This window comes from Natrix helvetica, assembly GCF_964273705.1.
Source record: "Natrix helvetica genome assembly, chromosome: 1".
Classification (NCBI taxonomy): Eukaryota; Metazoa; Chordata; class Lepidosauria; order Squamata; family Natricidae; genus Natrix; species Natrix helvetica.
This window is the reverse complement of record NC_138548.1, coordinates 369,898,736-370,475,451: the sequence shown is the minus strand read 5'-3', so window position 1 is coordinate 370,475,451 and position 576,716 is coordinate 369,898,736. Positions and strand designations below refer to the sequence as shown.

At 41.8% G+C, this 576,716-nt stretch overlaps 4 protein-coding genes across 4 annotated transcripts in view; 1 reads left to right on the top strand and 3 right to left on the bottom strand.

Annotated features, from left to right (window-relative positions):
• Nucleotides 1-4,326, bottom strand: part of LOC309382695 (vomeronasal type-2 receptor 26-like) — a gene marked incomplete at its 3' end in the record, with an annotated part of 6,219 nt that extends 1,893 nt beyond the window's left edge. The window contains exons 1-4 of the mRNA XM_081934443.1: nt 3,609-4,326; nt 3,135-3,347; nt 1,458-1,584; nt 1-61 (exon numbers count right to left, since the gene is read on the bottom strand). The exon at nt 1-61 is cut by the window's left edge and continues 559 nt beyond it. Of these exons, the coding sequence (XP_081790569.1) occupies nt 1-61; nt 1,458-1,584; nt 3,135-3,347; nt 3,609-4,289 (1,082 nt within the window). The 5' untranslated portion in view covers nt 4,290-4,326. The remainder of the gene's footprint in view (nt 62-1,457; nt 1,585-3,134; nt 3,348-3,608) is intronic.
• A 219,308-nt stretch (nt 4,327-223,634) lies between these two features.
• LOC309384592 (vomeronasal type-2 receptor 26-like) lies at nt 223,635-549,859 on the bottom strand (the record flags this gene model as incomplete). Its single annotated transcript, XM_081938293.1, has 2 exons — nt 549,786-549,859; nt 223,635-224,530 (listed from the first exon to the last, which is right to left on the bottom strand). Exon 2 carries the CDS (start codon nt 224,367-224,369, stop codon nt 223,635-223,637), a length of 735 nt encoding a protein of 244 aa, XP_081794419.1. The 5' UTR covers nt 224,370-224,530; nt 549,786-549,859.
• On the bottom strand, nt 438,522-449,520 carry LOC309384589 (vomeronasal type-2 receptor 26-like; the record flags this gene model as incomplete). The annotated part of the gene is made up of 6 exons (XM_081938290.1): nt 438,522-439,417; nt 440,181-440,307; nt 440,786-441,013; nt 443,826-443,951; nt 444,317-444,555; nt 449,130-449,520. 6 exons carry the CDS (start codon nt 449,518-449,520, stop codon nt 438,522-438,524), a joined length of 2,007 nt encoding a protein of 668 aa, XP_081794416.1.
• Nucleotides 549,860-572,953: 23,094 nt separating the features above from the next.
• On the top strand, nt 572,954-576,342 carry LOC309382689 (vomeronasal type-2 receptor 26-like; the record flags this gene model as incomplete). The annotated part of the gene is made up of 3 exons (XM_081934432.1): nt 572,954-573,109; nt 574,482-574,608; nt 575,399-576,342. The coding sequence occupies 3 exons, from the start codon at nt 572,954-572,956 to the stop codon at nt 576,301-576,303; spliced, it is 1,188 nt and encodes a 395-aa protein (XP_081790558.1). The 3' UTR covers nt 576,304-576,342.
• Nucleotides 576,343-576,716: the final 374 nt, after the last annotated feature.

Here is a 576,716-nt window from a genome sequence, read left to right as displayed (position 1 = left end):
CATTGGACTCGTTCCTGATTTGGATATTGATCATCTGGACACTTGGTGCACTTTTCTGTATCTGAGAAAACCAAAAACCAATATTTCATGAACATTATGTCCTTTACATGTCAAGTAACATATTTTTGAGATACCAGCTGATACCAACAGCATCTTTAAAAATGTATTTCTTAATAACTGCTCAAAAGGAAGATAGGAAGAACATTATTTTGTAAACCATATAGAGCGAACATCTATGAAATTGGGGAAAATCCTAGGACCAATATGGTTTTGTGCATATTCTGTAGAATTTTCATGGCAACCCAGGTTACTAGAGGTATTTTTCAGACTATAAGATGCACCAGAGTATAAGACACACCAAGATTTTGAAGAGGTAATTTTTTTAAAAAAAAGTGTTTCCCCTCTCCAGTGCCCAGGGGCATTCTGCAGCCCTCCCAAACTCTCTGCATGCCCCCCCTTTTTTTGTAAAAAAAGGGGCATGCAGAGACTATGAGAGGCCTGCGAAGTTGCTCCTAAAGTCCAGGAAAAGCAAAAATGTGAAGTGTGGTGGTTTTGGGAAACGGGCCTGTTTTTTTTCCAAAGAAAAGGTGGCATGCAGAGCATTTGGAAGGCCTGCAGAGTGCTCTTGGGGGCATGGGAGGGCAAAAACAGCCCTATTTTTGAGAACAATTGGCCCATTTTGTGCTCATTTTTGCCCTCCACAGCCCCCAGGACCACTTTGCAGGCCTCCCAAACCTTCTGAATATCCATTTTTGCGAAAAACTGGAAACCCCAGGGCAAGGTTTCGGGAGGCCAAAAATGCTGTATTCAGTGTATAAGACACACTCAGAGTTTCACCCTCTCTTTTGAGGGAAAAGGTGCTTCTTATACTCTGAAAAATATGGTAAATAATAAATCAATTCATCTTAGAAGGCACATTTATTGGATCCTTCCAGATGGATCCAAAACCTTACGGGACTCAAAGGATGCCTGCCTCGTGAAATCTAGTTGGCTGGAAGAGAAAGGTAGTCCTGCAAATAGCCTGGAATGACTAATGGGACCAATGGTAACATTGGTGTAATGAGGTGCAATCATAACTGTCCATGCTACATACTCATTGTGGACCAAGATACCTCCCAGTGATCCACAAGGGGAGGCCCATGTAGTTGCAATCTTTCCAGGAATTGACCATAATTCTCTAAGTTTCAAAGAACTCAGATGTTCCTAGAAAGATAAATGTGGAAGGATAGATGCAAACTAAAAAGCAGCATTTTCTCTGGCAGTAGCAAAACGTGTCCAATATGCCATACTCTCCAATCCCTTTACTATTTTCATTTTGATAAGAAATCATGCAGTTTGAAAATAAACGAAAAAACATCAGTTGAGATTCATTCTGTCCTTTAACGTTCACTTTTATGAAAATTGTGCTTGATGAATCCACTTCCTCAAGGCCTTCTCTTATCTTTGGTGACACCCACCTTCCTGATTGGAGATGGTCCCCTCCGGACAAGGAACACAGTCGTAGCAGCAAAATGGCTCTCCTTCTCGCTTCTGCTTGACAAATCCAGGATGGCATTTTTCCACACATTGGGACTGAGGCAAAGACTAAGCAGAACAACAAGGAATGCAAAAGAAAACATGTTAGCATTAACCATCCTGACATGCTGACGTACTCTTGAAATAAAAGTGACTGCTGAGTTTGTAGTACTATAATGCTGTGAGGTAGAGGTGAAGTCATGAGGACATGTCCCTCAGAAAGTGTAAATCAGGAATCTTTTGCTGCAGAACGTATGAGCTGTTTGAGGGAATTTCTAAGGCCCAGCTAGGTATCCAAAACAAGGTCCTTTCTGTTGAAGAACTACAATTAGGTAACAGCAATTGGCTTGGAAGAACAAACCTATATTTGTTATTAGTTAAATTTGGAGCTCATTTTCTTCCCAGAATGACTTGAAGTAGCTAACAATCAAGATAAATAATTGCCTTTACGTGTTTTTTTTTTAAATGAAGTGTCTTCTTACAAGTCATAAACCAAATCTTAGCAACATTTTCTTTTAAATTGTCCCTCATTTATTCAGATGCCAGGAAAGGCTTTTCTTTGAGTCAAAATCATATTTCAATGCTTTAAATTTCTGGCTCAGGATGTTTTCACTCAACAATCGAGTCTTTTTGATTCCATGTCAACAAAAATTATTGTTCCTCCTTCATAGGAGCAGAAGATTGGAATAGATTGGAATAGCCAGGTCTCGGTTTCTTAGAAACTTATTGCCCTGCCTTTCTATGGGACACTGGCCCCAACCAGGACAAGGTGAATCCGAGTTCCAAAGCTTATTCCCCACTGGAACCAAAATGGCCTCCGGTCTTGATTCAATTTCATCAAATTCAGTCCAAACCTGAATTCAGGCACTGATCAAAAATTTGCCTTCTTGTTTGCTATTTGAAGAGGGCTAGGGATTAGCCCTATGTAGCCCTTCATAGGAACAGAAGGCCAATTGCACTATCCCAATTGGGATGAAAGATTGAATAGATAACTCTAGCCAGGTCTGGGTTTCTTAGAGACTTACTGCCCTGCCTTTCTATGGGACACTGGCCCCAAGCAGGACAAGGTGAATCCGAGTTCCAAAGCTTATTCCCCACTGGAACCAAAATGGCCTCCGGTCTTGATTCAATTTCATCAAATTCAGTCCAAACCTGAATTCAGGCACTGATCAAAAATTTGCCTTCTTGTTTGCTATTTGAAGAGGGCTAGGGATTAGCCCTATGTAGCCCTTCATAGGAACAGAAGGCCAATTGCACTATCCCAATTGGGATGAAAGATTGAATAGATAACTCTAGCCAGGTCTGGGTTTCTTAGAGACTTACTGCCCTGCCTTTCTATGGGACACTGGCCCCAAGCAGGACAAGGTGAATCCGAGTTCCAAAGCTTATTTTCAAGTGGAACAAAAGGACCTCTCTCCAATCTTGATTCAACTTCATCACATTCAGTCTAAACCTGAATTCAGGCACTGGTCAACCAAGTTGCCATCTTGTTTGCTATTTGAAGATAAAGAATGAGTGGATCACAATCCCTAGTGCTTGAGGGATTGGCCATCTCTTACCATTTTCATGGGTGAGAACCTTTTTGGAAAATAGGGAAAAGACACCAATATTTCTCCTACCCTGTTGTACAATGTTAGCCATGACAGATGATATTGGTGGATAATAAGTCTCTGCTCTTCAACAGTCACCAGTTTTCTTTTCATGTTGTTCATTTTGGGGAGAAACAGCCAGGCAGAGATACTCATATCAGCCTTTAAATCTCCATTTTGGTCCAAGTACAGTTTGAATTGAGAAAAATTGGAAAACTCATTCTTCTCCAGAAAAGGATGGAACTAGAATGGGAACAACCAGGTATTTCAAAACCCATACGTACAGGAATTTATTTCAAAATGCATGTGTCATTTTTAAATTAGCAGTGTTTGACATTAAACTATATATGTCATGTTCTTGTGGACATTCTTGCTTAAGCGATTAGATTGGCCAAACTTGTAGTCACATTAAAGCCAAATAGGTTGATATGGTTCCCCTCCTTCTCCTTCTTATTTCTTCTCAACAGGAACTAAGAATAATGGATCCTTGTCAGGACCCCTTACCTGCCACGGCTGCAGCCTTGGAGCCCCCAAACTCCCTTTGCTTCCCTTCCTTCTCCTCCTGGATATGGAGGAATATGCAGCATTCAAGGCATGGGCCAGAGTCTTAATGGCACTGTAGCAATGGTGCATATTCCACATCTTTAACTGTCCCTGTTCGCTCTCCAGTGGTGAATTCTCAGTGTATCTTTTCCGGCCTTTGACAGAGAAAACATGCTTTGAAAAAGAGCAGAGAAATGACTGCCACAAGGGTAGTTCCACATCGAAAGTGAGTTTAAAGGCATCCTTTATTGGCTCCTTTTTTCTCTCAAAGTCAACAGTCCAGATACTATGCACATATCTGAGAGCTGTGTGGTAACTCAGTGGATACACTAAAGTGAGTGTTGTGATCCAGACTTTCCTTTCAATGGGTCCGGGCAAAAGTCTAAGTATACTATGAAAAGGAAGAATTCTTTCCAAAGCCGCGCCATGTTCTATGTAATGAATATAGACATTGACTTGTCTCCACTTAGAGAGGCCATCGCCGTGGGGTGCTGTAAGTTGAGTTGTTGAGAATTGTTGTGATAAAACAACACAAATGCCATTCCTGTCAAGCAAAGGAGCCAAAGTCCTCATGAAATCATCTCCATTTTCTGTGTCTGGAGCAAAGAGACCAACCAGGGTCCATCTGAAATGGAGGAGCATTTGGACAATTCCTGGGTAGAGGACCCCTTTTTTGGGCAAAAAAACTATGATAAAAGGGCAATTGACTTTTATCATGCAGCAAATCTGAAAATAATTCGAAATTGATCTGAAAAAAACAATGAAGAAGATGCATTATATTTGGGGTCAAGTTGATTTCAAAATATTAGTTTTAAAGAAATGCTTGTTAGAAATACTTATTCAGTCCAGTGCCTGAACTAATTCCAATAGTTTATTGTTGATTAGCCATTAACCCATATGAAAATAAAGAATAAAAATACATAATATTAATAAGACTATATATAACAATAGTATAAAAGAAAATGTGAAAAAGAATAAGAATAAAGAATACAAATCACATTTCTCTACCACCCCTACATTTCCGATCTATATATCCATATGTCCACTGAAATCCTTTGTTCAAATAAAAATTAAAGATTTTAAATTTTGACCCAATAGGAACTATTTATTTTATTGTAAGGCTCTAAATGATCTAAAGGATCTTATCCAAGTTACTGATCTCTTTCTTATATAATTTATGGTCAAGCAATACATGAGTTTGGTCTATCTCTGGGACTCAGCAAAGACAAGTCTCTTCATTACAAGGCTCTTGATGAAATCTTCCATATTTAACATTTGTATCCGGTGCTCACATCCTGCTTGAATAATGACCATCTTAAGATGTCCAGGCCTTTCTGCATCGAGATACTTGCCGATTTGGAAGTACATTTGTAGAGGACCATTCATAGAGTTTTTATTTTATTTTTCTGACATAATTAAAAAATATATATTTTGTGAACAGAATGTTGTCCGGATTCCCCCTTTAACATTTCCACAAACACATAATTCATTTTACATTTTTTTTCCAATTTTAGCCCTACTACTTTTCTTCTTGCATTTTCCTATTTCTAATTTTTATCATGTATAAACAATATCACTTTTTTCCTTTTTCTTTTTAGAGATACATCAACTTATCATTTCTTTTTCCTCTATTATCAGTTAGCAACTCATGTCTTCAAATTCAATTTGTTATATGATCAGTATTTAACAAAATTACATGCTTAGAAGTACTTGTATAGTTCATACACATCCTACTTTAAAACATACTGTTACCTTGCTTACCGTGTTTCATCTCATTCAACTAATCCATTACCATTCTACTAATCTCCTGTTCCTAAATTCTCTCTTCTCTTTTTCTTCTTTTTGTATGTCTTATATCTTTTCTTTTGAATTTTTCCTATCACTTTCCGATAGGTTATTTGAGTATTTCTCCCCCAAATTTCTCTTTCCCATCTCCCCTTATTTTTCTCTCTTTGTCACGTTGACAAGGAACTCTGGCATTTGAAGTGTGCAGGACTTAAAGCTGTCAAGTTACAAGACCCTTGCACCCCTAACCCTTTAGAAAAAATCCCCAGGGGTGTTCAAACTTGACAGCTTTAAGACTTGTGGACTTCAACTCTCAGAATTCCTTCTTCAGTCATGTTGGCTCAGGAACTCTGGCATTGAAATGTGCAAGACTTAAAGCTGTCAAGTTACAAGACCCTTGCACCCCTAAACCATCACAACTTTCCCCCCAAACTAAAACTTTATTTTTTAAAGCATTTTCCACCAGGGGAAAATCGGAAGGGGCCACCAGCCACACACCACCTCCACTGACTTAGAAGTCTTTCTCTCATGCTGCCAAAAGCCCTCAGCGCTTTTCACCTGTGGTTGCCCCTTCAACCTCCCATTCATGGAGGATACGTGGTGGTCCTCCTGGAGGGGTAGCCAAGAGGCACTTTCCCCCACTCCCCGAATAGCGTGTAGGCTGAGGAAAGTGAGAGGGGAGAATGGAGCTGTTCTTTTTTTCCACTTCTCGGCCCGAAACAAAGTGGCGGTGAGTAAGGAGTCTCTGGTGGCTGCAGCAGAAGGGAACATGTCTTCTCTTTTCTCCTGGTGAGATCTGCTGCCTGAAAGGTGTCAATCATGGAGGAAAGCATTTTCAGGCAGAGGATCCCCTCCCCGATTCCAAAAACAGTCCGTGCGGAAGTCTCTGCCACCTAAAAGCTCTTTCCACCATGATCACTGTGTCTGTGGTGGGAGGAGGCTCAGCGGGTATCAGAGGGGCAGTGAGTGCTTGGCGGCTCCTGAGGAGGCCAGGGCTTCTCCACTTGCAGTGTCTTCGTCCTGAGAGCATCGCTGGCAGCTGCTTCCCGCAGCTCAGGAAGTCTGTGCTCTCCGCTGCTGCTTCTCAGCCTGAAAACACTTTCCTCCATGATCCTCATGTTTCAGGCCAAGCAGCCTCAGCAGGAAGAGTGTGAGAGTGGAGCTACTCTTTTTTACCGTGGGGCAGAAGGAGAGTCCTCCGCTCCTGTTCCTTCCTCGACTGTTGGAAGAAACCTGCGCGGGCTTCCTTCTCTTTGACAGCCAGGTGGTTTCTAATAGGGTGCGGAGAAATCCATGCATTAGAGTGGGCAGAAAGACAGTGTCTAGCAAAAGCTTGGCCTTTCCTCCCTCTCTAACACATGGATTTCTCAGCACCCTATTTGAAACCATGAGGCTGTCAAAGAGAAGGAAGCGTGCACCACCTGGGCTTCTTTCAAAAGCCAAATCCTGCGCTCCTGTCCTTCCTCAGCTGTTGGAAGGAGCCCCGGCTTACTTCCTTCTCTTTGACAGCCGCATGGTTTCTAATGGGGTGTGGAGAAATCCACGTGTTAAAGAGGGAGGAAAGGTAGTCCCTAGCAGTAGCTTGCCCCACCCACCCACTTCAAACAGCCGAGTCCTCTGCTCCAGCAAAAGAAGTGGGTGGGTGGGGCAAGCATGGTGCCGACAGGCAGGGCTAGAGAACAAGCAAGCGGTGACCGGACAGGTGGGGGAGCAAGTGGGGGGGGGGCAGGCCAGGGGAGGGACTGTAACGGTATGGAGCCTTGGGGGCCCCGGTATGCAAACAGATGCCCAATTTCTGCTAACGGTACGCGTGTACCGGGGCATACCAGCTGGGGAGCTTGCCCTACTTCCCACAGTCACCCGAAATGCCTCTCCTTGTGCCAGCTGGGTTTTCGTGGAGCTCAGTGGAGCTCGCTATTTCCCCAGCTGTTCTTGCCTGGCACTTCCAGAAGCTCTCTCAATGTGCCATCCTTATTGAGTATGTTTGTATCTTTCTCTGCTTCAATATCTGATTTCTTTGGGCAGCAAACCTTTTAGCTTCTTTTCCAGCTGAACAAGAAACAGGAAGATCACACCTCCTGATATAATTTCTCAGATGTACAATTCAAGGTGTCTTTCATTGAAATTGTCTCTTCTTTAGTTGTCTCTTCTAAAACAAAGATTTTGGGGAGCCTGTCAGTTTCCATAGATTTAATGGAATGCCAATAATTGGGCACTGTGTCTAAGACAGAATCTTGGGTACCTCACTGCATGCTTCTCTCCATGTAGATGTAGTTTCATTGAGGACTAGATGCTAAGTGCTCTTGGTTAGCCAAAACACTATCGAAACCTTACTTGTCCTTCAGCAAGGAATTCTTTGTTCATCTACCCACTCTCCACTCTATACAAGAGGATCTGAGCATGTATTTTAGCCACAATGACTATTAGACCAATAGAGGACAGCACCATTAGGGAAATTCTTTGAATAGTTCAGGTGGCAGAAAGTCCTTCACAGGAGCTTCGATGCTCTTCAAGTCATTTATGATTAATTTCATCATGAACACTTTTAGAGTAAAAAAAAATACTTAACATGTTGGCTAATCTGCTTGTAATTTTTTTAAATAAAGTGGTTGATTAATGATAGGGATCTCTATGAATTTGTAAGACATATGTGTTTTGATCAGTTGCAATTAAGATAATCCATTTGGATTATATTATTTTTGCTAAGATTATGTTCAAAAAATGATGTCCCATCTCTGCTCCATCTTCCTTTTCTTTTGAACCCAGAGCCTCGCATTTCCAAATGTGCAGCAGAAAAAACATAATCAATGATGATAATGTCATGAGACAATATCACTGCTTCGATCCTTACCTCCTAATCACTGTGGATCCCAATTCCTAACCCTGATGCATATAATGGCCATAATGAAAGGCAGTTCTTCAGTTCCAAAGAGATCTATCACCTACCGACCCACCACTCCATTCAGTTTACCTATAGGAAAGTAGTACCTATAGGAAGGTAGACATACAAACCTGAGGGAATTTATAGGTATCTCCTAATGTTGACATCTGGATGGAGATGTCATTAGCTTCATCCACAAGAGCCAAAATGTTGTCCTTCCTTCCACAGCTGTAGTTGGGAACATTGGCTTCTCCAGTAGAGAGCATGTCCATCAAGGCATCTGAAGTCAAAAGTGTGTTTACATAGTTTTCATGGATGTTGTAGCCAAGGGTGAGATTGTGCAGAAGCCGGGAAGTCTTGTTGACTAGTTCAATATTAAAAATATTGCGTAGTAGTCTCTCCTTATTAAAAGGTAAACTAACACAAAAATGTTCATGTTATCATCATCATTAAGAGAAAAAGCAAATTATTGTTTATTTAATTTTATTGCTCTTTGTCTCCACAAGCCTTCTCAGTCTTAAGCCAATGCTGATCCAAAAGTTACCCATCAGCATTTCTTTTAATGAGTGTTGGGGAGAGGAGAGGGAGATAGCTTTCCACTAACGTTTAGGACAACAAATCAAATTATTTGTAGCAGAACTCATTTTCAACTGACAAGTAACCAGGATTCAACATTATTCAATCATTAAAATGGAAACTATCATAATGGAAAGAGGTTTTTTCAAATGTGACCCTGAAGAGCAATTCTAAAATATGATCATTCTCTCTTCCTAGAAGGATCAAGCATTGAATATGAATGAGAGGTTGTAAAAATATGGACATGAGCTAGTCAGAAGCAAGTACAATCTATTCAATAACTACTTTAAACCAAAGTTGGGACTGGAGTATAGCTAAGGAATAGAGAGGAAAATTATGGTATCTGGACTTTTTTCAGGGTGTTTATTTATCTCTCCCATCTTGGATTCAAGATTTTTTCTACAAAATGACAGCAATCAAAACAATTCAAGAAATAAGATAAGTCCTACAATACAGGCATCAGTGAAATAAGAGAAAAGAATGAGAACTGCAAGTGGAGGGAATAAAACTCCATCACAGTGAATGACTTACAACTCAAACTGACAATGAGGTTCCATGTTGAAAGGCAACATTGTTGTACGCAATATTTTTGTTCCAGTGTTGATGATACTAATGATATGGTCTCCTGGACTGTAATAGCTCCATGGCTTTTTTTCATCCTGCTGCTTGAAATTCAGTGGGCACTTCATTCTAAGCCTTCCAGAGATTGTCTGGGACACCAGCAGCAACAGAACCACAAGTAGAAGGTCCATACTTCATGGGTCTGAATCATTCCCCTTCTGTTTCTAAGAAAGAACAGTAAGAGTTAGATGAATTGAAAGTACCTTCATAATGTAGAAATTCTAGACTTTCTGGATTCAGACAGAGATAAAGCAAGCTTCACCTGGAAAGGAGAGAAAATACATTCAAAGACACAGTTCATGCCTGTACCTTAACCAGTGATGCATTGTGTGTGAGCCTGAGGCATTTATTCTTTTCTAATGCAAGATCCCTTCCATGTTGTTTCAATCTGATGTTTACCTCAAAGACAGTCCCTGGAGAAGTAGCAGAAGAGGTCCCAGAGACCAGAATTTTAAAAATTACAGTCAGAAGTAACTTCTCCTCTGTGGACCCTAGACTTTTTCTGCACTCCATTTTCAAAGGAAATGAACACCTTGAAGCAAAATCACACCCTTGGGGGATGATCTACATGGTTGTGTAGAAGTTGTGGTCCTTTCCTGTCAGGTCTTGTCCAGAAAGTGATGCTGGATGAAGATAGTTCAACATCCAGGGAATTGACTTCTGCTGTCTTTCAATGTGATGACTTCTCTTGTGGAAGATCATGAAGAGTGATGTAATATGTTGACATTCTTTGTTGGGGGCACTCAACTCAAGTGCTGACTGTCTTCCAAAAGCAAGGAAGTAATCAATATATCGTTAAACCCTTTCTAATGGTAAAAGATGGGCCTGTTTGTAATTTTCTTTTCTATTACGTCTCCAAATATGAATCTTGATTGGCGCTGATTTTAAAATTACTTGTGAATGAATTTTATTTATATTGTGAATTTTATTTCCTATTTTTTCTAGAAAGATCAATTTTGGGATGAGACTTCATTAAGCAACTTTATATTCTGAAGTCAGTTATTGTACTAAATAGACAGAGTCCTGTTGTCATGGTGGCAATTCCCACAGCATAATCCATGGTGAGACTTGATTTCTTGCCACACCCTACCAGAAACATGGATCATCTTCTTCTTCTCTTCCTCCTCCTCCTCCTCCTCCTCCTCCTCCTCCTCCTCCTCCTCCTCCTCCTCCTCCTCCTCCTCCTCCTCCTCCCTCTCCCCCTCCTCCTCCCCCTCCTCCTTTTTCTTCTTCTTTTTAGATGTAGTTGATGGAGTGGTACCTCTTTGGCCTACTCATCAGTGAGATTTTTTTGAGAATTCTCCCCTTCCCCCAAAGATTGCCAAATGCTTGGGAGGTGTGCATGGGAGTCCCCGTGTTCTTTATATCTCTGGGTCAGTTTTTGTCTTGGAATTACATTTCTTATCTGGAAGGGATGAGCATTGATTTGTTCACCTTGGCCAATAAGAATTAACTGGGGGTTTGAGGGGGAGAGGAAACTGACAGGAGAGGTAGAACCATCCTGACTCTGACAGGTGGAATGTGAGTTGCACTTTAGGACATCTGATCTGTGACTCAAAGTTTGCACCACTGTATGGCCCTTGGCTTCTACTCTCAGTGTCTGGCTACCATATGTTTGGTGGCTCTGAGTTCCAACTGTTGCATTTGAATGCCAGGTTGATGCCTAACAAGGTTGCTTTCATTGGATCTGTTGATCCAGGTAAGGCCTCAGTCCTGGAATGGGCAGGTGGATGGAGCCTTGGATCACACCTCCATCTTTTGCTAATGCTGTGGTGAACTTTTGGTTTACAGAGAAGCTACAGAAGATGAAACAGCTGAAAGGTGTCTGGACAACATTGGAGGAAAAGGTGAAAGGAACATGACCATACATGTGTAAAAGACCATATTGGGGATTATATCATAGTGAAACAGCAATATTTTTCCACACTGATTGTGTCTGCTGATAGCCATGCAGCAGCCATATTTAGAGGGTCCTGGTCCCTATTGGTTAGGGAGAGCAGCTTGTAACAACTGTTGGGCATCTTGCAAGATTATTGAGGCTTTGTGGATGATAAAATTGATCAGACTTGCTCTGAACTAGGCAGGGAAGGTCAAGATACTTGAAGAAACATCTAGTGGTGTGACCTGGAGGGAGTTTGAGTTGGTGACTCCTAAGGAAGTGGACATGGTTCTCTGGGAGGTACAGAAGCTCACCACAGTGCTGCTTTTTGAAGGGTTTTGAACACTTGACTCCTCACCTAAGACATTGAGGAGATGAGTGAAGACCTTCCCTGGATTGGGTGGATCACTTTATTGTCATTTTGAATGTACACTAATCGACATACATTAAAATGGAATTTCATTGCATACAGCTCTCAAAAGATCACCACCTCCAATAGACACTACATAAACATGACAAAATAAAGAAATACATGCAATATTATGCATACATCAACATATATTATATGACAGAGAAACAAAACAATCTAGTTCAGATGTATATATGTATCCATCCAAAGTACCTGAGGGTAGAACAAGAAACAGTGGGTGGAAACTCATCAGGGAGAGAAGCAACTTAGAACTGAGGAGAAATTTCCTGACAGTTAGAACAATTAATCAGTGGAACAACTTGCCTCCAGAAGTTGTGAATGCCCCAACACTGGAAGTTTTTAAGAAGATGTTGGATCACAATTTGTCTGAAGTGGTGTAGGTTTTCTGCCTAAGCAGAGGGTTGGAGTAGAAGGCCTCCAAGGTCCCTTCCAACTCTGTTATTCTATATTCAATCTGCCCAGTAACCAAGGTTCAAAATAATTGAATTATTAAACTGGAACCACCATAGAAGGAAGAGGATGTTTCAAAAGTTACCCAAAAACCAATTCTAAAAATGAGTCATCCTGTATTTCTATAAGGATCAGGAAGTAAATATCAATGAGGGGTTGTATTTAAAATGACCTCCAAGGTCCCTTCCAACTCTTATAGAATAGAATAGCAATTCTATGATGAATTTTAAGAGTTGAGCTGTCAACATGGAGTGTAACCAAACTGGTTGACCATCCCCAGCAGTCTCTGGGGACAAAATGCCATGATGAAGGATAGCAGAAGTCAATTTCTAGATGTTGAACTTTTTTCCTCCAGCATCACTTTCTGGATATCTTCTGACAAGAAGGATAACAACATTTCCTGGGACGTATTTGTGATTTTTCACTTGCATGAACTTGAGGATCCCTAGATGAGATGTTGCTTCTCATCATAATTATCACTATTCTGGTGATAATGGAGATCTATTCTGTGAGTCCCTTTGATGTTATGATCGCCCAGTGCCTTAATCACTACACCAAACTGGTCTGGTTCATATCCATACAATCCCCTTAGCCAATTCACCAATGGCTGCACTCACATATGTTACTTTTAACTCTAGTTTGTTTTCTGAAGTCAAATCTGTTGGCTGATGGGTCAGTGAATGACTGGAACCCTGAAGTACATTAGATTAGTGGAGAGAAGCTGAACAATAAGTTGTAACTGAAATAACCAGGGACATTTTTCTTCCTCCAAGGATGCCATTCACACAACAGACTTCACTAGATGAGGGAAAATTCTCATCACCAAACTGAGACAAGAAGAAGGTCTAAGTCCAGCCTCCTGAAAGACCATAGCAAACCACAAATGACAACATCCACCCTTCCTCCTCTCCCCTAAGGAAAAAAACCTACATATTGGCAAGGGCACATATCTGACTGAAAAGGGGAAATCCTCTCATCTCAGGAGGCCCAGACCCTGAGAGTAGAAGTTGAAAGCCATAAAATGGGAAAACTTTCTCACTTTCTCTGTTCCTCACTTCAGGATGGACCTGCCTATTCACTCAGCTCTCTCCTCTCACTCTAACTCCCAGTTCTCCATTCAAAGCCAAGCTTTACATATCAAGTGACAGTTCATTTCCATCTGTTCTCCAGGTAAGAAACGTAAACTCAGCAATAAATCACCCAGATAAACCAGGAACTCAGGTCTCCCAACTGCCCCTCAAAGCACTTGTGTGTGTGGAGAGAGATGTCACACAAAGCCTGAGAGATGGGGATCTCAAATGGGGCCCATCCCACTTAGTACATCCATAGAAGCAGAGAAAGGGCCTCTATGTATCCCTAAACCAGTTTCTTGGTAAGTCTGGCAAGAAATCCGGTCACACCATAAACCATGCTTTGTGCACCACCACCATCTCAGCTGCAGACTTCACCCCCATTCTTTATTTAATAAACTATGAAACTTTAAAATATAAAGGATTTCAGTGTCTTCCATGAACATTGAAGGACAACAGTGGGTCAAGGAAGATAACAATTTCTATCCCTTCTGTAAATTTCTCCCTATTTACTCAAGAATACAGTCTACAGACTGCCCCGTTTCTGCTTCTTAGTCAGCTCTCATACAAAAAATATATTTATTTTTAAGATAGATCTCATAGAAAAGAAAATCACAAAGAAGACTTGCTCTTAACATTAAGCAGGGCTCAAGAGTGCAGAAGGTGACAGAAAGCAGGAGAGTTAAGGGTCAAGAATCTAGACTACAATCAGACTGCATAGCTCCTGGTGACCTTATCTAGCATTCTCTGGAGACCATAGGCCACAATGGAGGACAGCAGAAGTCAATTCCATGGGTATTGAAGCATCTTCCTCCAGCATCACTTTCTGGACATGCCCTGACAGGAAGGATGACAATCATTGTAGAGGAGTGTCTCCAGGGATGTATCTGCAACATTTTACAAAAATCCGTTTTTCCAGCTGCCCCTCTGTACATGGAGACCTGGAAGTGGTCCTGAGTACAAATTATCACTCACAATAATTATCACAATCCCAGACTTTGAGACGTCTACTGCTACTTTTCCAGTGACTGCTGTTGATATAACATCAGTGTGAAACAACATGGAATGGATCTTGCATGAGACAAAGATATAAGCCTCTACTCATGCTGAATGGTTTGCACAAGATTTAGGATGCAGGCAGGGGCTGTGCTGCTGGATGTAACTTTCTCTCTCTTCCAGAGGAAGCTTGATTTGTTTCTGTTTGAAAAAGGAAAGCCACTGAATGTTCCATTTTCTGAGAGTGCTTTGAAATCATCTTCTTCTTTGGAAACTGGTGATTGATTCAGCTCCAAGAATTATGGACCACCTGCTTCTGCTTTCCATGCTACTGGTGTCCCAGACAGTCTCTGGGAAGCTTAGAATGAAGTGTCCACTGAATATGGTGCACCTGGATAGAGAAAGACCATGGAGCTACTACAGTCCAGGAGACCATCTCATTGGTATGGTCACCAGTGCAGTAACACTAAAACAGGAAATTTTGTTTTTCAACCTGCTTCCTTATAGTCAGTCTTACTTGTAAGTTATTCAGTGTAATCAAATTGTATTCCTTCCATCTGCAGTTCTAACACTCTCATTCTTTTCTCCTTATTCTGCTTACTCCTATATTTCAAAAACTAATCAATTTTGTTGATTGATCAGATTTCCATCACTTTCCTCTTTTATCTTATTTAGGGGAAGAGACACAAATACAAAGATGGAGCAGAAACAAATACCTGAAAGAAATCCAAATTATTTTCCTCTCCACATCCAAACTAGAATTCATTATTTGAATACTGACTTTTGTTTAAAGTAATGATTGTTGTATTCGACCCTGACCAGCTTATTTCCATATTTTTATAATTGCTCATTGATGTTCAAAGCCTGATCCTTACAGGAATAGAGGATGAATTGTTTTTAGAACAGCTTTTCTGGGTCACTTATGAAATATCCTCTTCCTTTCATGATGGTTGTACTTTAAAAATGAATTATTTTGCAGACTGGGTACTGTGCTGGTGAAAATCTCTGCTGCTATAAATAATAGACTTTGTGATTCTTATCTGCTTCCCATTTTCTCAACATTTACAAATATTAAATGTTCATGGGTGACTATAATTCGCCTCTTTTTTTGCATTACTATTGGCTTCAGACTTAATAGTCATGTGTTGATTAAGAGGATGAAATTGGAGGAAAAGGTATTTTATTGATAATGCTTGTATTAACCAAATCATTTTTTACACTAGTCCCCCTTATGCTTACAAAGGAATAGAACGCTTTATTTTCAACATTCAAGAGATCAACAAGAATATTCAGCTCCTGTGCAATCTCACTCTTGGCTACAATATCCATGACAACTATTTGAGCACAATTGGCACTTCAGATGTCTTGCTGGACATGCTCTCTACTGGAGAAGCCAATGTTCCCAACTACAGCTGTGGAAGGAAGGACAACCTTTTGGCTCTTCTTGATGTAGCTGACAGGGATATTTCCATTCAGATGTCAACATTAGTAGGCCCCTACAAAGTCCCACAGGTTTGTGTGTGTGTTTCTTTACATAGTAGAGTGCGTGGGGTACTGTACTGCAGGCTACTTCTGCTGACTGCCTGCTGCCAGCAGTTTGGCAGTTAAAATCTCACCAAGCTCAAGGTTGATTAAGCCTTCCATCCTTGCAAGGTGCGTAAAATGAGAACCCAGATTGTTGGGGATGACACTGTAAACCGCTTAGAGCGGGCTGTAAAGCACTGTGAAGTGGTATATAAGTCTAAGTGCTATTGCTATGTCCATTGTAGGTGTCATGGGAACTGGGATACACATTAGGATGGGAGCATGTATCAAAACAGTCATGTCCTCTCATGATACCATCCCCATTGCATACTTGTGTAGGTGAGGAGAGGCTCCGTGTCTAATCAAAGGGTCTCCTGGACAATAGGAAACTGCAGCACTGATGGAAAGCTCACATTTTATACATGATCTTAAAAAAATGTTAATAATGCTGAACAAATGCCATATTCATGAAAATAATTGGGAAAGAGATGATTCACATCCATCAAAGAAAGGGATTGAGTTACTTGCTATTAAATTCATAGATTTTCTGGAGAAACATTTAAACTGAACAATGGGGCAGAGTGTTAATTGATACAGAACACTTTTGTCCCCAGCAATCTAAAAGTAATAAGATGATCAGTGCTTGGAACATAGATGTTAAGAATTTCTCAAGGAAAATATAGCTTTTGATAGTGTGTGCTGTACCATGAGCACTGATCAAACAAGTGCTAAGGAAGTGGGGAACTCAGGCACAAAATAGGCTATGTAGAAAGCAAACACAGAGTCAATTAAAAATGACTCAAATGTCTATACACTAACACACAGAGTATGAGGAATAGGGTGAATTACAAATTCAAGTAAATGAGGGCAGATGTGATATTGTTGCCATTACAGAAAGGATGAAACCCACAAATGGAATATACAGCTAGAGGAATAAAATGAACAGACCAAATAAAGGAGGAGGTGGAGTTGCACTATACATAAGAAATAACTTCATCTTTACAGAAAAGAGCATAACGATGATGAAAACTGTCTTGAATGCATTTGGATCAATATAAAAGGGAGAAAAATGACATTGCCATAGATGTACACTATAGACCTCCCAACCAAACAGAGGAAATAGATGAAGTTTTTGCTAGTCAGTTAACTAAGGTATGTAGGAAGCTCATCACAATAGTAATGGCAGACTTTTAACTACCCTGACATCAACTGAGAGACAAACTCTGCACCAAGTAGAAGATCAAACAGGTTCTTACCAAATCTAGATAGGCTTAAGATACAGAAGGATCTTGACAAACTTGAACATTGGGCACTATCTAACAAAATGAAATTCGATAGTGAAAAAAGTAAGTTTTTACATTTAGGCAAGAAAAATGAAATGCACAGGTCCAGTATAGGTGGTACCTTGCTCAATAGTAGTAACTGTGAAAGGGATCTTGGAGTCCTAGTGGACAACGATTTAAATATGAGCCAGCAGTGTGCAGCAGCTGCCAAAAAGCCAACACAGTTCTAGACTGCATAAAGAGAAGGATAGAATCAAGATCACGTAAAGTATTAATACCACTTTATATTGCCTTGGTAAGGCCACACTTGGAAGACTGCATTCAGTTTTGGTCTCCACGATGTAAAAAAGATGTGGAGACTCTAGAAAGAGTGCAGAGAAGAGCAAAAAAGATGATGAGGGGACTGGGGGCTAAAACTTATGATGAACAGTTGCAGGAACTGTGCATGTCTAGTTTAATAGAAAGAAGGACTAGGGGAGACATGATTGCAGTGTTCCAATATCTCAGGGGCTGCCACAAAGAAGAGGGAGTCAAACTATTCTTCAAAGCACCTGAGGGTAGAACAAGAAGCAATGGGTGGAAACTAATCAAAGAGAGAAGCAACTTAGAACTGAACAGAAATTTCCTGACAGAACAATTAATCAGTGGAACAGCTTGCCTCCAGAAGTTGTGAATGCCCCAACACTGGAAGTCTTTAAGAAGATGTTGGATAACCATTTGTCTGAAGTGGTGTTCAGTTTCTTGCCTGGGCAGGAGGTTGGACTAAAAGACCTCCAAGGTCCCTTCCAACTGTGCTATTGTATATTGTATATATTGTACCGGTGAAACTTGAAAAATTAGAATATTGTGCAAAAGTTCTTTTTTTTCAGTAATGCAACTTATAAGGTGAAACTAATATATGAGATAGACTCATTACATGCAAAGCAAGATAGTTCAAGCCGTGATTTGTCATAATTGTGATGATTATGGCTTACAGCTCATGAAAACCCCAAATCCACAATCTCAGAAAATTAGAATATTGTGAAAAGGTGCAATATTCTAGGCTCAAAATGTCCTACTCTAATCAGCTAATTAAACCATAACACCTGAGAAGGCTTCCTGGGCCTTTAAATGGTCTCTCAGTCTGGTTCAGTAGGAATCACAATCATGGGAAAGACTGATGACCTGATAGTTGTGCAGAAAACCATCATTGACACCCTCCATAAGGAGGGAAAGCCTCAAAAGGTAATTGCAAAAGAAGTTGGATGTTCTCAAAATTCTGTATCAAAGCACATTAATAGAAAGTTATATGGAAGGGAAAAGTGTGGGAGAAAAAGGTGCACAAGCAGGAGGGATGGCGGCAGCCTGGAGAGGATTGTCAGGAAAAGGCCATTCAAAAGTGTTGGGGACTTCCACAAGGAGTGGACTGAGGCTAGAGTCAGTGCATCAAGAGCCACCACACACACACACAAACAGATCCTGGACATGGGCTTCAAATGTCGTATTCCTCTTGTCAAGCCACTCCTGAACAACAAACAACGTCAGAAGAGTCTTACCTGGGCTAAAGAAAAACAGACTTGGTCTGTTGCTCAATGGTCCAAAGTCCTCTTTTCTGATGAGAGCAACTTTTGCATCTCATTTGGAAACCAAGGACCCAGAGTATGGATGAAGAATGGAGAGGCAGACACTGCAAGATGCTTGACGTCCAGTGTGAAGTTTCAACAGTCTGTGTTGATTTGGGGAGCCATGTCATCTACTGGTGTTGGTCTACTGTGCTTCATTAAGTCCAGGGTCAACGCAGCCATCTACCAGGAGATTTTGGAGCACTTCATGCTTCCTTCCGCAGACAAGCTTTATGGGGATGCTGACTTCATTTTCCGGCAGGACTTGGTACCTGCCCACACTGCCAAAAGCACCAAAACCTGGTTCAATGACTGTGGGATTACTATGCTTGACTGGCCAGCAAACTTCCCTGACCTGAACCCCATAGAGAATCTATGGAGCATTGCCAAGAGAAAGATGAGAGACATGAGACCGAACAATGCAGAAGAGCTGAAGGCTGCTATTGAAGCATCCTGATCTTCCATAACACCTCAGCAGTGCCACAGGCTGATAGCTTCCATGCCACACTGCATTGAGGCAGTAATTGCTGCAAAAAAGGCCCAAACCAAGTACTGAGTACATATGCATGCTTATACTTTTCAGAGGTCCGATATTGTTCTATGTACAATCCTTGTTTTATTGATTGCATGTAATATTCTAATTTTCTGAGATAGTGGATTTGGGGTTTTCATGAGCTGTAAGCCATAATCATTACAATTATGACAAATCACAGCTTGAACTATCTTGCTTTGCATGAAATGAGTCTATCTCATATATTAGTTTCACCTTTTAAGTTCCACTACTGAAATAAATGAACTTTTGCACAATATTCTAATTTTTCGAGTTTCACCTGTATATAGTCTGGCATGATCTATTTTAACAAATCCATGTTGGCTTTTGATTATTACTTTGTTGGCTTCTAGGTGTCTGATGATTCGTTGCTTGATAATCATTTCCAGAATCTTCCCTGGTATTGAGGTCAGGCTGATAGGTTTATAGTTTCCTAGGTCTATTTTTTCTCTCTCTTTTTTTAAAGATAGTAACTACATCAGCTCTTTTCCAGTCCTCTGGCAGTTCCCTGGCGCTCCAGGATCTCTGAAAGATATAGTTCAGTGGTTCTGAGATCTCGTCTGCTGGTTCTTTCAGAACTTTGGGGTGTAATCCATGTGGTCCTGGTGATTTGAACTCATCTAGGGTTGGCAGGTGTTCACTTACCACCACCACCCCTATTTTAACTTATGTTCCTGATCTGTTTCTTGGGGTGCTGTTTTTGATAGGTTGGACTGTTTTTTCCCTTTTCTGTTAAGACAGATGCAAAAAATGAGTTAAGTAGTTCTGCTTTCTCCCTTTTGCTTGTCACCTTCTTGCCACTTTCTCCGAGCAATGGACCAATTGTTTCCTTGACTTTTTTCTTGTTTTTAACATGTTGGAAGAAGCGTTTTTTGTTATTTTTAATTTTGTTGCAAGCCTTAGTGAGCCTTAGCTTTCCTCATTTCATCTTTATCTTTAATCATATTTTGATTGTTATTCTTTTTTACTTTCTCATCTTCCATTTGTATATAAAGTCTTTTTAATATTTTGTGTTTAATATTTTAAGCGATGGCCAATCAACCAACTATTCTGAGATGTTTATCAAAACAAAGTTGGATTTGTTAAAAACTCACATTTTGGAATTGAACTGTCTGCAAATATAAAACAGCTTTTTTCATTGCTTTCCCAGATCAGTCATAAAATTGCTTCAGAGTCTCTGAGTGATAAAAATAAATTCCCTTTTTTCCACCGGATGCTCCTCAAAGAAGGGTTTCAGTATTCAGCAATTGTCCGAGTGCTCCTGCACTTCAGATGGACCTTGATTGGCCTCCTTGCTCCAGACACAGAGGAGGGAGAGAATTTCCTCAGGATTTTTCCTCCTTTCCTTGTCAGGAATGGAATTTGTGTCGTTATATCACAATGATTCTCAATGAGTGAATATCCAGTACCCTTCAGGGATTCCAGCTTTTCTCAGTGGAAACAAGTCAATGTCTATGTTCACTTCATAGAAAATATTATAGTATCAAGCACATTTCATATTTTTCATCTAACTCTTGACCTTTTGTCAGGACCCATTGCAGCGAAAGTCTGGATCACAACAACTTTGGGAAACTATATAATATTTCATCTTGGGTATCACAAATACATCCATAGTGTTTGGAGCTTTGAATTTATGCAAAAAATAAGCCCAGAATATGGTGCTTTTGAACCCTTTTCCTTTGTAGACTCCCAGTATGAAGAGAAGAATTTTCAGTGTTATTTTTCAAAGCATGTTTTTTCTGTCAAAGGCCGGAAAAGATGCATCCAAAAAACTCCAGTGGAGACAGAAGATGAATTGAATGGGATGATTATTGAAAATAGTGACTCTGTTTACAGTATTTTTATGACTCTGACCCATGTCTTGAAGGCTGCATATTCGTCCAGGTCCCGGAGAAGGAAAGGGGCCCAAGACACACTGGAGGCTCCGAGGCTGCAGCCGTGGCAGGTATGAGGTCCCAACAAGGATCCATCAAACTCATCTTACAAATTCATTCAACAGATTTGGCCAATCTAGTTGCTGGGGGTGGGGGGATAATTTACAAAAGAGCTGGTAGCAGATATAGTTTGATATTAAACACTTTTTATATTATTTATTTATTTATTTATTTATTTTTCGTCAAGCATGTATTAGATGACATATATAGGTATAAACATGATTTTGAATACATGAAATGGATACAAAAAAAAGGAAAATTAGGACTGGGATGGTAGACATGCTGGTGCGCTAATGAACTCTGGCGCACTCTTAGGAATGGGGTGAGGTCGGCAGTAGACAGTCTAAGGTTAAAGTTTTGGGGGTTTCGGGAAGAAACCACAGAGTCAGGCATTAACTACTCTGTTGCTGAAGTCGTGTTTTCTGCAATAGAGTTTGGAATGGTTTACCTTAAGTTTGTATTTATTGTGAGCTTGTGTATTGTTGTGATTGAAGCAGTGACGTGCAGTCAGGGGAGGCAGGGGAGGCAGAGACTCACCGCTCTCATCATAAAAAGAAAAAAAATGGGGGAAAAAGGTCCCCTTCATGTTGACTTGGGCTCCGGTCCAGCTACCACCAACCAACGCCTGCGAAACACAGCTCCTCGGAGCTCCTCTATGCAGCCACCGCCCGCCCTCGCTGCCCCTTTCATTGTTTTCCCATTCAGGCAGCTGCTCTTTCACCCCGCTCAAGCCTTGCCGACTGCATGGGAAGCCGTCTGAATGGGAAATGGGAATGGGAAGCGCAGCCGCTTGAATGGGAAAGCAACGAAAGGGGCAGCAAGGGTGGGTGGTGGCTGCAGGTGGCAAGGTTTGAGCGGGGTGAAAGCGCAGCCATCTGAATGGGAAAGCAACGAAAGGGGCTGCGCTTTCACCCCGCTCAAGCCTTGCCGCCTGCAGCCACCACCCGCCCTCGCTGCCCCTTTCGTTGCTTTCCCATTCAGGCGGCTGCGCTGTCACCCCACTCAAGCCTTGCCGCCGGGCCCCGCGGAGCTGCTTTTCCTGGGCAGCGATTGGTGAAGCCGCTTGACAACCACACAACCGGCCCGCCGCCTCTCGGGTCTTTAGGAAGCAAACGCAAAGGAACCCACAGCCACGGGCCCGCGTTTGTGGGCGCCGGCGGCTGCAAGCCTTGGACGGGCTCTTCCTCCTCCTCTCCCACACCCCTGGGAAGCTCCTGCCCCCATTTTGTGTGTCTCCCTCCCTCACCCCAATTTTTTTCTCGGAGTCGGCGGCTCAGGAAAGGCCCGCCCTGTAGGTGAGTCTCTCGTTTGATGTGGGGCCATTCCTGGGAGCCAGCGGGACTTTTGCTGGCTGCCAAGGCAGGGCTTCGCTGAGGTGACGACGCTGAAGAAGCCGTGCAGGAGGAATCAGGGGGATGCAGAAGGCCCGAGGGAGGCCCCTGGGGATCGGGCTTTGGGATGGTGGGAGATCTTGAAGGAGTGGGGGGGGGAAAGGGACTTGCGCCGGTGGAGGAAGCAACGCTACGCGGATCAATGCACTCCGTGGTCCCCTTAATGTTCACTAAGGAAGGTGAGGAATGGGACCACGTGTGCTGGAGGCTGAGGCTGCCTCAGCGTCCTGCACACGTGGTCCCATTCCCCACCTTCCTGATGACGTCACCAGCCTCACCAGCCATAACCCTCACCGCACGTCACTGGATTGAAGCTGAAGTAGTCACTGACAGGTTGGACATTGTAGGAGATAATTTTATGTACTACGCTTAGGTCAGATGGAAGGTGGTGTAGTTTTAAGTTGTCTTAAAACTTCTAATTTTAAAAGGGCGATTGCACTTTTTAAACAATATTTTAACAATATCCCTGTATGTAGCATTTGTGATGAGCACTGTAGAATTTTACTATTGTCAATTTGAAGGAGACCATGAGAACAACAGTTGTCCTGAGCCCCAGCTGGGTTCTATTTTCCAATGTGAGGGGCTCATGAACCATATTGGAATGAGGGAGGCAACTTTCAGCTGTTTATTCCCGCAAAAACAGAGCCTCGTGCTTGGGAGAGAGGTCCATTTCAAGTACTCTGAGTCAAAGTTAGCTCAGAACTCTATACAAAATGATCCTTTGTTGATTACAACATGTCAACCTATGTGACGTCTCTCACAAGATCAGAGTTCACACTTGGTTGACTACATTTGTGCTTTTTGGTTCAGGATCACATTTGTTGTATTTAGTACAAGATAGGGGAAAAAAACTTTCTAATCTTATTATTTTAAGGAATTTCTTGCTGTACATAGTTTGTCACTTTTGCAAGGAAGCTGGGAAAGTTGGTAGTTCAATCCACTCTAACTTTTGGTGGCTTGTTTCAACATGATTTCTTCACTTTCTGGCTGACTTGATGTTGAAACATTATTTGTAATCTTTTCTTACAAATAGTATTCTTCTCCTGCAGAAGTTATTGTTTTGTTCCTCCTCCTCCTCCTCCTCCAGGATTTTGAGGGGAACTTTCCCTATTTGAAGGATTCCTTTGTTTTATATTTTTAAACTGTTACCAAGCTATCATAGCCTAATCCTCCTCTCTACAGAAATCCCAGTTAAATATTCTCAGTCTCTGCATTAAGCCAACCAGTGAAGGGAAGACTGAACTTCTCTGGTTCACTTCTGAAGCTGTAAAACTGCTTCTCGTCTTAGGATATTTATTTTCCCTTGAATTCAGCCAGAGTATCTTCACTGAGTTCATTTTATCATGTTCCAGACTCTGGTGTAAAACCGTGAACAGATCTTAAGCTTCTCTGTAACATCTTTCAGTTTTTAGGAGAGTGTTCTATCCTTCCCTTCTCCAGTTACAACACTATTAGAAAAGGTCCTTCCAGACTCCTGATTTTCAGCTCCTGCAGATCAACATGATTTGCATGATTCTCTTAATAACACCCCAATAAAGTAGCATTAGCTACTGTGGTCATATATCCTGGGAGCAGATTAGCTTAGGAACTTTCATCTTGAATGTCAGGGGAAAAAAACGCCTGATATCTGAGATCAATGGACTGTGGCTGATTCCCTTCCGCATATCTTTTGAAATATTGAGAAAAGTAAAAGTCTTTAATTATTCTAATTAATAAACAAAACTTTAATACGAAAATAATAAAAGTAAATGAAACAGAAAATAACTAATGGTTACATTTTGATAATGAAAGCTCCGTCAGCCAAAGTTGGCTGCTGAACAAAGAAGAGAGGAATTTTGGAATGTGTAACGCGTGCGCAATAAATCACTTTCAGATAAGAACTCTTTTTTGTTTTATGACCTGCGCAATAAAGCTTTCTTAGTTTAACTCTTGAATGTCAGTTTAGGCAGTTCAGGCCTAGCAAACTTTTTAACATCGTGACACCCCTTCTTTTGCTAGTCTGGGCTGACGTCATCAAATCATCAATTAAGGCACATCTTCTTTCGCAGATACTCGTGTTGATTTGCGGCAAGTGGTTTGTTAAGCATGTCTGCGATCTGATCATGTGTAGAAACATATTGCAATTTAACAAAACCTTGCTTAACTAATTGCTTTGTGTTTTGATAACGAATGTCAATGTGTCTGGACCTAGAACCTGTAAAATGTGACTCAGAAATATAGGCAACAGATACATTATCTTCCATCACGGTGATTGGTCGAATCGGACGTGTCCAGATATCTGTGATCAAAGCATCAAACCACGTTAGAGAATTACAAGCATCTGAAACACAAGCATATTCAGCTTCAGTAGATGAACATGAAACAAAACTCTGTTTTCTCACTTGCCAGTAAACAGGACAACCATTTAGGAACATCATGTAACCAGAAGTGCTTTTGCGTGACTTCTTGTCGCTCGCCCAGTCGGCGTCAGCAAAACAAATCAGCTTTGGTTGATCAGTGTGTGTTGGTTCTAGCAATAACTTCATGTGTTTAGTGTGTTTCAGGTATTTCAACAACTTCTTAATACATGACGAATGAAATTGTGTTGCCTTACCTACGTGTCGTGATAAAAGATTAACACTAAGTGCGATGTCAGGTCTGGTCCAACTACTAATGTATAATAGTGAACCAATGACTGAACGATAAAGTGTTTGATCCTCGAACTCAGGACTTGGTTCATGTGTTAAGTTGTGAAAATCTGTTTGCATGGGTGTCTTTGTTGTGCTAGCATCTTTCATGTTGCAATGATGTAGAATGTGGTCAATTTTCTCCTCTTGTGAAAGACTGAACCCCTTCTGTGTCTTTTCAATTTGAACACCTAAATAAGTGCTAATGTGTCCTAAAGATTTTAGTGTGAAGTATCTCTGCAAACTTTTAGCAAAAATCTCATTCATTTTCTTATTTGGACCAATATAAACAATATCATCAACATAAACAAGAATTATCTCATATGCATTGTTAGATCTTTTTGTGAACACGCATTCATCAGTTTCGGACTTAATAAAGCCCATTGAATTTAGTTTGTCAGTAAGACATAAATACCACATTAAACCTGACTGTTTCAGACCATAAAGACTTTTGTTCAGGAACCAGGTATCCCCTTCTTGCTTTCGGAATCCTGGAGGGCTTCTCACGTAGATCTCTTCATCTAGGTCTGCATGTAGATAAGCTGTGTCCACATCAATTTGGAAAACTTCTAAACCAAGAATAGTTGCAGTGGTTAAAGCAATTTTTACACTTTCAGTTCTGACAGTTGGTGAGTAAGTGTTTGTGTAGTCCTCAGGATAACGTTGAGCGAAACCCTGAGCTACCAGTCTGGCTTTGTATAAAGACTCACCATTCAGTTTCTTCTTGATTCTGTAGACCCATCGGGTGCCAATGATTTTCTTGTTTGCTGGAGGTTTTGCAGGTGTGAATACATTAAGTTTCTTTAAACTGTCCATTTCATCCTGCATTGCATCATACCACTTGTCTTGTTCTGAATCAGGGAGCTGTTTGATTTGTGTGAATGTCTCTGGAGGAAGAGTAACGTTGCAAATCAAAGGTAATGGTGATTTTGTCAGTTGCCATGAATAACATTGTGGAGGGATTCCTTTTGTGGCCCTCTTGGAGCGTCTAGGAACATCAGTCCAGTCTTCTTCTTCTTCATCATCATCCTCGTCCTCACGTTCGTCGCTAGCATCAGCATCCGCGGCTTGCGAAGACGGAACATCAGGTTGTGAAGAACTGGTAGAAGGAACATCTGCCTGCGAATTGTCATCAGGCTGCGTGGCATCTGGAACACCATCTCTAGGAAAATAAACTTCAGGATCATTGGAATGAATCCTGGACCAGTCAATGTCTTCCTCAAAATTAGCAGATTGTGAAATGACAATCACATGTTTAGTATCAATGAATTTGTACCATTTTGAATTATCATCAATACCCATAAATCTCAGTCTCTTTGCTACTGTACCTCCCTTTCTTCTTTGACTTAAGGGAGTGTTCACCATAGCATATGAACCAAAAATATGGAGGTTCTTGAGATCAGGCTTGTAGCCATACAGCATGTAGAAAGGAGTTTGATTGATTACACTGCTCCAAGTACGGTTGACAATGTAATTTGCATATTTGATTGCTTCACCCCAGTATGCGTTACTGAGATTGGCATCTTCTAGAAGACAACGCATCATGGTTTGTAGAACCCCTTGTCTTCTTTCTACGACTCCGTTATGAGCCGGTGTATATGGAGCAGATGTCTGATGAAGAATTCCATTCTTACGCATCCAGTCCTGGAAACGCTGAGACATGAATTCTGCACCACGGTCACTCTGGATTCTGGCGATGCGAACTTGGTATTGTGTAGAAACAAACGCTGCAAAGTCTTTAAAGATCTGAAAGGTCTCAGATTTCTCTCTCATAGGATATACAAATCCATATCTAGAATGATTATCTACAATTGTTAAAAAATACTTTCTGCCACCAAGTGTTGGTGGGAAAGGACCCACTATGTCAGTGTGTACCAAATCAAAAATGCCTGTTGACAGGCGTGTAGCGTGTTTGGGAATTGCAGCCGCCTTGGATTTAGCCTTTTTGCAAACCGCACAATCCAAAAACACCTTACACCCCTTTAGATCCAAACCTTTTGCGAACTCCGGCATCTTTCTAAGAACACGGAAACTGGCATGCCCCAATCTTCTGTGCCACTTGTGAATACACCTGGAATGCAAAGGTTTACCAGTTAGTGAATTCTCAACATTAACAGTTTCATGAGGACCCTCAGGCTTGCTCTGAGCAATCTGTTTCTGTTTTCTTTGTTTGTTGGCTTTAGGAGCCTTTGGCACAGTAACGCTTTCTCTCTCTGGGACAACTCTCTCTGGGTTTGCGTTGTGCCTTTTTGGAGTTTGCATACTTGCCTGTGCTTGCCCTTTAGACTTTGGCTTTAAGTAATAAACACCACCAATCAGCATAGTTTCAGCAACAATATCTCCATTTTAACTAAGTAACTTGCTTTTTCGAGGTGGTGAACCTGGAACTTTAAATCTCTAGACAAGTGACTTTGACTAAGCAAATTACTGGTTGCTGAAGGTATGTAATAAACATCAGGGATGTGTGTATCGAGCTCTTCAATGTAAACAGTTCCTTTTCCCATAACCTTGCAAGTGTGGTTGGTGAAGGAATACAGTTCTCGATACTCGGGCTCTGGTTCGCCCATCTCTGTGAAAAGTTCCCTTCTGTGGGTAACGTGCACAGCTGCTCCACTGTCTAAAGTCCACACAAGACGTCTGTCGAACTTTGGATCAGGTTGTGGAACGTTGGTTATGGCCAGTGTCACAAGTGGAGCTTGTGAATCACGCCTTGGACCATGACGACCTTGTCTTCCGCCTCTACCTCTGCCTCTGGAATCTGTTCCTCTGGGCTGGTACGTGGCGGGAGCTGGAACTCGTTGGGGACAATCCCGGGTGTCATGTCCCACACGGTTGCAGGTGTAGCACTTTGGCATCCTTGGAGCGTAGCCTCTTCCTCGGAAGGGACGTCTGGCTGGAGCCTTTGACGCTGGAGGTCGTTGCAGATGTGGGGTAGCTAACCTGATAGCTTCGTCTTCCACTAAAAGTCTGCAAACGTGGTTAACTGTGCGTTGAGCAATAGGCACGTAGTTAATCTTTGCAACAGCATCTTTCCATTCATAATTCAATGAGTTAATGATGATGCTAATCATTTGGATATCATCGATTACATGGCCATTTTGTCTCAATTCACTTCTCATTCTTTTCAGTTTGGTCAAATGTCCACCAATTCGTTCACCAGGTTTCAACTTCGAACCATGGAACTCAGACATGAGCAAACATGAGGATTCAATTGAAACGGGCCTGTAGCAATCTTCCAAAATAGCCCATATTTCTTGGGCAGTTGCATCAGGTGGAAAGATACCTTGGATCTCAATTTCCATTGACATGAGTAAAGTCGTGATTGCTCTGTTTTACGAGGTCTCTCATTGCAGGTGTCCAGGGTTGACGGGGAGGATTGAAAACCATGGAATGTGTGCCTTCTCTTTGAAGCAAGAGCGCAATTTCACTGACCCAGGCTTTATAATTCTCTCCTGACTCCTTTAATTTGGACTCACCAGTCAAGGGGGTGACTATGAATACCTGCTGAGGAACAATTTGTTGCTCTGGTTGCAAAGCTGGTTGTTGAACCAGGGGATGCTGGGTTTGCATCATTGGCCTTTGCGTGGCAACATCAAATTGGCTTCCTCGAATTCGCCTTTGGCTTTGCCTTTTTTCATCTAGGGAGGATTCAACGCCGCCAGGGGGTGTTGAAGACTTAACCTTTGATGGCAAAGTTTGGGCTTCTGTAAAACTCATAGACAGATCTCTAAAGATCTGGTCCAATTGCTTCATCTTTTGTTGTAATAATTTTTCTCCGCCAGCAGATGGCAGTGCAGCCTCACTTTTTGGCTGCAGTCGTCTATACGTATGCGGAAGTTCAGTTGACTCAAAGGGACCATGTGACCTCGGTGACGTGTACATGTCTCTTTGTTCTAATTGACCAATGAACTCTGTGGGGTGTGTCTTAGGCTGTTGTTTTGAAGACAAGATGGCGTCCTCAGACATTTTGGGAGTGGGGGAGCTTCTTCTACTTCGCCTTATCTCCTCAAAACATACTCTCGCCTCCCTAGCATATCTTTCGAAACGTTCTATTTGATCAAGATAGCTTTGCATTTCTTGCTCATCATCTGGGGGGATTTCATAAAATCTGCTTTCTGCATGGGAGGATTTTTTTTTGTGCCGGCAGTTGCCATTCATCAATCGTTTGATAATCTGCGAGGGTCTGGGAATGGAGTGGCTCTGGCAGAGTGGGAAGTTTTGGCTTGGCCCCCAAAAATTCATAATCTCCTGGAGATATTTTAGAAGGAGGAACCACTGACCTCGTTTCATGGATGTCGCGTCCTGTAGCTCCTTCCCCCATATTTGGCTCGGCACTTTGTTGCTCCTGGAGTACGTTTGAAGGTTTTTGCTTCTCTGTGTCCGAGGAAGCCTCCTCGTCAGAGGAAGCTGATTCATCTGTGCTCGCCCCATCTTTCCTTTCTTTTTTTTTTCTTTTTCTCCGACATTGCTAATTAGGCTTAGTCGGTTATCTTAAGATAGCGCGAAGAGAAAATACAGCCATAAATTGTAACCATCTCAGCTGGTATCATCAAAACCATCCTCTGCTACCAAGTTGTCAGGGGAAAAAAACGCCTGATATCTGAGATCAATGGACCGTGGCTGATTCCCTTCCGCATATCTTTTGAAATATTGAGAAAAGTAAAAGTCTTTAATTATTCTAATTAATAAACAAAACTTTAATACGAAAATAATAAAAGTAAATGAAACAGAAAATAACTAATGGTTACATTTTGATAATGAAAGCTCCGTCAGCCAAAGTTGGCTGCCGAACAAAGAAGAGAGGAATTTTGGAATGTGTAACGCGTGCGCAATAAATCACTTTCAGATAAGAACTCTTTTTTGTTTTATGACCTGCGCAATAAAGCTTTCTTAGTTTAACTCTTGAATGTCAGTTTAGGCAGTTCAGGCCTAGCAAACTTTTTAACATCGTGACATTGAAAAATCCATGCTTTCTGGTAATCAATTTGTTGCTTTCAAGTTTATGAACTTCTTGTTGTTGTTCAATTTTTTTGATGCCTGATATAGAATGTTCCCTATAATTGATCCGATGTGTCTATTACATTTTCTCAATACATGTTTGTTTTCAAAATATGACTGACAAATTATGCTGAACTTTTCTCGTTCGCTTATGAACTTAGTGGTAACACCTGTTCTCCCAATAAAGCATGTTGGCACATTTAAAAAAACTGTAGAAGGAAAAGTCACAGATGAAAATATCAGGTAGGTATGAAGGTTTCTGCTTTTGAAACTCCTGGATGTTTCCATTCTAGTTCCATCCCTTTCTGGAGAAGAATGAGTTCTACAATCTTTCCCACTGGAATCTTTATGTGGACCATAATGGAGAAATAGCTGCAGATATGGACATCGAGTTCATGGTGATTTCACCCGATGGGGATTTGGTGAAAAGGAAACTGGGGAGTATTGAAAGAGAGAGTGCTATTATTAATGAAATTGCTCTTTCATGGCTAAATCTGCTCAACAAGGTGGGTCAAATATTGCTGTGTTTTCTCTTTTTCTTCTTAAGATTATGACCCATTTCAAGTGGGTCAGGGGTGGGTTCTGGCAGGCACTACTGCCGGTGCGCTCATGGCCATGCCACATGTGCAATTTGCGTGTGCACATGCACATGTGCAGTTCAATAACAATTGTTCTGTGTATGCATAGAAGCCAGAAACAAGATGGCAGTGCCTATGGTGCCTTCAGGAGAACCGGTTCGGGGAGTGGCAGGCCTGGGTCTCTACCGGTTCCAGTGATCCAGGCCGCCAAACCACTACCTGTTTGGCCGAACTGGTGCAAACCGGTAGAAACCCATCACTGAAGTGGGTTAATCCTCATTGCCATGGTGGATGAGCCTCACTGGGAGTTGAATGTACAGAAGAGAAATCTTAACATTTTGTTAGTTGGATTGTGGGGATTTCAATACTATTCAAAAAAGTGTCCTTCAGATGCCTTGATAAGGAATATTCTTTTAAATTGATTTAGTCCTGTCCAATATTGGGTGTTGGATAATTGTTCTTCAGGATGGAGATCAGCTGGCGAGAAATATTCAAGTACTGGCATTTGTGTTCCTAATAGCCTCAAGTTCTTTTAACCAGTTTCTGCATTAAGGATTGGACTGAATCAGATGAAATATAGTCATGTCTGGTTAGAGGTCCTGTTGCTCCACATTAGAAATAAGTCTCACCTTGTCCAGGTGGATTAGGTCTCTATTGAAAGGTCACTGATGTTCTACAATCTTTTTAAGCAGCCCAAACCTAGCCAGAGTTACCATATCTCTCCTTAACCCCACTGGGACAAGCAATAGGCCTTCTGCTCTTCTGAAGAAGATCCAGAGATGTTCATGTTTCACATGAAACCATAAAGGTTATTTTGATGTGAAATAATGCCCATAACATGGAAAATTGAAGCACTGAAACAAGACTTTGATTTTTTTTTAAAAGCCCTTCCTCATTTATTTATTTTTTTGAACTAACCTGGGAGAATTTGAAATGAAATGCTACTTAGATTTGAGTTTTGGTTTGAAAGGGGGCACTTCACCTGAAAAACCTAGAATGCAGGTTTTTTATGTTTATTGCTAGCTTCGTTTAGACCCTCCGTCCAAAAAGGAGGATCCAAATTTAACTGATAAGAAATGTAGATTTGTCTTTCCATGAAAACTGGTGTCCCCTAACTGCAGTTCTTCAGTAGAAAAAGGTCCAGATACAGAGCTGGACACAGGTCTCTTACTCTTGTCCCACTTGCTGAAGGTGAAAAGATCCCTTTTTGAGGGACAGGTTGTCATGGCCTCTCCTGCATCTCATCTCACCTCAGTTCTAGAAAGTAGACAGTGAGTTTTAGTCTTAGGTGAGAGCCAACAGATTTAAACAGAGATAAAGATTTGAGAGATGTATTTGGAAGGCAAGTTAAAAAAGAAAACAAAGCAACCAAAATATTGAATAAAGCAAAAGATGATGGATAGATTTAATTTGGTTTTTTTACTTTTGTTTTGACTTGCTTTTCTTTTTCCCTCTTTTTTCTTAAAGAATAGCAATTCAATTGCTATTGTGGAGCGGGAAGAGATGATGGATGGATTAATTCTCTTTTTTGCTGCTGTTATGATTTGCTTCTCTTTCTCTCTCTTTCCCTTTGCTCGTTGCTTTTTTTTCCAGAGAGATGACATGATTAGAAGTTAGACAGAAAAGAAGAGTCTTTTAATAAATGGTGACATGATTAAAAGCTGGAATAAGTGATAGAAATAAGAGAAGGGGGAATATTAGTGTATACATTTTTAAATAATAAAATGGAAGTAATAATAAGAAAAATATGAAAACTGAACAATGATAGATTGCAAATTAATATAAATGTGTATTATTACTAGAAATACATAATGTAACAATTATGAATAATTTTATCAGCTTTATTTGTATTAGAATGTTTGACACCCAGATGCCACTGTTCAACCTTTGATTTGATACATTTATAAAAAATAAACAAAATCATAAAAATCAAAAGCTAGGAGGAGGAACCAAACTGCTTGTCACTTAAATCTTTTCAATTTCATCCCTCCAAGTTTTTCTTATGTGGAAAAATCCTTTATTTCAATATTAGAGTCCAAAAGCAAAGGGGAGTGAGTAAATGAACAATCTGCCAGTATTTATCTCTCCTAAATCTGTTTGGAATGAGTCAATGATTTCATATTTATCTAAGTGAAGCCCAGGAACTATTGGGCTAATGTTAATGTCTACATCCATTTTCATGGATGCTTCATTCCAATATATTTTCTTTCACATTTCTTCTTTGTCTGCTTAGTCTCTGCCTCAGTCCCAATGTGTGGAAAGTTGTCATCCTGGGTTTGTCAAGCGGAAGCGAGAAGGAGAGCCTGCTTGCTGCTATGACTGCATTCCTTGTCCTGAGGGGACCATCTCTATTCATGAAGGTGGGGGACACCAAGGAAAAGGACAGGCCTTGTGGAAGTGGATTCATCTGAGACACTGCCATACTAAAAAAACTTATAAAACAGATTGAAGCTCAATGGCTTTTTGTTTTTGCTAGCAGTTTGGCAGTTCAATTCTCACCAGCTGAAGGTTGACTCAGCCTCTTCCATCCTTCTGGGATCGGTAAAACCTTGAGGGAAGGCCTAGGAAGAGATAGGAGGGTGAAGCAGATTGAACAAGCTTCTCTACTGCCAGAAAAAAAAATCTTCTGCTTTTTAGTTTAGTTTAGTTTAGTTTCCAGATTATTTGCAAAACTATTTTTTTCTAGCTAATTAGATTTCAAAAGATAGGCATCCAGAGTCAAGTATATTAAGAAGTGATCTGGCAGGATCCAGGAAATGTGTTGAGAAAGATTAACTGATTCATTATCTACCTCTAATAATGTAGGTTCTGCAAATGGCAGAAGAAATCATTCAGATTCCAGGACTTTTTCCAATTTCATAAATTATAAAAATATATCTGATTTTTTAAAAAGAAAATGATATTTTCTTACATTTCTGTAGAGATTTTAAGCAATGTTTCTTGGAAAACGCTGCTAGTAACAAATGTTATCCCAATAAAATATTTCTTGAAAATTAAAAGTACTGAATATTAATATATATATATATATATATATATATATATATATATATATATATATATATATATATATATATATATATATATATATATATATATATATATATATATATATATATATATAGCTTTTTTTGTTTGCTCAGATATAGAAAAATGCACCAAATGTCCAATCGAAAAATATCCAAATGTGGACAGAATCCACTGTATCCCCAAATTTATAGCCTTCCTGTCTTATGAAGAACATCTGGGAATCATTCTGGTCTCATTTGCCCTATTCTTCTTCTTAGCCACAGGCCTTGTTTTAATCATATTCCTTAAACATCAGGAAACTCCCATTGTGAAAGCTAACAACCGAGACCTCTCTTACACCCTCCTGGTCTCTCTCCTGCTTTGCTTCTTGTCTCCTTTTCTCTTCATTGGTCAACCAAGGAAAGCCACTTGCCTTCTCTGACAAACAGTGTTCAGCATCATCTTCTCAGTTGCCGTTTCTTCTCTCTTGGCCAAAACCATCACAGTGGTGCTGGCTTTCCTGGCCACAAAACCAGGAAACCAAGTGAAGAGATGGTTGGGGAAGAGCTTGGCCAACTCCATCATCCTTTCTTGTTCTAGTGTCCAAATTATCATCTGCTCCATCTGGTTGGGAATTTCTCCCCCATTCCATGACTCAGACTTTTATTCCCAGCCTGGAGAGATCATCCTTCAATGCAATGAAGGCTCTGTTTTCATGTTCTACATCACCCTCAGCTACATGGGCTTCCTGGCTGCCATCTGTTTTACAATGGCTTTCCTGGCCAGGAATCTCCCTGGAGCCTTCAATGAAGCCAAGCTGATCACCTTCAGCATGCTGGTCTTCTGCAATGTCTGGATCTCCTTCCTGCCCACCTACCTGAGCACGAAGGGGAAATACATGGTGGCCGTGCAGGTCTTCTCCATCTTGTCCTCCAGTGCTGGTCTGCTGGGCTGTGTCTTCATCCCCAAGTGCTACATTATCATTTTGAGGCCAGACTTGAATACAAAAGAACATCTTACGACCAGAAGAAATGTATAAATGTGAGTTAGAGGAATTTCCACACTCAACACATTCCAACAGGCCAAACATAGACATTGTTTCCCCCGTACATGAGCTGGGTCAACAATTTTAAGTGAAATAATCAAAGGGCCAGTGGAAGATAGGATCCTCCATCCTTATCCAGTATAATTGCAAGATGTGAATACTCGAGGTGTTCTGTCCTTACCATACGTTAGTTTGTGTGCAGCTCAACATGAACCCAAACCTACCTATCCTCCAATAAAACAGACCATATCCGTAGATCTGAAAGCTTTTTTGAAAGAACAGGATATGGTGAAACTGGGGAAAACAGGAATACATACAATGAAAACCAAACACAAGATAGGCAGTATTGAGTTACTGCTGAACATAACAATTAATACATAAAAATATTTTAAATCTCACCAACGATGCTCTATTTGTGGATGTGTTTGTCCTTGGATGACCATGTGCCATTAAGATGTATTCTTCTTTGTGCGTCTCCAAATGCTATATAGGAAATGGAGCTTGGCTTCCCAGCATGCACTTGTTTGAGAGTGAGGGCTGAGGGTTAGGTCAGCTTCAAACAATGTAATTGGTATTGTCTCTCCAGCCACTAGATGGCGGTAGAGTACCACAACATATATAAAATTTATATGCTGAGGCATGGCATCTAAATGATCTAGCTGGTCAAATTATGTAGAAATAAAACGAGAGCTGAAATACATCTATATAACAGTTTTACCAAACAATTCCCAAAGAATTGAGAGTGAAAGGATGAGAGCATGCAAAGAGTGTAACTAACTCAGCTTTTGATATTCTTGCTGAGCTGAGCTTCATTGTGGCCTAAAATGCACCACCTGCAGAGTTAAAAACTCCAGGCTAAATGCCAAGCTTAGCCTTGCTAAGTAGCCTTGATGTAAGTTTAAAATGTGCATTCTGTTTGCTGTAACTACCTAATTTGAGATAGCAGCCCTAACAAGCTCCAGGCTAAATGCCAGAAAATGTGTATCCCTTTTTCCTTGTGAGCCCTATTGTTCCTAATCACTGGGAAAACCATGAATTTGCATAAAACAGTGGATAAGAAATTATGTTTCTAAAACAATGACAAGCTATGCATGAACTATGTGTAAACTATAAAAAGAAAAAAAAATAATTAGTGTGCCTGCCTTTTCCCTCTCTGCCTTCCTGTTTGAGGCAGAAGATTAAGGACACCCAGTTTTACTTTTGATCAAAAATAAAGCCGAATTTTGGTAGCCTCGTGTTCAGATTCTCTTTGGGATTAATTTAGATTCTGAGCTTCATAACCGCTACCCTAATAGAGAGTATCCATATTTAAGTGTCCTATAAATGTGGTGTAAGGGAGGGAGGTGGGATTGGGCAGAAATACTCCTTACTAAATTGCAACAATTCATCCATCTCATTCTTCTGATGGTGGACACTCCATACTTATATATCAAAGAGATTTTGGAGGTCTTCTAGTCCAACCCCCTGCTTAGACAGGAAAACTCTATACCCTTTTCAGACAACTGGCTGTCCAATCTCTTTTTAAAAACCTCTAGTGTTGGAGCACCCACAACTTCTGGAAGCAAGTTGTTCCACAGTTTATTCTGTCATGAAATTTCTCCTTAGTTCTATGTTGCTTCTCTTCTTGATTAGTTTCCATCTATTGATTCCTGTCCTGCCTTCTGGTGCTTTGGAGAATAGGTTGACTCTGTCTTCTTTGTGGCAGTCCCTCAAATATTGGAAGACTGCTATCCTGTCACCCCAGTCCTTTTTTAAAATTAAACTAGACACACACAATTCCAGAAACCGTTATTTATATGTTTTAGCCTCCAGTCCCCTAATCATACTTGTTGCTCTTCTAGAGTCTCAACATATTTTTACATTGTGGAGACCAAAACTGGATGCAGGATTCAAGTGTGGTCTTATCAAGGCACTGAGAGATAAAGATGGATCCTGACCTGATTCAGAAGATCTGTTCTTAACTTTTGGCAATGGAAGTTTGCAAGGACATCCTATTCAAAGAAATTATCACATAGTTTCTCAAATTTAGCAGAAATATGTTGGGTTGGGTATGTCTCCCTTCTTAGCTTTATCATGGTTGTATCTTTCTAGCACCCAAAAATCCCAGCCTTCCTCATCCCTTTTAGGACCTGGATAAATATGTAGAATTTAAGGACTGTGCCACAATCTGCACCTGCAGGAACATGTAGTAATATGGCCAGGTTTTGTACAGTGTCTTCTGTTGTTTTGTTGTTCTGGAGAGAAACTGTTAACCATATATATGTGGCAATTTTCTTCAAACCATGTATGGGATTAACTAGTTTTCTAAGATTGATGTTAAAGGGTTTTTAAAAACTTTAATTGCTTATTTTTTAATTTGTTTTTCTTCTCTGTGTTCTCCTTTGAATGGTGTATTTTTCGACAGTTGGTCTAAGACTACAGCAGAGCTAAACTTGCACAGAACACTGGATTGAATTTAATTCAATTCCTGCAAGCCTCTTTCACCTCTGTGGCTCTAGTTATAATCTTTTCTGCTATATTGTATACCTGAACTTTTTCTTACTTAATAAATATATAAATTTTCTGCAAGGATTGACAAATGTTTACAAAAAATATTATAGCAATAATCTTCAGGAAAATCTGGAGCAGGATTTTTAAATCTCAACTTATTTTAGAATTGTGTTTTCAACATCTTTTTTGTAATGTTTTGACCAAAACCTGTAAAGGAAAGACCCAACCTAGAATGAAGGAGAAATTTCCTGACAGTTGGAACAATGAGCCCCCTGCTTGAGCAAAGGGTTGGACTAGAAGACCTCCAAGGTCCCTTCCAACTGTCATTCTGCTATTCGGTCTACAGTCCCTGGGGAGACATTTCCATTTCCTAAAAGAAAAAACCTACACATTTATTCAAAAAAGGAATTGTCAATTAAAAGTGTTTTCAACAAATGCCAACATTAATCTTCCTACTAAAATACTAAAACTGTTTCCTGTTTCAGCTATTTTCTATAAGCTCCTTATCCAGACTATTTCCTTTTACTGTGCAATTTTACATCCACTTTCCTATCTTTTATCTGTTTTTAGTTTCTGTTCCCTCTTTTCTTTCTCTCAAGGTCTTTTCCCTTCCTTTAAAAATATTTTAAAAATATTCTTCCATATTTTCCTATCGGGGGCTGCATCTGAGGAAGGTTTTTCCCTGAGAGAAGATTTCGCCTTCAACTCCTCCAGTTCTGAGGAAAGACAAAAGCCCCCCCCCCTCTCTCCCTAGTGGCTGCCTCTCTTGCTTGCCTGCCTCTGTCGCCATGGCAACCCAGCAGCAGCCAATCAAACAGGAGGGAAGAGGCTATGGTTGCCTGGGAACTCAGCCACCAATCAGCCCCAGGGAGAAGGGGTTAAACAGACAAAAGTGGGGGGAGGGGGGAGAGAATTTCAAATAAGGATAAAATAAAAAAAGGGTTTTAAGTGTTATGATAAAGAGGCAAAAACTCCCAATGCTCTGCTTTCCCCCCTCAGTGCCCTATGGGTGGAAGGGGGTGGCAGTGGAGCATGGGTCCCCCTTCCCTCCCTCCCTCCCTCCCGTGGGGTGAAAGGCATCCTTCATTTCTCCTATTGCAGAGAGACTGGCTCAGGCAGGGACAATCAGCCACAGGATTCAGTCAAAGGTCCACAAAATCAGCTCAGACAAAGGCCTGGGATTTGCATCCCCCCTTTGGCCTACAGAGCCAGCCATGAGCCCATAGGAATCTGACAAAAGCCCATGGACCATTAAAGGACATGTCCTTGCACAGGAACAGGAAGCTCAGAGAAGGGGCAAAGAGGGGGAAAAAACCCTCCCACCCTAAACTCCATTTGCCCAGAATCACTTGTGGTTGGTGGTTCTGCTCCCTCAATAAAGAGAACCTTTCTTTCCAATCAGCCTCCCTTTTATCTGCAGTGCCTTAGCTGGGAACTGAACCAGATGGGTTTTCCTTCCAACAAGTGCAAAGCCCCCATGACTAGATTTTAATTAACACATTGGGGGGGGGAGGGGGGTTCCTGTTCACACTGTTGTATTAATCTTTTTGTGATGGAGACTTTCAGCATTAACTTTAAAAACAAAGTAAAGTTTGGCTCTAACTCAGTAGGAAGCCATTTCAGTTCTGTGACATGTTCAGGCGTTAAATAATCCCCATGGTTTCCTCTTTAACTTCCATGCCAACAAATATCACACTTCTTTTTCTTCTTCAGCCACAGGTGCCATTTATTCCCTCTGGGCCAATTTCAAGCATGGAGCTTTCAAACCTCTCAATTCTTGGTGACCGATTTAATTCCATCTCTATCTTAACATTTTGAACCCTGTGGGGATTGTTTCCCTTCCGTTTCTCTCCAGAAAAAAGCCCCACAAACTCTGAGTCAAAGAACTGGTTGAATTAGCCAGGGATCTCTAGTGAGAAGGAGAATTGTTATCCTCAGAGTTTCATCTCTGCTCTTTGGCCGAATCCTCCAGGGGAGACTTTGGGCAGAGACAGAGGGAGTCAGCTGCAGTTCACTTCTCAGACTCACCCAGAAGGCCCTAAATGGAAAATCTTTCCTGGTGGAGAACTTGGCTTTAGGCAAAAAGTGTCACTGGATGATTTCAGACTTTGGACTTCCCTTCCCACTAAAGATCAGGACTGTCAGTTTTCCTTCACATCAAAGTGTTTTATCCTAGGGAAAATAAGATCTGAATGCAAATACAGCCATGTTTCTCCTTGCAGGGGTCACCCACCACCACGAGAGACCCCTTTGCCATCTCCTTCCCCCAAATGTGACCTCTTTCTTCAGGGGGTAAAAGCCTCCCCTTGACGTCCTTGCACCCCCATTGAGCTCTCTTTCTGGTGTGGAAGTGTTGGGGGTCCTGCCTCTATCCTGATGTGGTTTGGTAACATCTTCCCCTATGGCTGGAAGCCTCTCCTCCCAATGGGACCCTGCAGTGCTTGGGCCTGATCTCCATTGCCTCCTGGAAGTGGCCACCATTTTCCATAATCTGAGAAGACCTTGTAGATATGACATCTGTTTTGGAAGCTTTCTACCCTGATCCTCAGGCTTTTGGGAGACTGCAAACCTCTCTTGGCTCTTTCTAGCTTTGGGAATGCAGACAATGAATGGCAAGACAGGTTCAGAATGAGCTTCCTAAAAACTTCCCCTTCCTCCTTTGACCCCCTTCCTCCCCTCAAAACCCAAATTTCTTCAATAAAGAAACACAAAGGAAACCTGGGAGAGACAAACGTGTTCATATTTCACTTCTCCCCCATTCTCCAGAATTAGGTGCTAAAACTAAACTCTCCACCTCTGCTCTTAAATCTCTCTCCCAGTTAACAATTTGCTAAAAATACAGCATGCCTGAAACAGAATAACAGAGTTGGAAGGAATTTTGGAGGTCTTCTAGTCTAACCCCCTGCTCAAGCAGGCAACCTTCCCATTTACCATCTTACCTGTGGTTTTTCGGGTGCGTTTCAAGGTCCTGATTACCATCTTTAAAGCGCTCCATGGCACAGGACCTAGTTACTTGCGGGATCGCATCCTCCCATATACATCCCTGCGGCCAATCCGCTCTCACAGGGAGGGGCTTCTCCAGGTGCCGTCCACTAGGCAATGCCAGCAGGCGGCGCCAAGGAGTAGGGCCTTCTCTGTGATGGGCCCAACCCTCTGGAATGACCTCCCCCCCGATATCAGAACCACCACAGACTTCCGCTCCTTCCGACAAAAATTGAAGACTCACCTGTTTCAATTAGCTGGCCTGGCATAATTATAATTGTTACAACTGTCACCTCCTGGAAACATATTCTTACCTGGTTATTTTAAGGGTATGGTTTTAAATTTGACTGATTTTAGGGTTTTTAGAACCATATCTATATTTCTCTGTACAGTTCTTTTAAATTTTTAACCTCCTCCTTATGTATATTTATATCTCTATTTATATTTGTACTCGTACTTGTTATTTGTTGTGTGGACTGTACACCGCCCCGAGTCCTTTTTGGGAGAGGGGGCGGTCTAGAAATGCGAATAAATCAAATCAAATCAAATCAGACAAATGGTTCTCCAATCTCTTTGTAAAACTCCCCAGTGTTGGAGCACCCATAACTTCTGGAGGCAAGTCCTTCCACTGATTGATTATTCCCGTTCCCAGGAAAGTTCTCCTTAGTTTTAGGTTGGTTCGATGTTACTCACTTTGATTCCAAGGAGTCAAAGTGAAAATGAAAGAAGCAAGCAAAGAATTTTTTTCTTCTCTGTTGGCAAAGCAAACTCTGAGTTCAGTGTTGCCTCAAGTGCCCCACCACATGTGGGGAGGTCCCCTCCCTCAGAAGAGAGGTTTCTGACCACACCTAAGGCTGCCCTGACTGGATGGGTTGGGGGGGGGGATCCATCCGCCTTCCTCTTTTCCAGCATGCCCCCCCCTTTCCCTTGACAGGAAGGGACATCCACCTCTTGCAGCCCAACTGGCCTTCTAGGAATCCTGCTTTATCTCCTTCCCTGCAACCTTCATGAGTATTTGAAATTCATGGTCAAAATTGGAGCTTTCCTGCTGCTTCTACAGAGACCAAACTGCCTGAGCTTAGTAAGTTGGAGCCCACTTGGCTGGTCTTGCAAGACTGAAGCCAGACTCAGGAAGGTCAGAGCCTCAGCCAGTTGTGTGTGAAAGCTATCAGAAAGACCATAGGGGAAAAGGTTTTTCAGAAGTGGTTTGCCATTGTGTCTTTCCTGGGGCATCAGAGATTGGCTGGCCAAGGTTCAGCCAGCTGACTTTGTGCCCAAGGGAAGACTAGAATTCATGGTCTCCTGGTTACTATCCTGAAGTCTTGACCATAGACAGACTCTGATCAAAGCCATACAACCCACTTAACCTGGTCACTTCACCAATGGCTGCATTCACACTTGCAACTTTTAATTGTGGTTTATTTTCTGAGGTTGAGAACCTGTTGGCAGATGAGTTAATGAATCATGTGCATTAATTCAGCAGGGAACAGCTGAGCAACCATTTATAACAGAAATAAGTTAGAGACACTTTTCTTCTTATAAGGGCCACATTCACACAACATAATTCACCAGGCTGAGGAAATGTTCTTGCAGCCACCCTGGGACAAAAGACAGTTCTAGGTGAAGCCTCCTGAAAGGCTATCATAAACCATGGATGACCACAGCCACCTCTCCTCCACTTCTCTGGGCTCTCCCTAAATGCAAACCCACAAATTAGGTGGCCACATTTCCAACTGAGGAGAGTTTTCCTCCCCTCTGGGCTAGGCTTCAGTGAGACATGGCAGTAACATGATGGACAGGAGAAGCCATGTTACACATCAACCTGGCTCTCCAATTCACAGACATCAACTGGAACCTGGAGCCACTAACAGACACTGAGAGTGGACACTGAGGACTCTACAATAGGACGACTTTGAAATAATGGATCTGGGATATTGGTCATCCTGTGCTCCTCATTGTAAGGATGGACCTGCCTGTTCCTTCTGCTTCCCCTCTCACTCAACCCTCACCTCCCCATTTCTCCCTTCTAGGCCAAGCTGTACATATTAACATTCCCCCTCCAGATAGGAATCCTAATCCATCAACAATTAACCAACTTAAACAGAGACTCCAAACTGGCCCTTTGAAGCACTTGGAGGTCTTCTGGGTGGAGTTTTAAATAAAGCCTCAGAGATGAGAATGTCACAGGAGTTGCACCCTCTACAAAACCAGAGAAACTTACATCAGGTCCTCCTAAATCAACTACTGGGTGGTTGTGGCAAAAAATCAGGTTACACCATCCACCACACTCAGAGTGCTGCCACCACCTCAGCTGTAGACCTCACAGCACACGGTGGTTGTTAAGAAACCATGAAATATGAAAATTTAAAGGTTCTCAGTGTGGAAGAGACAACACAGAAAGTAAAAAGAAAACAAAAATAAAAACTTATATTTATATCGTTCTATAATCATCTTTCTATTAACTAATGATACAGTCAACAGGCCTTCCCTTTCTTGTCTCTGAGTCTGCTCTCATGCAAAAATTAATATTTCTAGAAAAAATGGCAAATTAAATTTCTCTTTAGTTATAAGGAATTCAAAAATAATCTCTAATTTGGGATGAATATATGGAAATCCCATTGAAAAGAAAATCCCAAACTCTGAACATTAAGTTGGGTTCAAGGATCATGATTGCCTCCATGGTGTTAGAGTTAAGGGTCACCAATGTAGAGTGGCACAAAATTCCTCAACAGTCTCTGGAGGCAAAAGACCACATTGAAGGACAGCAGAAGTCACTTTTCTGGCTGTTGAGGTATCTTGCTCCAGCATCACTTTCTGGACATGTCCTAACAGGAAGGACTGTGACCACTACACAACACTGTCCCAAGAGGTCTATCTGTGATTTTTCAGTGATATGTTTTTCTCTCCCTGCCCCTCATCAGATGGAAAAGGTTCAGGATCCCAAAAGGACAAGTTTCTTCTCATTGTAATTATCAGCTCATAGGCCTTGAGACCTCTCCTCCTCCTCCTCCTCCTCCTCCTCCTCCTCCTCCTCCTCCTCCTCCTCCTCCTCCTCCGGTGACTGCCTTTGATGTAAACATCACATTGAAGTGACATGGAAGGGAACTTGTATTAGAAAAGGATAAATACTACTGGTTATGCTTTTTGTGGCTCAAGTTACAGGACAGGCAGGAGCTCTGATCCTCTATGTATTTTTTCTCTTTTCCAGCAGAATCTTGGTTTGTCTCTGTTTGAATCATGAAAACCATTGGATATTCCCTCCTGTGTGACTGCTTCCAATTCTTCTAATTGTTCTTTAGAAACAGGAAGGAGATTGATTCAACCCCATGAATTATGGACCTCCTGCTTCTGTTTCTGATGCTGCTGCAGTCAGTCTCTGGGAAAGTTAGAAAGAAATGCCCACTGAATTTGGACCACCAGGATGGAGAAAAGCCATGGAGCTATTATATGCCAGGAGATCTTCTCATTGGTATAATAGTCTCTGCATCTAAAATAACACTTGCAACGTTACCTTTCAACATGTCTCCTTCTGGTCAGATTCGGTTGTAAGTCATTCACTGTGATGGAGTTTCATTCTCTCCATTTGCAAGTCTAAAACCTTCTTTCTTTTTTTGTCTTATTTTAGTTACTCTTATATTGCAGGAGCTGACTAACTTCTTGAATGCTTTTGATTTCTGCAGCCTCTCTCTTTTGCCTTATTTTCTAGGAGAGGCTCAAATCCAAATATGATACAAAAAAATGTGAAAGAAGTCCACATTATTTTCTTCTCCCTGTTCAATCCTCAGTTCATGATTTGAGTAGAGAGTTGTCTTGAAAATAGTGCTTGTTGTAGTTTCCAGATCATTTCTATATATTTATGACTATAGATTGATATTCAATCCCTTATTTTTTACGAATAGAGGATGACATGTTTTAAACAGTTTTTCTGAATCACTTATTAAAAATCCTCTTCCATGTATTATGTTTTTGTTTTCATGACTGAAATATTCTCCAACTTGTTTACTGGGCTGATGAAAATTAGTTATGCTACAAATAATAACATATTTCTTAATTTTAGTCCTTTTGGAGAACTATCTCCACTCTATCTTCTCAACATTCGCAATATTAAAGAATGATGAGTGACTATCGTTTGTCTTTGATTTGGATCAATATTGACTTAAGTCTCGGTTAGCTTGAAGAGGAAAAAAGGTTTGAATAGAGAGAAAGTGTTTAATTTTGACTATTTACACTAGTTTACCTCATGACAAGAATACGATACTACGCATGATTTTCAATATTGAGATGGTTACCAAAAATCCCCGAGTCCTGCACAATCTCACTCTTGGCTACAACATCCATGACAACTATGTGAACACACTTGGGGCTTCAGATGCCTTGCTGGACATGCTGTCTACTGGAGAAGCCAATGTTCCCAACTACAGTTGTGGAAGGAAGGACAACCTGTTGGTTCTTCTTGATGCAGCTTTTGAAGACATCTCCATCCAGAAGTCAACATTAGTCGGACCCTACAAAGTTGCCCAGGTTTGTGTTTGTGTTTCTGTATCTGGTAAAGTGAGTGGATTGTTGGTGTGTGAGTGAGTGATACATCCAACCATTTCATCTCTATAGAATTCAACATTTGCTTTTCACCATGGCATTTTAGGTGTCATGACTCGGGACTGGGACAACAGTGGGAGGGAGCAGTGTTGTAAATTGAAATATTTACAACATTAGTCGGACCCTACAAAGTTGCCCAGGTTTGTGTTTGTGTTTCCATATCTGGTAAAGTGAGTGGATTGTTGCTGTGTGAGTGAGTGATCCAACCATTTCATCTCTATGGAATTCAACCTTTGTTTTCACCATGGCATTTTAGGTGTCATGGTGTCAGGATTGGGACAACAATGGGGAGGGAGCAATGTGGAGAACAGGAATATTTACTCATGGCAGCATCTCCATTGCTTTGAGGGCCTCTGTTGCATGATTGTGAAGGTGAGGAGAGGCTCTGTGTTCAATCAAAGGGTCTCTTGGTACAACAGGAAGCTTTAGCGCCAATGGAAAGCTCACATTTTGTTGATGATATTAGCCAATGTAATGATATTCTCAAATATTTATTAATCATTTTATAAAAGAATTATAAGTATGTAATTCTACAAGATGGCAATTGTAGTTTGTACATATAAAAAGTGAATAATAAGGACCCTAATTCTCTAACAGATGTTGTGTCTAAAATACATGCCATCTTCCCCTTGAGTAGAGCTGACAATGGCAGATGAAAAGTGCATTCCTTGTAGAAGAACCAGAAGCAGATTTGATCCACTATTGGTAATTCTGTTGCCTTGAACCAGCTAACTATAAAATATATCAGACAGAGGAATCACTGCCTCTGCTGTCTTTATAGCATTTGACACAGTAAAGAAAGAAATATTTCAGAAGAAACTGATGGCTTTTACAAGGGAGCTCAGAATGTTGACCCTGCTCAGAGTCCTTTCTACAAGCATTGGCAGTGAGAACAATTAATCAGTGGAAGAAGCTCATGAAGCTGATCCTGTTCCACTACTGAAGGTTTTCAAAAAGAGCTGGGCATTCATACTTGGAATGGCATACAATCTGCTCTATGAGCAAAGGGTTGGACTGGAAGACCTCCAAGATCCCTTTCATCCCAATTATTCCATGTTCTACATTCATTTGTTTGAGAGTGTGTTTTAGGACAGAGTTCCCCAATGTTTCCCAGCTTTGCAGATTGGGAGGGGGGTTGGTGTTAAAGGGGACGTTTCTGTGCAAGTGGATCATTTAAATAGACCATGTGTGCACATGCTCGCACCCTGCTCTGGCAAGTGAGGATGCGCTTGTGCATGTGGATGCTTGCCGTCTGTTTCTATGGCCTCGTTGCAAACCCCTCATGGACCACTCGTCAGCCGTGGCTCATTGGTTGGGGAGCCCTGTTTAAGGATCCATGAAGCCCTGAGAAGTTGGACTGATCCTTACCAGAAGGCAAGACCAGGGTGCTGCCTATATGACCTTTGGTTTCATATACTGTTAAGAAGACTTGGATCCTGTTCTCGTAGCAATTATCTGATTATTGATAAGTCAACGTCAAAAGTTATGATCTTTAGAAAATGGTATCATTGCCATTTAGGGCTATTTGATGATGAGTCAATAGAGCAAGTTGACACCTTTCCTTACCTGGGAGTATTTTTCTCTGTGATTGGATCTTGGCTCCCTCAACATTGATGGAGGTCATTTAGACCAAAGGGACAAGTGAATGCACTGTTACTTCTTTTTTAAAATCACAACTATGCAGCTTTCTTAACCTAAATTATCAAAGTCAAAGTCATCCTCTGAGAAGAATCTTAAGGATGGAGAAAAGGATTTCAGCTGCTGCCCTCAGAGCTGAATGGGGAATGTATACAATTGATAAAGTTAAGGGCATGCTTTTTATTTCTATAAAATTAATGATATGCAAACTGTTAGAACAAACAAATTTCAATTAAAATGTATTGAAGTGTGCAATTGATAAATTATATTGGGAACTGTGGTCTCCCTGTCTTTTTACAATTGGTGAAAAAAAATTTAAATGCTGCAAAAGAATCAAGGTTGGAAAAACAGAGAAAGATCATAGCTCTACTCAGTAAGGTTGGCATATTGAAATGCATCAGATGCTACAAATGAACCTTCCAAGTATTGAGTTGAACCTTCCAAATCCCTTTCAGTGAACATACTTGTATTTATGGAGGTTCAGAGATAGAAGAAGGGATACATCTATTACTTGAATGTTAATTATAGAAAAAAGAGGGAGATCAACTTCCTGGATTGCACATTAGATAAATGACCTATTGAGATCCTAATATTAAAACAACGTATTTCCTGGGTGCTCAGAATTCAAAAATTACATATAATTAAACCCTTTTTGGAAGGAAATTATGGTCTGATTGTTATAAATTCAGGGGTCATAAAATACTATTTTCATTATTTATGCTTTTTCTATTGAACTATATATTTTTAAAAAATCTACATTGACATGCTATTTTGTTAATGCTCTGCCTTTTATATTCCGTATCTTGATATGTCCTTATGACTAATCAACAAGAAACTGTTCCATGAGAAAAAAGTTGGATTAATTAAAAGCTAAAAATTGGAACTTGGTGACACCCTAAATGTAACAGAATTCTTCACTGCTTTTTTTCAGAGCAGTAATAGAATTGCTTCAGAGGCTCTGAGTGATAAAAATCAATTTCCTTTTTTCTATCCGATGCTCCCCAGAGAAGGATTTCAATACCCAGCAATTGTCCAACTGCTACTCCATTTCAAATGGACCCTGATTGGCCTCTTTGCTCCAGACACAGAGAAGGGAGAGCATTTCATGAGAACTTTTACTCCTATGCTTGTCCGGAATAGAATTTGTGTTGTTATATCACAACAATTCTCAACAACCACACACATAGCATCCCTCAGGAATGCCATCTCTAAGTGGAGGCAAGTTAATGTCTTTGTTCATTTCATAGAGTTTGATGGCCTTTGGGACAGATTTCTTCCCTTCCATTCAATACTTGAAGGTTTCCCAAGACCCGTTGAAGGGAAGGTCTGGATCATGACAGTGGTTGGGGTCTATTTCATGGGTAACTCCCATCTTCTCAAGTATGTCCATAGTATTTGGACCTTTGCTTTTCAGTGGCAAAAGAATTGGCACAAAGCTGATGACTATAAATATCCTTTCTTTGTGGAACCTGAATTTCAAAATGAGTATTTTCACTGCTCTGTTTCAAAACACACCTTTTCTGCCAAAGGCCGGAGAAGATGCACCCAGAAAGCACCAGTGGGGACCCAAGAGAAAAAGAATAGGATACGGATCCAAAATGACGGCTCTTCTTATAGTGTCATTAAGATTCTTGCTCATGCCTTAAATGCTGCATCCAAATCCAAGAGGAGAAGGGAGAAGGGAGAAGAGAGGTTGGGGGCTCCAATGTTGCAGCCATGGAAGGTAAGGGGTCCCAACAAGGATCCATCAGACTAAATTCCTTTTCAAAGTCCTTGGTGCACTTTCCTCTTAGTTGTTTAAGATCCTAAGCTTCTGCACAGCATCTTATACTTACTGGAAGAGCTCTGCACCCTCCCTTCTACAACCAAGATGTTTTGCATATTCAAAAAAAAAATCTTCCCAGCCTTTTTCTGATTTTTAAGCTTCTGTAAACCAGCATAGCTCTTCTCCTTGCAGTCTTTCCTCAAGGCTAAAAGCAGCTCCTTTGATCTCTTCCTCGCCTCCTTTGTCCTTCCCTAAAGCAAGTGAAATTTTTCTTCTCCAAGTGTGGCTCCTTCAAGAGGACTTTTATGATTCAACTTGGTCATTAATGACATTATTGTCAAATTAATAATATGGTCATTATCATATCATTAAAATATTACTACTAGCTTATTATAATCAGTAATCATTCCACATGTAGAATAATGTGAGAAAAATAATGAATGAAGATATAGATTGTGGATGCCATTCATTTGTGTTATACAAAATGCAATGATATATCAAGTCCTAAATGTTAAAAATTAGTTTCCAACTGGATTTTACATGTGCACTCTCTCTATCTCAAAATCATGGTTTATGTTCTGAAAAATGGGAATTTTTAAAGGAGATCAAAATAGGTTTTATAATTTCTGCATCACAAAATCATGATTCATCTACTTCCTTTTTTAATGAAAATATAGAAGAAGCAATGATCAAGGTCTAAATGTTTTTCATAATGTCCCAATTGTATCAGTAAGATTAAAATTTATTTGAATGCAATTTTAAAGACAATTGTATCCACTTAATTATCATGCCATGCATTGCTCAATTAGGAAGATCCCCATTCACCCCATCAGGAAGGATTTGGTTGATTCTTTGCTAAAATCAAGTAATATCACCACCATTCACAGATTTTAATAAGGAAATGTGATGATATGTTGGAATGAATTGGGAGGATGAGAGAAAGAGATGCTGCCTAGGGAAGAATCAGATAAGATGTGGGGGAGGAAACCAGCAGCTGCATAACAGGCAGAAAAAGAAACTCAGATAAGATCTATCAAAAGAGTTCATTAAAAGATTTGTACCTTCTCATTGATAATATAGTCTTACAATAAAGTAGGATTGGTTCATCTGATCATTCCCCCCCTCTCTGCTCTACTTGAATGAGGAATAGCCTTGCAACTATTTTCTTAACAAATCCTTGCTTTCTCCTAATCACCTTGTTGTTTTCAAGGAGTTTATGAATACTCTACTTATTTGTGTTTTTTCTTCAATTGATTGATGACCTTTCCTAAAATGTACCCTATGATTGACATTTTTTGTCAATTATATTGTCAGTTTTTCAGGTAATGCACCCATTGAAAGTAGAACTCCGAGGCAGATAGATTCCTCAAAAAACAGTTTATTGGATACATCATATTGACAAAATGGTGAAAGCCAACTCTGAAAGGTCCCACAGTTTTCACCTAATTAAAAAATGAAAGTTCCCCCTGTCCCCCCAAGTCATCAGTCACATTGTATAATAAAAGTGCAGGCAGGTTGCTTGGTTACTCCACTCCTCCTCTCTAAGTCACCTTTTGGAATGACCTTGGTTCCCATAGGAAAACCTTTTTTTCTTTTGATGGCAAAATTCCAATTTAATTTCCAATTTAATTTTTAAATCTAATTTCCCCCCTCCCACTTTCCTCTTCTGCCTTGTGGCCACCCTGAAGCCAAAAAATTGGCCTCAGCCAGGGTCACTTCAATGTTGACATATAATTTCTCACTATACTTTTGGTCAATATACAAAGTGATTGAGAACTATTACTGAACCTTTATTATTGAGTTTTGAAAACAATGACAACACTTGTTCTCCCAACTCACAATATTTAGAGTTTAAACAACCACAGAAGAAAAATTCAAATGTAAAAGGTAACATGAAATAAAAAGACCCAAGATTTCTGTTTCCATTCTAGTTCCATCCATTTCTAAAGAATCGGGAATTGTACAATCTTTCCCTGATGAAAATCTACTTGCATCAAAATGGAGACCTAGCAGCAGATCTGTGGATCCTTAGTAGGGTGGTTCTTCCCAAGAAAGATCCCATCAACAAGTATTTGGGATGGTTTGAAAGGCAGCGACTTATAATTAAACACGATGCTTTGTCTCAGCTACAGTTGCTCAACAAGGTGGGGAAAATCTTGGTGTCTTTTTTTTCATTTTTTCCAAAGAAATAGGACCCTTTTCAAGTGTGGTAAACCTAGTCAAAAAATGGTTAACCTTCACTTAGAATTGAATATGTGGAGTAAAACTAATAATTATATTAGATAGATAGGGGGCCTTCAGTTCTATGGACCAAAGTATCCTTCAGATACTATAATGCTGAGGCTGTTATAATCTGATTCAGCTATATCAAAAATGAGATTTGGGGAGATTATTATTTAGGACACAAGTCATTGCCAATTAATGTCTCTTTTGAAATTTATCACCATGAAACTGGTGAGAGAGACACTCATATGCTGAGGAACTTCAGGTTAATAGCTTCAGGTTCACTTGTTCCTTGTCTTCAAATATTAGGGATGAAGGCAATTGTGTTAACCAGAGCCTAACTTCAGATTTGGATTGAGTCCAATGAAATGAAAACAAGATTTGTTGGAAATTCTGTTGGTCCAATTGGGAAATAACAGAATAACAGAATTGGAAGGGACCTTGTAGGTCATCTAGTTCAACCCCCTCCCCCTAAAGCAGGAGACCCTACACCATTTCTGACAAGTGACAGTCCAGTCTCTTCTTGAAAGCTTCCAGTGATGAAGCTCCCACAATTTCTGAAGGGAACTTCTGTTCCATGGGTTGATTGCTCTCACTGTCAGAACATTTCTCCTTATTTCCAGGTTGAATCTCTCCTTGTTCAGTTTCCATCCATTATTCCTTGTTTGGCTTTCAGGTATTTTAGAAAATAGCTTGACCCCCTCTTCTCTTTGACAGCCCCTCAAATGTGATCCTCAAATATGAGAGAGAGAGAGAGAGAGAGACAGAGACAGAGACAGATGAGATGAGATGAGATGAGATAAAGAGATGGGGGAGAGAGAAAAGGCGAGAAAAAGAGAGAGGAAAATGAGAAAATGAGAGGGAGAGAATGGCAGGAAAAGGGGATAAGCAAATGAGAAAGAGAGAAGGGGGGAGGAAGGGAAAGGAACAGAAATGAGAGAGTTGGAGGGAGAGAAAAACAAGAGAGAGGGAGATAGGGAGTGAGTGAGTGAGTGATCCATTTCCCACAGAAAAACTGGGAGCCACAAAACCCAGGTGGGTGTGGCTGTGTGGACCAGGTGACTGGGTGGGAGAGACGTTGAGTTGGCCACACCCACCTAGGTATTGTGGGTCCCAGTTTTCTGCGGGAAATGATTCCAAATGGCTCTTTGAGTATTTAAAATTGCAGACCCCTGGCCTAAGTGAAGCCAAGAGACTTCTTGGGTAATGTTCGTGTCTACCTCCATCTTACATGAATGATCAACCTCAACATATTTTCTTTGGCGTTTCTTCTTTCTCTTCTCAGACTCTGCCTCAGTCCAAATGTGTGGAAAAATGTCAGCCTGGATTTGTCAAGAAGGCTCGAGAAGGAGAGCCAGTTTGCTGCTATGACTGCGTTCCTTGTCCAGAGGGGACCATCTCCACTCAGGAAGGTGGGTGACATTATGCATTTTAAAGACAAATGTAAGTTTGAGGGTTTTGTTCTTAATTTTCATGGTGTCCAATTACTGCCACAATGGGAGAGATAAGAAAAAGATTTTGAAGGTTGAGGTAGGAAGAAGGATGTTGTGAATTGGTTAGGAAATCTCTCCTTTATTTGCCAATTTGGATGTGTCCTTCCATATTTATCTTTCTTAGGAAGGAACATTTGAATTCTTTGTAACTTGAGGAATGGTTTTAGTTCAATGAAGTTTGCTCACTCAAACCAACTTTATATTACAGGCCAAAAGATACATCAATCATATATTTAATCAATTAGTCTTTATTAAGATCATAAATTCTTTCTCTTTATATATAAAGTTTTTTTATTTTTTTCATTTTCATAAGATATAATCACATATATACTATTACATAGCCAAAATTGTATTGTATTATTAATTCAGCTTACCATCAACTCCCAAAAACAATTATTGGCTCTTCTGCTCTCCATACACCATATTTGTACGTTATACATCACTTTCATCTCCCTCTCTCCTTCCCCTTCTCTTCCTCCTTTCTTCCCTCTGTAACCCTTCTCTTCTCTCCTTCCCCTTCCTCTCCCCTTTCCACTTCTCCCTCCTTTCCTCCTCTCTCCCCCCTGCCCTCTCTCCTATCCCTCTCTTCTTCCCTTACCTCTCTCCTCTACTCCACACTCTTCATCTCATTTACTTGGTGTATTTCAGCTTCTGAGCGAGCTCCATTTTATGTTGATGGTATTTATATTTCCTTTTCAATATACATATTTAATTTTAACATATACCTTCCTCCTTTTTTAAAAAAAAAATAGAACAAAAAAGTATACATATATAGTCATTGTGCTTTTAAAACCACCCCCCACCCCCCAGCCTATTTTTGGGCAAGATGTAGACCTGGTTACAATTCTCAGCTATTCTCATCATTATATTTATATAATTATACATCCTTACACACCCCCAATTTGTGATTCTGTCTTTAAATCTCAATAGTTTCCATCATAAGTATATTTCATGTTCCCTCTCCATTTTTACAGATCTTGGATTAGATTACCCTTAATTGTCTATAAAGGGTAATCTTCACTGTTCAATTTTCATTACAATTCCCTTAATCTACTATATAGAATAACAAGTAGTACGTATCTCACTTTGTTCATCCTCTTTAGAGTTCTATATATGTCCATGTTTCATATATTTTAACTCATGCTTAATTGTCCTTCTATTGTCATATTCAATAAATTAGCAACTCAGTTTAATTATCATGTATAAAAGTGAATCACAAACCTCTGCTTTGTACTCTTCCCATAGCAGTTTCATATTTGTCCATATTCCACATATATTAACCTCTATTTAATTATCTTTCAATTATCATATTGAAACCGTTAGCAACTCCATTTTATTATCATATTTAGGCATAATCTTAGGTTTATATTTTCCCATATACAATACAATACAATACAATAGTAGAGTTGGAAGGGACCTTGGACGTCTTCTAGTCCAACCCCCTGCCTAGGCAGGAAACCCTATATCGTTTCAGACAGATAGCTATCCAACATCTTCTTAAAGACTTCCAGTGTTGGGGCATTCACAACTTCTGGAGGCAAGCTGTTCCACTGATTAATTGTTCTAACTGTCAGGAAGTTTCTCCTCAGTTCTAAGTTGCTTCTCTCCTTGATTAGTTTCCACCCATTACTTCTTGTTCTACCCTCAGGTGCCTTGGAGAATAGTTTGACTCCCTCTTCTTTGTGGCAACCCCTGAGATATTGGAACACTGCTATCATGTCTCCCCTAGTCCTTCTTTCTCTTAAGCTAGACATACCTAGATCATATAATGATTTCTAGTTGTTTGATTTTTTCGTAGTAAGTCTTTTGTCCCAGTTCTCTTTTCCTGCCTTCTCCCTTTTCTTTGTTTTGACATGTCCACCCTCTTCAATTTTCCCTAAGCCACCATCAAAAAAATATTTTATATTTCTTTTGTTGGGGTATAACCTCTTGCTTCAATTTTCCTTATGCCTTGACAGCCTCCAAAACACCTTTTGTCTGCTTGTTATTTCCTTTTTTTGGGACACATCATCTTTTTACAATTTTCCCTATACCACTGCCAAGCCCATGGAGTATTTTGTCTGCTTTTTATTTCCCACTGTTTCTACCCCTTCATTTTCTTTTCCCCCTTCTTCTTTGCCTTCTTCTGTAAATACCTGCTTCTCTGGGTTCAGAATTCTATTTAGGCTTAATTTCAATGATTTATGCATATTTTTTATAATTTCATGTAGTTCTTCATATTCCCAGCTTTCCATGATGTCCAATTCCAAAGTTACAGTTAGTTATACAGTTCTTATTTCAGTGTTCTGGTCCACCTTAAATTTATATACTTCAGCTGCTGTGGGGAAGTGCAATGGGATACATCTTGGTCTTTTGTTCTTCCTTAATGTCCTGTTCCAAAATTGCAGTTAGTTCTACAAATCTTATTTTGAGGTTCTGGTCCACCTTAAATTTAGTTAATTCAACTACTGTGAAAATGGAAGAGAAGCTGGAACCATCTTAATCTTTTGCAGAAAAAAAAAGGGGGGAAACCCTTTGTATTTCCCAGTTCTTAATTTTGTTATTATTATTTTTCTTGCTACTTTTCACCTCTCATTGGTTATAGCTCTCAAAATATATTAATTGGAACCAGCTTGCATACAGCCAAAACTCAGGTATGTTTCTTCTTTGCCTCCTGCTTTTCCAAGTTCTGATTTATGGCAATTAGTTAATTAGAATTTTCCACACAGGCAAGATTAGGTTATCAGTTGTCAGTGAGGAGATCAGTTGTCAGTGAGTGCTTTTTTCTTGATCTTTCTCCCTTGTTACATTCCACCCCTCATTAATTGGGGTTGCTTAAGATATGTTAGTTAAAAGACACTTGGAGGAAGTAAATCTTCACACTCCTAGACTCCTTTAAAAACACAATCTTTTCAAGTCCAAAACCAAATTTAGAGTTTGTGTTTGAGTGGGTTTGTCATTTCTCTACTTTCTTCCTTTCTGTCTGAATTGTTTCAAACAAATGGCTTTTTTGGGAGGGGGAGCTACTGTTTCAACCCTCCATTTTCCTTTTCTTTCTTTCTTTTTGAAAAAAAATCCTGATCTGACCATCAGTATTATTTATGTTCTCAAGATTCTCTGCCTTTACCAAGTTTGATTTATGACTGTGGTTAGATGAATTTTCTTACTGGTCTTTCATCTCTTTCTCACACTCCTGTTCATTTGCTTTGGCTGGAAGTCAGCTTCTTGTTCAGCCATGTTGCCATGCTGCCGCCCCTACTCCGATTCAGAAGACAAATCTCCGACATGCAATGGGCCTGTTGCGTCCCCCTGGGTCTGATGAGACGCTGGCATTTCTTTGCCCCCCTCCAGTGGGGGGGTCTGATCTAAAAAAAGATCTTGGAGATGGTTTGTCAGACAGGGTCCATGTGAGGCTCTTGAGAGCCCTCCCACCCCCACATCTGTCCAGGTGGAGAACTTCCGGTCAACTTCCGATCATAAATCCTAATAAGTTGAAATATCTAATTGGAAGGAACAACTGAGGGAGATATTTTGGGTTTAAGGAACAATAAAAACCAAAGAGATGTCTCATCATAAAACTGTCAAGTGGATATTTCCTTCCCACTTTTTCTTATCTTTTCAATTTTCTTTTTTGTTAAATATTCAGATGTACGAACAGTTATAACACCAACAAAAAAAAGGAATATAGTCCTGATTTTGAAAAAGGGAAAAAAGTTGAACATGCTGTATTAGGATTAAAGATAACAGAAAGTGGTGGTGGTGGTGGTGGGAAATTAATAAAAGATGAATATACTTAATATCCATTGATTCTAACGTTGAATTCGTTCTCTATTTAAAATTGCTGCCCAAATCTAGGGAGGATGGATTCAGTTCCTCTTCTTGAATTCTTTCATGAATTAGTCTTTCTTAAAATCTCTTTATTTTCAAATTTATTTATGGAATTTATATGGCTGTTTATTTCATACAAAGTGACTCTTGTTGGCATACAATTAAAGCAATAATTAAAAATTAATATAATGAGAAATAAACACTAAGACAGCAAGAGAGGAATGCCTGAAGATGCTACCAACTATGCAACAAGCACGCTCTATTACCAAGTGATTCCCAGGACTGTTGACAGAATCACATTTTCAGGGATTTCTACAGCTTGGAGATACTACCTAATCGAGGGTGGATAATGATTTTGAACTGAAAGGGGCTGTACAATCTCCCCTGAAGTTGGCAATATTACAAGCCATCTCAAGAGGTTCTCCATGGATCCAACCATGTTAGATAACTTTTACCTTGTGTCCAGGATTTTTACAGAATTTATTGAGAGCATAGTTGGTGGGTCAATCATCAATAACTGAGTTTAAATATTCCTGGGAAAAATGTATGCGTAGCATCTGTCAAAAATTTAAAAATTAAAACATACAAAGAAACTCAAAGTAAAGTCAGTGAAAGATAAGAATCTGGAGGATTACCTCAGAGAAGGGAGTTTGTGGCCCCAGACATTTCTTCTTTTAGTTTTTTTAAAGTTTTTTTTTTAAATTTTTAATTTTCAAAACAAACACAACACAAAGAATCCTCCTTCTTTACATACTGTAGAAAGTGTATCAGTTGGTTACAAAAAACTTTTGTGCGTCTCTTCCACTGTCGTCACAAAAGTCGTATTAACTCAGGTATTTTAAATCAGATATTTTTATGCATATTACCATCATCATGCCTCCATTTTCATTTGACTATAATTGTTTAATCGTCCTTCATCATAAAATGTACCAAGATTTAAAACCTGACCACATACTGGCATTTCATTTGTTATTTCTAATATGCTCCAATAACAATGAATCCTTATGGCCTATTCTGGCTAAACGTCAATAATATTTAGTAACAAAAATTTCTAATCCTCCTTTCCAAATCACTGTTTACAATTTACATCCAATTTCCTTATGTTGTACCCATACATATATATACATTATTATCATTATCCCTCCTTCATTTAACTCTATCCATTATCATAGCATCCCGCCCCCAAATAATGAAAACTTAGATAAATTAAACTTGGTTCTTTTTTATTAACCTTTTTATATAACCAAACAATTTCCAATCTTCCTTTCATAGGTACCATTCAATATTCATATCCAATTACTACTTGTCATACCAATACATATGTGTACATTATTATCATTCTCAGTTGTTTATTTAACCATATCTATTGCCACTAAATTTCACTAAATTTAACCAGGTTTAGATTATACACTTTCATCTATCAACCTGTATCTTTTCAGTAGCAAAGCAATCTCATGTCTTCGGCCATTTGTGGTATCTCCTTAATCTAATCTCTAATCGTCTCCTTAATCAAATTTGCATGGACTCCTCTTTGCAACTCATTGCTTATTGAGTCTCTCATATAATTTTGATGCCCTTCTTCTGTTTCCTTGATCAGCTTATATTTAATTGTCCGTGGTGTTATCAATGATGTTGCTAATAAAATTTGTCTCTTTAACTCCATAAATTCTTTTGTTTTTTCTTCTTCTGTGCCTTGCCATCTGGGGTACAGTTCCCATCCATCTAACTCCCCTTTCTGTATTCCACTCTTTCCATTTCCAGACACAAACCAATCACCATAGATATCAGCGGATTTGATTTCTTTGTGATCATTTTTCTCTTCGGTTTTTAGGACTCTAACTTCCACTTTTTCCACTTGATAAACATCTCCAACTTCTTCATCATATTTTACTGTTAGATGCTCTAGATTTTCCCACTTCTTCTCCATCCTCTCAAATGTGTTTGATCATTTCTGAATTTCAAACATTATCTTTTGCAAACTTAAAGCTTCTTTCTGCTGTTGAAGTTGTGCCATAATTTCCAGCTGACAAATACTGCTACTCTGGCTTGAAGGATTTTTACAAAGTTAAACATAAATTCACAGTAAAATCTTCTTTTCACTTTCTCTGGTTAGAGATATAGTTTAAAAGGACACCTGTGTAAACAATTCGTCCTTTGGTTCTTATCACTCTCTATAAACAAACTGTGAGACTTTGAATTGCCAAGCCAGACTGTTCAGTGAGGAAAGTGAAAGTGCTTTGTTCCCAATACACAAGCCTCCAGCCTCCGAGCCGCAGCACTAACTTTCCCTATGTTGTTAGAATTCCCTTGGTTTCCTTTTTTTTAAATATTCCAAGTTAAAAAAATAAAAATCAAACTGTTGAGTAAAATAGAAGAGAAAAAGAGGAAAACACACATAGTAATGAAGAAGGAGAATTTTAGTCCATAGGTTGCAAAAATTCCATCCATAAAAATAGCATTTAAGAAGCAAGATAACATACTGACCAAAACCATTCAAAATTTAATTCCGCCGCTTATTTCTTCTGTTCTCATATTTAAATTAATTTTAAGTTTTTTGTGGGCAGTCTCTTTTAACATGGTAAAAATTCCTCACCAGCTGTAAATACTTTCTCTTTCCATTTCCTTCTGTTTGGAGCCGTCCCAACTTCATCAGCCTAGGGGTTGTGCTTTTATCGCCAGCTAGAAGAACTTCTCCGGGATCGATGAGGAACTTTGTGGTGTCACTGAGATCAACAGGACGTATTCTTCCCGTTCAGCATCTCCGCGGGACGGTTTAGGTCCGATTGGACCACCCAGCGATAAAAGTTTCGGCAGTGATCTCAGAGCATTGAGATCGCATGTTGGTCTCGTAGCGACATTGGCTCCTTCTCCCTTTAGTTTTATTTTCTTGTTGTTCTTGTTTTTATAGTTTTATATCCTGGGGATTTTTTGTCTGGAGTGTATATACAATTTACTAAGGCTTTCCTATCTTTCAGTATCACATCTCAGCCAAAGGTTTTATTGAAATTTGAAAGACTATAAAATAAATATTATTTTGTTCCTTCAGATACTGAAAAATGCACCAAATGTCCAGATGATCAATATCCAAACAAGAATCAAGTTAAATGTATCCCCAAAAGAACCATCTTCCTGTCCTATGAAGAACATCTGGGGATCATCCTCATCTCCTTTGCCCTACTCTTGTTCCTAACCACAGTGTTCATTTTAATCCTATTCTTTCAATACCTAGAAACTCCCATTGTCAAAGCCAACAACCGGGACCTCTCCTTCATCCTCCTGATCTCTCTCCTGCTTTGCTTTTTGTCCTCCATTCTCTTCATTGGTCATCCAAGGAAAGCCACCTGTCTTCTCCGACAAACAATGTTCAGCATTCTCTTCTCGGTAGCTGTGTCTTCTGTATTGGCCAAAACTATCATGGTGGTGCTGGCCTTCCTGGCCTCAAAACCAGGGAACAGAATGAGAAGATGGTTAGGGAAGAGCATAGTCAACTCCATCATCCTTTTTTGTTCTGGTGTCCAAATTTTCATCTGTGCCATGTGGCTGGGAGTTTCTCCCCCATTCCCTGACTCTGACATGCACTCCCAGCCTGGAAAGATCATCCTTCAATGCAACGAAGGCTCCGCCACCATGTTTTATGTTGTCCTTGGTTACATGGGTTTTCTAGCTGCCATTTGCTTCACAGTGGCTTTCTTGGCCAGGAACCTTCCTGGGGCCTTCAATGAAGCCAAGCTGATCACTTTCAGCATGTTGGTCTTCTGCAGTGTCTGGATCTCCTTCCTGCCCACCTACCTGAGCAACAAAGGGAAATACATGGTAGCTGTGCAGGTCTTCTCCATCTTGGCCTCTGGTGCTGGGCTGTTGGGCTGCATCTTCATCCCCAAGTGCTACATTATCCTCCTGAGACCAGATCTAAACACAAAGGAACAACTAATGATAAAAGCAGGGACCTGATTTTGAAATTGGTTCTTTGGATTAAAACATTTAATTTTTGATTGCAGTTGTTGGTTTATATGCTTCATTTGCCTCTGTTTGACAACTGATGTTATTTAAAACTGAAGGAGATAGAAAGTTATTTTAATCAATATAATAATAATATAACAATAAATAATCAAACAATAATATAAGTTAACAGTTATTATTTGTATTTTAAACCAATTGGTAGCCCTTCTTTTCCTCAGCACACAAGTTAGCCAATATCTGGCTTAAGCAATCCCTTAAGAGAGGATACATATGAACCATATCCTGGGTTTTTGACTGCTTTTAGCGTGGTAGGTATCTTCAGAGTTAGCTAGGAAGGTCTCAGCCTCATCTCCTTCATGGTTCTTTCAGAAATGGTATTTCAAATCCCCCAAGTTCTGGTTTTGTCAGGAGGAGAAGGTTTAGTGTGGATGAATCAGTGTTGCAACTTCCAGAGCCCTATTTGGGTTTGATGCTCTTTCTCATCAATCTCCCTTCAGTTAAGCTCCAGATCAACTTTCACCCTTTTCATGGGTTCCTCTCTCTTAGCCTCCAATTCCAGCTTCTCTGGGCTGAGGTGCTGAACAGACTTTCTGCCTTCTGGTGAGGAATCTTCTGTAGCAGAGATCTTCATAGCCTGAGCCTTTCTGAGAGGATTGGCATCCAAGTATCTTTGTCACTTCTCAGCTGTGTGATTATCCTAGTACCACCTAGCCTGTCTATCATTGGCAGTTTTTACAGGGGGGGGGGGGGATAAAGACCTGTGGTTGGTATTTGACCATTGCTGATTGTCAGAGGATTTTTTAAAAAAAAACTCTCTTGATTCCCTATTTACCCCCAAGTGTTCAATATCCCACTTCTACCACCATATAATAATGGAAAAGGTGTCCTCAGGTTCGAACCTGTCCCTCCATTGAGCTCCTTCAGTTCTGAAGAGACCCAGCTGTGGGGGAGCAGCTATTGGCCAATTTGCTATCCTTGCTCTCTCCCTTCTTCCATCCAGACCTCTGGAGGACCAGAAGAGGATTGAAGGGAAAATCCTCACCCATCTTGAATGCCTGTAGTTAGAGTGTGACCTCTGACAGTTGATAGTGGAAAGAAATTATTTGTCTTAAAGGAGGGAAAATTCCTCTATTCTCTGGTACCTTCCGGTGTTCAGTATTTTACTACTTGTGGAATCGGATGTAGGACACAAAGCAAGTAATGAACTGTTACTGCACTGTTTATTTGCATGCTCTGGTGGGAGTCCCTCAAATAACGTGGAGAGAAGGCCCCACAGAACAAAGAGTTTTATTCATATAATCTCAAAATGACAGGAGAGACTAACACATAAGAAGCAAATGATGTAAGCACACAGATATAACAATTCAGAGGTAAAGGGTGTCAACTTACTATATGTAAGTGAGTTCATGTTCCTTCTTCTGGGAAGGAAGGACTAAGGCAAAAACAAAACAAAACAAATAAGCAATAAAACAGGGAAGAAAAAATAAACCAAAAGGAGGAGCCACTTTGATAAAGCCAACCCCCCAAAAAGAAAGCATTTTCCATTGCAAATCATTGGGATTGTTGTATTGAGATAAGAAATGTTGGCCTTATATTGCTTTATGGCAACTTGATTGAATCAATTCCATTTATCCAAGACCTGATTTTTCCCACAGTCCTGTCTCCCCATTTGACCTCAAGGGGGTCACCATATGGATCTCCCAAGAGAACAGGGTTAAGCCTTGCACTCTCCTGGGAACAATAACTCAAAAGTCCTAAACATTGCCCTGAGCAGAGTAATAGGATAATGGCAGCCAGGAGAATTGGGAATTCTAGAGCCAGGTTTCATAGCCCACCTGTCCCAGGCAAGCTGAGATCATCCAATTCTAGAAACTCCTGGAGGGATTGTTGTGTGATTCACTTAGCTAAAGCTCCCAAATCCTGCATGGTAACTTCTTTTTGCAAGGAATAGTTGGTGAGTTTAAAGCAGGGGTCCTCAAACTTTGTAAACTGGCGGGCCGATTCACGGTCCCTCAGACTGTTGGGGGGCTGGACCGGCTGGGTAAGAATGGCTAGGTGGTCATGTGACTGGGTGGGTGTGGCAAATTTAGCATTCCATTTGCCTTTGTCCCTGCTGTACTTGCCCCTCCCCTACTCACCCACTGGCCCTGGATCATATGACTTTGAAAAACATCCCAAAAGGCTGCTTTTAAAGCATTTTTAAAGACTTTTAAAGCACTGATTTACAGGCTGGCAGCAGAACTGCTTTTCAAGCCAGCAGCAGCCCCTCTCCTACTCACACACCGGCCCTGGATCATGTGGCTGCACTGGAGAGATCACCCCTCAGTCAGCTGGTCCTCCCCAGCACCCTCCGGCCTTACCTTCAGGCAGCAGCCGTGTGATCAGAAGTGCAGCTCAACCAGTGAAATAACTAACCAGAAGTGCAGCTGGAGTAGATGCTCACTGGAAGATAAAGCCAATGGTGAGGGGCGGGGCGAGGGGAGGGGCTGATCCCACCACTACGCAGTCTGGATACTTTGATTTTGAAGGCCGAATCCAGCCAATGGGCCGTAGTTTGAGGATCTGGAAACACCTCACAACTTAACTTAACTTAACTTTATTGAATTTCTAGACCGCCCCTCTCTCAAAAGAGACTCAGGGCGGTGTACAGTCATATTAAAAAAGTTAAACAGTAAATATTATAAGTATGCAATAAATAAATTAAGCATAGGACTGGAGGAGGTAGTGAAAGTTCCCTGTACAATTTAGTTAAGTTAGATTAAAAATTTTTTTTAAAATTTAAAAAGTTAAAAACATTAACCTTAAAAGCTATCCCAAATAAAATATCCGCCAGGAGGTAAGAGTAGAACTATAAGTGGGCCAGGCCCACATTGACTTTCACAACAGAAAGTCAATGGCCAAGATGTTGTTCAAAATTGCTGTTCTTGGCTGTTCTTAATCTTTGTTCAGGAGAGCAGGAGCATTTGAAGTTTGGTTCATACTTTTTATTACAAAACAAGCACTTTTCCACTATTGAGGTAGAAATGGGCTGCTATGATTGTTGAGCCAATTATGGAGATAGCAAGCCCATAAGCGTCTCTGCGTTTAATTACCCCATAAGGTCATCACAATTCTACTGTCCCATGGAAAGCCCCCAATGAGGTTGTTGTTCCTGCACACTTCCTTGGGTTCGTGAGGAGTGTAGTTTTGATCAACTGGCATTGCATGAAAAGAGAACAAGTGCCCTGTGACACAGGGAGCCTCCTGAAGCATCTGGCAGAAAATAGGAGATGGCACAGTTTCCACACAGCAAGTACCATCCCTTTGGTGAGCGTGATTGAATTGGGACAGGGACCATTTCTGTTACATGTGTGCAGTTTTCAATTGGTGATAAGAAAAGACATGTGTTCTTCTCATGACAACGAAGCAGTCATACTCAGTTACTCCCCTGCACGTTGCCCTTGGTTTCCCCCCTGTAGAGTGCTTGGTTGATCCACCGGTGCTTGAGTGGGAGTAGACTCAACATAGAAAAGGGTTTTCCCTAGAGAGTTAAGGCTGGGTGGCTTATGCATTGGGGCCAACTGAGAAATAATATGAGCTCATCCAAAAACTGCTCCTGTGCCCCTAGAAAGAGTGTTTTGAGCACAAAATCTCAGTTTGTTGCCTTGCTAGCACAAAAAGATTCCCCAGGTAGAATGACACAAAGGTTTCAAGTTAAAAGAGAGCAATTGGTAGGCAGCCAGTCCAGTGGCTGCTTCATCTTATACCTTGATGACTGAACTATGCATTGGCCATCAGGGGGGAAAACTTTTAGCGGAGCCATTGCTTTGCTGGAAGACAGAAAATAAAGAGGAAAAGAGTAAGAATACAGTAAAGCAAAAGAAATGCATTCATTGTAAGAGCCTGAATATCAAAGCTGATCTATTACGAAGACTTAAGTCCATCAACACTCATCTCCAGAGCTCTTCAAGATTTCGTAGTCAAAGCTTCACCTTCTTCATTCTTCTACTCACTTCCTGGGAACCTGGAACGATGCCTTTGTTGGTCTGCGTTTTCTGGAGCTGGAGGGATCCTTAGGTGACTCAGATGAACTCTGAAGGTCAGGCCTCCAAACCTGGCACTGCTATGAGCAACTAATAGCACCAGATATGGGCCTTTCCACCTTGCAGACAGACTCTTCTTTCTCTGACCCACATTGTGATGCCCCCAATCTCCTGCTTGCAGCTGCTCATAGACTGCCGTGTCAGGTATCCCTTTCTGGTCCTGATGAAGTCTGACTCCAGCTTGGGTCAGGTGCTGCTCCCATTGAAAGGATCGTATAGGAGTAAGGAACTTGACCATGGGTCAGGATGAAGAAAACCTTGTGGGATGGGAATCAATTCAGAGTCTAAAGCCATAGGTCCCCCACAGACAACCTCATAGGGAGACATCTTTAGCTTGTCTTTGAAGTTGAGCTTCTGATGGGAAGCACATCTATCCACCTCCATCCAATTATTTCTACTAGTTTGTCCAGGCAACTTTTTTTAAATGTTCCTTCCATCCTCTTGGACAAAGAGGATTTGATTCAAACCATTTTTGAATCAAGTCAAATGAGGCTGCCATGAAGAAGAGAGGGTCAATTTATTTTCCAAAGCACCAGAGGGCAGGAGAGAAAGCAATGGATGGAAACTAATGAAGGAGAGAAGCAACCTGGAATTGAGGAGAAACAACCTAACAGTGAGGACAATTAACCAATGGAGCAGCTTGCCTTGAGATTTTGTCAATGCTTCATCACTGGAGGCTTTGAAGAACAGACTGGACAGTCACTCATCTGAAATGGTATAGGATCTCCTGCTTGGGTAGAGGGTTGGACTAGAAGACCTCCAAGGTCCCTCCCAACTGTATTCTGATTCAAAGGCAGTTGGTTTTCCATTGCCATCCTTGCCAGTAGTAGCTAAGGCAACTTCTTTCAGTGGAACAGCAGGATAAAAGTGGAGTTTGAACCAGTGGTGGGAATCCAAAATTATTACTACCGGTTCTGTGGGCATGGCTTGGTGGGCATGGCTTGGTGGGCATGGCAGAGGAAGGATACTGTAAAAGCTCCATTCCCATCTCACTCCAGGGGAAGGTTAATGCAAAATCCCATTTCCTCCCCACTCAGGGGAAGGCTATTGCAAAATCCCATTTCCCCCGATCAGCTGGGACTCGGGCGGCAGACAATAGATGGGGTCAGAGGTGGTATTTACCAGTTCTCCAAACTACTCAAATTTTCTGCCACCGGTTCTCCAGAACTGGTCAGAACCCGCTGAATCCCACCTCTGGTTTGAACTGAGCCTCAGGGCCAATTTCTGCTCTGCATAGAAGAATCACTATTACTCCTCCAAAGTCAAATACCCCTCGTCAGACTCCTCCAGTCATTGCTCAGTTGAGCTCTCTGCAGGAAAGCTGAGAACTGGAATGAAAAAGGGGCCACACACATTTAAGAAACCTCCCTCAAGAAAATAGATTTTTAGACCCAATTTGTTGCCTTAAACAAACTCCTAAAAGGTGCCCTTTTTGGCAGAAGGAAAGGACATGGGATCAAACTCACCACAACACATTGGGTGCCCTGCTCTCATCCCTGGTCACAGAGTTTCTGTAGAATCAATACACTGGACCCAAAGTGACCAATCAGGGCAGTGTTTATTACACGTTACATACTGGGAGTGGATCTTGTCCACAACAGAGAGAAATTCCCTCAGACAAAGGGATACATTCACATCCTCCACTCATATCCCACTCATACTGCTGTGGGATTTTAATGAGCTTTTAATATTGTGAATGTTAAAGTTGTAATCTGCTCAGTGGAACTTATAGGTGAATGTGGCAGCCTTATACATTTGTTTAATGCAAATATATAAATATGTATACATTGCAGAAAAGAGGGTGAAATGATGCAAAACAGGAGGAGAAAATGGGTTATACGTACATAAATAATAACATAAGAAATCTCAGATTATTTCTTGCCCTTCTGTTATCTTCAAAAAATGGTCTTAGTTCTAAGGAGTCTTTTCATCGTCAGATTCAGGGATTGCTGTGGGAATATTCTGATAAAACTTCCCACAGGTCAATAGTAGCTGCAAAGCTACATTCCTTATGTCTCCATTTGCTTACTGGAAAGACTCATTCATCTGGAAACTGACTTTACCGACTAAAAATAAGACTTCATATATTATTATTGGTCTTTTTAGGAACACAGAAGAATAGGAACAGGAGTAGCTTTAGGAACAGAAGGGATATCTATTCTACCTGTGCATCTTCCTCCACACCTCTTCCCTCCTTTATCGATTTTAAAACAATTTGAGTGATATTATTTATTCTTTGAATGATTTGAAGTTTCACTTGTTTTTATTGATTGTAAGCTTCATAGAGTCATCTTTAGGCAAGACGGGAAACATCTAAGTTCAATAAATAAATGTTAAATGATCTAAATCTGTTAATTGAAACTACAAAATGCCATTTTTGAAAAATAATGAATTTGTAAAAGTTATTTTTCTATTTTATTTTGACATGAGATGTTCTTTGGTATTCAGATCTGGCCTAAAAATAATAATGAAGCACTTGGGGATGAAGATGCAGCCCAGCAGTCCAGCACTGGAGGCCAAGATGGAGAAGACCTGAACAGCCACCGTGTACTTCCCCTTGGTGCTCAGGTAGGCAGGCACAAAGGACACCCAGACACTGCAGAAGACCAGCATGCTGAAGGAGATCAGCTTGGCTTCGTTGAAGGCCCCAGGGAGATTCCTGGCCAGGAAAGCCACCGTGAAGCAGACAGCAGACAGGAAGCCCATGTACCCAAGGGCAACATAAAACATGGTGACAGAACCTTCATTGCATTGTAGGATGATCTCTCTAGGTTGGGAGCGCATGTCAGAGTCAGAGAATGGGGGGAAAGTGCCCAACCAGATGCTGCAGATGACAACTTGGAGACCAGAACAAGAAAGGACAATGGAGTTGGCCAAGCTCTTCCCCAACCATCTCTGCACTTTATTCCCTGGTTTTGTGGCCAAGAAGGCTAACACCACTGTGATCGTTTTGGCCAAGATGGAAGAAATGGCAATGGAGAAGACAATGCTGAAGGCTGTTTGTCGGAGGAGGCAGGTCACCCTCCTTGGCCGGCCAATGAACAGGAAGGAGGTCAAGATGGAAAGCAGGAGGGAGACCAGGAGGATGTAGGAGAGGTCCCGGTTGTTGGCTTTGACAATTGGGGTTTCCATGAATTTAATGAAGATCCCCAAGCCAAAGCCTGTGGTTAAAGAGAGGAGGAAAACAATGGAAGTCAGGATGAGCCCCAGATTTTCCTTGTAAGAAAGATAACTTTTAATCTTGGGGATACAGTGAACTCGCTTGGTGTTTGGATGTTGATCTTTTGGACATTTGGTACATTTCTCTGCATCTGAAAAAGAGCAAGAGTTAAACATGTCCTTTAATCAAATGCATTGTTTGGGTAAAATTATTTTTTGGTGTGAATAACTATGTGTCAGTGAAGACAGTACGTGTATCTTCATTTCTCTCCAGCTAGAAAAGCTAAATATGTCTTTTCTTTTTTGATGTCACAATTTCATCAATGAACGTTGAGAGAGAAGGAAGGAAGGACAATAGTTCTACCATTTTACCTTTTCACCTCTTGAAAATTGGAGCCCAGCCTTGTGTCAGTGCCTTAAGGCAGCAATAGAATTCAATTTACAATGGAATGAAGTATGTGTGAAAAAATGCTTAGTGTAGCTTTATGCCAGCTGAATTGGATAATCAGCCCTTTTGCCATGGAGCAAAGAAACATTAGGTGGAGGTGAAGGTGAATTGGATATGGAGTAAGGATATTAAAATGCATTCCTCTATTTTCTATAAGCAACAACAACTTTGCAAAAGGTCAAGAAGGAAGTTAGCCTTGGCCTTGAGCCATGATTCTCTTCTTTTCTCTCCTCTCCTCTCTTCCTTTTAGGTCAGGAGTGAGACAATGGATCTAAAGAAGAGCCTCTAGGAGAACCCATGGAATGTCACCCTCAGGAAAAATGTTCATGGAAAATGTCAGCATTATCGTCCTCCCAAAAAGACTTTCTCCTGCTGTCACTCACCTTCCATGGTGGAGATGGTTCCTTCTGCACATGGGCGACAATTGTAGCAGCAGATGGGCTTCCCTTCCTAAGCCACCTTCATGAATCCAGGAGGACAGCTTTCCACACATCTGGAAGGAGGGAAGGGCTGGGCAGAGAGGGGGAAATTTAAAAAATCCACAAATGAATTATTGTATTTTCCAAAAGAAGTAAAAGGAAATGTTTGTAGCTCTCCAGTTCAAGGCTCAGCTTTGTTAAATTTGAAGAGTTCCTCAAGTCTAATTCCTTGCTCAAGCAGGAGACCTTATACCATTATGGACAAATGGCTGTCCAATTTCTTCTTAAAACCCTCCAGTGGTGGAGCACCCACCACTTCTCTAGGCCAGATGTTCCACTGATTAAATGTTCTTACTGATGGGTGATTTCTCCTTAATTCTTGCTTGCTTGGATCTCTCTTTGATCAGCTTCCATCTGTTACTTCTTGTCTTGTCTGCTGATGATTTGGAGAATGGGTTGACACCTTCTCTGTGACAGCCCCCAAATATTGGGAGACTGCTATCATGTCACCCCTAATCTTTCTTTTTATTTGAATTGGCATTTCCAGTTTCCACAACCTTTGATGGTATAGTTGAGCCTCCAGTCCCCCCAATCATCTTTGTTACTCTTGTCATGTACATATTCAAGGGAAAGTTGGAAGGATTCTCTGCTTTGGAGAAGGAAATAATGTTGCCCTATGATTTAAGTCTTGCTCCCCCACAGAAAACTGATAGACTACTAACTGGAAGTAAGGATATTTTTTCTCAGACAGCTGAACATGTAACCAAAGAAGATGTTTTCTCTCTGGGAAAACTGAAATGACATCCCTGCCCCAATTCTGCCATCCTCTTGGTGAGACCTTCAGAAAGGGTTAAATAAAGTCTTTCCCCCACCTTGTCTAGCATTTCCATCACTGCAGTAGCATTCTGGTGGATCATCAACTTGAAATCTGAGTACCCCTCTCTTTCTAGACTTCCAAATATAATAGATACATTAGATAAAATAATCCAAAGCATAATGTCCAGGTCTGCCACCAGCTCTCCATTCTGATCTAAATATACTCCATTGATGCAATTATTATAAAACTGAGAGTTTTGAAGGAAGAAATGAACCTGGAATGGAAGAGAAAAATGACCATGTTACAAACGACATACAAAGCTCTATAGCAAAAAAATCGTCTGTGCTGGAATGATCTGTACTGAGGCATATGCAATAAAATATCTATTAAAAGGACTAAAAAATGACCATTCAAAGCCAAGACTGATAAAAGTTGTCCTTTATCTCTCCCCATTCATAACTGTCACTGCAGAGGGAGATTAGAAAACCAAAGGGAAGTTTAGGAAAGGAGACACCCAGTGTGAGCTTGTGAGGTCCAAAGTTAAGACCCCGAAGGAAGGGGATGCAGTGCACAAGCACATCGAAAGAATTCTGCCAGTGAGGTCAACATGAAATAAAATGCCCCACAGAGAAACAAGGCTATAAAGAACTGGTTAAGGATCAACGGGAGGATAGGAAGAGCAAAATCTTGGTTCATCTTGAGGTTACCTATCGGAGCTTTTGCTCTAGTAGCATGTTGTGCTTATGAATCTTGCATTATCAACTTGCACTGAGGTGAGAGATGAGCTATTTGATTTGGAGAAGAGACCCCAGATTCTCACTGGGAAAGGTGATTCTCTCTCGCCAGTTAAGGTTATCTCCATATAATTTTATGCAACATCCACAGAATGTTTTATGGAATGTCCTTCACTCTTGCTCCTTCTAGACTTTCTCCTAGTTAAACATTTCACCTTGTGAACTGACCTCAGCCCTCTAAGCTTCTTGGCCCAAAGATGTTTACCACTTTTTGATGTCTCAGATCCTGCTGAGAGTTTAAAGCAGGGGAAGAGGAATCCAATGTGGGGGGGGGGTCTTAGTACAGGAATGAGACCACTCTGAGTCAAGTCTCCTTTGGAGCAGAGGAGCAGCCCAGGAGGTGAGAGGATCAGAGTGTTTAACTGATGGAAATCACGTTTTCTGAGTTTGGTTGGGACAGGGCAGTGCTCCTGCTTGTGAAGAAAAGAGTCCCAGGTAAAAAAGCTGAATGTAAATCAGAAGTTAGCAAGAAGCTTTTGTTAAAAAACAAAACAAAACAACAGAAGTTGGAGGCTAAACATACGAAGAACGGCTACAGGAATTTGGTATGTCTTGTCTAGTGAAAGAAAGAACTGAGGGGATATGAGGGGGTTTCCAATATTTGAGGGGCTGCTACAAGGATGAGGGGATCAAACCATTTTCCAAAGCAGCTGAAGGTGGGACAAGAGGCAATGGATGGAAACTAATTAAGGAAAGAAGCAACCTAGAACTTAGGAGAAATTTCCTAATGTTGAGAACATTCAACCCATCGAATGGGTTGCCTTCAGGAATTGTGATTGCTCCATCACTGGAGTCTTTTAAGAAGAGACTGGACAGCCATTTATCTGAAATGGTATAGGGTCTCCTGCTTGAACAGGGGGTGGGACTGGATGACCTTCATGGTCCCTTCCGGCTCTGTTGTTCTATGTTTTAGAAATGAGTAAGTTAAAATGAAAGCAACAGGGAGACCAATGGAAAATTGGAACTCAATTTATTTTTTCTATATTCTGACTAAATTATTACTATTGTCAGAACAGTTACACAGTTGTTACTATTGTAAAATTGATTCTCAACCTCAGAGCTGTGAAAAAGAAAATAAGTACCTGCCAGGCCTTCAGCACTGGAATATTGACGTTTTTAATATTTTTAAATGTTGTCCTCCTGGATCTGGATAAATAAGCTGTATTTAAGGCCCGTCCCACAGCCCGGATTGTGTTGTAAATGAAATAGCTGTCCAGAGTCAGGATCCGATCCTGTTCCTCTTTCCTCAGAGTTTCCAGGTCTACTTTCTGCTTGCACCGTCTCCAGACTTTCACCGAAAAGGCATCCTTGGTGTAGGAGCACAAGAAAGAGTTCTCCAACAAGTGCTCCATGGAATCATAAAACTCTATGGACCAATCATCATTTGCCATTTGATTTGTCTTCATAATAAATGAAAAAATGCTATGGAAGTATTGAAAGGGAGTTCCTTTATCTTTGAAATAACGACTGAAGCCCCAGCGGATTGTTGTGATCATAACTTTTCCTCTAAGAGGTTCAGCAAGAAATGCAAATATCTGATGCATAATTTTAATCCCTGAAACACATGTATTCACGTCTGCACCATAAATAAAGACGTTCACTTTTCTCCACCTGAAGTATTGGTTCAGGTATATAACGAGGCCCCCAAGAGCTGTGGGAAAGGTTTGTGATATAACTGGGCAAATGTCATTCCTGACCAGAATAGAAGTCATTGTCCTCATGAATCTTTGTCCATTCTCAGTGTCTGAAGCAAGGAGACCCACCAAGGTCCACCTGAAATGGAGGAGCAGCTGGACCATCCCTGGGTACTGGGCTCCTTCCGCAGGGAGCAGGGGGTAGAAGAAATGGATGGATGTAAAGGATTGGTCAGAAAACAGGGTGTATTAATTCAATGGCCTTTTGGCAACCGAGGTGGCCCAGGGCAAAAGGTCCAGAGGAGATTCCTTGCGAGGGATTGGTTCTCTGGGGAGAGATGAGGAACCATTTGGACCTCAGGAAGTGGACAGGATCCTTAGGACTGAGAGCTCAGCCATTAGGCCTTTAGACTCACGCCCTTTATGGCTGATGAAAGAGCCGTGGTGGCACAGTGGTTAAAAAGCAGTACTGCAGGCTATTTCTGCTGACTGCCAAAGGCCAGAAGTTCAGCAGTTCGATTCTCACTGGTTCAAGGTTAACTCATCCTTCCGTCCTTCGGAGTTGTAAAACACTGTAAAGTAGCATATAAGTCTAAGTGCTATTACTATTGCTATTAAAGCAGCCTGGAGGCTTTCCTGAGGCCTGCTAGGCCAAAAACAGGGTTGGTGGTTTGGGGGGTCCGTTTTTACTCCCAGAAGACTTCCCTGAGGGCTACTAGGCCAAAAATGATGTGGGGTGGGGCTACTGTGAAAGAAAGAAAGAAAGAAAGAAAGAAAGAAAGAAAGAAAGAAAGAAAGAAAGGAGGGAGGGAGGGAGGGAGGGAGGGAGGGAGGGAGGGAAAAAGGAGAGGGAGGGAGGACCACAAACCAGGCACTAGGCGCAGCTTCAGAGGATACCTTGAAAGAGCACAGCAATCCAGGGCTGGAAGGGACCTGGAGATCATCTAGTCCAACCCCTGCTTCAGCAGGGTATTGTTAAAGGGAATTTCTGTATTTTGACCCCACAGTCACATGACTACATAGCCACGTTCACCCAGTCACATGACCCCACCACCACCGAGCCACACCCAGAGAACCGGAAGGAAATGTTTTTAGATTTCACCCCTGATATAGAGTTTCAGCCTGAATTGTTTTTATGATCATGTAATGGTCAGAAACTACTGTACAACACCAGCACTCTTTAAAATAGTACATATGTTTTTACTTTTGATTTATGGTAAGTGGAATGCCAGGACAATTACATTGTATTCCATATATTTATAGGTAAGGAATAAAAATATATCTTCAAAAGAAAAGACTTGAGCTGCTTCTCAAACTCAAGGAAGACAATGGGAGGTTGCATCATTGACAAAGAGAGAGAAAATCACTGAATGGATGGAAATATTCCTTTTTGTTCCTTGACACATTCTGAGTTGTGTTTCCATACTGATGAAAACACTGAGAGCCATTAAATGTTGATTTTCTTTTTGGGTTACTTACATGCTGTGCTCTGAGGTCTGCAGCTGAGATGGTGGCAGTGCCCACATTGTGGTGAATGGTGTGACCTGATTTCTTGCCGCCCCCACCCAGAATTTGGTTTTGGAAGACCTGGGAACAGATCCTCAGGTTGTATAGATGCACATGGTGTGACTGTTGTGATGTTCCTATCTCTGAGGCTTTGTTGGAAATTCTAGCCCAGATGACCTCCAAGTGCTTCCAAGATATAATCCAGAGTCCCCGTGTTTTGGTATTGATAAACTCCAGCCTGGTGAAGCACTCATGCTGTGTGAATGTGGCCCTTACAGGAAGAAAAATGTCTCCAGTTTATTGCTCTTAAAAACGATTCTTCAGCCACTTGCGGAATTAATACGCATAATTAACTAACCCCTCAGCTGACAGGATCAACCTCCAAAAATAAACAATGGTTAAAAGTTGCAAGTGTGAATGCAGCTATTGGTGATTTGACCAGGTTAAGTGGGATGCATAGCTACGACTACGGTCAAGGCATGAGGAGAATAACCAGGAGACCATGAGTTCTAGTCCTGCCAATCTGTCAGAGCCCTAGAAAAGAGTCAATAATAATAATAATAATAATAATAATAATAATAATAATAATAATAATAATAATAATAATAATAATAATGAGCGTATTGGCCGCAGGGATGTGTGAGCGTATTGGCCGCAGGGATGTATGTGGGAGGATGGCAAACCACTTCTGAAAACCTTGTCACCTATGATCTTTCTGATATCTTTCACACCCAGCCGGCTGAGGCTATGGGCCTTCCCCCCTCTGGCTTCAGTCCTGCAAAACCAGCCAAGCGGACTTCAAATTGCTGAAATTTGGTGGAGTTTTTATCTGGTTGCTCTGTGAAGAAGAAGAAGCAGGAAAGCTCCAATCCTGACAAGGAGAGTGGTTTCAAGTCCTCATGAAGGCCGTGGAAAGGCTGAGGAGGAAGCAGGGGTCCTGGAAGACCACACAGGGCTGCAGGAGGTTGATGTCCCTTCCGGTCAAGGACAGGGAAGGTGGGCTGGAAGAGAGGAAGGCAGGTGGATCCCGTACCTGACCTGGCTCAGGCATGCTTGGAAAACGTTTCTTTGAAGGAGGAGCCCTAATAGCAACTGGGGCAATGAAGGGTCCCGGAGAGCCATGAGTGAGGGGGAGTGAGAGGGGGGGATGCAGGAGGTTCAGGTGCCTTCTGGGCAAGGGCAGGGAGGGATCTCTGGAGGAGAGGAAGGCAGGCAGAGACCCCAACCCGATCCAGCCAAGGCAGCCTGGGAGTGTGGTCAGAAATCTCTCTTCTGAGGGAGGGACCCTCCTCACATGCAGAGAGGCAGCTGAGCCACACGGACCTCAATGACAATGTTTCCTTTGCTTCCTTCCTGCCTTCTCTCTACTTTTTTCACTCTGCAGTCAGAGTAACTGATTTGGAACCAACCTAGAAGTAGGTAGGAATTCCCTGGCAGTTTAGTTTTAGCACCTAATTTGGGGCTGGGGGAGGAGTCAAAGATGAATAAATTTGTCTCTCTAAGGTGTGTGTGTGTGTCTCTCTGTGTGTGTGTTCTTTATTGAAGAAATGTAGGTATTGGGGGGAGAAAGATTGGGTAAAAGAAAGGAAAAAGTTTTAGGAAATTCGTCCTGAACCTCCCACCACAGCATGCAGTGTCTGCATTCCCAAAGCTAGCAAGAGCCAGGAGAAGTTTGCAGTCTCCCAACAGCCTGAGGATTAGAGTGGGAAGCTTCAAAAGCAGCCATCATTTCTACAAGGTCTTGTCAGAGTATGGAAAATGGTGGCCACTTCCAGGAGGCAATGGGGATCAGGCCAAAGCATTGCAGGGTACCATTGGGGCAAGATCGAAGGAGGGGAGGCCTCCAGCCAGAGGGGAAGATGTTACCAAACCACATCTGGATAGATATAGGACCCCCCAACACTTCCACACCAGAAAGAGAGCTTGATGGGGGAGGCAAGGATGTCAAAGGGAGGCTTTCACCCCCTGAAGACAGAGCTCACATTTGAGGGAAGGAGATGGCAAAGGGGGCTCTAGTGGTGGTGGGTGACCCCTGCAAGGAGAAACATGGCTGCATTTGTATTCAGATCTTATTTTCCCCAGGATAAAACACTTTGATGTGAAAGGAAGACAGAGAGCCCTGAATCCAAAGTCTCAAATCATCCAGTGACACTTTTTTTGCCTCTGGAGAAGCTCTCCAGGGCAGTCATTTCTAGGGGAGGGGAAAGGCTCTTCCAGGACTTCAGCCTCCCCTCCCTCTGCATTTCTCTGAGTTCTGTTTTTTTCTTCTCTTTCTCATCACACTTAAAAACCTTTTAATTTTGTATTTATTTGAAATTCTCTCCCCTCCCCCTTTGTTTTGTCTGTTCAACCCCTCCTCCAGGAGGCTGATTGGTGGCTGAGTTCCCAGGCAACCATTCTTTCTTCCCATTTGATTGGCTGCTTCTGGGTTGCCATGACAACAGGGGCAGGGCAGGAACAGGCGCAGCCACTTGGGAGAGAGAGGGGGCGGGGCTTCTGTCTTCCCTCAGAACTGGAGAGGCTGAAGGGGGAAATCTTCTGTCTTTTAGGGAAACGTTTTTTAAAGTGTATAAAAAAATGAAGAAAAAAATTCAAGTCTTTGACAGAAGGAAAATAGGAAACAGACCTAAAAAGAGATAAAAAGGAGGAAGATGCAGTAAAATTGGGCATTAAAGGAAAATAGTGTGGATAAAGAGCTTATAGAACTTAAAGAGCTGAAATAGAAAATGGTTTTAGCATTAAGATTAATTTTGGCATTTGTTGAAAGGTTTCATAATTGATAATTCCTTTATGAAAACAAATATATGGAAGCTTTCCATATACTGTTACTGTTTGCAAAGTTTGAAGCATACTCCAACCCAAGAAAAAACTCCACAGTGCAGAGAAAACTGTTTTATGAGAGAAACCAGTGTGGAGGTGGATCTGTGGATGAATGGGTGACATAGCTGTGCATGCTTGCCAAAGACTCTGCTTTTTATGATGCTGGAGATATGATTAAAGACCGTATTCTGATGGGCAGTAAGTTTAAGGAAGTTCAGAAAAAAACTGCTGCAGGAGGAAGACTTGAATCTTGAGAAAGCCGTAAGGATTGCCAGAGCATATGAAATATCAAGAAAAGACATGCAGATACTGGAAGGAACACAGCACCAGACCAATGCTATAGAAACTCAAAGCAGTAGATATGGGCAAGAAAGGAACAAAAAGCACCTATGGCCCTGGAACAAGTAACCGAGAAGCAGCTTGTGGATATTGTGGAAATATGCACCACAAAAACAGTGTCTGTCCTGCAAGGGGGCAAATATGCAACAAATGCAAGAAAAGAGGAGACTTTGCCAGGGTGTGCAAACTATCTTCGCAAACCGGAAGGCCACAAACACAGGCTTTACATGCCATAGAGGAGGAAGATGACAATGTTTTACTTTAATCCTTGCTCCCCACCCCAATGTTACCTCAATTCCCAGCCATGAAACCTACAATGGCTATAGTGAAAAGCGGCTCTTGAATTCTATAGAAAAAGATACGGTTGGATCTACCGTCAAACCCTACCACCCCATTCACTTTGCCAGATGGGGGAATACAAACACAAACCGGTGCAACTTTTTAGGGGCTGGCCAATGTTTACATCTGAATGGAGATGTCACTGGCAGCTCCATCAACAAGTGCCAAAAGGTTTTCCTTCCTTCCACATCTGTAGTTGGGAACATTGGCTTCTCCAGTAGAGAGCACATCCATCAAGGCATCTGAAGTCCCACGGGTGTCCATATAGTTGTCATGGAGGTTGCAGCCAAGTGTGAGATTGTAGGAGGGCTGGTGCTTTTTGTTAACCATTTCAATATTGAAAATCGCACATAGTATAAATTTCTTTCGATGAGATAGACTAGTGTAAAATCATGCTCAGATTAGTATTAGCATCATTATCAGCATCAAAAAATCCAAATTTCATTTGCCATCTTATCTAGAAGTATCTTTTTTTTTTTTTGCATGAGAGCTGACTGAGGAACAGGAAAGTGATGACCTATGGACTGCATCATTGGGTAAGAGACAGATTTTTTGTTTCAGTTTCCATGAGGCTTTCTGTGTTGTCTTTCCATACTGATTAAAACACTGAGAGCCTTTGCATTTTTAAATCTCTGGTTTCTTAAATAAACAGTGTGCTGTGGGGTCTGCAGCTGAGATGGTGGCAGTGCCCACAGTGTGATGGATGGTGTGACCTGATTTCTGGCCAAAACCACACACAGGTTGGTGCTGGGGGACCTGGTGGCAGTTCCTCTGGTTTCATACATGCAATTGGGGTGGTTCAACTTGTCTGACATTCTCATCTCTGAGGCTTTGTTTGAAACTCCACCCCAGACGACCTTCAAGTGCTTCAGAGGTTCAGTTTGGAATCCCTGTGTTCTGATTTATCTTGGTTGTCTTTTGATGGATTCTGTTGCTTATCTGGAGGGGGAATGTTCATATGGAAAGCTTGGCCTGGAAGGGAGAAATGGAGGTTTCAGTGAGAAGGGGAACTGATGGGATGGGCAGGTCCCTCCTTACAAGGAGGAGCATTGGATGACCAATATTTCAGGTCCTTTATTTGAAAGTTTTCCCACTGTATGGTCCTCAGCTTCCTCTCTCAGTGACTGGTAACCAGATGTTTGGTGGCTCCTGGTTCCAGCTGTTGTTTTTGAATGCCAACATGGCTTCTCTTCTCCATGGTGTTACCTGCATTGTCTCACTGAACTCTCGGTGTGCCCAGAGTGGCACACCGAGAGTTCAGTGGCCACATTTCTAACTCTTCTCAGTCAGAGTGGCCACATTTTAACACTTCACAGTTAGAGATGTGGCCACCTAATTTGTGGCCTCAGGTGAGAGCCCAGGAAAGTGGAGGAGGGGTGGCTGTGGTCATCCATGGTTTGTCATTGGCTCTTAGGAGGCTTCACCTGGAACTGCCTTTTGTCCCAGGGTGGCTGCAAGAACATTTCCCCAGCCTGGTGAAGTAGGTTGTGTGAATGTGAGCCTTAGAGGAACAAAAGTGTCTCCCTCTTGTTTCTCTTATAAATGATTGTTCAGCTAGTCCCTGCTGAATTGATATGCATAATTCACTGACCCTTTGGCCAACAGGTTGAACCCAGAGGTGGATTCCTACCTATCTGGTCCGGTGCAGGCGAATAGGTAGTAACTCTGGTAGACATGTGACCATACTGGTTCTATCCTTGGTGGTGACAGAACAGAACAATCTTCATTGAAAAAAAATAATTTCCCCTTTTTAATGTTGTGCGCATGTACAGTTTTAAGTGCAAATGCCCTGCGCATTCACCCCACCCAGTCACTCCTCACCTCATGGGTGACTTCCCTGCCTAAGCTGCCACGAGGTGCCTGCCAACTCAGCTGCCTCCTCCTCCTGCCTGCAGGTAAGTCTTGCTAGTCCCCCACTCCCTGAAGCTTGCTATGCCCCCCCTATCCCCACCGGGCTCACAACCTTACCTTCCCCCACCTCTTCCAGGATCCACATGAGCCCCATTTTGGCTCCCAGGGGCTTCAGGGGGACCTGGTAGGCCCTAAATGGTACATGGGTGATGCCTAGGAAGCCTCCCCTGGGAGCAAAAATGGGAGAAAGAAAGAAATCCTCGCTGTTAGGAGATTCCCAAGTGATTGGAGCAGAGAGGTCTTCAAACTTGGGGACTTTAAGACTTGTGGACTTCAACTCCCAGCATTCAGCTCTGCTGGCTGGAGAATTCTGGGAGTTGAAGTCCACAAGTCTTAAAGTCCCCACGTTTGAAGACCTCTGGCATGGAGCTTGAGTTGAGAGCTTATTGAAAGTGCTGCTAGCTATCCTTAGGCTCAGGCTAAGCTAACCAACAGTGGAGCTCTAAGAATGCCAGGTGATCAATGGGCATGTTCTCAGTTTCAAAACGTCTGGCTTTTCTTCCCTCTACCAAAGACCTCTTGGGTGTTTTCACAGGGAGGGAGGAAGGAAGTAGAGAGAGAGAGAGAGAGAGAGGGTGAGAGGGAGAATGGCAGGGAAGGGAGAAAAAGGAAGGGAAAGTGAATGAGATATGGATGGATGGATAGAGGGAGGGAGGGAGGAAGGAAGAGAGAGAAAAAGGAGAGGAAGGAAGGACCGCAAACCTGGCACTAGATGGAGCTTCAGAGGATATTTGAAACAACACAGCAATCCAGGGCTGGAAGTGACCTCAGAGGTCATTTAGTCCAACCCCTTGCTCCAACAGGAGAACTTAGATCATCTTGGTTATTTTGGTGCCTCTAACACAGAAATCCCCAGAAATCCCCAGGCATTGCCAACCTCTCCCCACTAGTTAAAAAAAAAAACCTAGAGCAAAAACTTCATGCAAAATTAAAAAGAATAGAAAATGGGGCTGCTGTGTATTTTTTTAATGGACTGCTAAATTGGCAAAACGGATGGCTAAATTGGCCACACCCACCCTGTCACATGACTGCCAAGCCACTCCCACCTGATCATATGGCTGCCAAGCCACTCCCACCTGGTCACATGACTGCCAAGCCACACCCATAAAGGAAGCCACGTCCACAGAACCGGTAGTAAACGATTTTGAAACCCACCACTGTACATGGGTCATTTTCAGTCTCAGGCAAAGACAACTGCCAATCATGCTGTCTCTGCTGTCAACCTTCAGAGGACTTTATGAGAACTGACTTAAGGGTTTAAGAGAGAAGAGAACTTTTTCTTGGATTGAGAAGGGGAAACCCCTTGATCAAAGGTCAGTCCATATGCTTATGTGAAGTTATATGGTAGGGATTCCCGAAGACCAAAATGAAGTTTTTGGGCTTAAACTTTTAACCATGTTATTCTTTGGAGGATGGAGGACATGCAGGGCCTTCAGCTCCTCCCCTTTCTTAAGAAGCCTCTCTGTCTGTAGCTCCTACACAGCCTCCGCCATGATGAGTTCCCGACTGATGGGGACAGAGGAGGGTTACCTGCATGGATGATGCTTTCTCTCCTCCCCTCTTCTGGCATCAGAGGTTGGAGCCAGGAAACAGGCCTGCTGCCTTTGGCTCCCCTCCTGGGATGTGGACTTTGTCCAGAACAGTCTCACCAGTCTAATTTGACTGACAGAGTTAGCTTGAATGGATGGTTGTTGTTTTTTTTTTGACACCTCCAAAAAGAAATATTGTACCCCCCCAAAAAAAGAAAACGTTACGCGGAGTTTTATTTATTTATTTATAAACTGCCCATCTTGACTAGAGGTGACTCTAGATGGCTTACAATTAGGAAAAAACTAGATCAAATGTGCAACATTAAAATGAAAAAAATATCAATAACATTGAGTTTTATAGTTTGATCACTTGCTTTCTGATGTATTAGAAACACCAAATGAACATTGGGGATTTGTATTTTCAGGTGGGCAAAGAAGCCACTTAGCAAAGGTTAAAGTATCTCTTCAAGGATCACATTCCAATCATCTCATTATTAGGTTATCAGGAGCCAAATGAGATGGGAGGACCAGTTATCAGAATGGATGGTCTCCTTATTCTTTGCCAGTTGCTTTGTTGTATTCTGGAATCTGAGTAGACACCTCAAGGTCAACCGTGCAAGAGCTAGAAGGACTCCGTGAAAGAAACACTAAGCCACTGTGACATCCAGCCAAGGGAACTAGAAGCTGCAGCTGCTAACGGAGCCTCTGGCAAGCCCTGTGCTATGCAGCCTCCATTGGCTTTGCAGACAAGCACCATCCAAAACTGATAGAAAACCAGCATCCCAGAACAATACTCACATATAACAACACTAATATAACAATGGGCTTTCAGTGGCCCCCTTGTGATAGACTCTGAGCCTCCAGGTTGGGACTGTAGAGCCAAGTCAATATCCACAAATGAGCTGCCCAGCAGTTCTTCTTCAATCCCAAAGGACTACCTTGCAGCAGAAATGAAATGTGTTATACAGACAAAACGAAGGATGAATGCACAATTCTCCTATATTTCCAGTAGAGAATCCAACCACAATTGGAATGTTCTGTCATTTCTTTAGGCCATGTGAGATCAACCAGGTTCTCCAACTTTTCCCAATGTCCACCTGGGTTGCAATCTCAAGGAAAAAAATATTTGAACCTAAGAATGACCTGGGATGCTGTGCTGGACCTGCTCTCAGCTGGGGAGGTAAACGTTTCTAACTACAGTTGTGAAAGGCAGAAGGACCTTTTCAGTGTCCTTGAAGGGACTGAGACTGAGATCTCCTCTCAGACTGCCAACATGTTAGCCACCTGGAGAATCCCCCAGTATGTCCATATCATTCTACAGCATTCTTCCCATGTTGTAGGTAGAGACTACATTTATTTATAATAATTTTTTTCTTTCACTGTGAAAAAGGCAGCTCCCAGTATTGCATGCTATTAATGCCCTATTTCCATCCTCTGTTTCATAAGAAAAAAATTCAGTGATGTTTATGTTTCTATTAAACAATATGTATGTAGAACATTTAACTTTTCTAATTCCAAAAACCAATTTTCAGAGGAAGGCTGGACAAGATGGCTGCAGAAAGATGACTTGCACTTCCCCCAGGAAGAGATTGAAATAAGCTTGTCCCTTAAGACTGCGTTTAGAGTAATGGAAATTTTAGGGACCCCCACCAACTATATATTTCTGGCATATCATCAAGATTCCCATTGCACAACATTCATGTTTAAAAAATCTGGATGTGGCATCTCAGGCCTCAGGTAGGCTAAGGGTACTGGATAGACATGGTGCCTTAAGGATCCAAATTTTTTTAGTGTGCATTAGGGAATTTTACTATACAACATTGGTGACAATATATATTAAGCACCCTTTAAATATTTCAAGCAATATGTATACTTATGGATGGAGATCAGCTTATATATGGAGAGCAATACGTAAGTGTTGGGAGCAGTTTGGACACTTTTCTAGACATGGATGTTGGAAAATGTTAAGACTTCAAATTCCTCACTCTCGCATATCTACATTTCTTCTTGTTGTAAGTTGCTCTTTTGTATTCAAGCCTGGCCTCAGAATGATAATGTAGCACTTGGGGATGAAGACACAGCCCAGCAGACCAGCACTGGAGGCCAAGATGGAGAAGACCTGCACAGCCACCATGTATTTCCCTTTGTTGCTCAGGTAGGTGGGCACAAAAGTCACCCAGACACTGCAGAAGACCAGCATGCTGAAGGTGATCAGCTTGGCTTCATTGAAGGCCCCAGGGAGATTCCTGGCCAGGAAAGCCACTGTGAAGCAGATGGAAGCCAGAAATCCCAAGTAGCTGAGGGTGATGTAGAACATGAAAATAGAGCCTTCATTGCATTGCAAGATGATCGCTCCAGACTGGGAGTGAAGGTCAGATTCAGGGAATGGGGGAGAAACTACCAGCCAGATGGAGCAGATCATAATTTGGACAGTAGAGCAAGAAGAGATGATGGAGTTGGCGAGGCTCCTCCCCAACCATTTCTTCACTTGGTTTCCTGGTTTTGTGGCTAGGAAAGCCAGCACCACTGTGATTGTCTTGGCCAGGAGAGAAGAAACGGCAAATGAGAAAATGATGCTGAACACTGTTTGTCGGAGAAGGCAGGTGGCTTTCCTTGGTTGACCAATGAAGAGAAATGGAGACAAGAAGCAAAGCAGGAGGGAGGCCAGGAGGTTGTAAGAGAGGTCCCGGTTGTTGGCTTTCACAATGGGAGTTTCTTGGTATTTAATGAAGATGGGCAAAACAAAGCCTGTGGTTAGGAAGAAGAATAGAGCGATGGAGATCAGGATGATGCCCAGATATTCTTCATAAGACAGGAAGGTTATAACTCTGGGGATACACTGAACTCGATTCTCATTTGGATATTTGTCATCCGGACATTTGATGCATTTTTCTGTATCTAGGAAATCATAGAGAGAATCCTAACACATGCTTAAGCTCCATGTGAATCTATGTTATTACAGGTAAGTAATACATCAGTTAATGTTTCTAAGTGCACTTTATGAGTTCTGCTATAAGACTCTGGATCCAGAGGTTACCTAGAGTTTATGAGATCTAGTTTAGCTGGCCAAGAATGCTAGTCCTGCAAATAATCTGGAATGTCTACTGGAAACAGTGGTGATACAGTGTGATGCACCCATAACTGTCCCAATTGTGAACCAGAGATACCTCCTTAGTTGTCCTCAAGGGGAGGCCCATGTGGAAGACATTCCAATAATAATTTCAGTAGGTGGATCTAAGACAATTCCTTACATTTCAAAGAACTCACAGGCTACTAGAGAGGTAAATGTGGAAGGACACATTCACGTTAACAAGCAAAGGAGATATTTTCTCTGAAAATAATAAAGCTTGCCAATCTGCCACTCCCTCCTAACTCTTCCCAGTCTTTCCTTTAATGTCTGTTTGTTATGTTTCTATTTTGATAATAAATTGTATAGCTTGAAAACAAAGAAGAAAACACTTGCATTCCAAGGCATCCTTTCACACTGACTTCCATGGAAAAGTCTCTGGATAAACCCACTTCCATAGAGTCCTGCCCTTTTCTTTGGTGTCACCCACCTTCCTGAGTGGAGCTGGTTCCCTCTAGACAAGGAACGCAGTCATAGCAGCAAACTGGCTCTCCTTCTCGAGCCTTCTTGACAAATCCAGGCTGACATTTTTCCACACATTTGGACTCAGGCAGAGACTAAGCAGAAAAAACAAGGAATGCCAAAGAAAATGTGTTATGACTTATCATCCATGGAACATGGAGGTAGACAAAAACATGAGCCAAGTAGTCTACTGGGTTCACTTTGGTAAATATTAAATCAATGACTGATTTCAAAGATATATAAGTGATACAACTATATAAGCCCTCTGTGAGGGAAAGGGGTGGTTAAGTATGAAGTATAAACAGATGAACTAAGCAACTGACTAACTAAGGCACAGCTGTCAAACTCCCAGCCAGTGGGCCAGATGTGACACCTGCTGGCCACACCATGCTTGGTCTAGCGAAGGAGAAAAAAGTCCTGATACGTCATATGATGCAGCTGTGATGACGTGAGTTTGACACCCCTGAACTAAGGCATATTAATTTCCAATAAAAGACTTTTGCATTTAACAAAGTCTGGAGGGATGCAATTAAGAAACGATTGAAGAGTTTAAGCAACAACTATTGGATTCTTCCTGATGATCGTATTAACATCTATTCCTCCACTCCTCCTACACCCATAATGTTAAAGCATGATGATCTACTCATATTAAAATTTAGAATAAAATGTATGGTAAAAAAATATTAGTTTTATTCTATTCTATTTATTAAAATGAAACAATTAAAAGAGAAACCTCAGATTTGGAAACTTTAATTCTGGGTTATAGCAAAGGTTCTTTCCTTTGAAAGTAGCCCAAAACCAACTTTCAGTTAAGACGTCAAAGAAAATTTCCTTACAAATGAGGTCTGTCAACTTTAAAGAAGATGCTCATTGTTTAATTATACATTTAATAATTCAGATCACTGGTAATTTAGGAATAAATTCTGCCAGTTTCTAGAACTGTAGTGAAGGGTGAGTTGCTGCACATGGGACATGAGTAAGAGCCCATTGTCAGAAGGAGATATTTTAGAGACCCAGCTAGCTGTAGCCAAGAAAAGATCCTTTCTGTTGAAGAACTGGCATGTAACAATAGTAATGTAAAACCAACTGGCATGAAACAATAGTAATGTAAGGCCTATTATTCTCTCCGGTAGAGTTTCTACTTCCCAGATTTAATTTCTAAGGAGAATTCTCAAGGAAAGTCGTCCATCTTAGGGAATAGACTTAGTCCACTTGAAATGGGTTATCAGGCTTTGGGGGGAAAAGAGAAAAGACACAAATATTTCACCCACTTTGTTGAGCAACTTTAGACGTGACAGACGATCTTTGCTGATAAAAAGTCTCTGTCTTCTAATATTCCCCAGTTGCACCATGATGGGATCCTCCTTGGGGAGAACCAGAAAGCTTGCTATGCCAAGGTCTCCTGCTACATCTCCATTTTGGTCCAAGTAGAGTTCAAAATGGGAGAAATTGCAAAACTCATTTTTCTTCAGAAATGGATGAAACTACAATGGAAATAAGGAGGAATGTTTAAAGCTGAACTTTTAGCTTCTTATTCCTCATGGGTCTTTCACATTTGAAATTTTCTAACCTACAGTTTTATAAGTTACAAATATGCTTAATTAGTAGAACAAGTGTTACAACTATCTTCATAAGTGAACAAAAAACGTTTAGCAAACTTTGTCAATAATATATTGACAAAGTAGGTTGAGAAAACACAATTAATGCAATTGGTCACTTATAGAGAACATGCCAGAGCAGGTGCCAATTAAATTGAACAAAAAAAAAAAAAACAGATTAATCCTAAGACCAAATAAAAGAGGAGGTAGAGTTGCACTATGTATGAAATAACTAAATGTCTACAGAAATAGAGTACAACAATGATGAAAACTGCCTGGAATGCATTTGGGTCAATGTAAAACGTTGGGAGGAGAGAAATGACATTGCCATAGGTGTATAGTATAAGCCATCCAACGAAAGAGAGGAAATAGACGAACTTTTTGCTAGTCAGTTAATTATGTTATGATGGAAGCCCATCACAATAGCAATGGAGGATTTTAACTACCCTGATATCAACTAGAAGACAAACTGTGCACTGTGGAAGATCAAACAGGTTCCTGACAAACCTAGCAGGCAACTTTGACTCCCAAAATGTAGAGAAGGTAACAAGGGGATCAGCCATATTGAACCTAATAGAACCAAGATCACGTGAAGTGCTGATACCACTTTATAATGCCTTGGTAAGGCCACACTTGGAATACTGCATCCAGTTTTGGTCGCCACAATGTAAAAAAAAACCTGTGGAGACTCTAGAAAGAGTGCAGAGAAGAGCAACAAAGATGATTAGGAGACTGGAGACTAAAACATATAAAGAATGGTTGTTGGAACTGAATATGTCTAGCCTTATGAAAAGAAGTAGTAGGGGAGACATGATAGCAGTGTTCCAATATCTCAGGGTTTGCCACAAAGAAGACGGAGTCAAACTATTCTCCAAAGCACCTGTGGGTATAACAATAAGCAATGGGTGGAAACTAATCAAGGAGAGAAGCAACTTAGAATTTTCCTGACAGTTAGAACACTTAATCAGTGGAACGACTTGCCTCCAGACGTTGTGAATGCCCAAACACTGGACGTTTTTAAGAAGATATTGGATAACTATTTGTCTGAAGTGATGCTGGATTTCCTGCCTAAGAAAGGGGTTGGACTAGAAAACTCCAAGGTGTCTTCCAACTCTGCTATTCTATTCTATTCTATTCTATTCTATTCTATTCTATTCTATTCTATTCCAAATTCTTTGAAAACAACAGGGCGATTAACAGAAAGCATAGATTGTTCAAGTTGAAAGTTTGCCTGGTTAATCTTCTCCTTGGTAAAACAGACAGGAAACCCAATAGATTGTGGGAGTGATGGTCAATAACTTGGTTTCAGCAAACTCTAGAGAAATGGGTTAGTAATGATTAGGAACATAGTTACGTGAGGTTAGATGGTAGACTTAAGTGAATGAAAACTTTCTTCAAAATTTTACTATTTTTTAAAATTGTTGAGATGTTTCTCATAAAACTGGGAAGATACAAAAAATAATTTGTCCTTTCATCAACTTTTCTGCTTTCACTGACATAGTAGCTCTATCAAGCTCTGTGATGCAAAGTTTGATGCAGGATGCATGCCAACTCTCAGAGAGACTTAATTTGATTTGATTTAAACACTACAACGAGTTTCAAGAAAAAATATTTATGATGTCTTCAGAGAGAGAGAGAGAGAGGTGCATGGGTAAAAGGCAGTAGAAAAATATCTGATTTTTAGCAAGTAGGACTTATCAAATGATGGCATCCTCAACAACAACATTAACCATGCACTGAGTGAAGGGTGACCCAACTTGTAGGAATACTTGTGGAAAGGATCACAAAACACTGGATGATTGCAAATCAACTTTGAGTCAGCAGTGTGATGCTCAAGGAAAGAAGCCAAGTGCATCCATAAGAATCTCATGAAGTCCATGTTACGGTTTGGGAGACCCTCACTTAATACCAGGTCCTGTTGCAGGCACCACATTTGGGGAAGATATTTCACAAAAACTGGATAAGCTTTAGGAATATGCAAAGAAGCCAAGGAAGAGATCAAAGGAGCTGCTCATAGCCTCAATGAAAGACAACAATGGGAAGAGCCAATTTAATCTATGGGAGTGGGAAATAATGAAGCTTGCAACAGCTTCTTCACCTTACACAATCTCTCATTTGGAGAAGGGAGGTTACAGCACTCTTCCAATAACTGAAATATGGTACAAAGAAGCTTAAGGCCCTTTTGCTGTTATTCCAGTGTCTGGTACATATTGAATGAACACAGTGACAAGAGAGGATATTCTGGATGAATGAAAGGAAAAATATCCCAAGAGGGGGAGCAGTTTCTGAACTGAGCTAGTAAAGCAGATAATCATCAGTCAGAAAAGCTTAAACTGGGATTCTTGCAGAGAGGAAGGGTTGGGCTAGATAGACTAAGGTGCCCCTTCAAATTGATAAAGGTAACTTTTGATGATGTAATAACAAACAGATACATATAAGAGTTTATTTAAAAAGAACAGATCCTTTGAAGATTAGCAGTGTTGAATATCAAAATTAATCTGTCACAGTCCTGGCTCTTTGGAACATTGTTCTCTCAGCAGTTGGATTGTTGAAATCTGTTGGCCTTTTGAAGTACAAGGAAGTTGAGATGGTTTCCCTCCTTCTCTTTTGGATTCCTCCTCCAAAGGGAACTAATTGTGAGGGATTCTTCTAGGAAACACTTACCTGCCATGGCTGCAGCCTTACAGCCTCCAACTTCTCTGTACCCTCCTTCCTCCTCCTGGACCTGAAGGAATACGCAGCCTTCAAGATATGTGCCAGTGTCCTAGCAATACTATATATAAAGAAGACATGATCCATTTTGATCCTATTCGATCCCGGTTGGGACTTCAGTGTCACTTTCTGGGAGCATCTTCTCCGGCCTTTGACCGAAAAGACGTGCTTTGAAAAAGAACAGGAAAAACACTGAGCTTCAAACTGGGGATCCAGAAAGAAAAAGGGTTCAAAGCCATCATCTTTTGGCCTTTCCTTTCCCACAAAAGCAAAGGACAAAATGCTATGCACATATTTCAGAAGTCTCTGCTTTTCCACCGTAAAAATTCCCAAAGTTGTGGTGATCCAGACTTTCCCTTCAATGGGTCCTGGCAAATCTTTAAGTGTTGAATGGAAGAGAGAAATTCTGTTCAAACGGGATTCGTATTCCATGAAGTGAACAAAGACATTGACTTGTCTCCACTTAGAGAGGGCCTCCCTGAGGGGTCCGGTAGATCCAGTTGTTGAGACTTGTTGTGACATAACAATACAAATTCCACTGCTGACAAGCATAGGAGTAAAAGTCCTCATGAAATTCTCCCCCTTCTCTGTGTCTGGAGCAAAGAGGCCAATCAAGGTCCATCTGAAATGGAGAAGCAATTGGACCATTCCTGGGTACTGGATCCCTTCTTTGGGGAGTAATGGATGGAAAAAAGGGAATTGATTTTTATCACTCAGAGCCACTGAAGAAGGTTTAAAGGTCATCTGAAACAGCAATAAAGAATTCTGTGTTATATTTGAGGTCACATAAGTCCAAAATGCGAGCTTTTAATAAATCCATCTTTCTTCCAATGTGTAAGTTAAAAAATATTATTGTTGTTTAACCATTAGACTATCTCAATATACCAATTAATAAACACAGAATAGTGACTGTACATATAAAGGGAATAGAAGAAACAAATGAAGTAAAAAGGAATAAGAATAAAAATGCAAATTATATTTCTTTATTTACCCCTACAATTTATCACAATCAAATTAACGTCTGTCTATCTAAACTGAATTGTTTGGTTCCAATAAAGGTTCTTAATAAATGTAATCTTTGAATTCTGATCACATCAGGGGTGGGTTTCCAATTTTTTACTACTGGTTCTGAGGGTGTGGTTTGTTTGGTGGGCGTGGCTTCATGTTCATATGACCAGGCAGGCATGGCTTCATGGTCATGTAACTGTTGGTCATGTGATTGAGTGGTCATGTGACTGGGTGGGTGTAGCTGGTTATTCATGTGCCTGAGTGGCCATGGCCAACTTGACATAACTCATATCAAGGGGCACCTTGCCTGGCCTCTCCCCATCTCAAACCATCAATGAGATACAATTTCCCTGTCTATTTATTTACTATTTCTGAGTATCCAAAATATACTATTTAATGCTATGTATGCATCCCATAGGTATATATACATATTGCATAGTACAGAGTGTGTATAGCACACAAAATCTACTATATTGTCTACTATATATACTATATGTGTATGTACAAACACACACACACACACCTCTTCTAAAACTATACACATTCAACCTCACTTACTGAATTTGGAAAAACACACCCAGAGTCCACTTTCTGCCACACATTTAACTATAACTTCTGCACATTAGAACATTACACACACCTTCAGATGTTTTTCCCTAGCCTGCATATGACTGTTAGAGGCAGTAGATGCCATGGATTGAGTAAAAAGTGGTGGAACTCATCTAACAATGCTCTTCTTTAGCAATCAAAATGTTGGGTTCAATTGTGGTCATAAGTCAAGGACTATTTCTGCCTTCCTCTGCATGGCAGCCTTGTCCTAGTGAACTCCTTCTCCTTTCTGACAATTTTCCTCTCTGTTAGAGGCACCAAAATAATGAAGACAATATAAGGTTTCCTGCTGGAGCAGGTGGTTGTACTAGATGGCCACCCTGGTCCCTTCTAACTCTGCTAATCTATGATTCTGTAAGGATCTTCTGCTGGAGCAGGGGGTTGGACTATAATACAATAATACAATAGTAGAGTTGGAAGGGACCTTGGAGGTCTTCTAGTCCAACCCCCCACCTAGGCAGGAAACCCTATACCGTTTCAGACAGATGGCTATCCAACATCTTCTTAAAGACTTCCAGTGTTGGGGCATTCACAACTTCTGGAGGCAACTTCTGTTCCACTGATTAATTGTTCTAACTGTCAGGAAATTTCTCCTCAGTTCTAAGTTGCTTCTCTCCTTGATTAGTTTCCACCCATTACTTCTTGCTCTACCCTCAGGTGCCTTGGAGAATAGTTTGACTCCCTCTTCTTTGTGGCAACCCCTGAGATATTGGAACACTGCTATCATGTCTCCCCTAGTCCTTCTTTCTCTTAAGCTAGACATACCTAGTTCCTGCAACCGTTCTTCATATGTTTTAGTCTCCAGTCCCCTAATCATCTTTGTTGCTCTTCTCTGCACTCTTTCTAAAGTCTCCACATCTTTTTTACATTGTGGCGACCAGAACTGAATGCAGTATTCCAAGTGTGGCCTTACCAAGGCATTATAAAGTGGTATTAACACTTCACGTGATCTTGATTCTATCCCTCTGTTGATGCAGCCTAGAACTGTGTTGGCTTTTTTGGCAGCTGCTGCACACTGCTGGCTCATATTTAAATGGCTGTCCATTAGAACTCCAAGATCCCTCTCACAGTTACTACTATTGAGCACGGTACCACCTATACTGTACCTGTGCATTCCGTTTTTGTTGCCTAAATGTAGAACCTTACTCTTTTCACCATTGAATTTCATTTTATTAGATAGTGCCCAATGTTCAAGTTTGTCAAGATCCTTCTGTATCTTAAGCCTGTCTTCTGGAGCGTTGGCTATTCCTGCCAGCTTGGTGTCATCTGCAAATTTGATGAGTTCCCCATTTATTCCCTCATCCAAATCATTGATGAAGATGTTGAAGAGTACTGGGCCTAAAACAGAGCCTTGGGGTACTCCACTGCATACCTCCCTCCATGTAGATGCAGTTCCATTGAGAACTACATGTTGAGTGTGGTTGGTCAGCCAGTTATGAATCCATCTGGTGGTGATGCTGTCTAGCCCACATTCTTCTACTTTATATAGTAGTAGGTTATGGTGTACCTTATCAAAAGCCTTAGTGAAGTCCAAGTAAACTATATCGACAGCATTCCTCTGGTCCACTAATTTTGTCACATTATCAAAGAATGCAATAAGATTAGTCTGGCATGATCTGTTTTTGACAAATCCATGTTGACTTTTGGCTATTACTTTGTTTGCTTCTAGGTGTTCGCAAATTCGTTGCTTGATTATTTTTTCCAGAATCTTTCCTGGTATTGAGGTGAGGCTGATAGGTCTGTAGTTTCCTGGATCTAATTTTTTCCCTTTTTTGAAGATGGGAACCACATCAGCTCTTTTCCAGTCCTCTGGTAGTTCCCCGGTGTTCCAGGATCTCTGAAAGATGTAATTCAGTGGTTCTGAGATCTTGTCTGCTAGTTCCTTCAGAACCCTGGGGTGTAATCCATCCAGTCCTGGTGATTTGAACTCATCTAGGGTGGACAGGTGCTCACTTACCATTTTCTTCCCTATTTCAATTTGTGTTCCTAATCTGATTTTTGTGGTGCTGCTTTTGACAGGTTGGACTGTTTTATTCCTTTGTGTAAAGACAGATGCAAAACATGAGTTAAATAGTTCTGCTTTTTCCCTGTTGCTTGTCACCTTCTTGCCACTTTCTCCTAGCAATGGACCAATTGTTTCCTTAACCTTTTTCTTGTTTTTAACATGTTGGAAGAAGCTTTTTTTTGTTAATTTTTACTTTTGTGGCAAGCCTTTCTTCATTGTGAGCCTTAGCTTTCCTCACTTCATCTTTACAGGCTCGGGCTGTTTGCTGATATTCTGCCTTAGTTATGTCCCCCTCCTTCCACTTTTTATACTTACCTTTTTTGTCTTTCAGTTTGTCAGATAGTTCTTTATGCAGCCATGCTGGTTTCTTTTGGGAGCTGTTATTTTTCTTCTTCATTGGTATTGTGCTAGACTAGGCTTTTGTAATCTCATTTTTCAAAATGTCCCAAGCTTCTTGAGTTGTTTTCCCCTTGAGGATTCTCATCCATGGAATTTTTCCCAAGCTCTCTCTAAGTTTATTGAAATTAGCTTTCTTAAAGTCCAAGACTCTAGTTTGGCTTTGTTCTACTACTTGTGTTTGCATAATGTTGAATTCCAATATTGCATGGTCACTTGCCCCCAGGGTTCCTATGGCTTCAACACCTTTTATCATTTCCTCTCTGTTAGTGAGGATTAAGTCCAATATGGCTGATCCCCTTGTTCCCTTCTCTACTTTTTGGGAAACAAAGTTGTCTGCTAGGTTTGTTAGGAACCTGTTGGATCTTCCACTTGGTGCAGAGTTTGTTTCCCAGTTGATGTCAGGGTAGTTAAAATCTCCCATTACTATTGTGGTGTGCTTCCTGCATACCTTAGTTAGCTGACTAGCAAAAAGTTCATCTACTTCCTCTGCTTGGTTGGGTGGCCTGTAGTATAGACCTATGGCAATGTCATTTCCCCCACAACCTTTAATATTGACCCAAATGCATTCAAGATAGTTCTCATCATTGTTGTGTTCTATTTCTGTAGAGATGTAGTTATTTCTTATATATAGTGCAACTCCACCTCCTCTTTTATTTGGTCTATTTCTTTTAAATAATTTAAATCCTTCTAGCTGTATGTTCCATTTGTCGGTTTCATCCCACCAAGTTTCTGTAATGGCAATAATATCGTATCTGCCCTCTTTTACTTGAATTTCTAATTCGCCCTGTTTATTCCTCATACTCTGTGCCTTGGTGTATATACATTTGAGTCCATTTTGATTGACCTTGTGTTTACTGTCTATATAACCTGTGTTATGCCTGACTGCCCCTATTTTCTTGCCACTTGTGTGATTCATGCACATGGTATGGCAATCACTATTAAATGTTTGGTTTTGCTTGACAGCAGGAGTGATAATCTTACCCACACACACATCTATGTTACATGCACTTGTAACCCTATGAATTTTAGATTGCTGGGGACAGAAATGTTCTGTATCTATTAATTATCTGTCCCCGCTCTTCAGTTTAAATGTTTATCAAGAAAATCTGTGAATTTAATGCCAAGTAACTCAGTCCCTTTCTTGGATGGGTGCAACCCATCTCTTTTGTACAGTTTTTCATTGGACCAGCTACAGGCATCATGACTAATAAAACCAAAGCCTTCCCTTTTACACCACTCCTTTAGCCAAACATTAAACTCTGTTACCCGCTGGCCCTTCCCTTTTTGTTCCTTATATACAGGTAAAACCTGTATATATCATATAGATGACGTCCGAGATCCTTTCCAGCCCTGAAACAGCTGTGCTGTTTCAAAGCGTCTTCTGAAGCCACCTCTAGCCCCAGGGTTTGTGGCCCTTCCTTCCTCTCCTTTCTTTCTCTCTCTCTCTCTCTTCTCCTTCTTTCCTCTCTCTCTTCATGTATTTATCTGTCTATCCATCCATCCATGCAACTATATGTCATTCATTTTTCCATCCCTCCTTCTTTCTCCTTCCTTCCTTCCTTCCTTCCTTCCTTCCTTCCTTCCTTCCTTCCTTCCTTCCTTCCTTCCTTCCTTCCTTCCTTCCATATAGATTCCATACAGCTTTACAAGTGGTCCTTGCTTAATGGCCGGTTGCTTAGCAAGTGTTCTAATTTACAACTGACCTCTCCAGAGCTACTTGACCTGTTTTTGGAGTTTTGACAGCCATGGACACACACACATATTTATGACCAATTACAACATCCCACACAATCACAGACACAGTCACATGTCACTGAGGTTTTCTAGGTTTTTAACCAGTTTCCAACAATTCCTTCTGGTTTCTGGTTTAAAATGCCATTGGGGAAATTGTTTAACAACCACAATGTTTGCTTAATGGCCACAAGGTTCATTTGAACAGTTCTCTCTCCCTCTCTCATTATCTCTCTCTTTCTCTCTTTTTCCATCTCTCTCTGTTTCTCATTTCTCTCTTTCTCCCCGCTCTCTCTCTCTCTCATTCTTTCTTTTTCTCTCTGCTTCTCATTTCTTTCTTTCTCCCCCCTCTCTTTCGTGTGTGTGTGTGTGTGTTTGTGTGTGTGTGTGTGTGTGTGTGTGTGTGTGCACTTGCGTGTGTGGGTGCAAGCCTGATAGAGGACAGAGCCATCCACTTCCCCAGCACAGAAGTGGTGTTGCGGCCCTAAGCACCAACATCACAACTTCCCCTTCCTCTTTTCCTCCCTCCTGTTGCGTTCACGCTCTCTTCTTCTTTCCCCCTCCCCCACAAGCTTGCCATTTCCCTCGCAGATCCTGCAGGGCTTGAGACTTTTCCCTCTCCTCTTTCCCGAGGCACAGGCTTTAACAGAGGGGAAGCAAAAGCGAACAAATTGTTTTAAGCAGCACATTCACTACTTCCCATTGTGTATTTCATGGAAATATTATAATATTGGTTAGGATCATGAGCAAAATGTGAGCTTTCCATCAGTGCTGCACCTTCCTATTCTACAGAAGTCCCTTTGATTGAACACAGAGCCTCCTCTCACCTTCACAACTGTGTAGCAGAGACCATCGAAGCAATGGGAATTGTGTCACGTCTCTTTGGACTCTTGTTTCTTCCCCACCAATCCCAGCCATGACACCTACAATGGCTGTACTGAAAACGAGCTCTTCACTTTCCATAGGAAAAATATAGTTTGGATATATTGCTGATCCCCAACCTCCCCATGTGCATTACCAGATAGAGAAACACACACAAACCTGTGGGACTTTGTAGGGGCCTCCTAATGTTGACATCTGGCTGGAGGTATCCCTGAGAGCTCCATCAAGAAGAGTCAAAATGTTGTCCTTCCTTCCACAGCTGTAGTTGGGAACATTGGCTTCTCCAGTGGAGAGCATGTCCAGCAAGGCATCTGAAGTGCCAATTGTGGTCACATAGTTGTCATGAATGTTGTAGCCAAGGGTGAGATTGTGCAAGAGTTGAGGGTTCTTGTTGACCTCCTCAATGGCAAAAATAAATTATATGGTGTTATCCTTATTAGTATCTAAAATTCTGTAAAATAATGCTCATGTTATCATAAATTTCATCTGCAACAGGAACAATTCTTATTCAGTCCTAAGCCCAAATAAGAGGCAAATTATATCCTTCAACATTTACCTGTTATGAATATTGAGAAGATGGGATGGAGATAGTCCTGCATCAGAGTTAAGAATCACAAATACACCATTATTTCTAGAACTACTCACTTAAATCTACCCATTACCAGGATTTAAAATGATTGAATCACGAAAAGTAGAATCTCCATAAAAGAAAAAAAGGATGTTTCATGAGTGACCCAGAAAAGCAGATCTATAAACAAGTCATCCTCTATTGATATAAAGATCAAATGATGAATATCAATTGGCATTTATAAAAATATGTAAATGGGTTGGGCAGAGGCAGCTATGATCATTTTGATAAATATTTTAAATAAAAGTCATGATTCAAATGTTGAAGTCAGAATTTGACAGGGAGGGGAAAATAATCTGGACTTCTTTCAGGATTTTTTCCTGCCCAATCTTTGAATCTGTGTCTCTCACACAAAATAAGACAAATGAGGGCAGCTAAAGAAATCAAAGTAATTCTGGAAAGAAAAGAGGTCCTGCTATTAGGAGTAAGTGAATAAGAAGAAAAGAAGGAGAATGTTAGAACTGCAAATGGAAGGATTTGCAATTCCATCACAGTGAATGACTTACAGGCGAGACTGACTAGAAGGAGCCATGTTGAAAGTCTGCATCATAGGTGATATTTCTGTTATAGTGCGTAGCAGACTAATGAGATGGTCTCCTGGCCTGTAATAGCTCCATGGTTTTTGTCTATCCTGAAGATCCAAACTCAGCGGGCACTTCATTCTCAGCTTCCCAGAGACCGGCTGGGACAACAGCAGCATCAGAATCAGCAGCTGAAGCTCCATAATTTAAGGGGATGAATCAATTCCCCTTCCTGTTTCCAAATAAAAATGAGAAAAAGACTTTGGAGAAGTCAAAGAATTGTCACAAGATGGAAATGCCACTGGTTTTCCTGATTCAGTCACAGAGAAACTGAGCTTCTCCTAGAGCGGAATGTAGATTTGAGAACAAGGCCACTGCCTGTCCCAAAATCTGTATCTCATAGAGCAGGACCTGAAGCATTTATATTTTTCTGATGTAATATTCCCTCCATGTTGCTTGAGTCTGATGTTTACATCAAAGTCCATCCATTGAGAAGAGGCTTAAGGGGTCTCAAAGACAAAGATGGTGATAATTACAGTGAGAAGCAACTTCTCCTCCGAGGATTCTGAATTTCATCAGAGCTCCATGTGCAGAGGAGCTGTGTGAGAAATGCACATTAGAGAAAAGTCACAGAAACACCCACAACAAGTCCAGAAAGTGATGCTGGAGGAAGAAAGTTCATTACTCAGGGAATTGACTTTTGTTGTCTTTCCATGTGGTGTCATGTCTCCCAGTGTGTTCTGGGGAAGACCCCTCAGAATTTGGTGACATTTTAGGTCAGGGATGTCAAATTCATGTAGTCATAGCATCGTGACGTATCACAACATTTCCCCCCTTCACTAAACCAGGCATGGGAGTGGCCAGCGTGTGATGTATTTGGCCCATGGGCCTCAAGTTTGGCACCCCTGTTCTAGGTTGAGCTTCCTGTCTTCTAATGCCAAGAAAGCAAACATTGACCTTGAACCCTGCCTAGTGTTAAGAATGGGGCCCATGACTTTATTTTCTATTAGGTTTCATATATCAATCCTGAAATGGGCTGATTTTAAAATTGGTTGTGCGCGAAGAGGAATGTATTTCTCTTGTGTTCTAGAAATATTAATTTTTGGATGACAGCTGACTAAGACAGGAATAGGACCATCTGTGGATTGTGCCATTTGGTAAAGAGGCAGAAAGTTGTACAGTGGATAGAAGTTGTTATTTTACTTCCTTGAAACTCTCTCTATTATTTTTCCACATTTATGTTACATACTGAGATCCTTTCAAGCATCTGAACTTATTAAGTAAACTCTCAGCTGTGAGGTCTGAAGCTGTGATGGCAGTAGTGTCCCTAGTTGGGTGAATGATGAGACCTGATTTCTTGACACATTAACCCAGAAGCTGTTCTGGGGGATTTCGTTGATCAGTCTTCTTTTTGTGTAGACAGTCTTTGTGTGGTGGGGCCCATCTCTGAGACTGTGTGTGAACATGCCCCCAAAGATTGCCAAGTGCTTGGTAGGCATGGATAAGACTCCCTGTGTTCATGACATATATGGGAATAGAATTGAGGGGATAATTTCTCTTAACTGGAGGAGGGGATATTGATACGTACACCTTGGCCTATAAGAGTTGATCTGTGTTTTGAATGAGAGAGGGGAGCTCTTGCAATAGATAGGACCATTCTGAGAGTGACAGATGGAAGGTGGGCCATACTTGCTGTCATCTGATCTGTTACTCAAAGCTTATCCCAGTCTATGGCTTCTACTCTCAGTGCCCAGCTACCAAGTTCTGATTGTTGCTTTTGAACACCAGGTTTTTGCATAAGAAGTTTTCTTTCATAAGATTTGTGAATCCAGGTAAGTCCTGTGCCACTACCTGGAATGGGCAGGTGGATTGGGTCTTGGATGACACCCTCCATGTGGTAATCCTTGAGTGTAATTTGAGGTAGAAAATGAAAGACTTGAAGGAGTCCATTGAAGGAAAAGATGAAGGGAGTCTGACCAAAAATATTAGGATAATCCTTTCAAATTTCATGGAGATATGGGTCATGAAACACTAATATTTTCCCCCCTCTCATTGTGTCTGTTAATAGTAATGCAGTAGCTATATCTAGGGTGGCCTGCTTCTAATTGTTTAGGGAGATCCACTCAGAACATCTGCTGGGCCTTAGGGAGATTTATTCAGGCTCTCTGGAGGATAAAATTATTGAGATTTGTGCTGACCTGGACAGAGAAGGTCAGGATGCAAATCACTTCCTGAAAATCTTGCCAAGGTCTCTGGCTCAACTCAACCTGGGGTCTTTCTGACCACCTACACACAATTGGCTGAGGTTGTGAGTCTTGCTGTGCTTGGCTTTGTCCTTGTAAGTCCAGCCAGCTGCCGTCCAGCTCACTAAAATTGGGCCAATTTTTACAGCTGGTTTTGCTGCAGAGAGGCAACAAGAAACTCCCAATCCTGGCAAGGAGAATCATGGATTTCCAGTCCTCATGAAGGCAACTGGGGGGGGGGGGGAATGAAGCAAGGGTCCTAGAGAGCCCAGAGTGACAGGGGGGCTACTGGAGGTCTGTAGGCCTTCCTGGTAAGGTCAGCAAGGGAAATCTGGAAGAGAGGAAGGGAGGTGGAGCCGCCAACTTGACCCAGCCTTGAGTGTGGTCAGAAACCTCACAAGCAGTTGAGCCACACTGACCTCAAAGTCAGCATTGTCAACACAGAGCAAAAAATAAAATAAATATTTCCTTCCTTCCTTCCTTTTCTCCACTCTTTGACTCTCTCCAGTCCAAATAAGAAGCTTAGAGATTTCAAACCAACCTAGAGCTAAGAAGAAATTTCCTGAAAGTTGGAACAATGAATCAGCGGAATGGATTCTCTCTAGTTGTGGGTCTTCCAACACTGAAGCTTCCTAGGAAGAGATTGGACAACCAATGGGAGGGTTTCCTGCTTGAGCAGAGAGTGAGACTAGAAGACCTCCTAGGTCCCTTACAACTCTGTTATTCTGTTATTCTCCTTAAGGCAGGTGATATATTTAGCAAATGAAGTTATTAAAAGGGGTAGAGATTTGAGGGCAGAGGTGGAGAGTTTCATTTCAGTACCTCATTTTTTTCTAGGGATTGGATTTGTCTCTCTCAGCTTTTTTTGTTCTTTATAGAAGAAATGTGGGTTTTGGGGGGAGGAAGGGGGTCAAAGGAGGAAGGGAAAGTTTGTAGGAAGCTCATCCTGAACCTGCCTTGGACCAGCATGTCTGGTTTCCCAAAACTATCAAGAACCAGGAATAATAATTAATAATAATAATAATTTATTAAATTTCTAGACCACCCCCTCTCCCCGGAGGGACTTGGGGCGGTGTACAGGAATAAATTTAAAAACAATCATATACGTAGCTAAAAATCAAATTAAACAACCCCTGTACGAATTTATAAAAATTAACAAACATTAAAAACAGACCCTAAACCAATCCTAAGAATTTAGAAATAAAACTGAGGTGGGAAGATGGAATTAGGCCAAGCCGGCTATCTGGAATAGGTGGGTTTTAAGTTTCTGACGGAAGGAGCGGAGATCCGTAGTCATTCTAATGTCGGGGGGAAGGTCATTCTAGAGGGTCGGGCCCATCACAGAGAAGGCCCTTCCCCTAGGCGTCGCCCGCTGGCACAGCCTAGTGGACGGCACCCAGAGGAGTCCCTCTCTGTTTGAGCGAATCGGCCAAAGGGATGTGTGGGGCAGGATACGATCCCGCAAATAACTAGGTCCTGTGCCATGGAGCACCTTAAAAATGATGGTCAACACCTTGAAACGCACCCGAAAAGCCACAGGCAGCCAGTGTAGCCCGCGCAGGAGAGGTGTTATGTGGGAGTAGCCAGAGACTCCGGAGACTGCCCGTGCGGCCGCATTCTGAACCAGCTGCAGCCTTCAGGTGCATCTCAAGGGGAGCCCCATGTAGAGAGCGTTACAGTAGTCTAGCCGGGACGTCACAAGCGCATGAGTGACTGTGCGAAGGGCGCTCCGGTCCAATAGGGGACGCAATTGGCGCACCAGGCGAACCTTGTGGAACGCCCCCCTGGCCACGGCTGTCACATGGTCATCCATGGACAGCCGGGTATCCAGAAGAACGCCCAATAATAATAATAATAATAATAATAATAATAATAATAATAATAATAATAATAATAATAATAATAATAATAATAATAATAAAAAATATTTATTTCTTAGCCGCAACCTCTCCTGAAGGACTCGGGGCGGCGTACAATGAAACATATGAAATAAATATGTGGACAAAACAAACATATAACAAAGACATATACCGAGACACACACAAGGAGGAGGTCGACTGATAAATAAAACAATTAAAATACAGTATTTAAAAACCCCTAGATAATTAAATATAATTAAAATACCCAATTAAAAAAACCCGTCAGGAGCGATATGGTTAGATCAAAGTTGAGCCAGGCCAGCTGCTTGGAATAGGTGGGTCTTAAGCTTAATATGAAAGGAGCGGAGGTCAGAGGTATTCCTAATATCCGGAGGGAGGTCATTCCACAGGGCTGGGCCCGCCACAGAGAAGGCTCTACTCCTAGGCGCCGCCCCCCGACACTGTCTAGTGGACGGCACCTGGAGGAGGCCCTCTCTGTGCGAGCGAATTGGTCGCAGGGATGTATGGGGCAGAATACGATCCCGCAAGTAACTAGGTCCTGAGCCATGGAGCGCTTTAAAGATTGTTAGCAAAACCTTGAAACGCACCCGATAGACCACAGGAAGCCAGTGCAGCTCGCGCAGGAACGGTGTCACATGGGAGTACCTAGTACTCCCCATAATTACCTGCGCGGCTGCGTTCTGGACCAACTGTAGCCTCCGGGTGCATTTCAAGGGAAGCCCCATGTAGAGAGCGTTACAGTAGTCCAAGCGAGACGTCACCAGCGCATGAGTGACTGTGCGTAAGGCGTCCCGGTCCAGTAGGGGGCGCAATTGGCGCACCAGGCGAACCTGGTGGAATGCCCCCCTTACCACGGCTGTCACATGGTCATCCATGGACAGCCGGGCATACAGGAGGATGCCCAAATTGCGCGCCCGCTCCACGGGGGCAAGTTGAATGCCCCCAATGGCCAATGATGGAATTAATTGGCTGAACCGGGGAGCTGGTACCCACAGCCACTCCATCTTGGAGGAGTTGAGCTTGAGTCGGTTGTCATCCATTCAGATCCGTACGGCTTCCACACACCGGGACATCACTTCGATGGCCTCGTTGGGGTGGTTCGGGGTGGAAAAGTACAGCTGAGTATCATCAGCGTACAGATGGTATCCCACCCCGAAACCACGGATGATCTCACCCAGCGGCTTCATATATGTGTTGAACAGGAGTGGCGAGAGGACCGACCCCTGTGGCACCCCACAAGTAAGGGGGCGTAGGGTCGACCTCTCTTCTCCTGCCAACACACGCTGCGTCCGGTCAGAAAGGTAGGAGCCGAACCACCGCAAAACGGTGCCCCGGACCCCCAACCCCTCCAGCCGGCGCAGTAGGATACCATGGTCGATGGTATCAAAAGCCGCCGAGAGGTCTAATAGGACCAGGATAGAGGAACAACCTCTATCTCTGGCCCTCCAGAGATCATCCACCAACGCGACCAAAGCCGTCTCCGTGCTGTGACCGGGGAGGAAGCCGGACTCGCGCGGGTCTAGATAATCATTTTCCTCCAGATGTCGTGGAAACTGGTAGGCCACCACACTCTCTACAACCTTCGCCAAAAAGGGAAGGTTGGAGACAGGATGATAATTGGCCAGCTCCAAAGGGTCCAGGGAAGGCTTCTTGAGCAAGGGTCTCACCACCGCCTCTTTCAAGGCGGCCGGGAGAGACCCCTCGCTCAGTGAAGCATTCACTAGGCCCAGGAGCCAGTCTTGTGTAACCTCCCAGGATGCCAGTACAAGCCAGGAGGGGCACGGGTCCAATAAACATGTGGTGGGTCGCAGTCGTCCACGCAATCTGTACAAATCCTCGATGGCAACCAGGTCAAACTCCTCCCAGATCGATTCCTCAAGACTCGCCATGGACGTCTCCATTGGATCACTGACAGGAACCCAATCTCTCCGGATTTGAGCGATTTTATCCTGCAGATATTTACCAAATTCCTCTGCCCTGCCCTGTAGGGGGGCCTCCCGCGGCCTCTGAAACTAGAGGGAGCGGGACACCCGAAACAGGGCGGCAGGGCGGTTCTCCGCGGATGCAATGAGAGTGGCACAATATTGGCATTTGGCCATTCTCAATGCCACAAGGTACGTCCTTAAATGGGCTCGTGCCTGTGTTCGATCAAATTCGGAGCGAGAGGATCTCCAACGACTCTCTAGACGTCTCTTGCGGCATTTCATCACCCTCAGCTCCTCGGTAAACCAAGGGGCTAGGGTGGATCGTTGCCGCCGGAGAGGCCGCAAAGGCGCCACCCGGTTCAAGGCCCCAGTAGTTGCATTATTCCACGCAACTACCAGGTCCTCTACCCGGGGGCGGGTCAAGGTTACAGGAGGTGGCCCAAGCTCCGTCTGGAATCTATCAGGTTCCATCAGGCGCCTGGGGCGGAACCATCTGGAACTTTCCGGTTCCGCCTCCCCGCAGCGGGAGGTAGCACCAGGGAAGTCAAGACGAAGGAGTGAGTGATCTGACCATGACAGGGGAGTGATGGTTAAGTCCCCTCCTCCCAGATCACTCAGCCACTGGCCAGAGACAAAAACAAGGTCCAGAGTGTGTCCTCCCTCGTGTGTTGGGCCCTGAATCATTTGATGTGTTAATTAAAATCTAGTCATGGGGGCTTTGCATTTGTTGGAAGGAAAACCCATCTGGTTCAGTTCCCAGCTAAGGCACTGCAGACAAAACAGAGGCTGATTGGAAAGAAAGGTTCTCTTTATTGAGGGAGCAGAACCACCAACCACAAGTGATTCTGGGCAAATGGAGTTTAGGGTGGGAGGGTTTTTATCCCCTCTTTGCCCCTTCTCTGAGCTTCCTGTTCCTGTGCAAGGACAGGTCCTTTAATGGTCCATGGGCTTTTGTCAGATTCCTATGGGCTCATGGCTGGCTCTGTAGGCCAAAGGGGGGATGCAAATCCCAGGCCTTTGTCTGAGCTGATTCTGTGGACCTTTGGCTGAATCCTGTGGCTGATTGTTCCTGCCTGAGCCAGTCTCTCTGCAATGGGAGAAATGAAGGATGCCTTTCACCCCACGGGAGGGAGGGAGGGAGGGAAAAGGGACCCATGCTCCACTGCCACTCCCTTCCACCCACTGAGGGGGGAAAGCAGAGCATTGGGAGTTTTTGTCTCTTTATCATAACACTTAAAACCCTTTTTTATTTTATCCTTATTTGAAATTCTCTCCCCCCTCCCCCCACTTTTGTCTGTTCAACCCCTTCTCCTTGAGGCTGATTGGTGGCTGAGTTCCCAGGCAACCATAGCCTCTTCCCTCCTGTTTGATTGGCTGCTGCTGGGTTGCCATGACGACAGAGGCAGGCCAGCAAGAGAGGCAGCCACTAGGGAGAGAGAGGGAAAATTGGCACATGTATATGGTTAACAGTTTCTCTACAGAACAACAAAATAACAGAAGACACTGTACAAAACGTGGCCATATTACTACATGTTTCTGCAGGTGCATCAGCAAAAACTGACTTTCTCCACGTTGGTTAAAGGTGCAGATTGTGGCACAGTCCTTAAATTCTACATATTTATCCAGGTCCAAAAAGGGATGAGGAAGGCTGGAACTTTTTGGGTGCTAGAAAGATAGAATCATGATAAAGCCAAGAAGGGAGATACACCCAACCCAACATCTTTCTGCTAAATTTGAGAAACTATGTGATAATTTCTTTGAATAAGATGTCCTTGCAAACTTCCATTTCCAAAAATTAAGAACAGGTCTTCTGAATCAGGTCAGGATCCATCTTCATCTCTCAGTGCCTTGGTAAGACCTCACTTGAATCCTGCATCCAGTTTTGGTCGCCACAATGTAAAAAATATGTTGGGGCTCTAGAAGAGCAACAAGTATGATTAGGGGACTGGAGACTAAAACATATAAATAACGGTTTCTGGAATTGTGTGTGTCTAGTTTAATTTAAAAAAAGGACTGGGGTGACAGGATAGCAGTCTTCAAATATTTGAGGGACTGTCACAAAGAGTCAACCTATTCTCCACAGCACCAGAAGGCAGGACAGGAAGCAATAGATGGAAACTAATCAAGAAGAGCAGCAACCTAGAACTAAGGAGAAATTTCATGACAGAATAATCTATCTGTGGAACAACTTGCTTCCAGAAGTTGTGGGTGCTCCAACACTAGAGGTTTTTAAAAAGAGATTGGACAGCCATTTGTCTGAAAAGGGTATAGAGTTTCCTGTCTAAGTAGGGGGTTGGACTAGAAGACCTCCAAAGTCCCTTTGATATATAAGTCTGGAGTGTCCACCATCAGAAGAATGAGATGGTTGAATTGTTGCAACTTAGTAAGGAATATTTCTGCCCAATCCCACCTCCCTCCCTTACACCACATTTATAGGACACTTAAATATGGATACTCTCTATTAGGGTAGCGGTTATGAAGCTCAGAATCTAAATTAATCCCAAAGAGAATCTGAACACGAGGCTACCGAAATTCGGCTTTATTTTTGATCAAAAGTAAAACTGGGTGTCCTTAATCTTCTGCCTCAAACAGGAAGGCAGAGAGGGAAAAGGCAGGCACACTAATTAAAACTTTTTTTTTCTTTTTATAGTTTACACATAGTTCATGCATAGCTCATCATTGTTTTAGAAACATAATTTCTTATCCACTGTTTTATGCAAATTCATGATTTTCCCAGTGATTAGGAACAATAGGGCTCACAAGGAAAAAGGGGTACACATTTTCTGGCATTTAGCCTGGAGCTTGTTAGGGCTGCTATCTCAAATTAGGTAGTTACAGCAATCAGAATACATATTTTAAAGTTACAGCAAGGCTACTTAGGAAGGCTAAGCTTGGCATTTAGCCTGGAGCTTTTAACTCTGCAGGTGGTGCATTTTAGGCTACAATGAAGCTCAGCTCAGCAAGAATATCAAAAGCTGAGTTAGTTACACTCTGTGCATGCTCTAATCCTTTCACTCTCAATTCTTTGGGAATTGTTTGGTAAAACTGTTATATGGATGTATTTCAGCTCTCGTTTTATTTCTACATAATTTGACCAGCTAGATCATTTAGATGCCATGCCTCAGCATATAAATTGTATATATGTTGTTGCTCACTAGCCCCATCTAGTGGCTGGAGAGACAATACCAATTACATTGTTTGAAGCTGACCCAACCCATTTTACCCATCAGCCCTCACTCTCAAACAAGTGCATGCTGGGAAGCCAGACTCCATTTCCTATAGCATTTGGAGAAGCACAAAGAAGAATACATCTTAATGGCACATGGTGATCCAAGGACAAACACATCCACAAATAGAGCATCGTTGGTGAGATTTAAAATATTTTTATGTATTAATTGTTATGTTCAGCAGTAACTCAATACTGCCTATCTTGTATTTGGTTTTCATTGTATGTATTCCTAGTTTCCCCATGTTTCACCATATCCTGTTCTTTCAAAAAAGCTTTCAGATCTACGCATATGGTCTGTTTTATTGGAGGATAGGTGGGTTTAGGTTCATGTTGAGCTGCACACAAACTAACGTATCGTAAGGACAGAACACCTCGAGTATTCACATGTTGCAATTATACTGGATAAGGATGGAGGATCCTATCTTCCAATTGCCCTTTGATTATTTCACTTAAAATTGTTGTCCCAGCTCATGTACGGGGGCAGTTTGAAACAATGTCTATGTTTGGCCTGTTGGAATGTGTTGAGTGTGGAAATTCCTCTACCTCACATTTATACATTTCTTCTGGTCGTAAGATGCTCTTTTATATTCAAGTCTGGCCTCAAAATGATAATGTAGCACTTGGGGATGAAGATGCAAACCAGCAGCCCAGCACTGGAGGCCAAGATGGAGAAGACCTGCACGGCCACCATGTATTTCCCCTTGGTGCTCAGGTAGGTGGGCAGGAAGGAGACCCAGACATTGCAGAAGACCAGCATGCTGAAGGTGATCAGCTTGGCTTCATTGAAGGCTCCAGGGAGATTCCTGGCCAGAAAAGCCATTGTGAAGCAGATGGCAGCCAGAAAGCCCATGTAGCTGAGGGTGATGTAGAACATGAAAACAGAGCCTTCATTGCATTGCAGGATTATCTCTCCAGGCTGGGAATGAAAGTCTGAGTCACGGAATGGGGGAGAAATTCCCAACCAGATGGAGCAGATCATAATTTGGACACTAGAACAAGAAAGGATGATGGAGTTGGCCAAGCTCTTCCCCAACCATCTCTTCACTTGGTTTCCTGGTTTTGTGGCTAAGAAAGCCAGCACCACTGTGATGGTTTTGGCCAAGAGAGAAGAAACGGCAACTGAGAAGATGATGCTGAAAACTGTTTGTCGGAGAAGGCAAGTGGCTTTCCTTGGTTGACCAATGAAGAGAAAAGGAGACAAGAAGCAAAGCAGTAGGGAGACCAGGAGGATGTAAGAGAGGTCTTGGTTGTTAGCTTTCACAATGGGAGTTTCCTGATGTTTAATGAATATGATTAAAACAAGGCCTGTGGCTAAGAAGAAGAATAGGGCAAAAGAGACCAGAATGATTCCCAGATGTTCTTCATAAGATAGGAAGGCTATAAATTTGGGGATACATTGGGTTCTGTCCACATTTGGATATTTTTCGATTGGACATTTGGTGCATTTTTCTGTATCTGAGTAAACAAAAAAAAGCAATATATATATAAAACATTGCTTAAAATCTCTACAGAAATATAAGAAAATATCATTTTATTTAAAAAAAATCAAATATATTTTTATAATTTATGAAATTGGAAAAAGTCCTGGAATCTGAATGATTTCTTGTGTAATTTGCAGAACCTACATTATTAGAGGTAGATAATGAATCAGTTAATCTTTCTCAACACATTTCCTGGATCCTGCCAGATCACTTCTTAATATACTTGACTCTGGATGCCTATCTTTTGAAATCTAATTAGCTAGAAAAAAATAGTTTTGCAAATAATCTGGAAACTAAAATCCAAACTAAAAAGCAGAAGATTTTTTTTTCTCGCAGTAGAGAAGCTTGTTCAATCTGCTTCACCCTCCTATCTCTTCCCAGGCCTTCCCTCAAGGTTTTTCTTCTATTCCTCCCTCTAGATAAGAAATTGTGCAGTTTGAAGGTAATAGCAATAGTATTTAGACTTATAAACCGCTTCATGTGCTTTATAGCCTCTCTAAGTGGTTTACAAAGTAAGCCTATTGCCCCCAATAATCTGGGTCCTCATTTTACCGATCCCAGAAGGATGGAAGAGGCTGAGTCAACCTTCAGCTGGTGAGAATTGAACTGCCAAACTGCTAGCAAAAACAAAAAACCATTGAGCTTCAATCTGTCTTATAACTTTTTTTAGTATGGCAGTGACTCAGATGAATCCACTTCCACAAGGCCTGTCCTTTTCCTTGGTGTCCCCCACCTTCATGAATAGAAATGGTCCCCTCGGGGCAAGGAATGCAGTCATAGCAGCAAGCAGGCTCTCCTTCTCGCTTCCGCTTGACAAACCCAGGATGACAACTTTCCACACATTGGGACTGAGGCAGAGACTAAGCAGACAAAGAAGAAATGTGAAAGAAAATATATTGGGACGAAGCATCCATGAAAATGGATGTAGACATTAACATTAGCCCAATAGTTCCTGGGCTTCACTTAGATAAATATGAAATCATTGACTCATTCCAAACAGATTTAGGAGAGATAAATACTGGCAGATTATTCATTTACTCGCTCCCCTTTGCTTTTGGCCTCTAATATTGAAATAAAGGATTTTTCCACATAAGAAAAACTGGAGGGATGGAATTGAAAAGATTTCATCCTTAAGTGACAAGCAGTTTGGTTCCTCCTCCTAGCTTTTGATTTTTATGAGTTTGTTTATTTTTTATAAATGTATCAAATCAAAGGTTGAACAGTGTGGCATCTGGGTGTCATACATTCTAATACAAATAAAGCTGATAAAATTATTCATAATTGTTACATTATGTATTTCTAGTAATAATACACATTTATATTAATTTGCAATCTATCATTGTTCAGTTTTCATATTTTTCTTATTATTACTTCCATTTTATTATTTAAAAATGTATACACTAATATTCCCCCTTCTCTTATTTCTATCACTTATTCCAGCTTTTAATCATGTCACCATTTATTAAAAGACTCTTCTTTTCTTTTCTGTCTAACTTCTAATCATGTCACCCCTCTGGAAAAAAAAGCAATGAGCAAAGGGAAAGAGAGAGAAAGAGAAGCAAACCATAACAGCAGCAAAAAAGAGAATTAATCCATCCATCATCTCTTCCCGCTCCACAATAGCAATTTAATTGCTATTCTTTAAGAAAAAAGAGGGAAAGAGAAAAGCAAGTCAAAACAACAGTAAAAAAATAAAATAAAATCTATCCATCATCTCTTGCTTTATTCAATATTTTGGTTGCTTTGTTTTCTTTTTTAACTTGCCTTCCAAATACATCTCTCAAATCTTTATCTCTGTCTCTATCTGCTGGCTCTCACCTAAGACTAAAACTCACTGTCTACTTTCTAGAACTGAGGTGAGATGAGATGCAGGAGGGGCCATGAGAACCTGTCCTTCAAAAAGGGATCTTTTCATCTTCAGCAAGTGGGACAAGAGTAAGAGACCTGTGTCCAGCTCTGTATCTGGACCTTTTTCTACTGAAGATCTGCAGTTAGGGGACACCAATTTTCATGGAAAGACAAATCTACATTTCTTATCAGTTAAATTTGGATCCTCCTTTTTGCACTGAGGGTCTAAATGAAGCTAGCAATAAACATAAAAAAACTGCATTCTAGGTTTTTCAGGTGAAGTGCCCTCTTTCAAACCAAAACCCAAATCTAAGTAGTATTTCATTTCAAATTCTCTCAGGTTAGTTCAAAAAAATAAATAAATGAGGAAGGGCTTTTTTTAAAAAATCAAAGTCTTGTTTCAGTGCTTCAATTTTCCAGGTTTATGAGCATTATTTCAGATAAAAAGAAACTTTATGGTTTCATGTGAAACATGAACTTCTCTGGATCTTCTTCAGAGGAGCAGAAGGCCTATTGCTTGTCCCAGTGGGGTTAAGGAGAGATATGGTAACTGTGGCCAGGTTTGGGCTGCTTAAAAAGATTGTAGAACATCAGTGACCTTTCAATAGAGACCGGATCCACCTGGACAAGGTGAGACTTATTTCTAATGTGGAGCAACAGGACCTCTAACCAGACATGACTATATTTCATCTGATTCAGTCCAATCCTTAATGCAGAAACTGGTTAAAAGAACTTGAGGCTATTAGGAACACAAATGCCAGTACTTGAATATTTCTCGCCAGCTGATCTCCATCCTGAAGAACAATTATCCAACACCCAATATTGGAGAGGACTAAATCAATTTAAAAGAATATTCCTTATCTGAAAGTGTCTGAAGGGCACTTTTTTGAATAGTGTTGAAATCCCCACAATCCATCTAACAAAATGCTAAGTTTTCTCTTCTGTACATTCAACTCCCAGTGAGGCTCATCCACCATGGCAATGAGGATTAACCCACCAGTGGTGGGTTCCTACCGGTTTGGACCAGTTCGGCCAAACAGGTAGTGGTTTGGCGGCCTGGGTCACTGGAACCGGTAGAGACCCAGGCCTGCCACTCCCCGAACCGGTTCTCCTGGTGGCGCCATAGGCACTGCCATCTTGTTTCTGGCTTCTATGCATGCACAGAACAATTGTTATTGAACTGCACATGTGCACATGCACACTCAAATCGTACATGTGGCATGGCCATGAGCGCACCGGCAGTAGTGCCTGCTGGAACCCACCCCTGACCCACTTGAACTGGGTCATAATCTAAAGAAAAAAAAAGAGAAAACACAGCAATATTTGACCCACCTTGTTGAGCAGATTTAGCCATGAAAGAGCAATTTCATTAATAATAACTCTTTCTCTTTCAATACTCCCCAGTTTCCTTTTCACCAAATCCCCATCGGGTGAAATCACCATGAACTCGATGTCCATATCTGCAGCTATTTCTCCATTATGGTCCATGTAAAGATTCCAGTGGGAAAGATTGTAGAACTCATTCTTCTCCAGAAAGGGATGGAACTAGAATGGAAACGTCCAGGAGATTTAAAAGCACAAACCTTCATCCCCACCTGGTATTTTCATCTGTGACTTTTCCTTCTACAGTTTTTTTAAATGTGCCAACATGCCAAAATGTGCCAAATGGGACAACAGGTGTTACTACTAAGTTCATAAGTGAACGAGAAAAGTTCAGCATTTGTCAATCATATTTTGAAAACAAACATGTATTGAGGAAATGTAATAGACACATCGGATCAATTATAGGGAACATTCTATATCAGGCATCAAATAAATTGAACTACAACAAGAAGTTCATAAACTCCTTGAAAGCAACAAATTGATTACCAGAAAGCATGGATTTTTCAAGATGAAAGTTCCTAAGCTAATCTGCTCCCAGGAAATATGACCACAGTAGCTAATGCTACTTTATTGGGGTGTTATTAAGAGAATCATGGAAATCATGCTGATCTACAGGAGCTGAAAATCAGGAGTCTGGAAGGACCTTTTCTAATAGTGTTGTTGTCAGGCCTGTAGTTATGTTCTTTTAGGATCTTTGGCCTGCCACACTTTTTATTAATTTCCTATGCTCTTCATTAGTGTAGTAGTTGGGAGCGGGGAATAGAAAGGAGTCGGATTGTGGAATGTATTGTTGACATTCTTTTCTAGAAGCCAAGGTCATCTTTTGTCTCCGCACCTCAACACCTGACCGGAAGCAGAGGGGTGTAGATGCCAGCGTGGAAGATGATGATTGGAACATGTGATGGATTATGGGGTGTGGGGATAGATCATGAACTTTCAACTGGGTGGAATTCCAAGACTAAAATCAGTGTTGGAATTCCATAGAGGTGCTAACTTGCCTGTACGAATAAATTGGACCTTTAAGGATAACTTTGCCTTGGACAATGATTTAATTCTGCATGGTATTTAGAAGGCTAACAGTTGTAACTGGAGAAGGAAAGGATAGAACACTCTCCTAAAAACTGAAAGATGTTACAGAGAAGCTTAAGATCTGTTCACGGTTACACCAGAGTGTGGAACATGATAAAATGAACTCAGTGAAGATACTCTGGCTGATTTAAAGGGAAAATAAATATCCTAAGGAGAGAAGCAGTTTTACAGCTTCACAAATGAACCAGAGAAGTTCAGTCTCCCCTTCAATGGTTGGCTTAATGCAGAGACTGAGAATATTTAACTGGGATTTCTGCAGAGAGGAGGGTTAGGCTATGATAGCTTGGTAACAGTTTAAAAATATAAAACAAAGGAATCCTTCAAATAGGGAAAGTCCCCCTCAAAATCCTGGAGGAGGAACAAAAGCAATGACTTCTGCAGGAGAAGAATACTATTTGTAAGAAAAGATTACAAATAATGTTTCAACATCAAGTCAGCCAGGAAGTGAGGAAATCATGTAGAAACAAGCCACCAAAAGTTAGTGGATTGAACTACCAACCAGGCTGTCTAAGTGGCCCTCTTTCCCAGTTTCCTTGCAAAAGTGAAAAACTATGTGCAGCAAGAAATTCCTAAAAATAATAAGATTAGAACGTTTTTTCCTCTATTTTGTACTAAATACAACAAATGTGATCCTGTACCAAAAAGCACAAATGTATTCAATCAAGTGTGAACTCTGATCTTGTGAGAGATGTCACATAGGTTGACATGTTGTAATCAACAAAGGGACATTTTGTATAGAGTTCTGAGCTAACTTTGACTCAGAGTACTTGAAATGGACCTCTCTCCCAAGCACGAGGCTCTGTTTTTGCAGGAATAAACAGCTGAAAGTTGCCTCCCTCGTTCCAATATGATTCATGAGCTCCTCACATTGGAAAATAGAACCCAGCTGGGGCTCAGGACAACTGTTGTTCTCATGGTCTCCTTCAAATTGATAACAGTAAAATTCTACAGTGCTCATCACAAACGCTACATACAGGGATATTGTTAAAATATTGTTTAAAAAGTGCAATCACCCTTTTAAAATTAGGTTTAAGACAACTTAAAACTATACCATCTTCCATCTGACCTAAGCGTAGTATCTAAAATTATCTGCTACAAGGTCCTACCTGTCAATGACTGATTCACCTTCAACCACAACAATACACAAGATCACAATAGATAAAAACTCAAGGGAAACCACTCCAAACTCTATTGCAGAAAACACGAATTCAGCAACAGAGTGGTCAATGCCTGGAATGCACTACCTGACTCTGTGGTTTCTTCCCCAAACCCCCAAAACTTTAACCTTAGACTGTCTGCTGCTGACCTCACCCCATTCCTAAGAGGTCTGTGAGGGGCGTTCATAAGCGCACCAGCGTGTCTACCATTCCCGTCCTAATTTTCCTTTTTATTTGTATCCATTTCATGTATTCAAAATCATGTTTATACCTATATATGTCATCTAATACATGCTTGCCGAAATGCAAATAAATAAATAAATAATATAAAAAGTGTTTAATATCAAACTATATCTGCTACCAGCTCTTTTGTAAATTATCCCCCCACCCCCAGCAACTAGATTGGCCAAATCTGTTGAATGAATTGGTAAGATGAGTTTGATGGATCCTTGTTGGGTCCTCATACCTGCCATGGCTGCAGACTCGGAGCCTCCAGTGCCTCTTGGGCCTCTTTCCTTCTCCGGGACCTGGACGAATATGCAGCCTTCAAGACATGGGCCAGAGTCATAAAGATAATGTAAACAGAGTCACTGTTTTGAATAATCATCCCATTCAATTCAACTTCTGTCTCCACTGGAGTTTTTTGGATGCATCTTTTCCGGCCTTTGACAGAAAAAACATGCTTTGAAAAATAACAATGAAAATTCTTCTCTTCATACTGAGAGTCTACAAAGGAAAAGGGTTCAAAAGCACCATATTCTGGGCTTAGTTTTTGCATAAATTCAAAGCTCCAAATACTATGGATGTATTTGTGATACCCAAGATGAATCATTATATAGTTTCCCAAAGTTGTTGTGATCCAGACTTTCGCTGCAATGGATCCTGACAAAAGGTCAAGAGTTAGATGAAAAATATGAAATGTGTTTGAAACTATAATATTTTCTATGAAGTGAACATAGACATTGACTTGTTTCCACTGAGAAAAGCTGGAATCCCTCAAGGGTGCTAGAGGTCCAGTCATTGAAAATTGTTGTGATATAACGACACAAATTCCATTCCTGACAAGGAAAGAAGGAAAAATCCTGAGGAAATTCTCTCCCTCCTCTGTGTCTGGAGCAAGGAGGCCAATCAAGGTCCATCTGAAGTGCAGGAGCACTCGGACAATTGCTGAATACTGAAATCCTTCTTTGAGGAGCATCCGGTGGAAAAAAGGGAATTTATTTCTATCACTCAGAGACTCTGAAGCAATTTTATGACTGATCTGGGAAAGCAATGAAAAAAGCTGTTTTATATTTGTAGACAGGTCAATTCCAAAGTGTGATTTTTTTAACAAATCCAACTTTGTTTTGATAAACATCTCAGAATAGTTTGTTGATTGGCCATCACTTAAAATATTAAACACAGAATATTAAAAGGACTTTATATACAAATGGAATATGAGAAACAAATGAAGTAAAAAAGAATAACAAGCAAAAGATGATTAAAGATAAAGATGAAGTGAGGAAAGCTAAGGCTTGCAACAAAGTTAAAAAATAACAAAAAACGCTTCTTCCAACATGTTAAAAACAAGAAAAAAGTCAAGGAAACAATTGGTCCATTGCTGGGAGAAAGTGGCAAGAAGGTGACAAGCAAAAGGGAGAAAGCAGAACTACTTAACTCATTTTTTGCATCTGTCTTAACAGAAAAGGAAAAAAAAACAGTCCAACCTATTAAAAACAGCACCACAAGAAACAGATCAGGAACATAAGTTAAAATAGGGGGGGGGGGATAGTAAGTGAACCCCTGCCTACCCTAGATGAGTTCAAATCACCAGGACCACATGGATTACACCCCAAATTTCTGAAAGAACTGGCAGACGAGATCTCAGAACCACTGAACTATATCTTTCAGAGATCCTGGAGGACCTGGGAACTGCCAGAGGACTGAAAAAGAGCTGATGTATTTCCCATCTTTTAAAAAAGAGAGGAAAAAAATAGACCCAGGAAACCACAGACCTATCAGCCTGACCTCTATACCAGGGAAGATTCTGGAAACGATTATCAAGCAATGAATCATCAGGCGCCTAGAAGCCAACAAACTAATAACCCAAAGCCAACATGGATTTGTTAAACCAGATCATGCCAGACTATATCCAATATATACAATTCTGTATCTTAAGCCTATCTAGATTTGGTAAGAATCTGCTTGATCTTCTACTTGGTGCAAAGTTTGTCTCCCAGTTGATGTCAGGGTAGTTAAAAGTCTGCCATTACTATTGTGATGTGCTTCCTACATACCTTAGTTAACTGACTAGCAAAACGTCCATCTATTTCCTCACTTTGGTTGGGAGGCCTATAGTATACATCTATGGCAATGTCATTTTTCTCCCTTTTATATTGATCCAAATGCATTCAAGACAGTTTTCATTGTTATTATGCTCTAGTTCTGAAATTATTTCTTATATATAGTGCAGCTCCACCTCCTCTTTTATTTGGTCTGTTTTATTCCTCTAGCTGTATATTCCATTTGTGGGTTTCTTCCCACCAAGTTTCTGCAATGGCAACAATATCATATCTGCCCTCGTTTACTTGAATTTCTAATTCACCCTATTCCTCATAATCTGTGTGTTAGTGTATAGACATTTGAGTCCTTTTTAATTGACTCTGTGTTTACTTTCTACATAACCTTTTTTGTGCCTGAGTTCCCCTACTTCCTTATCACTTCTTTGATCAGTGCTCATGGTATAGCACACTGTTGTGGACCAGCAGGAGCCGTTGGAGCTTCCACCAGACTCTGACAGCGAGAGTCCCTGTGAGTTGGCTCTGGAGGATGTGGAGGACCCTGGACAGGGTTCCGAGTCCAAGCAGGGATCAGAGAGGCTGGTTGGCCACCAGGAGGTGCCTGAGGCATGGAGCAGTGGTGAAAGCCAAAGGGGGTGTGCTCCTGATGTCATGCCTTGGAGCAGTGGGGAGGAGACAAGGGATTTTTTGAATGCCAGGCAACGGAGAGCTGATAGATAGAGAGAACAGCTACGCATTTACAAGAGATGATTGGATTCAGGTGATCGTAATCAGGGTCCTCTCAAGGCTATTTAAGGAAGGACTTTCCGACAGTTGTTTTGCAGGAATCAATTGATCATTAGAGTTGGAGACGCTCTCAAATCTGTGTCGTACCTCGGCAGGCTGGATTGCTGCCAAGGTCATATCTGGACCTTGGCAGGCTGGATTGCTGCTAATGTGTTATCTGGACCTCGGCAGGCTGGATTGCTGCCAAAGTGTTATTTGTACCTGGATTGCTGCCAAGGTTTAAACTGTATGTAAATAAAACATCTTGCAGAGACCTTGTTTCGGAATGATTTGGTATACGAGAAGGGGGGAGTCAGAACAGCACACACTATCAAAAGCTATATTTTCCTTGACAGCAAGGTTGAGATTCTTAACATCTATGTTCCAAGCACTGATCACCTTATAACCTTTAGATTGCTGGGGACAAAAGTGTTCTGTATCAATTAACACTCTGCCCCGTTGTTCAGTTTAAATGTTTCTTCAGAAAATCTATGAATTTAATGGCAAGTAACTCAATCCCTTTCTTTGATGGATGTGAATCATCCCTTTCCCAATTATTTTCATGAATATGGCGTTTGTTCAGCATTATTAACATTTTTCTAAGATCATGTATAAAATGTGAACTTTCTATCAGTGCTCCACTTTTCTGTTGTCCAGGAGACCCTTTGATTAGACACGGAGCCTCTCCTCACCTTCACAAGTATGCAATGGGGATGATATCATGAGAGGATATGACTGTTTTGATACATGCTCCCATCCTAATGTGTATCCCAGTTCCCATGACACCTACAATGGACATAGCAATAGCACTTAGACTTATATACCATTTCACAGTGCTTTAAGCCCGCTCTAAGCAGTTTACAGTGTCACCCCCAACAATCTGGGTTCTCATTTTATGCACCTTGTAAGGATGGAAGGCTTAATCAACCTTGAGCTTGGTGAGATTTGAACTGCCAAACTGCTGGCAGCAGGCAGTCAGGAGAAGTAGCCTGCAGTACAGTACCCCACTCATTCTACTATGTAAAGAAACACACACAAACCTGTGGGACTTTGTAGGGGCCTACTAATGTTGACATCTGAATGGAAATATCCCTGTCAGCTGCATCAAGAAGAGCCAAAAGGTTGTCCTTCCTTCCACAGCTGTAGTTGGGAACATTGGCTTCTCCAGGAGAGAGCATGTCCAGCAAGACATCTGAAGTGCCAAGTGTGTTCAAATAGTTGTCATGGATATTGTAGCCAAGAGTGAGATTGCACAGGAGCTGAATATTCTTGTTGATCTCTTGAATGTTGAAAATAAAGTGTTCTATTCCTTTGTAAGTATAAGGGTCACTAGTGTAAAAAAATGATTTGGTTAATACAAGCATTATAATAAAATACATTTTTCTCCAATTCCATCCTCTTAATCAACACATGACTAATAAGTCTGAAGCAAATGCCGTTTCAAAAAAGAGGTAAATTATAGTCACCCATCAACATTTAATATTTGTAAATGTTGAGAAAACGGGAAGCAGATAAAATCACAAAGTCTATTATTTATAGCAGCAGAGATTTTCATCAGCACAGTACCCAGTCTGCAAAATAATTCATTTTTAAAGTACAACCATCATGAAAGGAAGAGGATATTTCATAAGTGACCCAGAAAAGCTGTTCTAAAAACAATTCATCCTCTGTTCCTGTAAGGATCAGGCATTGAACATCAATGAGCAATTATAAAAATATGGAAATAAGCTGGTCAGGGTCGAATACAACAATCATTACTTTAAACAAAAGTCAGTATTCAAATAATGAATTCTAGTTTGGACGTGGAGAGGAAAGTAATTTGAATTTCTTTCAGGTATTTTTTTCTGCTCCATCTTTGTATTTGTGTCTCTTCCCCTAAATAAGATAAAAGAGGAAAGTGATGGAAATCTGATCATTCAACAAAATCAATCAGTTCCTGAAATATAGGAGTAAGCAGAATAAGGAGAAAAGAATGAGAGTGTTAGAACTGCAGATGGAAGGAATACAATTTGATTACACTGAATAACTTACAAGTAAGACTGATTATAAGGCAGCAGGTTGAAAAACAACATTTCCTGTTTTAGTGTTACTGCACTGGTGACCATACCGATGAGATGGTCTCCTGGCCTGTAGTAGCTCCATGGTCTTTCTCTATCCAGGTGCACCATATTGAGTGGGCACTTCATTCTAAGCTTCCCAGAGACTGTCTGGGACACCAGTAGCATGGAAAGCAAAAGCAGGAGGTCCATAATTCATGGAGCTGAATCAATCACCAAAGAAGAAGATGATTTCAAAGCAGTCTCAGAAAATGGAACATTCAGTGGCTTTCCTTTTTCAAACAGAAACAAACCGAGCTTCATCTGGAAAAGAGAGAAAGTTACATTCAGCAGCACAGCCCCTGCCTGCATCCTAAATCTTGTGCAAACCATTCAGCATGAGTAGAGGCTTATATCTTTTTCTCATGCAAGATCCATTCCATGTTGTTTCACACTGATGTTATATCAACAGCAGTCACTGGAAAAGTAGCAGTAGACATCTCAAAGTCTGGGATTGTGATAATTATTGTGAGTGGTAATTTGTACTCAGGATCGCTTCCAGGTCTCCATGTACAGAGAGGCAGCTGGAGATACGGGTTTTTGTAAAATGTTGCAGATACATCCCTGGAGACACCCCTCTACAATGGTTGTCATCCTTCCTGTCAGGGCATGTCCAGAAAGTGATGCTGGAGGAAAATGCTTCAATACCCATGGAATTGACTTCTGCTGTCCTCCATTGTGGCCTATGGTCTTCAGAGAATGCTAGAGAAGGTCACCCAGAGCTATGCAGTCTGATAGTAGTCTAGGTTCTTAACACTTAACTCTACTGCTTTCTGACACCTTCTGCACCCTTGAATCCTGCTTAATGTTAAGAGCAAGTCTTCTTTGTGATTTTCTTTTCTATGAGATCTATATTAAATATATATATATATATATATATATATATATATATATATATATATATATATATATATATATATATATATATATATATATATATATATATATATATATATATATATATATATATATATATATATATATATATATATATATATATATATTGTATGAGAGCTGACTAAGAAGCAGAAAAGGGGCAGTCTGTAGACTGTATTCTTGAGTAAAATTTACAGGAAGGATAGAAATTGTTATCTTCCTTGACCCTCTGTTGTCCTTCAATGTTCATGGAAGACACTGAAATCCTTTATATTTTGAAGTTTCATAGTTTATTAAATAAAGAATGGGGGTGAAGTCTGCAGCTGAGATGGTGGTGGTGCACAAAGCATGGTTTATGGTGTGACCGGATTTCTTGCCAGACTTACCAAGAAACTGGTTTAGGGATACATAGGGGCCCTTTCTCTGCTTCTATGGATGTACTAAGTGGGATGGGCCCCATTTGAGATCCCCATCTCTCAGGCTTTGTGTGACATCTCTCTCCACACACACAAGTGCTTTGAGGGGAAGTTGGGAGCCCTGAGTTTCTGGTTTATCTGGGTGAAGTTTGAACACCCCTGGGGATTTTTTCTAAAGGGTTAGGGGTGCAAGGCTCTTGTAACTTGATAGTGTTAAGTCCTGCACACTTCAAATGCCAGAGTTCCTTACCAACATGACAAAGAGAGAAATGTGCCCCCAAGGGTGTGATTTTTCTCTAAAAATGTCTTCTTCTCCAGCTACTCCTTTGAAAATGGACTCTGGAAAAAATCTAGGGTCCACAGAGGAGAAGTTACTTCTCACTGTAATTTTCAAAATTCTGGTCTCTGGGACCTCTTCTGCTACTTCTCCAGGGACTGTCTTTGAGGTAAACATCAGACTGAAACAACATGGAAGGGAACTTGCATTAGGAAAGGATAAATGCCTGTCTCTCATACAATGCAGCACTGGTTAAGGTACAGGTATGGACTGTGTCTTTGAATGTATTTTCTCTCCTTTCCATGTGAAGCTTGGTTTATCTCTGTCTGAATCCAGAAAATCTAGAATTTCTACATTATGAAGGTACTTTCAATTCATCTAACTCTTACAGTTCTTTCTTAGAAACAGGAAGGGGATTGATTCAGACCCATGAATTATGGACCTTCTACTTGTGGTTTTGTTGCTGCTGGTGTCCCAGCCTATCTCTGGAAGGCTTAGAATGAAGTGCCCACTGAATTTCAAGCAGCAGGATGAAAAAAAGCCATGGAGCTATTACAGTCCAGGAGACCATATCATTAGTATCATCAACACTGGAACAAAAATATTGCGTACAACAATGTTGCCTTTCAACATGGAACCTCATTGTCAGTTTGAGCTGTAAGTCATTCACTGTGATGGAGTTTCATTCCCTCCACTTGCAGTTCTCTTCTTTTCTCTTATTTCACTGATACCTGTATGGTAGGACTTATCTTATTTCTTGAATTGTTTTGATTACTATCATTTTGTAGAAAAAATCTTGAATCTAAGATGGGAGAGATAAATAAACACCCTGAAAAGAGTCCAGATACCATAACTTTCCTGCTCTATTCCTTAGCTATACTTCAGTACCAACTTTGGTTTAAAGTAGTTATTAAATAGATTGTACTTGCCTCTGACTAGCTCATGTCCATATTTTTACAACCTCTCATTCATATTCAATGCTTGATCCTTCTAGGAACAGAGAATGATCATATTTTAGAATTGCTCTTCAGGGTCACATTTGAAAAAACCTCTTTCCATTATGATAGTTTCTATTTTAATGATTGAATAATTTGAATTCTGGTTACTTGTCAGTTGAAAATGAGTTCTGCTACAAATAATTTGATTTGTGGTCCTAAACTTTAGTGGAAAGCTATATCCATCTCCTGTCTCCAACACGCATTTAAACAAATGTTGATGGGTAACTTTTGGATCGGCATTGGCTTAAGACTGAGAAGGCTTGTGGAGACAAAGAGCAATAAAATGAAAAAAATAATAATTTGCTTTTTCTCTTAATGATGATTATGATAACATGAACATTTTTGTGTCAGTTTACCTTTTGATAAGTATAGACTACTACGCAACATTTTTAATATTCAAGAGGTCAACAAGACTCCTCAGCTTCTGCACAATCTCACCCTTGGCTACTACATCCATGACAACTATGTAAACACACTTTTGACTTCAGATGCCTTGATGGACATTCTGTCTACTGGAGAAGCCAATGTTCCCAACTACAGCTGTGGAAGGAAGGACAACATTTTGGCTCTTGTGGATGAAGCTACATATGACATCTCCACCCAGATGTCAACATTGGGAGACATTTACAAAGTTCCTCAGGTTTGTATGTCTACTTTAATATAGGTACTACTTTCGCATAGGTAAACTGAATGGAGTGGTGGGTCGGTATGTGATAGATCTCTTTGGAACTTAAGAACTGCTTTTCATCATGGCCATTATATGCATCAGGGTTAGGGATTGGGATCCACAGTGATTAGGAGGTAAGGATCAAAGCAGTGATATTTTTTTTTTTTTTTTTTTTCAAGAAGTTTTATTGGTTTTTTTAAAAACATTTATGCGGAAAAGGGTAAGTGGAATAGTTACAAATTTTGGCAGTTGCAAGTATGGCAGACGCCCCCTCCCTCCAGACTCCTAGGTTACATCAAAATATCAAACCTTATTACATAGTCATAAAAAAAAATCAGCATATTAATTCTAGAAAAAATACTTTTCAATCAGTTTATATAATTATAATATATAGTCTAGTTGTAAATTCATTAATACTTTCGGTCTGTTTATAACATTGTGGTTTTCTTATTTATTTTTGTGATCTGAGCTTTCTTGGTGTTGCCCCTTCACCCCCCGCTGGCAGAGCTCCGGCCCCTCCCGTGTCCTGCATAACCGTTGTAGTGTCATCTGTTTTTTCTAGGTTCGCTTTGTTTTTTTCCATAAAGGCCTGTGCCTCTATGGGTGTGTTGATTCTGATTCTTGTCTCCTCCCAGAATATCAGCATACCTTCAGGCATCAACCATCTAAACCACACCCCCTTCTGGTATAATTTATTCGCCAATTGCGAATAGCTTTTCCTTTTTTCCCTAATTTTTTTGGGAATCTGCTTTAGAATGGTTATCTCCCTATCGTGGTATGTCAGTGTTTGCCCCCTTTGTACACCCAGAATTTCATCTCTTGTGGTTTTCCTAAGAAATTTAATATGAACCTCCCTGGGTACATTATGTGTTCTGGCATATGCTGAATTCACTCTATAAGCTAGATCTATCTCCCATTCCATCTGCTGTTTATCTTTGTGTATGTATTCAGCTAAAATGTTAGTCATAATGTCCCTTATATTTTCCCCATCTGCTTCTATTACATTTTGAAATCTAAGATAAAAGGACATTCTTTCAAACTCTGCTTTCATTTGTTGGATGTCAAGTTCTTTGTTCCCCTTCTGTAAGGCCTCTACCCCCCCCCTCGCCCCCGCCACCCCACCCTCCACAAGGTCCAGTCTCTGTGAGTTCTTAAAGATTTGGGCTTGATTCTGTTTAATTTCATCTTTCATTTCCCTTAACTGTTTCTTAATTTCCTCCTGGCCTTGTAAAATTTGTTGAAGCATTTGTTGGAAGTCTATCTCTGTAGTCTTGGGTTGCATCAGTTCTGATATCTTTGACTGTGTAGCTGGACTAGACGTTGCAGACGTTGGAGCAGAAGTAGCAAAGCCAGGCTTTCCAGGAGGTGGTCTTTTTGGAGACATGGTTTATGAAGCAAGGAGATCAGTCAAAGTAGAGACTGGGCAGCTGGAGAGGTAGAGCAGGCAGGCGAATTCAGAAGGCAGAGGATCCAAACAGATGGGGATTTCTTTAGTCACTCTAGCAGTAGATGAAAGTTTTTTTCTCCAAAGAGTTCAGAAAGTAGCAATCCACAAGAAATTCCTCTGGGTGACTCGGAGACAAAGACCGGAAGCCTGAATTTTAAAGGTGGAGTCAGGTTTCACAATTCATGAAGACAACGGAAGTGTGCCATCTTGCCCTGCCAGCTTTGGGCTCAGAGGCATAGTAAAATTTTTAAAAGTTCAAAAAGTTCTCAGTTCATCCATTAGTTCTGGAGCTAGATCGAATGAAAATCACTTTTATAGGGGTGAGGCATCATTAGTTGGCTCTCCCCCCTCCTCCTCTCTGGGGATGGAAGGAAAGTCTTTTCAAGCCGCTTGTCCAAGGGAGGGGGGGAAATCCCCCTCCCTCTAGCCGCACCTCTAGCAGGGATCCGAAAGTTTAACTTTTTAAAAGTGCTGAAAAGTTCATCAATTCAAAAGCGAAGGAATGCAGAAAGGAAGCCTCTCACCATACTGCCCAAAGCAGTGATATTGTCTCATGACATTATCATCATTGATTATGTTTTTTCTGCTGCACATTTGGAAATGCGAGGAGAGGTTCTGGGTTCAAAAAAAAAAAAGGAAGATGGAGCAGAGATGGGACGTCATCTTTTGTACATAATCTTAGCAAAAATAATATAATCCAAATTGATTATCTTAATTGCAGCTGATCAAAACACATATGTCTTACAAATTCATACAGATCCCTATCATTAATCAACCACTTTATTTTATTTATTTATTTATTTATTTATTTTCGACTGTTTCGACTGGCTGGCCTGGCATAATTCTAACGTCTACCTCCTGGCATACATATTTTTACTGGTTTTTAGAGGGATTGTTTCTTTTAAACTTAATTTTACAGGATAGTGGGGTTTTAAATTTTGTATATTCTAAATTATTTACTTAGCTGTACAGTTTTGTATATCTTTTATCCTCCTCTGATATATGTATATATGTATCTAATTTTAATTTGGTGTGTTTCTGATATGGACTGTACACCGCCCCGAATTCCTTTGGGGAGAGGGGGCGGTCTATAAGCGCTAAGCGCTAAATAAGTGCTATAAGCGCTAAATAAACTTTATTTTAAAAAATTACAAGCAGATTAGCCAACATGTTAAATATTTTTTTTACTCTAAAAGTGTTCATGATGAAATTAATCATAAATGACTTGAAGAGCATCGAAGCTCCTATGAAGGACTTTCTGCCAGCTGAACTATTCAAAGAATTTCCCTAATGGTGCTGTCCTCTATTGGTCTAATAGTCATTGTGGCTAAAATATATGCTCAGATCCTCTTGTATAGAGTGGAGAGTGGGTAGATGAACAACGAATTCCTTGCTGAAGGACAAGTAAGCTTTAAATAGTGTTTTGGCTAACCAAGAGCACTTAGTATCTAGTCCTCAATGACACTACACCTACATGGAGAGAAGCTTGCAGTGAGGTACCCAAGATTCTGTCTTAGACACAGTGCCCAATTATTGGCATTCCATTAAATCTATGGAAACTGACAGACTCCCCAAAATCTGTGTTTTAGAAGAGAAAATTAAAGAAGAGACAATTCCAATGAAAGACACCTTGAATTGTACAGCTGACAAATTATATTAGGAGGTGTGATCTTCCTGTTTCTTGTGCAGCTGGAAAAGAAGCTAAAAGGTTTTCTGCCCAAAGAAATCAGATATTGAACCAGAGAAAGATACAAACATACTCAATAAGGATGGCACATTGAGAGAGCTTCCTGAAGTGCCAGGCAAGAACAGCTGGGGAAATAGCGAGCTCCACTGAGCTCCACGAAAACCCAGCTGGCACAAGGAGAGGCATTTCGGGTGACTGTGGAGAGTAAGGCAAGCTCCCCAGCAGGTCCGACTCAAAGGTCTCTGGAGATCAGTGGCGGAAGTGGTGGCCATCTTTGTGGCGGAAGTGGTGGCCATCTTTGTATAACTGCTCTGGAGCTGGGGCATCGGGAACAAGATTTGTGCAGGAGTGGAGGAGCGAACAGAGTATCAGATCTGGAGGAAGATTGGCCAATGTAGTAGCTAATTTTGGTACTTAAAAATTTTCCGGAATGCAGCTAGTGGCTAAAGGTCATTCAGAAAATAGATGATGAAAGAAAGGAGGGGTGAGCTATCACTGATAAAATATCAAGCCCAAGGAGACTGTGGCAAATAAAATTGGAACTGTAAAAATCTAAAATTATTAAAGGGAAGATTAGGACAATTGCTGTTTGGATTTTGAACGTTTGATTTGACTTTTGGCAAGACTCAACAAATTAGTGATTGATTGTACAGAGGAAAGACAAAAGCCACCTTTTGGAGAGAAGAAGCGCAAGACCATTTTGAAACAAAGAAGCAGAAGAAGGGTGTGGTCCAGAGGTGGGTTCCAACCGGTGTGCCCTGGTAGACGCGTACCGTTAGCAGAAATTGGGCATCTGTTTGCATACCGGAGGCCCCGGAGGCCCCGTACTGGTACAGTCCCTCCCCTGGCCTGCCCCCCCCCGCTTGCTCCCCCACCTGCCCGGTCACTGCTTGATTGTTCTCTAGCCCCGCCTGTCCGCACCATGCTTGCCCCACCCACCCACTTCTTTTGATGGAACAGAGGACTCGGCTGTTTGAAGTGGGTGGGTGGGTCAAGCTACTGCTATGGACTACCTTTCCTCCCTCTTTAACACGTGGATTTCTCCGCACCCCATTAGAAACCACATGGCTGTCAAAGAGAAGGAAGCCCGCGCAGGTTTCTTCCAAGAGCCGAGGAAGGAACAGGAGCGGAGGACTCTCCTTCTGCCCCATGGGGAAAAAAGAGCAGCTTCACTCTCACACTCTTCCTGCTGAGGCTGCTTGGCCCGAAACAGGCGAGAAGTGGAAAAAAAGAACAGCTCCACTCTCCCCTCTCACTTTCCTCAGCCTACGCGCTATTCGGGGAGTGGGGGAAAGTGCGTCTTGGCTGCCACTCCAGGAGGACCACCACGTATCCTCCATGAATGGGAGGTTGAAGGCCAACCACAGGTGAAAAGCGCTGAGGGGTTTTGGCAGCATGAGAGAAAGACTTCAAAGTCAGTGGAGGTGGTGTGTGGCTGGTTGCCCTTCTGACTTTCCCCAGGTGGAAAATGCTTTAAAAAATAAAGTTTTAGTTTGGGGGGGAAGGTTGTGGAGGGTGAGGGGTGCAAGGGTCTTGTAACTTGATAGCTTTAAGTCTTGCACATTTCAAATGCCAGAGTTCCTGAGCCAACATGACTGGAGGAGGAATTCTGGGAGTTGAAGTCCACAAATCTTAAAGCTGTCATGTTTGAACATCCCTGGGGATTTTTTCTAAAGGGTTAGATGTGCAAGAGTCTTGTAACTTGATAGGTTTAAGTCCTGCACACTTCAAATGCCAGAGTTCCTTACCAACATGACAAAGAGAGAAATAAGGGGAAATGGGAAAGAGAGATTTGGGGGAGAAATACTCAATTAATCTATCGGAAAGTGATAGTAAAATTCAGAAGGAAAGATATAAGACATACAAATAGAAGAAAAAGAGAAGAGAAAATTTAGGAATAGGAGATTAGTAAAATGAGATGAAACATTGTAAGCAAGGTAACAGTATGTTTTAAAGTAGGATGTGTATGAACTGTACAAGTACTTCTAAGCATGTAAAGTAATTTTGTTAAATACTGATCATATAACAAATTGAATTTGAAGACATAAGTTGCTAACTGATAATAGATGAAAATGAAATGATAAGTTGATGTATCTCTAAAAAGAAAAAGGAAAAAAGTGATATTGTTTATACATGGTAAAAATTAGAAATAGGAAAATACAAGAAGAAAAGTAGTAGGGCTAAAATTGGAAAAAAATGTAAAATGAATTATGTGTTTGTGGAAATGTTAAAGGGGGAATATATATTAATTATGTCAGAAAAATAAAATAAAAACTCTATGAATGGTCCTCTACAAATGTACTTCCAAATCGGCAAGTATCTCGATGCAGAAAGGCCTGGATATCTTAAGATGGTCATGATTCAAGCAGGATGTGAGCAATGGATACAAATGTTAAATATGGAAGATTCAATCAAGCCTTGAAATGAAGAGATTTGTGTTTGCTGAGTCCCGGAGAGAGACCAAACTCATGTATTGTTGGACTATAAATTATGTAAGAAAGAGGTCAGTATCTTGGATTAGATCAGATCATTTAGATAGAGCCTTACAATAAAATAAATAGTTCCTATTTGGTCAAAATTTAAAATCTTTAATTCTTATTTGAACAAAGGATTTCAGTGGACATATGGATATGTGGATCGGAAATGTAGGGGTGGTAGAGAAATATGATTTGTGTTCTTTATTCTTATTCTTTTTCACATTTTCTTTTATACTATTGTCATATACAGTCTTATTAAAATTATGTATTTTTATTCTTTATTTTCATATGGGTTAATGGCTAATCAACAATAAACTATTGGAATAGGATCAGGCACTGGACTGACTAAGTATTTCTAACAAGCATTTCTTTAAAACTAATATTTTGGAATCGACTCGACCCCAAATATAATGCATCTTCTTCATTCTTTTTTTTCAGCTAAATTTTGAATTATTTTCAGATTTGCTGCATGATAAAAGTCAATTGCCCTTTTATCATAGTTTTATGCCCCCAAAGGGGGTCCTCTACCCAGGAATTGTCCAAGTGCTCCTCCATTTCAGATGGACCCTGGTTGGTCTCTTTGCTCCAGACACAGAAAATGGAGATAATTTCATGAGGACTTTTGCTCCTTTGCTTGACAGGAATGGCATTTGTGTTGTTTTATCACAACAATTCTCAACAACTCAACTTACAGCACCCCACAGCCTCTCTAAGTGGAGACAAGTCAATGTCTATATTCATTACATAGAACATGGTGCTGCTTTGGAAAGAATTCTTCCTTTTCATATTATACTTAGACAATTGCCCAGACCCATTGAAAGGAAAGTCTGGATCACAACACTCACTTTAGTGTATCCACTGAGTTACCACACAGCTCTCAGATATGTGCATAGTATCTGGACTGTTGACTTTGAGAGAAAAAAGGAGCCAATAAAGGATGCCTTTAAACTCATTTTCTTTGTGGAAGCACCCTATGGGCATCAGTCATTTTTATGCTCTTTTTCAAAGCATGTTTTCTCTGTCAAAGGCCGGAAAAGATGCACTGAGAAATCACCACTGGAGAGCCAACAGGGAATGTTAGAGATGTGGAATATGCACCATTGCTACAGTGCCATTAAGACTCTGGCCCATGCCTTGAATGCTGCATATTCCTCCATATCCAGAAGGAGAAGGAAGGAGAGCAAAGGGAGTTTGGGGGCTCCAAGGCTGCAGCCATGGCAGGTAAGGGGTCCTGACAAGGATCCATTATTCTTAGTTCCTGTTGAGAAGAAATAAGAAGAAGGAGGGGAACCATATCAACCTATTTGGGTTTCACGGGACTACAACAAGTTTGGCCAATCTAATCGCTTAAGCAAGAATGTCCACAAGAACATGACATATATAGTTTAATGTCAAACACTGCTAATTTAAAAATGACACATACATTTTAAAATAAATTCCTGTAGGTATGGGTTTTGAAATACCTGGTTGTTCCCATTCTAGTTCCATCCTTTTCTGGAGAAAAATGAGTTTTCCAATTTTTCTCAATTCAAACTGCACTTGGACAAAAATAGAGATTTAAAGGCTGATATGAGTACCTCTGCCTGGCTGTTTCTCCCCAAAAAGAACAACATGAACAGAAAAATTGTGACTGTTGAAGAGCAGAGACTTATTATCCACCAAGATCATCTGTCATGGCTAGCGTTGCACAACAGGGTAGGAGAAATATTGGTGTCTTTTCCCTATTTTCCAAAAAGTTCTCACCCATGAAAATGGTAAGAGATGGCCAATCCCTCAAGCACTAGGGATTGCGATCCACTTCTTCTTTATCTTCAAATAGCAAACAAGATGGCAACTTGGTTGACCAGTGCCTGAATTCAGGTTTATACTGAATTTGATGAAGTTGAATCAGAATTGGAGAGAGGTCCTTTTGTTCCACTGGAAACTCGGATGCACCTTGTCCTGGTTAGGGCCAGTGTCCCATAGAAAGGCAGGGCAATAAGTTCCTAAGAAACCCAGACCTGGCTAGAGTTATCTATTCAATCTTTCATCCCAATTGGGATAGTGCAATTGGCCTTCTGTTCCTGTGAAGGGCTAGATAGGGCTAATCCCTAGCCCTCTTCAAATAGCAAACAAGAAGTCAAATTTTTGATCAGTGCCTGAATTCAGGTTTGGACTGAATTTGATGAAATTGAATCAAGACCGGAGGCCATTTTGGTTCCAGTGGGGAATAAGCTTTGGAACTCGGATTCACCTTGTCCGGGTTGGGGCCAGTGTCCCAAAAGAGGGCAGGGCAAGAGGTTTCTAAGAACCCCAGACCTGGCTATTCCAATCTTCTGCTCCTATGAAGGGGGTCCAATAATTGTTATTGACATGGAATCAAAAAGACTCGATTGCTGAGTGAAAACACCCTGAGCCAGAAAATTAAAGCATTGACTCAAAGAAAAGCCTTTCCTGATATCTGAATAAATGAGGAACAATTTAAAAGAAAATGTTGGTAAGATTTGGTTTATGACACTTCATTGAAAACAAAACACTTAACTACAATTATTTATCTTGATTGTTAGCTACTTTAAGTCATTCTGGGAAGAAAAGGAGCTCCAAATTTAACTAATAACAAATATGGGTTTATCCTTCCAAGCCAGTTGCTGTTACCTAATTGTAGTTCTTCAACAGAAAGGACCTTGTCTTGGATACCTAGCTGGGCCTTAGAAATTCCCTCAAACAGTTCATACGTTCTGCAGCAAAATATTCCTGATTTACACTTTCTGAGGGACATGTCCTCATGACTTCACCTCTACCTCACAGCATTATAGTACTAGAAACTCAGCAGTCACTTTTATTTCAAGAGTACGTCAGCATGTCAGGATGGGTAATGCTAACATATTTTCTTTCACATTTCTTGTTTTTCTGCTTAGTCTTTGCCTCAGTCCCAATGTGTGGAAAAATGCCATCCTGGATTTGTCAAGCAGAAGCGAGAAGGAGAACCATTTTGTTGCTATGACTGTGTTCCTTGCCCGGAGGGGACCATCTCCACTCAGGAAGGTGGGTGTCACCAAAGAAAAGAGAAGGCCTTGAGGAAGTGGATTCATCAAGGGCAATTTTCATAAAAGTGAACGTTAAAGGACAGAATGAATCTCAACTGATTTTTTGGTTTATTTTCAAACTGCATGATTTCTTATCAAAATGAAAATAGTGAAGGGATTGGAGAGTATGGCATATTGGACAAGTTTTGCTACTGCCAGAGGAAGTACTGCTTTTAGTTTGCATCTATCCGTCCACATTTATCTTTCTAGGAACATCTGAGTTCTTTGAAACTTAGAGAATTATGGTCAATTCCTGGAAAGATTATTGCAACTACATGGGCCTCCCCTTGTTGATAACTGGGAGCTATCTTGGTCCACAATGACTATGTAGTACGGATAGTTATGGGTGCACCTCATTACACCAATGTTACCATTGGTCCCATTAGTCATTCCAGACTATTTGCAGGACTACCTTTCTCTTCCAGCCAACTACATTTCACGAGGCAGGCATCCTTTGAGTCCCGTAAGGTTTTGGATCCATCTGGAAGGATCCAATAAATGTGCCTTCTAAGATGAATTGATTTATTATTTACCATATATTTGGAGTATAAGATGCACCTTTTCCCTCAAAAGAGAGGGTGAAACTCTGAGTGTGTCTTATACACTGAATACAGCATTTTTGGCCTCCTGAAACCCTGCCCTGGGGTTTCCCGTTTTTCGCAAAAATGGATATGCAGAAGATTTGGGAGGCCTGCAAAGTGGTCCTGGGGGCTGCGGAGGGCACAAATGAGCAAAAAATGGGCCCATTTTTCAAAGAACAGGGCTGTTTTTGCCCTCCGAAGCCCCCAGGAACACTCTGCAGGCCTTCCAAACACTCTGCATGCCCCCCCCCCTTTTCTTTGCAAAAACAGGCCCGTTTCCCAAACCCACCACACATCACATTTTTGCCTTCCCCGGCCTTCAGGAGCAACTTTGCAGGCCTCTCACAGTCTCTGCATGTCCCTTTTTCACAAAAAAATGGGGCATGCAGAGGGTTTGGGAGGCCTGCAGAATGCTCCTGGGCACTGGGGAGGGCAAACATTTTTTTAAAAAAATTACCTCTTCAAAATCTTGGTGTGTCTTATACTCTGGTGCATCTTATAGTCCGAAAAATACGGTACCTCTAGTAACATAGGTTACCATGAAAATTCTGCAGAATACGCATAAAACCATATTGGTCCTAGGATTTTCCCCAATTTCACAGATGTTAGCTCTATATGGTTTACAAAACAATGTTCTTCCTATCTTCCTTTTGAGCAGTTATTAAGAAATACATTTTTTAAAAAGCTGCTGTATCAGCTGGTATCTCAAAAAGATGTTACTTGACATGTAAAGGACAGAATGTTCATGAAATATTGGTTTTTGGTTTTCTCAGATACAGAAAAATGCACCAAGTGTCCAGATGATCAATATCCAAATCAGGAACGAGTCCAATGTATTCTCAAAGTTATAACCTTCCTGTCTTATGAAGAACATCTGGGCATCGTCCTGGTCTCTTTCTCTTTACTTTTCTTCCTAACCGCAGTCCTTTTCTTAATTATATTCATTCAATACCGAGAAACTCCCATTGTCAAAGCCAACAACCGGGACCTCTCGTACATCCTCTTGGTCTCCCTCCTGCATTGCTTCTTGTCTCCCTTTCTCTTCATTGGTCAACCAAGGAAAGCCACTTGCCTTCTCCGACAAACGATTTTCAGCATCATCTTTTCAATTACCATTTCTTCTCTTTTGGCCAAAACAATCACAGTGGTGCTCTCTTTCCTTGCCACAAAACCAGGCAATCGGGTAAAGAGGTGGTTGGGGAAGAGCTTGGCCAACTCCATCATCCTTTCTTGTTCTAGTGTCCAAATTATCATCTGTTCCATCTGGCTGGGAGTTTCTCCCCCATTCCCTGAATCTGATCTTCACTCCCAGTCTGGAGCAATCATCCTGCAATGCAATGAAGGCTCTGTTGTCATGTTCTACCTCACCCTCAGCTATCTAGGCTTCCTGGCTGTCATCTGCTTCACAATGGCTTTCCTGGCCAGGAACCTCCCTGGGGCCTTCAATGAAGCCAAACTGATCACCTTCAGCATGCTGGTCTTCTGCAGTGTCTGGATCTCCTTCCTGCCCACCTACCTGAACACCAAGGGGAAGTACATGGTGGCCGTGCAGGTCTTCTCCATTTTGTCTTCTGGTGCTGGGCTATTGGGTTGCATCTTCTTCCCCAAATGCTACATTATCATTCTGAGGCCAGACATGAATACAAAAGAGCAGCTTATGACCAGAAGAAATGTAGAAATATGAAATTTGACACCTTAAATTTTTCCAAGAGTTCAACCCTTGAATATGATACATGATGTTCTCCATATCTGTGTGGGCCAATGATTTTGCTTGGAAAAATTAAAGGGCAGTTGGACAATAGGGTCCTCCATCCTTGTCCAGCAAACTGCAAGATGGCCACATAGTTTTTTTGAGTAGGTCAGTTATCCTATTTATCCTGTGCCCTTAGCTTAGAAATACCCTATCAAGATATTTTAAAGATGACATTTGTACAATGGGAGTCTTGTTGATATGACAGAAATAATTGTATAATTGCAGGGGGCTGTAATAATGCCATTATTTTAGTTGCACGATAGTTTAACTTGCAATTGGGGAACTTTCAATTTGGACTCAAGATCTCAGCATCATCAACATAATGCCGCATTCTAACCATTGTGCTATCATGGCTCATTATTATAAATTATTATGAAATTATTATAAAGATGTTGGATGTTATGAAGAATGAAATGATTTCTCCAAGTGCAGATAGAAATGCAGGCACTGTGAGTGCTGATCTGCTCCTTCTGCTCAGTTGTTCCATCTCTTCCTACTGATCCCCGCAGTGTGTGAAAGAGGCTACAGAACATTGTGGACATGTCTGTGGGATTTTGTAGGTGGAGAACATGGTGGCCATCTCAGAGAAGATGTCAGTCTCAACCTCTTCAAGGATAAGGAAAAGCTACTTTTGCCTTTTACAGCCAAAGTTAGGAACATGGGCCTCCCCAGCAGAAAACAAGTCCAGCTGTCAGGGTTCCAAGTGATAGATCCATATCAAGCAAAGCTCCAAGGCAAGTAGATTTCTCAAAGAATAGCTTTATTGGAAATATCATATTGGCACAGATCTGGTGAAAACCGACTCTCAAAATTTCTATGGCTTTTCACCTAATTAAAAGTAAAAGTTTTCCTCTCAACCCCAAACAATCAGTCATATGGTCCAGTCAAGACGCTATCTAGTAGTCTGGCGACATCACTCCTCCTTCCTCCAACCAGGTGTGAGAACATCCTTGGTCCCCAAGAGAAAGTATTTTATTTTGACTACCCAATCCCAGCTATCTCTAATCTCCCCCTCCCTATCCCTCAGCTCCAATATGGCAGAGCTGAAGCTTCAAAATGACTTTGGCCAGGCCAGCTTCAGGGTTGACACCAGCACAGCATCCCAAGTCATTTTGGGGTTCAAATTATCCTCATGGAGATTGTAGACATTTGGAGGTGGACATTTGGAAGGAGCTGGAAAAACTGGTTGATCTCTTGGATGACGAAAACAAATAGAGATCTTCGCAGCAATGGCCAAAAAAGAAAATGTGGGGGGGGATCCAAAATGATGTAAATAAAGGTATGGAAATATAAAGAAAAAGATTTCAATATTGTTCACAGCCATTATAATTATATGTTAACTTTTCTCTGTAAAGTTACATTGTGACTCTTTTCTTTCTATAATCTACCCTGTCCAATCATTAAAACCTTAAATTGCAAGTTTATTTTTGTGGACATTTTAAGCAAAACAACAACAACAACAACAACAACAACAACAACACTAAAGATGTTTCAGTCACCAATAAAGGTAGATATTGTCCTTTCCCTAATCAAATAAATCAGTTTGTCCATCTCAGCAAATTCTGTCCATCTTACCAACCATTCCTCCATTAATAGCTGCCGACCTCAGAGTGCACTGTTTATTTGATAAAATAGGAAACTTCAAAATATTGTGGGAAGCCCCCCCCCAGAAAAAATAAATATTTGGGGGGATATTAAAAGAGGCAGAATATTATATTTCCCCAAAGGAGAAATGGAGAAAAATCCTAACAAAGGCAGAAAGCAGCCCCAACAGCCTCCAGCAGATGCCTGAAGTCTTCAGAGATGGATATTTTGTGCCTATTAAGAAATCCACACCAATCTATTCATAAACAAAACACCTTCAATTCCAGCTGATGCGATTAAGAAAGACACGACCTTTGGGACATAATAGGATTAACCCTCCACCAATCAAATAATAAAAACACACAAAGCAAACCTCAAAATTACAAAATACTGTACACTGTATAAAAAACACTTGCACTCATCAAACTAATTTGTCCACTGTCCCAGGACTCCCGGTAGATGCTCTTGTTGATTCTGCTTATCAATAAACAGAATCCTTCTTTCCAAATCAGCCTCCTTTTTATTTCAAGCGCTTTTCTTCCGGATTGGAACTTGACCTTCTTTTTTCATCCTACAATAGGAAGGATCCGATTTGTCTTTCATGAATGTGAAGGACAACAAAGAGAGTATCAAGAGGGAAAATATTCCTATCTGCCTTGTAACTTTCTCCCTGTTGACCCAACTATACAGTCCATAGGAGCTCACTTCCCCATCTCTCAGCTCTCATCCAAAAGTTGATACTGCTAGATTGCATGGGAATTGAAATTACAATTCTGGCCAAGAAATCAGCTTCAGTTTAGGGTTAACCTGTAGAGGTGTAATAGAAAAGCAAAACAAAAACAGGTTATACTCATAATGGTAGGGATGGTTCATAGATACTAGTTGCCTCCTTGGGGTTAGAAGACAGGCAGGAATACACTTAAGTGTTATATAAACCTAGAGCGGCACCAAATTCCATAGCTCTGAGTGATCTTCCCCAGCAATTTCTGCCTACAATGGGTCGCACTGAAGTCAATTGCCTGGTTATTGAACTATCTTCTTCCAGCTTCACTTAGTGGACATTTTCTGACTATGGAAAAGTGCCCTCAGGGATGTACCTGTGATTTTTCACTAACATGCTTTCATCAGACTCTCCTTTGCACTTGGGGATCAGGAAGAAGTTCAGGGTCCTCAGAGAAGTTGCTTCTCACTATCATTTTCACCATCTCGGTCTTTGAGACCTGTTACTTCTATAGTGACTACCTTTGATGTAAACATGCAAAACATCTTGCATCAGCAAAGGATAAATGCCTGGGGTGGCACATGCTTTGGGACAGGCAGGGGCTGTGCTGCTGAATGTACCTTTCCCTCTTTTCCAGATAAAGCTCAATTTGTTTATGTTTGAAAAAAGAAAGACCCTGGATATCCCATTCTCTGAGAGTGCTTTGAAATCATCTTTTTCTTTGGAAACAGGCGATTGATTCAGCTCCATGAATTATGGACCTCCTGCTTTTCCTTTCCATGGCACTTGTGTCCCAGGCAGTCTCTGGGAAGCTTAGAATGAAGTGCCCACTGAATATGGTGCACCTGGATAGAGAAAGACCATGGAGCTACTACAGGCCAGGAGACCATCTTATCGGTATGGTCACCAGTGCAGTAACACTAAAAGACAAAATGTTGTTTTTCAACCTGCTGTCTTATAATCAGTCTTACTTGTAAGTTATTCAGTAGAATGGGATTTTATTCCTTCCATCTGCAATTCTAACTCTTTCATTTTTTTCTCCTTATTCTGCCTACTCCTGTATTTCAGGAATTGATCAATTTTGATGATTGATCAGATTTCCACTGCTTTCCTTTTTTATCTTATTTAGGAAAAGACACACAAATACAGAGGGAGTCAGCTGCAGTTCCCTTCTCAGGCTCACCCAGAAGGCCCTAAATGGAAAATCTTTCCTGGTGGAGAACTTGGCTTTAGGCAAAAAGTGTCACTGGATGATTTCAGACTTTGGACTTCCCTCCCCACTAAAGATCAGGGCTGTCTGTCTCCCTTCACATCAAAGTGTTTTACCCTGCAGAAAATGTTAGATATTAACATATATCGGGATAAGTCTTCCCTCTGGTCCGCTCCTACAGCGGGAAACAGGTATCCCTGTGATTGGTCGAGGGGCGTGCCCAATCCCTATAAAAGGGGAACCCTCCGACTACAGAACAAGCTGGATCACTACTACTACTAATAAAGAGCTGTTAAGTCACTTCGTGTCCGCAGTCTGTCTCTCGTAGCCCAGATCTAACATTGGCGACGAAGGTGGGATCGAGAGACAGATAGGACGAAGAACGCTACCTCCAGAATCTCCGGATTTGATCCAGCCCAGGAATTCGGCAGTAATTCCGACAGCCATCCCAGATCACCGCAGCGCGGCAAATTCAAACTAAGAAGATGGCGATGCATGCTCCCCCCGCTCCTTTCGACCCAGCAAACGACGAATGGGAAGCTTTCATGATTCGTTTCGAGTGCTTCCTCGAAGCGAACGAATACACGGGGATCACCGATGCGAGGAAGAAAAACATCTTCCTCGGCTACTGCGGAAAGGAAGTCTTCAATACGGCCAGAGACCTCACTGCGCCTACTCCAATACAGGCAGTATCGTGGACGACGTTGCAACAAACTCTGCAAACTCATTACACGCCAAAACCTTCCCGCCATGTCTGCCGCAAGGAATTCAACATTAGGACCCAGAAGGCGGGAGAATCCATCAATCAATATGTTGCAGCCCTACGAAAAGCAGCAGCTCACTGCGAATACAGGGATTTGGAAGAGCACATCTTAGAGCAGCTCATCTGTGGGATAAGAGACATTTCGTTGCAAAAGAAGCTGTTGGCAAACCCGAATTTAACCCTACAGACAGCGTTAAACGAAGCAAGAGCGTCAGAATCAGCGGAGAAATCATCGGTGACCATACAACGAGGGGCCAGCGTAAACCAGCCAGCACCGAGACAAACCAGAGTTCATTACGAGGACACAAGCCCCGACTACGAGAATCCCGAGTTCGAGGACAGTCACCTAATGCAGAGCAGTCACTTGAGGCCTGGAGGGAGACCCGAATCCCGTTTGCCGCCCTGCGCAAGCTGCGGAGGGAATCACCCCAGGTCTACTTGCAGGTTCAGGAACGTTGTTTGTTCGCACTGCAACAAACTTGGGCACATCGCACGAGTGTGCCGGAGCGGAGTCCCTGCCTCACGGCAGCCACCCATGTACCGCCAACAGAAGCCCAACCCAGGGGCCTGGCGAAATCAAAAAGGGCGCCCAGAGAGAAATCCACAAGTGTTTACCCAGAGAGAAAATTTCCAAAGAGCTGAACGAGCGTATTCCCAGAGAGATTACTCACAAGGAAGTGAGCGAGCGTATCCCCAGAGAGAATACACACAAAGAGCTGAAAGAGCGTTCTATCAAGACGCTCAACGAGAGTATTTTCAGGATGTTGACGATGAGATAGAGTTGACCCAGAGAGAGGAGTTGCGAACGTATCTCACCACAATACATCAGGTCCGCCCTAAGCGGCCCAAAAGGCTGAGAGTCACAGTCCTCTTGGAGGGCTCACCCTGCGAGCTAGAAGTTGACACAGGATCGACCCTGACGATCATTTCATGGGCATCCATGAAACAGGCTATCCCTAGCCTCAGAAAGAGCCAGCTACACGCTCCAGACGTCCTGCTACGAGACTACCAGGGGAACCAAGTCCCCATCGTGGGCCAAGGCACATTCCACATCCGTTTCAAGGACATCGAAGCCCAGCTGCCCGTGACCATCGCCAGCGCGCCATTGCAGAACCTTCTGGGGCTTGATTGGTTTGAAGCCCTGGGGTTAGAAGTCACCGGAATCAACGCCGTGAGAAACAGCAGCGCTGAACAGATTTTTAAGGAGTTCGAGGATGTGTTCAGCCCCGGTCTTGGTAAGTATGTGGGTAAACCAATAACATTCAATTTAGACCCCAAAGTGGCGCCAATCCGACTTAAACCGAGACGAGTACCTTTTGCACTCCGCCCAAAAATAGATAAAGAAATAGATAAGTTAGTGGAGCAAGGAATCCTTGAGCCGGTAGATCACGCGCGCTGGGAAACGCCCATCGTGACCCCAGTCAAACCAGACGGATCAGTCCGCATCTGCACGGACTATAAATGCACAATTAATGTCGCGCTACAACAGAGCGCATATCCTGTGCCTGTAGTACAGCACTTATTGCACTCGTTGGGGCCAGGAAAGGTATTTGCAAAGTTAGACATGGCACAAGCTTACCAGCAACTGCCAGTGGATAGCGCCACAGCGGAGGCCCAAACTATAGTGACACATAGAGGAGCATTCAAATGCAACCGGCTACAATTTGGCGTAAGCATAGCCCCAGGATTGTTCCAGAGCGTCATGGAACGACTTTTGCAAGGGATACCAGGAGTCGTCCCCTATTTTGACGAAATCTTGGTGTCCGCTGCAAATGAGGAGCAATTAAACAAAAGAGTCAGATCTGTTTTGGCCAGAATCAGAGAAAAGGGCCTCCGCCTTAAAAAAGAAAAATGCCAAATTAACGTGCCTAGCGTAGAATTCCTGGGTTATAGAATAGATGGACAGGGAATACACCCCACTTCAAAGAAAATTAAGGCGATCCAGGACGCCCCCACACCACGAAATCAGACCGAGTTGCAGGCCTTCCTCGGATTACTTAACTTCTACAGCGTTTTTCTGAGGCAGAAAGCGACCGTTGCTGAGCCACTACACCGTCTACTCCAGAGGAACGCACCATGGAAATGGGGACGATCCGAAGCTGCAGCTTTCGCCGGGGTAAAGCGCCTGCTCACCACTGACTCACTGCTTGTTCAATACAGCCAGACCCTACCGTTGGTATTGACCTGCGACGCATCACCTTTCGGAGTTGGAGCAGTCCTCAGCCACAGGATGCCCGACGGAAAAGAAGCACCCATCGCCTTCTACTCCAGAACTCTTTCATCGGCCGAGAGGAATTACAGCCAAATGGACAGGGAAGCGCTGGCTGCCGTAGCGGGAGTAAAGCGTTTCCACGAATACCTCTACGGCCGCGATTTTGAACTGATCACAGATCACAAACCGCTGTTGGGACTTCTGGCGGGAAACCGCCCCACTCCGGTCTCCCTTTCTCCTCGCATGACCAGGTGGACTGTTTTCCTGGCTGCGTATTCATACAAATTGATTCATCGACCGGGCTCCACTCTAGGACACGCAGACGCACTCAGCCGTTGCCCATTACCTGACATTCTGCCAGACCCCACTCCAGAAGTACCGGTATTGCTCATTGACTGTTTGGATTCGGGACCGGTTTCTTCCTACGATGTTGCAAGGTTCTCATCTAAAGACAATTTAATAAAACAAGTCCAAACTTGGGTTTGGAGGGGGTGGCCAAAGGGAAATGTGGGCCCGGAATTCAAAATGTTTTGGTCAAAACGGGACAAACTCTCAGTGTTACAAGGTTGTTTATTGTGGGGGGATCGAGTTGTTATTCCGTATGTTTTACGTAGGAATGTATTAGAGGCTTTACATGTGGGTCATCCGGGGATTGTGAGAATGAAGGCATTAGCAAGAAGTTACGTTTGGTGGCCAAACATGGACAAAGAAAGAGGAGTGGGTGGCCACTTGCGACCCCTGCCAGGAATCGAGACCAGCACCCCCGGAAGCGCCCGCCACAGAATGGGAGAAACCCAAAGCACCCTGGTCGCGAATACACATCGACTTCGCAGGGCCATTCCAAGGTCAGACTTTCCTTATAGTTGTGGATGCATACTCAAAATGGCTAGATGTAGTCCTAATGACTTCAACCACGGCAGAGGCAGTCATAAAGGTTCTACGGCGACTTTTCGCCACCCATGGTCTGCCAGATCTCCTAGTATCCGATAACGGGCCCCAATTCACGGCCATGCAGTTTGAAACATTTTTAGCAGGGTTGGGAATCCGGCATGCCCTCGTCGCGCCATTCCATCCAGCGTCCAACGGTCAGGCAGAGAGAATGGTGCGATTCGCAAAAGAGGCCCTCGCTAGGATGGGTCCAGGTGATTGGCAAACACGCATTGACCATTACCTCCTCATTCAACACATTACCCCGAGCGCAACGACGGGTAGGAGCCCCGCTGAACTACTCATGGGCCGCCGCCTACGATCTCACCTAGACCGACTCCACCCGAATTACTCTGCCACGGCTCCCCCAGACTCTACAAGCAAAATCCGGTCTTTCAGAGTAGGGGATTCAGTTTACGCCCACAACTACGCAGGGGGTACATTATGGATGCCGGCAAAGGTCATCGGCATCACAGGTCCACGATCGTATCTGCTGGAACTAGAAGATGGGCGGAACTGGAAAAGGCACATCGATCAACTTCGGGGTCGCCTAGCACACTCCAACCTTCGAAATGAAGACGAAAGTTTCCTGTCTACAGAAAGTCAGCCACAAGAAAACCCCATCATAGGAAACAACGACACCGGCGAGCCAAGCGTGGAACAAGACAACATGCACGTAGCAGAGCAACCCCCAGACAACGCAGCCGAACAAACACCTGAACGCCCGAGAAACGAAGACACAAGACCTCCAGAACAGGAAATAGGAAAAGCACCCGATCCTGCAACTACTTCAAACCAACCCGCACCCAGTCCTGCAACCACTTCAAACCAACCCGAACTACGACGTTCCTCCTGAGCAAGACAAACACCCACCTACCTAAAAGATTATGTTACCTACCGCAATGTCCCATCTAGGAGGGGAGGGGTGTTAGATATTAACATATATCGGGATAAGTCTTCCCTCTGGTCCGCTCCTACAGCGGGAAACAGGTATCCCTGTGATTGGTCGAGGGGCGTGCCCAATCCCTATAAAAGGGGAACCCTCCGACTACAGAACAAGCTGGATCACTACTACTACTAATAAAGAGCTGTTAAGTCACTTCGTGTCCGCAGTCTGTCTCTCGTAGCCCAGATCTAACAGAAAATAAGTTCTGAATGCAAATGCAGCCATGTTTCTCCTTGCAGGGGTCACCCACCACCACAAGAGCCCCCTTTGCCATCTCCTTCCCCCAAATGTGAGCTCTTTCTTCAGGGGGTGGAAGCCCCCCCCCCCTTAACATCCTTACATTGTGCTTTCTTTTTGGTATAGAAGCATTGGGGGTCCTGTATCTATCTAGATGTAGTTTGGTGACATCTTCCCCTCAGGATGGAGGCCTCCCCTCCTTAGATCTTGCCCCAATGGTACCCTGCAGTGCTTGGGCCTGGTCCCCATTGCCTCCTTGAAGTGGCCACCATTTTCCATACTCTGAGAAGACCTTGTAGAAATGGCCGCTGCTTTGGAAGCTTTCTACCCTGATCTTCAGGCTGTTGGGAGACTGCAAACCTCTCCTGGCTCTTGCTAGCTTTGGGGAACCAGACACTGCATGCCAAAGCAGGTTCAGGATAAGCTCCCTAAAAACTTTCCCTTCCTCCTGTGACCCCCTCCCTCCCCCCCAAACCCAAATTTCTTCAATAAAGAAACACAAAGGAAACCTGGGAGGGACAATCTTGTTCATATTTCACCCACCTACCCCCCAGAATTAGGTGCTAACACTAAACTCTCCACCTCTATCCTTAAATCTCTGTCTCCCTTAACAATTTGCTAAAAATACAGCATGCCTGAAACAGAATCAGAGAGTTAGAAGGAACCATGGAGGTCTTCTAGTTAACCCTATGTTAGCAACCCTAGTTGCTAACCCTAGTTGCCACAAAAGTAAAAATTAACAAAAAAAGCTTCTTCCAACATGTTAAAAACAAGAAAAAAGTTAAGGAAACAATTGGTCCATTGCTAGGAGAAAGTGGCAAGAAGGTGACAAGCAACAGGGAGAAAGCAGAACTATTTAACTCATGTTTTGCATCTGTCTTTACACAAAGGGATAAAACAGTCCAACCTATCAAAAGCAGCACCACAAAATTAGGAACACAAATTGAAATAGGGAAGAAAATGGTAAGTGAGCACCTGTCTACCCTAGATGAGTTCAAATCACCAGGACCGGATGGATTACACCCCAGAGTTCTGAAGGAACTAGCAGACGAGATCTCAGAACCACTGAATTATATCTTTCAGAGATCCTGGAACACCGGGGAACTACCAGAGGACTGGAAAAGAGCTGATGTGGTTCCCATCTTCAAAAAAGGGAAAAAAATACCAGGAAAGATTCTGGAAAAAATAATCAAGCAACGAATTTGCGAACACCTAGAAGCAAACAAAGTAATAGCCAAAAGCCAACATGGATTTGTCAAAAACAGATCATGCCAGACTAATCTTATTGCATTCTTTGATAATGTGACAAAATTAGTGGACCAGAGGAATGCCGTTGATATAGTTTACTTGGACTTCAGTAAGGCTTTTGATAAGGTAGACCATAACCTACTACTAGATAAAGTAGAAGAATGTGGGTTAGACAGCATCACCACCAGATGGATTGGTAACTGGCTGACCAACCGCACTCAACGTGTAGTTCTCAATGGAACTGCATCTACATGGAGGGAAGTATGCAGTGGAGTACCCCAAGGCTCTGTTTTAGGCCCAGTACTCTTCAACATCTTCATCAATGATTTGGATGAGGGAATAAATGGGGAACTCATCAAATTTGCAGATGATACCAAGCTGGCAGGAATAGCCAACACTCCAGAAGATAGGCTTAAGATACAGAAGGATCTTGACAAACTTGAACATTGGGCACTATCTAATAAAATGAAATTCAATGGTGAAAAGAGTAAGGTTCTACATTTAGGCAACAAAAACGGAATGCACAGGTACAGTATAGGTGATACCATACTCAGTAGTAGTAACTGTGAAAGGGATCTTGGAGTCCTAGTGGACAACCATTTAAATATGAGCCAGCAGTGTGCAGCAGCTGCCAAAAAAGCCAACACAGTTCTAGGCTGCATCAACAGAGGGATAGAATCAAGATCACGTGAAGTGTTAATACCACTTTATAATGCCTTGGTAAGGCCACACTTGGAATACTGCATTCAGTTCTGGTCGCCACGATGTAAAAAAGATGTGGAGACTCTAGAAAGAGTGCAGAGAAGAGCAACAAAGATGATTAGGGGACTGGAGACTAAAACATATGAAGAACGGTTGCAGGAACTGGGTATGTTTAGCTTAAGAGAAAGAAGGACTAGGGGAGACATGATAGCATTATTCCAATATCTCAGAGGTTGCCACAAAGAAGAGGGAGTCAAACTATTCTCCAAAGCACCTGAGGGTAGAACAAGAAGCAATGGGTGGAAACTAATCAAGGAGAGAAGCAATTTAGAACTGAGGAGGAATTTCCTGACAGTGAGAACAATTAATCAGTGGAACAGCTTGCCTCCAGAAGTTGTGAATGCCCCAACAGTGGAAGTCTTTAAGAAGATGTTGGATAGCTATTTGTCTGAAACGGTATAGGGTTTCCTGCCTAGGCAGGGGGTTGGACTAGAAGACCTCCAAGGTCCCTTCCAACTCTACTATTGTATTGTATTGTATTGCTATCCTGCTAACTGGAGCATACAAAACCTTTGCTAGACCTATACTTGAAGACTGCTCACCTGCCTGGAACCCATACTGCATTTCTGACATCAATACATTAGACAGGGTCCAGAGGTATTTTACAAGAGGTGTACTCAACTCCTCTGCTCGTAATAAAAGTCCATATATCACCAAGCTTGAAACTTTAGACCTGGATAACCTTGAACTACGCTGTCTACATTCCGACCTGAGCTTAGTGCACAAGATAATCTTGCATAATGTCCTACCTCTTAATGACTACTTTTACTTCAATTGCAATAACACAAAGGCTATCAATGGATACAAACTAAATGTAATCCGTTCTAATCTTGATTGCAGGAAGAACGATTTCAGCAATAGAATAGTAATCGTGTGGAATACATACATACAAATATTTTAAATCTCACCAACGGTACTCTATATGTTGATGTATTTGTCCTTGGATGACCATGTGCCACAGATTAAGATGGATTCTTCTTTGTGCTTCTCCAAATGCTAAAGGAAATGGGGTTTGACTTCCCAGCATGCACTTGTTTGAGAATGTAGGCTGAGGGTAAAATGGGTTGGGTCAGCTTCAAACAATGTAATTGGTATTGTCTCTCCACCACTAGATGGAGCTAGTGAGCAACAACATATATAAAATTTATACGCTGAGGCATGGCATCTAAATGATCCAGCTGGTCAAATTATGTAGAAATAAAATAAAATGGGGACTGAAATACATCCATATAAGAGTTTTACAAAATAAGTCCTAAAGAATTGAGAGTGAAAGGATTAGAGCATGCACAGAGTGTAACTAACTCAGCTTTTGATATTCTTGTGAGTTGAGCTCCATTGTAACCTAAAATGCAGAGATAAAGCCTCCAGGCTAAATGCCAAGCTTAGCCTTCCTAAGTAGCCTTGCTGTAACTTTAAAATGTGTATTTTGTCTGCTGTAACTACTAATTTGAGATTGCAGCCCTAACAAGCTCCAGGCTAAATGCCAGAAAACGTGTAATCCCTTTTTCCTTGTGATCCCTATTGTTCCTAAGCGCTGGGAAAATCACGAGCTTTGCATAAAACAGTGGATAAGAAATTATGTTTCTAAAACAATGACGAGCTATGCCTGAACTATGTATAAACTATAAAAAGAAAAACGTTTTAATTAGTGTGCATGCCATTTCCACCTCTGCTTTCCTGTTTGAGGCAGGAGATTAAGGACACCCATTTTACTTTTGATCACAAATAAAGCTGAATTTCAGTAGCCTCATGTTCAGAGTCTCTTTGGGATAAATTTAGATACTGAGCTTCATAACTGCTAGCCTAACAGAGAGTATTTAAGTGTCCCAAAAATGTGGTGTAAGGGTGGGAGGTGGGATTGGACAGAAATACTCCTTACTAAATTGCAACAATTCATCCATCTCATTCTTCTGATGGTGGATACTCCAGAGTTATATATCAAAGGGACTTTGGAGATCTTCTAGTCCAACCCCCTGCTTAGGCAGGAAACTCTATACCCTTTTCAAACAAATGGCTGTCCAATCTCTTTTAAAGACCTCCAGTGTTGGAGCATTCACAACTTCTGGAGGCAGGTTGTTTCACTGATAGATTTTTCTAACTGTCATGAAATTTCTCCTTAGTTCTAGGCTGCTTCTCTTCTTGATTAGTTTCCATCTGTTGCTTTCTGTTCTGCCTTCTGGTGCTGTGGAGAATAGGTGACTCCCTCTTCTCTGTGGCAGACCCTCAAATATTGGAAGACTGCTATCAGGTCCTTTTTTCCCATTAAATTAGACATATCCAATTCCAGCAACAGTTCTTTATGTTTTAGCCTCCAGTCCCCTAATCATCATTGCTGTTCTTCTGTGCCCTCTTTCTAGAGTCTCAACATATTTTTTACATTGTGGAGACCAAAACTGGATGCAGGATTCAAGTGTGGTCTTACCAAGGCACTGAGAGATAAAGATGAATCCTGACCTGATTCAGAAGGCCTGTTCTTAACTTTTGGAAATGGAAGTTTGCTAGGACATCCTATTCAAAGAAATTATCACATAGTTTCCCAAATTTACCAGAAATATGTTTGGTTGGGTGTGTCTCCCTTCTTGGCTTTATCATGATTGTATCTTTCTAGCACCCCAAAAGTTCCAGCCTTCCTCAAACCCTTTTTGGACCTGGATAAATATGTAGAATTTAAGGACTGTGCCACAATCTGCACCTTTAACCATTGTGGAGAAAGTCAGTTTTTGCTGATGCACCTGCAGGAACATGTAGTAATATGGCCAAGTTTTGTACAGTGTCTTCTGTTATTTTGTTGTTCTGGAGAGAAACTGTTAACCATATACATGGGCCAATTTTCTTCAAACCATGTATGGGATTAACTAGTTTTCTAAGATTGATGTTAAAGGGTTTTTAAAAACTTTAATTGCTTATTTTTTAATTTGTTTTTCTTCTCTGTGTTCTCTTTTGAATGATGTATTTTTTGATAGTTGGTCTAAGACTACAGCTGAGCTAAACTTGCAAAGAACACTGGATTGAATTCAATTCAATTCCTGCAAGCTTCTTTCACCTCTGTGGCTCTAGTTATAATCTTTTTTTTGCTTTATTGTATCCCTGGACTTTTCCTTACTTAATCAATATACAGATTTTCTGCAATGGGTGACAAACGTTTACAAAAAATAGGTAGGGGGTAAAGCAATAATCTTCAGGAAAAATCTGGAGCAGGATTTTTAAATCTGTTTATTTTAGAGTTGTGTTTTCAACATCTTTTTTGTAATGTTTTGACCAAAACCTGTAAAGGAAAGACCCAACCTAGAATGAAGGAGAAATGTCCTGACAGTTGGAACAATGAACCCCCTGCTTGAGCAGAGGGTTGGACTAGAAGACCTCCAAGGTCCCTTCCAACTGTCATTCTGCTATTCGGTCTACAGTCGCTGGGGATACATTTCCATTTCCTAAAAGAAAAACCTTACACATTTATTCAAAAAAGGAATTGTAAATTGTAAGTGTTTTCAACAAATGCCAAAATTAATCTTCCTACTAAAATAATAAAACTGTTTCCTATTTCAGCTATTTTCTATAAGCTTCTTATCCAGACGATTTCCTTTTATTGTGCAATTTTACATCCATCTTCCTATCTTTTATCTGTTTTTAGTTTCTGTTCCCTATTTTCCTTCTCTCAAGGTCTTTTCCTTTCCTTTTTAAAATATTTTTTTAAAATATTCTTCCATGTTTTCCTATCCGGGGCTGAATCTGAGGAAGGTTTTTCCCTGAAAGAGATAAGATTTCGCCTTCAACTCCTCCAGTTGTGAGGAAAGACAAAAGCCCCGCCCCCTCTCTCTCCCTAGTGGCTGCCTCTCTTGCTGGCCTGCCCCTGTCATCATGGCAACCCAGCAGCAGCCAATCAAACAGGAGGGAAGAGGCTATGGTTGCCTGGAAACTCACCCACCAATCAGCCTCAAGGAGAAGGGGTTGAACAGACAAAAGTGGGGGAGGGGGGAGAGAATTTCAAATAAGGATAAAATAAAATGGGTTTTAAGTGTTATGATAAAGAGGTAAAAACTCCCAATGCTCTGCTTTCCCCCCTCAGTGCCCTATGGGTGGAAGGGAGTGGCAGTGGAGCATGGGTCCCCCTTCCCTCCCTCCCTCCCTCCCATGGGGTGAAAGGCATCCTTCATTTCTTCCATTGCAGAGAGACTGGCTCAGGCAGGAACAATCAGCCACAGGATTCAGCCAAAGGTCCACAAAATCAGCTCAGACAAAGGCCTGGGATTTGCATCCCCCCTTTGGCCTACAGAGCCAGCCATGAGCCCATTGGAATCTGACAAAAGCCCATGGACCATAAAAGGACATGTCCTTGCACAGGAACAGGAAGCTCAGAGAAGGGGCAAAGAGGGGATAAAAGCCCTCCCACCCTAAACTCCATTTGCCCAGAATCACTTGTGGTTGGTGGTTCTGCTCCCTCAATAAAGAGAAGATTTCTTTCCAATCAGCCTCCCTTTTATCTGCAGTGCCTTAGCTGGGAACTGAACCAGATGGGTTTTCCTTCCAACAAATGCAAAGCCCCCATGACTAGATTTTAATTAACATATTTTTTGGGGGGAGGGGGTCTCTTGCTCACACTGTTGCATTAATCTTTTTGTGTTTGTGCCCTTTATCATTAACTTTAAAAAGAATTAAAATTTGGCTCTAACTCAGTAGGAAGCAGTGACGTGCGGTGACGTTTATGACTGGTGAGGCTGGTGACGTCATCAAACCACGTGGTTGCTCCGATCGCAGGGGCGCAGCCCAAACGGAGAAATTTCTTCAGCTCCAGCCTCAATCAGCGCAGCCGCGGTCCCCTTCATCTTGCCTCAGGAAGGAGGTGAATGGGACCACGTGTGCAGGGGAAGGGGATTGCGGCTCTGCTAATCTGAGGCTGTGCACTGAGGAGCCGCCTGCACACGTGGTCCCATTCCCCTTGCAAGGATCCCGGGCTCGCCCAATGCAAAAAATGCCTGGGTACCGTGTTTCCCCGAAAATACAACCTGTCCTGCGCTCACTGACCTAGCGTTATCCCGAAAGCGCCAAGTTACAGGAGCCGGGGGTGGGGGGAGCGCTCACATTGCTTGCTGCCTTCGGTATACCGCTAGGTTGGGGAGTGGCGTTCTGTCCGGCCAGAGGGGAGAGTTGCCGGGAAACTCTCCAGCCGGGAAAAGCGCCATTCACTGACCTCAGCAGCCGCCCCGCAAATCCCCTCTCCAGCCGGGAAAAGCGCCATTCACTGACCTGAGCAGCCGCCCCGCAAATCCCCTCTCCAGCCGGGAAAAGCGCCATTCACTGACTTCAGCAGCCGCCCTGCAAATCCCCTCTCCAGCCGGGAAAAGCGCCATTCACTGACCTCAGCAGCCGCCCCGCAAATCCCCTCTCCAGCCGGGAAAAGCGCCATTCACTGACCTCAGCAGCCGCCCCGCAAATCACCTCTCCAGCCGGGAAAAGCGCCATTCACTGACCTTAGCAGCCGCCCCGCAAATCCCCTCTCCAGCCGGGAAAAGCACCATTCACTGACCTCAGCAGCCGCCCCGCAAATCCCCTCTCCAGCCGGGAAAAGCGCCATTCACCAAGCCCTTGCGCAGCTCTCCCAGGTGACCGCTGCTGGCTGTTGCTGCCCGCCGCCGCCCCGCTCCGCTCCGTGCATAACTTCCAAACTCCAAAACTTCCAGCATCGGCCGCTCTAGGACTGCTCTCTATGGTGGGCCGGCTGCTGGAAGACTGTCCGGAAAACTTTCTGTCCAGCAGCCGGCCCACCATAGAGAGCACTCCTAGAGCGGGCGATGCTGGAAGTTTTGGAGTTTGGAAGTTATGCACGGAGCGGAGCGGCGGAGCGGCGGGGCGGCGGGGCGGCGGGGCGGCGGGGCGGCGGGGCGGCGGGGCGGCGGGGCGGCGGGCGGCGGCGGGCAGCAGCAGCCAGCGGCGGTCGCCTGGGAGAGCTGTGCAAGGGCTTGGTGAATGGCGCTTTTCCCGGCTAGAGAGGGGATTTTCCGGGCGGCTGCTCGTGAGCATAGTTACCTCATGGCTGCTTCGCCCCTGAGGCTGTGCCCGGCTCTTCGGGAGCCAGTTCACAAGAGAGCAGCCGCCCGGCAACTCTCCCCTCTGGCCGGACAGAACGCCACTCCCCAACCTAGCGGTATATTGAAGGCGGCAAGCAACGTTAGCGCTCCCCCCACCCCCGGCTCCTGTAACTTGGTGCTTTTGGGATAACGCTAGGTCAGTGAGCGCAGGACAGGTTGTATTTTCGGGGAAACATGGTACCTAGGCATTTTTTGCATTGGGCGAGCCTGTGATCCTTGCAAGGGAAATGGGACCACGTGTGCAGGAGGCTCCTCAGCACACAGCCTCAGATTAGCAGAGCCGCGATCCCCTTCCCCTGCACACGTGGTCCCATTCCCCTCCTTCCTGAGGCAAGATGAAGGGGACCGCGGCTGCGCTGATTGAGGCTGGAGCTGAGGAGCCTCCTGCACACGTCCCATTCCCCTTGCAAGGATCCTGGGCTCGCCCGATATAAAAAATGGCGAGATCGGCACACTTGGGGCTGCTGCTGAGATGTCCAGGGAGGCTAAACCAAGCCGCGCGCCTCTCCCAGCCACTTTCACGGCTTCCTGGAGTAATTCTTTTTTATTTTCATGACGAGAGTGGTGAGGCTCCGCCTCCCCTGCCTCCCCTGACTGCACGTCACTGGTAGGAAGCCATTTCAGTTCTGTGACATGTTCAGGCGTGAAATAATCCCCAGGGTTTTCTCTTTAACCTCCATGCCAACAAATATCCCACTTCTTCTCCTTCTTCAGCCACAGGTGCCGTTTCTTCCCTCTGGGCCAATTTCAAGCATGGAGCTTTCAAACCTCTCAATTCTTGGTGACCGATTTAATTCCATCTCTATCTTATCATTTTGAACCCTGTGGGGATTGTTTCCCTTCCGTTTCTCTCCAGAAAAAGCCCCACAAACTCTGAGTCCAAGAACTGGTTGTATTAGCCAGGGATCTCTAGTGAGAAGGAGAATTGTTATCCTCAGAGTTTCATCTCTGCTCTTTGGCCGAATCCTCCAGGGGAGACTTTGGGCAGAGACAGAGGGAGTCAGCTGCAGTTCCCTTCTCAGACTCACCCAGAAGGCCCTAAATGGAAAACTTTCCCGGTGGAAAACTTTGCTTTAGGCAAAAAGTGTCACTGGATGATTTCAGACTTTGGACTTCCCTCCCCACTAAAGATCAGAACTGTCAGTTTTCCTTCACATCAAAGTGTTTTACCCTGCAGAAAATAACACATTGGGTGCCCTGCTCTCATCCCTGGTCACAGATCACAAATTTTGAATCCCATTTCTGACACGAGTTTCTGTAGAATCAATACACTGGACCCAAAGTGACCAATCAGGGCAGTGTTTATTACACGTTACATACTGGGAGTGGATCTTGTCCACAACAGAGAGAAATTCCCTCAGACAAAGGGATGCATTCACATCCTCCACTCATATCCCACTCATACTGCTGTGGGATTTTAATGAGCTTTTAATATTGTGAATGTTAAAGTTGTAATCTGCTCAGTGGAACTTATAGGTGAATGTGGCAGCCTTATACATTTGTTTAATACAAATATATAAATATGTATACATTGCAGAAAAGAGGGCAAAATGATGCAAAACAGGAGGAGAAAATGGGTTATACGTACATAAATAATAACATAAGAAATCTCAGATTATTTCTTGCCCTTCTGTTATCTTCAAAAAAATGGTCTTAGTTCTAAGGAGCCTTTTCATTGTCAGATTCAGGGATTGCTGTGGGAATGTTCTGATAAAACTTCCCACAGGTCAATAGGAACTGCAAAGCTACATTCCTTATGCCTCCATTTGCTTAATGGAAAAACTGATTCATCTGGAAACTGACTTTACCCACATTATCAAGACTAAAAATAAGACTTAATATATTATTATTGGTCTGTTTAGGAATACAGAAGAATAGGAACAGGAATAGCTTTAGGAATAGGAGGGATATCTGTTCTACCTGTGCATCTTCCTCCTCACCTCTTCCCTCTTTTATCGATTTTAAAACAATTTTATTGATACTATTTATTATTCGAATGTTTTAAAGTTTTACTTGTTTTTATTGATTGTAAGCTTTATAGAGTCATCTTTAGGCAAGAAGAGAATCATATAAGTTCAATACATAAATGTTAAATGATCAAAACCTGTTGATTAAGACTACTAAATGCCATTTTTGAAAAATAATGAACTTGTAAATGTTATTTTTCTATTTTATTTTGACATGAGATGTTCTTTGGTATTCAGATCTGGCCTAAAAATAATAATGAAGCATTTAGGGATGAAGATGCAGCTCAGCAGTCCAGCACTGGAGGCCAAGATGGAGAAAACCTGAACAGCCACCGTGTACTTCCCCTTGGTGCTAAGGTAGGCAGGCACAAAGGACACCCAGACACTGCAGAAGACCAGCATGCTGAAGGAGATCAGCTTGGCTTCATTGAAGGCCCCAGGCAGATTCCTGGCCAGGAAAGCCACCGTGAAGCAGACAGCAGACAAGAAGCCCATGTACCCAAGGGCAACATAAAACATGGTGACAGAACCTTCGTTGCATTGTAGGATGATCTCTCTAGGTTGGGAGTGCAGGTCAGAGTCAGGGAATGGTGGGAAAGTGCCCAACCAGCTGCTGCAGATGACAACTTGGAGACCAGAGCAAGAAAGGACAATGGAGTTGGCCAAGCTCTTCCCCAACCATCTCTGCACTTTGTTCCCTGGTTTTGTGGCCAAGAAGGCTAACACCACTGTGATCGTTTTGGCCAAGATGGAAGAAATGGCAATGGAGAAGACAATGCTGAAGGCTGTTTGTCGGAGGAGGCAGGTCACCCTCCTTGGCCGGCCAATGAACAGGAAGGAGGTCAAGATGGAAAGCAGGAGGGAGACCAGGAGGATGTAGGAGAGGTCCCGGTTGTTGGCTTTGACAATTGGGGTTTCCATGAATTTAATGAAGATCCCCAAGCCAAAGCCTGTGGTTAAAGAGAGGAGGAAAACAACGGAAGTCAGGATAATGCCCAGATTTTCCTTGTAAGAAAGATAACTTTTAATCTTGGGGATACAGTGAACTTGCTTGGTGTTTGGATGTTGATCATCTGGACATTTGGTACATTTGTCTGCATCTGAAAAAGAGTAAGATTTAAAGTTCCTTTAACATGTCCTTTAATCAAATGCATTGTTTGGGTAACATTATTTTTGTTGTGAATAACTGTGATGGTGAAGGCAGAATGTGTATCTTCATTTCTCGCCAGCTAGAACAGCTAAATATGCCTTTTCTTTTTTGATGTCACCATTTCATCAATGAATGTTGAGAGAGAAGGAAGGAAGGAAGGAAGGAAGGAAGGAAGGAAGGAAGGAAGGAAGGAAGGAAGGAAGGAAGTTCTATCATTTTACCTTTTCACTGCTGAACCTCTTGAAAATTGGAGCCCAGCCTTTTGTCAATGTTTTAAGGCAGCAATAGAAATCAGTTTATAATGGGATGAAGACATGTGAGAGATTGCTTAGTGTAGCTTTATGCCAGCTGAATTGGATAATCAGCCCTTTTGTCATGGAGCTAAATAACATTAGGTAGAGGTGAAAATGAATTGGATCTGGAATGAGAATATTAAAATGCTTTCCTCTATTTTCTATTATCAACAACAGCTTTGCACAAGGTCAAGAAGGAAGTTAGCTCCTCTCCTCTCCTCTTCTCTTCTCTCCTCTCCTCTCCTCTTTTCTTCTCCTCTCCTCTCCTCTCCACTTCTCCTCTCCTCTTTTTAGGTCAAGAGTGAGACAATGGATCTAAAGAAGAGCCTCTAGGAGAACTCATGGAATGTCACCCTCAGGAAAAAATGTTCATTAAAAATGTCAGCATTATCGTCCTCCAAAAAAGACTTTCTCCTGCTGTCACTCACCTTCCATGGTGGAGATGGTTCCTTCTGCACATGGGCGACAATTGTAGCAGCAGATGGGCTTCCCTTCCTGAGCCACCTTCATGAATCCAGGAGAACAGCTTTCCACATATCTGGAAGGAGGGAAGGGCTGGGCAGAGAGGGGACAATTTTAAAAAAATCCACAAATGAATTATTGTATTTTCCAAAAGAAGTAAAAGGAAAAGTTTGGAGCTCTCCAGTTCAAGGCTTAGCTTTGCTAACTTTGAAGAGGTCCTCAAGTCTAATTCCTTGTTCAAGCAGGAGACCTTATACCATTATGGACAAATGGCTGTCCAATTTCTTCTTAAAACCCTCCAGTGGTGGAGCACCCACCACTTCTCTAGGCCAGATGTTCCACTGATTAAGTGTTCTTACTGATGGGTAATTTCTCCTTAATTCTTGCTTGCTTGGATCTCTTTTGATCAGCTTCCATCTGTTACTTCTTGCCTTGTCTGCTGATGATTTGGAGAATGGGTTGACACCTTCTCTATGACAGCCCCCAAATATTGGGAGACTGCTATCATGTCACCCCTAATCTTTCTTTTCGTTAGAATTGGCATTTCCAGTTTCCACAACCGTTGATGATACAGTTGAGCCTCCAGTCCCCCCAATCATCTTTGTTACTCTTGTCATGTACATACTCAAGGGAAAGTTGGAAGGATTCTCTGCTTTGGAGAATGGAGTCATGTTGCCCTATGATTTAAGTCTTGCTCCCGCACAGAAAACTGATAGATTACTAACTGGATGTAAGGATATTTTTCTCAGGCAGCTGAACATGTAACCAAAGAAGATGTTTCCTCTCTGGGAAAACTGAAATGACATCCCTGCCCCAATTCTGCAATCCTCTTGGTGAGACCTTCAGAAAGGGTTGAATAAAGTCTTTCCCCCACCTTGTCTAGCATTTCCATCACTGCAGTAGCATTCTGGTGGATCATCAACTTGAAATCCTGGTATCCCTCTCTTTCTAGACTTCCAAATATAATAGATACATTAGATAAAATAATCCAAAGCATAATGTCCAGGTCTGCCACCAGCTCTCCAGGAGGAGAAATTGCTTGCTTCTCCATAACAACAACTATCTTTATAATAATTTTCTTTCACTGTGAAAAAGGCAGCTCGCACTGTGGAATGCTGTTAATGTCATATTTCCATTCTCTGTTTCAGAAGAAAAATAATCAGTGACGTTCCTCTGTCTCACATATCTACATTTCTTCTTGTTGTAAGTTGCTCTTTTGTATTCAGGTCTGGCTTCAGGATGATAATGTAGGACTTGGGGATGAAAATGCAACCCACCAGACCAGCACTGGAGGCCAAGATGGAGAAGACCTGAACAGCCACCATGTATTTCCCTTTGGTGCTCTGGTAAGTGGGCACAAAAGTCACCCAGACACTGCAGAAGACCAGCATGCTGAAGGTGATCAGCTTGGCTTCATTGAAGGCTCCAGGGAGATTCCTGGCCAAGAAAGCCACGGTGAAGCAAATGGCAGCCAGGAAGCCCATGTAGCCAAGGGCTTCATAGAACATGGCGACAGACCCTTCATTGCATTGCAGGATGATTGTTCCAGACTGGGAGTGGAGGTCAGATTCAGGAAATGGGAGAGAAACTCCCAGCCAGATGGAGCAGATGATAATTTGTAAAGTAGAAGAAGAAAAGATGATGGAGTTGCCCACGCTCTTCCCCAACCATTTCTTCACTTGGTTTCCTTGTTTTGTGGCCAGGAAAGCCAGCACCACTGTGATTGTCTTGGCCAAGAGAGAAGAAACAGCTACTGAGAAAATGATGCTGAACATTGTTTGTCGGAGAAGGCAGGTGGCTTTCCTTGGTTGACCAATGAAGAGAAGAGGAGACAAGAAGCAAAGCAGGAGGGAGGCCAGGAGTCTAGTTGGAATCACTCTGGGATAGCCTTGACAGCTATCCAGAACAAACACAACCCCCTTAAACACATCCTGGACCTGACCAACCACTGCCTAACCAATACATACTTCATCCACAATGGACAAAGATACAAACAGATAGAAGGAGCACCCATGGGATCACCCCTCTCACCTGCCATTGCAAACTTATACATGGAATATTTTGAAACCAACGCCTTAGACAAATCTGAACACAAACCCAAACTCTGGCTTAGATATGTTGATGACATTTTTGTGATTTGGCCACACACACACCAACCGCTAGTTAAATGCACAATCCCATCACCACCCTGCATAGATCAACTCTGTAGCCAAGACCCTCATCTCCAGAACCAAATGCCTAGCCGACAAAGACCACCTGAAAACTGAATTACACAAACTCACAAATGTATTAATCTCCAACGGATTCCAAAGAAAAAGAATCACCAACCTAATCCAAAAGGAGACTCCCCCCAAAAACCAAGACCCAGAACAGGACAATAGCATTACCCTCCTCCCTTATATCAAAGGCACCACAGATAAAATCAGCAAAATTCTCCACAAGCACAATATCAAGACAGCCTTCACCACTGACCAAAAAATAGCCAACATCTTAAGAAACCCCAAAGACAAAGTCCATCTAAAAAACCAAGGAGTCTACAAAATACTATGCAAAATCTGCCGGCAACATATATAGGAGAGACAAACAGGAGAATAAATGCACACATCGCAGAACACAAGAATGCAGTAAGAAAAAAAAAACTTCCTCCCTTTTCCAGCACCTTAAAGCTACAGGACACGAAATCAACTTTGAAGGAGCCAGGTTAATCTCCAAAACAGAACACGTCAACAAGAGAATAATTATGGAAGCCATCGAAATAGAGAAACACCCCCACAACATGAATAAACGTGATGATACCTCCTGCCTACCAAACATCTGGAAACCAGCCCTAATCAACAAACGAACACCACCCACCACCCAGGCCGTTACAATACAAAACAACAATGCACACACAGCCAGCACCAATCAGCATCAATCTACCAATCATGATACAACCACACAACCAATCATTCCACTTGCTGAAACAAAGCCAGCACCCCATCCCCTCCCGCCAAGATTTACAGAAAGACGGCAGCTCCAATTGTATTTTAAGCCCAAGCCTGAAGATGGCAAGTGAGATCTTGCTGAAAACAATATATATATACCAGGGGTTGTAACACAAATACATACCTATTTCCCTGGCTCAACTGATAAGGAAGAGAGCCCGTGGCTTAGTGGCTAAGACTCCTGCCTAAGATATATACAGCCCGGGTTCAAATCCCAGTAAGGGTATGGCTAGCTGATGAGAGCTAATTAGCTCGAAATAGATCTATACTAGTCTCCCTTTATTTATTTATCAGTACAAAGAATTGGAAGTATCTTCACAACGTTTCGATGAAGTCTCATTCATCATCTTCAGGCTGGTGCTTCCGGCTTGGTGCTTCCAGGAGCAATGTGAGATCTCAGCCGGTTCCTCTTTTTAACTGCCAGTGGGGGTGTGAGCTGATTGGGTGGGAGCTTGGCTGCATTCTGATTGGTTGGAGGTGTATTCTGATTGGTAGGGGGCTTGGCTGTGCTCTGATTGGATGGGAGTTTGGCTGTGCTCTGATTGGATGGGGGCGTGTTCTGTTTGGGTGGGGGCCTGGTTGTGCTTGTGTTAGTCTGAGTTGCAGAGGGATTTGAGCTGGTGAGCTGCATTACTGTTGTTTGGCTTCGCGTTTGTGGTCGTGCCACATCTTCGTGGTGGGCATCAGTTTGCTTCATGTATGGATTGGAGGGGTTTAAAGTGGCTAATAATGCAGCTGTGGTCTGGCTTCTGGTTTGTGGTCGGGCCTCTGGTTTGTGATCATCATCGGTGTGGGTTTGGGCTTGCTTTTTGCGTGTGATAGTGACATCCTGTGTGGTTTTCGTGAGTGTGGGTCTGGTATCATTCTTGGTGTTAGGGACTCATTTGTCAGTGAGGGCGGGTTTCCAAATGGCTGGTAGGCGGGAGGTATCATCTCGTTTATTCATGCTGTGTGGCCGTTTTTCTATCTCAATAGCTTCTCTGATTATTCTGTTGTTAAAGTGTTCAATTTTGGCAATAGTTCTGGTCTTTTTGAAGTCTATATCATGTCCTGTGGCTTTGAGGTGTTGGACCAGGGAAGAAGTTGGTTCCTCCTTTTTGACTGAGTTTTTGTATTCTTCAATGCGTGCCTTTATTCTTCTGTTGGTTTGTCCGATGTATGTGGTGGGGCAGGTGGGGCATGGGATTTCATATACTCCTTGATTTTCTAACTCTATTTTGTCTTTGGGGTTTCTTAGGATGGTGGATATTTTTCGGTTTGTGTAGAATGCTGTCTTGATGTTGTGCTGTATGATGTAGCCATCTGTCTGAAATGGTATAGGGTTTCCTGCCTAGGCAGGGGGTTGGACTAGAAGGCCTCCAAGGTCCCTTCCAACTCTACTATTGTATTGTATTGTATTGTATTGTATTGTATTGTATTGCATTGCATTGCATTGCATTGCAGTGTGTGTGTGTATGTATGTATGTATGTATGTATGTATGTATGTATGTATGTATGTTGTATTTGTGCTGATAGATAAATAAAGGGAGACTAGTATAAATCTATTTCAAGCTATTTAGCTCTCATCAGCTAGCCATACCCTATTTGGGTTGTAACACAAACAGAAGAATTTCCTAAGATGCATTTCCTAACATTTTCATACAGCAAAGCAAAGAAGGATATCATTTTCTAATATGTATATATAGAGAGAGCTAAGATCTATGAAATTGGGGAAAGTCCTAAAACATGAATGGCTTTATTATTAGAGGTGAATAATAAATCAGTTAACGTTTCTAGGCACATTTTATGAGTTCTGCTGTAAGACTCTGGATCCTGAGGGTAGCTAGAGCTTGTGAGATCTAGTTTAGCTGTCCAAGAATGCTAGACCTGCAAATAATCTGGAATGGCTAGTGGGAGCAATGATGATATGGATGTAGTGAGATGCACCCATAACTGCCCCCATTGTGAACCAGTGATGCTTCCTTAGTTATCTCGAGGGGAGGCCCATGTAGAAAACATTCCAATAATCATTCCAGTATGTGGATCTCAGACAATTCCTTACATTTCAAAGAATTCACATTCTACTAGGGAAGTAAAAGTGGAAGGACACATTCAAATTTACAAGCAAAGGAGATATTTTCTCTGAAAGTAATAAAGCTTGCCCAATCTGCCACTCCCTCCTAACTCTTCCCAGACTTTCTTTCAAGGTATTTTTCGTATGTGTCTTTTTTTTAATAAGAAATAAAATAAAGAAGAAAACATTTGCATTTCAATGCATCCTTTTACACTGACTTCCATGGAAAATACTCTGGATAAACCCACTTCCACAGAGGCCTCCCCTTTTCTTGGGTATCACCCACCTTCCTGAATGGAGATGGTCCCCTCCGGACAAGGAACACAGTCGTAGCAGCAAACTGGCTCTCCTTCTCGAGCCCTCTTGACAAATCCAGGTTGACATTTTTCCACACATTGGGACTGAGGCAGAGTCTAAGCAGAAAAACAAGGAATGCCAAAGAAATTGTGTTAGGACTCACCATCCATGGAACATGGAGGTAGACAAAAACATGAGCCAAGTTGTCTAATGGGTTCACTTTGGTAAATATGAAATCACTGACTGATTTCAAAGAGGTGATTCAAAGGTGATATAATTATAATTATGTAAGCCCCTCTGTGAGGGAAAGAGGTGGTTAAGTATGAAGTATTGATAAATAAACAAAGTAACGGACTAACTAAGGCAGGGCTGTCACACTCCCAGCCTGTGTCATGTGCTAGCCATGCCCACGCCTGGTTGAGCAAAGGAGAAGAAAAGTCACATGACACAGCTGTGATGACGTGAGTTTGACACCCCTGAACTAAGGCATATTAATTTGCAATAAAAGACTTCTGCATTTAATAAAGCCTGGAGGAATGTAGTTGAAAAAAGATTTAAGCATTAAGCAGCAACCATTGGATTCCTCCTGTATGATGATCTACTCATATTAAAATTTAAGATAAAATGTATGGTAAAAATGTATTATTATTTTTATTCTATTCAATTTATTAAAATAGAACAACGCTATGAGGAAAAGAGAAACCTCAGATTTGGAAACTTTCATTCTAAGTTATAGCAAAGATTATTTCCTTTGAAAGTAGCCCAAAACCAACTTTCAGTTAAGACGTCAAGGAAAATTCCTTACAAATGAGGGCTGTCAACCTTAAAGGAGATTTCTCATTGTTTATTTATATATTTATTTATTCAGCTCACTGGTAATCTATGAATAAATTCTGCCTAGTTTCTAGAACTGTAGTGAAGGATAAGTTGCTGCACAAGGGACATGGGTATGAGCCTTTTGTCAGAAGGAGATATTTTAAATGCCCAGTTAGATATGTCCAAGAAAAGATCCTTTCTGTTCAAGAACTGCACTTAGTTAAAACTTACTGGCATGTAAAAATAGTAATGTAAGACCTATTATTCTATAGGGTAGAGTTTCTATGTCTGACATTTAATTTCTACGGAGAATTCTCAAGGACAATCACCCATCTTAGGGAGTAGACAGTCCACTTGAAAGAGGTTCTCGGGCTTTGGGGGGGGGGGAGAAAGAAAGGAAAAAGAAAAAGGAAAGACACAAATATTTCACCCACTTTGTTGAGCAACTTTAGACGTGACAGACCATCTTTGCTGATAATAAGTCTCTGTCTTACAAAATAGCCCAGTTGCTCCTTGATGGGATCTTCTTTGGGGAGAACCAGCAAGCTCATGATGCCCAGATCTGCTGCTACATCTCCATTTTGGTCCAAGTAGAGTTCAAAGTAGGAAAAATTGCAAAACTCAATCTTGTTCACAAATGGATGAAACTACAATGGAAATGTGGAGGAATGTTTACAGCTGAACTCTTGGCTTCTTATATGTCGTGGTTCTTTTACATTTGAAATTTTCTAAGTTACTTTTTTCTAATTTACAAATATGCTGAATTAGTAGAACAAGTGTTAGTCAGTATAATTAATTGGTATAATTTATTAGTAGTTGTTAGTAGAATTAATTAGTAGAACAATTCACTGTCTTCCTAAGTGAATGAAAAATGTTCAGCAAAATTTGTAAATAATATATTGATAAAATAGATTAAAAACATAATTAATGCAATTGATCATTTATAGGGAACATGCCAGAGCATGTGCCAAATAAATTGGACAACAGAAAAAAGAGATTATTTATAAGACCAAATGAAAGAGGCGGTGGACTTGTACTATAATGAAGAAATAAGTACATCTCTAAAGAATAGAGCACAACAATGATGAAAACTGCCTGGAATGCATTTGGTTCAATATAAAAAGGGGGTGGATGGCATTGCCAGAGGTGTATACTATAGGCCACCCAACCAAACAGTGAAAATAGATGAAGGTTTTGCTATTCAGTTAACTAATGTATGTAGGAAGCACATGAGAATAGCAATGGGGGATTTTAACTACCCTGACGTCAACTGGGAGAGAAATTCTGCACTAAGTGGAAGATCAAACAGGTTCCTGGCAAACCTAGCAGACAGCTTTCACAAAAAGTAGAAAAGGGAACACCCATATTGGACTTAATTGTCACTAAAAGAGATGAAATGATAGAAGGTGTTGAAGCTACAGGAACCTTGGGAGGGAGGGATCATGCAATATTGGGATTCAACATTATGCAAGCACAAACAATAGAACAAAGTCAAATTAGAGTCTTGAACTTTAAGAGAGCTAATTTCAATAAACTTAGAGAGAGCTTGGGAAGAATCCTCAAGAGGAAAACAACTAAAGAAGCTTGGGAAATTTTGAAAAGTGATATTATAAAAGCCCAGTCTAGCAGAATACCAGTGAAGAAAAAAAATACAGCACTCAAAAGAAACCAGCATGGCTGCATAAATAATTCTCTGACAAATCAACAAAAGCTTGTGACAAAAGTAAAAAATAACATAGAAAAGCTTTTTCCAACATGTTAAAAACAAGAAAAAAGTCAAGGAAACAGTTGGTCCATCGCTGGGAGAAAGTGGCAAGAAGCTAACAAGCAACAGGGAGAAAGAAGAACTACTTAACTTATTGTTTGCATCTGTCTTTACGCAAAGACCTTTACACAAAATTTACACAAAATGCCTGCATGTGATTATGAAATAATTAATATCGTACTGATTTAGTACTGTCCTTCTTTTCCTCCATCTTTTATTTAAAGTTGCTGTCTTGTTTTATCATGTTTTAAAGTCCTTAATTTTCATTCTTTCTTTTATTTAAATATAGTAGTAACAGTGGAGATGGTATCTCAGTATCTGATGCTTCTTCCCTTTACCACAGGAAAGTGGATTTCTATAGATTCAGTGATGAATTACAGAAGCTAAAGCCCAACCTTTTTAGAGGATATCAGCTGGATGAAGGCTGACATATGGGAAAACTGAACCCCATCTGTACCTCAGCAACATGGTTAGATACCATACTTTTATATTGTTACCAAGATGATTAATCATGCAATCTGATTAGTGTCTGTTCTTGGAAAATCAAAGCCACACTACAGCTTTCTTTAAAACAAATATTCAGACAAGAAAAATATATTAAAAATGAAATATTAAAGAATATTTCTTGGATTCAAAAACAAGATCTATCTATCTATCTATCTATCTATCTATCTATCTATCTATCTATCTATCTATCTATTACCTAACATCTATCTTTTATGGTAATTTTGTAGATGAGCAAAATGGAAGAGCCACAGGGTTACCTAGATCTTACTTAAAATGTTACTGTGACTTCATGGGAAAAGATTGCTCACCCTAACTCATGGAAAATAACATAACTAGAAAAGAAGGCATGGACATCCTTTATGGTTTAAAAACAATGCAGACACATTCCTTGAAAATAAACATAACATATTTTTTGGATTATAAGATGCACCAAGGTTTTGAAGAGGCAAATTTAAAAAAAAGTAGGTAGGTAGATAGAGGGATAGAGAGGGAGAGAAAGAGAAAGAAATACAATAGGTAGGTAGGGAGAGAGAGAGTAGGTAGGTAGGTAGGTAGATAGATAGATAAAGGGATAGAGAGAGAGAAATAGAAATAGATAGAGAAATACAGTAGCTAGGGAGGGAGGGAGAGAGTAGGTAGGTACGTAAGTAGATAGAAGGGGAGAGAGATAGAAATACAGTATATAGGTAGGGAGAGAGAGAGAGTAGGGAGGGAGGGAGAGGGAGAGGGAGGGAGAGGGAGAGAGAGAGAGAGAGAAATACAGTATATAGCTAGGGAGAGAGAGAGAATAGGTAGGTAGATACAGTAGATGTTTTCAGGTGTATTTATCCATATGCTGGAGAAGGAAATCACTGACAATCTGCAGTACCTAAGACTTTGTTTCTGCTGGCACAGCTTTTGATCAATGTAATTCTCATCAATCAGTTAAAGAGTTTTACAAAAGGGAAAAAAAGTTTTTGCACTCTGCAAACTTCCCAAAAATGGTCCATTTTTCGCGAAAACGGGCCCATTTTCCCCCCAAAAAAAGGCATGAATAGCCTTTGGGGGGCTTGCAGAGTGCTGGGGGGGGCAAAAACAAGACGAAAACTGCTTGTTTTACGCAAAAACGGCCCCATTTTTTGTCAAAAAAAATGTATGCATAGCCTTATGGAGGCTTATAGATAATTTGATTTGATTTAAATGCTACCAAGTTCCAAGAAAAAATATTTATGATTTCCTCAGAGAGAGAGGTGCATGAGTAAAAATGGAGTAGAAAAATATCTGATTTTTAGCAAGTGGGACTTATCAAATGATAGCATCCTCTGCAAGAACATTCAGCATGCACTGAAAGAAGAGTGACCGAACTTGTAGGAATATTTGTGAAAAGGATCACAAAATACTAGATGATTGGAAACAAACTGTGAGTCAGCGGTGTGATCCTCATGGAAGGGAGGCAAGTGCATCCATAAGAATCTCAGGAAGTCCATCTTGTGGTTTGGGGAGACCCTCACTCAACACCAGGTCCTCTTGCAGGCACCACGCTTGGAGAAGACATTTCACAAAACTTGGGTCAGATTTAGGGAATGGCAAAGAAGCCAAGGAAGAGATCAAAGGAGCTGCTCATATCCTCAATGAAAGACAACAAAGGGAAGAGCCAAGTTAATCTATGGGAGTGGAAAATAATGAAGCTGGCAACAGCTTCTTCACCTTACACAATCTCTCAGTTTGAGAAGGGAGGTTACAGCACTCTTCCAATAACTGAAATATGGTTCAAAGAAGCTTAAGGCCTTTTTGTTGTAATTCCAGTGTCTGGTACATATTGAATGAACCCAGTGACAAGAGAGGATATTCTGGATGAATGAAAGGAAAAATATCCCAAGAGGGGGAGCAGTTTCAGAACTGAGCTAGTAAAGCAGAGAAGAACACTCTCTCTTTACTCATTGTCTTAATGCAAAAAGAAAGCAATCATCAGCCAGAAAAGCTTTAAGTGGGATTCCTGCAGAGAGGAAGGGTTGGGGCTAGATAGACTAAGGTGCACCTTCAAATTTATAAAGGTAAAATGGTATGATGCTAATCATAAACACATACATATAGAGTTTATTTAAAATGAAAAGATCCTTTGAAAATTAGCAATGCTTAATAATTAACCTGTCACAGTCCTGGTTCTTTGGAACATTATACTCTGAGTGGTTGGATTGGTAAGATCTGTTGGCCTTTTGAAGTACAAGGAAGTTGAGATGGTTTCCCTCCTTCTCTTTTGGATTCTTTCTCCAAGGGAACTAATTGTGAGGGATTCTTCTAGGTAACCCTTACCTGCCATGGCTGCAGCCTTACAGCCTCCAAATTCTCTTTACCCTCCTTCCTTCTCCTGGATCTGAAGGAATACGCAGCCTTCAAGATTTGTGCCAGTGTTATGATGACACTATACATATAGAAACTATTGTTGACTTTGATCCTATTCAATCCTGGTTGGAACTTTATTTTCACTTTCTGGGAGCATCTTTTCCGGCATTTGACAGAAAAGACGTGCTTTGAAAAAGAACAGGAAAAACACTGAGCTTCAAACTGGGGATCCAGAAAGAAATGGGGTTCAAAGCCATCATCTCCTGGCCTTTTTTTCACCACAAGGGCAAACGTCAAAATGCTATGCACATATCTCAGAGATTTGTGCTTTTTCATGGGATATATTCCCAAAGTTGTGGTGATCCAGACTTTCCCTTCAATGGGTCCTGGCAAATCTTCAAGTGTTGAATGGAAAGGAAGAATTCTGTCCAAAATGGAATCATATTCCAAGAAGTGAACAAAGACATTGACTTGTCTCCACTTAGAGAGGGCATCCCTGAGGGATCCTGTAGATCCAGCTGTTGAGAATTGTTGTGACATAACAATACAAACTCCATTCCTGACAAGCATAGGAGTAAAAGTCCTCATGAAAATCTCTCCATTTTCTGTGTCTGAAGCAAAGAGGCCAATCAAGGTCCATCTGAAATGGAGAAGCAATTGGACCATTCCTGCGTACTGGAACCCTTGTTTGGGGAGTAATGGAAGGAAAAAAGGGAATTGATTTTTATCACCTGGAGCCACTGAAGAAGGAAAAAAACTGATCTGAAACAGCAACAAAGAATACTGTGTTATATTTGGGGTCACATAGAATCCAAGGTATGAGCTTTTAATAAATCCATCGTTGTTCTGATGTACAAGTTAAAATATATTATTGTTGATTAGACATTGAACCAATATCAAAATACCAATTAATAGTGACAACACTGTATATATAAAAGGAATAGAAGAAACAAATGAAATAAAAAGGAGTAAAAATAAAAATGCAAGTTATATTTTTATTTACCCCTACAATTTACACAATCAGATCAACATCTGCCAATTGTTTTGTTCCAATACAGAATCTTATTATATGTAATTTTTAAATTCTGACCACACTATATGCTATTTAAACAATATATGTTGTCTAAAAAGGGATCCTAATAGATTATTCTACTAATATGGCCTAAGGTACTGATCTCTCTCTTTCTTATACAATTGACATTGAAATAATAGAAGTCCATTTTCTATCTCTGGAGCTTCACAAATATGACTCTGTTCATTATAAGAGAGTTGGTTATATCTTCCATATCTAACCATTGTGTCCAGCTGCTCAAATCTTGCTTGAATAAAGATACCCTAAGATGGTTTGACATTTCTGCATTTCAGTACTTGGTGATTTGGAAAGTCCGTTTGTAGCAACTCTTCTATTTCAATACACTAAACATACTGAGGATGGCTACATCTTTCTCTGCTTTGATGTCACAGATCCCAGTGCATCAATCATTATTATTATTATTATTATTATTATTATTATTATTATTATTATTATTATTATTATTATACTTTATTCATAAAACTCAGTTTTACTGAACATTCAAAAATGCATCACAAATACCATTGACTGGTGCTAATGGTTGATATGGGTTGCTGCCACCATCCTAGGTATCAACTAAGTAGTATTATTATTGGTTAATCTTTGGTGAGATTCACAGCCTTTTGGGCTGGTTAGTAGCTCAACAGCTTGAGTCCTAACCAAGGACCTAGGAACTGTTAAGATAACGTCAGAGGACATAAGCTGTTCCAAGTAGGGTGGTTTTTTGTAAAATCAGAATGTTCAAGTCTGATAAATTTAGAATTTCCAAATAGCGAGGTAGCCCTTTAGGTATTGCTCCAAGGGCTCCAATTACAATTGGGACAACACACAATTCCCCCCCCCCCCACAGTCGCTCAACTTCAATTTGCAAGTCCCAGTACTTTGTGATTTTTTTTCTTGCTGCTTATCTTCAATTTGCGCATCACCAGGTATTGCAATGTCAATGAACCAACTTTTTTCTTTTCAACTATTGTTATGTCAGGTGTGTTGTAGGCCAAGTGCCTGTCAGTCTGAATACTGAAATCCCACAAGATCTTGACTTTTTCATTCTCTAGAACCTTCTCAACCTGATGTCCCCAGTGGTTTTTGCTATACTCAAAACCAAACTTCTGGCTCAATTTCCAGTGAATGATCTTAGCAACTCTGTCATGGCATTGTAGGTAGTCAGTTTGTGAAATTTTGCTGCACCTACTGATCAAATGGTCAACTGTCTCATCTTTCTCATTACAGAGGCGACATTTGCTATTGGTGGTAACATGTTGAATTTTTGCCTTCATGTAATTTGTGGCTAAGGCTTGTTCTTGAGCTGCCAAAATAAAGCCTTCTGTTTCTTTTTTCAGTACTCGGAATCTTAACCAGTTCAAAGTTAGCTTTTGGTCAGCTTTGCCTTCAATACTTTTCATGTATTGGCCATGCATAACTTTGCTTTTCCAATATTCAGCCAGCTTCCCAATTACTTCTTTCTTGTATTCAGCTTTCGATAGTTGTCTTCAAAAGGCCTCCTTTATTTACTTCCTTAATCATTGGTTCTTCAATGTGTCTTTCTTCTTCCACAGTATTATTATTATTATTATTATTATTATTATTATTATTATTATTATTATTATTATTATTATTATTATTATTATTATTATTATTATTATTATCTTTGGTGAGATTCACAGCCTTTGGGGCTGGTTGGTAGCTCAACAGCTAAGTCCTAACCAAGGACCTAAGAACTGTTAAGGTAACATCGGAGGATATAAGCTGTTCCAAGTAGGGTGATTTTTTGTAGTCAGAATGTTCTATTATTATTATTTTTGTTGTTGTTGTTGTTGTTGTTGTTGTTGTTATTATTATTATTATTATTATTATTATTATTATTATTATTATTATTAATTTCCTTGTATTCCATCTTGATTATTTTTGAGCTTGTTCTCCAATTATTCATTGGAGAGCACAGCTCCTAATATAATTTGTTAATTGTCAATTATGAGAAGTCATTAATTAAAAGTGTGCCTCTTCCAAAAGACAGAATTTGGGAAGTTTGTCAGATTCCATAACTATATTCCTTGAATTTAGGCAAAGAATAGAATTGTATACATTCCAAAATCAATTCTCAGAGCAGTAGCTGAAGTCCTTTTATCCACCTCAAGAAACTTCTGAGATGCTGTGATTGGATTTCATCTAGTAGTGATATATTTTAAATCCCAAACAGTAAGGGGCCATCCTTGGCATTATATACATTGATAAGTGGGTCTAAGGAAGATGGATAGATGTTACTTTTTTAAGCAGCAAATTCACTACTACTATTGTGCATTCCATGGAAATATTATAATTTTTGTTAAGATTATGAGCAAAATGTGAGCTTTCCATCAGTGCTGCAACTTCCTATTCTACAGAAGTCACAGTGATTGAACACAGAGCCTCTCCTCACCTTCACAACAGTGTAGCAGAAGGCCTTGAAGTAACTGGGATGGTGTCATGTCTCTTTGGATTCTTGTTTCTTCCCCACTGCGTATCCCAATCCCAGCCATGACACCTACAATGGCTGTACTGAAAAGCAGCTCTTGAATTTCCATAGGAAAAATATTGTTTGGACGTATTGTTGATCCCCAACCACCTCATGCATATTACCAGAGAGATAAACACACACAAACAAACCTGTGGGACTTTGTAGGGGCCTCCTAATGTTGATATCTGGATGGAGGTATCCCTCTTAGCTAAATCAAGAAGAGCCAAAAGATTGTCCTTCCTTCCACAGCTGTAGTTGGGAACATTGGCTTCTCCAGTCGAGAGCATGTCCAGCAAGGCATCAGAAGTGCCAAGTGTGTTTGAATAGTTGTCATGGATGTTGTAGCCAAGTGTGAGATTGTGCAAGAGTTGGGGGATCTTGTTCACCTCCTCAATGGCAAAAATGAATCGTACAGTGTCAATCGTCTCAGTAGCTAAAATTCTGTAAAATAATGCTCATGTTATCATAAACATCATCTGCAAAAGGAACAATTCTTACTTAGTCTTAAGCCCAAATAAAAAGCAAATTATAGTCATCTGTCACCATATATTTGTTATGAATATTGATGGGATGGAGATAGTCCTGTATCAGAGTTTAGAATTACGAACACAAATAATTGAATCTCAAAAAGTAGAATCACCATAAAAAAAGAGGATGTTTCATGAGTGACCCAGAAAAACAGCTCTATAAACAAGTCATCTATTGATACAAAGATCAAATATTGAATATCAATCAGCATTTATAAAAATATGTAAATGGGCTGGGCAGAGGCAGCTATGATCCTTTTGATAAAAACTCTAAATAAAAGTCATGATTCAAATGTTGAAGTCAGAATTTGATGGGGAGAGGAAAATAATCTGGACTTCTTTCAGGATTTTTTCCTGCCCAATCTTTGCATCTGTGTCTCTCCCACAAAATAAGAGAAAAGAGGGAAGCTAAAGAAATCAAAGTAATTCAGGAAAGAAAAGCGGTCCTGCTATTAGGAGTAAGTGAATAAGAAGAAAAGAAGGAGAATGTTAGAACTGCAAACGGAAGGATTTGCAATTCCATCTCACTGAATGACTTACAGGCGAGACTGACTAGAAGGATGTATGTTGAAAGTCTGCATTATAGGTGATATTTGTGTTATAGTGGTCAGTATACTAATTAGATGGTCTCCTGGGCTGTAGTAGCTCCATGGTTTTTGTCTATCCTGAAGGTCCAAACTCAGCGGGCACTTCATTCTCAGCTTCCCAGAGACCGGCTGGGACACCAGCAGCATCAGAACCAGCAGCTGGAGCTTCATAATTTATGGAGATGAATCAATTCCCCTTCCTGTTTCCAAATAAGAATGAGAAGAAGACTTTGAAGAGTAGAAAGAAATCTCACAAGATGGAAATGCCACTGGTTTTCCTAATTCAGTCATAGAGAAACTGAGCTTCTCCTAGAAAGGAGAAGAACGTAGATTTGAGAGCATAGCCACTGCTTGTCTCAAAATCTGTATCTCAAACAGCAGGACCTGAAGCATTTATACTTTTCTGATGTAATATTCCCTCCATGTTGCTTGAGTCTGATGTTTACATGAAAGTCCATCCATGGAGAAGAGGCTTAAGAGGTCTCAAAGACAAAGATGGCGATAATTACAGTGAGAAGCAACTTCTCCTCTGAGGATTCTGAATGTCATCAGAGCTCCATGTGCAGAGGAGCTGTGTGAGAAACGCATGTTAGTGAAAAGTCACAGAAAGACCCACAAGAAGTCCAGAAAGTGATGCTAGAAGAAGAAAGTTCAATACTCAAGGAATTGACTTATGTTGTCCTTCTACGTGGTGGTGTTGTACCCAAAATTGGGTTGAGGCTTGGTGTCAAAGTCAATAAGTCACTGAACACAAGGTGTGATACAAACTTATGCTTTTATTTTGGTACTAAGGCATAAAGACCTTGGAAATTTTTTACCAAGGCCTCGATTACAGTCTTAAAGCAATTCTTTTAGTCAGAGGATGATCTTATCTAACCCTTTGCCTTTCTCCTAATAATACATGCATAACAGATAATATTGATTGGTTATCTGGATTACAGTTCCCTAAAACCTTTACGCTTGCTTTGCTAAATAGCTAAATGTTGCTTCACATATTTTTCACTCCAGGTCACGCATATCTTGCAAAGTGTCCTAGTTTCATGTGCCAGCTCTATGGTTTGGGGGTGTTTTTCTTACAACCGAGCTATTCTTGTTCCTAATATCCTGGCGAGTGGTTTTCTAACAGGTAAGATGCTAAATATGAGCCAGCCATGTGCAGCAGCTGCCAAAAAAAAGCCAACACAGTTCTAGGCTGCATCAACAGAGGGATAGAATCAAGATCACGTGAAGTGTTAATACCACTTTATAATGCCTTGGTAAGACCACACTTGGAATACTGCATTCAGTTCTGGTCGCCACGATGTAGAAAAGATGTGGAGACTCTAGAAAGAGTGCAAAGAAGAGCAACAAAGAGGATTAGGGGACTGGAGACTAAAACATATGAAGAATGGGTGCAGGAACTGGGTATGTCTAGCTTAATGAAAAGAAGGACCAGGGGAGACATGATAGCAGTGCTCCAATATCTTAGGGGCTGCCACAAAGAAGAGTGAGTCAAGCTATTTTCTGGAAGTCTTTAAGAAGATGCTGGATAGTCATTTGTCTGAAAAAGGTATAGGGATTCCTGCCTAGGCAGGGGGTTGGACTAGAAGACCTCCAAGGTCCCCTCCAACTCTGTTATTCTATATCCTACAGCTTTTGCCTCACTACAACAGTGCACCCTCCCTTCCTATTGCGGAGCAGAATCTAAAGGCAGCCCCCCTTCCACACAACCCCACCATCTGCAGAGAGAGTAAAAGCAGTTTTATATCTTTGTCTGAGGCAGCACCCCACACTCCTCTGTGACCCCCCCCCCACCTCCTGCAAGAGAGAGGAGACAGGAAGCTCTTAATTGTTTGTTGTAAGGCAAGGAAATGAAGACAAGAGAAAATGTTTGATCAGAATTCATATTCCTCACTCTCTTGTCCCTTCCGTCCACACCTGGGTCGTATCTCCACATATGACCCTTCCTCTGATCCCCAGGGCCTCATCTGTACATACATCCCATCAATGATCCTTCTGTGTCTTGGTTGACTTTCTTGGGACTAGCTGCAAAATAAATCTGAGGAAAAGCTGAGATGACCCAAGTTTTAAACTTTTCAAGCAGAAGGAACGTTGCTGCAGCCATTTGGCAGTTGGAACCAAAGCTCACAAAGCCCCCCCTCCCTTCTCCTTCTTCCCACAGGAGAGGACAGGCAGGCCTAGTGAGAGTGAATCTTGGAGAGCCCAAAGAAAGGAAGCTTTGAGGCTGGGAAAGGCTGGGGCAGGTGGAGGGACAGTGTAAGGCCTTGTCCCAGCTGATCCCTCATGAAAACCAGACCCTTGACTCCATCACATTGAATCAAAAGAATTTTTATTGAAAGAGAGAAAGTGACTGCAGGAACGGAAGGCGAAATCTGAAAAAAGCTGCCTGAAGCACACGGCATTCCTTCGTTTCCCCAAACCAAACCCTCCTGGCCAGTCCACCGGCAGCCACTGGGATACCACAAGGTTGTCATGGACATTCCAAGGTGCTAGGCAGATGAGAGGTCACTGTTATCTCAGGGCATGAGGGCCTTGGATCCAGGCTGGGGCCAGCTGGAAGGGAGCCCTCCATCTCCAAAGACAGCACCTCCCTCCCTAATTCCCAGGAAATTGCATCATCCCCCTCCCTTCCAACAGAATGGCAAGACACGATGGTGGACGTGACAGACAGCTTCACCCACACCTCAAGCAATGGGACTACATGCCAGAGAGTAGGCAGAGCCCTCTCAGTCCCTGCAACCTTCTGATTGTTGAGTTGGGGGGGGGGGGGAGAAAAGTGAGTCTGAGCAGATTGCAGCTACTTAGTTACTCCTGGATTCGTTCTTCCCATGCTACCCCTTGGCCTGTTAATTTTAACTCATTTTTTAAATGTATTGTCCTATAAATTGGGTTTGCTTCTTTAGATATGTATTTAATTCCTTTTTAACTTTCGGGATGTGTGTTTTTTAATGTTGTATGCTGCCCTGAGTCCTTTGGGAGAAGGGCGGCATATAAATCCAATAAAAACAAACAAACAAAATAAACAAACAAACAAAATAAACAAACAAACAATTTTTTTTTTTAGGAAATTTATATTGCTACCTATCCGCACTTGCCAACTCAAGGTAGCTTCGTCTTCAGAAGAGACACTTGGAAGAGTGTCAGAGCGGGGACCATGCTAATCTCTGCGGAATGATGTTCCAAAGAGAGGGAGCCACAATGGGGAATGCCCTTCTTCTGAGTCCCACCAGGTGTATCTCCCTCGGGGACGGGACCTGCAACATTCCTTGACTCCCTGCTCTGGTAAGTCAGGTAGATGTGACCAGCAAGAGACGGTCCCTCAGATAACCTGGTCCCAACCCATGAAGGGCTTTAAATGTGACAACCACCACCATAAATTTCACCTGGAAGCAAATTGGCAGCCAATGCAGCACCCGCAGGAGAGGTGATACATGTGCCCACTGAGGTCTGCACAAAACCATGTGGGATGCTACATTTTGCACCAACTGGAGCTTCCGGATGCTCTTCAAGGGCAGCTCCATGTAGAGTGCATTGCAATAGTCAAGATGGGAAGTGACTGGGCATGAGCGACCCTGAGTAGGGATTGTGAGTCCATGAAAGGGTGTAATTGGTGCACAACCCACAATTGCGCAAAGGCCCCCCTGGCTCAGAACTCTTTGAGCAGGCGTTGTGAGCCCAGGAGGACCCCCAGATTATGCACAGGGTCTGTTTGGGATAATGCAAAAATGGAGATGGAAACATATGAAGTCGCAGGATTTGGGTTTAGCTAGTCTAGAGAAAAGAAGGACTAGGGTGGACATGATAGAAGCATTCCAGTATTTGAGGGGCTGCCATAAAGAGGAGGGGTTCAATTTTTTTGCAAAGCACCCTGAGGGCAAGAGAGGAAAGAATGGATGGAAATTAATCAAGGAGAGAGGCAACCTGGAATTAAGGAGAAAGTTAATTAAAAACACTGAGGACAATTAACCAATGGAATAGATTGCCTTCAGATGTTGCGGGTGCTTCAACACTGGAGACTTTTATGAAGAGACAGGACAGTCACTTGCCTAAAATGGTATAGGATCTCCTGCTTGAGCAGGGGGCTGGACTAGAAGACCTCTACGGTCCCTTCCAGCTCTATTCTGATTCTGAAGATTCCACTCAGATCGAGAGTGTGAACCAGGTTATCCATTCCCTCATAGGTGGGTCTCTTCAGAACTGAAAAAGCTCAGAGAAGGGGCAGGTTCCACCCTGAGGACACCTTTTCCATTATTATATAGTGGTAGAAGTGGGATATTGAACATTAGGGGGTAACCAGGGAATCAAGTGGGTTTAAAAAAAAACAGAAACAAAAAAAATCCCCTGACAATTGGCAGAGGTCACAGAACAACCATAGACTTTTAATGTTTTCCCCCAAAACTACCAAGAATGGACAGGCCAGGTAGTGCTAGGACAGTCACACAGCTGAGAAGTGACAAAACATATGAAGATGCCCACCCAGTCAGAAAGTCACAGGCTATAAATATGTCTGTTATAGGAAATTCCTCACTGAAAGGCAGAAAGTCTGTTCAGCCCCTCAGCCCAGAGAAGATGGAATGGGAGGCAAAGAGAGAAGAAGCCACAAAGAGTGTGAAAGTTGATGTGGAGCGTAAATCAAAGGAGATTGCTGAGAAAAAGCACATAGGGAGAACAATAAAAGGAGCACCAAAAATTAGCGGTGTTGAAGTTGCAGCACCGCATCATCTACACTGAACCTTCTCCTCCCAATAGAACCAGATTTTGGGGAAACTGAAATCCCAATTCTCAAAAAACTATGAAGGAGATGAGGTTGAGACCATCTTAACTAACTTTGAAGATATCTACCAAGCTTGTTGCTTTTAGTTGAGAAGTTGTGTTTGACCCATCACGACCTCATGGACAATGTTCCTTCAGGCCTGTGCCTTTTGGTACTATCCATGGGGTTTTCATGGCAAAGATACTGGAGTGGGTTGTCATTTCTTTCTCCAGTGGATCATGTTTTGTCAGAGCTCTCTGTTATGACCTGTCCGCCTTGGGTGGCCTTGCACGGCATATCTCACAGCTTCCCTGAGCTATACAAGCCCCTTCTCCATGACAAGGCAGTAATCCATGAAGGGACTACCAAGCTTAAAGCAAAATGCAGGACATGTTTCATATGTGTCCTCTCTTAATGGATTCTTTAAGGCAATTATTGGCTAATCTGTGTGCTGAGGAAAAGCAGGCCCGCTTAAAAACACAAATATTATTAATTTATTTTATTGTTTATGGTTTATCTTGTATTTTAATTTGATTAACTATTTTTTATCTCATTTGGTTTTCAATAACTTCAATTGTCAAACAAAGGCAAACATATAAACCAACAACAATTGCAACCAATAATCAAATGTTATGAGCCAAATAAATAATTTCTCTATCAGGTCCCGACTTTTATAATTAGATATTCCTTAGTATTTAAATCTGGTCTAAGGACGATAATGTAGCATTTGGGGAAGAAGATGCAACCCAATAGCCCAGCACCAGAGGACAATATGGAGAAGACCTGCACAGCCACCATGGACTTTCCTTTGGTGCTCAGGTAGGTGGGCAGGAAGGAGATCCAGACACTGCAAAAGACCAGCATGCTGAAAGTGATCAGCTTGGCTTCATTGAAGACCCCAGGGAGATTCCTGGCCAAGAAAGCCACTGTGAAGCAAATGGCAGCTAGAAAACCCATGTAACCGAGGACAATATAAAACATGGTGACAGAGCCTTCATTGCATTGCAGGATGATCTCTTCAGACTGGGAGGAGATCTCAGAGTCAGGGAATGGAGGAGATACTCCCAGCCACATAGCACAGATGAAAATTTGGACACCAGAACAAGAAAGGATGATGGAGTTGGCCAAGCTCTTCCCCAACCATCTTCTCATCCTGTTCCCTGGTTTTGAGGCCAGGAAGGCCAGCACCACTGTGATTGTTTTGGCCATCAGAGAAGACACAGCTACTGAGAAGACAGTGCTGAACATTGCTTGTCGGAGAAGACAGGTAGCTTTCCTTGGCTGGCCAATGAAGAGAAAGGAGGACAAAAAACAAAGCAGGAGGGAGATCAGGAGGATGAAGGAGAGGTCCCGGTTGTTGGCTTTGACAATGGGAGTTTCTAAGTATTTAATGAATATGATCAAAACAAGGCCTGTAATTAGGAGCAAGAGTAGAGCAAAGGAGATGAGGATGATGCCCAGATGTTCTTCATAGGACAGGAGGGTTATTCTTTTGGGGATACATTCGACTCGAGTCATGGTTGGATATTGATCACCTGGGCACTTGGTGCATATTTCGGTATCTGAGAAAACAAGGTAATATTTATTTTATAGTCTTTCTATTTTCAAGAATACTTTGAATGAGATGTGATACTGAGAGGCAGGAAAGCCTCAGAAAATGGTACATACTTACCCTCCAGGAAAAAAAATGTTATCCACAACCTCCGTTCTCTGAGGAACTCCACCAGATTCCAATTCTGCACTATCCTTCCCTTAAACCAAATGTCTGGGAGAAGCACCAATTCTCCAGGAGTTTAAGAGAATGATGGCCTATTGAATTGCAAGGGATGTCCAATGGGGCAGGAGCTGCACCAGAAAAGGCAGGCTTCTGTGGACCCCTTAAGTGGCAATGAACAGAGTATTTGCATGCCAATTATATCTGCTCTGGTGGGACAAGCAGAAACTCTCAAGGAGAGAGGAGATGCCCTTTTTTCCAGTAAAAATATCATTAACTATCCTGAAATTGAAAGTATCTCCAAACTGTCAGCCTTCTAGAAATCTCATGTCAACAGCCCTGGGGATCCTCTGTGTGCTGGTTGCATGGTTGGCAGCTTCTTGATGTAATCCTCTCTTGCTTTCTTAGCATTTAGTTCTCATTGCTTTAATTTTTAATTTGGGGTTTAATTGTATGCCATCAAGGGTCACTTTCTGTGAAATAGACCATCATATAAATTTGATTAACAGATTCAAAAAGAAAGAGATCTTAGGGAAGATTAATTTGTGAAATAATTCAAGAAGAGGGACTGAGTTTATCTGCAAAGTCTTTTTACTCAATAAAAATGAAAAGATGAAGCAATATCTTTCCACCTGTTTCTAGATTTGGCAACAATTTTAAAGAGAAAACAAATTTAATATTGGTATCAATGGATATTAATTAGATTGCTCTTTTATTTGTTCTCATTTTCCTCCACCTTCCTGTACCTTTTAATCACAAAACTGTATATATTAGGCTTTTGTTCCCTTTCAGAATCATAACTATATTCCTATGTTGATTTTATAACAGTTGGATCTCAATATTTAACAATAAGGAAAATGGGAAAGATAAGGAAAGGAGGGAAGAAAATATCGACTTGATGATTTTAAGATGAAACCTCCATTTGTTTTTCATTTGTTCCTTGAACTAAACTTCCCTCCCTCCATTGTCCTTCCCAATTAGATTTTTCAGCTTATAAGGATCTATGATCTTCATAAATATTGACTGATTAATTGAAGGATTGATTGATGTTTTTTGTCCTGTAATGTAAAGCTGGTTTGGGTGAGCAAAACCATTGATCTAAAATCATTCCTCGAGCTACAAAGAATTCAGATATTGCTAAGAAAGATAAAGTTGGATGGACACATCCAAACTGGCAGAGAAAAGAGAGGTTTCCTATCCAACCCACAACATTGTTTTTCCTACCTCATCCTTCAAATTCCTTTTCTGTTCCCTGCCATTAGGAAAGAAATTGGATACCATAAAAATTGAAATCAGGACAGTCAAACTTATATGTGTTTTGATATGTTTATTGATCAAAGTGCTCTGGAGGAATCCATTAGCTTTCATTATGGTGTCACCAACCTTCCTGAGTGGAGATGGTCCCCTCCGGACAAGGAACGCAGTCATAGCAGCAAACTGGCTCTCCTTCTCGAGCCTTCTTGACAAATCCAGGCTGACATTTTTCCACACATTTGGACTCAGGCAGAGACTGAGAAGAGAAAGAAGAAATGCCAAAGAAAATATGTTGAGGTTCATCATTCATGGAAGATGGAGGTATACATGAACGTTACCCAAGAAGTCTCTGGGCTTCACTTAGGCAAATACGAAATCTCTGACTATTTCCAAATAGTAGCAGGAGATAAATTTTAGGGAGACGCCTCATTTAGTTTCTACTTTTTTCTTGGGGCATATCAAATTGCAAAAAAGTACCTTTCTACTTAATAAAGTCTCTATATATATTGAGTTCCGGTTCCGGCGGCAGCGGCGACGGGCAGCTCTTTGCCCGCTCCGGCTCTCCGGTGGGCTTCCCCACTCCTTGGGGGGCACAGGACACCCCGCAGAGGGATCCTGCCGGAGGGGCGGCATCGCGGGGAGCTCCTGCAGCGGCGGCGGCTGGCGGGAGGTCTCTCGCGTGCCCAAGGCACCGGGGAGCTAGATCGGAGGGCGCCTCGCATTTTTGCGCCTCGCGCCTCGCTAAAGCCGACTGGAGAATGAAACAATAGAAGGAAGCAGCTGCGGTGCGGTGAGGTTGCTTCTCTCTTCATGCCCTATTTTGCACGAAGAATTAGTCAGCTTTCTTTAAAATAACTTTCGGAGTATTCTGGAGGCGCGGCTGGAGGGAGGGGGGTTTCCCCCCCCTTGGACAAGCGGCGAGGAATAATTTTGCTCTCAGCCCCCGGGGAAGGAGGAGTGGGGAGAGCCAACGAATGAAGCCTCACCCAGGTTGAGATGATTTTCTTTTCAATTTAATTTCACTTTCTACTGTGATTTGAGGACTTTTGGAACTTTTTAAAACTTTGTTATGCCTCTGTGCCCAAAACTGGCAGGGCAAGATGGCACACTTCTGTTGTCTTTATGATGTGAAACCTGACTCCACCTTTAAAATTCAGGCTTCCGGTCTTTGTCTCCGTGTCTCCCAGAGGAATCTCTTGTGGATTGGTATTTTTTGAACTTTCTAGGGGAAACCTTTCATCTATTGCCAGACTTATTAGAGAGATTCTCTTCTGCCTGGTTCTTCTGCTCCCGGACCTCACCTGGCTACCCTTCTTTTCTAACTGTTTATCTTATATATGGACTGAACTTCTAATGTTATAAAGGATGGCATCTAAAAGACCACCTCCTGGGAAACCTGGCTTTGCCACGTCTGCTCCAACATCTGCAACATCCAGTCCAGCCACACAGTCAAAGATAACAGAACTGATGCAACCTAAGACTACAGAGATGGACTTTCAACAAATGCTTCAACAAATTTTACAGGGCCAGGAGGAAATCAAGAAACAGCTAAGGGAAATGAAAGATGAAATTAAAGAAAATCAAGCCCAAATTTATAAGAACTCACAAAGACTGGATCTTGTGGAAGGGGGGGTGGAGGAGGTGAGGGGGGGGGGTGGAAGCTGTGCAGAAAGGGAACAAAGATCTTGACATCCAACAGATGAAATTAGAATTTGAGAGAATGTCCTATTATCTTAGATTTCAAAATGTTATAGAAGAAGATGGGGAAAATATAAGGGACATCATGACAAACATTCTGGCTGACTACACACACAAAGAAAAACAACAGATGGGGTGGGATATAGACCTGGTTTATAGAGTGAACTCAGCTTATGCTAGAACACACAATGTACCCAGGGAGGTTCACTTTAAATTCCTTAGAAAAAGCACAAGAGATGAAATTCTGGGTGTACAAAGGGGGCAAGCACTGACATATCATGATATGGAGATAACCATTCTGAAGCAGATCCCTAAGAAGATTAGAGAAAAAAGAAAAAATTATTCGCAATTAGCGAATAAATTATACCAGAAAGGGGTGTGGTTTAGATGGTTGATGCCTGAAGGTATGCTGATATTCTGGGAGGAGACAAGAATCAGAATCAATTCACCCATAGAGGCGCAGGCCTTTATGGAAAAAAACAAAACACTCCTAGAAAAAACACAAGACACTACAACGGACACGCAGGACACGGGAGGGGCCAGAGCTCTGCCAGTGGAGGGAGATGGGGCAATAGCAAGAAGACTCAGATCACAAAAATAAACAAGAAAATCATATTATTATAAATTGACCGAAAGTGAAAATGGAATTATATTTGGATTTTATACTGTAATGTTTAATTTGATTGAATTTAATAATAGAACTAATATGCTGATTGTAATCAATTATATACTAATGCATTATATATAAATGTATACTATGGGTATGGAGGGAGGGGGGCCTCACACATTTTGCAACTGCCAAAATTTGTATACCTGTCCATTTACCCTTTTCCCTATAAATCTTGAAAAACCAATAAAATTTTATTACAAAAAAAAAAAAAAATTACACAATGAAAAATCTCCTTTAAGGTTGACAGCCCTGATTTGTCGGGAATTTTCCTTGATGTTTCAATTGAAAGTTGGTTTTGGGCTACGCTCACCTTTGCTATAATCCAGAATAAAAGTTTCCAAATCTGAGATTTCTCTTTTCATCACAGTGTTGTTCTATATTAATAAATGGAATAGAATAAAAAACAATATTTTGTTACAAAACAATTTATTCTAAAATTTAATGTGAGTAGATCGTCATGCTTAAAAATTATGGATGTAGGAAGAGTGGAATATGGTCATCAGGAGGATCCAATGGTTGCCACTTAACAGTTAAATATTTTCTCAATTGTATCCCTTCAGGCTTTATTAAATGCAAAAGTTTTTTTTAGTGCAAATTAATATGCCTTAGTTCAGGGGTGTCAAACTCACAGTGTCACAGCTGTGTCATGTGACATATCAGGACTTCCCCCCCTTTGCTAAACCAGATGTGGGTGTGGCCAGCGCATGACACAGGCTTGGAGTTTTACAGCTCTGCCTTAGTTAGTCAATTGCTTATTGCAATTTTTATTGCAATTTAATATGCCTTATTTAATCACTCACTCACTTATTTACTTTCCTTGTTTGTTTGTTTGTTTGTTTGTTTGTTTGTTTATTCTTCATATTTAACCACCCCTTTCCCTCACAGAGGGGCTTATATAGTTATGGTCATATAACGTTATTTGTTTAAAATCTTTTTTTTCCTCCTTCGCTAAACCAGGCATGGGTGTGGCCAGCACATGACATAGGCTGGGACTTTGACAGCTTTGCCTTAGTTAGTCAGTTACTAATTTATTTATTAATACTTAACCACCCATTTCCCTCACAGAGGGGCTTATATAGTTATAGTTATATCATCTATATATTTTTGAATTCCATCAATGATTTTATATTTCCCAAAGTGAACCCATTAGACTATTTGGCTCATGTTTTGTCTACCTCCGTGTTCCATGGATGGTGAGTCCCAACATATTTTCTTTGGCATTCCTTGTTTTTCTGCTTAGTCTCTGCCTGAGTCCAAATGTGTGGAAAGTTGTCGTCCTGGATTTGTCAAGCGGCCTCGAGAGGGAGAGCCAGTTTGCTGCTATGACTGTGTTCCTTGTCCAGAGGGAACCATCTCCACTCAGGAAGGTGGGTGACCCCAAAGAAAAGGGCAATGAAAGTGGGGTTATCCAGATACTTTTTGGATGGAAATCGGTGTGAAAGGACACATTGAAATGCAAGTGCTATCATCTTTATTTAGTTATTTATAATAAAAAAGAAGAAGAAGCATTCTAAAAAGACCTTGAAAGACTGGAAAGAGTTAAGAGGGAATTGCATATTGGATAAGCTTTATTATTTTCAGAGAAAAAACATCCTTTGCTCATTAATTTGAATGGGTCCTTTCACTTTTACCTCTCTAGAAACCTGTGAGTTCTTTGAAATATGAGGAATTGTCTTAGGTCCACGTACTAGAATGATTATTGGAATGTCTTCTACATGGGCCTCACCCTTGAGGATAAATAAGAAGGTATCCCCGGTTCACAATGGGGACATTTATGGGTGCACCACACTACATCTATATCACCACTGTTTCTAGTAGCCATTCCAGATTATTTGCAGGACTAGCATTCCCAGCCAGCTAAGCTACATCTCACAAGCTCTAGGTAACTTCTGGATCCAGAGTCTTACAGCAGAACTCATAAAATGTGCCTAGAAACATTAGCTGATTTATTATTTATCTTGAATAATATAGATTCCCATGGAGGTTAAGCACATTAAACAAGCCATTCAGGACTATCCCCAATTTTATAGATCTTAGCTCTCTCTATATATATTTTTAGAATATGATATCTTTTTTAGCTTCTTTGTAGGGAAATGTTAGGAAATGCATCTTAGGAAATTCTTCTGCTGTGAGGTTTTGCCCAAGAAGGTAACCCTTGAAAGGTCAAATATATTTGTATGTATGTATGTATGTATGTATGTATGTATGTATGTATGTATGTTTGTTTTGGATTTCCCAGATAAAGAAAAATGCATCAAGTGTCCGGATGACAAATATCCAAATGAGAATCGGGTTCAATGTATCCCCAAAGTTATAACCTTCCTGTCTTATGAAGAATATCTGGGCATCATCCTGGTCTTCTTTGCCCTACTCTTCTTCCTAACCACAGGCTTTGTTTTAATCATCTTCATTCAATACCAAGAAACTACCATTGTCAAAGCCAACAACCGGGACCTCTCTTACATCCTCCTGGCCTCCCTCCTGCTTTGCTTCTTGTCTCAATTTCTCTTCATTGGTCAACCAAAGAAAGTCACTTGCCTTCTCCGACAAACAGTGTTCAGCATCATTTTCTCAGTTGCCATTTCTTCTCTCTTGGCCAAGACAATCACAGTGGTGCTGGCTTTCCTGGCCACAAAACCAGGAAACCGAGTGAAGAAATGGTTGGGGAAGAGCTTGGCCAACTCCATCATCCTTTCTTGCTCTACTGTCCAAATTATCATCTGCTCCATCTGGCTGAGAATTTCTCCCCCATTCCCTGAATCTGACCTTCACTCCCAGTCTGGAGCAATCATCCTGCAATGCAATGAAGGCTCCGTTTTCATGTTCTACATCACACTCATCTATTTGGGATTTCTGGCTTCCATCTGTTTCACTGTGGCTTTTCTGGCCAGGAATCTCCCTGGCGCCTTCAATGAAGCCAAACTGATCACCTTCAGCATGCTGGTCTTCTGCAGTGTCTGGGTGACTTTTGTGCCCACCTACCTGAGCACCAAGGGGAAATACATGGTGGCTGTGCAGGTCTTCTCCATCTTGGCCTCCAGTGCTGGTCTACTGGGCTGCATCTTCATCCCCAAGTGCTACATTATCATCCTGAAACCAGACCTGAATGCAAAAGAGCAACTGACCACAAGAAGAAATGTAGATATGAGAGACAAAGGAATTTGAAGTCTTAACATTTTCCAACATCCACATCTACAAAATAGTCCAAACTACTCCCCACACATAAGTATTTTCCAATATCCATATATAGAAATAGTCAAAGCTGCTCTCCATACGTAAGTATACATATTGTTATGTATCATAGTTTTCCCTCTGGTCCGCTGCACTAGGGGGCGCTGTGCTGAGCACTGATTGGCTGACTGCTCTGACAGCCAGCATATATAAAGGCTGTCAGAGCAGAGCTCAGCTGTTGCCTGTTAGCAAAGTGCGCGTATTGTGAATTGCCGCGTTGGCAACCTGTTAGCAATAAACTGTTAGCATTCTGTTAAGTCCTGGCTTGCCTCCATTTGTCCACCTGTGTTCTCCGCAAGCTAGAACATTGGCGACGAAGGTGGGATCCTCTGGAGGAGCCCAGGCAGAGCTGTAAAATCATTAACCACGAGCTGAGTCACCGAGAGCTGAATTCCTTCAGGGAATCACTCGACGAGAGGTCGAGTGAGTCACTAGTCTACGCAAACTACCTTGGCTGATAATCAACAGAAAAAGTTACCTCAGAGATGGCATCCATGAATACCTTAGCCGCTTTCAACACGGCCACAGAGACTTGGGTCTCATACATTTCACGTTTTGAATGTTTTTTAGAAGCCAACGGCTTCACAGATTCGACTGAGCAGCGAAAAAAGGATTGTTTTTTAAATTTGTGTAGTACAGAGATGTTTAATTTGGCTGAAACCTTAGTTGCCCCACACTCTGTCCACGACATAACCTGGGACGTGTTAATGACCAAATTAAGAAATCATTATGCCCCAGCGCTCTCCCGCACCACACGAAGATTTGCCTTTTACCGTAGGGTTCAGCTAGAAGGAGAATCTATAACCGATTATGTGGCTGCGTTACGAGCCGCAGCTGTTCATTGTAGATTTAGAGACTTAGATGAAATCCTAACAGATCAGATTGTGGGAGGTGTTAGAGACCTCCGTATACAGCGCCGCCTACTGGCCAAACCCGAACTAGATTTGCAAACAGCCCTTGACGAAGCCAGGGCTGTAGAGATGTCAAACAAGTCTACAGACGAACTCCAGAAATTCTCAAAGCCTCTACTTGCAGACAGGACCACTGAGGTTCACCATGAAGACACTCTCGAGGACACCGGGGCCATCGGAAACGATGAAGTACATCGTCTGCGTGGTGAGCAACAAAAAGGGCGCCAGGGTAAGGCTATATTCCGTGCAAATTGCCCTGGGTGTGGGGGTAAGCATGATAGGGCAGACTGCCGTTTCAAAAATGTTGCCTGTCTCCGTTGCGGGAGAAGGGGCCATTTGGCGAGAGTTTGTAGGGCAGCTGCTCCTTGTGCAAGCGCGTTAGAAGGGAACTCTCCCAGCCCTAACCAAAGTTTCAGAAAACCCTCTAATTTAGGCAGGAATGCAGGTTCTAGGAAACAGGATTCTTGTTTTACAGTCAGTGAGGACAGGGATGAGTCTGCAGTAGATCAGATCATCCATGCACCCAAAGGAAAAATATTCCTCAATGTCAGGCTAGAGGGCAAACCCTGTCAGATGGAGGTAGATACTGGCTCAGCTGTGTCTATCATCTCATGGGCAGGAATTAAGAGACTTGTGCCAGGTATTTCACAGGCACGATTATCCCCGTGCCCATTGAAGCTGAGGGATTTCCAGGGAAATTCCATTCCAGTACTAGGAAAGTTCTACTGTAAGGTATCATTTAAACAGTTTCATAAAAGGCTCCCTCTTATTGTAGTCAAGGGCCCCAGGCCAAGTTTATTAGGGTTGGAGTGGTTTGAAGCTCTAGGTCTAGCCATAACCGGCATAGATCAGATTCAGACCACTCCACACCTTGATACACTGATTAAGGAATTTCCCGAAGTTTTCGGGGAAGGATTAGGGAAATATACTGGCACACCCATTTCCTTCCATTTAGACCCCCAGGTACCACCACGGCGTCTCAAGCCGTGCAGGGTGCCGTTTGCGTTAAAACCTAAAGTAGACGCTGAATTAGACAAGTTAATAGCTCAGGGGGTGTTAGAGCCTATTGATCATGCCCGTTGGGAAACTCCCATTGTCATACCAGTGAAGCATGATGGGTCTGTGCGCATCTGTGGGGACTTTAAATGCACCCTCAATCGCGCATTACAGCAGAGTGCATACCCCGTGCCAGTAGTGCAGCATTTATTGCACTCTCTGGGTCAGAGGACAATATTTGCAAAACTCGATCTGGCTCAGGCATATCAGCAGTTGCCTGTGGATGAGGCAACTGCTGAAGCCCAGACAATAATTACACATGGAGGCGCTTTTAAGTGCCACCGATTACAGTTTGGGGTCAGCGTAGCGCCAGGGTTATTTCAGAACTTAATGGAAAGGCTTTTGCAAGGGATACCAGGCGTCGTGCCTTCTTTTGACGACGTCCTGGTATCAGCCTGTTCACTGGCACACCTTATGGCCCGTCTGCGAACCGTACTTCAGCGTTTCCGTGGTGCTGGGTTAAAACTAAAGACAACCAAGTGCCAAATTGCGGTTCCACAAGTTGAGTTTTTGGGATTTTTAATCGATAAGGAAGGAATCTGTCCTACGCTGGCTAAGGTGCGGGCAATCAGCCAAGCCCCCTCACCAACAAACAAAGCCGAGCTCCAAGCTTTCCTGAGGCTGCTCAATTTTTACAATATTTTTCTGCCTCACAAGGCATCTGTTGTGGAGCCCCTCCACAGATTACTAGTCCGTTCTGCAAAGTGGTTTTGGGGAAAGAAAGAAGCCACAGCTTTTGCAAACATCAAAAAGTTTTTAACCTCTGAGACTGTTTTGCACCAATACAGTGAATCCTTCCCGGTGACTCTGACTTGTGACGCGTCTCCCTACGGGGTCAGAGCGGTCTTAAGCCACCGTCTGCAGTCTGGGCTAGAAGTACCGGTAGCATTTTTCTCCCGCACCCTGTCTTCGCCCGAAAGAAACTATAGCCAGCTCGATCGTGAAGCGTTGGCTATAGTAGCTGGGGTGAAGCGTTTTCATTCATACCTGTATGGCCGTCATTTCCATATAGTGATGGATCACAAGCCCCTGTTGGGCATCATCGCTGGGGACAAGCAAATGCCCCAAATTTTGTCTCCAAGATTCACGAGATGGACGGTGTTCCTGGCGGCCTATAACTACACCCTGCTCCATCGACCCGGAAAGCACATCTCCCATGCTGACGCCTTAAGCAGATGCCCTCTACCCATTGCTGTTCAGGATCCTGCACCTGCCTCTGATGTTCTCCTAATCGACGAGATGCAGTCGCCCATCACAGCAGCAGACGTGACTGCGCACACACGGCGTGACAAGCTACTCTCCAGGGTGCTGGCTTGGACTGAACGTGGATGGCCAGCCAAAACTCTAGGCACCGAGTGGCAACCTTTTGCAACCAGACAACATGAACTCTCCACCCAGCAAGGTTGCCTCCTGTGGGGAAGCCGGGTGGTCGTTCCTGCCTCACTCCAAGACGCGGTGGTGAATACTCTCCATGAAGGCCACCCCGGCATCGTCAGAATGAAATCACTCGGCCGCAGCTACGCTTGGTGGCCGGGCATGGACCAGGACATTGCACGGTGGGTCTCTGGCTGTGCAAAGTGCCAGGAGTCCCGACCTGCCGGTCCCAGAGCGCCCATCCAAAATTGGGAGCAACCAAGAGCTCCGTGGTCCAGAATCCACATGGACTTGGCGGGCCCAGTAAAGGGACAGGTTTTTATTGTTATTGTTGATGCTTATTCTAAGTGGGTGGAAATTGCATTGTTGTCTAGCACTACTGCCCCTGCCATTATTAAGGTATTAAGAAGGGTTTTCGCCACCCATGGGTTACCTGATCTAGTGGTGTCTGATAATGGTCCCCAATTTACTGCTGTCTTGCTCAACAAATTCTTTAATCAATTGGGAATCCGACATGCGTTTGTAGCCCCCTTCAACCCGACGGCCAATGGCCTAGCGGAACGCGCTGTCAGATCAGCGAAAGAAGCGATGGCTAGGTTTGGGCCACTCAACTGGCAGGAGGACATAGACACATACCTATTTTGGCAGCATGCCACCCCATGTGCCACAACGAATAAAAGCCCCGCTGAGTTGTTAATGGGTCGGCGAATCAGAACAACACTTGACAGGCTTCACCCTGAATATGCCCCATCAAAGCCTCTAGACTCACACTGTCAGATAAAGGGTTTCTCTGTAAATGCCACAGTTTATGCCCGGAATTACGCCGGCCACCCACTTTGGGTAAAAGGAATTGTTAGAAAAATTACTGGCCCCTGCTCTTACCTAGTAGAAATAGAGGACGGCCGGATATGGAGACGCCATATAAATCAGCCACGGAATCGGCAGGGGGAAGCAGACACGACAGGGGAGCAACTGGGCCTAGCTTCCGGAAACGCACAAACACCTAGTTCCAGGTCTACCACCCCAGAGCCGCCTTGAACTAGAATAGAAAAGCCTAGGGACTTACCTGGTCTTCCCTGTGAACTTCCAGCGGTGATAGAGCCTGATAGGGAAAGGCCCGGGTCGTTGGAAACCACGGCCACTAACTCCGAAGCAGACATCACTCTGCGGAGACCAGGGCGGGTCCGTTGCCGCCCAGGGTATTTGCAAGATTACGCATGCGCTCTCTAAGTGTGAAGGAGTGTTATGTATCATAGTTTTCCCTCTGGTCCGCTGCACTAGGGGGCGCTGTGCTGAGCGCTGATTGGCTGACTGCTCTGACAGCCGGCATATATAAAGGCTGTCAGAGCAGAGCTCAGCTGTTGCCTGTTAGCAAAGCGCGCGTATTGTGAATTGCACCGTTGGCAACCTGTTAGCAATAAACTGTTAGCATTCTGTTAAGTCCTGGCTCGCCTCCATTTGTCCACCTGTGTTCTCCGCAAGCTAGAACACATATTGCTTGACATATTTAAAGGGTGTTTAATATATATTTTCCCCAACCATATACAGTAAGATTCCCCAATGTCCACTGAGCTTTTTGGGATCTTTAAGACACAATATTTATCCAGTACCCTTAGCCTATCTGAGGCCTGAGATGCCACATTCAGGTTTTGTAAATGTGACTCTTGTGCAATTGGAGTCTTGTTGATATGCCAGAGATAAATAGTACGTGGGGGTCTCTAACAATTCCATTCCTTTAAATGTGGTCTTTAGGGACAAGATTCTTTGAATCTCTTCATGGGAGAGAGTCCAAGTCATCTTTCTGCAGCCATCTTGCCCAGCCTGCCTCTGAAAATTGGTTTTTGGAATTAGAAAAGTTAAATATTTGATTTACAAACTGTTCATTAGAAGCAGAAACATCACTTATTTTTTTCTTCCAAAACAGAGGATGAAAACATGACATTAAGAGCATTCCATAGTGTGAGCTGCCTTTTTCATAGAGAAATAAAATTATTATCAAGATTGTACTTTTTATGGAGAAGCAAGCAATTTCTCCTCTTGAGATGAAAACTTGAGCCCAGGAAATGCTTATTTTCTCATTAGTTACAGTCATTCACTTATTTCTAGTCACACATATAACATGGGAAGTATGCTGTAGAATGATATGGACATACCTGGGGGATGATGGCAATCTGAGAGGAGATCTCAGTCTCAGTCCCTTCAAGGACAATGAAAAGGTCCTTCTGCCTTCCACAACTGTAGTTAGGAACATTGACCTCCCCAGCTGAGAAAAAGTCATCTTTAGGTTCAAATAATTGTAATTGAAATTGAGAACTCAGATGAATGTTGGGAAAAATTGGAGAACCTGCTGATCTCAGATGGCCTAAAGAAATGAGATGACTTTCCAGGAGTCAATGAATCCTCTTCTGGAAATGTAGGAGCATCTTTCCTTTAGAGCATATAAGACATATATAGTGCCTCCCGGTTTTATTTTATTTTATCAATTTTTAGTATTCCCATTGGAAAGTTTTTTATTTAATTAACATTTTTCGGTGGAGATAACAGCGTAGAACATAATACAAACAAAAACTTTTGTTGTTGCCGAGAATTAAAAAAGCATGGGAAAAAGAAAGAAACGCCATGGCACCAGCCCAGGATCTCTCCCTCCAGTGAAGACAGCAAAACAACCAAGAATTGAGGAGCTCTTTGTTGGCAAGAGATCTGTAAGTAAAACTAACCCCCATCCCCATCCCCAACAATCTGGAGATATTAGAACGGGACCAGCAAAAAGATGTGGCAAAACAGCATTTACTAGACTTTCCCAGTGCCTTCAGTATCCAAAAAGTGAAACAAAAATTGAAAGAATCCCAGAGTTCTGTTCAGATTGCTGAGAGATTTTTGGGAGATTTCAAAACAAAACCACAACCACCATCAAATATATAATGAAATGCCTCCAAACTTCTCAACCTTAAATGGATTAGAAATACAATTGCTGAAGGAAAAGTTAAATAAATTATTGCTACCATTGATTATATTCTAATATTTTCATACTTTCAGGAAATCAGCAACAGAGTACTGGAAAATCCTATCTTTCCTTTTTGCAATCCAAGCGATCAACAAGGATCCCAACATTTTGCTCAATGTCACCCTGGGATACAACATCTACGACAATTATTTCAGAGCAGAAATGACCTCGGAGGCTTTGCTGGACCTGCTTTCAGAGGGGCAGGCCAACGTTCCCAACTTCAGCTGTGGAAGGCAGAGAAACACAGTGGCTGTTCTGGAAGAGGCTGACACTGAAATCTCCTTCCAGATTTCGACCATGCTGGGAACCTACAAAATCGCACAGGTGTGTCTTTGTTGGGAAGACCATTTGTAGACATGCAACTTACAGCAAGATAAGATACCAACTTATCTTCATTTATAACGTAACTGTTGTAAATGAAGAGCAAAGTTCTATTATGGGAATTATATGAAATAAGGATGAAGGTTCTATCAAATGGAAGAGAAGGCTGCAAGCAGAGACGCCTTCTCCCTCGTACACTCATAATGGAAACTGTGTACATCTTTAACAGCCAAATGCTACACTGAAGTGAGAAGAGAAGCAATGTAAGGGCAGAATGACTAGAGACTCGCTACAGAGGGTTCTTCATTGCAAGGAGTGGAACAATTCCTCTGTTAAGGATAGATATTGTTTTCATTGTCTCCAATAAAATAAACTTTTTTTTCCTTTTCAGATCAATCACAGTTTTGATTCCCAGGTTCTGAGTGATGAAAATCCTTCCTTCTACCCAATGCTCCCTGCTGAAGGAGCCCAATACCCAGGGATGGTGAAGCTGCTCCTCCATCTCACGTGGACCTTGGTGGGTCTCTTTGCTCCAGACACTGAGAATGGACAAAGGTCCATGAGGACATTGACTTCCATGCTGGTCAGAAATGGCATTTGCCCAGTTATATCACAAACCTTTTCCACAGCTCTTCTTAAAATGATCATAGACTTCAAACCATATCACAATTGGGGAAGAATGAAAGTCTTTATTTATGCTGCAGATATTAATACACTCGCTATCGGGATTAACCTTATGCTTCAAATATTTGAAAGGCTTCCTGAACCTCTTAGAGGAAAAGTCCTAATCATCACAATCCGCTTGGACATCAATAGATATTTGACAGAAATAACCTTTCCTGCTCAATACATCCACAGCATATTTTCCTTTCCAATGAAGAAAAAACAAGTTGGAAACTATGATGGCCATTTGAAATTTTACTCTCTTATGAGACGCTTTGTAGAGACCTCCTTCCTGTGTTCCTACATTCACGATGTCTTTTCAGTGAAAGTCTGCAGAAAGTGCAGGCAGAGAGAAGACCTGGAGTTTCTCAAGAAAGAAGAAATGGATCTAATCCTGAGTGGAGACAACTATTTCATTTACAACACACTCTGGGCTGTGGCATGGGCCTTAAATGCAGCTTATTTATCCAGATCCAGGAGGACATTTATAGGGGGTAAAAACTTGGAAACCCCCATGATGAAGGCATGGCAGGTACTTATTTTCTATTCTGACAATAGTTTTTACTGAATTCTGCATTCTGAATATAAAAATTAAATTAAACTCCAATTTTCCATTGCTCTGCATTCTGCATTCATTTCACCTTGCTAATTTCTTTTCCAATTTCTTTTTACAAGCTTTTTGGTAAATATATTTTCCTCCATCTCTTTCTTCTATGATTCGTTTTTTAAACAAACAGGACCATTTCCATGTCAAACACTAAAAGGTGTGCTGTGTATTTTAAGCTATCTAACATCTCTGACCTTCTCACTTCCTGGGCTGCCCTTCTGCTCCAGGACAGCCTTTACGCAGAGTGGGTCTCATTCTTTGGCTAAGAATCCCTTTGATTCTTCTTCCTTGGCTCAAATTTTCAGTAGAATCACAGACAACAAAAGATCTCATCAAGGAGCAGCAGCATATGGAGAAGAAGCCAAGAAGGCTAAGTTCAGGTGAGAAGATGAAGGGCTGGCCTGGGAAAAACTCTAGAAGCAGCAAGAGCGAAGGACGTTCCATAATTATTCTACATATGTTCCATAAATTTGAAAGGAGATGGTACCAAAGATCATCTTCCACAATGAAGATCTGGGTTCTTTTCTCCATGAATGTGGCCCATCTCCACCTCAGTGCAGAGTTCTGTAAGCACAGCCTACAAGCAGACAAAGGCTTCCTTACTCATCCTCAAAGTGAGCAAAGATTTTTCTCTGCCTATCTGCCCATTGACCTGTACACCAGTTGTTTATGGCATTGTTTCTGTGTGGGGCATCTGATTTTATTTTGGCCTCATTGGCAGAATTCCTTCTGTGTTGTTGTGCACAACATCCGTTTCCTTTTGGGTTTTAATTTTGGACCTCATTAGTTTGCACTGGAGGTATCCTTTGCTATACTTCTCTTTGGCTTTCCAAACTCTACAGTGACAATTATGACAGGAAGAGATGAAGGACATCCTTCACCATCCTTATTTTCCAGGCCATTCTTGGTCCTTCTAAGAAGATGTTTATTCTATATTTCTCAGTACAGATCCTTCATGCCAGCTCAGATGGAGGAGTCTTACCAAAGGTTCCTCCATCTTTATGCCCATTTTTATGTCCTGTGTAACATTGTCCATTTTCTCTTCCATTCCAGCTTCATCCTTTCCTTCAAACTCCTCAGTTTTATAATAATTCCATCGATGGGGTATATTTGGGTGAGAATGGAGAGCTGGTAGCAGACCTGGACATTGTGAACACGGTGGTTTTCTCCAAAAAGTCTCTTAGCAAAGGGACAGTTGGGAGCCTAGAAAGAGTGGGATCCTTGGATTTCAAGTTGATGATGAACCAGAGTGCTATTGCAGAGATGGAAATGACAAACAAGGTGGAGAACAGACATTATTCTATTTTTATATATAAAAAGAATTTACCAAGAGAATTGCAGAGTTGGGTCAGGAACAGACCTGGGATGTCATCTCAGTTCTCCCCGATGGTAAACTTAATTTTTGGTTGGTTGTTCAGGAGTCTAGGAGAAAAATATCCTGTACAATTCCAGTTATCAGTGTGTCAGTCTTCTGCAAGAAAGCTACAGTTAAATCATGGGACAAAATGGTTGATTTGGACAAAGCAGAAATCTATTCAACTTTCTTTTCAGTAGCCACACATTGAGAACTTAAAATAAAGTTGAAGTGGGAGAAGAATTAGAAGAGAAGATAAATAGCCAAACAGCCGAATCAGTTTGATCAGCTTCAAGATTCTTAGAATCTTCAAATTTAGCTAAACCTTGAACTGAAAATGTCCAAACCTTTACCTTCTTTAGGAAATACAATAAATTATACTGTGGGTGTTCTTTTTTTCTTTCTTTCTGGACAGCCCCTGCCTCCTTCCAGGTGTGTGGAAAGCTGTTCTCCTGGATTCATGAAGGTGGCTCAGGAAGGGAAGCCTTGTGCAGAAGGAACCATCTCCACCATGAAAGGTGGGTGACAGCAGGAGAAAGGAGAAGACTTTGGGGAGGACCAGAGATCCTTAGGCTTTCCATGAACATGCATTTTGGAACGCTTAACCAGAATGGGTCCCACCTCTTTGAGTCTTGATCAAGATATACATTTATGTCATAGTGAATTATAAGAACAGATCTTGGAGATTAATCTGGTATTTGATTTGATTTATTTGAAGGATTGATCAGATTCTGGCAAGTGTCCATGTCTGATGGATATTTTGGGCAGCCACAGTTTCAGGTTGCAACCACCTGCTTTTAATCAAAGGATTTACTTTTTTGCTGAAAGTGTGTCATAGAGTGTCTTGGCTGTGCTCTTCATTCTACTTTCTGAGAGCAGAAGGAGCTGGGCAGGCTTACATGATAATCCTTTGACTGCTCTATCTATTCAGATGGTCAGCCTTTTGGCTCAGTCTCAGGCGACTCCTCTTTGTATTTCTTGAGGCTGACATTCCACAGGTTCTGCTGGAGGCTCCTCTTTAAAGTCATTGTCTGAGTCCTCACACATTAGAGTAGAGTAGGGGAGGGGAGAGGAGAATCATGAATTGGGACTGAACCAAACTTCTTCCTTGACTTTAAGGAAGATGGCCCTCTTTCTGCTTATATAAACAGAAGAATGCATTTAGATGTCCTCACTCCATATCTAACTCATCTTCAAGGGGAACTCCACCCAACCTTTCTGTCTCCATGGCAAAAGTAGTGTCCATCCACTTCAGCTCTCATAAGCTGCACTAAGCAATCCTTCACATGTACTTCATTCCATTGTAGGCAGAATCTCTTTGGTGCCTTAAAGCACAGACAAAAAACTGGGCTCAATTTTCAAGAGGTTCAGCAGTGGAATGGTAGAATGATGGAACTGCCTTCCTTCCTTCCTTCCTTCCTTCCTTCCTTCCTTCCTTCCTTCCTTCCTTCCTTGATTCCTTCCTTCTTTCCTTGCTTCTTCCTTCTTTCCTTCCTTCTCTCTCAATGTTCATTGAGGAAACGGTGACATCAAAAAAGTAATATTAAGATGTTCTAGATGGAGGGAAATGAAGAAACATTTTGCCTTCATCTTTACACATCTCTATATCTATTCACACCAAACAATGCATTAGATTAAAGGACATACTGTATTAAAGGGAGATGCTACTCTTGCTCTTTTTCAGATGCAGAAAAATGTACCCAATGTCCAAAAGATCAACATCCAAACACCAAGCGAATTTACTGTATCCCCAAGATTAAAAGTTATCTTTCTTATATGGAAAAGCTGGGGATTACCTTGGCTTCCATTGCCTTGTTCTTCTCTTTAACCACAGGCTTTGCCTTGGGGATCTTCATTAAATTCATGGAAACTCCAATTGTCAAAGCCAACAACCGGGACCTCTCCTACATCCTCCTGGTCTCCCTCCTGCTTTCCATCTTGACCTCCCTCCTGTTCATTGGCTGGCCAAGGAGGGTGAGCTGCCTCCTCCGACAAACAGCCTTCAGCATTGTCTTCTCCATTGCCATTTCTTCCATCTTGGCCAAAACGATCACAGTGGTGTTAGCCTTCTTGGCCACAAAACCAGGAAATAAGGTGCAGAGATGGTTGGGGAAGAGCTTGGCCAACTCCATTGTCCTTTCTTGTTCTGGTCTCCAAGTTGTCATTTGCATCATCTGGTTGGGCACTTTTCCCCCATTCTCTGACTCTGACATGCACTCCCAATCTAGAGAGATCATCCTACAATGCAATGAAGGTTCTGTCACCATGTTTTATGTTGCCCTTGGGTACATGGGCTTCCTGTCTGCTGTCTGCTTCACGGTGGCTTTCCTGGCCAGGAACCTCCCTGGAGCCTTCAATGAAGCCAAGCTGATCTCCTTCAGCATGCTGGTCTTCTGCAGTGTCTAGGTGTCCTTTGTGCCTGCCTACCTGAGCACCAAGGGGAAGTACACGGTGGCTGTTCAGGTCTTCTCCATCTTGGCCTCCAGTGCTGGACTGCTGGGCTGCATCTTCATCCCTAAATGCTTCATTATTATTTTTAGGCCAGATCTCAATACCAAAGAACATCTCATGTCAAAATAAAATTGAAAAAAAAAATGAATGTAACAAATCTATTTAAAAAAAAAAAAAAAACTCCATCCAGTCCTTCAACCATGTTAGTGTTACTGTATAACTCCCAATTTAGCAATGTTAAGCCTCCACAGAACTTTGGGTATAATATTGAATTAGATAAATGGGAAAAAATTTGGGGGACAAATTTAAAAATGACACTATTGGTTGCATACAAGTAAAAACAGTACAAAAGGTTTTACAGATGGCACCTACCACCAGCAAGGTTAGCAACTATCTTAATAAGTATATCACCAAAATGTTGGAAATGTGAAAAAGCACACGGAACATATAATCACATATGGTGGAGGTGTGAGGAAGCCCAAAAGTATTGGGAAAAGATTAAAAATTGGTTAGAATTGATAACAGGAGTCAAACTTGATTGAAAACCAGAAGCGTTTTTATTAGGAATAATGACAACCAAATATAAAAAAGAAATCCAGTATTTAATTCTACACATAATTACGGAGGCGAGGATTGCCTTTGCTCAGAAATGGGGGGAAAATGGATACCAAGCGAAGAGGAAATAATAAGAAAGGTCATGGACTGTGCCAAAATGGACAAATTAACAAAAAAAATCCAGGGAAAAGAAGAGGTGGAATATTATCAGATAGGGGAAAAATAATACAATACAATACAATACAAATGGTATAGGTGGATGGAGGAAAGAAACAAGGGTCAATGAAAAAAGATCAATAAAGCCCAAAAGTAGAAGTTAAGGGGAATTACCATGTATATATGCACTCAAGAGAGTTGAAACGTATTAGAGGTAATCACCCATTAAATCACATAGATAAGTAAAATAAGAGGGTTAAAATGGTGAAACTCAGGGGAAATATCATCGGGAGAATTTTACCGATTTGAAACTGCTATTAGAAGGAACATGAAGTTCCAATGTATTGTGTAAATGTAGTTTATGTCCAAGTTTTGTTTGTGTGCATTTTGTATGTTTGCAAAATATATATATTTTTTAAAAAACCCTAAATCTATTATTTTCAAAACTGTCATTTAGTAGGCATGCTTACAAGCTTTAATTATTTGTTTCTTTATTTATTTGCTTATTAAACCTAAATGCTGCCAATCTTGGCTAGAGATGACTCTAGGCAACTTACAATCAAGATAAAAGAAAAGTTCAAAATAATAAATAGTAGCACTAAAATTGGTTTAAAATTGACAATCATGAGCAGGAAGGGAGCAAGATGGACATCGGGAGGAGGAATTCCTCTTATTCCTAAAGTTACTTCTATTTATATTCCTTTATATTTCTAAAGAAACTGATATCAATACACCAAGTCTCACTTTGAGTGATGGGGGGTGTGGATAAAATCAGTTTCCAGATGAATGGGACTGTTTAGTAGGCAAATGGACACACAAGAAATGTGGTCTTTCAGCTAACAGTGACTTATGGTAAGTTTCATCATAACATCCCCATTGCAGTCCCTGAATCTGAAGATGCAAATATTTCTTGTATCTAAGACCTTCTTTCCTGGCAGATCACAGAAAGGCAAGAATTAACCTGAGGTTTATTATGCTGTTGTTGTCCCAAAATTGGTTCGCCCTGGCACAAAAACAAACAGAGCCAGACATGAGTGATGGACTTTCACAAACATTTTATTGAAGTGCTTAAGAAAAAGGGTTCCAGCTGCTAAAGGAGCTAAGACCCTAAACAACAGCAAAATACAATCTTTTGTATATTTGATTTTCAGAAATAGGAAAGTAAATTCCACAAAGCTGTTACCTTTTTGGGAGTTCAACCTTGCTTTTAGTCTATGTGTCTGTTTGTGTATGGAGTCGCACCTTGCTTGAGCATATGTGATTTTGCCCCTAGAGAGTTAAGCTCTACCTGTCCTATTGTCCCCAATTGTCGTTTCTGCTGCTTGTCTTCTTGTTGCCAAAACTTGTAACTTCCTATATAATTTGAATAGGTGTTGTTACATTTCCTTTATTTCAAACTGATACAACTCTACAGTTCTGATTCTAATAAACAAATTTAAATGGGTACCCAACACAAAAGTGACTTTGGATGGCTTATAACTTTAAACATAACTGTCAGGGTTCCAAATAGCACCCAAAAGTAAACCAGAATCCAAGGCAAAGTATTGCTCAAAGTTCCAATTTATTAAGAGAGCCATGTTGGCACATCTGGGAAAATCCGAATCTGAAAGCTTCCCATTTTTCCCCACCTAGTTGAAAGTTCAGGATCTTGCCCACACACCCACAAGTCCAACACATGGTCCAATCTCCCACTTCCATGCTGGCAGTTCCACCCATCCAGTTCTGGTCAGGTGCAGAGGTGCAGAGAGAACGGATGACCTTGGTTTTCTAGAAAGAATTTCATTATGGCTACATAGTATGTGACTCCTTCCAATCCTCCCTCTCATTTTCCCACAATAGAAAATGCATAGTAGAATAATAAAAAGTGTGGCAGGCCAAAGATCCAAAAGAAAAGATGGCTGCAGGCCTGACAATAACAACATGAAAACTCATAAAAAATAGGTCACATTATGAGTTGGGATGGTAGAGTATGATATGACTGTATATCTTTGTTTGAAGGAGTTCTTCATATGATTTGTCTCCAGGCCCTTAATCATCTTAGTTGTGTGGGAGCCGTCTTCATATTATTTGAGGGAGTTCCACCACAGCATGCAAATAAACATTGGAGTAGGAGTTCATTAGGGACGTGGTAGCTCAGTGGCTAAGACGCCGAGCTTGTTGATCAGAAAGGTCAGCAGTTTGGCGGTTCCAATCCCATGTGACACATAACGGAGTGAGCTCCCGTTACTTGTCTCAGCTTCTGCCAACCTAGCAGTTTGAAAGCATGTAAACATGCAAGTAGAAAAATAGGAACCTCCTTTGGTGGGAAGGTAACAGTGTTCCATGCGCCTTCAGCGTTTGGTCATGCTGGCTGTCAGCGTTCCAAATATCATGCAGAATTAAATCAGAGGCCAAGGTCTATCCTTAAAGTTCCAATTTAATAAGACAGACATGTTGGCACAATCTGTGGAATCCTGAATCTGAAAGCTTCCTCAGATTCCCACTCAGTTGAAAGTTCAAACCCTTGCCCCACACCCGCAAGTCCATCACATGGTCCAATCTTCCTCTGCCACGCTGGCATTTTCACTAATGTAGTTCCGGTCAGGTGCAGAGGTGCGGAGACAAAAGATGACCTTGGGCTTCTAGAAAGGAATACAATACAATACAACACAACACAACACAACACAATACAATACAATAGCAGAGCTGGAAGGGACCTTGGAGGTCTTCTAGTCCAACCCCCTGCCTAGGCAGGAAACCCTATAACATTTCAGACAAATGGCTATCGAACATCTTTTTAAAGACTTCCAGTGTTGGGGCATTCACAACTTCTGGAGGCAAGCTGTTCCACTGATTAATTGTTCTAACTGTCAGGAAGTTTCTCCTCAGTTTTAAGTTGCTTCTCTCCTTGATTAGTTTCCATCCATTGCTTCTTGTTCTACCCTCGGGTGCCTTGGGAATTAGTTTGACTCCCTCTTCTTTGAGGCAACCCCTGAGATATTGGAACATTGCTATCATGTCTCCCCTAGTCCTTCTTTCTATTAAACTAGACATACCCAGTTCCTGCAACCATTCTCTGCACTCTTTCTAGAGTCTCCACATCTTTTCTACATCGTGGCGACCAAAACTGAATGCAGTATTCCAAGTGTGGCCTTACCAAGGCATTATAAAGTGGTATTAACACTTCACATGATCTTGACTCTATCCCTCTGTTGATGCAGCCTAGAACTGTGTTGGCTTTTTTGGCAGCTGCTGCACACGGCTGGCTCATATTTAAATGGTTGTCCACTAGGACTCCAAGATCTCTTTCACAGTTACTACTATTGAGCACGGTACCACCTATACTGTACCTGTGCATTTCGTTTTTGTTGCCTAAATGGAATGACAACAACACATTCTTGTAATAAAATTTTATTGGTTTTTCAAAATTTATAGGGAAAAGGGTAAATGGACAGGTATACAAATTTTGGCAGTTGCAAAGTGTGTGAGGCCCCCCTCCCTCCATACCCATAGCGTACATTTATATATAATGCATTAGTATATAATTGATTATAATCAGCATATTAGTTCTATTATTAAATTCAATCAAATTAAACATTACAATATAAAATCCAAATATAATTCCATTTTCACTTTCGGTCAATTTATAATAATATGATTTTCATATTTATTTCTGTGATCTGAGTCTTCTTGCTATTGCCCCATCTCCCTCCACTGGCAGAGCTCTGGCCCCTCCCGTGTCCTGCGTGTCCGTTGTAGTGTCTGGTGGTTTCTCTAGAAGTGTTTTATTTTTTTCCATAAAGGCCTGCGCCTCTATGGGTGAATTAATTCTGATTCTTGTCTCCTCCCAGAATATCAGCATACCTTCAGGCATCAACCATCTAAACCACACCCCTTTCTGGTATAATTTATTCGCTAATTGCGAATAATTTTTTCTTTTTTCTCTAATCTTCTTAGGGATCTGCTTCAGAATGGTTATCTCCATATCATGATATGTCAATGCTTGCCCCCTTTGTACACCCAGAATTTCATCTCTTGTGGTTTTTCTAAGGAATTTAATGTGAACCTCCCTGGGTAAATTGTGTGTTCTAGCATAAGCTGAGTTCACTCTATAAACCAGATCTATATCCCACCCCATCTGTTGTTTTTCTTTGTGTGTATAGTCAGCCAGAATGTTTGTCATGATGTCCCTTATATTTTCCCCATCTTCTTCTATAACATTTTGAAATCTAAGATAATAGGACATTCTCTCAAATTCTAATTTCATCTGTTGGATGTCAAGATCTTTGTTCCCTTTCTGCACAGCTTCCACCACCCCCCTCACCTCCTCCACCCCCCCTTCCACAAGATTCAGTCTTTGTGAGTTCTTATATATTTGGGCTTGATTTTCTTTAATTTCATCTTTCATTTCCCTTAACTGTTTCTTGATTTCCTCCTGGCCCTGTAGAATTTGTTGAAGCATTTGTTGAAAGTCCATCTCTGTAGTCTTATGTTGCATCAGTTCTGTTATCTTTGACTGTGTGGCTGGACTGGATGTTGCGGATGTTGGAGCAGAAGTGGCAAAGCCAGGTTTTCCAGGAGGGGGTCTTTTAGATGCCATCCTTTATAACGTTAAAAGTTCAGTCCAAATATGAAGTAAGCAATTAGAAAAGAAGGGTAGCCAGGTGAATCCGGGAGCAGAATAACCAGGCAGAAGAGAATCTCTCCAATAAGTCTGGCAATAGATAGAAAATTTCCCCTAGAAGGTTAAAAAAATACCAATCCACAAGAGGTTCCTCTGGGAGACACGGAGACAAAGACCGGAAACCTGAATTTTAAAGGTGGAGTCAGGTTTCAGAGTTCATAAAGACAACGGAAGTGTGCCATCTTGCCCTGCCAGTTTTGGGCACAGAGGCGTAACAAAGTTTTAAAAAGTTCCAAAAGTCCTCAAATCATTGTAATATGTAAAATTAAATTGAAAAGAAAATCATCTCAGCCTAAGTGAGGCTTCATTCGTTGGCTCTCCCCCCTCCTCCTTCCCCGGGGGCTGAGAGCAAAATTGTTTCTTGCCGCTTGTCCAAGGGGGGGGGGGAAAACCCCCCTCCCTCCAGCCGCACCTCCAAAATGCTCCGAAAGTTGTTTTAAAGTTTTAAAAGCTGAATCAAATCTTCATGCAAAGTAAGGGATGAAGAGAGAGGCAACCTCACCGCACCGCAGCTGCTTCCTTCAATTGTAGCATTCTCCAGTCGGCTTGTAGCGAGGCGCGAGGCGTGGAAACGCGATGCGCCCTCCGAGCTTGCTCCCCGGTGCCTTGGGCGCGCGAGAGAGCCCCCGCCGGCTGCCGCCGCTGCAGGAGACCTCCGCGATGCCGCCCCTCCGGCAGGACCCCTCTGCGGGGTGTCCTGTGCCCCCCAAGGAGTGGGGAAGCCCACCGGGGAGCCGGAGCGGGCAAAGAGCTGCCCGTCGCCGCCGCCGCCGGAACCGGAACTCCGACAACAACACATTCTACAATTCTACTCTTTACTATTCCCCCTCCCAATTACTACACTAATGAAACAGTATAGTAAAATAATAGAGAGTGTGGCAGGCCAAAGATCCCAAAAGGAATATAACTGCAGGCATGACCACTTCGGACAGTGCTGGCTCTTTGGCTTTGAAACATATTTGAGCACTGCCCCCTAGAGTCGAAAATGACTAGCATCTATGTATGAGGGGAACCTTTACCTTTACCTTCAGGAGTTCATTACTTGCTTTGGGTCCTACATCTGATTTCCCCAAGCACTAGAATACTGAACCCTAGAAGGTACCAGAGAGTAGAGGAATTTTCCCTTTTTAAAGAAAAAAAAAATATTTGTTTCCACTGCCAACCATAAGAGGTCACACTCTCTGATGAGGTGAGGAATTTCCCCCTCAATCCTCTTCTGGTTCCTCAGAGGGCTGGAGAGGAAGAAGGGAGGGAACAAGGGGAGCAAAGTGGGCAGTAGCTGCTTCCCTACAGCTGGGTCTCTTCAGAACTGAAGGAGCTCAGAGGAGGGGAGTGTTCGGCCTTGAGGACACCTTTTCCATTATTATAGGGTGGTAGATACTGATATTGAACACTAGGGGGTAACCAGGGAATCAAGAGGGTTTTTTTTTTAAAAAAATCTTCCTCTGATAATAAGCAGAGGTCGCATACCAACCACAGATCTTTATTTATCCTCACACCTAAGAAACTGGCAATGGTGGACAGGCAAGGTAGTGCTAGGACAGTCACACAGCTGACAAGGGACAAAGACTACCAGTATGCCAACCCTTTCAGAAAGGCACAGGCTATGAAGATCTCTGCTACAGAAGATTCCTCACCAGAAGGCAGAAAGTCTGTTCAGCACCTCAGCCCAGATAAGCTGGAAAGGGGGGGCTAAGAGAGAGGAACCCATGAAAAGGGTGAAAGTTGATCTGGAGCTTAACTGAAGGGAGATTGGTGAGAAAGAGCATCAAACCCAAATAGAGCTCTGGAAGTTGCAACACTGACTCATCTACACTAAACCTTCTCTTCCTGACAGAACCAGACCTTGGGGGAATTGAAATGCCAATTCTGAAAGAACCATGAAGGAGATGAGGCTGAGATCTTCCTAGCTAACTCTGAAGATACCTACCACGCTAAAGGCAGTCAAAAACCCAGGATATGGTTCATATGTCTCCTCTCTTAAAGGATTGCTTAAGTCAAATATTGGCTAACTTGTGTGCTGAGGAAAAGAAGGGCTACCAATTGCTTTAAAACACAAATATTAACTGTTAACTTATTTTATTGTTTGATTATTTATTGTTATATTATTATTACATTGATTAAAATAAATATTTTAACTCATTCAGTTTTAAATAACATCAGTTTTCAAACAAGAGGCAAATGAAGCATATAAACCAACAAGCAATCAAAAATTAAATGTTATAATCCGAAGAACCAATTTCAAAATCATGTCCCTGGTTTTATCATTAGTTGTTCCTTTGTGTTTAGATCTGGTCTCAGGAGGATAATGTAGCACTTGGGGAAGAAGATACAACACAACAGCCCAGCACCAGAGGCCAAGATGGAGAAGACCTGCACGGCTACCATGTATTTCCCTTTGTTGCTCAGGTAGGTGGGCAAGAAGGAGACCCAGACACTGCAGAAGACCAACATGCTGAAAGTGATCAGCTTGGCTTCATTGAAGGCCCCAGGAAGGTTCCTGGCCAAGAAAGCCACTGTGAAGCAAATGACAGCTAGGAAACCCATGTAGCTGAGGACAACATAAAACATGGTGACGGAGCCTTCGTTGCATTGAAGGATGATCTCTCCAGGCTGGGAGTGGAGGTCAGAGTCTGGAAATGGGGGATATACTCCCAGCCACATGACACAGATGAAAATTTGGACAGCAGAACAAGAAAGGATGATGGAGTTGGCCAAGCTCTTCCCCAACCATCTTCTCATCCTGTTTCCTGGTTTTGAAGCCAGGAAGGCCAGCACCACCATGATAGTTTTGGCCAACACAGAAGACACAGCTACTGAGAAGACAATGCTGAACATTGTTTGTCTGAGAAGACAGGTGGCTTTCCTTGGTTGCCCAATGAAGAAAAAGGGGGACAAAAAGCAAAGCAGGAGAGAGATCAGGAGGACGAAGGAGAGATCTCGGTTGTTGGCTTTGACAATGGGAGTCTTTAGGGATTGAAGGAATAGGATTAAAATGAACACTGTGGTTAGGAACAAGAGTAGGGCAAAGGAGATGAGGATGATGCCCAGATGTTCTTCATAGGACAGGAAGATGATTCTTTTTGGGATACATTGAATTCGGTTCTTGTTTGGATATTGATCATCTGCACACTTGGTGCATTTTTCAGTATCTAAGAAAACAAAGCAATATTTCTTTTATAGTATTTTCACATTTCAATAAAACCTTTGAGTGAGATGCGATACTGAAAGATGGGAAAGCCTTAGTAAATTGAATATACACTCCAAACAAAAAATCCCCAGTGTATAAAACTATAAAAACAAGAACAAGAAGAAAATAAATTTTAAAGAAGAAATATCTGGTGGCACAAACCCACTTCTCTGAGGTAATCCTCCAGATTCTTATCTTTCACTGACTTTAGTTTGAGTTAGTTAGTTAGTTAGTTAGTTAGTTAGTTAGTTAGTTAGTTTTAATTTTAATTTTTGACAGATGCAAGACATATTTTTCTACCAGGAATATCTAAACTCAGTTACTGATGATTGATCCACCAACTATGCTCTCAATCAATTGCTGTAAAAATCCTGGACACAGGGTAAAAGTTGCCTAACATGGTTGGATCCATGGAGAGCCTCTTGAGAAGGGTTGTAACACTGCCTACTTCAGGGAGATTATACAGCCTCTTCCAGTTAAAACTCATTGACTACCCTGGATTAGGGAGTATCTCCAAGCTGTAAGGCCTTCTAGAAACCCCTGAAAATGTGATTCTGTCAACAGCCCTGGGAATCACCTGGTAACAGAGCCCTATGTGCTGGTTGTATAGTTGGTAGCATCTTCATGTATTCCTGTCTTGCTTTCTTGGAGGTTATTTCTCATTGTTTTAATTTTTAATTATTGCTTTAATTGTATGCAAACAAGGGTCTCTTTGTGTGAAATAGACAGCCATATAAATTTGATAAATAAATTTGAAAATAAAAATATCTTAAGAAAGATTAATTCATGAAATAATTCAAGAAGAGGAACTGAATCCATTTTCTAGGTTTGGGCAACAATTTTAAATGGAGAATGAGTTCAACATTAGTATCAATGGATGTTAAGTAGATTGATCTTTTATTAGTTCTCCCCCCCCCCACTTTCGGTTCTTTTTAATCCTAACACAGTATATTAGATTTTTTTCCCTTTCAAAAGCAGGACTATATTCCTTTTTTGTTGGTGTTATAACTGTTTGTATCTCAATATTTAACAATATAAGAAAATTGGAAAGATAAGAAAAAGTGGGAAGGAAAAGTGGGAAGGATGGTTTTATGATGAGACATCTGTCTGATTTTAATTGTTCCTTAAACTAAAAATCTATCCCTCAATTGTTCCTTCTAATTAGATATTTCAGCTTATTAGGATTTATGAACTTAATAAAGATTAACTGATTAACTGATTAAATGTATGATTGATGTATCTTTTGGCCTGTAATATAAAGTTGGTTTGGGTGAGCAAAGCCCTTTGAACTAAAACCATTCCTCAAATTACAAAGAATTCATAGAAAGATCTATCTAAGAAGGATAAATATGGAAGGAGACATCCAAATTGGCAAATAAAAGAGAGATTTCCTAACCAATTCACAACATCCTTTTCCTACCTCATCCTTCATAATCTTTTTCTTATCTCACCCATTATGGAAGGAATTGGACACCATGAAAATTAAGAACAAAACCATCATAATTTCATTTCTCTTTAAAATGCACCTTCCTGAGTGGAGATGGTCCCCTCTGGACAAGGAACGCAGTTGTAGCAGCAAACTGGCTCTCCTTCTCGAGCCTTCATGACAAATCCAGGCTGACATTTTCCCACACATTTGGACTGAGGCAGAGACTGAGAAGAGAAAGAAGAAATGCCAAAGAAAATATGTTGAGGTTCATCATTCATGAAAGATGGAGGTAGACATGAACGTTAACCAAGAAGTCTCTGGGTTTCTCTTAGGCCAATATGAAATCTCTGGATACTTCCAAATGGTTGCAGGAGATACAATTGCAGGCAGATTCCTCATTTAGTTCCTCCTTTTTTTTTCTCTGGACATATATAGCAAAAAATGGACCTTTCTACTTAACAAAGTCTGGAGGGATGAAATTGAGAAAACATTTAAGCATCCAGTGAGAACCAGGGGGTTCTGCCTAACAGTGGAATTAACATGCATTCCACTCTTCTTCATTTAAGAATGATTGTGAAATAAGATCAGGGGTGAAATCCTCCCAGTTCAGCCCAGTTCGCTCAAACTGGTTGTGATGATAGGCCACGGTTCTCTGAACCGGGGGTAAAAATCCTTTGTGGCCCCTCCCTCACCCAGTCTCTCGATCGCTGCTTTCCCGATCACCCGATCGCTCTCTCACCGGTTCTCTTCCGGCCGCTTGGCACTTCGCTTCCGCCCCACCCACCCCCGCTATGTAAAGTCCTTTGCCACGTGGCCTAGCTGCTCAGTTCGCCAACCCCTGCTGGATCAGAAGCCTCTCCTGGAACTTCTAAGAAGCCTCCTGGACAGCCGCCCACTCAAAAAGGTAAGCATTGACGGTTGCAGGCTAGAGTGGTTCCCCCCACCCTCCCGCAGGGTCCCTTGGCTGCCCTGCCTGGCCTGGCTAAGCCACCTGGCTAACTGCCAACTTTCCCTCCAGCCTCCAGCTTGCTTCCCTTCACTCTTCAGACCGAATCCGGAGCTGCCTTCCTGTTTCTGCTTTTGAAATCCCCGGCTTTCTGCCTGCAATCCATCTCTTTGGCTAGGAACTGAATCTGCCTTCTGCCTTCAATTGGGTAAGTAAGTGGGGTTTTTTATTTTTACTTTTTTTTAAAAAAAGGTTACTTGGGGCTTTTTTTAGGAATTTATTTTTTAGGAAATAATAGCCATTTATAAAGTTTTAGCTGCTTTTATAAATTTAGATTTGTGCAGCTTTCTGAGATTTTGTGTGTTTCTGTAGTGTTTCACACGCACAACACAAACACACACAATCACACCCGGCTGTATGTGACATTTTGTGCTTGTGATAGTTGGCATTGTAAGTTCTCTGTGACTGTGATTTCCCTGCTTGTTGTTGCAGGGGACATTTTGTGTGCTTTTACATTGTGTGAGAGTTGCACAATGGCATTGTGTTTCTGTTAAGTGTGAAAGTTGTTCTTTGAGCTCTTTGTGGCTTTGTGAGTTTCCTGCTTGTGGCAGGGGCCATTTTGTGTGCATTTGCAATTCTGCTTGGGCAGGAGGTTGGACTAGATGACTTGCAAGGTCCCTTCCAACTCTGTTAAATCTGTTAAGTCTGTTGCAGAGGCCAGTTTCTGTGAGGTACAGCTGTTTTTGCATTGTGTGTGAGTTGCACAATGTTGCATTGAGAGTTGAACAATGTTGTGAGTCAGTTTTGTTGTTTTTGTGTAAAGTGTGAGAGTTTCTTTTTTGAGCCCTTTGTGGCTCTGTGAGTTTCCTGCTTGTGGCAGGAGCTCTTTTGTGTGAGGTGCAGCTGTGCTGTGTTGCTTTTGTGTTGTTTTTGTGTTAAAACTAGTTTGTGTTTTTGTGTTTTGTGTGCTTTTGTATTGCTCCCATCACTGGCCCTCAGCTAACAAAACTCTTTTTCTTCCTTTTGCAGTAGCAGCCTTTACCAGCAAGGATGAAAAGGCAACAAACTTTTGTTACTCTTATGTAAGTATTCTTACTTAAGTATTCTTCATTATTCTTACTTAAGTATTAAATGCCCAAAATAATTGGTATATTTTCTTTTTGTAGGTCATAAGGGCAAAGAAGTGATGTTGACTTGGCCATTCCCACCAGATCACATGACCACCAAGCCATGCCCACAGAACTGGCAGGGAAAATGTTTAGATTTCACCACTGAATAAGATATCTCATTTTAAAGTAAACTTTACTGTAAAAGGTTTATTAAATGTTTAGTCCATTGGATTTATTAAAATAAAACTGTGGTGAAGAAAGAAATATCTGACCAGTAGGATCTGGAAAGGTTTTTTTCTGGATTACATAAAACATTACAAAGTTGCTTCCCTTTGAAAGAAATCCAAAACTCTCCCCCACTTAAGATACAGAGGAAAAATTCCTTACAAACAAGGACTGACAACCTTAAAGGATACACTCTATTTCTATATTTATTTGTTCAATTTATATGGCGACCATGCTGGTGAACTAAAGCTAAAACTGATTGACTAGTTTCTAACACTATAGTGCCCTCTTAAAAGCCAAAGCTCAAATTTAAGTAATGTTTCCCTTGAAATTGTCCCTTATTACTTCTGATATCAAGTTTCTTTTGCACCAAAGTGAGTCTTGAGTACTTCAGTTTTCAAGCCATTATCATGGTAAAATGGGCAGCAAATAAATTTAATCAATCAATGGATAAATAAGCTCACAACAGACCAGTCATTATTATTTCATGTGAACTGAAAGCCTTGGACCTCCTTCCTAAATTCCACTATTCCAGTGGGGTTAAAGAGAGACATGTGTAACTATGGTCTCAGCTGATTAAAAAATGTCACAGATTTTGGGTCTGCAAACTTAGGAGACCCTGACTCTAACCTGGCAATGAAGGATTTAATCAAGATCCTGTGAGGTACTAATACCACTCTATAAAGCCTTAGTAAGGCCACACCTAGAACATTGCATCCAGTTTTGGTCCCCACACAATAAAAAAAAATGTTGAGACTAGAGAGAGGGCAGAGAAGAGCAACCAAGATAATTAGAGGACTGGAGGCTAAAACATACAATGAACAGTTGCAGGAACTAGGCAAGGCTAGTCTAGTGAAGAAAAGGATCATATTTGAGCAGCTGCACAGAGAGGAGGGAGTCAAGCTATTTTCCAAAACACTTGAAGGTCAGACAAGGAATAATGAATGGAAACTGAACAAGGGGATATTCAAACTGGAAATAAGGAGAAATTTTCTGAGAGTGAGAGCCTTCAGAAATTGTGGGAGCTTCATCACTGGAAGCTTTCAAGAAGAGAATGGACTGCCATCTATCAGAAATGGTGTAGGGTCTCCTGCTTTAGGGGGAGAGGGTTGAACTAGATGACCTACAAGGTCCCTTCCAATTCTGTAATTCTGTTCTTTCCCAATTGGACCAACAGAACTTCCATCCAATCTTGATTTCATTTCATTAGATTCAATCCAAACCTGAAGTCAGGCTCTGGTTAATAGAATTGCCTTCATCTTAATATTTGAAGACAAGGAACAAGTGAACCTGAAGCTATTAACCTGAAGTTCCTCAGCATATGATTTCTCTCAACAGTTTAATGGTGGCAAATTGCAAAAGAGTCATTCATTGACAATGATTTGTGTCCTAAATAATAATCTCCCCAAATCTCATTTTAGCAGCTTATAACAGCTTCAGAATTGTAGGATCTGAAAGATACTTTGGTCAAAAGAACTGAAGGCCCCTCGATCTATCTAATATAATTATAGATGTATTACTCTGCATATTAAATTCTCAATGCAGGATACCCACTTTTGTGACTAGGTTTTCCCCACTTGAAAAGGGTCCTAATTCTTTGGAAAAATGAAGAAAAAACATCAATATTTTCCCCACCTTGTTGAGCAACTGGAGCTGTGACAAAGCATCTTGGTTGATTTTAAGTCTCTGTCTTTCAAACCTCCCCAAATACTTGTCGATGGGATCCTCCTTGGGAAGAATAACCTTACTAACAATCCACAGATCTGCGTCTAGGTCTCCATTTTGATCCAAGTACAATTTAAACAGGGAAAGATTGTACAATTCCTTCTTCTTTAGAAATGAATGGAACTAAAATGGAAACATCCCGGAATTTTAAAAGCAGAAATCTTGTTTTTCTTTCAATCTCACATGATTTTTTCACATTTGAATCTTTCTTCTGTGGTTGATTAACTTCTAAATATTGTGAGTTGGGAGAACAAGTGTTGCCACTTCTTCAAAAGTCAAGAACAAAGGTTCAGTAATAGTTCTCAATCATTTAGTATATTGACCGAAAGTATAGTGAGAAGATATATGTCAACCTTGAAGTGAACCTGGCTGAGGCCATCTTTTTCTCTGCATGGCTGCCACAAGGCAGAAGAGGGGAGAGGGAGGGGGGAAATTAGGTAGGTGGTGTTTTGCCGTCAAAACCAAAAAGATTTCCTGTGGGAACCAAGGTCATTCCAACAGGTGGCTTAGAGAGGAGGAGTGGAGTAACCAAGAAACCTGCCAGAACCTTTATTGGACAATGTGACTGATGACTTGGGGGGGGGGCAGGGGGAACTTTCATTTTTTAATTAGGTGAATATTGTGGGACCTTTCACAGTTGGCTTTCATCATTGTGTCAATATGATGTATCCAATAAACTGTTCTTTAAGGAATCTACCTGCCTCTCAGTTCTACTTTCAATGGGTGCATTACTTGAAACACTGACAATATATTTGACTAAAATTTTCAATCATAGGGTACATTTTAGGAAAAGTCACAAATCAATTGAAGAAAAAAAAAACAAATACGTAGAGTATTCATGAACTCCTTGAAAACAACAGGGTGATTAGCAGAAAGCAAGGATTTGTTAAGAGGCTAATATTCATTCAAGTAGAGTAGAGGGGGGCGGAATGACCAGTTGAACTAATTGTACTTTATTGTAAGACTGTATTAACAATGGGAAGGTCCAAATCATTTAATGAACTTTTTTGATGGTCAAAATTAGGGAGGAACTTATCTGAGTATCTTTTTCTGCCTGTTATGCAGCTGCTGGTTTCCTCCCCCACATCTTATCAAAACCTTCCCTATGCAGCATCTCTTTCTCTCATCCTCCAAACTCATTCCCACATATCATCACACTTCCTTATTAAACTGTGTGAATGCTGGTGGTATAACTTGATTTTAGAAAAGAATCAACAAAATCCTTCCTGATGGGGTGAATGGGGATCTTAATTGAGCACTGGATGGAATGATAATTAAGTGGACACAACTGTGTTTAAAATTGTACTCCAATAAAATTTAATGTTACTGATAAAATTGGGGAGTTATAAGAAAACAATTGGACCTTGATCATTATTTCTTTAATATTTTCATTAAAAAACAAAGATAAATCATGATTTGTGATACAGAAACAAGTTATTTTGATCTCCTTTAAAAATTCACAGTTCAAGAATATAAATGTATGATTTTGAACTAGGGAGAGCTGCATATGTAAAATCCAGTTGGAAACTAATTTTAAGCACCTAGGACTTGATATATCATTGCATTTTGTGTAACACAAATGAATGGCAGCCACAATCTACAGCTTTCTTTTAAGATTTCATTTGTAGTTTTTCTAATATTATTCTATATATAGAGTGGTTGCTGATTATAATAAAGTAATAGTAATGTTTTAATGATTTGATAATAATCATATTACTAATTTGATAATGTCATGAATCACACAGTGGATTCATACCAGGTCTCCTAACAGGCACCACACTTGGAGAAGACATTGCACAGAATTTTCATCCGCTTTAGGCAAGGACAAAGAAGGGGAGGAAGAGATCAATTTTTAGCCTTAAGGAAAGAGAACAAGGAGAAGAGCCATGTTGGTTAACAGGAGCTTAAAATCAGGAGTCTGGGAGCACATTTTCCAATATACAAAACATCTTGATTGTACAAGGGAAAACACGGCTCTCTTCCAACAAATACAATAAGATTTTATACAGGAGTTTAAGATCTTGAACAACTAAGCTCAGAGAAGCCCAAAGACCCTGAAAGGAATTTATAGTTTGATGGATCCTTGTTGGGACCCCTTACCTTCCATGGGTGCAGCCTTGGAGCCCCCAACCTGTGTTTTCCCTTCTTCCTTCTCCTCTTGGATTTGGATGCAGCATTTAAGGCATGAGCCAGTATCTTAATGGCACTGTAAGTGAAGAAGTCATTTGGGATCCGCATCATATTCTCTTTCTCTTGGGTCTCCACTGGTGCTTTCTGGGTGCATCTTCTTCGGCCTTTGACAGAAAATACGTGTTTTGAAACAGAACAGTGAAAACACTCAGCTTGAAATTCAGGTTCCACAAAGAATTCAGTTTTATAGACACCATCTCTTTGCCATTGAAAAGGAAAAGTCCAAATACTATGGATGTACTTGAGACGCCTGTCCCTTTTAATTAAAAATTGTGCAACCACTGTCATTATGCAGACTTTCCCTTCAATGGGTCCTGGCAAACACATAAATATTAAATGAAAAGGAAGAATTCTGTCAAAGGGGAACTCATATTCCATGAAGTGAACAAGGACATTGACTTGTCTCCACTTATAGAGGGCATTCCTGAGGGTTGCTGTGTATCCAGTCGCTGAGAATTGATGTGATATAACAACACAAATTCCATGCTTCACAAGCATAGGAGTAAAAGTCCTCATGAAATGATCTCCCTTCTCTGTTTCTGGAGCAAAGAGACCAATCAAGGTCCATTCAAAATGGAGAAGCAGTTGGACAATTGCTGGGTACTGGAACCCTTCTTTGGGGAGCATCGGATGGAAAAAAGGGAAAAGACTTTTATCACTCAGAGTTTCTGAAGCAATTCGCTCACTGATCTGAAAAAGCAGTGAAGAATTCTGGGTTATATTTGGGATCCAAATTTTTAGCTTTTAATAAACTCAGCTTTTTTCTCATGCACATATCACAACAGTTTATTGTTGATTAGTCACTAAGCCATATCAAGATACAGAATATAAAACACAGACTTGTTCTGGATTCTTTTTTTAGTTTTTTGTCCAATTGCATAAAGACAAAGAGACCACAGTTCCTAATATGAATTGCAACAATTCAAGAACTTTTTAATTGGGAGTTCCGGTTCCGGCGGCAGCGGCGACGGGCAGCTCTTTGCCCGCTCCGGCTCTCCGGTGGGCTTCCCCACTCCTTGGGGGGCACAGGACACCCCTCAGAGGGGTCCTGCCGGAGGGGCGGCATCGCGGGGAGCTCCTGCATCGGCGGCGGCCGGCGGGAGGTCTCTCGCGCGCCCAAGGCACCGGGGAGCTAGATCGGAGGGCGCCTCGCGTTTCTGCGCTTCGCGCCTCGCTAAAGCCGTCGGGAGAATGAAGCAATTGAAGGAAGCAGCTGCGGTGCGGTGAGGCTGCTTCTCTCTTCATGCCCTATTTTGCACAAAGAACTAGTTAGCTTTCTTTAAATAACTTTCGGAGTATTCTGGAGGCGCGGCTGGAGGGAGGGGGGTTTCCCCCCCCCTTGGATAAGCGGCGAGGAATAATTTTGCTCTCAGCCCCCGGGGAAGGAGGAGGGGGGAGAGCCAACGAATGAAGCCTCACCCAGGTTGGATGATTTTCTTTGCAATCTAATTTCACTATTTACTGTGATTTGAGGACTTTTGGAACTTTTTAAAACTTTGATATGCCTCTGTGCCCAAAACTGGCAGGGCAAGATGGCACACTTCCGTTGTCTTTATGAACTGTGAAACCTGACTCCACCTTTAAAATTCAGGCTTCCGGTCTTTGTCTCCGTGTCTCCCAGAGGAATCTCTTGTGGATTGGTCTTTTTGAACTTTCTAGGGGAAACCTTTCATCTATTGCCAGACTTATTAGAGAGACTCTCTTCTGCCTGGTTCTTCTGCTCCCGGATCTCACCTGGCTACCCTTCTTTTCTAACTGTTTATCTTATATATGGACTGAACTTCTAATGTTATAAAGGATGGCATCCAAAAGACCACCTCCTGGGAAATCTGGCTTTGCCACATCTGCTCCAACATCTGTAACATCCAGTCCAGCCACACAGTCCAAGATAACAGAACTGATGCAACCTAAGACTACAGAGATGGACTTTCAACAAATGCTTCAACAAATTTTACAGGGCCAGGAGGAAATCAAGAAACAGCTAAGGGAAATGAAAGATGAAATTAAAGAAAATCAAGCCCAAATTTATAAGAACTCACAGAGACTGGATCTTGTGGAAGGGGGGGTGGAGGAGGTGAGGGGGGGGGTGGAAGCTGTGCAGAAAGGGAACAAAGATCTTGACATCCAACAGATGAAATTAGAATTTGAGAGAATGTCCTATTATCTTAGATTTCAAAATGTTATAGAAGAAGATGGGGAAAATATAAGGGACATTATGACAAACACTCTGGCTGACTACATACACAAAGAAAAACAACAGATGGGGTGGGATATAGATCTGGTTTATAGAGTGAATTCAGCTTACGCTAGAACACACAATGTACCCAGGGAGGTTCACATTAAATTCCTTAGAAAAAGCACAAGAGATGAAATTCTGGGTGTACAAAGGGGGCAAGCATTGATATATCATGATATGGAGATAACCATTCTGAAGCAGATCCCTAAGAAGATTAGAGAAAAAAGAAAAAATTATTCGCAATTAGCGAATAAATTATACCAGAAAGGGGTGTGGTTTAGATGGTTGATGCCTGAAGGTATGTTGATATTCTGGGAGGAGACAAGAATTAGAATTAATTCACCCATAGAGGCGCAGGCCTTTATGGAAAAAAATAAAACACTCCTAGAGAAACCACCAGATACCACAACGGACACGCAGGACACGGGAGGGGCCAGAGCTCTGCCAGTGGAGGGAGATGGGGCAATAGCAAGAAGACTCAGATCACAAAAATAAACAAGAAAATCATATTATTATAAACTGACCGAAAGTGAAAATGGAATTATATTTGGATTTTATACTGTAATGTTTAATTTGATTGAATTTAATAATAGAACTAATATGCTGACTGTAATCAATTATATACTAATGCATTATATTAAATGTATACTATGGGTATGGAGGGAGGGGGGCCTCACACACTTTGCAACTGCCAAAATTTGTATACCTGTCCATTTACCCTTTTCCCTATAAATCTTGAAAAACCAATAAAATTTTATTATGGAAAAAAGAACTTTTTAATTGAAAATCTAACATTTTTTTTTACTGTGTCACTATCCATACCATTAATTTTATAAAAAACAATTATATGCCTTAATTTTATAAATTGTATAAATTCCCAATTCAGCTCTGAAGGCAGCAGCTGAAGTCCTTTTATCCACCCACAAGATACTTCTCATGGGATGTGATCAAATTAGTTCAAGTAGTGATATAAATTAAATCCCAAAGTTCAGCTCAATATAAATGCATGGTGGTAACTTTGCCCTTTTGTACTTTAATAATTCAGGCTAACAAGGATGCATAGCTATGATTTTTTAAAATTCTTTTAAAAGTGCTTTCACTTGTCCCTTTGGTCTAAATGAGCTCCTTTGATGTTGAGGGAGCCAAGATCCAGTCACAGAGAAAAATACCCAGGTAAGGAAAGGTGTGAACTTGCTTTATTGACTCATCATCGAATAGCCCTAGATGGCAATATATCATTTTTCAAAGACCCTAACTTTTGATTTTGACTTATCAATAATCAGATAATTCTTATGAGAATAGGAGCCAAGTCTTCTTAACAGTATATGAAACCCAAATGTCACATTGGCAGCACCCTTGTGTTAATTTCTGGTGGGGATCCGTCCTACTTCTCAGGGCTCCATTGAGCCCAAATCACACTCTCTAACAAATGAACAAAGAACATGGAATAATTGGGATGGAAGGGATCTTGGAGATTTTCTAGCCTGACCTGTGACATTGATTAATTGTTCTCATTGTCAGTGCTTGTAGAGAGGGTGTTGAGCAGGGTCAACATTCTGAGTTCCATTTAAAGGGCAATCAGTTTCTTCTATGTTCCTTACTCTGTTGAAGCAAATACTCTAAAAGCAGGAAAACGTTATTTCCTCTGATTGATATTTTTAGAGTTAGATTGTTCAAGACGACACAATTGTCAATACTGGGTCAAATCTGGTTCTTCTGCAAGGAAAGCACTTTTCATTATTCAAGGGGAAGCTGATATATATTTTAGTCACAATGTCTGTTAGAGATCTGGGCCTGGAATTGCTAGCTTGCTTTTTATTCCCTGTCTTTATCTGTCGGAATTAGGTTTGACCCATATGGGCATGGCAGATATTGTTGATATGTGTAAATGAAGTTGCCAATATAGAATCCCACCAGTTGGGATATTTCTTGAATTGTTCAGCTGGTAGAAAATCCTCTCCACTGGCAATGTTGTTTTTCAAACCTTTTATGATTAATTTCATCATGAGGATTTCAGGGTAAAAAATAATTAACAGCATGGATAACTTATTTGTAGTTTCATGTAAAGTGGTTAATCAATGTTAGCGGTTCTTACAGGTTCATAATACAGTACATACTGATTCATCAACAGTAGGAAAGATAATCCAGTCAGGCTCTGTTTATTAATCTTGGATTTGTTTGTGATTGAAAATACCATTATTTTGACTAAGATCAGACTTTTAAAAAGTGAGCTTTCAATCAGTGCTGCGTCTTCCTGTTGTTCAGAAGACCCTTTGATTGAACACAGAGCCTCTCCTCACCTTCCCAAATATGCAGCAGAAGACCTTTAACCAATGATGAAGGGGTCATGAGAAGATATGTTTCTTTGGATCATTGTTCCTCCCTCACTGTATATCCCAATCCCTAGTCATGACAACTACAAATGATATGGTGAAAAACAGTTCTTGAATTCCATAGAGAAGACATGGCTGGATCTATTCCTCACAAACCATCACCACACTTACTTTATCAAATACAGAAATGCAAACACAAACCTGTGGGATTTTGTAGGGGCCTGTTAATGTTGACATCTGGATGGAGATGTTCTCAAGAGCTCCATCAAGAAGAGCCAAAAGGTTGTCCTTCCTTCCACAGCTGTAATTGGGAACATTGGCTTCTCCATTAGAGAGAACATCCAGCAAGGCATTTGAAGTTCTGAATGTGTTCGAATAGTTGTCATGGATGTTGTAGCCAAGTGTGATATTGTGCAGGAGTTGGGGGTTTTTGTTAACCATTTCAATATTTAAAATCATTCTTTCTGTTATATAAAAAATAGGACTGTAAAACCATGTTCATGTTAATATTAAGATCAACAGCAAAAACTAAATACTTATCTCTATTTAATCCTTTTTTTCTCCACAAACTAACTGAGACTTAAGCCAAAATTGATCCAAAACCTGACGTAAATTATAGTGACCCATCACCCTTCAATATTTCTGAATATTGAGAAGATCGGATAGAGATAGTTTTAGGATTAAAAATCAGACGTACACTAAAAAAAATCATGCATATACTATTATTTGTAGAAGTACTAATTTTCATCAGCCCACTAAAAGATTGCAGAATAATCATCAAAGTAGAACAATCATAAATAGAAGAGATTTTTTGATGAGAGATCCAGAAAAGTTGTTCTAAAAACAAATTATTCCTATAAAAATCAGGCACAGAATATCAGTGAGAGGTTATAAAAATATGGAAATGAGCTGAGCAGGGAAAACTACAACAATCACTACTTTCAACAAAACTCAGTACAGGAGAACCTCTGGTCACAACGATAATTCGTTCCATAACTTTGGTCGCAATCTGATTTGGTCGTGACTTGAATCTAACCAAAATTAATGCAAAATTAATTCAGGGTCCATATGTGGATCACTGATCTTTGTAAACAAACAACGGGATATTTGGCCCTTACAAAAAACCCGGATTTGGTCATGGCCAGAGGCTTTCGTGACCAGAGGTTCTACTTTAATCAAGTCATGGATTTAGGATTGAACAGGGAGAGGAAAATAATGTGGACTTCTTTCAGGTTTTATTTTCCTTAGGTTTGGACTTGAGCCTCTTTCAGATAATAAAAGAAAAAAGTGAGAGGCGACGGAAATCAAAAGGATTCAAGAAATTTCTCAGTTCCTGCATTACAGGAGTAAGTAAAATAAGAGGGGAAAAAAGAGTGTTAGAACTGCAAATGGAGGGAATGAAACTCCATCACAGTGAATGACTTACAACCGCTTCTGAATAGAAGGAGCCACATTGAAAGGAAATGTTGTATGTCTTATTGCTGATGCAGACATAACTATACCAATGAGAATATCTCCTGGCCTATAATAGCTCCATGGCTTCCATCCAACCTGGTTGTCCAAATTCAGTGGGCACTTCGTTCTCAGCTTCCCAGAGAGAGGCTGGGACACCAGTAGCTCCAGAAGCAGAAGCAGGAGGTCCATAATTCATAGGACTGAATCAATCTCCTTCCTGTTTCTAAGGAAGAATTGAAGCACTCTCACAGGATGGAGTTTCCAGTGGCTTTCCTGATTCAAACAGAGAGAAACCAAGATTCCCTTGGAAGAGAGAGAAAGTACATTCAAGAGGGCAGCTCCTGCCTGTCCCATCACTTGAGCCACAAAGAGCATAACCTGTGGTCTTTATCCTTTTCGAATGCAAGATCCCTTCCATGTTGCTTCAGTCTGATGTTTACATCAAGGGCAGTCAGGGGAGAAGTAGGAGGAGAGATATCAAGACCAGCATAGTAATAATAACAGTGAGAAGGAACTTCTCCTCTTGGGACCCTGAATTTCTTCCATGTAAGGAAGGGTAGCTGGAGATAAGCATATTTGTGAGATATCACAGATACACCCCTTGGGGCTTTGTTCTGTGGTGGCCTTACACCTTCCTCTTAGGACACATCCAGAAAGTTATGCTGGAGCAAGAAATATCAACAGCCAGGAAAGTGACTTTTGCTGTCCTTCAGTGTGGTCTCTTGTCTCTGGAGACTGTTAGGAAAGGTCAAACAGAGCTATGGAGTTTGATGCCACTTTAGGTTGGTGACACTTAACTCTAGTGCTGCCTGTGCTCCAAAATCATGGAAGCCATCATTATCCTTGAACCCAGCAAATGTTAAGAATGGGGCGTGTTTGGTATTTTCTTCTGATAGATTCATCTGAAATTGGAGCTGATTTGATTACTTGGAACTGAAGTGAAATTTCATTTGCCCTCCTTTCTAGAAACATTTTTTTTTTCATGAGATCTAAGATTGAGGAACGTGAAATCCTGTGGACCACAACACTGAGTAAGAGAGAGAAAATGATAGAGTTGGTAGTGAATTTTGTTTCAGTTTCCTGGAGAAATTCTGTGTTGTTTTTCCATACTGAGGGACTTCGACGTTCCTTGGTTTCTTAAATAAACTGTGAGCTATGAGGTCTGCAGCTCAGATGGTCTGTGTCCATAGTGTGGTGGATGGTGGGACCCAGTGGTGGGTTCCGGCAGCCGCTACAGCCGGTTCACTCAGGGACGCACTGCGCTCGTGTGCTTGATACATGCTGTGCATGCATGTGCAGTACAATGAAAATTGTTATGCACATGTGCAGAAGCCAAAAACAAGATGGCGCCACCTGGAGAACCAGTTCATGGGTGTGGCAGGCCTGGGTTGCTGCTGGTTCCAGCCCCCTAGGCCGCCAAACCATTATCGGTTGAGCCAAAGTGGTCCAAACTGGTAGTACCCAGCACTGGTGTGACCTGATTTCTTGCCACAACCCTCCAGACGTTGGCTTAGGGGGACCTCTTAGCAGTTCCTCTGTGGCTTCTTTCTCCCTTGCATCTTCACAGAAACCTCTAAGGAGAAGGAGACTCATCTTTGGTTGGCCATGGAGTCCCTGAAAATATTACTGAGATTTAAAAAAGTATTTCATACATTGCAGTCCCTGGGAATCTTGTCCTCTGCAAATGTGCAAAGCAGAGCATCGTGCTAAGCCCAGCGTTTTGTTTGTGTATTTTGGCATGGCACAATATGCCAATGTCGCAGTTCTCTTTCCTTAACCTAAGTTAAGGGTGTTGTGTGAACTCACACAGATTTACCACAAACCATCTCTGTTACGGCCAGTGCAGTATATTGATGGGCTGGCTGCTAAAGCAAGGTCATAGCACCCACTCGAAAGTAAATCAGGAAAACTGTAATGGGGGTGGGGGTGGTTTCTGTCTGCCTCAGCAGACAAAAGAACAAAGAATGCTGATATACAGGAAATATCCATCTGTAAAGCTTGTAGCAATTATGGGTAGCTAGAAAGCTGATAAAAAGTAACAAGGATTAGACAACTTGCAGACCTCAGCTAAATGTTAGGAATGGGGAAGGCCTGCAGCAAATGAAATGCCTATTAGATAATTCCCGGGGCATTCATTAGCCAAGGCTTAGGAAAGGGACAACTATAGACCAATAGAACAAATTGTAGAATTGTTGCTAAAATGTTAATTAGATGATATTTCTTATTATTTCACTTTGTCCCGTCTTCTCCTTTAGTGAAAATGTATAAAACTCACTTAATCCTTCGTTCTTGGTTCTTGGCCTTTTGACCAGGAACCCTTTTCCTTGGAGTACTCCAATAAAAAGCAATCAGAAAACCTGCACCTCTTGTCTGGCGTCCATCATTGGCTTCGGCACCAGGCTCAGACCCGAATTGGGTCAACAATCTGGGGGCTCGTCTGGGATTCCACACCTGAATTCAATTGGAAGGCACCAAAGACTACCAGAGGAAGGCCCCTGGATGGGTAAGACTTAGTGGCTGAAAGGTGTGTGATTGCTCTAAAATAAAACTCCCGGTCAGTGACCAAGACTGTGTGTTTCTGCACTGCTAGCCGCCCTCAGAGCTCAGGAGTCTTTTGACAGTGATTGAGTACTCTGAAAAGCAAGGGGTAATCCAGAGATCTGTGTGTCTCGCTGATGCAGAAGTAGATTGATTGAATGTTATGAGCCACTGTCTAAATGTACGTCCAGCCTCTGTAAGATTCTTGGTGACTTCTTAATTGAACTCAAAGGCTGAAGCCCTGAATAAAGCGAGGAGCAGGAACCGGTGGAGGAACAGAAAGAGGCAAAATGTGGAGGAAAGTTAAGGACTGGGCAGGAAACGACCCAGGGGATAAGAGGAATCCACCTGAGATCCGGCTTTGAAATGGGAAACGGGTAGCAAAAAGGCATCCAGTCCAGGAGCGACAGAATTGCCAAAAGGGAAGTTGCCCAAAGATTTGCCGGTGGGTTGTATTTTGCCTCAATCTGATCTGCAGCTTCGAGTTCCCATGGCTGGATGTCACAGTGGCTTAGTGTTTCTTTCACAGAGTCTTTCTGGCTCTTGCACGGTTGACCTTGAGGTGTCCACTCAGATTCCAGGATACAACAGAGCAACTGGCAAAGCATAAGGAGACCATCCATTCTGATAACAGGTCCTTCCATCTCATTTGGCTCCTGATAAACTAATAATGAGATGATTGGAATGTGATCCTTGAAGACATACTTTAACCTTTGCTAAGCGGCTTCTTTGCCCACCTGAAAATACAAATCACCAGGTAATTCAAGCCAAGCAAAAAGCATTTATTAAAGGGGGAAAGAAATCAAGTCTTTCTATAGGGTAGAGAAACAAAGTACATTTGCAATATAGCAAGTGATCAAACAATAAAAGACACTGATGACATTTGAGGCTTCAACAAAGAAAAACATTGATTCTACAATAGAAAACATTCTCCAAGTGGCAGATTTATGGGTTACAATACTCTTTCCCAGCAGAGTTTGCAGTAAACTCGCAAGTTTATTAAGGTGGGTTCAAGTCTATTTATGGGGGGACAGAAACAAATGTTACATGCAGTTCATTTGGTGTGTGTAATACATCAGAAAGCAAGTGATCAAACTATAAAAGTCAATTTTATTGGTATTTTTTATTTTAATGTTGCACATTTGATCTGGTTTTTTTCTTGATTGTAAGTAACTTATAGTCACCCCTTGTCAAGGTGGCCAGTGTATAAATAAATAAATAAATAAATCACCATGTAACTTTTTCTTCTTTTGGGGGGTATTTTTTTTTTTTTTGGAGGTATCAAAAAAAAAAAAAAACCCATCCATGCAAGCCAACACTGTCAGTCAAATTAGGCTGGTGAGACTGTCCTGGTCAAAGTCCCCATCCCAGGAAGGGAGCCAAAGGCCGCAGGCCTGTTTCCTGGCTCCAACCTCTGATGCCAGAAGAGGGGAGGAGGGAAAGCATCATCCATGGAGGTAGCCTTCCTCTGTCCCCATCAGTCGGGAACCCACCATGGCGGAGGCTGTGCAGGAGCTACAGACAGAGAGGCTTCTTAAGAAAGGAGAGGAGCTGAAGGCCCTGCATGTCCTCCATCCTCCAAAGAATAACATGGCTATTAAAGGTTTACACCCAAAAACTTCATTTTGGTCTTTGGGAATCCCTACCATATAACTTCACACAAGCATATGGACTGACTTTTGATCAAGGGGTTTCCCCTTCTCAATCCAAGAGAAAGTTCTCTTGTCTCTTAAACCCTTAAGTCTGTTCTCATAAGGTCCTCTGAAGGTTCACAGCAGAGACCGCATGATTGACAATCGTCTTTGCCTGAGACTGAAAATGACCCATGGAAGCACAGAAGGGTCACACTCACCCCTCCAAAGCCAAATTTCCCTTGCCAGAGACCTCCAGTCATTTCTCGGTTATGCTCATTGCATGGCCAATGGAGACTGAGAATTGGAATGAAAAAGAGGCCACACGGAATTAAAGAGCCAAAATAATCATTTAGACACAGACTGTTGCCTTAAACATACTCCTAAACAATTCTGTTTTTTTAGTAGCAGAAAAGGACATGAATCAAGCCCACTACAACACATCCATATGCCCTGTTATCCCTGATCACAGAACAAAAATTTCGATTCCTATTTCCGACACCAGTTTCAAAACACAGGACGTCACTGCAGTGTGTATTAAACAATATATTAAATACATTTATTTTGTTTTATCACAACAAATAAAAGACAAAAGAGAAAGACAAACAAACAGATACATCCAGCACCAACAACAACAAAAAAAAAGGGGGGGGGAGAAGTGACCCAAATATCAAATAAATTTAACATTAAAGACACACAATCAAACCCGGCTGGATGCTGAAAAAAAGAAAAATGAACTTTGGAGTGCAGTCCTCTCCAAAGAAATAGTGAGAAATTCCTTCAAGCCAAGAGAAACATCTGTATCATATTCTCTCAACCTTCATAAAGTGATACAGTTTTTATAAGTTTTTATGTTCTTATGTTTAAAGTTAGAAGCCATCCAAAGTCATAAGTGTGGGGTCTTCATATAAATGTGTTTATTAAATAAATATATAACTAGTTACACATTTCAAAAAGGAGCGGAAATGATGCAGAAAAGGGGGAAATGATCCATTCGTCCACATTTATAAATACAATACAATACAATAGTAGAGTTGGAAGGGACCTTGGAGGTCTTCTAGTCCAACCCCCTGCCTAGGCAGGAAACCCTATAATACAACCATTTAAATAGGAGCCAGCTGTGTGCAGCAGCTGCCAAAAAAGCCAACACAGTTCTAGGCTGCATCAACAGAGGGATAGAATCAAGATCACGTGAAGTGTTAATACCACTTTATAAGGCCTTGGTAAGGCCACACTTGGAATACTGCATTCAGTTCTGGTCACCACGATGTAAAAAAGATGTGGAGACTCTAGAAAGAGTGCAGAGAAGAGCAACAAAGATGATTAGGGGACTGGAGGCTAAAACATATGAAGAACGGTTGCAGGAACTGGGTTTGTTTAGCTTAAGAGAAAGAAGGACTAGGGGAGACATGATAGCAGTGTTCCAATATCTCAGGGGTTGCCACAAAGAAGAGGGAGTCAAACTATTCTCCAAAGCACCTGAGGGTAGAACAAGAAGCAATGGGTGGAAACTAATCAAGGAGAGAAGCAACTTAGAACTGAGGAGAAATTTCCTGACAGTTAGAACAATTAATCAGTGGAACAGCTTGCCTCCAGAAGTTGTGAATGCCCCAACACTGGAAGTCTTTAAGAAGATGTTGGATAGCCATCTGTCTGAAATGGTATAGGGTTTCCTGCCTAGGCAGGGGGTTGGACTAGAAGGCCTCCAAGGTCCCTTCCAACTCTACTATTGTAATTGTAATGTAATGTAATGTAATGTAATAGGGATGAATCACCTACTAAGAAACAATCTATCCCATTTTGGGAGGGGGTGATCAGTGAAAGGAATGTAACTGTATAAACCTGTCAGTTTGAAATAAAGGAAATGTAAGAACACCTACACAAATTAGACAGGGTGAGAAGATTTGGCAACAAGAAAATAAGCAGCAGAAACCCCAAATAGGGACAAAAGGACAGGTAGAGCTTAACCAAGGCATGACGCTATAGGTGCAAAATGATACGTATGCTCAAACAAGGCACAACTCCATAGACAAATGGACAGGTAGACTAGAAGCAAGGTAGAAGTCCAAAAAAAAGGTAATATTTTTACAATACAATACAATAGCAGAGTTGGAAGGGATCTTGGAGGTCTTCTAGTCCAACCTCCTGCCTAGGCAGGAAACCCTATACCGTTTCAGGCAAATGACTATCCAACATCTTCTTAAGGACTTCCAGTGTTGGGGCATTCACAACTTCTGGAGGCAAGTTCTCTTCCACTGATTAATTGTTCTAACCATCAGGAAATTTCTCCTCAGTTCTAAGTTGCTGTAACTTAGCAAAGGTCACTGTGAGCTGTAAGGCTAAGTTCCTTATGTCTTCATTTGAATACAAAACAGTCCCATTCATTTGGAAGCTGATTTTTACCCACACTATTGCGGTTAAAAATGAGACTTTGTGTCAACATACTGTATATATGGTCAAAGTTCCAATTTTTTTTCTCTAAGTCTTTTTCCATTAAACCCAAAGGAAACGTTTCTGGTTTCATTTTTATCTTTGTTTTCAGAATTTTTATGTGTTAAAATATGAATCTTGCTCCAAAATATCTTTGCTTTATTACATGTCCACCATAACTGATAAAAAGTCCCTTCTTTACTTTTACACTTCCCACATTCATTTAACACATTTTTTTTATACATTTTAAAGAGGGATGCGATGGCTCAGTGGCTAAGACGCTGAGCTTGTCGATCAGAAAGGTCGGCAGTTTGATGGTTCGAATCCTCAGTGCCGCATAATGGAGTGAGCTCCCGTTACTTGTCCCAGCTTCTGTCAACCTAGCAGTTCAAAAGCATGTAAAAATGCAAGTAGAAAAATAGGAACCACCTTTGTTGCAGAGGTAACAGCGTTCTGTGCACTTTCAGGGTCTAGTCTTGCCAGCAACGTGACCACTTTGGACAGTGCTGGCTCTTTGGCTTCAAACTGGATATGAGCACTGCCCCCTAGAGTCAGGAACGACTAGCACCTATGTGTGAGGGCAACCTTTACCTTTAGGAGTTCATTGCTTGCTTTGGGTCCTACATCTGATTTCCACAATGCTGAACATAGAAGATACCAGAGAATAAAGGAATTTCCCCTTTTTAAAGAAAAAAAAATGTTCCCACTGCCAACCACTCTAATCACAGGCATTTAAGGCAGGTGAGGATTTCCCCTTCAATCCTCTTCTGATTTCCCAGAGGGCTGGAGAGGAAGAAGGGTGGGAACAAGGAGACCAAATTGGCCAATAGCTGTTCCCCCATAGATGGGTCTCTCTAGAACTGAAGGAGCTCAGAGGAGGGGCAGGTTCGACACTGAGGACACCTTTTCCATTATTATATGGTAGTAGAAGTGGGATATTGAACACTAGGGGGTAACCAGGGAATCAAGAGGGCAGAGGTCGCATACAAACCACAGGTCTTAATCCCCCCCCCCTTTAGAAACTGGCAACGATGGATAGGTGAGGATGGATAGGTGAGGTAGTGGTAGGGCAGTCACACAATTGGGAAGTGTCAACAGTGGCGGATTTAGGCTCACTGGTGCTCAAAGCACTGACAAATCTTGGTGCCCTCCTCCTTTGTACATACTGTACAAATCTTCATTGGGTATTTTGTTTGTCAACTTTGTGGTGTCCCCTTGGGCCTGGTGTGCTAAACACGTGCTTAGTCTGCTAAATGGTTAATACACCACTGAGTGACACTGATACCTGGATGCCAATCCTCTCAGAAAGGCACAGGCTATGAAGATGTCTGCTAGAGAAGATTCCTCACCAGAAGGCAGAAAGTATGTTCAGTGCCTCAGCCCAGAGAAGCTAGAATGGGAGGCTAAGAGAGAGGAAGCCACGAAGAGGGTGAAAGTTGACCTGGAGCTTCAATGAAGGGAGATTGATAAGAAAGGGCACCAAACCCAAATAGAGCTGTTGAAGTTGCAACACTGCATCATCTACATCAATCTTTCTCGTCCCAATAGAACCAAACCATGAGGGAATTGGAATACCAATTCTGAAAGAACCATGAAGGAGATGAGGTTGGGACTCTCCTAACCAACGCTGAAGATACTTACCAAGCTGAAAGTAGTCCGAAGCCCAGGATAGGGTTCATATGTCCCCTCTCTTAAAGTGGCACTTCACTCAAATATTGGCTAACCCGTATGCTGAGAAAAAGGAGGGCTACCAATATTAGGTTACTTTATTGTTTGATCATTATCTTGGATTTTAATTTGATTAATGTAATTATTTTTTATTTCCTTGGATTATAAATAAGCTAATTTCTCAAGCAGAAACAAACAAAGCAATAAACCAACAACAATTGCAATCAATAAGCAAATGTTATGAGCAGAAGAAACAATTTCATGATCAGGTCCCTACTTTTATCATTAGATGTTCTTTAGCGTTTAGATCTGGTCTAATGATAATAAGGTAGCACTTGGGGAAGAAGATGCAACCAAACAGCCCAGCACTACATGTCACCCTAGTCCTTCTTTTCATGAAACTAGAAATGCCCAATTCTAGCAACCACTCTTTATATGTTTTAGTCTCCAGTCCACTAATAATCTTTTTTGCTCTTCTCTGCACTCTTTCCAGAAGTCAGAACATCCGCTTGGCACCACAGCCCACAGAAGCTGGAACTGGAGGCTAAGACAGACTAAGCCACCAAGAAGATGGAGCTTGATTTGGAGCATAACTAAAAGGAAATTACCGAGAAAGAGTACAGAGGAAGAAAGAGAAGCAGCACCAAAAGCAGTTGGAGCTGTTGAAACTGCAGTGTCAAATCATCCTCATTAATCTTTCTGCACCCAGTACAACCCAGATCTTGGGGGAGTGGATCTACCTATTTCCAAAATACTGTGAATGAAATAAAGCTAACACCTTCCTAACTAGCTTTGGAGACATCTGCCAAGCTTTCAACAGTCCAAAGCCCAGGACATGGATCACACGTGTCTTCTCTTGAAGGGTTGTTTAAGGCAAATATTAGCTAATCTGTGTGTTGAGGCAAAGGAGGACTCCCAAACAGTTTTACAAAAGGAATATTAATTATTATTTTATTTGTTATATTGTCTGATGATTATTTTGTATTTTAATTTGACAAGTCTAACTTTCTTCATATTTCTATTACCTTTGGTTTTAAGTAACATAAATTATTAAAAACACTAATGAAGAATATAAACCGATAATAATAGGAATTATTAATTAAATCTTATCAGCAAAAGATACAATTTCACAATCATTTCCCTCATTTCTTCTTTAGATGTTCTTTAGTGTTTAGATCTGGTCTCAGGAGGATAATGTAGCACTTGGGGATGAAGATGCACCCCAGAAGCCCAGCACCAGAGGCCAAGATGGAGAAGACCTGCACGGCCACCATGGACTTTCCTTTGGTGCTCAGGTAGGTGGGCATGAAGGAGACCCAGACACTGCAGAAGACAAGCATGCTGAAGGTGATCAACTTTGCTTCATTGAAGGCCCCAGGCAAATTCCTGGCCAGGAAAGCCACTATGAAGCAAATGGCAGCAAGGAAACCCATGTAGCTAAGGACAATATAAAACATGGCAACAGAGCCTTCATTGCATTGAAGGATGACCTCTCCTGGCTGGGAGCGCAGGTCAGAGTCAGGAAATGGGGGAGAAACTCCCAGCCATGTGGTGCAGATGAACATCTGGACAGCAGAACAAGAAAGGATGATACAGTTGGCCAAGCTCTTCCCCAGCCATCTCTTCACTTGGTTTCTTGGTTTTGTGGCCAGGAAAGCCAGCACCACTGTGATAGTTTTGGCCAAGAGAGAAGAAATGGCAAGTGAGAAGACACTGCTGAACATGATTTGTCGGAGAAGACAGGTGGCTTTTCTTGGCTGGCCAATGAAGAGAAAGGAGGACAAAAAACAAAGCAGGAGGGAGAACAAGAGGATGTAGGAGAGGCCCCGGTTGTTGGCTTTGACAATGGGAGTTTGTAGATATTTAAGGAATATCATTAAAACAAGGCCTGTGGTTAGAAATAAGAGGAGAGCAAAAGAGACGAGGATGATACCCAGATGTTCTTCATAGGACAGGAAGATTATTCTTTTGGGGATGCATTTGGTTCGATTCTCATTTGGATATTGATCATCTGGGCACTTGGTACATTTTTCGGTATCTGAGAAAATTAAGTAACATTTGTTTTATAATCTTTCAAATTTCAAAAAAAGCTTTGGATGACATGTGATATTGAGAGACAGGAAAGCCTCAGTAATTGTATATTCTTACACTACAGCAAACCCCCCCAATATGTACAACTGTTAAAAACAAGGATAACAACCTAAAATTAAAAGAAGAAATATCTGGTGCTACTACTTCCCTTCTCTGAGGTAATCCACCAGATTCTTATCTTGCACTGACTTTAACTTATCCCAAATGACTGGGAGAAATAGCAAGTCTCCAGAGGTTTAAGATGATGGGGCCTATTGAATTTCATGGGGGAGTGGGTCAAATGGGGAAGGAGCTGCACCAGAAAAGGTGGGCTTCTGAGGACCCATAAAGTGGCAATGTTTTAGGGAAGAAGATCTTTTGCATGCCAATTAAATCTGCTCTGGTGGGACAAGCAAATAGTCTCAAGGAGTGGAAGTGCTGCAGATACCCTGGTTCTGTCTCACGTAGTGTTTGAAAGATGAATTTAATTGCACTTGGAAAGAAACTGGGATTCTGTGGAGCCTGCACAATAGTTGATCCTTTAAAATGAGATTCTTTCCACAGCCCTGGGGATCTCCTGGTAACACGGACCCATCTTGAATTTAATGAAGATTAATTCATGAAGGAATTTAAGAATTTAAGAGTCTGTTATCTGCAAAGTCGTTTACCCTGTAGAAATGAGAAGATACAGTGATATATTCCTATACTCTCTAGATTTGGCAACAATTTTAAAGAGAGAATGAATTCAACGTTGGTATCGATGTATATTAAGTAGCTTGGTCATGTATTAGTTCTCTTTTCCTTTTAAGCCCAACACTGTATGTTAGACTTCATTTCTCCTTTCAGAACCAGGACTATATTCCTTTTTTGTTGGTGTTATAACTTTTGGTATCTCACTATTTGACAGTGCTATTATGGTGAGTCCTCTGTTTGATTTTCATTTGCTCCTTGAACCCAACATCTCTCCCTCCATGGTTCCTTTCAATTAGATATTTCAGTTTATGAGGATTTATTATCTTCATAAATATTGACTGATTAATTGAGGAATTGATTGGTGCTTCTTTTGGCTTTTAATGCACAATAAAGGGGCTGCCACAAAGAAGAGGTGGTCAAATTATTCTCCAAAGTACCAGAGGACTACGGCAAAAAATAATGGTTGGAAACTGATCAAAGATCGAAGCAACCGGGAATTAAGGACAAACTTCCTGACAATTAACCATTGGGACAGCTTGCCTTCAGAAATCATGGATGTTCCATCACTGGAGGTTTTTAAGAAGAGACTGGACAGTCACTTGTCTGAAATGGTATAGGTTCTCCTGCTTCTGCAGGGGGCTGGACTAGAAGACCTTCAAGGTCCCTTCCAGCTCTATTCTATTCACAATTGGGTTGATTGAGCAAAACCCATTGATCTAAAATCATTCCTCAAGTTACAAAGAACTCAGATGTTCCTTAGAAAGATAAAGAGGGAAGAAAACATTCAAACTGGCAAATAAAAGAGATTTCCTATGCAACCCACAACATCCTTTTTCCTACTTATCTTTCTAGATATTTTTCTCATACCTCCCATTATGGAAGAAATTGGACATCATTAAAATCAAGAAGTAAACGATCAAACTTTAACATGTGTCTTTAACATGTATATAAATCAATGTTTCCTTATGTGTCACCAACCTTCCTGAGTGGAGATGGTCCCCTCTGGACAAGGAACGCAGTCGTAGCAGCAAGCTGGCTCTCCTTCTCGAGCCTTCATGACAAATCCAGGCTGACATTTTTCCACACATTTGGACTGAGGCAGAGGCTGAGAAGAGAAAGAAGAAATGCCAAAGAAAATATGTTAGACTCAACATCCATGTAAGATGGAGGTAGATATGAACGTTAGACAAGTTATCTCTGGGCTTCACATAGGCAAATTTGAAATATCTGCACACTTCCAAATGGTTGCAAGAGATACAATTGCAGGTAAATGTCTCATTTAGTTCCTTCCTTTTTCTACCGATTTATCAGATTATATATATATATATAATATATATATATACATACTTTTCTTCTTAACAAAGCCTGGAGGGATAAAATTGAGAAAAGATTTAAGCATTAAATGACAACCAATGTTTTCCTCCTCATAGTGGAATTTACATTCATTCCTCCATTCTTCATATATGCTTGATTTTAAAATGTAATATCCACTCATAGTAAATTTTAGAATAAACATTATTGTAAAATATTTGTTGAAATTTTATTTCATTGGATTTATTAAAATAGAATAAAATGGTTATGAGGAAAGACATTTTTGGCTAGTAAAATCTGGAAAGGTTTCTTCTGGAGTACATAAAACATTGCAAAGATGCTTCCCTTTGAAAGCAGTCCAAAAGTATCTCCCAAATAAGATAAAAAAGGAAAGTTTCCTTACAAATAAGGTCTGTCAACCTTAAAGATCTTTGTACTTGGGTACACACACACACACACACACACAAACACAAAGACACACACACACACACCGGACTACATAAAACAGAAGGTGGAGTTGCAATGTATTTAAAGGACCGCTATATTGCTACAGAAATGCATGAAATCAAAGGTGAAAACCTCCTAGAATGAATATGGGTCAATATAAAAGAAAAGAAAATGACATGGCCATAGGTGTATACTATAGGCCACCTAATCAAGCAGAAAAATAGATGTCCGCTTTGCTAACCAACTAACAAATATATGTTGGAAACACACTACAATAGTAATGGGTGACTTCAATTACCCTAACATCAATTGGAAGGCTAATTCTGCACCAAGTGAGAAATCAAAGTAGAGAGACAGCCATACTGGATTTAATTCTTACAAACAGAGAAGAAATGATAGAAGGAGTTGAAAGTAGAGAAACCTTGGGTGAGAGTGACCATGTCATACTAGAATTCAACATAACACAAACCTTTCTAGTCTAGTGAAGAGGAGGACCAGGGGAGACATGATAGCAGTGTTCCAATATTTGAGGGACTGATATAGAGAGGAATGGGTCAAGCTATTTTTCGAAGAACCCGAAGGCCAGACAAGGAATAAGGGATAGAAACTGATCAAAGACAGATTCAACTTAGAAATAGGGAGAAATATTTTGACAGTGAGAACAATCAACCAGTGGAGCAGAAGTTGCCTTCAGAGGTGGTGGGAGCTTCATCACTGGAAGCTTTCAAGAAGACACTGGACTGCCATTTGTCAGAAATGGAGTATGGTCTCCTGCTTGTGCAGTGTGTGCATGTGTGTGTCTGACATTCTAGATTCTAAAACTATAGTGAGGTGAGATGGAGATGAGGTCATGAGAACGTGTCCCTCAAAAAGAGTGAGTTTGATGCACCACAAGGATCACGAGTGTGAGTCCTATGTGCAGAAGGGTTTTTCAACACAAATTATCCATCATAAGGTCCTTTCTGTTGAAATAATACAATTAGGTGGCACACTGACAGAGAATTTTACACTCATATTTATTATTAGACTGATTTGGAGCCTCTCATTTTGTTTTAAGGTAGCTAACAATCACGATAAACAATTGCATTTGAGGGATTTTGAGATGAAGTGCACTCTTAAAAATCTAAGTAACATATCCATCGAAATTGTCCCTTGTTATTACTGATATCAGGATTTTTTTTGTACCAAAGTCATGCTTCAGTACTTCAGTTTTCAAGCCATTATCATAGTGAGATTGACAGCAAATGAATTTAATCAATCAATAAGGTCTCATCAGACTAGTCTTTTTGATTTCATGTGAACTGACAGCCTTGGACCTCCTTCCTAAATTCCCCTACCTCAGTGGGGTTAAAGAGAGGTGTATATTGCTATGACCTGGTCTCGGGTAATTAAAAACATCTCAGACTCTGGACCTGCTTTTTTAGGAGAACCTGATTCCAACCAGGACAAGATGAAGCTTAATTCCCAATTGGACCATCAGGACCTCCCTACAGTCTTGATTCCATTTCATTGGATTCAATCCAAACCTGAAGTCAGGAACGGGTCAACACAATTGCCTTCATATTTGATCAGGAACATGTGAACTCAAAGCTATGGACCCCACAATCCCCAACATATGAGGTCCTCTCTCCCCGGCTTTACTAGTCCACAAACTAAATTGCAGACTAGACACTGAAAGGCAATGATTTGTGTCCTACACAAAAATCTTCCCAAATCTCTTTTTAGATATAGCTGAATCAGTTTATGACTGTATTCGACATTATATCATCCGAAGGATAACATGGTCAATAGAACTGAAGCCTCTTTATCCATCTAAGAAAATTATAAAATGTTTACACATTCAGTTTCCAGTGAAGGTTATCTACCTCTTTGACTTGGTTGAGTCCACTCAAAATGGGTCCTAAGGCTTTTGAAAAAAGAGAAAAGACACCAATGTTTTCTCTACCTTGTTGAGCAACTTTAGCTGTGACAAAGTATCTTGGTTGATTATAAGTCTCTGTCTCTCAATACTCCCCAGTTGCTTCTCAATGGGATCCTTCTTTGGGAAAATCACCCTACTGATGATATCCAGATCTGCTGCTACATCTCCATTTTGATCCAGGTACACTTTCATCAGAGAAAGATTGAACAATTCACTCTTCTCCAGAAAAGAATGGAACTAGAATGGAAACATACAGGAATTTTAAAAGCAAGCAATCGGCGATGGTGGGGGTGGAGATGGTTGTTAATCTCTTATGTTATTTTTTATATTTCAATCTTTCTTCTATGGTTGTTTAACTTGCAGATATTGTCAGTTGAGAGAACAAGTCTTATCACTATCTTCAAAACTCAAGTACAAAGATTCACCAATATTTCTCAATCATGCAGTATACTGGCAACATGTAATCTAATCTTCAATTAGGTTGGCATGCTTTTTTATGGTATGGGAAGAATAAGATACACAGCTACTTTCAAAGACATTATGTTAGAAATGCATTGCTATCAATATGTGTTAAAATTAAAGAACAACATTATTTGAAAATACCAGTCTGGCTTTCCACAATGGAAGCACTGATACATCCTAATGTTAGTAATATGGAAAATATTATAAGATATAAATATATTCTGAATGAAAAGGGGGAATTAAAAACCAAACAGGGACTTAGTAGTCAAGGGATATATATATCCACAAATGCAGATACAATCTCAATATGAGAAAGATGCTAAAATGTATGGTTTTAATAAAGAATTAACAGAATTGGACCAGTTATTAACTGAACGGTGAAAAATTGATAAAGAAAATATATTATTACTTATTAAGTATTAAACTTGAAAGTGAGCAGGTAAAGGAGACAATGATAGTTTGGGCTAAAATTTTTGGATATATGATAGAACTGGATAAATGGCAGAACTGTGGGATAGAAATGTTAGATTGTGTATGTCAACAGCATGTTAAGAAAACTTGTATAGATGGCATTTTGCACCAAGATTGGAAAAAAATGTATAAAGATACATCCGCTAAATATTGGAAGTGCAATCAAATCCCTGGTTCATATTATCATATGTGGTGGACATGCCCAAAAGCTAAAAATATTGGACGAAAATACATACTTGGTTGGAAAAAATGATAAAGCAGCATATAGATCTGAAACCAGAAATATTTTTATTGGGCATTCTGCCAGAAAAATCTGATAATCCACTTGGACACATTTATAGCATCGAGGATTTGCTACATGATTGTATAATTGTAATGAATGGCAGCTGCAATTTATTTTAAGATTTCATTCATTTCATTTGTCACATTATTCTATATGTAGAATGGCTACTGATTATAATAAAGTATTGTTAATTTTTTAATGATATGATAATAATCATATTACTCATTTGAATATAATGTCATTAATGATCCAGTAGAATCATACCAGATCCCCTTCCAGGCAGCACACTTGGAGAAAAACTTGCACAAAATTTTCATCAGCTTTAGGCAAGGAGAAAGGAGGCAAGGAAGAGATCAAAGGGTCTACTTTTAGCCTTGAGGAAAGGCTACAAGGAGAAGAGCCATCTTGGTTTACAGAAGGAAGGAATCTGGGAACATTTTTTTCTAATATACAAAACATCTTGGTTGTAGAAGGGAGGATGCAGGGCTCTTCCAATAAGCACAAGACATTATACAGTCACTTAAGATCTTAAACAACCAAGCTCAGAGACCACCAAAGACCTTGAAAAGGAATTTATAGTTTGATAATTCCTTGTTGGGACCCCTTACCTTCCATGGCTGCAGCCTTGGAGCCCCCAACCTCTCTTCTCCCTTCTCCCTTCTCCTCTTGGATTTGCATGCAGCATGTAAGGCATGGGACAGAAACTTAATGACACTGTACGTAACAACTACATTTGTGATCTCCATACTATTCTGTTTCTCTTGGGTTTCCAGTGGGGCTTTCTGGGTGCATCTTCTTTGGCCTTTGACAGAAAACACGTGTTTTGAAACAGAACAGTGAAAATACCCAGCTTGAAATTCCTTTTCCACAAAGAAATATTGTTTATAGGCATCATCCTTGTCCCAACTCTTTTTCCACTGAAGAGGAAAGGTCCAAACACTATGGACATATTTTAAAAGGCTGCTTTCTCCCATGTAATATACTCCAGCCATTGTCATGATCCAGACTTTCCCTTCAATGGGTCCTGGCAAACGCCTAAGCATTAAATGGAAAGAAACAATTCTGTCTAAAATGGAAGTAAATTCTATGAGGTGAACAAAAACATTGACTTGTTTCCACTTAGAGAGGGCATCCCTGAGGGGTGCTGTGTGTCCAGTCACTGAGAATTGTTGTGATATAACAACACAAATTCTATTCCTCAGAAGCATGGGTGTAAAAGTCCTCATGAAATGCTCTCCCTTCTCTGTGTTCTGAGCAAAGAGACCGATTAGGGTCCATCCAAAATGGAGTAGCAGTTGGACAATTCCTGGGTGCTGGGTCCCATCTTTGGGGAACATCGGATGGAAAAAAGGGAATTGACTTTTATCACTCAGAGCCCCGGAAGCAACTTTATCACTGACCTCAAAAAAGCAATGAAGAATTCTGTTATTTTGGGGTCCCACCAACTTTGTACCTTTTAATGAATCCAACTTCATGCACATATCATTTCTTGCTGATTAATCTTTAGGCCATATCAAAATATAGGCTATAAAATATAGAACATTAACAAGTCACTATGTAAAAACAGAATTTAGAAAAATAAGTACAATAGAATAAGCACTGAGAATGAAAATGAAGATTTCATCTGAACAAATTTCCTCCTAAGAAAAGCACTGTATTATATGCTGAATTGTTTTAATATTAGGATCCCAATAGGTTGTTAATCAAATATGAAGTCCAAGATGTTGATCCCCTCTTTCATATCAAATTGACATTCAAAATAATAGATGTATTACATCTTCTATCTCTAGAGCTCCACAAATAAAAGTGTGTTTCCTGTAAGATATTTGGAAGATTTAACAGGTAAGGAAAAGTGTGAACTTGCTCTATTGGCTCCTCATCGAATAGCCATTTATGACAATGCAGGCATTTTCCAAAGACCATAACTTTTGACTTTGACTTATCCATAATCAGATAATTCTTACTGGAATAGGAGCCAAGTCCTCTTAACAGCATATGCAGTGCAAATATCATATTGACAATACCTTTCTTTGACCTTTTGATAAGTATCAGTCTTACTTCTCAATTTCATTGTGCAAGGTGCAATGATAATAAAGTAAATTTAACTTCACTTGAGACTCTAGAAAGAGTTCAGAGAAGAGCAACCAAGATGATTAGGGGACTTGAGGCTAAAACATATGAAGAATGGTTGCGGGAACAGGGTATGTCTAGCCTAATGACAAGAAAGAATAGGGGAGACATGATAGCATTGTTCCAACATCTCAGAGGTTGTCACAAAGAAGAGGGAGTCAAACTATTCTCCAAAGCACCTGAGTGTAGAACAAGAAGCAATGGGTGGAAACTAATCAAGGAGAGAAGCAACTTAGAATTGAGGATAAATTTCCTGACAGTTAGAACAATTATTCAGTGGAACTTGTGAATGCTCCAAAACTGGACATTTTAAAGAAGATGTTGGATAACTATTTGTCTGAAGTGGTGTAGGGTTTTCTGCCTAGGCAGGGGGTTGGACTAGAAGACCTCCAAGGTCCCTTCCAACTCTGTTATTCTGTTCTGTTCTGTTCTGCTCTGCTCTATTCTCCTCTACTCTATTCTTTGTTTACTGTATCAAATGCTGTAAATCATTTCTGCTTTTTATATTTGGGAACTGCAATTGTCATCTAAAATCCAATTGGGTACAGCAGGTATTATTTATATTTGCAAATGAACCTGCTAATGGAGGATCCCATCAGTTGGATATTTCTTGAAATGTTCAGCTGGTAGACAATCCTCTCTGGAGCAATATTGTTTTTCAAACCTTTTATTATGAATTTGATCATTAGCATTTTAGGGCAAAATAGTTAAGATGTTGGATAGTTTACACATGCACACAGATACACACACACATACAAGTTTTTGTTTTGATCCTCGCTCCCTCCTTCCCATGACTATATCAATCCTCAGTCATAAAACCTACAATAGCCATAGTTAAAAGTAGTTTTTGAATGCTATACAGAAGATACGACTGGATCTATTGTCAGACACGACCACCGCTCTCACTTTGCCAGATAGGGAAACGCAAACACAAACCTGAGCAATTTTGTAGGGGCCGGCTAATTGTGACATCTGGATAGAGACATCCCTGTCAGCTCCATCAACAAGAGCCAACAGGTTCTCACCTCGCAAGGATGGAAGGCTTAATCAAAATTGAGCCTGGCGAGATTTGAACTGCCAAACGTCTGGAAGCAGTCAGTCAGCAGAAATAGCCTGCAGTACAGTACCCCACTCTCACTTAAGTATGTAAAGAAACACACACACACAAACCTGTGGGACTTTGTAGGGGCCTACTAATGTTGACATCTGAATGGAAATCTCCCTGTCGGCTGCATCGAGAAGAGCCAAAATGTTGTCCTTCCTTCCACAGCTGTAGTTGGGAACATTGGCTTCTCCAGTAGAGAGCATGTCCAGCAAGACTTCTGAAGTGCCAAGTGTGGTCACATAGTTGTCATGGATGTTGTAGCCAAGGGTGAGATTGTGCAGGAGACGGGGATTCTTGTTAACCATTTCAATATTTAAAATCATATATAGCATTATTTCTTCTTGAGAAGGTAAACTAGTGTAAAAGCATTTTAATCTTAATATTAGCATCATCAACAGCAACAAAATAACTTTTTAATCTTATTTTTCTCCATAAGGTAACTGTGATTTAAGCCAATAAAGATCCAATACCAGAGACAAATGATAGTCACCCATTAACCATTAATATTGTGAATGTGGACAAGGAAGTGTGGAAAGACTCCTCCAAAAGGATTAGAAATCAGAAGTACAGTATACCATTGTTTGTAGCAGTACTAATTTTCATCAGCCCAGTAAACAGTTTGAAGAATAACTCAGTCATTAAAATAGAACAATCCTAAAAGAAAGGGGATTTTTTGAAAAGTGGCCTAGAAAAGCATTCTCTATTGCTATAAAACTCAGGCATAGCATATCTATCAGTGGCTATAAAAATATAGAAATGAGCCTAGTGGGGAAACTGCAACAATCACTACTTTCAAAAAACCCTCCCTACTCAAATCATGAACTGAGGATTGAACAGGGAGAAGAAAATAATGTGGACTTCTTTCACATTTTATTTGTATCATATATGGATTTGAGCCTCTCTCTCAAAAAAAAAAAAAAAGACAAAAGAGAGAGGCCGTGAAAATCAAAAGGGTTCAAGAAATTAGTCAGGTCCTGCAATACAGGAGTAAGCAAAAGAAGAAGGGAAAAAAGAAGAGTGTTAGAACTGCAAATGGGGGGAATGAATCTCCATCACAATGAAGGACTTACAGCTGAATCTGACTAGAAGGAGCCCCGTTGAAAGGTAATGTTGCAGGTATTATTTCTGATCCAGAGAGGACTATACCAAGAAGAAGATCTCCTGGGCTATAATAGCTCCATGGCTTTTCTCCATCCTGGTGGTCCAAATTCAGTGGGCATTTCATTCTAAGTTTCCCAGAGACAGGCTGAGACACCAGCAGCAGCATCAGGAGCACAAGCAGGAGGTCCATAATTCATGGGGTTGAATCACTCTCCTTCCTGTTTGAAAAGAAGAATTGGAAAAAGAATTAGAAGCACTTCCACAGGATGGAATATCCAGTGGCTTTCCTGATTCAAACATAGAGAAACCAAGATTAACTTGGAAGACAGAGAAAGTATATTCTTTAACTTGGAAAAGAGAGAAAGTATATTCAAACCACAACTCCTCCCTGTCCTGTAACTAGAGCCACAGAAAGCATAACCTGTTGTATTTATTCTTTTCTGATGCAAGATCCCTTCCATATTGCTTCAGTCTGATGTCACTGGGGAAGTAGGAGAAGAGGTCACAGAGAAAGGGGTTGGTGATAATTGCAATGAGAAGAAATTTCTCCCCTTGGGACCCTGAACTTCTTCCATGTAAGGAAGGGTAGCTGAAGAAAAGCATGTTTGTAAAAAAATCACATGAACACCCCTTGAGTCATTCTTCTGTAGTGGTCTTAGTCCTTCCTGTTAGGACATGTCCGGAAAGTGGAGCTGGAGCAAGAGACTTCAACAGCATTTCTTAATCCCATCTTAACTCCTAAAGGTGTTTGCGAACACTCTGAGCATGCACAGAGTGTAACTAACTCAGCTTTTGATATTCTTGCTGAGCTGAGCTTCATTGTGGCCTAAAATGCACCACCTGCAGAGTTAAAAACTCCAGGCTAAATGCCAAGCTTAGCCTTGCTAAGTAGCCTTGAGCTTCATAACCGCTACCCTAATAGAGAGTATCCATATTTAAGTCTCCCATAAATGTGGTGTAAGGGAGGGAGGTGGGATTGGGCAGAAATCCTCCTTACTAGGTTGCAACAATTCATCCATCTTATTCTTCTGATGGTAGATACTCCAGAGTTATATATCAAAGGGACTTTGGAGGTCTTCTAGTCCAACCCCCTGCTTAGACAGGAAACTCTATACCATTTCAGACAAATAGCTGTCCAATTTCTTTTAAAAAACCTCTAGTGTTGGAGCACCCACAACTTCTGGAAGCAAGTTGTTCCACAGATAGATTATTCTGTCATGAAATTTCTCCTTAGTTCTAGGTTGCTTCTCTTCTTGATTAGTTTCCATCTATTGCTTCCTCTCCTGCCTTCTGATGCTTTGGAGAATAGATTGACTCTGTCTTCTCTGTGGCAGTCCCTCAAATATTTGAAGACTATTATCCTGTCACCCCAGTCCTTTTTTAAAATTAAACTAGACACACACAATTCCAGAAAACATTATTTATATGTTTTAGCCTCCAGTCCCCTAGTCATATTTGTTGCTCTTCTAGAGCACCAAAATCTTTTTTACACTGTGGCGACCAAAACTGGATGCAGGATTCAAGTGAGGTCTTACCAAGGCACTGAGAGATGAAGATGGATCCTGACCTGATCCAGAAGACCTTTTCAATTTTTGGAAATGGACGTTTGCAAGGACATCCTATTCAAAGAAATTATCACATAGTTTCTCAAATTTAGCAGAAATATGTTTGGTTGGATGTATCTCCCTTCTTGGCTTTATCATGGTTCTATCTTTCTAGCACCCAAAAAGTCCCAGCCTTCCTCATCCATGTTTGGACCTGGATAAATATGTAGAATTTAAGGACTGTGCCACAATCTGCACCTTTAACCAATGTGGAGAAAGTCAGTTTTTGCTGATGCACCTGCAGAAACATGTAGTCATATGGCCAAGTTTTGTACAGTATCTTGTTATTTTGTTGTTCTGGAGAGAAACTGTTAACCATATACATGTGCCACTTTTCTTCAAACCATGTATGGGATTAATTAGTTTTCTAAGATTGATCTTAAAGGGTTTTTAAAAACTTTAATTGCTTATTTTTAAATTTGTTTCTCTTCTCTGTGTTCTCTTTTGAATGATGTATTTTTCGACAGTTGGTCTAAGACTACAGCTGAGCTAAACTTGCACAGAACAGTGGATTGAATTCAATTCCTGCAAGCCTCTTTCACATCTATGACTCTAGGTATAATGTTTTTTGCTATATTGTATACCTGAACTTTTTGTTACTTAATAAATACACAAATTTTCTTCAAGGATTTACAAATGTTTACAAAAAATAGGTACGGAAAAAGCAATAATCTTCAGGAAAATCTGGAGCAGGATTTTTAAATCTCAGTTTATTTTAGAGCTGTGTTTTGAACATCTTTTTTGTCATGTGGTGACCAAAAGCTGTAAAGGAAAGACCCAACGTACAATGAAGGATAAATGTCCCGACAGTTGGAACAATGAGCCCCCTGCTTGAGCAGAGGGTTGGACTAGAAGACCTCCAAGGTCCCTTCCAACTGTCATTCTGCTATTCGGTCTACAGTCGCTGGGAAGACATTTCCATTTCCTAAAAGAAAAACCTTACACATTTATTCAAAAAAGGAATTGCAAATTATAAGTGTTTTCAACTAATGCCAAAATTAATCTTCCTACTAAAATACTAAAACTGTTTTCTATTTCAGCTATTTTCTATAAGCTCCTTATCCAGACTATTTCCTTTTATTGTGCAATATTACATCCATCTTTCTATCTTTTATCTATTTTTAGTTTCTGTTCACTATTTTCCTTCTCTCAAGGTCTTTTCCCTTCCCTTTTAAAATATTTTTAAAACATTCTTCCATATTTTCCTATCTGGGGCTGCATCTGAGGAAGGTTTTTCCTTGAAAGAGAAGATTTCGCCTTCAACTCCTCCAAATCTGAGGGAAGACAGAAGCTCCACCCCCTCTCTCTCCCTAGTGGCTGCCTCTCTTGCTGGCCTGCCCCTGTCGTCATGGCAACCCAGCAGCAGCCAATCAAACAGGAGGGAAGAGGCTATGGTATCCTGGGAACTCAGCCACCAATCAGCCTCAAGGAGAAGGGGTTTAACAGACAAAAGTGGGGGAAGAGGGGAGAGAATTTCAAATAAGGAGAAAATAAAAAAGGGTTTTAAGTGTTATGATAAAGAGGCAAAAACTCCCAATGATCTGCTTTCCCCCCTCAGTGCCCTATGGGTGGAAGGGAGTGGCAGTGGAGCATGGGTCCCCCTTCCCTCCCTCCCTCCCTCCCTTCTGTGGAGTGAAAGGCATCCTCCATTTCTCCCATTGCAGAGAGACTGGCTCAGGCAGGGACAATCAGCCACAGGATTCAGCCAAAGGTCCACAAAATCAGCTCAGACAAAGGCCTGGGATTTGCATCCCCCCTTTGGCCTACAGAGCCAGCCATGAGCCCATAGGAATCTGACAAAAGCCCATGGACCATTAAAGGACATGTCCTTGCACAGGAACAGGAAGCTCAGAGAAGGGGCAAAGAGGGGATAAAAACCCTCCCACCCTAAACTCCATTTGCCCAGAATCACTTGTGGTTGGTGGTTCTGCTCTCTCAATAAAGAGAACCTTTCTTTCCAATCAGCCTCCCTTTTATCTGCAGCGCCTTAGCTGGGAACTGAACCAGATGGGTTTCCCTTCCAACAAATGCAAAGCCCCCCTGACTAGATTTTAATTAACATATTTTTTTGGGGGGGGGCTCCTGCTCACACTGTTGCATTAATCATTTTGTGTTTGTGCCCTTCATCATTAACTTTAAAAAGAATTAAAATTTGGTTCTAACTCCATAGGAAGCCATTTCCGTTCTGTGACATGTTCAGGCATGAAATAATCCCCAGGGTTTTCTCTTTAACCTCCATGCCAACAAATATCACACTTCTTTTCCTTCTTCAGCCACAGGTGCCGTTTATTTCCACTGGGCCAATTTCAAGCATGGAGCTTTCAAACCTCTCAATTCTTGGTGACCGATTTAATTCCATCTCTATCTTATCATTTTGAACCCTGTGGGGATTGTTTCCCTTCCATTTCTCTCCAGAAAAAAGCCCCACAAACTCTGAGTCAAAGAACTGGTTGAATTAGCCAGGGATCTCTAGTGAGAAGGAGAATTATTATCCTCAGAGTTTCATCTCTGCTCTTTGGCCGAATCCTCCAGGGGAGACTTTGGGCAGAGACAGAGGGAGTCAGCTGCAGTTCCCTTCTCAGACTCACCCAGAAGGCACTAAATGCAAAATCTTTCCTGGTGGAGAACTTGGCTTTAGGCAAAAAGTGTCACTGGGTGATTTCAGACTTTGGACTTCCCTCCCCACTAAAGATCAGGGCTCTCTGTCTTCCTTCACATCAAAGTGTTTCACCCTGGGGAAAATAAGATCTGAATACAAATGCAGCCATGTTTCTGCTTGCAGGGATCACCACCACCACGAGAGCCCCCGTTGCCATCTCCTTCCCCCAAATGTGAGCTCTTTCTTCAGGGGGTGCAAGCCTCCCCTTGACGTCCTTGCACCCCCATCGAGCTCTCTTTCTGGTGTGGAAGTGTTGGGGGTCCTGTTTCTATCCAGATGTGGTTTGGTGACATCTTCCCCTCTGGCTGGAGGCCTCCCCTCCTTCTATCTTGTCCCAGTGGGACTCTGCAGTGCTTGGGCCTGATCCCCATTGCCTCCTGGAAGTGGCCACCATTTTCCATACTCTGACAAGACCTTGTAGAAATGGCGGCTGCTTTGGAAGCTTTCTACCCTGATCCTCAGGCTGTTGGGAGACTGCAAACCTCTCCTGGCTCTTGCTAGCTTTGGGAATGCAGACACTGAATGGCAAGGCAGGTTCAGGATGAGCTTCCTAAAAACTTCCCCTTCCTCCTTTGACCCCCTTCCTCCCCTCAAAACCCAAATTTCTTCAATAAAGAAACACAAAGGAAACCCGGGAGAGACAAATATGTTCATATTTCACTTCTCTCCCCACAAGAATTAGGTGCAAAAACTAAACTCTCCACCTCTGTTCTTAAATCTCTATCCCCCCTTAACAATTTGCTAAAAATACAGCATGCCTGAAACAGAATAACATTGTGGGAAGGAACTTTGGAGGTCTTCAAGTCTAACTTCTAGGATCTTGACAAACTTGAACATTGGGCACTATCTAATAAAATGAAATTCAATGGTGAAAAGAGTAAGGTTCTACATTTAGGCAACAAAAATGGAATGCACAGGTACAGTATAGGTGGTACCTTGCTCAGTAGTAGTAACTGTGAAAGGGATCTTGGAGTCCTAGTGGACAACCATTTAAACATGAGCCAGCAGTGTGCAGCAGCTGCCAAAAAAGCCAACACAGTTCTAGGCTGCATCAACAGAGGGATAGAATCAAGATCACGTGAAGTGTTAATACCACTTTATAATGCCTTGGTAAGGCCACACTTGGAATATTGTATTCAGTTCTGATCGCCACGATGTAAAAAAGATGTGGAGACTCTAGAAAGAGTACAGAGAAGAGCAACAAAGATGATTAGGGGACTGGAGACTAAAACATATGAAGAACGGTTGCAGGAACTGGGTATGTCTAGCTTAAGAGAAAGAAGGACTAGGGGAGACATGATAGCATTGTTCCAATATCTCAGAGGTTGCCACAAAGAAGAGGGCGTCAAACTATTCTCCAAGGCACCCGCGGGTAGAACAAGAAGCAATGGGTGGAAACTAATCAAGGAGAGAAGCAACTTAGAACTGAGGAGAAATTTCCTGCCAGTTAGAACAATTAATCAGTGGAACAGCTTGCCTCCAGAAGTTGTGAATGCCCCAACACTGGAAGTCTTTAAGAAGATGTTGGATAGCCATCTTTCTGAAACGGTATAGGGTTTCCTGCCTAGGCAGCGGGTTGGACTAGAAGTCCTCCAAGGTCCCTTCCAACTCTACTATTATATTGTATTAATTGTTCCCATTCCCAGGAAATTTCTCCTTAGTTTTAGGTTGGTTCGATGTTACTCACTTTGATTCCAAGGAGTCAAAGTGAAAAGGAAAGAAGGAAGCAAAGAATTTTTTTCTTCTCTGTTGGCAAAGCAAACTCTGAGTTCATTGTTGCCTCAAGTGCCCCACTGCATGTGGGGAGGTCCCCTCCCTCAGGACCTAGATACTTGCGGGATTGCATCCTACCACACACTTCCCTGCGACCGATTCGCTCTCACAGGGAGGGGCTCCTCCGGGTGCCATCCACTAGGCAGTGCCAACGGGCGACACCTAGGAGTAGAGCCTTCTCTGTGATGGGCCCAACCCTCTGGAATGACCTCCCCCCCCGATATCAGAACCACCACCGACTTTCTCTCCTTTCGACGAAAACTGAAGACTCACCTGTTCCGTTTAGCCGGCCTGGACCATTCATAACCTCATTATACCTCTTGGCAGATATATTTTAACTGGGTAATTTTAATTGGGTATTTTTTTAGGATTGTTTATATACTGTTTTTATCTGCTTTACCTGTACAGTGTTGTATTGCCTCCTCTTCTATGTTTTTATGTTTTTATATTTGCATCTTTGTAGTCCATTTTATCTATTTCATTTGACTGTACACTGCCCCGAGTCCCTTTGGGGAGAGGGGGCGGTATAAAAATCGAAATAAAGGTAAGGTAAAGGTAAAGAAGAGAAGTTTCTGACCACACCTAAGGCTGCCCTGACTGGTTGGGGGACTCCATCCGCCTTCCTCTTTTCCAGCATGCCCTCCCTTCCCTTGACAGGAAGGGACCTCCACCTCTTGCAGCCCAACTGGCCTTCAAGGAATCCTGCTTTATCTCCTTCCCTGCAGCTTTCATGATATTTGAAATTCATGGTCAAAATTGGAGCTTTCCTGCTGCTTCTACAGAGACCAGCCTGCCTGAGCTTAGTAATTTGGAGCCCACTTGGCTGGTCTTGCAAGACTGAAGCCAGAACTCAGGAAGGTCAGAGCCTCAGCCAGTTGTGTGTGAAAGTTATCAGAAAGACCATAGGGGATAAGATTTTTCAGAAGTGGTTTGCCATTGTGTCTTTCCTTGGGCATCAGTGATTGGCTGGCCCAGGTTCACCCAGCTGACTTTGTGCCCAAGAGAGGACTAGAATTCTTGGTCTCCTGGTTACTATCCTGAAGTCTTGACTATAGACAGGCTCTAATCAAAGCCACTTAACATGGTCACTTCACCAATGGCTGCATTCACACTTGCAACTTTTAACTGTGGTTTATTTTCTGAGGTTGAAAACCTGTTGGCCAATGGGTTAGTGAATCATGTGTATTAATTCAGCAGGGAACAGCTCAACAATCATTAATAACTGAAATAAGTTAGAGACACTTTTCTTCTTCTAAGGGCCACATTCACACAACATAATTCACCAGGCTGAAGAAATGTTCTTGCAGCCACCCTGGGACAAAAGACAGTTCTAGGTGAAGCCTCCTGAAAGGCTATCATAAACCATGGATGACCACAGCCACCTCTCCTCCACTTCTCTGGGCTCTCACTAGATTCAAACCCACAAATTAGGTGGCCACATTTCCAACTGAGGAGAGTTTTCATTCCCTCTGGGCTCGGCTTCAGTGAGACATGGCAGTAACACGATGGACAGAAGAAGCCATGTTACACATCAACCTGGCTGTCCAATTCACAGATATCAACTGGAACCTGGAGCCACTAACAGACACTGAGGACTCTACAATGGGATGACTTTGAAATAATGGAGCTGGGATATTGGTCATCCTTTGCTCCCCATTGTGAGGTTGGACCTGCCTGCTCCTTCTGCTTCCCCTCTCACTCAACCCTCACCTCCCCATTTCTCCCTTCTAGGCCAAGCTGTACACATTAACATTCCCCCTCCAGATAAGAATCCTAATCCATCAACAATTAACCAACTTAAACAGAGACTCCAAACTGGCCCTTTGAAGCACTTGGAGGTCTTCTGGGTGAAGTTTTAAATAAAGCCTCAGATATGAGAATGTCACAGGAGTTGCACCATCTACAAAACCAGAGAAACTTACGTCAGGTCCTCCTAAACCAACTACTGGGTGGTTGTGGAAAAAATCAGGTTACACCATCCACCAGACTCTGGGTGCTGCCACCACCTCAGCTGTAGACCTCACAGCACACGGTGGATGTTAAGAAACCATGAAATTCGAAAATTTAGAGGCTCTCAGTGTGGAAGAGACAACACAGAAAGTAAAAAGAAAACAAAAACAAAAACTTATATTTATATCGTTCTATAATCATCTTTCTATTAACTAATGATACAGTCAACAGGCCTTCCCTTTCTTGTCTCTGAATCTGCTCTCATGCAAAAATTAATATTTCTAGAAAAAATGGCAAAATTTCTCTTTAGTTATGAGGAATTCAAAAATAATCTCTAATTTGGGATGAATATATGGAAATCCCATTGAAAAGAAAATTCCAAACTCTAACATTAAGTTGGGTTCAAGGATCATGAATGTTTACATGGCATTAGAGCAAAGGCAGCACTAGAGTTAAGTGGCACCAATGTAGAGTGGCACAAAATTCCTCAGCAGTCTCTGGAGGCAAAAGACCACATTGAAGGAGAGCAGAAGTCACTTTTCTGGCTGTTGAGGTATCTTGCTCCAGCATCACTTTCTGGACATGTCCTAACAGGAAGGATTGTGACCACTACACAACACTGCCCCAAGAGGTCTAACTGTGATTTTTCACTAATATGTTTTTCTCCACCTGCCCCTCATCAGATGGAAGAGGTTCAGGATCCCAAAAGGACAAGTTCCTTCTCATTGTAATTATCACCTCATAGGCCTTGAGACCTCTCCTCCTCCTCCTCCTCCTCCTCCTCCTCCTCCTCCTCCTCCTCCTCCTCCTCCTGTGACTGCCTTTGATGTAAACATCACATTGAAGTGACATGGAAGGGATCTTGTGTTAGAAAAGGATAAATACTACAGGTTATGCTTTTTGTGGCTCGAGTTACAGGACAGGCAGGAGCTCTGATCCTCTATGTATTTTTTCTCTCTTCCAGCAGAATCTTGGTTTGTCTCTGTTTGAATCATGAAAGCCATTGGATATTCCCTCCTGTGTGACTGCTTCCAATTCTTCTAATTGTTCTTTAGAAACAGGAAGGAGATTGATTCAACCCCATGAATTATGGACCTCCTGCTTCTGTTTCTGATGCTGCTGGTGCCCCAGTCAGTCTCTGGGAAAATTAGAATGAAGTGCCCACTGAATTTGGACCACCAGGATGGAGAAAAGCCATGGAGCTATTACAGGCCAGGAGATCTTCTCATTGGTATAATCGTCTCTGCATCTAAAATAACACCTGCAATATTACCTTTCAACATGGCTCCTTCTAGTCAGATTCAGTTGTAAGTCATTCACTGTGATGGAGTTTCATTCCCTCCATTTGCAAGTCTAAAACCTTATTTCTTTTTTCTTCTTATTTTAGTTACTCTTATATTGCAGGACCTGACTAATTTCTTCAATGCTTTTGATTTCCACAGCCTCTCACTTTTGCCTTATTTTCTAGGAGAGGCTCCATATTATGAGGAAAATAAAACCTTATAGAAACCCACATTATTTTCCTCTTCCTGTTCAGTCGTCAGTTGATGACTTGAATACTAAGTTTTCTTAAAAGCAGTGATTCTTGTAGTTTCCTCTAGCCAGGCCATTTCTATATTTTTATGACTGTAGATTGATATTTATTCCTAAAAAATAACGGATTGAAAAAATAAGAGGATGACATCTTTTTTTTAAAAAAAAAACAGTTTTTCTGAATCACTTATCCTCTTCCATGTATTATGTTTTTGTTTTCATGACTGAAATATTCTCCATTGGACTGATGAAAATTAGTTATGCTACAAATAATGGTATATTTCTTAATTTTAGTCCTTTTGGAGAACTATCTCCATCCTATCTTCTTAACATTCACAATATTAAAGAATGTTGGGTGACTATCATTTGTCTCTGATTTGGATCAATATTGACTTACGTCTCAGTTAGCTTGTGGAGGAAAAAAGGTTTGAATAGAGAGAAAGTGTTTAATTTTTACTATTCATGATCCTAACATTAACATGATTTTACACTAGTTTACCTTATAACAAGGTTAGGATACTACGCAGGATTTTCAATATCGAGATGGTTACCAAAAATCCCCAGCTCCTGCACAATGTCACTCTTGGCTGCAACATCTATGACAACTATGTAAACACACTTGGGGCTTCAGATGCCTTGCTGGACATGCTGTCTACTGGAGAAGCCAATGTTCCCAACTACAACTGTGGAAGGAAGGACAACCTGTTGGTTCTTCTTGATGCAGCTTTTGAAGACATCTCCATCCAGAAGTCAACATTAGTCGGACCCTACAAAGTTGCCCAGGTTTGTGTTTCTGTATCTGGTAAAGTGAGTGGATTGTTGGTTTGTGAGTGAGTGATCCAACCATTTCATCTCTATGGAATTCAACCTTTGCTTTTCATCATGGCATTTTAGGTGTCATGGTGTCAGGATTGGGACAACAATGAGGAGGGAGCAATGTGGAAAAAGAAATATTTACTCATGGCAGCCTCCCCATTGCTTTGAGGGCCTCTGTTGCATGATTGTGAAGGTGAGGAGAGGCTCTGTGTTCAATCAAAGGGTCTTCTGTACAATAGGAAGGTGTAGCACCAATGGAAAGCTCACATTTTTTCACGATATTACCCAATGTAATGATATTCTCAAATATTAATCATTTTATAAAATAATTATAAATATGTAATTCTACAAGATGGCAATTGTAATTTGTACATATGAAAAGGGAATAGTAAGGTCCCTAATTCTCTAACAGATGTTGTGTCTAAAATACATGCGATCTTCCCCTTGACTAGAGCTGGCAGTGGCAGATGAAAAGGGCATTCCTTGTAGAAGAACCAGAAGCAGATTTGATCCACTCTTGGCAATTCTGTTGCCTTGAACAAGCTAACTATAAAAAATATCAGATAGAGGAAATAATGCCTCTGCTGCTATTTGACACAGTAAACAAAGGAATATTACAGAGGAAACTGATGGCTTTTGCAATGGAGCTCAGAATGTTGACCCTGCTCAACGTCCTTTCTACAAGCACCGGCAGTGAGAACAATTAATCAGTGGAAGAAGCTCATGAAGCTGATGGTGCTCCATTACTGGAGGTTTTCCAAAAGAGCTGGGGTTTCATACTTGGAATGGCATACGATCTGCTCTATGAGCAAAGGGTTGGACTGGAAGACCTCCAAGATCCCTTCCGTCCCAATTATTCCATGTTCTACATTCATTTGTTTGAGAGTGTGTTTTAGGACAGAGCTCCCCAATGTTTCCCAGTTTTGCAGATTGGGGTGCTGGGGGTGGTGGGGGTGTTAAAAAGGATGTTTCTGTGCAAGTGGATTATTTAAATAGACCATGTGCGCACATACTTGCACGCTGCTCAGGCAAGTGAGGATGCGCTTGTGCATGTGGATGCTTACCATCCATTTCTATGGCCTCGTTGCAAACCCCTCATGGACCACTCATCAGCCGTGGCTCATTGGCTGGGGAGCCCTGTTTAAGGATCCATGAAGCCCTGAGAAGTAGGACTGATTCTTACCAGAAGGTTAGACCAGGGTGCTGCCTATATGACCTTTGGTTTCATATACTGCTAAGAAGACTTGGCTCCTGTTCTCATAACAATTATTGGATTGTTATTGGATGGATTTGTAACTGGCTGAGATGGTTTTTTAACGTGTAGTCCTCAATGGAAGTGCATCTACATGGAGGGAAGTATGCAGTGGAGTAGCCCAAGGCTCTGTTTTAGGCCCAGTACTCTTCAACATCTTCATCAGTGATTTGGATGAGGGAATAAATGGGGAACTCATCAAATTTGCAGATGATACCAAGCTGGCAGGAATAGCCAACACTCCAGAAGATAGGCTCAAGATACAGAAGGATCTTGACAAACTTGAACATTGGGCACTATCTAATAAAATGAAATCAATGGTGAAAAGAGTAAGGTTCTACATTTAAGCAACAAAAATGAAATGCACAGGTACAGTATAGGTGGTACCTTGCTCAACAGTAGTAACTGTGAAAGGGATCTTGGAGTCCTAGTGGACAACCATTTCAATATGAGCCAGCAGTGTGCGGCAGCTGCCAAAAAAGCCAACACAGTTCTAGGCTGCATCAACAGAGGGATAGAATCAAGATCACGTGAAGTGTTAATACCATTTTATAATGCCTTGGTAAGGCCACACTTGGAATACTGCATTCAGTTTTGGTCACCACGATGTAGAAAAGAGACTCTAGAAAGAGTGCAGAGAAGAGCAACAAAGATGATTAGGGGACTGGAGACTAAAACATATGAAGAACGATTGCAGGAACTGGGTATGTTTAGCTTCAGAGAAAGAAGGACTAGGGGAGACATGATAGCATTGTTCCAATATCTCAGAGGTTGCCACAAAGAAGAGGGAGTCAAATTATTCTCCAAGGCACCTGAGGGTAGAATAAGAAGCAATGGGTGGAAATGGGTGGAACAATGCTATCATGTCTCCCCTAGTCCTTCTTTCTCTTAAGCTAAACATACCCAGTTCCTGCAACCGTTCTTCATATGTTTTAGTCTCCAGTCCCCTAAACAAAGATGATTAGGGGACTGGAGACTAAAACATATGAAGAACGGTTGCAGGAACTGGGTATGTTTAGCTTAAGAGAAAGAAGGACTAGGGGAGACATGATAGCATTGTTCCAATATCTCAGAGGTTGCCACAAAGAAGAGGGAGTCAAACTATTCTCCAAAGCACCTGAGGGTAGAACCAGAAGCAATGGGTGGAAACTAAACAAGGAGAGAAGCAACTTAGAACTGAGGAGAAATTTCCTGACAGTGAGAACAATTAATCAGTGGAACAGCTTGCCTCCAGAAGTTGTGAATGCCCCAACACTGGAAGTCTTTAAGAAGATGTTGGATAGCCATTTGTCTGAAACAGTATAGTTTCCTGCCTAGGCAAGGGGTTGGACTAGAAGACCTCCAACGTCCCTTCCAACTCTACTATTGTATTGTAACAATAGAGGAAGAAATTATCTGATTATTGATAAGTCAACGTCAAAAGTTATGATCTTTAGAAAATGGTATCATTGCCATTTAGGGCTATTTGATGATGAGTCAATAGAGCAAGTTCACACCTTTCCTTAACTGGGAGTATTTTTCTCTGGACTGGATCTTGGCTCTCTCAACATTGCAGGAGGTCATTTAGACCAAAGGGACAAGTGAATGCACTGTTACTTCTTTTTTAAAATCACAACTATGCAGCTTTCTTAACCTAAATGATCAAAGTCAAAGTCATCATCGGAGAAGAATCTTAAGGATGGAGAAAAGAATTTCAGCTGCTGCCCTCAGAGCTGAATGGGGAATGTATACAATTGATAAAGATAAGGGCATGCATTTTTTTCTATAAAATTAATGATATGCAAACTGTCAGAGTCTCAAAACTCTATTAGAACAAACAGATTTCAATTTAAAAGTTCTTGAAGAATACAACTGATAATTTTTTTGGGAACTGTGGTCTCCCTAACTTTTTACAATAGGAGAAAAATGTAAAAAAATCAAGGTTGGCAAAACAGAGAAAGATCATAGCTCTACTCAGTAAGGTTGGCATATTGAAATGCATCAGGTGCTACAAATGAACCTTCCAAGTATTGAGTTGAACCTTCCAAATCCCTTAAAGTGAACATACTTTTATTTATGGAGGTTCAGAGATAGAAGACATAATACATCTATTACTTGAATGTTAATTATAGAAGAAAGCAGGAGATCAACTTCTTGGACTGCACCTATTGGGATCCTAATATTAAAAAATGTATTTCCTGGGTGCTCAGAATTCAAAAAATACATATAATAAAACCATTTGTGGAAGTAAATTGTGGTCTGATTGTTGTAAATTCAGGGGTCATAAAAATAGTATTTTCATTCTTTATGCTTTTTATTTAAAAGAAATCTACATTCATATGTTATTTTGTTAATGTTCTGCCTTTTACATTCTGTATCTTGATATTGTCAGGGTTCCAAGTAACACCCACCAAAGGAAGAAAGCTCTGAGACCAGCAATTCCTCCAAGCTCCATTTTATTAGAGATGTCATATGGGCACATTTGGGAGTTCTAGGTTTTCCCCACCCAAAAGAAAGTCAAAGATCCATCCTTTGCACCCATAAGTCCCTCACATGGTCCAATCAATCCACCGTCCCAACTGGAGGAACCCCCAGTCACGCCCATCCTGGTGCAAGCTAGACGTCCTGGATTCCCAGAGAAAGGAATGTTGTTATGGCTATATATTTCCACGACTCCTTGTAGTTCCCACCTCCTGTTTTCCCAGGCTCTAAATGTGGCAGCCCTGAAGTTTGAAAGCAAAGAAAAAGATGGCTTCCAGAGCTGGTAGATATGTCCATATGACTAATCAACAAGAAACTGTTCTAATATGTACAATACAATACAATAGTAGAGTTGGAAGGGACCTTGGAGGTCTTCTAGTCCAACCCCCTGCCTAGGCAGGAAACCCTATACCGTTTCAGTCAGATGGCTATCCAACATCTTCTTAAAGACTTCCAGTGTTGGGGCATTCACAACTTCTGGAGGCAAGCTGTTCCACTGATTAATTGTTCTACCTGTCAGGAAATTTCTCCTCAGTTCTAAATTGCTTCTCTCCTTGATTAGCTTCCACCCATTGCTTCTTGTTCTACCCTCAGGTGCTTTGGAGAATAGATTGTGTATGAGAAAAAAGTTGGATTCATTAAAAGCTAAAAATTGTAACTTGGTAAGACCCTAAATGTAACAGAATTATTCACTGCTTTTTTTAGGTCGGTGAAAGAATTGCTTCAGAGGCTCTGAGTGATAAAAGTCAATTCCCTTTTTTTCATCCAATGCTCCCCAAAGAAGGGTTTCAATACCCAGCGATTCTCCAACTGCTCCTCCATTTTGAATGGACCTTGATTGGTCTCTTTGCTCCGGACACAGAGAAGGGAGAGCATTTCATGAGGACTTTTACTCCTATGCTTCTCAGGAATAGAATTTGTGTTGTTATATCACAACAGTTCTCAAAAAACATGCACACAGCACCCCTCAGGAATGCCATCTCTAAGTGGAAGCAAGTTAACGTCTTTGTTCACTTCATAGAGTTTGATAACATTTGGGACAGAATTCGTCCCTTCCATTTTATACTTGAAGGTTTCCCAAGACCCATTGAAGGGAAGGTCTGGATCATGACAATGGTTGGGACATATTCAATAGATAAAGAGCGTATTCTCAAGCATATCCATAGTATTTGGAGCTTTCCTTTTCAGTGGCGAAAGAGAAAAGACGATGCCTTGAAAGATCTTTTCTTTGTGGAACCTGAATTTCAAAATGAGTATTTCCACTGTTCTGTTTCAAAACACGTCTTTTCTGTCAAAGGCCGAAGAAGATGCACCCAGAAATCCCCACTGGAGACCCAAAAGAAACAGAACCATATGCGGATTTTAAATACAGGTGATGCTTACAATGCCATTAAGATTTTGGCTCATGCTTTAAATGCTGCATCCAAATCCCAGAGGAGAAGGGAGAAGGGAGACGAGAGGTTGGGGGCTCCAAGGCTGCAGCCATGGAAGGTAAGGGGTCCCCACAATGATCCATCAGACTAAATTCCTTTTCAAAGTCTTTGATGCTCTTTCATTTTATGTCAGTGTTCAAAATATCATGCAGAATTAAATCAGAGTCCAAGGCAGAGCTACCCTTAAATTTCCAATTTAATAAGACAGACATGTTGGCACATCTGTGGAATCCCAAATCTAAAAGCTTCCTGGGATTCCACCCAGCTGAATGTTCATGATCTTATCCCCACACCCATAAATCCATCACATAGTCCAATCTTCTTCGGCCATGCTGGCATTTCCACCCATCTAGTTCTGGTCAGATGCAGAGGTGCGAAGACCAAAGATGACCTTGGGCTTCTAGAAAAGAATAACAACAGTACATTGCACAATTCTACTCCTTTCTATTCCCCCCTCCCAACTATTACACTAATGAAACAGCACAGTGAAATAAAAGAGAGTGTGGCAGGCCAAAGATCCTAAAAGGAATATAACTGCTGGCCTGACATCTTAGTTGTTTAAGATCATAATGTTCTGTACAACATCTTGTACTTACTGGAAGAGCCCTGCATCCTCCCTTCTACAACCAAGAAGTTTTGTATATTCAAAAAAAAAAAGGTTCCCAGCCTTTTTCTGATTTTAAGCTCCTGTAAACCAAGATGGCTCTTCTTCCCTGTCCCCTCTTCTGCCTTGTGGCAACCATGAAGCCAAAAAGATGGCCTCAGCCAGGTTCACTTCAAGGTTGACATATATCTTCTCTCTATACTTTTGGTCAATAATACTAAATGAATGAGAATTATTACTGAAACTTTGTTCTTGAGTAGCAACACTTGTTCTCCCAAAGTTAAACAACCACAAAAGAAAGATTCAAATGTAAAAAAGTAATGTGAGAAAGGGGGGGGGGGGGATCAGATTTCTGCTTTTAAAATTCCTGGATGTTTCCATTCTAGTTCCATCCATTTCTAAAGAGGAAGGAATTGTACAATCTTTCCATGTTTAAAGTGTACTTGGATCAAAATGGAGACCTAGCAGCAGATCTGTGGATCGTTATTAAGGTGGTTCTTCCCGAGGGGGTTACCATCAACCAGGAATTGGGGAGTTTTGAAAAGCAGCAACTTAATATCAACCAGGATACTATGTTAGTGCTAAAGTTGCTCAAAAAGGTGGGGAAAATATTGATTTTTTGTCTTCATTTTCCCAAAGAATCAGGACCCTTTTGAAGTGGGCTAACCTTAATCAAAAAAGTGGGTAATCTGCACTGAGAATTGAATGTGGAAAGTAAAACATTTATAATTATATTAGATAGATAGAGGGGCCTTCACATCTATTGACCAAAGTATCCTTCAGATGTTATAATACTGAAGCTGTTGTAAGCTGATTTACCTATATCCAAAATGAGATTTGGGGTGATTATTATTTAGGACACAAATCATTGCCAATTAGTGTCTCTTTTGCAATTCATCACCCTAAAACTGGTGAGAGAGGGCCTCGTATGTGGAGGAACTTCACGTTAGTAGCTTCACATTGACTTTTGTCCCTGTCTTCAAATATTAGAGATGAGGGCAATTCTGTTAACCAGAGTCGTACTTCAGTTTTGGATTGAATCCAATGAAATGAAATCAAGATTGGATGGAAGTTCTGTTGGTCAAATTAGAAAATAACAGAATAACAGAGTTGGAAGGGACCTTGTAGGTCATCTAGTCCAACCCCCCTCTAAAGTAGGAGACCCTCCACCATTTATAACAGATGGCAATCCAGTCTCTTCTTGAAAGCTTCCAGTGATGAAGCTACCACAACTTCTGAAGGAAACTTCTGTTCCATTGGTTGATTGTTCTCACTGTTAGAAAATTTCTCCTTATTTCCAGGTTGAATCCATCCTTTATTCCTTGTCTGGCCTTCAAGGGTTTTGGAAAATAGCTTGACCCCCTCCTCTCCGTGGCAGCCCCCCAAATATCATCCTTCTCTTCACTAAAATAGCCATGCCCAGTTCCTGCAACTGTTTTAGCCTCCAGCCCCCGAATCATCTTGGTTGCTCTTCTCTGTATTATTTATTTATTTATTTATTTATTTGGATTTATAAACCGCCCCCTCTCCCAAAAAGGGACTCGGGGCGGTGTACAGTCAATGAAACACAGATAAAATACATAAATAACAATATAAATAATATATAAACAATTAAATACTTGAGCATTTGAGTGGAGGAGGTGAGACTGTACAAAGAAATAAATATAGTATAAAAGCCCTAAAACATCCCAATTAAAATACCCAAACCCAATTAAAATATATCCCCGGGAGGTAAGACTAAGAGTGTGCCAGGCCAGCTAATTGAAACAGGTGAGTCTTTAGTTTTTGACGGAAGGAACGGAGGTCAGTGGTAGTTCTGATGTCGGGGGGGAGGTCATTCCAGAGGGTTGGGCCCATCACAGAGAAGGACCTACTCCTAGGTGTCGCCCGCTGGCATTGCCTGGTGGACGGCACTAGGAGGAGTCCCTCCCTGTGAGAGCGGATTGGTCGTAGGGACGTATGTGGTAGGATGCGATCCTGCAGATAACTAGGTCCTATGCCATGGAGCGCTTTAAAGATGGTAATCAATACCTTGAAACGCACCCAAAAGGCCACAGGCAGCCAGTGCAGCTCGCGCAGGAGGGGTGTTACGCGGGAGTATCGTGCACTCCCCATGATGGCCCGCGCGGCTGCGTTCTGGACTAGCTGTAGTCTCCGGATGCGTCCCAAGGGGAGCCCCGTGTAGAGGGCATTGCAGTAGTCCAGGCGAGACGTCACCAGCGCGTGAGTGACCGTGTGTAGGGCACTCCGGTCCAGTAGGGGGCGCAATTGGCGCACCAGGCGAACCTGGTGGAACGCCCCCCTTGCCACGGCTGCCACATGGTCATCCATTGACAGCCGGGCATCAAGGAGGATGCCCAAATTGCGCGCCCGTTCCACAGGGGACAGTTGTTCGCCAGCTATGGCCAGCGATGGTATCAGCTGGCTGAACCGAGGTGCCGGTAGCCACAGCCACTCAGTCTTGGAGGGGTTGAGTTTGAGTCTGTTGTCCCCCATTCAGACCCCGACGGCTTCCAAACACCGGGACATCACTTCGACAGCCTCGTTGGGGTGGTTTGGGGTTGAAATGTACAACTGAGTATCATCAGCGTACAGATGGTACTCAACCCCAAAGCCACGGATGATCTCACCCAGCGGCTTCACATATGCATTGAACAGGAGAGGCGAGAGGACCGACCCCTGTGGCACCCCACAAGTGAGTGGCCTTAGGGTCGACCTCTGCCCCCCTGTCAACACACATTGCTTCCGGTCGGAGAGGTAGGAGCCGAACCACCGCAAGACAGTACCCCCGACTCCCATCCCCTCCAACCGGCGCAATAGGATACCATGGTCGATGGTATCAAAAGCCGCCGAGAGGTCTAATAGGACCAGGATAGAGGAACAACCTCTATCTCTGGCCCTCCAGAGATCATCGACCAACGCGACCAAGGCTGTCTCTGTGCTGTGCCCAGGTCGGAAGCCGGACTGGCGTGAGTCTAGATAATCGGATTCGTCCAGGTGTCGCGGGAACTGCTGCGCCACCACATTCTCAACAACCTTCGCCAAAAAGGGAAGGTTGGAGACTGGACGATAATTAGCTAGCTCCGTTGGGTCGAGGGAAGGCCTCTTGAGGAAGGGTCTCACCACCGCCTCTTTCAAGGCAGTTGGTAAGTATCCCTCACCCAATGAGGCATTCACCAGGCCCAGAAGCCAGCCTCGTGTCACCTCCCAGGCTGCCAGTACCAGCCAGGAGGGACACGGGTCCATTGAACATGTAGTGGGTCACAGCCTTCCACGCAACCTGTCCAAATCTTTCGGGGGCAACAGAGTCAAACTCCTCCCAGAATGGTCTCTCAAGATTCGCTGCTGACGGCCAGTCCGGTCCACTGACGGAGGTCCATCCACTCCGGATCTGAGCGATTTTGTCCTGCAGATATTCCCCAAACCCCTCTGCTCTTCCCTGTAAGGGTGCCCCCCGCGTCCCCTGCGATAAAAGGGAGCGGGTCACCCGAAACAGGGCGGCAGGGCGGTTATCCGCGGACGCAATAAGGGCGGCACAATATCTACGCTTGGCCGCTCTCATTGCCACAAGGTAAGTCCGCAAATAGGCTCTTACCTGTGTTCGGTCAGATTCAGAGCGTGAGGACCTCCACCTGCTCTCTAGACGTCTCCTGTGGCGTTTCATCACCCTTAGCTCCTCAGTGAACCAAGGAGCCCGGGTGGATCGATGCCGCCGGAGAGGTCGCAAAGGCGCAACCCGGTCCAAGGCCCCAGTCGTCGCCCTATTCCAGGCAGTCACTAGGTCCTCTGACCGGGAGCGGGACAGGGCTACAGGTATTGGCCCAAGCTCCGTCTGGAATCTATCCGGTTCCATCAGGAGCCTGGGGCGGTACCAGCTTGGAGAGTCTGGTTCCGCCTCCTCGCGGTGGGGGATAGCGCCAGGGAAGTCCAGCCGGAGGGATGAGTGATCTGACCATGACAGGGGCGTGATGACTAAGTCCCCTATTCCCAGATCACTCGTCCACTGTTCAGATACAAAAATAAGGTCCAGTGTGTGCCCCCTTCGTGAGTGGGGCCCTGAACTAATTGGGTCAGGTCCATGGCCGTCATGGAAGCCATGAACTCCCGAGCCGCCTCAGAGGCCGCTCCCGTCGACGGCAAGTTGAAGTCCCCCATGACCAAGAGTCTGGGGGTCTCAACTGCCGTCTCTGAGATTAGCTCGAGGAGCTCGGGCAGGGCTGCTGATGCATAGCGAGGAGCCAAGTATACAATCAGCAAGCCCCACTGCCTCCCTGGGCCCCAGTTCACACCAAGGGACTCACACCCGGGTATCTGAGGAACAGTGTACTCTTTCCAGAGTCTCAAAATCCCTTTTATAGTGTGGTGACCAAAATTGGATTCAGGATTCTAGGTGTGGTCTTACTAAGGTTTTATAGAGTGGCATTGTTACCTCATGGGATCTTGATCAAATCCTTCATTACCTGGCTAGAGTCAGGGTCTCCTAAATTTGCAGACCCATAATCTGTGACATAGTTATGCATGTCTCTCTTTCACCCCACTGGGATAGTGGAATTTAGGAAGGAGGTCCAAGGCTTTCAGTTCACATGAACTAGTAAGGACTGGCCTGATGTGAGCTTATTTATCCATTGATTGATTAAATTTATTAGTTACCCATCTTACTATGATAATGGCTTGAAAACTGAAGAACTCAAGCCTGACTTTGGTGCAAAGGAATCCTGATATCAGAAGTAATAAGGGACAATTTCAAGGGAAACATTGCTAAAATTTGAGCTTTGGCTTTTAAGAGTGCACTACAGTTTTTGAAACTAGTCAATCAGTGTTAGTTTTAGTTCACCAGCATGGTAGCCATATAAATTGAACAAATAAATATACAAATAAAGAGCATATTCTTTAAGGTTGTCAGTCCTTGTTTTTAAAGGAATTCGTCCTTTGTATCTTAAGTGGGGGAGAGTTTTGGATTGCTTTCAAAGGGAAGAAACTTTGAAATGTTTCTTCCAGAAAAAAAGCTTTCCAGATCCCACAGGTCAGATGTTTCTTTCTTCACCACAGTTTTCTTCTAATAAACCTAGTGGAATAAACCTGTAATAAATCTTTTACGGTAAAATTTACTTTAAAATGAGATATCTTATTTCAAAATCATGCTTATATGAAGAATAGAGGAATGCATGTTAATTCCACTGTTAGGCGGAACCTTCTGGTTGTGACTTTATGCTTAAATCTTTTTCTCAATTTCATCCACTCAGAGTTTCTTAAGTAGAAAGGTACATTTTTTGCTATCTGATACGTCCCGAGAAAAAGAGGAGGAACTAACTGGGGAATCTGCCTGCAATTGTATCTCCTGCAACCATTTGGAAGTTTCTAGAGATTTCGTATTGGCCTAAGTGAAGCCCTGAGACTTCTTGGGTAAAGTTCATGTCTACCTCCATCTTACATGAGTGATGAACCTCAACATATTTCCTTTGGCATTTCTTCTTTCTCTTCTCAGTCTCTGCCTCAGTCCAAATGTGTGGATAAATGTCAGCCTGGATTTGTCAAGAAGGCTCGAGAAGGAGAGCCAGTTTGCTGCTATGACTGTGTTCCTTGTCCAGAGGGGACCATCTCCATTCAGGAAGGTGGGTGACACCATAGGAAAACCTACTGGATTCAGCAAGAGTGTGTTTCATGTGGAACAGGAGTCTCCAAACCTGGGAACGTTAAGACTAAGGACTTCAAATCCCAGAATTCCTCAGCCAGCATGGGTGGCTGGGGAATTCTGGGAGTTGAAGTCCACAAGTCTTAAAGTTCCCATGTTTGGAGACCCTTGATGTGGAGTAATTAAAATGCTACACAAGCCATAAAATAGGAACAGAAAATGCATCACAGAAAGTATAAAGATGAATCCTATAGTACCATTGTGATATAGGAAACAACTACACAAGGGAGGAATGATAAAGCTGCATATAAGGTACACATAATACCTTTGATCAGGGCACTTTCATCAATATGCATTTTAAAGACAAATGCAAGTTTGAGGGTTTTGTTCTTAATACAATACAATACAATATAATACAATACAATAGTAGAGTTGGAAGGGACCTTGGAGGTCTTCTAGTCCAACCCCCTGCCTAGGCAGGAAACCCTATACCGTTCCAGACAAATGGCTATCCAACATCTTCTTAAAGACTTCCAGTGTTGGGGCATTCACAACTTCTGGAGGCAAGCTGTTCCACTGATTCATTGTTCTAACTGTCAGGAAGTTTCTCCTCAGTTCTAAGTTGCTTCTCTCCTTGATTAGTTTTCACCCATTGCTTCTTGTTCTGTCCTCAGGTGCCTTGGAGAATAGCTTGACTCCCTCTTCTTTGTGGCAACCCCTGAGATATTGGAATATTGAGATATTAATTTTCATTGGTGTCCAATTACTTCCACAATGGGAGAGATAAGAAAAGGATTTTGAAGTATGAGATAGGAAGAAGGATGTTGTGAATTGGTTAGGAAATTTCTCTTTTATTTGCCAATTTGGATGTGTCGTTCCATATTTATCTTTCTTAGGAACTTCTGAATTCTTTGTAACTTGAGGAATGATTTTAGTTCAATTGGCTTTTCTCACCCAGACCAATTTTATATAACAGGCCAAAAGATTCATCAATCATACATTTAATCCATTAATCTTTATTAAGGTCATAAATCCTCATAAACTGAGATATCTAATTAGGAGGAACAATTGAAGGAAAGATTTTTGGGCAGAAGGAACAATGAAAACTAAACTGATGTCTCATCATAAAACCATCAAGCAGATATTTCCCACCTTTTCTTATCTTTTCAATTTTCTTTAATGTTAAATATTGAGATACAAACAGTTACAACACCAACAAAAAAATAATATAGTCCTGGTTTTGATAGGGAAAAAAAGTCTAACATGCTGTGTTACAACAACTTTTACCCTATGTCCAGGATTTTAGAGCAATTGATTTAGAGCCTAGTTGCTGGGTCAATCATCAATATCTGAGTTTAAATATTCCTGGGAGAAACGTATGTCTAGCATCTGTCAAAAATTAAAATTAAAACAAGCAAACAAACAAACTCAAAGTCAGTGAAAGATAAGAATCTGGTGGATTATCTCACAGAAGGGAGTTTGTGGCACCAGATATTTCTTCTTTTAATTTGAATTTGTTCTTATTCTTGGTTTTTTTTTCACAGTTGTATATATTGGGGAATTTTTTTGCTAGAACATATGTATATACTATTTACTGAGGCTTGCCTGTCCCTCAGTATCACATCTCATCTAAAGGTTTTCTTGAAATTTGAAAGACTATAAATGAAATATTTACTTTGCTTTCTCAGATACTGAAAAATGCACCAAATGCCCAGATGAACAATATCCAACCAAGAATCGAGTCAAATGTATCCCCAAAAAAATAACCTTCCTGTCCTATGAAGAATATTTGGGCATAATCCTTGTGTTCTTTGCTCTACTCTTATTCCTAACTGCAAGCCTTGTTTTAATCATATTTCTTAAATACTTAGAAACTCCCATTGTCAAAGCCAATAACCGGAACCTCTCCTTCATCCTCCTGATCTCCCTCCTGCTTTGCTTTTTGTCCCCCTTTTTCTTCATTGGTCAACCAAGGAAAGCCACCTGTCTTCTCAGACAAACAATGTTCAGCATTGTCTTCTCAGTAGCTGTGTCTTCTGTGTTGGCCAAAACAATCACAGTGGTGCTGGCTTTCCTGGCCTCAAAACCAGGAAACAGGATGAGAAGATGGTTGGGGAAGAGCTTGGCCAACTCAATCATCCTTTCTTGTTCTGGTGTCCAAATTTTCATTTGTGCCATGTGGCTGGGAGTTTCTCCCCCATTCCCAGATTCTGACATGCGCTCCCAGCCTGGAGAGATCATCCTTCAATGCAACGAAGGCTCTGTTACCATGTTTTATGTTGTCCTCGGCTACATGGGTTTCCTTGCTGTCATTTGCTTCATGGTGGCTTTCTTGGCCAGGAACCTGCCTGGGGCCTTCAACGAAGCCAAGCTGATCTCTTTCAGCATGCTGGTCTTCTGCAGTGTCTGGATCTCTTTCCTACCCACCTACCTGAGCACCAAAGGAAAGTCCTTGGTGGCCGTGCAGGTCTTCTCCATCTTGACCTCCAGTGCTGGACTGCTGGGCTGCATCTTCTTCCCCAAGTGCTATATTATCCTCCTGAGGCCAGATCTAAACACAAAGGAACATCTCATGATAAAAGTAGGGAACTAATAATGAAATTGTTTTTTAGACTCGTGACAATTAATTATTGATTCCAATTTTTTATGTTGATTTATATGTTTCATTTGCCTCTTTTGACAGAACAATAAAGTTGGAAGGAATCTTGGAGGTCTTCTAGTTCAACCTCTTCCTCAAGAAGGAGACCCTATCCCATTTGAGACAAATGATTATCTAGTAACTTTTTTAAAGCCTCTATTTGTACCTTATCCATCCCTTTCTTCTCCCTATCTGCTCCCCTTCCCTATCTCCTTTCTTCCTTCTATCATCCTTCCTTTCTCTACTTCTCCTACCTCCCCTTTCCACTCCTCATTTCTCTTTTCCTCCCCCCCTTGCCCTCTCTCCTATCCCTCTCTTCTTCCCTTACCGTCTCCTCTACTTCCCACTTTTATCTCATTTACTTGGTGTATTTCAGCTTCTGAGCAAGCTCCATTTTATGTTGATGGTATTTATAATTCCTTTTCAATATGCATATTTAATTTTAACATGTATTCTCCTCCTTTTAAAAAAATAGAACAAAGAAGTATACATACATAGTTATTGTGCTTTTAATCTCCCCCCCCCCCCCCAAGCCTAATTTTGGCCGAGATGTAGACCTGGTTACAATTCCCCGCTATTCTCATCATTATATTTTATAATTATACATCCTTACACGCCCCAGAATTTGTGATTCTGCCTTTAAATCTCAATAGTTTCCCATCGTAAGTATATTTCATGTTCCCTCTCCATTTTTCCATATCTTTGATTAGATTACCCTTAATTGTCTATAAATGGCAATCCTCGCTGTTCAATGTTCATTACAATTCCCTTAATCTATTATATAAGATAACAAGCGGTAAGCATCTCACTTTATTCATCATCTTAAAAATTCTATATACGTCCATGTTTCATATATTTTAATTCATGCTTAGTTGTCCTTCTATTGTCATATTCCATCAATTCGCAACTCCGTTTAATTATCATGTATAAAAGTGAATCACAAACCTCTGCTATACAACCTTCCCATATCAGTTTCATATTTATCCATATTCCATAAATTTAAACTTTATTTAGCTATCTTTCCATTATCATATTCAACCAATTAACAACTCAATTTTACTGCCATATTTAGGAATAAAGCCCTTATCTTAACTTCATATTTCCCCATATAACAGTTTATAGTTGTCTGATTTTGTCCCAGTTCTCTGTTCCTGCCTTCTCCCTTTTCTTTGTTTTGACACATCCACTCTCTTCAATTTTCCCCAGGCCACCATCAAAAGGATATTTTATGTTTCTCCTTGTTGGGGCATAATCTCCTACTTCAATTTTCCTTATGCCACTAACAACCTCCAAAACCTCTTTTGTCTGGTTTTTATTTCCTTTTGTTGGGACACCTCCCCTTTTTACAATTTTCCCTACACCTCTGCCAAGACCAATGGAGTTTTTTGTCTGCTTTTTATTTCCCTCCATTTCTACCCCTTCATTGTCTTGCCCCCCCCCCCCTTCTTCTTTGAATTCTTCTTCTCTGGATTCAGAATTCTATTTAGGCTTGATTTTAATGATTTTATTAATGATTGCATATTTTTATAATTTCACATAGTTCTTCAAATTCCCAGTTTTCCATGATGTCCAGTTCCAAAGTTAGAGTTAGTAATACAGTTCTTATTTCAGATTTCTGATCCACTTTAAATTTATCTACTTCAGTTGCTGTGGGGAAGAGCAGTAGGAGCCCTCTTGGTCTTTTGTTCTTCCTTAGTGACCTGTTCCAAAATTGCAGTTAGTTATACAAGCCTTATTTCGAGATTCTGGTCCACCTTACATTTAGTTAATTCAACTACTGTGAAACCGGAAGAGAAGCTGGGGCATCTTAATCTTTTGCAGAGAGAAAAAAAAGGAAGGAAGGAAAAAAAACAACCTTCGTATTTCCCAGTTCTTGACTCTGTTATTATTCTTTCCCTTCCCACCTTCCAGGTCCCGTCGATTATAGCTGCTCAAAATATATCACTTGGAACAAACTTGCAAACCGCCAGATTAGGGTGTTTCTCTTTGCCTCCTGCTTTTCCAAATTCTGATTTATGGCAGTTGGTTAATTAAAACTTCCCGCACAGTTAAGGTTAGGTTGTCAGTTATCGGTAAAAAGAAGTGCTTTTTTCTTGATTTTTTGGAGTTGCTTAAGGTATATCAGTTGGAAAAAGTTGAAACAAAGTAAATCCTTCGGAATATTGATTTCTATTTCAAATCCAGATTTAGAGTTCGTATTTGAGTGGGTTTGTCACTTCTCTGCTTTCTCCCTTTCTGTCTTGATTTGTTTCCAACAAATAGCTTTGTGGGGGGGGGGGGGGAGGCTAGGGTTTCAACCCTCCATTTCCTTTTCTTTCTTTCTTTCTTTTTGAAAAAATCCTGATCTGACCATCAATAATATTTATGCTCTCAGGATTTCTTTGCCTTTTCCAGGTTTAATTTATAGGTGTGGGTTAGATAAGTTTGGCAGGACTCCAACCTGCAAGGGACTTGTTGCCTCCCTCTGGATCTAATGAGACGCTGCCCTCTTTGTCCCCCCTCCAGGGGGGGTTCTGATCCAAAAATGGATCCCCGAAGTTGGTTTGTCAGACAGGTTTCATGTGAGATTCTTCAGAGCTCACATCCCCCACATCTGTCCAGCTGAAGAACTTCCTGTCGACTGTAACATATATGCTTTGATGGTGGGAATTTGGGAGAGGGGAATAACAGTTGAAGGGGTGCAAAGCTGTTTGGAATCAGTTCGTGCCAGGCATTTTCATGGTCGTTCACCCTGAGTGTGGAATTTCACCAGCCCAAACACCTCAGCATTTCCCAAAACATCTCAGTGATGTCGGATTGGCTAAAGATGGACTAGACATGGCGGAGGGATGGGGAACTGAGCGTTTCATTTTTCTATTGCTACATGGGAACTTCAGATTCCTCCTGAATTTACTGCAGCCAGCATTTTAAAATAAAAGTTCTTTTCACTTCAGAAAAATGGAGTTGAGAGTTTTACTTTCTGAAGGGATCAGACTGGGCCAGGTCTGACATTAAGCAGAATCTGATATGGTGGTCAACCCACAGAGGACATCATCTTTACGGTGGGGACCACACACATGAAATTGGCTCAAGGGTGAAATCAGGTGGAGAGTGACTGCCGGAGGAAAACTTTGAAGAGGGACTGGATCTTTCTGAATAGACAGGAGAGGCAAAAATCTGTGGCAATCTGCTGAGATCCAGGTGGTCTCTGGACATTGGGCAAAAGGAGGAATTGGAGGGGAAGCCCATTGGGATGAATTTCACTCATGGAAGCTATGGCAGTTGCTGGCAGGAACAGTGAGTGGAGCTGGAGGATCTGGAGGAGGAAGAAGAAGAGGGTGAAGAATTCGACCAGGGTGACTGGATGATGGAAAAAGACATCAAGTTCATGCGGGGGGATTTCAAAAACCTAAAGGTGTGTAAAGACCAGGCCAGGGCCATGCAACCGGATGACCTCCAGATGCAATGGGAGCCTGAGCAGCAACATCCACCACCACGGGCAGGACCTCAGCCAGCCCAATGGCAGCAGCGGCCACTGCTGGTCCAGCACCAGGAGCTGCCACCTGTATCACCCCCTCTGCAGGGATAGCCCCAGGGAGGAGGATCACCTGCAAGACACCGCAGCTGGGTGTGAAGTTTAACAGGGATCCCCAGCAACTGGGGTTCTTCCTGGCCAAGGCTTGGACCTACATGCAGGAGTATGGTCTGGAGAGGACCACTGAAGGTGCCAAGGTCAGATGTGTCACAATGGACCTAGAAGGTGTTGCAGCACCGTGGATGATCATCCTCCACAATCACAACACTCTGGAGCTGAGAAATTTCAACTGTTTCCTGGCAGCACTCCATAAACGTTTGGAGGACTCCCTGGCTGATTTCAAATCTAGAGATCACATCAAAACCATGAGCCAGGGTAGGAGGGGAGTGGCTGAGAACACACAAGAATTGTGTGACTTGTGTTAGGGTTCCATCCGATGGCCCAATTAAATCATGAGCCTCAAGCCAAGATTCCAAAGAAATCCAGTTATTTATTAGGAGCTTCATGTCGGCACATTCCAACTCTGATCTCACTTAATTTACATCCCGGCTCTTACCCTGTTTCCCCTCCCCCCCCCCAAGGTGTGTCATCAGTCACATTTTCCAACCAAGCAATTGTCTCTCTGCAATCCTGTCATCAAAGGATGGGGGAAGGGAGGGCGACAGACGAGCAATAACCTTGTATGTTTCTATGGTGGGAATTTGGGAGGCGGGAATAACAGCTGAAGAAGTGCAAAGCAGTTTTGAACCAGTTCGTGCCAGGAATCAATCAATTGATCAATCAATCAATCACCAAAGATACATCAATAACAGCAATAGACCTAATCTTGAGGTAGTTGGGGCCCTCTAGATCTCCATGGAAGTTCTTCCACAAGGCAGAGGATGCCAGAGACAAGGGCTGCTTTCTGGTCCAACTACATGATGTGGTTTCATAGAGGGGATGCTAAGAATATCTCTCTGCTTTCCCTGCCCTGGGCCATATTGGAGGCCAAAAAGTTATTCACTTAATACATTTCCGCTTTCTGACAAATGCTTCACACATATTTAACCAGGGTGTCAGGTTCCCCCCTCCCTCTCCCTCAGCTCCATTGTTGCAACACTGAAGCCTCATAAATGGCCTCGGTCAGGTCAGCTTCAGGGTTAACACAAGGACTGTAGAGTATCAAACAAATTAGACAAGTTTTATAGATGGTGGATTTTTTTAGGTTTACTTGCCTCGATCAGTTGAACAGTGTCAGTGAAAAGAAAAGAAAAAAAATGGCTATTAGAGGTCATGGAAGGTTAGAGGTCAGAAAGCCTATTCCAGAAAGTAGGAACTTTAAGGAGCTAGACATTTGCAACAACTACAGGTCCCTGTGTCCTTGAATTGTCTTCCTTTAATTCGAGCTAAAGGCTTCTTTATTCCTTTGAATTTTCTCTCGTCTAGCTCCTCAGTTTGATAGGGAATATCTGCCAAAACTCTTCCAAAATTTCCTCCTTTGACACTTTTTCTTTGCTTCTTTCCTCTGGCCTCAACCATTTCCTGCCTAGATCTTCCAACTTTGCCCACATTCACAAATCCCTTTGTGTTTTCCATAGGTGTGGCTCCTAAACCTCTGCCTGTAAGCAGAGACATCATATCTATATAGGATTAATCTCTTTGACATGAGAGTAATCCACTCCTCCTCTTGCTGGAAGAACTACTATAAGCCCTCAGGGCATTTAGCATTAAACATGGGGCAGGCCATTCACTCTCACTCTTCTACAAGAAGTAGAAACTTTTTTGAACCTGGTAAAATGAGCTTCTGAGTCTTCTATGCTGAATGGAAAATCCCAAACTCAGGAAACTGACTCAACAATGGCAGAAAACCCCTGAGGAAATCATCTTCACCACCTTCTTATTCTTCCATTTCACACTCTCCATTGTTCAGAACCATCCTGACAGCGTATAGTCCAAGCTCAGCCTGAGCTGCCTTCCAAAGCTGCGTTAAGGTGTATTTATTCTTTTATTGGATTGTGGTGCTCTGCCCAGAACCACTGTCGGTGAGATGCCTGGGCATATAAATTTGATTAGCCAATCAATCACACATTATCATCAACAACCGTGACAGACCTAGCCTAAACCTGAGGTAGTTGGGGGCATCTGGATCTCCAGAGAGGCTCTTCCACAAGGCAGGGGATGCCAGAGAGAAGGCCTGATTTCTGGGTCCAACAGGATGATATGGGTTCATAGAGGGGGTGCCAAGAATCTCCCTGTACTGGACCTGTTGTGGGCCATGTTGGAGGCCACAAAATTAAGGACTTAACCCACTCAATTTCCTGACAGATTCTTCACACAGATTTCACCAAGGACTAAAGAGCATCAAACAAATTAGACAAATGTTATAAATGGTGGATTTTATTAGGTTTACTTGCCTAGATCAGTTCAACAGGTTTCATATTATATCTAAAAATGTTATGCTATCCTAATTTTACCTATGTCTAAAAATGTACATATTTTATTGTATTTTACACACTGTTCCCTGAACACCATCACCTTCTGGATTCTTTTATTGTTTAGTTCCACATTATAAACAAATAATGGCTTTTCTCCCATGAAGAAAAATATCGACTTTTTTCATAATTGAAATGTCCTAACAGTAGAACCCAAAGTCAAACTTTTGATGACTACAATGAATAAAAGGGATTTTAAGGGTTTTTGTTCTGGTTTGGAACTTTGTAAGAGAGAAGAATGTCCTATGAACTAAAACAGCCCCCCATCTCTTAACAAAGGCAACCAGAATTATCTGTATCCATATTGAGGATTGACATTTCAGCCTCATGCCAAAAGTCTCTCTTGAGACTGGAATGTATTGAGAGATTTTCTAAGGGCTGTTTGGGAGAAAGTTCTCCTTTCTTATTCCTGGGCTCATTTTCAGAGTTTCACCCCATTTGTGACTCCTCTGCCTGTTGACTCACTCAGAGTTTAGAGAGACGTTGTCTCTCCTTGTGGTCATTATCCAAATCATAGTGATTTATTTCTTCTCTTGGTGCTAAATCTCTAAAGACATTTTGGAAAGCTTCAAGATTTCATACAGAGAAAGCCATAGGATGCTTCCACTTTGATATCACATCAAAGCCTTTTTGGCTAATGTCTTTGCACTGAAAAATCTTGGTGGCATAAGTGGCCCTGGAGAAAGAGAGAACCCTGAAGGCTTTTAAGACAGGCAAGAGCTGCAAATGTGAAGCCTTGTCTGACTCTGCCTGGATTAGGAAACTTCTGGACCTTCAGTCTTGGAAGTGGGCTTTAGTTTCTTCCACCTCTTCCTATCATCTTGCCTTCAATAAAGGGAGACTAGTATAGATCTATTTCAAGCTAATTAGCTCTCATCAGCTAGCCATACCCTTACTGGGAATCGAACCTGGGCTGTATTATATATTAGACAGGAGTCTTAGCCACTAAGCCACAGGCTCTCCTCCTTATCAGTTGAGCCAGGGAAATAGGTATGTATTTGTGTTACAACCCCTAGTATGCCTAAATATGGGAGGAAGCTCACTACTCCCTCTTTCTGTCCTAATATATAATACAGCCCAGGTTCAAATCCCAGTAAGGGTATGGCTAGCTGATGAGAACTAATTAGCTCGAAATAGATCTATCCTAGTCTCCCTTTATTTATTTATCAGTACAAATACAACAGAAATATAAAAAGGCAAAATTAAAAATAAAAATATGGTTTTCTGCCTGGATGGTTTTCTGTGATGAGCCGAAGGACAGAAAGAGGGAGTGGTCAGCTTCCTCCCATATTTGGCTTGGTGGCTAAGACTCCTGCCTAATATATAATACAGCCCAGGTTCAAATCCCAGTAAAGGTATGGCTAGCTGATGAGAGCTAATTAGCTCGAAATAGATCTATACTAGTCTCCCTTTATTTATTTATCAGTACAAATACAATATATATATATATATATATATATATATATATATATATATATATATATATATATATATGTATATATGTATATATGTATATATGTATATATGTATATATGTATATATGTATATATGTATATATGTATATATGTATATATGTATATATGTATATATGTATATATGTATATATGTATATATGTATATATGTATATATGTATATATGTATATATGTATATATGTATATATGTATATATGTATATATGTGTGTGTGTGTGTGTGTGTGTGTGTGTGTGTGTGTGTGTGTGTGTGTGTTGTATTTGTACTGATAAATAAATAAAGGGAGACTAGTATAGATCTATCTCGAGCTAATTAGCTCTCATCAGCTAGCCATACCCTTACTGGGATTTGAACCTGGGCTGTATTATATATTAGGCAGGAGTCTTAGCCACTAAGCCACAGGCTCTCCTCCTTATCAGTTGAGCCAGGGAAATAGGTAATTATTTGTGTTACAACCCCTGGTATGCCTAAATATGGGAGGAAGCTCACTACTCCCTCTTTCTGTCCTTCGGCTCATCACAGAAGACCATGCAGGCAGAAAACCATATTTTTATTTTTACGTAGCGTGAAAATTCTTATTCAAGGGAATTATTAACACTCCTTAAAAGAACATTAATTTGTGGTAGATGTTTTTGAAGAAGCACTTTAGCTTTATATCTAGAGAGAGAAATTGCTCTGCAAATTCATATTTCAATTTTTAGTCCTTTATTTACTGTATGGTTGAAGTGTTCTTACATTTGCTATCTAAATATTTTTAAGTTTTAAGTAATTAAATTATAAAAAAATTAAAAATTGGAAAAGAACATTCCCTCACACACAAACGCAAAACAGTTTCAAGAATACTGATTGCATCTATGGCATTAGAGCACAGGCAGCACTAGAATCAATTGTCACCAACTTAAAGTGACACCAAGCTCCATAGCTCTGGGTGACCTTCCCTAGCAGTCGCTGGAGGCAAGAGACCCCATTGAAGGACAGCAGAAGTCACTTTCCTGGCTGTTGAAGTATCTTCCTAAAGCATCACTTTATGGACATGTCCTAACAGAAAAGACTATGGCCGCTACACAACACCGCCCCAAGGGGTGTAGCTGTTATTTTTCACTATTATGCTTTTCTCCACCTACCCTTCATTAGATGGAAGAAGTGAAGGATGCCAAGGGGAAAAGTTCTTTCTCACTGTAATTATCATCTTACAGGCCTTGAGACCTCTTTTCCTCATTCTCCAGTGATTGCTTTTGACATAAACATGAGGCTGAAGGAATATGGACATGACCTTGCATTACAAAAGGATAAATACTACAGGTTATGCTCTTTGTGGCTCAAGTTACAGGACAAGCAGTAGCTATGCTCTTGAATGTATGTTTTATCTCTGAATCTTGATTTGTCTGTTTGAATCAGGAAATCCAGAGGATAGTCTATCATGAGTGTTCTTTGAATTCTGCTAATTCTTCTTTAAAAATAGAAAGGAGACTGATTCAGCCCCAGGAATTATGGACCTCCTGCTTCTGCTTCTGGTGCTACTGATACCCCAGCCAGTCTCTGGGAAGCTGAGAATGAAGTGCCCACTGAATTTGGACCACCAGAATGGAGGAAAGCCATGGAGCTATTACAGGCCAGGAGATCTTCTCATTGGTGTCGTCATCTCTCCATCAACAACAACACCTGCAATATTAGCCTTCAACAGGGCTCCTTCTAGGCAGATTCGGTTGTAAGTCATTCACTGTGATGGAGTTTTATTCCCTCCATTTGCAGTTCTAGCACCCTTCTTTTTCTTATTATTTTACCCAGTTTTATATTGCAGTACCTGACTAATTTCTTGAACCCTTTTGATTTCCACAGTCTCTATCTCTTTTGTCTTAATTTCTGGGAGAAGCTCAAATCAAAACATGAGACATATAAAACCTGAAAAAAAGTCCACATTATTTATGTTTTCCTGTTGAATACATGATTTGAATAGTGAGTTTTGTTAAAAGTAGTGATTGTTGTAGTTTCCCTCATCCAGCTGGTGTCCATATTTTTTTATAACCTCTAATTGATATTCAGTCCTTGACTTCATAGGATTAGAGGATGCCTTGTTTTTAGAACAGCTTTTCTGAGTCACTCATCAACAATTCTCTTCCATTTATTATTGTACTACTTTAACCACTGAATTATTCTTCAAACTGTTTACTGGTCTGATGAAAATTAGCACTTCTACAAATAGTGGCATATTTCTGATTTTAACCCTTTTGGAAAACTTATGTCCCTTCTATCTTCTCCACACTCACAAAGATCAAAGGGTGATGGGTGACGATCATTTGCCTCTGGCTTTGGATCAATAATAGCTTAAGACTTAGCTTGTGAAGAAAAAGTGAATTAAATAGAGAAAAAGTATTTTATTGTTGCTGATGATGATGCTAATACTAATATGAGCATGGTTTTACACTAGTCTATCTCATCGAAAGAAATGTATACTACGTGTTATTTTCAATATTGAAATGGTTAATAAAAAGTACCAGCCCCTGCACAATCACACACTTGGCTGCAACATCCATGACAACTATGATAACACCCTTGGAACTTCAGATGCCTTGCTGGACATGCTCTCTACGGGAGAAGCCAATGTTCCCAACTACAGCTGTGGAAGGAAGGACAACCTTTTGGTGATTGTTGATGGAGCTCTCAGAGACATCTCCATCCAGATGTCAACATTAGCTGACATCTACAAAGTCGCCCAGGTTTGTTTGGGTGTATTTCTCTATCTGATCAAGGGAGTGGGGTGGTAGCATTTGAGTGACCAATCCAACCATGTTTTCTGTATAGAACTCAAGAGCTGCTTTGCACTATGGCCATTGTAGGTTTCATGGCTGGGGATTGAGGTTACAGTGGGAGGGAGGGAGGGAGGGAGTGTCAAAACAGAAACATCTACTCATGATAATATCCCTTTTGCTTTGAGGGCTTCTGCTGAAGACGTTTGCAGGTAAAGAGAGACTGTGTGTCAAATCAAAGGAATTTCTGTACAATAGGAAAGTGCAGCTCACATTTTGTACATGGGCTTAATCAAAATAATGATATTCTCAGCCACGAAAAAATCCCAGTTTTATAAATAGATTCCCATTGGATTATCTTTCCTACTGTTGATGAAACATATGTGTGTTATGAATCTGTAGGGAGCATTAACATTAATTAACCATTTTACATTTTTAAAAACTCTACAAATATATGCTGAACAATTCAAGAAATATCCCAAATGGTGGGACCCTCTATTAGCAGATTCATTTACAAATATAAATAATACCTGTGAACCCATTTGGATTTAAGATGACAATTGTAGTCCCCATATATAAAAAATGGAGTAAAACAGATTCAATCAATTCCAGATCCATTTGTCTAACAGATATTGTGGCTTAAATATATGCCATCTTTTCCTTGAATAGAGTTGAGAATGGTAGATGAAACATACATTCCTTGTAGAAGAAGCAGCATTTTATAAGCAGATGTGATCCATTACTGACCAACATATTGTCTTGAACCATCTAACTGCAAAAAATCAGTCAGAGGAAATAATGGTTTGCTGCCTTTATAGCATTTGACACAGTAAACAAAAAAATATTTTGGAAGAAATTGGTTGCCATTAAAATTGAACTCAGAATGTTGATGCTACTCAAAGCCCTTTCTACAAGCACTGACAGCGAGAACAATTAATGAAGTTGTGGGAGCTCCATTAATGGAGGTTTTCAAAAAGAGACTGGAGATTCATTTGGTCTGGATTGGTACAGGATCTCTTGCTGTAGGCAGGGGGTTGGACTAGAAAACCTCCAAGATCCCTTCCATCCCAATGATTTTTGTTCATTTGTTTGAGAATGTGTTTGGGGCTCAATGGAGCCCTGAGAAAGAGGATTGATATTTGCCAAAAGATAAGATAACCGTAAGGACCTGCCTCAGCTACCTTCTCAAGAAAATAAAACTCTTGAAGTAGTTTGCATTTCAGAAGGAACTTTTACTGAGAGACAATGATTGCAGAGAAGTCAGGCAGAATCTGAAATGGTGCGTTTGGGCTAACTTTTCCCCTTCAACCCGCAACCCTATGCCTCGTGTTCATCGACAGCCAATAAAATGCCACAAAGGTGACTTGAAAACTCTGAGATGTGGTGGTGAGAAGAGGTTGTCTTTGAGGCAGGAGGACTTTGAATGCCAGGCTGGAAGCACCTGAGAAAGAGCCGGCACAGATGGCTTGTGTCCCCCCCACCCCAAAGCTCCCAAGAAGTTACATCCAAAGTGAAAGCATACAAAACATTCCCCCCCTGAAGCCTTCTCTTCTCCTCCACCCCCTTCAGAATGGCAGCATTCCGACAGGGACCTGACAATAAAGGTGCTGCTGGTATCACATTTGCATGTGCTGTAAAGAGGACTTGGCTCCTCCTCTCGTAAGAATTAACTGATTATGGATTAGTCAAAGTCAAAAGTTTTGGTCTTTGGAAAACGACAGCATTGCCATATAGGGCTACTTGATGATGAGTTAATAGAGCAAGTGCACAGCTGTATTTTTCTCTGTGATTGGATCTTGGCCCCTCACAGTCAGTAGAATCAATTTGTAGCTAGTGTTTTTCCCCTTCTCACAGGAGCTCATTTAGACCAAAGGCATAAGTGGATGCCCTGTTAAAATTTTTAAAAACTCATAGCTGTGCAGCGTCCTTAGCCTGATTTATTAAAGTGCAAAAGGCCAACGTTACCACCATGCATTTATATGGAGCTGAAGTTTGGGATTTAATTTATATCACCACTCGAACAAATCTGACCACATCATCTGAGGTGTAAGTGTGGATAAAAGGATTTCATCTGCTGCCGTCAGATAAATTCATATAATTTACAAAATTAGGGTAAATAATAATTATTTTTTAAATAAAATAAATGGTATGACATGTGACGGAGTCCACAAACTCTACTAGAATAAATACATGTCATTTAAAAAGTTCTTGGATTGAACAAGTGAAATTTATATTAAAAACTATGGTCTTCCTATCCTTCTTACAACTGGAGAAAAAGCTAAAATTACTGCACAAAGGATCCAAGATTTTCAAAACAGAGAAAGCCAATAGCCATCCTCAGTAAGGTTGGCACATTGAAATACATTGGCTGCTATGAAAGTACTTTCCAAATTGTCAAGTGTTGGATTAAATCTTCCAAATCCCTTACAGTGAACAGACTTGTATTTATTCCTGAGATAGAAGATGAAATATAATCTATTATTTTGAACGTCAACTGTATAAGAAAGTGGGAGATCAATATCTTGGATTGGACATGAGAAAAACAACTATTGGCTTCCTAATGTTAAAAATACAATAAAAACCAAAACTCTATTTCCTGTGTGGTCAGAATTCAAAGATTATATATAATAGGACCCTTTTTTTGAGAAAATTAGTTTAGTTGAGATCTCCATATGCAGTCAGATTGTGGTAACTTCTGGTGGTGATAAAAATACTACTTTCATTCTTTAGGCTTATTTTATTGTACTTAAAAAAAAATCATCGTGTTAATGTTCTCTGTTTTATATTCCATATCTTGATATGGCCTAATGACTAATCAAAAATAAACTGTTATAATATATGCATGAGAAAAACGTTGGATTTATTTAAAGCTAAAAATTGGGACTTGGTTGGACCCTAAATATAACACAGCACTCTCCATTGCTTTTTTTCAGATCAGTGAGCGAATTGCTTCAGAAGCTCTGAGTGATAACAGTCAATTCCCATTTTTCCATCCGATTCTCCCCAAAGAAGGGTTCCAGTACCCAGCAATTATCCAACTGCTCCTCCATTTCAGATGGACCTTGATTGGTCTTTTTGCACCAGACTCAGAGAAGGGAGAGCATTTCATGAGAACTTTTACTCCTATGCTTGTCAAGAATGGAATTTGTGTTGTTATATCACAAAGAATCTCAACAACCACACCCACAGAACCCCTCGGGGATGCCCTCTCTAAGTGGAGACAAGTCAATGTCTTTGTTCACTCCATAGAATATGATTCCATCTATGACAGAATTCGTCCTTTCCATTTAATGCTTACCCGTTTGCCTGAACCCATTGAAGGGAAAGTCTGGATCATGATAGTGGATGTAGCATATGCAATGAAAAAGCACGAGATATTCAAGTATGTCCATAGTATTTGGACCTTTCCTCTGCAGATGAAAAAAAATTGGTATAAAGATGATACCTATAAAAATGAGTTCTTTGTGGAAGCTAAATATCAAGACGAGCATTTTCACTGTTCTGTTTTAAAGCAAACCTTTTCGGTCAAAGGCCGGAGAAGATGCACCCAGAAAGCATCACTGGAGATCCAAAAGAAGAAGAATAGGATGGGGATCCAAAATGACAGGTATACTTACAGTGTCATTATGATCCTGGCTCATGCCTTAAATGCTGCATCCAAATCCAAGAGGAGAATGAAGAAGGGAAAAGAGAAGTTGGGGGCTCCAAGGCTTCAGCTGCGGAAGGTATGGCGTCCCAAGGCGTTCTCCTTGTTGTCTTTCCTCAAGGCTAAAAGCAGCTCCCTGCCTAAAGCTGATGAATATGTTGCGCAATGTCGTCTGCAAGTGTGTTTCCGACAAGAGGACCCGGTCTGATTCCCCTGGATCATCAATGGCATTATCATCGAATTAATAATATGGTTATCATATCACTAAAATATTACCACTGCTTTATTTTAATCAGTAACCATTCTACATATGGAATAATGAACAAATCAAATATTAAAGAAAAATATAGATTGTGGCTTCCTTTCATTTCTGTTGGACAAGACACAATCATGTATCAGGTCTAAGATGCTAAAAAAATCGATTGTTTTCAACTTGATTTTGCTTATGCAGCTCTCTCTCACACACACAAAAATCATATTTTTATTTTATTTTCCGGAAGCTGGGAATTTTGTTTAAGGAGATCAAAATGACTTTGTCAAACCGTTATTAAAAATTTTGCATCACAAAAACATGATTTATTTACTTTCATTAATGAAAATATAGAAGAATCAATGAACAAGGTCTAATTGGTTTTCATAGCTCCCAAATTATATCAGTAAGATGAAAATTTATTTGAGTACAATTTTAAGACAATTGTATCCACTTAATTATCATGCCATCCAACACTCAATTAACTAGATCCCCATTCATCACATCATGAAGCATTTTGTGAATTCTTTGCAAAAAGCAAGTTATACCACCAGCATTCACACAATCTATTAAGGAAGTGTAATGTTACATGGGAATGAGTTTGTAGACCAAAGAAAGATATTCAGGGAAGGATCACACAAGACGGGGAGTGGAGGAAGGAACCCACGGCTGCATAACAGGCAGGACCTAATATTTTTGACTGACAAAAGAGCTGATGAAAAATGTGTACTTTCACATTTGCAAGATTCTGTTAATGCAGTCTTTTACAATAAAATAGAATCGATTCATCTGGTCATTTTTCCCATCTGCTCTAACTGAATGAAGATTAGCCTTGCAACTTTCTTCTTCACAAATCCTTGCTTTCTGGTAATCACACTGTTGTTTTCACAGAGTTTATGAATACTGCAGTTATTTGGGGTTTTTTTCTTCAATTCATTTGTGACCTTTCCTAGAATGTTCCATAGGATTGTCAATTTTCATCAATTATATCTTGTCAATGTACATTTTCTCAATATACTGCATGATTGAGAACTATTATTGAACCTTTGTTCTAGAGTTTAGAATATATTCTTCTCCCAATTCACTATGAAAGTTTAAAACAACCATAGAAGAAAGATTCAAATGTAAAAACAGATGAAAGGACAAAGCAAGATTTCTGCTTTTAAGATTCCTGGATGTTTCCTTTCTAGTTCCATCTATTTCTGAAGAAGAAGAAATTGTACAATCTTTCCCTGCTGAAAATCTACTTGGATCAAAATGGAGACATAGCAGCAGATCTGAGGATCCTTAGTATGGTTGTTCTTCCCAAGAAGGATCCCATCAACAAGCATTTGGGGAAGTTTGAAAGACAGAGACTTGCAGTCAACCAGGATGCTTTGTCAGAGCTGAAGTTGCTGAACAAGGTAAGGAAAATAGTGGTTCCTTTTTTTTTCATTTTTCCAAAGAATTAGGACCCTTTTCAAGTGGGCTAAACCTAGTCAAAAAGATGAGTAATATTAACTGAGAAGTGAATGTTTGGAGTAAAACTTTGATAATTTTCTTAGGCAGATAGGGAGGCTTCAGTTCTATTGAAACCCTTCAGATGCTGTAAAGCCAAATACCATTGTAAGCTGATTCAACTATATCTAAAATGAGTTTTGGGGTGATTATTATTTAGGACACAAGTCATTGCCATTTAATGATTCTTTTGCCCTAAAACTGGTGAGACAGGGCCTCAAATGCTGAGGATTTTCATATTAATAGCTTCAGGTTCACTTGTTCCTTGTCTTCAATTATCAAAGGTGAAGGCAATTTTGTTCCTCCAGTCCCTGAGTTCAGATTTGGACTGAATCTGATGAAATGGGACCAAGATTGAATGGAGGTCCTCTTGGCGCACTTGTGAAATAACCTTCATCGTGTACTGATTGGAATCAGGGTCTCCTAAAATTGCAGATCCAGAGATTGAGATATTTTACTCAGCCAAGACCAGGTCATATCTGTACACGTCTCTCTTTAACCCCACTGGGATAGTGGAATTTAGGAAGGAGGTCCAAGGCTTTCAGTTCACATGAAACCAAAATGATTAGTCTGATGTGAGATTATTTATTACATTTATTTGCCTCCCATCTCAACACAATAATGGCCTGAAAACTGAAGCACTGAAGTATAACTTTGGTGCAAATAAATAAATAAAACCTGATATCAGAAGTAATAAGGGAGAGTTTTGAGGGAAATGTTACTTAGATTTCTAGGACCTTGGCTTGTAAGAGTGGATTTCATCTGAAAACCCATTGAATCCAATTGTTTGTCTTGATTGTTAGCTATCTTAAGACACACTGAGACTCCAAATCAAACTAAATGTCAGAACTATCAACTTACACCTGTGCTTTCCTGTGTTCAGCACCAACTTTCCATAAGCCCCACAGGGGAGGGGGAAAAGAGAGTGGGAATGCTTAGGGGGGGGGGGTATATTGTTGTTTGGGACTGTACCAGTCGGAGAAAACCCATCAAGGTTCCAAATCAAACTAATAATAATAAATATGGGTGTATATTTCCCTGTTAGTTTGTGTCACGTAACTGTGGTCTTTCAACAGAAAAGACCTTGTGTTGGATACCTTGTGTTGGGCATCCCTTTCCTACACAGGGCTCATGTTCATGTCCCACTAGCTGCATCAAAAGATGCCTGACTCACCCCTTTTGAGGGACACATTCTCATCACCTCACCTCCATATCACCTCGCTATGACTTTAGAAGCTAGTTTTAGTTTTAGTTCACCAATATTGCAGCCATATAAATTGAACAAATAAATACATGAATGAAGAAAATCACTTTTAAGGTTGACAGCCTTTAGTTGCAAGGAATTTTTCCTTTGTATCTTAACTAGGAGATAGTTTTGGACTAATTTCAAAAGGAGCTTTGCAACGTTTAGTCTAAAATTTAAAATAAGTGGATAACTTATTTTAAAATCATGCATATATGAATAATAGAGGAATGAATGTTAATTCCACTACAAGGAGGAAAACACTGGTTGTCACTTAATTATTAAATCTTTCCTCAATTTTATCTATACAGACTTTATTAAGTAGAAAGGTACTTTTTTGCAATTTGATATGCCCCAAGAAAAAAGTAGAAACTAAATGAGGCGTCTCCCTAAAATTTATCTCCTGCTACTATTTGGAAGTAGTCAGAGATTTCGTATTTGCCTAAGTGAAGCCCAGAGACTTCTTGGGTAACGATCATGTACAATTCCATCTTACATGAATGATGAATCTCAACATCTTTTCTTTGGCATTTCTTCTTTCTCTTCTCAGTCTCTGCCTCAGTCCAAATGTGTGGATAAATGTCAGCCTGGATTTGTCAGGAAGGCTCGAGAAGGAGAGCCAGTTTGCTGCTACGACTGCATTTCTTGTCCAGAGAGGACCATCTCCACCCAGGAAGGTTGGTGACACCATAATGAAAGCTGATGGATTCCTCCAGAGCACTTTGATCAATAAACATATCAAAACACATATAAGTTTGACTGTCCTGATTTCAATTTTTATGGTATCCAATTTCTTCCCTAATGGCAGGGAACAGAAAAGGAATTTGAAGGATGAGGTAGGAAAAACAATGTTGTGGGTTGCATAGGAAACCTCTCTTTTCTCTGCCAGTTTGGATGTGTCCATCCAACTTTATCTTTCTTAGCAATATCTGAATTCTTTGTAGCTCGAGGAATGATTTTAGATCAATGGTTTTGCTCACCCAAACCAGCTTTACATTACAGGGCAAAAAACATCAATCAATCCTTCAATTAATCAGTCAATATTTATGAAGATCATAAATCCTTATAATCTGAAAAATCTCATTGGGAAGGACAATGGAGGGAGGGAAGTTTAGTTCAAGGAACAAATGAAAACCAAATGGAGGTTTCATCTTAAAAACATCAAGTCGATATTTTCTTCCCTCCTTTCCTTATCTTTCCCATTTTCCTTATTGTTAAATATTGAGATTCAACTGTTATAAAATCAACATAGGAATATAGTTATGATTCTGAAAGGGAACAAAAGCCTAATATATACAGTTTTGTGATTAAAAGGTACAGGAAGGTGATGGAAAACGAGAACAAATAAAAGAGCAATCTAATTAATATCCATTGATACCAATATTAAATTTGTTTTCTCTTTAAAATTGTTGCCAAATCTAGAAACAGGTGGAAATATATTGCTTCATCTTTTCATTTTTATTGGGTAAAAAGACTTTGCAGATAAACTCAGTCCCTCTTCTTGAATTATTTCACAAATTAATCTTCCCTAAGATCTCTTTCTTTTTGAATTTGTTAATCAAATTTATATGATGGTCTATTTCACAGAAAGTGACCCTTGATGACACACAATTAAACCCCAAATTAAAAATTAAAGCAATGAGAACTAAATGCTAAGAAAGCAAGAGAGGATTACATCAAGAAGCTGCCAACCATGCAACCAGCACATAGAGGATCCCCAGGGCTGTTGACATGAGATTTCTAGAAGGCTGACAGTTTGGAGATACTTTCAATTTCATGATAGTTAATGATATTTTTTCCTGGAAAAGGGGCATCTCCTCTCTCCTTGAGAGTTTCTGCTTGTCCCACCAGAGCAGATATAATTGGCATGCAAATACTCTGTTCATTGCCACTTAAGGGGCCCACAGAAGCCTGCCATTTCTGGTGCAGCTCCTGCCCCATTGGACATCTCTTGCAATTCAATAGGCCATCATTCTCTTAAACTCCTGGAGAATTGGTGCTTATCCCAGACATTTGGTTTAAGGGAAGGATAGTGCAGAATTGGAATCTGATGGAGTTCCTCAGAGAACGGAGGTTGTGGCACCATATGTTTCTTATAATTTTATTTTGTTGTTGTTCTTGTTTTTATAGTTCTATATATTGGATAACATTATTTTTTTCCTGGAGGGTAAGTATGTACCATTTTCTGAGGCTTTCCTGCCTCTCAGTATCACATCTCATTCAAAGTATTCTTGAAAGTAGAAAGACTATAAAATAAACATTACCTTGTTTTCTCAGATACCGAAATATGCACCAAGTGCCCAGATGATCAATATCCAGCGATGGATCGAGTTGAATGTATCCAAAAAAGAATAACCTTCCTGTCCTATGAAGAACATCTGGGCATCATTCTCATCTCCTTTGCCCTACTCTTGTTCCTAACCACAGGCCTTGTTTTAATCCTATTCATTAAATACTTAGAAACTCCCATTGTCAAAGCCAACAACCGAGACCTCTCCTTCATCCTCCTGATCTCCCTTCTGCTTTGTTTTTTGTCCTCCTTTCTCTTCATTGGCCACCCAAGGAAAGCCACCTGTCTTCTCCGACAAGCAATGTTCAGCACTGTCTTCACAGTAGCTGTGTCTTCTCTGATGGCCAAAACAATCACAGTGGTGCTGGCCTTCCTGGCCTCAAAACCAGGGAACAGGGTGAGAAGATGGTTGGGGAAGAGCTTAGCCAACTCCATCATCCTTTCTTGTTCTGGTGTCCAAATTTTCATCTGTGCCATTTGGCTGGGAGTTTCTCCCCCATTCCCTGACTCTGACTTGCATTCCCAATCTGGAGAGATCATTCTGCAATGCAATGAAGGCTCTGTCACCATGTTTTATGTTGTCCTCGGCTACATGGGTTTCCTAGCTGTCATATGCTTTACAGTGGCTTTCTTGGCCAGGAACCTTCCTGGGGCCTTCAATGAAGCCAAGCTGATAACTTTCAGCATGCTGGTCTTTTGCAGTGTCTGGGTCTCCTTCCTGCCCACTTACCTGAGCACCAAAGGAAAGTCCATGGTGGCCGTGCAGGTCTTCTCCATTTTGTCCTCTGGTGCTGGGCTATTGGGTTGCATCTTCTTCCCCAAATGCTACATTATCGTCCTTAGACCAGATTTAAATACTAAGGAATATCTAATTATAAAAGTAGGGACATGATAGAGAAATTATTTATTTGGCTCATAACATTTAATTATTGATTGCAATTGTTGTTGGTTTATATGTTTGCCTTTGTTTGACAATTGAAGTTATTGAAAACCAAATGAGATTAAAAAAAATAGTTAATCAAATTAAAATACAAGATAATCCATAAACAATAAAATAAATTAATAATATTTGTGTTTTTAAGCGGGCCTGCTTTTCCTCAGCACACAGATTAGCCAACAGTTGCCTTAAAGAATCCATTAAGAGAGGACACATACGAAACATGTCCTGCATTTTGCTTTAAGCTTGGTAGTCCCTTCATGGATTACTGCCTTGCCATGGAGAAGGGGCTTGTATAGCTCAGTGAAGCTGTGAGATATGCCGTGCAAGGCCACCCAAGACGGACAGGTCATAACAGAGAGCTCTGACAAAACGTGATCCACTGGAGAAAGAAATGGCAACCCACTCCAGTATCTTTGCCATGAAAACCCCATGGACAGTACCAAAAGGCACAGGCCTGGAGGAACATTGTCCATGAGGTTGTGATGGGTCAGACACAACTTCTCAACTAAAAGCAACAAGCTTGGTAAATATCTTCAAAGTTAGTAAGGAGGGTCTCAGCCTCATCTCCTTCGTAGTTTTTTGAGAATTGGTATTTCAGTTTCCCCAAAGTCTGGTTCTATTGGGAGGAGAAGGTTTGTGTAGATGATGCGGTGCTGCAACTTCAACACCGCTAATTTTTGGTGCTCCTTTTGTTGTTCTCCCTACGTGCTTTTTCTCAGCAATCCCCTTTGGTTTAAGCTCCACATCAACTTTCACCCTCTTTGTGGCTTCTTCTCTCTTTGCCTCCCATTCCATCTTCTCTGGGCTGAGGGGCTAAACAGACTTTCTGCCTTCAAGTGAGGAATTTCCTATAACAGACATATTTATAGCCTGTGACTTTCTGACAGGGTGGGCATCTTCATATGTTTTGTCACTTCTCAGCTGTGTGACTGTCCTAGCACTACCTGGCCTGTCCATTGTTGGTAGTTTTTAGGGAAAACATTAAAAGTCTATGGTTGTTGGGTAAACTCTGCCAATTGTCAGGGGAATTTTTTTGTTTCTGTTTTTTTTTTAAACCCACTTGATTCCCTGGTTACCCCCTAATGTTCAATATCCCACTTCTACCACCATATAATAATGGAAAAGGTGTCCTCAGGGTGGAACCTGCCCCTTCTCTGAGCTCCTTCAGTTCTGAAGAGACCCACCTATGAGGGAATGGATAACCTGGTTCACACCCTCGATCTGAGTGGAATCTTCAGAATCAGAATAGAGCTGGAAGGGACCGTAGAGGTCTTCTAGTCCAGCCCCCTGCTCAAGCAGGAGATCCTATACCATTTCAGGCAAGTGACTGTCCCGTCTCTTCATAAAAGTCTCCACTGTTGAAGCACCCACAACATCTGAAGGCAACTTCTGTTCCACTGGTTAATTGTCCTCAGTGTTTCTTGCCTTTACCTTTACCTTTATTTCGATTTTTATACCGCCCCCTCTCCCCAAAGGGACTCGGGGCGGTGTACAGTCAAATGAAATGGATAAAATGGACTACAAACATGCAAACATAAAAACATAGAAGAGGAGGCAATACAACACTGTACAGGTAAAGCAGATAAAAACAGTATATAAACAATCCTAAAAAATACCCAATTAAAATTACCCAGTTAAAATATATCTGCCAAGAGGTATAATGAGGTTATGAATGGTCCAGGCCGCCTAAACGGAACAGGTGAGTCTTCAGTTTTCGTCGAAAGGAGCGGAAGTTGGTGGTGGTTCTGATATCGGGGGGGAGGTCATTCCAGAGGGTTGGGCCCATCACAGAGAAGGCTCTACTCCTAGGTGTCGCCCGTTGGCACTGCCTAGTGGACGGCACCCGGAGGAGCCCCTCCCTGTGAGAACGAATCGGTCGCAGGGAAGTGTGTGGTAGGATGCGATCCCGCAAGTACCTAGGTCCTGAGCCATGGAGCGCTTTAAAGATGGTGATTAACACCTTGAAACGCACCCGAAAGACCACAGGCAGTCAGTGCAGCTCGCGCAGGAGCGGTGTTACGTGGGAGTACCTAGTACTCCCAAAAATAGCCCACGTGGGTGCGTTCTGGACTAGCTGCAGTCTTCAAGCGAATCCCAAGGGAAGCCCCATGGAGAGGGCATTGCAGTAGTCCAGCCGAGACGTCACCAGTGCATGAGTAATTAATTAAGTTTCTCCTTAATTCCAGGTTGCCTCTCTCCTTGATTAATTTCCATCCATTGTTTCCTCTCTTGCCCTCAGGCGCTTTGCAAAAAAATTGACCCCTCCTCTTTATGGCAGCCCCTCAAATACTGGAATGCTTCTATCATGTCCACCCTAGCCCTTCTTTTCTCTAGACTAGCTAAACCCAAATCCCGCAACCGTTCTTCATATGTTTCCATCTCCATTTTTGCATTACCCCAAACAGACCCTGTGCATAATATGGGGGTTCTCCTGGGCTCACAACGCCTGCTCAAAGAGTAGGTGGAAGTTGTGACCAGGAGGGCCTTGGCACAACTGTGGGTTCTGCACCAATTACACCCTTTCATGGACTCACAGTCCCTACTCACGGTCGCTCATGCCCAGTCACTTCCCATCTTGACTATTGCAATGCACTCTACATGGAGCTGCCCTTGAAGAGCATCTGGAAGCTCCAGTTGGTGCAAAATGTAGCATCCCACATGGTTTTGTGCAGACCTCAGTGGGCACATGTATCACCTCTCCTGTGGGTGCTGCATTGGCTGCCAATTTGCTTCCAGATGCAATTTATGATGGTCGTTGTCACATTTAAAGCCTTTCATGGGTTGGGACCAGGTTATCTGAGGGACCATCTCTTGCAGGTCCCATCCCCAAGGGAGATACACCTGGTGGGACTCAGAAGATGGGCCTTCCCTGTTGTGGCTCCCTCTCTTTGGAACATCATTCCCCAGAGATTAGAATGGTCCCCTCTCTGACACTCTTCCAGAAGGTGCTGAAGACCAAGCCACCTTGAGTTGGCAAATGCGGATAGGGAGCAATATAAATTTCCTAAAATAAATAAATAAAAACTATATCAATTCGTTCCATTAATAGGCACTTGGCCAATGCCCTAGCATCTGCTTTTCCAGTAGCAAAAGCTTCCACATAATTCCCAGAGGTCCAGATGATAATCAACAGATGCTTTTTCTGTTTATATTAGAGCATCTCAGCAAAGTCCATTTGCATCATCTGGAAAGTGTATTTCCTTCTGGGCACTCTGGAGGGACATGGCCTTAGTCCTCTTCCCTTGCAGTGGGCTAAAGAGACTGCATAGTTGCCAACTATCACCAGAGCCCCCCTGTATGAATTCCTTTCCCTGCCCAATTCTGCTTGAATCTCTGAGTTAATCCTTTGGCTCCTTCTTGGGCTTGAGGACAAAGAGCTATCAGGATGGGCTTTATTGCCATCCCTGGAATAATTTCCCTTTCCACACCCAAACACCTGCTCTGTAATTTACTTCCTAAATTTGCTTAGTCCTTTCCCCATTTATCAATGAGGGAATGTTCTTTCCTAACTGCATATCCTGTCCTGCGCTTTCCTCCCTCTGTAATGAAACTAGATTCATCACAATAATTTTCGAAGCCGTTTTCCTCTTTGAAACCCTTCATTGGCTTCATTGCCTGTGTTGCGGAAGACAAAAGATTGTGATGTTCCATCATGTGAGGCTGGAAGAATTCAGCTGGATCGTTAAGAGGAGCTTTGGAAATGGCCACACTTGGATTCTGCATAAGTTGCAGGTCATAAGATGAAAAAGCACCCAATGACATCATGCAGCAGCTATATATAGTTTAGTTTAGTTTATTAAATTTATAAACCGCCCCCTCTCCCCAAAGGGACTCAGGGCGGTGTACAGACAAAATATGCAATAGACAACAAAGCAAAACACAAAACCCAGACAAACCAACTTAAACACACAGTCTGTACAATTACCAAACTAACAATAGTTAAAATAGTTCCAATTAAAACCAATTAAAAACCCCAAAATTTAAAAATTTAAAATGCCGTCCAGGAAGGTCAGGATTAGATTATACTATATTTCTGATTACAATTACAATTGGGCCAGGCCAGCTAATTTGAACAAGTGGGTCTTGAGGGACTCACAACCGGGTATCTGAGGAACAGTGAACTCTCTCGGTTCTAGACTCTCCCGAATAACTACCGCCACCCCACCACCCTTACCCAGGGCCCGCGGCTGATGGAATGCACGGTATCCTGGTGGGCACATTTCCACGAGGGGTAAGCCCCCCTCGTGGCCCAGCCAGGTTTCCATGATCCCTGCAAGGTCCGGCTCCCCCTCCGAAACCAGATCGTGGATGAGGGGGGCCTTATTAACAACAGACCTTGCATTACACAACACCAGCCTCATGCCCTGGCTCTGTAAACGCTGGCCACCTAGAATGCGGGGGTTGGTACAAATGACCGGGCGTGTCCAGCAACCACGGTCTCCCAACCGACTGCAGAATCTCCTTCTGTCCTCACATCCACCCCTTCCTACGACCGTTGGAATAAAGGAACCCTCTGAAAGAGCAGCTTTCTCATTTCCCTCCCCCACTCCGCTCACTTCCCCTCCTGACCCACCTGTTCGCCTGGTCCTGCCCCCTTTCCTGGTTTGGCTAACCCTTCCCCCCACCCTGGATCCCCCTAAAACAATTAAAATACATTTACACAGAAAACCCCGGAGCCTCCTCTTCCTCCACCTCTCTGGATTAATGCATCCGTCATCAAGGTGGGCCCTCGAAAGAGCGGAGGGCCATATTTGTGAGAGGGGGGACTCCCGCAATAAAATCAGGTCTACCCTCGAGTAAGAATAAACCATAATTCAGCAGGGCCTCAGATCGATTGAGGGTGCTACGGATGTTAAAATGATATTAAAAGATTTGAAAATAAATATTACATAATGCACTGTGTCCAGTAATATATGTATGTATGTATGTATGCATGTATGTATGTATGTATGTATGTATGCATGCATGTATGCATATATTTGTGTTACAACCCTTGGTATGCTCAAATATGGGAGGAAGCTCATTACTCCCCCTTTCTGTCATTCGGCTCATCACAGAAAACCATCCAGGCAGAAAACCATATTTTTTATTTCTAATGTTGCCTTTTTATATTTGTGTTGTATTTGTGCTGATAAATAAATAAAGGGAGACTAGTATAGATCTATTTCGAGCTATTTAGCTCTCATCAGCTAGCCATACCCTTACTGTGATTTGAACCTGGGCTGTATTACATATTCGGCAGGAGTCTTAGCCACTATGCCACAGGCTCTCCTCCTTATCAGCTGAGCCAGGGAAATAGGTATGTATTTGTGTTACAACCCCTGGTATGCCTAAATATGGGAGGAAGGTCACTACTCCCTCTTTCTGTCCTTCAGCTCATCACAGAAGACCATCCAGGCAGAAAACCATATATTTTTTTAATTTTTAATGTTATATGTAATACAGCCCAGGTTCAAATCCCAGTAAGGGTATGGCTAGCTGATGAGAGCTAAATAGCTCAAAATGGATCTATACTAGTCTCCCTTTATTTATTTATCAGCACAAATACAACACAAATATAAAAAGGCAACATTAAAAATAAAAAATATGGTTTTCTGCCTGGATGGTTTTCTGTGATGAGCTGAAGGACAGAAAGAGGGAGTAGTGAGCTTCCTCCCATATTTGGGCATACCAGGGGTTGTAACACACACACACACACACACACACACACACACACACACACACACACACACATATATATATATATATATATATATATATATATATATATATATATATATATACATACATACACACACACACACACACACACACACACACACACATACATACATACATACATACATATATTCATTCATTCCAAGGGGCAGTAAATAACTTGCATTGGAGTCCCATGTTGCTGAGTTAAGACACCATGTGCAGATCCCTCCCTTTGGGTTAAAGGCATGTTTTTGTTGTAGTCTGGAGATGATGGTCTGGGCCTACATTGGGCCAATAGCCGAATGTCACCAAGGGGTAGCAAGGGAAGAAGGAATCCAGGAGTATCTAAGTAACTGCAATCTGCTCAGACTCACTTTTCTCCCTCCCCCCAACTCAACAATCAGAAGGTCGCAGGGACTGAGAGGGCTCTGCCTACTCTCTGGCATGTAGTCCCCATTGCTTGAGGAGTGGGTGAAGCTGTCTGTTACGTCCACCATCGTGTCTTGCCATTCTGTTGGAAGGGAGGGGGATGATGCAATTTCCTGGGAATTAGGGAGGGAGGTGCTGTCTTTGGAGATGGAGAAGGCTCCCTTCCAGCTGGTCTCAGCCTGGAACCAAGGCCCTCATGCCCTGAGATAACAGTGACCTCTCATCTGCCTAGCACCTTGGAATGTCCATGACAACCTTGTGGTATCCCATTGGCTGCCGGTGGACTGGCCAGCAGGGTTGGGTTTGGGGAAACGAAAGAATGCCGTGTGCTTCAGGCAGGCTTTTTTCAGATTTTGCCTTCCTTTCCTGCAGTCACTTTCTGTCAAGCCAGCCTCCCGTAGTAACCAAGAAAGAAACCACTTAACACCATTTTGCAGAATTAAGGGTACTTTTACTGGTTATGAAAAGAGCAGCTAAGCAAAGCCAGATCTGAGGCAAAAGCGTGGGAAATCATACATATCAATACGTGACCAACCCACTCCCCCCGGTAACCCTCATCCCACTGTCCAATCTGTAAATCCCTTGTCATGTGAGTTCCATCTTCAAGGAGCATCATCAGAAAGGTATGCGGACGGTTGGCCTTGACCGACACCAACCGCTAATCTCCAGCATTCGCAGTAGACGATTTGACCAAAACTCCCACTTTACAATCTCTCCTGTACAAAAGCTTCCCCTCCCAAATACCAGCCCCCCCCCCCCGCCGTTTCAATGGTAGCCGAAAGCAAATAGCAAAACAGAGGCTGACACTTTCTCTCTTTCAATAAAAGTTCTTTTGATTCAATGTGATGGAGACAAGAGTCTGGTTTTCATGAGGAGGCAGCTGGGGCAGGGCCTTACACTGCCCCTCCAGCTGCCCCAGCCTTTCCCAGCCTCAAAGCTTCCATTCTTTGGGCTCTCCAAGATTCACTCTCACTAGGCCTGCCTGTCCTCTCCTGTGAGAAGAAGGAGAAGGGAGGAGGGGCTTTGTGAGCTTTGGTTCCAACTGCCAAATGGCTGCAGCAACGTTCCTTCTGCTTGAAAAGTTTAAAACTTGGGTCATCTCAGCTTTTCCTCAGATTTATTTTGCAGCTAGTCCCAAGAAAGTCAACCAAGACACAGAAGGATCAGAGGATGGGATGTATGTACAGACGAGGCCCTGGGGATCAGAGGAAGGGTCATACGCGGAGATACGGCCCAGGTGTGGATGGAAGGGACAAGAGAGTGAGGAATATGAATTCTGATCAAACATTTTCTCTTGTCTTCATTTCTTTGCCTTACAACAAACAATTAAGAGCTTGCTGTCTCCTCTCTCTTGCAGAAGGTGTGTGTGTGGGGGTGTCACAGAGGAGTGTGGAGGTGCTGCCTCAGACAAAGATATAAAACTGCTTTTACTCTCTCTGCAGATGGTGGGGTTGTGAGGAAGGGGGGCTGCCTTTAGATCCTGCTCCGCAATAGGAAGGGAGGGCTGCACTGTTGTAGTGAGGCAAAAGCTGTAGGATATAGAATAACAGAGTTGAAAGGGACCAGCTGCTCCTGGCTCTTTCTAGCTTTGGGAATGAAGGGACACCGCCCCGAGTCCCTTCGGGGAGAGGGGGCGGTCTGTAAATTTAATAAATTAAGACACTGCATGCTGTTGTGGGAGGTTCAGGACGAATTTCCTGAAACTTTTTCCTTTCTTATACCCCATCTTTCTCCCCCCCAAACCAACATTTCTTCAATAAAGGACACCCAAACACACACCCAAATACACACCCAAACACACACACACATAGACACCTTAGAGAGACAAACGTGTTCATCTTTGACTCCTCCCCCAGCCCCGAATTAGGTGCTAAAACTAAACTGCCAGGGAATTCCTCCCTACTTCTAGGTTGGTTCCAAATCAGTTACTCTGACTGCAGAGTTTAAAAAAAGTAGAGAGAAGGCAGGAAGGAAGCAAAGGAAACATTGTCAGTGAGGTCAGTGTGGCTCAACTGCCTCTCTGCATGTGAGGAGGGTCCCTCCCTCAGAAGAGAGCTTTCTGACCCCACTCCCAGGCTGCCTTGGCTGGATCGGGTTGGGGTCTCCGCCTGCCTTCCTCTCCTCCAGAGACCCCTCCCTGCCCTTGCCCAGAAGGCACCTGAACCTCCTGCATCCCCCACCTCTCTCCCCCTCACTCATGGCTCTCCGGGACCCTTGTCATAGATGACAAGGCTTTTCAGAAGTGGTTTGCCATTGGCTCAACTGCCTCTCTGCATATGAGGAGGGTCCCTCCCTCAGAAGAGAGATTTCTGACCACACTCCCAATCTAAAAACATTTCCTTCCGATTCCGTGGGTGTGGCTTGGTGGTGGTGGGGTCATGTGACTGGGTGGGCATGGCTATGTAGTCATGTGACTGTGGGGTCAAAATACAGAAACTCCCTTTAACAATACCCTGCTGGAGCAGGGGTTGGACTAGATGACCTCCAGGTCCCTTCCAGTCCTGAATTGCTGTGCTCTTTCAAGGTATCCTCTGAAGCTGCACCTAGTGCCTGGTTTGTGGTCCTCCCTCCTTCTCCTTTTTCCCTCCCTCCCTCTTTCTTTCTTTCTTTCTTTCATTCTTTCATTCTTTCTTTCACAGTACACCCACCCCACATTGTTTTTGGCCTAGTAGCCCTCAGGGAAGCCTCCAGGCTGCTTTAATAACAATAGTAATAGCACTTAGAATTATATGCCGCTTTACAGTGTTTTACAACTTTTTCCAGTTGGTTTACAGGGTCAACAGGGTCAACATATTACCTCAGCAATCTGGGCTCACATTTTGCTGACCTCCGAAGGATGGAAGGATGAGTTAACCTTCAACCAGTGAGAATCGAACTGCCGAACTTCTGGCCTTTTTGGCAGTCAGCAGAAATAGCCTGCAGTACTGCATTCTAACCACTGTGCCATCACAGCTCTTTCATCAGCCATAAAGGGCGTGAGTCTAAAGGCCTAATGGCTGAGCTCTCAGTCCTAAGGATCCTGTCCACTTCCTGAGGTCCAAATGGTTCATCTCTCCCCAGAGAACCCATCCCTCACAAGGAATCTCCTCTGGACCTTTTGCCCTGGGCCACCTCGGTTGCCAAAAGGTCATTGAATTAATACACTCCGTTTTCTGACCAATTCTTTACATCCATCTAACCAAAGGTTGTGGAGCATGGGTGTCAAGCTAACTTGTCATCATGTGACATTTCACGACTTTTCCCCCTTTGCGGAGCTGGGGTGGGCGTGGCCTGCATATGACGCCATTTTGACACCCCTGCTATAGAGAATTAAATAAAGTGAACAAGTTTTATAGATGGTAGATTTTATTCCGTTTGATTGCCCAGACCTCCTCAACAGGTTTCAAAGGTTTTACATCTAACAATGTTATGCTGTCCTAATTTGACCTATTTATTAATTTATCTCTAAAGATGTACATAGGCTGTTGTATGTTTTTCCTCTCTCTCTTTCCTTAGTGGTCCCTGAAACACTTTCTGGTTTCTTCTATGGTTTAATTCGACCTTTACAAAGAACAGTGTATTTTCTCTCTATTGCTGAACAATAACTTTTTTTTTTCAAAGTTGAAATACTCCAATAATAGAACATGAACTCAACCTTTTATGAATAATGAATAAAAGTCATTTTATTCATATAAAATAATGAACAAAAGTCATTTTCAGGGATTTTGTTCCAGTTTGGTACATTATAAGAGAGAGGAAGTTGTCATAGAAAGAAGAGCAGGCACCCATCTCTTCATAAAGGGAGCCAAAGTCCACCTTAAAGCAGGATAAACTGTATCCAGATTGAGGATTGACATTTCAGATTCCTCCCAAACTTCTCTTTTCAGGGTGGAAAGTATCAAGAGATTTTCTAAGAGACCTTAAGGGAGCAGCTTCTCTCTCACTCCTGGGCTCATCTTCAGAGTTTCACCCCATTTGTGACTCCTCCCATTGTGCATCTGCCTGTTGACTCCCTCAGAGTTTAGAGAGACGATGTCTCTCCTTGTGGCCATTATCCAAATCATAGTGATTTATTTCTTCTCTTGGTGCTAAATCTCTAAAGACATTTTGGAAAGCTTCAAGATGTCATACAGAGATAGCCATAGGATGCTTCCACTTTGATAGTACATCAAAGCCTTTTTGGCTAATATCTTCGCACTGAAAAATCTTGGGGGCATAAGTGGCCCTGGAGAAAGAGAGAACCTTTAAGGCTTTTAAGACAGGCAAGAGCTGCAAATGTGAAGCCTTGTCTGACTCTGCCTGGATTAGGAAACCTCTGGAGCTTCAGTCTTGGAAGTGGGCTTTAGTTTCTTCCACCTCTTCCTATCATCTTGCCTTCAAAGCAAGACTGGAGACTCCATCAAGAGCACAAGTCATGTTGCTGCTTCTGCTGCTTCTGCTGTCCCAGGAAGTTCTGGGAAGTCTCAGAGCCAAATGCATCCTGACTCTGAAGAGGGACGAGGTGCATCCAGAGAACCATTACCAGCCAGGAGAGTTTCTCATTGGTGGCATTGCCTCTGCAACAAGGGTGTTTCTTCTTCCATTAAGCTTCAACAAATCTCCTTTGACTCAAATTGCTCAGTATGTCAAAATTCCTGCTCAGAATTAGGGCCTCTCCATTCCACCCTAAGTTCTAAAGATCCAGCCGCCTCTTTTACAATGAATGATCTCTTTGATTTGCTAGTTTTTCTCTCTTTCTTTCTCATCCTTGGGTCATTTTTTTCAGCTGATGAACCTGATCTGAAATTCTCAAATAAATAACCGGTAGAGGTTGTCTATTTTTCTTGACCTTGAAGAAGCAGCTTCTGCTTTTCTTGACATCCTCTCAGCAGAGGTGGAATGTGGATGGAGAAGAGAAGATGGTTCTTCTCTTCTACCACTCTCATGCCCAATAAGGTCATCAGAATGGGTAGAAAAATGCAGAAATATAGATATCTTTTTCTCTGAAGTAAAAATGAGATATCCTTAATTTTATTCTGTACCACCTGTTCAATGAATGGATCCCAGTTCAGAATTGACTTTTCTTAAATGCCTGAATCCCATTTGAGTGATTGCCAGTATCTTTATCATACGATGAATTAAATGTCAGCTAAGTCTCTATTGTGGACATATAAACACCTTCAGCAACTGAGCACTTGTCCCATTTGTTAACAGTCATAGCTGCTTATTTTTTGTGCCATTTTGGGTGTCTCTGTATGTTCCCTTTCCAATTGTCACTCTTCCAATTATTAATTATTAGAAAAGATAAATAGGCAAAAGGACTGAAAGAAATGGAAAAGCAATCTGAAATGTTAATCAACAGCAAGAATAACCACAATATGAAGAATAAGCTAAAGCTAAATTTAAAACTGAATTATGTACAAATGGTGAACATGTAATAACAAAAATGTATAAAGTTTTAAGCATTTGAAACAAGATGAACAAATTAAATTTGCATGACTGAATGCACTGTTAAATATGGAAATTAAATGGGTAGAATTTGGGTAACTGGTATTCAATTTGCACTCTGTCATAATTTAAGAGAATGCTTTTTTAGAAAAAAAATAAAATGTTGTATTCTTGGTATATGACACTAGAGACTTTATCAAAACCGTGTAAAACATATTTCAAACAAAAGCAGGAATTGTGAAAAGCATAGAGGAACATTTTATCATGCAGGATGGATTGGGGAGAAAACTAAGACATTTTAGATACAAATTGACACAATCATGCAAAGAATTAGGCTAAAAATTGTGAAGAAACCAGAATTATTTTTTATTGGGACTTCTGAACAATGAATTAAAAGGCATTCCTAGCAGATGGAGTTTATATATGGTAATTGCAGCAAGGCTGCTATATGCTCAAGGATGGAAGAATCATGGAATTCTCAGAGTGGGAGACTTGACTGTGAAAAATTTAAAGAATTTAAAGAAATGAAAAATTTCTGTTGAAAAGAAGGTTGGAAATCAGGTTATTTTTCTCTTTTTATTTCTTGAATTCTCCTTATTTATTTATTTATTTCCTTTTTTTCCTTTTTGATTAACATTTCATTTTTTGGAAAAATTCTTAATCAATTTAAATGTAAAAAGAGTTAGGGAAGTAATACTCGATAAACTAGATAAACTCAGACATAATATAGCTATAACTAAATAAATCCAGACATAATATGCATTCAATATCCCTAAATGAAAGAATCCTAGAGTTCCATTCAGATAGGTGAGATAAATATATATTTTGGAGATTTGAAAATGCCTCCAAACCTCTCAACCTTACGTGGATTAGAAATACAATTGTTGAATTTAAAAATGACACTCTCAGTTGCATACAAGGAAAACCAGTACAAAATGTTTTATAGATAGCACCTGGCACCAACAAGGTTAGCTAAAATATCATCAAATACCTCCCCAAAATGTTGGAAATGTGAATCGATACACAGAATGTATTACCATTTATCGTGGACTTGTGAGGAGGCTAAAAAGTTTTGGAAAAAGATCAAAAATTGGCTGGAGGCAATAACGGGAGTTAAAATAGAAGGGAAACCGGAAATCTTCTTATTAGGAATAATGTCTGCGAAATACAAAAAAGAAATCCAGTATTTAATACTACATATAATAACGGCGGCAAGGATTGCCTATGCCCAGAAATGGAAAAACAAACTAACTCCAAGTGAAGATGAAATAATAAGAAAGGTTATGGACTGTGCTGAAATGGACAAACTAACTAAAGAAATTCAGGGAACAGAAGAATCAGAATTCTACCAGATATGGGATAAATGGTATAGGTGGATGGAGGAAAGAAACAAGAATCAATGAAGGAATGTAACAAAACTCAAAAATAATAGTTGTGGGTAAAATAAGAAAGTTAAGAATGGTGAAACCCAAATAAAACATAATTGAATGGGAAAAAAATAATAAAAATAAAAATAAAAACTTAGTTAATTTTTGGTAATTAATAAGTAGAACGTTGTAGCTGCTTATAGAATGTTTTTGTTTTTAAAATGTTTATTCGTTAACAGATAACCCATCATGACAATAATAATGAAATAATAACTCTAACTGGTAAAAACAATTTGGATATAAACTATAATATGGGACCTGGGGAAAAGATTTATTAATTTTATTAATATTTTTTGTTTAGATTTTGTTATAAAGATGTAATCTCTCCTGGATACTTATAAATTCTAGTAATAAATTTTTGTCTAGATTTATTATAATATAAATATAAATGATTCTAGACAAAAGCACGTTTAAACAAATATAGTTAAATGAGAATGATGGTATATTGATGGTATAAAGATTTTTGATTTAAAATGTACAATTCAATATGAATGAAATATAAAGAATGATTGTAGTAAAGCACGAAATTTATTTGTAACCAATCGACATGCTTTCTGGAAGATGTAATGAAGAATGTTTTTGTGTGGTTTTTTGGTTTAATTAAAACAAAAAAAAATTTTTTTTAAAGAAATACAATTGTTGAAAGAAAGTTAAATGACATGTTGCTTTCATTGATTATGTCCTGATATATTCATACTTTCAGGGAAGCTTTAACAGAGTACTGGAAAATCCTGTCCTTCCTTTTTGCGATCCAAGCGATCAACAAGGATCCCAACATTTCGTTCAATGTCACCCTGGGATACAACATCTATGACAATTATTTCAGAGCAGAAATGACCTCGGAGGCTTTGCTGGACCTGCTTTCGGAGGGAAAGGCCAACGTTCCCAACTACAGCTGTGGAAGGCAGAGAAACACAGTGGCTGTTCTGGAAGAGGCTGACACTGACATCTCCTTCCAGATTTCGACCATGTTGGGAACCTACAAAATCCCTCAGGTGTGTCTTTGTTGGGAAGACCATTTGGAGACATGCAACATACAGCCACACAGCCTCTCTTGTAAATGAAGAGCAAAGTTCCATTGTGGGAATTGCATGAAGTAAGGATGGAGGTTCTATCAAATGGCAGAGAAGGAGCAGAGAAGACAATCCTCTCTCTGGCCCACTCTTAAAGCAGATTGTACAACTCTGCTAAATGTGTCTAGGGAAACCTCTTCATTACAAGGAGTGAAACAATTCCTCCATTAAAGTTATTCCCCCCCCCCCCTGCTCTTCAGTAAAATAGAGTTTCTTTGTTTTCCTTTTCAGATCAGTTACAGTTCTGACTTTCAGATTCTGAGGGATAAAACTCAGTTTTCTTTCTTCTACCCCCTGCTCCCTGCGGAAGGAGCCCAGTACCCAGGGATGGTCCAGCTTCTCCTCTATTTGAAGTGGACCTTGGTTGGTCTCCTTGCTCCAGACAAGGAGAATGGACAAAGGTTCATGAGGACAATGACTTCTATTCTGGTCAAGAATAGCATTTGCCCAGTTATATCACAAACCTTTCCCACAGCTATTGGGGACCCACTTGTATACCTGAACCAATACCTCAGGTGGAGAAAAGTGAACGTCTTTATTTATGGTGCAGACGTGAATACAGGTGCTTCAGGGTTTAAAATTATGCATCAGATATTTGCATTTATTGCTGAACCTCTTAGAGGAAAAGTTATGATCACAACAATCCTCTTGAGCTTCAGTTATTATTTGAAAAATAAAAGTATTTCCTTCCAATACTTCCATAGCATTTTTTCCTTTCTTTTGAAGACAAATCAAATGGCAAATGATGATTGGTCTATAGAGCTTTATGATTCCATGAGGCGCTTGGTGGAGAAGTCTTTCTTGTGCTCCTACACCAAGGATGCCTTTTCGGTGAAAGTCTGGAGACGGTGCAAGCAGAAAGTAGACCTGGAAACTCTGAGGAAAGAGGAACAGGATCGGATCCTGACTCTGGACAGCTATTTCATTTACAACACAGTCTGGGCTGTGGGACGGGCCTTAAATACAGCTTATTTATCCAGATCCAGGAGGACAACATTTAAAAATATTGAAAGCTTCAAAATTCCAGTGCTGAAGGCCTGGCAGGTACTTATTTTCTTTTTCACAGCTCTCCACTGATGTTGAGAATTTTACAATTGTAACAACTGTGTAACTATTCTGACAATAGTAATAATTTAATCAAAATATAGAAAAATTAAATTGAGTTCCAACTTTCCATTGGTCTCCCTGTTGCTTTCATTTTATCTTGCTCATTTCTAAAACATAGAACAACAGAGCTGGAAGGGACCATGAAGGTCATCCAGTCCCACCCCCTGCTCAAGCAGGAGACCCTATACCATTTCATACAAATGGCTGTCCAGTCTCTTCTTAAAAGCCTCCAATGATGGAGCAACCACAACTTCTGAAGGCAACCCATTCGATGGATTGGTTGTTCTCACCGTTAGGAAATTTCTCCTAAGTTCTAGGTTGCTTCTTTCCTTAATTAGTTTCCACCCATTGCCTCTTGTCCTGCCTTCAGCTGCTTTGGAAAATGGTTTGATACCCTCATCCTTGTAGCAGCCCCTCAAATATTGGAAACCCCCTCATATCCCCTCAGTTCTTTCTTTCACTAGACAAGACATACCAAATTCCTGTAGCCGTTCTTCGTATGTTTAGCCTCCAACTTCTTTTGTTTTGTTTTTTAACAAAAGCTTCTTGCTAACTTCTGATTTACATTCAGCTCTTTTATCTTGGGCTCTTTTCTTCACAAGCAGGAGCACTGCCCTGTCCCACCCAACCTCAGAAAATGTGCTGTCCATATTAGGCAGTTAAACACTCTGATCCTCTCACCTCCTGGGCTGCCCCTCTGCTCCAAAGGAGACTTGACTCAGAGGGGTCTCATTCCTGTGCTAAGACCCCCCCTTTGGATTCCTCTTCCCCTGCTTTAAACTCTCAGCAGGATCTGAGACGTCAAAAAGTGGTAAACATCTTTGGGCCAAGAAGCTAAGAGGGCTGAGGTCAGCTCACAAGGTGAAAGGTTTAACTAGGAGAAATTCTAGAGGGAGCAAGATTGAAGAACATTCCATAAAACATTCCATAGACTTTGCATAAAATTATATGGAGGTGACCTTAACTGGTGAGAGAGAATCGTCTTTCCCAGTGAGGATCTGGGGTCTCTTCTCCAAACCAAATAGCTCATCTCTCGCCTCAGTGCAAGTTGATAATACAAGATTCTTAAGCACAACATGCTACTAGAGCAAAAGCTCCGATAGGTAACCCCAAGGTGAGCCAAGATTTTTCTCTTCCTATCCTCCCATTGATCGTTAAACAGTTCTTTATAGCCTGGTTTCTCTGTGGGGCATTTTATTTCATGTTGACCTCACTGGCAGAATTCTTTCAATGTGCTTGTGCACTGCATCCCCTTCCTTCAGGGTCTTAACTTTGGACCTCACTAGCTCACACTGGGTGTCTCCTTTCCTAAACTTCCCTTTGGTTTTCTAATATCCCTCTCTGGAGTGACAGTTATGAATGGGGAGAGATAAAGGACAACTTTTACCAGTCTTTGCTCTGAATGGTCATTTTTAGTCCTTTTAATAGATATTTTATTGCATATTCCTCAGTACAGATCATTCCAGCACAAACTGAGGATTTTTTTGCCATAGAGCTTTGTATGTCGTTTGTAATGTGGTCATTTTTCTCTTCCATTCCAGCTTCATTCCTTCTTTCAAAACTCTCAGTTTTATAATAATTGCATCAATGGAGTATATTTAGATCAGAATGGAGAGCTGGTGGCAGACCTGGACATTATGCATTGGATTATTTTATCTAATGTATCTATCAACAAAGTGACATTTGGAAGTCTAGAAAGAGAGGGATACCAAGATTTCAAGTTGATGATCCTCCAGAATGCTACTGCAGTGATGGAAATGCTAGACAAGGTGGGGGAAAGACTTTATCCAACCCTTTCTGAAGGTCTCACCAAGAGGATTGCAGAATTGGGGCAGTGGTGTCATTTCAGTTCTCCCAGAGAGGAAACATCTTCTTTGGTTACATGTTCAGCTGTCTGAGAAAAAAATATCCTTACTTCCAGTTAGTAGTCTATCAGTTTTCTGTGGGGGAGCAAGACTTAAATCATAGGGCAACATGATTCCCTTCTCCAAAGCAGAGAATCCTTCCAACTTTCCCTTGAGTATGTACATGACAAGAGTTACAAAGATGATTGGGGGGACTGGAGGCTCAACTGTATCATCAACAGTTGTGGAAACTGGAAATGCCAATTCAAACGAAAAGAAAGATTAGGGGTGACATGATAGCAGTCTCCCAATATTTGGGGGCTGTCACAGAGAAGATCTCAACCCATTCTCCAAATCATCAGCAGACAAGGCAAGAAGTGACAGATGGAAGCTGATCAAAGAGAGATCCAAGCAAGCAAGAATTAAGGAGAAATGACCCATTAGTAAGAACACTTAATCAGTGGAACATCTGGCCTACAGAAGTGGTGGGTGCTCCACCACTGGAGGGTTTTAAGAAGAAATTGGACAGCCATTTGTCCATAATGGTATAAGGTCTCCTGCTTGAGCAAGGAATTAGACTTGAGAACCTCTTCAAAGTTAGCAAAGAGAAGCCTTGAACTGGAGAGCTCCAAACTTTTCCTTTTACTTCCTTTAGGAAATACAATAATTCACTTGTGGATTTTTTTAAATTTCCCCCTCTCTGCCCAGCCCTTCCCTCCTTCCAGATGTGTGGAAAGTTGTTCTCCTGGATTCATGAAGATGTCTCAAGAAGGGAAGCCCATCTGCTGCTACAATTGTCACCCATGTGCAGAAGGAACCATCTCCACCATGGAAGGTGAGTGACAGCAGGAGAAAGTCTTTTTGGGAGGACGATAATGCTGACATTTTTCATGAACATTTTTTCCTGAGGGTGACATTCCATGGGTTCTCCTAGAGGCTCTTCTTTAGATCCATTGTCTCACTCCTGACCTAAAAAGAGGAGAGGAGAGGAGAGGAGAGAAGCTAACGTCCTTCTTGACCTTGTGCAAAGCTATTGTTGCTTATAGAAAATTGAGGAAAGCATTTTAATATCCTCACTCCAGATCCAATTCATCTTCACCTCTACCTAATGTTATTTAGCTCCATGGCAAAAGGGCTGATTATCCAATTCAGCTGGCATAAAGCTACACTAAGCAATCTCTCAGATGTCTTCATCCCATTATAAACTGATTTCTATTGCTGCCTTAAGACATTGACAAACGGCTGGGCTCCAATTTTCAAGAGGTTCAGCAGTGAAAAGGTAAAATGGTAGAACTTCCTTCCTTCCTTCCTTCCTTCCTTCCTTCCTTCCTTCCTTCCTTCCTTCCTTCCTTCCTTCCTTCCTTCCTTCCTTCTCTCTCAATGTCCATTGATGAAATGGTGACATAAAAAGAAAAGACATATTTAGCTGTTCTAACTGGAGAGAAATGAAGATACACATACTTTCTTCACCAACCCAGTTATTCACAACAAAAACAATGTTACCCAAACAATGCATTTGATTAAAGGACATGTTAAAGGAACTTTAAATCTTGCTCTTTTTCAGATGCAGACAAATGTACCAAATGTCCAGAAGATCAACATCCAAACACCAAGCGAGTTCACTGTATCCCCAAGATTAAAAGTTATCTTTCTTACAAGGAAAATCTGGGGCTCATCCTGACTTCCATTGTTTTCCTCCTCTCTTTAACCACAGGCTTTGGCTTGGGGATCTTCATCAAATTCATGGAAACCCCAATTGTCAAAGCCAACAACCGGGACCTCTCCTACATCCTCCTGGTCTCCCTCCTGCTTTCCATCTTGACCTCCTTCCTGTTCATTGGCCGGCCAAGGTGACCTGCCTCCTCCGACAAACAGCCTTCAGCATTGTCTTCTCCATTGCCATTTCTTCCATCTTGGCCAAAACAATCACAGTGGTGTTAGCCTTCTTGGCCACAAAACCAGGGAACAAAGTGCAGAGATGGTTGGGGAAGAGCTTGGCCAACTCCATTGTCCTTTCTTGTTCTGGTCTCCAAGTTGTCATTTGCATCATCTGGTTGGGCACTTTCCCCCCATTCCCAGACTCTGACCTGCATTCCCAACCTAGAGAGATCATCCTACAATGCAACGAAGGTTCTGTCACCATGTTTTATGTTGCCCTTGGATACATGGGCTTCTTGTCTGCTGTCTGCTTCACGGTGGCTTTCCTGGCCAGGAATCTCCCTGGGGCCTTCAATGAAGCCAAGATGATCTCCTTCAGCATGCTGGTCTTCTGCAGTGTCTGGGTGTCCTTTGTGCCTGCCTACCTGAGCACCAAGGGGAAGTACACGGTGGCTGTTCAGGTCTTCTCCATCTTGGCCTCCAGTGCTGGACTGCTGGGCTGCATCTTCATCCCTAAGTGCTTCATTATTATTTTTAGGCCAGATCTGAATACCAAAGAACATCTCATGTCAAAATAAAATAGAAAAATAACTTTTACAAATTCATTATTTTTCCAAAATGGCATTTTATAGTCTTAATTAACAGATTTAGGTTCATTTATCATTTATTTATCGAACTTACATGTTTCCCGTCTTGCCTAAAGATGACTCTATGAAGCTTACAATCAATAAAAACAAGTGAAACTTTAAATCATTCACAGAATAAATAGTATCACTAAAATTGTTTTAAAATCGATAAAGGAGGGAAGAGGTGAGGAGGAAGGTGCACAGGTAGAACAGATATCCCTCCTATTCCTAAAGCTACTCCTGTTCCTATTCTTCTGTATTCCTAAACAGACCAATAATAATATATGAAGTCTTATTTTTAGTCTTGATAATGTCGGTAAAGTCATTTTCCAGATGAATGAGTCTTTCCAGTAAGGAAATGGAGACAAAAGGAATGTAGCTTTGCAGCTCCTATTGACCTGTGGGAAGTTTTATCAGAACATTCCCACAGCAATCCCTGAATCTGACGATGAAAAGGCTCCTTAGAACTAAGACCATTTTTCTTTGCAGATAACAGAAGGGCAAGAAATAATCTGAGATTTCTTATGTTATTATTTATGTACGTATAACCCATTTTCTCCTCCTGTTTTCCATCATTTCACCCTCTTTTCTGCAATTTATAAATATTTATATATTTCTATTAAACAAATGTATAAGGCTGCCACATTCACCTATAAGTTCCACTGAGCAGATTACAACTTTAACATTCACAATATTAAAAGCTCATTAAAATCCCACAGCAGTATGAGTGGGATATGAGTGGAGGATGTGAATGTATCCCTTTGTCTCAGGGAATTTCTCTCTGTTGTGGAAAAGATCCACTCCCAGTATGTAACGTGTAATAAACACTGCCCTGATTGGTCACTTTGGGTCCAGTGTATTGATTCTACAGAAACTCTGTGACCAGGGATGAGAGCAGGGCACCCAAAGTCACCAACTATTCCTTGCAAATAAAAGTTACCATGCAGGATTTGGAAGATCCAGCTAAGCGAATCACACAACAATCCCTCCAGGAGTTTCTAGAATTGGATGATCTCAGCTTGCCTGGGACTGGTGGGCTATGAAACCTGGCTCTAGAATTCCCAATTCTCCTGGCTGCCATTATCCTATTACTCTGCTCAGGGCAATGTTTAGGACCTTTGAGTTATTGTTTCCAGGAGAGTGCAAGGCTTAACCCTGTTCTCTTGGGAGATCCATATGGTGACCCCCTTGAGGTCAAATGGGGAGACAGGACTGTGGGGAAAATCAGGTCTTAGATAAATGGAATTGACTCAATCAAGTTGCCATAAAGCAATATAAGGCCAACCTTTCTTATCTCAATACAACAATCCTAAAGATTTGCAATGGAAAATGCTTTCTTTTAGGGGTCTGGCATTATCAAAGTGGCTCCTCCTTTTGATTTAGCTTTTCTTCCCTGTTTTATTGCTTGATTGGGTTTTGGTTTTTTTTGCCTTAGTCCTTCCTTCCCTGAAGGAAAACAGAGAGAAGAAGGAACGTGAGCTCACTAGCATATAGAAAGTTGACACCCTTTACCTCTGAATACTTACATCTGTGTGCTTACATCATTTGTTTCTTATGTGTTAGTCTCTCCTTTCATTTTGAGATGATATGAATACAACTCTTTGTTCTGTGGGGCCTTCTCTCCATGTTATTTGAGGGACTCCCACCAGAGCATGCAAATAAACAGTGCAGTAACAGTTCATTACTTGTTTTGGGTCCTACATCTGATTCCAGAAGTAGTAAAATACTGAACACCGGAAGGTACCAGAGAATAGAGGAATTTTCCCTCCTTCAAGACAAATAATTTCTTTCCACTGTCAGCTGTCAGAGGTCACACTCTAACTACAGGCATTCAAGATGGGTGAGGATTTTGCCTTCAATCCTCTTCTGGTTCCCCAGAGTTCTGGATGGAGGAAGGGAGAGAGCAAGGAGAGCAAATTGGCCAATAGCTGCTCCCCCACAGGTGGGTCTCTTCAGAACTGAAGTAGCTCAGAGGAGGGACAGGTTCGACCCTGAGGACACCTTTTCCATTATTATATGGTGGTAGAAGTGGGATATTGAACACTTGGGGGTAAATAGGGAATCAAGAGGTTTTTTCCTTTAAAAAAAATCCTCTGACAATCAGCAACGGTCAAATACCAACCACAGGTTTTTATCCCCCACCCGCACCTAAAAAGTGCCAATGATAGACAGGGTAGGTAGTACTAGGACAATCACACAGCTGAGAAGTGACAAAGATACTTGGATGCCAACCCTCTCAGAAAGGCTCAGGCTATGAAGATCTCTGCCACAGAGGATTCCTCACAAGAAGGCAAAAAGTCTGTTCAGCACCTCAGCCCAGAGAAGCTGGAATGGGAGGCTAAGAGAGAGGAAGACATGAAAAGGGTGAAAGTTTATCTGGAGCTTAACTGAAGGGAGATTGATGAGAAAGAGCATCAAACCCAAATAAGGCTCTGGCAGTTGCAGCACTTATTCATCTACACTAAACCTTCTCCTCCTGACAGAACCAGACCTTGGGAAAATTGAAATACCAATTCTGAAAGAACCATGAAGGAGATGAGGCTGAGACCTTCCTAGCTAACTCTGAAGATACCTACCATGCTAAAAGCAGTCAAAAACCCAGGATATGGTTCATATGTATCCTCTCTTAAAGGATTGCTTAAGCCAGATATTGGCTAACTTGTGTGCTGAGGAAAAGAAGGGCTACCAATTGGTTTAAAATACAAATAATAACTGTTAACTTATTTTATTGTTTCATTATTTATTGTTATATTATTATTACATTGATTAAAATAACTACTTTTATCTCCTTCAGTTTTAAACAACATCAGTTGTCAAACAGAGGCAAATGAAGCATATAAACCAACAACTGCAATCAAAAATTAAATGTTATAATCCGGAGAACTAATTTCAAAATCAGGTCCCTGCTTTTATCATTAGTTGTTCCTTTATGTTTAGATCTGGTCTCAGGAGGATAATGTAGCACTTGGGGAAGAAGATGCAGCCCAGCAGGCCAGCACCAGAGGCCAAGATGGAGAAGACCTGCACGGCTACCATGGACTTTCCTTTGGTACTCAGGTAGGTGGGCAGGAAGGAGATCCAGACACTGCAGAAGACCAGCATGCTGAAAGTGATCAGCTTGGCTTCATTAAAGGCCCCAGGCAGGTTCCTGGCCAGGAAAGCCACTGTGAAGCAAATGACAGCTAGAAAACCCATGTAACCAAGGACAACATAAAACATGGTGGCGGAGCCTTCGTTGCATTGAAGGATGATCTCTCCAGGCTGGGAGTCCATGTCAAAGTCAGGGAATGGGGGAGAAACTCCCAGCCACATGGCACAGATGAAAATTTGGACACCAGAACAAGAAATGATGATGGAGTTGGCTAAGCTCTTCCCTAACCATCTTCTCATCCTGTTTCCTGGTTTTGAGGCCAGGAAGGCCAGCACCACCATGATAGTTTTGGCCAACACAGAAGACACAGCTACTGAGAAGACAATGCTGAACATTGTTTGTCGGAGAAGACAGGTGGCTTTCCTTGGTTTCCCAATGAAGAAAAAGGGGGACAAAAAGCAAAGCAAGAGAGAGATCAGGAGGATGAAGGAGAGGTCCTGGTTGTTGGATTTGACAATGGGACTTTCTAGGGATTGAAGGAATAGGATTAAAATGAACACTGTGGTTAGGAACAAGAGTAGGGCAAAGGAGATGAGGATGATCCCCAGATGTTCTTCATAGGACAGAAAGATGGTTCTTTTGGGGATACATCTGACTTGATTCTTGTTTGGATATTGATCATCTGGACATTTGGTGCATTTTTCAGTATCTGAGGGAACAAAGCAATATATATTTTATAGTCTTTCAAATTTCAATAAAACCTTTGGGTGAGATGTGATATTGAAAGATAGGAAAGCTTTAGTAAATTGTATATACACTCCAGACAGACAAAAAATCCCCAGAATAGAAAACTATAAAAACAAGAGCAACAAGAAAATAAAACAAAAAGGAGGAGGAGCCAACGTCGCTACGACACGGACAAGCAATCTCAATGCTCTGAGATCGTTGCCGAAACATTTATCGCTGGGTGGTCCAATCGGACCTAAACAATCCCGCAATGATGGTGAATGGGAATAATATGTCCTGTTTATCACAGGGACACCGCAAAGTCCCTGATCGATCCAGAAGAAGTTCTTCTAGCTGGCGATAAAAGCACAGCCCCTAGGCTGATGAAGTTGTGACGGCTCCGATCAGAAGGAAATGGAAAGAGAAAGCGTTTACAGCTGGTGAGGAATTTTTACCGTTTTAAAAGAGACTGCCCACAAAAAACTTAAAATTAATTTAAATCTGAGAACAGAAGAAATAAGTGGCAGAATTAAACTTTGAATGGTTTTGATCAGTGTGTTATCTTGCTTCTTAAATGCTATTTTTATGGATGGAATTTATGCAAGCCTTTTAAAATGAATGGATTAACAAAAACCAATACACAAGCCTGATCAAGAAGCTGACTTCCAGTTAAAGGAAATGAACAGGAGTGTGAGGAAGAGATGAAAGACCGGTAAGAAAATTCATCTAACCCACAGTCATAAATCAAACTTAGGAAAGGCAGAGATTCTTGAGAGCATAAATAATATTGATGGTCAGATCAGGATTTTTTAAAAAGACATAGAAAGAAAGGGAAAATGGAGGGTTGAAAAACTAGCCCCCCCTCCCCCCAAAAGCCATTTGTTTGAAACAACTCAGACAGAAAGGAAGAAAGTAGAGAAGTGACAAACCCACTCAAACACAAACTCTAAATTTTGTTTTGGACTTGAAAAGATTGTGTTTTTAAAGGAGTCTAGGAATGTGAAGATTTACTTTGTCCAAGTGTCTTTTAACTAACATATCTTAAGCAACCCCAATTAATGAGGGGTGGAATGTAACAAGGGAGAAAGATCAAGAAAAAAACACTATCTCCTCACTGACAACTGATAACCTAATCTTGCCTGTGTGGGAAATTCTAATTAACCAATTGCCATAAATCAGAACTTGGAAAAGCAGGAGGCAAAGAAGAAACATACCTGAGTTTTGGCTGTATGCAAGCTGGTTCCAATTAATATATTTTGAACATCTATAAACAACAAGAGGTGAAAAGTAGCAAGAAAAAAATAATAACAAAATTAAGAACGGGGAAATATGAAGGTGTTTCCCCCCCTTTTTTTTCTTCAAAAGATTAAGTTGATTCCAGCTTCTCTTCCATTTTCAAAGTAGTTGAATTAACTAAATTTAAGGTGGACCAGAACCTCGAAATAAGATTTGTATAACTAACTGCAATTTTGGAACAGGACATTAAGGAAGAACAAAAGACCAAGATGGCTCCCATTGCTCTTCCCCACAGCAGCTGTAGATAAATTTAAGGTGGACCAGAACCCTGAAATAAGAACTGTATAACTAACTGTAACTTTGGAATTGGACATCATGGAAAGCTGGGAATTTGAAGAACTACATGAAATTATAAAAAAAATATGCATAAATAATTAAAATTAAGCCTAAATAGAATTCTGAACCCAGAGAAGCAGGTATTTACAGAAGAAGGCAAAGAAGAAAGGGGAAAAGAAAATGAAGGGGTAGAAACGGTGGGAAATAAAAAGCAGACAAAAAACTCCATGGGCTTGGCAGTGGTATAGGGAAAATTGTAAAAGGATGATGTGTCCCAAAAAAAAGGAAATAACAAGCAGACAAAAGATGTTTTGGAGGCTGTCAATGGCATAAGGAAAATTGAAGCAAGAGGTTACGCCCCAACAAAAGAAATATAAATTTTTTTTTTGATGGTGGCTTAGGGAAAATTGAAGGGGGTGGACATGTCAAAACAAAGAAAAGGGAGAAGGCAGGAACAGAGAACGGGGACAAAAGACTTACTAGGAAAAAATCAAACAACTAGAAATCATTATATGGGAAAATATAAAGCTAAGATTATGCCTAAATATGATAATAAAATGGAGTTGCTAACTGGTTGAATATGATAATGGAAAGATAATTAAATAGAGGTTAATATATGTGGAATATGGACAAATATGAAACTGCTATGGGAAGAGTATAAAGCAGAGGTTTGTGATTCACTTTTATACATGATAATTAAACTGAGTTGCTAATTGATTGAATATGACAATAGAAGGAAAATTAAGCCTGAGTTAAAATATATGAAACATGGACATATATAGAACTCTAAAGAGGATGAACAAAGTGAGATACGTACTACTTGTTATTCTATATAGTAGATTAAGGGAATTGTAATGAAAATTGAACAGTGAAGATTACCCTTTATAGACAATTAAGGGTAATCTAATCCAAGATCTGTAAAAATGGAGAGGAAACATGAAATATACTTATGATGGGAAACTATTGAGATTTAAAGACAGAATCACAAATTGGGGGCGTGTAAGGATGTATAATTATATAAATATAATGATGAGAATAGGTGGGAATTGTAACCAGGTCTACATCTCGCCCAAAAAATAGGCTGGGGGTGGGGTGGGGTTTTAAAAGCACAATGACTATATATGTATACTTTTTTGTTCTATTTTTTTAAAAAAGGAGGAAGGTATATTTTAAAATTAAATATGTATATTGAAAAGGAACTATAAATACCATCAATATAAAATTGAGCTCGCTCAGAAACTGAAATACAACCAAGTAAATGAGATGAAGAGTGTGGAGTAGATGAGAGAGGTAAGGGAAGAAGAGAGGGATAGGAGAGATGGCAGGGGGGAGAGAGGAGGAGAGAAAGGAGAAGTGGAAAGGAGAGAGGAAGGGGAAGGAGAGAAAAGAAGGGTGACAGAGGGAAGAAAGGAGGAAAGGAAGGGGAAGGAGAGAGGGAGATGAAAGTGATGTATAACATACAAATATGGTGTATGGAGAGCAGAAGAGCCAATAATTGTTTGTGGGAGTTGATGGTAAGCTGAATTAATAATACAATACAATTTTGGCTATGTAATAGTATATATGTGATTATATCTTATGAAAATGAAAAAAATAAAAACCTTTATATATAAAGAGAAAGAATTTATGATCTTAATAAAGAATAATTGATTTATCTTTTGGCCTGTAATATAAAGTTGGTTTGAGTGAGCAAACTTCATTGAATTAAAACCATTCCTCAAGTTACAAAGAATTCAGAAGTTCCTAAGAAAGAGAAATATGGAAGGACACATCCAAATTGGCAAATTAAAGAGAAATTTCCTAACCAATTCACAACATCCTTCTTCCTACCTCATCCTTCAAAATCTTTTTCTTATCTCTCCCATTGTGGCAGTAATTGGACACCATGAAAATTAAGAACAAAACCATCAAACTTACATTTGTCTTTAAAATGCATAATTTCACCCACCTTCCTGAGTGGAGATGGTCCCCTCTGGACAAGGAACGCAGTCATAGCAGCAAACTGGCTCTCCTTCTCGAGCCTTCCTGACAAATCCAGGCTGACATTTATCCACACATTTGGACTGAGGCAGAGACTGAGAAGAGAAAGAAGAAATGCCAAAGGAAATATGTTGAGGTTCATTATTCATGAAAGATGGAGGTAGACATGAACTTTACCCAAGTAGTCTCTGGGCTTCACTTAGGCCAGGGGTCTGCAATTTTAAATACTCAAAGAGCCATTTGGAACCATTTCCCACAGAAAACTGGGACCCACAATACCTAGGTGGGTGTGGCCAACTCAACATCACTCCCAGCCAGTCACATGGCTCACACAGCCACACCTACCTGGGTTTTGTGGATCCCAGTTTTTCTGTGGGAAATGGATCACTCACTCCCTATCTCCCTCTCTCTTGTTTTTCTCTCCCTCCAACTCTCTCATTTCTGTTCCTTTCTCCCCCCCTTCTCTCTTTCTCATTTGCTTATCCCCTTTTCCTCCCATTCTCTCCCTCTCATTTTCTCACATTCCTCTCTCTTTTTCTCCCCTTTTCTCTCTCCCCCATCTATCCATCTCATCTCTCTCTCTCTCTCTCTCTCTCTCTCTCTCTCTCTCTCTCTCTCTCTCTCTCTCTCTCTCTCTCTCTCTCTCTCTCTCTCTCTCTCATATTTGAGGATCATATTTGAGGGGATGTCAAAGAGAAGAGGGGGTCAAGCTATTTTCCAAAATACCTGAAGGCCAGACAAGGAATAATGGATGGAAACTGAACAAGGAGAGATTCAACCTGGAAATAAGGAGAAATTTTCTGACAGTGAGAGCAATCAACCAATGGAACAGAAGTTGCCTTCAGAAATTGTGAGAGCTTCATCACTGGAGGGTTTCAAGAAAAGACTGGACTTCCATCTGTCAGAAATGATGTAGAGTCTCCTGCTTTAGAGGGGGATTGGACTAGATGGCCTACAAGGTCCCTTTCGACTCTTTTGTCCCCTGTTATTTCCCAATTGGACCAACAGAATTTCCATCAAATCTTGTTTTCATTTCATTGGACTCAATCCAAACCTGAAGTTAGGCTCTGGTTAAAAGAATTGCCTTCATCCCTAATATTTGAAGACAAGGAACAAGTGAACCTGAAGCTATTAATCTGAAGTTCCTCAGCATATGAGTGTCTCTCTCACCAGTTTCATGGTGATAAATTTCAAAAGAGACATTAATTGGCAATGACTTGTGTCCTAAATAATGATCTCCCCAAATCTCATTTTTGATATAGCTGAATCAGATTATAACAGGCTCAGCATTATAGTAACTGAAGGATACTTTGGTCAATAGAACTGAAGGCCCCTTATCTATCTAATATAATTATTAGTTTTACTTCACATATTCAATTCTAAGTGAAGGTCAACCACTTTTTTGACTAGGTTTACCACACTTGAAAAGAGTCCTACTTCTTTGGAAAAAAATGAAAAAAAGACACCAAGATTTTCCCCACCTTGTTGAGCAACTGTAGCTGTGACAAAGCATCGTGTTTAATTATAAGTCGTTGCCTTTCAAACCATCCCAAATACATGTCGATGGGATCCTTCTTGGGAAGAACCACCCTACTAACGATCTCCAGATCTGCTGCTAGGTCTCCATTTTGATGCAAGTAGATTTTCATCAGGGAAAGATTGTACAATTCCCGATTCTTTAGAAATGGATGGAACTAGAATGGAAACATCCAGGAATTTAAAAAGCAGAAATCTTGGGTCTTTTTATTTCATGTTACCTTTCACATTTGAATTTTTTTGTGTGTGTGTTAGGGTGTAACCAACAAGTTGGGTAGACAATATATTGCACAAGGCATGTTATGTATCTTTAAGAGAGGAGATCTGCTAATTAGTAGATTACAGCATTTAAATTGCAGCTGATGTTGTCTCTCTCTCTCTCTCTCTCTTGATTGATGTATGATAACTGCTGTCTAACTGTTACTACTGTTGCTACTACTTACTGTGTGTAAGTTATTTGCTACTTGTATCCAAGTTATCTTGGTAGTATTGGACTGTTTTTTCTGTGTATGACTTTTTTGGCTGTGTTTATGGATTTTGCTATATTCTTCAAAAAGTAAAGTTTATTTTGTTACTTTACTATCCATTATTCAGTGTGGTTGCTTTATCTATCGCACACTGCGTATACTTTACAGGGTTGCTCTGTTATAACCTCGACCTGGGGTTCATTGCTAGTGCTTAATCGCACTAGTACCACTAACATTGGTTATGGGCCCAGACGCCCTGCCTTAATCATAATTTTTTTTTATTTTTATGCACCACTTTTTGGATAGTTTATTTTTGTGAATATGGCACAAGAACAGTCTGCTGCACTCTCCATGATTACCCGGTTTGATGGAACCAACTATGTTTCCTGGTCCTTGAAGTGTTCCCTACTTCTGCGTAGAGAAGGACTGTGGTCTGTGGTTCAGAACCCACCAGATGTTTCAGGTTGGGATCCTGCTGATAATGAGGATGCGAAGAAGATTGCGCAGTTTAACAGGGACAATGAGAGAGCTCTCTGCATTATTGGACTAACACTGAATGACCAGCAACTGGTCCATATTCGTGGCGAAGAGTCTGCTGCTAGGTGTTGGAACACATTGCGGAGAATTTATGTTCGGGACAGTGTGGGTGCTCATATTCATCTCACATGGAAACTGTTTAGAGCCCGTTTGCAAAAAGGTGGTGATATGTTGGCTCATTTAGACTTCATGAAGAAAACTTTGCAGGATTTGCAAGAAAAAGAGTTAATTTTTTCTGAGCTTCAACAGGTGTATATTATTCTATCATCGCTTGATGAAAGCTACGACTCTTTTGTTTCCTCATTGGAAGTTCTTTCACGTGATGAACTGACATTATCTGAGGTTACCGGGAGATTGCTTGAAGAGTCCAGACGAAGAGAGGATAGAGTTCAGTTCAGAGACAATCAATCACAAGAAGAAACACAGTTTTCAACTGTAAATTTTGTTAAGAAATGTTATTCTTGTGGTGGTAAGGGGCATATTGCTAAGAACTGTAAAAATAGCAAGAAAAGGAGTGTTGCTAATAGTAAAAGAAAAAGCAACAATGTTACTGTTACTGTAGCTAAGGTTGATAAGGCTGTAAACCATAGTTTCTGGGTGGTTGACAGTGGCGCATCCCATTCTATAACTAAGGTTAAAGAAAGGTTTGTTACTATGAAGGCTAGCAAACAGCATATTTCCTTAGCAAATGGTTGGAAAATCAAGGCTTCAGGTGAAGGTACAGCTTATTGTCCATGTATTAATGAAAAATTGGAAATGTTATATGTACCTAAAATGAAATTTAACCTATTATCTGTAAAAGACCTTGTGAAATGTGGGTTTACAGTAACATTTAAGAATGATAGATGCATTATTGAAAAAGAAGGTAATAGTGTTATTGCCAATTTGGAGAATAATTTATTTATTCTACATGAGAACTCTTTAAATATTGCGAGTTCTGAACCTGATTATAAGAATAAACAGCCCCATGATAACTGTATACATCTACTTCATAGACGTTTAGGCCATGTAAATTATAAAATGGTACGTCAAACTGTTATTCTATCTAATGGAATCAATTTGAAACCTTGTTCAAAATATCTTAACTGTAATGCCTGTAACCAGGCTAAAAGTAAGGTTACTCCTGCAAACCGGTTTCAAGGATTCAAGACATCTAAACCACTGGATGTAGTGTTTGCAGACCTAATTGGCCCTAAGAAACCTAGCTTAGGAGGTGCCTGCTATATACTCAGCATTATGGACCATTATTCTAGGTATGGTTTCTGTTATGTAATGAAATCAAAGGCAGAAACTTTCCAACATTTTACTAAATGGTTAAAGTTTGTTGAACGTAAGATGGATAAAAAAGTACTTTGCCTAGTCACTGATAATGGGTCTGAATTCACTAATCATAGGTTTACATCAATGTTGGAGAATGCTGGTATAGAACATAGGCGTTCTGCCCCCTACAGGCCAGAACATAATTCATTTATTGAAAGACGTGGTCAATCATTGCAGGCAATGACCAGAACTATGCTAGTTGATTCTGGTTTGTCAGAAAAGCTTTGGGGTGAGGCTATAATGTGTGCAAACCATATTCTGAACATAGTAGTTAACTCAACTACTGGTAAGATTCCTTATACTCTTTGGCATGGTAGGAAGCCTGATTTGAGTTATTTACACACATTTGGTGTCCCTGCTTGGGTGCATATTCCCTCACAGACTAGACGGAAGGATCAAAGCAGAGCTAGGAAGATGGTTTTTGTTGGGTACAATTCCAATCATAGATCGTTTAGGTTCTGGGAACCTGGAACTCGGAGAATTATGCACAGTGCTAGTGCTAAATTTTCAGAACATGTTGGTTGGGAGAAGCTAGAACAAGAGTTTCACAAGGTTTGTGATGATATAGATGTTGATCGTTTGGTTAATCATGATACACCAAATGAGCAGTTAGAGAATCAGGATGGTCCATCTATTACTCTGAAAGGGGAGGAAGATGTAGATGTAGAATCTACTCGTGAGGTGGAACAGGATGATCCTGCAAGTCCTGTATTGCCTAGGAGGTCTACTAGGGACAGGCATCCACCCGACAGATACCAAGCCAGTGTAGTATTGCAAGTTAGCATAGAACCTTCTAGTTTTGCAGAGTTAAGGCTGTATCCTGAAAAGGAAAAGAAATTGTGGAAGACAGCTATGGAGAAGGAGTTGAAATCCTTACAGGAATTGAAAGTTTATGAAGAAGCTAGGCTCCCTTCAGGGGAGAGTGCAATTGGCTGTAGATGGGTGTTTAAAATTAAAAACGATGCTGCTGGCAATGCTATTTATAAGGCTCGTTTAGTTGCTCAAGGGTTTTCCCAAACTGAGAGGGATTACGATGAGGTTTTTGCTCCAAGCTTGAAAGCCTCTACGTTGAGGGCATCATTGGTGTGGGCTGCTAAGTATCAGTGTAATGTTACCCATATTGATGTTGAAACAGCGTATCTGCATGCTCCATTGCAGCATACCATTTATATGAAGATGCCACCAGGTATGGATTCTAATGGCCAGACTGGTTGTTGGAGACTTAAAAAAAGCCTTTATGGTTTAAAACAGTCCGGTTTTGAGTGGAACAGATGCATAGTAAATGAATTAAAAGCTATGGGATTTATTCCAGGTTTGGCTGATCCTTGTTTATTTAGACGGGTGAAAAATGGTTTGATCTCGTTGTTGCTTTTGTTCACGGACGATATAGCTATTATTACTAGGTCTGAACAGGAAGCTATTGACATTGTTTCACAATTAGAGAGTAAATTTAAAATCCGGAATTTGGGTGAAATTAAGCATTATCTGGGCTTAGACGTGGTTAGAACCAGTAAAGGTTTTAAGCTGTCGCAGGCTGGTAAAATTAATCATTTGCTTAAAAAATATAGCATGGAGCTATGTAAGACTGCAAAGACACCAATGGCATTGGAGTTTAAACCTGAGGTAATTGAGGGTACTGGTTTTGATAAGGGAATCTATCAATCTTTGATAGGTAGCCTAATGTACCTAAGTAATTGGTCTAGACCAGATATATCATTTAGTGTGAACCAACTGGCTAGATTCAATGATAGTCCTTCAGAGAGGCATTGGCAAGCAGCAAAGCGTGTGCTGCGTTATTTGAAGAAAACTATCCACTATGCATTGTATTTAGAACCGAATAGGGATTTAGTTTTGACTGTTTATGCTGATGCGAATTTTTCAGCTGCTATAGATAATAGGAAGTCAACTTCCGGCATAGCCTTTATGCTAGGTGGTGTACTGATTGGATGGAGGTCGATACGACAGAAACACATAAGCTTATCCACAATGGAAGCTGAGTTTTCATGTTTGTCGTTGACATGTACTGAGCTGATATATTATAAGCAGTTGCTTATAGATATGGGATTAAGTATCAATGAACCTTTTACAGTTTATGAAGATAATCAGGCAGCAATAAAAATGGCGACTAGTTTAGCTATTAAGACGAGATCGAAGTATACTGATTTGAGGTATCTTAATGTTCGACAAAGCATTAAGGATGGCCTGATAAAGTTGGAATATTGTTCAACTGAAGACAATTTAGCAGACAACTTCACTAAGGCACAAAGTTCAGTGAAACATACCTCATCATGTGAAGGTTATCATCTTACATTGTGAGTGGATATATTGATCTACCCAAAGGGGAGAATGTTAGGGTGTAACCAACAAGTTGGGTAGACAATATATTGCACAAGGCATGTTATGTATCTTTAAGAGAGGAGATCTGCTAATTAGTAGATTACAGCATTTAAATTGCAGCTGATGTTGTCTCTCTCTCTCTCTCTCTTGATTGATGTATGATAACTGCTGTCTAACTGTTACTACTGTTGCTACTACTTACTGTGTGTAAGTTATTTGCTACTTGTATCCAAGTTATCTTGGTAGTATTGGACTGTTTTTTCTGTGTATGACTTTTTTGGCTGTGTTTATGGATTTTGCTATATTCTTCAAAAAGTAAAGTTTATTTTGTTACTTTACTATCCATTATTCAGTGTGGTTGCTTTATCTATCGCACGCTGCGTATACTTTACAGGGTTGCTCTGTTATAACCTCGACCTGGGGTTCATTGCTAGTGCTAGTACCACTAACAGTGTGGTTGTTTAAACTCTAAATATTGTGAGTTGGGAGAACAAGTGTTGTCATTGTTTTCAAAACTCAATAATAAAGGTTCAGTAATAGTTCTCAATCACTTAGTATATTGACCAAAAGTATAGTGAGAAATTATATGTCAACGTTGAAGTGACCCTGGCTGAGGCCATTTTTTTGGCTTCAGGGTGGCCACAAGGCAGAAGAGGGGACAGGGAGGGGGGAAATTAGATAGCTGGAATTTTGCCTTCAAAAGAAAAAAAGGTTTTCCTATGGGAACCAATGTCATTCCAATAGGTGGCTTAGAGAGGAGGAGTGGAGTAATTAATCAACCTGCCACCATCTTTATTGGACAATGAATGATGACTTGGAGGACAGGGGGAAAATATCAATTTTATATTAGGTGAAAACCGTGGGACCCTTCAGAGTTGGCTTTCACCATTTTGTCAATATGATGTATCCAATAAACTGTTTTTTGAGGAATATATCTGCCTCGGAGTTCTACTTTCTGTGGAGTTCAGTGCCACTCTAGGTTGGTGCCACTGAACTTTAGTGTTCCCTGTGGTCTCACTCCATGGAAGCAATCAGGATACTTTAACCCAACTTAATGTTAAGAGTTTTTTCTTTTCTTTTCAATGAAATTTCCATGTGTTAATCCTAAATTAGAGCTGGCTTTATAATTCCTGGTTACTGAAATTGAAATTTCATTTGCTATCAATTCTTAGAAATATCAATTTGCATGAGAGCTGACTGAGTGACAGGAAAGTGACAGCCTTTGGAATGCATCATTGGCTAAGAGATAGAAAATTATGGAGTGGATGGAAGTTTTTGTTTTGGTTTCCTTGACACTCTCTGTGTTGTCTTTCCATATTGATACAATGAGAGCCATTAAATGTTGATGTTTCTTAGTTTGAATAATAAAATGGTGCTGTTAGGTCTGCGGTTGAGATGGTGGCAGATTTTTTTGCCACAACCACACAGAAGTTGGTTTAGGAGGACCTTGTTGCATTTCCTTTGGTTGTGTAGGTGCACTTGGTGTGGTACGACTATTGTGACATTCCCATCTCTGAGGCTTTATTTGAAACTCCACCCCAGAAGACCTCCAAGTGCTTCAAAGGTGCAGTTCAGAATCCCCGTGTTCTGTGTTTTCTTGGCTGATTGTGTATGGATTATGTTTCCTATCTGCAGGGGGGAAGTTAATATCTATAGCTCGGCCTGGAAAGGAGAACTGGGAGGTTGAGTGAGAGGGGAAGCTGATGGGATGGAGAGGTCCATCCTCACAATAAGGAGCCATAGGAGGACCAATATACCTATTTCCATTATTTGAAAGCTGTCCCACTGTAAGATCCTCAGCTTCCACTCTCAGTGCCTGCTACCAGATCTTTAGTGATTCCAGGCTCCAGCTGCAGTTTTTGAATGCCAGGTTGATATGTAGAATAGCTAATTTGGGGGTCCAGGTCAAAGCACCCCTCTCGGTTGGCAGCCCATTGCAGCATGGATGGTCAATCAGGAGGCCTCTCAGGAGGAGAGTCCCAGAGACTTAAAGGCTAGGAGAGCTCACCAGAGTCTAAGCTATTTACAATCATGCTTGCATTAGGACAACCTCACCACACCCAGAGTTGGTGGGTCCCCGTCAGTCCCCTTTGCAGGACAATTGCAGAGTCCCTGTGAGTGTGTTGGGTGCGTGTCCCACCAGGTGGTTGACAGTTGTGCGTTCTCTGCAGAATTGAGCCAAGTGAGTTAAACTCCATTGACCACCATGGAAGCCTGTGTTCTCCTTAATGTGGATTGGGGAGAAACCCTCTTTCCTGAGCTGTGTGGAGTCATCAACTGAATTAACAGGCAGCGTTCAAAGTTGATGTTTAGGTCATCCAGTTTTTTTCAGTCATCTCTACATTAGTTTTAGCTAGCTGGGACCATCTCAGCCTGGCACTGCCCACAGGGAGATGCAAAGATGTTGGTCTTCAGAGGGAACCAGATTAAAAGTGGCTTCTTTCTCCCTTGCACCCCCAGAGAAACCTCTAAGGAACTGGGGGCTCAGCTATGGTTGGCCACAAAGACCCTGTAAATATTGAGTGAGATTTTTTTAAAAAAAGGTTTATCTTATTTCATCCATTCCAGTGGTTGGGAACTTTCTCCTGTGCAAATCTTTGAAGCAGGTCATCATGCTAAAACCAGCATGTGGGGTATATATTTTGGCATGGTGCATTAGGCCTATGTAGCAGTTCTCTTTCCTTAACCTTTAAGTTAAGGGTGTTGTGTGAGCTCATCTGGATTTACCACAAACCATCTATGTGATGGCCAAGGGAGTATTTTTTCCACAGAAGTTTGAAATCTTTTTACACAATCTGGTTATGGATTCAGGGTCCATGGCTATCCAGCATGGCAACATTCATAAGACAAGGGATCAGTTTAGTTTGTGATCCTGTTTTGCAAAGGAAGGAGCACCTCAGGTTTTGCCCCTCAATCCCTCTTTTCCCCAGCTGGTGCCTTGTCTTATGCACGATGTCTGGGGTTTCCCTTGAACAAGCATTCTTGACTACTTTTGCTTTCAGAAGCATTCTTGACCTTTCTTGCACACTAGCAGGTTACTAAGAATGAAGGCCTCCCTGCTTTAAGATTTTAGCTTCTTCCTATAAAGATTTTAGAGAATGAGGGGTTTCAGCCTTTCCTTCAGTGGCAAACCACTTCCTCATAACTTTGCCAAAGTCTCTGGCTCAGCTCCACCTGGGGTCTTTCTGACCACCTTCACACAGTTGTGAGCCTGAGGCTCTGAGCCTTCCTCTGCCTGGCTTTGTCCTTCCAAGCCCAGCCAAGTGGCTACCAGCTCACTAAAATTGGCCTGATTTTTGTAGCTGGTTGTGCTGCAGAGAGGTGACGAGATGCTCCTAATCCTGACAAGGAGAATAGGTTTCCAGTCCTCATGAAGGCAACTTGGGGGCAATGAAGCTTGAAGAGGAAACAGAATACTTTTTGACTTGGGAATTATATTAGCAAAGATTAGAAGAAAGAAGCAGAAGTTAGAAATTTAGAATCAAGGACGATATGTAAATAAAAATGAAGCAAATGTGTAACTAAATAATGAATATTGACTAAGGTTAACTGGCTGCTGCTGCCATTGGGTTGACTGAGGTGCTGGCTGTGGTGGTGGGTGTTGTTGCTCAGGCTCCGATTGTGGCTGGAGGTCATCAGGTTGCGTGTCCCTGACTTGGTATTTACACACCTTTAGGTTCTTGAAAGCCCCCGCGTGAACTTGATGGCTTTCTCCATCATCCAGTCAGCTTTATTGAATTCTTCACCCTCTTCTTCTTCCTCCTCCAGCTCCACTCATTGTGTTCCTGCCAGCAACTGTCACAGCTTCCATGAGTGAAAGTCACCCCATGGGCTTCCCCTCCCATTCCTCCTTTTGCCCAATGCCCAGAGACCTCCTGGATCTCATCAGATTGCCACAGCTTTCCACCTCTCCTGTCCACTCCGAAAGATCCAGTCCCTCTTCAAAGCCTCCCCCCACCATTCAATCTCCCCGTAATTTCTTCCTTGAGCTGATATCATGTGCATATGGTCCCCACAGTAGAGATGATGTCCTCTCCTGGTTGACCACCATATCAGATTCCACCAAATGTCAGTCCTGGCTCAGTCTGATCCCTTCGGAAAGTAAAACTCTCAAATGTATTTGTCTGTAGTGAAAAGAACCTTTATTTTAAAATGCTGGCTGCAGTAAAGTCAGGAGGAATCTGAAGTTCCCATGTAGCAATACAAAAATGAAACGCTCAGTTCCCCATCCCTCCCCCATGTCTAGTCCGGATTTAGCCAATCTGACATCACTGAGATGTTTTGGGAAATGCTGATGTGTTTGGGCTGGTGAAATCCACAGGGTGAATGACCTCAAAGATGCCTGGCATAATCTGTTCCCCAATTGCTTTGCACCCCTTCAACTGTCATTCTCCCCCCTCCCAAATTCCCACCATAGAAGCATATAGGTTTAATACCCAAATTCCCTTCTCCTTCTCCCTCTCCTTTGATGGCAGGATGCATGTGAATAGTTTGGAATAGTTTGCCTCCAGAAGTTGTGGGTGATCCAGCACTAGAGGCTTTTAAAAAGTTACTGGACAATCATTTGTCTGAAATGGTATAGGATCTCTTGCTTGAGCAGGGGGTTGGACTACAAGACCTCCAAGGTCCTTCCAACTCCATTGTTCAATGTTCCATGTCAAACAGAGGCAAATGAAACATATAAACCAACAACAAATTTCAATCAATAACTGTCATGAACCTAAGAAACAATTTAATGATCAGTTCCCTACTTTTATCATTAGATGTTCCTTTGTGTTTAGATCTGGTCTCAGGAGGATAATGTAGCACTTGGGGAAGAAGATGCAGCCCAGCAGTCCAGCACTGGAGGCCAAGATGGAGAAGATCTGCATGGCGACCATGGACTTTCCTTTGGTGCTCAGGTAGGTGGGAAGGAAAGAGATCCAGACGCTACAGAAGACCAGCATGCTGAAAGTTATCAGTTTGGCTTCATTGAAGGCCCCAGGGAGGTTCCTGGCCAAGAAAGCCACCATGAAACAAACAGAAGCTAGGAAACCCATGTAGCCGAGGACAATATAAAACATGGTGACAGAACCTTCGTTGCATTGAAGGATGATCTCTCCAGGCTGGGAGCGCATGTCAGAATCTGGGAATGGGGGAGAAACTCCCAGCCATATGGCACAAATGGAAATTTGGACACCAGAACAAGAAAGGATGATGCAGTTGGCCAAGCTCTTCCCTAACCATCTTCTCATGCTGATCCCTGGTTTTGAGGCCAGGAAGGCCAACACCACCGTGATAGTTTTGGCCAACACAGACGACACGGCTACTGAGAAAACAATGCTGAACATTGTTTGTCGGAGAAGACAGGTGGCTTTCCTTGGTTGTCCGATGAAGAGAATGGAGGACAAAAAACAAAGCAGGAGGGAGATCAAGAGGATGAAGGAGAGGTCCCGGTTGTTGGCTTTGACAATGGGAGTTTCTAAATATTTAAGGAATATGATTAAAACAAGGCTTGTGGTTAAGAATAAGAGGAGAGCAAAGAACACAAGGATTATGCCCAGATGTTCTTCACAGGACAGGAAGGTTATTCTTTTTGGGATACATTGGACTCGCTTCTTGGTTGGATATTGTTCATCTGGGCATTTGGTGCATTTTTCAGTATCTGAGGAAACAAAGTAATATTTCTGTCATAGTCTTTCAAATTTCAAAAAATCGTTTAGATGAGATTTGATACTGAGGGACAAGAAAGCCTCAGTAAATGATATATACCTACATTCCAGCAAAAAATTCCCCTATATACAACTGTACAAAAATAAGAACACCAAAATCAAATTAAAAGAAGAAATATTTGGTGCCATAAACTCCCTTCTCTGAGGTAATCCACCAGATTCTTATCTTTCACTGACTTTACTTTGAGTTTGTTTTAATTTTAATTTTTGACAGATCTACATATATGTTTCTCCCAGGAATAAACTCGATTATTGATGATTGACCTACGAACTGTGCTCTCAATCAATTGCTCTAAAGATCCTGGACACAGGGTAAAAGTTTTCAAACATGGTTGGATCCATGGAGAGCCTCTTGAGAAGGGTTGCAACATTGCCTATTTCAGGGGAGATTGTACAGCCCCTTCCACTTAAAAACCATTAACTACTCTGGATTAGGGAGTATCTCCAAACTTTGAGGCCTTCTAGAAACCCCTGAAAATGTGATTCTGTCAACAGTCCTGGGAATCACCTGGTAACAGAGCCCTGCATGCTGGTTGTATAGTTGGTAGCATCTTGAGGCATTCCTCTCTTGCTTTCTTAGTGTTTATTTCTCATTATATTAATTTTTAATTATTGCTTTAATTATATGCCAACAAGAGTCACTTTGAATGAGACTTCTGGTTCCGGCAGCTGACGGCGACGGGCAACTCGTTTGCTCACTCCGGCTCCCCGGTGGGCTTCCCCACTCCTTGGGGGGCACAGGACACCCCGAAGAGGCGTCCTGCCGGAGGGGCGGCATCATGGAGGTTCCCTGCATCGGCGGCGGCTGATGGGGGGGGCTGCCTCGCTCCAGGCACCGGGGAGCAGTATCGGAGGGCGCGTAAAGCGTCTTCGCAACAGGCTGATCGGAGAATGAAAAAGCAGAAGGAAGCAGCGGTGGTGTGGTCAGGCCCCCCTTCACTCCCCTTGTTGATTTGAAGAACCTTTCAGCATTTTAAAACTTTTACTCTCGGCTAACTTTGGAGGCGCGGTTGGAGGGAGGGGGATTCCCCCCCCCCTCGGACAGGCGGCTTGGAACAATTTTGCTCTCAGCCCCAGGGGAAGGAGGAGGGGAGAGAGCCAACCAATGATGCCACACCCTTGCCTAAAGTGACTTTCATTGAACTTAACCCCATAATTTACTGATGATCTGAGGATTTTGGGAACTTTGAAAACTTTGTTATGCCTCTGAGCCTGAAGTTGGCAGGGCAAGATGGCACACTTCCGTTGTCTTCATGAACTGTGAAACCTGACTCCACCTTTAAAAACTCAGGCTTCCGGTCTTTGTCTCCGTGTTACCTAGAAGAATCTCTTGTGGATTGTTATTCTTTGAACTCTCTGGGGGGAAAATTTTTACTCTATTGCCAGGCTGACTAGAGAAATTCTCTCCTGCTTGGATCTTCTGCCTCCTGGACTCATCTGGCTGCTCTGCCGCTCCAGCTGTCCAGTCTCTACACTGACTGAACTCTCTATTCTATAAACTATGTCTCCTAAATGACCACCCCCTGGAAAACCTGGCTTTGCTACCTCTGCCCCGACATCACCAACATCCAGCCCTGCTACAGAATCAAAGATTACAGACCTGATGCAACCTAAAAGTACAGACATGGATTTGCAACAAATGCTTCAACAACTCATACAGGGCCAAGAGGAAATTAAGAAACAATTAAAGGAAATGAAAGAAGAAATTAAAGAGAACCAAGTCCAAATTTATAAGAACTCACAGAGACTGGACCTTGTGGAGGGTGGGGTGGCGGAGGTGAGGGTGGGATAGAAGCGGTGCAGAAGGGAAACAAAGAACTTGATACCCAACAAATGAAAACAGAATTTGAGAGAATGTCCTTTTATCTTAGATTTCAAAACGTGATAGAAGCAGATGATGAAAACATAAGGGACATCATGACAAACATTTTGGCTGAATATATACACAAAGAAAAACAACAGATGGAATGGGAGATAGATCTGGTCTATAGAGTAAATTCAGCTTATGCCAGAACACACAATGTGCCCAGGGAGGTACATATTAAATTTCTTAGAAAAAGCACAAGAGACGAAATTCTGGGTGTACAAAGGGGGCAGGCCCTGACATACCATGATAGGGAAACAACTATCTTGAAGCAGATCCCCAAGAAAATTAGGGAAAAAAGGAAAAATTATTTGCAATTGGCGAATAAATTATACCAGAAGGGGGTGTGGTTTACATGGTTGATGCCTGAAGGTATGTTGATATTCTGGGAGGAGACAAGAATTAGAATTAACACACCCATAGAGGCACAGGCCTTTATGGAAAAAAACAAAATACACCTAGAAAAAACAGAAGATCCTACAATGGATATGCAGGACACAGGAGGGGCCAGAGCTCTGCCAGCAGGGGAGAAGGGGCAATACCAAGAAAGCTCAGATCACAAAAATGAATAAGAAAATCTCATTGATATAAATTGACCGAAAATAGTAATGGAATTAACATGTGGACTATATATTACAATGTATTAAACTGATTGAAAGTACCAATAGAACTAATATGCTGATTATATATGACTATGTATTAATGTTTTATACTCAGATGTATACTATGAGTTTGGAGGGAGGGGGCGCCTACCACACTTTGCAACTTCCAAAATTTGTACACCTTTCCACTGCCTTTTTCCTTGTAAATTTAAAAAAAACCAATAAAACTTTGTTTAAAAAAAAAGAGTCACTTTGAATGGAATGGAATGGAATGGAAAGGAATGAAAAAGAATGGAAAGGAATGGAAAGGAATGGAAAGGAATGGAAAGGAATGGAAAGGAATGGAAAGGAATGGAAAGGAATGGAAAGGAATGGAAAGGAATGGAAAGGAATGGAAAGGAATGGAATAGAATAGAATAACAGAGTTGGAAGGGACCTTGGAGGTCTTCTATTCCAACCTCCTGCTTAGGCAGGAAACCCTACCCCACTTCTTAAAAATTTCCAATGTTCAAACATTCAAGCAGTATATTTTATTCTCTCTAGATTTGGCAACAATTTTAAATAGAGAATGGATTAAACATTGATATCAATGGATATTAAGTAGATTGATCTTTTATTTGTTCTGTCCCTCCACCCCTACTTTCTGTTCCTTTTAATCCTCACACAGCTTTTTAGGATTTTTTCCCCATTCAAAATGAGGACTATATTTCTTTTTTATTGTTATAACTGTTTGTATCTCAATATTTAACAATAAAGAAAATTGGAAAGATAAGAAAAGGTGAGAAGGAAATATCCACTTGATCATTGTTCCTTCAACCCAAAATCTCTCCCTCAATTGTTCCTTCCAGTTAGATATTTCAGCTTATTAGGATTTATGATCTTAATAAAGATTAATTGATAAAATGTATGATTGATCTATCTTTTGGCCTGTAATATAAAGTTGGTTTGAGTGAGCAAACTTCATTCACTAAAACCATTCCTCAAGTTACAAAGAATTCAGAAGTTCCTAAGGAAGATAAATATGGAAGGACACATCCAAATTGGCAAATAAAAGAGAGATTTCCTAACCAATTCACAATATCCTTCTTCCTACCTCATCCTTCAAAATCCTTTTCTTATCTCTCCCATTGTGGTAGTAATTGGACACAATGAAAATTAAGAACAAAACCCTCAAACTTACATTTGTCTTTAAAATGCATAATGTCACCCACCTTCCTGAGCGGAGATGGTCCCCTCTGGACAAGGAACGCAGTCATAGCAGCAAACTGGCTCTCCTTCTTGAGCCTTCTTGACAAATCCAGGCTGACATTTATCCACACATTTGGACTGAGGCAGAGACTGAGAAGAGAAAGAAGAAACGCCAAAGAAAATATGTTGAGGTTCATTATTCATGTAAGATGGAGGTAGACATGAACATTACCCAAGTAGTCGCTGGGCTTCACTTAGGCCAGGGGTTGCAATTTTAAATACCCAAAGAGCCATTTGGAACCATTTCCCACAGAAAACACTGGGACCCACAATACCTAGGTGGGTGTAGCCAACTCAACATCACTCCCATCCAGTCACATGGTACACACAGCCACACCTACCTGGGTTTTGTGGCTCCCAGTTTTTCTGTGGGAAATGGATCACTCCCTCCCCCCCTCTCTTTTCTCTCCCTCCAACTCTCTCATTTCTGTTCCTCTCCCTTTCTCACCCCTTCTCTCTTGCTCATTTGCTTATCCCTTTTTCCTCTCATTCTCTCCCTCCATCATTTTCTTATCTTCCTCTCTCTTTTTCTCTCCTTTTCTCTCTCTCCTCTTTCTCTCTTTCCCTCCCTCTCTCCTCCCATCTCTCTCTCTCTCTCTCTCTCTCTCTCTCTCTCTCTCTCTCTCTCTCTCTCTCTCTCTCTCTCTCTCTCTCATATTTGAGGATCATAGTTGAGGGGCTGTCAAAGAGAGGAGGGGGTCAAGCTATTTCCAAAATACCTGAAGGCCAGACAAGGAATAATGGAGGGAAACTGAACAAGGAGAGATTAAACCTGGAAATAAGGAGAAATTTTCTGACAGTGAGAGCAATCAACCGATGGAACAGAAGTTGCCTTCAGAAATTGTGGGAGCTTCATCACTGGAGGGTTTCAAGAAGAGACTGGACTGCCATCTGTCAGAAATGATGTAGGGTCTCCTGCTTTAGAGGGGGGTTGGACTAAATGGCCTACAAGGTGCCTTTCGACTCTTTTTTTCCCTGTTATTCCTAATTGGACCAACAGAATTTCCATCAAATCTTGTTTTCATTTCATTGGATTCAATCCAAACCTGAAGTTAGGCTCTGGTTAACAGAATTGCCTTCATCCCTAATATTTGAAGACAAGGAACAAGTGAACCTGAAGCTATTAATCTGAAGTTCTTCAGTATATGAGTGTCTCTCTCACCGGTTTCATGGTGATAAATTTCAAAAGAGACATTAATTGGCAATGACTTGTGTCCCAAATAATAATCTCCCCAAATCTCAATTTTTGATATAGCTGAATCAGATCATAACAGCTTCAGCATTATAGTATCTAAAGGATACTTTGGTCAATAGAACTGAAGGTCCCCATATATCTAATATAATTATTAGTTTTACTCCACATATTCAATTCTAAGTGAAGGTTAACCACTTTTTTGACTAGGTTTACCACACTTGAAAAGGGTCCTACTTCTTTGGAAAAAATGAAAAAAAGACACCAAGATTTTCCCCACCTTGTTGAGCAACTGTAGCTGTGACAAAGCATCGTGTTTAATTATAAGTCGCTGCCTTTCAAACGATCCCAAATGCTTGTTGATGGGATCCTCCTTGGGAAGAACTAACCTACTAATAATCCTCACATCTACTGCTAGGTCTCCATTTTGATCCAAGTAGATTTTCATCAGGGAAATATTGTACAATTCTTTTTTCTTTAGAAATGGATGGAGCTAGAATGGAAACATCCAGGAATTTTAAAAGCAGAAATCTTGAATTTTTTTTCTGCCTCAAATGGCTTTTTCACATTTGAATCTTTCTTCTGTGGTTGTTTAACTTCTAAGTATTGTGAGTTGGGAGAACAAGTGTTGCCACTAGCTTCAAAACTCAAGAACAAAGGTTCAGTCATAGTTCTCAATCACTTAGTTTATTGACCAAAAGTATAGAGAGAAGATCTATGTCAACCTTGAAGTGAACCTGGCTGAGGCCATTTTTTTGGCTTCAGGGTGGCCACAATGCAGAGGAGGAGAGAGGGAGGGGGAAAATTAGATAGCTGGAATTTTGCCATCAAAAGAAAAAAAGGTTTTCCTATGGGAACAAAGGTCATTCCAACAGATGGCTTAGAGAGGAGGAGTGGAGTAACCAAGCAACCTGCCAGAACCTTTATTAGACAATGTGACTGATGACTTGGAGGACAGGGGGAACTTTCATTTTTATATTAGGTGAAAAAAACGGGACCTTTCAGAGTCAGCGTTCAACATTTTGTCAATATGACGTATCCAATAAACTGTTCTTTGAGGAATCTATCTGCCTCGGGGTTCTGCTTTCAATGGGTGCATTACCTGAAACTTAGGGTTCATTTTAGAGAAGGTCATAAATCATTTGAAGAAAAAACACAAATAACTAGGGTATTCATAAACTCCTTGAAAACAACAAGGTGATTAGGAGAAAGCAAGGATTTGTCAAGAAAATAGTTGCAAGGCTAATCTTCATTCAAGTAGAGCAGAAGGGGGGAATGATCAGATGAACCAATCCTACTTTATTGTAAGACTATATTATCAATGGGAAGGTCCAAATATTTTAATGAACTCTTTTAACGGTCCAAAAAATTAGGGAGGAACTTTTCTGACTTTCTTTTTCTGCCTCTTATGCAGCTGCTCGTTTCCTCCCCCACATCTTATCAGATTCTTCCCTATGCAGCATCTCTTTCTCTCATCCTCCAAATTCATTCCAACATATCATCACATTACCTTATTAAAATGAGTGAATGGTGGTGATATAACTTGATTTTAGCAAAGAATCAACAAAATCCTTCCTGATGTGGTGCATGGGGATCTTCTTAATTGAGCAATGCATGACATGATAATTAAATGGATACAATTGTCTTTAAAATAATAATGTCAAATAATAATAACAATAATGTCATTGATGACCCAGTTGAATCATAAAAGTCCTCTTGAAGGAGCCACACTTGGAGAAGAAAAATTTCACCTGCTTTAGGGAAGGACAAAGGAGGTGAGGAAGAGATCAAAGGAGCTGCTTTTAGCCATGAGGAAAGACTACAAGGAGAAGAGCCATGCTGGTTTACAGAAGCTTAAAAATCAGAAAAAAAGATTTTTTTTTTGAATGTGCAAAACATCTTGGTTGTAGAAGGGAGGGTGCAAAGCTCTTCCAGTAAGTATAAGATGCTGTGCAGAAGCTTAGGATCTTAAACAACTAGAGGAAATTGAACTAAAGACTTTGAAAAGGAATTTAGTCTGATGGATCCTTGTTGGGACCCCTTACCTTCCATGGCTGCAGCCTTGGAGCCCCCAACCTCTCTTCTCCCTTCTCCCTTCTCCTCTTGGATTTGGATGCAGCATTTAAGGCATGAGCCAGTATCTTAATGAAATTGTAAGTATACCTGTCATTTCCGATCTGCATCCTATTCTTTTTCTCTTGGGTTTCCACTGGTGCTTTCTGGATGCATCTTCTCCGGCCTTTGACAGAAAAGACGTGTTTTGAAACAGAACAGTGAAAATACTCTTTTTGAAATTCAGGTTCCACAAAGAAATATTGTTTATAGGCATCATCTGTGTGCCAATTCTTTTGCCACTGAATAGGAAAGGTCCAAAAACTATGGACATACTTGAGAAGATGATGGTTACCCATGGCAAAGATCCCAACTAATGTCATGATCCAGACTTTCCCTTCAATGGGTCTTGGGAAACCTTCAAGTATTGAATGGAAGGGAATAATTCTGTTCCAAATGCCATCAAACTCCATGAAATGAACAAAGACATTAACTTGCCTCCACTTAGAGATGGCATTCCCGAGGGATGCTGTGTGTGTGGTTTTTGAGAATTGTTGTGATATAACAAAACAAATTCTATTCCTGACAAGCATAGGAGTAAAAGTTCTCATGAAATGCTCTCCCTTCTCTGTGTCTGGAGCAAAGAGGCCAATCAGGGTCCATCTGAAATGGAGGAGCAGTTGGACAATTGCTGGGTATTGAAATCCTTCTTTGGGGAACATCGGATAGACAAAAGGGAATTGACTTTTATCACTCAGAGCCTCTGAAGCAATTTTCCAACTGACCTGAAAAAAGCAGTGAAGAATTCTGTTACATTTAGGGTCTTACCAAGTTCCAATTTTTAGCTTTCAATGAATCCAACTTTTTTCTCATGGAACAGTTTCTTGTTGATTAGTCATAAGGACATATCAAGATACAGAACATAAAAGGCAGAGCATTAACAAAATAGCATGTCAATGTAGATTTTTTAAAAATATATAGTTCAATAGAAAAAGCATAAAGAATGAAAATAGTATTTTATGACCCCTGAATTTACAACAATCAGACCATAATTTCCTTCCAAAAAGGGTTTCATTATATGTAATTTTTGAATTCTGAGCACCCAGGAAATACCTTTTTTAATATTAGGATCTCAATAGGTCATTTATCTAACGTGCAATCCAGGAAGTTGATCTCCCTCTTTCTTCTATAATTAACATTCAAGTAATAGATGTATCACTTCTTCTCTCTCTGAACCTCCATAAATAAAAGTATGTTCACTGAAAGGGATTTGGAAGGTTCAACTCAATACTTGGAAGGTTCATTTGTAGCATCTGATGCATTTCAATATGCCAACCTTACTGAGTAGAGCTATGATCTTTCTCTGTTTTGCCAACCTTGATTCTTTTGAAGCTTTTTTCCCCAATTTTTCTTCAGTTGTAAAAAGACAGGGAGACCACAGTTACCAAAATAATTTATCAATTGCACACTTCAATACATTTTAATTGAAATTTGTTTGTTCTAACAGAGTTTTGAGACTCTTACAGTTTGCATATCATTAATTTTGTTTAAAAAATGCATGCCCAAATTTTGTAAATTGTATACATTCCCTATTCAGCTCTGAGGGCAGCAGCTGAAGTTCTTTTATCCATCCTTAAGATTCTTCTCAGAGGATGACTTTGATAATTTAGGTTAAGGAAGCTGCATAGTTGTGATTTTTTAAAAAAGAAAGAAATAGTACATTCACTTGTCCCTTTGGTCTAAATGACCTCCTTCAAAGTTGAGGGAGCCAAGATCCAATCAGAGAGAAAAATACTCCCAGGTAAGGAAAGGTGTGAACTTGCTCTATTGACTCATCATCAAATAGCCCTATATGGCAATGATACCATTTTCTAAAGATCATAACTTTTGAGGTTGACTTATCAATAATCAGATAATTGCTACAAGAACAGGAGCCAAGTCTTCTTAACAGTATATGAAACCAAAGGTCATATAGGCAGCACCCTGGTCTTGCCTTCTGGTAAGAATCAGTCCTACTTCTCAGGGCTTCATGGGTCCTTAAACAGGGTTCCCCAACCAATGAGCCACGGCTGACGAGTGGTCCATGAGGGGTTTGCAATGAGGCCATAGAAACGGATGGCAAGCATCCACGTGCACAAGTGCATCCTCACTTGCCTGAGCAGCATGCGAGTATGTGCACACATGGTCTATTTAAATGATCCACTTGCACAGAAACGTCCCCTTTAATACCCCCCCCCCAATCTGCAAAGCTGGGAAACATTGGGGAACTCTGTCCTAAAACACACTCTCAAACAAATGAATGTAGAACATGGAAGAATTGGGACGGAAGGGAACTTGGAGGTCTTCCAGTCCAACCCTTTGCTCATAGAGCAGATCGTATGCCCTTCCAAGTATGAAAGCCCAGCTCTTTTGGAAAACCTTCAGTAATGGAGCACCATAAGCTTCATGAGCTTCTTCCACTGGTTAATTGTTCTCACTGCCAGTGCTTTTAGAAGGGACTCTGAGCAGGGTCAACATTCTCAGCTCCATTGTAAAAGCCATCAGTTTCCTCCATAATATTCCTTTGTTTACTGTGTCAAATGCTATAAAGGCAGCAGAGGCATTCTTTCCTCTGTCTGATATTTTTTATAGTTCGATGGTTCAAAGCAACAGAATTACCAAGAGTGGATCAAATCTGCTTCTGGTTCTTCTACAAGGAATGCACTTTTCATCTACCTACTCTCAACTCTAGTCAAGGGGAAGATGGCATGTATTTTAGACACAACATCTGTTAGAGAATTAGGGTCCTTATTATTCCCTTTTCATATGTACAAACTATAATGGCCATCTTGTAGAATTACATATTTATAATTCTTTTATAAAATGATTAATTAATATTTGATAATATCATTACATTGGCTAATATTGTGAAATAAATGTGAGCTTTCCATTCCACAACCTTCCAATTGTACAGAAGACCCTTTAATTGAACACAGAGCCTCTCCTCACCTTCACAAACATGCAACATAAGCCCTCAAGCAATGGGGAGGCTGCCATGAGTAAATATTTCTTTTTTCCACATTGCTCCCTCCCCATTGTTGTCCCAATCCTGAGTCATGACACCTAAAATGCCATGATGAAAAGCAAAGGTTGAATTCCATAGAGATGAAATGGTTGGATCTATCACTCACTCATCACTCACACACCAACAATCCACTCACTTTACCAGATACAGAAACGCAAAGACAAACCTGGGCAACTTTGTAGAGGCTTACTAATGTTGACTTCTGGATGGAGATGTCTTCAAAAGCTGCATCAAGAAGAACCACCAGGCTGTCCTTCCTTCCACAACTGTAGTTGGGAACATTGGCTTCTCCAGTAGACAGCATGTCCAGCAAGGCATCTGAAGCCCCAAGTGTGTTTACATAGTTGTCATGGATGTTGTAGCCAAGAGTGAGATTGTGCAAGAGCTGGGGATTTTTGGTAACCATCTCAATATTGAAAATCATGCGTAGTATTCTAGCCTTGAAATGAGGTAAACTAGTGTAAAATCATGTTAATGTTAGGATCATCAGTAGTAAAAATTAAACACTTTTTCTCTGTTCAAACCTTTTTTCCTCCACAAGGTAACTGAGACTTAAGTCAATATGGATCCAAATCAGAGACAAATGATAGTCACCCATCATTCTTTAATATTGTGAATGTTGAGAAGATTGGATGGAGATAGTTCTCCAAAAGGACTAAAATTAAGAAATATACCATTATTTGTAGCATAACTAATTTTCATCAGCCCAATGGAGAATATTTCAGTCATGAAAACAAAAACATAATACATGGAAGAGGATAAGTGATTCAGAAAAACTGTTGTTGTTTTTTAAAGATGTCATCCTCTTATTTTTTCAATCCCTTATTTTTTAGGAATAAATATCAATCTACAGTCATAAAAATATAGAAATGACCTGGCTAGAGGAAACTACAAGTATCACTGCTTTCAAGAAAACTTAGTGTTCAAGTCATCAACTGAGGACTGAACAGGAAGAGGAAAATAATGTGGGTTTCTATAAGGTTTTATTTTCCTCATAATATGGATTTGAGCCTCTCCAGGAAAATAAGGCAAAAGAGAGAGGATGCGGAAAATCAAAAGGATTCAAGAAATTTGTCAGGTCCTGCAATATAAGAGTAACTAAAATAAGAAGAAAAAAGAAAGAAGGTTTTAGACTTGCAAATGGAGGGAATGAATCTCCATCACAGTGAATGACTTACAACCGAATCTGACTAGAAGGAGCCATGTTGAAAGGTAATATTGCAGGTGTTATTTCAGATGCAGAGATGACTATACCAATGAGAAGATCTCCTGGCCTGTAATAGCTCCATGGCTTTTCCCCATCCTGGTGGTCCAAATTCAATGGGCACTTTATTCTAAGTTTCCCAGAGACTGACTGGGGCGCCAGCAGCATCAGAAACAGAAGCAGGAGGTCCATAATTCATGGGGTTGAATCAATCTCCTTCCTGTTTCTAAAGAACAATTAGAAGAATTGGAAGCAGTCACACAGGAGGGAATATCCAATGGCTTTCATGACTCAAACCGAGACAAACCAAGATTCTGCTGGAAGAGAGAGAAAGTACATAGAAGATCACAGCTCCTGCCTGTCCTGTAACTCGAGCCACAAAAAGCATAACTTGTAGTATTTATCCTTTTCTAATGCAAGATCCATTCCATGTCATTCAATGTGATGTTTACATCAAAGGCAGTCACTGGAGGAGGAGGAGGAGGAGGAGGAGGAGGAGGAGGAGGAGGAGGAGGAGGAGGAGGAGGAGGAGGAGGAGGAGGAGGAGGAGGAGGAGGAGGAGGAGGAGAGGTCTCAAGGCCTATGAGGTGATAATTACAATGAGAAGGAACTTATCCTTTTGGGATCCTGAACCTCTTCCATCTGATGAGGGGCAGGTGGAGAAAAACATATCAGTGAAAAATCACAGATAGACCTCTTGGGACAGTGTTGTGTAGTGGTCACAGTCCTTCCTGTTAGGACATGTCCAGAAAGTGATGCTGGAGCAAGATACCTCAACAGCCAGAAAAGTGACTTCTGATGTCCTTCAATGTGGCCTTTTGCCTCCAGAGACTGCTGAGGAATTTTGTGCCACTCTACATTGGTGCCACTTAACTCTAGTGCTGCCTTTGCTCTAATGCCATGGAAGCAATCATTATCCTTGACCCCAACTTAATGTTAAGAGTTTGGGATTTTCTTTTCAATGGGATGTCCATATATTCATCCCAAATTAGAGATTATTTTTGAATTCCTTATAACTAAAGAGAAATTTAATTTGCCATTTTTTCTAGAAATATCAATGTTTGCATGAGAGCAGACTCAGAGACAAGAAAGGGAAAGCCTGTTGACTGTATCATTAGTTGATAGAAAGATGATTATAGAATGATATAAATATAAGTTTTTGTTTTTGTTTTCTTTTTACTTTCTGTGTTGTCTCTTCCACACTGAGAGCCTTTAAATTTTCAAATTTCATGGTTTCTTAGCATTCACCGTGTGCTGTGAGGTCTACAGCTGAGATGGTGGGAGCACCCAGAGTCTGGTGGATGGTGTAACCTGATTTATTTTGCCACAACCACCCAGTAGTTGGTTTAGGAGGACCTGATGTAAGTTTCTCTGGTTTTGTAGATGGTGCAACTCCTGTGACATTCTCATCTCTGAGGCTTTATGTAAAACTCCACCCAGAAGACCTCCAAGTGCTTCAAAGGGCCAGTTTGGAGTCTCTGTTTAAGGTGGTTAATTGTTGATGGATTAGGATTCTTATCTGGAGGGGGAATGTTAATATGTACAGCTTGGCCTAGAAGGGAGAAATGGGGAGGTGAGGGTTGAGTGAGAGGGGAAGCAGAAGGAGCAGGCAGGTCCAACCTTACAATGGGGAGCACAGGATGACCAATATCCCAGCTCCATTATTTCAAAGTCTTCCTATTGTAGAGTCCTCAGTGTCCACTCTCAGTGTCTGCTAGTGGCTCCAGGTTCCAGTTGATGTCTGTGAATTGGAGTGCCAGGTTGATGTGTAACATGGCTTCTCCTGTCCATCATGTTACTGACATGTCTCACTGAAGCCTAGCCCAGAGGGGAGGAAAACTCTCCTCAGTTGGAAATGTGGCAACCTAGTTTATGGGTTTGCATCTGGAGAGAGCCCAGGGAAGTGGAGGAGAGGTGACTGTGGTCATCCATGGTTTATTATAGCCTTTCAGGAGGCTTCACCTAGAACTGTCTTTTGTCCCAGGGTGGCTGCAAGAACATTTCCTCAGTCTGGTGAATTATGTTGTGTGAATGTGACCCTTATAAGAAGAAAACTGTCTCCATCTTATTTCTGTTATAAATGATTGTTGAGCTGTTCCCTGCTGAATTAATACACATGATTCACTAACACATTGGCCAACAGGTTCAACCTCAGAAAATAAACCAGAGTTAAAAGTTGCAAGTGTGAATGCAGCCATTGGTGAAGTGACCAGGTTAAGTGGGTTGTATGGCTTTGAGCAGAGCCTGTCTATGGTCAAGACTTCAGGATAGTAACCAGGAGACCATGAATTCTAGTCTTCCCTTGGGCACAAAGCCAGCTAGGTGAACCTTGGCCAGCCAATCTCTGATGCCCCAGGAAAGAGACAATGGCAAACCACTTCTGAAAAACCTTTTCCCCTATGGTCTTTCTGATAGCTTTCACACACAACTGACTGAGGCTCTGACCTTCCTGAGTCTGGCTTCAGTCTTGCAAGACCAGCCAAGTGGGCTCCAACTTACTAAACTCAGGCAGTTTGGTCTCTGTAGAAGCAGCAGGAAATCTCCAATTTTGACCATGAATTTCAAATATCATGAAAGCTGCAGGGAAGGAGATAAAGCAGGATTCCTTGAAGGCCAGATGGGCTGCAAGAGGTGGAGGTCCCTTCCTGTCAAGGGAAAGGAGGGCATGCTGGAAAAGAGGAAGGTGGATGGAGCCCCCCAACCCATCCAGTCAGGGCAGCCTTAGGTGTGTTCAGAAACCTCTCTTCTGAGGGAGGGGACCTCCTCACATGCGGTGGGGCACTTGAGGCAACACTGAACTCAGATTTTGCTTTGCCAACAGAGAAGAAAAAAAATTCTTTCCTTCCTTCTTTCCTTTTCACTTTGACTCCCTGGAATCAAAGTGAGTAACTTCGAACCAACCTAAAACTAAGGAGAAATTTCCTGGCAGAGGGAATAATCAATCAGTGGAAGGATTTGCCTCCAGAAGTTATGGGCGCTCCAACACTGGGGAATTGTACAAAGAGATTGCAGAACGGTTTGTCTGAGATGGTAAATTGTAAGTTGCCTGCTGGAGCAGTGGGTTAGACTAGAAGACCTCCAAAGTTCCTTCCAACTATGTTATTCTGTTTCAGGCATGGTGTATGCTTGATCAGGAGGTTCTATTTATTTATTTTTATTTATTTATTTTTATTTGTCAACAAGTACAAGGAAACAAGTATGAAAAACACATAAAATGGCACAAATAAATGGATATAAATAAATAAAACATAAAAATAAACACACAAAAAGAGTATATATAAATGGGACAGTAGGACAGAGCTCATACACGCCCCCTTAGGGACCTCTTAAGAAATGCACAAGGTCCATGGTAGAAAGCTTAACGTAAAAGGTATGGGGATTATAGGAACTAACAACAGGATTGGAGATGTATTCCACACGTTTACTATTCTATTGCTGAAATCGTTCTTCCTGCAATCAAGATTAGAACGGATTACATTTAGTTTGTATCTATTGATAGCCTTTGTGTTATTGAAGTAAAAGTAGTCATTAATAGGTAGGACATTATGGCAGATTATCTTGTGCACTAAACTCAGGTCGGAATGTAGACTACGTAGTTCAAGGTTATCCAGGTCTAAAATTTCAAGCCTTGTGGTATATGGAATTTTATTACGAGCAGTGGGGTTGAGTACACCTCTTGTAAAATACCTCTGGACCCTGTCTAATGTATTGATGTCAAAAATACAGTGTGGATTCCAGGCAGGTGAGCAGTATACAAGTATTGGTCTAGCAAAGGTTTTGTATGCCCTAATTAACAACATAGCAACTAGGGTTGCTAACATAGGGTTAGACTAAAAGACCTCCAAAGTTCCTTCCAACTCTGTTATTCTGTTTCAGGCGTGCTGCATTTTTAGCAAATTGTTAAGGGGGATGGAGATTTAAGGATAGAGGTGGAGAGTTTGGTGTTAGCACCTAATTCTGGGGGGAGGGGGAAGAAGTGAAATATAAAGACATTTGTCTCTCCCAGGTTTCCTTTGTCTTTCTTTATTGAAGAAATTTGGGTTTTGGGAGGAGGAAGGGGGTGAAAGGAGGAAGGGAAAGTTTTTAGGAAGCTCATCCTGAACCTGCCACCACTGCATGCAGTGTCTGGTTCCCCAAAGCTAGAAAGAGCCAGGAGAGGTTTGCAGTCTCCCAACAGCCTGAGGATCAGAGTGGAAGGCTTCAAAAGCAGCCTCCATTTCTACAAGGTCTTGTCAGAGTATGGAAAATGGGGGCCACTTCCAGGAGGCAATGGGGATCAGGCCCAAGCATTTCAGGGGCCCCTTGGGGCAAGATAGAAGGGAGGCCTCCAGCCAGAGGGGAAGATGTTACCAAACCTGGCATCTGGATGGATACAGGAGCCCCAACATTTCTGCACCAGAAAGAGAGCTCGATGGGGGTACAACGATGTCAAGGGGAGGCTTGCACCCCCTGAAGACAGAGCTCACATTTGGGGGAAGGAGATGGCAAAGGGGGCTCTCGTGGTGGTGGGTGACCCCTGCAAGCAGAAACATGGGTACATTTGCATTTAACTCTTAACATTCAAGAGATCAAAACGCCAACATGACCCCAACCCATTAAGAGTATTCACTCCAGGTGAAGTAACCCCATCCACCAGATGGGACATACCATCATCTCAGCTGCAAACCTCCCAACCCCACTCCCTGTGGAGATTCTGTGGAGGTCCTGCTTGTTCCAAAAGTGCTTTTTCAAAAGGCAACTGTACTTTTTGATTTGAAAGTGAGGTCAAAGAGGCCGTCTACATTGACGTTGAACAGCCCTCTCTCAAGAGAGGGTGGGTGGGACATGACACCACCTATCTCCCATTTACAACACAGTCCTTTCTGCAGGTCCAAGGAGGTTCCACACCCATTTTCACTATCCAGGTGTCCCCGAGGGCACATATAAACCTCCAAAGGGCCTCAAGAAAGAGAGCTAACAGCCAGGAACAAGGAACCCAAATCATTCCATCCTCTGTCATTCAGTTAGAGCTGAAGAAGCTCTTCGGATGAGAAGTGAAACATCTTCAAGGAAAAACAAAGTCCAGTTGCCTTTTGAAAGAGCACCCTCCTGGGACTCACAGCCCCACTGTTTATTTTAAAAAATGCTTCAAAATATACACACTGTAAAACCTCACTTCAGAAACAAGCAATTGTAAAATCAGCTTCAATTGAGAAATAATCCATGGAGATCTAATTTTAAAAAAAACCCCAAGAAACAGGCCTTATTCTTAACACTGGACATGGTTCAAGTAATGCTTCCTTCCTTGGTGTTAGGATGCAGGCAGCACTACAAGCTACATGTCATCCATCTATCATGGCACCAAACTCCATAGCCCTGAGTGACCTTCCTTAGCAGACCTTGGAGACAAGACACCATGTGGAAAAACAGTAGAAGTCAATTCCCTGGTCTTGAACGATCTTCCTCCAGCATCTCTTTCTGGACATGTCCTGATAGGAAGGACACCATCACTACAGAATAGTGCCCTCTAGAGGTACATCTAAGATCTTTCATAAACACACTTTTCTCCGGTTCCTTTTTCCACATGGAGAAAAAGAGCAAAACATTTCAGGGTCCCCAGAGGACAAGTTACTTCTCACTTTAATTATCCCCATCCCAGTCAACAAGTCCTCTTCTCCTCCTCCTGCAGTGGCTGCCTTTGATGTCAACATCAGACTAAAGCCATATAGAAAGGATCTTGCATCAGAAAAGGATAAACGTCTCAGGTCCTCCTCTGGGTGCCACAAGTTTTGAGACAGGCAGGGTCTGTACTCTTGAATGTTCCTTTCCCTCCTTTCCACGGGGAACTCAGTTTGTCACTGGCATTCCCATCTTGCAAGAATTCTTAACTTGTCCTATTTCTTCTTGTTGTTCTTGTCTAGAAAATGGAAGCGCATTGATTCCACCCCGTGAGTTATGGACCTCCTGCTTCTGCTTCTGATACTGCTGGTGTCCCAGCCACTCTCTGGAAAACTTAGAACAAAGTGCCTTCTGAATTTCGAGCACCAGGATGGAAAAAGACCGTGGAGCTACTACAGGGCAGGAGACCATCTCATTAGTATCATCAACACTGCAACAGAAGGATTGCCTATAGTGCAGCCTTTCAATGCGGCTCCTTATAGTCAGTTTAACTCGTAAGTTGTTCTGTGTGATGGAGCTGTATTCCCTCCATTTGTGGTCCTAAAACTCCCCTTGTCTCCTTCTTTTCTTCATTTACTTTGGTAAAAACGAGACCATACTAATTTCTTGAATTACCTTGTCTTCCGTGACTTCCAACTTTCATCTTATTTTGTGAAAGAGCCTTAAATCCAGAGGAGAAACAAAAAAGGAAAACAGTTCATATTACTTCTCCTCCTCCTTCCAATCCTCTGGTTCGATACTTGAATACCAATGTTTCTTTGAAGTACTTTTTCAATGGGTTGTTGTAGTTTCTACAGCCCACCAAGCCCATTTCCATGGTTTTATAACTGCTCTTTGATATTTAACAGCTGATGGACTAGAGAATGGCTTGTTTTTGGAATTGCTTTTCTTTGTCACTTATGACAAATGGCTTCTTCCTATTTTGCTGGTTCTATTGTAATGATTGAATGATTTTGAAGCCTGGAATAGTAGTTATTTGTGCTTCTTAACCCTGATGGAGGACTATTTCTGTCTTCTCAACAGTCATTAAAATTAAGCGGTGATGAATAACTCTGATTTGTGTCTGAATTTGGATCAGTCTTGGCTTAAGACTAAATGGGCTTATGGAGACAAAGCAATTAAATTTTAAAAAGTATTTTGTTATTGATGTTGATGATGCTGGTAATAACTTTAACGTTTTTTTACACTAGCTTACCCTTTAGTGAGTCAAGCATATTATGCTTCATTTTCAATATTCAAACGGTTAACAAAGAACCCCAATTCCTGCACAACCTCACCCTTGGCTACAACATCCACGACAACTATTTGAACACCCTTGGCACTTCGGATGCCTTGCTGGACATTCTCTCCACTGGAGAAGCCAATGTTCCCAACTACAGCTGTGGAAGGAAGGACAACATTTTGGTTCTTCTCGATGCAAGTGACAGTGACACCTCCATCCAGATGTCAACATTAGGAGGCACTTACAAAATCCCACAGGTTTGTGTATTTTTCTCTATCTTGTACATTGTTTAAGGTGGTCATATACCAGTGGCAGTTCTAAACTGCCACAAGTCTTTGGAATACAAGATCTGCTTTTCACCAGGGCCATTTTGGTTGTCATGGCCAAGAATTGGGATCCTCAGTGGGGAGGGAGCAAGGATCAAAGCAGCCGTTCCAAATCAGGACACCATCCTTGCTGCTTTGCAGGCTCCTGGAGGTGAGGAGAGGCTCTGGGACCAATCAAAAGGCATCCTATATAAAAGGAAACTGCAGCAGGGATGGGAAGTCAATAACATTTTTTATAATGTTAGTCAAAATAATGATAATTACAGTGGTGAAAAAAATCCCAGATTCCCTACTTTTTGAAAGGAATCCAATTGGATTATCATTATCATATCATGGATTATCATTATAATTGATTCTTACAGTGGATAAAACATGTATGTCTTATGGACTTGTGGGAATTGTTAAATAGTCACCTTGTTAAAAATGCCAAGCATATTTGCCAACATGTCAGGTATCTTTACCCTATTATGTCCCTGATAAAATTAACCATAAAAGACTTGGAGAGCAATAAAGCTCCTGGAGAGGACTTTTCCACAGGGTAAAACTATTCAAGAAATATCTATGCAGGTGGGAGTCTATTTGAGGTTCCTTCAGAGATATAAATATATTTGACCTACTGAGCCATTTGTCTAATGTATGCTGGGTTCCACAGGAGTAGAACAGTGAGCTGATGGATGTAAAACAATGCATTCATTGCGAGGGAAGAAGAAGGCTTTAGACAGAGCTGGTCCATTATGGACAATCACTTTCAGGTTTGGACCAATGGAGGCATGAGAATTAGGACCGCTAATTACAAAGAGACAAGGCAAGGATGTATATTTGAACCACTGTTATTCAGTCTAGACATTAATGACCTATTGGGGCTAATGAAGGATCCTGAAGTACCCCATGCCTATTGTAACCCCATGATTTCATCTGACAGATGCTATGATATTATTATAGTTTCAAGTTGGATTGTGTAGTTGGTTCGAAAAAAAAGGTTTGTTCATACATTCATAATAATTCTCTGATTGTTAATAAATCAAAGTCAAAAATTGTGATCTTTTAAACATGATGTCATAACCACATGCACCTCATTGATGGTACAGCAAGTTAATGCATGTCCTTAGCTGGAGTATTTTTCTCTGAGATGAGATATTGACTCACGCACCATCAATTCAACTCACTTAGAACAAAGTAACGAATGAATGTACTGTTAAAATTGGGGAAAAAATCCAACTTCCCTAGTCACAATCATTAAGGTATATAACACCAAGGTTAACCACATGTTCTTATATGAGGCTGAAATTTGGAGGTTAAAATACACAACTACTGGAATAAAAATGATCACAGCACAGAATCATGGGAGTGGATTAATGGACTTCAGTTTCTGCCCTCAGAACTGACATGGAATGCATACAATTTGTCTACAATCAGGGCATATAGTTTTTGGTGTAATATTAAAGCTATGGAAGCTGACAAAATTGCATTTGCTAGAACAGACAAAATTTCAGTTAAGGATCTGTGGGGTTGTAGAACTGATAAATTATCTTAGGAGCTGTGGTCTCCATTTCTCTTGTACAACTGGAGAACAAGGTCCAAAGACTGACGCACAAAAAATCCCAGTATAGAGGAAGAGAATAGTCATCCTTAATATGGTTGGCACCTTGAAACAAACAAGCTACTATAAACACAATTTCCTGATTTCCAACTCTTCAAACACAGAAATCTCTAAACATCTTAGAGTCATAGTTAACAGAGAAAGATTTGAGTAGCTGGACACAATGGTTAAACATGAAAAATGTAACAAACTTCCTTGTAATGGAAGGACATATATTTGTGATGCTAGAAGATATAACATATCTATTATTTACGTGCCAGTGATATAAGAAGAAGAGAGATCAGGATCCCATTTATTTAGATTCTTATACTGAAACAGCGTATTTCCTGTGTGGTCAAAAAAAAACCAGTTCATTTGCTATCTACACATGTGGGGCTGACTGGAGTAAATTGTAGGAGTGATATAGAAATATGAATCACATTCTTTATTTTTATTCTTTTTACTTAATTTCATTTTGATAGTATTTTATATGCGATCGTGTAATCTTATGGGTTTTTATATCCTGTATCTTGAATTGCCTAATGACTAATCAATAATAAATTATTCTATATGCTCATGAGAACCCAGTTGGATTTATGAAAAATTGATGTTTAGAAATTGATTCAACCCTAAATATAACGCAGTGTCCTTCATTACTTTTTCAGATAAGATATGAAATTTTTTCAGAGGCTCTGAGTGACAAAAGTCAATTGCCCTTTTACCACTGGCTTTTCCCCAAAAGAAGGATCTTCTACCCAACAATTGTCCAACTGCTTCTCTATTTCAGATGGACCTTGACTGGTCTCTTAGCTGAAAACACCGAAAATGGAGAGAAATTCATTATGACTTTGACTCCTATGCTTATCAAGAGTGGAATTTGTGTTGTTATATCACAACAAATCTCAACAGCTCCATCTGCAGCTCCCCTCAGGGATGCCCTCTTTAAGTGGAGACAGGTCAATGTCTTTGTTCACTTCATGGAATATGTTGCTATTTGGGACATGATTATTTTTTTCCATTTAGCACTTATGCTTTTGCCAGGCCCCATTGAAGGGAAAGTCTGGATCAGCACAGTTTGGGGCCAGCTGTCATGGACGAGGCATAGATCCCATGAATACATCCATAGTATTTGGACCTTTGGTTTTCAGATGAAAGAAAGGCCAAAAGGTGATGCCTATGAAAATTCTTTCTCTGTGGAACCAGATCAGTCTTTTCACTGTTCTTCTTCAAAGCAGGTCTTTTCTGTCAAAGGCCAGAGAAGATGCACCCAGAAAAAGCTATTGGAGTCCCACTCTTGGAACAGGATCAAGGTCTCAAATGCACACCATTATTACAGTGTCCTTAGGACTTTGGCCCACGCCTTGATTGATGCATACTCCTCCAGATCCAGGAGAAGAAGGAAGACGGGGGTGGGACAGTTGGGGGCTCAAAGACTGCAGCCATGGCAGGTATGGGGGTCAATGCAGATTGTGGAACAGACATATGTAATCAGAAGATGTCTGTCAAGAAATGCTGAATACAAAATAACAGAGTTGGAAGGGGCCTCGGAGGTCTTCTAGTCCAACCCCCTGCTTAGGCAGGAAACCCTACTCCACTTCAAACAAAACGTTATCCAATCTCTTCTTTAAAAACTTCCAATGTTGGAGCATTCACAATTTCTGGAGGCAAGTTGTTTCACTTATTACTTGTTCTAACTGTCAGGAAATTCATTCTTAGTTCTAGGTTGGTTCTCTCCTTGATTAGTTTCCATCCATTGCTTCTTGTCCTATTCTTGGGTGCTTTGGAGAATAGCTTGACCCCCTCTTCTTTGTGCTAGCCCCTGAGATATTGGAACACTGCTATCATGTCTCCCCTAGTCCTTCTTTTCATTAAACTAGACATACCCAGTTCCCACAAACATTCTTTGCATGTTTTAGCCTCCAATCCACTAATCATCTTTGATGCTCTTCTCTGCACTCTTTCTAGACTCTCCACACTTTTTTTATATCATGGCAACCAAAACTGGATGCAGTATTTCAAGTGTGGATTTATCAAGGTATCATAAAGTGGTATTAACACTTCACATGATCTTGATTCTATCCCTCTGTTCATGAAGAATGCTGTGCTTCCATTCATGGGAAAACCTTACAAATAAGCACTGGTGTCTAGATATTTACAATAGAGATCAATGACTGGGTTATGGATTTTCTGCATGTTAAATACAAGAACAGATTTTTAACAGAGGTCTTTGAAGTTTAGCTTTTCACTTGGGCTTATCTGTTAACTGTCCTTTTTTTCAGTTGATTCATAGTAGGTCTGTCAACCATCCAACTAGAGAAACCCCCCCCCCCCCAAATAAAGTAGACACTCTTGAGAACTTTAAAATCCCAAAACTAAACATTTATCGGATACACCATTTTGACACTGAAGAATTAAAACCAGCTCTGAGGTTTTCCCGTGCAACACTATATAGTTAAACATTAAGGTTCCCTTCTTCCCACCCATCATTATGATCATGCTGTCCAATAATGAATTGAGAAGACTTTATTTCTTTGTTGGACACCTGCAGATGTGACCTTGGTGGTTTCTTGGCTCACAAGGTATATTCGGTATATTCTTGGATTGCCTGCATTCCTTCTCACTCTTCTTTTCACCCAGTTCTCTGGCAACTTGAACAGCAATAAGTCTTTCTAATAGTTGTCAGAAGCAGTTCACACTTGAGAAGGTCAAGGTGGTTGGGTAAATAGAGCTGTAGGAGTTCACAAATTGTGCATCTGTTTTGCAAGGGGAGAACTATTGTTGTTGAAATATACATCTCAGTATTCATCTCACGGGGACAGGGTATGTGTATTGCTTTAATGCATATTTTTTGTCATTTTTTCTTATCTGATCTACCTGGCAGAACATGGTGTAGGCTTTTTTGCCTAAGCAGGGGGTTGGACTAGAAGACCTCCAAGGTCCCTTCCAACTCTGTTATTCTGTTCTGTTCTGATTCGCCTAGCTAATTAACTAGCCTAATTTTTTTCTTGACAAGTCCTTGTCCAGGAGTTGGAATTCTGAAGGAGCTGATGTGAATAATCTCTTCATTTCTTCATATATATTTTTTTTTGTAAATGGTCCACTTTAAAATATTCCTGATGATTAAAAATTCTGACAATGATATTTGGTCAATTAGAAGTGATATGGTTGAAAACTTTTTTCAATATTTATTTATTTTTCAGGATAGCAGTAACACCTGTTTTATCAAGTAAACATGATTGCAAGTTACTAACATGCAGAAGGAAGATTCAAATTCAAATTCAAATAGACCATGTAGGACAACAAACCAGATTATCTGCTTTAATTTTTTTCTGGATGTTTCAATTCTAGTTCCATCCCTTTCTGAAGACGAATAAGTTCTGCAATTTTTCCTGGGTGAAAATTTATTTGGACCAAAATGGAGAGGTGGCAGCAGATATGACCATCAACAGCTGGGCAGTTCTCCCCAAGGAATATACCATCAGCAAAAAACTGGGGAGTTTTGAAAGAAATAGACTTTTTATCAACCAAGCTCATCTTTCACAGCTAAAGTTGCTCAACAAGGTGGAGAAAAATAGTGTTCTCTTTTCTCTGTTTTCCAAAGGATTGAGGGTCATTTCTAGTGGGCTAAGGCTAAGTTCCCAAAATGAATGACAGTCACTGAGAATTGTATGTGGGGGGTATAACCCTCACCCTGCCCTTAGTCTATTTGGGAGGCTTCGGTACTACGGACTATTTTGTTCTTCAGATGCCATAATACGGGACATCATTTTAAGCTGATTCAGCCATGTCCAACATTTGATGTCAACTTGGTGATTATACATTAGATTGATCATTGTCCTTTTGTGTCTTCGATATCTAGCTGGTGTTAGAAATTTCTCCTCCTGACCCAGGGCTTATACTCATGTCCCACTTGCTGCAGCAAAAGATGCATGTCTTAGCTTGTTTGAGGGGAAAATTCTCATGGCCTCACCTCCATCTTATGTCACTGCAGTTCTAGAAACTAAACAATCAATTTCAGTTCCACTTTACCAGCATGGTAGCTATATCAACTGAATGAATAAATGGAGGAATGATAGCACTTAGCAATAGCACTTAGACCTATATACTGCTTCATGGTGCTTTTACATCCCTCTCTAAGTGGTTTACAGAGTCAGCATATTGCCTCCAACAATCTGGGTCCTCATTTTGCCCACCTTGGAAGGATGGAAGGCTGAGTCAACCTTGAGCCGGTGAGATTTGAACTGCCAAACTTGCAGCTAGCAGTCAGCTGAAGTAGCCTGCAGTAATGCACTCTAACCACTGAACCACCTTGGCAAAGAACATTTCCTTTAAAGTTGATGGCCCTAATTTCTAAGGAGGTTTCCTCTGTATCTTAACTGGGAGACTGTTTTGAACTATGTTCAAAGAGGAGCAGTTATGCGATGTTTTATGTGGTCCAGAAGAAACCTTTCCGTGTTCTATCAGTCATACGCTTCTATCTTCATCACACTTTTATTTTCTGACATTAAATCTGATACATTAAAATTTAATAATTATTTTTTAAATTTATTCTAAAACTAAACATGAATAGATCGTCAAAATTTAAAATCACAGATAAATGAAGAATGGAGGAATGCATGTAAATACAGTCAGAGGAGGAATCCACTGGTTGTCACTCAATGCTTATATCTTTTCTCAATTCCATCCCTCCAGACTTTATTAAGTGGAAAAGCCCATTAATACAATGAGACGTGATAGAAGTAAATGAGGTGAACAAAATATAGAATCTGTGAGTAGTTGTATCGCCTGCAACTGTTTGGAACTTTCTAGAGATTTCATATTTACCTAAATGAAGCTCAGAAACAGCTAATTTTATGTTGACTGCCATTTGTCATTAATGTTTAGTCCTTACATATTTTCTTTGGAATTCATTGTTCTTCTCCTCAGTCTCTGCCTCAGTCCAAATGTGTAGAAAAATGTCATCCTGGATTTGCCAAGCAGGCTCGAGAAGGAGAGCCTGTTTGCTGCTATGACTGTCTTCCTTGTTCAGAGGGGACCATCTCCACTCAGGAAGGTGGGTGACACCAGAGGAAAGGCTACTGAATTCATCCAGAGCATTTCAATCAATATGCATGTTTTAGGAGACGTATCGATGGACTATTTTATTGTTCTTAATTTTCAACATTTGGAAAAATACAATAACAATCTTGAAGGATGAGATAGGAAGAGAGCAAAGGACATTCATGAATTGGGCAAGTTAATTCTGCTGGAGGAAATATTTCTTCCATTTGTCAGTTGGAAATGTTTACCTTTCTTAGGAACATTTGAATTTTTTAAAACTTGAGAATTGGTTTCAGGTCAATGATTCTTGACCTGACCTCACTCAAACATCAATCAATCAATCAATTATAATTTTGTTTTTAGATCATAGAGCTGCATAAGGAGAAATATGTGTTTCTATACATGCTCCTATTTAATATTTACTATGGCTTTCTGGTCTCTCAGTACCAGCACATCAAAAGAAGGTCTGTCTTCACATGAAAGGAGAGATTATATAAGAAAAATTAAATTCTATTTTCTCAGATACTGAAAAATGCACCAAGTGCCCTGATGATCAATATCCAAATGAGAATCGAGTCCAATGTATCCCCAAAAGAATAACCTTCCTGTCCTATGAAGAACATCTGGGCATCATCCTCATCTCCTTTACCCTACTCTTGTTCCTAACCACAGGCCTTGTTTTAATCATCTTCATTAAATACCAAGAAACTCCCATTGTCAAAACCAACAACCGGGACCTCTCTTACATCCTCCTGGCCTCCCTCCTGCTTTGCTTCTTGTCTTCTCTTCTCTTCATTGGTCAACCAAGGAAAGCCACCTGCCTTCTCCGACAAACAGTGTTCAGCATCATCTTCTCAGTTGCCATTTCTTCTCTCTTGGCCAAGACAATCACAGTGGTGCTGGCTTTCCTGGCCACAAAACCAGGAAACCAAGTGAAGAAATGGTTGGGGAAGAGCTTGGCCAACTCCATCATTCTTTCTTGTTCTGCTGTCCCAATTATCATCTGCTCCACCTGGCTTGGAGTTTTTCCCCCTTTCCCTGACTCTGACCCCCACTCCCATAATAGAGAGATCATCCTTCAATGCAATGAAGGCTCTGTTGTCACGTTCTACATCACTCTCAGCTACATGGGCTTCCTGGCTGCCATCTGCTTCACAGTGGCTTTCCTGGCCAGGAATCTCCCTGGGGCCTTCAATGAAGCTAAGCTGATCACGTTCAGTATGCTGGTCTTCTGCAGTGTGTGGGTGAGTTTTGTGCCCACCTATCTTAGCACTAAAGGGAAATATATGGTGGCTGTGCAGGTCTTCTCCATCTTGGCTTCCAATGCTGGTCTGCTGGGCTGCATCTTCATCCCCAAGTGCTACATTATCATTCTGAGGCCAGACTTGAATACAAGGGATCAGCTTACGACAAGAAGAAATGTAGACATGTGACACAGAGGGATTTCCATTTAATTTTTTATTTGATTCAAAAGATTAAAACAAAAAGGAATCCAGAGCGAAACAAGCAAACAAACAGGCTAAACTTAGAAAATGGCCAAAGGTGTTCCCTATATATGCCAGGGTCCAGTTCTTTTACTTGAAATTATTAAAGTGTAGAGGCAAAAGAACGTTGTTTGGAAAATAAGTTCTTAGAAGAGTTGAAGTCTATTAACAGGTTAGAATGATAGAAGGAATGCATGAGGTAACCTTGACACATTATTTCTCAGTACGTTTCATCAAACGTGGCATCACAGTTTAAATGGTATGTTTCTTTTTATTTAGACAAAAGTATTTCTTAAGGATACTTATGTGGTGTATTAAATATGCACATATAAACAACACACACACACACACACACACACACACACACACACACACACACACACACACACACATGTCCTGCTTTCCTGAAATGTCACTGCATCATTTTTTTTTCTGAAGGATTTTCCCCCTCTCTTTTTTGGAGGGAATTCCTCCAGTGTGTTTGGAATAAATAATAAGTGCAGTAAGCCTTGATTGTTGTGTTTTTTGTGGTCCTGTGTTGGGATTCCACATAAACTGATGTATAGAGCTTGAAGGGAAATCATCCGTAGATAGTACAATACAACTGGTGGGATGAACCACCAACATCAGAGGGGGATATCTCAACCAATATCTAACTTCCTGGAATTGCAACACAAGAATCCAAGGAAGTCAAAGTCTCCTGGTCCCCATGCTTGATTGACAGGTATTCCTAAGCATCATTCTACCACCTATCTGCTGGCCATTCTCCAAGGATAGAGTTGTGAGTGTGCAAGTACTGGAAATCAGTCAGGGGAGGCGTTTATCGATAGTGGTGCATTTTAATTTCTCCCAGAGAGTGATCCTGGATATTGAATCAAAGGCCTGCTTAAAATCAAGGAAGGCCACAAAAAGAGTGGATTTTTTTTATATACGTATTTTCGTACTAAATGGTGGAGTATGATCCACCGTAGATCTTCCTTCTCTAAAACCGGCTTGTTCATCTTTGATTATCCGCCCTGAAATTAGCCAATCTTGAAGTTTATAATTTAGGTGTTTGGCATACAGTTTACTAATAACGCTTAGAAGACTAATGGGTCTCTAATTGTCTGGGTCATTTCTATTACCTTTTTTATAAATTGGTATGATAATTGCTACTCCCCAATCTCTAGGCACATGGCCTGTTTTATCTATAAATGTAAACAGTGATGCTAAAAGTGGAGCCCACCAACTGGCATTCTTTTTGATTATTTCTGGCAGGACATTATCAGCCCCGGATGCCTTATTAGCCTTTAGGGCTCCGATCAACCGGGATATCTCTTCTGGTGTAACAGGAGGCCAGTAAGGAGTTTGATCCAAACTAGCTTGGCTCTCCTTGGTTACATAGTCAGGATCTGTATAACGCTCCCTAAAATACTCTTCCCAGGCATGAATCGGAACCTGATTTGTTGGGGGTAGGGGAGGTTTTCCCAATCCCCTAGTGATGTACCAAAAAAGGGATGTATTTTTTGTCCTGACTGCTGTAATTAGTCTATGCCAAGACTCCTTCAGAGCCGCACTTTTCTTTTCTTTTAGAAGGTTCTTATATTGTGCTTTCAGCTGCTTTAAGTAGTAAGCGTGATCCTCAAAGGGGGCACTTTTACTTTTCCTGTATTCCATATTATATATCCTTTTTAGTTACACACAATCTCTATCGAACCATTTTTTGTTCTTTGAAACCAGCCTTTTGGAGTGAGCTAGTGATCTGTTACTGAGAACCGAATTGAAATTTAAAATTAAGGATTCAAACCCCTCTAGGTAAGATCCTCCACACTTATTTCTTAGTAGAGATGTATGTAGCTTTATGGTTTCAGGGGCTAACATCCATTTGGTAACTTCCTTAGCGTTTTTCTCATTCCATTTAATTTTTACCTGGGTATTTTGAGTCTCTAACCTGGGTAGGTAGGCTGTGCCTGCCCTTAGAGATTTCTGGTGCAATGTGAGAGTAAGGAGTATTGTATTATGATTGCTTTCCAGTCACGAGTCTACCTCCATCTTCTGTAAGAACTTCAGGAGGTCATATGATATTGCCCAGTAATCAACTGTGGAGTTTCTTCCTGCTCCCCGATAAGTATATTCTGCTGGAAAGTCACCCCATGGGGACCCGTTAAGGATACAAAGATCCAATAGTACAGTCATTTGTCTTACACACAAACCTGCCCGATTAGCTTTAGAGTCTTTAAATTGTCTGGAATGCAAAGATTCTCCTGTTATATTTTCATCATAGTGAATCTTAAAATGATTAAATAGTGCTTGATCATTTGGTCCCATTCTAGCGTTTAAGCCCCCCCCCCTATAATTATTGCAGCTTTGGGGAATCTTCTATGCTGTACCAAATCTTGTTAATCACATTATTATTATTAAGTGGAGGAATATAGATATTAAAAAGCAAAATCTCCACCTGTTTAAATAAGAGTAATGTAGTTACAACCCATGGCTGGAAAGGTGGCAGTGGTACACATTTAAATTGCAAGGATGTATTAACTAATGTCACAATAGCCCCTTTAGCTCTCTCCCCCCCCCCACCTTGCTTGAGACAGCCGGGTTTGAGTTAACCCAATAGCCATCTAAATGAATCTCTGTGGAGGCCCAGGTTTCCTGCAAGAAGAGGATGTCTAATTGTGATATATAGTCAAAAAAGAGTTGGTCTTTTGATGGAACAGACCAACCTGCTATATTCCAGGTTATAAAGGAATGTGGGTCATCTTTTGCAGCTCATCATGAAACTTGATTTATACAAAGGGAAGTTTTCTGGTTGTTACCATGGATTGAGGTGTCATTGCACACCAAATTGGCCTTCTTTAAAAATAGGGAGGTCCCGTCTAGGTCATGTGTAGACTCTTGAGGAACTCGTTCAGGGTAAGAGGTTTTAGCACCATCTAACAGAGCTTGCCATTCCCTCTTCTCTGGGTGTAGGACAAGGCGTTATTAGGTCGTCTTTCATTCTTTGAGATGGTGGCTCTGATGTGGGTTGACTCTCAGTTTCTTGGTTTGGTGCTGAAGGTGCTGAAGGTGCCATGGAATATTCACACAGGGATGAAAACATCTCCATCTCTACTGGGATTTCTAATACCCCCTTTGGGTCTTGGCTTCTATTTTCCATGATCTTGTATTCATATAATCCCTTGTCCTTTGGGGGAGAAGTGAGAGGCTCAATTATTGGGGAAACCAGATCTATAAGCAGCTCTGCTGTGTCCATTGTGACCAATAAGAATTTCTTTAAATTTTCTAACTTGTATAATATATTGTCTTGTTCTTTCCGTGGGAGAGCGCCAAAAGCGTTAATGAGACCAGCTTCTGAGCTTTTAAGTATCTCTTCACTGGGCAGGGCTGGTTGAGTCCCACTGTCTTTCTCTCTCTCTTTTCCAAGGTTGAAAATGAGGAGGAGGCAGCCACCTTGGGAGCTTGCATGTTAGCTATTAACGGAGTAACCCTTTCCTTACCAAAGACTCTGATGGGAAAGATTTGGAAGGAGGCTAAATATGCCTTCATCTTTAATAACATCTGTGATATGGTGGGCTGTTTGAAAGACAGGAGAATCCGCTTCCAATTTGGGGCCTCAGGTAACCACTCCACAGCACGGAGATCAATCATGCCCCTGTGACAGTGAAGAAGCTGGCTTAGGGAATTTAGTATTGCACTTCTGGAATTCCAACGTCCATAATTAAGTCCGTTCATATGGATTATAAAAGCTATCCATTGGGTTTGTAGTGAGCGATGTGATTGTTGTAATTGAGGGAGGGATGCTTTCCTGATTTCTTCTTTTTTGATACCTTTTCCTCTCGTTGCCTTGTCTGGGGAGGAACGGTTTTTCTGAGAGGACTGCCCACCTTTTATCCGACTCTTTAACTGTTTCTCTGGCTCTTTGCTCTTTTTCCTTTTCCTTATCCTGTGTATGGGAGTTAACCAAGTCTTCTGCAAGAACTTTAGTGGGGGTGCCTGGGGCCAGATATTGTACTTGAAGAAAAACAGCTAAATCTTTTTTCAATGTCTCTACATCATGTTGGATGGCAATTAATTGTTCAAATATTGAAACCACAATTTGCGCTATGAGAAGGCATTGCTTTGCCATAAACTCAGTTGAATTTTCCCAAGGTAAACCCTCCGTACTCTGAATTATCTGGTTGTTGGTCACCTTTTTTGCCTTTAGTTCAGTCTCCATATAGGAAGTTATAGGCCTAGTAATTTGTGAGAAGAACTGGCTTTCAGTTTGGTCCCCCTTCCCCCCCCCCCGGCCAGATTGGGAAAGTCTAATAAATGCTGTTTTGCCACATCTTTTTGCTGGTCCCGTTCTAATATCTCCAGATTGTTGGGGATGGGGGTTAGTTTTACTTACAGATCTCTTGCCAACAAAGAGCTCCTCAATTCTTGGTTGTTTTGCTGTCTTCACTGGAGGGAGAGATCCTGGGCTGGTGCCATGGCATTTCTTTCTTTTTCCCATGCTTTTTTAATTCTCGGCAACAACAAAAGTTTTTGTTTGTATTATGTTCTACGCTGTTATCTCCACCGAAAAATGTTAATTAAATAAAAAACTTTCCAATGGGAATACTAAAAATTGATAAAATAAAATAAAACCGGGAGGCACTATATATGTCTTATATGCTCTAAAGGAAAGATGCTCCTACATTTCCAGAAGAGGATTCATTGACTCATGGAAAGTCATCTCATTTCTTTAGGCCATCTGAGATCAACCAGGTTCTCCAACTTTTCCCAACATTCATCTGAGTTCTCAATTTCAATTACAATTATTTGAACCTAAAGATGACTTTTTCTCAGCTGGGGAGGTCAATATTCCTAACTACAGTTGTGGAAGGCAGAAGGACCTTTTCATTGTCCTTGAAGGGACTGAGACTGAGATCTCCTCTCAGATTGCCATCATCCCCCAGGTATGTCCATATCATTCTACAGCATACTTCCCATGTTGTAGGTGTCACTAGAAATAAGTGAATGACTGTAACTAATGAGAAAATAAGCATTTCCTGGGCTCAAGTTTTCATCTCAAGAGGAGAAATTGCTTGCTTCTCCATAAAAAGTACCATCTTGATAATAATTTTATTTCTCTATGAAAAAGGCAGCTCACACTATGGAATGCTCTTAATGTCATGTTTTCATCCTCTGTTTTGGAAGAAAAAGATAAGTGATGTTTCTGCTTCTAATGAACAGTTTGTAAATCAAATATTTAACTTTTCTAATTCCAAAAACCAATTTTCAGAGGCAGGCTGGGCAAGATGGCTGCAGAAAGATGACTTGGACTCTCTCCCATGAAGAGATTCAAAGAATCTTGTCCCTAAAGACCACATTTAAAGGAATGGAATTGTTAGAGACCCCCACGTACTATTTATCTCTGGCATATCAACAAGACTCCAATTGCACAAGAGTCACATTTAAAAAACCTGAATGTGGCATCTCAGGCCTCAGATAGGCTAAGGGTACTGGATAGACATGGTGCCGGAAAGATCCCAAAAAGCTCAGTGGACATTGGGGAATCTAACTGTATATGGTTGGGGAAAATATATATTAAACACCCTTTAAATATGTCAAGCAATATGTGTTCTAGCTTGCGGAGAACACAGGTGGACAAATGGAGGCGAGCCAGGACTTAACAAAATGCTAACAGTTTATTGCTAACAGGTTGCCAACGCGGCAATTCACAATACGCGCGCTTTGCTAACAGGGAACAGCTGAGCTCTGCTCTGACAGCCTTTATATATGCCGGCTGTCAGAGCAGTCAGCCAATCAGCGCTCAGCACAGCGTCCCCTAGTGCAGCGGACCAGAGGGAAAACTATGATACATAACACTCCTTCACACTTAGAGAGCGCATGCGTAATCTTGCAAATACCCTGGGCGGCAACGGACCCGCCCTGGTCTCCGCAGAGTGATGTCTGCTTCGGAGTTAGTGGCCGTGGTTTCCAACGACCCGGGCCTTTCCCTATCAGGCTCTATCACCGCTGGAAGTTCACAGGGAAGACCAGGTAAGTCCCTAGGCTTTTCTATTCTATTTCAAGGCAGCTCTGGGGTGGTAGACCTGGAACTAGGTGTTTGTGCGTTTCCGGAAGCTAGGCCCAGTTGCTCCCCTGTCGTGTCTGCTTCCCCCTGCCGATTCCGTGGCTGATTTATATGGCGTCTCCATATCCGGCCGTCCTCTATTTCTACTAGGTAAGAGCAGGGGGCAGTAATTTTTCTAACAATTCCTTTTACCCAAAGTGGGTGGCCGGCGTAATTCCGGGCATAAACTGTGGCATTTACAGAGAAACCCTTTATCTGACAGTGTGAGTCTAGAGGCTTTGATGGGGCATATTCAGGGTGAAGCCTGTCAAGTGTTGTTCTGATTCGCCGACCCATTAACAACTCAGCGGGGCTTTTATTCGTTGTGGCACATGGGGTGGCATGCTGCCAAAATAGGTATGTGTCTATGTCCTCCTGCCAGTTGAGTGGCCCAAACCTAGCCAGCGCTTCTTTCGCTGATCTGACAGCGTGTTCCGCTAGGCCATTGGCCGCCGGGTTGAAGGGGGCTACAAACGCATGTCGGATTCCCAATTGATTAAAGAATTTGTTGAGCAAGGCAGCAGTAAATTGGGGACCATTATCAGACACCACTAGATCAGGTAACCCATGGGTGGCGAAAACCCTTCTTAATACCTTAATAATGGCAGGGGCAGTAGTGCTAGACAACAATGCAATTTCCACCCACTTAGAATAAGCATCAACAATAACAATAAAAACCTGTCCCTTTACTGGGCCCGCCAAGTCCATGTGGATTCTGGACCACGGAGCTCTTGGTTGCTCCCAATTTTGGATGGGCGCTCTGGGACCGGCACGTCGGGACTCCTGGCACTTTGCACAGCCAGAGACCCACCGTGCAATGTCCTGGTCCATGCCCGGCCACCAAGCGTAGCTGCGGCCGAGTGATTTCATTCTGACGATGCCGGGGTGGCCTTCATGGAGAGTATTCAACACCGCGTCTTGGAGTGAGGCAGGAACGACCACCCGGCTTCCCCACAGGAGGCAACCTTGCTGGGTGGAGAGTTCATGTTGTCTGGTTGTAAAAGGTTGCCACTCGGTGCCTAGAGTTTTGGCTGGCCATCCACGTTCAGTCCAAGCCAGCACCCTGGAGAGTAGCTTGTCACGCCGTGTGTGCGCGGTCACGTCTGCTGCTGTGATGGGCGACTGCATCTCGGCGATTAGGAGAACATCAGAGGCAGGTGCAGGATCCTGAACAGCAATGGGTAGAGGGCATCTGCTTAAGGCGTCAGCATGGGAGATGTGCTTTCCGGGTCGATGGAGCAGGGTGTAGTTATAGGCCGCCAGGAACACCGTCCATCTCGTGAATCTTGGAGACAAAATTTGGGGCATTTGCTTGTCCCCAGCGATGATGCCCAACAGGGGCTTGTGATCCATCACTATATGGAAATGACGGCCATACAGGTATGAATGAAAACGCTTCACCCCAGCTACTATAGCCAACGCTTCACGATCGAGCTGGCTATAGTTTCTTTCGGGCGAAGACAGGGTGCGGGAGAAAAATGCTACCGGTACTTCTAGCCCAGACTGCAGACGGTGGCTTAAGACCGCTCTGACCCCGTAGGGAGACGCGTCACAAGTCAGAGTCACCGGGAGGGATTCACTGTATTGGTGCAAAACAGTCTCAGAGGTTAAAAACTTTTTGATGTTTGCAAAAGCTGTGGCTTCTTTCTTTCCCCAAAACCACTTTGCGGAACGGACTAGTAATCTGTGGAGGGGCTCCACAACAGACGCCTTGTGAGGCAGAAAAATATTGTAAAAATTGAGCAGCCTCAGGAAAGCTTGGAGCTCGGCTTTGTTTGTCGGTGAGGGGGCTTGGCTGATCGCCCGCACCTTAGCCAGCGTAGGACAGATTCCTTCCTTATCGATTAAAAAACCCAAAAACTCAACTTGTGGAACCGCAATTTGGCACTTGGTTGTCTTTAGTTTTAACCCAGCACCACGGAAACGCTGAAGTACGGTTCGCAGATGGGCCATAAGGTGTGCCAGTGAACGGGCTGATACCAGGACGTCGTCAAAAGAAGGCACGATGCCTGGTATCCCTTGCAAAAGCCTTTCCATTAAGTTCTGAAATAACCCTGGCGCTACGCTGACCCCAAACTGTAATCGGTGGCACTTAAAAGCGCCTCCATGTGTAATTATTGTCTGGGCTTCAGCAGTTGCCTCATCCACAGGCAACTGCTGATATGCCTGAGCCAGATCGAGTTTTGCAAATATTGTCCTCTGACCCAGAGAGTGCAATAAATGCTGCACTACTGGCACGGGGTATGCACTCTGCTGTAATGCGCGATTGAGGGTGCATTTAAAGTCCCCACAGATGCGCACAGACCCATCATGCTTCACTGGTATGACAATGGGAGTTTCCCAACGGGCATGATCAATAGGCTCTAACACCCCCTGAGCTATTAACTTGTCTAATTCAGCGTCTACTTTAGGTTTTAACGCAAACGGCACCCTGCACGGCTTGAGACGCCGTGGTGGTACCTGGGGGTCTAAATGGAAGGAAATGGGTGTGCCAGTATATTTCCCTAATCCTTCCCCGAAAACTTCGGGAAATTCCTTAATCAGTGTATCAAGGTGTGGAGTGGTCTGAATCTGATCTATGCCGGTTATGGCTAGACCTAGAGCTTCAAACCACTCCAACCCTAATAAACTTGGCCTGGGGCCCTTGACTACAATAAGAGGGAGCCTTTTATGAAACTGTTTAAATGATACCTTACAGTAGAACTTTCCTAGTACTGGAATGGAATTTCCCTGGAAATCCCTCAGCTTCAATGGGCACGGGGATAATCGTGCCTGTGAAATACCTGGCACAAGTCTCTTAATTCCTGCCCATGAGATGATAGACACAGCTGAGCCAGTATCTACCTCCATCTGACAGGGTTTGCCCTCTAGCCTGACATTGAGGAATATTTTTCCTTTGGGTGCATGGATGATCTGATCTACTGCAGACTCATCCCTGTCCTCACTGACTGTAAAACAAGAATTCTGTTTCCTAGAACCTGCATTCCTGCCTAAATTAGAGGGTTTTCTGAAACTTTGGTTAGGGCTGGGAGAGTTCCCTTCTAACGCGCTTGCACAAGGAGCAGCTGCCCTACAAACTCTCGCCAAATGGCCCCTTCTCCCGCAACGGAGACAGGCAACATTTTTGAAACGGCAGTCTGCCCTATCATGCTTACCCCCACACCCAGGGCAATTTGCACGGAATATAGCCTTACCCTGGCGCCCTTTTTGTTGCTCACCACGCAGACGATGTACTTCATCGTTTCCGACGGCCCTGGTGTCCTCGAGAGTGTCTTCATGGTGAACCTCAGTGGTCCTGTCTGCAAGTAGAGGCTTTGAGAATTTCTGGAGTTCATCTGTGGACTTGTTTGACATCTCTACAGCCCTGGCTTCGTCAAGGGCTGTTTGCAAATCTAGTTCGGGTTTGGCCAGTAGGCGGCGCTGTATACGGAGGTCTCTAACACCTCCCACAATCTGATCTGTTAGGATTTCATCTAAGTCTCTAAATCTACAATGAACAGCTGCGGCTCGTAACGCAGCCACATAATCGTTTATAGATTCTCCTTCTAGCTGAACCCTACGGTAAAAGGCAAATCTTCGTGTGGTGCGGGAGAGCGCTGGGGCATAATGATTTCTTAATTTGGTCATTAACACGTCCCAGGTTATGTCGTGGACAGAGTGTGGGGCAACTAAGGTTTCAGCCAAATTAAACATCTCTGTACTACACAAATTTAAAAAACAATCCTTTTTTCGCTGCTCAGTCAAATCTGTGAAGCCGTTGGCTTCTAAAAAACATTCAAAACGTGAAATATATGAGACCCAAGTCTCTGTGGCCGTGTTGAAAGCGGCTAAGGTATTCATGGATGCCATCTCTGAGGTAACTTTTTCTGTTGATTATCAGCCAAGGTAGTTTGCGTAGACTAGTGACTCACTCGACCTCTCGTCGAGTGATTCCCTGAAGGAATTCAGCTCTCGGTGACTCAGCTCGTGGTTAATGATTTTACAGCTCTGCCTGGGCTCCTCCAGAGGATCCCACCTTCGTCGCCAATGTTCTAGCTTGCGGAGAACACAGGTGGACAAATGGAGGCAAGCCAGGACTTAACAGAATGCTAACAGTTTATTGCTAACAGGTTGCCAACGCGGCAATTCACAATACGCGCGCTTTGCTAACAGGCAACAGCTGAGCTCTGCTCTGACAGCCTTTATATATGCTGGCTGTCAGAGCAGTCAGCCAATCAGCGCTCAGCACAGCGCCCCCTAGTGCAGCGGACCAGAGGGAAAACTATGATACATAACAATATGTATACTTACGTATGGAGAGCAGCTTTGACTATTTCTATATATGGATATTGGAAAATACTTATGTGTGGGGAGTAGTTTGGACTATTTTGTAGATGTGGATGTTGGAAAATGTTAAGACTTCAAATTCCATTGTCTCACATATCTACATTTCTTCTTGTGGTCAGTTGCTCTTTTGCATTCAGGTCTGGTTTCAGGATGATAATGTAGCACTTGCGGATGAAGATGCAGACCAGCAGACCAGCACTGGAAGCCAAGATGGAGAAGACCTGCACAGCCACCATGTACTTCCCTTTGGTGCTCAGGTAGGTGGGCACAAAAGTCACCCAGACACTGCAGAAGACCAGCATGCTGAAGGTGATCAGCTTGGCTTCATTGAAGGCGCCAGGGAGATTCCTGGCCAGAAAAGCCACAGTGAAACAGATGGAAGCCAGAAATCCCAAATAGATGAGTGTGATGTAGAACATGAAAACGGAGCCTTCATTGCATTGCAGGATGATTGCTCCAGACTGGGAGTGAAGGTCAGATTCAGGGAATGGGGGAGAAATTCTCAGCCAGATGGAGCAGATGATAATTTGGACAGTAGAGCAAGAAAGGATGATGGAGTTGGCCAAGCTCTTCCCCAACCATTTCTTCACTTGGTTTCCTGGTTTTGTGGCCAGGAAAGCCAGCACCACTGTGATTGTCTTGGCCAAGAGAGAAGAAATGGCAACTGAGAAAATGATGCTGAACACTGTTTGTCGGAGAAGGCAAGTGACTTTCTTTGGTTGACCAATGAAGAAAAATTGAGACAAGAAGCAAAGCAGGAGGGAGGCCAGGAGGATGTAAGAGAGGTCCCGGTTGTTGGCTTTGACAATGGTAGTTTCTTGGTATTGAATGAAGATGATTAAAACAAAGCCTGTGGTTAGGAAGAAGAGTAGGGCAAAGAAGACCAGGATGATGCCCAGATATTCTTCATAAGACAGGAAGGTTATAACTTTGGGGATACATTGAACCCGATTCTCATTTGGATATTTGTCATCCGGACACTTGATGCATTTTTCTTCATCTGGGAAATCCAAAACAAACATACATATATACATACAAACAAACATATTTGACCTTTCAAGGGTTACCTTCTTGGGCAAAACCTCACAGCAGAAGAATTTCCTAAGATGCATTTTCTAACATTTCCCTACAAAGAAGCTAAAAAAGATATCATTTTCTAAAAATATATATAGAGAGAGCTAAGATCTATAAAATTGGGGATAGTCCTGAATGGCTTGTTTAATGTGCTTAACCTCCATGGGAATCTATATTATTCAAGATAAATAATAAATCAGCTAATGTTTCTAGGCACATTTTATGAGTTCTGCTGTAAGACTCTGGATCCAGAAGTTACCTAGAGCTTGTGAGATGTAGCTTAGCTGGCTGGGAATGCTAGTCCTGCAAATAATCTGGAATGGCTACTAGAAACAGTGGTGATATAGATGTAGTGTGGTGCACCCATAAATGTCCCCATTGTGAACCGGGGATACCTTCTTATTTATCCTCAAGGGTGAGGCCCATGTAGAAGACATTCCAATAATCATTCTAGTACGTGGACCTAAGACAATTCCTCATATTTCAAAGAACTCACAGGTTTCTAGAGAGGTAAAAGTGAAAGGACCCATTCAAATTAATGAGCAAAGGATGTTTTTTCTCTGAAAATAATAAAGTTTGCCCAATATGCAATTCCCTCTTAACTCTTTCCAGTCTTTCTTTCAAGGTCTTTTTAGAATGCTTCTTCTTTTTTTATATAAAGAATTAAATAAAGATGATAGCACTTGCATTTCAATGTGTCCTTTCACACCGATTTCCATCCAAAAAGTATCAGGATAACCCCACTTTCATTGCCCTTTTCTTTGGTGTCACCCACCTTCCTGAGTGGAGATGGTTCCCTCTGGACAAGGAACACAGTCATAGCAGCAAACTGGCTCTCCCTCTCGAGGCTGCTTGACGAATCCAGGAAGACAACTTTCCACACATTTGGACTGAGGAAGAGTCTAAGCAGAAAAACAAGGAATGCCAAAGAAAATATGTTGGGACTCACCATTCATGGAACATGGAGGTGGACAAAACATGAGCCAAATAGTCTAATGGGTCCACTTTGGTAAATATAAAATCATTGATGGAATTCAAAAATATATAGATGATATAACTATAACTATATAAGTCCCTCTGTGAGGGAAATGGGTGGTTAAGTATTAATAAATAAATTAGTAACTGACTAACTAAGGCAGAGCTGTCAAAGTCCCAGCCTATGTCATGTGCTGGCCACACCCATGCCTGGTTTAGCGAAGGAGAAAAAAAAAGATTTTAAACAAATAACGATTATATAACCATAACTATATTAGCCCCTCTGTGAGGGAAAGTTGTGGTTAAATATGAAGAATAAACAAACAAACAAACAAGGAAAGTAAATAAGTGAGTGAGTGATTAAATAAGGCATATTAAATTGCAATAAAAATTGCAATAAGCAATTGACTAACTAAGGCAGAGCTGTAAAACTCCAAGCCTGTGTCATGCGCTGGCCACACCCACATCTGGTTTAGCAAAGGGGGGGGAAGTCCTGATATGTCACATGACACAGCTGTGACACTGTGAGTTTGACACCCCTGAACTAAGGCATATTAATTTGCAATAAAAAAAACTTTTGCATTTAATAAAGCCTGAAGGGATACAATTGAGAAAATATTTAACTGTTAAGTGGCAACCATTGGATCCTCCTGATGACCATATTCCACTCTTCCTACATCCATAATTTTTAAGCATGACAATCTACTCACATTAAATTTTAGAATAAATTGTTTTGTAACAAAATATTGTTTTTTATTCTATTCCATTTATTAATATAGAACAACACTGTGATGAAAAGAGAAATCTCAGATTTGGAAACTTTTATTCTGGATTATAGCAAAGGTGAGTGTAGCCCAAAACCAACTTTCAATTGAAACATCAAGGAAAATTCCCGACAAATCAGGGCTGTCAACCTTAAAGGAGATTTTTCATTGTGTAATTATATGTTTACTAATTCAGCTCACTGGTAATCTAGGAATAAATTCTGTCTAGTTTGCAGAACTGTAGTAAAGGGTAAGTTGCTGCACAAGGGAAATGAGTAAGAGCTCTTTGTCAGAAGGAGATATTTTAAAGGCCCAGCGAACTACGTCCAAGAAAAGATCCTTTCTGTTCAGGAACTACACTTAGGTTAAAACCAACTGATATGTAAATGTAGTTGAAGAGAGAAGACAAAAACACTCCCATTTTGCTTCGGGAGCCAAAAAATGGTTGCATTTGTTGTATAAGACGCACCAACATTTCCACACTCTTTTAAGGGGTGTCTTATACTCCGAAAAATATGGTAGTCTACTTAAAATGGGTTCTCAGGCTATGTGGGGAGGAGGGGAGAGAAGATACAAATATTTTACCCACTTTGTTGAGCAACTTTAGACGTGACAGACAATTTTTGCTGATAATAAGTCTCTGTCTTACAACATTCCCCAGTTTCTCCATGATGGGATCCTCTTTGGGGAGAACCAGCAAGCTCACGATGCCCAGATGTGCTGCTACATCTCCATTTTGGTCCAAGTAGAGTTCAAAGTGGGAAAAGTTGCAAAACTTGTTCTTCTTCACAAATGGATGAAACTACAATGGAAATATGGAGGAATGTTTAAAGCTGAACTCTTGGCTTCTTATACCTCATTATCCTTTCACAATTGAAGTTTTCTAACTTTCAGTTTCCTAACTTACAAATATGCTCAATTGGTAGAATAAGTCTTACCACTATCTTCATATGTGAATGAAAAATGTTCAACAAAATTTGTCAATAATATGTTGATAAAATAGGTTGACAAAACACAATTAATGCAATTGGTCACTTATGGAAATATTTCAGAGCAGGTACCAAATAAATTGAACAACAGGAAAAAAGATTATTCATAAGACTAAATAAAAGAGGAGATAGACTTGCATTACATATGAAATAACTACATCTCTGCAGAAATAGAGGACAGCAATGGTGAAAACTGCCTGGAATGCATTTAGGTCAATGTAAAAGGGGTGGGGATGGCATTGCCATAGGTATATACTATAGGCCACCCAACCAAAAAGAGGAAATAGACAAACAGTTAACTAAGATATGTAGGAAGCACATCACAATATCAATGGGGGATTTTAACTATCCTGACATCACCTGGGAGACACACTGCAAGAAGTGGAAGATCCAACAGGTTCCTGACAAACGTAACAGACACCTTTGTCTCCCAAAAAGTAGAGAAGGGAACTAGGAGATCACCCATATTGGACTTAATTCTCACTAACAGAGATGAAATGATAGGAGATGTTGAAGCTACAGGAATCTTGCGGGGGAGTGATCATGCAATAATGGAATTCAACATTATGCAAGCACAAGCAATAGAACAAAGTCAAACTAGAGTCTTGGACTTTAAGAGACCTAATTTCAATAAACTTAGACAGAGATTGGGAAGGATTCCATAGATAAGAATCCTTAAGAGGAAAACAACTCAAGAACATTGGGAAGTTTTGAAAAGTGAGATTATAAAAGCCCTGTCTAGCACAATACTAATGAAGAAGAAGAAAAAACAGCTCTCAAAAGAAACCAGCATGGCTGCATAAAGAACTCTCTGACAAATTGAAAAACAAAAAGGACAACTATAAAAAGTAGAAAGTGGGACACTAACTAAGGCAGAATAACAAAGGAAAAATATCAGAAAATAACCCAAGCCTGCAAAGATGAAGTGAGAAAAGCTAAGGCTTACAATGAACAAAGGCTTACAGTTTTTTTTTAAAAAAAAGCTTCTTCCAATATGTTAAAAACAAGAAAAAAGTCAAGGAAACAATTGGCTCAATTGCTCAGAGAAAGTGGCAAGAAGGTGACAAGCAACAGGGAGAAAGCAGAACTACTTAACAAATTTATTGCCTCTGTATTTACCCAAAGGGAAAAAAACAGACTAACCTATCAAAAACAGCAGCACAAAAAACAGATTAGGAACACAAGTTAAAATAGGGAAGAAAATGGTAAGTGAGCACCTTCTACCCTACACGAGTTCAAATTACCAGGACCGGATGGATTACACCTAAGGGTTCTGAAAGAACTGGCAGATGTGATCTCAGAAGGACTGAACTGCATCTTTCAAAGGTCCTGGGGCACCAGAGAACTGCCAGAGGACTGGAAAAGAGCTAATGTAGTTCCCATATTCAAAAAAATAGATCCAGGAATCCAGAAAAAAAATAGATCCAGGAATCTACAGACCCATCAGCCTGAACTCAATACCAGGGAAGATTCTGGAAAAGATAATCAACCAACAAATCAGCAAACACAAAATAATAACCAAAAGCCATCATGGGTTTGTCAAAAACAGATCATGCCAGAATAATCTTATTGCATTATTTGACAAAGTGACAAAATTAGTGTACTAGTGGAATGCTGTCAATATAATTAACTTGGAATTCAGTAAGGAATTTGATAAAGTAGACCATAACCAACTGTACTACTTGATAAAGTAAATAAATGTGGGTTAGACAGCATCATCACCAGATGGATTCGTAATTGGCTGACCAACGGCACTCAACATGTAGTCCTCAGTGGACCTGCACCTACATGGAGGGAGGTATTCATTGGGGTACCCCAGGGCTCTGTTTTAGTCCAAATACTCTTCAACATCTTCATCAATGATTTGAACTAGGGGATATATGGGTAACTCATCAAATGTGTAGATGACACCAAGCTAAGCAGGAATAGCTAAAACTCCAGAGGATTGGCTTAAGATGCAGAAGGTTCTTGACAGACCCAAACATTGGGTTCTATCTAGCAAAATGAAATTCAATGGTGAAAAAGGTAAAGTTCTACATTTAGGCAAGAAATACAAAATGCACAGGGACAGCATATGTGGTACCTTACTCAATACACAGTTCTAGGCTACATAAACAGGGGGATAGAATCAAGATCACGTGAAGTGTTAATACCACTTTATAATGCCTTGGTAAGGCCACACTTGGAATACTGCATCCAGTTTTGGTCGCCACGATGTAGAAAAGATGTGGAGACTCTAGAAAGAGTGCAGAGAAAAGCAACAAAGATGATTAGGGGACTTGAGGCTAAAACATATGAGGAACAGTTGTTGGAGGTGGATATGCCTAGTCTTAAGAAAAGAAGGATTAAAGGTGACATAATAGCAGTGTTCTGATATCTCAGAGGCAGCCACAAAGAAGAAGGGTTAGGGTTAGGGTCAGGGGTTAGGGGTTTAGGGTTCCTTCCCTTCCCAGCAGTCATTTTCACATAACATTACACTTCCTCAATAGATTGTGGGAGTGTTGGTCATATAACCTCATTTCAGCAAACTATAAAGAAACTGTTTAGTAATGATTACAAACATAGTTAGGTGAGGTTAGATGGTATGATAATTAAGTGGATAAAAACTTTCTTCAAATCTGTACATTTTTTAATTATTTAGATATTTATTATAAAACTGGGATGTTACAAAAAATAATTTGTCCTTTCATTAACTTTTCAGCAAATGGGACTTATCAAATGATAGCATCCTCTACAAGAACCTTAACCATGCACTGAGAGAAGGGTGACCCAACTTGTAGGATTTTTTGTGAAAAAGATCACAAAACACTGGATGATTGCAAACCAATTGTGAGTCAGCAGTGTGATCCTCATGGATGGGAGGCAAGTGCATCCATAAGAATCTCAGGAAATCCATGTTATGGTTTGGGGAGACCCTCACTCAATACCAGGTCCTGTTGCAGGCACCACGCTTGGAAAAAACATTTCACAAAACTTGGGTCAGCTTTAGGGAATGGCAAAGAAGCCAAGGAAGAGATCAAAGGAGCTGCTCATATCCTCAATGAAAGACAACAAAGGGAAGAGCCAAGTTAATCTATGGACTGGAGAATAATGAAGCTGGCAACAGCTTCTTCACCTTACACAATCTCTCAGTTTGAGAAGGGAGGTTACAGCCCTCTTCCAATAACTGAAATATGGTACAAAGAAGCGTAAGGCCTTTTTGCTGTTATTCCAATGTCTGGTACATATTGAATGAACACAGTGACAAGAGAGGATATTCTGGATGAATGAAAGGAAAAATATCCCAAGAGGGGGAGCAGTTTCAGAACTGAGCTAGTAAAGCAGAGAAGTACACTCTCTCTTTACTCATTGTCTTAATGCAAAAAGAAAGCAATCATCAGCCAGAAAAGGTTTAACTGGCATTCTTGCAGAGAGGAAGGGTTGAGCTAGATAGACTAAGGTGCCCTTCAAATTTATCAAGGTAAAAGGGTATGATGCTAATCATAAACACATACATAAAGGGGTTTATTTAAAATGAACAGATCCTTTTTAAAATAAGTAGTGCTTACTATCAAAATAAATCAGTTCTGGCTGTTTGGAACATTGTGTTCTTAGTGGTTGGATTGGTGAAATCTGTTGCCTTTTGTAGTGGGAGGAAATTGGGATGGTTCCTTCTCTTTTGGATTCCTCCTCCAAAGGGAACTAATTGTGAGGGATTCTTCTAGGAAACCCCTTACCTGCCATGGCTGCAGCCTTAGAGCCTCCAACTTCTCTGTACCCTCCTTCCTTCTCCTGGATCTGAAGGAATACGCATCCTTCAAGATATGTGCCAATGTCTTAGCAATACTATACGTAAAGAAGACATTATTCATTTTGATCCTGTTCGATCCGGGTTGGGACTTCAGTGTCACTTTCTGGGAGCACCTTCTCCGGCCTTTGACAGAAAAGACGTGCTTTGAAAAAGAACAGGAAAAACACTGAGCTTCAAACTTGGGATCCAGAAAGAAATAGGGTTCAAAGCCATCATCTTCTGGCCTTTCTTTCCCCACAAAAGCAAAGTTCAAAATGCTATGCACATATTTCAGAAGTCTCTGCTTTTTCACAGGAAATACTCCCAAAGCTGTAGTGATCCAGACTTTCCCTTCAATGGGTCCTGGCAAATCTTCAAGCGTTGAATGGAAGAGAGAAATTCTGTCCAAAAGGGGCTCATATTCCATGAAGTGAACAAAGACATTGACTTGTCTCCACTTAAAGAGGGCATCCCTGAGGGGTCCTGTAGATCCAGTTGTTGAGAATCGTTGTGACATAACAATACAAATTCCTTTCTTGACAAGCATAGGAGTAAAAGTCCTCATGAAATTCTCTCCCTTCTCTGTGTCTGGAGCAAAGAGGCCAATCAAGGTCCATCTGAAATGGAGAAGCAATTGGACCATTCCTGGGTACTGGATCCCTTGTTTAGGGAACATTGGATGGAAAAAAGGGAATTGAATTTTATCACTCGGAGCCACTGAAGAAGATGCAAAACGGATCTGAAACAACAACAAAGAATTCTGTGTTATATTTGGGATCACGTTGAATCCAAAATATGAGATTTTAATAAATCCATCTTTGTTCTGATGTACAAGTTAAAATAGATTATTGTTGATTAACTATTAGACCATATCAAGATACCAATTAATAAACACAGAATAGAGACAACACTGTATATATCAAGGGAATAGAAGAAACAAATAAAGTAAAAAGGAATAAAAATGCAAATTTTATTTATTTATCCCTGTAATTTACCACAATCATATCAACATCTGCCAATCTCAACCAAATTATTTTGGTCCGATTAAGATTCTTATTATATGTAATTTTTGAATTCTGACAGCACAGAATATTTGTTGTTTAAAAAGGGATCCCAATAGATGATTTTACTATGCTCGAACACTTGAAGTTTTTAAGTAGATGTTGGATAACTATTTGTCTGAAGTGGTACAGAGTTTCCTTTCTAAGCAGGGGGTTGGACTAGAAGACCTCCAAAGTTCCTTCCAACTCTGTTATTCTGTTATATTAATATTTTATCTTTCTTATACAACTGACATTGAAATAATACAAGTCCATTTCCCATCTCTTGAGCTTCACAAATATGGCTCTGTTCATTACAGGAGACTTGGTTATATTTTCCATATTTAACCAGTGGGTCCACCTGCTCAAATCTTGCTCGAATAAACACACCCTAAAATGGTTTGACATTTCTGCATTTCATTATTTGGTGATTTTGAAGGTCCATTTGTAACGCCCCTTCTATTTCAATATGCTAAATATACTGAGGATAGCTATATCTTTCTCTGCTTTGATGTCACAGATCCCAGTGCATCATCATCATCAATCTGTATTCCCCCTTATTTTTTAGTTTATTCTCCAATTGTTCATTGTAGACCCCAGCTCCTAATAATTGTTAATTATGAAAGGTCATTAATTAAAATTTAGTCTCTTTTCCCAAAGATAAAATTTGGGATGTTTGTCAGATTCCATGACTATATTCCTTCATTTTAGGCAAAGAATAGTCCTTTTCTCCACCCCAAGATACTTTTGAGATGTTGTGATTGAATTTCACCTAATAGTAATATATTTTAAATCCCAAACAGTAAGGGAGCATCCTTGGCGTTATATCCATTAATAAATGGGGCTAAGGAGGATGGTAGCTGTGATTTTTTTAAGCAGCACATTCACTATTAATTATTGTGTATTCCATGGAAATATAATAATTTTGGTTAAGATCATGAGCGAAATGTGAGCTTTCCATCAATCCTGCACCTTCCTATTCTACAGAAGTCCCTTTGATAGAACACAGAGCCTCTCCTCACCTTCACAACTGTGTAGCAGAAGCCCTCGAAGCAACGGGGATGGTGTCATGTCTCTTTGTATCCTTGTTTCTTCCCCACTGTGTATCCCAATCCCAGCCATGACACCTACAATGGCTGTACTGAAAACCAGCTCTTGAATTTCCATAGGAAAAATATAGTTTGGATATATTGCTGATCCCCAACCTCCCCATGTGCAATTACCAGATAGAGAAACACACACAAGCCTGTGGGACTTTGTAGGGGCCTCCTAATGTTGACATCTGGGTGGAGGTATCCCTCCAAGCTCCATCAAGAAGAGCCAAGATGTTGTCCTTCCTTCCACAGCTGTAGTTGGGAACATTAGCTTCTCCAGTCGAGAGCATGTCCAGCAAAGCATCTGAAGTGCCAAGCATGTTCAAATAGTTGTCATGGATGTTGTAGCCAAGGGTGAGATTGTGCAAGAGTTGGGGGTTCTTGTTGACCTCTTCAATACCAAAAATGTTTAGTACGATCTCTTTAGTATTGATAGATAAAATACTGTAAAATAATGCTCATGTTATCATAAACATCAACTGCAAAAGGAACAATTCTTATTCAGTCTTAAACCCATTTTTACCAATATAAGAGGGAAATTATAGCCATCTGTCACCATCAATTTGTTATAAATATTGAGAAGATGGGATGGAGATAGTTCTTTATCAGTTAAGAATCACAAATACAGCATTATTTGTCGTAATTTTAATTTGCCCATTACCAGGATTTAAATAATTTAATCACAAAAATCAGAATCACCATAAAAAAGGAGGATGTTTCATAAGTGACCCAGAAAAGCAGATCTATAAACATGTCATCTTCTATTGATATAAATATCAAATATTGAATATCAACCGGTCTTTATAATAATATGTAAATGGGCTGTGCAGAGGCAACTACGATCCTTTTGATAAATATATTAAATAAAACTCATGAAGTGTTGAAGTCAGAATTTGACAGGGAGGGGAAAATAATCTGGATTTCTTTCAGGATTTTTTCTGCCCAATCTTTGCATCTGTCTCTCTCCCCCAAAATAAGACAAAAGTGGGAAGCTAAAGAAATCAAAGTAATTCAGGAAAGAAAATAGATCCTGATATTAGAAGTAAGTGAATGAGAAGAAAAGAAGGAGAATGTTAGAACTGAAAACGGAAGGATTTGCAATTCCATCTCACTGAATGACTTACAAGTGAGACTGAATAGAAGGAGCCATGTTGAAAGTCTGCATAAGAGGTGATATTTCTGTTATCGTTGTCAATATACTAATGAGATGGTCTCCTGGGCTGTAATAGCTCCATGGTTTTTGTCTATCCTGAAGCTCCAAACTCAGCAGGCACTTCATTCTCAGCTTCCCAGAGACCGTCTGGGACACCAGCAGCATCAGAACCAGCAGCTGGAGCTCCATAATTTATGAGGATGAATCAATTCCACTTCCTGTTTCTAAACAAGAATGAGAAGAAGACTTTGAAGAGTTCAAATAATTCTCACAAGATGGAAATGCCCCTGGTTTTCCTGATTCAGTCATAGAGAAACTGAGCTTCTCCTAGAGGAACGTAGATTTGAGAGCATAGCCACTGCCTGTCCCAAAATCTTTGTCTCATAGAGCAGGACCTGAAGCATTTATACTTTTCTGATGCAATATTCCCTCCATGTTGCTTGAGTCTGATGTTTACATCAAAGTCCATCCATGAAGAAGAGGCTTAAGAGGTTCTCAAAGACAAAGATGATGATAATTACAGTGAGAAGCAACTTCTCCTCTGAGGATTCTGAATTTCATCAGAGCTCCATGTGCAGAGGAGCTGTGTGAGAAATGCATGTTAGTGAAAAGTCACAGAAACACCTACAACAAGTCCAGAAAGTGATGCTGGAGGAAGAAAGTTCAATACTCAGGGAATTGACTTTTGTTGTCTTTCTATGTGGTGTTGTTGACACCAAAATTGTGTTCTGTCTTGATTTCAAAGTCCATAAGTCACTGAACACAAGGTGTGATACAAAATTATACTTTCATTTTGGTACCAAGATATAAGGAACTTGGAAAAAAATTACCAAGACCTCGATTACAATCTTACAACAATTCTTTTAGTCAGAGGATGGTCTTATCTAACCCTTTGCCTTTCTCCTATTAATGCATGCAAAGCAGATAATATTGATTGGTTATCTGGATTACAGTTCCCTAAAACCTTTATGCTTGCTATGCTAAATAGCTAAATGTTGCTTCACATGTTTTTCACTCCAGGTCATGCATATCTTGCAAAGTGTCCTAGTTTCATGTGCCAGCTCTATGGTCTGGGGGTGTTTTTCTTATAACCGAGCTATTCTTGTTCCTTATATCCTGGCTAGTGGTTTTCTAACAGGTAGGTGGAAAATGTGAGCCAGCAGTGTGCAGCAGCTGCCAAAAAAGCCAACACAGTTCTAGGCTGCATAAACAGAGGGATGGAATCAAGATCACGTGAAGTGTTAATACCACTTTATAATGCCTTGGTAAGGCCACACTTGGAATACTGCATTCAGTTTTGGTCACCATGATGTAAAAAAGATGTGGAGACTCTAGAAAGAGTGCAGAGAAGAGCAACAAAGATGATTAGGGGATTGGAGGCTAAACCATATGAAGAATGGTTGCAGGAACTGGGTATGTCTAGTTTAATAAAAAGAAGGACTAGGGGAGACATGATAGCAGTGTTCCAATATCTCAGGGGCTGCCACAAAGAAGAGGGAGTCAAACTATTCTCCAAAGCACCTGAAAGCAGGACAAAAAGCAATGGGTGAAAACTAATCAAGGAGAGAAGCAACCGACAGGAGGAGGGGCCAACGTCTCGACGACACAATGTGCGGTCTCGATTGTCCTGAAACCGCCATTGATTCTTTTATTGCTACATGGTCCCAATGGACCTAAGCCGTCCCGAAGAGATGGTGACAGGGAGACAAATCCTTGCTAGTCTCAGGGACATCGCAAAGTCCCTGATTGACACAAGGGAAGTGCTCCGAGCTGGCGATAAACAGACAGCCTTGTGCTGACAAAGTCGGAGACGGCCCCGGAAAGAAGGCAGCTGAAAGTGAGTCCATCTGGTGAGGCTTTCTTTTTAAATGATTGTCCAAAGGAATTTTTTTAAAAAATTAGTCCTTTAAACAAAGAATAAAGTGGTGGAATTTATCTTTATTGGACTGCCTTGGAAAGTTTTCATTTCTCTTTCTTCTTGTTAACGATGTTTTGTGGATTGAAGTGACTGTAACGTCTTTTTTTCTCCTATTTTTCTCCTATTTTCTGCTGCCTTGTTTGTTGGCTGGAACGAAAACCTATTTTATTTTAATAACTTTTCTTACTACTTCTCATCAATTTTTATTAAAGACTTTTAAAGAATGTTGCTCTCCATAAGCTTGAGGTAAACAGGAGAAGAATTGAATCTGCCGTTTGGAAGTTAGAACCTGGTTTTTTTCTCTCTCTTTGAAACATTGTATCCTTTGTTCTCCCTGTTTCCGATTCCACTGATGCTGTAGCTTTGCAGGCTTGCAGCTTTGGAGCTTTGAAGCTTATCTTGTGCAATTTGATAAGAAGCCTAGCCAAGGGCAGAGTTGCCTTTTTTAAAATACTCTTGGCAAGGGAAGGGAATTTTCTTTTCTTTTTCCCTTGCTTTTTTTTAAATTTGGAAATATGTATGAGGGAACACTGAGTCTTCAAGACTTGTTGACTGAAATTCAAAAGTTATCTGAGAGACTTGATAAGAAATTGGATGAACTACTATCTCCTACAATAAAGAATGATAGAGTTGGAGTCCCAAAAAATAAAGAAATGAATGAAGATGAAGAAGACAGGAGTAAGATAACAGATGAATTTAATGATGGAGTAAACTTGGGTGAAAATGGAAGAATACGGAAAAGCGAACTTGATATGCAGGAGCTCTATCCCTTTTTTCAAGAAACAGAGGAGGAAAAAAAGTGATGATGCTAGAATTAAGAAGAGAAACTGCTTCAGAAATACGTTTGATCAGGAACATGTTAATTTTAATACCAATTCAAGGGCAACGGGTTTTTTTGAGAGAACCTTCAAGCAAAAAAGTGTGGAGAGAAGTTTATAAAAACCTTAAAAAGGAATTAATAAGAAGATTGACACAACAACTGGCAAAAGAGACAAGATTCTTTTTTTACTGGAAAGATACAGGTTGATAATGAAGATGATAAAAATTTAATTAATTTGTGGTGATTAATAGATAGTAACCTTAATATTTTATAGACTTTTCTTAGATTGTTTTTTAAACGTTTATTCATTAAAAAGTAATACATTATGACAACAGCAATGAAAGAACAATTTTAATCAGTTAAAATAAATTGGATATAAATAGCAAATTGGGACTTGGAGGGGAAAAACTTTATGAATGTAATTAATAATTTTTTGTTTAGATTTTAAAGAAGTAAATCTTTCTTGGGTCTAATGAGAGGAGAGGTGATATAAACAGTAAATAACTAATTAGTTACTTATAATAATAATGATATTAGTAATGAAATAATGATTATGTCTAGTAAAAGCCATTTCGATATAAATTGCAAATTGGGACCTGGGGGGAAAAACTTATAAAACTTACTATGCATAAAAATGTAAGTTTAGGGGGGAGGGGTCGGATGAGAGAAGATGTGATATACATAATAGATAATTCTTAATTAGTTACAATAATAACCAAAGAAATGCTAACAGATAATGTTTAATGATATTTATATGTGTTGGCATTGGTAAAAGCAATATAAAAACTTTAAATGGTGAATTGGAGGGGGAAAAAGGGGGGGGGGAAATGTTTAGATATTTTATTGTTTTCTTTTTTCTTTTTTAGAATATGTTATAAAATGTAATGCTGCAGGAGATTTGTTGAGATTGTCAATGAATGCCAGTGGGTGGTTGTGTTTTTGAATGCAAATGATATCAGATAAAAGAATGTTTAAATAATTTCAGTTAAATGAAAATGGCGGTGTATTGATAGTAAAATACATGAAGATTTTTGATGTAAAATGTACTATTCAATGGGAAGGAAATATATGTAATAATTACAATGGAAACGCATGAAAACCTCCAAGGTCCCCTCCAACTCTGTTATTCTATATCCTACAGCTTTTGCCTCACTACAACTGTGCACCCCTCCCTTCCTATTGCGGAGCAGGATCTAAAGGCAGCCCCCCTTCCCCACAACCCCTCCATCTGCAGAGAGAGTAAAAGCAGTTTTAAATCTTTGTCTGAGGCAGCACCTCCACACTTCTCTGTGACCCCCACCCCCACCTTCTGCAAGAGAGAGGAGACAGGAAGCTCTTAATTGTTTGTTGCAAGGCAAATAAATGAAGACAAGAGAAAATGTTTGATCAGAATTCATATTCCTCACTCTCTTGTCCCTTCCGTCCACACCTGAGTCCTATCTTCACATATGACCCTTCCTCTGATCCCCAGGGCCTCATCTGTACATACATCCCATCCTCTGATCCTTCTGTGTCTTGGTTGACTTTCTTGGGACTAGCTGCAAAATAAATCTGAGGAAAAGCTGAGATGACCCAAGTTTTAAACTTTTCAAGCAGAAGGAACGTTGCTGCAGCCATTTGGCAGTTGGAACCAAAGCTCACAAAGCCCCTCCTCCCTTCTCCTTCTCCTCACAGGAGAGGACAGGCAGGCCTAGTGAGAGTGAATCTTGGAGAGCCCAAAGAATGGAAGCTTTGAGGCTGGGAAAGGCTGGGGCAGCTGGAGGGGCAGTGTAAGGCCCTGCCCCAGCTGCCCCCTCATGAAAACCAGACTCTTGTCTCCATCACATTGAATCAAAAGAACTTTTATTGAAAGAGAGAAAGTGTCAGCCTCTGTTTTGCTATTTGCTTTCGGCTGCCATTGAAACGGGGGGGGGGCTGGTATTTGGGAGGGGAAGCTTTTGTACAGGAGAGATTGTAAAGTGGGAGTTTTGGTCAAATCGTCTACTGCGAATGCTGGAGATTAGCGGTTGGTGTCGGTCAAGGCCAACCGTCCGCATACCTTTCTGATGATGCTCCTTGAAGATGGAACTCACATGACAAGGGATTTACAGATTGGACAGTGGGATGAGGGTTACCGGGGGGAGTGGGTTGGTCACGTATTGATATGTATGATTTCCCACGCTTTTGCCTCAGATCTGGCTTTGCTTAGCTGCTCTTTTCATAACCAGTAAAAGTACCCTTAATTCTGCAAAATGGTGTTAAGTGGTTTCTTTCTTGGTTACTACGGGAGGCTGGCTTGACAGAAAGTGACTGCAGGAAAGGAAGGCTGAATCTGAAAAAAGCCTGCCTGAAGCACACGGCATTCTTTCGTTTCCCCAAACCCAACCCTGCTGGCCAGTCCACTGGCAGCCAATTGGATACCACAAGGTTGTCATGGACATTCCAAGGTGCCAGGCAGATGAGAGGTCACTGTTATCTCAGGGCATGAGGGCCTTGGATCCAGGCTGGGGCCAGCTGGAAGGGAGCCTTCTCCATCTCCAAAGACAGCCCCTCCCTCCCTAATTCCCAGGAAGTTACAGCAAAAGCAAAAGCATGCAAACATTGCATCATCCCCCTCCCTTCCAACAGAATGGCAAGACACGATGGTGGACGTGACAGACAGCTTCACCCACACCTCAAGCAATGGGGACTACATGCCAGAGAGTAGGCAGAGCCCTCTCAGTCCCTGCTGAGCATATATTGCTCAGCATATATTGCTGCTGCATGATGTCATTGGGCGCTTTTTCATCTTATGACCTGCAACTTATGCAGAATCCAAGTGTGACCATTTCCAAAGCTCCTCTTAACGATCCAGCTGAATTCTTCCAGCCTCGCATGATGGAGCATCACAACCTTTTGTCTTCTGCAACACAGGCAATGAAGCCAATGAAGGGATTAAAAGAGGAAAACGGCTTCGAATATCATTGTGATGATTCTAGTTTCATCACAGAGGGAGGAAAGCGCAGGACAGGATATGCAGTTAGGACAGAACATTACCTCATTGATAAATGGGGAAAGGACTAAGCAAATTTAGGAAGTAAATTACAGAGCAGGTGTTTGGGTGTGGAAAGGGAAATTATTCCAGGGATGGCAATAAAGCCCATCCTGAGAGCTCTTTGTCCCCACGCCCAAGAAGGAGCGAAAGGATTAACTCAGAGATTCAAGCAGAATTGGGCAGGGAAAGGAATTCATACAGGGGGGCTCTGGAGATAGTTGGCAACTATGCAGTCTCTTTAGCCCACTGCAAGGGAAGAGGACTAAGGCCATGTCCCTCCAGAGTGCCCAGAGGGAAATACGCTTTCTAGATGATGCAAGTGGACTTTGCTGAGATGCTCTGATATAAACAGAAAAAGCATCTGTTGATTATCATCTGGACCTCTAGGAATTATGTGGAAGCTTTTGCTACTGGAAAAGCAGATGCTAGGGCAAAGGTCAAGTGCCTCTTAACTGAACAAATTAATTTATTTTTTATTTATTTATTTTAGGAAATTTATATTGCTGCTGTCCGCACTTGCCAACTCAAGGTGGCTTGGTCTTCAGCACCTTCTGGAAGAGTGTCAGAGAGGGGACCCTTCTAATCTCTGGGGAATGATGTTCCAAAGAGAGGGAGCCACAACGGGGAAGGCCCATCTTCTGAGTCCCACCAGGTGTATCTCCCTTGGGGATGGGACATGCAAGAGACGGTCCCTCAGATAACCTGGTCCCAACCCATGAAAGGCTTTAAATGTGACAACCACCATCATAAATTGCACCCGGAAGCAAATTGGCAGCCAATGCAGCACCCACAGGAGAGGTGATACATGTGCCTACTGAGGTCTGCACAAAACCATGTGGGATGCTACATTTTGCACCAACTGGAGATTCCGGATGCTCTTCAAGGGCAGCTCCATGTAGAGTGCATTGCAATAGTTGAGATGGGAAATGACTGGGCATGAGGAACCGTGAGTAGGGATTGTGAGTCCAGGAAAGGGTACAATTGGTGCACAACCCACAATTGCATAAAGGCCCCCCTGGCCACGACTGCCACCTGCTCTTTGAGCAGGCGTTGTGAGCCCAGGAGAACCCCCATATTATGCACAGGGTGTCAGCGTTCCAAATATCATGCAGAATTAAATCATTGTCCAAGGCAAAGTAGTCCTTAAAACTCCAATTTAATAAGACAGGCATGTTGTCATTAAGCTGGTGAAATTTCAACTCTAAGGTACATCCGGTGAATTCCCCAAGTTAAAAGTTCATCATCTATCCCCACACCCCATAATTCATCACATGGTCCAATCTTCATCTTCCACTCTGGCATGTACACCCCTCTTCTTCCGGCCAGGTGTCGAGGTGCGGAGACAAAAGACGACCTTGAGCTTCTAAGAAATCCATAACAATACATTCCACAATCCTACTCCTTTCTATTCCCCCCTCCCAACTACTATACCAATGAAACAGCATAATATGTATGTTTTAATTATGTGGCAGGCCAAAGATCCTAAAAGGAACAGAATTACAGGCCTGACACAGGGTCTGTTTGGGGTAATGCAAAAATGGAGATGGAAACATATGAAGAACGGTTGCAGGATTTGGGTTTAGCTAGTCTAGAGAAAAGAAGGGCTAGGGTGGACATGATAGAAACATTCCAGTATTTGGGGGGCTGCCATAAAGAGAAGGGGGTCGATTTTTTTGCAAAGCACCTGAGGGCAGGAGAGGAAACAATGGATGGAAATTAACCAAGGAGAGAGGCAACCTGGAATTAAGGAGAAACTTAATTAAGAAACACTGAGGACAATTAACCAGTGGAACAGCTTGCCTGTGTTCAACAGTGGAGACTTTTATGAAGAGACAGGACAGTCACTTGCCTGAAATGGTATAGGATCTCCTGCTTGAGCAGGGGGCTGGACTAGAAGACCTCTACGGTCCCTTCCAGCTCTATTCTGATTCTGAAGATTCCACTCAGATCGAGGGTGTGAACCAGGTTATCCATTCCCTCATAGGTGGGTCTCTTCAGAACTGAAAAAGCTCAGAGAAGGGGCAGGTTCCACCCTGAGGACACCTTTTCCATTATTATATGGTGGTAGAAGTGGGATATTGAACATTAGGGGGTAACCAGTTAATCAAGAGGGTTTAAAAAAAACAGAAACAAAAAAAAATCCCCTGACAATTGGCAGAGGTCACAGAACAACCATAGACTTTTAATGTTTTCCCCAAAAACTACCAAGAATGGACAGGCCAGGTAGTGCTAGGACAGTCACACAGCTGAGAAGTGACAAAACATATGAAAATTCCCACCCAGTCAGAAAGGCACAGGCTATAAATATGTCTGCTATAGGAAATTCCTCACTTGAAGGCAGAAAGTCTGTTCAGCCCCTCAGCCCAGAGAAGATGGAATGGGAGGCAAAGAGAGAAGAAGCCACAAAGAGGGTGAAAGTTGATGTGGAGCGTAAATCAAAGGGGATTGCTGAGAAAAAGCACATAAGGAGAACAATAAAAGGAGCACCAAAAATTAGCGGTGCTGAAGTTGCAGCACCGCATCATCTACACTAAACCTTCTCCTCCCAATAGAACCAGACTTTGGGGAAACTGAAATACCAATTCTCAAAAAACTACGAATGAGATGAGGCTGAGACCCTCCTTACTAACTTTGAAGATATTTACCAAGCTTGTTGCTTTTAGTTGAGAACTTGTGTCTGACCCATCACAACCTCATGGACAATGTTCTTCCAGGCTTGTGCCTTTTGGTACTATCCATGGGGTTTTCATGGCAAAAATACTGGAGTGGGTTGTCATTTCTTTCTCCAGTGGATCACGTTTTGTCAGAGCTCTCTGTTATGACCTGTCCGTCTTGGGTGGCCTTGCACGGCACATCTCACAGCTTCACTGAGCTATACAAGCCCCTTCTCCATGACAAAACAGTAATCCATGAAGGGACTACCAAGCTTAAAGCAAAATGCAGGACATGTTTCATATGTGTCCTCTCTTAATGGATTCTTTAAGGCAACTATTGGCTAATCTGTGTGCTGAGGAAAAGCAGGCCCACTTAAAAACACAAATATTATTAATTTATTTTATTGTTTATGGTTTATCTTGTATTTTAATTTGATTAACTATTTTTTATCTCATTTGGTTTTCAATAACTTCAATTGTCAAACAAAGGCAAACATATAAACCAACAACAATTGCAATCGATAATCAAATTTTATGAGCCAAATAAATAATTTCTCTATCAGGTCCCTACTTTTATAATTAGATATTCCTTAGTATTTAAATCTGGTCTAAGGACGATAATGTAGCATTTGGGGAAGAAGATGCAACCCAATAGCCCAGCACCAGAGGCCAAAATGGAGAAGACCTGCACGGCCACCATGGACTTTCCTTTGGTGCTCAGGTAAGTGGGCAGGAAGGAGACCCAGACACTGCAGAAGACCAGCATGCTGAAGGTGATCAGCTTGGCTTCATTGAAGGCCCCAGGCAGGTTCCTGGCCAAGAAAGCCACCATGAAGCAAATGACAGCAAGGAAACCCATGTAGCCGAGGACAACATAAAACATGGTAACAGAGCCTTCATTGCATTGAAGGATGATCTCTCCAGGCTGGGAGCGCATGTCAGAATCTGGGAATGGGGGAGAAACTCCCAGCCACACGGCACAAATGAAAATTTGGACACCAGAACAAGAAAGGATGATTGAGTTGGTTAAGCTCTTCCCCAACCATCTTCTCACCCTGTTCCCTGGTTTTGAGGCCAGGAAGGCCAGCACCACTGTGATTGTTTTGGCCATCAGAGAAGACACAGCTACTGTGAAGACAGTGCTGAACATTGCTTGTCGGAGAAGACAGGTGGCTTTCCTTGGGTGGCCAATGAAGAGAAAGGAGGACAAAAAACAAAGCAGAAGGGAGATCAGGAGGATGAAGGAGAGGTCCCTGTTGTTGGCTTTGACAATGGGAGTTTCTAAGTATTTAATGAATAGGATTAAAACAAGGCCTGTGGTTAGGAACAAGAGTAGGGCAAAGGAGATGAGAATGATGCCCAGATGTTCTTCATAGGACAGGAAGGTTATTCTTTTTTGGATACATTTGACTCGATCCATGGCTGGATATTGATCATCTGGGCACTTGGTGCATTTTTCGGTATCTGAGAAAACACGGTAATATTTATTTTATAGTCTTCCAACTTTCAAGAATATTTTGAATGAGATGTGATACTGAGAGATAGGAAAGCCTCAGTAAATGGTACATACTTACCCTCCAGCAAAACAAATTATCCAGTATATAGAACTATTAAACAACAACAACAACAACATAAAATTATAAGAAACATATAGTGCCACAAACCTCTGTTCTCTGAGAAATGCCACCAGTTTCTTATTCTGCACTATCCTTCCCTTAACCAAATGTCTGCGAGAAGCACCTATTCTCCAGAAATTTAAGAGATTGGTGGCCTATTGAATTGCAAGGGGAAGTGGTGTCCAATGAGGCAGGAGCTGCACCAGAAAAGGCAAACTTCTGAGAGGCCCTAAAGTGACAATGAACAGAATATTTGCATGCCAATTACATCTGCTCTGGTGGGACAAGCAGATCCCCTCAAGGAGAGAGGAGATATCCTTTTCCCAAGAAAAATATCATTAACCACCCTGAAATTGAGAGTATCTCCAAACTGTGAGCCTTCTAGAAATCTCTTAAAATGTGATTTGGTCAACATCCCTGGGGATCCTCTGTGTGCTGGTTGCATGGTTGGTAACTTTTTGATGTATTCCGCTATTTCTTTCTTGGCATTTAGTTCTCATTCTTTTAATTTTTTAATTTGTGGTTTAATTGTATGCCATCAAGACTCACTTTCTGTGAAATAGACAACCATATAAATTTGATTAATAAATTTGAAAAAAGTATTCCGGATGAATTCAAAAGGTTTCCCTATGGTGTCACTCACCTTCCTGAGTGGAGATGGTCCCCTCTGGACAAGGAACGCAGTCATAGCAGCAAACTGGCTCTCCTTCTCGAACCTTCTTGACAAATCCAGGCTGACATTTTTCCACACATTTGGACTCAGGCAGAGGCTGAGAAGAGAAAAAAAAATGCCAAAGGAAATATGTTGAGGTTCATCATTCATGTAAGATGGAAATAGACATGAACATTACCCAAATATTATTTAGGCTTCACTTAGGCCAATACGAAATCTCTAACTACTTCCAAATGGTTGCAGGAGATACAGTTGCAGGCAGATGCCTCATTTAATTTCTCCTTTTTTTTCTTGGGAAATATCAGATTGCAAAAAAGTACCTTTCTACTTAATAAAGTCTGTAGGGAAGAAATTGAGAAAAGATTTAATTATTAATTGACCACCAGTGTTTTCCTCATAGTGCAATCAACATACATTCCTCTATTATTCATACAAGCATGATTTTAAAAAGTTATCCAGACTAAACTTTATTGAAAAAAAAGTTATTAAATTTTGATTCTATTTTTGAACTTTATAAAGATTAACTGATTAATTAAATAATTGATGTATTAAATATTTCATTTATGATCTTTTTAAACATTAACTGATTAATTGAAAGATTGATTAATGAATATTTTATACATCAATTTACTTATTTAAAATTTTGCTTATTTTTAATTTATGTAAAATAGATTTAAACTGTGATGGAGAAAGAAACTTTTGACCGACAAGTTCTGGAAAGATTTCTTCTAGAGTACATAAAACATTGCAAAGCTCCTTTCAAAAATAGTCCAAAACTATCTCCTGATTAAGATACAAAGGAAAAATTCCTCACAAGTAAAGGCTGCCAATGTGATTTTCTTCCAGTTTATATGGCTGCCATGCTGGTGAACTAAAACTAAAACTAGCTTCTAAAATCATAGTGAAGTGAGATGGAGGTGAGGTCATGTGAATGTGTCCCTCAAAAGGGGTGAGTCAGGCATATTTTGATGCAGCTAGTGGGACATGAATATGAGCCCTGTGTAGGAAAGGGATGCCCAACACAAGGTATCCAACACAAGGTCTTTTCTGTTGAAAGACCACAGTTAGGTGACACAAACTAACAGGGAAATATACACCCGTATTTATTATTATTAGTTTGATTGGGAACCTTGATGGGTTTTCTCCGACTGGTACAGTCCCAAGCAACAATATTACTCCTCCCCCTAAGCATTCCCACTCTCTTTTCCCCCTCCCCTGTGGGGCTTATGGAAAATTGGTGCTGAACACAGGAAAGCACAGGTGTAAGTTGACAGTTCTGACATTTAGTTTGATTTGGAGTCTCTCAGTGTGTCCTAAGATAGCTAACAATCAAGACAAACAATTGGATTCAAGGGATTTTCAGATGAAATCCACTCTTACAAGCCAAGGTCCTACAAATCTAAGTAACATTTCCCTCAAAATTGACCCTTATTACTTCTGATATCAGGATTTATTTATTTACGGTATTTATTTTTTTGCACCAAAATTATACTTCAGTATTTCAGTTTTCAGGCCATTATTGTGGTGAGATGGGAGGCAAATAAATTTAATAAATAAATAAATAATCTCACATCAGACTCGTCATTATGACTTCATGTAAACTGAAAGCCTTTGACCTCCTTCCTAAATTTCACTATCCCAGTGGGGTTAAAGAGAGACGTGTACAGCTATGACCTGGTCTTGGCTGAGTAAAATATCTCAATATCTGGACCTGCAATTTTAGGAGACCCTGACTCCAATCAGGACACGATGAAGGTTATTTCACAAGTGGGCCAAGAGGACCTCCGTCCAATCTTGGTTCCATTTCATCACATTCAGTCCAAACCTGAACTCAGGGACTAGAGGAACAGAATTGTCTTCACCTTTGATAATTGAAGACTAAGAACAAGTGTACCTGAAGCTATTAACATGAAAATCATCAGCATATCAGGCCCCGTCTCACCTGTTTTATGGTGATTAATTGCAAAAGAGACATTATACGCCAATGATTTGTTTTCTAAATAACAATCACCCCAAATCTCATTTTAAATATAGCTGAATCAGCTTACAATGGTCTTTAGCATTACAGCATCTGAAGGGTTACCTTGGTCAATAGAACTGAAACCTCCCTATCTACCTAAGAAAATTATAAAAGTTTTACTCCAAACAATCACTTCTCAGTTAATGTAACTCACCTTTTTCCTCAGTTTAGCCTACATGAAAAGGGTCCTAATTCTTTGGAAAAATGAAACAAAATCACCACTTTCCCCACCTTTTTCAGCAACTTTAGCTGTGACAAAGCATCTTGGTTGATTATTAGTCTCTGTCTTTCAAAAGTCCCCAATTCCTTGTTGATGGGATCCTCCTTGGGAAGAACCAGACTACTGTCGATCCACAGATCTGCTGCTACGTCTCCATTTTGATCCAAGTAGACTTTCCTCAGGGAAAGATTGTACAATTCCTTCTTCTTTAGTAATGGATGGAACTAGAATGGAAGCATCCAGGAATCTTAAAAGCAGAAATCTTGCTTTGTTATCTTTCTTCTCTTTTTACATTTGAATCTTTCTCCTACGGTTTTTTAACTTGCAAGAAGTGTTACCATTGTGGGAACAGTGATGGCGAACCTATGGCATGCGTGCCACAAGTGGCACACCGAGCCATTTGTCAGGGCATGCGCGCGCTGCCCAACTGAGTTCACCTTTTTAAAAGCTATTTTTCGCCTTCCCCAGGCTCTAGAGGCTTTATAGGAGCCTGGGGAAGGTGAAAAGAGCCTCCTCCGCCCACCCCCCCGGAGGCTTCAGGGACCGTCCCTGACGCCTTCGGAGCGCTTAAAACCACCCTCCGAGCAAACCGGAAGTGACTTCCGGGTTGCTCGGAGGGTGGTTTTAAGCGTTCCGAAGGCTTCAGGGACCGTCCGAGACTTCCCTGATGCCTTCGGAGCGCTTAAAACGACCCTCCGAGCAAACCGGAAGTTCCGGTTTGCTCGGAGGGTGGTTTTAAGAGCTCCGAAGGCTTCAGGGACCGTCCGAGGCTTCCCTGATGCCTTCGGAGCACTTAAAACGACTCTCCGAGCAACCCAGAAGTCGGAGGGTGGTTTTAAGCATTCCGAAGGCTTCAGGGACCGTCTGAGGCTTCCCTGATGCCTTCGGAGCTCTTAAAACCACCCTCCGAGCAACTTTCGGTTTGCTCGGAGGGTGGTTTTAAGTGCTCCGAAAGCTTCAGGGAAGACTCGGACGGTCCTTGAAGCCTCCGGAGGGCCTCCGGGTGGTTGGGGGAGGCTCTTTTCGCCCTCCCCAGGCTCCTATAAAGCCCCTGGAGCCTGGGGAGGGCAAAAAAAGCATGTAAAAATGGGGGGGTGTCGCACGTTGCCTTATGGGTGCGGCACGCCCGCACTCGACCACCCTGCGCTCCCCTCACTTGTGGCACACAAGCCAAAAAAGGTTCGCCATCACTGCTCTGGAACAACGGTTCAGTGATATTTCTCAATCATGCAGTATACTGAGGAAAAGTACATTGACAAGATATAATTGATGAAAATTGACAATCCCAGGGAACATTCTAGGAAAGGTCACAAATGAATTGAAGAAAACCCCCAAATAACTAGAGTATTCATAAACTCCTTGAAAACAACAGGGTGATTACCAGAAAGCAAAGATTTGTTAAGAAGAAAGTTGCAAGGCTAATCTTCATTCAGGTAGAGCAGATGTAGAAAATGACCAGATGAACCAATTCTATTCTATTGTAAGATTGCATTAACAGAATCTTGCAAACATGAATGTACAAACTTTTCATCAGCTCTTTTGACGGTCAAAAAAAAAAAGGATCTTCTCTGAGTCCTGCCTGTTACGGAGCCGTGGGTTCCTTCCTCCACTCCCCGTCTTATCTGATCCTTCCCTGAATATCTTTCTTTGGTCTACAAACTCATTCCCATATATCATTACACTTCCTTAATAGATTGTGTGAATGCTGGTGGTATAACTTGCTTTTTGCAAAGAATTCACAAAATGCTTCATGATGTGATGAATGGGGATCTAGTTAATTGAGCGCTGGGTGGCATTATATTTAAATGGATACAATTGTCTTAAAATTATACTCAAAAAATTAATCTTACTGATATAATTTGGGAGTTATGAAAACCAATTAGACCTTGTTCATGGATTCTTCTATATTTTTTCATTAATAAAGAAAGTAGATATATCTTGATCTTGTGATGCAAAAAGTATAATAACAGTTGGACAAAGTCATTTTGATCTCCTTTAATAAAATTCCCAGCTTCCAGAAAATAAAAATATGATTTTATGATAGAGAGAGGTGCATAAGTAAAATCCAGTTGGAAACAATCAAATTCTTAGCATCTTAGACTTGATACGTGATTGTATCTTTTATAACACAAGTGAAAGGAAGCCACAATCTATATTTTTCTTTAAGATTTCATTTGTAGTTTTTCTCAAATTATTCTATATGTAGAATGGTTACTGATAATAAAGCAGCAATATTATTTTAATGAAATGATAATAAACATATTATTAATTTGATGATAATGCCATTGATGATCCAGGGGAATCATATCAGGTCCTCTTGTAGGAAACACACTTGCAGAAGATATTGCATGAAATATTCATCAGCTTTAGGCATGGAGAAAGAAGGCAAGGAAGAGATCAAAGGAGATGCTTTTAGCCTTGAGGAAAGACAACAAGGAGAAGAGCCATGTTGGTTTACAGGAGCTTAAAATCAGAAGGAATCTGGGAACATTTTTTCACACATACAAAATTTCTTGGTTGTAGAAGAGAGGATACAGGGCACTTCCAATAAGTACAAGGTGTTGTACAGAAGCTTAAGATCTTAAACAACTAAGTTCAGAGAGCCCCAAAGACCCTGAAAAGGAATTTAGTTTGATGGACCCTTGTTGGGACCCCTTACCTTCCATGGATGCAGCCTTGAAGCCCCCAACCTCTCTTCTCCCTTCTTCCTTCTCCTCTTGGAATTGGATGCCCCATTTAAGGCATGGGCCAGGATCTTAATGGCACTGTAAGTAACACTTCGATTTTCGATCCGCATCCTTTTCTTTTTCTCTTGGGTCTCTAGTGGTGCTTTCTGGATGCATCTTCTCTGGCCTTTGGCAGAAAAGGTGTGTTTTAAAACAGAACAATGAAAACACTTGTCTTGATATTTAGGTTCCACAAAGAACTCTTTTTTATAACCATTATCTTTATAACTATTTTTTTTCCACTGAAGAGGAAAGGTCCAAATACTATGGATATACTTGAGTAAGCGGAGCTCTTTTATTACATATCCTACATCCACTATCATGATCCAGACTTTCGCTTCAATGGGTTCCGGCAAAAGGGTAAGAATTAAATGGAAAGGATGAATTCTGGCATATATGCCAGTAAAGTCTATGGAGTGAACAAAGACATTGACCTGTCTCCACTTAGAGAGGGAATCCCTAAGGGATGCAGTGTGTCCAATTGTTGATAATATTTGTGATATAACAACACAAATTCCATTCCTGACAAGCATAGGAGTAAAAGTTCTCATGAAATTATCTCCATTTCCTGTGTCTGGTGCAAAGAGACCAATCAGGGTCCATCTGAAATGGAGGAGCAGTTGGACAATTCCTGGATACTGGAACCCTTCTTTGGGGAGCATCGGATGGAAAAATGGGAATTGATTTTTATCACTTAGAGCCTCTGAAGCAATTCGTTCACTAATCTGAAAAAAGCAATGGAAAGTACTGTATAAAATTATGGTAAAAGTCCCAATTATTAGCTTTTAATGAATCCAACTTTTTTTCTCATGTATATATTATAACAGTTTATTTTTAATTAATCATTCGGTCATATCAAGATATGGAATATAAAACACAGAACATTAACAAGACCTTCTAATAAATATTGAAGTTTTAAAAAGTACAATAAAATAAACATAAAGAATGAAAGTAGCATTTTTATCACCACCAGAATTTATCACAATCTGACTGCATATGGAGATCTCAACTAAACGAATTTTCTCAAAAAAGGGCTCTATTATACAGTATATAATTTTTGAATTCTGACCACATAGGAAATAAGAGTTTTGGTTTTTATTTTTTTTTAACATTAGAAAGCCAATAGGTTGTTTTTCTAATGTGCAATCGAAGATTTTGATCTCCCACTTCCTTATATAGTTGATGTTCAAAATAATGGATCATATTTCATCTTCTATCTCAGGAATAAATGCAGGCCTGTTCACTGTAAGGGATTTGGAAGATTTAACTCAATACTTGGCAATTCAGAAAGTACTTTCGTAGCAGCTAATGCATTTCAATGTGCCAACCTTACTGAGGACGGCTATTGGCTTTCTCTGTGTTGAAAGTATTGGATTCTTTGTGCAGCAATTTTTAGCTTTTTCTCCAGTTGTAACAAAAACAGCAAGACCATAGTATGTAATATAAATTTCACTTGTTCAATCCAAGCACTTTTTAATTGATATTTATTTATTCTAATAGAGTTTGGGGACTCTGTCAGTTGCCATACCATTAATTTTATAAATTATATGAATTTACTTAGGGCAGCAGATGAAATCCTTTTATCCACCCTTAAGATACTTCTCAGATGATGTGGCTGAATTTGTTCTAGTGATGATATAAATTAAATCCCAGAGTTCAGCTCAATATAACTTTATGGTGGTAACGTTGGCCTTTCATTCTTTAATAAATGAGGCTAAGGAAGTTGCACAGATATGAGTTTTTAAAATTTTAACAGTGCATTTACTTTGGTCTAAATGAGCTCTTTTGATGTTCATGGAGCCAAGATAAATACCCCAGGTAAGGAAAGGTATGCACTTGCTCTGTTAACTCATCATCAAGTAGCCCTATATGGCAATGCTCTCATTTTCCAAAGACCAAAACTTTTGACTTTGACGTATCCATAATCAGTTAATTCTTACGAGAGGAGGAGCCAAGTCCTCTTAACAGCACATGCAACCCAAATGTGATATCAGCAACACCGTTATTGTCAGGTCCCTGTCGGAAGGCTGCCATTCTGAAGGGGGGTGGAGGAGAAGAGGAGGCTTCAGGGGGGGATGTTTTGCATGCTTTCGCTTTGGATGTAACTTCTTGGGAGCTTGGGGGTGGGGGGACATAAGCCATCTATGCCGGCTCTTTCTCAGGTGCTTCCAGCCTGGCATTCAAAGTCCTCGTGCCTCAAAGACAACCTCTTCTCACCACCACATCTCAGAGTTTTCAAGACACCTTTGTGGCATTTTATTGGCTGTCGATGAACACGAGGCATAGGGTTGGGGGTTGAAGGGGGAAAGTTAACCAAGATGCACCATTTCAGATTCTGCCGACTTCTCTGCAATCACTGTTTCTCAGTAAAAGTTCCCTTTGAAATGCAAACTGCTTCAAGAGTTTTATTTTCTTGAGAAGGTAGCTGAGGCAGGTCCTTACGGTTCTCTTATCTTTTGGCAAATATCAATCCTATTTGTCAAGGCTCCATTGAGCCCCAAACACACTCTCAAACAAATGAACAAAAATCATTGGGATGGAAGGGGCTTTGGAGGTTTTCTAGTCCAACCATCTGCCCATAGCAAGAGATCCCGTACCTATCCAGACAAAATGAATGTCCAGTCTCTTTTTGAAAACTTCCATTAATGGAGCACCCACAACTTCATCAATTGTTCTCACTGTCAGTGCTTGTAGAAAGGGCTTTGAGTAGCATCAACATTTTGAGTTCCATTTTAAAGACGATCATTTTCTTCCATAATATATATATATATATATATTTGTTTACTGTGTCAAATGCTACAAAGGCAGCAAAGCTTTATTTCCTCTGACTGATATGTTTGTAGTTAGATGGTTCAAGACAATACGTTTGTCACATTGCCTAAAGACTGCTGCTTCTTCTACAAGGAATGTATCTTTCATCTACCATTGCCAACTCTATTCAAAGGGAAGATGGTATATATTTAAGCCACGATATGTTAGACAAATTGATAGAATCTGTTGGGATAGAATTGTAGTTGGAAACTACAATTGTCATCTTAAACCCAAATGGATACAGCAGGTATTATTTATACTTGTAAATAAACCTACCATTAGAGGGTCCCACCAGCTGGAATATTTCTTAAATTGTTCAGGTGGAAGAAAATCATGTCTGAAGCAACATTATTCTTTGTGTAAACCTTGTGTAATGAATTTGATCATGAGCATTTTAGGAAAAAATAGTTAACATGTTGGATAATGTATTTGTAGGTTTTTAAAAAGATATGGTTGGATCTACCATCAAACACTACCACCCCACTCACTTTGCCAGATAGGGGAGTACAACACAAACCTGTGCAACTTTGTAGGGGCTGGCCAATGTTGACATCTGGATGGAGATGTCCCTGTCAGCTCCATCAACAAGTGCCAAAAGGTTGTCCTTCCTTCCACAGCTGTAGTTGGGAACATTGGCTTCTCCAGTGGAGAGCATGTCCAGCAAAGCATCTGAAGTGCCAAGTGTGTTCAAATAGTTGTCATGGATGTTGTAGCCAAGAGTGAGATTGTGCAAGAGGCGTGGATTTTTATTTAACACTTCGATATTGAAAATCATGCGTAGTATCCTTCTCTTTTGATGAGGTAAACTAGTTAAAATGATGTTAATATTAGGATCATGAATAGCAAAAAAATAAACACTTTTTCTCTATTTAATCCTCTTTTCCTCCACAAGCTAAAAGAGACTTAAGTCAATATCAATCCAAATCAGAGACAAATGAAAGTCACTCATCACTCTGTAATATTGTGAATTTTCAGAAGATAGGATGGAGATAGTTCTCCAAAAGGACTAAAATTAAGAAATGTACTATTATTTATAGCAGAACTAATTTTCATCAGCCCAGTAAGCAAGTTGCAGAATATTTCAGTCGTTAAACCAAACACATAATACATGGAAGCTGTTCTAAAACATGTCATCTTCTATTCCTAAAAATAAGATATTGAATATCAATCTCTAGTTATAAAAATATAGAAATGACCTGGCTAGAGGAAACTACAAAAATCACTGCTTTCAAGAAAACTTAGTATTAAAGCCATGAACTGAGGATTGAACAGGAAGAGGAAAATAATGTGGGTTTCTTTGAGGCTTTATTTTCCTCATAATTTGAATTTGAGCCTCTCCTAGAAAATAAGTCAAAAGTGAGAGGCTGTGGAAATCAAAAGGATTCAAGAAATTAGTCAGATCCTGCATTATAAGAGTAACTAAAATAAGAGGAAGAAGAAGAAAAAAAAGAAGGCATTAGACTTGCAAATGGAGGGAATGAAACTCCATCACAGTGAGTGACTTACAACCGAATCTGACTAGAAGGAGCCATGTTGAAAGGTAATATTGCAGGTGTTATTTCTGATGCAGAGACGATGATACCAATGAGGAAATCTCCTGGCCTATAATAGCTCCATGGCTTTTCTCCATCCTGGTGGTCCAAACTCAATGGGCACTTCATTCTAAGTTTCCCAGAGACTGACTGGGGCACCAGCAGCATCAGAAGCAGAAGCAGGAGGTCCATAATTCCTGGGATTGAATCAGTTTCTAAAAAAAAAACAATTGGAAGAATTGGAAGCAGTCACATAGGAGGGAATATTCAGTGGCTTTCGAGATTCAAATAGAGACAAACCAAGATTCACCTGGAAGAGAGAGAAAGTGCATTGAAGATCACAGCTCCTGCCTGTCCTGTAACTAGAGCCACAAAACAACCCCACATAACCTGTGGTTTTTATCCTTTTCTAAAACAAAATCCCTTCCATGCCACTTCAATGTGATGTTTACATCAAAGGCAGAAACTGGAGAAGGAGGAGGAGACGTCTCAAAGCCTGTGAGGTGATAATTACAGTGAGAAGGAACTTCTCCTCTTGGGATCCTGAACCTCTTCCATCTGATGAGGGGCAGGTGGAGAAAAAACATATCAGTGAAAAATCACAGATGGACCTCTTGGGAGGTAGTGGTCACAGTCCTTCCTGTTAGGACATGCCCAGAAAGTGATGCTGGAGCAAGATACCTCAACAGCCAGAAAAGTGACTTCTGCTGTCCTTCAATGTGGTCTTTGGCCTCCAGAGACTGCTGAGGAATTTTGTGCCACTCTACATTGGTGCCACTTAACTCTAGTGCTGCCTTTGCTCTAACGCCATAGAAGCAATCATGATCCTTGAACCCAACTTAATGTTAAGAGTTTGGGGTTTACTTTTCAATTGGATTTCCATATATTAATCCTAAATTGGAGCTGATTTGTTAATAACTTATAACTGAAGAGAAATTTAATTTGCCTTTTTTTCTAAAAATATCAATTTTTGCATCAGAGCAGACTTAGAAACAAAAAATGGATGGCCTGTTGAGTGCATCATTGGCTAATGATAATTGATTATAGAATAATGGATAGAAGTTCTTGTTTTAGTTCCTTTAGTTCCAAAGGGCCAGTTTGGAGTTCCTGTGTTCTGGTTTAACTTGGTCAATTGTTGATGGATTAAGATTCCTATCTGGATGGGGAATGTTAACATGTACAGCTTGGCCTAGAAGGGAGAAATGGGGAGGTGAGGGTTGAGTGAGATGGGAAGCAGAAGGAACAGGCAGGTCAAACCTTACAATGGGGAGCACAGGATGACCAATATCCCAACTCCATTATTTCAAAGTCGTCCTATTGTAGAGTCCTCAGTGTCCACTCTCAGTGTTTGCTAGTGGCTCCAGGTTCCAGTTGATGTCTGTGAATTGGAATGCCAGGTTGATGTGTAACATGGCTTCTCCTGTCCATCGTGTTACTGCCATGTGTCCCTGAAGCCTAGCCCAGAGGGGAGGAAAACTCTCCTCAGTTGGAAATGTGGCCACTTAATTTGTGGGTTTGCATCTAGTGAGAGCCCAGGGAAGTGGAGGAGAGGTGGCTGTGGTCATCCATGGTTTATGATAGCCTTTCAGGAGGCTTCACCTAGAACTGTCTTTTGTCCCAGGGTGGCTGCAAGAACATTTCCTCAGCCTGGTGAATTATGTTGTGTGAATGTGGCCCTTATAAGAAGAAAAGTGTCTCTAACTTATTTCTGTTATTAAGGAAAAGAGGAGGAGCTTCCGGGCAATGGAGGGACCTTCCTAGAGCTCCGTAATGATGGGGCTCCCTGGCAGGGAAAGCGGGCGCTTTCGGCCCCCACCGGTTATTTTGGGGGCCGTGAGGGGGTCAGTGGTAACCCTGGCCATCTTTGAGAACCAACTGTGACCCGGGGGGAATAGCTGAGACCCGGGAAAATCAGACAGCCAGATGGACAGGAGATGGAGGATTGCGAGAACGCTGAGGCTGAGCCACGGCAGCGGAAAAACCAGAAATGTGACTTGCATGGCTGCCAGGATGGCGAGACAGCGGAGAAACAGAGGAACGGAAGAGCGGAGGAGCGTTTCCATGAGGGAGCGAGTCGGTGAGGAAGAGAACAAACTGTTCGGGGGCGGTGTGTGGGCCCAGCCGGTGACGGCGATGATGGCGGCACCGGCGGAGATGGCATTGAAACATCGGGTGCCATATTTCCTTCTATCTCTCTAACCGCGGTGAGCTGCCTATTCAGGAGGCCGAGGGGCCAGAGAGGAGCTGAGGGGATTTAAGAAGCAAGCCAGGGGGGCCGCAGGAGGCTTTGGGCGACCCCAGAAGATCAACAAGCCATGAAACTGGCCTTGGCACTTCGCCTATCCCCCCCCCCCCGCGGATTTCCGATTTAAGCACTTTAAGAATTTTAAGAACTTTAAGAACTGCCTCTTTAAGCACTTTAAGAACTGCCTCTGGGCCTCGATGGAGGAATATTTCCGATTTAAGCACTTTAAGAACTCTAAGAACTGCCTCTGGGCCTCGATGAAGGTCTATTGACTATCATGGTTTGGCATTGTAGGCTTCCTCTCTCCTTTTATTTATCCATTTGCATCTTGGCCTTTTTACATGTATTTACATCCTGGACCTGCCATAGCCATAGTTATCATCATCATAATCTACTCAAGGGCTGATATTTTACAACTGCGAGGGTCCCCCCTGTCACAGGTATGCCCCCCCCCCGCCCTGGTGAGGGCACACCTCGATGAAGGGTTTATTGACCCAGAGAGGTGGAGGAAGCGGGGGATCAGGGGTTTAAAATGTTTTTTAAAATTTTTAAGAGGTTCCAGGGAGGGGGGGAGGGTTACTCAACCTGGGGGTATGGATATAGCCAGGTCAACAGGTGGGATCAGGATGGAGGGGAGCGGAGTGGGGGAGGTGAAAAGTTACAGCATTTCTATGGGGGGGAATCCGATAACGACGGTCGTAGGGAGGGGCGGGCGCGAGGACACCAGAAGAACACATAGTCGGTTGGGAGACCGGGGCTGTTGGACACGCCCGGTCGCTTGTACCAACCCCCGCAGTCTAGGTGGACAGGATCGGCAGAGCCTGGGCCTTAGGCTGATGTTATGTAATGCGAGGTCCGTGGTTAATAAGGCCCCCCTCATCAGGGACTTGATCTCAGAGGGGGAGCCGGACCTCGCAGGAATAACGGAAACCTGGTTGGGCCCAGAGGGGGGGTTGCCCCTCGGTGAAATGTGTCCTCCAGGTTACCGGGTGTTCCATCAGCCACGGGCCCAGGGTAGGGGCGGTGGGGTAGCGATAATCATCCGGGAAGATTTGACTCCGAGAGAATTCACTGTGTCGCAGACATCCGGTTGTGAGTCTCTGGGCGTGAAATGGGGCCCAGGGAGACAGTTGGGTCTGTTGATAGTATACCTGGCTCCCTGCCATACATCAACGGCCCTGCCCGGACTCCTCGAGCTGATCGCGGAGATGGCGGTTAAGACCCCCAAGCTACTAGTGATGGGGGACTTCAACCTGACGTTGACGGGAGAGGCATCCGAGGTAGCCCGGGAATTCATGGCTTCCATGACAGCCATGGATCTGACTCAAGTAGTTCGGGACCCCACACACGAAAGAGGCCACATACTGGATCTTGTGTTTGTCTCCGACCAGTAGACGAGTGATCTGGGTATAGGGAATTTAGTCATCACGCCCCTGTCATGGTCAGATCACTCACTTCTCCAACTGGACTACCCTGGCGCTACTCCCCGCCGCGGGGAGGCGGAACCAGATTGTCCCAGATGGTTCCGCCCCAGGCGTCTGATGGAACCAGATAGGTTCAAGGCGGAGCTTGGGCCACCTCCTGCAGACCTGTCCCGCTCCCGGGCAGAGGACCTGGTGGCCACGTGGAATAGTGCGGCCGCCGGAGCCTTGGACCGGGTTGCGCCTTTGCGGCCTCTCCGATGGCAACGATCGACCCGGGCCCCCTGGTTTAATGGGGAGCTAAGGGTGATGAAACGCCATAGGAGACACCTAGAGAGCAAGTGGAGATCCTCCCACTCCGAATCCGATCGAACACAGGTAAGAGCCTACTTAAGGACCTACCTTGTGGCAATAAGGGTGGCCAAGCGTCAGTATTATGCCACCCTTATAGCGTCCGCAGAGAACCGCCCTGCCGCCCTGTTTCGGGTGACCCGCTCCATGCTGTCGCAGGGACAGCGGGACCCCCCGTTGCAGGGCAGGGCAGAGGAGTTTGGGGAATACCTGCAGGATAAAATTGATCGGATCCGGAGGGAGTGGACCCACCCCAGTGTTCCAGAGGGGGCGTCCAAGGCTAGTCTTGAGGTTCCACGCTGGGAGGAGTTTGACCCTGTTGTCACTGAAGATTTGGACAGGTTGCGCGGGCGACTGCAAGCCACCACATGTTTATTGGACCTGTGTCCCTCCTGGTTGGTACTGGCTTCCTGGGAGGGTACACGAGGCTGGCTACTGGGGCTGGTGAACGCTTCGTTGGGTGAGGGCCTTTTACCAACCGCCTTGAAAGAGGCGGTGGTGAGACCCCTGCTCAAGAAGCCTTCCCTGGACCCAGAGGAGCTAGCAAATTATCGTCCTGTCTCCAACCTTCCTTTTCTAGCGAAGGTTGTTGAGAGTGTGGTGGCTCAACAGTTCCCGCGTCACCTGGAGGAAGATGATTATCTAGACCCACGCCAGTCCGGCTTCCGGCCCGGTCACAGTACTGAGACGGCCTTGGTCGCGTTGGTGGATGATCTCTGGAGGGCAAAGGATGGGGGTTGTTCCTCCATCTTTGTCCTATTAGATCTCTCGGCGGCTTTCGATACCATCGACCATGGTATCCTATTGCGCCGTCTGGAGGGGTTGGGGATCGGAGGCACCGTATTGCGATGGTTCCGCTCCTACCTCTCTGGCCGGACGCAATGTGTGTTGGCAGGGGAGCAGAGGTCGACCCCGAGGCCCCTTACTTGTGGGGTCCCTCAGGGGTTGATCCTCTCACCTCTCCTGTTCAACACATATATGAAACCGCTGGGCGAGATCATCCGTGGTTTTGGGGTGGGATACCACCTGTACGCTGATGATACCCAGCTGTACATTTCCACCCCAAACCACCCCAACGAGGCCGTCGAAGGGATGTCCCGTTGTCTGGAAGCCGTGCGGGTCTGGATGGGTGACAACAGGCTCAGGCTCAACCCCTCCAAGACAGAGTGGCTGTGGCTCCCGGCTCCCCGATACAACCAGCACATTCCATCGCTGGCCATCGGGGATGAACAATTAGCCCCGGTGGAACGGGCACGCAATTTGGGCGTCCTCCTTGATGCCCGGCTGACTATAGAAGATCATGTGGCAGCCGTGGCAAGGGGGACGTTCCACCAGGTTCGCCTGGTGCGCCAATTGCGTCCCCTTTTGGACCGGGGGGCCCTGCGCACAGTCACTCACGCGCTGGTGACGTCTCGTCTGGACTACTGTAATGCTCTCTACATGGGGCTCCCCTTGAGGTGCACCCGGAGACTGCAGTTGGTCCAGAATGCAGCCGCGCGGGTAATCATGGGGAGATCGAGGTTCTCCCATATAACACCTCTCCTGCGCGAGCTGCACTGGCTTCCTGTGGCCTACCGGGTGCGCTTCAAGGTGTTAGTCACCATCTTTAAAGCACTCCATGGCATAGGGCCTAGTTATCTGCGGGATCGTGTCCTGCCCCATACATCCCTGCGGCCCATTCGCTCACACAGAGAGGGCCTTCTCCAGGTGCCGTCCTCTAGAGGCTGTTAGAGGGCGGTGCCCAGGAGTAGGTCCTTCTCTGTGGCGGGTCCCACCCTTTGGAACGACCTCCCCCCAGACATCAGGACAACAACCGATCTCCGCTCCTTCCCCAGTAAACTGAAGACCCACCTGTTTTGGCTAGCCGGCCTGGCATAATCTCGACAACTGTTCCACCCCTTGGTTAATTTTAATTCTCAATGTTAGCTTTTAAACTTTTATTCTTATTGGGGTTTTAACTTCTCTGATTATTGTATTTATTTATTTTTACCTCCTCCTTTGTAGTCCGTAGACCGTTGCTTGTGTACGTCGCCCCGAGTCCCTGTGGGGAGAGGGGGCGACTAATAAGTCTGATAAAATAAATAAATAAATAAATTAATGATTGTTGGGCTATTCCCTGCTGAATTAATACACATAATTCACTAACACATTGGCCAACAGGTTCTCAACCTCAGAAAATAAACCAGAGTTAAAAGTTGCAAGTGTGAATGCAGCCATTGGTGAAGTGACCAGGTTAAGTGGGTTGTATGGCTTTGATCAGAGTCTGTCTATGGTCAAGACTTCAGGATAGTAACCAGGAGACCATGAATTCTAGTCCTCCCTTGGGCACAAAGTCAGCTGGGTGAACCTGGGCCAGCCAATCTCTGATGCCCCAGGAAAGACACAATGGCAAACCACTTCTGAAAATCTTTTCCCTTATAGTCTTTCTGACAACTTTCACACACAACTGACTGAGGCTCTGACCTTCCTGAGTCTGGCTTCAGTCTTGCAAGACCAGCCAAGTGGGCTCCAATCTACTAAAGGCAGTTTGGTCTCTGTAGAAGCAGCAGGAAAGCTCCAATTTTGACCATGAATTTCAAATATCATGAAAGCTGCAGGGAAGGAGCTAAAGCAGGATTCCTTGAAGGCCAGATGGGCTGCAAGAGGTGGATGTCCCTTCCTGTCAAGGGAAAGGAGGGCATGCTGGAAAAGAGGAAGGCAGAGGGAACCCCCCAACCCATCCAGTCAGGGCAGCCTTAGGTGTGGTCAGAAACCTCTCTTCTGAGGGAGGGGACCTCCTCACATGCGGTGGGGCACTTGAGGCAACACTGAACTCAGACCTTGTTTTTAATATGACTGTACACCGCCCCGAGTCCTGTTTAGGAAAGGGTGCGGTCTATAAATTAAAGTATTATTATTATTATTATTATTATTATTATTATTATTATTATTATTATTATTATTATTATTATTATTATTATTATTATTATTATTATTATTATTAGAGTTTGCTTTGCCAACAGAGAAGAAAAAAATTCTTTGCTTCCTTCTTTCCTTTTCTCTTTGACTCCTTGGAATCAAAGTGAGTAACTTCGAACCAACCTAAAACTAAGGAGAAATTTCCTGGGAGCGGGAACAATTAATCAGTGGAAGGACTTGCCTCCAGAAGTTATGGGTGCTCCAACACTGGGGAGTTTTACAAAGAGATTGGAGAACCATTTGTCTGAGATGGTAAATGGCAAGGTTGCCTGCTTGAGCAGGGGGTTAGACTAGAAGACCTCCAAAGTTTCTTCCAACTATCTTATTCTGTTTCAGGCATGCTGCATTTTTAGCAAATTGTTAACTGGGAGAGAGATTTAAGAACAGAGGTGGAGAGTTTAGTTTTAGCACCTAATTCTGGAGAATGGGGGAGAACTGAAATATGAACACATTTGTCTCTCCCAGGTTTCCTTTGTGTTTCTTTATTGAAGAAATTTGGGTTTTCAGGGGAGGAAGGGGTTCAAAGGAGGAAGGGGAAGTTTTTAGGAAGCTCATTCTGAACCTGTCTTGCCATTCATTGTCTACATTCCCAAAGCTAGAAAGAACCAAGAGAGGTTTGCAGTCTCCCAAAAGCCTGAGGATCAGGGTAGAAAGCTTCCAAAACAGATGCCATTTCTACAAGGTCTTCTCAGAGTAAGGAAAATGGGGGCCACTTCCAGGAGGCAATGGAGATCAGGCCCAAGCACTGTAGGGTCCCATTGGGGCATGATCGAAGGAGGAGAGGCTTCCAGCCAGAGGGGAAGATGTTACCAAACCACATCTGGATAGATACAGGACCCCCCAACACTTCTATACCAGAAAGAGAGCTTGATGGGGGTACAAGGACGTCAAAGGAAGTCTTGCACCCCCTGAAGACAGAGCTCATATCTGGGGGAAGGAGATGGCAAAGGGAGCTCTCGTGGTGGTGGGTGACGCCGGCAAGCAAAAACATGGCTGCATTTGTATTCAGATCTTATTTTCCCCAGGATAAAACACTTTGATGTGAAGGAAGACAGAAAGCCCTGATCTTTAATGGGGAGGGAAGTCCAAAGTCTGAAATCACTCAGTGACACTTTTTGCCCAAAGCAAAGTTTTCCACCGGGAAAGTTTTCCATTTAGGGCCTTCTGGGTGAGTCTGAGAAGGGAACTGCAGCTGACTCCCTCTGTCTCTGCCCAAAGTCTCCCCTGGAGGATTCGGCCAAAGAGCAGAGATGAAACTCTGAGGATAACAATTCTCCTTCTCACTAGAGATCCCTGGCTAATTCAACCACTTCTTTGACTCAGAGTTTGTGGGGCTTTTCTCTGGAGAGAAACGGAAGGGAAACAATCCCCACAGGGTTCAAAATGATAAGATAGAGATAGAATTAAATCAGTCACCAAGAATTGAGAGGTTTGAAAGCTCCATGCTTGAAATTGGCCCAGAGGGAATAAACGGCACCTGTGGCTGAAGAAGGAGAGGAAGTGTGATATTTGTTGGCATGGAGTTTAAAGAGAAAACCCTGGGGATTATTTCATGCCTCAACATGTCACAGAACTGAAATGGCTTCCAACTGAGTTAGAGCCAAAGTTTATTTTGTTTTGAAAGTTAATGCTGAAGGGCTCCACCACAGAAGGTCGATGCAATATTGGTAGTCCTCAACTTGCAACCATTCGCTTAGTGACCATTCACCGAAAAAAGTGACTTATGACCATTTTTCACACTTATGACTGTTGTAGGACCCCCCCCATGGTCACCTGATTTACATTTGGATGCTTGACAGCTGACTCACATTTATGACGGTCTCAGAATCTTGTGATCCCCTTTGCGACATTCCAACCAAGAAGGTCAATGGGGAAACCTGATTCACTTAACAACGGTGTTGCTAATTTGACAACCGCAGGGATTCACTTAACAAACATGCAAAGAAAAGTCATAAAATGGGACAAACAAATGTTTCACTTAGCAACATAAATTTTGGGCTCAATTGTGGTCATAACTCAAGGACTGCCAGTCCACAAGGACAAAATCGACCTATGCGAAAAACTAGTCATCAGGAATTTGCATAGTTATGGAGAAAGCAACATTATAGAAATAAAGGATTTCACCCCATGTAAGGAAGAAAGGGAGGGAAGGGGGACCCATGCTCCACTTCCACACACAGGGCACTGAGGGGGGAAAGCAGAGCCCAGACTCTTCACGTTGCCCATAGAAAAGGCCCAGGAAGGAGGAGGGAATCTGGGGGAACCCTTCACCCCCTTATTCTGGGAAGAGACTAACGTGGTTTATGGGCTTTGGAGTTGCATATAAGGGGGAACGCAGCCAATGGGGGTTTGTGAAGCTCCGGTTTCCCTCCGTGTGTTTTCAGGAAAGGCTCCTGTCTGGGGGAAGCCATGCAGGGCCTTGGTCTCCAAAGGGGGATCCCGCATTGCTGGTGTTGGGAGAAATGTCCTTCTGGGTTCGGCTCCAAGTGGGGAAAAAGACACTGGAGACATGGAAGCTGCTTGGAAAGATGGTTTTAATGGTGGACAGGACCACATGGCCTGAGCCCTGAACAGCAAAGGTGATCACATGCTTCAATGTTGGTGGAGAAGAGAAGAGAAGGAGAAGAGCAGACAAGAAGAAGGGCTGAAGAAGGGCTTGCAGGGATTTTTATAATCTGTTCTGCCCCACCTATCTGTTTCCTGTTCCTGTGTAAGAAATGTATTCTGATTGGTTGCCAGACTCACATGGGCCCATGCAGGGGCAACCCTCTAAGCTGTTTTGAATCCAGGTTTGATTGAGTTTAGATGCCATGTGGTCAGTTGAGTAAAGGCTTATTATCCTGCCTTAATCCCATCACAGCTGAAGAGGAGAACTCTTTATTATGTAAAGTGGACTATTTCATTTTTCTGGGAGAGGGCTAGGTGATAACTTCCTACAATCCCTCCTTTTTTTTTTTCAAAAAAATGTGAGTGGAACGCACATGTTTTTGACAAAAGATAAAATTGGTCAGATCAGGGAAACTTAATTTTTCTGATGGAAAAGCATTGAAAGAGACAGCAGAAGGATCACTTCAGTGGCTCCCAGAGAGCTTTCAACCATGAAGGTCTTAGCAACCAGGGCACAATTTCTGGAAAGAAATTTACAATATCCAATTTACCATGCCAATTAATTTCAGATGTTTGATATCACTTTCTGTGAGCTTCCAGGTTACAAGCAAGCAGAAGTCCCAAAAAAACCTTCACAGCCATGGTTCTGCCTTTTAAAGAAGTACAGGCTGCCCATTTCCAAGGGATTTCTTTAACTTGCCCTGGCTCCTATTTTAGTGAGGCCAAATTGAGTTTAGCTAGTGTGCAATACAAGCTATTTAGTATTTTTTTTAAAGTTACACACAATGAGCCCAGGGACTCCTATCAGAGACCACCAGTGCAACATGTCCTGCTTTACTGGGCAACTGGGCAGCATCATTTTTTTTTGAGTCATAGGGTTTGAGTTTTGAAGATCCTTTCTGCTACTCTTCAAGTGGGGGAATTGCCTGAGGGGAACTGACCCTCCCCCATGGGATTAAAAGGGAGATATCACTGCTTAGGCTTTTTTTTTTCCCAGGGGAAAAAAATCAACCTAAGAAAAGCTTTGTGGAGGAGATAGTTTCTGAATGGAGCCCCCCCCCCTCTCTCCCTCTCTCTCTCTTTTGTGTGTGTGTGTGTGTGTGTGTGTGTGTGTGTGTGTCTGCTTCAAAATACAGAAAATACAGATATTTTGGAGAAAATTTCCCTCCCACCAGCCAGAAATCTAAGGTGTTCAGAACTTGCTGTGCTAGCCATTCTCAAATACAATTCTTACATGAGTACATTAAACTGATTACAATATAAATGAGGCAAGGAAGAAAGCATAATAAATTTCTGTGAATGAAAAGAGAAAGAAAACTTTATCAAATTCCACCCTCCCCATAATCTTTTCAGCTGTCTTCTGGGAATTGAAAAGAGTCTTTTGGTCTTTACTTCTTCATCTCCTTCAGGGTTCTTTCATGTCTGCTGGATGGTACTAGGCTTGGCTTGCTGGTAAGAGTGGTCAGTCAGTCTTGGCAGTCTGTCCCAGGCTTGGCTAAGTTTTTTTCCCTCATGTCAGGTTTTATCAGGAGGCAATCACCAGCAGCAAATTGGAGAGTTATGGTTTGAGCTAGCAGTCCTTTGTTTCTGAAGAGTACAATCTTCTAGGGCTGAAAGACATGAGAACAAGGTTCCCTCCCCCACAGAAAAGACATTGTTGGAGGATTAGAGGTAAGGGAGGGGCATGGGGGGGGTAGATAGCTTGCAGGCAGAGTTTGAAAAAAATAAAACCATTAGTTACTAAGCAGATAAACAGATATTATGGGGATATCACAGATGAGAAATGGGGTATGGATTCACATGCTCCAGGAAAGAAATGAACAGGTAAAATCATTTAGTCACACAATAAATGCAAGGATGAAACTTTTCTTGCAAACATTTCCTGGGTTGTTACTTTAAGGTATAGGCAAGGAAGGAAGGAAAAATATATATATATCTTTACTCTGTTTCTGCTGGCCAAAACAGACACAAAGTAAAGACTCTCCCCAGCTTCAGTTAGTTTTCTAGGCCCAACAAACTGAGCAAAGGCAATTTCTGCCAGTTTACTCCTTTCTTTCTTTGAACACTTTAAAATTCTTGTCTTTTGGATTGGAGATATCTTAGTTACAATTACCTTGAGGGTGCATAAAGACTTAGACATACACACACACAGACAAAGAGGGAAAAACAAAATCATTCCCACCATGAATTTCAGTTAAATTGGGGAAGGCACAAATCTTAAGAAACAAAAACCACGTGGTTACATAGAAGACAGAGAAAGAGACAGACAAGAGAAAAAAAAAAGAAATCCCACCATTTCCTTTTAAGTACCTTTTCAGCCAAATTAGTTTTTCCTGTATCATCTTTCAGCAAAGCCCATTTTCTACAATCTGCTCTTTTTTTTCTTCATTCCGGCCAGGACGGGCATTTGCTTTTCGTCCCAGGCCCCCAACAACTCCCCTAGGGGGGTTTCCATGGCTACCCTCGAGCTACCGCTTCCCATGATCCCGTTTAGATGTGGGTTCACTTCGTCCTAGCCGGGTTTGCCACTTCGTATTTCCCCACTTTACTTTCGCGTCCTTAGAGGACCTTTCGCGCCCTTTTGAAGGGACTTTCTCTGTTTGCCCTTCGGAGGGTCTTATTGGTGCCCTTCGGAGGGACTTTTCTGGGGGTGCCCTTCGGAGAGACTTTTGACGCGTTCCTCACAGCGGGAACCTTCTCTCGATTCGCGCCCTTTCACGCAGGGACTTTTCTTACAGTTTCAAGTCTTGGGGAAAGAGACCCGGAGGACCAGCTGCACAGTGACCCAGGAGGGGTGCTGTCGGAGCGGGTATGCGTACCTCCCTTTTTCTCACTAACTTTCTTATGGGCTTTAGCTTTTTTCTCTCACAGGACAAAAACAGCAGCAACAACAAAAAATAAAAAATCCATTCACTTTTCCATCCATTTTCACACACACTAGTCACACACAGGCAGGCATACACACATTTCCCATGCTTTAAAATTAAATTTTAGAGAATTAAAATTTAGAGGTACTCACCTTCTTTCCAGGCAGCCTTTGAGCTCAAACTCAAAACCCCTTTAAAGCCTAGATCCAAATGGCTAAGGCCAAGATAAAGTCCACCCACAGACTCAATGGGGTCTGTGCCGGCATGGGAGGCTTACCTTAGCCATATCCATTTGTTAGGCTAGCTTGGAGTCCCATCTGGGGTGTGCCAATTGTTGGGAGAAATGTCCTTCTGGGTTCGGCTCCAAGTGGGGAAAAAGACACTGGAGACATGGAAGCTGCTTGGAAAGATGGTTTTAATGGTGGACAGGACCACATGGCCTGAGCCCTGAACAGCAAAGGTGATCACATGCTTCAATGTTGGTGGAGAAGAGAAGAGAAGGGAAGAGAAGGAGAAGAGCAGACAAGAAGAAGGGCTGAAGAAGGGCTTGCAGGGATTTTTATAACCTGTTCTGCCCCACCTATCTGTTTCCTGTTCCTGTGTAAGAAATGTATTCTGATTGGTTGCCAGACTCACATGGGCCCATGCAGGGGCAACCCTCTAAGCTGTTTTGAATCCAGGTTTGATTGAGTTTAGATGCCATGTGGTCAGTTGAGTAAAGGCTTATTATCCTGCCTTAATCCCATCACAGCTGAAGAGGAGAACTCTTTATTATGTAAAGTGGACTATTTCATTTTTCTGGGAGAGGGCTAGGTGATAACTTCCTACACTGGGAAGGAGAAGGCGAGGGTGGGGGGTCTCCCTGGAGGGACCCTCTGGGGCTCTGAGGAAGGGGCATCCTGGGGGTCCCTCGTGGCCCCTGAAGACCCTCCGTCCGGGCTCTCCTGGGCAGCCGCTGCTCCCACTTGCCCCAGAGCCTCCACTGGAGGAGAACCTCTCCAGGGCAGCCATTTCCAGGTGGGGGAGGGGAAAGGCTCTTCCAGGACTTCAGCCTCCCCTCCCTCTGCATTTCTCTCAGTTGTTGTTTTTTCTTCTCTTTCTCATCCCACTTAAAACCGTTTTTATTTCATCCTCATTTGAAATTCTCTTCCCTCCCCCCCTTTGTCTTTTTTTCTTCAACCTCTCCTCCAGGAAGCTGATTGGTGGCTGAGTTCCCAGGCAACCATTCTTCCCTCCTGTTTGATTGGCTATTGCTCAGTTGCTGTGACGACAGGGGCAGGACAGGAACAGAGGCAGCCACTAGGGAGAGAGAGGGGCGGGGCTTCTGTTCTTCCCTCAGAAGTGCTGAAGGGGAAAATCTTCTCTCTTTCAGGGAAACTCTGATCGGAGGCAGCCCAATGAAAGAATATTTAAAAAAATGTTTTTAAAACGAAGGGAAAATTCTAGATTTTGGCAGAATTGAAAGAGGATAATCTTGTGGATAAAGGACTTATTTAAATTATTCAAGAGCTGAAATAGAAAACAGTTTTAGTGTTAAGATTAATTTTGGTGTTAGTTGAGAGCATTTATAATTTGCAATTCCTTTTTGAAGAAATGTGCAAGCTTTCCTTTTGAGAAATGAAAACATCCCTCCAGCCACTGTGGACAGAAAAGCCAAATCACCTGTTCAAGTTTCCAGTCCTTTTGGAGTATGGAGTCTCTATCTGTAGTTATTGGCAGTTTAAAAAAAAAACGAAGGAAGACTCCATGGCTTGAGTTTCCTCAAAGTTCCATTTTATTAGAGATGTCATATTGACACATCCTTGGCATTATATACATTAATAAATGGGGCTGAGGAGGATGGTAGCTATGATTGTTTTAAGCAGCACATTCACTACTTCCCATTGTGTATTTCATGGAAATATTATAATATTGGTTAAGATCATGAGTGAAATGTGAGCTTTCCATCAGTGCTACACCTTCCTATTCTACAGAAGTCTCAGTGATTGAACACAGAGCCTCCTCTCACCTTCACAACTGTGTAGCAGAAGCCCTCGAAGCAACGTGGATGATGTGATGTCTCTTTGTATCCTTGTTTCTTCTCCACTGTGTATCCCAATCCCAGCCATGACACCTACAATGGCTGTCCTGAAAACCAGCCCTTGAATTTCCATAGGAAAGATATAGTTTGGATATATTGCTGATCCCCAACCTCCCCATGTGCATTACCAGATAGAGAAACACACACAAACCTGTGGGATTTTGTAGGGACCTCCTAATGATGATATCTGGATGGAGGTATCCCTGGCACCTACATCAAAAAGAGTCAAAATGTTGTCCTTCCTTCCACAGCTGTAGTTGGGAATATTGGCTTCTCCAGTCGAGAGCATGTCCAGCAAAGCATCTGAAGTGCCAAGAGTGTTCATATAGTTGTCATGGATGTTGTAGCCAAGGGTGAGATTGTGCAAAAGTTGGGGGTTCTTGTTGACCTCCTCAATTGCAAAAATAAATCGCACGGTGCCATTCTTATCAGTAGATAAAATTCTGTAAAATAATGCTCATGTTATCATAAACATCATCAGCAACAGGAACAATTCTTATTCAGTCTTATTCCCAAACAAAAAGCAAATTATAGCCATCTTTCACCATTTATTTGTAATGAATATTGAGAAGATGGGATGGAGTTAATAATTACAAATACACCATTATTTGTAGAATTACTAATTTTAATCTACCAATTATAAGGATTCAAAATGATTGAATCATGAAAATCAGAATCACCATAAAAAAGGAGGATGTTTCATAAGTGACCCAGAAAAACAGCTCTATAAACAAGACATCCTCTATTGATACAAAGATCAAATATTGAATATCAATCAGCATTTATAAAAATATGTAAATTGGGCTGGGCAGAGGCAGCTATGATCCTTTTGATAAAAACTTTAAATAAAAGTCATGATTCAAATGTTGAAGTCAGAATTTGATGGGGAGGGGAAAATAATCTTTTCTGCCCAATCTTTGCATCTGTGTCTCTCCCACAAAATAAGACAAAAGAGGGCAGATAAAAAGATCAAAGTAATTCAGGAAAGAAAAGACCTCCTGCTATTAGGAGTAAGTGAATAAGAAGAAAAGAAGGAGAATGTTAGAACTGCAAACGGAAGGATTTGCAATTCCATCTCACTGAATGACTTACTGGTGAGATTGACTAGAAGGATGTATGTTGAAAGTCTGCATTATAGGTGATATTTGTGTTATAGTGGTCAGTATACTAATGAGATGGTCTCCTGGGCTGTAATAGCTCCATGGTTTTTGTCTATCCTGAAGGTCCAAACTCAGCGGGCACTTCATTCTCAGCTTCCCAGAGACCGTCTGGGACACCAGCAGCATCAGAACCAGCAGCTGGAGCTCCATAATTTATGGGGACGAATCAATTCCCCTTCCTGTTTCTAAATAAGAATGAGAAGAAGACTTTGAAGAGTTCAAATAATTCTCACAAGATGGAAAAGCCCCTGCTTTTCCTGATTCAGTCATAGAGAAACTGAGCTTCTCCTAGAAAGGAAAGAAACCTAGATTTGAGAGCATAGCCACTGCCTGTCCCAAAATCTGTATCTCATAGAGCAGGACCTGAATCATTTATACTTTTCTGATGCAATATTCCCTCCATGTTGCTTGAGTCTGATGTTTACTTCAAAGTCCATCCATGGAGAAGTGGCTTAAGAGGTCTGAATGACAAAGATGGTGATAATTACAGTGAGAAGCAACTTCTCCTGCAAGGATTCTGAATTTCATCAGAGCTTCATGTGCAGAGGAGCTGTGTGAGAAATGCATGTTAGTGAAAAGTCACAGAAACACCCACAACAAGTTCAGAAAGTGATGCTTGAGAAAGAAAGTTCAATACTCAGGGAATTGACTTCTGTTGTCCTATGTGGTGTCATGTCTCCCAGTGTGTTCTGTGGAAGATCATTCAGAGCTACAGAATTTGGTGACACTTAATTCCAATGCTACCTGTCTTCTTACACCAAGAAAGCAAACAGTTACCTTGAACCTTGCCTAGTATTAAGAATGTGGCCCATGACTTTATTTTCTATTAGATTTCATATATCAATCCTAAATTGGGCTGATTTTAAATCGGTTCTCCCTGAAGAGAAATTTATTTCTCAAGTGTTCTAGAAATATTAATTTTTGGATGACAGCTGACTAAGAGACAGGAATAGGACCACCTGTGGATTGTGCCATTTGGTAAATAGGGAGAAAGTTGTACAGTAGATAGAAGTTGCTATTTTACTTCCTTGAAACTCTCTCTATTATTTTTCCACATTTATGTTAAGTTGTACAGTAGATAGAAGTTGCTATTTTACTTCCTTGAAACTCTCTCTATTATTTTTCCACATTTATGTTACATACTGAGATCCTTTCAAGCATCTTAACTTATTCAACAGATGGGGTGGGACATGGACCTGGTTTATAGAGTAAACTCAACATATGCTAGAACACACAATGTTACAAGGGAGGTACACATTAATTTCTTAGAAAGACCACAAGAGACGAGATTCTAAGGATAGAGAAATAGCCATTCTGAAACAGATCCCAAAGAAAGTTAGAGATAAAAGAAAAAAATATTCGCTCTTAGCGAATAAATTATTCCAGAAAGGGGTGTGGTTTCGATGGCTGTTGCCAGAAGGTATGCTAATATTCTGGGAGGACACGAGAGTTAGAATCAACACGACCACTGAGGCTGAGTCCTTTATGGAAAAAAATAAAGTCCTCCTAGATAAACCTAAAGACACTACACTGGACATACAGGACACGGGAGGTGCCGGAGCTCTGCCAGGGGGTGGAGAAGAGGCAACATTGAGAAAACTCAGATCACAAAAATGAACTTGAAAATCTGTGTGATATAAAATGATTGAAATTATCTTAAGATAAAAGTTTATTGCTGACAAAGTAGTACTAAGTAATAACAAACCAATGTATTAGTAAATGAAAGTTATGAGAATGGGGGGGAGGGCCATTTCCTGCATAATGTAACTGTCAGAATTTGTACTTTATCCATTACCCCTTTCCTTGAATATTTTGTTTTAAAAAACCAATAAAATTTTGTTTTTTTTAAAAAAAGCATCTTAATTTATTAAGTAAACTCTCAGCTGTGAGGTCTGAAGCTTTGATGGCAACAGTATTCACCCCTAGTTGGGTGAATGATGAGAACTGATTTCTTGACACATTAACCCAGAAGCTGTTTTGGGGGATTTGGTTGATCACTCTTCTTTTTGTGTAGACAGTCTTTGTGTGGTGGGGCTCGTCTCTGAGACTGTGTGTAAACATGCCCCCAAATATTGCCAAGTGCTTGGTAGGCATGGTTAAGAATCTGTGTTCATGACATATCTGGGTGTAGAATTGTGGGGATAATTTCTCTTATCTGGAGGAAGGGATATTGATACTTACACCTTGGCCTATAAGAGTTGACCTGTATTTTGAATGAGAGAGAGGAGCTCTTGCAATAGATAGGACCATTCTGAGAGTGACAGATGGATATTGATACTTACACCTTGGCCTATAAGAGTTGACCTGTATTTTGAATGAGAGAGAGGAGCTCTTGCAATAGATAGGACCATTCTGAGAGTGACAGATGGAAGATACGCCATACTTGCTGTCATCTGATCTGTTACTCAAAGCTTACCCCACTCTATGGCTTCTACTCTCAGTGCCCAGCTACCAAGTTCTGATTGTTGCTTTTGAACACCAGGTTTTTGCATAAGAAGTTTTCTTTCATAGGATTTGTGAATCCAGGTAAGTCCTGTGCCACTACCTGGAATGGGCAGGTGGATTGGGTCTTGAATGACTCCCTCCATGTGGTAATCCTTGAGTGTAATTTGGGGTAGAAAATGAAAGACTTGAAGGAGTCTGTTGAAGGAAAAGATGAAGGGACTCTGACCGAACATATTAGAATAATCCTTTCAAATTTCATGGAGATATGGGTCATGAAACACTAATATTTTCCCCACCCTCATTGTATATGCTAATAGTAATGCAGTAGCTATATCTAGGGTGACCTGTTTCTTATTGTTTAGGGAGATCCACTCAGAACATCTGCTGGGCCTCAGGGAGATTTATTCAGGCTCTCCGGAGGATAAAACTATTGAGATTTGTGCTGACCTGGACAGGGAAGGTCAAGGTGCAAGGGGCATGGCCTAGTGGTGTAATCCCAGAGATGTTTGCTATGTTGACTCCTAAGGAATTGGACAAGTTTTGTTTGTTTATTGTTTATTTATCAAAGTTCTTAATCCCCCATCTCCCTTGTAGAGGGGCTCTTCCCTGAATGATGCAGAGCCCCCCCCCCGGACATTGACAAGGTGACTGATGAGCTTCCCTGGATTATGTGGGTTCCTTTTTCATTCCTATCCTTGTTGTATTATCCTTGCCATTTTTTTTCTTTGTAATCTCTTACTCCACTTTTCTTGTGGCTAATGTTTGAATCTGTGAAGCCTGCAGAGTCTTTGGGAATGGCACAATCTCCATTTAAATATATAAATAAAAATAAAAGCATGTAAGATTTTTTGTTGAAGCATGTGGAGGTTAAGGTTGATTTAGGCTTTATTTGGTTTATTTTGGACTGAAGACACAAATTTGCTTCTAAAATAAATTTGTGGGGAAATTTTCCTTCTAACTGTATAAAATGAGGACATTTGGGATTCCAGTTCTAAGGCAGTGATTGATGGGCAAAAATGTGGTACTTGCAGATGATTGGGTGAAAATATAGCTGGGAGGGTTGAGAGAGAGAGAAGAAAGGGAGGGGAAGGGATATGGGTGAAGGAAAGGAGTGGGGTAGTGAAGAGAAGCTGATCTTTTAAATATGAAGCCAGGCCTTATGGGCTCCAGAAGAGTCAACTTACCAGAAAGCCAATAATGGCAAACAAGGTGGAAAGACTTGTTTGGGGATCTTTTGAGAGACTTTGAAATACTGAATAAGGGGATGAAGCTGGGAAAGATGAAAACTGAATTGTTTCAATTGTGTTAGGTTTTGGGTTTTTTTTTTTTTAAATCCTTTTTAACGATGTTTCCTTTGTGAAACATTATCTTCTTCCAATACCTTTCGTAAAGTTGATTTTCATATAAATCTGGGAGTTGACCCATGGCCATCTTGGACCTGCCTCAGCTTGGCTGAGCTACTGACTCCCCAAATGAGACTAGGATGAATTTTATCTCCCATCCTCTTCAGTCAGATTGACTTGAATACCAATATGCCGAAACTTCCAGGAAGTCACAGGCTATAAATAAATGTCTTCTATTAGAAATTCCTCACTAGTAGTGAGAAAGTCTGTTCAGCCCCTCAGCCCAGAGAGGCTGGAACTGAAGGCTATGAGAGAGGAAGCCATGAAGAGGAGAGAACTCGATCTGGAGATTAAATGAAGGGAGGTTGCTGAGAAAGAGCCCATCAGGAGACAAAGAAGGAGCACCAACACCAGTGAGAGACGTTGAAGTTGCAATACCATGTCATCTTCCCCAACTCTCTTCTCCCCAGGAGAATCCATAACTTGAAGGAATGGAGAAACCAATTCATAAAGGACCATGAAAGAGATGCGCTTGAGACCTCCCTAATTAACAGACGCCTGTCAAGCTTACAACAGGTAGAGCTGGGAGGGGAACCAGCCGGTCTCTGGTTTATATATTTATCCTTGGAACAGGATTTTCAAATCTCAGCCACTTTTAAAAGTGTGGACTTCAACTCCATACTGGCTGAACAATCCTGGGAGTTGGTCCACACCTTCTTACAGTTGCTGAGTTCGAGAAAGACGAGACTCGATGGTCTCCAAGCAGAGGTGCATTTCTGCCACTTCGGATGAACCGGTAAAAAAGTGTCATATGCTCACGAGGAAACCAGTAGTAAAATAAATTGAAAGCCTCCACTATCTTCAAGACTCTTCCCAAGCCTTTCATTTGGCTTTTGCTTTAATGTCCAATTTCACTACGTCTTCTACTTTTTTATCTGATTTTAGTTCCCATTTCCCATTTTCCTTCTCTCAAGGTCTCCAATTTTCCCTTCATTTTAAAAATATTTTTGAATATTCTTTCATGTTTTCCCCACTCAGGGCTGCCTCTGATCAGAGTTTTCCTACAAGAGAAGATTTTCCACTTCAGCCCTTCCAGTTCTGAGGGAAGAGAGAAGCCCCACCCCTCTTGCTTCCTAGTGGCTGCTTCTGTTCCTGCCCTGCCCCTGTAGTCATGGCAACCCAGCAGCAGCCAATAAATTTATTATTATTTATTTATTTTATTGAACTTATTAGTCGCCCCCTCTCCCCACAGGGACTCGGGGCGACGTACAGAGCAATAATCAAGATAGCACCATAAAATCGTGCAGAGGAGGTAAAAATAAGTCCATAAATAAGCATACTTACAAAGTTTAAAACCCCAAAAATATTAAAAACAAAATTTCCCATTGTAAAATGACCTGGGGTGGCAAGATAGTAACGTTTATGCCAGGCCAGCTTGACAAAACAGGTAGGTCTTCAGCTTCATACGGAAGGAGCGAAGATCGGTTGTTGTCCGGATGTCTGGGGGGAGGTCATTCCAAAGGGTAGGGCCCACCACAGAGAAGGCCCTACTCCTGGGCACCGTCCCCAGGCACTCTCTAGAGGACGGCACCCGGAGTAGCCCCTCTCTGTGTGAGCGAGTGGGTCGCAGGGATGTATGGGGCAGGACGCGATCCCGCAGGTAACTAGGCCCTGTGCCATGGAGCGCTTTGAAGATGGTAACCAGTACCTTGAAGCGCACCCGGTAGGCCACAGGAAGCCAGTGCAGCTCGCGCAGGATAGGTGTTATATGGGAGAATCTCGATCTCCCCATAATAACCCGCGCGGCTGCATTCTGGACCAACTGCAGTCTCCGGGCGCACCTCAAGGGGAGCCCCATGTAGAGAGCGTTACAGTAGTCCAGGCGGGACGTCACCAGCGCGTGAGTGACTGTGCGCAAGGCCTCCCGGTCCAAAAGGGGCCGCAACTGGCGCACGAGGCGAACCTGGAGGAACGCCCCCCTTGCCACGGTCGCCACGTGATCTTCTAAGGTCAGCCGATCGTCAAGGAGGACGCCCAAGTTGCGCGCCCCTTCCACCGGGGCTAATTGCTCATCCCCGATGGTCAGCGATGGAATATGCTGATTGAATCGGGAAGCCGGGAACCACAGCCACTCTGTCTTGGAGGGGTTGAGCCTGAGCCTGCTGTCATCCATCCAGACCCGTACGGCTTCCAGACATCGGGTCATCACTTCGACAGCCTCGTTGGGGTGGTTTGGGGTGGAAATGTACAACTGAGTATCATCAGCGTACAGATGGTAACTCACCCCAAAACCACGGATGATCTCGCCCAGCGGCTTCAAATATATGTTGAACAAGAGAGGCGAGAGAATCGACCCCTGTGGGACCCCACAAATGAGGGGCCTTGCGGTCGACCTCTGCTCCCCCGTCAACACACATTGCGTCCGGCCAGAGAGGTAGGAGTGGAACCACCGTAGCACGGTGCCTCCAATCCCCAACCCCTCCAGCCGGCGCAATAGGATACCATGGTCGATGGTAACGAAGGCCGCCGAGAGATCTAATAGAACAAGGATGGAGGAACAACCCTCATCCTTTGCCCTCCAGAGATCATCCACCAAAGCGACCAAGGCCGTCTCCGTGCTGTGACCGAGTCGGAAGCCGGACTGGCGCGGGTCTAGATAATCATCTTCCTCCAGGTGACGCGGAAACTGCTGAGCCACCACACTCTCAACAACCTTTGCTAAAAAAGGAAGGTTGGAGACAGGACGATAATTTGCTAGTTCCTTTGGGTCCAGAGAAGGCTTCTTGAGCAGGGGCCTGACCACCGCCTCTTTCAGGGCGGCCGGCATCCGGCCCTCCCCCAACGAAGCGTTCACCAGCCCCAGTAGCCAGCCTCGTGAGCCCTCCCAGGAGGCCAGCACCAACCAGGAGGGACACGGGTCCAGTAAACATGTGGTGGCCCGCAGTCGCCCGCGCAACCTGTCCAAATCTTTGATGACAACAGGGTCAAACTCCTCCCAGCATGGTCTCTCAAGACTAGTCTCGGACGTCCCCACTGGAGCACTGGAGTGGGTCCAACCTCTCCGGATATGATCGATTTTATCCTGCAGGAACTCTCCAAATTCCTCTGCCCTGCCCTGCAATGGGGGGTCCCGCTGCACCTGTGACAGAAGGGAGCGGGTCACCCGAAACAGGGCAGCAGGGCGGTTCTCTGCGGACGCTATAAGAGTGGCACAATACTGACGTTTGGCCACTCTTATTGCCACAAGGTAGGTCCTTATGTAGGCTCTTACCTGTGTTCGGTCAGCTTCGGAGCGGGAGGATCTCCACTTACTCTCCAGGCGTCTCCTAAGGCGTTTCATCGCCCCTAGCTCCCCGTTAAACCAGGGGGCCCGGGTCGATCGTGGCCGTCGGAGAGGCCGCAAAGGCGCCACCCGGTCCAAGGCACCGGCAGCCGCACTATTCCATGCGGCTACCAGGTCCTCAGCCCGGGAGCGGGACAGGTCAGCAGGAAATGGCCCAAGCTCAGCCTGGAACCTATCCGGTTCCATCAGGCGCTTGGGGCGGAACCATCTGGGATAATCTGGTTCCGCCTCCCCACGGTGGGGAGTAGCGCCAGGGAAGTCAAGCTGGAGAAGTGAGTGATCTGACCATGACAGGGGCGTGATGACTAAATGCCCTCTTCCCAGATCACTCGTCCACTGGTCGGAGACAAACACAAGATCCAGAATGTGGCCTCGCTCGTGAGTGGGGTCCTGAATTACTTGAGTCAGACCCATGGCTGTCATGGAAGCCATGAATTCCCGGGCTACCTCGGATGCCTTTCCCGTTGACGGCAGGTTGAAATCCCCCATCACTAGTAGTTTGGGGGTCTCAACCGCCATCTCCGCGATCCGCTCGAGGAGCTCGGGCAGGGCCGTTGATGTATGGCGGGGAGCCAGGTATACTATCAACAGGCCCAACTGACTCCCTGGACCCCACTTTACGCCCAGAGACTCACAACCAGATGTCTGCGACACAGTGAATTCTCTCGGTGCCAGATCGTCCCGGATGATAATTGCTACCCCCCCACCCCTACCTTGGGCCCGTGGCTGGTGGAATACACGGTAACCTGGAGGGCACATTTCCCTGAGGGGCAACCCCCCCTCCGGGCCCAACCAGGTTTCCGCTATTCCTGCGAGGTCCGGCTCCCCCTCTGTGATCAAGTCACTGATGAGGGGGGCCTTGTTAACCACGGACCTCGCGTTACATAACATCAGCCTAAGGCCCAGGCTCTGCTGATCCTGTCCACCTAGTCTGCGGGGGTTGGTGCAAGCGACCGGGCGTATCCAGTGGCCCCGGTCTGCCAACCGACTATACGTTCTTCTGGTGTCCTCGCGCCTGCCCCTCCCTACGACCGTCGTGATTGGAATTCCCCTTATAGGGATGTTATTTCCTCCCACCCGCTCCGCTTCGCTACCTTCCGTCTTGACCCTCCCTTCCGTCTTGACCCTACATGTTGGCCTGGTTGTATCCATACCCCAGGGCCAAACCAACCCTCCCCGCTCCCTGGAACCCCTTAAAAGCTTTACAAAACATTTTACTAAAAAACCCCTAATCCCCCGCTTCCTCCACCTCTCTGGGTTAATAAACCCCTCATCATCAAGAGGGGAAGAGACAATGGTTGCCTGGCAGCTTAGCCACCAATCACCCTCATGGAGAAGAGGTTGAATAAATAAAGATGGGGGGAGACGATTTTAAAATAAATACATTGAACAGACAATGATAAAGGTGGGGGAGGGGAGAGAATTTCAAATGAGGATGAAATAAAAACGGTTTTAAGTGGGATGAGAAAGAGAAGGAAAAAAACAACAACTGAGAGAAATGCAGAGGGAGGGGAGGCTGAAGTCCTGAAGAGCCTTTCCCCTCCCCCACCTGGAAATGGCTGCCCTGGAGAGCTTCTCCTCCAGTGGAGGCTCTTGGGCAAGTGGGAGCAGCGGCTGTCCAGGAGAGCCCGGGTGGAGGGTCTTCAGGGGCCACGAGGGACCCCCAGGATGCCCCTTCCTCAGAGCCCCAGAGGGTCCCTCCAGGGAGACCCCCCACCCTCGCCTTCTCCTCCCCAGCAATACCGGAGATATTTGGAGATAAAGGCCCTGCAAGGCTTCTCCCAGACAGGAGCCTTTCCTAGAAACACACAGAGGGAAAGTGAAGCTTCGCAAACCCCCATTGGCTGTATTCCCTTAAAATGCAACTCCAAAGCCCATAAACCACGTTAGTCTTGTGAGAATCCCAACCTCCTCCTAAAATAGTGAAATATTTTTGGGAATATTAAGAGGCAGAATATTGTATTTCCCCAAGGGAGAAATAGAGAAAACATGTTCTTAAAGGCAGGAAGCAGCCCCCAATCTTTCTTAATAGCCTCCAACAAGAAGTCTTTAGAAATAGATATTTAGGCCCGCTAAGAAAGACTGGGCTAATCTATTCGCAAACACCTTTAGGAATTAAGATGGGATTAAGAAAGGACAGGGCATGATCTTAACTCCATTCCTGAGAAAATTGGAAACAATAAAGGACCATGAAGAAAGGCAGGCTAGGGGCAAGAGATAAAATGAATTACATCTATTAGACAGTATTAAAGTTTAGGGAAGCCAGCTCTTTAGACCCAGTGCCAGCCTTTGCAAAGCAAACTCATCAAAATCAAAGAAGAAAACACACAAAACAGGCCTCTCTGTTACTAAATGCTGTGGAGAACCCTATAAAGGCCCAGGTACAAACCAAACCAATTGGTCAGCTGTCCAAGAATTGTACACTTTGGTTCTGTTTCATCAATAAACCTTCTTTCCAATCAGCCTCCATTTTATTTCCAGCACTTTCTTCCAGCTTGGAAGTGAACCAGAAGAATTTCCTTCCAACAGTCTCTGCTCAAAATGGTGTGTGTGTGTGAAGGTTTCCCCCAGATCCCCTCCACCTTCCTGGGCCTTTTCTATGGGCAATGTGATGGGTCTGAGCTTTGTTTTTCCCCCTCAGTGCCCTATGTGTGGAAGAGAGTGGCAGTGGAGCATGGGTTCCCCTTACCTCCCTTTCTTCCTTACTCAGGGTGAAAGGCATCCTTTTTTTCTGCTTCTGCTTCATCAATAAAGAGAACCTTTCCTTCCAATCAGCCTCCATTTTATCTGCAGTGCCTTAGCTGGGAACTGAACCAGATGGGTTTTCCTTCCAACAAGAGCAAAGCCCTCATGACTAGTTTTTAACTAACATATTTTTTTTGGTTTGTGTGTCTGTTCCTGTTCACACTATTGCATTAATCTTTTTGTGGTGGAGCCCTTCATCATTAACTTTAAAAATAATTAAAATTTGGCTCTAACTCCATAGGAAGCCATTTCAGTTCTGTGACATGGTCAGGCATTAAATAATCCCCAGAGTTTTCTCTTTAACCTCCAAGCCAACAAATATCACACTTCTTTTCCTTCTTCAGCCACAGGTGCCGTGTCTTCCCTCTCGGCCAATTTCAAGCATGGAGCTTTCAAACCTTTCAATTCTTGGTGACCGATTTAATTCCATCTCTATCTTATCATTTTGAACCCTGTGGGGATTGTTTCCCTTCCGTTTCTCTCCAGAGAAAAGCCCCACAAACTCTGAGTCCAAGAACTGGTTGAATTAGCCAGGGATCTCTAGTGAGAAGGAGAATTATTATCCTCAGAGTTTCATCTCTGCTCTTTGGCCGAATCATCCAGGGGAGACTTTGAGCAGAGACAGAGGGAGTCAGCTGCAGTTCCCTTCTCAGACTCACCCAGAAGGCCCTAAACGGAAAATCTTTCCTGGTGGAGAACTTGGCTTTGGGCAAAATGTGTCACTGGGTGATTTCAAACTTTGGACTTCCCTCCCCATTAAAGATCAGGGCTCTCTGTCTTCCTTCACATTAAAGTGTTTTACCCTGAGGAAAATAAGATCTGAATGCAAATGCAGCCATGTTTCTGCTTGCAGGGGTCACCACCACCATGAGAGCCCCCTTTGCCATCTCCTTCCCCCAAAGGTGAGTTCTTTCTTCAGGCAGTGCAAACTTCTCCTGCCCCCATCAAGCCCTCTTTATGGTACAGAAGTGTTGGGGATTTTGCCAGATGTGATTTGGTGAAATCTTCCCCTCTGGCTGGAAGCCTCCCCTCCTTCCATCTTGCCCCAATGGGCCCCTGCAGTGCTTGGGCCTGGTCCCCATTGCCTCCTGGAAGTGGCCACCATTTTCCATACTCTGAGAAGACCTTGTAGAAATGGCGGCTGCTTTGGAAGCTTTCTACCCTGATCCTCAGGCTGTTGGGAGACTGCAAACCTCTCCTGGTTCTCTTGCTAGTTTTGGGAATGCAGACACTGCATGCTGTGGTGGGAGGTTCAGGATGAACTTCCTAAAATCTTTCCCTTCCTCCTTTGACCCCCTTCCTCCTCCCAAAATCTAAATTTCTTCAATAAAGAACACAGAAATAAAGAACACAGAAAACTGAGAGAGAGAAACTTCTTTATCTTTCAAATCCAACCTCCAGAAAAAATGAGGTACTGAAATGAAACTCTCCACCTCTGCCCTCAAATCTCTATCCCTTTTAATAACTTCATGTGCTAAATATACCACATGCCTGAAGGAGAATAACAGAATAACAGAGTTGTAAGGGACCTAAGAGGTCTTCTAGTCTCACTCTCGGCTCAAGCAGGAAACCCTCCCATTGGTTGTCCAATCTCTTCTTAGGAAGCTCCAGTGTTGGAAGACCCACAACCTCTAGAGGGAATCCATTCCACTGGTTCATTGTTCCAACTTTCAGGAAATTTCTTCTTAGTTCTAGATTGGTTCGAAATCTGTCTAACTTTGACTGGAGAGAGTCAAAGAGTAGAGAAAAGGAGGGAAGGAAGCAAATAAATTTTTTTTTGCTCTGTGTTGACAATGCTGACTTTGAGGTCAGTGTGCAGTGGTGGGTTTCAAAAATTTTTAGGACCTCTTCTATAGGTGTGGCTTGCTTTGTGGGAGTGGCTTGCCAGCCATGTGACTGGGTGGGCATGGCCAACTTGTAAAATGTGGTGAAACTCACTTAACAACGATCTTGTTTAGCAACAAAAATGTTGGCTCAGAAACTCTGGCATTTGAAGACTTAAAGCTCTCACGTTACAAGACCCTTGCACCCTTAACCCTTTATAAAAAAAATCCCAGGGGTGTTCAAACCTGACAGCTTTAAGACTTGTGGATTTCAACTCCCAGAATTCCTCCTCTCGCTCTTCATCTTGATGATGTGTGGAGGGGCGAGGGGAGGGAGCTGGAACCGGTTCTAAATGGCACTGTAGATTTGTGGAACTGGCAGGAACCCACCCCTCTCAGCGTGGCTCAACTGCTTGTGAGGAGGCACCTCCCTCAAAAGAGAGGTTTCTGACCACACCCAAAACTGGGTCAGGTTGGCGACTCCACCTGCCTTCCTCTCTTCCACACTGCCCTTGCTCACCTTGCCAGGAAGGCCTACAGACCTCCGACAGCCCCCCATCACACTTGGCTCTCTAGGACCCTTGTTTCATTGCCAGCCAGTTGCCTTCATGAGGACTGGAAACCCATGATTCTCCTTGTCAGGATCAGGAGTTTCTTGTCACCTCTCTGCAGCCCAATTTTAGCGACTTGGAGGCCGTGGCTGGACTGCAAGGACAAAGCCGAGCACAGCAAGGTTCACAACCTCAGCCAATTGTGTGAAGGTCTTCAGAAAGACCCCAGGTAGAGCTGAGCCAAAGACTTTGGCAAGATTTTCAGGAAGTGATTTGGGTCTTGACCTTCCCTGTCCAGGTCAGCACAAATCTCAATAATTTCATCCTCCAGATAGCCTCAATAAATCTCCCTGAGGCCCAGCAGGTGTTCTGAGTGGATCTCCCTAACCACTAACACAGCACATCCCTGAGCAAACCGGCACTAGTGGTTGCCAAAGCCCACTGCTGGGTCCCATCATCCACCACTCTGTGGGCATAGACCATCTGAGCTGCAGACCTCACAGCTCACTGTTTATTTAGGAAACCAAGGAACGTTGAAGGTCCTCAGTACAGAAAAACAACACAGAATTTGTCAAGGAAACTGAAACAAAATTCAGTACCAACTCTATCATTTTCTCTCTCTTACACAGTGTTTTGGTCCACAGGCTTTCATGTTCCTGTCTCTTAGATCTCATGAAAAAAAATATGTTTCTAGAAAAGAGGGCAAATGAAATTTCACTTCAGTTACAAGTTGTTATAAAATCAGCTCCAATTTAAGATGAATCTACAGAGACCTCATTGAGAAGAAAATCCCAAACAGGCCCCATCCTTAACATTTGCTGGGTTCAAGGATAATGATGGCTTCCATGATTTTGGAGCTCAGGCAGCACTAGAGTTAAGGGTCACCAGCCTAAAGTGGCATCAAACTCCATAGCTCTGTTTGAACTTTCCTAGCAGTCTCCGGAGACAAGAGACCACATTGAAGGACAGCAGAAGTCACTTTTCTGGCTGTTGATATTTTCTGCTTCAGCACCACTTTCTGGATGTGTCCTAAGAGGAAGGAGTAAGGCCACCACAGAACAAGGCCCCAAGGGGTGTATCTGTGATTTCTCACAAATATGCTTATCTCCAGCTACCCTTCCTTACATGGAAGAAATTCAGGGTCCCAAGAGGAGAAGTTCCTTCTCACTGTTATTATTCCTATACCGGCTTTGATGTCTCTCCTCCTACTTCTCCCCTGACTGTCTTTGATGTAAACATCAGACTGAAGCAACATGGAAGGGATCTTGCATTAGAAAAGGATAAAGACAACAGGTTATGCTCTCTGTGGCTCAGGTTATGGGACAGGCAGGAGCTGTCCTCTTGAATGAACTTTCTCTCTCTTCCAAGGGAATCTTGGTTTCTCTCTGTTTGAATCAGGGAAGCCACTGGATACTCCATCCTGTGACAATGCTTCCAGTTCTTCCTTAGAAACAGGAAGGAGATTGATTCAGTCCTATGAATTATGGACCTCCTGCTTCTGCTTCTGGTGCTGCTGGTGTCCCAGCCTGTCTCTGGGAAGCTGAGAACAAAGTGCCCACTGAATTTGGACAACCAAGTTGGATGGAAGCCATGGAGCTATTATAGGCCAGGAGATCTTCTCATTGGTATAACCATCACTGCATCAGAAATAAGACATACAACATTTCCTTTCAATGTGGCTCCTTCTATTCAAATTGAGTTGTAAGTCATTCACTATGATGGAGTTTCATTCCCTCCATTTGCAGTTCTAATACTCTGTTTTTTTTCCTCTTCTTTTACTTACTCCTGTAATGCAGGACCTGACTAATTTCTTGAATCCTTTTGATTTCTATGGCCTCTCACTTTTTTGTTTTATTGCTTGAAAGAGGCTCAAATCCAAACATAAGAAAAATAAAACCTGAAAGAAGTTCAAATTATTTTCCTCTCCCTGTTCAATCCTAAATCCATGACTTGAATACAGTAGAACCTCTGGTCACGAAAGCCTCAGGCCATGACCAAATCGAGGTTTTTGTAAGTGTTAAATTTCCTATTGTTTGTTTACAAAGAAAAGTGATCCACATGTGGCCCCTGAAATAATTTTGCATTAATTTTGGTTAGGTTCAGGTCACGACCAAATCGGATTGTGACCAAAGTTATGGAACTAATTATGGCTGTGACCAGAGCTTCTCCTGTACTGAGTTTTCTCCTGCCCAGCTCATTTCCATATTTTTATAACCTCTCACTGATATTCTGTGCCTGATTTTTATAGGAATAACTTGTTTTTAGAACATTTTTTCTGGATCTCTCATCAAAAATTCTTTTCCATTTATCATTGTTCTACTTTAATGATTATTCTGCAACCTTTTACTGGGCTGTTGAAAATTAGTACTTCTACAAATAATGGTGTATGCCTGATTTTTTTTTTGATTTTTTTTACTGTATGTCTGATTTTTAATCCTTTTGGAAGACTATCTCTATCCGATCTTCTCAATATTCAGAAATATTAAAGGCTGATGGGTCACTGTAATTTACCTCAGGTTTTGGATCAATATTGGCTTAAGTCTCAGTTAGCTAGTGGAGAAAAAAAGGATTAAATAGAGATAAGTATTTAGTTTTTGCTGTTGATCCTAATATTAACATGAACATGGTTTTACAGTCCTATTTTCTATATAACAGAAAGAATGATTTTAAATATTGAAATGGTTAACAAAAACCCCCAACTCCTGCACAATCTCACACTTGGCTATAACATCCATGACAACTATTTGAACACACTTGGAACTTCAGATGCCTTGCTGGACGTGCTCTCTACTGGAGAAGCCAATGTTCCCAACTACAGCTGTGGAAGGAAGGACAACCTTTTGGTTCTTCTTGATGGAGCTCTTGAGAACATCTCTATCCAGATGTCAACGTTAGCAGGCCGCTACAAAGTCCCACAGGTTTGTGTTTGCATTTCTGTACTTGATAAAGTAAGAGGGGTGTTGGTTTGTGAGGAATAAATCCAACTATATCTTCTCTATGGAATTCCAGAACTGCTTTTCACCAATGTCATTTGTAGGTGTCATGACTAGGGATTGGGATGTACAGTGAGGGGGGAGCAATGATCCAAAGAAACATATCTTCTCATGACCCCTTCATCATTGGTTAAAGGTCTTCTGCTGCATAATTGGGAAGGTGAGGAGACGCTCTGTGTTCAATCAAAGGGTCTTCTGAACAACAGGAAGATGCAGCAATAATAGAAAGCTCACTTTTTAAATATATCATCTTAGTCAAAATAATGGTATTCTCAATCATGAACAAATCCAAGATTTATAAACAGAGCCTTACTGGATTATCTTTCCTACTGTTGATAAATCAGTACGTATTATGAACCTGTAAGAACCACTAACATTGATTAACCATTTTACGTACAACTACAAATATATTAGCCATGCTGTCAATTAATTTTTACCCTGAAATGCTCATGATCAAATTCATCATAAAATATTTGAAGAACAACTATGCCAGTGGAGTGGATTTTCTACCAGCTGAACAATTCCAGAAATATCCCAACTGGTGGGACCCTCTATTGGCAACTTCATTTACACATATAAATAATATCTGCCATGCCCATATGGGCCAAACCTAATTCCGATAGATAAAGCCAGGGAATAAAAAGCACCCAAGCAATTCCAGGCCCAGATCTCTAACAAACATTGTGATTTATCTATATCTATATCTATATCTATCAGCTTCCCCTTGAATAATGAAAAGTGCATTCCTTGTAGAAGAACCAGATTTGACCCAGTATTGACAATTGTGTCGTCTTGAACAATCTAACTCTAAAAATATCAATCAGAGGAAATAACGTTTTCCTGCTTTTAGAGTATTTGCTACAACAAAGTAAGGAACATAGAAGAAACTGATTGGCCTTAAAATGGAACTCAGAATGTTGACCCTGCTCAATGCCCTCTCTGCAAGCACTGACCATGAGAACAATTAATCAATGTCACAGGTCAGACTAGAAAACCTCCAAGATCCCTTCCATCCCAATTATTTCATGTTCCTTGTTCATTTGTTAGAGAGTGTGATTTGGCCTCAATGGAGCCCTGAGAAGTAGGACTGATCCTTACCAGAATGTAAGACAAGGATGCTGCCAATATGACATTTACAATAATACAATACAATAGTAGGAAGGGACCTTGGAGGTCTTCTAGTCCAACCCCCTGCCTAGGCAGGAAACCCTATACCATTTCAGACAAATAGCTATCCAACATTTGGATTTCATATACTGCTAAGAAGACTTGGCTCCTATTCTCATAAGAATTATCTGATTATTGATAAATCAAAATAAAAAGTTAGGGTCTTTGGGAAATGATATATTGCAACATAGGGCTATTCGATGATGAAGGAAAGTTCACACCTTTCCTTACCTGGGTATTTTTTCTCTGTGACTGGATCTTGGCTCCCTCAACATCAAAGGAGCTCATTTAGACCAAAGGGACAAGTGAAAGCACTGTTAAAAGAATTTAAAAAAATCATAGCTATGCAGCCTTGTTAGCCCAAATGATTAAAGTACAAAAGGCCAAAGTTGCCACCATGCATTTATATTGAGCTGAACTTTGGGATTTAATTTATACCACTACTTGAACAAATTTGATCACATCACCTGAGAAGTATCTTATTGGTGGATAAAAGAACTTCTGCTGCTGCCTTCAGAGCTGAATTGGGAATTTCTACAATTTATAAAATTAATTGTTTTTTCTAAAATTAATGGTATGGATAATGACACAATCCCAAAAAAATACGTTAGAACAAATATTTTTCAATTAAAAAGTTCTTGAATTCTTGCAAATCGTATTAGGAACTGTGGTCTATCTGTCTTTATGCAATTGGACAAAAAACTAAAAAAAGAATCCAAAACAATTTTGTGTTTTATATTCTGTATCTTGATATGGCTTACTGACTAATCAACAAGAAACTGTTCTGATATGTCCATGAGAAAAAACTGAGTTTATTAAAAACTAAAAATTTGGACTTGATAAACCCCAAATATAACATCGAATTCTTCATTGCTTTTCAGATCAGTGACAAAATTGCTTCAGCAACTCTGAGTGATAAAAGTCAATTCCCTTTTTTCCATCCGATGCTCCCCACAGAAGGATTTCAGTTCCCAGCAATTGTCCCACTTCTCCTCCATTTTGAATGGACCCTGATTGGTCTCTTTGCTCCAGACACAGAGAAGGGAGAGCATTTCATGAGGACTTTTATTCCTATGCTTGTCAAGAATAGAATTTGTGTTGTTATATCACAACATTTCTCAGCGACTGGACACACAGCAACCCTCAGGGATGCCCTCTTTAAGTGGAGACAAGTCAATGTCCTTGTTCATTTCATGGAATATGAGTTCCCCTTTGACAGAATTCTTCCTTTCCATTCAATATTTGAAAGTTTTCCAGGACCCATTGAAGGGAAAGTCTGGATCACGACAATGATTGGAGTACATTTTATAAAAAAGGACAAGCGTCTCAAGTATGTCCATAGTATTTGGACCTTTCCTTTTCAATGGCAAAGAGATGGTGCCTATAAATATCCTTTGTTTATAAAACGTGAATTTCAAGCTGAGTGTTTTCACTGCTCTGTTTCAAAACACGTATTTTCTGTCAAAGGCCGAAGAAGATGCACACAGAAAGCACCAGTGGAGACACAAGAGAAAGAGAATATGATGCGGATCACAAATGACGGCGGTACTTATAGTGCCATTAAGATTCTGGCTCATGCCTTAAATGCTGCATCCAAGTCCAAGAGGAGAAGAAAGAAGGGAGAAGAGAGATTGGGGGCTCCAAGGCTGCACCCATGGAAGGTATGGGTGTCCCAACAAGGATCCATCAAACTATAAATTCCTTTAAGAGTCTTTGGGGCTCTCTGAGCTTAGTTGTTAAAGACCTTAAGCTTTTGTATAAAATCTTATTGTATTTATTGGAAGAGAGCCGTGTTTTCCCTTCTACAACCAAGATGTTTTCTATATTTGAAAAAATGCTCCCAAACTCCTTCTGATTTTAAGCTGCTGTTAACCAACATGGCCCTTCTCCTTGGTCTCTTTCCTCAAGGCTAAAAACTGATCTCTTCATCCCCTTCTTTGTCCTTGACTAAAGCGGATGAAAATTTTGTGCATTGTCTTCTCCAAGTGTGGTGCCTGTTAGGAGGCCTGGTATGAATCCACTGTGTGATTCATGACATTATCAAATTAGTAATATGATTATTATCAAATCATTAAAACATTACTATTACTTTATTATAATCAGCAACCACTCTACATATAAAATAATATTAGAAAAACTACAAATGAAATCTTAAAAGAAAGATGTAGATTGTGGCTGCCATTCATTTGTGTTACACAAGATGCAATGATATATCAAGTCCTAGGAGCTCAAAATTAGTTTCCAACTGGATTTTACATACGCACCTCTCCCTATTTCAAAAACATACTTTTATATTCTTGAACTGTAAATTTTTAAAGGAGATCAAAATAACTTGTTTCTGTATCACAAATCATGATTTATCATTGTTTTTTAATGAAAATATCAAAGAAATAATGGCCAACGTCCAATTGTTTTCTTATAACTCCCCAATTTTATCAGTAACATTAAAATGTATTTGAGTACAATTTTAAACACAGTGATGTCCACTTAATTATCATGTCATCCAGTGCTCAATTAAATAGATCCCCATTCACCACATCAGGAAGGATTTTGTTGATTCTTTACTAAAATCAAAGTTATACCAACAGCATTCACACAGTTGAATAAGTTAATGTGATGATATGTGGGAATGAGTTTGGAGGATGAGAGAAAGAGATGCTGCATAGGGAAGGTTTGGATAAGATGTGGGGGAGGAAACCAGCAGCTGCATAACAGGCAGAAAAATAAACTCAGATAAGTTCCTCCCTAATTTTGACCATCAAAATAGTTCATTAAATGATTTGGACCTTCCCATTGTTAATACAGTCTTACAATAAAGTAGAATTAGTTCAACTGGTCATTCCCCCCCCCCCCACCCTACTCTACTTGAATGAAGATTAGCCTCTTAACAAATCCTTGCTTTCTGCTAATCACCCTGTTGTTTTCAAGGAGTTTATAAATACTCTACGTATTTGTGTTTTTTTTTTCAATTGATTTGTGACTTTTCCTAAAATGTACCCTATAATTGACAATTTTAGTCAATTATATTGTCCGTGTTTCAGGCAATGCACCCATTGAAAGTAGAACTCCGAGGCAGGTAGATTCCTCAAAGAACAGTTTATTGGATACATCATATTGACACAATGGCGAAAGCCGACTCTGAAAGGTCCCACGGTTTTCACCTAATTAAAAAATGAAAGTTCCCCCTGTCCTCCAAGTCATCAATCCAATAAAGGTGCTGGCAGGTTGCTTGGATACTCCACTCCTCCTCTCGAAGCCACCCGTTGGAATGACCTTGGCTCCCACAGGAAAACGTTTTGGTTTTGACAGCAAAACCCCAGCTATCTAATTTCCATCCTCCCTCTCCCCTCTTCTGCCTTGTGGCAGCCATGAAGCCAAAAAAAAAATAGCCTCAGCCAGGTTCACTTCAAGGTCAACATATATCTTCTCACTATACTTTCAGTCAATATACTAAATGATTGAGAACTATTACTGAACCTTTGTTTTTGAGTTTTGGAGATAGTGGCAACACTTGGTCTCCCAACTCACAATATTTAGAAGTTAATCAACCACAGAAGAGAGATTCAAATGTGAAAAAAGTCATGTGAGATTGAAAATTACTGAAGATTTCCGCTTTTAAAATTCCTTGATGTTTCCATTTTAGTTCCGTGCAATTCTAAAGAAGAAGGAATTGTACAATCTTTCCCTGTTTAACCTGTACTTTGATCAAAATGGAGACCTAGCAGCAAATCTATGGATTGTTAGTAGGGTGGTTCTTCCCAAGGAGGATCCCATCGACAAGTATTTGGGGAGGTTTGAAAGACGGAGAGTTATAATCAACCAAGATGCTTTGTCACAGCTCCAGTTGCTCAACAAGGTGGGGAAAATATTGATGTTTTTTTCTTCATTTTTTCAAAGAATTACAGTAGGACCCTTTTCAAGTGGGGAAAACCTAGTCAAAAAAGTGGGTATCCTGCATTGAGAATTTAACGTGCAGAGTAATACATCTATAATTATATTAGATAGATCGAGGGGCCTTCAGTTCTTTTGACCAAAGTATCTTCAGAGGCTACAATTCTGAAGCTGTTATATGCTGCTAAAATGAGATTTGGGGTGATTATTATTTAGGACACAAATCACTGCCAATTAATGTCTCTTTTGCAATTTGTCACCATTAAACTGTTGAGAGAAATCATATGCTGAGGAACTTCAGGTTAATAGCTTCAGGTTCACTTGTTCCTTGTCTTCAAATATTAAGATGAAGGTTAACCAGAGCCTGACTTCAGGTTTGGATTGAATCCAATGAAATGAAATCAAGATTGGATGGAAGTTCTGTTGGTCCAATTGGGAAAGAACAGAATAACAGAATTGGAAGGGACCTTGTAGGTCATCTAGTTCAATCCCCTCCCCCTAAAGCAGGAGACCCTACACCAGTGATGGCGAACCTTTTTTGGCTTCTGTGCCACAAGTGGGGGGAGCGCAGGGGGGGGTCGAGTGCGGGCGTGCCGCACCCATAATGCAACGCATGACCCCCCCCCCATTTTTACATTTTTTTTGCCCTCCCCAGGCTCCAGGGGCTTTATAGGAGCCTGGGGAGGGCGAAAAGAGCCTCCCCCGACCCCCCGGAGGCCCTCTGGAGGCTTCAGGAACTGTCCAGAGGCTTCCCTGAATCCTTCGGAGCGCTTAAAACCACCCTCCAAGCAAACCGGAAGTGACTTCCGGGTTGCTCGGAGGGTCATTTTAAGCGCTCCGAAGGCATCAGGGAAGCCTCGGACGGTCCCTGAAGCCTTCGGAGCGCTTAAAACGACCTTCCGGTTTGCTCGGAGGGTGGTTTTAAGCATTCCGAAGGCTTCAGGGACGGTCCCTGAAGCCTCCGGGGGGGGCGGGGGGGGGCTCTTTTCGCCCTCCCTAGGCTCCGATAAAGCCTCTGGAGCCTGGGGAAGGTGAAAAATAGCTTTTAAAAAGGTGAAGTCAGCTGGCCAGCGCGCGCATGCGCGCTGGCCAGCTGACAAGGCAGCGGCTCGCGTGCCCAGACAAATGGCTCCGCGTGCCACTTGTGGCACGCGTGCCATAGGTTCGCCATCACGGCCCTACACCATTTCTGACAGATGGCAGTCCAGTCTCTTCTTGAAAGCTTCCCGTGATGAAGCTCCCACAATTTCTGAAGGCAGCTTCTGTTCCATCAGTTGATTGTTCTCACTGTCAGAAAATTTCTCCTTATTTCAAGGTTGAATCTCTCCTTGTTCAGTTTCTATCAATTGTTCCTTGTCTGACCTTCAGGTATTTGGGAAAATAGCTTGACCCCCTCCTCTCTGTGCAGCCACTCAAATATGGTCCTTCTCTTCACTAGACTAGCCTTGCCTAGTTCCTGCAACTTTTCATTGTATGTTTTAGCCTCCAGTCCTCTAATCATCTTGGTTGCTCTTCTCTGCACTCTTTCTAGTGTCTCAACATTTTTTAATTGTGTGGGGACCAAAACTGGATGCTATGTTCTAGGTGTGGTCTTACTAAGGCTTTATAGAGTGGTATTAGTACCTCACAGGGTCTTGATTGAATCCTTCATTGCCTGGTTAGAGTCGGGGTCTCCTAAGTTTGCAGACCCATCATCTGTGCCATTTTTTAATCAGCTGAGACCATAGTTATACATGTCTCTCTTTAACTCCACTGGGATAGTGGAATTTAGGAAGGAGGTCCAAGGCTTCCAGTTCACATGAAATAATAATGACTGGTCTGTTGTGAGCTTATTTATCCATTAATTGATTAAATTTATTTGCTGCCCATTTTACCATGATAATGGCTTGGAAACTGAAGTACTCAAGACTCACTTTGGTGCAAAAGAATCTTGATATCAGAAGAAATAAGGGACAATTTCAAAGGAAACATTACTTAAATTTGAGCTTTGTCTTTTAAGAGGGCACTATAGTTTTAGAAACTAGTCAATCAGTTTAGCTTTAGTTCACCAGCATGGTCGCCATATAAATTGAGCAAATAAATATAGAAATAAAGAGTGTATCCTTTAAGGTTGTCAGTCCTTGTTTGTAAGGAACTTTTCCTCTGTATCTTAAGTGGGGGAGAGTTTTGGATTTCTTTCAAAGGGAAGCAACTTTGCAATGTTTTATGTAATCCAGAAAAGAATCTTTCCAGATCCTACTGGTCAGATGTTTCTTTCTTCACCACAGTTTTATTTTAATAAATTCAATGGACTAAACATTTAAGAAACCTTTTACAGTAAAGTTTACTTTAAAATGAGATATCTTATTCAGTGGTGAAATCTAAACATTTTCCCTACTGGTTCTGTGGGCGTGGCTTGGTGGTCATGTGACTGGGTGGGCGTGGCCAAGTCAACGTCACTTCTTTGCCCTTATGACCTACAAAAAGAAAATATACCAATTATTTCAGGCATTTAATACTTAAATAAGAATAATGAAGAATACTTAAGTAAGAATACTTACATAAGAGCTTGTTTGTTGCCTTTTCACCCTTGCTGGTAAAGGCTGCTACTGCAAAAGGAAGAAAAAGAGTTTTGTTAGCTGAGGTCCAGTGATGGGAGCAATACAAAAGCACACAAAACACAAAAACACAAACTAGTTTTAACACAAAAACAACACAAAAGCAACACAGCACAGAAGCAGCTACACCTCACGCAAAAGAGCTCCTGCCACAAGCAGGAATCTCACAGAGCCACAAAGGGCTCAAAAAGCAACTTTGACACTTTACACAAAAACAGCACAACTGACTCACAACATTGTTCAACTCACTCACAATGCAAAAGCAGTTGTACCTCACAGAAACTGGCCTCTGCAACAGACTAAACAGATTTAACAGATTAACAGAGTTGGAAGGGCCCTTGCCGGTCATCTAGTCCAACCTCCTGCCCAAGCAGAATTGCAAATGCACACAAAATGGCCCCTGCCACAAGCAGGAAACTCCCAAAGCCACAAAGAGCTCAAAGAGCAATTTTCACACTTAACAGAAACACAATGCCATTGTGCAACTCTCACACAATGTAAAAGCACACAAAATGTCCCCTGCAACAACAAGCAGGGAAATCACAGTCACAGAGAACTCACAATACCAACTATCACAAGCCTCAAAATGTCACATACAGCCGGGTGTGATTGTGTGTGTTTGTGTGGTGCGTGTGAAACACTACAGAAACACACAAAATCTCAGAAAGCTGCACAAATCTAAATTTATAAAAGCAGCTAAAACTTTATAAATGGCTATTATTTCCTAAAAAATAAATTCCTAAAAAAAGCCCCAAGTAACCTTTTTTTTAAAGTGAAAAAAAAAAAAAACCCACTTACTTACCCAATTGAAGGCAGAAGGCAGATTCAGTTCCTAGCCAAAGAGATGGATTGCAGGCAGAAAGCCGGGGATTTCTAAAGCAGAAACAGGAAGGCAGCTCCGGATTCGGTCTGAAGGGCGAAGGGAAGCAAGTTGGAGGCTGGAGGGAAAGTTGGCAGTTAGCCAGGCGGCTTAGCCAGGCCAGGCAGGGGAGGCAGGGGAGAGGGGGGAAACTCTAGGCTTCAACCGTCAATGCTTACCTTTTTGAGTGGGCGGCTGTCCAGGAGGCTTCTTAGAAGTTCCAGGAGAGGCGAACCGAGTAGCTAGGCAAAGGGACCTTACATAGGGGGCGGAGAGGGGGCGGAAGCGAAGTGGCAAGCGGCCGGAAGAGAGCCGGTGAGAGAGCGATCGGGTGATCGGGAAAGCAGCGATCGGGCGACCGGGTGAGGGAGGGGCCACAAATGATTTTTACCCCAGGTTCAGAGAACCATGGCCTATCATTGCAACCAGTTTGAGCGAACTGGGAGGATTTCACCCCTGATCTTATTTCACAATCATTCTTATATGAAGAAGAGAGGAATGCATGTTAATTCCACTGTTAGGCGGAACCTTCTGGTTGTCACTTGATGCTTAATTCTTTTCTCAATTTCATCCCTTCAGACTTTGTTAAGTAGTGTAGGAAGTTATCACCTAGCCCTCTCCCAGAAAAATGAAATATCCTAGGAAATATTGATAAGGCAGAATATTATATTTTCCTGGATGTGAAAAAAGGGAGAAACACATTTTAAACACAAAGTAAATTCCTGCAGCTTCCGGCCCATCCCCACTTTGTCAATGGGCCATTAAGAAGGCCAAGCTACTCCACTTTACATAATAAAGAATTCTCCTCTTCAACTCCAGAGTGATGGGATTAAGGCAGGATAATAAGCCTTTACTCAACTGACCACATGGCATCTGAACTCAATCAAACCTGGATTCAAACTCAGCCTAGAAGGTTGCCCTTGCATGGGCCCATGGGAGTCTGGCAACCAATCAGAATACATTTCTTACAAAGGAACAGGAAACAGATAGGTGGGGCAGAACAGATTATAAAAAGCCCTGCAAGGCTCCTCTCTTCTCCTCTCCTCTCTTCTGCTCTGCTCTTCTCTTCCCTTCTCTTCTTCTCCACCAACATTGAAGCATGTGATCACCTTTTCTGTTCAGGACTCAAGCCATGCGGTCCTGTCCACCATTAAAACCATCTTTCCAAGCAGCTTCCATGTCTCCAGTGTCTTTTTCCCCACTTGGAGCCGAACCCAGAAGGACATTTCTTCCAACAGTAGAAAGGTCCATTTTTTGCCATCTGATATGTCCCAAGAAAAAAAGGAGCAACTAAATGAGGCATCTGCCTGCAATTGTATATCCTGCAACAATTTGGAAGTTTCCAGATATTTCCCTAAGTGAAGCCCAGATACCTCTTTGGTAATGTTCATGTCTACCTCCATCTTACGTGAATGATGAACCTCAACATATTTTCTTTGGCATTTCTTCTTTCTCTTCTCAGTCTCTGCCTCAGTCCAAATGTGTGGAAAAATGTCAACCTGGATTTGTCAGGAAGGCTCGAGAAGGAGAGCCAGTTTGCTGCTACGACTGCGTTCCTTGTCCAGAGGGGACCATCTCCACTCAGGAAGGTGCATTTTAAGGAGAAATGAAATTTTGATGGTTTTGTTATTAATTTTCATGATGTCCAATTCCTTCCATAATGGGTGAGATAAGAAAAAGATTATGAAGGATGAGGTAGGAAAAGGATGTTGTGAATTGGTTAGGAAATCTCTCTTTTATTTGCCAATTTGGATGTGTCCTTCCATATTTATCCTTCTTAGATAGATCTTTCTATGAATTCTTTGTAATTTGAGGAATGGTTTTAGTTCAAAGGGCTTTGCTCTCCCAAACCAACTTTATATTACAGGCCAAAAGATACATCAATCATACATTTAATCAATTAATCTTTATTAAGATCATAAATCCTAATAAGCTGAAATATCTAATTAGAAGGAACAATTGAGGGAGAGATTTTGAGTTTAAGGAACAATGAAAATCAGACAGATGTCTCATCATAAAACCGTCACATGGATATTTCCTTCCCACTTTTTCTTATCTTTCCAATTTTCTTATATTGTTAAATATTGAGATACAAACAGTTATAACACCAACAAAAAGGGAATATAGTCCTGTTTTTGAAAGGGAAAAAAAGTCTAACATGCTGTGTTAGGATCAAAACGAACAGAAAGTGTGTGTGTGGGGAGAACTAATAAAAGATCAATCTCCTTAATATTCATTGATATTAATGTTGAACTCATTCTCCATTTAAAATTGTTGCCCAAATCTAGAAAGTGGATTCAGTTCCTCTTCTTGAATTATTTCATGAATTAATCTTTCTTAAGATATTTTTATTTATGTGTGTGTGGGTAAGATTATCACTCCTGCTGTCAAGCAAAACCAAGCATTTAATAGTGATTGCCATACCATGTGCATGAATCACACAAGTGGCAAGAAAATAGGGGCAGTCAGGCATAACACAGGTTATGTAGACAGTAAACACAAGGTCAATCAAAATGGACTCAAATGTCTATACACCAATGCACAGAGTATGAGGAATAAACAGGGCGAATTAGAAATTCAAGTAAAAGAGGGCAGATACGATATTATTGCCATTACAGAAACTTGGTGGGATGAAACCGACAAATGGAACATACAGCTAGAAGGATTTAAATTATTTAAAAGAAATAGACCAAATAAAAGAGGAGGTGGAGTTGCACTATATATAAGAAATAACTACGTCTCTAAAGAAATAGAGCACAACAGTGATGAGAACTATCTTGAATGCATTTGGGTCAATATTAAAGAGGGAAATGACATTGCCATAGGTCTATACTACAGGCCACCCAACCAAGCAGAGGAAGTAGATGAACTTTTTGCTAGTCAGCTAAGGTATGTAGGAAGCACATCACAATAGTAATGGGAGATTTTAACTACCCTGACATCAACTGGGAAACAAACTCTGCACCAAGTGGAAGATCCAACAGGTTCTTAACAAACCTAGCAGACAACTTTGTTTTCCAAAAAGTAGAGAAGGAAACAAGGGGATCAGCCATATTGGACTTAATTCTCACTAACAGTGAGGAAATGATAGAAGGTGTTGAAGCCATAGGAACCCTGGGGGCAAGTGACCATGCAATATTGGAATTCAACATTATCCAAACACAAGTAATAGAACAAAGTCAAACTAGAGTCTTGGACTTTAAGAAAGCTAATTTCAATAAACTTAGAGAGAGCTTGGGAAAAATTCCATGGATGAGAATCCTCAAGGGGAAAGCAACTCAAGAAGCTTGGGAAATTTTGAAAAATGAGATTACAAAAGCCCAGACTAGCACAATACCAATGAAGAAGAAAAATAACAGCTCCCAAAAGAAACCAGCATGGCTGCATAAAGAACTATCTGACAAACTGAAAGACAAAAAAGGTAAGTATAAAAAGTGGAAGGAGGGGGACATAACTAAGGCAGAATATCAGCAAATAGCCCGAGCCTGTAAGGATGAAGTGAGGAAAGCTAAGGCTCACAATGAAGAAAGGCTTGCCACAAAAGTAAAAATTAACAAAAAAAAGCTTCTTCCAACATGTTAAAAACAAGAAAAAAGTTAAGGAAACAATTGGTCCATTGATAGGAGAAAGTGGCAAGAAGGTGACAAGCAACAGGGAGAAAGCAGAACTATTTAACTCATGTTTTGCTTCTGTCTTTACACAAAAGGATAAAACAGTCCAACCTATCAAAAGCAGCACCACAAAAATCAGATTAGGAACACAAATTGAAATAGAGAAGAAAATGGTAAGTGAGCACCTGTCTACCCTAGATGAGTTCAAATCACCAGGACCAGATGTATTACACCCCAGGGTTCTGAAGGAATTAGCAGACGACATCTCAGAACCACTGAATTATATCTTTCAGAGATCCTGGAACACCGGGGAACTACCAGAGGACTGGAAAAGAGCTGATGTGGTTCCCATCTTCAAAAAAGGGAAAAAAATAGATCCAGGAATCTACAGACCTATCAGCCTGACCTCAATACCAGGAAAGATTCTGGAAAAAATAACCAAGCAATGAATTAGTGAACACCTAGAAGCAAACAAAGTAATAGCCAAAAGCCAACATGGATTTGTCAAAAACAGATCATGCCAGACTAATCTTATTGCATTCTTTGATAATGTGACAAAATTAGTGGACCAGAGGAATTCTGTCAATATAGTTTACTTGGACTTCACTAAGGCTTTTGATAAGGTAGACCATAACCTACTACTAGATTAAGTAGAAGAATGTGGGTTAGACAGCATCACCACCAGATGGATTCGTAACTGGCTGACCAACCGCACTCAACGTGTAGTCCTCAATGGAACTGCATCTACATGGAGGGAAGTATGCAGTGGAGTACCCCAAGGCTCTGTTTTAGGCCCAGTACTCTTCAACATCTTCATCAATGATTTGGATGAGGGAATAAATGGGGAACTCATCAAATTTGCAGATGACACCAAGCTGGCAGGAATAGCCAACACTCCAGAAGACAGGCTTAAGATACAGAAGGATCTTGACAAACTTGAACATTGGGCACTATCCAATAAAATGAAATTCAATGGTGAAAAGAGTAAGGTTCTACATTTAGGCAACAAAAACGGAATGCACAGGTACAGTATAGATGATACCTTGCTCCGTAGTAGTAACTGTGAAAAGGATCTTGGAGTCCTAGTGGACAACCATTTAAATATGAGCCAGCAGTGTGCAGCAGCTGCCAAAAAAGCCAACACAGTTCTAGGCTGCATCAACAGAGGGATAGAATCAAGATCACATGAAGTGTTAATACCACTTTATAATGCCTTGGTAAGGCCACACTTGGAATACTGCATTCAGTTCTGATCGCCACGATATAAAAAAGATGTGGAGACTCTAGAAAGAGTGCAGAGAAGAGCAACAAAGATGATTAGGGGACTGGAGACTAAAACATATGAAGAACAGTTGCAGGAACTGGGTATGTTTAGCTTAAGAGAAAGAAGGACTAGGGGAGACATGATAGCATTGTTTGTTCCAATATCTCAGGGGTTGCCAGAAAGAAGAGGGAGTCAAACTATTGTCCAAGGCACCTGAGGGTAGAACAAGAAGCAATAGGTGGAAACTAATCAAGGAGAAAAGCAACTGAGGAAAAATTTCCTGACAGTTAGAACAATTAATCAGTGGAACAGCTTGCCTCCAGAAGTTGTGAATGCCCTAACACTGGAAGTTTTTAAGAAGATGTTGGATAACCATTTGTCTGAAACGGTATAGGGTTTCCTGCCTAGGCAGGGGGTTGGACTAGAAGACCTCCAATGTCCCTTCCTACTCTGCTATTGTATTGTATTTTCAAATTTATTTATCAAATTTATATGGCTGTCTATTTCACACAAAGAGACTCTTGTTGACATACAATTAAAGCAATAATTAAAAATTAAAACAATGAGAAATAAACTCCAAGAAAGCAAGAGAGGAATGCCTGAAGATGCTACCAACTATGCAACCAGCAAGTAGGGCTCTGTTACCAGGTGACTCCCAGGGCTCTTGACAGAATCACATTTTTAGGGGTTTCTAGAAGGCCTTACACCTTGGAGATACTCCCTAATCCAGGGTAGTCAATTATTTTTAACTGGAAGAGGCTGTATAATCTCCCTGAAGTAGGCAGTGTTACAACCCTTTTCAAGAGGCTCTCCATGGATCCAACCACGTTACACAACCTTTACCCTGTGTCCAGGATTTTTACAGAATTTATTGAGAGCATAGTTGGTGGGTCAATCATCAATAACTGAGTTTAAATATTCCTGGTAGAAACATATGTCTAGCATCTGTCAAAAATTAAAATTAAAATTAACTAACTAACTAACTCAAACTTAAATCAGTGAAAGATAAGAATCTGGAGGATTACCTCAGAGAAGGGAGTTTGTGCCACCAGATATTTCTTCTTTAAACTTTATTTTCTTCATAGTTCTTGTTTTTATAGTTTTATACACTGGGGATTTTTTGTCTGGAGTGTATATACAATTTACTAAGACTTTCCCATCTTTCAGTATCGCATCTCACCCAAAGGTTTTATTGAAATTTGAAAATACTATGAAAGAAATATTGCTTTGTTTTCTTAGATACTGAAAAATGCACCAAGTGCCCAGATGATCAATATCCAATCAAGAACCGAATTCAATGTATCCCAAAAAGAATAATCTTCCTGTCCTATGAAGAACATCTGGGGATCATCCTCATCTCCTTTGCCCTACTCCTGTTCCTAACCACAGTGTTCATTTTAATCCTATTCCTTCAATCCCTAGAAACTCCCATTGTCAAAGCCAACAACCGAGATCTCTCCTTCGTCCTCTTGATCTCTCTACTGCTTTGCTTTTTGTCCCCCTTTTTCTTCATTGGTCAACCAAGGAGAGCTACCTGTCTTCTCAGACAAACAATGTTCAGCATTGTCTTCTCAGTAGCTGTGTCTTCTGTATTGGCCAAAACTATCACGGTGGTGCTGGCCTTCCTGGCCTCAAAACCAGGAAACACGATGAGAAGATGGTTGGGGAAGAGCTTAGCCAACTCCATCATCCTTTTTTGTTCTGGTGTCCAGATTTTCATCTGTGTCATGTGGCTGGGAGTTTCTCCCCCATTCCCAGACTCTGACCTCCACTCCCAGCCTGGAGAGATCATCCTTCAATGCAACGAAGGCTCCGTCACCATGTTTTATGTTGTCCTCAGCTACATGGGTTTCCTAGCTGTCATATGCTTCACATTGGCTTTCTTGGCCAGGAACCTTCCTGGGGCCTTCAATGAAGCCAAGCTGATCACTTTCAGCATGTTGGTCTTCTGCAGTGTCTGGATCTCCTTCCTGCCCACCTATCTGAGCACCAAAGGGAAGTACATGGTAGCCGTGCAGGTCTTCTCAATTTTGGCCTCTGGTGCCGGGCTGTTGGGTTGTATCTTCCTCCCCAAGTGCTACATTATCCTCCTGAGACCAGATCTAAACACAAAGGAACAACTAATCATAAAAGCAGGGAACTGATGATGAAATTGGTTCTTCGATTAAAACATTTAATTTTTGATTGCAGTTCTTGGTTTTTATGCTTCAGTTGCCTCTGTTTGACAACTGATGTTATTCAAAACTGAAGGAGATAAAAAGTAGTTATTTTAATCAAAATAATAATAATAATAAAATAATAAAATAAGTTAACCATTAATATTTGTATTTTAAAACAATTGGTAGTCCTCCTTTTCTTCAGCACACAAGTTAGCCAATATTTGACTTAAGCAACCCTTTAAGAGAGGAGACATATGAACCATGTCCTGGGCTTTGGACTGCTTTCAGCTTGGTAGATATCTTCAAAGTTAGTTAGGAGTGTCTCAACCTCATCTCCTTCATGGTTATTTCAGAATTGGTACTTCAATTCCCCCGGGATCTGGTTCTATTGGGAAGAGAACGGTTAATGTGGATGATGAAGTGTTGCAACTTCCAGAGCTCTATTTGGGTTTGATGCTCTTTCTCATCAATCTCCCTTCAGTTAAGCTCCAGATCAACTTTCACCCTTTTTATGGGTTCCTCTCTCTTAGCCTCCCATTCCAGTTTCTCTGGGCTGAGGTGCTGAACAGACTTACTGCCTTCTGGTGAGGAATCTTCTGTAGCAGAGACCTTCATAGACTGTGCCTTTCTCAGAGGATTGGCATCCAAGTGTCTTTGTCCCTCGTCAGCTGTGTGATTGTCCTAGCACCACCTAGTCTATCCATCATTGCCAATTTCTTAGGGGGGAGGATAAATAAAGATCTGTGGTTGGTATGTGACTTCTGCTTGTTATCAGAGGAAGATTTTTTTTAAAAAAAACCCTCTTGATTCCCTGGTTACCCTCTAGTGTTCAATATCAGTATCTACCACCCTATAATAATGGAAAAGGTGTCCTCAAGGCCGAACACTCCCCTCCTCTGAGCTCCTTCAGTTCTGAAGAGACCCAGCTGTAGGGAAGCAGCTACTGCCCACTTTGCTCTCCTTGTTCCCTCCCTTCTTCCTCTCCAGCCCTCTGAGGAACCAGAAGAGGATTGAATGGGAAATTCCTCACCTCATCAGAGAGTGTGACCTCTTATGGTTGGCAGTGGAAACAAATATTTTTTTCTTTAAAAAGTGAAAATTCCTCTACTCTCTAGTGCCTTCTAGGGCTCAGTATTCTAGTGCTTGGGGAAATCAGATGTAGGAGCCAAAGCAAGCAATGAACTCCTGAAGGTAAAGGTTCCCCTCACACATAGGTGCTAGTTGTTCCTGACTCTAGGGGGTGGTGCTCAAATCTGTTTCAAACTTGGGTGGAGATAATTACTCCTTGCATACAGTGATAAATGAGCTGGGCCAGCAAGAAGGGATTTGGCCAGGATCTTTCACTAGCCAGCCACTGGAAATAGGACTGCAGCTTGTGAATCAAGCACCACCAATTTGGGTTTTCTTCCAGGTCATGGATGGAATAGATGCAAGTGGACACCTGCTTGGCCACCAACATGGGAAAATCCTCTAAGCCAGCAGAGGGGGCCTTGGCACATAAAACCCCCTAGCCAGCCATCATTGGTTGAACTGCAACCTGTGAATCAGGCAACCCTGTGATGGGTCTTAAACCCAGGTCATGGATGGAAGGGATGCCAGTGGGCACCTTCCCTCCCTCAGCAGATGGCACCATGGCAGATAACTGGGCAGTGGCCAAACCAGGGATTGACCTACCCACTGGTTCCAGTCTCTCATGCAATGCCCCAACAGGTTCTTACCACACCTTCCTACAGAGAAGAGTTCTCGACAATGGAAGAAGGGATGAATGAGGGGGAAGCTGCAGGATGGATAGCAGAACAATGTGATGAGGTGGTTCCTAAGTTTAGAGGTGCAACTGAGTTCCGTCCCTCGGAAGGGTGGAAATAAAATGCCACTGTTGCTGTCAGCTTGGCCACAGAGCATCAGAGTGCTTGGCTCCAGCCCCAATGACACAAACGTGCACATCAACTGCCACGGTGGTAAAGAGAAGGCCCCAGATGCCACCAGAAAAGAGTCATCTGGGCCAACAACCTCTGGAAGAGGATCCCCAACATAAGGTGATGCAAAGTCCTACCAATGGGGAGGCCTCAGAGGAGGAAATTGGTGAAGATAACCCAATGGTTAGTGCACCCATCCGTCCCTTCGCCTTCCAAGTCAACCTCCAAGTACCCGAAAGGGGGGGTGGAAGGGGAAGTTGAAGCAGTTGTGGACACCAGTTGCACTCGATGCTTAATCAGCATGTCGATTGTAAAGCAACTGGGCATATGCACAAGACCTCTAGCCTGTCCCATTTAGGTTGAGCAGGTAGATGGAACGCTAATTGAAGGCCCCCCAACCACGCTAATAACTGAACTGGTAAAGTTACAAGTGGGCCACTACTAGGAACTTCGCACATTAATTGTGGCTCCAGAGATGCCAGAAAAAATAATATTGGGGCTTGCATGGCTTGACAAGTGGAAGCCTATGATAAAGTGGGAAGATGGCAGTAGGAAATTGATGATTGTGTTTGGGTTGCTACCACCGGTGGAGGAAAAGTGCCACCCAGGGATGATTGAACCCAAGAGTCCAGAACCTGCAGCATCTGCAGCAGAGAGAAGAACCCCAGGGGTCCAACAAGTACCAAAAAACTTGTTAGGGAATGTTTTGCCAAGAAAACCGCAGTCCGAAAGTAAGAAGGGAGAAGTTGTTCACCCTATCATTTCTTCCTCCCACCAAAAGGCAGCCCAAGTCACTAACCGAAGCCAGGATAAGCTGATGACAGCTATGAAATTGGCACTCCCAACAGACCAGTGGCTCAACAATAACCAGGATATCAAGCGATGGAAAATGGATTAGCCTGGAAGGGGTCCAAACTGTACATCCCTGAGGCTGGAAGTCCTACAGCAAAGCCATGATGCGAAACTAGGAAGCCACTTTGGATTCCTAAAAACGCTCCACCTCACCAGGCATCAATTTTGGTAGCCAAAGATGAAATCGGAGGTGGAAGATTACGTAAAAAGCTGTGCTACTTGCACAACAATGAAACCACTGCCGGAGAAGTCCCCTGGACTACTACAACGGGTGGCCAGTCCTAATTGGCCATGGGAAGAGGTCGCATTGGACTTCATCATCAAACTCCCAGACAGCAGTGGGAATAGAGTAATCTGGACAGTTATTGATTTGGTTTCCAAGCAGGCGCACTTCATCACATGCTCAGAGTTGCCGTCCGCAAACAAATTAGTGAAAATGTTTGTGAAACACATTTAGCTCCTGCACAAAGTGCCCAAGAGGATCATTTCAGACTGTGGAGTCCAGTTCACAGCCAAGTTCTGGAGAGAGGTTTTGAGGTCCATTGGGTCTGCACAAGAACTGAGCTCAGAGGTTCATCCCAGCATAAACTGCGCAACAGAGAGGGCCAATGCGGTGGTGGAACAATATATCCGATGTTATGTGGACTATCAGCAAGATAACTGGTTGGACTTGCTACCCTTCGCTGAAGTGGCGTACAATCACGCGGTCCACAGCAGCACTGGATTTACTCCTTTCCAGATTACCAGTGGCATGGAATTTGTTCCCATGCCTGAGGTGCCTAGAGAACCTCCCTCCTCCATGTCTCTGAATGAATGGATGGACACACTAAAAAAAGGATGGGAAAATATGAAGAAGGCTCTAACAGATGCGGCAGAGGCCTAACAAGAAGCAATCTGATAAACATCACTCGCTCCAACCCCCCTTCCATGTGGGGGACAAAGTTTTTGTGTCTACCAAATACATAAGATTAAGAATGCCTAGCAAGGAATTGGGCCCAAATTTCCTAGGTCCATTCCCAATAGTGAAGATAGTTAACCCAGTAACAGTTCAACTCAGTCTACCCAGAAGTCTAGGGAAAATTGGGCCAGAATTTCATTGTAGCTTATTGAAGGCAGTAATTGGGCCCAGCATAAGAGCATCCACCCAAGCTTTCCCTCCTCCTGTAGTGATAGAAGGGGAAACACAATCTGAGGTGGAAAAAATAGTAGACTCCAGGCTGAATAGGGGTCGCTTACAGTATTTAGTGCATTGAAAGGGTTACCCTTTGTCCGAAGCTACTTGGGTGAAAAGGTGGAACCTAAAAGCGGATAAATTAGTAAAACAATTGCCAAAGGGTCCCCCTGGTGGGGGAAGAGATGGTTCATTTTCTTATGTTAACTTTTATATTATTCTCTTTTCGGGAAACATTTTTCTTCTGAGGAGAGGCCGCCTGTCAGGCCTGCAGTTATATTCCTTTTGGGATCTTTGGCCTGCCACACTCTCTATTATTTTACTATGCTGTTTCAACAGTGTAATAATTGGGACAGGGAATAGTAAATAGTAGAATTGTGGAATGTGTTGTTGTCATTCCTTTCTAGAAGCCCAAGGTCATCTTTTGTCTCCGCACCTCTGCACCTGACCAGAACTACATGGATGGAAATGCCAGCGTGGCAGAGGAAGATTGGACCATGTGATGAACTTGTGGGTGTGGGGCAAGGATTTGAACTTTCAACTGGGTGGGAATCCGAGGAAGCTTTCACATTCAGGATTCCACAGATTGTGCCAACATGTCTGTCTTATTAAATTGGAACTTTAAGGATAGCTCTGCCTTGGCCTCTGATTTAATTCTGCATGATATTTGGAACGCTGACAGCCAGCATGACCAAACGCTGAAGGCGCATGGAACACTGTTACCTTCCCACCAAAGGTGGTTCCTATTTTTCTACTTGCATGTTTACATGCTCTCGAACTGCTAGGTTGGCAGGAGCTGAGACAAGTAACGAGAGCTCACTCCGTTATGTGTCACATAGGATTGGAACCGCCAAACTGCTGACCTTTCTGATCAACAAGCTCAGCGTCTTAGCCACTGAGCCACCACGTCCCTAATGAACTCCTACTCCAATGTTTATTTGCATGCTGTGGTGGAACTCTTCAAATAATATTAAGACGGCTCCCACACAACTAAGATGATTAAAGGCCTGGAGACAAATCATATGAAGAACTCCTTCAAACAAAGAGATACAGTTGTATCATACTCTACCATCCCAACTCATAATGTGATGTGTTTTTTATGAGTTTTCATGTTGTTATTGTCAGGCCTGCAGCCATCTTTTCTTTTGGATCTTTGGCCTGCCACACTTTTTATTATTCTACTATGCATTTTCTATTGTGGGAAAATGGGAGGGGGGATTGGAAGGAGTCACATACTATGTAGCCATAACAAAATTCTTTCTAGAAAACCAAGGTCATCCATTGTCTCTGCACCTCTGCACCTGACCAGAACTGGATGGGTGGAACTGCCAGCATTGCAGTGGGAGATTGGACCATGTGATGGACTTGTGGGTGTGGGGGCAAGATCCTTAACTTTCAACTAGGTGGGGAAAACCAGGAAACTTTCAAATTCGGGTTTTCCCAGATGTGCCAACATGGCTCTCTTAATAAATTGGAACTTTGAGCAATACTTTGCCTTGGACTCTGATTTAAGGTTTGATGCTATTTGGAACCCTGACAGTTATGTTTAAAGTTATAAACCATTTTGTGTGGTGTGTCCATTCAAATTTGTTTATTCGAATCAGAACTGTATAGTTGGGTCAGTTTGAAATAAAGGAAATGCAACAACACCTATTCAAATTATATAGGAAGTCACAAGATTTGGCAACAAAAGGACAAACAGCAGAAATGACAATTGGGGGGGGGGGGGGTGAAAGGACAGGTAGGCATAACTCTATAGGGGCAAAATCACTCAAGCAAGGTGCAACTCCATACACAAACAGACACATAGACTAAAAGCAAGGTTGAACTCCCAAAAAGGTAACAGCTTTGTGGAATTTACTTTCCTATTTCTGAAAATCAAATATACAAAAGATTGTGCTTTGCTGTTGTTCAGGGTCTCGGATCCTTTAGCAGCTGGGACCCTTTTTCCGAAGCACTTCAATAAAATGTTTGTGAAAGTCCATCACTCATGTCTGGCTCTGTTTGTTTTTTGTGCCAGGTCGAACCAATTTTGGGACAACAACAGCATAATAAACCTCAGGTTAATTCTTGCCCTTCTGTGATCTGCAAAGAAAGAAGGTCGTAGATATAAGAAATAGTTGCATCTTCAGATTCAGGGGCTGCTATGGGGATGTTATGGTGAAATTTACCATAAGTCACTGTTAGCTGAAAGACCACATTTCTTGTGTCTCCATTTGCCTACTAAATGGTCCCATTCATCTGGAAACTGATTTTACCCACACTAGTGTAACTAAAAATGAGATTTGGTGTATTGATATCAGTTTCTTTAGAAATGTAGTGGAATGTAAATTGAAGTAACTTAAGCAATAAGAGGAATTCCTCCTCCTGATGTCCATCTTGCTCCCTTCCTGCTCATGTTTGTCAATTTTAAACCAATGTTAATGCTACTATTTATTATTTTAATCTTTTCTTTTCTCTTGGTTGTAAGTTGCCTAGAGTCACCTCTAGCCAACATTGGCAGCATTTATATTTAATAAATACATACATACATAAACATTAAATAATCAAAAGCCAGTAATCATGCCTACTAAATGACATTTTTGAAAATAATAGATTTGTTACAGTCATTTTTTCAATGTTATTTTGACATGAGATGTTCTTTGGTATTCAGATCTGGCCTAAAAATAATAATGTAGCACTTGGGGATGAAGATGCAGCCCAGCAGTCCAGCACTGGAGGCCAAGATGGAGAAGACCTGAACAGCCACCATGTACTTCCCCTTGGTGCTCAGGTAGGCAGGCACAAAGGACACCCAGACACTGCAGAAGACCAGCATGCTGAAGGAGATCAGCTTGGCTTCGTTGAAGGCCCCAGGGAGATTCCTGGCCAGAAAAGCCACCGTGAAGCAGACAGCAGACAGGAAGCCCATGTACCCAAGGGCAACATAAAACATGGTGACAGAACCTTCGTTGCATTGTAGGATGATCTCTCTAGGTTGGGAGTGCAGGTCAGAGTCAGAGAATGGGGGGAAAGTGCCCAACCAGATGATGCAAATGACAACTTGGAGACCAGAACAAGAAAGGACAATGGAGTTGGCCAAGCTCTTCCCCAACCATCTCTGCACTTTATTCCCTGGTTTTGTGGCTAAGAAGGCTAACACCACTGTGATCGTTTTGGCCAAGATGGAAGAAATGGCAATGGAGAAGACAATGCTGAAGGCTGTTTGTCGGAGGAGGCAGGTCACCCTCCTTGGCCGGCCAATGAACAGGAAGGAGGTCAAGATGGAAAGCAGGAGGGAGACCAGGAGGATGTAGGAGAGGTCCCGGTTGTTGGCTTTGACAATGGGAGTTTCCATAAATTTAATGAAGATACCCAAGCCAAAGCCTGTGGTTAAAGAGAGGAGGAAAACAATGGAAGTCAGGATGAGCCCCAGATTTTCCTTGTAAGAAAGATAACTTTTAGTCTTGGGGATACAGTGAACTCGCTTGAAGTTTGGATGTTGATCATCTGGACATTTGGTACATTTGTCTGCATCTGAAAAAGAGGAAGAACAGGATCTCCCTTTAACATGTCTTTCAATCAAATGCATTGTTTGGGTAAACTTGTTTTTGGTATGAATTGTTATCTGTAGGTGCAATCAATATATTTCTTCATTTCCCTCCAATAGAACATCTTAATATTTCTCTTCTTTTTTTTTTTTTTACTGTTACCATTTCATCAATGAACTTGTTTTCCCCCCAATAAGATTTTTAATTTTTTGTTACAAATTGTAAAATTATTTTTACAAACAAAGTGTTGTCCAGGTTTCCCCCCTTTTTACACTCTCTCTTATACATAATTTGTTTTTCTTCCCATGTTTCCATCTTCAATTTAATTTTTTTATTAACACATAGACAGTATCATTTTTCACCCTTTCAGAAAAAAATATACCAAATTTATCAAAGTTCCATCATTATGTTCTGGAATCTGGAAACTCTCACTATTCAGAGCAATGAAGTAAATAGTGATTTGAAACACGGAAGATGTGTTGTAAAAGATAAAGAGCAAGAGATGTCACATCTCCCACAATACTCAATCCTCACTTATCCCATATCTTTACCCATGATCTGTATGACCTTTTGCTTGACCTACATACCAGATTAATCTCCAAGATATTTTCTTATAATTCACCATGACATAAATGTATATATTTGTCAAGTCTCAAAGAGGTGGGACCCTTCTGGCCAAGACTTTCAAGATGCATGTTCAGGATCTCAGATCCCCCCAAAGTCTGCCCCTTTCTTCTGCTGTCACTCACCTTCCACGGTGGAGATGGATCCTTCTGCACAAGGACGACAATTGTAGCAGCAGACGGGCTTCCCTTCCTGAGCCACCTTCATGAATCCAGCAGGGCAGCTTTCCCCACACCTGGAAGGAGGGAAGGGCTGGGCGGAGAGAGGGAAAGAAATAATATCCATAACATGATTTATTGTACTTCCTAAAGGAGATAAAAGGAAATGTTTGGACATCTCCAAACTTTTAGCTTTGCTAAATTGGAAGCCTGAAGAAACGTAGAGCTCCTCAAACTGATGTGATTGATTGCTGTTCACCTATTTATCTTCTCTTCTAATTTTTCATCTGCCACAATTTTAATTTAAATTCTCAATATCCCCACTGAAAAGAAAGTTGAATGGATTTCTGCTTTGACAAAATCAATCACTTTGTCCCATAATATAAATCCAGCTTCCTTGTAGAAGTTTGATAAAAAGCTAACTTTTTTTTCTCATAGAAGCCTGAACATCTAACAGGAAGATATTTAATATCTGGGAAAACTGAGATGACATCTCAAGTCTGTCCTTGCTCCAATTCAGCTATCATCTTGGAAAAACCTTCATAAAGAGCAGAATAAAATCTTCTCCCCACCTTGTTCAGCATTTCCATCTCTGCAATAGCATTCTGGTTCATCATGAACTTGAAATCCAAGGAGCCCACTCTCTCTAACCTCCCAACGGCCTTTTTGTTAAAACGGAAATTGGGGAAAAGCACCATGTTCTCAATGTCCAGGTCTGCTACCAGCTCTCCATTCTCATCTGAATATACCCCATCAATTGAATTATTATAAAACTGAGCAGTTCGAAGGAAAGGATGAAGCTGCAATGGAAGAAAAAATGGGCAATGTTACAAAGGGCATAGAAAGCTCTTTGGTAAGACTCCTCCATTTCAGCTGGCATGAAGGACCTGTATGAGGAATAGAGAATAAAAATCTTTTTGGAAGGATCAAGAAAGGCCTGGAAAATAAGGATGGTGAAGGATATTCGTTGTCTCTTCCATTCATAATTGTGACTGCATAGTTTTGAAAACCAAATGGAAGTATAGCAAAGGATACATCCCGTGTCAACTAATGAGATCCAAAGTTAAAACCCAAAAGGAAACGGGTGTTGTGCATAACAACACTGAAGGAATTCTGCCAATGAAACCAAAATGAAACCAGATGCCCTACAGAGCAACAATACGGTTAATAACTGTGGTTCAGGTCAATGGGCAGATAGGAAGAGAAAACCCATTCCTCACTTTGAGGATTGCAATGGGAGCCATTGCTCTACCAGGAAGTTGTGCTTATGGAACTCTGCACTGAGGTGAAGGTGGGTCACTTGGCATGGAGAAAAGGCCCCAGATCTTCATTGTGAAAGATGATCTCTGGTACCAGTTCAGGCTGCCTTCATCATTTATATTGAATATGTATGGAATATTTTACGGAACATTCTTCACTCTTGCTGTTTCTAGACTTTTTCCTAGTCCAACCCTTCAGTTTCTCACCTGATCCTAGCCTGCTTAGCTTCTTGGCCCATGGAATCTTCTCCATACGCTGCTTCTTGATAATATATTTTGTTATCTATGAATCTACAGAGTTTTGAGCTGGGGAAGGAAAATCAAAGGGAGAGCCACTCAGGGTAAAGGCTGTCCTGGAGCAGAAGGGCAGCCCAGGAAGTGAGAAGGTCAGAGATGATGTATGTATGCAGTGGAGTACCCCAAGGCTCTGTTTAAGGCCCAGTACTCTTCAACATCTTCATCAATGATTTGGATGAGGGAATAAATGGGGAACTCATCAAATTTGCAGATGACACCAAGCTGGCAGGAATAGCCAACACTCCAGAAGATAGGCTTAGGATACAGAAGGATCTTGACAAACTTGAACATTGGGCACTATCTAATAAAATGAAATTCAATGGTGAAAAGAGTAAGGTTCTACATTTAAGCAACAAAAATGGAATGCACAGGTACAGTATAGGTGATAACTTGCTCAGTAGTAGTAACTATGAAAGGGATCTTGGAGTCCTAGTGGACAACCATTTAAATATGATCCAGCAGTGTGCAGCAGCTGCCAAAAAAGCCAACACAGTTCTAGGCTGCATCAACAGAGGGATAGAATCAAGATCACGTGAAGTGTTAATACCACTTTATAATGCCTTGGTAAGGCCACACTTGGAATACTGCATTCAGTTCTGGTCGCCATGATGTAAAAAAGATGTGGAGACTCTAGAAAGAGTGCAGAGAAGAGCAACGAAGATGATTAGGGGACTGGAGACTAAAACATATGAAGAATGGTTGCAGGAACTGGGTATGTTTAGCTTCAGAGAAAGAAGGACTAGGGGAGACATGATAGCATTGTTCCAATATCTCAGAGGTTGCCACAAAGAAGAGAGAGTCAAACTATTCTCCAAAGCACCTGAGGGTAGAACAAGAAGCAATGGGTGGAAACTAATCAAGGAGAGAAACAACTTAGAACTGAGGAGAAATTTCCTGACAGTGAGAACAATTAATCAGTGGAACAGCTTGCCTCCAGAAGTTGTGAATGCCCCAACACTGGAAGTCTTTAAGAAGATGTTGGATAGCCATTTGCCTGAAACGGTATAGGGTTTCCTGCCTAGGCAGGGGGTTGGACTAGAAGACCTCCAAGGTCCCTTCCAACTCTACTATTGTATTGTATTGTATTGTATTGTATTGTATTGTATGTTAGACAGCTTAATATACACAACTTACTTTTTTAGATGTGTGAGACATGCTAATGTCCCTACTTGTAGAAGAAGGAGGAGGAGGTGGTGGTGAAGGAAAAAATATTTTTACCTAGAATCTTGTAAAAAAATACTGGAAAAGAAATGAGGAGGGTGGAATGAATTACAGAAAGGAGAGCAATTGAAAATTGAAATGTAAACCATTGTCAGAGTTGTTACGCACTTCTTACAATTGTAACACAGTGTAGAGCTATGTAATAGAAAAGAAGTACCTGCCAGGCCTTCAGCATGGGAATTTTCATGTTTTTACCACCTTTAAATGTCCTCCTGGATCTGGATAAATGAGCTGCATTTAAGGCCCGTGCCACAGCCCAGACTGTGTTGTAAATGAAATAGTTGTCCCCATTCAGGATTGGATCCATTTCTTCTTTCTTGAGAAACGGTATGTTTTCTCTCTGCCTGCACTTTCTCCAGACTTTCACTGAAAACGCATCGTGGGGGTAGGAACACAGGAAGGAGGTCACTACAAAGCGTCTCATAAGAGAGGAAAATTTAAAATGCTCCCCAGGGTTTCCTATTTGCTTTTTCTTCAAAGGAAAGTAAAATGTGCTATGGATGTATTGAACAGGAAAGGTTTCTTTAGTCATATAAACAGTGAAGTCTCAGCGGATTGTGGCGATCAGGACTTTTCCTCTAGGAGGTTCAGCAATCATTTCAAATATCTGACCCAAAAGTGTAAGACCTGCATGGAATGAAATCAAGCCTGCACCATAAATAAAGACCTTCACCTTTCTCCAACTGAGGTATAAATCCCAGTCTATGTTCGCTTTCCAAGAAGCTGGAAAAAAGGTTTGCGACAAAACTGGGCAAATGCCATTCCTGACCAGCATGGAAGTCAATGTCCTCATGAACCTTTGTCCATTATCAGTGTTTGGAGCAAGGAGACCCACCAAGGTCCACCTGAAATGGAGGAGCAGCTTCACCATCCCTGGGTAATGGGCTCCTTCAGCAGGGAGCATTGGGTAGAAGAAAGGATTCCCATCACTCACAACCTGGGAATCAAAACCGTGACTGATCTGAAAAGGGGAAAAAAACCTTACTTTTTTGGAGACCATAAAAACTGCATCTAGCTCTAATGGAGGAATTGTTCCACTCCTTGCAATGAAGAACCTTTTATAGGGAGTCTCTGGTCATTCTGTTTAAACTGCATCTCGTCTCACTTCAGTGCAACATTTGGCTCTTGCAAAGAGCCAGCAGAGATGCACAGTCTGTATAATGACTGTGCCAGGGATTGTCCTCTCTGACCCTTCTCTGCCATTTGATAGAACCTCCATCCTTATTTCATGCAATCCCCAGAATAGAGCTTTGCTCATCCTTTAGAACAGAAGATGTCTGGCTGTATGCTGCATGTCTACAAATGGTCTTCCCAACAAAGACACACCTGAGGGATTTTGTAGGTTCCCAGCATGGTCGAAATCTGGAAGGAGATGTCAGTGTCAGCCTCTTCCAGAACAGCCACTGTGTTTCTCTGCCTTCCACAGCTGTAGTTGGGAACGTTGGCCTTTCCCTCTGAAAGCAGGTCCAGCAAAGCCTCCGAGGTCATTTGTGCATTGAAATAATTTTCATAGATGTTGTATCCCAGGGTGACATTGAACAAAATGTTAGGATCCTTGTTGATCGCTTGGATTGCAAAAAGGAAGGATAGGACTCTCCAGTACTCTGTCATTGTTTTACTGAAAGTATGAATATTTCAGGACATAATCAATGGAAACAGCATTTTATTTAACTTTTAACAAATGTATTTCTAATCCACTGAAAGCTGAGAGGTTGGGAGGCATTTTCAAATCACCCCAAAAATCACCCACCTATCTGAATGGAACTCTGGATTTCTTTCCATTTTTCTTTTCTTTTTGGATACTGAATGCATGTTATGTATGAAGTAATCTAGTTATTGTTCACTTCACTTTCTGTAAAAATTCTTAATAAATATAAATTTAAAAATAATTAATTAAACACACATATATATGTTAACTTATGGCAGAATGTAAACTGAATACTCGTTAAATTCTCTGCATCTCTATTTAATATCCAAATTTAATAGTGCTTTCAGTCATGCAAATTGAGCCTGTTTATCTTCTGCTTCAAATCCTTAAAACCTTATAAATTTTCATTATGACATGTTCACCATTTGTACATAATTCAGTTTCAAATTCAGTTTCAAATTCAGTTTTGGCTAATTCTTCATCGTCCTTTTCTTGCTGTTGTATTAAGATTTCAGACTGACTTTCAGTCTCTTTCTGCCTTTTTGCTTGTTTATCTTCAACAATAATTAATAATTGGAAGTATGACCTATTATTCCACATGAAATATAGAATCATTAAAGGACACAAACAGACATACATACATAAAATGAGCAACTATGACTGTTAACAAATGGACTAAATGCTTAATTGCTGGAGGAGTTTAGATGGCTTGTATGTCCACCATAGAGACTTAGCTGACATTTAACTCATTGTTTGATTAGGATGCTGGCATCCACTCAAACGAGATTCACACATTTAAGAAATTCAATTCTGATCTGGGAACCATTCATTCAATTGGTGTTATAGGATAAAATTATTTCATTTTTACTTCAGAGAAAAAGTCAACATTTCTGCATTTTTCTACCCATTTTGATGACCTTATTGGGCACGAGAGTGGTAGAAGAGAAAAACCATCCTCTCTTCTCCATCCACAGTCCAACAGGACGTCAAGAAAAGCAGATGCTGCTTATTCAAGGTCAAGAAAAATAGAAAACCTCTACTAGATATTTATTTGAGAATTTCAAATCAGGTTCATCAGCTGAAAAGGATGAACCAAGGGTGAAATGAGATAGAAAGAGAGAAGAACCAGCAGATCAAAGAGATCATTCATTGTAAGAGAGGTGACTGGAATTTTTGAAATCGGGGTGGAATGGAGAGGCTCTAAGTCTGTGCAGGAATTTTGACATACTGATAAATTGGAATCAAAGGAGATTCATTGAAGCTTAATGGTTGAAGCCACATCCTTGTTGCAGAGACAATGCCACCGATGTGAAACTCTCCTGGCTGGTAATAGTTCTCTGGATGCACTTTGTCCCTCTTCAGAGTCAGGATGCATTTGGCTCTGAGACGTCCCAGAACTTCCTGGGGCAGCAGAAGCAGAAGAAGCAGCAGCAACATGACTTCTGTTCCTGATGGAGTCTCCAGCCTTGCTTTGAAGACACAGTGATATGAAGAGGTGGAAGAAACCAAAGCCCTCTTCCAGGACAGACGCTCCAGAAATTTTCTAATCCTGACAGAGTCTGTACAAGCCTTCATATCTACAATCCTTGCCTGTCTTAAAAGCCTTCAAGGTTCTCTCTTTCTCCAGGGCCACTTATGCCCCCAAGATTTTCCAGTGCAAAGACATTAGGCAAAAAGGCTTTGATGTACTATCAAAGTGGAAGCATCCTATGGCTTTCTCTGTATGACATCATGAAGCTTTCCAAAATGTCTTTAGAGATTTAGCACCAAGCGAAGAAATAAATCACTATGATTTGGATAATGGCCACAAGGAGAGACATCGTCTCTCTAAACTCTGAGGGAGTCAACAGGCAAATACGCAATGGGAGGAGTCACGAATGGGGTGAAACTCTGAAGATGAGCCCAGGAGTGAGACAGGAGAACTTTCTCCCAAACATCTCATTCCTACCATTGCATCATCATTACAGCATCAGAGTATTACAGCATCATGGCAGCTCTTGAAAGTATTTCCCTGACATCCCTTAGAAAACCTCTCGATACATTCCAGCCTCAAGAGAGACTTTTGGCATGAGGCTGAAATGTCAATCCTCAATATGGATACAGCTGATTCTGGTTTGCCTTTCTTAAGAGATGGGGGGCTGTTTTTGTTCATAGGACATAGGTTCAAATGTTTGTAAAGGTAGAACTAAATAATAAAAGAGAAGATGATGACGATGGTCAGGGACTAGTGTGTAAAATACAGCAAAATATGTATATTTTTTGACATAGGTAAAATTAGGATAGCATAATATTTTTAGATGTAAAAACTATGAAACCTATTGAATTGATCTAGGCAAGTAAACCTAATAAAATCCACCATCTATAAAATTTGTCTAATTTGTTTGATGCTCTTTAGTCCTTGGTGAAATCTGTGTGAAGAATCTGTCAGGAAATTGAGTGGGTTAAGTCCTTAATTTTGTGGCCTCCAACATGGCCCACAACAGGTCCAGTACAGGGAGATTCTTGGCACCCCCCTCTATGAACCCATATCATCAGGCCTTCTCTCTGGCATCCCCTGCCTTGTGGAAGAGCCTCCCTGGAGATCCAGATGTCCCCAACTACCTTAGGTTTAGGCTAGGTCTGTCATGGTTGTTGATTATAATGCGTGATTGATTGGCTAATCAAATTTATATGCCCAGACATCTGACCGACAGTGGTTCTGGGCAGAGCACCACAATCCAATAAAAGAATAAATACACCTGAAGGCAGCTTTGGAAGGCAGCTCAGGCTGAGCTTGGACTATATGCTGTCAGGATGGTTCTGAACAGTGGAGAGTGTGAAATGGAAGAATGAGAAGATGGTGAAGATGATTTCCTCAGGGGTTTTCTGCCATTGTTGAGTCAGTTTCCTGAGCTTGGGATTTTTCCATTCAGCATACAATACAATACAATACAATACAATAGTAGAGTTGGAAGGGACCTTGGAGGTCTTCTAGTCCAACCCCCTGCCTAGGCAGGAAACCCTATACCGTTTCAGACAAATAGCTATCCAACATCTTCTTAAAGACTTCCAGTGTTGGGGCATAGAAGACTCAGAAGCTCATTTTACCATGTTCAAAAGAGTTTCTACTTCTTGTAAACGGCCTGAGAGTGAATGGCCTGCCCCATGTTTAATGCTAAATGCCCTGAGGGCTTATAGTAGTTCTTCCAGCAAGAGGACGAGTGGATTACTCTCATGTCAAAGAGATTAATTCTGTATAGATATGATGTCTCTCCTTACAGGCAGAGGTTTAGGAGCCACACCTATGGCAAAAACCCAAAGGGATTTGTGAATGTGGGCAAAGTTGGAAGATCTAGGCAGGAAATGGTTGAGGCGAGAGGAAAGAAGCAAATAAAAAGTGTCAAAGGAGGAAATTTTGGAAGAGTTTTGGCAGATACTCCCTATCAAACTGAGGAGCTAGACGAGAGAAAATTCAAAGGAATAAAGAAGCCTTTAGTTCCTGCCCGAATTAAAGGAAGACAATGCAAGGACACAGGGACCTGTAGTTGTTGCAAATGTCTAGCTCCTTAAAGTTCTTACTTTCTGGAATAGGCTTTCTAACCTCTAACTCTCCATGACCTCTAATAGCCATTTTTTTCTTTTATTTTCACTGACACTGTTCAACTGATCGAGGCAAGTAAACCTAAAAATATCCACCTTCTATAAAACTTGTCCAATTTGTTTGATATTCTACAGTCCTTGTGTCAACCCTGAAGCTGACCTCACAAAGGCCATTTATGAGGCTTCAGTGTTGCAACACTGAAGCTGAGGGAGAGGGAGGGGGGAACCTGATACCTTGGTTAAATGTGTGTGAAGAATTCGTCAGAAAGTGGAAATGTATTACGTGAATAACTTTTTGGCCTCCAATATGGCCCAGGGCAGGGAAAGCAGAGAGATATTCTTAGCATCCCCTCTATGAAACCACATCATCTAGTTGGACCAGAAAGCATCCCTTGTCTCTGGCATCCTCTGCCTTGTGGAAGAACTTCCATGGAGATCTAGAGGGCCCCAACTACCTCAAGATTAGGTCTATTGCTGTTATTGATGTATCTTTGGTGATTGATTGATTGATTGATCAATTGATTGATTCCTGGCACGAACTGGTTCAAAACTGCTTTGCACTTCTTCAACTGTTACTCCCCCCTCCCAAATTCCCACCATAGAAGCATACAAGGTTATTGCTCATCTGTCCCCCTCCCTCTCCCCATCCTTTGATGACAGGATGGCAGGGAGACAATTGCTTCGTAGGAGAATGTGACTGATGACACACCTTGGGGGGGAGGGGAAACAGGGTAAGAGCCAGGATGTAAATTAAGTGAGGTCAGAGTTGGAATGTGCCGACATGAATCTCCTAATAAATAACTGGATTTCTTTGGACTCTTGGCTTAAGGCTCATGATTTAATTAGGCCATCGGTTGGAACTCTAACACAAGTCACACAATTCTTGTGTGTTCTCAGCCACTCCCCTCCTACCCTGGCTCATGGTTTTGATGTGATCTCTAGATTTGAAATCGGCCAGGGAGTCCTCCAAACGTTTATGGAGTGCAGCCAGGAAGCAGTTGAAATTTCTCAGCTCCAGAGTGTTGTGATTGTGGAGGATGATCATCCAATGTGCTGCAACACCTTCTAGGTCCATTGCGACACATCTGACCTTGGCACCTTCAGTGGTCCTCTCCAGACCATACTCCTGCATGTAGGTCCAAGCCTTGGCCAGGAAGAACCCCAGTTGCTGGGGATCCCTGTTAAACTTCACACCCAGCTGCGGTGTCTTGCAGGTGGTCCTCCTCCCTGGGGCTATCCCTGCAGAGGGGGTGATACAGGTGGCAGCTCCTGGTGCTGGACCAGCAGTGGCCGCTGCTGCCATTGGGCTGGCTGAGGTCCTGCCCGTGGTGGTGGATGTTGCTGCTCAGGCTCCCATTGCATCTGGAGGTCATCAGGTTGCATGGCCCTGGCCTGCTGTTTACACACCTTTAGGTTTTTGAAAGCCCCTCGCATGAACTTGATGTCTTGTTCCATCATCTAGTCACCCTGGTCGAATTCTTCACCCTCTTCTTCCTCCTCCTCCAGATCCTCCAGCTCCACTCACTGTTCCTGCCAGCAACTGCCATAGCTTCCATGAGTGAAATTCATCCCAATGGGCTTCCCCTCCAATTCCTTCTTTTGCCCAATGCCCAGAGAGCACCTGGAACTCAGCAGATTGCCACACATTTTTGCCTCTCCTGTCTACTCAGAAAGATCCAGTCCCTCTTCAAAGTTTTCCTCCAACAGTGACTCTCCCCCTGATTTCACCCTTGAGCCAATTTCATGTGTGTGGTCCCCACGGTAGAGATGAAGTCCTCTATGGGTTCACCACCATATCAGATTCCGCTTAATGTCAGACCTGGCCCAGTCTGATCCCTTCAGAAAGTAAAACTCTCAACTCCATTTTTCTGAAGTGAAAAGAACTTTTATTTCAAAATGCTGACTGCAGTAAAGTCAGGAGGAATCTGAAGTTCCCATGTAGCAATTCAAAAAAACAAACCCTCAGTTCCCCATCCCTCCCCCATGTCTAGTCCATCTTTAGCCAATCCGACATCACTGAGGTGTTTTGGGAAATGCTGAGGTGTTTGGGCTGGTGAAATTCAACACTCAGGGTGAACGACCATGAAGATGCCTGGCACGAACTGGTTCTAAACAGCTTTGCACCCCTTCAACTGTCATTCCCCTCTCCCAAATTCCCACCATAGAAGCATATAGGTTACAGTCGACAGGAAGTTCTTCAGCTGGACAGATGTGGGGGATGTGAGCTCTGAAGAATCTCACATGAACCCTGTCTGACAAACCAACTTCGGGGATCCTTTTTTGGATCAGAACCCCCCCTGGATAGGGGACAAAGAGGGCAGCGTCTCATTAGATCCAGAGGGAGGCAACAAGTCCCTTGCAGGTTGGAGTCCTGCCAAACTTATCTAACCCACAGCTGTAAATTAAACCTGGAAAAGGCAAAGAAATCCTGAGAGCATAAATAATATTGATGGTCTGATCAGGATTTTTTCAAAAAGAAAGAAAGAAAGAAAAGGAAATGGAGGGTTGAAACCCTAGCCTCCCCCCTCCCCCCACAAAGCTATTTGTTGGAAACAAATCAAGACAGAAAGGGAGAAAGCAGAGAAGTGACAAACCCACTCAAATACAAACTCTAAATCTGGATTTGAAATAGAAATCAATATTCCGAAGGATTTACTTTGTTTCAACTTTTTCCAACAGATATTAAGCAACTCCAAAAAATCAAGAAAAAAAGCACTTCTTTTTACTGATAACTGACAACCTAACCTTGACGGTGCGGGAAGTTTTAATTAACCAACTGCCATAAATCAGAATTTGGAAAAGCAGGAGGCAAAGAGAAACACCCTAATCTGGCTGTTTGCAAGTTTGTTCCAAGTGATATATTTTGAGCAGCTATAATCTATGGGACCTGGAAGGTGGGAAGGGAAAGAATAATAACAGAGTCAAGAACTGGGAAATACGAAGGTTGTTTTTTTTCTTCCTTCCTTTTTTTTTCTCTCTGCAAAAGATTAAGATGGCCCCAGCTTCTCTTCCGGTTTCACAGTAGTTGAATTAACTAAACCAGAATCTCGAAATAAGGCTTGTATAACTAACTGCAATTTTGGAACTGGACATTAAGGAAGAACAAAAGACCAAGAGGGCTCCCATTGCTCTTCCCCACAGCAACTGAAGTAGATAAATTTAAAGTGGATCAGAAATCTGAAATAAGAACTGTATTACTAACTCTAACTTTGGAACTGGACATCATGGAAAACTGGGAATTTGAAGAACTATGTGAAATTATAAAAAATATGCAATCATTAATAAAATCATTAAAATCAAGCCTAAATAGAATTCTGAATCCAGAGAAGGAGATATCTAAAGAAGAATTCAAAGAAGAAGGGGGGAGGCAAGACAATGAAGGGGTAGAAATGGAGGGAAATAAAAAGCAGACAAAAAACTCCATTGGTCTTGGCAGAGGTGTAGGGAAAATTGTAAAAAGAGGAGGTGTCCCAACAAAAGGGAATAAAAACCAGACAAAAGAGGTTTTGGACGTTGTTAGTGGCATAAGGAAAATTGAAGTAGAAGATTATGCCCCAACAAGGAGAAACATAAAATATTCTTTTGATGGTGGCCTGGGGAAAATTGAAGAGAGTGGTTGTGTCAAAACAAAGAAAAGGGAGAAGGCAGGAACAGAGAACTGGGACAAAAGACTTACTAGGAAAAATCAGACAACTATAAACTGTTATATGGGGAAATATAAAGATAAGGGCTTTATTCCTAAATATGGCAGTAAAATGGAGTTGTTAATTGGTTGAATATGATAATGGAAAGATAGCTAAATAAAGTTTAAATTTATGGAATATGGATAAATATGAAACTGATATGGGAAGTTTGTAAAGCAGAGGTTTTTGATTCACTTTTATACATGATAATTAAACTGAGTTGCTAATTGATTGAATACGACAATAGAAGGACAACTAAGCATGAATTAAAATATATGAAACATGGACGTATATAGAATTTTTAAGATGATGAATAAAGTGAGATGCTTACCGCTTGTTATCTTATATAATAGATTAAGGTAATTGTAATGAACATTGAACAGCGAGGATTGCCATTTATAGACAATTAAGATTAATCTAATCAAAAATATGGAAAAATGGAGAGGGAACATGAAATATACTTACAATGGGAAACTCTTGAGATTTAAAGACAGAATCACAAATTGGGGGTGTGTAAGGACGTATAATTATATAAATATAATGATGAGAATAGCAGGGAATTGTAACCAGGTCTACATCTCGGCCAAAAGTAGGCTCGGGGAGGGGGGGGGTTAAAAGCACAATAACTATGTATGTATACTTTTTTGTTCTATTTTTTTAAAAGGAGGAGAATACATGTTAAAATTAAATATGCATATTGAAAAGGAATTATAAATACCATCAACATAAAATGGAGCTTGCTCAGAAGCTGAAATACACCAAGTAAATGAGATAAAAGTGGGAAGTAGAGGTAAGGGAAGAAGAGAGGGATAGGAAAGAGGGCAAGGGGGGGGGAGAGGAGGAGAGAAATGAGGAGTGGAAAGGGGAGGGAGGAGAAGGAGAGAGGAAGGGGAAGTAGAGAAGGGAAGTATGACAGAAGGAAGAAAGGAGGTAGGGAAGGGGAGGAGACAGGGAGAAGAAAGTGATGGATAAGGTACAAATAGAGGCTTTAAAAAAGTTACTAGATAATCATTTGTCTCAAATGGGATAGGGTCTCCTTCTTGAGCAAGAGGTTGAACTAGAAGACCTCCAAGATTCCTTCCAACTTTATTGTTCTGTCAAAAGAGGCAAATGAAACATATAAATCAACATCAAAAATTGGAATCAATAATTAATTGTCACGAGTCTAAGAAACAATTTCATTATTAGTTCCCTACTTTTATCATTAGATGTTCCTTTGTGTTTAGATCTGGTCTCAGGAGGATAACATAGCACTTGGGGAAGAAGATGCAGCCCAGCAGTCCAGCACTGGAGGTCAAGATGGAGAAGACCTGCACGGCCACCATGGACTTTCCTTTGGTGCTCAGGTAGGTGGGCAGGAAAGAGACCCAGACACTGCAGAAGACCAGCATGCTGAAAGTGATCAGCTTGGCTTCGTTGAAGGCCCCAGGCAGGTTCCTGGCGAAGAAAGCCACCATGAAGCAAATGACAGCAAGGAAACCCATGTAGCCAAGGACAACATAAAACATGGTAACAGAGCCTTCATTGCATTGAAGGATGATCTCTCCAGGCTGGGAGCGCATGTCAGAATCTGGGAATGGGGGAGAAACTCCAAGCCACATGGCACAAATGAAAATTTGGACACCAGAACAAGAAAGGATGATTGAGTTGGCCAAGCTCTTCCCCAACCATCTTCTCATCCTGTTTCCTGGTTTTGAGGCCAGGAAAGCCAGCACCACTGTGATTGTTTTGGCCAACACAGAAGACACAGCTACTGAGAAGACAATGCTGAACATTGTTTGTCGGAGAAGACAGGTGGCTTTCCTTGACTGGCCAATGAAGAGAAATGAGGACAAGAAGCAAAGCAGGAGGGAGATCAGGAGGATGAAGGAGAGGTCCCGGTTATTGGCTTTGACAATGGGAGTTTCTACATATTTAAGAAATATGATTAAAACAAGGCTTGCAGTTAGGAACAAGAGTAGAGCAAAGAACACAAGGATTATGCCCAAATATTCTTCATAAGACAGGAAGGTTATTTTTTTGGGGATACATTTGACTCGATTCTTGGTTGGATATTGTTCATCTGGGCATTTGGTGCATTTTTCAGTATCTGAGAAAGCAAAGTAAATATTTTATTTATAGTCTTTCAAATTTCAAGAAAACCTTTAGATGAGATTTGATACTGAGGGACAGGCAAGCCTCAGTAAATAGTATATACAAATGTTCCAGCAAAAAATTCCCCAATATATACAATGTGGAAAAAAAAAAAACCAAGAACAAGAACAAATTCAAATTAAAAGAAGAAATATCTGGTGCCACAAACTCCCTTCTGTGAGATAATCCACCAGATTCTTATCTTTCACTGACTTTGAGTTTGTTTGTTTGCTTGTTTTAATTTTAATTTTTGACAGATGCTAGACATACGTTTCTCCCAGGAATATTTGAACTCAGATATTGATGATTGACCCAGCAACTAGGCTCTAAATCAATTGCTCTAAAATCCTGGACATAGGGTAAAAGTTGTTGTAACACAGCATGTTAGACTTTTTTCCCTTTCAAAACCAGGACTATATTCTTTTTTTGTTGGTGTTGTAACTGTTTGTATCTCAATATTTAACATTAAGGAAAATAGAAAGGATATGAAAAGGTGGGAAATATCTGCTTGATGGCTTTATGATGAGACATCAGTTTGGTTTTCATTCTTCCTTCTGCCCAAAAATCTTTCCTTCAATTGTTCCTCCTAATTAGATATCTCAGTTTATGAGGATTTATGACCTTAATAAAGATTAATGGATTAAATGTATGATTGATGAATCTTTTGGCCTGTTATATAAAGTTGGTCTGGGTGAGAAAAGCCAATTGAACTAAAATCATTTCTCAAGTTACAAAGAATTCAGAAGTTCCTAAGAAAGATAAATATGGAAGGACAAATCCAAATTGGCAAATAAAAGAGAGATTTCCTAACCAATTCGCAACATCCTTCTTCCTATCTCATCCTTCAAAATCCTTTTCTTATCTCTCCCATTATGGAAGAAATTGGACACCAATGAAAATTAAGAACAAAACCATCAAACTTACATTTGTCTTTAAAATGCATATTGATGAAAGTGCCCTGATCAAAGGTGTTATGTGTACCTTATATGCAGCTTTATCATTCCTCCCTTGTGTAGTTGTTTCCTATAATCACAATGGTACTATAGGATTCATCTTTATAGTTTCTGTGATGCATTTTCTGTTCCTATTTTATGGCTTGTCTAGCATTTTAATTACTCCACATCAGGGGTCTCCAAACTTGGGAACTTTAAGACTTGTGGACTTCAACTCCCAGAATTCCCCAGCCACCCATGCTGGCTGAGGAATTCTGGGATTTGAAGTCCTTAGTCTTAATGTTCCCAGGTTTGGAGACTCCTGTTCCACATGAAACACACTCTTGCTGAATCCAGTAGGTTTTCCTATGGTGTCACCCACCTTCCTCAATGGAGATGGTCCCCTCTGGACAAGGAACGCAGTCATAGCAGCAAACTGGCTCTCCTTCTCGAGGCTTCATGACAAATCCAGGCTGACATTTTTCCACACATTTGGACTGAGGCAGAGACTGAGAAGAAAAAGAAGAAATGCCAAGGAAAATATGTTGAGGTTCATCATAAATGTAAGATGGAGGTAGACATGAACTTTACCCAAGAAGTCTCTGGGCTTCACTTAGGCCAATACGAAATCTCTAGAAACTTCCAAATGGTTGCAGGAGATACAATTGCAGGCAGATTCCCCAGTTAGTTCCTCCTTTTTTTCTCGGGACGTATCAGATAGCAAAAAATGTACCTTTCTATTTAACAAAGTCTGAAGGGATGAAATTAAGAAAAGATTTAAGCATCAAGTGAGAACCAGAAGGTTCCGCCTAACAGTGGAATTAACATGCATTCCTCTATTCTTCATATAAGCATGATTTTGAAATAAGATATCTCATTTTAAAGTAAACTTTACCGTAAAAGATTTATTACAGGTTTATTTCACTAGGTTAATTAGAAGAAAACTGTGATGAAGAAAGAAACATCTGACCAGTGGGATCTGGAACACTTTTTTTCTGGAAGAAACATTTCAAAGTTGCTTCCTTTGAAAGCAATCCAAAACTCTCCCCCACTTAAGATACAAAGGACGAATTCCTTTAAAAACAAGGACTGACAAACCTTAAATAATATGCTCTTTATTTCTACATTTATTTGTTCAATTTATATGGCTACCATGCTGGTGAACTAAAACTAACACTGATTGACTAGTTTCAAAAACTGTAGTGCACTCTTAAAAGCCAAAGCTTAAATTTAAGCAATGTTTCCCTTGAAATTGTCCCTTATTACTTCTGATATCAGGATTCCTTTGCACCAAAGTCAGGCTTGAGTTCTTCAGTTTTCAAGCCGTTATCATAGTAAGATGGGTAACTAATAAATTTAATCAATCAATGGATAAATAAGCTCACATCAGGCCAGTCCTTACTATTTCATGTGACCTGAAAGCCTTGGACCTCCTTCCTAAATTCCACTATCCCAGTGGGGTTAAAGAGAGACATGCATAACTATGTCACACATTATGGGTCTGCAAATTTAGGAGACCCTGACTCTAGCCAGGTAATGAAGGATTTGTTCAAGATCCCAGAAGGTAATAATACCACTCTATAAAGCCTTAGTAAGACCACATCTAGAATCCTGGATCCAATTTTGGTCACCACACTATAAAAGGGATGTTGAGACTCTGGAAAGAGTACAGAGAAGAGCAACCAAGATGATTTGGGGGCTGGAGGCTAAAACAGTTGCAGGAACTGGGCATGGCTAGTTTAGTGAAGAGAAGGATGATATTTGGGGGGCTGCCACAGAGAGGAGGGGGTCAAGCTATTTTCCAAAACCCTTGAAGGCCAGACAAGGAATAATGGATGGATTCAACCTGTAAACAAGGAGAAATTCTCTGACAATAAGAGCAATCAACCAAAGGACCAGAAGTTGCCTTCAGAAGTTGTGGTAGCTTCATAACTGGAAGCTTTCAAGAAGAGACTGGAATGCCATCTGTTATAAATGGTGGAGGGTCTCCTACTTTAGAGGGGGGTTGGACTAGATGAACTACAAGGTCCCTTCCAACTCTGTTATTCTGTTATTTTCTAATTGGACCAACAGAACTTCCATCCAATCTTGATTTCATTTCATTGGATTCAATCCAAAACTGAAGTAAGACTCTGGTTAACAGAATTGCCTTCATCTCTAATATTTGAAGACAGGGACAAAAGTCAATGTGAAGCTATTAACGTGAAGTTCCTCAGCATATGAGGCCCTCTCTCACCAGTTTTAGGGTGATAAATTGCAAAAGAGACATTAATTGGCAATGATTTGTGTCCTAAATAATAATCAGCCCAAATCTCATTTTGGATATAGGTAAATCAGCTTACAATAGCTTCAGTATTATAGCATCTGAAGGATACTTTGGTCAATAGATGTGAAGGCCCCCAATCTGTCTAAGAAAATTATAGATGTTTTACTTCCCACATTCAATTCTCAGTGCAGATTACCCACTTTTTTGACTAGGGTTAGCCCACTTCAAAAGGGTCCTGATTCTTTGGAAAAATGAAGAAAAAACATCAATATTTTCCCCACCTTGTTGAGCAACTTTAGTTGTGACAAAGTAGCTTGGTTGATTATCAGTCTCTGCCTTTCAAAATTCCCCAAATGCATGTCTCTGGGATCCTCCTTGGGAAGAACCAACTTAATAATGATCCACAGATCTGCTGCTACTTCTCCATTTGGATCCAAGTAGACTTTAAACATGGAAAGATTGTACAATTCCTTCTTCTTTAGAAATGGGTGGAACTAGAATGGAAACATCCAGGAATTTAAAAAACAGAAATCTGTGGTTTTTTCCCTTTTCTCACATTACTTTTTTTACATTCGAATCTTTCTTTTTTGGTTGTTTAACTTTGGGGGAACAAGTGTTGCTAATATATTCAGTACTCAAGAACAAAGGTTCAGTAATAATTCTCAATCACTTAGTATTATTAACCAAAAGTATAGAGAGAAGATATATGTCAACCTTGAAGTGAACCTGGCTGAGGCCATTTTTTTGGCTTCATGGTTGCCACAAGGCAGAAGAGGGGACAAGGAAGGGGAAAATTAGATAGCTGGGGTTTTGCTGTCAAAAGAAAAAAAAGTTTTCCTGTGGGAACCAAGGTCATTCCAACAGGTGGCTTAGAGAGGAGAAGTGGAGTAACCAAACAACCTGCCAGCATATTTTTTGGACACTGTGACTGATGACTTGGGGGGACAGGGGGAACTTCCATTTTTTAATTAGGTGAAAACTGTGGTACCTTTCAGAGTCAGCTTTCGCCATTGTGTCAATATGATGTATCCAATAAACTGTTCTTTGAGGAATCTACCTGCCTCAGAGTTCTTCCTTCAATGGGTGCATTACTTGAAACACTGACAATATAATTGACTAAAATTGTTAATTATATGATACATATAACACAAATAACCAAAGAAAAATACAAAGATTTCATTTGCAGTTTTTCTCACATTATTCGTAGAACAATATCGGACCTCTGAAAAGTATAAGCATGCATATGTACTCAGTACTTGGTTTGGGCCCCTTTTGCAGCAATTACTGCCTCAATGCAGCGTGGCATGGAAGCTATCAGCTTGTGGCACTGCTGAGGTGTTATGGAAGACCAGGATGCTTCAATAGCGGCCTTCAGCTCTTCTGCATTGTTCGGTCTCATGTCTCTCATCTTTCTCTTGGCAACGCCCCATAGATTCTCTATGGGGTTCAGGTCAGGTGAGTTTGCTGGCCATTCAAGCACAGTAATCCCACGGTCATTGAACCAGGTTTTGGTGCTTCTGGCAGTGTGGGCAGGTGCCAGGTCCTGCTGGAAAATGAAGTGAGCATCCCCATAAAGCTTGTCTGTGGAAGGAAGCATGAAGTGCTCCAAAATCTCTTGGTAGACGGCTGCGTTGACCCTGGACTTAATGAAGCACAGTGGACCAAAACCAGTAGATGACATGGCTCCCCAAATCAACACAGACTGTGGAAACTTCACACTGGACTTCAAGCATCTTGCAGTGTCTGCCTCTCCATTCTTCCTCCATACTCTGGGTCCTTGGTTTCCAAATGAGATGCAAAAGTTGCTCTCATCAGAAAAGAGGACTTTGGTCCACTGAGCAACAGACCAGGTCTGTTTTTCTTTAGCCCAGGTAAGACGCTTCTGATGTTGTTTGTTGTTCAGGAGCGGCTTGACAAGAGGAATATGACATTTGAAGCCCATGTCCAGGATTCGTCTGTGTGTGGTGGCCCTTGATGCACTGACTCCAGCCTCAGTCCACTCCTTGTAAAAGTCCCCAACACTTTTGAACGGCCTTTTCCTGACAATCCTCTCCAGGCTGCGGCCATCCCTGCTGCTTGCGCATCTTTTTCTTCCACACTTTTCCCTTCCACATAACTTTCTATTAATGTGCTTTGATAGCAGCACTTTGGGAACATCCAACTTCTTTTGCAATTACCTTTTGAGGCTTTCCCTCCTTATGGAGGGTGTCAATGATGGTTTTCTGCACAACTGTCAGGTCAGCAGTCTTTCCTGTGATTGTGATTCCTACCGAACCAGACTGAGAGACCATTTAAAGGCTCAGGAACCCTTTGCAGGTGTTATTGCTTAATTAGCTGCTTAGGGTGGGACACTTTGAGCCTAGAATATTGCACCTTTTCACAATATTCTAATTTTCTGAGATTGTGGATTTGGGGTTTTCATGAGCTGTAAGCCATAATCATCACAATTATGACAAATCACGGCTTGAACTATCTTGCTTTGCATGTAATGAGTCTATCTTATATATTAGTTTCACCTTTTAAGTTGCATTACTGAAATAAATGAACTTTTGCACGATATTCTAATTTTTACGTGTGGAATGATTACTGATTATAATAAAGTAGTATTAACATTTTAACAATATGATAACCATATTATTAATTTGACAATAATGTCATTAATGACCCAGTTGAATCATAAAAGTCCTCTTGAAGGAACCACTATTGGAGAAGAAAATTTTTATCTGCTTTAGGGAAGGACAAAGAAGGCGAGGAAGAGATCAAAGGAGCTGCTTTTTGTCTTGAGAAAAGAGCACAAGGAGAAGAGCCATCTTGGTTTACAGGAGCTTAAAATCAGAAAAAGGCTGGGAACCTTTTTTTGAATATACAAAACTTCTTGGTTGTAGAAGGGAGGATGCAGGGCTCTTCCAGTAAGTACAAGATGTTGTACAGCAGTGACGTGCGGTGAGGTTTATGGCTGGTGAGGCTGGTGACATCATCAGGAAGGCGGGAATGGGACCATGTGTGCTGGAGGCTGAGGCTGCCTCAGCCTCCAGCACACGTGATCCCATTCCCCGCCTTCCTGAGTGTGCTCCGCCGGCTCGTGCTCTGCAGTCCTCGAAAGCGACTGGGGAACGACAAGAACCTTCCTGCCTCTGCTGGACTTTGCGCGCTCCTCGCGACTGCAATAGATGTCCAGAAGTGGAAGCCCAAACCCCATTAGCCACAAAAGCTGCTTCTGGACGTATATTGCAGTCACGAGGAGTGCACTAAGTCCAGCAGAGGCAGGAAGGTTCTCGTCGTTCCCCAGTCGCTTTCGTGGCTTCGTCATCCGGGAGTGCCGACAACATTTCTGCCTCTGCAGCTGTGGCCGCGGATGGACGGAGGTAGCCAGAGTGGCACCGAGGCAGTCTGGTGGGCGGGCGACCGAGGATCAGGCTGCCTGATCCTCCATCGCTCGCTCGCTCTTTTGTCCACCCGGACCGCCTCAGCGTCGCTCTGGCTACATCCGTCTGGCCGCGCCTGGGAGCTGCAGAGGCAGAAATGTTGTTGGCGCTCCCAGCTGACAAAGCCACGAAAGCGACTCGAGAACCTTCCCCCAGTCGCTTTCGTGGCTTTGTCATCCGGGAGCGCCAACAACATTTCTGCCTCCGAGCTCCCATGTGCGGCCGGACGGATGTATATAATATTATAATATTGTGTGTGTATATATAATATTATATACTATTATTTCATGAAGAGAGGTGAGGCTCTGCCTCCCCTGCCTCCCCTGACCGCACGTCCCTGTTGTACAGAACATTATGATCTTAAACAACTAAGATGTCAGGCCGGCAGTTATATTCCTTTTCGGATCTTTGGCCTGCCACACTCTCTTTTATTTCACTGTGCTGTTTCATTAGTGTAATAGTTGGGAGGGGGGAATAGAAAGGAGTAGAATTGTGCAATGTACTGTTGTTATTCTTTTCTAGAAGCCCAAGGTCATCTTTTGTCTTCGCACCTCTGAATCTGACCGGAACTAGATGGGTGTAAATGCCAGCATAGCCGAAGAAGATTGGACCATGTGATGGATTTATGGGTGTGGGGATAAGATCATGAACTTTCAACTGGGTGGAATCCCAGGAAGCTTTTAGATTTGGGATTCTACACATGTGCCAACATGTCTGACTTATTAAATTGGAACTTTAAGGATAGCTCTGCCTTGGACTCTGATTTAATTCTGCATGATATTTGGAACACTGACATAAAATGAAAGAGCATCAAAGACTTTGAAAAGGAATTTAGTCTGATGGATCATTGTGGGGACCCCTTACCTTCCATGGCTGCAGCCTTGGAGACCCCAACCTCTCTTCTCCCTTCTCTCTTCCCCTCTTGGATTTGGAAGCAGCATTTAAAGCATGAACCAAAATCTTAATGGCATTGTAAGCATCACCTGTATTTAAAATCCGCATATGGTTCTGTTTCTTTTGGGTCTCCAGTGGGGATTTCTGGGTGCATCTTCTTCGGCCTTTGACAGAAAAGACGTGTTTTGAAACAGAACAGTGGAAATACTCATTTTGAAAGTCAGGTTCCACAAAGAAAAGATCTTTCAAGGCATCGTCTTTTCTCTTTCGCCACTGAAAAGGAAAGCTCCAAATACTATGGATATGCTTGAGAATACGCTCTTTATCTATTGAATATGTCCCAACCATTGTCATGATCCAGACCTTCCCTTCAATGGATCTTGGGAAACCTTCAAGTATAAAATGGAAGGGACGAATTCTGTCCCAAATGTTATCAAACTCTATGAAGTGAACAAAGACGTTAACTTGCTTCCACTTAGAGATGGCATTCCTGAGGGGTGCTGTGTGCATGTTTTTTGAGAACTGTTGTGATATAACAACACAAATTCTATTCCTGAGAAGCATAGGAGTAAAAGTCCTCATGAAATGCTCTCCCTTCTCTGTGTCCGGAGCAAAGAGACCAATCAAGGTCCATTCAAAATGGAGGAGCAGTTTGAGAATTGCTGGGTATTGAAATCCTTCTTTGGGGAGCATTGGATGAAAAAAAGGGAATTGACTTTTATCACTCAGAGCCTCTGAAGCAATTCTTTCACCGACCTAAAAAAAGCAGTGAATAATTCTGTTACATTTAGGGTCTTACCAAGTTACAATTTTTAGCTTTTAATGAATCCAACTTTTTTCTCATACACAATCTATTCTCCAAGGCACCTGAGGATAGAACAAGAAGCAATGGGTGGAAGCTAATCAAGGAGAGAAGCAATTTAGAACTGAGGAGAAATTTCCTGACAGGTAGAACAATTAATCAGTGGAACAGCTTGCCTCCAGAAGTTGTGAATGCCCCAACACTGGAAGTCTTTAAGAAGATGTTGGATAGCCATCTGACTGAAACGGTATAGGGTTTCCTGCCTAGGCAGGGGGTTGGACTAGAAGACCTCCAAGGTCCCTTCCAACTCTACTATTGTATTGTATTGTACATATTAGAACAGTTTCTTGTTGATTAGTCATATGGACATATCTACCAGCTCTGGAAGCCATCTTTTTCTTTGCTTTCAAACTTCAGGGCTGCCACATTTAGAGCCTGGGAAAACAGGAGGTGGGAGCAACAAGGAGTCGTGGAAATATATAGCCATAACAACATTCCTTTCTCTGGGAATCCAGGACGTCTAGCTTGCACCAGGATGGGCGTGACTGGGGGTTCCTCCAGTTGGGACGGTGGATTGATTGGACCATGTGAGGGACTTATGGGTGCAAAGGATGGATCTTTGACTTTCTTTTGGGTGGGGAAAACCTAGAACTCCCAGATGTGCCCATATGACATCTCTAATAAAATGGAGCTTGGAGGAATTGCTGGTCTCAGAGCTTTCTTCCTTTGGTGGGTGTTACTTGGAACCCTGACAATATCAAGATACAGAATGTAAAAGGCAGAACATTAACAAAATAACATATGAATGTAGATTTCTTTTAAATAAAATAGTGCAATAGAAAAAGCATAAAGAATGAAAATACTATTTTTATGACCCCTGAATTTACAACAATCAGACCACAATTTACTTCCACAAATGGTTTTATTATATGTATTTTTTGAATTCTGAGCACCCAGGAAATACATTTTTTAATATTAGGATCCCAATAGGTGCAGTCCAAGAAGTTGATCTCCTGCTTTCTTCTATAATTAACATTCAAGTAATAGATGTATTATGTCTTCTATCTCTGAACCTCCATAAATAAAAGTATGTTCACTTTAAGGGATTTGGAAGGTTCAACTCAATACTTGGAAGGTTCATTTGTAGCACCTGATGCATTTCAATATGCCAACCTTACTGAGTAGAGCTATGATCTTTCTCTGTTTTGCCAACCTTGATTTTTTTACATTTTTCTCCTTTTGTAAAAAGTTAGGGAGACCACAGTTCCCAAAAAAATTATCAGTTGTATTCTTCAAGAACTTTTAAATTGAAATCTGTTTGTTCTAATAGAGTTTTGAGACTCTGACAGTTTGCATATCATTAATTTTATAGAAAAAAATGCATGCCCTTATCTTTATCAATTGTATACATTCCCCATTCAGCTCTGAGGGCAGCAGCTGAAATTCTTTTCTCCATCCTTAAGATTCTTCTCCGATGATGACTTTGACTTTGATCATTTAGGTTAAGAAAGCTGCATAGTTGTGATTTTAAAAAAGAAGTAACAGTGCATTCACTTGTCCCTTTGGTCTAAATGACCTCCTGCAATGTTGAGAGAGCCAAGATCCAGTCCAGAGAAAAATACTCCCAGTTAAGGAAAGGTGTGAACTTGCTCTATTGACTCATCATCAAATAGCCCTAAATGGCAATGATACCATTTTCTAAAGATCATAACTTTTGACGTTGACTTATCAATAATCAGATAATTTCTTCCTCTATTGTTACAATACAATAGTAGAGTTGGAAGGGACATTGGAGGTCTTCTAGTCCAACCCCTTGCCTAGGCAGGAAACTCTATACTGTTTCAGACAAATGGCTATCCAACATCTTCTTAAAGACTTCCAGTGTTGGGGCATTCACAACTTCTGGAGGCAAGCTGTTCCACTGATTAATTGTTCTCACTGTCAGGAAATTTCTCCTCAGTTCTAAGTTGCTTCTCTCCTTGTTTAGTTTCCACCCATTGCTTCTGGTTCTACCCTCAGGTGCTTTGGAGAATAGTTTGACTCCCTCTTCTTTGTGGCAACCTCTGAGATATTGGAACAATGCTATCATGTCTCCCCTAGTCCTTCTTTCTCTTAAGCTAAACATACCCAGTTCCTGCAACCGTTCTTCATATGTTTTAGTCTCCAGTCCCCTAATCATCTTTGTTTAGGGGACTGGAGACTAAAACATATGAAGAACGGTTGCAGGAACTGGGTATGTTTAGCTTAAGAGAAAGAAGGACTAGGGGAGATATGATAGCATTGTTCCACCCATTTCCACCCATTGCTTCTTATTCTACCCTCAGGTGCCTTGGAGAATAATTTGACTCCCTCTTCTTTGTGGCAACCTCTGAGATATTGGAACAATGCTATCATGTCTCCCCTAGTCCTTCTTTCTCTGAAGCTAAACATACCCAGTTCCTGCAATCGTTCTTCATATGTTTTAGTCTCCAGTCCCCTAATCATCTTTGTTGCTCTTCTCTGCACTCTTTCTAGAGTCTCTTTTCTACATCTTGGTGACCTAAACTGAATGCAGTATTCCAAGTGTGGCCTTACCAAGGCATTATAAAATGGTATTAACACTTCACGTGATCTTGATTCTATCCCTCTGTTGATGCAGCCTAGAACTGTGTTGGCTTTTTTGGCTCATATTGAAATGGTTGTCCACTAGGACTCCAAGATCCCTTTCACAGTTACTACTGTTGAGCAAGGTACCACCTATACTGTACCTGTGCATTTCATTTTTGTTGCTTAAATGTAGAACCTTACTCTTTTCACCATTGAATTTCATTTTATTAGATAGTGCCCAATGTTCAAGTTTGTCAAGATCCTTCTGTATCTTGAGCCTATCTTCTGGAGTGTTGGCTATTCCTGCCAGCTTGGTATCATCTGCAAATTTGATGAGTTCCCCATTTATTCCCTCATCCAAATCACTGATGAAGATGTTGAAGAGTACTGGGCCTAAAACAGAGCCTTGGGCTACTCCACTGCATACTTCCCTCCGTGTAGATGCAGTTCCATTGAGGACTACACGTTAAAAAACCATCTCAGCCAGTTACGAATCCATCCAATAACAATCCAATAATTGTTATGAGAACAGGAGCCAAGTCTTCTTAGCAGTATATGAAAGCAAAGGTCATATAGGCAGCTTCTGGTAAGAATCAGTCCTACTTCTCAGGGCTTCATGGATCCTTAAACAGGGCTCCCCAGCCAATGAGCCATGGCTGATGAGTGGTCCATGAGGGGTTTGCAACGAGGCCTTAGAAATGGATGGTAAGCATCCACATGCACAAGCGCATCCTCACTTGCCTGAGCAGCGTGCGAGTATGTGCTCACATGGTCTATTTAAATAATCCACTTGCACAGAAACATCCTTTTTAACACCCCCACCACCCCCAGCACCCCAATCTGCAAAACTGGGAAACATTGGGGAGCTCTGTCCTAAAACACACTCTCAAACAAATGAATGTAGAACATGGAATAATTGGGACGGAAGGGATCTTGGAGGTCTTCCAGTCCAACCCTTTGCTCATAGAGCAGATCGTATGCCATTCCAAGTATGAAACCCCAGCTCTTTTGGAAAACCTCCAGTAATGGTGCACCATCAGCTTCATGAGCTTCTTCCACTGATTAATTGTTCTCACTGCCGGTGCTTGTAGAAAGGACGTTGAGCAGGGTCAACATTCTGAGCTCCATTGCAAAAGCCATCAGTTTCCTCTGTAATATTCCTTTGTTTACTGTGTCAAATAGCAGCAGAGGCATTATTTCCTCTATCTGATATTTTTTATAGTTAGCTTGTTCAAGGCAACAGAATTGCCAAGAGTGGATCAAATCTGCTTCTGGTTCTTCTACAAGGAATGCCCTTTTCATCTGCCACTGCCAGCTCTAGTCAAGGGGAAGATCGCATGTATTTTAGACACAACATCTGTTAGAGAATTAGGGACCTTACTATTCCCTTTTCATATGTACAAATTACAATTGCCATCTTGTAGAATTACATATTTATAATTATTTTATAAAATGATTAATATTTGAGAATATCATTACATTGGGTAATATCGTGAAAAAATGTGAGCTTTCCATTGGTGCTACACCTTCCTATTGTACAGAAGACCCTTTGATTGAACACAGAGCCTCTCCTCACCTTCACAATCATGCAACAGAGGCCCTCAAAGCAATGGGGAGGCTGCCATGAGTAAATATTTCTTTTTCCACATTGCTCCCTCCTCATTGTTGTCCCAATCCTGACACCATGACACCTAAAATGCCATGATGAAAAGCAAAGGTTGAATTCCATAGAGATGAAATGGTTGGATCACTCACTCACAAACCAACAATCCACTCACTTTACCAGATACAGAAACACAAACCTGGGCAACTTTGTAGGGTCCGACTAATGTTGACTTCTGGATGGAGATGTCTTCAAAAGCTGCATCAAGAAGAACCAACAGGTTGTCCTTCCTTCCACAGTTGTAGTTGGGAACATTGGCTTCTCCAGTAGACAGCATGTCCAGCAAGGCATCTGAAGCCCCAAGTGTGTTTACATAGTTGTCATAGATGTTGCAGCCAAGAGTGACATTGTGCAGGAGCTGGGGATTTTTGGTAACCATCTCGATATTGAAAATCCTGCGTAGTATCCTAACCTTGTTATAAGGTAAACTAGTGTAAAATCATGTTAATGTTAGGATCATGAATAGTAAAAATTAAACACTTTCTCTCTATTCAAACCTTTTTTCCTCCACAAGCTAACTGAGACGTAAGTCAATATTGATCCAAATCAGAGACAAATGATAGTCACCCAACATTCTTTAATATTGTGAATGTTAAGAAGATAGGATGGAGATAGTTCTCCAAAAGGACTAAAATTAAGAAATATACCATTATTTGTAGCATAACTAATTTTCATCAGTCCAATGGAGAATATTTCAGTCATGAAAACAAAAACATAATACATGGAAGAGGATAAATGATTCAGAAAAACTGTTTTTTTTTTAAAAAAAGATGTCATCCTCTTATTTTTTCAATCCGTTATTTTTTAGGAATAAATATCAATCTACAGTCATAAAAATATAGAAATGGCCTGGCTAGAGGAAACTACAAGAATCACTGCTTTTAAGAAAACTTAGTATTCAAGTCATCAACTGACAACTGAACAGGAAGAGGAAAATAATGTGGGTTTCTATAAGGTTTTATTTTCCTCATAATATGGAGCCTCTCCTAGAAAATAAGGCAAAAGTGAGAGGCTGCGGAAATCAAAAGCATTGAAGAAATTAGTCAGGTCCTGCAATATAAGAGTAACTAAAATAAGAAGAAAAAAGAAATAAGGTTTTAGACTTGCAAATGGAGGGAATGAAACTCCATCACAGTGAATGACTTACAACTGAATCTGACTAGAAGGAGCCATGTTGAAAGGTAATATTGCAGGTGTTATTTTAGATGCAGAGACGATTATACCAATGAGAAGATCTCCTGGCCTGTAATAGCTCCATGGCTTTTCTCCATCCTGGTGGTCCAAATTCAGTGGGCACTTCATTCTAATTTTCCCAGAGACTGACTGGGGCACCAGCAGCATCAGAAACAGAAGCAGGAGGTCCATAATTCATGGGGTTGAATCAATCTCCTTCCTGTTTCTAAAGAACAATTAGAAGAATTGGAAGCAGTCACACAGGAGGGAATATCCAATGGCTTTCATGATTCAAACAGAGACAAACCAAGATTCTGCTGGAAGAGAGAAAAAATACATAGAGGATCAGAGCTCCTGCCTGTCCTGTAACTCGAGCCACAAAAAGCATAACCTGTAGTATTTATCCTTTTCTAACACAAGATCCCTTCCATGTCACTTCAATGTGATGTTTACATCAAAGGCAGTCACAGGAGGAGGAGGAGGAGGAGGAGGAGGAGGAGGAGGAGGAGGAGGAGGAGGAGGAGGAGGAGATGTCTCAAGGCCTATGAGGTGATAATTACAATGAGAAGGAACTTGTCCTTTTGGGATTCTGAACCTCTTCCATCTGATGAGGGGCAGGTGGAGAAAATCATATTAGTGAAAAATCACAGTTAGACCTCTTGAGACAGTGTTGTGTAGTGGTCACAGTCCTTCCTGTTAGGACATGTCCAGAAAGTGATGCTGGAGCAAGATACCTCAACAGCCATAAAAGTGACTTCTGCTGTCCTTCAATGTGGTCTTTTGCCTCCAGAGACTGCTGAGGAATTTTGTGCCACTCTACATTGGTGCCACTTAACTCTAGTGCTGCCTTTGCTCTAATGCCATGGAAGCAATCATTATCCTTGACCCCAACTTAATGTTCAGAGTTTGGGATTTTCTTTTCAATGGGATGTCCATATATTCATCCCAAATTAGAGATTATTTTTGAATTCCTCATAACTAAAGAGAAATTTAATTTGCCATTTTTTCTAGAAATATTAATTTTTGCATGAGAGCAGATTCAGAGACAAGAAAGGGAAGGCCTGTTGACTGTATCATTAGTTAATAGAAAGATGATTATAGAACGAAATAAATATAAGTTTTTGTTTTTGTTTTCTTTTTACTTTCTGTATTGTCTCTTCCACACTGAGAGCCTTTAAATTTTCAAATTTCATGGTTTCTTAACATCCACCGTGTGCTGTGAGGTCTACAGCTGAGATGGTGGCAGCACCCAGAGTCTGGTGGATGGTGTAACCTGATTTTTTGCCACAACCACCCAGTAGTTGGTTTAGGAGGACCTGACGTAAGTTTCTCTGGTTTTGTAGATGGTGCAACTCCTGTGACATTCTCATCTCTGAGGCTTTATTTAAAACTCCACCTCAGAAGACCTCCAAGTACTTCAAAGGGCCAGTTTGGAGTCTCTGTTTAACTTGGTCAATTGTTGATGGATTAGGATTCCTATCTGGAGGGGGAATGTTAATATGTACAGCTTGACCTAGAAGGGAGAAATGGGGAGGTGAGGGTTGAGTGAGAGGGGAAGCAGAAGGAATAGGCAGGTCAAACCTTACAATGAGGAGCACAGGATGACCAATATCCCACCTCCATTATTTCAAAGTCGTCCTATTGTAGAGTCCTCAGTGCCCACTCTCCGTGTCTGCTAGTGGCTCCAGGTTCCAGTTGCTGTCTGTGAATTGGAGAGCCAGGTTGATGTGTAACATGGCATCTCCTTTCCATCGTGTTCCTGCCATGTCTCACTGAAGCCTAGCCCAGACGGGAGGAAAACTCTCCTAAGTTGGAAATGTGGTTGCCTAATTTATGGGTTTGCATCTGGTAAGAGCCCAGGGAAGTGGAGGAGAGGTGGCTGTGGTCATCCATGGGTTATGACAGCCTTTCAGGAGGCTTCACCTAGAACTGTTTTTTTTGTCCCAGGGTGGCTGCAAGAACATTTCCTCAGCCTGGTGAATAATGTTGTGTGAATGTGACCCTTATAAGAAAAAAAACTGTCTCCAGCTTATTTCTGTTATAAATGATTGTTGAGGTATTCCCTGCTGAATTAATACACATAATTCACTAACACATTGGCCAACCTCAGAAAATAAACCAGAGTTAAAAGTTGCAAGTGTGAATGCAGCCATTGGTGAAGTGACCATGTTAAGTGGGTTGTATGGCTTTGATCAGAGCCTGTCTATGGTCAAGACTTCAGGATAGTAACCAGGAGACAATGAATTCTACTCCTCCCTTGGGCACAAAGTCAGTTGGGTGAATCTTGGCCAGCCAATCTCTGATGCCCCAGGAAAGACACAATGGCAAACCACTTCTGAAAAACCTTTTCCCCTATGGTCTTTCTGATAGCTTTCACACACAACTGGCTGAGGCTCTGACCTTCCTGAGTCTGGCTTCAGTCTTGCAAGACCAGCCAAGTGGGCTCCAACTTACTAAGCTCAGGCAGTTTGGTCTCTGTAGAAGCAGCAGGAAAGCTCAATTTTGACCATGACTTTCAAATATCATGAAAGCTGCAGGGAAGGAGATAAAGCAAAAGTCCTAGAAGGTCAGATGGGCTGCAAGAGGTGGAGGTCCCTTCCTGTCAAGGGAAAGGGGGGGCATGCTGGAAAAGAGGAAGGCGGATGGAGCCCACCCCCCCCCAACCCATCCAGTCAGGGCAGCCTTAGGTGTGGTCAGAAACCTCTCTTCTGAGGAAGGGGACCTCCCCACATGTGGTGGGGCACTTGAGGCAACACTGAACTCAGAGTTAGCTTTGCCAACAGAGAAGAAAAAATTATTTGCTTCCTTCTTTCCTTTTCACTTTGACTCCCTGGAATCAAAGTGAGTAACTTCGAACCAACCTAAAACTAAGGAGAAATTTCCTTGGAACGGGAACAATTAATCAGTGGAAGGACTTGCCTCCAGAAGTTATGGGTGCTCCAACACTGGGGAGTTTTACAAAGAGATTGGAGAACCATTTGCCTTAGATGGTAAATGGCAGGGTTGCCTGCTTGAGCAGTGGGTTAGACTAGAAGACCTCCAAAGTTCTTTCCAACTCTGTTATTCTGTTTCAGGCATGCTGTATTTTTAGCAAATTGTTAACTGGGAGTGAGATTTAAGAGCAGAGGTGGAGAGTTTAGTTTTAGCACCTAATTCTGGAGAATGGGGGAGAAGTGAAATATGAACATGTTTGTCTCTCCCAGGTTTCCTTTGTGTTTCTTTATTGAAGAAATTTGGGTTTTGAGGGGAGGAAGGGGGTCAAAGGAGGAAGGGGAAGTTTTTAGGAAGCTCTTTCTGAACCTGTCTTGCCATTCAGTGTCTGCATTCCCAAAGCTAGAAAGAGCCAAGAGAGGTTTGCAGTCTCCCAACAGCCTGAGGATCAGGGTAGAAAGCTTCCAAAGCAGCCGCCATTTCTACAAGGTCTTGTCAGAGTATGGAAAATGGTGGCACCTTCCAGGAGGCAATGGGGATCAGGCCCAAGCACTGCAGGGTCCCATTGGGGCAAGATCGAAAGAGGGGAGGCCTCCAGCCAGAGGAGAAGATGTTACCAAACCACATCTGGATGGATACAGGACCCCCAACACTTCCACACCAGAAAGAGAGCTCGATGGGGGTGCAAGGACGTCAAGGGGAGGCTTTCACCCCCTGAAGAAAGAGCTCACATTTGGGGGAAGGTGATGGGAAAGGGGGCTCTCGTGGTGGTGGGTGACCCCTGCAAGGAGAAACATGGCTGCATTTGTATTCAGATCTTATTTTCTCCAGGGTAAAACACTTTGATGTGAAGGAAGACAGAGAGCCCTGATCTTTAGTGGGGAGGGAAGTCCAAAGTCTGAAATCATCCAGTGACACTTTTTGCCTAAAGCCAAGTTCTCCACCGGGAAAGATTTTCCATTTAGGGCCTTCTGGGTGAGTCTGAGAAGGGAACTGCAGCTGACTCCCTCTGTCTCTGCCCAAAGTCTCCCCTGGAGGATTCGGCCAAAGAGCAGAGATGAAACCGTGAGGATAACAATTCTCCTTCTCACTAGAGATCCCTGGCTAATTCAACCAGTTCTTGGACTCAGAGTTTGTGGGGCTTTTCTCTGGAGAGAAACGGAAGGGAAACAATCCCCACAGGGTTCAAAATGATAAGATAGAGATGGAATTAAATCGGTCACCAAGAATTGAGAGGTTTGAAAGCTCCATGCTTGAAATTGGAGTCCCCAGACGGAATAAACGACACCTGTGGCTGAAGAAGGAAAAGAAGTGTGATATTTGTTGGCTTGGAGGTTGAAGAGAAAACCCTGGGGATTATTTCATGCCTGAACATGTCACACAACTGAAATGGCATCCTACTGAGTTAGAGCCAAAATTTACTTTGTTTTGAAAGTTAATGCTGAAGGGCTCCACCACAGAAGGTTGATTCAATATTGGTAGTCCTCAACTTGCAAGCATTCGCTTAGTGACAATTCACTGAAAAAAGTGACTTATGACCATTTTTCACACTTATGACTGCTGTAGGACCCCCCCCCCCATGGTCACCTGATTTACATTTGGATGCTTGACAGCTGACTCACATTTATGATGGTCCCGGAATCATGTGATCCCCTTTTGCGACCAACAAGGACAATGGGGAAACCTGATTCACTTAACAACAGTGTTACTTATTTGAGTGATTCACTTAACAAATGTGGCAAGAAAAGTCATAAAATGGGACAAACTCCCTTAACAAATGTTTCACTTAGCAACATAAATTTTGGGCTCAATTGTGGTCATAACTCAAGGACTACCAGTCCACAAGGACAAAATCGACCTATGCTAAAAACTAGTCATCAGGAAATTGCATAGTTAAAAATAATATCACACCTGCAGACAGAGAATGAGCGAGAGAGAGAGGGAGAGGGAGAGGGAGAGGGAGAGGGAGAGGGAGAGAGAGAGAGAGAGAGAGAAGAGAGCACAACATTAGAGAAATAAAGAATTTCACCCCCATGTAAGGAAGAAAGGGAGGGAAGGGGGACCCATGCTCCACTGCCACTCTCTTCCACACACAGGGCACTGAGGGGGGGAAGCAGAGCCCAGACTCTTCACGTTGCCCTCTATAGAAAAGGCCCAGGAAGGAGGAGGGGATCTGGGGGAACCTTCACCCCCTTCATTCTGGGAAGAGACTAACATGGTTTATGGGCTTTGGAGTTGCATATAAGGGGGAATGCAGCCAATGGGGGTTTGTGAAGCTCCGGTTTCCCTTCCTGTGTTTGCAGGAATGGCTCCTGCCTGGGGGAAGCCATGCAGGGCCTTGGTCTCCAAAGGGGGATCTGGCATTGCTGGGGAGGAGAAGGCTATGGGGGGGGGGGGGTCTCCCTGGAGGGGACCCTCTAGGGGTCTGAGGAAGGGGCATCCTGGGGGTCCCTCGTGGCCCCTGAAGACCCTCCGTCCGGGCTCTCCTGGGCAGCCGCTGCTCACACTTGCCCAAGAGCCTAGACTGGAGGAGAAGCTCTCCAGGGCAGCCATTTCTAGGTGGGGGAGGGGAAAGGCTCTTCCAGGACTTCAGCCTCCCCTCCCTCTGCATTTCTCTCAGTTGTTGTTTTTTCCTTCTCTTTCTCATCCCACTTAAAACCGTTTTTATTTCATCCTCATTTGAAATTCTCTCCCCTCCCCCCCTTGTCTTTGTCTGTTCAACCTCCAGGAGGCTGATTGGTGGCTGAGTTCCCAGGCAACCATTCTTCCCTCCTGTTTGATTGGCTATTCCTCTGTTGCTGTGACGACAGGGGCAGGACAGGAACAGAGGCAGCCACTAGGGAGAGAGAGGGGCGGGGCTTCTGTTCTTCAATCAGAAGTGCTGAAGAGGAAAATCTTCTCTCTTTCAGGGAAACTCTGATCGGAGGCAGCCCAATGAAAGAATATTTTAAAAAATGTTTTTAAAACGAAGGGAAAATTCTAGATTTTGGCAGAATTGAAAGAGGATAATCGTGTGGATAAAGGACTTACTTAAATGATTCAAGAGCTGAAATAGAAAACAGTTTTAGTGTTAAGATTAATTTTGGTGTTAGTTGAGAGCATTTATAATTTGCAATTCCTTTTTGAAGAAATGTGCAAGCTTTCCTTTTGAGAAATGAAAACGTCCCTCTAGCAACGGTGGACAGAAAAGCCAAATCACTCGTTCAAGTTTCCAGTCCTTTTGGAGTATGGAGTCTCTATCTGTAGTTATTGGCAGTTTAAAAAACAAAAACAAAGGAAGACTCCAAGGCTTGAGTTTCCTCAAAGTTCCATTTTATTAGAGATGTCATATTGACACATCTGGAAAAACACAAATCTGAAAGTTTCCAGGTTTTCCCCACCCAAAAATTCAAGTCCCTGCCCAGCACCCACATGTCCATCACATGATCCAATGAGGCACCATCCGAAACTGGAGATACCTTCCATTTATACAATCGCAGCTGCAGGGCAAGACGGCCTTGACTCTCTGAGAAAAGAATGTTATTTTGACTATATACATCTCCCATAGGCCATATAATCCCCTCTCCCATTTTCCCACAGTAGAAAATGTGGCAGGCCTGAAGGCCCAAGGTAAAAGGTGGCTTCCAGGTCTGACACTAGACTCTGGTGAGCTCTGCTAGCCTGCAGGTGCCCTGAGATTCCCCTCCTGAAGGGCTTTCTGGCTGACCATCTGTGCTGCATTGTGCTGACAACAGAAGGGGGTGCTTTGACATGGGACCTCCATTGCATGAAGCCCCGATTTTTGTGATGTCCTGCTGTTCTCCTTTGTCATGTGCTAGGAGGCTCCTTCCTCAACCTTTCCCAACCATGCCTGAGGCTTACTGAGCAAGATCAAGTAGGGAGCTCCATCTGCCTTCCTCTTTTCCAGCATGCCCTCCCTTCCCTTGACAGGAAGGGATATCCACCTCTTGCAGCCTACCTGGCCTTCTGGGACTTCTGCTTTATCAACCTGCCTGCAGCCTTCATGAGTATTTGAAATTTGTGGTCAAGATTGGAGCTTTCCTGCTGCTTCTACATAGACCAACCCGTGTAGGTCTTAGCAAGTTGCAGTCCATTTGGGTGGTTTTGCAAAACTGAAGCCAGACTCAGAAAGGCCACAGTCTCAGCCTGCTGTGCATGAAAATTATCAGAAAGGGCATAGATAACAAGGGTTTTCAGAAGTGGTTTTCTATTGCTTCTTTTCTAGCACACTCAGAGTTTGGATGGCCCAGGTTCACCCATCTGGCTTTGTGCCCAAGGCAGGACTAGAACTCATAGTCTCCAAACTAGCCTGATGCCTTGACCACTACATCAGACTGCCTCTGATCATAGCCCATGCAACCCTCTTAACCTGGTCACTTCACCAATGACCACATTCATGGTTTATATTCAGAGGTTGAACCTGTTGGTCAAAGTGTCTGTGAACTATGTGTATTAATTCAGCAGGGACTAGGTGCAACCTCTTGAGAGCCTATAATAAACCATGGATGACCACAGCCACCCCTTCCCACTTCTCTGGGCTCTCACCTGAGGCAAACCCACAAAATGCATGGCCACATTTCCAATTGAGAAGAGGTTTTCTCGCCGCTGAGCACAACTAGGCTTCCGTTAGATAGGGCAGGTAACATCATAGAGAGGAGAAGCCATGTTACACATCCACCTGGCTTTCAAAAACAACAGCTGGAACCTGGAGCCACCAAAGATCTGGTAGCCAGGCACTAAGAGTGAAAGCTGAAGACCATAGAGGGGGACAACTTTCAAATAATGGACCTGGGATATTGGTCATCCTATGCTCCTCATTGTGAGGATGGACCTGCCCGTCCCATCAGATTCCCCTCTCAGTCAAACTCCCAATCCTGCCTTCTAGGCCAAGTTGTAGATATTAACATTCCCCCTCTAATTAAGAAACATAGTCCATTAATGATCAACCAAGGTAAGTCAAAATACAGGGACTCTGAACTAGCCCTTGGAAGCATTTGTAGGTCATCTGGGGTGGGGTTTCAAACAAAGCCTCCAAGATGGGAATGTTACAGGAGTTTTACCACACCAGGTGCATCTATACATCCAAAGGAACTGCCACCAGGTCCCCTAAACCAATTTCTGGTAGTTGTGGCGAGATATCAGACCACACCATCCACCATAGTGTGGACGCTGCCATCACCTCAGCTGCAGACCTCACATCACACTGTATTTAAGAAAACAAGAAACTTCAAAATTTAAAGGCTCTTAGTGGTTTTATCAGAATGGAAAGATAACAAAAAGCTTCAAGGAAACTAAACCAAAATAGACCCCAACCTACTTCTCGGTAAGATAGTAAAAATTTGGAATAGGCATCATCGCCAATGGATGGACTGGACAGCAACTTCTGTGAAATGGTGTAATCTTATGCTTGAGCAAGGAGTTGGAATAGAAGACCTTAAAGGTCCCTTCCAACTCTGTTATTCTAAGCTTAGGCTGGGTTCAAGGATGATGATTGCTTCCATGGCATTGGAGCACAGGCATCACTAAAATTAACTGTCACCAACCTAGAGTGGTACCAAACTTCATAGCTTTGGGTGACCTTCCCTAGGAGTCTCTGGAGGCAAGAGATCCCTTGAACAGAAGTTACTTTTCTGGCTGCTGAAGTATCTTGCTCCTGCACCACTTTCTGGCATGTCCTAACAGGAAGGGCTAAAGGACAGTGCTTTTTCACTAACATGCTTTTCTCCAGCTCCCTTCCTTACATGGAAGAAGTTCAGGTCCCCAAGAGGAGAAGTCCCTTCTCACTGCAATTATCACCATCCCTGTCTCTGAGACCTCTCCTCCTCCTCCTTCTCCAGTGACTGCCTTTCATGTAAACATCAGACTGAAGCAACATGGAAGGGATCTTGCATCAAAAAAGGATAAATACAACAGGTTATAAACTTTGTGGCTCAAGTTAAAGGACAGGGAGGTGCTGTGACCTTGAATGCACTTTCTCTCTCTTCCACTTTAATCTTGGTTTGTCTCTGTTTGAATCAGGAAAGCCATTGGATATTCCCTCCTGTGTGACTGCTTCTAATTCTTCTTTAGAAACGGGAAGGAGATTGATTCAACCCCATGAATTATGGACCTCCTGCTTCTGCTTCTGATGCTGCTGGTGCCCCAGCCAGTCTCTGGAAAGCTGAGAAAGAAATGCCCACTGAATTTGGACCACCAGGATGAAGAAAAGGTGTGGAGCTATTATAAGCCAGGAGATCTTCCCATTGGTATACTTGTCTCTGCATCAAAAATAGCACATAAAATATTACCTTTCACCATAGCTCCTTCTAAGATTCAGTTGTAAGTCATTCTTTGTGATGGAGTTTCAGTCCCTCCATTTGCAGTTCTAACACTTTTCTTTTTTCTTCTCCTATTTTACTTACTCGTATATTGCAGGACCTGACTTATTTCTGGAATCCTTTTGATTTCTAGGGCTTCTCTCTTTTGTGTTATTATCTGGGATAGGCTCAAATGAAAACATGAGGCAAATAAAACCTGAAAAAAAGTCCACATTATTTATGTTTCCCTGTTCAATCCTCAATTCATGACTTGAGTAGTGAGTTTTGTTGAAAGCAGTGATTGTTGTAGTTTTCCCCACCCAGCTCGTTTCCATATTTTTATAACCACTGATTGATATTCTATGCCTGATTTTTATAGGAATAGAGGATGACTTGTTTTTACAACAGCTTTTCCTGGCTGCTTATCAAAACTCCTCTTCCTTTTATAGGATTGTTCTACTTAGTGACTGAATTATTCTGCAGCCTGTTTACTGGGCAGATGAAAATTAGTACTGCTACAAATAGTGGTGAATTTCTGGTTTTAATCTTTTTGGAAAACTTATGTCCCTTCTATCTTCTCCACACTCACAAACATTAAAGGGTGATGATTGACTATCATTTGACTCTTGGTTTGGATCAATAATAGCTTAAGACTTAGCTTGTGAAGAAAAAGTGAATTAAATAGAGAAAAGGCATTTTGTTGTTGCTGATGACGATGCTAATACTAATATGAGCATGGTTTTACACTAGTTTATCTTATCGGAAAAATTGTATACCACGTGTGATTTTCAATATTGAAATGGTTAATGAAAAGCACCACCACCCCTACAATCTCACACTTGGCTGCAACATCCATGACAATTATATGGACACCCTTGGGACTTCAGATGCCCTGATGGACATGCTCTCTACTGGAGAAGCCAATGTCCCCAACTACAGCTGTGGAAGGAAGGAAAACCTTTTGGCACTTGTTGATGGAGCTGACAGGGATGTCTCCATTCAGATGTCAACATTGGCCAGCCCCTACAAAGTTGCACAGGTTTGTGTTTGTATTCCCTTATCTGGCAAAGTGAATGGGGTGGTAGTGTTTGATGGTAGATCCAATCGTATCTTTTTCTATAGAATTCAAGAGCTGCTTTTCACTATAGCCATTGTAGGTTTCATGGCTGGGAAATGAGGTAACATGTGGGGGAGGGGAGTACGGATTAAAATAAAAAAACATCTACTCATGATAATATCCCTTTTGCTTTGAGGGCTTCTGCTGAGACCTGTGATGGTAAAGAGAGACTAAGTGTCAAATCATATTAAAAAACCTACAAATACATTATCCAACATTTTAACTATTTTATGTCCTAAAATGCTTATGATAAATTCATTACACAATGTTTGAAAAACAATATTAATCCAGACATGATTTTCTTTCAGATGAAAAATTTAAGAAATATTCCAGTTGGTGGGACACTCCATTGGCAGGTTTAATTACAAGTATAAATAAGACCTGCTGTACCCATTTGGGTTTAAGACGACAATTGTAGTTTCCAACTACAATTCTATCCCAACAGATTCTATCAATTCCAGATCCATTTGTCTAACAGATATTGTGGCTTAAATATGTGCCATCTTTTCCTTGAATAGAGTTGGGAATGGTAGGTGAAACAAACATTCCTTGTAGAAGAACCAGCAGTCTCTACGCAAATGTGATCCATTATGACAAACTTATTGTCTTGAACCATCTAACTACAAACATATCAATCAGACAAAATAAAGCTTTGCTGCCTTTAGAGCATTTGACACAGTAAACAAAAAATATATATTATGGAAGAAAATGATTGTCCTTATAATGGAACTCAAAATGTTGATGCTACTCAAAGCCCCTTCTACAAGCACTGACAGTGAGAAAAATTAATGAAGTTGTGGGTGCTCCATTAATGGAAGTTTTCAAAAAGAGACTGGACATTCATTTTGTCTGGATTGGTACAGGATCTCTTGCTGTGGGCAGGCGGTTGGACTAGAAAACCTCCAAAGTCCCTTCCATCCCAATGATTTTTGTTCATTTGTTTGAGAGTGGGTTTGGGGCTCAATGGAGCCCTGAGAAATAGGATTGATATTTGCCAAAAGATAAGAGAACCATAAGGACCTGCCTCAGCTACCTTCTCAAGAAAATAAAACTCTTGAAGTAGTTTGCATTTCAAAAGAAACTTTTTACTGAGAGACAATGATTGCAGAGAAGTCAGGCAGAATCTGAAATGGTGCATTTGGGCAAACTTTTCCCCTTCAACCCCCAACCCTATGCCTCGTGTTCATCGACAGCCAATAAAATGCCACAAAGGTGACTTGAAAACTCTGAGATGTGGTGGTGAGAAGAGGTTGTCTTTGGGGCAGCAGGACTTTGAATGCCAGGCTGGAAGCACCTGAGAAAGAGCCGGCACAGATGGCTTATGTATCTCCCCCCACAAAGCTCCTAAGAAGTTACATCCAAAGCGAAAGCATGCAAAACATTCCCCCCTGAAACCCCATCCTCTCTCCACCCCCATTCAGAATGGCAGTAATGGTGTTGCTGATATCACATTTGGGTTGCGTGTGCTATTAAGAGGACTTGGCTCCTCCTCTAATAGGAATTAACTGGTTATGGATACGTCAAAGTTAAAAGTTTTGGTCTTTGGAAAATGAGAGCATTGCCATATAGGGCTACTTGATGATGAGTTAACAGAGCAAGTGCATACCTTTCCTTACCTGGGGTATTTATCTTGGCTCCATGAACATCAAAAGAGCTCATTTAGACCAAAGTAAATGCACTGTTAAAATTTTAAAAACTCATATCTATGCAACTTCCTTAGCCTCATTTCCTAAAGAATGAAAGGCCAACGTTACCACCATCAATTTATATTGACCTGAACTCTGGGATTTAATTTATATCACCACTAGAACAAATTCAGCCACATCATCTGAGAAATATCTTAAGGGTGGATAAAAGGATTTCATCTGCTGCCCTCAGAAAATTCATATAATTAGGATATATACCAGTAATTATTTTTTAATAAAATTAATTCTATGCCGGGTGACAGAGTTCCCAAACTCCATTAGAACAAATACATTTCAATTAAAAAGTTTTTGGATTGAACAACTGAAAATTATATTACAATCTATGGTCTTCCGAACTTTCTTACAACTGTAGAAAAAGCTAAAAATTGCTGCACAAAGAATACAATACTTTCAAAACAGAGAAAGCCAATAGCCGTCCTCAGTAAGGTTGGCACAGTGAAATGCATCAGCTGCTTCCAAATTGACAAGTATTGAGTTGAATCTTCCAAATCCTTTACAATGAATATACTTGTTTTTGTGGAGCTCCAGAGATAGAAGATGTAATATATCTATTATTTTTAATGTCAATTATATAAGAAAGAGGGGGATTAATATCTTGGACTGCACTTTAGAGAAACAATCTATTGGGATCCTAATATTAAACAACATTTCATGTGTGGTCAGAATTCAAAAATTATATATAATATAGTCCTTTTTTGGTGGAAATTAATTCAGCTGAAATCTTCTTATGTGGTTTGTTGGCAGTAAATTCTGGGGATGATACGAAATACTATTTTTATTCTTTATGCTTATTCTATTCTACCTAGTGTTTTAAATTCTATTTTTATATACGAGCTTGTTAATGTTCTGTGTTTTATATTCTGTATCTTGATATGGTCTACTGACTAATCAACAAGAAACTGTTCTAATATGTGCATGAGAAAAAAAGATGAGTTTATTAAAAGCTAAACATTTGGACCTGATAAACCCCAAATATAACCTTGAATTCTTCATTGCTTTTTCAGATCAGTCAGAGAATTTCTTCAGAGACTCTGAGTGATAAAAATCATTTCCCTTTTTTCCATCCGATGCTCCCCACAGAAGGGTTTCAGTACCCAGCAATTGTCCAACTGCTCCTCCATTTTGAATGGACCCTGATTGGTCTCTTTGCTCCAGACACAGAGAAGGGAGAGCATTTCATGAGGACTTTTACTCCTATGCTTGTGAAGAATAGAATTTGTGTTGCTATATCACAACAATTCTCAGCGACTGGACACACAGCAACCCTCGGGGATGCCCTCTCTAAGTGGAGACAAGTCAATGTCCTTGTTCACTTCATGGAATATGAGTCTCCCTTTGACAGAATTCTTCCTTTCCATTCAACATTTGAAGGTTTGCCAGGACCCATTGAAGGGAAAGTCTGGATCATGGCAATGGCTGGAGGATATAGAGTAGGAAAGGACAGGCGTCTCAAGTACGTCCATAGTATTTGGACCTTTCCTCTTCAATGGAAAAAAAATTGGCAAAAAGATGATGCCTTTAAACATTCTTTCTTCATGGAACCTGAATTTCATGCTGAGTGTTTTCACTGTTCTGTTTCAAAACACGTCTTTTCTGTCAAAGGCCGAAGAAGATGCACCCAGAAAGCACCAGTGGGAACCCAAAAGGAAAAGAATAAGATGCGGATCAGAAACACAGGTGGTCTTTACAGTGTCATTAATATTCTGGCCCATGCCCTAAATGCTGCATCCCAATCCCAGAGGAGAAGGGAGAAGGGAGAAGAGAGGTTGGGGGCTCCAAGGCTGCACCCATGGAAGGTAAGGTGTCTCAACAGGGATCCATCAAACTGTAAATTTGTTTAAGACCTTAAGCTCCTGTATAAAATCTTATTGTACTTATTGGAAGAGAGCCGTGTTTTCCCTTCTACAACCAAGATGTTTTCTATATTTGAAAAATTCTTCCCAAACTCCTTCTGATTTTAAGCTCCTGTTAACCATCATGGCTCTTCTCCTTGTTCTCTTTCCTTAAGGCTAAAAACTGATCTCTTCCTCCCCTTCTTTGTCCTTGCCTAAAGCGGATGAAAATTCTGTGCAATGTCTTCTCCAAGTGTGGTGCCTGTTAGGAGACCTGGTATGAATCCACTGTATGATTCATGACATTATCAAATTAGTAATATGATTATTATCAAATCATTAAAACATTACTATTACTTTATTATAATCAGCAACCACTCTACATATAGAATAATATTAGAAAAACTACAAGTGAAATCTTAAAAGAAAGATGTAGATTGTGTCCGCCATTCATTTGTGTTATACAAAATGCAATGATATAACAAGTCCTAGGTGGTTAAAATTAGTTTCCAACTGGATTTTACATATGCACCTCTATCTCAAAATCATATTTTTATTTTCTGGAAGCTGAGATTTTTTTAAAGGAGATCAAAATAACTTTGTTGAAGCATTATTATAATTTCTGTATCACGAAATCATTATTTATCTACTTCCTTTTTTAATGAAAATATCAAAAAAGCAATGACCAAGATCTAATTGTTTTTCATAACTCCCCAATTTTATCAGTAACTTTAAAATTTATTTCAGTGCAATTTTAAAAACAGTTGTATCCACTTAATTATCATGCCATGGATTGCTCAATTTAGAAGATTCCCATTCACCACATCAGGAAGGATTTTGTTGATTCTTTGCTAAAATCAAGTAATATCACCACCATTCACACATTTTAATAAGGAAATGTGATGATATATTGGAATGAATTTGGAGGATGAGAGAAAGAGATGCTGCCTAGGGAAGAATCAGATAAGATGTGGGGGAGGAAACCAGCAGCTGCATAACAGGCAGAAAAAGAAACTCAGATAAGATCTGTCAAAAGGATTTATTAAAAGATTTGGACCTTCCCATTGTTAATATAGTCTTACAATAAAGTAGAATGTTCATCTGGTCATTTCCCCCCTTCTGCTCTACTTGGATAAGGATTAGCCTTGCAACTATCTGCTTAAGAAATCCTTGCTTTCTGGTAATCAAAAAGTAATACATCCATTGAAAGTAGAACTCCAAGGCAGGTAGATTACTCAAAGAACAGTTTATTAGATACATCATATTGACACAATGGTGAAATCGAGTCTGAAAGGTCCTGAGGTTTTCACCTAATTAAAAAATGAAAGTTCCCTCTGTCCCCCCAAGTCATCAGTCACAGTGTCCAATAAAGGTTCTGGCAGGTTGCTTGGTTACTCCACTCCTCCTCTCTAAGCCACCTGTTGGAATGACCTTGGTTCCCATTGGAAAACCTTTTTTTCTTTTGACAGCAAAACCCCAGCTATCTAATTTCCCCCCTTCCCTGTCCCCTCTTCTGCCTTGTGGCAACCATGAAGCTAAAAAAATAGCCTCAGCCAGGTTTGCTTCAAGGTTGACATAGATCTTCTCACTATACTTTTGGTCAATAATACTAAGTGATTGAGAACTATTACGGAAACTTTGTTCTTGTGTTTTAAAAATAGTGGCAGCACTTGTTCTCCCAACTCACAATGTTTAGAAGTTAAACAACCACAGAAGAAAGATTCAAATGTAAAAAGATAATATGAGATTTCAAAAGCCCCAAGATTTCTGCTTTTGAAATTCCTGAATGTTTCCATTCTAGTTTCACCCATTTCTAAAGAATCAGGAATTGTACAATCTTTCCCTGAGGAAAATCTACTTGGATCAAAATGGAGACCTAGCAGCAGATCTGAGCATTGTTATTAGGGTGGTTCTTCCCAAGGAGGATCCCATCGACCAGGAATTGGGGACTTTTGAAAGACACAGACTTATCATTAACCAACTAAAGTTGTCACAGCTAAAGTTGCTCAACAAGGTGGGGAAATATTGATGTCTTTTCTTTATTTTTCCAAAGAATTAGGAGCTGTTTCAAGTGGGCTAAACCAATTCAAAATGGTGGATAACCTGCATTGAGAATTGAATGTGGGGAGTAAAACATCTATAATTATATTAAATAGATAGAGGGGCCTTCAGTTCTATTCACCAAAGTATCCTTCAGATGTTATAATGCTGAAGCTGTTATAAGCTGATTCTCCTATATCTAAAATGAGATTCAGGGTAATTATTATTTAGGACCCAAATCATTGCCAATTAATGTCTCTTTTGCTCTTATCACCCTAAAACTGATGAGAGTGGGCCTCATATGCTGAAGATTACCTTCACGTTCACTTCTTCCCTGTCTTCAAATATTGGAGATGAAGGCAATTCTATTAACCAGAGCCTTACTTCAGAATTGGATTGAATCCAATGAAATGGAATCAAGATGGGTTAGAAGTTCTGTTGGTCCAATTGGAAAATAACAGAGTAACAGAGTTGGAAGAGATAAAATAATAATAATAATAATAATAATAATAATAATAATAATAATAATAATAATAATAATAATAATAATAATAATAAATAAAAATAAAAATAATAATAAATAAAAATAATAATAATCTTTAATTTATAAACCGCACCCTTTCCTAAACAGGACTCGGGGCGGTGTACAGTCATATTAAAACAGTAAGAATACAAAATATAGATATGCTTAAATATACAAATAGGTAAACGGAGGAGGTAGGATATGCACTGTACAATATTTAAATTAAAATACAAATAAACATTAAAATTACCCTTAAAAACTACCCAATAAGATGTTTGCCAGGAGGTTAAAAATGGGACTATAAATCAGTTAAGCCAGCTAGATGATCTTGTAGGTCATCTAGTCCAACCCCCCCTCTAAAGCAGGAGACCCTCCACCATTTCTGACAGATTGCAGTCCAGTCTCTTCTTGAAAGCTTCCAGTGATGAAGCTCCCACAACTTCTGAAGGGAACTTCTGTTCCATTGGTTGATTGCTCTCACTGTCAGAAAATTTCTTCTTATTTCCAGGTTGAATCTCTCCTTGTTCAGTTTCCATCCATTTTTCCTTGTCTGGCCTTCAGGTATTTTTGAAAATAGCTTGACCCCTTCTTCTCTCTGCAGCCATTGAAATATGATCCTTCTCTTCGCTAGACTAGCCATGCCCAGTTCCTGCAACTGTTTTAGCCTCCAGCTCCCTAATCATCTTGGTTGCTCTCCTAAGCACTCCTTCCAGAGTCTCAACATCATATTTATAGTGTGGTGACCAAAACTTTATGCAGGATTCTAGGTGTGGCCTTACTAAGCCTTTATAGAATGGTATTAGTACCTCACAGGATCTTGATCGAATCTTTCATTGCCTGGTTAGAGTCAGGGTCTCCTAAAATTGAAGACCCATAATCTGTGACATTTTTTTAGTCAGCTGAGACCATAGTTATACATGTCTCTCTTTAACCCCACTGGGATAGTGGAATTTAGGAAAGAGGTCCAAGGCTTTCAGTTCACATGAAATAATAATGGCTGGTCTGATGTGAGCTTATTTATCCATTGATTGATTAAATTTATTAGCTGCCCATTTTACCATGATAATGGTTTGAAAACTGAAGTACTCAAGCCTGACTTGGGTGCAAAAGAATCCTGATATCAGAAGTGATAAAGGACGGTTACAAGGGAAACATTACTTTAATTTGAGCTTTGGCTTTGAAGAGGGCACTATAGTTTTAAAAACTAGTCAGTAAGTTTTAGTTCACCAGCATTGTAGCCGTATGAATTGAACAAATAAATATACAAATAAAGAGTGTGTCCTTTAAGGTTGTCAGCCCTTGTTTCTAAGGAATTTTTTCCTCTGTATCTTAAGAGGGGGATAGTTTTGGATTGCTTTCAAAGGGAAGCAACTTTGCAATGTTTTATGTACTCCAGAAAAGAACCTTTCCAGATCCTACTGGTCAGATGTTTCTTCATTACAGTTTTATTTTAATAAATCTAATGGAATAAATGTTCAATAAATATTTTACAGTAAAGTTTACTTTAAAATGAGATATCTTATTTCAAAATCATTCTTATATGAAGAATAGAGGAATGCATGTGAATTCCATTGTTGTCACTTGATACTTAAATCTTTTCTCAATTTCAACCCCCCAGACTTTGTTAAGTAGAAAGGTCCATTTTTTGCTATCTGCTATGTCCCGAGAAAATCTCCTGCAGCCATTTGGAAGTATCCAGAGATTTCATATTGGCCTGAGTGAAGCCCAGAGACTACTTGGGTAATGTTCATGTCTACCTCCATCTTACATGAATGATGAACCTCAACATATTTTCTTTGTCATTTCTTCTTTCTCTTCTCAGTCTCTGCCTCAGTCCAAATGTGTGGAAAACTGTCAGCCTGGATTTGTCAGGAAGGTTCGAGAAGGATAGCCAGTTTGCTGCTACGACTGTGTTCCTTGTCCAGAGGGGACCATCTCCACTCAGGAAGGTGGGTGACACTGTAGCAGGGGTGAGTTCCTGCCAGTTCTAACCTCTTCTATTGAAGAGGTCCCACAAATCTACAGTGCCGTTTAGAACCGGTTCCAGCTCCCTCCCCCCCCCCCCCGCCCATCCGCACATCATCAAGATGAAGAGCAAGAGGAGGAATTCTGGGAGTTGAAGTCCACAAGTGTTAAAGCTGTCACGTTTGAACAAGGGTCTTGTAACTTGAAAGCTTTAAGACTTGCACACTTCAATGCCAGAGTTCCTGAGCCAACATGACTGGAGGAGGAATTCTGGGAGTTGAAGTCCACAAGTCTTAAAGCTTTCAAGTTTGAACACCCCTGGGGTTTCTTTTTTCTAAAGGGTTAGGGGTTCAAGGATCTTATAACTTGACAGCTTTAAGACTTTTATCCTTCAAATGCCAGAATTTCTGAGCCAACATTTTGGTTCTAAGCAAGAGAGTTGTTAAGTGAGTTCACCACATTTTACAAGTTGGCCATGCCCACCCAGTCACATGACTGCCAAGCCACTCCCACCCGGTCATATGGCCGCAACCACTTCCACCCAGTCACATTGCCGTCAAGCGACTCCCACAAAGCAGGCCACACCTACAGAAGAGGTTCAAAACTTTTTTGAAACCCACCACTGCACCACAGGGAAACCTACTGGATTCAGCAAGAGCATTTTTCATGTGGAGTAATTAAAATGCTACACAAGCCATCATTGTTCAGAAGCCATCTTGTTAAATAATGTATAATACAATAGGAAAAGCATCGCAGGAAAAATAAAGATGAATCCTATAGTACCAATGTGATACAGGAAACAACTACACTAGGGAGGAATGATAAAGCTGCCTATAAGGTAGAGATAAGACCTTTGATCAGGGCACTTTCATCAATATGCATTTTAAAGGCAAATGTAAGTTTGATGGTTTTGTTCTTAATTTTCATTGTGTCCAATTACTGTCACAATGGGAGAGATAAGAAAAAGATTTTGAAGGATGAGGTAGGAAGAAGGATGTTGTGAATTGGTTAGGAAATCTCTCTTTTATTTGCCAATTTGGATGTGTCCTTCCATATTTATCTTTCTTAGGAACATTTGGGTTCTTTGTAACTTGAGTCACGGTTTTAGTTTAAGAAGTTTGCTCATCCAAACCAACTTTTTATTACAGGCCAAAAGATTCATCAATCATACATTTAATGATTTAATTTTTATTATGATCATAAATCCTAATAAGCTGAAATATCTAACTGGGAGGAACAATTGAGGGAGAGATTTTGGGTTGAAGGAACAATGATCAAGTGGATATTTCCTTCTCACCTTTTCTTATCTTTCCAATTTTCTTTATTATTAAATATTGAGATACAAACAGTTATAACAATAAAAAAGAAATATAGTCCTCATTTTGAATGGGGAAAAAACCCTGAAAAAGCTGTGTGAGGATTAAAAGGAACAGAAAGTAAGGGTGGGGGGAGAGAACTAATAAAAGATCAATCTACTTAATATCCATTGATATCAATGTTTAATCCACTCTGTATTTAAAATTGTTGCCAAATCTAGAGAGAATGAAATATATTGCTTGAATGCTCGAACATTGGAAGTTTTTAAGAAGTGGGGTAGGGTTTCCTGCCTAAGCAGGAGGTTGGAATAGAAGACTTCCAAGGTCCCTTCCAACTCTGTTATTCTATTCTATTCTATTCTATTCTATTCTATTCTATTCTATTCTATTCTATTCTATTCTATTCTATTCCATTCCATTCCTTTCCATTCCATTCCATTCAAAGTGACTCTTGTTGGCATACAAATAAAGCAATAATTAAAAATTAAAACAATGAGAAATAAACACTAAGAAAGCAAGAGAGGAATGCATCAAGATGCTACCAACTATACAACCAGCATGCAGGGCTCTGTTACCAGATGATTCCCAGGACTGTTGACAGAGTCACATTTTCAGGGGTTTCTAGAAGGCTTTACACCTTGGAGATACTCCCTAATCCAGGGTAGTTAATGATTTTTAAGTGGAAGGGGCTGTACAATCTCCCCTGAAATAGGCAATGTTGCAACCCTTCTCAAGAGGCTCTCCATGGATCCAACCACGTTAGAAAACTTTTACCCTGTGTCCAGGATCTTTAGAGCAGTTGATTGAGAGCACAGTTTGTAGGTCAATCATCAATAACCGAGTTTATTCCTGGGAGAAACATATATGTAGATCTGTCAAAAATTAAAATTAAAACAAACTCAAAGTAAAGTCAGTGAAAGATAAGAACCTGGTGGATTACCTCAGAGAAGGGAGTTTATGGCACCAGATATGCCTTCTTTTAATTTGATTTTGTTGTTGTTCTTATTTTTGTACAGTTGTATACATTGGGGAATTTTTTGCTGGAATATAGGTATATATCATTTACTGAGGCTTTCTTGTCCCTCAGTATCAAATCTCATCTAAAGGATTTTTTGACATTTGAAAGACTATGACAGAAATATTACTTTGTTTCCTCAGATACTGAAAAATGCACCAAATGCCCAGATGAACAATATCCAACCAAGAAGAGAGTCCAATGTATCCCAAAAAGAATAACCTTCCTGTCCTGTGAAGAACATTTGGGCATAATCCTTGTGTTCTTTGCTCTCCTCTTGTTCTTAACTACAAGCCTTGTTTTAATCATATTCCTTAAATATCTAGAAACTCCCATTGTCAAAGCCAACAACCGGGACCTCTCCTTCATCCTCTTGATCTCCCTCCTGCTTTGTTTTTTGTCCTCCATTCTCTTCATCGGACAACCAAGGAAAGCCACCTGTCTTCTCCGACAAACAATGTTCAGCATTGTTTTCTCAGTAGCCGTGTCGTCTGTGTTGGCCAAAACTATCATGGTGGTGTTGGCCTTCCTGGCCTCAAAACTAGGGAACAGCATGAGAAGATGGTTAGGGAAGAGCTTGGCCAACTCAATCATCCTTTCTTGTTCTGGTGTGCAAATTTTCATTTGTGCCTTGTGGCTTGGAGTTTCTCCCCCATTCCCAGATTCTGACATGCGTTCCCAGCATGGAGAGATCATTCTTCAGTGCAATGAAGGCTCTGCTGCCATGTTTTATGTTGTCCTCGGCTACATGGGTTTCCTAGCTGTTGTTTCCTTCATAGTGGCTTTCCTGGCCAGAAACCTTCCTGGGGCCTTCAATGAAGCCAAACTGATAACTTTCAGCATGCTGGTTTTCTGTAGCGTCTGGGTCTCTTTCCTGCCCACCTACCTGAGCACCAAAGGAAAGTCCATGGTGGCCGTGCAGATCTTCTCCATCTTGGCCTCTGGTGCTGGGCTGTTGAGCTGCATCTTCTTCCCCAAGTGCTACATTATCCTCCTGAGACCAGATTTAAACACAAAGGAACATCTAATGATAAAAGTAGGGAACTGATCATTAAATTGTTTCTTAGGCTCATGACAGTTATTGATTGAAATTTGTTGTTGGTTTATATGTTTCATTTGCCTCTGTTTGACATGGAACATTGAACAATGGAGTTGGAAGGAACCTTGGAGGTCTTCTAGTCCAACCCCCTGCTCAAGCAAGAGATCCTATACCATTTCAGACAAATGATTGTCCAGTAACTTTTTAAAAGCCTCTAGTGCTGGATCACCCACAACTTATGGAGGCAAACTATTCCATTGGTTTTGTGAGGTCCTCCATCATTGGCTTGGCACCTCACATGCATCCTGCCATCAAAGGATCGGGAGAAGGAGAGGGGAATTTGGGTATTAAACCTATATGCTTCTATGGTGGGAATTTGGGAGGGGGGAGAATGACAGTTGAAGGGGTGCAAAGCAGTTGGGGAACAGATTATGCCAGGCATCTTTGAGGTCATTAACCCTGTGGATTTCACCAGCCCAAACACCCCAGCATTTCCCAAAACATCTCAATGATGTTGGATTGGCTAAATCTGGACTAGACATGGGGGAGGGATGGGGAACTGAGTGTTTCGTTTTTGTATTGCTACATGGGAACTTCAGATTCCTCCTGACTTTACTGCAGCCAGCATTTTAAAATAAAAGTTCTTTTCACTACATACAAATACATTTGAGAGTTTTACTTTCCGAAGGGATCAGACTGAGCCAGGACTGAATTTAGGTGGAATTTGATATGGTGGTCAACCTGGAGAGAACATCATCTCTACTGTGGGGACCATTGAATGGTGGGGGGGAGGCTTTGAAGAGGGACTGGATCTTTCAGAGTGGACAGGAGAGGTGGAATGCTGTGGCAATCTGATGAGATCCAGGTGCTCTCTGGGCATTGGGCAAAAGGAGGAATGGGAGGGGAAGCCCATGGGGATGACTTTCACTCATGAAAGCTACGGCAGTTGCTGGCAGGAACAATGAGTGGAGCTGGAGGAGGAAGAAGAAGAGGGTGAAGAATTCGATAAAGCTGACTGGATGATGGAGAAAGCCATCAAGTTCACGCGGGGGCTTTCAAGAACCTAAAGGTGTGTAAATACCAAGTCAGGGACACGCAACCTGATGACCTCCAGCCACAATCGGTGCCTGAGCAACAGCATCCCCCACCACAGCCAGCACCTCAGTCAACCCAATGGTAGCAGCAGCCAGTTAACCTTAGTCAGTATTCATCATTTAATTACACATTTGCTTCATTTTTATTTACATATCCTCCTTGATTCTAAATTTCTAACTTCTGCTTCTATTTTCTAATCTTTGATAAAATAATTCCCAAGGTAAAAAGTATTCTGCTTCCGCTTCAAGCTTCATTGCCCCCAAGTTGCCTTCATGAGGACTGGAAACCCATTCTCCTTGTCAGGATTAGGAGCATCTCATCACCTCCCTGCAGCACAACCAGCTACAAAATCATTTAATTACACATTTACTTCATTTTTATTTACATATCCTCCTTGATTCTAAATTTCTAACTTCTGCTTCTATTTTCTAATCTTTGATAAAATAATTCCCAAGGTAAAAAGTATTCTGTTTCAGGCCAATTTCTGTGAGCTGGAGGCCACTTGGCTGGGATTGGAAGGACAAAGCCAGGCAGGCCAAGGCTCACAACTGTGTGGAGGTGGTCAGAAAGACCCCAGGTGGAGCTGAGCCAGAGACTTTGGCAAAGTTATGAGGAAGTGGTTTGCCACTGAAGGAAAGGCTGAAAAATATCTCTAACATCTTTATACGAAGAAGCTAAAATCTTAAAGCAGGCAGGCCTTCATTCTTAGTAACCTGCTAGTGTGCAAGAAAGGTCAAGAATGCTTCTGAAAGCAAAAGTAGTCAAGAATGCTTGCTCAAGGGAAACCCCAGACATCGTGCATAAGACAAGGCACCAGCTGGGGAAAAGAGGGATTGGGGGGCAAAACCTGAGATGCTGATCCCTTGTCTTGTGAATGTTGCCATGCTGGATAGCCATGGACCCTGAATCCAAAACCAGATTGTGTAAAAAGATTTCAATCTTCTGTGGAAAAAATACTCCATTGGTCATCACATAGATGGTTTGTGGTAAATCCAGGTGAGCTCACACAACACCCTTAACTTAAAGGTTAAGGAAAGAGAACTGCTACATAGGCCTAATGCACCATGCCAAAATATATACCCCACATGCTGGTTTTAGCATGATGACCTGCTTCAAAGATTGGCACAGGAGAAGGTTCCCAACCACTGGAATGGATGAAATAAGATAAACCTTTTATTTAAAATCTCACTAAATATTTTCAGGGTCTTTGTGGCCAACCATAGCTGAGCCCCCAGTTCCTTAGAGGTTTCTCTGGGGGTGCAAGGGAGAAAGAAGCCACTTTTAATCTGGTTCCCTCTGAAGACCAACATCTTTGCACCTCCCTGTGGGCAGTGCCAGGCTGAGATGGTCCCAGCTAGCTAAAACTAACGTAGAGATGACTGAAAAAAACTGGATGACCTAAACATCAACTTTGAACGCTGCCTGTTAATTCAGTTGATGACTCCACACAGCTCAGGAAAGAGGGTTTCTCCCCAATCCACGTTAAGGAGAACACAGGCTTCCATGATGGTCAATGGAGTTTAACTCCCTTGGCTCAATTCTGCAGAGAACGCACAACTGTCAACCACCTGGTGGGACCCAACACACTCACAGGGACTCTGCAATTGTCCTCCAAAGGGGACTGATGGGGTCCCACCAACGCTGAGAGTGCTGAGGTTGTCCTAATGCAAGCATGATTGTAAACAGCTTAGACTCTGGTGAGCTCTCCTAGCCTTCCAGTCCCTGGGACTCTCCTCCTGAGAGGGTTCCTGACTGACCATCCATGCTGCACTGGGCTTCCAACCAAGAGGGGTTCTTTCACCTGGACCCCCAAATTAGCTATTCTACACATCAACCTGCCATTCAAAAATTACAGCTGGAGCCTGGAATCACTAAAGATCTGGTAGCAGGCACTGAGAGTGGAAGCTGAGGATCTTACAGTGGGACAGCTTTCAAATAATGGAAATAGGGATATTGGTCCTCCTATGGCTCCTTATTGTGAGGATGGACCTGCCCATCCCATCACCAGCTTCCCCTCTCACTCAACCTCCCAGTTCTCCCTTCCAGGCCGAGCTGTAGATATTAACTTTCCCCCTGCAGATAGGAAACATAATCCATACACAATCAGCCAAGAAAACACAGAACACGGGGATTCTGAACTGTACCGTTGAAGCACTTGGAGGTCTTCTGGGGGTTTGGAGTTTCAAATAAAGCCTCAGAGATGGGAATGTCACAATAGTCGTACCACACCAAGTGCACCTACACAACCAAAGGAAATGCAACAAGATCCTCCTAAATCAACTTCTGTGTGGTTGTGGAAAGAAATCTGTCACCATCTCAACTGCAGAACTCACAGCACAATTTTATTATTCAAACTAAGAAACATCAACATTTAATGGCTCTCATCGTATCAATATGGAAAGACAACACAGAGAGTGTCAAGGAAACCAAAACAAAAACTTCTATCCACTCCTTCATTTTCTATCTCTTAGCCAATGATGCATTCCAAAGGCTGTCACTTTCCTGTCACTCAGTCAGCTCTCATGCAAATTGATATTTCTAAGAATTGATAGCAAATGAAATTTCAATTTCAGTTACCAGGAATTATAAAGCCAACTCTAATTTAGGATCAACACATGGAAATTTCATTGAAAAGAAAAGAAAAAACTCTTAACATTAGGTTGGCTTCAAGTACCCTGATTGCTTCCATGGAGTGAGACCACAGGGAGCACTAAAGTTAAGTGGCACCAACCTAGAGTGGCACCGAACTCCACAGCTCTGAGTGACCATCCCCTAGCAGTGACTGGAGGCAAGAGGCCACATTGAAGGACAGCAGAAGTCACTTTCCTGGATATTGAAGTATCTTGCTCCAGCATCACTTTCTGGACATGTCCTAACAGGAAGGAGTAAGGCCACTACAGAAGAATGCCCCAAGGGGTCTCTCTGTAGTTTTTCACTGATATGAAATATAGAAATATGTCAGGTACTGAGGATTTAATAGCTGCCAGCTGATGTAAGGTTGTAAGCTGTAATCTGTAGGCTGATGCAATGGGGTAGAGACTCTGGTTAGGTGTCTATAAACAGGTGGCCATTAGAGGACTTTTAATAATAATAATAATAATAAATTTGGATTTATTAGCCGCTCCCTTTCCGGGCAGGACTCGGGGCGGCGTACACCAAGACATATATAAACATACATATATACAAAGACATACATGCACGGAGGAGGTAATAGATTAAAACATTAAGACAAATTAAAACAACAAATAAAAAATCCAATATACAATAAAAATTTAAAATTTAAAAAAGACAGTCAGGAGGAATATAAAAAGATTACGGTTGAGCCAGGCCGGATGATTGAAAGAGGTGGGTCTTCAACTGTACACGGAAGGAGCGGAGATCGGAAATAATCCTGATGTCACGGGGGAGGTCATTCCACAGGGCTGGGCCCATCACAGAGAAGGCTCTGCTCCTGGATGTCGCCCCCCGACACTGTTTGGCGGACGGCACCCGGAGAAGTCCCTCTCTGTGTGAGCGAATTGGTCGTAGGGATGTGTGGGGCAGGATGCGATCCTGCATGTAACTAGGTCCTCTGCCATGAAGCGCTTTAAAGATCATAATCAAAACCTTGATACGCACTCGGTAGACCACAGGAAGCCAGTGCAGCTCGCGCAGGAGAGGTGTTACAGGGGAGTATCTAGACCTCCCCATAATCACCCGCGCGGCCGCGTTCTGGACCAACTGTAGTCTCCGAGTGCATCTCAAGGGAAGCCCCATGTAGAGAGCATTGCAGTAGTCCAGGCGAGACGTCACTAGCGCATGGGTGACTGTGCGTAGGGCATCCCGGTCCAATAAGGGGCGCAATTGGTGCATCAGGCGGACCTGATGGAACGCCCCCCTAGCCACGGCTGTTACATGGTCATCCATGGACAGCCGGGCATCTAGGAGGACGCCCAAATTGCGCACCTGTTCCATGGGGGCTAGTTGCATGCCCCCAATGGCCAGAGATGGAAGCACCTGGTTGAACCGGGGGGCCGGAAGCCACAGCCACTCCGTCTTGGAAGGGTTGAGTTTTAGTCGGTTGCCATCCATCCAGACCCGTACGGCCTCCAAACACCGGGACATCATTTCGACGGCCTCATTGGGGTGGTTCGGGGTGGAAATGTATAGCTGAGTATCATCAGCATACAGATGATATCCCACCCCAAAGCCACGGATGATCTCGCCCAGCGGTTTCATGTATGTGTTGAACAGGAGAGGCGAGAGCACCGATCCCTGTGGCACTCCACATGTGAGTGACCTCCGGGTCGAACTCTGCTCCCCTGCCAACACACGTTGCGTCCGGTCAGAGAGGTAGGAGCCAAACCACCATAAAACGGTGCCCCTGACTCCCAGCCCCTCTAGCTGGTGCAACAGGATACCATGGTCGATGGTATCGAACGCCGCCGAGAGATCTAATAGGACCAGGATAGAGGAACAACCCCTATCTCTGGCCCTGCAGAGATCATCAACCAATGCGACCAAGGCCGTCTCCGTGCTGTGCCCGGGTCGGAAGCCGGACTGGCGCGGGTCTAGATAATCATTTTCCTCCAGGTGACGTGGGAACTGCTGTACCACCACATTCTCTACAACCTTCGCTAAGAAAGGAAGGTTGGAGACAGGACGATAATTGGCTAGGTCCGTTGGGTCCAGGGAAGGCTTCTTGAGCAGGGGCCTCACCACCGCCTCTTTCAAGGCGGCCGGTAGAGATCCCTCACCCAACGAGGCATTCACTAGGCCCAGGAGCCAGTCGCGCGTAACCTCCCAGGATGCCAGTACAAGCCAGGAGGGACACGGGTCCAATAAACATGTGGTGGGTCGCAGACGTCCACGCAACCTGTCCAAATCCTCGATGGCAACCGAGTCAAACTCCTCCCAGAGCGGTCCCTCAAGACTCGCCACGGGCGTCTCTACTGGACCACTGGTCCAGTAGCGGTCCCTCAAGACTCGCCACGGGCGTCTCTACTGGACCACTTTTCTCTCTCTCCTCATGTATCTCATTACCCTCCTTGTGTTCGTAGCTGAGTGATAAGGCATTTATCTCTATGTGCGTGTCTGTACATATTTGTATATAATATATATCTATAAAGGCTCTGTGTGCTGTGTGCTGTCTTTTTGCTCCTGGGGTTTATCTCATAATAATAGTCACACTGCCAAAACCCTTGACAAAATATTTTCACTAAGATTTTCTCCAGCTGCCCTCCCTTACATGCAAGAAGTACAGGGTCCTTCATACAGGCCTTGAGATCTTTTCTCCTTCTTCTCCAGTGACTGATCAGACTGAAGCAACATGGAAGGAATCTTGCATTAGAAAAGTATAAATAACACAGGGTTTTGCCCTTTGTGGCTCCAGTTATGGGACAGGTAGGAGCTGTGCTTTTGAATCTATTTTCCCTTTCTTCCAGGTGAATCTTGGCTTGTCTCTGTTTGAATGAGGAAAGCCACAGAATATTCCAACCTTTGAGAGCCTTTGAATTCTTCTAATTCTTTTTCAGAAACAGGAAGGAGATTGATTCAGCCTCAGCAATTATGGCCCTCCTGCTTTTGCTTCTGCTGCTGGTGCCCCACTCAGTCTCTGGGACTCTTAGACTGAAGTGCCCACTGAATTTGGACCACCAGGATGAAGAAGTGCCATGGAGCTATTTTAAGCCAGGAGATCTTCTCCTTGGTATAGTCATCTCTCCATCAAAAATAACACCTGCAATATTACCTTTCAACTTGGCTCCTTCTAGTCGGATTCGGTTGTAAGTCATTCACTGTGATGGAGATTCATTCCCTCCATTTGCAGTTCTAATAGTCTTCTTTTTTCCTTCTTATTTTACTTACTCCTATATTACAGGACCTGACTAATTTCTTGAATCCTTTTGATTTCCACAGCCTCTCTCTTTTGTCTTATTTTCTGGGAGAGGCTCAAATCCAAACATGAGGAAAATAAAACCTGAAAGAAGTCCACATTATTTTCCTTTCTATGTTCAATCCTCAATTCATCAATTGAATTCTGAGTTTTGTTTAAAGTAGTGATTGTTGTAGTTTCCCCTGCAAAGTTCATTTCCATATTTTTATGCCCACTGACTGATATTCTATCCATGATTTTTATAGGAATAGAGGATGACTTGTTTTTAGAATAGCTTTTCTGCGTCCCTTATCAAATATCTTCTTCCTTTTATGATTGTTCTACTTTAATGGCTGAATTATTCTACAATCTGTTTACTGGGCTGATGAAAATTAGTACGGCTACAAATAATAATATATTTCTGATTTTTTTTATCCTTTTGGAGAACTATCTCCATCCTACAATCTCAATACACACAAATATTAATGGGTGACTATCATTTGCCTCTGGTTTTGTATCAATTGGCTTACATCTCAGTTAGCTTGTAGAGAAAAATAGGATTAAATAGGGAAAAATTGTTTAGTTTTTGTTGTTGATGATTCTAATATTAAATATGAGCCTGGTCATACATTAGTTTACGTAGTGAAAAAAGAAGAATACTATGGATGATTTTCAATATTGAAATGGTTAAGAAATATCATCACCTCCTGCACAATCACACACTTGGCTACAACCTCTATGACAACTATCTGAACACACTTGGTACTTCAGATGCCCTCCTAGATATGTTGTCTACTGGAGAAGCCAATGTTCCCAACTACAGCTGTGGAAGAAAGGACAACCTTTTGGTGATTCTTGATGGAGCTCACAGAGACATCTCCATCCAGATGTCAACATTAGTCGGCCCCTACAAAGTCGCCCAGGTTTGTGTTTGTGTTTCTCTATCTGGTAAAGTGAGTGGATTGTTGATGTGTGAGTGATAGATCCATTTCTTCACTATAGAATTCAAGAGCTGCTTTTCACCATGGCCATTGTAGGTTTCATGGCCGAGGATTGAGATAATAGTGCTGAGAGAGAAAGGATCAAAAGAGAAATATCTACTCAGGAGACCATCCTCCTTGCTTTGAGGGCTTCTGCTGCACACTTGTGAAGATGAGGAGAGGTTCTGTGTTCAATCAAAGGGTCTTTCTACTAGAGGGAAGTGCAGCACTGAAGGAAAACTCACATTTCTTTCGTGATATTATCAAAGTAATGATATTCTCAAACATGAATTAACATATTTTATAAAAGAATTACAAATATGTTAGGCAAAATGTCAGCTATTTTTTACCCCAAAAATGCTCATGTTCAAATTCATTGTTCAATGTTTTTGAGAACAATATTGCCTCTGGAGGGGATTTTCTAACAGTTGAACAGTTCAAGAAATATCCCAACTGATGGGCAGGTTCATTTACACATATAAATAATAACTGCCATACCCATTTGGGTCAAAGATGGCAATTGTAGTTCATATAATTGTAGTTCGCACTGAGGAGAAATTTCCTGACAGTTGAAACAATTAATCAGTGGTACAACCTGCTTCCAGAAGTTGTGAATGCTCCAACATTGGAAGTTTCTAAGAAGATGTTGGATAACAATTTGTCTGAAATCTTGCCTAGGCAGGGGGTTGAACTAGAAGACCTCCAAGGTCCCTTCCAACTCTGTTATTCTATGTAGTCTTATCATATGTATATATAAAAAGGGGGAATAAAAAAGACACTAATTACAGATATTGTGTTTAAAATACATGCCAGATTCCCCTTGAATAGAGCTGACAGTGGCAGATGAAAAGGGCATTTCTTGTAGAAGAACCAGAAGCAGATTTGATCCACTCTTGGCAATTCTGTTGCCTTGAACCGTCGAACAATAAAAAATTTCAGTCAGAGGAAGGAATGCTTCTGCTGCCTTTATAGCATTTGACACAGTAAACAAAGGAATATTACAGAAGAAACTGATGGCTTTTACAATGGAGCTCAGAATGTTGACCCTGTTCAAAGCTCTTTCTACAAGGACTGACAGTTAGAACAATTAATCAGTGGAACAGCCTATGAAGCTGATCGTGCTCCATTACTGGAGGTTTTCCAAAAGAGCTGGGCATTCATAATTGGAATGGTATACGATCTGCTCTATGAGCAAAGGGTTGGACTGGAAGACCTCCAAGATCCCTTCCGTCTCAATTATTCCATGTTCTACATTCATTTGTTTGAGAGTGTGTTTTAGGACAGAGTTCCCCAATGTTGCTCAACTTTGCAGATTGGTTCAGGGGAGGGGCAGATGGGACATTTCCATGAAAGCAGCTGGCTTAAATAGAGCACATGCACACATGCTCGCACACTGCTCAGGCATGTGAGGATGCGCTTGTGCACGTGGATGCTTGCCATCCATTTCTATGGCCTCGTTGCAAACCCCTCATGGACCACTCGTCAGCCGTGGCTCATTGGTTGGTCAGTGTTTTAGGAGACATAAAGCCCTGAGAAGTAGGACTGATCCTTACCAAAAGGTAAGACCAGGGTGCTGCCAGTATGATATTTGGGATTCATATACTGTTAAGAAGACTTGGCTCCTATTCTCATAAGAATTATCTGATAAGTCAAAGTCAAAAGATACGATCTTTGGAAAATGCTCTCATTGCCACATAGGGTTATTTGATGGTGAGTCAATAGAGCAAGTTCACACCTTTCCTTACCTGGGAGTATTTTTCTCTGTGATTGGATCTTGGCTCCCTCAACATTGCCGGAGATCCTTCAGACCAAAGGTACAAGTGAATGGCATTGTTATTTTTTTTTAAATCACAAATATTCAGCTTCCTTAACCTAAATTATCAAAGTCAAAGTCATCCTCTGAGAAGAATCTTAAGGATAGATAAAAGAACTTCAGCTGCTGCCCTCAGAGTTGAATGGGGAACATTACAATTTATAAAATTAGGGCATGCATTTATATATATATATATATATATATATATATATATATATATATATATATATATATATATATATATATATATATATATATATATATATATATATATATATATATATATATATATATATATATATATATATATATATATATATATATATATATATATATATATATATATATATATATATATATATATATATATATATATATATATATATATATATATATGTTTGTGTTACAACCCCTGGTATGACCTACTATGGGAGGGAGCTCACTCCTCCCTCCTTCTGTCCTTTCGGCTCATCACAGAAAACCATCCAGGCAGAAACCCATATTTTTATTTTTAATGTTGCCTTTTTATATTTGTGTTGTATTTGTGCTGATAAAATAAAGGGAGACTAGTATAGATCCATTTCGAGCTATTTAGCTCTCATCAGCTAGCCATACCCTTACTGGGATTCGAACCTGGGCTGTATTATACACTAGGCAAGAGTTTTAGCCACTATGCCACAGGCTTCTCCTCCTTTATCAGCTGAGCCAGGGAGCCTAGGCAGGGGGTTGGACTAGAAGACCTCCAAGGTCCCTTCCAACTCTACTATTGTATTGTATTGTAAATAAGTATCTGTTTGTGTTACAACCCCTGGTATGACCTAATATGGGAGGGAGCTCACTCCTCCCTCCTTCTGTCCTTTCGGCTCATCACAGAAAACCATCCAGGCAGAAACCCATATTTTTTAATGTTGCCTTTTTATATTTGTGTTGTATTTGTGCTGATAAAATAAAGGGAGACTAGTATAGATCCATTTCGAGCTATTTAGCTCTCATCAGCTAGCCATACCCTTACTGGGTATGTCCGAAAGGACAGAAGGAGGGAGGAGTGAGCTCCCTCCCATATTAGGTCATACCAGGGGTTGTAACACAAACAGATACTTATTTCCCTGGCTCAGCTGATAAAGGAGGAGAAGCCTGTGGCATAGTGGCTAAAACTCTTGCCTAGTGTATAATACAGCCCAGGTTCGAATCCCAGTAAGGGTATGGCTAGCTGATGAGAGCTAAATAGCTCGAAATGGATCTATACTAGTCTCCCTTTATTTTATCAGCACAAATACAACATATATATATATATATATATATATATATATATATATATATATATATATATATATATATATATATATATATATGTTGTATTTGTGCTGATATATCTGTCAATTATATATATATATATATATATATATATATATATATATATATATATATATATATATATATATATATATATATATATATATATATATATATATATATATAATTAGTGATATACAATCTGTCAAAGTCTCAAAACTCTGTTAGAACAAACAAATTTCAATTAAAGAGTTTTTGAAGTGTACAACTGATAAATTATATTGGGAACTGTGGTCTCCCTGTCTTTTTACAATTGGAGAAAAAAATTAAAAAATGCTACAAAAGAATCAAACAGAGAAAGATCATAGCTCTACTTAGTAAGGTTGGCATATTGAAATGCATCAGGTGCTACAAATGAACCTTCCAAGTGTTGAGTTGAACCTTCCAAATCCCTTTCAGTGAACATACTTTTATTTATGGAGGTTCAGAGATAGAAGATGTAATACGTCTATTACTTGAATCTTAATTATATAAGAAAGAGGGAGATCAACTTTTTTGACTGCACATTAGATAAATGACCTATAGGGATCTTAATATTAAAAAACGTATTTCCTGGGTGCTCAGAATTCAAAAATTAGATATAATAAAATCCTTTTTGGGAGGAAATTATGGTCTGATTGTTCTAAATTCAGGGGTCATAAAGATACTAGTATTTTCATTCTTTATGCTTTTTCTATTGCACTATTTTTTAAAAAAAAATCTACATTGATATTCTATTTTGTTAAAGTCCTGTCTTTTATACTGTTTATCTCTTTAAGGCCCAATGATCAATCAACAAGAAACTGTTCTAATATGTGCATGAGAAAAAAGTTGGATTCATTAAAAGCTAAAAATTGGGACTTGGTAAGACCCTTAATGTAACAGAATTCTTAACTCCTTTTTTCAGGTCAGTGAAAGAATTACTTCAGAGGCTCTGAGTGATAAAAGTCAATTCCCTTTTTTCCATCCAATGCTCCCCAAAGAAGGATTTCAATGCCCAGCAATTCTCCAACTGCTCCTCCATTTTGAATGGAACCTGATTGGCCTATTTGCTCCAGACACAGAGAAGGGAGATCATTTCATGAGGACTTTTACTCCTATGCTTGTACGGAATAGAATTTGTGTTGTTATATCACAACAATTCTCAACAACCACACACACAGAACTCCTCAGCAGTGCCCTTTCTAAGTGGAGGCAGGTTAATGTCTTTGTTCACTTCATAGAGTTTGATAATATTTTGGACAGAATCCGTCCCTTCCATTCAATACTTGAAGATTTGCCAGGACCCATTGAAGGGAAGGTATGGCTCATGACAGTGGTTGGGGCCTATCCCAGGTATAAACACCATCTTTTCAAGTATGTCCACAGCATTTGGACCTTTCATTTTCAGGGGCGAAAAAATTGGCAAAAAGATGATGCCTTAAAAAATCCTTTCTTTGTGGAACCTGAATTTCAAAGGGAGTGTTTTCACTGTTCTATTTCAAAACACGTCTTTTCTGTCAAAGGCCAAAGTAGATGCACCCAGAAAGCCCCACTGGAAACACAAGAGAAACAGAAACGGATGCAGGTGGAAAATACATCCGGTACTTACAGTGTCATTAAGATTCTGCTCCATGCCTTAAATGCTGCATCCAAATCCAAGAGGAGAAGGGAGAAGGGAGAAGAGAGGTTGGGGGCTCCAAGAATGCACCCATGGAAGGTAAGGGGTCCCAACAAGGATCCATCAGACTAAATTCCTTTTCAAAGTCTTTGTTGCTCTTTCATCTTAGTTGTTCAAGATCCTAAACTTCTGTAGAACATCTACTGTATCTACTGGAAGAGCGTTGCATCCTCATATCTACAACCAAGATGTTTTGTATATTCAAAAAAAAAAAATCTTCCCAGGCTTTTTCTGATTTTTAAGCTTCTGTAAACCAGCATGGCTCTTCTCCATGTAGTCTTTCCTCAAGGCTAAAAGCAACTCTTTGATCTCTTCCTCGCCTCCTTTGTCCTTCCCTAAAGCAGATGAAAATCTTCTTCTCCAAGTGTGGCTCCTTCAAGAGGACTTTTATGATTCAACTGGGTCATTAATGACATTATTGTCAAATTAATAATATGGTTATTATCATATCATTAAAATATTACTACTAGCTTATTATAATCAGTAATCATTCCACATGTAGAATAATGTGAGAAAAATTACGAATGAAATCTTAGAGAAAGATATAGATTGTGGATGCCATTCATTTGTGTTATACAAAATGCAATGATATATCAAGTCCTAGATGCTATAAATTAGTTTCCAACTGGATTTTACATATGCACCTCTCTCTATCTCAAAATCGTATATTTATTTTCTGGAACTGGGAAATCTTAAAGGAGATCAAAATAACTTTTATAATTTCTGCATCACAAATTCATGATTCATCTACTTCCTTTTTAAATGAAAATATCAAAGAAGCAATGACCAAGGTCTAATTGTTTTTCATAACTCCCCAATTGTATCAGTAAGATTAAAATTTATTTGAGTACAATTTTAAAAACAGTTGTATCCACTTCATTATCATGATATTCAGTGCTCAATTAAAAAGATCCCCATTCACCCCATCAGGAAGGATTTTGTTGATTGTTTGCTAAAATCAAAGTTATACCACCAACATTCACACAGTTTAATAAGGAAGTGTGATGATATGTTGGAGTGAATTTGGAGGATGAGAGAAAGAGATGCTGAATAGGGAAGAATCAGAAAAGATGTGGGGGAGGAAACCAGCAGCTGCATAACAGGCAGAAACTCAGATAAGATCTGTCAAAAGAGTTCATTAAAAGATCTGGACCTTCACATTGATAATATAGTCTTACAATAAAGTAGGATTGGTTCATCTGACACCCGTCCCCCTTCTGCTCTACTTGAATGAGGAATAGCCTTGTAACTACCTTCTTAACAAATCCCTGCTTTCTGCTAATCACCCTGTTGTTTTCAGGGAGTTTATGAATACACTAATTATTTGTGTTTTTTCTTCAATTGATTTGTGACATTTCCTAAAATGTACCCTATGATTGAATTTTTTTTGTCAATTATATTGTCAGTATTTCAGGTAATGCACCCATTGAAAGTAGAACTCCGAGGCAGAGAGATTCCTCAAAGAACAGTTTATTGGATACATCATATTGACACAATGGTGAAAGCCGAAAGATCCCACAGTTTTCACCTAATATAAAATTGATATTTTCCCCATGTCCTCCAAGTTATCAGTCACATTTTCCAATAAAGGTACTGGCAGGTCGCTTTGTTACTCCACTCCTCCTCTCTAAGCCACTTGTGACCTTAGTTCTCACAGGAAAACGGCAAAACCCCAGCTATCTAATTTCCCTCCTCCCTGTCCCCAATTCTGCCTTGTGGCAACCCTGAAGCCAAAAAAATGGCCTCAGCCAGGTTCACTTCAAGGTTGACATAGATCTTCTCACTATACTTTCAGTCAATAATACTAAGTGATTGAGAACTATTACTGAACCTTTGTTCTTGAGTTTTGAAAATAGTGGCAACACTTGTTCTCCCAACTCACAATATTTAGAATTTAAATAACCACAGAAGAAAAATTCAAATGTGAAAAAGCCATTTGAGGCAGAAAAAAAAATTCAAGATTTCTGCTTTTAAAATTCCTGGATGTTTCCATTCTAGTTCCATCAATTTCTAACGAAGAAGGAATTGTACAATCTTTCCCTGCTGAAATTTTACTTGGATCAAAATGGAGACCTAGACGCAGGTCTGTGGATCATTAGTAAGGTTATTCTCCCAAAGGAGGATCCCATCGACAAGCATTTGGGGAGGTTTGAAAGACGGAGACTTACAATCCACCAAGAAACTTTATCACACCTAAAGTTGCTAAACAAGGTGGGGAAAATATTGGTGTCTTTTCTTCATTTTTCCAGAGAATCAGGACCCTTTTCAAGTGGAATACACCTAGTCAAAAAAGTTGGTATCCTGCATTGAGAATTGAATGTAGGGAGTAAAACCTTTATAATTTTCTTAAACAAATAGAGGGCCTTCAGATCTATTGACTAATGCTATAATGCTGATTCACTTATATCTAAAATGAGATTTGGGGTGATTATTATTTAGGACACAAATCATTGCAAATTAATGTCTCTTTTGCAATTCATCATCCTGAAACTGGTGAGAGAGGGCCTCATATGCGGAGGAACTTCACATTAATAGCTTCAGGTTCACTTGTTCTTTGTCTTCAAATATTAGAGATGGAGGCAATTCTGTTAACCAGAGCCTGACTTCAGGTTTGGATTGAATCCAATGAAATGGAGTCAAGTTTGGACGGAAGGTCTGTTGGTCCAATTGGGAAATAACAGAATAACAGAGTTTGAAGGCACCTTGAAGGTCATCTAGTTCAACCCCCTCCCCCTAAAGCAGGTGACCCTACCCCATTTCTGACAGATGGAAGCCCAGTCTCTTCTTGAAAGCTTCCAGTGATGAAGCTCCCACAACTTCTGAAGGAAACTTCTGTTCCATTGGTTGATTGTTCTCACTGTCAGAAAATTTCTCCTTATTTCCAGATTGAATCTCTCCTTGTTCAGTTTTCATCCATTTTTCCTCTTGTCTGGCCTTCAAGTGTTTTGGAAAATAGCTTGACCCCCTCCTCTCTCTGCAGCCATTGAAATATGATCCTTCTCTTCACTAGACTAGCCATGCCCAGTTCCTGCAACCATTCATAGTATGTGTTAGCCCAGGAGTCTGCAACCTTAAATACTCAAAGAACCATTTGGATCCATTTCCCACAGAAAAGAAAACACAGGGAGACACAAAACATGGGTGGGAATGGCCAACTTGACATCACCCACTCCCACCCAGTGACATGAGCAAACCCCCCCAGCCATATCTACCTCGGTTTTCTGGCTCTTGGTGTTTTCTTTCCTGTTGGAAGCAGGTCTCTATCTCTGTCTCTCTCTGTATCTCTGACTCTGTGTCTCTGTCTCTGTATCTCTGTCTGTGTGTGTGTGTGTCTGTGTGTGTGTTCCCTCTTGAACCTTTTCCAAAAACAGGCAAGCTCCAGTTCATCAGTTTTGTGGGCAAAGGATCTAGAGTTGGTTAGAAAAATGCTTGGTAATGCTGGTCTGTGAGGTTGCTTCTGTAACTGAACTAGAAAACCAGCTCTGAATCCCCGATTCTGCTTCCACTCTCTTCGCTGTCTCCTAGGCCAAACAACGATCCATGGAGAGCTTGGCAGTCTTACTATTTCACTCGGTATATTATGAGACTGCTGGAAGTCGCTGGTAATATCTAGTCAACTAGAAGATCCAATCTTTAATAATTCCCTGCGGGTATAGACTAGTTTTTGCCTACATGCTCCACTGTGACACCAGGAGCTCAAAGCCGCAGCGTCTACAGCCGCCACCATCTTGGATATATAACTTATATTGTTGCGGCAGACTGTGGCAGGAAACCTCAGTCAGCCTAACATAGGACGCGAGACCACAAGGTAAAAGAGAAACAGGTTTTTTTAATGATGCATCAGAGTTCAGAGCGTTTAACACTGCAAAGTCTGAACTGTCCTGGGTAGGCCAGGACAGAACTTTAATACCCCTTCAGACGTTCTGGGGGTTCCATAGGCGTGTTTGTCCAAAGGGAAAAAGGAAGGTCAAGGGGAGGTACATTCTAGATTCATCATCATCACAACCTTTACAGTAAAATGTTACAAATATGCTCCTTGACATTTAACAAAAACAGAAGTGAATTTGTTGATTTGCCAGAAAAGAGAAGTTGAAAATGCTAACATTATACAGAATAACAGAAAAACAGAAATAATGTATTAGCCTAGGCGATCTCTACATAAAGGTGAGTACAATGCTAAATACCACTTCCTTATTTCTTATCTTACAACATCTGCTTTTCGCTGTGCCCATCCATAAAGTGTTTCCTAAGCGATGTGTCACTAAAATGCGTAATCTTTCCTATGCCAGCTACAGAAGTCGTTTTAATATGCAGACTTAATTAATGTTTTTATGAAGAAGTTTTATCAAGGAGTCTAGGGGCTCCTATACCCTTTAAATGAGGGGGTTATTTACCTGCTGCCTCAATATAATCATGGGATCTTGATCGAATCCTTCATTGCCTGTTTAGAGTCAGGGTCTCCTAAAATTGCAGACCCATAATCTGTGACATTTTTTAATCACATGAGACCATGGTTATATATGCCTCTCTTTAACCTCACTGGAATAGTGGAATTTAGGAAGGAAGTCCAAGGCTTTCATATGACATGAAATAACAATGACTGGTCTGATGTGAGCTTATTTATCCGTTGATTGGTTAAATTTATTAGCTGCCCATCTTACCATGATAATTGTTTGAAAACTGAAACACTGAAGACTGATTTGGGTGCAAAAGAATCCTGATATCAGAAATAATAAGGGACCATTTCAAGGGAAACTTTGTTTAAATTTGAGATTTGGCTTTTAAGAGTGCACTATAGTTTTTGAAACTAGCCAGTCAGTTTTAGTTTTAGTTCACCAGCATGGTAGCCATATAAATTGAACAAAGAAATATACAAATAAAGAGCATATCCTTTAAGGTTGTCAGTCCTTGTTTTTAAAGGAATTTGTCCTTTGTATCTTAAGTGGGGGAGAGTTTTGGATTGCTTTCAAAGAGAAGCAACTTTGCAATGTTTCTTCCAGAAAAGAACCTTTCTAGATCCTACTGGTCAGATGTTTCTTTCTTCATCACAGTTTTATTTTAATAAATCTAATGGAATAAAAAATTAATAAAACTTTTTTCAGTAAGGTTTATTTTAAAATGTGATATAATATTTCAAAATCATGCCTATATGAATCATAGAGGAATGCATGTTAATTTCACTATTAGGAGGAATCCACCAGTTGTGACTTTATGCTTGAATCTTTTCTCAATTTCATCCACTCAGACTTTGTTAATAGAAAAGTACATTTTTTTGCTACCTGATATGTCCTAAGAAAAAGAGGAGGAACTAAATGAGGCATCTGCCTGCAATTATATCTCCTGCAACCATTGGGAAGTGTCCAGAGATTTCCTATTGGCCTAAGTGAAGCCCAGAGACTTCTTGGGTAATGTTCATGTCTACTTCCATCTTACATGAATGATGAACCTCAACATATTTTCTTTGGCATTTCTTCTTTCTCTTCTCAGTCTCTGCCTCAGTCCAAGTGTGTGGAAAAATGTCAGCCTGGATTTGTCAGGAAGGCTCGAGAAGGAGAGCCAGTTTGCTGCTATGACTGCGTTCCTTGTCCAGAGGGGACCATCTCCACTAAGGAAGGTGGGTGACACTGGATTCAGCAAGAGCTTGTTTCATGTGGACTAATTACAATGCTACACAAGCGATAGAACAGGAACAGGAAAAGCATCACAGAAACAATAAAGATGAATCCAATAGTACCAATGTGATACAGGAAAAAACTACACTAGAGAGGAATGATAAAGCTGCATATAAGGTAGAAATAACACCTTTGATCAGGGCGCTTTCATCAATATGCATTTTAAAGACAAATGTAAGTTTGATGGTTTTATTCTTAATTTTCATGGTGTCCAATTCCTTCCATAATGGGACAGATAAGAACATTTTGAAGGATGAGGTAGGAAGAAGGAGGTAGTGAATTGATGAGGAATTTTCTCTTTTATTTGTCAATTTGGATGTGTCCTTCCAGATTTATCTTTCTTAGGAACATCTGAATTCTTTGTAACTTGAGGATTTATTTTAGTTCAATGAGTTTTGCTCACCCAAACCAACTTCATATTACAGGCCAAAAGATACATCAATCATACATTTTATCAATTTATCTTTATTAAGATCATAAATCATAATAAGCTGAAATATCTAATTAGAAGGAACAATTGAGGGAGAGATTTTGAGTTTAAGGAACAATGAAAACCAGACAGATGTCTCATCAATAAAACCGTCACATGGATATTTCCTTCCCACTTTTTCTTATCTTTCCAATTTTCTTATATTGTTAAATATTGAGATACAAACAGTTATAACACCAACAAAAAAGGAATATAGTCCTGCTTTTGAAAGGGAAAAAAAGTCTAATATACTGTGTTAGGATTAAAAAGAACAGAACGTGTGTGTGGGGGGGGGAGAGAACTAATAAAAGATCAATCTACTTAATATCCATTGATACTAATGTTGAATCCATTCTCTATTTAAAATTGTTGCCAAATCTAGAGTGGATGGCAATATATTGCTTCATCTTCTCATTTTTATTGGGTAAAAAGACTTTAAAGATAACAAATTTAGTTCTTCTTGAATTCTTTCACAAATTAATCTTTCTCGAGATCTCTTTCTTTTCAAATTTATTTATTAAATGTATATGGCTGTCTATTTTACACAAAGTGACTCTTGTTGGCATACAATTAAAGCTATAATTAAAAATTAAAACAATGAGAAATAAACACTAAGAAAGCAAGAGAGGAATGCATCAAGATGCTACGAACTATGCAACCACAATGAAGGGCCCTGTTACCAGATTATTCCCAGGGCTGTTGACAGAATCACATTTTCAGGGATTTCTAGGTGGCCTTACAGCTTGGACATACTCCCTAATCCAGGGTAGTTAATGGTTTTTAACTGGAAGGGGCTGTACAATCTCTCCTGATGTAAGCAGTGTTGTAACCCTTGTCAAGAGGAACTCCAGGGATCCAACCATGTTAGAAATTATTTACCCTGTGTCCAATCTTTTTAGAGCAAATGATTGAGAGTTTAGTTGGTGGGTCAATCATCAATAACCTAGTTTAAACATTCCTTGGAGAAACATATGTCTAGCATCTGTCAAAAATTAAAACAAAGAAACTCAAAGTAAAGTCAGTGAAAGATAAGAATCTGGTGGATTACCTCAGATAAGTGAGTTTGTGGGACCAGATATTTATTCCTTTAATTTGATTTTGTTGTTGTTTCTGTTTTTTTAATAGTTGTATATATTGGGGGATTTTTTGCTGAAATGTATGTATATACATTTACTGAGGCTTTCCCGTCTCTCAGTATCAAATCTCATCTAAAGGTTTTTTTGAAATTTGAAAGACTATAAAAGAAATATATTTTTTTCTCAGACACTGAAAAATGTACCAAATGCCCAGATGAAAAATATCCAAACAAGAATCGAGTCCAATGTATCCCAAAAAGAATAACCTTCCTGTCCTATGAAGAACATTTGGGCATCATCCTTGTGTTCTTTGCTCTACTCTTGTTCCTAACCACAAGCCTTATTTTAATTGTATTCCTTAAATACGTAGAAACTCCCATTGTCAAAGCCAACAACCGGGACCTCTCCTTCATCCTCCTGATCTCCCTCCAGCTTTCCTTCCTGTCTCCTTTACTATTCATCGGACAACCAAGGAAAGCCACCTGTCTTCTCCGACAAACAATGTTCAGCATTGTCTTCTCAGTAGCTGTGTCTTCTGTGTTGTCCAAAACAGTCATGGTGGTGCTGGCCTTCCTGGCCTCAAAACCAGGGAACAGGATGAGAAGATGGTTAGGGAAGAGCTTGGCCAACTCCATCATCCTTTCTTGTTCTGGTGTCCAAATTTTCATTTGTGCCTTGTGGCTGGGAGTTTCTCCCCCATTCCCAGATTCTGACATGCGCTCCCAGCCTGGAGAGATCATCCTTCAATGCAATGAAGGCTCTGTTGCCATGTTTTATGTTGTCCTCGGCTACATGGGTTTCTTAGCTGCCATTTGCTTCATGGTGGCTTTCCTGGCCAGAAACCTTCCTGGGGCCTTCAATGAAGCCAAATTGATAACTTTTAGCATGCTGGTCTTCTGCAGTGTCTGGGTCTCTTTCCTACCCACCTACCTGAGCACCAAAGGAAAGTCCATGGTGGTCGTGCAGGTCTTCTCCATTTTGGCCTCCAGTGCTGGACTCCTAGGCTGCATCTTCTTTCCCAAGTGCTACATTATCATCTTTAGACCAGATCTAAACACTAAGGAACATCTAATGATAAAAGTAGTGAACTGATAATGAAATTGTTTCTTAGGATCATGACAATTATTAATTGAAATTTGTTGTTGGTTTATATGTTTCATTTGCCTCTGTTTGACATAGAACATTGAACAATAGAGTTGGAAGGAACCTTAGAGAATGACAGTTGAAGGAGTGCAAAGCAGTTTGGAACCATTTCGTGCCAGGCATCTTCGTGGTCGTTCACCCTGTGTTGAATTTCACCAGCCCAAACACCTCAGCATTTCCCAAAACATCTCATTGATGTCTGATTGTCTAAAAGATGGAGTAGACATGGTGGAGGGATGGGGAACTGAGGGTTTGTTTTATGAATTGCTACACGGGAACTTCATATTACTCTGACATTACTGCAGCTAGCATTTTTAAATAAAAGTTATTTTCGGTGCAGACAAATGGAGTTGAGAGTTTTACTTTCCTAAGAGATCAGACTGGGTCAGGACTGACATTAGGTGGAATCTGCAATTGTGGTCAACCTGAAGAGGACATAATGTCTACAATCATGACACTCTGGAGCTGAGAAATTTCAACTGCTTCCTGGCAGCATTCCATAAATGTTTGGAGGATTCCCTGGCTGATTTCAAATCTAGAGATCACATCAAAACCATGAGCCAGGGTCGGAGGGGAGTGGCTGAGTACACACAACAACTTTGAGGCCTAGTGTCAGGGTTCCAACCAATGGCCTAATTAAATCATGAGTTTCAAGCCAAGATTCAAAAGAAATCCAGTTATTTATTAGGAGCTTCAGGTTGACACATTCCAAGTGAAGACAACTCTGATCTTACTTAATTTACTTCCCAGCTCTGACCCTGTTTTTCCCCTCCCCCAAGGTGTGTCATCGGTCACATTCTCCAGCGAAGCAATTGTCTCACTGCAATCTTGTCATCAAAGAATGGGGATAGGGAGGGGAATAGAGGAGCAATAAACCTGCATGCTTCTATGGTGGGAATTTGGGAGGGGGAATAACAGTTGAAGGAGTGCAAAGCAGTTTGGAACGAATTTGCACCAGGAACCAATCAATTGATCAATCAATCAATCAATCAATCACTAAAAATACATCAACATAAATAACAGCCATTCACCTAATCTTGAGGTAGTTGGGGCCATCTAGATCTCCAGGGCGGTTCTTCCACAAGGCAGGGGATGCCAGAGAGAAGCAGAGGTGGATTCCTATCTGTTCAGACCAGTTCAGCCAAATAGGTAGTAACTTGGTGGCCTGGGTCACTGGAACCGGCAACCACACAGGCCTCCCATGCCCCCGAACCAATTCCTCAGTCGCTCTCCCCACCCACCCGCCCTACCCAGTCACTCCTCACCTCCTGGACGGTTTCCCTGCCTAATCTGCCACCTGGTGCCTGCCTTGTGCAATTGAAATTCCTTCTCTGTCTACAGGTAAGTCTTGCTAGCCCGCCCCCTCCCCAGAGCTTGCTGCATTCCCTCCCCCCCACCATCCCCACTGGGCTCAAAACCTTACCTTCCCCTGCCCCTTCCAAGGACCTCCATGAGCACCATTTTGGCTCCTAGGAGGCTTCAGGGAGGCCTGCTAAGCCCAAAATAGGTGTGTGTGTGTCTTGGAAGCCTCTCTGCAGCCCCCTGGGAGCAAAAATGGGAGAAAGAAAGAAATCCTTATCATTTGGGGATCCCCAAGTGCATGGAACTTTGCAACTTTAAGACTTGTGGACTTCAACTCCCAGAACTCAGCTCTGCTGGCTGGAGAATTCTGGGAGTTGAAGTCCACAAGCCTTAAAGTTGCCAAGCTTGAAGACCTCTGGCATGGAGCTTGAGTTGAGAGCTTATTGAAAGTGCCGCTAGCTATCCTTTGGCTCAGGCTAAGCTAATCAGTAGTGGAGCTCTAAGAATGCCAGATGATCAATGGGCATGTTCTCAGTTTCGAAACGTCTGGTTTTCTTCCTGCTACCAAAGACATTCTGGGGTTTTCCTCAGGAAGGGAGAAAGGAAGGAAGGAAGAGGAGGGAGGGAATGGAGAAAGAGGTAAGTGAAGGGGAGATGAATGAGATATGGATGGATAGATGGATAGAGGGAGGGAGAGAGAAAGGAGAGGAAGGAAGGACCACAAACCTGGCACTAGAGGCAGCTTCAGAGGATGCTTTGAAACAGCATAGCAATCCAGGTCTGGAAGGGACCTCAGAGGTCATCTAGTTCAACCCCATGCTCCAGCAGGAGGCCTTGTATCAACTTGGTTATTTGGGGGGCTCTAACACAGAAGAGAAATTCCCAGAAATCCCCAGGCATTGCCAACCTCTCCCCCATAGTAAAAAAAAAAAAACCTAGAGCAAAAACTTCATGCAGTATTAAAAAGAATAGAAAAGGGGCCTGCTGTGTATTGTTTAATGGACTGCTAACTTGGCAAAATGGATGGCTAAATTGGCCAAATCCACCCAGTCACATGACTGCCAAGCCACTCCCATCTGGTCCCATGGTCACCAAGTCACTTCTACCCGGTCACATGACTGCCAACCCACACCCACAAAATAAGGCATGTTCATAGAACCGGTAGTAAAAAAAATTTAAACCTACCACTGTACGTGGGTCATTTTGAGTCTCAGGCAAAGACAACTGTCAATCATGCAGTCTCTGCTGTCAATCTTCAGAGGACTTTATGAGAACTGACTTAAGGGTTTAAGAGACAAGAGAACTTTCTCTTGGATTGAGAAGGGGAAACCCCTTGATCAAAAGTCAGTCCATATGCTTGTGTGAAGTTATATGGTAGGGATTCCCGAAGACCAAAATGAAGTTTTTGGGTTTAAACATTTAGCCATGTTATTCTTTGGAGGATGGAGGACATGCAGGGCCTTCAGCTCCTCCCCTTTCTTAAGAAGCCTCTCTGTCTGGAGCTCCTGCACAGCCTCCGCCATGGGGAGTTCCTGACTGATGGGGACAGAGGAGGGCTACCTCCATGGATGATGCTTTCCCTCCTCCCCTCTTCTGGCATCAGAGGTTGGAGCCAGGAAACAGGCCTGCTGCCTTTGGCTCCCCTCCTGGGATGGGGACTTTGACCAGAACTGTCTCACCAGTCTAATTTGACTGACAAGAGTTAGCTTGGATGGATGTTTTTTTTGACACCTCCAAAAAGAAATATTGTAACCCCCCCCAAAAGAAAACGTTACGCGGAGTTTTATTTATTTATTTATAAACTGCCCATCTTGACTAGAGGTGACTCTAGATGGCTAACAATCGGGAAAAAACTAGATCAAATGTGCAACATCAAAATGAAAAAAAAAATCAATAACATTGAGTTTTATAGTTTGATCACTTGCTTTCTGATGTATTACACACACCAAATGAACTGCATATAACATTTGTTTCTGTCCCCCATAAATAGACTTAAACCCACCTGAATAAACCTGTGAGTTTTAAGTTAAAGAGTATTGTAAGCAGTAAATCTGCCCCTTGGAGAATGTTCTCTACTGTAGAATCCATGTTTTCCATTGTGGAAGCCTCAAATGTCATCGATGCCTTTTATTGTTTGATCACTTGCTATATTGCAAATGTATGTATCATGTGTTTCTCTAACCTATAAAAAGACTTGACTCCTTTCCCCCTTTAATAAATGCTTTTTGCTTGGCTTAAATTACCTGGGGATTTGTATTTTCAGGTGGGCAAAGAAGCCGCTTAGCAAAGGTTAAAGTATCTCTTCAAGGATCACGTTCCAATCATCTCATTATTAGGTTATCAGGACCCAAATGAGATGGGAGGACCTGTTATCAGAATGGATGGTCTCCTTATGCTTTGCCAGTTGCTCTGTTGTATCCTGGAATCTGAGTAGACACCTCAAGGTCAACCCTGGAAGAGCCAGAAAGACTCTGTGAAAGAAACACTAAGCCACTGTGACATCCAGCCAAGGGAGCTCGAAGCTGCAGATCAGATTGAGGCAAAATGCAACCCACCGGAAAATCTTTGGGCAGCTTCCCTTTTGGCAACTCTGTCGCTCCTGGACTGGATGCCTTTTTGCTCCCCGTTTCCCATTTCAAAGCTGGATCTCAGGTGGATTCCTCTTATCCCATTGGGTCGTTTCCTGTCCGGTCCTTACCTTTCCTCCACATTTTGCCTCTTTCTGTTCCTCCACCGGTTCCTGCTCCTGGCTTTATTCAGGGCTTCAGCCTTTGAGTTCAATTAAGAAGTCACCAAGAATCTTACAGAGGCTGGACGTACATTTAGACAGTGGCTCATAACATTCAATCAATCTACTTTTGCATCAGCGAGACACACAGATCTCTGGATTACCCCTTGCTTTTCAGAGTACTCAATCACTGTCAAAAGACTCATGAGCTCTGAGGGCGGCTAGCAGTGCAGAAACACACAGTCTTGGTCTCTGACCGGGAGTTTTATTTTAGAGCAATCACACACCTTTCAGCCACTAAGTCTTACCCATCCAGGGTCCTTCCTCTGGTAGTCTTTGGTGCCTTCCAATTGAATTCAGGTGTGGAATCCCAGACGAGCCCCCAGATTGTTGACCCAATTCGGGTCTGAGCCTGGGGCCAAAGCCAATGATGGACGCCAGACAAGAGGTGCAGGTTTTCTGATTGCTTTTTATTGGAGTACTCCAAGGAAAAGGGTTCCTGGTCAAAAGGCCAAGAACGAAGGATTAAGTGAGCTTTATACATGTTCACTAAAGGAGAAGACGGGACAAAGTGAAATAATAAGAAATATCATCTAATTAACATTTTAGCAATAATTCTACAATTTGTTCTATTGGTCTATAGCAGAGGTTCCCAATCTTTTTCGGTTTGCGGCTCCCATAACACTTTGGATTTTTTCCGCGGCTCCCTTAATAGGTACATCCGATTTTTTTAAATTTTTGACTTTTTAAGGATTTGGAAATCTACTTTTTAGTTCGTTAAGGTTAGGTTAATTGAAAAATAAATTAAACACGAGCTTTAAATTCACAATTTATTGAACATCGTTTAATGATTTAAAATTATTAATGGGATGGATGGGCTTGTTGTTCGCTGCACAATTTCTCAAATCTTGGATCAGAAAAATAGCTTTTGAAAAGTAACTTAACCACCACACTAGCCCAGTGGTGGGCAACCTTTTTTTTCAACTGAGCCAAATCTCGCCAAAACCACGATTGAAATTTATTTGGAGAGCCGCTCTTGCTTAGCAACCAAAATTTTGGGCTCAATTGTGGTCATATGTTGTTTTTCTTTCTTTCTTTCATCTCTCTCTCCCACTTTCTTTCTTTTTTTCTTTTTCTTTCTCTCTCTCTCTCTGGCTCTTTGTCTCTCTCTCCTTCCCTCCCTCTCTGTCCCCCTCTGTCATTTTCTCTGGGTGTCTATCTGTCTCTCTCTCTCTGTGTATCTCTGTCTCTCTCTCCTCCTTCCCCCATCTCTGTCACTCTGTGTGTGTGGGTGTGTCTGTCTCTCACTCATTCACTTAATCACTCACTCTGTGTGTGTCTCTCTGTCTATCTTTCTCTCCCTCCCCCCCTCTCTGTCTCTCTCTCTCTCTGTGTGTGTGTGTGTGTGTGTCCCTCTGTCTCTCTCCCCTCCCTTCCTCTCTCTCTGTCACTCTGTGTATGTGGGTGTGTCTGTCTCTCACTCATTCACTTAATCACTCACTCTGTGTGTGTCTCTCTCTCTGTCTGTCTATCTTTCTCTCCCTCCCTCCCCCTCTGTGTGTGTGTGTGTGTGTCTGTCTGTCTGTCTGTCAGTCTCTCTCTGATTCCCTCCCTCACTCCCTCTGTTCCTCTCTCTGTCTGTCTGTCTCACTCACACACACACACACACACACTGTGGTCACCTTGTTGAGTGTTCCCATCACATTTGAAATGCTCAACAACTGGCCTGCATTTATGCAGGCCAGTTGTTGAGTGTTTCAAATGTGATGGGAACACTCAACAAGGTGACCACAGTGTGTGTGTGTGTGAATGAGACAGACAGACAGAGAGAGGAACAGAGAGAGGGAGTGAGAGAGGGAATCAGAGAGAGACTGACAGAGACGAATCAGAGACGTACTTTTAACTACCTGGCAGCGGCGTTTTGCCTTGGGGGGCTCCTCAGAACTTCCCAAGACTTCGGAGGGAAGTTTACAGCCCTCCCTCGGAACGCTTCAGAGGGAAGCTTTTGCAAAAGCCCGGGCGATTGACAACAAGTCTCCCAGGCTGTAATTTTTCAAGCTGTGCGCACGCACCTGTTTTCCACGGCGTGGAGCAGCGGCGAGATTCTGCGCGGCGAGCGATGATTCCAGGGGCCATCCGGGAAGATGAGGAACGTGAGGGGGACCCTGCCCCCCCCCACTGATGCCCCCCGGAATCATCGCTCGCCGCCCAGAATCTCGCCGCTGCTCCACACCGTGGAAAACAGGCGCGCGCGTACAGCTCGGCAAATTTCAGCCTGGGAGACTTGTCATGCCCGGGCTTTTGCAGAAGCTTCCCTCCAAAGCCCGAGAGGAAGGAGGGAAGCGGGCGCCCGGCTTCGCGGCGCCCTTATGACGATAGCGCGGCTCCCCAGGGAGCCGCGGCGCACACTTTGGGAATCACTGGTCTATAGCTGTCCCATTCCTAAGCCTTGGCTAATGAATGCCCCAGGAATTATCTAATAGGCATTTCATTTGCTACAGGCCTTCTCCATTCCTAACATTTAGCTGAGGTCTGCAAGTTGTCTAATCCTTGTTACTTTTTATCAGCTTTCTAGCTACCCATAATTGCTACAAGCTTTACACATGGATATTTCCTGTTCATAAGCATTCTTTGTTCTTTTGTCTGTTGAGACAGACAGGAACCCCCCCCCCCCTTTACAGTTTTCCTGATTTACTTTCGAGTGTGTGCTATGACCTTGCTTTAGCAGCCAGCCCACCAATATACTGCATTGTCCGTAACAGAGATGGTTTGTGGTAAATCTGGGTGACTTCACACAACCCCCTTAACCTAGGTTAAGGAAAGAGAACTGCTCCATAGGCATAATGTGCCATGCCAAAATAGATAAACAAAACACTGGGCTTAGCACGATGCTCTGCTTTGCACATTTGCACAGGAGAAGATTCCCAGCTACTGCAATGTATGAAATACTTTTTAAATCTCAGTAATATTTTCAGGGACTCCATGGCCAACCAAAGATGAGTCTCCTTCTCCTTAGAGGTTCCTGTGAAGATGCAAGAGAGAAAGAAGCCACAGAGGAACTGCTAAGAGGTCCCCCTAAGCCAACGTCTGGATGGTTGTGGCAAGAAATCAGGTCACACCAGTGCTGGGTACTACCAGTTTGGACCGATTCGGCTCAACCGATAATAGTTTGGCGGCCTAGGGGGCTGGAACCAGCAGCAACCCAGGCCTGCCACACCCCCGAACTGGTTCTCCAGGTGGCGCCATCTTGTTTTTGGCTTCTGCGCATGCGCATAGCAATTTTCATTGTACTGCACATGCATGCACATCATGTATCAAGCGCACGAGCGCAGTGCGTCCCTGAGTGAACTGGCTGTAGCGGCTGCCGGAACCCACCACTGGGTCCCACCATCCACCACACTATGGACACAGACCATCTGAGCTGCAGACCTCACAGCTGACTGTTTATTTTAGAAACCAAGGAACGTCGAAGTCAGAATTTCTCCAGGAAACTAAGACAAAAGTTACTACCAACTCTATCATTTTCTCTCTCTTACTCAGTGTTGTGGTCCACAGGCTTTCATGTTCCTGTCTCTTAGATTTCATGGAAAAAATATGTTTCTAGAAAAGAGGGCAAATGAAATTTTACTTCAGTTACAAGTAGTTATAAAATCAGCTCCAATTTCAGATGAATCTATGGAGACCTCATTGAGAAGAAAATCCCAAACAGGCCCCATTCTTAACATTTGCTGGGTTCAAGGATAATGATGGCTTCCATGATTTTGGAGCACAGGCAGCACTAGAGTTAAGTGTCACCAACCTAAAGTGGCATCAAACTCATAGCTCTCTTTGACCTTTCCTAGCAGTCTCCGGAGACAAGAGACCACATTGAAGGGCAGCAGAAGTCACTTTTCTGGCTGTTGATATTTCTTGCTCCAGCACCACTTTCTGGATGCGTCCTAAGAGGAAGGAGTAAGGCCACCACAGAACAAAGCCCCAAGGGGTGTATCTGTGATTTCTCACAAATATGCTTATCTCCAGCTACCCTTCCTTACATGGAAGAAATTCAGGGTCCCAAGAGGAGAAGTTCCTTCTCACTGTTATTATGACTATACCGGTCTTGATATCTCTCCTCCTCCTTCTCCCCTGACTGTCTTTGATGTAAACATCAGACTGAAGCAACATGGAAGGGATCTTGCATTAGAAAAGGATAAAGACCACAGGTTATGCTCTTTGTGGCTCAAGTTATGGGACAGGCAGGAGCTGTCCTCTTGAATGTACTTTCTCTCTCTTCCAAGGGAATCTTGGTTTCTCTCTGTTTGAATCAGGGAAGCCACTGGATACTCCATCCTGGGACAATACTTCCAATTCTTCTTTAGAAACAGCAAGGAGATTGATTCAGTCCTATGAATTATGGACCTCCTGCTTCTGCTTCCGGTGCTGCTGGTGTCCCAGCCTGTCTCTGGGAAACTGAGAATGAAGTGCCCACTGAATTTGGACAACCAGGTTGGATGGAAGCCATGGAGCTATTATAGGCCAGGAGATCGTCTCATTGGTATAATCATCTCTGCATCAGAAACAAGACATACAACATTTCCTTTCAACGTGGCTCCTTCAATTCAGAAGCGGTTGTAAGTCATTCACTGTGATGGAGTTTCATTCCCTCCATTTGCAGTTCTAACACTCTTTTTTCCCCTCTTATTTTACTTACTCCTGTAATGCAGGAACTGACTAATTTCTTGAATCCTTTTGATTTCCATGGTCTCTCACTTTTTTGTTTTATTGTCTGAAAGAGGCTCAAATCCAAATATAAGGAAAATAAAACCTGAAAGAAGTTCAAATTATTTTCCTCTCCCTGTTCAATCTTAAATTCATCACTTGAATACAATAGAACCTCTGGTCACGAAAGCCTCTGGCCATGACCAAATCGAGTTTTTTTTGTAAGCCTTAAATTTCCTGTTGTTTGTTTACAAAGAAAAGTGACCCACATGTGGCCCCTGAAATAATTTTGCATTAATTTTGGTTAGGTTCAGGTCACGACCAAATCAGATTGCGACCAAAGTTATGGAACTAATTGTGGTTGTGACCAGAGCTTCTCCTGTACTGAGTTTTGTTGAAAGTAGTGATTGTTACAGTTTCCCCTGCCCAGCTCATTTCCATATTTTTATAACCTCTCGCTGATATTCTGTGCCTGGTTTTAATAGGAATAATTTGTTTTTAGAACAACTTTTCTGGATCTCTCATCAAAAATTATCTTCTATTTATGATTGTTCTACTTTGATGATTATTCTGCAACCTTTCACTTGGCTGTTGAAAATTAGTACTTCTACAAATAATGGTTTATGCCTCATTATTTTACTTTTTAATTTTTTTAGTGTATGTCTGATTTTTAATCTTTTTGGAAGACTATCTCTATTCCATCTTCTCAATACTAACAAATATTACAGGGCGATGGGTCACTAAAATTTACCTCAGGTTTTGGATCAATATTGGCTTAAGTCTCAGTTAACTTGTGGAGAAAAAAGGATTAAATAGAGATAAGTATTTAGTTTTTGCTGTTGATGATCTTAATGTTAACATGAGCATGGTTTTACAGAGATTATCTTCATGTAAAAGAAAGAATAATTTTCAATGTTGAAATGGTTAACAAAAACCCCCAACTCCTGCAAAATCTCACACTTGGCTACAACATCCATGACAACTATTTTAACACACTTGGAACTTCAAATGCCTTGCTGGATGTTCTCTCTAATGGAGAAGCCAATGTTCCCAACTACAGCTGTGGAAGGAAGGACACTCTTTTGGCTCTTCTCGATGGAGCTCTTGAGAACATCTCCGTCCAGATGTCAACATTAGCAGGCCCCTACAAAGTCCCACAGGTTTGTGTTTGCATTTCTGTATTTGATAAAGTAAGAGGGGTGTTGGTTTGTGAGGAATAGATCCAGCCATGTCTGTTCTATGGAATTCAAGAACTGATTTTCACCATATCATTTGTAGGTGTCATGACTAGGGATTGGGATATACATGTGGGGGGAGCAATGATCCAAAGAAACATATCTTCTCATGACCCCTTCCTCATTGCTTAGAGGTCTTCTGCTGCATAATTGGGAAGGTGAGGAGAGACTCTGTGTTCAATCAAAGGGTCTTCTGAACAACAGGAAGATGCAGCAATAATAGAAAGCTCACTTTTTAAATATATCATCTTAGTCAAAATAATGGTATTCTCAATCACGAACAAATCCAAGATGTATAAACAGAGCCTTACTGGATTATCTTTCCTACTGTTGATAAATCAGTATATATTATGAACCAGTAAGAACCACTAACATTAATTAACCATTTTGCATACAACTACAAATATATTAGCCATGCTGTTAATTATTTCTTACCCTGAAATGCTCATGATCAAATTCATCATAAAATATTTTAAAAACAAAGTTGCCAGTGGAGAGGATTTTCTACCAGCTGAACAATTCCAGAAATATCCCAACTGGTGGGATTCTATATTGGCAACTTCATTTACACATATAAATAATATCTGCCATGCCCATATGGGTCAAACCTAATTCCGATAGATAAAGACAGGGAATAAAAAGCACCCTAGCAATTCCAGGCCCAGAACTCTAACAGACATTGTGACTAAAATATATGTCAGCTTTCCCTTGAATAATGAAAAGTGCATTCCTTGTAGAAGAACCAGATTTGACCCAGTATTGACAATTGTGTCGTCTTGAACAATCTAATTCTAAAAATATCAATCAGAGGAAATAATGTTTTGCTGCTTTTAGAGTATTTGCTACAACAAAGTAAGAAACATAGAAGACACTGATTGGCCTTAAAATGGAACTCAGAATGTTGACCCTGCTCAACGCCCTCTCTACAAGCACTGACCATGAGAAGCATTAATCAATGTCACAGGTCAGGCTAGAAAACCTCCAAGATCCCTTCCATCCCAATTATTTCACGTTCCTTGTTCATTTGTTAGAGAGTGTGATTTGGGCTCAATGGAGCCCTGAGAAGTAGGACTGATCCTTACCAGAAGGTAAGACAAGGGTGCTGCCAATATGACATTTGGGTTTCATATACTGGTAAGAAGACTTGGCTCCTATTCTCATAAGAATTATCTGATTATTGATAAGTCAAAATCAAAAGTTAGCATCTTTGAAAAATGAAACTATTCTCCAAAGCACCTGAGGGTAGAACAAGAAGCAATGGGTGGAAACTAATCAAGGAGAGAAGCAATTTAGAACTGAGGAGGAATTTCCTGACAGTGAGAACAATTAATCAGTGGAACAGCTTGCCTCCAGAAGTTGTGAATGCCCCAACACTGGAAGTCTTTAAGAAGATGTTGGATAGCTATTTGTCTGAAACGGTATAGGGTTTCCTGCCTAGGCAGGGGGTTGGACTAGAAGACCTCCAAGGTCCCTTCCAACTCTACTATTGTATTATTGTATTATTGTATATATTGCCATCTAGGGCTATTCGATGATGAAGGAAAGTTCACACCTTTCCTTACCTGGGTATTTTTCTCTGTGACTGGATCTTGGCTCCCTCAACATCAAAGGAGCTCATTTAGACCAAAGGGACAAGTGAACACACTGTTAGAAGAATTTTTAAAAATCATAGCTATGCACCCTTGTTAGCCTGAATTATTAAAGTACAAAAGGCCAAAGTTACCACCATGCATTTATATTGAGCTGAACTTTGGGATTTAATTTATATGACTACTTGAACAAATTTGATCACATCACCTGAGAAGTATCTTGTGGATGGATAAAAGGACTTCTGCTGCTGCCTTCAGAGCTGAATTGGGAATTTATACAATTTATAAAATTAAGGCATATAATTGTTTTTTATAAAATTAATGGTATGGATAGTGACACAGTAAAAAAAATGTTAGATTTTCAATTAAAACGTTCTTGAATTGTTGCAAATCATATTAGGAACTGTGGTCTCTTTGTCTTTATGCAATTGGACAAAAAACTAAAAAAAGAATCCAGAACAATTCTGTGTTTTATATTCTGTATCTTGATATGGCTTAGTGACAAATCAACAATAAACTGTTCTGATATGTGCATGAGAAAAAAGCTGAGTTTATTAAAAGCTAAAAATTTGGACCCCAAATATAACCCAGAATTCTTCACTGCTTTTTCAGATCAGTGATAGAATTGCTTCAGAGGCTCTGAGTGATAAAAATAAATTCCCTTTTTTCCATCCGATGCTCCCCAAAGAAGGGTTCCAGTACCCAGCAATTGTCCAACTGCTTCTCCATTTTGAATGGACCCTGATTGGTCTCTTTGCTCCAGACACAGAGAAGGGAGAACATTTCATGAGGACTTTTACTCCTATGCTTGTGAAGCATGGAATTTGTGTTGTTATATCACATCAATTCTCAGCGACTGGAAATACAGCAACCCTCAGGGATGCCCTCTCTAAGTGGAGACAAGTCAATGTCCTTGTTCACTTCATGGAATATGAGCCCCCTTTGAACAGAATTCTTCCTTTTCATTTAATATTTATGCGTTTGCCAGGACCCATTGAAGGGAAAGTCTGCATAATGACAATGGTTGGAACATATTCAATGGGAAAGGACCGGCGTCTCAAGTACATCCATAGTATTTGGACTTTTCCTTTTCAATGGCAAAGAGATGGTGTCTATAAAACTCAATTCTTTGTGGAACCTGAATTTCAAGCTGAGTATTTTCACTGCTCTGTTTCAAAACACGTCTTTTCTGTCAAAGGCCGAAGAAGATGCACCCAGAAAGCACCAGTGGGGACCCAAGAGGAAAAGAATAAGATGCGGATCACAAATACAGTTGGTTTTTACAGTGTCATTAATATTCTGGCTCATGCCCTAAATGCTGCATCCCAATCCCAGAGGAGAAGGGAGAAGGGAGAAGAGAGGTTGGGGGCTCCAAGGCTGCACCCGTGGAAGGTATGGGGGTCCCAACAAGGATCCATCAAACTGTAAATTTGTTTAAGATCTTAAGGTTCTGTATAAAATCTTATTGTACTTATTGGAAGAGAGCTGTGTTTTCCCTTCTACAACCAAGATGTTTTCTATATTTGAAAAAGTCCTCCCAAACTCCTTCTGATTTTAAGCTCCTGTAAACCAACATGGCTCTTCTCCTTGTTCTCTTTCCTTAAGGCTAAAAATTGATCTCTTCCTATCCTTCTTTGTCCTTGCCTAAAGCGGATGAAAATTCTGTGCAATGTCTTCTCCAAGTGTGGTGCCTGTTAGGAGACCTGGTATGAATCCACTGTGTGATTCATGACATTATCAAATTAGTAATATGATTATTATCAAATCATTAAAACATTACTATTACTTTATTATAATCAGCAACCACTCTATATATAGAATAATATTAGAAAAACTACAAATGAAATCTTAAAAGAAAGCTGTAGATTGTGGCTGCCATTCATTTGTGTTACACAAAATGCAATGATATATCAAGTCCTAGGTGCTTAAAATTAGTTTCCAACTGGATTTTACATATGCAGCTCTCCCTAGTTCAAAATCATACATTTATATTCTTGAACTATGAATTTTTAAAGGAGATCAAAATAACTTGTTTCTGTATCACAAATCATGATTTATCTTTGTTTTTTAATGAAAATATTAAAGAAATAATGACCAAGGTCCAATTGTTTTCTTATAACTCCCCAATTTTATCAGTAACATTAAATTTTATTTGAGTACAATTTTAAACACAGTTGTGTCCACTTAATTATCATTCCATCCAGTGCTCAATTAAGATCCCCATTCACCCCATCAGGAAGGATTTTGTTGAATCTTTGCTAAAATCAAGTTATATCACCAGCATTCACACAGTTTAATAAGTAAGTGTGATGATATGTGGGAATGAATTTGGAGGATGAGAGAAAGAGATGCTGAATAGGGAAGGTTTGGATAAGATGTGGGGGAGGAAACCAGCAGCTGCATAACAGGCAGAAAAAGAAACTCAGATAAGATCTGTCAAAAGGGTTCGTTAAAAGATTTGGACCTTCCCATTGATAATATAGTCTTACAATAAAGAAGAATTAGTTCAACTGGTCATTCGGGCCCCCTCTACTCTACTTGAATGAAGATTAGCCTCTTAACAAATGCTTTTTTTCTGCTAATCACCCTGTTGTTTTCAAGGAGTTCATGAATACTCTACTTATTTGGTTTTTTTTCTTCAATTATTATTTATTTATTTATTTATTTATTTATTTATTTATTTATTTATTTATTTATTTATTTATTTTTACTAAATTTGTTAGCCGCTCCCTCTCCACAAAGGGACTCGGGGCGGCGTACAATAAATAAAACACATATTATAAAAATTACACATTGTACACATTGTACAGAGGAGGTATAAAACACAATACAATATTATAATAACATAAAAATATTAAAATAAGTTAAATTAAAACCCCAATAGAGATTATAAGTTTAAAAATTTCCAGGGGGAATAAAATGGAACTATGGTTGAGCCAGGCCTGCTAGTTGAAAAAGGGGGGTCTTGAGTTTTGAACGGAAGGAGCGGAGGTCGGTGGTAATCCTAATATCCTAATATTGATTTGTGACTTTTCCTAAAATGTACCCTATGATTGAAAATTTTAGTCAATTATATTGTCAGTGTTTCAAGTAATGCACCCATTGAAAGTAGAACTGAGAGGCAGGTAGATTCCTTAAAGAACAGTTTATTGGATACATCATATTGACACAATGGCGAAAGCCGACTCTGAAAGGTCCCACGGTTTTCACCTAATTAAAAAATGAAAGTTCCCCCTGCCCCCCCCCCCAAGTCATCAATCACATTGTCCAATAATGGTTCTGGCAGGTTGCTTGGTTACTCCACTCCTCCTCTCTAAGCCACCTGTTGGAATGACCTTGGTTCCCATAGGAAAACCTTTTTGGTTTTGATGGCAAAACACCACCTACCTAATTTCCCCCTCTCTGTCCCCTCTTTTGCCTTGTGGCAGCCATGAAGCCAAAAAGATGGCCGCAGCCAGGTTCACTTCAAGGTTGACATATATCTTCTCTCTATACTTTTGGTCAATATACTAAATGATTGAGAACTATTACTGAACCTTTGTTTTTGACTTTTGAAGAAGTGGCAACACTTGTTCTCCCAACTCACAATATTTAGAAGTTAATCAACCACAGAAGAAAGATTCAAATGTGAAAAAATCATGTGAGATTGAAGAAAAAAAAACAAGATTTCCGCTTTTTAAATTCCTGGATGTTTCCATTTTAGTTCCATCCATTTCTAAAGAAGAAGGAATTGTACAATCTTTCCCTGTTGAAATTGTATTTGGATCAAAATGGAGACCTTCTGAAGCTGTTATAAGCTTCTATAATGCTGATTCACCTATATCCAAAATGAGATTTGGGGTGATTATTATTTAGGACACAAATCATTGCCAATTAATGTCTCTTTTGCAATTTGTCACCATTAAACTGTTGAGAGAAATCATATGCTGAGGAACTTCACGTTAATAGCTTCAGGATCACTTGTTCCCTGTCTTCAAATATTAAGATGAAGGCAATTCTATTAACCATAGCCCGACCAGGTTTGGATTGAATGCAATGAAATGAAATCAAGATTGGATGGAAGTTCTGTTGGTCCAATTGGGAAAGAAGAGAATAACAGAATTGGAAGGGACCTTGTAGGTCATCTAGTTCCACCCCTCCCCCTAAAGCAGGAGACCCTACACCATTTCTGACAGATGGCAGTCCAGTCTCTTCTTGAAAGCTTCCAGTGATGAAGCTCCCACAATTTCTGAAGGCAACTTCTGTTCCATTGGTTGATTGTTCTCACTCTCAGAAAATTTATCCTTATTTCCACGTTGAATCTCTCCTTGTTCAGTTTCCTTCCATTATTCCTTGTCTGGCCTTCAGGTATTTGGGAAAATAGCTTCACCACCTCCTCTCTATGCAGCCACTCAAATATGGTCCTTCTCTTCACTAGACTAGCCTTGCCTAGTTCCTGCAGCTGTTCATTGTATGTTTTAGCCTCCAATCCTCTAATCATCTTGGTTGGTCTTTTCTGCACTCTTTCTAGCGTCTCAACATTTTTTTATTGTGTGGGGACCAAAACTGGATGCAATGTTCTAGGTATGGTCTTACTAAGGCTTTATAGAGTGGTATTAGTACCTCACAGGATCTTGATTGAATCCTTCATTGCCGGGTTAGAGTCAGGGTCTCCTAAATTTGCAGATCCATCATCTGTGACATTTTTTAATCAGCTGAGACCATAGTTATACATGTCTCTCTTTAACCCCACTGGAATAGTGGAATTTAGGAAGGAGGTCCAAGGCTTTCAGTTCACATGAAATAATAATGACTGGTCTGATGTAAGCTTATTTATCCATTGATTGATTAAATTTATTAGCTGCCCATTTTACCATGTTAATGGCTTGAAAACTGAAATACTCAAGACTCACTTTACTGCAAAAGAAACCTGATATCAGAAGTAATAAGGGACAATTTCAAGGGAAAATTACTTAAATTTGAGCTTTGGCTTTTAAGGGGGCACTATAGTTTAGAATCTAGCCAATCAGTTTTAGCTTTAATTCACCAGCATGGTCGCCATATAAATTGAACAAATAAATATAGAAATAAAGAGTGTATCCTTTAAGGTTGTCAGTCCTTGTTTGTAAGGAATTTTTCCTCTGTATCTTAAGTGGGGGAGAGTTTTGGATTTCTTTCAAAGGGAAGCAACTTTGCAATGTTTTATGTAATCCAGAAAAAAACCTTTCCAGATCCTACTGGTCAGATGTTTCTTACTTCATCACAGTTTTATTTTAATAAATCCAATGGACTAAACATGTAATAAACCTTTTACAGTAAAGTTTACTTTAAAATGAGATATCTTATTCAGTGGTGAAATCTAAAAATTTTCCCTACTGGTTCTGTGGGCGTGGCTTGGTGGTCATGTGACTGGGTGGGCGTGGCCAAGTCAACGTCACTTCTTTGCCCTTATGACCTACAAAAAGAAAATATACCAGTTATTTCAGGCATTTAATACTTAAATAAGAATAATGAAGAATACTTAAGTAAGAATACTTACAAAAGAGCAATAGAAGTTTGTTGCCTTTTCACCCAAACAACACAAAAGCAACACAGCACAGAAGCAGCTGCACCTCACACAAAAGAGCTCCTGCCACAAGCAGGAATCTCACACAAAGGGCTAAAAAAAAAACCCTTTCACACTTTGCACAAAAACAACACAAAGCAACACAACTAGCTCACAGCATTGTTCAACTCACAATGCAACATTGTGCAACTCACATACAGCTGGGTGGGTGGGGCAGAAGCGAAGTGCCAAGCGGCCGGAAGAGAACCGGTGAGTGAGCCATTGGGTGATCGGGCAAGCAGTGATAGGGCAACCAGGTGAGGGTGGGGCCACCAGGGATTTTTACCCTCGGTTCAGAAAACCATGGCCTATTGTTGCTACCAGTTTGAGCGAAGTGGGTCAAACTGGGAGGATTTCACCCCGATCTTATTTCACAATCATTCTTACATGAAGAACAGAGGAATGCATGTGAATTCCATTGTTAGTCACTTGATGCTTAAATCTTTTCTCAATTTCATCCCTTCAGACTTTGTTAAGTAGAAATGTACATTTTTTCCTACCTGATATGTCCCAAGACAAAAAGGAGGAACTAAATGAGGCATCTGCCTGCAACTGTATCTCCTGAAACAATTTGGAAGTTTCTAGAGATTTCATATTGGCCTAAGTGAAGCCCAGAGGCTGCTTGCGTAATGTTCATGTCTACTTCCATCGTACATGAATGATGAATCTCAACATCTTTGGCATTTCTTCTTTCTCTTCTCAGCCTCTGCCTCAGTCCAAATGTGTGGAAAAATGTCAGCCTGGATTTGTCAAGAAGGCTCGAGAAGGAGAGCCAGTTTGCTGCTATGACTGCGTTCCTTGTCCGGAGGGGACCATCTCCACTCAGGAAGGTGGGTGACATTATGCATTTTAAAGACAAATGTAAGTTTGATGGTTTTGTTCTTAATTTTCATGGTGTCCAATTCCTTCCATAATGGAAGAGATAAGAAAAAGATTTTGAAGGATGAGGTAGGAAAAGGATGTTGTGAATTGGTTAGGAAATCTCTCTTTTATTTGACAATTTGGATGTGTCCTTCCATATTTATCCTTCTTAGATAGATCTTTTTATGAATTCTTTGTAATTTGAGGAATGGTTTTAGTTCAAAGGGCTTTGCTCACCCAAACCAACTTTATATTACAGGCCAAAAGATACATCAATCATACATTTAATCAATTAATCTTTATTAAGATCATAAATCCTAATAAGCTGAAATATCTAATTAGAAGGAACAATTGAGGGAGAGATTTTGAGTTTAAGGAACAATTAAAATCAGACAGATGTCTCATCATAAAACCATCACGTGGATATTTCCTTCCCACTTTTTCTTATCTTTCCAATTTTCTTATATTGTTAAATATTGAGATACAAACAGTTATAACACCAACAAAAAAGGAATATAGTCCTGCTTTTGAAAGGGAAAAAAAGTCTAATATACTGTGTTAGGATTAAAAAGAACAGAAAGTGTGGGGGGGGGGAGAGAACTAATAAAAGATCAATCTACTTAATATCCATTGATACTAATGTTGAACTCATTCTCCATTTAAAATTGTTGCCGAAATCTAGAAAATGGATTCAGTTCCTCTTCTTGAATTATTTCATGAATTAATCTTTCTTAAGATATTTTTATTTTCAAGTTTATTTATCAAATTTATATGGCTGTCTATTTCACACAAAGAGACTCTTGTTGGCATACAATTAAAGCAATAATTAAAAATAAAACAAGGAGAAATAAACTCCAAGAAAGCAAGACAGGAATACATAAAGATGCTACCAACTATACAACCAACACGCAGGGCTCTGTTACCAGGTGATTCCCAGGGCTGTTGACAGAATCACATTTTCAGGGGTTTCTAGAAGGCTTTCCAGCTTGGAGATACTCCCTAATCCAGGGTAGTCAATGATTTTTAACTGGAAGGGGCTTTATAATCTTCCTGAAGCAGGCAGTGTTACAACCCTTCTCAAGAGGCTTTCCATGGATCCAACCATGTTAGCCAACCTTTACCCTGTGTCCAGGATTTTTACAGCAATTGATTGAGAGCATAGTTGGTGGATCAATCATCAATAACTGAGTTTAAATATTCCTGGTAGAAACATATGTCTAGCATCTGTCAAACATTAAAATTAAAACTAACTAACTAACTAACTAACTAACTAACTAACTAAAACTAAAGTCAGTGAAAGATAAGAATCTGGAGGATTACCTCAGAGAAGGGAGTTTCTGCCACCAGATATTTCTTCTTTAAACTTTATTTTCTTCTTGTTCTTGTTTTTATAGTTATATACACTGGGGATTTTTTGTTTGGAGTGTATATACAATTTACTAAGGCTTTCCCATCTTTCAGTATCACATCTCATCCAAAGGTTTTATTGAAATTTGAAAATACTATAAAAGAAATATTGCTTTGTTTTCTTAGATACTGAAAAATGCACCAAGTGCCCAGATGATCAATATCCAATCAAGAACCGAATTCAATGTATCCCAAAAAGAATCATCTTCCTGTCCTATGAAGAACATCTGGGTATCATCCTCATCTCCTTTGCCCTACTCTTGTTTCTAATCACAGTGTTCATTTTAATCCTATTCCTTCAATCCTTAAAAACTCCCATTGTCAAAGCCAACAACCGAGATCTCTCCTTCGTCCTCCTGATCTCTCTCCTGCTTTGCTTTTTGTCCCCCTTTTTCTTCATTGGGCAACCAAGGAAAGCCACCTGTCTTCTCCGACAAACAATGTTCAGCATTGTCTTCTCAGTAGCTGTGTCTTCTGTATTGGCCAAAACAATCACGGTGGTGCTGGCCTTCCTGGCCTCAAAACCAGGGAACAGGATGAGAAGATGGTTGGGGAAGAGCTTGGCCAACTCCATCATCCTTTCTTGTTCTGCTGTCCAAATTTTCATCTGTGCCATATGGCTGGGAGGTTCTCCCCCATTCCCTGACTCTGACATGGAGTCCCAGCCTGGAGAGACCATCCTTCAATGCAATGAAGGCTCCACCACCATGTTTTATGTTGTCCTTGGTTACATGGGTTTTCTAGCTGCCATTTGCTTCACAGTAGCTTTCTTGGCCAGGAACCTTCCTGGGGCCTTCAATGAAGCCAAGCTGATCACTTTCAGCATGGTGGTCTTCTGCAGTGTCTGGGTCTCTTTCCTGCCCACCTATCTGAGCACCAAAGGGAAATACATGGTGGCCGTGCAGGTTTTCTCCATCTTGGCCTCTGGTGCTGGGCTGTTGGGCTGCATCTTCTTCCCCAAGTGCTACATTATCCTCCTGAGACCAGATCTAAACACAAAGGAACAACTAATGATAAAAGCAGGGAGATGATTTTGAAATTGGTTCTTTGGTTATAGCATTTAATTTTTGATTGCAGTTCTTGGTTTTTATGCTTCATTTGCCTCTGTTTGACAACTGGTGTTATTCAAAACTGAAGGAGATAAAAAATAGTTATTTTAATCAAAATAATAATAATAATATAAGTAATCAAACAATAAAATAAGTTAACCATTAATATTTGTATTTTAAAACAATTGGTAGCCCTCCTTTTCCTCAGCACACAAGTTAGCCAATATTTGACTTAAGCAATCCTTTAAGAGAGGAGACATATGAACCATATCCTGGGCTTTGGGCTGCTTTCAGCTTGGTAGGTATCTTCAGAGTTAGTTAGGAGTGTCTCAACCTCATCTCCTTCATGGTTCTTTCAGAATTGGCACTTCAATTCCCCCAAGGTCTGGTTCTATTGGGAAGAGGAGGGTTAGTGTGGATGATGAAGTGTTGCAACTTCCAGAGCTCTATTTGGCTTTGGTGCTCTTTCTCATCAATCTCCCTTCAGTTAAACTCCAGATCAACTTTCACTCTTTTCCTCGGTTCCTCTCTCTTAGCCTCCCATTCCAGCTTCTCTGGGCTGAGGTGCTGAACAGACTTTCTGCCTTCTGGTGAGGAATCTTCTGTAGCAGAGACCTTCATAGACTGTGCCTTTCTCAGAGGATTGGCATCCAAGTATCTTTGTCCTTTGTCAGCTGTGTGATTGTCCTAGCAGTACCTAGCCTATCCATCATTGCCAGTTTCTTAGGGGGGAGGATAAATAAAGATCTGTGGTTGGTATGTGACCTCTGCTTGTTATCAGAGGAAGATTTTTAAAAAAATAAACCCTCTTGATTCCCTGGTTACCCCCTAGTGTTCAATATCAATATCTACCACCCTATAATAATGGAAAAGGTGTCCTCAAGGCCGAACACTCACCTCCTCTGAGCTCCTTCAGTTCTGAGGAGACCCAGCGGTAGGGAAACAGCTACTCCCCACTTTGCTCTCCTTGTTTCCCCCATTCTTCCTCTCCAGCCCTCTGAGGAACCAGAAGAGGATTGAGGGGGAAATCCTCACCTTATCAGAGAGTGTAACCTCTTATGGTTGGCAGTGGAAACAAATAGTTTTTTCTTTAAAAGGGGAAAATTCCTCTACTCTCTGGTACCTTCTAGGGTTCAGTATTCTACTGCTTGGGGAAATCAGATGTAGGACCCAAAGCAAGCAATGAACTCCTGAAGGTAAAGGTAAAGGTTCCCCTCACACATAGGTGCTAGTCATTCTCGACTCTAGGGGGCAGTGCTCAAATCTGTTTCAAACTTGGGTGGAGATAATTACTCCTTCCGTACAGTGATAAATGAGCTGGGCCAGCAAGAAGGGATTTGGCCAGCATCTTTCACTAGCCAGCCACTGGAAATAGGATTGCAGCTTGTGAATCGAGCACCACCAAATTGGGTTTTCTTCCCAGGTCATGGATGGAATAGATGCCAGTGGACACTTGCTTGGCCACCAACATGGGAAAATACTCTAAGCCAGCAGAGGGGGCCTTGGCACATAAAACCCCCTAGCCAGGCATCATTGGTGGAACTGCAACCTGTGAATCAGGCAACCCCGGGATGGGTCTTAAACCCAGGTCATGGATGGAAGGGATGCCAGTGGGCACCTGCCCTCTCTCAGCAGATGGCACCATGGCAGATAACTGGGCAGTGGCCAAACCAGGGATTGACCTACCCACTGGTTCCAGTCTCCCCTGCAATGCCCCAACAGGTTCTTACCCCACCTTCCTACAGAGAGGAGTTCTCGACAATGGAAGAAGTGATGAATGAGCGGGAAGCTGCAGGATGGATAGCAGAACAATGTGATGAGGTGGTTCCTAAGTTTAGAGGTGCAACTGGGTTCCATCCCTCGGAGGGAGGGCAATAAAATGCCACCGTTTCTGTCAACTTGGCCACAGAGCATCAGAGTGCTTGGCTCCAGTCTCAATGCCACAAATGTGCTGTCAGCGTTCTAAATACCATGCATGAAATCAATCAGAGATCAAGGCAGAATCATCCTTAAAGTTCCAATTTAATCATACAGGCATGTTAGCACCTCTGTGGAATTCCAACTCTGATTCTCTTCCTGAAATTCCACCCAGTTGAAAGTTCATGATCTATCCCCACACCCATAATTCCATCACATGTTCCAATCATCATCTTCCACGCTGGCATCTACATCCCTCTACTTCCGGTCAGGTGTCGAGGTGCAGAGACAAAAGATGACCTTGAGCTTCTAGAAAGAATGACAACAAAACATTCCACAATCCTACTCCTTTCTGTTCCCCCCTCCCAACTACTACACTAATGAAACAGCATAGGAAAATAATAGAAAGTGTGGCAGGCCAAAGATCCTAAAGGAAACATAACTACAGGCCTGACACATGCACACCAACTGCCACGACAGTAAAGAGAAGGCCCCAGATGCCACCAGAAAAGAGTCATCTGGGCCAACAACCTCTGGAAGAGGATCCCCAACATACGGTGATGAAAAGTCCTACCAATGGGGAGGCCTCAGAGGAGAAAAATGGCAAATATGACCCAATGGTGAGTGCACCCATCCATCCCTTCACCTTCCAAGTCAACCTCCAAGTACCCGAAAGCTGACGACAGCTATGAAATTGGCACTCCCAAGAGACCAGTGGCTCAACAATAACCAGGATATCCTAACGATGGAAAATGGATTAGCCTGGAAGGGGTCCAAACTGTACGTCCCTGCGGGTTTGAGGATGGAAGTCTTACAACAAAGCCATGATGCAAAACTAGGAAGCCACTTTGGATTCCTAAAAATTCTCCACCTCGCCAGGCATCAATTTTGGTAGCCAAAGATGAAATCGGAAGTGGAAGATTACATAAAAAGCTGTGCTACTTGCACAACAATGAAACCACTGGACTATTGCAATGGGTGGCCAGTCCTAACCGACCATGGGAAGAGGTCACAATGGACTTCATCGTCGGACTCCCAGACAGCAGTGGGAATAGAGTAATCTGGACAGTTATTGATTTGGTTTCCAAGCAGACGCACTTCATCGCTTGCTCAGAGTTGCCGTCCACAAAAAGATTAGCGAAAATGTTTGTGAAACACATTTATCGCTTGCACAAAGTGCCCAAGGGGATCATTTCAGACTGCGGAGTTCAGTTCACAGCCAAGTTCTGGAGACAGGTTCTGAGGTCCATTGGGTCTTCACAAAAACTGAGCTCAGAGGTTCATCCCAGCATAAACTGCACAGCAGAGAGGGCCAATGCGGTGGTGGAACAATACATCCGATGTTATGTGGACTATCAGCAAGACAACTAGTCGGACTTGTTACCCTTCGCCGAAGTGGTGTACAACGACGTGGTCCACAGTAGCACTGGATTTACTCCTTTCCAGATTAATAGTGGCATGGAATTTGTTCCCGTGCCTGAGCTGCCTAGAGAACCTCCCTCCTCCATGTCTCTGAATGAATGGATGGACACACTAAAGAAAGGATGGGAAAATATGAAGAAAGCTCTAACAGATGCGGCAGAAGCCTACAAGAAGCAATCTGATAAGCATCATTTGCTCCAACCCCCCTTCTGTGTGGTATTGGGGAAGGGAATTATATTGTACTGGAGGAGTCTTGTGTTCTCACCATCTTCTGTGCATGCTGGTGGCTGATGTTTGGACTTTGTCGAAGCCAACTGTCTTGCATACCAACCTGTTGAGACTGTTTGAAGATGCATCTCACATGACACTTTAGGGAGTTGCAGATTGGACATTGGGTTGTGGGGGGGGGGAGGGTTCTGGGTAAGCGTTTGATATGTACATGTTCCCGCCTTTCTGGCTCAGATCTTGCTTTCCTTTTTGTTGCTTTCACTTCATATCTAGTAAAAGAACTTTATCTCTATTCAAATAGAGTTGAGGTTTTTCTTTCTTTGATATTGAAGGAGGCATGCCTGACAGAGACCACGAACAATAAAAAACAGATTTATTTAAAATACAATTGTATATACGCTTTTGCAAAAGGATTCTCAATCATGAAAGATAGAAAGAGAATGTCTGACAGATCTGAAGAGTCCATCCCTATTAGATGTTCATGTTATACAATCTTCTGGCAACTTGACAAACAGTTTCCAGCCTAAAAATCCCCTTCTGGAAAGTCCCTTCGCCTCTTCTCACTATATTAGGAAATCATAAGAATATAACAAGACAATCAATCCCCTTATGACAGCTTCTTGAAACAGATTCAGGCTGATTCCAGTAATGTCAGGCTGACAGGGCCTGGACTTTCTCACCCATCTCAAGTTCTCCTTGAAGATGAGTTAGATATAGAGTGAAGAGATCAAAATGCATTCCTCTTTTTATATAAGCAGAAAGAGGATCATCTTCCCTAAGGTTACAGAGGAAGTTTGGCTCAGTCCCAACTCATGATTTCTCCCTCTCCTCTTCTCTCCTATCCTTCACACTACACTACACTACACTACACTACACTACACTACACTACACTACACTACACTACACTACACTACACTACACTCTAATGTGCCAGGACTCAGCCTCCAGCAGAACCTGTGGAATATCAGCCTCAAGAGATACAAACCCAGGAATCTCTTGAGGTGACCAAAAAAAAGGAACCACCTGAACAGAGAGAGCAGTCAGAAGATTATTACATGTCTTCTCAGACACTTGCAAGGATCTGATCTGTCCTTTTCCAAAGATCCAATCAAAGTTCCATCATTATATTCTGGAATCTGAAAACACTCGCTATTCAGACTGATGACGTAAATAGTAATTTGAAGATGTAAAAGATAAAAAGCAAGAGATTTCACCTTTCTCACAATACTCAACCCTCACATATTCAATATCTTTATTCATGATCTGTATCACTGCTTCCTTCACCTTTATACCAGATTAATCTCCAAGATATTTTCTTTCACGATGATATAAATGCATATCTTGATCAAGACTTAAAGAGCTGAAACTGCCTTCCAAAATGCATGTTCATAGAAAATCTCAGGATCTCTGATCCACCCCAAAGTCTGCTCCTTTCCCCTGCTGTCACCAACCTTCCATGGTGGAGATGGTTCCTTCTGCACAAGGATGACAATTGTAGCAGCAGATGGGCTTCCCTTCTTGAGCCACCTTCATGAATCCAGGAGGGAAGCTTTCCACACACCTGGAAGGAGGCAGGGGCTGGCCAGAAAGAGGGAGAAAAATAACTTCCACAACATGAATTATTTTATTTCCTAAAGAAAAAGTTTGGAGATCTCCAATTCAAGGTTTAGCTTTGCTAAATTCGAAGACTACAAAAAACTTAGAACTACTCAATACAATACAATACAATAGTAGAGTTGGAAGGGACCTTGGAGGTCTTCTAGTCCAACCCCCTGCCTAGGCAGGAAACCCTATACCGTTTCAGACAAATAGCTATCCAACATCTTCTTAAAGACTTCCAGTGTTGGGGCATTCACAACTTCTGGAGGCAATCTGTTCCACTCAAACTGACGTGTTTGCTTGCTGTTTGTCTATTTACCTTCTCTTCCAATGTTTATTCCACTACAATTTTAGTTTAAATTCTCAATGTACCTACTGAAAAGAAAGTTGAATGGATTTTTTTTCTTTGAAAGAAACAATCACTTTGTCCTATGATATCAATCCAGCTTCCTTGTAGAACTTTGATAAACAGTTAATTGGAATAGTTAAGGATACTTTTTCCCATATGTACCTGAATATCTAATAGGAAGATATTTCCTCTCTGGGAGAACCGAGATGACATCCAAAGTCTGTCCCTGCTCCAATTCTCCAATCATCTTGGAAAGACCTTCATAAAGAGCAGAATAAAGTCTTTTCCCTACCTTATTCCCCATTTCCACCTTTGCAATAGCATTCTGGTTCATCGTGAACTTGAAATCCAAGGATCTCCTTCTTCGTAGCCTCCCAACAGCCACTTTGTTAATAGAGAAATTGGAGAAAGCTACCATGTTCACAATGTCCAGGTCTGCTACCAGCTCTCCATTCTCATCCAAATGTACCCCATCTGTGGAATTATTATAAAACTGAGAGGTTCGAAGGAAAGGATGAAGCTGGAATGGAAGAGATAATGGCCAATGTTACACAGGACATAGAAAGCTCTTTGGTAAGACTCGTCCATTTGAGCTGGCATGAAAATCTCTATGAGGAATATAGAATAAAAATCTTCTTAGAAGGACCATGAATGATGTGGGAAATGAGAGTGAAGGATGTTCTTTATCTCTTCCTTCCATGCAAAGTTTGAAAAACCAATGGGAAGCAACCAAAGCAAAGGAAACATCCAGTGTGAACTCATGAGGCCCAAAGTTAAAACCTTAGAGGAAACGGGTGTTGTGCACAAGGACGCAGAAGGAATTCTGCCAATGAGGCCAAAGTGAAATCAGATGACCCACACAGAAACAGTGCCATTAAAAAAACTGGTGTACAGGTCAATGGGCAGATAGGAAGAGAAAAAATGTTTGCTCATTTTGAGAATGGCTATGGGGGCCTTTGCTTCACTAGTAGGTTGTGTTTTTGAAGCTCTGCATTAACTTAACTTTAACTTTATTCAATTTCTAGACCGCCCCTCTCTCAGAAGAGACTCGGGGCGGTGTACAGTCATATTAAAACAATTGAACAATAAATATACATAGTATAAATATAAGATAAATATAGGACTGGAGGAGGTAGCAATGGTTCACTGTACAGATTTAGTTTAAGTTAGATTAAAATTTTTAAAAATTTAAAAAACATTAACCCTAAAAACTATCCCAAATAAAAATATCCGCCAGGAGGTAAGAGTAGAACTATAAGTGGGCCAGGCCGGCTAATTGAAACAGATGAGTCTTAAGTTTTTGTCGGAAGGAGCGGAAGTCAGTAGTAGTTCTAATATCGGGGGGAGGAGGTGGAGATGGGCCACTTGGTATGGAGAAAAGACCCCAGAACTTCATATTTGAAATATGATCTCTTGTACCAGTTGAGGTCATCTCCTCCCAATTTTATGGAACATCTATGAAATATTTTATGGAACATTCTTCAATCTGGTGACTTTTTGCCAGGCCAACTCTTCATCTTCTCACTGGATCTTAGCTTCTTGGCCCAAAAAAACTTCTCCATATTATGCTGCTTGATGAGATCCTTTGTTATCTCTGATTCTACTGAGACTTTTGAAGTGGTGGGACGGGAAGGAATCAAAGGGATTCCTGTAATATTCTTATTCCAAAGAAAAAAGATCCACTCTGGGTAAAGGCTGATCTGGGCTAGAAGAGCATCCCAGGAAGCGAGAGGGTCAGAGTGGTTGGACAGCTCAACATACACAGCACAACATACATGAGACTTTGTGTCACATGATAATGGTCCTCATTATAAAGGAAAGTGTCCAAGAAGATAGAGGGGGAGGAGGGGGGAAATTACCAAGAAGCTTGTAAAAAGGAATTGGAAATGAATTGCAGAAAAGAGAGCAATGGAAAATTAGAATTTAATTTAATTGTTTTTTCACAATACAATAACACTATTGTCAGAATTGTTGCATGGTTCTTACAATTGTAACATTGATTCCCAACTGCTACAGAGGGCTGTGCAATAGAAAATGAATACTTGTCACACCTTCATCTTGGGAGTTTTCAAGTTTGTACCACCTTTAAATGTCCTTCTGGAACTGGATAAAGAAGCTGCATTGAAAGCCCTGCCACAGCCCAGATTGTGTTGTAAATGAAATAGTCGTCCTCAGTCAGTATTAGATCTATCTCATCTTCTGTGAGAGCTTCCTGTTCTTCTCTCTGCCTGCACCGTCTCCAGCCTTTCACCCGAAAGGCATTGTTGGTGTAGGAAAACAGGAAGGAGGTCTCTACATAGTGTCCCATAAAAAAATTAAACTTCAAATACCAACCATACTTTGTAATTTGATTTTTCATCATAGAAAAGTAAAATATGCTATGAATGTAATGTAATTCTTCATGGAAGAATTATTGAAATGTGCTTTACATGGTCCTCACCTTGTGGATTACTTGAAGTTGTTACTGAATAGAATAGAATAGAATAAATTTAATTGTTAGCCGTTCCCTCTCCAGAAGGACTCGGGGCGGCGTACAATAAAAACCCATACAAATATACATATACATACAATACATATACACATACATACAAACACATACACGTACATGTACATGGAGGAGGTAACAATCGTTAAATGCATACAGTAATAATAATAGAATTAAAATTAACAATTAAAATACCCTCAGTTAAAATTCCAAATTTAAAAAAGACTATCAGGAGCAATGGGATAAGCTATGGTTGAGCCAGGCCAGCTAATTGGAAGAGGTGGGTCTTGAGCTTGACACGGAAGGAGCGGAGATCGGAGGTAATCCTGATGTCAAGGGGGAGGTCATTCCACAGGGCTGGGCCCATCACAGAGAAGGCTCTGCTCCTAGGCGTCGCCCCCCGACACTGTTTGGTGGACAGCACCTGGAGAACTCCCTCTCTGTGCGAGCGGATTGGTCGTAGGGATGTATGGGGCAGGATGCGATCCCGCAGGTAACTAGGTCCTGTGCCATGGAGCGCTTTAAAGATCGTAATCAGAACCTTGAAACGCACCCGATAGACCACAGGAAGCCAGTGCAGCTCACGCAGGAGAGGTGTTACATGGGAGTATCTAGTACACCCCATAATCACCCGTGCGGCCGCATTCTGGACCAACTGCAGTCTCCGAGTGCATCTCAAGGGAAGCCCCATGTAGAGAGCATTGCAGTAGTCTAGGCGAGACGTCACCAGCGCATGAGTGACTGTGCGTAAGGCATCCCAGTCCAATAGGGGGCGCAATTGGCGCACCAGGTGGACCTGGTGGAACTCCCCCCTTGCCACGGCTGTCACATGGTCGTCCATGGACAGCCGGGCATCCAGGAGGACGCCCAAATTGCGGGCCCGCTCCATGGGGGCCAGTTGCACGCCCCCGACGGCCAGAGATGGAAGCAACTGGTTGAACCGGGGGGGTCTTGGAGGGGTTGAGTTTGAGTTGGTTGTCATCCATCCAGACCCGTACGGCCTCCAAGCACCGGGACATCATTTCGACGGCCTCGTTGGGGTGGTTCGGGGTGGAGATGTACAGCTGAGTATCATCAGCGTACAGATGATATCCCACCCCGAAACCACGAATGATCTCGCCCAGTGGCTTCATATATGTGTTGAACAGGAGTGGCGAGAGAACCGACCCCTGTGGCACCCCACAAGTGAGGGGGCTCAGGGCCGATCTCTGCTCCCCTGCCAACACACATTGCGTCCGGCCGGAGAGGTAGGAGCCGAACCACTGTAAAACGGTGCCCCGAACCCCCAACCCCTCCAGCCGGTGCAAAAGGATACCATGGTCGATGGTATCAAAAGCCGCCGAGAGGTCTAATAGGACCAGGATAGAGGAACAACCCCTATCTCTGGCCCTCCAGAGATCATCAACCAACGCGACTAAGGCCGTCTCCGTGCTGTGCCCGGGTCGGAAGCCGGACTGGCGCGGGTCTAAATAATCATTTTCCTCCAGGTGTCGTGGAAACTGATAGGCCACCACACTCTCTACAACCTTCGCTAAAAAGGGAAGGTTGGAGACAGGACGATAATTGGCTAGCTCCATTGGGTCCAGGGAAGGCTTCTTGAGTAAGAGTCTCACCACCGCCTCTTTCAAGGCGGCCGGCAGAGACCCCTCGCCCAACGAAGCGTTCACTAGGCCCAGGAGCCAGTCGCTTGTAACCTCCCAGGATGCCAGTACAAACCAGGAGGGGCACGGGTCCAATAAAGATGTGGTAGGTCGCAGACGTCCACGTAACCTGTCCAAATCTTCGATGACAACCGAGTCAAACTCCTCCCAGAGTGGTCTCTCAAGACTCGCCTCGGACGTCTCCACTAGACCACTGAAAGGGACCCATTCCCTCCGGATTTGAGCGATTTAATCCTGCAGATATTTCCCAAATTCCTCTGCCCTGCCCTGTAAAGGGGCTTCCTGTGGCCTCTGAAACAGAAGGGAGCGGGTCACCCGGAACAGGGCGGCAGGGCGGTTCTCTGCGGATGCAATGAGAGCGGCACAATGTCAACGTTTGGCTGCTCTCAATGCCACAAGGTATGTCCTTAAGTGGGTTCGTACCTGTGCTCGGTCAAATTCGGAGCGGGAGGATCTCCAACGACTCTCTAGGCATCTCTTGTGGCGTTTCATCACCCTTAGCTCCTCGGTAAACCAAGGGGTCACGGTGGTTCGTTGCCGCAGGAGAGGCCACAAAGGCGCCACTCAGTCTAGGGCCCGGCAGTCGCATTATTCCATGCGGCTACCAGGTCCTCTACCCGGGGGCGGGTCAGGTCTACAGGAGGTGGCCCAAGCTCCATCAGGAACTTATCTGGTTCCATCAGGCGCTTAGGGCGGAACCATCTAATATCTTCCGGCTCTGCCTCCCCGCAGCGGGGGGTAGCACCAGGGAAATCAAGTCGGAGAAGTAAGTGATCTGACCATGACAGGGGGGTGATAGTTAAATCCCCTACTCCCAGATCACTCATCCACTGGCCAGAGACGAAAACGAGCTCCAGCGTGTGGCCTCCCTCGTGTGTAGGGCCCTGAATCAATTGAGTCAGGTCCATGGTTCTCATGGAAGCCATGAACTCCCGAATCCCCTCGGATGCTTCTCCCACCGACGGCAGGTTGAAATCCCCCATCACTAAAAGTTTGGGGGTCTCAACCGCCACCGATGCGATCAGCTTGAGGAGTTCAGGCAGGGCCGCTGATGTATAGCGAGGAGCCAGGTATACTATCAGCAGGCCCAACTGTCTCCCTGGGCCCCACCTCACGACAAGGGACTCACACCCGGATGTCTGTGGCACAGTGGACTCCCTCGGCTCTAAGTCTTCCCGGATAATCACTGCTACCCCACCGCCCCTTCCCTGGGCCCGAGGCTGGTGGAATGCTCGATAACCTGGTGGGCACATTTCCACGAGGGCCCAACCAGGTCTCAGTTATTCCTGCGAGGTCCGGCTCCCCCTCCAGAATTAGATCATTGATGAGGGGGGCCTTATTGACAATGGACCTCGCATTGCATAACAACAGCCTCAGGCCCTGGGTCTGTAGATCCTGACCACCTAGTGTGCGGGGGTTGGTACAAGCGACCTGGTGTGACCAACAACCATGGTCTCCCAACCGACTACGGGTTCTTAATCTGTCCTCGCACCTGCCCCTCCCCACGACCATTGGAATCAAAAAGCCCTATATTGGAATGATATCTTCCCTCTCCTCCCCTCTTCCACTCCCTCCCCTCTCGACCACACCTGGTGGCCTGGCTCTATCATCACTCCTGACCTGATCTACCCACCCTCCAACCCTGGAGCCCCTACAAATTCTTAAAAAACGATTAATTAAAAAACCCCTTAATTTACGCTTCCTCCACCTCTCTGGGTTAATAAACCCATCCTCAAGGTGGGCCCTCGAGAGGGCTGGAGGCCAAACCTGCGAGAGGGGGGACTCCCGCAGCCGCAATAAAACAGACCTCGTGTGCGTGAGAATCATATAAAATCATACAGTAAAATCATAGGGGCAAGGTTAATTACAGGTGCTGAAGATGGATCATGGTTTGTCATTGAATTGTCTTTACCCTGGGTGGAAAGGGTAAGTTGGTGGGCTAGTCGACTAGCTGGATTTCTCTAGGGATGGTATAGGAGTCGATAAAGCAAGATGTTAAAAGACAAAGCCATAGGCACGATGATAGGATAAATAGATGAAATTTGAAGTTATGGCAAGGGAGTCAGTACTCAATAAGGGTGGAAGGGAAAAAAGTCACGCCTTCAGCAAATGTCCACCTATCCCCCTGGTATCTCTCCTCCATGACCAGGCCCAGGAAAAAATGGACATTTGCCTCCTCGGGAGCCCTGCAGCTCATCTTCCCGGGGGTTATTGTTCTCACAACCGAGCCCGCCATGGTTTCCTGAGGCTTTCCAAGCCTCCTGCAATGGCAGCACTCTCCAGCCCCCCCGGACCTCGTTCTTCGTCTTACGGCTCCCCTGGAAAACCAGGGGGGGTCATGGCGACTAGAGGGTGTGGCGCTCAGCGTCTCCAACAGCCTCCCAGCCGCCGCCAATGCCAAACCCCCCCACCTGAGCTGTGCAGGGTAACCCTCACCTCCGACATTAGATTTCAGCCTTGCCATTCCAGTCTGCTTTGCTCTGGTGTGCTTTACTCAGCTCCCCCTCCACCAGCCGCTTCATTTTGCTCTCCTCTCCTCAACTCCAATCCACAAAACGAAGCGGTTCCCCGGATTTCCGACCGGCGCCCCGGCCAGCACGCCAACATGCCAGTCTCCACCATGACTCCGCATGCCTCTCCGCCTCTCCGCTCGCCTCTCCGCTCGGCGCCTTCTCGCCAGCCAGCCAGCCGACCACCCGATCACCCTGCCCGACCTGTCATAGCCAGGGCAGAGCCGGGGGGTGGTCGCCGACAAAACCCGACCCTCAGAATGAAGTCGAGGGTTGGCAGCACCTCTCTCAGCTGGGAGACCCCACCGCAATTCTGCGGAGCTCACACGACGGCCGCCATTCGCCTCGGAAGCTCCTCCTCCATGAGGTGCTGTGTACAGTTATGAGTGCACCTTATTGCAACCATATTACCATAGGTCATGGTAGCCATTCCACTTTACTTACAATGCTAGTTTTTGGTACCAGTCATCTAGATTTTGCAAGATTAGCAGCCTCTGAGTCCAATATATGAACCTGAAACTTCCATAGGCACAACAACAGACTCGGCATTTGGTCCAGAGCATCCAACCCTCTAAAGAATACAAATGACCAGCTATCTACAAGTAATATAATTCCTTCCATTCCCTAGTATTCTTTCAGAGCTGAAGAAGCTTCTTGGATGAAAAGCGAAACATCTTCAAAAGAAAAAAGCAAGAAAGTCCAGTTGCCTCCTGAAAAAAAAAAAGCACCTTTGGGATGATCAGTACTGCGGGCTTAATCAGTTGGTTGAGAAGGAGCAAAGAGAAATGTTAGGCAAATCTTGTTAGGCAAACCTTGTTAGGAAAGCTCAGGTTATAAAAGTCTCTGCTACAGAACACTCCTCACCAGAAGTCAAAAAGACTGTTGAGCATCTCCTTCCAAGAAACTGGAAGCTGAGAAAGAGGAAGCCATGACGAGGGTTGAACTTGATCTGGAGTTCAACTAATTGCTGAGAAAGGGCACATCCCAAGAAAGAGAAGGAGCACCAACACGAGTTAGGGCACTACCCAAACCTCAGAGGTATAAAAAGACCAATTTAAAAGAACTGTTAAAGAGATATTTCTAACTAACTTTGAAGTTGTCTGACAAGATGAGAGTATTCCAAAGCCCAGGATATGGCTCCTATTTGCCTTCTCTTGATATATTATTTAACACAAATATTAGCTAATCTAAGTGTTCTGAGGAAAAGGAGGACAAACACAAACATTAATTATTAATTCATTCATTTCATGTTTGAGATTATTTTGGATTTTTGTTTCATTAATTGCACACCCTTCATATTTTTATTTCATTTGGTTTCAAATAAGTCCAATTGCGAGGGAACATATGCAAAGGAAGTATACAAACCAATAATAATTGCAATAAGAAATGAAATGATATGAATCTAAGAAACAATTTCATTATCAGTTTCCTATTTTTATCACTAAGTGTTTCTTAGTGTTTAGATCTGGTCTCAGGAGGATAATATAGCACTTGGGGAAGAAGATGCAGCCCAGAAGCCCAGCACCAGAGGCCAAGATAGAGAAGACCTGCACAGCCACCATGTATTTCCCTTTGGTGCTCAGGTAGGTGGGCAGGAAGGAGATCCAGACACTGCAGAAGACCAGCATGCTGAAGGTGATCAGCTTGGCTTCATTGAAGGCCCCAGGGAGATTCCTGGCCAGGAAAGCCACAGTGAAACAAACAGCAGCTAGGAAACCCATGTAGCCAAGAACAACATAAAACATGGTGACAGAACCTTCATTGCATTGAAGGATGATCTCTCTAGGTTGGGAGTGCAGGTCAGAGTCAGGGAATGCGGGAAAAACTCCCAGCCATAGGGCACAAATGAAAAACTGAACACCAGAACAAGAAAGGATGATGGAATTGGCCAAGCTCTTCCCCAACCATCTTTTCATTCGGTTTCCTGGTTTTGTTGCCAGGAAAGCCAATACCACTGTGATCGTTTTTGTTAACAAAGAAGACACAGCTACTGAGAAGACAATGCTGAACACTGTTTGTCGGAGAAGACAAGTGGCTTTTCTTGGTTGTCCAATGAAGAGAAATGGAGACAAGAAGCAAAGCAGGAGGGAGACCAGGAGGATGTAGGAGAGGTCCCGGTTGTTGGCTTTGACAATGGGTGTTTCTCGGTATTTAATGAATGCAATTAAAACAAGGCCAGTGGTTAGGAACAAGACTAGGGCAAAAGAAACCAATATAATGACCAGATGTTCCGCATAGGCCAGGAAGGTTATTCGTTTAGAGATACATCGGAGTCGGTTCTCAGTTGAATATTGATCATCTGGGCAGTTGGTACATTTTTCAGTATCTGGGATAACAGAAAATAATGTTTACTTTTTCCTCTCAAATTTCAAGAAAACCTTGAACCCCTGTTCACTCTCTATATTCACCCTCATCAGTGAGGGAAACTTTCTGGTTCTTCTACTGAGGGACTGGTTACCTCAGTATAGAACATAGGAAAATAAATAAAATCCCATCTCCCTGAAGTTGGTTGATGAATCAGGCCAGGTCACAAATGGACCTCACACAGAAATGTGTTTGCCAACCCCCAGGCCCTCTGAAACCAATGATTCAGTAAGGGAAATTTAGCAAATGCAGATCTGACCATAGAAGGCATGACTGAAAAATAGCAAGAAGAACCTGAATTGTCAGGAATTGACATTTTGGGAGAGGGGCAGGAATCTTCACACAGCCCCTTGAAGGATGCAGGTAAGTGGAGTGTGTGCATGGAGGCTCAGGGAGGGTGAGAAACAGGACTATTGGAAATCCAGGAAGGCCAGAAATGGGCCCATTTCCAGCCTCCAGAGGGCCTCTGGAGCCTGGGGAGGCCGTTTTCGCCTTCCCAGAGGCTCAAGAGAAGCCTCCAGATCCCAGGGAGGGCAAAAATGCCTCCTCCCATGGTGCAGGATGCTGACTAGGCCATGCCCACCATTGGCACACCCACTCAGCAACTGGGCAGAAAACCCCTTGCTAAAATTTTTGAAGCCCGCCGCTGGAGAGGGGTACAGTTGATGGAGGTTCTGCAATGTTTGGCAACCTCTCTGGCTGAACATTCGCATGTCTAAAACAGTCAAAAAGTGTCATAACACAAAAGATTGTTCTTGGCTGCCAAATGGCCAGCTTCACGGCCTCCCTACTTCAAAACAAATAAATCGAACTAAGCAAGTAAGGAATTCCTTCATAATAGGAATAATCATTACATAGAAGATAACCGAAACTTTCACACAAAAGCCACAATTGGAACGGTCTGGATCATTTCGGCTGTATGGGATTTACTTTGTATGTAAAGGGAGAAAGTGGCAAGAAGGTGACAAGCAACAGGGAGAAAGCAGAACTATTTAACTCATGTTTTGCATCTGTCTTTACACAAAAGGATAAAACAGTCCAACCTATCAAAAAGAGCACCACAAAATTCAGATTAGGGATGGAACAGGGGGACAGTACACAATATATGATGGGGGGAGGGGCCATGGCTCTGCCAGAAGACAGGGGGGAGGAAGCAATAGTGAAAAGACTCAGGTCACAAAAATGAGTTTGAAACATTATTGCAATTGTTGTTATAATGTAATTGTTGGAAGTGACATAAAAGATGATTGAACATATTGTTGATATAATGCAAAACAAAAAGCTGCCAAGGTTTATTTCTTAATTTTTGATTCTTTTTTTTCTGTAAAAGTTGTGAGATTCGGGGGGATTTCTACCCTTCGCACGATGTAGCTGTCAAAATTTTCTTGTACCTATTTACCTTTTCCTATAAATATTTGTAAAAACCAATAAAATTCTTCAAAAAAAAAAATCAGATTAGGAACACAAGTTGAAATAGGGAAGAAAATGGTAAGTGAGCACCTGTCTACCCTAGACGAGTTCAAATCACCAGGACCGGATGGATTACACCCCAGGGTTCTGAAGGAACCGGCAGATGAGATATCAGAACCACTGAACTATATCTTTCAGAGATCCTGGAGCACCGGGGAACTACCAGAGGACTAGAAAAGAGCTGATGTGGTTCCCATCTTCAAAAAAAGGGGGAAAAAAGATCCAGGAAACTACAGACCTATCAGCCTGACCTCAATGCCAGGAAAGATTCTGGAAAAGATAATCAAGCAACGAATTAGCAAACACATAGAAACAAACAAAGTAATAGCCAAAAGCCAACATGGGTTTGTCAAAAACAGATCATGCCAGACTAATCTCATTGCATTCTTTGACAAAGTGACAAAATTAGTGGCCAGAGGAATGCTGTTGATATAGTTTACTTGGACTTCAGTAAGGCATTTGATAAGGTAGACCATAACCTACTACTAGAGGGACTTCTCCGGGTGCCGTCCGCTAAACAGTGTCGGGGGGCGACACCCAGGAGCAGAGCCTTCTCTGTGATGGGCCCAGCCCTGTGGAATGACCTCCCCCGTGACATCAGGATTACTTCCGATCTCCGCTCCTTCCGTGTACAGCTGAAGACCCACCTCTTTCAACTATCTGGCCTGGCTCAACCGTAAATTTTTTCTTACTCCTCCTGACAGTTCTTTTAAATTTTAAATTTTAAATGGTGTTTTTACAATTGGGGCATTTTAATGGTGATTTTTAATTGTCTATGTGATGTAATTTGTTACCTCCTCCATGCATGTATGTCTTTGTATATATGTGTGTTTATGTGTTTGTACATGTGTTTTATGTTTTATATGCTCTATTGTACGCCGCCCCGAGTCCTGTTTGGAAAGGGAGCGGCTAATAAATTTAAATTTATTATTATTATTATTATAAAGTAGAAGAATGTGGGTTGGACAGCATCACCACCAGATGGCGAACCACACTCAACATGTAGTCCTCTACATGGAGGGAGGTATGCAGTGGAGTATCCCAAGGCTCTGTTTTGGGCCCAGTACTCTTCAACATCTACATCAATGATTTGGATGAGGGAATAAATGGGGAACTCATCAAATTTGCAGATGACACCAAGCTGGCAGGAATAGCCAACACTCCAGAAGATAGCTAAAGATCCAGAATGATCTTGACAAACTTGAACATTGGGCACTATCTAATAAAATGAAATTCAATGGTGAAAAGAGTAAGGTTCTACATTTAGGCAACAAAAACGAAATGCACAGGTACAGTGTAGGTGGTACCTTGCTCAACAGTAGTAATTGTGAAAGGGATCTTGGAGTCCTAGTGGACAACCATTTAAATATGAGCCAGCCTTGTGCAGCAGCTGCCAAAAAAGGCAACACAGTTCTAGGCTGCATCAAAAGAGGGATAGAATCAAGATCATGTGAAGTGTTAATACCACTTTATAATGCCTTGATAAGTCCACACTTGGAATACTGCATTCAGTTTTTGTTGCCACGATGTAAAGAAGATGTGGAGACTCTAGAAAGAGGGTAGAGAAGAGCAACGAAGATGATTAGGGGACTGGAGACTAAAACATATGAAGAACGGTTGCAGGAACTGGGTATGTCTAGTTTAATGAAAATAAGAACCAGGGGAGAGATGATAGCAGTGTTCCGTATCTCAGAGGCTTCCACAAAGAAGAGGGACTCAAACTATTCTCCAAGGCACCTGAGGGTAGAACAAGAAGCAATGGGTGGAAACTAATCAAGGAGAGAAACAACTTAGAACTGAGGAGACATTTCCTGACAGGGAGAACAATTAATCAGTGGAACAGCTTGCCTCCAGAAGTTGTGAATGCCCCAACACTGGAACTCTTTAAGAAGATGTTGGATAGCTATTTGTCTGAAATGGTATTGGGTTTCCTGCCTAGGCAGGGGTTGGACTAGAAGACCTCCAAAGTCCCTTCCAGCTCTGCTATTGTATTGTATTGTACAGTATACGTCATGGATTTTCCCATCCATCAGTGGCAGGGTTGTCAAACTGGAGGCCTATAGGCCGGATGCATCACCTGCAGATCACACCCACCCCAGCTCCACAAAGGCAAAAAACGTTGCGACAGGTTATGATACGTCACATGACATAATCAAGTCTGACACGCGTGATCTATGGCTATTTTTCCTTTTTGATCCAGATGGGCAGAAATGCCAAATATGGTGAATTTTGATCTATTTACTATTCTACTATAGACTTTATGTACAAAATGTTTCCATTGTTCCTATTCCAAGGGAGATTTGTCCGTGAAAGGCTAGACACAATTCCCAGAGGAAAGGAAGACCCGCCCCAAACAGAAGATTGAAACAATCTTGTCTCTCGACATTGACACCATTGATCGCTCGATCAGGGCTGTTTCCAGAGTCTTAAATGCTGCGTATTTGTGAAAATAAACAAATAATCAGTTGAGAGTCATAAAAGACAGAATGACTCCCAACTGATGTTTGTTTATTTTCACAAATAGGCAACAGTTAAGAACCTGGCCACAGTCCAGAGGGAACAATAAATTGTGTCGCTGTCGAGAGACAAGATTGTTTCAATCTTCCCTTATTCACTTTTATGAAAATTGTCGTTGATTAATCCACTTCCTCAAGGCCTTCCCTTTTCTTTGGTGACCCTCACCTTCCTGAGTGGAGATGGTCCCCTCCGGACAAGGAACACAGTCGTAGCAGCAAAATGGTTCTCCTTCTCGCTTCTGCTTGACAAATCCAGGATGGCATTTTTCCACACATTGGGACTGAGGAAAAGGCTAAGTAGAAAAACAAGGAATGCCAAAGAAAATACATTAGCATTAACCATCCTGACATGCTGGCATACTCTTGAAATAAAAGTGACTGCTGAGTTTCTAGAACTATAATGAAATGAGGTGAAGTCATGAGGACATGTCCTTCAGAAAGTGTAAGTCAGGAATCTTTTGCTGCAGAACATATGAGTTGTGTGAGGGAATTTCTAAGGCCCAGCTAGGTATCCAAGACAAGAACAACTACAATTAGGTAACAGCAACTGGCTTGGAAGAACAAATTTGTAGACACAAATAGCTAACAATCAAGATAAATAATTGCATTCAAAGGGTTTTTAAATGATGTGCCTTCTTAGAAGCCATAGTCCAAATCTAAGCAACATTTCCTTTTAATTTGTCCCTCGTTTTTTCAGATATCAGGAAAGGCTTTTCTTTGAGTCAAAATCATGTTTCAGTGTTTCAGTTTTCTGGGTCAGGATGTTATAATTCAGCAATCGAGTCATTTTGACTCCATGTCAAAAAAATAATAATCTTGGACCCCCTTCATAAGAGCAGAAGGCCAATTACATTATCCCAGTAGGATGAAAGATTGGAATAAATAACTCTAGTCATGTCTGGGTTTCTTTGAAACGTCTTGCCCTTCCCTTCTTTCGGACACTGGTCCTAACCAGGATAAGGTGATTCTGATTTCCAAAGCTTATTCCCAAGTGGAACCAAAAGGACCTCTCTCCACTCTTGATTCAACTTTGTCAACCAATTTGCCTTCTTGTTTGCTATTTGAAGACAAGGAAGAAGTGGATCACAATCCATAGCACTTGAGGGATTGGCCCTCTCTTACCATTTTCACGCAGCTTCTCCGTTTCAGCACTGAGCCAGGGTACTCAGGCTGATTAAATGGGTCAGAACCTTTTGGAAAATAGAAAAAAACACACCAATATTTCTCCTACCCCATTGTGCAACTTTAGCCATGACATATAATCTTCATTGATAATAACTCTCTGCTTTTCAACAATCACCAGTTTTTTCCCCCGGTAGTTGTTTTTGTCGCTCAAAAGTCGCTCAAATCCGGATGGGATGGGCCCCTTTCAGTGGTCCAGTAGAGACGCCCGTGGCGAGTCTTGAGGGACCGCTTTGGGAGGAGTTTGACTCGGTTGCCATCGAGGATTTGGACAGGTTGCGTGGACGTCTGCGACCCACCACATGTTTATTGGACCCGTGTCCCTCCTGGCTTGTACTGGCATCCTGGGAGGTTACGCGCGACTGGCTCCTGGGCCTAGTGAACGCCTCGTTGGGTGAGGGGTCTCTACCGGCCGCCTTGAAAGAGGCGGTGGTGAGGCCCCTGCTCAAGAAGCCTTCCCTGGACCCAACGGACCTAGTCAATTATCGTCCAGTCTCAAACCTTCCTTTCTTAGCGAAGGTTGTAGAGAGTGTGGTGGTACAGCAGTTCCCACGTCACCTGGAGGAAAATGATTATCTGGACCCGCGCCAGTCCGGCTTCCGTCCCGGGCACAGCACGGAGACGGCCTTGGTCGCATTGGTGGATGATCTCTGGAGGGCCAGAGATAGGGGTTGTTCCTCTATCCTGTTCCTATTAGATCTCTCGGCGGCGTTCGATACCATCGACCATGGTATCTTGTTGCACCGGCTAGAGGGGTTGGGAGTCAGGGGCACCGTTCTACGGTGGTTTGGCTCCTTCCTCTCTGACCGGACGCAACGTGTGTTGGCAGGGGAGCAGAGTTCGACCCGGAGGTCACTCACATGTGGAGTGCCACAGGGATCGGTGCTCTCGCCTCTCCTGTTCAACACATACATGAAACCGCTGGGCGAGATCATCCGTGGTTTTGGGGTGGGATATCATCTGTATGCTGATGATACTCAGCTATACATTTCCACCCCGAACCACCCCAATGAGGCCGTCGAAATGATGTCCCGGTGTTTGGAGGCCGTACGGGTCTGGATGGATGGCAACCGACTAAAACTCAACCCTTCCAAGACGGAGTGGCTGTGGCTTCCGGCCCCCCGGTTCAACCAGGTGCTTCCATCTCTGGCCATTGGGGGCGTGCAACTAGCCCCCATGGAACAGGTGCGCAATTTGGGCGTCCTCCTAGATGCCCGGCTGTCCATGGATGACCATGTAACAGCCGTGGCAAGGGGGGCGTTCCATCAGGTCCGCCTGATGCGCCAATTGCGCCCCTTATTGGACCGGGATGCCCTACGCACAGTCACCCATGCGCTAGTGACGTCTCGCCTGGACTACTGCAATGCTCTCTACATGGGGCTTCCCTTGAGATGCACTCGGAGACTACAGTTGGTCCAGAACGCGGCCGCGCGGGTGATTATGGGGAGGACTAGATACTCCCCTGTAACACCTCTCCTGCGCGAGCTGCACTGGCTTCCTGTGGTCTACCGAGTGCGTTTCAAGGTTTTGATTATGATCTTTAAAGCGCTTCATGGCTCAGGACCTAGTTACATGCAGGATCGCATCCTGCCCCACACATCCCTACGACCAATTCGCTCACACAGAGAGGGACTTCTCCGGGTGCCGTCCTCCAAACAGTGTCGGGGGGCGACACCCAGGAGCAGAGCCTTCTCTGTGATGGGCCCAGCCCTGTGGAATGACCTCCCCCGTGACATCAGGATTATTTCCGATCTCCGCTCCTTCCGTGTACAGTTGAAGACCCACCTTTTCCAACTATCTGGCCTGGCTCAACCGTAATTTTTTTTTCCGTTTTTTCCCGACTGTCTTTTAAATTTTAAATTTTATTGTATATTGGGTTTTATTATGGGGGTATGCAAATGGTTTTAATTGTCTAAATGTTGTAATTTATTACCTCCTCCGTACGTGTATGTCTTTGTATATATGTATGTTTATGTGTTTGTACACATGTGTTATGTTTTATATGTTTCTAGTGTACGCCGCCCCGAGTCCTGCTTGGAAAGGGAGCGGCTAATAAATTCAATATTATTATTATTATTATTATTATTATGGACCTTTTGGCTGGGCTGCCTGCACGGCTTATCCCTGAACCTGGCCAAGCACCAGCAGTGCTTCCTGGCCCTGCAGCACATGCTGCACCTGGAGCGCTTCAGCTGCTGAGCGCAGGAGGAAGACATCCGAGTGCGGCTTCTCAGAGCAGCATGCTGCCCTGATCTCATGCTCTACGGCGCAAAAAAAAAAAAGACAGCAAAGAGCTTCTGCCCCCCCCATCCCGCCAAAACTTTTTGCCACTGTTTCACTGAGGGTGGCTTGGTAGGGCAGGTCATGTGACCGAGTGTGCATGAGTGACGTCAAGCTGGCCATGCCCACTCAGTCACATGCCTCCCCATCAAGCCATGCCCACCGAAGCAGTAGTAAAAAATATTTGAAACCTTCCCTGGCTTTAGCAATTAGATTGGCCAAACTCGTTGTAGTCCTGTTAACACAAGTAGCTTGATACGGTTCCCCTCCTTCTCCTTCTTATTTCTTCTCCACAGGAACGAAGAATAATGGATCCTTGTCAGGACATCTTACCTGCCACGGCTGCAGCCTTGAAGCCCCCAAATGCCATTTCCTCCCCTTCCTTCTCCTCCTGGATAAGGAGGAATATGCAGCATTCAAGGCATGGGCCAGAGTCACAATGGAACTGTAATAATGGTGGCTATTCCACACGAATTCCTTCTTCTGTTGGATCTCCAGTGGTGAATTCTCAGTGCATCTTTTCCGGCCTTTGGCAGACAATGCATGCTTTGAAAAAGAGCAGAGAAATGACGGACGCCCTAAGGGCGGTTCCACAAAGAAACTGGGTTTAAAGGGATCCTTTATTTTCCCCTCTTCTTTCTCAAAATTAACAATCCAGATACTATTCACATATCTGAGAGCTGTATGGCCATTCAATGGATATACTGAAGGAAGTGTTGTGATCCAGACTTTCCTTTCAATGGGTCCGGGCAAATGTCTAAGTATACTATGAAAAGGAAGAATTCTTTCCAAAGCAGCGCCATGTTCTATGTAATGAATATAGACATTGACTTGTCTCCACTTAGAGAGGGCATCGCCTTGGAGTGCTGTAACTTGAGTTGTTGAGAATTGTTGTGATATAACAACACAAATGCCATTCCTGTCAAGCAAAGGAGCAAAAGTCCTCATGAAATCATCTCCATTTTCTGTGTCTGGAGCAAAGAGACCAACCAGGGTCCATCTGAAATGAAGGAGCACTTGGACAATTCCTGGGTAGAGGACTCCTTTTATGGGGAAGAAACTGTGAGAAAAGGGCAATTGACTTTTATCCTGCAGAAAATCTGAAAGGAATTCAAAATTGATCTGAAAAAACAATGAAGAATGCTGTGTAATATTTGGGGTCAGATCAATTCCCAAAAATTAGCTTTAAAGAAATACAATATCATGAATTTATTAGAATAGTTTATTCTTGATTAGCCATTACCCCATATGAAAATAAAGAATAAAAATACGTAACATTAACAAGACTGTACGTATAAAATAAGATTACAAAAGAAAATAACTGAAAAGAACAAGGAATCATTTCTCTATCATCCCTACATCTCCAATCCACATATCCATTTGTGCAATGAAATATTTTGTTCAAATAAAGATCCATATTGAATGCATTTTTTCAATATCAACCAAACAGGAAATATTTATATTATTATTAGGTTCTAAATGATCTAATCTGCAGTCCAAGGTACTGATATCTTTCTTATATAATTTATATTCAGATTATAGATGTGTTTTGTAGATTTAAGGGACTCAGCAAATAGAAGAGTGTTCATTACAAGGCTTTGGTTAAATCTTTCATATTTAACCTTTGTATCCAGTGCTCACATCCTGGTTGAGTAAATACCACCTTAAGATATCCAGGCATTTCTGCATCAAGATACTTGCCAATTTGTATGTACATTTACAGAGGACCATTCATTTCAATGTGCCATCCTTATTGAGCATATTTGTATCTTCCTCTTCTCCAATATCTGATTTCTTTGGGCAGCAAAGTTTTTAGCTTCTTTTCCAGCTGCACAAGAAACAGGAAGACCACACCTCCTAATATAATTTCTCAGCTGTACAATTCAAGGTGTCTTTCATTGAAATTGTCTCTTCTTTCATTGTCTCTCTTAAAACACAGATTTTGGGGAGTCTGTCAGTTTCCATAGATTTAATGGAACACCAAAAATTGGGCACTGGGCCTAAAACAGAATCGTAGTTACCTCACTGCATGCTTCTCTCCATGTAGATGTAGTTTCATTGAGGACTAGATGCTAAGTGTTCTTGGTTAGGTAAGACACTGTCTAAAGCTTGATTGTCCTTTAGCAAGGAATTATTTGTTCATCTACCCACTCTCAACTCCACCTCAAGAGGATCTGATCAAATATTTTAGCCACAATGTCTATTAGTCCAATAGGTCAATAAATTACGTTTCATTCTGTTTTTTAGATAGATAGATAGATAGATGATAGATAGATAGATAGATAGATAGATAGATAGATAGATAGATAGATAGATAGATAGATAGATAGATGATGGATGGACGTACGGACGTATGGACAGACAGACAGAGAGAGAGAGATTGGCAGGTTCATGTGTAAATGAACCTGCCAATAGAGGACAGAAGAATTAGGGAAATTTTTTGAATAGTTCAGAAAGTCCTTCACAGGAGCTTTATTGCTTTTCAAACCATTTATAATGAATGTTGTCATAGATAGCTTTAGGGTGAAAAAAAATTAACATGTTGGCTAATCTGCTGGTAAATTTTACAAATAAAGTGGTTGATTAATGAAAGTGATTCCTGTGAATTCATAAGACATGTGATTTTAATCAGCTACAGGTAAAATAATCCATTTGGATTATAATATTTTTGCTAAGATTATGTACAAAAGTTGATGTCCCATCTCTGCCCCACCTTCCTTTTGGACAGAAGACCCTTCAATTCAACACAGAGCCTCTCCTCTCATTTCCAAATGTGCAGCAGAAAAAACATAATCAATGATGATAATGTCATGAGAGGATATCACTGCTTTGATCCTTACCTCCTAATCACTTTGGATCCCAATCCCTAACCTTGATGCATATAATGCCCATGATGAAAAGCAGTTCTTCAGTTCCAAAGCGATGTATCACATACTGACCCACCACTCCGTTAAGTTTACCTATAGGAAAGTAGACATACAAACCTGAGGGACTTTGTAAATGTCTCCCAATGTTGACATCTGGATGGAGATGTCATAAGTAGCTGAATCAACAAGAGCCAAAATGTTGTCCTTCCTTCCACAGCTGTAGTTGGGAACATTGGCTTCTCCTGTAGAGAGCATGTCCATCAAGGCATCTGAAGTCAAAAGTGTGTTTACATAGTTGTCATGGATGCTGTAGCCAAGGCTGAGATTATGCAGAAGCCGAGGAGTCTTGTTGACCTCTTGAATATTAAAAATGTTGCGTAGTAGTCTATATTTATCATAAGGTAAACTAACACAAAAATGTTCATGTTATCATCATCATCATTAAGAGAAAAAGCAAAATATTATTTTCATTTTATTGCTCTTTGTCTCCACAAGCCTTCTCAGTCTTAAGCCAATGCCGATCCAAAAGTTACCCATCAGCATTTCTTTTAATGAGTGTTGGGGAGAGGAGATGGAGATAGCTTTCCACTAAAGTTCAGAAGCACAAATCAAATTATTTGTAGCAGAACTCATTTTCAACTGACAAGTAACCAGGATTCAAAATTATTCAATCATTAAAATAGAAACTATCATAATGGAAAGAGGTTTTTTCAAATGTGACCCTGAAGAGCAATTCTAAAATATGATCATTCTCTCTTCCTAGAAGGATCAAGCATTGAATATGAATGAGAGGTTGTAAAAATATGGACATGAGCTAGTCAGAGGCAAGTACAATCTATTCAATAACTACTTTAAACCAAAGTTGGGACTGGAGTATAGCTAAGGAATAGAGCAGGAAAGTTATGGTATCTGGACTTTCTTCAGGGTGTTTATTTATCTCTCCCATCTTGGATTCAAGATTTTTTCTACAAAATGACAGCAATCAAAACAATTCAAGAAATAAGATAAGTCCTACCATACAGGTATCAGTGAAATAAGAGAAAAGAAGAGAACTGCAAGTGGAGGGAATGAAACTCCATCACAGTGAAAGACTTACAACTCAAATTGACAATGAGGTTCCACGTTGAAAGACAACATTGTTGTACGCAATATTTTTGTTCCAGTGTTGATCATACTAATGATATGGTCTCCTGGACTGTAATAGCTCCATGGCTTTTTTTCATCCTGCTGCTTGAAATTCAGTGGGCACTTCATTCTAAGCTTTCCAGAGATAGGCTGGGACACCAGCAGCAACAGAACCACAAGTAGAAGGTCCATACTTCATTGGTCTGAATCATTCCCCTCCTGTTTCTAAGAAAGAACAGTAAGAGTTAGATGAATTGAAAGTAGCTTCATAATGTAGAAATTCTAGACTTTGTGGATTCAGACAGAGATGAACCAAACTTCACCTGGAAAGGAGAGAAAATACATTCAAAGACACAGTCCATACCTGTACCTTAACCAGTGATGCATTGTGTGTGAGGCTGAGGCATTTATCCTTTCCTAATGCAAGATCCCTTCCATGTTGTTTCAGTCTGATGTTTACCTCAAAGACAGTCCCTGGAGAAGTAGCAGAAGAGGTCCCAGAGACCAGAATTTTGAAAATTACAGTGAGAAGTAACTTCTCCTCTGTGGACCCTAGATTTTTTCTGGACTCCATTTTCAAAGGAGTAGCTGGAGAAGAAGACCTTAGAGAAAAATCACACCCTTGGGGGCATATCTATATTGTTGTGTAGTGATTGTGGTCCTTTCCTGTCAGGTCTTATCCAGAAAGTGATGCTGGATGAAGATAGTTCAACATCCATGGAATTGACTTCTGCTGTCCTTCAATGTGATAACTTTTCTTGTGGAAGATCATGCCGAGTGATGTAATTTGTTGTCATTCTGTGTTGGGGGCACTCAACTCAAGTGCTGCCTGTCTTCCAAAAGCAAGGAAGTAATCAATATATCCTTAAACCCTTTCTAATAGTAAAAGATGGGCCTGTTTGTGATTTTCTTTTCTATTAGGTCTCCATATATGAATCATAATTGGAGTTTATTTTAAAATTACTTGTGAACTAAGTGAAATTTTATTCCCTAACTTTCCTAGAAATATCAATTTTTGGATGAGACTTGACTAAGAAATGTTATATTCTGAAGTCGGTTATTTTATTAAATAAACCGAGTCCTGACTACAGTTGTTATGGTGACAATTCCCACAGCATAATCCACATGATTATGATTCCCCAACCAAACAGAGGAAGTAGGAGATTATGAGACATGATTTCTTGCCACACCCTCCGAGAAACTGGTTTAGGGATTCCTTCTGGATCTCCTTCTTCTTTTTTTTTTATTAGATGTAGTTGGTGGACTCATCTGTGAGATTTTTTGAGAATTCTCCCCTTCCCCCAAAGATTACCAAGTGCTTGGGAGGTGTGGTTGTGTCTCCCTTGGTTCCCGATGTCTCTGGGTCCATTTTTGTCTTGGAATAAAATTCATTATCTGGAAGGGATGAAAATTGATTTGTTCCCCTTGGCCAATAAGAATTAACTGGGGGTTTGAGGGGGAGAGGAAACTGACAGGATAGGTAGAACCATCCTGACTCTGACAGGTAGGATGTGGGTCGCACTTTATGACATCTGATCTGCTACTCAAAGGTCACCCCACTGTATGGCCCTTGGCTTCTACTCTCAGTGTCTGACTATCAGATGTTTAGTGGCTCTGGATTCCAGCTGTTGCATTTGAATGCCAGGTTGATGCCTAACAAGATTGCTTTCATTGGAGCTGTTGATCCAGGTAAGACCTCAGTCCCGAATGGGCAGGTGGATGGATCACACCTCTATCCTTTGCTAATGCTGGGGTGAACTTTTGGTTTACAGAGAAGCTACAGAAGATGAAGCAGCTGAAAGGTGTCTGGAAAATATTGGAGAAAAAGAAATATGACCATACATGTGTCAGAGCCCATATTGTGGATTTCCTCATAGTTATAAGGGTAATGAAACGGCAATATTTTCCCACACTCATTGGGTCCACTGATAGTCATGCAGCAGCCATATTTAGAGGGACCTGGTCCTTATTGGTTAGGGAGAGCAGCTTGTAACAACTGTTGGGCATGTTGGAAGATTATTCAGCCTCTGTGGATAATAAAATTGCTCAGACTTGCTCTGAACTGGGCAGGAAAGGTCAAGATACCTCAAAACATCTAGTGGTGTGACCTGGAAGGAGTTTGAATTGGTGTCTCCTAAGGAAATGGACATGGTTCCCTGTGAGGTACAGAAGTCCACCACAGTGCTGCTTTTTGAAGGGTTTGACTCCTCATCTAAGACATTGAGGAGATGAGTGATGACCTTCCCTGGATTGTGTGGATCACTTTGTTGTCACTTTGAATGGACACTAATGAGCATACATTAAAATGAAATTTCATTACATACAGCTCTCAAAAGGTCACCACCTCCAATAGACACTACATAAACATGACAAAATAAATACATGAAATATTATGCATGCATCAACATATATTATATGACACAGAGAAACAAAACAGTCTAGTTCGGATGTATATATGTATCCATCCAAAGTACCTGAGGGTAGGAAAAGAAACAGTGGGTGGAAACTAATCAAGGAGAGAAGCAACCTAGAACTGAGGAGAAATTTCCTGACAGTTAGAACAATTTGTGGAACAACTTGTCTCCAGAATTTATGGGTGCTCCAACACTGGAAGTTTTTAAGAAGATGTTGGATAACTATTTGTCTGAAGTGGTGTAGGGGTTCCTGCCTAAGCAGGGGGTTGGACTAGAAGACCTCCAAGGTCCCTTCCAACTCTGTTATTCTATATTCTATCTGCCCAGTAACCAAGGTTCAAAATAATTGAATTATTAAACTGGAACCACCATAGAAGGAAGAGGATGTTTCAAAAGTGACCCAGAAACCAATTCTAAAAATAAGTCATCCTGTATTTCTATAAGGATTGGGAACTAAATATCAATGAGTAGTTGTATTTGAAATGACCTCCAAGGTCCCTTCCAATTCTATTATTCTATGATGAATTCTAAGAGTTGTGCTGTCAACATGGAGTGTAACCAAACCCCACAGCTCTGGTTGACCATCCCCAGCAGTCTCTGGAGACAAAATGTCATGATGAAGGATAGCAGAGGTCAATTTCTAGATGTTGAACTCTTTTCCTTCAGCATCACTTTCTGGATATCTTCTGACAGGAAGGACAAAAACACTTCCTGGGATGTATTTGTGATTTTTCACTTGCATGAACTACAGGATCCCAAGAAGAGATGTTGCTTCTCATCATAATTATCACTATTCTGGTGATAATGGAGATCTATTCTGTGAGTGCCTTTGTTGCTATGATCGCCCAGTGCCTTAATCACTACACCAAACTGGTCTGGTTCATATCCATAGAATCCCCTTAGCCAATTCACCAGTGGCTGCACTCACATATGTATCTTTTAACTATGGTTTGTTTTCTGAAGTCAAATCTGTTGGCTGATGGGTCAGTGAAAGACTGGAACCCTGAAGTACATTGGTTTAGTGGACAGAAGCTGAACAATATTTTGTAACTGAAATAACCAGGGACATTTTTCTTCCTCCAAGGATGCCATTCACACAACAGACTTCACTAGATCAGGGAAAATTCTCATCACCAAACTGAGACAAGAAGCAGGGTTAAGTCCAGCCTCCTGAAAGACCATTACAAACCACAAATGACAACAGCCACCATTCCTCCTCTCCCCTGGGGGGAAAGAAACTACATATTGGCAAAGGCACATATCTGACCGAAAAGGGGGATTCCTCCCATCTCAGGAGGCCCAAACCCTGAGAGTAGAAGTTGAAGGCCATACAGTGGGAAAACTTTTTCACTTCCTCTGTTCCTCACTTCAGGATGGACCTGCCTATCCACTCAGCTCTCTCCTCTTACTCAAACCCCCAGTTCTCCATTCAAAGCCAAGCTGTACATATCAAATGACAGTTCGTTTCCATTTGTTCTCCAGGTAAGAAACGTAAAGTCAGCAATAAATCACCCAGATAAACCAGAAACTCAGGACTCCAAACTGCCCCTCAAAGCACTTGTGTGTGTGGAGAGAGGTGTCACACAAAGCCTGAGAGATGGGGATCTCGGGACGACCTCCGGTCCCCGAAGGTGACGGATGTATGCGTCCGCTGCTCGTCTTCTCGGTGGACTCCTTTTAGGAGCACAGGGGGCCTTGGAGGGGCTCCCTGCCACAGGGCGGCTTGTTGGGACCCCCTGGATCGGCGTCAGCCACAGGGGGGTCTCCAACTTCGCCCCAGGAGCTGGGGAGTGTGGGGGGTGCGTGGCAGCGCTGTCATGTCACTGCACGCCTTTGCAGAGTGGAGCCTGGAAGGAAATAATCGATTGGATGTTACAGCTGAAATGCGGTGAGGTGGGAAGTTTTCCCTCAATCTCTTTTTAAGCTACTCAATTTATGAACAGCAGCCTCTTTAAATCCTGGTTTCAATCTTTTGAAGGGTTAAGATTGGGGGGGTTGCACCCCCCCTCAGAAAAGCGGCATTCGGAATATCTATCTCTCTTGGAGGAGAGAGAGAGAGTTAAAAGTTACTCTCACTTCCTCTAAGCAATGGGAGAACGACTTTTTGCTACAATTGCAAGAGATGACTGCTGAGTTGATTCTTTTAAACTATTCTATGGAAACTTTGGATATGTTGCTTTCTGATCTCCTGTGAAGGCAGAGCCAAGATGGCCAACTTCCTCCTTCTTCTTTGCTCCTATGAATGAAGTTTCCCTTTTGAAAGAATTTCTGGCTGTGTATTACTCCACACCCTAGAGATCTCCAGGAGCCTCTCCTTTCACATATCTCCCTTGGATTTGGAACATTTGATTTATATCACCTGGCGTGGAGCTGTATAGGAAGACTAACTTTCTCTTCTGGGCTTGCTTGCCTCACGATCTCTCCCAGCTGTGTTTTTCCATAGACACCATTTCTTTTGTATAGACTTATAGCTATCTCGGAACTTAATATGGGTCTTAAAATGTCACCGCCTGGTAAGGCATCTTCGGCCCCGACATCTTCTACGTCCAGCCCGATTATGCAACATACACATTTCTAAAACCTAAAACAACTGAAGACTGTTCAAAGGATTTATCTGTTGCCCAAATGTTTCAAACTATTTTGAAGGGACAAGACGAACTGAAAAAACAACTGGCAGATTTAAACAACCAGCTCAGAGAAATGCAACAACAAGCAACACAAAATAAACAGAGAATAGGTGTGCTGGAGGAGGACGCGACTGGGATGAGGGAAGAGGTTAAGACAATTCAGAAGGGGAACATAGAATTTGAAAATCATATGATAAAGGTGGAATTTGAAAAAAATGTCCTTTTTTCTTAGATTTCAAAACATGCCAGAGACAGAGAATGAAGGCCTTAATGAGATTATGACTAAAATTTTAGCAGAATACATTAAAAGAGATAAACAACAGCTATGGTGGGATATTGATTTGATTTATAGGATCAATTCAGCATACGGTAGAACACACAATGTTCCAAGGAAAATACACGTTAAATTTGTTAGAAAGACCACAAGAGATGAGATCTTAGGAACTCAAAAGGTGGGACCATTAAAATATAAAGACAAATAAATAACCATTCTTAAACAAATTCCGAAGAAAGTAAGAGATAAGAGGAAGAAATATTCCTCTTTATCAAAGAAATTATTTAATAAAGGAATTTGGTTTAGATGGTTATTGCCAGAAGGAATGCTGATTTTATGGGAGGGCAGTAGAATTAGAATTAATACAGTTCTGGAGGCGGAGGCCTTCATTAAAAAACACAGTGCCCTCTTAGATGAAACAGGGGACAGTACACAAGACATGAAGGAGGGAGGAGCTGTGGCTCTGCCAGTAGACAGGGGGGAGGATGCAACAGAGAGAAGACTCAGGTCACAAAAATGAGTTTGAAACATTATTGCAATTGTTGTTATAATGTAATTGTTGGAAGTGACATAAAAGATGATTGAATATATTGATGATATAATGTAAAACAAAAATCTGCCAATGTCTATCTTTAAATTTTTTTGATGTTTTTTTTTCCTGTAAAAGTTGTGAGATTTGGGGGGATTTCCACCTTTCGCATGATGTAGCTGTCAAAATTTTCTATACCTATTTACCCTTTTCCTACAAATATCTGTAAAAACCAATAAAATTCTTTTTAAAAAAGAGAGATGGGGATCTCAAATGGGGCCCATCCCACTAAGTACATCCATAGAAGCAGAGAAAGGGCCCCTATGTATCCGTAAACCAGTTTCTTGGTAAGTCTGGCAAGAAATCCGGTCACACCATAAACCATGTTTGGAGCACCACCACCATATCAGCTGCAGACTTCACGCCCATTCTTTATTCAATAAACTATGAAACTTCAAAAGATAAAGGATTTCAGTGTCTTCCATGAACATTGAAGGACAACAGAGGGTCAAGGAAGATAACAATTTCTATCCTTCCTGTAAATTTCTCCCTATTTACTCAAGAATACAGTCTACAGACTGCCCCTTTTCTGCTTCTTAGTCAGCTCTCATACAAAAAATATATATTTATTTTTAAGATAAATCTCATAGAAAAGAAAATCACAAAGAAGACTTGCTCTTAACATTAAGCAGGATTCAAGGGTACAGAAGGTGTCAGAAAGCAGTAGAGTTAAGTGTTAAGAACCTAGACTACTATCAGACTGCATAGCTCTGGGTGACCTTCTCTAGCATTCTCTGGAGACCATAGGCCACAATGGAGGACAGCAGAAGTCAATTCCATGGGTATTGAAGCATCTTCCTCCAGCATCACTTTCTGGACATGCCCTAACAGGAAGGATGACAACCATTGTAGAGGAGTGTCTCCAGGGATGTATCTGCAACATTTTACAAAAATCCGTTTCTCCAGCTGCCTTTCTCTATGTGGAGACCTGGAAGTGGTCCTGAGTACAAATTATCACTCACAATAATTATCACAATCCCAGACTTTGAGACGTCTACTGCTATTTTTCCAGTGTCTGCCTTTGATATGATGTCAGACTGAGGCAATGTGGAATGGATCTTGCATCAGAAATAGATATAAGCCTTTACTCATGCTAAATAGTTTGCACAATGTTTAGGATACAGGCAGGGACTGTACTGTTGAATGTACCTTTCCCTCTTTTCCAGATGAAGCTCAATTTGTTTCTGTTTGAATAAGGAAAACCACTGGACATTCCATTTTCCGAGAGTGCTTTGAAATCATCTAACTCTTCTTTGGAAACAGGTGATTGATTCAGCTCCATGAATTATGGACCTCCTGCTTCTGCTTTTGATGCTACTTGTGTCCCAGACTCTGGAAAGCTTAGAATGAAGTGCCCACTGAATATGGTGCACCTGGATAGAGAAAGACCATGGAGCTACTACAGGCCAGGAGACCATCTCATCGGTATGGTCACCAGTGCAGTAACACTAAAGCAGAACGTGTTGTTTTTCAACCTGGTTCCTTATAGTCAGTCTAACTTGTAAGTTATTCAGTGTAATCAAATTGTATTCCTTCCATCTGCAGTTCTAACTCTCATTCTTTTCTCCTTATTCTGCTTACTCCTATATTTCAGGAAGTGATCAATTTTATTGATTGATCAGATTTCTGTGGCTTTCCTCTTTTGCCTTCTTTAGGGGAAGAGACCCAAATACAAAGATGGAGCAGAAAAAAATACTTGAAAATACTTGATTTTCCTCTTTACCTTCAATCTAAAATTTATAACTTGAAAAATGACCTTTGTTTAAAATAGCGATTTTTGCAGTTAATCCTGACCAGCTCATTTCCATATTTTTATAACTGCTCATTGATGTTCAGTGCCTGATCCTTACAGAAATAGAGGATGAATTGTTTTTAGAGCAGCTTTTCTGGGTCACTTATGAAATACCCTATTCCTTTTATGATGGTTGTACTTTAAAACATGAGTTATTTTGCAGACTGGATAATGTGCTGATGAAAATTATTGCTGCTATGAATAATAGACTTTGTGATTCTTATCTGCTTCGCATTTTCTCAACATTTACAAATATTAAATGTTGATGGGTGACTATCATTTGCCTCTGGTTGTCTATCAGTATTGGCTTCAGACTCAACAGTCATGTGTTGATAAAGAGGATGAAATTGGAAAAAAGGTATTATATTACTGCTGTTGATGATGCTTAACCAAAGCCTTTTTTTTTTACATTAGTGTATCTTATGCTTCCAAAGGAATAGAATGCTTTATTTTCACCATTCAAGAGATCAACAAGAATATGCAGCTCCTGTGCAATCTCACATTTGGCTACAATATCCATGACAATTATTTGAACACACTTGGCACTTCAGATGTTTTGCTGGACATGCTCTCTACTGGAGAAGCCAACATTCCCAACTACAGCTGTGGAAGGAAGGACAACATTTTGGCTCTTCTTGATGCAGCTCACAGGGAGATTTCCATCCAGATGTCAACATTAATAGGCCCCTACAAAGTCCCACAGGTTTGTGTGCGTGTTTCTCTAGATTGTCAAATGAGTGAGGTGGTAGCAAGTGCATGAGAGATTCAACCATATCTTCTCTAAGGAATTCAAGAGTTTCCTTTTACTATGTCCATTGTAGGTGTCATGGCTGGGAACTGGGATACACATTAGGATGGAAGCATGTATCAAAATAGTCATATTCTCTCATAATAGCATCTCTATTGCTTTGGGGGCTTCTGCTGCATACTTGTGAAGGTGAGGTGAGGCTCTGTATCCAATCAAAGGGTCTTCTGTACAATAGGAAAGTGCAGCAAGCTTTTGAATTTGACTAACCAACCACACTCACTGTGTAGTCCTCAGTGACTACCCCCAACTTTTTATCATCAGCACCCTTACCCCACTGGGTTTGTAACAATTTACTCGAGGTCAGACCTGCTCCGCCTGCGGGAGGCCCCTCTCTCGCAGGCATGGCCCTTGGCTCTTTCAAGGGCCCGCCTTGATGACGGGTTCGTGGACCCCGAGAGGTGCAGGAACCGGAAGCTAAGGGGATTTTTAATAAAATGTTTTTTATCTTTTTTAGGGGGTCCCAGGGTGGGGGGGAAGGCTAATCAGACCGGGAGGAGGGCCAGAGCCAGGCAGACAGGTGAGTCTAGGAAGGACGGGGATGCGGTGGAGGGGGGGAATATAAAGGTCACTAAAGCAGAGGGTTGCCCTATTACAACGGTCGCGGGGAGGAGGGGATGCGAGGACAGGATAAGATCTCAAGGTCGGTTGGGAGACCGTGGCTGCTGGTTACGCCCGGTCGCTTGTACCAACCCCTGCAGTCTAGGTGGACAGGTCATACAGAGCCAGGGCCTGCGGCTGATGCTTTGTAACGCAAGGTCTGTCACCAACAAGGCCCCCCTCATTAATGAGTTGATCTCAGAGGGGGAGCTAGACCTTGCAGGGATAACGGAGACCTGGCTGGGCCACGAGGGTGGTTTACCCCTCGTGGAAATGTGCCCACCGGGTTTCCGTGCATTCCATCAGCCTCGGGCCCTGGGTAAGGGTGGAGGGGTGGCGGTGGTTATGCGGGAATGTTTAGAGCCGAGGGAGTTCACTGTCCCTCAGATACCCGGGTGTGAGTCCCTTGGTGTGAACTGGGGCCCAGGGAGGCAGTGGGGCTTGCTGATTGTATACTTGGCTCCTCGCTATGCATCAGCAGCCCTGCCCGAGCTCCTCGAGCTAATCTCTGCGACGGCAGTTGAGACTCCCAGACTCTTGGTCATGGGGGACTTCAACTTACCGTCAATGGGAGCGGCTTCCGAGGCGGCCCGGGAGTTCATGGCTTCCATGACGGCCATGGACCTGACCCAATTAGTGCAGGGCCCCACTCACGAAGGGGGCCACACACTGGACCTCATTTTTGTATCTGAACAGTGGACGAGTGATCTGGGAATAGGGGATTTAGTCATCACGCCCCTGTCATGGTCAGACCACTCATCCCTCCGGCTGGACTTCCCTGGCGCTATCCCCCACCGCGAGGAGGCGGAACCAGACCCTATAAACTGGTACCGCCCCAGGCACCTGATGGAATCTGATAGATTCCAGACGGAGCTTGGGCCAATTCCTGTAGCCTTGTCCCGCTCCCGCTCCGAGGACCTAGTGACTGCCTGGAATAGGGCGACGACTGGGGCCTTGGACCGGGTTGCGCCTTTGCGACCTCTCCTGCGGCATCGACCCACCCGGGCTCCTTGGTTTACTGAGGAGCTTAGGGTGATGAAGCGCCACAGGAGACGTCTAGAGAGCAGGTGGAGGTCCTCACGCTCCGAATCTGACCGAACACAGGTAAGAGCCTATTTGCGGACTTACCTTGTGGCAATAAGAGCGGCCAAACGTAGACATTGTGCTGCTCTTATTGCGTCCGCGGATAACCGCCCTGCCGCCCTGTTTAGGGTGACTCGCTCCCTTCTATCGCAGAGGGTGCGGGAGACACCCTTACAGGGTAGAGCAGAGGAGTTTGGGGAATATCTTCAGGACAAAATCGATCAGATCCGGAGCGGGTGGACCTCCGTCAGTGGACCAGACGAGCCGCCAACAGCGAGTCTTGAGAGACCACTCTGGGAGGAGTTTGACTCTGTTGCCCCCGAGGATTTGGACAGGTTGCGTGGACGGCTGCGACCCACCACTTGTTTAACGGACCCGTGCCCCTCCTGGCTGGTACTGGCAGCCTGGGAGGTGACACGAGGCTGGCTCCTGGGCCTGGTGAGCGCATCACTGGGTGAGGGATACTTACCAACCGCCTTGAAAGAGGCGGTGGTGAGACCCTTGCTCAAGAGGCCTTCGCTCGACCCAATGGAGCTAGCTAACTATCGTCCAGTCTCCAACCTCCCCTTCGTGGCGAAGGTTGTTGAGAATGTGGTGGCGCAGCAGCTCCCGCGACACCTAGACGAATCCGATTATCTAGACCCACGCCAGTCCGGCTTCCGACCCGGGCACAGCACCGAGACAGCCTTGGTCGCGTTGGTCGATGATCTCTGGAGGGCCAGAGATAGGGGTTGCTCCTCTATCCTGGTCCTATTAGACCTCTCGGCGGCTTTTGATACCATCGACCATGGTATCCTATTGCGCCGGTTGGAGGGGATGGGAGTCGGAGGCACCGTTTTGCGGTGGTTCGGCTCCTACCTCTCCGACCGGAAGCAATGTGTGTTGACAGGGGGACAGAGGTCGTCCCTGAGGCCACTCACTTGTGGGGTGCCACAGGGGTCGGTCCTCTCGCCTCTCCTGTTCAACGCATATGTGAAGCCGCTGGGTGAGATCATCCGTGGTTTTGGGGTTGAATACCATCTCTACGCTGATGATACTCAGCTGTATATTTCAACCCCAAACCACCCCAACGAGGCTGTCGAAGTGATGTCCCGGTGTTTGGAGGCCGTCGGGGTCTGGATGGGGGACAACAGACTCAAACTCAACCCCTCCAAGACCGAGTGGCTGTGGTTGCCGGCACCTCGGTTCAGCCAGCTGACTCCATCGCTGGCCATAGGGGGCGAACAGTTGTCCCCTGTGGAGCGGGCGCGCAATTTGGGTGTCCTCCTTGATGCCCGGCTGTCAATGGAGGACCATGTGGCAGCCGTGGCAAGGGGGGCATTCCACCAGGTTCGCCTGGTGCGCCAATTGCGCCCCCTACTGGACCGGAGTGCCCTGCGCACGGTCACTGATGCGCTGGTGACGTCTCGCCTGGACTACTGCAATGCCCTCTACATGGGGCTTCCCTTGGGACGCATCCGGAGACTGCAGCTAGTTCAGAACGCAGCCGCGCGGGTTATTATGTGAAGTACCCGTTACTCCCACGTAACACCTCTCCTGCGTGAGCTGCACTGGCTACCTGTAGCCTTTCGGGTGCGTTTCAAGGTATTGATCACCATCTTTAAAGCGCTCCATGGCAGAGGACCTAGTTATCTGCAGGATCGCATCCTACCACACACGTCCCTGCGACCTATCCGCTCACACAGGGAGGGGCTCCTCCTGGTGCCGTCTGCTAGGCAATGCCAGCGGGCGACACCTAGGAGTAGATCCTTCTCTGTGATGGGCCCAACCCTCTGGAATGACCTCCCCCCAGACATTCGAACTACCACCGACCTCCGTTCCTTCCGGCAAAAGTTAAAGACTCACCTATTTCAATCAGCTGGCCTGGCACTTTCTTAGTTTTACCTCCCGGGATTTATTTATTTTAATTGGGTTTGGGGTTTTATAGGCTTTTAACGTATTATATTTATTATTCTATTACAGTCTCACAACCTCCTTCACCAGTATTAATTTAATTGTTTATGTATGTATTTTACAACGTATTTTAGTGACTGTACACCGCCCCGAGTCCTCCCCGGGAGAGGGGGCGGTCTATAAGTGTGAATAATAAATAAATAAATAAGTGGAACCACATCTACATGGAGGGAATTATGCAGTGTGCTACCTGAAGATTCTGTCTTAGGCCCAGTATTCTTCAATATCTTCACAAATGGTCTAGAAGAGTGGAAAGAAGGGGAACTCATCAAATTTGCAGATGTCACCAAGCCGGGGGAAATTGCTAATACTTTGGAAGATGGACTTGAGATTCAGAAGGATCTTGACAGACTTAAGCACTGGGTCTTAGCCAATGAAATGCAGTTCTCAGTGGTGAGAAAAGTAAGGTCCTCTTCCTAGACAAAAAATACTAAATGCACATTTATAGAATTATTGGTACCTGGCTGACCAGTAGCAATTGTGAGAGGAACCTAGGTGTCCTACTGGAGCACGACTTAAATATGGGGCACCAGTATATTGCATCTGCCAAAAAAGCCAATGCAGACCTAGGCTGCATTAATAGTAGGATGGGATCAAATTGATAAAGAATAATAATAAATAATAATAAATATTTATTTCTTAGCCGCACCCTCTCCCGAAGGACTCGGGGCGGCGTACAATGAAACATATGAAATAAATATGTAGACAAAACAGACATATAACAGATACATATACCGAGACACACACAGGAGGAGGTCGGCTGATAAATAAAAACAATTAAAATACAGTATTTAAAAACCCCTAGATAATTAAATATAATTAAAATACCCAGTTAAAAACCTGTCAGGAGCGATATGGTTAGATCAAAGTTGAGCCAGGCCAGCTGCTTGGAATAGGTGGGTCTTAAGCTTAATACGAAAGGAGCGGAGGTCAGAGGTATTCCTAATATCCGGAGGGAGGTCATTCCACAGGGCTGGGCCCGCCACAGAGAAGGCTCTACTCCTAGGCGCCGCCCCCTGACACTGTCTAGTGGACGGCACCTGGAGGAGTCCCTCTCTGTGCGAGCAGATTGGTCGCAGGGATGTATGGGGCAGAATACGATCCCGCAAGTAACTAGGTCCTGAGCCATGGAGCGCTTTAAAGATTGTTATCAAAACCTTGAAACGCACCCGATAGACCACAGGAAGCCAGTGCAGCTCGCGCAGGAACGGTGTCACATGGGAGTACTTAGTACTCCCCATAATTACCCACGCGGCTGCGTTCTGGACCAACTGTAGCCTCCGGGTGCATTTCAAGGGAAGCCCCATGTAGAGAGCGTTACAGTAGTCCAAGCGAGACGTCACCAGCGCATGAGTGACTGTGCGTAAGGCATCCCGGTCCAGTAGGGGGCGCAATTGGCGCACCAGGCGAACCTGGTGGAACGTCCCCCTTGCCACGGCTGTCACATGGTCATCCATGGACAGCCGGGCATCCAGGAGGACGCCCAAATTGCGCGCCCGCTCCACGGGGGCGAGTTGAATGCCCCCAATGGCCAATGATGGAATTAATTGGCTGAACCGGGGAGCTGGTACCCACAGCCACTCCGTCTTGGAGGGGTTGAGCTTGAGTCGGTTGTCATCCATCCAGATCCGTACGGCTTCTACACACCGGGACATCACTTCGATGGCCTCGTTGGGGTGGTTCGGGGTGGAAAAGTACAGCTGAGTATCATCAGCGTACAGATGGTATCCCACCCCGAAACCACGGATGATCTCACCCAGCGGCTTCATATATGTGTTGAACAGGAGTGGCGAGAGGACCGACCCCTGTGGCACCCCACAAGTAAGGGAGCGTAGGGTCGACCTCTCTTCTCCTGCCAACACACGCTGCGTCCGATCAGAAAGGTAGGAGCCGAACCACCGCAAAACGGTGCCCCGGACCCCCAACCCCTCCAGCCGGCGCAGCAGGATACCATGTTCGATGGTATCAAAAGCCGCCGAGAGGTCTAATAGGACCAGGATAGAGGAACAACCTCTATCTCTGGCCCTCCAGAGATCATCCACCAACGCGACCAAGGCCGTCTCCGTGCTGTGACCGGGGCGGAAGCCGGACTGGCGCGGGTCTAGATAATCATTTTCCTCCAGATGTCGCGGAAACTGGTAGGCCACCACACTCTCTACAACCTTCGCCAAAAAGGGAAGGTTGGAGACAGGATGATAATTGGCCAGCTCCAAAAGGTCCAGGGAAGGCTTCTTGAGCAAGGGTCTCACCACCGCCTCTTTCAAGGCGGCCGGGAGAGACCCCTCGCTCAGCGAAGCATTCACTAGGCCCAGGAGCCAGTCTCGTGTAACCTCCCAGGATGCCAGTACAAGCCAGGAGGGGCACGGGTCCAATAAACATGTGGTGGGTCGCAGTCGTCCACGCAATCTGTCCAAATCCTCGATGGCAACCAAGTCAAACTCCTCCCAGATCGATTCCTCAAGACTCGCCATGGACGTCTCCATTGGATCACTGACAGGAACCCAATATCTCCGGATTTGAGCAATTTTATCCTGAACATATTTACCAAATTCCTCTGCCCTGCCCTGTAGGGGGGCCTCCCGCGGCCTCTGAAACAAGAGGGAGCGGGACACCTGAAACAGGGCGGCAGGGCGGTTCTCTGCGGATGCAATGAGAGTGGCACAATATTGGCGTTTGGCCACTCTCAATGCCACAAGGTACGTCCTTAAATGGGCTCGTGCCTGTGTTCGATCAAATTCGGAGCGAGAGGATCTCCAACGACTCTCTAGACGTCTCTTGCGGCATTTCATCACCCTCAGCTCCTCGGTAAACCAAGGGGCCAGGGTGGATCGTTGCTGCCGGAGAGGCCGCAAAGGCGCCACCCGGTTCAAGGCCCCGGTAGTTGCATTATTCCACGCGACTACCAGGTCCTCTACCCGGGGGCGGGTCAAGGTTACAGGAGGTGGCCCAAGCTCTGTCTGGAACCTATCAACCTCCGTGATGGAACCTGGTTCCATCAGGCTCCTGGGGCGGAACCATCTGGAACTTTCCGGTTCCACCTCCCCGCGGCGGGAGGTAGCACCAGGGAAGTCAAGACGAAGGAGTGAGTGATCTGACCATGACAGGGGAGTGATGGTTAAGTCCCCTCCTACAAAGTTAAGTGATGGTTAAGTCCCCTCCTACAAAGAATATTTGTAGCTCGGTGTTGAAGTGAGGGTATCTTGTAGCTTTCTGAGCTTGGTTATTTGCTTGCTCATGTTTCATTACCCAAACTAGGGCAAAGATCATCAGTGCTACTAAGAAGTGTGGGGTTTGCTCTGGATTTTATCTTCTAATGATTTGCCCTGTAAGTGCTGGTGGGAATGGTCTTGAAGGGTTTTGGGTGGCCTCTTTATTGTTAGCTTTTTTGGCAGTTCCTTGATTTGGGTATAGTTTACTTCTTGATTGTTGGTCTGATGTTAATCAACATCAATTAACCAACATCATGTTAATCAACATCAATTAACATCATTAATGATTGGTGCAAAATGAAAGTCTGTTAGAACTGGCAAAATTTCAATTAAAGATTTTTTGGCTCATACAATCGTCAAATTATATGAGGAACTATGGTCTCCCTGTCACTTGTACAACTGGAGAAGAAATTAAAAAGATGTCTGCATAAAGAATATGAAATACAGAAGCAGAGAATAATCTAGCGGTCTTCCAAAATTAAATATAATATGGCCCTTTATTGGAATAACATATTTCAGTTAAGGTCTGCACCTATGGCCTTAACTGCAGAAATAGCTGCAGATATGGACATTGAGTTCTTTGTGATTTCTCCTGAGGGGGATTCGACGAAAAGAAAACTGGGGAGTATTGAAAGAGGGAGTATTATTATTAACGAAATTGCTCTTTCATGGCTAACTCTGCTCAACAAGGTGGGTCAAATATTGCTGCATTTTCCCTTTTTTGTAAAGATTCTGACCCATTTCAAGTGGGTGAACTCTAGTCGCCATGGATGATGATGACCTTCACTGGGAGCTGAACGCAGAGAAGAGAAAACCTTTTGTTAGATGGCTTGTGAGGACTTCAATGCTATTCACAAAAGTCTCCTTCAGATGCCATGATAAGGAAAATCCTTTTAATCTGATTCAGACATGTCCAATATTGGATGCTGGGCAGGGGTGGGGTCCTACCCTTTTAACAAAGACTTTGCTGAGCACCTGCACCTGACATGCGTGACACACACTGAGTGTGCATGTGCAGTTCAAAGGAAAACAGCTGAGGCACCTCTGCCCACCAATCAGCTGGGCTAAAAAAAACCAAGGAAATATAGGGGAGTTTAACCTGGGGGGGGGGGCAAGTGGGCCCATCTGAAGGTCGGAGAGAACCAGTTCGCTCTCAGCTGATCTTCGGACTTACCGGTTTGGCCAAATTGGTAGAACCCCCCCAATTGATGCTGGGTAATTATTCTTCACACCATGGATCTAGTTGGTGTCCCCTAACTGTAGTTCTTCAGTAGAAAAAAACCCAGATCCAGAGCTGGACACAAGTCTCTTACTCTTGTCCCATTGGCTGAAGATGAAAAGATGCCTTTTTGAGGGACTGGTTCTCATGACCTCTCCTGCATCTCATCTCACCCCAGTTCTACAAACTAGGCAGTCAGTTTTAGTCTTAACTGTGAGCCATATGAATTGAAGGAAGAAACACACAAATAAATCAAGCCCTAATTTTTAAGGATTTCCTCCCCTTTCTACTTAATTGGGGGATGGTTTTGGATTACTTTCAAAGGGAAGCAGTTTTGCAATGTTTTATATACTCCAGAAGAAGCCTGTTCAGATCCTACTGGTCTGAAGTTTCTTTCTTTATTACAGTATTATTTTATTTAATATATCTAATAAAAATAATAATACATCTTCCACAATAATTTCTTTTCCAAAATTTAATGCAAGATCATCGTACTAAAGTCATATTTATGTGAAGAATGGAGAAATGCATGTGAACAAGGCTAAGGGGAGGAACCAAACCGGTTGTCACTTAAGGCTGAAGTCTTTTCAATTCCATCCCTCCAGTCTTTCTTAAGTACAAAAATCCTTTATTTCAACGTTAGAGGCCAAAAGCAAAGGAGAGTGAGAAAATGAACAATCTGCCACTATTTATCTCTCCTAAATCTGTTTGGAATGAGTCAATGACTTTGTAGTTATCTAAGTGAAGCTGAGGAACTATTGGGCGAATGTCAATGTCTACATCCATTTTCATGCATGCTTCGTCCCAATATATTTTCTTCGGCATTTTTTTTTGTCTGCTTAGTCTCTGCCTCAGTCCCAATGTGTGGAAAGTTGTCATCCTGGATTTGTCAAGCGGAAGCGAGAAGGAGAGCCTGCTTGCTGCTATGACTGTATTCCGTGTCCTGAGGGGACCATCTCCATTCATGAAGGTGGGGGACACCAAGGAAAAGGGCAGGACTTGTGGAAGGGGATTCATCTAAAACACTGTCATGAAAGTGCAAGTTGAAGGCAGATTGAAGCTCAATTTTTATTTTGTTTTTGCTAGCAGTTCGACAGTTCAATTCTCACAGGCTCAGGGTCGAATCAGCCTCCCATCCTTCCAAGGTTGGTAAAATGAGGACCCAGATTGTTTGGGGCAATAGGCAGACTCTAAACTGCTTAGAGAGGTCTGTAAAGCACATGAAGTGATTTATAAGTCTAAGCACTATTGTTATTATCTTCAAATTGCACAATTTCTTACTTAGAGAGAGGAATAGTAGAAACACCCTGAGGGAGGGACTAGGAAGAGATAGGAGGTTGAAATCTCTTTGGCTTTTTAGTTGGGATTCCTGATTATTTGCAGAACCAACTTTTTTTCATAGCTCATTCAATGTCAAAAGATAGGAATCCAGAATCAAGTATATTAAGAAGCGTCATCTGGCAGGATCCAGGAAAAGTATCTTAAAAATTTAACTGATTTATTATTTACCTCTAATACATAGGTTCTTCAAATTACACAAGAAATCATACATGTTCCAGGACTTCTTCCAATGTGCAAAACTCTAAAATTGTGTCTGTTCTTTTTAGAAAATGTTATTCTTTTTGCCTTCTTTCTGTAGAGATTTTAAGCATTGCTTTTCAGAAAATGTTGCTGGCAACAGTTCTTGTCCTAAGAAGTTATTTCTTGAACTATGAAAGTACAGAATATTTTTTTTAATGTTGCTTTTTTGTTTTACTCAGATACTGATAAATGCACCAATTGCCCAGATGAACAATATCCAAACAAGAATCGAGTCAAATGTATCCCCAAAAGAATAACCCTCCTGTCCTATGAAGACAATTTGGGCATAATCCTTGTGTTCTTTGCTCTACTCTTGTTCTTCGCCACAGGCCTTGTTTTAATCCTATTCCTTAAACATCAGGAAACTCCCATTGTGAAAGCCAACAACCGAGATCTCTCTTACATCCTCCTGATCTCCCTCCTGCTTTGCTTCTTGTCTCCTTTTCTCTTCATTGGTCAACCAAGAAAAGCCACTTGCCTTCTCCGACAAACAGTTTTCAGCATCATCTTCTCAGTTGCGGTTTCTTCTCTCTTGGCCAAGACAATCACAGTGGTGCTGGCTTTCCTGGCCACAAAACCAGGAAACCGAGTGAAGAGATGGTTGGGGAAGAGCTTGGCCAACTCCATCATCCTTTCTTGTTCTAGTGTCCAAATTATGATCTGCTCCATCTGGTTGAGAATTTCTCCCCCATTCCGTGACTCAGACTTTCATTCCCAGCCTGGAGAGATCATCCTGCAATGCAATGAAGGCTCTGTTCTCATGTTCTACATCACCCTCAGCTACATGGGCTTCCTGGCTGCTATCTGTTTCACAATGGCTTTCCTGGCCAGGAATCTTCCTGGAGCCTTTAATGAAGCCAAGCTGATCACTTTCAGCATGCTGGTCTTCTGCAATGTCTGGGTCTCCTTCCTGCCCACCTACCTGAGCACCAAGGGGAAATACATGGTGGCTGTGCAGGTCTTCTCCATCTTGGCCTCCAGTGCTGGTCTGCTGGGCTGTGTCTTCATCCCCAAGTGCTACATTATCATTTTTAGGCCAATCTTGAATACAAAAGAGCATCTTACAACCAGAAGAAATGTATAAATGTGAGTTAGAGGAATTTCCACTCTCAACATATTACAACAGGCCAAGCATAGAAATTGCTTCAAACTGCTGCCATACATGTGTTAGGGTTCTAAATACCATGCAGAAATAAATCATTGTCCAAGGCAAAACATCCTTAAAGGTGCAATTTATTCCGCAGGCATGTTAGCACGGCTATGGAAAATTCCAACTCTGAATTACATCCTGTAAGTTCACCCAGTTGAAAGTTCATGATCTCTCCCCACACCCACAAATCCATCACATGTTCCAATCATCATCTTCCACGCTGGCATGTACACCCATCTTCTTCCGGCCAGTGTCGATGTGCGGAGACAAAAGATGACCTTGGCTTCTATAAAAGAATGTCAACATACATTCCACAATCCTACTCCTTTCTATTCCCCCCCTCCCAA